This window comes from Canis aureus, chromosome 10 (genome assembly GCF_053574225.1).
Source record: "Canis aureus isolate CA01 chromosome 10, VMU_Caureus_v.1.0, whole genome shotgun sequence".
NCBI classification, from domain to species: domain Eukaryota; kingdom Metazoa; phylum Chordata; class Mammalia; order Carnivora; family Canidae; genus Canis; species Canis aureus.
Window position 1 is genome coordinate 56540688 of NC_135620.1, and position 491199 is coordinate 57031886.

The 491199-nt window shown below is 43.3% G+C and overlaps 7 protein-coding genes, 5 long non-coding RNA genes and 1 other non-coding gene across 37 annotated transcripts; 8 read left to right on the top strand and 5 right to left on the bottom strand.

Annotated features, from left to right (window-relative positions):
* Nucleotides 1-524: 524 nt before the first annotated feature.
* On the top strand, nt 525-64738 carry CCDC180 (coiled-coil domain containing 180). 3 transcript variants are annotated; one of them, XM_077912614.1, is made up of 39 exons: nt 527-613; nt 1029-1096; nt 1347-1444; nt 2692-2882; nt 5956-6044; nt 7032-7144; nt 7975-8103; nt 8203-8313; nt 8434-8529; nt 10878-11041; nt 12097-12216; nt 16125-16204; nt 17984-18072; nt 19653-19775; nt 20888-21061; nt 21902-22017; nt 23344-23470; nt 25150-25189; nt 25318-25847; nt 27040-27269; nt 30988-31163; nt 32774-32954; nt 33902-34048; nt 34714-34858; nt 35030-35146; nt 39856-39954; nt 42108-42227; nt 43879-44051; nt 44334-44389; nt 44506-44584; nt 46441-46521; nt 53722-53788; nt 54610-54751; nt 58034-58194; nt 58737-58874; nt 59382-59493; nt 62074-62179; nt 62959-63094; nt 64256-64738. In XM_077912614.1, exons 3-39 carry the CDS (start codon nt 1376-1378, stop codon nt 64385-64387), a joined length of 4959 nt encoding a protein of 1652 aa, XP_077768740.1. In that variant the 5' UTR covers nt 527-613; nt 1029-1096; nt 1347-1375; the 3' UTR covers nt 64388-64738. The 3 variants fall into 3 exon arrangements, with proteins under 3 accessions (XP_077768742.1, XP_077768741.1, XP_077768740.1); XM_077912615.1 differs by lacking the exon at nt 46441-46521 and having other exon boundaries at nt 526-613; XM_077912616.1 differs by lacking the exons at nt 62074-62179; nt 62959-63094; nt 64256-64738 and having other exon boundaries at nt 525-613; nt 59132-59488.
* Nucleotides 64739-80175: 15437 nt separating this feature from the next.
* Nucleotides 80176-152907, top strand: TDRD7 (tudor domain containing 7). 6 transcript variants are annotated; one of them, XM_077912617.1, is made up of 20 exons: nt 80176-80330; nt 82288-82456; nt 83022-83143; nt 88452-88588; nt 94686-94898; nt 97376-97517; nt 98515-98728; nt 107912-107985; nt 110484-110701; nt 120439-121025; nt 124535-124721; nt 129178-129289; nt 130956-131158; nt 132298-132432; nt 134460-134546; nt 140793-140927; nt 143459-143569; nt 145414-145916; nt 149899-150059; nt 152442-152907. In XM_077912617.1, the coding sequence occupies exons 4-20, from the start codon at nt 88571-88573 to the stop codon at nt 152660-152662; spliced, it is 3321 nt and encodes a 1106-aa protein (XP_077768743.1). In that variant the 5' UTR covers nt 80176-80330; nt 82288-82456; nt 83022-83143; nt 88452-88570; the 3' UTR covers nt 152663-152907. The 6 variants fall into 6 exon arrangements, with proteins under 6 accessions (XP_077768743.1, XP_077768746.1, XP_077768747.1 ...); XM_077912620.1 differs by having other exon boundaries at nt 83039-83143; XM_077912619.1 differs by lacking the exon at nt 80176-80330 and adding an exon at nt 82055-82071.
* Nucleotides 152908-154117: 1210 nt separating this feature from the next.
* Nucleotides 154118-154221, top strand: LOC144322889 (U6 spliceosomal RNA). The gene has a single exon (XR_013388487.1). It is a non-coding gene; the product is annotated as a U6 spliceosomal RNA (small nuclear RNA).
* A 3036-nt stretch (nt 154222-157257) lies between these two features.
* On the top strand, nt 157258-238214 carry TMOD1 (tropomodulin 1). The gene is made up of 10 exons (XM_077912630.1): nt 157258-157344; nt 177489-177654; nt 195852-196008; nt 202735-202854; nt 211510-211599; nt 212735-212865; nt 214538-214645; nt 219813-219956; nt 230247-230391; nt 236621-238214. Exons 2-10 carry the CDS (start codon nt 177535-177537, stop codon nt 236683-236685), a joined length of 1080 nt encoding a protein of 359 aa, XP_077768756.1. The 5' UTR covers nt 157258-157344; nt 177489-177534; the 3' UTR covers nt 236686-238214.
* LOC144322498 (uncharacterized) lies at nt 198234-232204 on the bottom strand. 6 transcript variants are annotated; one of them, XR_013388135.1, is made up of 8 exons: nt 231041-232204; nt 225783-226002; nt 209369-209637; nt 208218-208318; nt 207414-207517; nt 203854-203998; nt 203050-203173; nt 198234-198989 (listed from the first exon to the last, which is right to left on the bottom strand). It is a non-coding gene; the product is annotated as an uncharacterized LOC144322498 (long non-coding RNA). The 6 variants fall into 6 exon arrangements; XR_013388132.1 differs by having other exon boundaries at nt 203854-205129; nt 207414-207690; XR_013388130.1 differs by having other exon boundaries at nt 203854-205450; nt 207414-207690.
* Nucleotides 237068-262116, bottom strand: TSTD2 (thiosulfate sulfurtransferase like domain containing 2). Of its 3 annotated transcripts, none has more exons than XM_077912626.1 (10): nt 261671-262116; nt 259256-259468; nt 255254-255567; nt 252907-253027; nt 247378-247503; nt 246430-246535; nt 242573-242691; nt 241913-242071; nt 241325-241463; nt 237068-239486 (listed from the first exon to the last, which is right to left on the bottom strand). In XM_077912626.1, the coding sequence occupies exons 2-10, from the start codon at nt 259418-259420 to the stop codon at nt 239155-239157; spliced, it is 1581 nt and encodes a 526-aa protein (XP_077768752.1). In that variant the 5' UTR covers nt 259421-259468; nt 261671-262116; the 3' UTR covers nt 237068-239154. The 3 variants fall into 3 exon arrangements, with proteins under 3 accessions (XP_077768752.1, XP_077768753.1, XP_077768755.1); XM_077912627.1 differs by lacking the exon at nt 261671-262116 and adding an exon at nt 261239-261470; XM_077912629.1 differs by lacking the exon at nt 261671-262116 and adding an exon at nt 258510-258624 and having other exon boundaries at nt 259256-259374.
* NCBP1 (nuclear cap binding protein subunit 1) lies at nt 261659-299069 on the top strand. Of its 2 annotated transcripts, XM_077912624.1 has the most exons (23): nt 261659-262345; nt 270110-270198; nt 270758-270858; nt 272087-272243; nt 274356-274463; nt 274827-274948; nt 276760-276829; nt 277496-277711; nt 278918-279015; nt 279740-279803; nt 281151-281261; nt 282183-282247; nt 283654-283716; nt 283959-284033; nt 286163-286266; nt 288269-288391; nt 289879-289981; nt 290805-290898; nt 291596-291699; nt 293792-293906; nt 296813-296941; nt 297540-297653; nt 298541-299069. In XM_077912624.1, the coding sequence occupies exons 1-23, from the start codon at nt 262312-262314 to the stop codon at nt 298652-298654; spliced, it is 2373 nt and encodes a 790-aa protein (XP_077768750.1). In that variant the 5' UTR covers nt 261659-262311; the 3' UTR covers nt 298655-299069. The 2 variants fall into 2 exon arrangements, with proteins under 2 accessions (XP_077768750.1, XP_077768751.1); XM_077912625.1 differs by lacking the exons at nt 261659-262345; nt 270110-270198 and having other exon boundaries at nt 270758-270887.
* Nucleotides 298736-320543, bottom strand: XPA (XPA, DNA damage recognition and repair factor). 2 transcript variants are annotated; one of them, XM_077912631.1, is made up of 6 exons: nt 320357-320543; nt 317908-318018; nt 313448-313553; nt 312760-312925; nt 310982-311099; nt 298736-302162 (listed from the first exon to the last, which is right to left on the bottom strand). In XM_077912631.1, exons 1-6 carry the CDS (start codon nt 320526-320528, stop codon nt 302014-302016), a joined length of 822 nt encoding a protein of 273 aa, XP_077768757.1. In that variant the 5' UTR covers nt 320529-320543; the 3' UTR covers nt 298736-302013. The 2 variants fall into 2 exon arrangements, with proteins under 2 accessions (XP_077768757.1, XP_077768758.1); XM_077912632.1 differs by lacking the exon at nt 298736-302162 and adding an exon at nt 308188-308436.
* Nucleotides 320544-330212: 9669 nt separating this feature from the next.
* On the bottom strand, nt 330213-388732 carry LOC144322504 (uncharacterized). 7 transcript variants are annotated; one of them, XR_013388144.1, is made up of 9 exons: nt 388573-388732; nt 386767-386924; nt 379501-379648; nt 377416-377611; nt 366731-366888; nt 362357-362450; nt 356189-356267; nt 355982-356074; nt 351480-351608 (listed from the first exon to the last, which is right to left on the bottom strand). It is a non-coding gene; the product is annotated as an uncharacterized LOC144322504 (long non-coding RNA). The 7 variants fall into 7 exon arrangements; XR_013388147.1 differs by lacking the exons at nt 351480-351608; nt 355982-356074; nt 356189-356267 and adding exons at nt 330213-331236; nt 340655-340778; XR_013388141.1 differs by lacking the exons at nt 351480-351608; nt 355982-356074; nt 356189-356267 and adding exons at nt 333920-338424; nt 340655-340778.
* On the top strand, nt 348817-354049 carry LOC144322505 (uncharacterized). The gene is made up of 3 exons (XR_013388148.1): nt 348817-348945; nt 349496-349648; nt 353228-354049. It is a non-coding gene; the product is annotated as an uncharacterized LOC144322505 (long non-coding RNA).
* Nucleotides 388733-388799: 67 nt separating the features above from the next.
* On the top strand, nt 388800-393285 carry LOC144321756 (uncharacterized). The gene is made up of 3 exons (XR_013387283.1): nt 388800-388991; nt 389766-390192; nt 392609-393285. It is a non-coding gene; the product is annotated as an uncharacterized LOC144321756 (long non-coding RNA).
* Nucleotides 393286-450303: 57018 nt separating this feature from the next.
* Nucleotides 450304-466269, bottom strand: LOC144322499 (uncharacterized). 3 transcript variants are annotated; one of them, XR_013388136.1, is made up of 5 exons: nt 466053-466269; nt 463304-463498; nt 459418-459533; nt 453125-453358; nt 450304-450588 (listed from the first exon to the last, which is right to left on the bottom strand). It is a non-coding gene; the product is annotated as an uncharacterized LOC144322499 (long non-coding RNA). The 3 variants fall into 3 exon arrangements; XR_013388138.1 differs by lacking the exon at nt 463304-463498; XR_013388139.1 differs by lacking the exons at nt 459418-459533; nt 463304-463498.
* A 580-nt stretch (nt 466270-466849) lies between these two features.
* Nucleotides 466850-471460, top strand: FOXE1 (forkhead box E1). The gene has a single exon (XM_077912637.1). The coding sequence runs from the start codon at nt 466850-466852 to the stop codon at nt 467981-467983; it is 1134 nt and encodes a 377-aa protein (XP_077768763.1). The 3' UTR covers nt 467984-471460.
* The last annotated feature ends 19739 nt before the right edge of the window (nt 471461-491199 follow it).

Sequence of the window (491199 nt, forward strand, 5' to 3'; positions counted from 1 at the left end):
ATGCATTCAGCTTCTTACAGCCAAGCACTGTGCTCATAGTTGACAGCACAGGTTGGTTTTAACCTAGCAAAGCAGATGGGATGGATTTTCTTGACAACCATGGCTGGGAGTTACAGCTCCTGTTCTCTTTCAGTTTCAGAACATTAAGCGTGCTGCTCTGGAGGCTCCTGAGGTGCTGCTCTGGAGGCTCCTGAGGTGCCCCCTGGCACCCAGGAAGAACTGGCAAGGAGGAATGGGTTTCTTTCTTTTCCTTTTTAATTGGAGTTCAATTTGCAAGATTTTATTCATTCATGAGACACAGCAGAGGCGTAGGCAGAGGGAGGAGCAGGCTTCATGCAGGGACCCCGATGTGGGACTCGATCCCAGGACCCCGGGATCACACCCTGGGCCAAAGGCAGATGCTCTACCTCTGAGCCACCCAGGCGTCCCTCGGGTTTCTAACAGTTTCAGGGCTCGGCTCCCTGGGCCGCGGGCAATCCCCGCCCACCTCGGAAAGGAAGTGAGGGCGGGGCCGGCGGGGCTCCCCCCTCTGCGTTGCCTTGGAGACCAAGTGCGTCCAGCTGCAGTTGAGGCTGGATCGGGCCTGGCTGACCGGAGTGGTGCCTTCTTGCAGGTGGGATGCCGGGCGCCGGGGCTCAGGGCCTCCCCCTCCGCCGGGCTCAGAGGGCCAGGCCGGGGACCGCCCCCACCCCCACCCCCACCCCCACCCCCGGGCTCCTCCGTAGGCTGGCGGGGCTGGTGGCGCAGAGGGGCCTGCTGGGTCTTCTCAGCATACAGTAGGTGCCTAATTAGCATGGCCAGAGTCAGGCTGCGCCCTCCCTCCGGTGCCCCCTCTCTGTGTCCACTCTTGGCGGGGAGTGGCGGAGGGGGCCCGGCAAGGGTCCTTGTAACCGCGTTGAGCTCCAGGTTGGGAGTTCAAGGCCAGGTTGAAATACAAGCGGACACCTTGGGCATGCTGACTTTTCCCAGGAAAGCTTGGGACAGTGAAGCACAAAACAATAATTTGTCATTAATCTCTGCCCCCAAAGTCCCTCTGGGATTTGCACCCTGCGGGGCTGGAAGAGCCTGCCTTCTCTGAATTCTGCTCTTGCCTGAGGTTTGTTTCCTTTTGGCTTCTTTGCCCCTCCCCTCTTTTTGTTTAAAATGAAAACCCCGATGCCTGAGCGGAACCCCATGCTTTCACTCAGACAGTGGGGTGGGTCATGCCCCAGCCGGGTTGCCTAGATGGGTCTGGTCCTAGGCAGAGAGGGCTTGTCCTGGGGTTGGGGTGTCAGTTTTTCAACCTCTGTGGGTCAGAATAGAGATCAAACCCCAGACAGGATTCCTGGACAATGAATTCCCAACAGGAGTGTCCAGGCCAGCAGCCAAGGTCAAGATGTCCTCAGTGGGGAAGGTGACCCAGGTTCCCAGCGGGAAACTCTACCAGCAGATCTTCGAGGCTGAGGTAGGTCTGACCCTCTTCTCTCTGCTCCCCAAACTTTCCTCCCGCTGAAGGCTTTTGTCACCCGGGAATCCAATGAAATAAGGCTTTGAAATTGCTTTCATTTTAAAAATAATTCTTATTGGTTCTTAAAACATAGGAATACAAAATTAGAATCTCTATTCTTGAAAAGCAAAGAATTTACATTAAAATTGTAATTAAATTAGATTAAATTTAAGCTTAAATTATTCAGAAATAGCCAGAATTAACCATTGGATATCTTGGGACCTTTTTCTATGCACAAAAGCATTCCTAGTTTTTTTTTTTTTTTTCTATTTAAAAATGGGTTTGATTCAATGCCAGTGTTTTGAAACCTGCTTTTCCCCTATTAACAGTATCACACAGACCTTCCCCATGCCAAGAGGCAGTCATGTATTTCAGGATGCTGAGAGGTTGCCTTATTGTTAATCTAGGACTTACCATAACGTATTCAAGTAATACCCTCTTGACAACCATATAGGTTGCTGGGATTGCCTTGTTGTCTATAAAAAGCCTATAAAAAACTCACAGACAAGATATCTTAAAAGAAACACACAAACTTGAACCCTTCCTTTGAAGTTCTGTAACTGCTTATTTAAAAGGGAGTTTTCATTCCTACTTTAAGCCCTAAATAATGCTTTCTGTAGAAGACTTGGAAATTGTACAAGCATAAGGAGAGCACAGAAACAAATTACTCACATGATCCTGCTGCCTGGAAGCAACACACCATTCTTCACATTTAGCACACTTTCTCTGGGTCATTTTTCTAAGAGTTTAAAGTTTTGAAATCATACTGTATAATTTTGGTTATAATTTTTAATTTATGCTTTTAATTGATATGTTTTATGGTATATCAAAAGCATTTCCCCATGTCATAAAAAAAGCCTTTGTTCTTAATAAATACCTAACATTCCATTGAAAGGACATGGCAAGTTTACTCAACCAGTCCCCTAAAATTGTACAGCCCCATTTTTCTAATTCCTTGTGATTATGAAAGATGCTGGCATAAGCGTCTTGGCCCTCATTAAAATTTCTTAAGAGATATCTTTCTAGATGGCTGAATATTTGGGGGTGGGGTGCCTGCATGGCAAATACCCTGGGGTTAAAGGCCTCCCTGCAAAGTGTCTTCCTTCTGGTAAGTTCCCCCGTGACCTTATGAGACAGGCCAGGGTGCTGGGGAGTGGATGTTTTGGGATGTTTGGAGAATCCACTGGGATCTTTTGTGGATACAGGCACAGCTGGTCCGCTCTCTGGCGTCCACCAGGAAGCATGCTGTGGAGCGGTCCATGACCCCAAAAAATGGCAAGAAGCCCTTGATGAAGAGGATGGATATCCCTGAAGGGGAGATGTTGTCTGCTCGGCAGCAGAAGTGGGCACACAGCCTACCCAATGACTGGATCACAGAAAACCCTGTTCTCTACAGGTAGGTCCTGTGGTCAACACTGCACCTCCACACACTGGAGGTGTGTCAGAGTCTTCAAAGACTCAGAAAGATCTCATGCAAGATGAGGGCCAGGTAGGAATGAAGTCCCTGGTACTTCTTCAGAAAGAGAGAAGTAACAGCACCTCCTTTGCAGAACTCTAGGCTTCTCCCTCCATTCCTCTTCCTTCCTCCTCAGTAATTACTGATTGAGTGCCAGGGCTGGGTGCTGGGTATGGGATCCCACTCTCCTGGAACTTGAGGCCTTGATAGTAAATAAATAAACAAGTCCCCCCAATGGCGGGAAGGCTCTGACCCAGAGGATGAATGGGGGCCCAGAAGTCAGGAAAGCCCCTGAGACCAGAGGATGAGGGAAGGGTAGCATGGGGCAAGGCTCTGAGGCAGGAAGAGCTCAGTCCAATCCAGAAGGCTGAAGAAGTCAGTGGGCCTGAGGAGAAGGGTGGGAGATGAGGCTAGGAGAGGGTTGCTGACCACAGTCAGGATTTTGGACTACTGAGTGAGCACTGATTTACCTTTTTGAGGCCTTCTGGCTGCCGTGTGCAGAATGTGGGGAGCTGCAAGAAGAGGCAGGGAGGCCAGAGAGGAGGCTGCTGCTGTCACTATAAGCCTGGTGGGGCTGCAAGACAGAGACTAGGGTACTTCACATATATTTTGGAGGCAGAACCCACCAGACTAGGTGGTGGATTGGATGGGAGGAGTGGGCTCCTGAGAGTCCAAGGTCTGTGGCTTGAGCACTTGTGTGGACAACCGAGGCGCCATTCCTTGAGATGGGCGGCTATGGTATTGGGGCTGGAGACTGGGAGTTCCTTCTGAACCTCCACTTTTAGAAGTTGAACTTGAGATTCCTGAGCATGCCAGTTGAGCTCCCTGAGCTCAGACTCCTCAAACAGGGAAAAAGGAAAGAAGAGGAAAAAGAGAATCTGCATCTACCTCACCAGGGCACTGGGGCTGAGCTTCCCTTGGCTCTCCAAACTCTGCACAAGCCATAGACCCTTCCCTGGTCTGGGGCTCTGAAGGGGAAGTCAGTCTTTCTCTCCCTGCCTTTGTTTTCTCTCTCACCTACTTTAGGGCAGAGATTGAGCCAATGCTGGGTAAAGGTCTCTGCCCTGACCTACCTTTGACTTTTCCCAGGGAAATCTCCCCTGAGGTTTCTCTTCTCTTCTCTTCTCTTCTCTTCTCTTCTCTTCTCTTCTCTTCTCTTCTCTTCTCTTCTCTCTCTTCTCTTCTTTCTCTTCTCTTCTCTTCTCTTCTCTTCTCTTCTCTTCTCTTCTCTTCTCTCTTCTCTTCTCTTCTCTCTCTTCTCTCTCTTCTCTTCTCTTTTATTTTCTCTCTCTTCTCTTTTTCTTTTCTTAAGATTTTATTTACTTATTCATGAGAGACACAGAGAGAGAGGCAGAGGGAGAAGCAGGCTCTCTATGGGGAGCCAGATGCAGGGCTTGATCCCAGGACTCCAGGATCACGACCTGAGCCAAAGGCAGGTGCTCAACCACTGAGCCACCCATGTGTCCCTCTCCTGAGGTTTATGATCCTCAGCACCCTTAGCTACCTCCAGATGGACAAACCCACTGGTCACCGAAGCCCAGACTAGAAGTCAGTGTTCTCTAGGCCCTGTATCTGATGCCCAGTGCATGGATCCAGAGGCACAGAGGTGGGTGCCAGCCGACATACCCCTACTTCCCAGGAGGACTGTCCTGCAGCCTGGCTGTAACTCTGACTCCCACAAGGGTCTAAGCCCCCTCTCAGCTGACTTGAGAGTTACCTGTGCCTCCCACCAATCCCTGCTTCCCCAGGGTTTAGCCTAGGACCGCCCGTTATCCCATAACCAGATAGAGCATCAGTCAGGAGCATTTTGCCCCACAGGACAGTGTTTTAAGAAAGGCACTTCTCATGGAAGGTGCTGGCACTGTGCTGTGCTTGTTTTCTGGAACAGACAAAGACAGCTCTGCCCTGGACACAGATCCAGAGGACAACTCCCTGTGGCCTGTGGCAGGAAGAAAGATGTGTTTGAAACCTGCCAGGCTATGCTGCCCTCAAATGACTAGGGTCACTGACTCAGCATTGGCATCTCTCTGGAGGGCCTTGTCCCCTTCTTGAAAATTCAGCCAGCCAAAGCCAACCAGTTTGTTCCTTCACCCAGGGCAGGGCCTCTGGGTGAGTGGAAGAGGAGCCCAAGGTAGGGATAGAACAGCACCAGTGTCAAGTTCTTGGGTCAAGTGGCCGAGAAGCCAGAGCCATCAGCATTCCTGTAGTCAGAGTACCTGGGGCTCCCATGGGCACCTAACTGACAAGGTAGAAAAACCCACCTCTGGAGGGTCAGCCCAGGCCCTGTGATCTTCCTCGCTAATAAGGCTGCAGTGAGGACTGCGTGAGAAATGAGTAGAAAGCACTGCACATGTGGGGGCCCTGAGGCATGACAGGTGTCATTGAGACCTGTTGTGTTTCTATACTGCTTGTCCTGTAGACAGTGTTATTCCAAAGCTAAGGTCATGCTCACCCACTCTGGTCCTCCCTGCTGAGATGCTTGACCACCCAGGGTCTTAGCTTTCTCCTCCCATGCTGAAACCCCATGGACCATGGACCTTGGCCTCTCACATATGGGTCTAGGAGTCTCAGCTCTGCTTTGTACCGTGACTTCTCTAAGCCCCCTCCCCCATCCTGCACAATGGGGTTACCCCAAATGCCTCATAGGATGGGTTACTGAAGGAGCAAATGCTAAATGCTTAGCACTGGCCTGGCTTTCCCAGGCTGGCCACGCCCCTTCTGGTCCTCAGTTTCCCCATGGAGAAAGGGCTCTTGCTTACTACCCACACTTGGTTTGTGGCCAGAGCAGAAGCAGACTTTGATTACCTGTCTAGGGACCGTGGAGCCTGCTGGCAGTAGATGCCCGGGCAGTGTCTGTTGGGAGATGGGTACAGCCTCAGGGCTGTCTGGGACAGGGTAGGCCTCGGTTATCGCCAATACCCAGGATCCCTCTGAAGATTCCCTTCTGTGCCAGAGGTGCCCTGGTGTGGGGGAGGCAGCTGGGGGTTTACTGTCTTCTCTGCTTGTACTTCAGGGAAAAGGAAATGATCAAGAAGAAAAAATCTCAAGAAAGTGAGAGTACTGCTGCTGCCCGAGAAGTCCGGGGCCTCATGGACACCATCGGTGAGCCTCTGTTCAACCTTGAGAGCAGGCCTGGCTTTCTCCCCTCCGCCTCCTTGCCCGAGCCTCTTCTCCTGGGCCTTCTCCTCAATGCAGGGAGCTGGGGAGGGAGCAAGCGGCTCTGCACACTCAGCATTTACTGATGAAAATCAGTAATGGATGTTGCTTGCTTTACTGCAATGTCACAAGAGGATCTCAGTCTACATTGTCTTCATACTATGGAGGAAGGCTCTTTTTCTTCCTGATTAAAAAAATAATACATGCTCACTATAAGTAATTTCTACACGCAACGTGGGGTTTGAACTTATAACAGGCACCCCCTAGTACATGCTTATTGTGGAAAAACAAAAGAAGGAAATAAGCAGAAAGTAAAGATTCTCCCTTCACATAGCACTGCTTCTCCTCCCAAGAGTGTCACCCGCTGTGAAACCACATGGGGCATATGGTGTTGAGGTTCCCACATAGATTCAGGGGACAGCAGAGCACAGGGCAGGAACGCACACCCTAGAGCACACATCCAAATCCCTGCTCAGCCACTGACTGTGTTTGTTCTTTATCCCCCATGTCTGAGTGTCCTAACTTGTAAAATGAGGCTGATAAAATAGAACTTGCCTCTCGGCCTCTTCAGGAGTGCTAGTTGAGTTAGAACAATGCCTGGTACTTGGTAAGTGCTATCTAAGTGTTGGTTATTCTTATCTGTATATGTATTTGCTTCCATAAAACTTTTTTTTTTTAACATAAATGGTCCCATCCTATACGTACCATTTGGAAATTTTTTCTGGCATTTAACTGTTGAAGCGAGACTTCGTTTCTTATAACGCTTAGGGATCACCTTTTCTCCTTTTTCCTTAAGCCTCTGACACTGTGGCCTTGTTTTGGGGTCATTCTCCTGAACCAAGGCATTTTCTGCCTTGCTGACTTTTCCTGGGCACTCTCTTCTTGCCTTGAAACTCTGAGGGCAGCCTCCTCACCTCTGTTGTTCTCCCCCAGTTCCTGAGAGGATCTGCGCCACCTCCCTGGGGACCACCGGTGTAGACTCTAAGAGGCAAGGCTACGAGAATGCTCTGGGGAGCTTTAAGGAGGAGATTGCTCAGATTGGGATGGTGAGAGTCCTCCCTCTCTCCCCTTCTGTTCCCGGGCCATTCCCAAGGTGGGCTTGTCACTGCACCCACCCTCCTAACCCCTCTCCTCCAGCTCAGAGGTCCTGAGTGGCTCACAGTGGTGTAGACAGAATCAGAGTAGCCATGTTTGAGTGGCTCATCATTAGTGCTTGTTATGAGCACAGCTCTCTGAGTCAGGTACTTTTTACTCCTACTTTACAGGTAAGACCCAGAAGGTCTCGCATGACTTGGCACATAAGGGGCCAGGTGGGAACTGGGCTCCAGGGCTGATGCCAGAGCCCAGCCCTTGAGCTCCCTGCTCAATCCTGCTGGGGGGTACTCGTCTTCCCACTCCCAGCCAGTCGTGATTTCACTCATCCGTCCCAGGTGTATATGAGCTCTACTTTTGCCCATGACTCTGTGGCTTTGGTTGTGCAACATAACTGAGCCCCAGTTTCCTCATTGGAAGTAAACTTGGAATTCTATCACTGGCCACTTCTTTAATGAATATTTAAGTCCCAACCACGGGTCTGGCCTGATGTCAGCACCTACTTCATGGGTTTTGATGAGGACCAAGTGGGTCTGAGGACAAGGGCTCAGCCAGGAGCAGAGCACCCAGCACTGAATAAATGGTGCCTGACCTTGTGCTCAGGCTGTGAACTAATTAGTACACCATACCTCCTCAGGCCTAGGTAATGATTTTCAGTTTGAGACAGGACCACACCTGACACTTCCCCATCACAGGGTAGAGGGTGGTGGGGAAGGGACACTCCCCCCTCAACCCATCCTGGTGGTGTCAATACCATGGCCATTGCCCTACTGGCCTGTTTTAGGAAATGGAACCCTTCATCTTGGAGCCAGGAATACTTCTTTTAAAAAAGCTGGCCAAGTCTAATGAAGACATAGACCAACTCTTCAAAAAGGTGGAAAGCAACACCAACCTCGAAGACTACACCATCCAAGTAGGGGTTCCCTTGTGGCCAGGCCCGTCCCACCCAGGTCCTGCTCTTTCCTTCCCTGCCATGTGTCCTCCTAGCCTGACCCTGTGCTTCTTGGCATAGACCCTGTTGGAGCTGTGGGAGCAGGTGGCAGAGAAGTTCCAGTTCCAGAAGCAGGGGATCAAGAAGCTGGATGAGGCCCTCCATGAGGCCGAGTTCTCTCGGGCAGATAAAGTGAGTTGGCCTGCAGGTGGGCTTGTGGTGGTTTTCACCTGTGGGATGTGTGAGGCCTCGTCTGTATCCTTGTAGGTCTCCAGGAAAAGAGAGTCGCTAACAATGGCACCTTGTTTCTAGCTCAAAAGCGTGTTGAAGAAATACATGGAAATCATAGAGAAAACATCCTACCTCGTGCAGCCCGACGTGTACGGGCTGATAAATAAGGAAGCGATGGTGAGTGGTTTGCATGTACTACGGGATCAGCCCACAGGTGGAGCAGGACCTGAGGATGCCCCAGAGCCCTATGTCTCAGGAATGATGGTTTTCTCATGGGTCACATTTCCAAGTAACTCAAGCTGGTCACTTGGGTTCAGAACCGGAATTAAGTACCCTCAATAGAAATCTTTCTAAAGTACATGGCATCCATCCCTGCTGTCTTAATCCCAGTTACCTAGCCCAGTGTCACTGGTTTGAGCACTGATGATTTTACAAGCACTACTGGGCCCCGTCTCAGCTTACCTGGGTGCAGTGCAGTAGGTGCTGGATGATGGAGCTGTCCTGCCCTCAGGGTGGTTTTGTGCCCTCTTCGGCGACCCCAGCCTGCTCTGTTTATTTTTCTAGTGGTTCTCATCTGCCTTCCTGTGGGCTGTCAGTGTCTACTGCTAAACCATGTTTACCTCCTGGCTCTGTCCCTGCTGCTTCCCTGTTAACACCCCACCCTTGCCCAGCTGCGTTCTTTGGGTGTAGAAAACAAGAAATTTGAGGTTGTCCAAAATGTTTCCAAAGGCAGAGTTAAGCCTGACTCCCCCGCCATGTGAAAGGACACCTATGTACGTATGTACGTGTTTTCCTCAAGTGTAATTAGCACACAGTGTGATGTCAGTCCCAGGCGTTCAGTACCGTGATCCCGCGATCCCGTACATCACTCATCACTCAGTGCTCATCGTGACTAACGCGCTGTTAATCCCCTTGGGCTGTTTCACCCACCCCCTGCCCACCTCCCCTCTGGTGACCACCGGTTCTCTATATTAAGAATCTGGGAGGTTTTAGGCCTCTTTTTTTCTTTATTCATTTGTTTTGTTTCTTAAATTCGACATGAGTCAAATCATATGATATTTGCCTTTCTCTGTCTGACTTACTTAGCATTTCACCCTCTATGCCCATCCATGTTGTTGCTTCCTCTGGCTACTCAGGAGCACATTTTGCTTGCATGGGCTTCCAGGTCCCCTGCAGTAAGCAGGGCTTGCCAGATCATGGGCCTCCTGGCAGTCACAGGGTGAAAGGAGCACAGTGCTCAGAATCCCAGAGGGGCTCTGGGTCAGGTCTGCACCTCGGAGTCCTGGGCAAAGCACAGACAGGATGCTGACACAGACCCCCTGCTCCACTACCCAGATACACAAGCTCCTGAAATAAGTCCGTTCTTGTACCTTGAACTCCCTGTCCATAAAATGGGAGGAATGATCCTTAAAGACCAATACCTGTTGGGGGAAGGGAGTGGTAAAAGAGAGCTTAGCAGTGGCCGTGGTCATGTGAGACAAGCAAGAGTGCCTAACTTTCATCCAATGGATCTATTAGGGGAGTCAGATTTAGCAGCATCCCAGGGATGTTTCATTGCTTGACTTCCACATGCTTATTTTACTCATTATAACAACTAGCACTGGCTACTTAGTCTACGTGCATCTATCTCATTTAATTTCACAAAATCCCTGTGATGCCAATAGCAATAGCCTCACACGATGGCAGCAGAATTGGAGGCTTAGGAAAAACCTGCCAGTGCCCCCCAGCTAGGAAGTATAGCTGACAACAAACCTCAGATTCCAGTGAAAATTGTTACTGGGATTTCTACCTGTTGAGCTTGGCAGGTTCTCACCCTTGCTCCAAGGTGGGCTCCTTGAGGGCTTGGGGCAGTTATGGGGACATTTGGCTGTTGCACTCCTGGGGGCCATGGGAGAGACTGCTCTCAGAAAGGGGGAAGGCTACTCAGTGGCAGAACAGTGCCACAAAAATGAAGAATTGTCCCCACTGCCTTGCCAAGGATGCCCAGGGGAGGATCACTGGGAGGATTGTGGAAGAACGTTCTAGCTCTGGCCTCATTTGGCAATTGGGTCTTCATTCTCCTCACAACCAAATGTGACTGGTCCCTGATGGCATGAGCATTCTGCTTTTGGAACAAATTCGTAAAAAAAACCCCAAAAAACCCAACCCAAACATTTAAACACTAAGAGCCCATGAGAGTGCTTATCTCCAGTGAACTAAAACCAGCTTCTTTAACAATCTGATATGGTCTTGGGACTGGATTGAAGGTACATAGGTAAGTCAGGATTCATAGGTAAGCCTTCAGGAAAGACCCCTGTCACTGACCAGAGCTGCTCAGCCCCTGGCAACTTCATCGAGTGTCCAGTGACCCCTCAGTGTCCCTCAGATGCCGCCACAGCCCTACTCAGCCCCATTAGGCTCCACGCCCTCAGCCTGCACCTCACCTGGCCCCCTGCCGCAGCCCCCCACCATCCCTCTCCAACCCAGCCCAGTTCTCACTTTGGAAAGCCTCTGCCTCGTGTAGAGCCTGCCTGCCTGTACCACAGGTTATAAACCAAGCCCTACTGGCCAACCGGAGGGCCATCGCCCAGCTGTTCATCAACCTGATGGAGGCCACACTGCAGCAGGAGCTCAAGAGCCACCGTCGCTGGCAGAGCCTGGTGGACGCCTGGAAGGCTCTCAAGAAGCAGGTGCTGGTGCAGAGTTTCAGGTCTGTGACTGCCCGCACTGCCCGCAGCTCTTCCCTGGCCCACCTGGAAGGCTGGCACAGCAAGCAGGTGGCCCTGCCCTCCTATTTTCCATACTCCAAAATGCTGCTGTTCTTTTGCGGGGGTAAAACCATGTGCTCTTTTTTTTTTTTTTAAGGTACAGTAGATAACAATGTAAAGAAGAAATTAAAAATCACTACTAATCTCTCACCACAGGGAGAAGCACAGCTGATATTTTGGTATATTTTCTCCCAACCTTCTTTAGAGCCACACTGCATATGTCGCTCTATATCTTATTTTCTTCATAAACATTATCACATAAGCATTTTCTGAGCACAGTACCAATTGTTTGAAAACATCTGCCTGTTATCTGTCCAATTTCCATCCTACTGTTACATGTAACCCTGTAGTCCTGAGCTGAGAATGGTGCTCCCTTGGGCATTAGTACTTCCTGGCCTCTGGTAGTTTCACCTCTGGGAGGGAGGGAGAAGGCCTATCTCCATGCTTCCTCCACCAGGTGGCATTTTTGTTAATCCGGCCAACAAGCAAGGCTTTCTTTTGCTCGTTGGGCCATGGTATCCATGGAGGATGGATGCCAAAGAATGTCTGTCCATCTGCACTGTGGGTCTGGGCAGGGGAGGCCCATCTGCACACCCGAATTTCCAGATGGAGAACCTCAGAGTCTGACACTGAGGATGAAAGAAAAGGCCTGGATGAAAGAAAAGGTACATCTTCATGGATGTACCGAGGCCTGGCTTCACCTGTATTTTCCCTGTGACCTTGATCAAGTACTTGAACGTTTTAGAGCCTTTCATTCCTTATGCAAGGCAGACATGATGATGGGCCAGTGTGAGAGTTTCTGTGGTTCTTTTCTCCCACTTCCCTCACTCCCTCCTTTCATCATTGTCCCAGAGGCCCCCAACGGAGAGGAAGCAGCAGGAGTGGTATAAGGGTGCTTAGGTTCGGAATGTCCTCACCATGGGTCTCATCCCCACTCTCCCACCTCTCCTGCCCCTCCTCTCCTTTCCATGGTGCCAACGCGTGTCTGGATGCCCAGTGAGTTCATGGCCAGTGAGAGGATCCAGGCTCCTCCGGCTGTGAAGAAGGAGATGGAGAGCATGCTGAAGAACCAGAAAGTCCTGCAGGAAAAGCGGCTGGAGCATCTCTGCACCATCTGGTACACTGGGAAGAGGCTGTAGCGAGGGATGCTATGGAGGAGGCAGGCACGGTCCTCAGCATTGACCATTCTCCTGAGGCATCCTCCAGGCCAGGCCATCTCCTTGTTCCCTAGTCCTGTGCTGGCTGCCTGGGCCCACTTTCTGGGGCATTTCAGCCCTAATGGCAACAAAGAACACGACACATTTGCTGGGGAAGTCTAGTGTGACTGAGCCAAAAAATGTGGGAGGAGGCAGTGGCAAAGGGGGCGGGGAGAGTGGGGGTTGAGGGGGAGAGGTTAAGGGGTTGAACTTTTTCCTAAGGGTTGGTAGGGAGCAGAGTGGCTCCATCAGCCTTGCAGTTTGGAGGGTAAGTTGGAGGGTCTGAGTCTGGGGCCTGGAAGTCAGCGAGGAGGCTGCTGCCATTAGACAGGAACCCTGGATGCGCCCCTCAGACCTGGGCTCACCTAGCTCTGATTCCTTAATAAGCTGTTTGGTGAGGGGCACAGTGAATGTCCTAGACCCAGGAAGCCTTGGGAATCCTGTAGCATCCACTCTCAACAGCAGGATGGAACCTGCACAGACCTGCCAGTAGAGACGCTTCATGTGCTGGGAGATGCTCCTCCCCTTCCTGGGAAACGTGGTCCTGCCCACCTATAACCCTGGTAACCCTGGGTTACCCTCTGGTTCCCCCCACCATAGCGCCTAAGTTCTCCTAGGATATCAGTGACAATTAGAACCCCACACAGTCTCCTCCAGGGCAGGCACATTTCTATGCAGGTGTAAAACTCACAAGGTGGATAAAAGCCTCAGCATAAGGTAAAGTGTTTTTCTTGTTTTCTGTAACTCCACTTTTTCTGGCTGAGTCCCTGTTTATTTATTTGTTTTTTTTAAATTTTATTTATTTACCCATGAGAGACACAGAGAGAGGCAGAGACATAGGCAGGGGGAAAAACAGGCTCCATGAAGGAAGCCCGATATGGGACTCGATCCTGGGACCCTGGGATCACAACCTGAGCCGAAGGCAGATGCTCAACCGCTGAGCCACCCCAGTGTCCCAGAGTCCCTGTTTATTAAACTGGGCCAAACTCAGTCTTTCTTGGGGTTGTATCCATTGAGGTGAAGCCGCAAATCCCCACCCATCACAGACCTGGGGAAGGGGTCTGTTCCTCTGTATTTGATCCACCCACATGCCCTGGGGCAACCATCACAGCGTCTAGACAGCTGGATGCAGGAATCTTGAGGAGGCTACTCTGCACCCTTGTGTCTCCACACCCAGGCAGCTGTTGCCCCCAGATACCTGGGTCTTAGAGCTGGCCCCCATGGCCTTCCACCAGGAAGGAGGACCCAGGCTCCCACTGCCAGGCAACTTCTGTCCTCTGAGTCTGCCCCTGCTCCCAGCCCCCTTCCTTTGGGTGAGGAGAGAGTCCTGGTCCTCAGTTCTTAGCTGCTCCCCCAGCCTCCCTCCCAGGACTCCTGGCCTACTTCCACCAAGGCTTCCCCTCCCCAGTGCTCTAGACTCTCCTGAAAAATTGGATTTTGAGAACCAAATCCAGAAAGATATCTAGGCTGCTGTCTTTTCTACCCTGCCACATCCCTCACACAGGCTGTGAACAGAGGGCTGGCTGGCTACCTGCCTGAGAGAAGGGAGGACAGGGCCAAAGACATGTAGGAAAATGCATTTCCTGGTGTTCCTGGCCACTGCTGGGAAACACCATGTAATGGCAGTGTCTGCATGCAGAACATGGAGCTGGTGGGTGACTTGATCTGACCTGAGGAAGTTGAGGGCAACTCTATGAAGTCAGAGGCAAGAGTATGCATGTACAGGACCCAGCAGCTCCTTCTCAGTGGAACTATAGAAAGGAGTAAAGCCAGGACACAATCTGTGTCTGGAAGTGTGTACTGCAAACACAAGCTCAAATGTAGAACTTAAAAGTAAAGTTGCAAAGCCTTGAGCATAGAATTCCAGTCAACATCAAGAGCGAAGGTTTGGGTTTGTGGTTTGTTTGTACAAGGAGGTCTTGACAGCACCCTCAAAGCACACTGTTTAGACAGCCACCGATGTCTTCTTACCCTGTCAAGGAGCTAGGGAGCCTTTTAATCAAGCCCAAGGAGCTGTCCCAGGAACTGCCTCCTATGGGATTCCATACCCCTTCCTGACCCATAGTTCCAGGCCTTACTCCTGAAACCCCATAGTCCCAGATTTGCTTCTCTGCTCATGCAGGTGCTCTGCAGCCTGTGGGCAGTGGTGTCACAGGACTGGAGTGTCTTGATAAGACTCCCATGGCTCCCAAGAGAGAGTTTTCCAAAGTCCTGGGAGAGTTCCCGTGGATTTCCTTGGACCCAATGATCATGTGCATATCATTTAAAAATAATTTTTTACATTCAACTTTTATTTTGGAATAATGTTAGATTTACAGAAAACTTACAAAGATAGAACACAGGATTCCTGTATGCCCCTTAACTAGTTTCCCCTAATATTGTTCTCTTACATACAAAACAGAAATGAACTCGCATGCATTCCCATCACCTAGACACCAGGCATTTTCAGATTTTACCAGTTTTTCTACCACCGTCCTTTTTCTGTTCCAAGACTCATTCCAAGACACAATACTGCACTTACTGTAGTGTTTAGATGTGAGGATATGCTGTGCACACTATTTCAGTTGTCTTTTGCTCTTTACGGGTCCACCATAAGTAGGGTGCCCAAGACCACCCTGGGTTACACGTCTTGTCCTGGTATAATCATTAATAGAATCCCTCCCTTCATTGTCAAAAATGTCCCAGTTTGGACAGTAAGTTATGTGGTCCTCCTAGTTATATGCATCTTTCCATACTATTAAACACTACTCAAAATTTAGTGACTTAAAACAACAAGCATTTCTTGTTTTTCACTGTTCTGTGGGCTGTTTCCCACAGGTGTTTCCTCCAGTCTGGGCTGATCGGTTGGGACTGGGTGGTCTAGAATGTCCTCACTCCCGAGTCTGGAGCCTGGGCTCGGACAGCTGGAGTTTCTCTGGTGGTGGTGGCAAAACTCCCTGCAACAAGAGAGGGCAAGAGGGGTACCCAAGCCTTTCCAACTCACTGTCATGCTTGCTAATGTCTCATTGGCTTAAGCAAATCACGTGGCCCAACTCAGCCCCGCCCCAGAAATAGACTGAGGCAGCAGCTAATGATTTTGGCAGGTTTTTCAATCTGCCACACTATTCTTAATGACTTCAGAGAATTCACTGGACTGTATTTAGACAGAACACTCTTGTTGGATGTGAAGTTTGTGATTTCTTGAGTGCTTATAAACAACTGTTAGGCGTCTGTCTTAATGCATAAACTTTGTATGCATTGTTATCTCAGATTCGGTTCCTAGAAGAAGAAGGCAAGTAGGTTTCCTTTTGTCAAGTGATGTGAACCATTTGCTTTTTCCCATTGGGAAAATTCCATTCTTTTTCTTTCTTTCTCTTTCTTTCTTTCTCTCTCTCTCTCTCTCTTTCTTTCTTTCTTCTTTCTTTCTCTTTCTTTCTTCTTTCTTTTTGAGAGAGAGAGTGTACCCATGTGAGGTAGGGGAGGGGAAGGGAAGAGGGAGAGGGGGAGAAAGAGAATATTAGACAGTCTCCATGCCCAGGGAGGAGCCCCTACACCAACTCCATCTCATGACCCTGAAATTATGACCTGAGGAGAAATCAAGAGTCTGGGATTTAACAGACTGAGCCACCCAGGTGTCCCTGGTTTTATTTTCTAAGTAACAGACTTGTTAAGATTGATAGACCTTTTATGGGTTATATTTTTGGCACCAGGAAATCCCTAGCAAGTCAATTGTTTGTTCGATGTTTACATAGTTACTACTCTGGGGCTACATGCCTGAAAGATGCTGTCAACTCCAGTAAGTGAACGTTTTATTCAAGCATGGCTTACTTGTCATATCTTCCTTCCCCAGTGACCTTCTGCCCCCCAATTACAGCAGAACTCAGCTGACTGAATGGCATTCTGCTCTCAGCATCTTAAATAAGAACCTCGGTGAGTGAGGTTTGTGGGGTACCACGTGGGTCTCTTCAGAATCCTGGTCAAGTAGTAGCCAATCATTTATGTTAGAGTCCATCGTTAACTCAGGAGTGGGGGCAGGCCCCCCTGGAGGAGGGAGGGAATGTAGATGGAAGAGTGAATTCTGAGAGTTCATATAGGATCTCCAAAACCTTGCTGGTAGAGCCCTCTCCCTCCCATAGCTTCCTGGTCACTGCCCAGCTGGCATGGCTGCCAGCCACACACTCTGACCCTGAACCTTGACCACAGCAAGGAGCCAGAAGGATGGCTTTGATGACCTCCTGTGAGGACAGCTTGTGGGCCAGATCCTGGGTATATGAGATGCCAAGCATGTAGTCTTGTAGTCAGAGAGATGTGGGTTTGACCCCCAGCTCTGTACCATCCCAGCTGTGTGACTTTGGGAAAGTTATGGCCACTCTTGGCCTCAAACTGCTCCTCTATAAAATGGGGATCTCCAGAGGAATAATAAAGGTACCTACCTTGTGGGGTTGTTGTGAGGATTGCATCCTGCGGTCTAGTTGAGTGCTCAATAATAAATAGTAATGTTTAAAAATGCTCTATATCAAGGGTCCTCAAACTCCCACCCGTGGGCCTCTGCTTGTTTGCAAGTTTCATTGGAACATAGCTGTGCTCATTTGTTCACATATAGTCTCTGGTTGCTTCTGCTCTACAGCCTCAGAAATGAGTAGTTGCAACAGAGACTTCATGGCTGGCAAAGCTGGCAATATCTACTATCTCACCCTTAATAGAAAATGTTTGCCAAGCCTTGTTCTGGAAGATTTAGGATATTTCCATGTCTTTTGAGGCTTACAGAAACCTGGTGAGGTCAGTAGTGTCATTGTCCCCCTGTGATGGAGAAGGACTCAGAGGCATAGAGAGGTGAGGTATCCTGCCCATGGTCACACAGCTAATGAAGTCACACCTGCCTGTGACCTGGATACTTTGGTTAAAAGTATCATTGCTCCCAGGGCTCTTAGGTTTAGAATTACAATGGTATTATAATTATAATACCAAGGGTAAGAGCCTCAGGACCCCACAGGGACTTCACGGGACGGGACGGGTAGGGATGTGCTGGCCTAGGAAGTCACCCTGCAGATGGAGACACCAGCTTTAGAGCTTCTCCTGGTCAGTTCTACCGCACATCTGCCCTTCCTGGTGTCCTACATTAGCCTGCTTCCATCTGCCCTGTCATCCTCCTCACCCTTCTCAAAAAATGACCACCACAGATTTTTTGTGCTGTCTTTCAGTTTCTAGAACTGCCAGAAACGTTAAACTTCAGCTGCTTATCTTAGACACCAAGAGTCACACTGAGTTTATTAGAAAGTGGGAATCAGTAGACAGGAGAGGTGAAAATTGATCGGCCAGCTTCTGAGTGTTCTGCTAGCCCGTCCACTTCTTATGGAATTAGCCACAGATGTGATCTGTGAACCCTCATTAATTTACACCCTTGATATTGTATTATGATTTGGTACAACCATCTGAAAAGAATCTTATTGGCCTTGAAGCAGAGTCAAGAATCAGGGTTAGAATAGATTCAGAACAGATAAAGACAACTCCTTCAAGGCCCTTCTCTTGGGGGTGTCGGGGACTTTGTGGGGAAGGTGATTCCAGCCCCTGATCTGAACTGGAACCACTGATCTCACCTCAGTTACCTCTGCTAAAGGGAGAAGCTGCCTCCCTTGTGAAGGGGGAAACTCTGATCTCCCCTCTTCCTCCTGGAAGAGCAGCTAACATGTTTTCTTTCTGCCCACGGAGATAATTACCACATGGACTGCATGATGCGGATCCGCCTGCAGTACGAGAAGACCTGGCAGGAGTGCCTGGAGCATGTGCAGAAGTGCAAGGTGGGCGCCCTTCCCAGCCCCGCCCCTGCCTCTCTCCAGCCTGGATCCCCTGCTTTCCTCCCTCATAGGCCCCAGGCCTTCACTGGCCTCAGGCATCCCTGTGCCTAGACTCCTCCTCCTCAGCTCTGCCCACCCATCGTCACTCAAGGGGTAGCCCAGCATGACCTCCTCCAGGAAGACCTCTCTGATGAAGGTATACACTCTCTGAGCACATCAGACTTCAACCTTGACCATCTGCACCACTTAGAGCACCTGACATTATTGCTTCCAGGGAGGTTGCATCCCAGGGGTTATTTCCAGGGCTTCACTTTTGCAAGTAGTGGTGCCATTGCTGTCACATCCAAGACTTCTGTCCACCCCGTCTGCTTTTGTCACAGGGTGAGACAGAGTTTACTGGCAAACCACTTCAATGACAAAGCCTGGTTTTCTGGGGGTCCACAGAGATATTTTGTCAACATGACCCCTCCCTGCCTCCTGGCTCCAGCAAGTTCCTGCTACTCCACCCCTCCTGAGTCTATAGACCTGTGGTTCTGCCACCAAGACTCCCAGGTGAGCAGAATTCACAGGGAGCAGAGCCTTTATGGTCCATGCAGCCTCCCCAGGGGCTGCACCACCCACTTGCACACGCTCACATTGAATCCTGCGAGGTCCTACAGGGCAGGTATCACCAGCTCCATCTGGAGATGAGAAGACCAAGTCTCCAGAAGCCCAGGGGCTGCCCATTTGCACTGTGGCCTTAGGGGCAGCCACATGCCTCTCAGTCTGCTTTTTCAGGGTGTCAAGCCTCAGAAGCAAAGCCTGGACGGAGAGGAGGGAGGGAAACCTTTGCCCTAGGAGAGCGTTCCCAGCACCGTGCCCCTGGCAGTTTCTTCCCCTTCCCCCCACTGCCTCCTGGGACCTCGCTGGGGAGCTCAGCGGCCTTTGGTCCCAGGTGCCAATCCTTGTGCCCATTCTCACTTCCCCTTGTAAGACTCGGCAGGGGATAAGTTGCAGCCAGCATATACCCCAAGAGTGTATTAACCCCGACAGAGGTATCCCTTGGTATCCCTATTCAGCAGCATTGGAAGTATATGACTACAGACCATTTTTATTTGGGGGAGGTTGGTTTACATTAGATTTTGTGCATAAACCAAGGCTTTATTACTATGAAGAGCCAGCTTTCCAGTTGGCATAATAGGGATTCAGTCATAGGAAATAGGAGCCCTCTTTGACTCACAGCAAGCAATGCTGAGGCTGCAGGATGGCTGATTATACCTTTAGGGTCTGTTGGTTCTGAGTTCAGATCCCAGCCCCACTACTTGCCAGATGGGTGGCCTCCAGCAAGTGTCTTCACCTCTCTGAGCCTTGGTTTCCTCATCTGTGGAATGAGACTGATAAGGACACCTTCAGGGGATTCAGTGAGACCATGGGTAGTACGCAGCACCTGGACAAGCTGGGTGGACCAAAAACATAGATCATCTCTTACCACTAGGAGGGTTTCCCCTGAGGCTGGGTGACAAGCAGAGCTCAGGGGACAGAGACAGGCCCCGAGGTGAAGCCCTCACCAGACCTAAGCCAGGCTCTGTCTTATTTGCCTCCAGAAGCAGCTGCTGGACTGGAAAGCCTTCACTGAGGAGGAGGCAGAGAGCCTGGTGAGCCCACACTTCTTCCAGGTGGTGGGAACGCTGCAGAGCAAGGTGGAGGAGGAGCTGGAGCTCTTAGATGTATGTAGCTGGGGGCCCACAGCTGGGGAGCAGGGTGGGCGGGGAGGGGTGTCACCCGAGTGCCAGGCTATGAGAAGACCAGAGTCCGGGGGCTCCGACTTCCTTGTCACTAGCGAGTCCATTTTCCTTTGTCCTGGCCGGGCTCTGGAGTGGTTCCTCTGCGCCGGGTGCTCCAGGCTCACCCCCGGCTCCCCAGCTGCCCGCTGGCACCCATGCTGCATGTGGCTCGGGTAGTGGGTACTCCTTGGAATCATTGCTGAATCTGGGTGCTGAAGGGCCACAAGGGGTAATGCTGCCCCAGGACGCTTAGCACCTGGAGCTGGCTGGGAAGCACTGTCTGCTGAGGGCCAGATAGTAAATATTTCAGTTCTCTGTGGGCCATCAGGTCTCAGTAACAGATTCTCACTCTGCTGTTGTCACACAAAAGCTGCTGTGGGCAATGCAAGAATAAATGAGTGTGTCTGGGCTTCAATAAAATTTCATTTGTGAACATTGAAATTTGAATTTCATATAATTTCCACATCATTAAATATCTTTGTTTGATTTTTTTTCTCCCAACAGTTAGAAAATGTAAAATCTGTGCTTAGCTCTCAGGGCCAAACAAATAAAAAAGGCAGAGGGCCAACTTTAGTTCCTAGGCCAAGTTTGCTGAGCCCTCACCCCAATGGAAGCATACAATAAACCTATAAAATGGGGAGAGGTGAGGATTTAACAGCAGAGTGTGGTGTTTGGCTCAGCTATGAAGAATCAGGGGATTCTGAAGAAGGAAAACTGCCCAGGCTGAGATGGCTGTGGCCTTCCTGGTACCAAGGCTAGTGACTGGGCTTGATCCTTCTTCTAGGCCCCAAACTTTCCCTTCTTCCCATGAGTGACCTCAATGAATATGGGACAGGTCTAGAGATGGGGATTCGGGGTCAGCAGAGGAGGGAGGGCTAGGAGCCAATGTGTGACCCAGGAAGATGGCCTTGAGGGATGGTGCCCAGGTAGTGATGACCAGTCCTTGGAGATGTGGGGCCTCCACTGGCTGGCAAGGGAGCCCTGGGTGGGGGGGCTTCTCCTCATCCTGGGCCAGTTGGCTTTCAAGGCCCCTTCTCTGGGTCCTGCCACTGCAGAAATCCTTCGAGGGTCTGGCAAAGCAGACAGAATGGCAGAGCTCAGATCTCTTCAACTACTTCCAAGAGGCTGTGCAGCTGTGGGAGGCACATCAGAACATGCTGTCGGTGCAGGACCTGGAGCTCGAGAAGAGGATGGAGCTGCAGCGGCAGAAACACAGCCTAGAGGAACAGGTGTGGCTCCTAGGGCCCAGGGGAGCCTCTGCAGGGCATGAGGCAAGGGCCACACCCAGACTGTCAGCTGCCCAATGGCTCTGCTTGGTGGCAGGTAACCTCAGCCAGCATTCAGATGAAAAAAGAAAAAAAGTTCCCACCATATTTACTTCACAGTATAGCTAAAAATTAACCCCAGACTTATCTTACACTCAAATGTGAAACCTTAGCTATAAAACACAAATAGAGAAATTGAGGCTCACCTTCCCCATAGGCCTGGATGGGAGTAGAAGAAATCTGTCAGTCAGATGTGAGCTAGTGATGGGTCCTTGGACCCAAATGTGTCTGTTAGAGAGTGTGCATGAGAGACAGACAGACTGGGTGGGGGGAAGTGCGGAGCATCTACCTCTGGCAGTCACCCTGTGCCCACAGGAGATGCGCTGGGCCCCCACCCTACCTGCCTTCACACAGTCTAGGGAGTGGAGAGCCACACCCAGCATCTGATCTCAAATACAATTGATGTCAAGGAGAGCAAGGGGCAGGTGCCATGGGAAGGTGTAGCATGGGCCTGCCCAGGTGGGACATGTGTAAGGGACATGTCCCTGAGGAGTCCCATCTGAGCTGGGTCTCCAGGGATGTAAAGTAGACAGAGCAGAACATTATCAACAGAGAAGAGCCTGGAGCATTGAGGGTAAGCATAGTGACATATTTGGCGCCCCTTTGTGGAGGAGAAAGTCCTGAGGTACCCGCACCTCAGCTCGGGTGTCAGGGTCTCTGCATGTCACTCACATGCACTCTGTGAGTTTTGAGTTTTGGTAATTCATGTCTGCTTCTTCCTCCTATTTTGGATGCTGCTGCCAGGCCCAGGAGGCCCGCCTTGATAAGCTCTTGGACCAACTGAGGCAGCAAAGCCATGAGGAAACATTGAAGATTCACCTGGAAAAAGCCAAAGATTTTTTGAAGAATATGAAATTCAGGTAGGCAGACCAGATCCTGAAAGAAGGGAATGGCCTGACATACATATTCAAGAGCTGAGGCCGTCTGCTTAGGAGCCCAGGGTGTGCTCAGCAAGCTCATGATGAAAATGTTGCATCTAACTTTGGAGATATCCTCGTGGTCCTTTGCAGCTCTGCTCTCAGCCAACACAGAAGCTTCCAGGGAGAATTCTGATCGGAAAAATTTATGGAGGGAGATTTCAAGGCCATGTAGTTTAAAGGTCAAGAGCATGGGCCCTCTCACTCCCTTTTCAAATTTTAAAACATTTGTGCTCTTTGTTAAAGAAAAAAAAGTTAACTGACACAAACATGTAGAACTTTCCCCCTCATTCCTGCCCACCTCTTCCTTTTCTTGGGTATGTACATTTATGTGGATATAAATAGATATACAGTATTTTAATTAATTATTTATTTATTTATTTTAAGATTTTATTTATCCATTCTTGAGAGAGGGGGAGAGAGAGAGAGAGAGGCAGAGACACAGGCAGAGAGAGAAGCAGGCTCCATGCAGGGAGCCTGACGTGGGACTCAATCCCAGGTCTCCAGGATTACGCCCTGGGCTGAAGGCGGCGCCAAACCACTGAGCCACCTGGCCTGCCTGATACACAGTGTTTTTAAAATAAAAATTGGATCATGCCATGCAAGTAGATCTGTAACTGCAGGTAGATGTCCATTTTCTAATGACCATGTAGAATTAATCAGTACAGGTGCTTCATAATGGTCTAATCATCCCCCAATAGATTAGCTTTTTAAGATTGGTTCCAGTTTCTCAATATTAAAAACACTTCTCTGTGAACTGTCGTGTATCTTTGTGCCTTTATACAATGAATTCTATAGAGACCATTCATAGAAATGAAGCCACACTGCCAAATGGTTGCAGCACTTAGTTTCAGAAGTGTATCTTGAGACAAATAAGTCACCTCCCTACCCCCAGCCTTGTCTCCTTACCTGGGAAACAAAGTCTGATCCCTGGGGCACAGGAGGGTTTGAATGGATGATGTAGGTAAAGTTCAAAGACTGTGTTGGGACAGTGGACAGGAAACGGGAACCCATGTTACAATAGAGAACTCTCCTGTGCACATTTTATGAATGTTCTACAAAAGAGTATGTATTCCTTGTGTGATCAGAAAAATAGCAAAACCAAGGATTACCAGAGTGAAAGGAAGCATGTGCAGTGGCTCTGTGCAGAATAACCTAGGTGGGCTTCCAGCCCATCTTGGTGTGTCCTGGGGTGCGACTCTTGGTTGGGGTCTCCCACACTCGGTAGAGCCGCCCCTTAGGCAGTGGTCTTGTCTCCCTCCCTCCCAGGTATGAGTGTTTCCACAAGCTCCTGATAAAGGAAGTGATGGAGTACCCAGTGACCATACTGAAAGAACTGAACTCTTACAGCTCCACCCTTAGCCAACACTTCTATGTCCGTGAGATCTTTGAACAGGTATGGACAGAGGTGCAAATACCCAGCCACTCACCGAGAAGCAAAGGGGAAAGGATATCTTCTAGTTTTGATCTGCCTTAACTTTTCACACCTTCATTAACCCCTACCGAGTTTGAATCTGTCAGGCATTAAGGAGTAAGAAGCAGAAGGTATCTCTAAAAGAGACCATTTCTTTCTTAGATTAAAAGAGGATGAAAGGCTCAGAACTCAGGTTTGTCTGGAATTATGATGGAAAGACTATTTTCTAAAACTCTGAGTTCCATTCATCCTCCTCACCACTAACTACCCCATTACCCTCCTACCACCACTCTGCCGTGCCCTCTCTCTGGCTCAAAAGTCCCTCACCAACTCTGCAGCCCCTGCCAAGTCCAACTTCCAGTCCTAGATGAGCACAGAGGCCCCCACGTCTGGTTCTCTCCACCTGGACCCTTCCTGCTTCAGCCAACTCTCCACTCTTCCTGCATATGCCCCCTCGCCCTGCTCCCCCGGCCTCCCTCACCCTGCTCCTCTGCTGGCATCCACACATCCCAGACCCAGCCAGCCTTCCACTACCAGTGGCAAGTGTCCCGGCCACTCACTTCCCTCACCCCCTGACCCCTCTCTTGTCTCTGGATGTGCTTGTATGGTGGTTGCTGACAAATACCAGAGTTCAGAACATCCAGAGTAGGTGTTTCCTGAAGGGCAGGTATATGGTCACTAATTCTGATTCAGCTTCAGTTGCCCTTCGCACAGCATCTTGCACGTGGTTCAGACACAGTGACTATTCCCTGGGTAAATGCATGCATAGCTGGAATGTCCTGATCTGACACTCCTAGAGTTTGTCCCTTTCCCACACAGCCAGCCAGAGTCCTACATGGCCAGACCCAACAATACTTGTGGTTATTACTGAACCTAGCTGAGACTTTCTCATATATACAGGGTTGCCAGCTCCTCAGAGAACCCCCTCCAGAGAGGAGGAACCTTTATTTCAATTGTTAATAAATGCTTTCTCTGGTATGTAGGTTGAGGTCGAGCTCAAGCTATAGGAGAGTGAAATCACCAGTTGCACCTTGAGATCGGTCTGGTTGCCTGGGTTCAAATTCAGGTGCTATTATGATCTCCTTGTCATAGTGAGGAGACTGAGTCCTATAGAGCTTAAGGAGCTTGGCCAAGGTCATGGAGCTGGGATTCAAATCCAGACCTAGAGCCCACACTGTTATCCATGACACAGTATATTCATGAATTCATCTAGAGTCTGTGAAACCGGGAATTTGTAGGGTTAATGAAGGGGCTCTCAGGTCACATAAATCATGTTCATTCTGTATGTTCACATCCAGCACCAAGAGCAGCAGATTCCTGCCCCTTTTTCTACATCCACCAATTTATACTTTCTTGCTCTTTGTCTCACATCACTACAAAATGAGAGTTTATTTACTAATGCCTATTGTGTGATAAAAAGTCTTGCTAGCCTGCCTGGGATTAAGGAAAACTGATTCCCTGGTTTGGGAACACTCTGATGACCACAATGAAATAAGGAGTAAGAAGCAGGTTGAGATGAGAAACAATAAAAAGTCAAGGCTTGCATCAGATGTTAAAGGGGATGTGTCGGCCATTTTACTTAAATGAAAAACGATGTCTGAAGTAGCACTCTGGAAAAAGGCAGTGCTGCTCACTCAGTGTCCTGTGTTTTTTCCTTGTAGACCTTGGAGGGGAAAGTCATTTTCAAATGCAGGGAACCAGGTAACACCATTATAATTCAATTCTGATCCTCTCTGACTTCACTCTTGTACATTTATGGGCTGGGTGGGCCCAATCCAGGCCACCTTAGTAACCTGTTTTTCCTTGTGCTTTGGGATTGGTCATCACAGAAGCACACGAAAAGCACTCCCAGGACAGTATGAGAAAACTGAGGTGCAAACAGAGGGCTAAAGTGGAAATGAGTAAAAGTGAAGAAAGTGAAAGAGAGACAAGTTCCTCCAGGTCAGCAGAAGCGATGGAAGAAGATCAAGAAATGGAGTCTTCCTTAACTGAAGAGATGGTAGTAAGCCAGCAGGAACAATCTGTACTGAGTGACAAGATGGATGAGTTCAGTGAGGAATCTGTCCAGGAATCAGAAAAAATGCAAGTTGAACGAGACAGCTCCTTAAAACCATCCCCAAACCGGGAAAATGTGATGGTTCAAGAAGAAGAGATAGAGGAGGAGGAGAAAAAGGAGGAGGACAAGGAGGAAGAGAAAGAAAAGTTGAAGGAGAGTGAGAAGAAGAAAAAGAAGGAGAAGGAGGAGGAGAAGGAAGCGGAGAAGAAAGAGGAGGAAGAGGAAGAGGAGAAGCATGAAGAGGAAGAGAAGCAAAGGGAGGAGGAGGAGGAAGAAGAACATGAGAGTTTATCCATGGATGAGGTAGGCCAGCAATGTATTCATTCTTGGTATGGGGAAAGCGTGCTAGGCTCTGCATATCCCAAGCTGGGGTCCCCGACAGTGCAGTCTTCACGGGGATTTATAAATGTATGCACGTCTTTTATTTTGTCCACAAGAATCCAATTCTTATCTCACAACAAAGCTTTTTAAAATTTACTTTCTTCTCCTAACATCTTATCCTGCAATCTACTCTGAAGTCACCCCTTAACTGTATTGCTTTCCTTGTCCTTCCCTAGTCATCTCTTTCCGAGCTCCTCTTTCCTATATAGACCAACTTAACCTCTCTATTCTTTCTCTCTTCCCATTCTCCTGTGTAGCACAAAAGATCCATATCCAAGTTGGCAGACAGAGGTCTCCTTGGAGTGCAGGGAAGTTACTTTCATTATTAAATCTTGTCCTCCAAACACATTCCAACTCACAGAACAGTAACTTGGATTCCCATAATCATGAAGTTGCAAGACTCTCTTCCTATCTTGCTGTAAAAGAAGTAGCATAGGAGACTTGTTTTTGAGCAGGGATCCCTATTTCAAATGCCCATAGGCATGTAATAGAAAAAAGGTCTGGAGACCAAGTATAAAATAAGACTATTGTCTTAGTCTGTTGGAGCTGCTATAACAGAATATCACAGATTGGGCAGTTTATGAACAACAAATTTCTCACAGTTCCGAAGGCTGGGAAGTCTAAGATCAAGGTGCCAGCAGTTTTGGTGAGTGGTGAGGGCCCACTTCCTGGTTTATATACAGCCATCTTCTCACTGTGTCTTCATATGGTGGAAAGAACCAACTCTTTTATAAGGGCATTAATCCCATTCATGAGAACTCTGTCTTCCTGACCTAATCACCTCCTAAAAATCCACCTCCAAATACCAACACATTGAATTTCAGAGAACACCCAACATTCAGTCTAAGGCAACTGTGCAGTCATTACTCAGCTCCAACCAATAATACCATGTGGGAATGGAGACTCAGAATTGACAAATTTTCTGATTTCTAAGAGAAATCAGAAATCCAAATTATTTGTAGAATTTCCCAATTTTGAAAGCATTATATTGGGCAAAAAATAATTACAGGCAAAATTCAGCCCACAGGTTTACAACCTTGATATTCAAGATCCTATGGTTGGATCCCCAGGTCTGTTTGATGACATAAAGTCTAAAATCTTCTCTTCTGCATAGGCTGAAGCCCGGGAAGAGAGTCTGGGGGAGATCTCCCATGAGGACATGGAGTCCTTCACTACCTCCAGCGGACACACTTATTTTGTCTTCCTAACCCTGGAACAAGAAGAAGAGAGTTGCAAGTGGTCCCATTCCAATCTTTCTACCATTCTCATCAATGACATGTCCAATGCCAACTTCCTAGAACAAGTGATAATTCCACCCAGACTAGTTTTACAAATTAAGAAACAGTGAGTAAAAACCCCCTTTATTCTCATTCTCCTAAGTTTTGTTAACCAGGTGAGGTATTACAACAAAAGATTGGCCTAGTTTTAGCTGGAAAAAGAAAATTTGTAGGTAACTGAGGGTTGAGATGAGAAACAATAAAAAGTAAATTTCCAGGAATTATTTGTAGACACAGATATCTTCTGTGAGAGTGACCCCCTTCATCTGTCCCAGGATGCCTTGCTGGCCTGGGCCTTGTATGTAGGAAATAGTGTTTTCCTGCAAGATATTAGAACATGTGTAATCTTTCCATTTCTTTCTTCTTTCTTTCTTTCTTTCTTTCTTTCTTTCTTTCTTTCTTTCTTTCTTTCTTTCTTTCTTTCTTTCTTTTTCTTTCCCTCCCTCTTGAGTATATATGAGTATATATCAATATGGTATTTAGCTCTGATTATATGACACTATAATTGCAGAAAATTAGAAAATTGAAAAAAGTATAATGAAAAATATAAAAATGACCCATAATTCTGCCACTGAGAATTTACCTCCCCTAACCCCCAATTTTCTGGGCCTCTGTGTTAGAATTTGGACCCAATGTGGAAATTTGCAATTGGCTTCAGATAGCATTTCCATTGCACTCTGACTCTACAATGTCATAGCTAGGACTCACCAGCTAGAGATCACCTGATTAGTCTACCTCCTCTGTATAGACATGGGCAGGGAGTAGAAGGAGTTAAGTCAGGCTTTTGGAACTCTTCTCTTTCACCTCAGCATCATCTCACCTTGAAAATGTCTCTTGACTTGAAACTCATCCTTTCTCCTTCATCTGTCACAGGCCATTGCCTGTCTTCTCCTTAAAGAATAAAAGCAAGGGCCACCACAAGAGCTAATATTTATTGAGAGGATTTGATACTCTCAATAACTATGAAAGGGGTACTATAATTAGCCTATGTTATGGACAAAGAAACTGAAGCTCAGGGAGTTAGCTATTTTGATAAGATCTCTGAGATAGGAAGTGGTTGGATCTAGGATGTAAATCTAGACCATGTGATTCCAGAGTCTTTTATTTTTTTATTTTTATTTTTTATTTTTTATTTTTTTTGATTCCAGAGTCTTGAGCCAAACATTTATGCCATCTGGCCTTGGGATTAACCAGAAAAACAGTTCTGTGTTAAACTGATTTGATTTGCATGTTGAAGGATACAATACTGAAAAGTATGGAAATCATGAATGTATAGCTCAATGAATTACCCAAAGGGAACACACCTGGTAACCAGTACTTCCCTCAAAATAGAACATTACCAACTCTCCCTCATGTATTCATTTCAAGTCATTTCCCTCTCCTCCTCAAAGATAGCCAATATTCTAACTTCTGAATTAGTTTTGCTTGTTTTTGAACTTTATTTAGATGGAAGCATAGAAAACATACTCTTTTATGTTGGAATCCTTTCATTATGTTTGCAAGATTCGTATGTATTTTTGAATGTGGTCTTATCTCATTTTTATTTCTGTGTAGTATTCCATTATAAAAATACATAATCCATTTTCTTTATCCATTCTACTGCTGATGCATAGTTGAGTTGTTTTTCTTTGGGGAATGGAACAGTGCTGCTCTGAGCATTCTTGCGCAAGTCTTTTGGTGAACATATGTCTCCATTTCTGTTAGATACATAACTGAGAGTGGAATTGTTGGGACATAGGATTCTATGTGTGTCCCTCTTGAGAAGATACAACCAAAAATAGTACCAAAGAGTTTTCAGGTTAATACATGGCAAATGGTTATCCCTCTCTGTGCTTGCCTTTTTTTTCTCTCCTAAAGGAATCTTTTGATGAAGAGAAATTCTTATTTGCAATAAGATCCTATTCATCAATTTTTTTCATTAAGGTTAATGTACTTCCTGTCTTATCTGAGAAATCTGTGCTTGCCCCAAGGCCCTGAAAATATCCTCCTATTTACTACAAATGTTATCATTTTATTTTATTTTTATTTATTTATTTATTAATTTTTTTTAATTTATTTTTTATTGGTGTTCAATTTACTAACATACAGAATAACACCCAGTGCCCGTCACCCATTCACTCCCACCCCCCGCCCTCCTCCCCTTCTACCACCCCTAGTTCGTTTCCCAGAGTTAGCAGTCTTTACGTTCTGTCTCCCTTTCTGATATTTCCCACACATTTCTTCTCCCTTCCCTTATATTCCCTTTCACTATTATTTATATTCCCCAAATGAATGAGAACATATAATGTTTGTCCTTCTCCGACTGACTTACTTCACTCAGCATAATACCCTCCAGTTCCATCCACGTTGAAGCAAATGGTGGTATTTGTCATTTCTAATAGCTGAGTAATATTCCATTGTATACATAAACCACATCTTCTTTATCCATTCATCTTTCGTTGGACACCGAGGCTCCACATGGAGATGTATAATCTACCTGTAATTGATTTTGTTTATGTGCGAGATAGGAGTCAGATTCATGTCTTTCCATGTGTATAACCACTTGACTCCAGAAGGCTGGAGTCTCCCCACTGCTCTGCCAGACTTCCTTTCTATCTCTCTGTGTCTCTGACACATCACCCTCACCTCACCCTGCCTGGTTCCTGTAGTTGTATACTAAGTCAATATCTGGTAGTGTAAGTTCTCCAGCTTTGGTCTTCTTCTCCTTGGCCATTTGCATTTCTACATAAACTTGAGATCAGCTTATCAGTTTCTAGAGGAAGACATCTGCTATGCTTTTTATTTTTATTTCTTTTTTTTTTTAAAGATCTACTTGTTTATTTTAGAGAGGAGAGTGTGTGCACGCAAGGGTGGGGGGTAGGGACAGAGGAAGAGAATTTTCAAGCAGACTCCCCGCCGAGCATGGGGCCTGACATGAGGCTTGATCTCACAACCCTGAGATCATAACCTGAGCTGAAACCAAGAGTCAGATGCTTAACCGACTGAGCCCCTCCCAGGCACCCTGATTGAATTGAATGTATAGATAAATTTTATTGCATTGAATCTATAGATAAATTTGGGGACAACCAACACCTTAACAATACATGGGCATCTTAATAATAACATAAATTTTGAAAAGGAAGAAGTGGTAAGTTGGGAAAAATATTTGCAACTCACATCATAGTCAAATAATCTCATGTTCCCAATATATAAGGAGTGCCCATATAAAGAGATTGGTAAGAAAAACAGCATCTACACAACAGAGAAAAAATGGGCAAAGGATATTCATGAATAGTATGTAGAAAAAGAAATTAAATAGTCTTAAACAGATGCCAGTATGTTCAGTTTCAATCATAACATGATGAAATTGTCAAATTCAAAAGTATGGCAATTCACTCCAAGGCTGTGGAGAAAGGGAAATTATTATTCATTGTTGATGGCAGTTCTGGGTGCCTTGCCATGAAAGTAGTTAAGCCATATCTTTAAGAACCACAGATGTATTTTAGCCTTTGATTCAGCAATTCCAGTTCAGGGAATATATCCTGTAGAAACGCATCTACACTTGACTTACGCACAAGGTTATTCACTGTAGCCTTTTTTGAAGAACAAATGGTTGGAAACCATCTAATGTCCTTTGGCTGAGTCTGGTTAAATTAATGGTGGTCCATCCAGACAAAGGAATATAATACAGTGGGGGGAAAAAAAGGAAGAAGTGATAGGGGGAAGCACTTTATGTATCGATATGGAAAGCTCTCTCCCTGGTCACTGCCACTGGCAGAGCTGACTGTCACTGGTATCTTCCTCAGGCTTCGAACTGGCTTTTTTGAGCACCTAGAGAAGTGGTTTGACCAATGTGTCCTCAAAACCCGGGTCACCGTGGCCACCAAGATTGATGAACTTGATTCAGAATTGGAGCTGCGTCTGCACCTACATGAGCTAAGAGCTGAGCGCATTGAAAAAGACATCCATAATGTCAGGGCAGGTACGGACCCTGCTTGGGAAGACCACCCTGTCCCAGACAGCTGGTGTCAGTTCTGCATTCAGTAGGTGCCCCTCTGTGAGGGTTTCACCTCCAGACTGGCAGAGAAGACAGTTCTTAGAACCCGCATTTGAGATTTAAAAAAAAAATTGTTTTAAACAAGGATTTAGATGCCAAAATGAAGAGTATTGTCCTATTTTAGCAGCGTGAATAGATAATCTGTTCACACACCTATCAGATCAGATATACACCTGCATTCAGATGCTCTAGGGGCAAACCTGAGCTCACGAATCAGAGCCACCAGGCTCAGCCTCTCTAGCTGTGTGACTCTGGACAAGTTACCTGACCTCTCTGATCCCTCCTTCCCTTGCAGAAGAGGATACTTCTGGGGGTAATTAACTGTCCCTGAAAGGGTACAGTGAGGAATCCTAAGCAACTGGTACCCATTAATTTAAGCTTATAATTTTATAACTTAAAAAGAGGTGCCATCTTGCTCTTAGGCACAGGGCTCCATTAGTGGGTAACATATTTTTAGTTGGATCCTCAATGACTGTTTTGGGTTTTCACTTGTGTCACACTTCAAGTTTCTTCATGACCCTTTGAGCTTCCAGAGTGACCTCACATGGTCCCAACCAAACTCCTCCTGTCTGGAGCAGTGACAGTTGAGTTATGGAATCAGCCAGCCCAGCCCGGAGTCCCCCTGCTTGGGGCCTTGGGAACCCTGCTTGACTTTGTTTTGTTTTTAAAGATTTTATTTATTTATTCATGAGAGACAGAGAGAGACAGAGAGAGAGAGAGAGAGAGAGAGAGAGAGAGAGGCACAGACACAGGCAGAAGGAGAAGCAGGCTCCCTGCAGGGAGCCCAGTGGGACTCGATCCTGGGTCTCCAGGATCACGCCCTGGGCTGAAAGCAGCACTAAACCGCTGAGCCAACCGGGCTGCCCTGCCTTTGGAACCTCATTGTGTTCATCTGGAAAATGTGTTCATTAAATATAAGTATAAATTGAGACACTTCGTGAAGACTGTCTTCCTGCCCCTTCCGTGGCTCCCTGCCCCGGTGCAGGATGCAGAGATCAAGGTCAGAGAAACAAGGTCCCAGAGTCCCTGCACTCCTTTTTGGCAGAGCGGGATGACAGCACTTTCCCTTCCTGGCAGCAGGAAGATGGGGTGGGCTGACCTGAGGCTGTCTGCAGCTCGAAAGGCCTACGATGGAGCCCTTGAAACTAAATCCTGGTTCTGTTTAGCCCACCCTAGAAGTCCTATGGAATTCAAGCTTCCCTGAAAGAGTAGCCACTGGTAGAAAGGAACAAACTCCGACTGCCCAGCCTTGTGCTGTTTGTTTTCTCCAGACTCTCTCACCAGGCTCCCCACCCTTCCCAACACCCTCCACCCATCCACCTGCTCCTGGGTGTCTTTGCAAGCAGCAACCTCCCACTTACAGCCTGGACAGCCTCCTTTCCAGTTAGAGACACTGGGGCAGTCTCAGATGGCCTTTCTCAGATCTGCACCCATTCCCAAGCCACACCGAGGGTGATGGTCACCATCCAGGAGAGGAACGTCCTGAGGTGACTTGAGATCCTGGAGGGCCTCAGCTCCCCCTCATCCTTTTTCAGCTGAGCTCTTGCTCCATCAAGAGCGGCTGGACAGCCACTGTGCTGGGGTGACCGAGACGCTAAGGAAGGAAAGGCTGATGTTCTTCCAATTCCAAGAGGAGCAGAACATAAAGAGCAAAAACTTCCGCCGCAAGATTTACGACATGGAGCACATCTTCTTGAACGCCACGAAGAGCCAGAGGTGAGGGCCCTGGAAGTCTTGCGGGCCTAGAATCCCAGACACGAGATGCCAGCCTTTAGCTGCTCTCAAAGGAGTGGTCCCTCCCTGGTGGATAAGGGTCAGTTGTCTAGGCCCTATAGCAACCTCCTCTTTTCAGCTCACCTCTTCACACAAGTAAGAGTCCAACTGTGTGAACGTCGGGCTGGGGGCTGGGGGTTGGGGGCTGGGTGAGCAGGCAGGGACAGAAAAGGGTGCATGTGGTCAGGGTGCAGGGATGTTACTAACCAGCCCCGAAATGTCCATGCTGGGAGAAACCACTTCCTTCAAGGGAAATCAGGAAGAGCTTCCTGCAGGAGGGCCCCCTGGCCTGGGATGGAGGAAGGTAAAGAGGAGACAGAGTTTTCCCCTCGGGAAGGAGCACTGACCCAGCTTGGGGTAGGGATGTGCTCACAGCAGAGCAAGGGCTTCCAAGGAGACCATTCGGGGAATTGAGATGGAGGCTCTGGTGAACTCAGGGAGACCTCAGTCAGGTAACATGAGGGGCCCTCACAGGAGCAGTCAGACACAATAGGCAGCTGGTTAGGGTGGACTTAAAGGTGAAGAGGAAACCTGCAGGGTGCTCCTCTGGGAGAGCACCAGCCACAGGAGCCACATTGCTGTGAGCTAGAGAGAGTGAGCACTGCAGGAAGGGCAAAGATCCAGTAGGAACTGGGGATTCCTTTAGTAATTTGGCGGCAAGGGCCAGAGAGAGGAGACAGATGTCCTCTGATACAGCACACTGAGAGTCCTGTGCTGTGTCCTGCACACACTGGCATTTTGAACTTCCTTTTAGCCTCTTTTTCTACTGAGAGGAACATGGCTGTGGTTGTGGTGGCCCCACAGCTGGGCACAGCAGTGGAGCTCGAGTGGCCCCCAGGGTGCCCTTCCATCCCTGGGTCACCACCACCCTGGCCTCCTGTGTCCTCTAGGCTGGTTACTCTGAGCAGCACACTGCATCAGGAGCTGCTTAGCTATGTGGATGTCATCCAAGTGTCCCTGCGCAGCTTCCGCCAGTACTTGGAGGAGAGCCTGGGCAAGCTTTGCTTAACCAACATTGAGTTCATCAAGCACTGCAGGTGGGAGCCAGCATCGGGGGCCTCTGTGGGCACTGGGCTTTCTCTGTTGAGAAGTGGTCATTTCCCCCTTTAATTTTTTTATTATGACAAAATATAGGACATAAAATTATCCATTCATCTGTTTTTCATGTGTGCAGTTAGTTCAGTGGCACTAAGTTCATTCACACTGTTGTGCAACCATCAACACCATCCATCTCCAACATTTTTCATCTTCATAAACTCAAACTCTGAATGCATTAAACACTAACTCCCATTCTCTTCTGCCAGCCCTTGGCAGCAGAATTCCTTTTTTTTTTTTTTTTGTCTCTATGAATTTGACTACTGTAGGTGCCTCATATAAATGAAATCATACAGTATTTGTCCTTTTGTGTGTCTGGCTTATTTCACTTAATGTCATCAACACTCATCATGTGGCATGTGTCAGAATTTCATTCCTTCTTAAAGCTGAATACTACTCCATTGTGTGTATATACCACATGTTGTTTCTCTGTTCATCCCTTAAAGGATATTTGGGTTATTTCATTGCTTCTATCTTTGAACCACCTCTATTCATTTTTCTATGATCTTATACTTTTAATCTAAAACTTTATCAACCACAGTGTTTGGGATGGGTGGGAAGTTTCAGGTCTGATCAATGGCTTTTATTTCTCTTGAACTATTTTCAGATTGTTTTCTGAGGGAGGCAACTTTTCTTCTGAAGAAATTGACTCACTGTGTCATCGACTGGAGAAGGAAGCTTCCCGAATAGAGTTTGTTGAAAGTTTAATCATGATCAACATGGAGAAGATGGAAAGTGAATACCTGGACCAGGTGGGAGAGCCCTGCCCTTGACCTCCAGCCAGGTCCTAGACACCCTTGCTCATTGCCTGACAGGCCTGCCAAGCCCCCATTCCAAAAAATTGAGCCTGTCTCCCTCTGCTTCCAAAGTCTGTAAGTTCCAAATTAAACCCCCCTCCTTTACTTTTTTATATTTCTTCACAGGCCAATGATATCATCAACAAGTTTGAAAGCAAATTCCATAACCTATCTGTGGATCTTGTTTTCATAGAGAAAATCCAGCGGTTGCTGACAAATCTGCAAGTGAACATCAAGTGTGAGGTAGGACAGATTCATTCTTCACCTGCATACCAGGCACTGTCCCAAGTGCTGGGAATACAACTGTGGGCTCTGCCCCGTGGGATTTGAACTCCAGCCAGGAGACAGATGTTAAATCATTATAGCCTCTAGGATTCATTGAGTTATTATGTACCATACATCCTGCTAACTGACTTGTTTTGATCAGCTATGTTAGTCCTCACAAGAACTATATGAAGCAAGTAGTGTTTCCCCCCCTATTTTAGAGACAAAGAAACTGAGGCAGACAGTAATTAAGTGACTTAGAACAAGAACACAGAACTCTCGAATGTGAAGTCAAAATGTGAACTGAGGTCAATGATCTTAAATAAATGACCTAACTGTACACCTTAAGGAATTTGAAAAAAAAATTAAACCCGGAGTTAGCAAAATGAAGTAAATCACAAAGATCAGATCAGAAATAAATGAAATAAAGACCAGAAAAGCAATAGAAAGGATCAATGAAGCTAGAGATGGTTTTTCAATGATAAACAAAATCAACAAACCTTTAGCTAGACACAGAAAAAAGAGAAAGGACTTGAATAAAACCAGAAATGAAAGAGAAGACAGTGCAAATGATAATGCAGAACTACAAGAATTTGAAGCCTACTATGACTAATTATATATCAATAAATTGGATAAGAAATGGAAAAAGTTCTAGAAACAGAATCATGAACAAATATGACAGAATCATGAACAAATATGACAAATCATGAACAGACCAATAATAAGTAAGGAGATTGAATCAGTAATCAAAAACTTCCCAACAAAGAAAACTTAGGACCCAATGGTTTCATGGGTGAATTCTACCAAACACTTAAAGAAAACACCAATTCTTCTCAAACTCTTCCAAAAAATAGAACAGGAGGCAATACTCCCAAATTCACTTTACAAAGCCAGAATTACCCTGATAGCAAAGAGAGATAAGAACATTACAAGGAAACTACAGACCAATGTCCCTGATGGATAGAGATGCAAAAATCCTTAAGAAAAATTAGCACACCAAATTCAACAGCACATGAAAAGGATCATACATCATGATCCAGTGTCATTTATCTCTAGGATGCAAGGATAGTTCTAAATATACAATCAATCAATGTGACACCATATTAATAGAATGAAAGATAAAAATCATTTAATCATCACAATAGATGCAAAAAAAACTACTTGACAATGTACATCTTTTCTTGATAAATATGTTAAACAAATTAGGTAAAGGAGGAACACACTAAATATAATAAAGGCCATATGTGACAAGCTAATATCATACTCAACAATGAATAGTTCAAAGTGTTTCCTCTAAGATCAGGAACAAGACAAGGGTACTCTGTCTCACCACACCTATTCAACATAGTACTGGAACATAGTACCCAAATGATCAGGCAAGAAAAAGAAATAAAAGGCATCCAAAAAGAAAAGGAAGAAGTAAGAATGTCTTTGTTTGCAGAACAAATGATCTTATATATAGAAAACCCAGCAAAAAACTGTTAGAGCTGATCAACAAATTCAGTAAAGTTGTAGGATACAAAATCAACATCAAGAGATCAGTCGTATTTGTATATACTAATAGTAAAAATATCTTAAAAAGAAATAAAAAAACAATCTCATTCACGATACCACCAAAAACAATAAAACACTTGGGAATAAATGTAACAAAGGAAATGAAAGATCTATACACTGAAAACTACAAGAATTTGATGAAAGAAATTGAAGAAGACACAAACAAATGGAAAGATATCCCATGTTCATAGATCAGAAGAATTAACATTATTAAAATATCCATACTACCCAAACCTATCTATAGATTCAGTGCATTCTCTGTCAAAATCCCAGTGGATAAGGGAAAGGAAAGAAAATGAATGGGAAATATCAGAGAGGGAGACAAAGCATGAGAGACTCCTAACTCTGGAAAACGAACAAGGGGTAGTGGAAGGGGAAGTGGTCGGGGGAATGGAGTGACTGGGTGACGGGCACTGGGGGGAGCACTTGATGGGATGAGCACTGGGTGTTATACTATATGTTGGCAAATCAAACTCCAATAAAAAAAATACCAAAAAAAAAAAAGTATAAGCCAAGTAAAAACGAAATCCCAGTGGAATTTTCACAGGAATAGGAAAATCCATCCTAAAACTTGTATGTAACAGTGATAGAGTATGAATAGCTAAAGCATTCCTGAGAAAGTAGAGCAAAGCGTCACAATTCCTTATTTCAGTGTACTATACTCTTCAATAAATGGTGTTGGGAAACTGCATAAACACTACAGAAGAATGAAATTGAACCCCTTATACCATGCACAAAAATTAACCCAAAATGGATTAAAGTCCTAAGCGTAAGACTCTAAATCATAAAACTCTGGGAAAAAATATGGGGGAAAAACTCCTTGACATTAGTCTTGGCAATGATTTTGTGGATGTGACACCAAAGGCACAAGCAACAGAAGCAAAAATTAGCAGGTAGGACTGCATCACATTGAATAGCTTCTGCATAGCAAAAGAAACAATAAAATGAAAAGGTAACCTATGGAATAGGAGAAAATATTTGCAAATAATGTATCCTATAAGTGGTTAATATCCAAAATATATAAAGAACTCATATAACTCTGGTTCACCTGGGTGGCTCAGTGTTTGAGCATCTGCCTTGGGCTCAGGGTGTGATCCTGGAGTCCTGGGATCAAGTTCCACATCTGGCTCCCCACAGGGACCCTGCTTCTCCCTCTGCCTGTGTCTCTGCCTCTCTCTGTCTCTCATGAATAAATAAATAAATAATCTTAAAAAAAAGAACTCATATAACTCAAGAGCAAAAGAAGCAAACAATGTGGTTTGAAAATGGGCAGAGAAACTGATTAGACATTTTTCGAAAAAGGGCATATGAGTAGCTAATAGGTATATGAAAAAGTGTTCAACATCACTCATCATCAGGGAAAGACCAATGACAATGAGGTATCACCTCATAATTATTACAATGGCTGCCACCAAAATGACAAGAGATAATAACTGATTACAAAGGTGTGGAGAAAAAAGAAACCTTGTGCACTTTTGGTGGGAGTGCAGAGTGGTGCAGCCACTGTGGACAACAGTATGGAGTTTCCTCAACAAACTAAAAGTAGAATCACCGTATGCTCTAGCAATCCCATTTTTAGGTATATATTCAAAGGAAATGAAAATATGGTCTTGAATAATGCTTCACTGCAGCATTATTCACAATAGCCAAGGTGTGGAAACAGATGCGGAAAAAGGCAGAGTGTCAACAGACAAACAGATAAAGAAGATATATATTTGACCACAAAAAGGAAGGAAATCCTACCATTTGTGGTAACATGTATGGACCTTGAGGGCATTATTCATAGTGAAATAAGTCAGAGAAAGAAAGACAAAAACTGTATGATCTCACTTATATGTGGAATCTAAAAAAGCCAAACTCATAGAAACAGAGAGTAGAATGGTGGTTACTAGGGACTGAGTGGTATGGGAAATGTGGAGATAAGGGGCAGTGGGTAAAAACTTCCAGTTATAAGACAAATAGGAGCTAGGGATCTAAGATGCAGCATTGTATTATAGTTAATAATACTGGGATCCCTGGGTGGCTCAGCGGTTTAGCGCCTGCCTTTGGCCCAGGGCGTGATCCTGGAGACCCGGGATCGAATCCCACGTTGGGCTCCCGGTGCATGGAGCCTGCTTCTCCCTCTGCCTGTGTCTCTGCCTCTCTCTCTCTCTGTGTGTGACTATCATAAATAAATAAAAAAAATTTAAAAAAATCTTTATAGTTAATAATATTATATGGTATACGTGAAAGTTGGTATGAGAGTAGATCTTGCATGTTTTCATCACAAAAAAGAAATAGTAATTACTTGATGTGGTTGGAGTGCTAATTAATGCTAGAGTGATAATTATTTTGCAATATCTAAGTGTATCAAATCAACACATCATGTATGCCTTAAGCTTACATAATGTTATGTCAATTGTCTCTCAATAAAGCCAGGAATGACTGACTTATTTTTAAGCTTTTTTTGGATATATATGGAAAGATTTTATATATATTATATAATATATAAAGTGTATAATACACATAAATAGTACACATTATATATAATACATGTACATGTATATGTATATATACACAAAGAACAAAACTGACCTCTTGCTATTTATACAGTTTCTTAGGCTATAGAATCTTTAAAGATTCTTTCAAAACCCCTGCTGTGATAACTTCCCTCTCCTGAGTGTGTTGCCGTTTTCACTCATCCATTCTTTTTTTGGAAGAACATTTGGTGGATTTCATTTATGATCATACCAATGGCATCGTAAACACCCTTGCATAGGAAACTCTGATTATATGTCCATAGGGTATCTCCCAGAGCTGGAATTACTGGGGCAGCTCATGAATGTTTTAAGGCTCTTCGTGTTTTCCAGGTGGCTCAGACAACCGTCACCAGTGGGACAATGCCCTCAACTGCTACTGTGGGTTGTTGATTTTATTTTTAAACCTTATTTGTTTGAGAGTAAAAAAGAAAACAAAACCAAGCCCTTTTACATTTGCATTGATCTAGTTTCTGATAACATGGTGCATTTCCCACCCCACCTCCCCCATTTCATTTTTCCAATACTGAATTCATCTCAGTATGTTTTGCTGAACATTTTCCTGATCAGAATAAGTATTCTAGAAAAAAAAAATCATGAAGCCTCTGGTTTTTCTAGGTTGCAAAGTCTAATTTACAAACAGATGGATTAAATTCTTCTCTGGAACAGCTCCAAAGGAAAATAGAAATGTGTCGAAGCTCAAAGGGAGATAAAAAAGTAAGTATTCAGTATTTGCTGAGCTATGAATAGTAAAGATGCATTACCCAAGAATTTTTTTTTAAGATTTTATTTATTTATTCCTGAGTGACAGTGAGAGAGAGAGAGAGAGGGAGGCAGAGACACAGGCAGAGGGAGAAGCAGGCTCCATGCAGGGAGCCCGATGTGAGACTCGATCCCAGGACTCCAGGACCACGCCCCAGGCCAAAGGCAGATGCTAAACCACTGAGCCACCCAGGGATCCCCTGCATTACCCAAGAATTATAAACTGGAAGTAAACTTATATCTGTCATCAAGATTTCTCCAGCTCCAGAGGGCCTCTGAGCCATCCTATTTAACCCGTGTTCCATTCAATGGAATCAAGGAAGAAAAGAAAACACAGCCCTCCTCCAGCCCCCAGCCCCTCCCTGGCAGGCAGAGTCCAGTGAGTGTGGGGCTGCAGTCTGACCTCACTCTGCCTCTGAGGGCACGAGGCATCCCTCCTGTAATTGGAACTCAGCCATAGAGGAAACACAGAAGCAGAATTATGCCTTCTGCACAACCACTTTTTGTTTGATTTTTCATTTGCTGGTGTTTTTGACCATTGCACATAAACTGGTTACTTCTGTTTTCTCTACATATGAACTGTGAAAAGGCCAAATGAGAGCAAAATGGATCAGCACAGCAGGTCTCTGGATGTTTACGTTGTTTACTTGCTTTTTTCCACCTTGCGCACACATCTCTGTCCCCCGGTCCACATTCATCCTGGCCTCCCTGGGCAATGTTTTCTCAACAGCTCAACCAGGCGCTTGAGAACCAGATGTCTCAGCTGGAGCTGTCTTAGTGGGATGGTCTTTCCTCACCAAGCTCTGTCTTTTCCATTTCAGTTGAGTTGAGGTTTTATTTTTTTGTTAACACTGAGAGGACATTTGGTTTCTATCTTTATTGCTTTTTCTTGCATAGTAACACATGCTTCGTGAAGAAAGTTTGAACATCCACAAAACATAGAGTGAGTACATGTCCCTCATGTTATTACTTTTTTGCAGTCTGCAGCGACCTCTGTATTTTTGTGCAGTTATTCATGCACATCTCCCGGGCAGCATGAAGAAACCAGATTAATCTGAAGTAACCCCTTCAACAGACCCTCTAGGGACCACTCTGCCTCTCCAGAGCAGAAACATTCGCTCTTCCACATTTCCTCACTTCTCCATCCCCCTCATTGTCCTCTCTGGTGGTGTCAGGGTGTTGGACAGGGTGCCTGTGGCTTGCACAGCCACCTGGCCAGGTCAGGGAAGCATGAGCTTGGGTGGGCAGGCAATTGTGTGTTGATGGAAGCAACTGGTTGAATATTTCTGAAAAGCATTGATTGGGAGATGAAAATGATGTATCAGATGCCAGGGACAGGTGTGGTCATGATTATGTGCTCCATGGCCTGTGAAGAGGGCCTCCTGGCTGCTGTGTGCAGAAAGGCAGGAAGGAACAGAGGAGAGAGGCAGGGAGACTGAGGCAGAGAGAATGGTGGCCTGGCTAAGGTACCAGGAGAGACACCTTTTGGTTCCAGAGTTGAGTAGCAAATAAATGGTTAGGACTCAGAGTGCACTGGAAATGAAGGAAGAGAAGAGGCCAAGGAACGCCCTGGCCTGGGTCATCTATGTAGGTCAGTTAAAGATTCAGGGGACCATGAATGAGGACTTCTGAGTGATGTGTGAGATGCACAGTGAAGGTGAACATCCTTACAGGTGCTTCCCGGCATACCTCGGGGCACGGTCTATGGGATTGCTGCTACAGGGGGATGTGTATGTGACCTTGTTAGGTCACCTTCCAGAAAGGCTGTGGTCATTTCACTTCTACACAGCCTGGCCATCTTGGGCCAAACATTTCCTTCTAAGAGTTTCAGAGCTAGAAGTGACCCCAGAGAGTATTCTGGGCCCCCACCCTATGGATGAGGAAACTGAGTTGAGCAATCTAAATGATTTGGCCAGAATGAACCCATAAAACCAGGACTAGAACTCTTGATGCCCCATCAGTAAAAGATTCCCTGCCCCAGTGCAGCTGCCCAAGAGAGCCAGCCAGCATTCCCCGCTCTCCCAGATCCAAAGAACCAAGAGGCCGACAGTTCAGATGGAGACAATTGGCCCTCCTGCAACCTGCTTTCTGTGGCTTTCTTCCCCTAGATGGTGACCACAGAAGACATCCTTGGCTTCGTCCAGACTTGGAAGGAAAGACTTGGCCGGAGGATTCAGTACCTCAATTGCAGGCTAGACACAGTGTCCGTGACTCAAGTGGTCTTTACTGTAAGGCACAGACAGTAAAGAAAGGGGTTGGGCAGTGGGGAAGGGTGGGTGAGCTGTCTGGTCCAGGCTCCTAGGACACCAGCAGGGCTCAGCAGAGCCTAAGGGAAGAGGCGGCTCCCAGGCTTCTGCTGGACACCAGGCCAGAGATGCCTTGGGAAGACTATAGGTTCTCTCTTCAGATCAGGGTTCAAATCCCAGATAGTTCACTTCCCCGCCTTGGTCTCCTCAGGGACCCCTCACCTCTTGACACCATCTCCTCATGTCCACCAGGACCTTCAGCTTACCCCACCCACTGGTTCTCAGGCAACCTTACCTTTCAGCCTCTTCCTTCCTACCCACATCTAGGAGCAACCACTGGCTTCTCCCCACCCGACCCCCACCGCCCCTTCTTGCCCACTTGGTGCCCTTTTTCTCTCACTTCCCCTCATGATCCATTCCCTGAGCTGAAACCAGACCTGACACTGAAGAAAGTTGGTCTGACTGTGTCACTCTTCTGTCCTCAGGGTAAAATCCAGACCCTTGGACTGGGCCTTCAGAGCAGGCTCCTCAGTCTGCCCTCCATGGCTTCTTCATTTCTCGCCCTCACTCCCACCCCAAAGACATTATTTTCCCCTGGGCTTTCTCTCAGACCAGACAGTTAGACCAGACCAGACAGTGAGATCTCCATTTTAAGGGCTGTCTCTCTAGACTGTGTGGCCTAAACGGGCAGAGCTTGTGTCAACCTCACCTCACATTCAGCCTCTCACTCCAGGCTTTGAATGCCAGAGGCACTCGATTAAATTCCAGGGGGGAGTGTGGGCATAAGTGGATACCCACATATACCAATGTGGGCATAAGTGGACACCCCTCCAGTTCTGCTCTGGCTACCCTCTCACTGCCATGTTTTGAACCAGCCCTCCCTTCTACGGAGAAGCTCTTCACACCATATCACCAATACTAAGCCTCCATCATGCCACTAGCAGTGCACCCTTCAAGACAGAACTCAGGAGTCCATCTGGGGTCCTTCCCTGTTACAGTCCATTACTGAGCCTGGGCTCAAATAAAATAAGGAATAGCCTAACTAAGCACTCATTGTGGGCCACCACCCCTACCCTTTCTCAAAGGTCCAACTTGTAGGGGGTGTTGACCACTTACTTGTGCACACTTTCATTCACTCATCCCTTTCAAGAACAGTGCCTAGGCATATCTACAGGCTGGCCTTGTAGGTCTATGGCCCTCAGTTTCATGGAAGACTCTGGAACTTCTTCACAGCACTGGTCCCAATTTTGACCAAACATTTATTTGTAGAGTTCATATTAAATGCTTGCTCTCTGACCAGACTTTAAGCCCTGTAAAGACAAGGGTCACATGTTACCTCCCTACACTGTGTCCCAGGACCCAGGCAGAGCCTTGCAGAAAGCAGGTACTTGGGAAACATTTCGAAAGCCAACATGCGCGCATAGATGAATGCATGCATGAATGAATGAATGACCGTCTAAAGTTATGACCATTGCCATTTTTTTAGAAGAAAAATAGAAGCTCAAAGAATCAGGCTGCTGGCTTCCAGCTGCAGGACTTGGGTGAGGTAGTACTGGGACATGAACCCAACCTGCCTGTATCCATAGCACCTAGGAGGGGCTCATACACTCAGACCCTTCTCTTGGGCCTGCAGGACAATATCATGACTGACCTGGAGGTGGAGAGTGACATCCTGGTATCTTCAGAAGCCCTTGAAGAGGAGGCCAAGTTAGACTTGGTCACCCCTGAGTCCTTCGCCCAGCCGAGCCACATGGGGAAGCCCATGATTGAAGACCCAGCTGTGGAAGTGGTCAAGAAGATCCTGCAGTGAGTGGCCATGGGGTGTACAACAGGGCCCTGCCACCAAACCTCATGGCCCAGAGTCTCCAGGGACCATCTGTGGGCTCCCACATATGAGGTTCCCACCCCTGACAGCCTGTGACTTCATATAAGGGCCTCTCCTCTTGAGCCTCAGTTTCTCCCTCGGAAATGGGGGTCATAATAAGACAGGTACACATGATATTGTGGGCTGAGATGTTACCCAGTGCCTGACTTGAGCTGTCCTCATGGTCACTGGGGAAAAGCTCATGTCCTTTCCTTTGGTTTCAGGTTTCCTGACACAAAATGCTCAAACCAGCAGTGTGACAAAGACCGGTCCCAGACAGGTAGAGGCTAATAGGCCTGTGGGTGTCAGGGCACCGGTGGTGGGGAAGCCAGTATTGCCACCTGGTCCATCCTCACCAGGTCCTCTCTTCTTTTCCTGGGTCCTCATCAATCAAAGGCTTGAAGCGACACCAGAATCGAGGAGAACATGCAGTGAGAAAAGCCCTGTCCAGTGCCAGTGCCACTTCAGCAGGAAGGTAGGGATGCTGGGCTGCCCAGGATCTCCCCTTCCAGGTGCATTCCCCAACCCCCTAGGCATAGGCCAGAGGCCACCCTGTTGCTTCACCAGACTCTCCTCAGAATGCAATGCCTGTGCTCACAGCTCTGAGACCCTAAGGGACCCAGTGAGCGGTTGGCTCTGAAGTTCTGTGTTCATTCCTGCTGAGTGCCACAGCTCACATAGGCTCCCACCTTGAGAACCCATCTGGGTGTTCAGTGGTTTTCCATGAGTACAGTGGGCAGATCCCAGCCCTCTGCCCATACCCATCATCCTGGTAAAAAAAAAAAAAAAAAAAGAGGGACATTGGAGATGGCTTGTTGGAGGAATCCGAGACTTCTGCATCCTGGCCATGTACTCTGCCCACTATGCCCCCATCGGGGTCGTCAGACTCATGGTCCAGTGCAGGTGGGGCCCCACTGTCCCCCAATGCTGATGTTATAGAAGGCGAGTAACAGAGCCAGTGGCTGAACTGACTTCTGGGTTCTCTGTGGGAACCATTGATGTGGTTTAATTCCTGGTTTTGAGGAAGTAGCAGTGAGGAATCAATCTCCTGCTTTGCATACCTCCGAGAGGTCCTCTTGAGGACGAATGCCATCTGCAATGTGGAAATAAACCTAAGACCAACCGGATGAGAAAAGGAAAGGCTATTTATTCGGAACTTGGTACAGCAAGGGGGTCAACCATCATCATTTAGGTTTTAGTAGAGACTCAAAAGCAGGCAAGGGAGACTGTATGGTGGAGAAAGGAAGGGCTTTAGGTGTGCTTTTATTGGAGGCTGTTGATGTAGGGAAGCTAGAAGCAGGCAAGCTAGCAGCAGGCATTCAGTGTGCATTTACAGTGCATTTACAGTGCATTTACAGTGTGCATTTACAGCTGCAAATCTGGCTCTCTCTGGTTGGTCCTAGGTTAGAAGCAGGGAAAAAATTTAGGGAAGCTGTCAGTTAGTAATCAAGTCTCAACCATTTGCAGCTGATTGTCACAGGAGTTATTGCTTAGCACTTTGGATTGCCACAAGAGAGAACAACATGGCTTCCGGCAAGCCTGACCTGCATCAGGCTGACTTCCTGAAGTGTTCACTGTAGACAAGGAGCTGGTTTCCCGGGCAGGTTGCTGCAGGTTCTGGGTCAGAGTTCTGTACTTAGGTACAGTCCAGCTATTATCCGTTCATATATCCAGTCTCTCAGTGGTTACAAAATGAAGTCCATGTTGCTGGGGCTGTCTGGTGTTATATGGGACATACTGACACCAAAAATTACTCACTGCTTCCATGAAGTTCAAGGTTAACTGGATAGATTGTATTTTTTTTAAAGATTTTATTTATTTATTCATGAGAGACACACACAGAGAGAGGCAGAGACACAGACAGAGGGAAAAGCAGGCTTCCTGCAGGGAACCCAATATGGGACTTGGTCCTGGGACTCCAGGATCACGCCCTGGGCCAAAGGCAGGTGCTTAACCGCTGAGCCACTTGGGAGTCCCTGGACATATTGTATTTTTATTTAAAAAGCACTTCCACCTGTTTTTCTTTGGGTTCTCACCACAGGGAAGCAAGGACACATATCTCTGGGCCTTCGTTACCCCCCTCAGGGGCCTTAGGTCGGTTTTAGTCATAAGAACTTCACCCCCCCACACACCTACACCACCCCTTCACCCCCCGCTAAGGTTGTCTCCACAGCTGTGGGGGAGTAGAGAAGTATTTTGAAGGAGTCAGCCTCAGACCCGGGAGTCACAGTGTCACACAAGCAGACCCAGAGCCCAGCCACGTAGGTGGGGCTCCCGCAGACGGGCCTCCCTCGCCAGCCTCCAGAGCGCTGACTCCCCTGTGTCTCACAGCTTCACGCGGTACTCCAAGCCGCCCAACCGCATGGACAGAAAGTACCAGGTGCTGGGGGAGAAGCCGCCACCTCCCGCTGAGTAAGTGCCAACTCCATTTTAACCCATTGTCTCAGTCAGGGGGTGGCTCACCTTGACACAACTGAGGGAAACCAAGAAAGGGGGGGATGGGCAAAGCACAAGAGGTAGGTGAGGGGACAGGAAGGGGTCAAGGTCAGTGTGTCTCATCCCAAGAGACATTTTCACCAAAATTTTACATCCTCCAAGCTAAGGTTTTTGGGGTAGCAGAGTAACATACCCCTTTCAAGTTTGAGGTTTGTTTGTGGGATTTAAAAAAATTTTTTTTCTAATGTCTCACCTTCCCCATTCCTCTTTTCCTTTATTTTAATTTCACTGATTTTTTTTTAAAGATTTGATTTATTTATTCATGAGAGACACAGAGAGAGAGAGGCAGAGACACAGGCAGAGGGATAAGCAGGCTCCACGCAGGGAGCCTGACTTGGGACTCAATCCCCAGTCTGCAGGATCAGGCCCTGGGCTGAAGGCGGCGCTAAACCGCTGAGCCACCCAGGCTGCCCAATTTCACTGATTAAAACAAACACTACTGTTCCACGTAATATGGCTACCCTTCAAGCAAACAAGCAGGATTTCAACTTTAGAAAATTAGGAGCACTCAGAGAAAATTAGGAGCACTCAAGATCTACAGTGGACATGGACACACACGTACCCCTTGAACAGGGAACTCACCATCTTAACACCCCTACTTATTAGTCTTTTTGCCCCACTGGTCTTATCTTTGGGGTTTTATGAACTTTGCAAAAAAAAAAGGGTGGCTTTCACTTCATGTGGCCCAGAAGTTGGGTCCTAGGTCATCAGCTAGATGCTCCCTTATCCCCCCACCCCAAAAAAGACATTCTTTATCATTAAAAACCTTGACTCTCTCTCTCAATTGTGTATGGTTCTGTCATCTTATCACTTGTGTATATTCACATAACCATCAGCACTATCCAGAAACAGAACTGTATCATCACCACAACTGTTCTGTCCCTCTCACTACCCCTTTATAGCCATACCCACCCTCTCCCTCACCATCCCTAACCCTGAGCAACCACTAATCTGTGTTCCATCCTTATCATTTTGTCACTTCAAGAGCGTCATATGAACGGTCTTACATACTGTGTGACCTTCTCAGAGTGGCTTTTTGCACTCAACATAAAGGCCCTTTGAGATCCACCCAAGTGGTCACATGTATCAATAGTTTATCCCTTTATATTGCAAAATAGTTAGCCATCATATGGATACACCACAGTATTTTAGTGGTAAAAAAAAATCACAGGCTAACCAGAAAATGTAATAAATAAATTGAGCACTTATGAAATCTCTCTCTATCTTTTTAAAGATTTTATTTATTTATTCATGAGAGACTCAGAGAGAGAGACAGAGACATAGGCAGAGGGAGAAGCAGGCCTATGGGGAGCCTGATGTGGGACTCGATCCCAGGACCCCAGGATCATGACCTGAGCCGAAGGCAGATGCTCAACCATCAAGCCATCCAGGCATCCCACATTTATGAAATCTCTGAAAGGGAAGAGACTTTCCTGGCCCTAGCACAGTGGTGAATTGGTCAGAAAATGGAATCAGACTGATGATGTTTTTACCCCCATACTGCGACTCTGGTTAAGTCCCAAGCCTTCATCTTCTTTATGTACTGCGGATAGAAGAGAATCCTCCCCTTGAAGCTGTGGAGAGGAGCCAGTGTGTCACCCATAGGCCTCCTTTGAGTAAACAGGATCATCACCCCAAGAAGCGCTAGATGAAACCACAAGGAAAAAGATGGAAAATTTTGTCAAATAAATTTTTAAACTCTTTTGAGGTAAAATGCAATTAAAAATTAGATAGCAACCAGCCAAGACACAGTAGTGGGAAATAGGCCAACAAAGGAAAAATTGGCTCTTCTCCCTGCTCCTTTGACCCAGCAAATTGCTATGGAAATTTCCAGCACTCAGTAGGGAAAGGGGAGAATTGAAAGAGATCACATGCAAGGAGAAAATAAAATTAGGAATAAACATGTGGAGAAGACACTAATTCTCACTAGAATGCCAACAAATGTAAAGGGAACAAATCCATTTTATATTTTGCCTGAGATTAAGCAATATGTAAATAGACTTTCGAAGAAGTTCTCAGTTTATTAAGGGAGGGTATGGATGGTCCCTCCCAGGCACACCTGTGCTAGGTGTTAAGGGAAAAATTGTTCTGATACTTGTTAAAATAGTAAGGCTTTGTGCAGGACCGTTGCAATAGATGTCAAGACTATTCCAATAGGGGAGAGATAGGGCTCAACTCAGAAAACAGTAAGGGCAAGAGAAGATTTCTAACCAATGTGCAGAGCAAGGGGTCAGTGGATGGGAGTCTTGCTAAGCCTGCTTGGTAGGATTCTTGGTACAGGCAGGCCATGGTGATCAGATATCAAAGGTGATCAGATATCAGGGTGGGGGGTTGTGCATAAACTGGCTTACTTGCTGGGACACCTCGGTGGCTCAGTGGTTGAACATCTGCCTTTGGCTCAGGTTGTGATCCCGGAGTCCTGGGATCAAGTCCCACATCAGGCTCCCCGCGGGGAGTCTGCTTCTCTCTCTGCCTATGTCTCTGCCTCCCTCTCTGTGTCTCTCATGAATAAATAAATGAAATCTTTAAAAAATAAACTAAACTAACTTACTTGCTAACATAGGACCCAGCAGGGGTGCCCAAGGATGAGGCCTAGTCGAGAAGGAGGCTCAGGAAAGCCTGTCTAAAGTTTGGTCAAGTAGGGAGTCATGGTCAGTCCCTCCTCTTATTCAAGGAAAGAAGATTCATTCTTCTTGTCTTTGGACAGTATCAGTTCATTTCTCATTCAGTCACCTTTCATTTGTTAAAGACCAGGTGAACCATGTGTTGAGACTTGGTAGTAGGGTAGCCAGCCAAGATTTCTAGATGTTGGGCCTGAGGCATCCTGAGTGGCCCACACAGGAGCAGCTTCAGGCATTACAATTGTCCATCATCCAGCATCAGCTCGTTGGACTTTGTTATATTTTGGAGGGAAAGCCAGCTATACAATGCAAAAAGTCTCAATAAAGATCCAGGCATCAAGTTCTCAGCGGCATCAAGTCAGGAGGGTGGGAGAGAATTTGGAAATATTAATGTGAGGAGTTGTAGCCACGAATTGAAGAAAACTAGAAGAATTGAGAGGTTGGTGAGAACTGAGAAAATGTGCCAGACGGCAAGATCCCAGTCCAGTTTACAGGCAAGTAACAAAATCTCAAAGACAGTGAACAATACGAGAATTTTCTACCTCACAAGACTGTGCTATAGTTTTCCACTGAGGCATAAAACTTCTATCTCTCCTTTTTCTGATGCTTGCCTACAAAAGAAACCTGATCCCTTCAGATTTGATCTGATTATTAATGTAGATGTAGGAGAAGGGTAATTGACCACATAGATTTTTTTTTAAGTTTGTGTTGCTGGAACTCTTCATTAAAGAATTTCAGATGAGACTTCAAAAAAAAAAATTAAGCTCACACAAATCAAAACCACAATGAGATACCACCTCACACCAGTGAGAATGGTGAAAATTAACAAGACAGGAAACCACAAATGTTGGAGAGGATGCAGAGAAAGGGGAACCCTCTTGCACTGTTGGTGGGAATGTGAACTGGTGCAGCCACTCTGGAAAACTGTGTGGAGGTTCCTCAAAGAGTGAAAAATAGAGCTGACCTACGACCCAGCAATTGCACTGCTGGGGATTTACCCCAAAGATACAGAGGCAGTGAAACGCCTGGACACCTGCACCCCAATGTTTATAGCAGCAATGGCCACAATAGCCAAACTGTGGAAGGAGCCTCGGTGTCCATCGAAAGATGAATGGATAAAGAAGATGTGGTCTATGTATACAATGGAATAATACTCAGCCATTAGACACGACGAATACCTACTATTTGCTTCAATGTGGATGGAACTGGAGGGTATTATGCTGAGTGAAGGAAGTCAGTCAGAGAAGGACAAACATTATATGGTCTCATTCATTTGGGGAATATAAAAAATAATGAAAGGGAATAAAGAGGAAAGGAGAGAAAATGAGTGGGAAATATCAGAGAGAGTGACAGGACATGAGAGACTCCTAAATCCAGGAAACGAACAAAGGGTGGTGGAATGGGAGGTGGGCAGAGGTTGGGGATGACTGGGTGACAGGCACTGAGGGAGGCACTTGATTGGATGAACACTGGGTGATATGCTGTATGTTGGCAAATCAAACTCCAATAAAAAAAAATACAAAAATGGGCAGCCCTGGTGGCCCAGTGGTTTAGCACCACCTTCAGCCTAGGCAGGGCTTGATCCTGGGGACTCGATCCCGAGTTGGGCTCCCTGCATGGAGCCTGCTTCTCCCTCTGCCTGTGTCTCTGCCTCTGTGTATGTGTGTGTGTCTCATGAATAAATAAATAAAATCTTTAAAAAACATATACAAAAAATAAAAAAATAAAAATAATATATACAAAAAAAGTAAAAACAAAATAAAATAAATAAAATTTAAGTTCAATTTAATTAACATATAGTGTATTATTAGTTTCAGGGGTAGAGTTGAGTGATTCATCAGTTGCATATAACACGCAGTGCTCATCACATCATGTACCCTCCTAATGCTCATTACCTAGTTACCCCTTCCTCTTATCCACGTCCCCTTATGCAACTCAGTTTGTTTCTTATTAGTTGAGTGTCTTATGTGTTTGTCTCCCTCCCTGTTTTTGTTTTATTTTTCCTTCTCTTCCTCTATGTTCATCCATTTTGTTTCTTAAATGCTACATATGAGTGAAATCATATGAATTTTATATTCCTCTGACATTTTGCTTAGCATAATACCCTCTAGTTCCATCCACAGCATCTCAAATAGCAAGATTTCATTCTTTTTGATAGCTGAGTAATATTCCATTGCATGCGTGTGTGTGTGTGTGTGTGTGTGTGTGTGTGTGTGTGTGTATGTATCACATCTTCTTTACCCATTCATAAGATTAGACTTTTAAAAGCCTCTTGAGGCTAGGAAACAAGGCCAGATTTCACCAGTAATCCCTCTAGATTTAGGTGAAACCTCTCTTTTTGAGGCCCCCACAATATCCTAAGGTTCCTGGGCTTGCCAGGAAGGGGCCTTCCTTTCTCACCTATAAGGCTAGGAACCCTGTAAACCAGATACAGGCTGGTTTTCCCAAGAGGGCTTTGTGAGCGTTGGATCCATAAAGTTGACCTTAGCTCCTTAAAATTGTCTGGTCATATCTGATTCTATGTGTCCTTCTCCATATGACATTCCAGTCAAAGCCTTGGTTATATATCAGCATTACCAGTTATGTCCCATTATAAGAAGGATGATTCTTACTGAACTCATGTGAATAGATTTATTGCCATGAAAAGAGGTATACTCGACAAGTTTTCAAATCCTGGGGTGCATACAAGTAGCTAAAACACTCAACCTGTTTCCAATTAGCCCTTTTTCCTTTTCAATCTCAGGTATTTGTTTTTAGGGTCCTCTAAGAACCCCAGGGGGGACGGGAATCCCAAAGTTCAAGGGATTGTGGGAGCTGAGAGCAGGGAGTGGGAAAGGAGCGGTCTTGCAAGGTGGACAGAGGTGGCACTTGCAGGGGCATAATGAACCAGGTACCAGGAAACTGAAGGGGAGATGGAGGTGGTAAGAGGAGGAGTTCAAGGAGCAGAGGTGAGGTGAAGGCAGAGGGCTTAGATGGGCCAGTCTGGGGAGATGTGAAGTTTCCCAGAGAAGCCAGTGAGATTCCACATTATCCTTAGTAAAATCATGCCAGTGGCATGAATCACACAATGAAATACTGTTTGGGAAAGGATGGTGAAAACATATGAAGGATCCTGCCTAACACTTGGCCAAGAACAGTTTTTGTCATGGCCAACAGCAAATGATCTTTCCAGAAAGCAGTTTGGGAAGATAGTAAAGGTTATGCCTTTATGTGCAACTCCTTAGGTGTCTCTCCCAAGGAAACCATCCTATCAAGAAGAGAAAACTTGCACAAAAAGATACACCGTGGAATACTCTTTATCCCAGTTAAAAATGGGAAACCCTAAGAGTTCAAAAATAGGAGATTGTAAACCATGCTGCTTCCATACTTGATGGTGTTACACAGGCATTTAAAAAGATATCTTAATGTGGGGGAACACTTAACAAGTGAACAGAATGTGAAATACACATGAACCTAATTCCAAATTGATTTTAAAAGCAGCAGAAGTAAATATGATAAAATGTTGGCCTTTTTATCCTTTGCTTTTCAGTATATTACTAATTTTCTTTAATTATAATGAGTGAATTCTCAAATGAAACATCAAGTGACCTATACACATTTATTTTAGAAATTGGCCAACGATGTACGTGAACAACAGTTGCTGAATCACTTAACAGAAACTGAAAAATCAAGTGTCCTACAGCTACATGCCGTTCTAAGACACCTCTCCCTTGTTTCACTCCAACTATAGAGAAGGTTGACCTAACTGGACAAGAATATCCAATGGGTCTGTGCAAATTTGTTTAACAAAACCGCAGTGTGTGCACAGTCAGCCTCAAGGCCAGAAATGGCAGAAGGAGGATGTTTGGTCCTACAGGAAGTCTTGCTCATTTAATTAATAATTATAAGAAATTGTTCTTTCAACCAATACTGACACACTGACAAGTGCAGACATTGTAGTGGGATGGGGGCGGGGGTTGCTTGGTGAGCAAAAATAGACACAACAGTCTGTGTCCAGGTGGACTTTACCATTTTTCTAGGAGAGAGAGAGGTTAATCAGCCAGTCACACAAATCAATCCCAAATCCCCCTGTGGGGAGTATTATAGGACTAAGGACCACTCTGAGAGCATGGGAATAGGATGGTCAGGAATTGCCACCAAACTGGGGTCTGAGGAAGAGCAGTAGCAATATGACCAATAGGAAAGTTAACAGTGTTCTCTGGGGAGGCATTGGTGTATGCAAAGGTCCTAGGGCAGGAGCACATATCTAGCTATAAGAAGTGATGAGGCCAAAAGAGAATAGACTCTTGGAAGAGGCCAAACCCAGCTTGTCACATACAAGAGGCATTAAACAATGCAAATAGGAATATCAGGTGAGAGAACCTGGGCATTACATGAACTGTCTAATTCTAGGTAGGCTGCTGAGCACTCAGAATGTTCTATCCATTTGGTTTAGTCCACACCATTTGGTAAGATTAGACAAGGCTTCTCAGGGATCTGTCTTTGTGTGTTGCAGGGATTTTAAAGGGATCATCCTGACCCTTCTCTGGGAGAGCAATGAGCATCTGCTAAACGTTGTGGAGGTGAGGGCTGCTACCCACAGGCCTCTGTCTGTCTCTTGGCCGGCTGCTGGCCGCACATCCCCAGCTGCCTCTGCCTCTTGTGTTCTGCTGATAATGGCCTTGTGGGTGAAACTGAGGAAAGGGGATTTCAGCTCCCATGACCACAGCTACCCAGCTTCTGTCACCTAATGTGTTTTCCTAGAAATTAAACCTCATTCATTCATTTACCATGTATTGAGCCACCAGACATTTCCTGGATACTGTGTGTCAGATATTGGGTGGGCCAAGAGGAACAAGCCCAGTTTCTGTCCCTGGGAGGCCAGCACCCTGCAGATGGGCAACAGACATGGTGGTACCACAGGGAGATGGGTGGGGCTGCTGGAGCAGGCACCCGGGGGGGGGGGGCCTTCAGTGGGAGCTACCCAAGGCCCAGTTCCAGCACACCCCACATAGGGGTGTCTGTGCATGTTCCTGTCAGCCTCCCACTGGGCTGCAAATTCTGTAGGACAGGGGCTCTGGATCTTCCATATTTGTGGCTTGGTCTAGTACCCAGCGTGGTACTTCATAGAAAGCTTCATGGAAACCTCTCAACCTGGTCATTGAAATAAGATTCCATTTGGGTCTTGAAGGACAAATAGAGTTTTGCCATTTGGTCCCTTATGCCTTGCATACTGGGATAATGACAGCAGAGTAAAGGGCGGCTGGGTAGGAAGTGTCACAGGTGGAGGTGACATGAGGAGAAAGGGCTAGGTGGTATGGAGAACAGGGTGGAGGTTGGGGGAGCATGGGCCAGAGCCTCCTGGTGAAGGTCCTCGCCCATACATCGTCAACCTCTCTTGCAGGAGTTTTACCGCAGAGAGAAGCGCTCAGTCACCAGGCCTGACTGCATGTATGAAAACTTTGACCAGTGCGCAGAGAACATTTGCAAGAAGATCCTGGAGTACCATGCCCAGACAGAGGAGTACCATAACTCCTGCCTCATAGGTGAGTGCGGGAGGCAGGTGGGCAGGCAGGTCAAGGGTGTGACCTGTGCCACCCACTGAGCAGGGCCTGGGCCTCACAGCCTGGAGGACGCCTCCCTGACCTGGAGGTCACCGGCGGGGGGGACGCCCAGGAACTCCCCTGTGAAAAACTAGCATCTTAGAATGAGGTAAAAACATTGATCAGATTTAACTGGAAGAAACAACGTTGAAAAAAAATCACTGTTCTTGAGAAATCTGGTGGTTCGTATCACTAAGAATGTTTTGTTCCTTGCACAGATGATTTTGACAGTTCTATTGAGATACATACCATTACAATTTGCCCACGTAAAGTGTACAATTCAATGGATTTTAGTATATTCACAGAGTTGGGCAACCATCACTGCTGTCAGTTTTGAAACCCTGTCCCATGGGATGCCTGGGTGGCTCAGCGGTTTAGCGCCTGCCTTCAGCCCAGGGTGTGATCTTGGAGTCCTGGGATCGAGTCCCATATGGGGCTCCCCGCAGGGAGCCTGCTTCTTCCTCTGCCTGTGTCTCTGCCTCTCTCTGTGTGTCTCTCATGAATAAATAAATAAAATCTTAAAAACAACAACAACAACAACAACAAACCCTGTCCCTTCATCACTGCCTCAGCCCTAAGCACCACTCAGCTACTCCCTCTTTAGATTTTCCTATATTGTGAGCTTGCAAATGAATGGAACATATACCATGTGGTCTTCTTTCATTTTGCATAATGTTTTCAATGTTCGTCCATTTCATTGCAGGTGTCAGAATGTCATTCCTTTTTTATGGCTGATTCTTTTTCTGTTGTGTGCATGTACTGCAATTTTTTTATCCATTCATTGGTAGACATCTGGCTGCTTTGCCCTTTGGCTACTGTGAATAACGTTGCCACAAACATTCACACACACGTTTTGTGTGGACATACGTCTCGGCTGTATGACTAGGAGTGGGATTACTGGGGCATGTGGTAACTCTGTATTTGACCGTTTGAAGAAAACTTTCCACAGGTATTTGTTAAGAGCCTACTGTATGCCTAGCATGTGCTGGGCTCTAATGACCCTGATAAACACAGCCTCTTGGAGAAAAGGGACATGAATACAGGCAGATAGACTACATTGTGCCATTCACATTTATTCTAACAACATTAAAGAAGCTGTGAAAACATACCCTGTGCCTACCTTTGCTCATTTCTCCATGTTCCTCCGCATCTTTGTCTATAGCCGTGTATGTTGTATACAGTTGTAAGTCCTAATTGTTCCTGCCTCTAAGGCCTGCTGTCTTGGTTGAGGGGCAGCACGGGTAGAAGAGGGAGAGGAAAAAAAAAAAAAAAAGAAAAAAAAAAAAAAAAAAAAAGAAGAGGGAGAGGATTAGGGGACAGCCAGACCTAGGGTCAAGACCCAGCACTGCTGTCTCCCTGCCTTATGACCTCGACCCAGTCACCTCACCTCAGTTTCCTTGCCTGTACACTGGAGATTAAGACAGCACTCACATGCAGGGCTTTTCTGAGGATTAAGCTGGCTGCAGAGACCTGTCACATCCAGGGAAGATCATCCATGGTGGCTGTCACTGTAGAGCGACTGGAATTCAAAGTACTGCAGCATTTTGTTTCTCTAGCTCAGAATTTCCCCACGTGAACTCTGGGATCCCATCCTCTATGACCTTCCTCAAAAGAAAGCTTCTGTAGGAAGTCAGTGGGAGTCCAGTATCCTGACCAACTCTCCCAATGAAAACATTTAAAAGTATTGGATATAACATTTTTGTGATAAAGTCTTTTAAATGTATTGATGAACTACCCATAAAGCAAGAAATATAACAAGGCCCTCAGATTGAGTGAAAATAGAAACTCCAGGAGAGAAATTGTACAGTAACACATTGCCTGAAGGCCTTTGCTGACTCCCAGGTGAATTTGAGCTTTGTTTCTATGGCCTCCAGGGCCTTGGGAACAGGAGACAAAGCCCCAGACCACCCAAGATGGAAAGTCTGGAAGGACAAAAGCCACAGAAAACTGCCCCACACCCCTCACAGGGCAACTGCTGCAGAGTAGGGTGAATGAGACAGAAACCAAGTCTCCCTTTCCACTCCCACACCACTGCCACCACCAGTGACCAGAAGGAATTGTTTAATTGTTTTTTTTTTCAAGATTTTATTTGTTTATTCATAAGAGACACACAGAGAAAGGCAGAGACACAGGCAGAGGGAGAAGCAGGATCCCTGAGGGGATCCTGATGTGGGACTCCATCCCAGGACCCTGGGATCATGCCCTGAGCCAAAGGCAGATGCTCAACCACTGAGCCACCCAAGTGCCCCAAAAGAAATGGTCTTATTAAAAACTCAGCTACCAGGTAAAGCAGAAGGAAAACTCCAACAAGAATCCATAACTGTAAAGCAGCCTCTGTGCCTGAGTTCGACTTTGTTTTTGTGGATCATCCAAAAGACTTCTAGCTGATAATTTAGCTTAAAATGATTTTTTAGTTAGTTGTCCCCAGATGCTTATCGGGTAGAGACACTACAAACCCTCTCTAGAAAAAAAAAAAAAAACTCGCCTTCAATTCAGACCTCTAAGGATTCTCACAAATCAAATGCCCAGAATAAGAGCTCCCAGTAAAACACACGCATGCACGCACACACACACACACACACACACACACACGTAAAGGGCCCCTTGAGCATGAGGCAGAAGAATGAGATCAGTAGAGACTTCGGATTGAATATATCAGACACAGAATATAAAATCATGTCTTTATTCGAATTAATTAGAAAAGGATACTGGAAGCACAAGTAAGAAGGGACTAAGTAGATAGGAAAGAAAACCACATAGAACTTCTATATTGGAAGAATAAATAGTTGAGATTTTTAAATTATGAATGGCTTTACTATCAAAGAAAATATCCAAAATTCAACAGAGAAAAAGAAAGAGATGACAATCTGGGTGAGACGTAAAGGGATATTGATGAAAAGGTAGGTCTAACATAGAGCTGCCTAGGGGTCTGGAGGGACAGAAGGGGCCTAGAGTTGAGGCAGTCTTTGAAGGACAACTCCTCAAGACTTGCTGCACTTTTCTTCAACTGTAGAGTGTTGAAGAAAAGTCCTTTGAATTTGCTTAATCCAGTGTTTTCTGTGCTGCTCTGACCACATGACCCCTTCTGATGAGATAGCTATTGCCATGTTGTAAATCAAGTCTTTCTCTTTGGGTCACTGCTTTGGGATTTTATGGGAGTGATTCCTTCAGAACCTTGGTTTTGCTCTGTCCCTTCCCCTGGTCCCCCACCTCCAATTACTATAGAATTGCGGGCCCAGATGAGGAGATTTGAGGAGCTGCTGCCCCAAGTGTGCTGGCTGGTAATGGAGAACTTCAAGGAACACCACTGGAAAAGATTCTGCGACTCTGCCAATGAGATCCGAAGACAGTTCTGGGATTTTCAGGAGAAGCTGGAAAAAAGGAAGGTGGGAGCCCCAGGACCAATCATTCCTCTCTGGGACCAAGAGCCCTGGGAGCTCAGAAATGGAGGTGGGGCATAGGCAGAACTGGCTTGGCTGGGGTTGTTGAATGGGGGGCTGATGGGCACAGAACATTGGAGAAATGCCTTCTTCATAGAAGGTGTTCAATAAACTTCTTTTTAGATTTACTGGGTGGGTCTGCTGTTTCTTTGGGAGTGTGATCATTGACATGAACAACAATGGTCTTACTGGTCCTTGGTGGCATGGGACATGGATGCCATTGATTTTATTGGACTAAGGACCTGGTTGTACTAAAGCAACTGCTCAGTTCTCCCAGTCCCTAGCCCTCAGTGTCAGCTCCAGCCATGGCCCTATCTTACCTTCTCTGCCTCTTCTCTGCTCATCCATGGCCCTTCATACACCCAGGTCAGGGCACACATCATTCTGGCCATGGCCATGATTATTAGCAGAGGACATGGGCCAATGACATTTTGGTCCTGACCTAAAGACCAAGTCAAAGTCCCCACTAATTTATGGATTGTTTGAAGGATGAAAATGCCCACAAGCTCCATCAAAATCTCGGACATCCTGCACATTTCCAAGAAATGGAGTCTCTGTGTCAAGTGGAAGAGAAAAGGCAGGACGATTTAGACACTGTGATTATGACAACCAGGGAGAAGCTTGAGGTCAGTGGTGCCATCAACTCCCAGGTCTGGGTGCTGAGGGCTGTACTACCCCCAGGGAGATTCCCCTGGCTGACAGACAGTCCAGCAACAGCGCTGAGCATGGCCCCTAGCTGGCACCCTGGTGGAAGCGGGGGCATGAAAGCCCACAGGTCTTAGAGGGTTGGCTGCTTACTATTGGCTGGCTTAGTGAGAATCTTTGATTTCTTAATTAATTAACTACAAAATTACTAATGGGAATCTTTTTTTTTTTTTTTGAGATCCATGTCTATTTATTACTCTTCAGTGAATTGTTTGTGTGTGGCCATTGTTGAATCATTTCCTATCTTCAAGCCCAGTCAGCTCTTGGGAGAGGCCTCTTGGCTGAGGACCAGATGCCACGTACCTTGGACATAGCTGACACACGGCTTTGGTCTTGTCTCACCTGCTGGCTCCCCAAGTCCTCCCTCAGCCTGCCGTGAGAGGCAAGCTCCTCTCCCTGCAACACCAGAATCCCCATGTTTCACTCAGGAATTCACCAGGAAATATGGCCGATTTTTCATAGCCAGCTTAGCCACCTTTGCCGAGAAGTTCTTGCTGCAGTTGGATGAAGTGGTCACCATCGATGATGTCCGGGTTGCAAGTAAGTGGTACCACCGGCCTTGTGCCTGGGGCCCAGGGGGTTGGTGAATGGAGGGTGATGGGCTGGGGGCATTTGCTTTTCCCCAATTCCACCAGAATGAAAACAGATTCTCCACTGAGAGGACTGATGAATTTTTGTTTCATTAAAAGTAAGTTTTTGTTTTTTTTAAATTAAAAAAGCAAACACCTCTCCCTCCAAAAAAAAAAAAAAAGAAGAAGAAGAAGAAAACACTCAACGGGTCAAAGATTATATGTAAAAAAATAAAACCCTAATAGTAAATATTTTCATAATCTTGGGGTAGGGATAGCTTTCCTAAGTACGATATGAGAGCCAGAAGTCATTAAGGAAATGGCAGGCACTCCTCTGTGGCCAAAATAAAAACAAAGAAAAATGTTGAAAAATTGAAAAACACACCACAAGCTGAACAGATATTCTTAATAAGCCATAGGTCAGAAAAAGACCTAACATCCCTGTGGCATAGGTTAAATTTGTAAAAAGAGCCAAAGGCCAAACATGTGCAGTTCAGAAGAGAAGCAATTCGTACAGCCAGTAAGTATAAAGGATGCTTGACCTTGACGGTGAGGATGAATCATGAGAACAAAGACATCTATTAAGATATCATTTTCACCCACAGCCTGGCAAGGTTTTCAAATTTAGTGACAACCAGCCCTGGTGATGATGTCAGAAAGCCCAAGCACCACAGAGACCCTTGGAGAAGCACATGTCAGTATCGCTGTGTCAGAGAAGCCTCTGTCAGTACCTGTCACAACTGGGAGCGTGTATACCTTTGACCTAGCAGTTATAACCCCAGGAATTTATGCGACAGAAATACTTACATAATTTTTCAAGCATACCTTTTCAAGTATATTCACCACAGCACTGTTTGAGATTGCAGAGAATTGGAAATGACACTAACATCCATGTATAGAGGATTGGGTCAGTAAATTATGGTAAAAAAAATTTACTGTATGAGTATGAGTACGTATGATGCAGCTGTCAAAGTGGGTGCAGTGGGTCTCCACATGCCAATGTGGAAAGTTGGGGGGGATACTGTTATGGGAAAAACAAGTTGATAATTGGTATTTACCTATGATAGCATTTTTTAAAAAAATTGCATATGTGATATAAACATGTGCACTCACATATATATAAATGAATCTGTGTGAGACACAGACAGAGACAGAGAGACATAGAGAGTGAGAGAGACAGAGCCTGAGGGATGGGTACAGGACTGCTGACAGTGATCAGCTCTGGTGGGTGGAACCGTGAGAGACTCCTAAAATTGTTTGTTTCCCCCCCTGTTAGGTGATGTTTAAATTTTTCATCATGTCTGCATTACTTTTACAACTATATAAAGATTTGAATCATATATTAAATGTTATCCATTTATCACTTAGTAATTAAAATATTTTTATTTTTAAAAGTTTTTTATTACAAGGACAATAAGAATTTTTTTATAGTAAAACTAAAAATATCAGTTTCAAAGGAGGTGAAGAGCACAGTCCTTCTACCCACGACTAAGTGCCCTTAACATTTGTTGTCCATCCTTCCAGTCCTTTCCTTTGGGGCACAGGCCAGAGTGTGTCTGCCTGTGTGTGTGTGTTGGGGGGTGTTACTGGGTGTGTGCTCTCTTATAACTTAATTCACCCTCAGGTGACGTTGGCCAAGCCAGTCAGTCACCTCCTTGAGCGATTTCTCTTGCTGTGTGTTGTAATTTATTAGTTATTCCCCTGCTGTCAAACGTTGGGCCATTTCCTGTTTTTCACTCCATCCTTGTGCTGAAGGGAACATCTGTATCCTTAGATCTCTATTCTGGGGCAATAGGTTCCTAGAAGTGGACTTTTTTGGGTCAAAATGCATACGCATTTTGAGGTATCGAGCATTTTCTGGAGGTCTTTTGTTGAGGAAGCAGCACCTGCCAAGGCACTAGTGATGAGGCCCAAGAGGGAAGGCACTCTTGATACCTTGGAAGGAACCATAGAGCTGGGGGCCCCCCTGGAGCAGCTCCAGAGAAGCCTCTCTTGCTGTAAGTCAGGCTTCCCAGCCGAGCAGCATGGCCCTGCCCTCCACGGCAGGCAGATCAGGGCTGCTGCTGTCTGCTGGCTTGCACACCACTGGCGCAGCCCCCTTGGGAAAACACAACAAAGGACAGTCAGCGAGCCAGACATCAGAAGGACAACGAATATATGTTTGCACCAGGGGTAGTTCTTAGTTCAGAACCCATTTGAGATAGTATAAACCAAAGAATCTTATCTGGAGACTCATGGAAGCTGCACAAAGGTCAGAGCATCGTGCTCTGCGCTTTGGAGCGCAGAAGAGCACTGAAACCGTACCCCCCCATCCATCAGCCAGACCCTCTGCCTGCTGCCACTGACCACCCCCCTGCCTCCACCCCAGGCCCACAGATTAGGTGCTTTCAGCTTCTCTGTGGGGCCAGGCTCTGCATCCCACTGGAGACTCCAAGTGGGGAAGAGAGGAACAAACAAGCCCTCGTCCCTCCAGACGTAAGGTCAGGGGGAAATCCCCTTGATCTCAGCCTGTGCGTGAGGCCATGGTCATAACCTGTCTTTTGCCTGCTAGAGATGGAGTCCCCCAAACAGAAGACATCAATCCTCATACGGAGGAAACTCGCTAGGCTTTCCCTGAAGGAAGAAAGTGAGAAGCCCCTGATTGAACGGGGGAGCAGGTAAGAGCCAAGAGTATTGAGGAATACCACCCACGGCTGTGTTTGCTGGAGCACATTGCAGTGGACTGGTTAGGGGCACCTGGAAGCCTTAGAAAGGCACTATGTTCTAAGCCTCAGTTTCCTTACCTGTGAAATGGGCACGTCAGCCTACCTTCCATTGTATTATTATAAGGAGAAAGTTTAAGGAGATGTCTTTAGAGTGCCCCTGGCACATAGTAAGAGCTCAGCAGCTATTAGTTCCCTTTATAAGAACCCACAAAGGGGCCTGCAAAGAAAGGGAGGCCCCTCCCAATGTGGGGCACACTCTCGAGTCGCTCATAGCACTGTGAGTCACCGTGTGTGAGCTGCCACAGTGCTGCACAGTTTGTTGCCTGTGCCCCAAGAATGTGGCTCTAGAAGTCAGGCAGTGATTTGCCCAGCACAGTAGGAAAAATAGGCCAGGAAAAATGGGACTGCCACCCGGCTGGCCCCCTCCTGAGGAGACAGGCCTGGAAAAGGGAGACAGCCAGAGCTGTGGCAGGCCTCCCCTCCCCCTCCACGCAGAACCCAGACCCTCTACATGCACTGGACTTAAACAGTGTGAAAGTACGAGAAAGAACTTAAAGAAGCTTAATGTTAAGTGCTCAATAGGGTTTTCCTTTTAATGAAGATGTTTCAAACATGATCTTTAAAAAAAAAAAAAAAAGATATGCTAAACATTCCCACCAGGATTGGAGGGTACACTGTGAACCATGAGGATGACAAGCTCATCAGGCTTTTACATACATGTTTATTTGTAGGAAGTGGCCAGGAATCAAACCCACCGATGTCACCATCCAATATAAGATTCTCCTCCGGAAAACATCATCCATCACCACCACCAAAACAACCCTGGGCCACCTGGCAGCTGTGGAAGCCCGAGATGCCGTCTACCTGGTGAGCTGACAGACAGAGCAGGGGCGTGCATGTCCCAGGGAGCACAGGGTGGCTCAGCATGGCTGCCTTGGGAAGAAAGGAGTGTCCTATCACAGGGTGCCCTGATGTCTGGCCCATGGAGCAGATGACCCTTGGCAGGGTGCCCCAGGGCACAGTGCCAATGCTCAAGACAGTTAATGTTCTCAGACCCAAGGATGGGGTCTGTGGGTAATGTCCAGTCTCAGTGAGAGTGTGGGTCTGATGGCTTGGGCCCCAGTGCTGAGGGAACCCTGCCAAGGAACACCATACCCAGATTGGGGGGTAAAGGAGGACCTTCTGGAGGAGCAGTTGATCAGAGTGAGGGGGCACAGTAGGAAGAGGCACAGTGGCCATGGGAGCAGTGGGTGGGAGTGGGTGGAAGAGGCGGCAGTTACTAAGCACCTGCTGTAGCTTCTTTCCTCAACATGAGGTATCTTGTTGACTCGTGTATCACAAGTATCCCACGAGGGAGGTAGATGTGTCCTCATTATTGGTGAGGACACTGAGGCTTACAGTAGTGTGTCCCCCTCATGCCACTCTGAAGTAGCAAAGGCAGGATTTGAATCCAGTGCCTATTAGACGCCCAGGGGGCCTGCCTGAAGAGGAGGCTCTGCCCAGATGCCACCTGTGGGACCTTTGGTTCTGGTGCCCAGAGAGGAACATTGTCCTGCCTGCAGACAAGATAGGCTGGTCCCTGTACTCGGAGAGCCCAGGCCCTGCCCTGGCCACCACACCAAGCCCAGGGGAGAGTGGACAACTCTGGTGAGTTCAGTGAGGGTTCAAGATGTAGAGGGATCAGCCTTACAAGGGGAGCTGAGACCCTTGAGCTCCAAGGAGGCCGCAGTGCAGGATGGCAGTTAGGAACGAGTGCAATCCAAAGTCAGGGAAGTGGATCCTAGTTCCCGCTTAGACTCTTTCTAGCTGGGTGGCCCCAGGCAAGGTTTTGAGCCTCAGTTTCCCCATCTCTAAAATGAAGAAAACAACTGGACCTGCCTGATTGGTGGTTGGCAGATGATTTGAGGAACTCTTGCCAGTGCCTGGAGTAGATTAAAAGCTACTTGCCAGCGGCTTACAGCATTCCTTTAGGGCACAGAGTCCAGAATTCCCTTCTCATCTGGCCTCCTCCTGCTCCTTTGCTCCCAGAAATATTTAGCACTATTTGAAGAGGAGCTGAAGAAGATCCAGGATGACAACATGTCGCAGGTGAAGGTGGCTCAGTGCTGGAAGGACAGCTGGAAGCGTTCCGTGCATACCATCCAGAGCCTGTACTTGTGACACCCTCAACCCTCCCCATGTAAAGGCTTATTTTTTATAGATTCCTTCTGTTCATCCATTCATCTAACCATCCATCCATCCATCCATCCATCCATCCATCCATCCCTGCTCTATACCCAGCACTGTGCTTCATCAGTGACCAGGACATGGTGTGGTCCCTGCCCATGTGGAGATCATTTCCAATGAGGAGGACAGAGGCGAAAGGGGAGTTCCACATGATTAGCAGGGATGGTGGGTCACAGGAGTGGGCCACTTAAAATAGAGACCAGTACGTCAGAGGACATAATTCCAATAGGCATGCTTGGCACTTCCATCTTGGAAAACAAAATAATTAAAATGTATGGGCACGAATATATTTTGTGTTTAATAGTATAAAATAATTACAGCCATGCAACCAACAAAGAATTAATCCAGTCTTGATTGGGTATCTGTCTGGCAATTTGCCTGACCAAATTATAATATTTTGAGGAAAATCTTCTAGGCGTGGGCCCCTTAAATCTTGTGAGACTCATATCTTTCTCTCTGGAAGTCTCCATTGTGCTATCTTCCTTGTTGATTCTATCTTCCTGGATTAGGTGGCCTAACCATGCCAAGTTTCATTGGTCAGGAGCTTTCCGTGGCACTTGGATGGGCTGTGTACATTCCTTTCTTGCCTTCAACTCCTGTTTCTTTTACCTGGTTTGTGTTTTGACTTTGTATTAGTTTGGATTTTCCCATGCTTTACCTCTGTTAATGACTTGATGAGGTAGGCTTTTGCCCCCATTTTGCAGGTGTAGAGACTCAAGTCCAGAAGGCTGAGTCAACCTGCTCAAAGGCACACAGCCAGTATAGAACCCCAGCATAATTTTTGTTTCCCCCAAAGTGGACAAGGACTTGAGGACAACTCATTTGTTTTGGAAATTATCCCAAGAAGCATGAGTGAGACCATGGTGAAGGGGAACCTGGAAGGAGCCCTGGCCTTGCTTCTGGCCCCTGACACTCCCCACCCCCACCAGGCATGTCCCGTCCTCATCATTGTCCCTCGCTCTGCATCACCTGTCCTCTGACCTGTCACTGACCTGGCTCTCCTGACGCCACTGTCCATACTAGGAGCTGTGGGTTCATTGTAGTTCCAGAGGTGGACTGCAAGACCCCAGTTCTGTCTTCTCAAAGCTACCCTTGGGACCTTAGGGATTCACCCATTGAGCAGGTATCTGGAAAACGGATGCCACTGCCCCATGACAGAGCTGCCTCCAACCTATTTCTACTCTCCTGCTCATAAGTTCTCCTGTGTCTGTTCTTTCTTGACCATGCCTCCATGTCCCCCACCTGAGAAGTCAGTATGAGTGAGGGTGCCTGTGCATGTATGAGGGAGTGGAGAGGAACATGATCCTATATGGAGAGAGTATAGACAGGGGTCCCCCTAGGATTGGTGGGGCTCTCACCATCAAGTAAATCCCTTAGGGAGGTATTGAGCCCTGGGCTAAAACTCTTCCTTTTCCTTTAGACTCTGGTTACCTCTTGGGCCCCAGACCAGTCCCTGACTCACTCTGGGCCTCAGTTTCCCAATTGTGCAAGAAGAGACTGGATATAGAACCACATAAGCAAATGTTCAGTGAGGTCAGGCTCCATCAAAACAGGCTGGGATGTCAGGGTGGAATGGCGTGGGTGCAGAAAGGAACATAGTGCATGGCAGCCAGGCACACACAAACGGGCTCTAGGGAAGAGCCAAGAAGATGCATACACGTGAGTTGACATGTACACATGTGCATTGCACTAGGGGCTCCACACATGAGGTTGGTCTCCTTCAGCCAGCTCTGTGCACCCCACAGCTGCTGAGGCCTGGGTCACATGTTCACCACCGGACCCAGGGAGGGGTGTCAGTCTCATGTAACTAGGACAGAGGGTGCGGAAGGGCAGCTCCCCAAAGAAATACTGATGAACTGTTCCCAGAAGAAGAGGACATGATTATCAGCCAGGCAAAAGCACCCAGTCTCAGAACTATGCAAGCTGCCTCCATATCTGTCTCTGCCACTATGCACAAGGGGCTGTCCTCAGAGAAGGGACCCATTTTGTCCAAGATAACACAGCGATTCCATGGCAAAGCTCATAGTTTGGTTAGGCTTAGATTTGCCTATATGTAGTAAAAAAACAAAAAGAACAAAAAACCCACAAAAAACCCCAAAACAATGTGGCATTAACAAGAGAGAGATTTATCTCCTTCTCATATAAAAGAACAATCTGTTGTGGGACAATGCCAGGGACCCCCACCCCAGGCAATTGGACAATAGCACCAGTTTATTTGTGACTTACAATAACCAGAGAAAAGCACTTATGTCCAGGAAGATGGTCTGTCCCCTGTAACCCGCCCTTTTCTGTATTCGTAAAACTTTTTCACATCGCCTGCAGAGCAGGACATTTGCTCATAAAACAAAACCAAAACCAAACCAAAGCCCCCAAGCCTCCAAAAAACTCTAGAAGCAGGCAGTCCTTACTGATCCTGGACTGCTCGTCAGGAAGACCCCAGGTCCATCGGTCTTTCTCCAGCATCTGAGCATGTGGTTTCCACCATCAAGTCTGCCCCGGTCCAGGGGGGCTGCTGGAACTCCAGCCTGGACCAGCCACCAGGTCTGCACTTGAGACAGCAGGCAGGAGGGAAGGAGGAGGGCAAAAGAGGCCCTCCCAGCTGTGTCTGTGCCACCTGGCCGGCCTCCCTGAAGTCCCACACCACACCCTGATCACATGTCATTGGCCTGCACTTTGTCTTGAGCTGCCCCAGAGATTAGGAACTTTAGTCTTTCCGTTTGTTGAATTGCCACCCAAATTAAAACTGTTGGTTTTCAAGCAAAGGGGGAATGAAAATTGTGGAACTCCATGATAAAGAGGAGAAGAGAAGGTGCATGGGGCATTCTTTTCAGGTGCATGGGGCATCCACAGCATCTCATTCACAGAGCAGAGTCTCAGTTCTAAACTGTAGTGCGTGAGTGGGACCTCTACTTTGGGCTTCCAGCAGAATGATGGGAACCACAGTGCTGGCTTTTCTCTGCTTGTCCCTTATCAGAAGATCTGAGAAAAACCTTTTCTCTTTCATAAATGGGGTGGGTAGAGGTGGGGTTGCAAAGTCTTTTAAGCAAGCAACATGTTCCTAAAAAGCTGAGCCAAAATTATATCTCTGTAAATCAAAGAATAGAATCTGTTGACCCCATGGTGTATGACCCTCTCAGTGCCTATATTCATATACTAGTTAAAATAATAACACACAAAATAAAACTAACAGTTTTATTAAACAGTTTATGGTGAAGTTTATGATTTATTGTTGACTAAAAATTAGTAGAAGAAAAATATATTTGAAAAACATTTTGATACGCATAATTTGACCTCAGAAAAATGACTTGGTAAAAATAATAATCCCTAAAATTTACAATAGCAGAATCCATAGTCAGTAAATTAGAATCTGGGCCAAAAACCAATTAACATAAAAAAATAATGGATCCTGATATAAGTAGTTGCAGTGAATTAATAATTAAAGTAGATAAGCTACAATTGACTTTCTGTACTATCTGTTTTTTCTTAAAATGTCTCACTTTTTAACACTTAAAAGTTAGACTTTATATTTTAGAGCGGTTTTAGATTTACAGACAAATTGAGCAAGCAGCACCAAATTCCCATATATCCCACCCCACCTACCCCGACAGTTTACTCTATTTTTAACATCTTGTAATAGTGTGGTTCATTTGCTAAAATTTATGGACCAATACCGGTCCACATTATTAACAACTGAAATGCGTAGTTTACATTAGGTTTCACTTTTTCTGTCATATAATTTATGAATTTTGGCAAATGCATAGTGCCCTGTATCCACCATTATATCATGCAGAATAGTTGTACAATGCTCGGATCCCATGTTTCACCTATTCTCTCTCTTTCTCCCTCAAACGCTGATAACTACTGATCTTTTTATCCTCTCTATAGTTTTGTCCTTTCCAGAATGTCAAAGAGTTAGAAATACATTGTATGTAGCCTTCTCAGACTGGCCTCTTTCATCTAGCAATACGTATTTAAAGTTTCTCTATGTCTTTTTGTGGCTAGATAGCTCATTTTTTTTATATTGCTGAATAATACCCATAATCTGGAAGTATCATGGTTTGTTTTTCCATTCACCTATTAAAGGACCTCTCAGCTGCTTCCAGTTGGGGGCAGTTATTAGTTCCTGTTAAATATCTGTATGCAGGTTTTTATGTAGACATGTTTTCAGCTCTTGTTGGGTAAATATCTAGTAGCATGATTGCTGGATCATATGGTAGGACTATGTTTAGCTTTTTAAGAAATTGGCAAATTGACTTCTGGAGTGGTTGTACTATTTTGCATTCCTGCCAGGAATGTTGTTCCACACCATTGTCAGCATTTGATATATCAGGAGTTTTTTGCATTAATCCTTCTAATGGGTGTTTGGTGGTGTTTCATTGTGGCTTTAATTTGCAGTTCCCTAATGATATATGATGTTGAACATCTTTCCATGTGCTTAATGCCATCTGCTTATCTTCTTTGATATCTGTTCAGATCTATTGCCCATACTTTTTTATTGCCCATTTTTTTTTAGATGGTTTGTTTGAGGTATTTTTTCTTAAGTTAATGAGTTTGTTTTGTTTCTGAGATTTTGTTTACAAGTTGAGATATTGTTGAGTTTTAGGAGTTCCTTGTGTATTTTGGACATGCTTATTTGCCATCATTACAGCATCTTTGCTCAGATGTCTCTTCAGCTCTTCTGTCCATTTTTAAATTTGATAATTGTTTGTTTTCTTCCCGTTGAATTTGAAAAGTTCTTTGTGTATTTTGCATCTCAGTCCTTTATCAGATAATGTGTTTTGTAAATAGTTTCTCCCGGTCTGTGGCTTGTCTTTTCACTCTCTTAATAGTGTCTTTTGCAGAATAGAAGTTTTAATTTCAATGAAGTTCAACTAACAATTTTTCTTTCACGGATCAAACTTTTGGTATTTTTATCTAAAAAGTTACAAACCAAAGGTTACCTAGATCTTCTCCTATGTTATCTTCTCCTGTGTTATCTTCTAGGGGTTTTATAGTTTTACAATCTACCTCAGAAAATTCTGAGTTAATTTTTTTGAAATTTCTGTATCAAGATTTATTTTTTAAAAAGATCTTATTTATTTGAAAGAGAGACAGAGATAGTGACAGAGAGCACCAAGTGGGGAGGAGAAGGAGAAGCAGGCTCCCGCTGAGCAGGGAGCCCAACATGATGCTCCCAGTACCACAGCCTGAGGCAAAGGCAGACACTTAACCAACTGAGCCACCCATGTTCCCCAAGGTTCATTTTTTTTTTTTTTTGCATATGGGTGTCCAGTTTTTCCAAAACCATTTGTTGAAAAGACTATCATTTCTCCATTGAATTGCCTTTGGTCCTCTGTTAAAGATCAGTTGACTATATTTGGGTAGGTCTATTTCTGGATTCTTTATTTTGTTCCACTGATCTATTTGTCTATTCTTTCATACATACCACACTGTTTTTTTAAAAGATTTATTTATTTAATATAGACAGACTGTGTGGGGGAGGGGCAGGAGGAGGGGAAAAAGGAGAAAGGAAGAAAGGAAGCAGACTCCCCACTGAGTGGGGAGCCAGATGTGGGTACTTGATCTCAAGACCCTGAGATCCTGACCTGAGCTGAAACCGAGTCAGAGGCTTAACCAACTGAACAATCCAGGTGCCCCTTTATCACACTATTTTGATTATTGTAGTTTTATTTTATAATAAGTCTTGAAGTCTGGTAATGCCAAGGTCTCCAATTTTGTTCTCTTTCAATACTGTTAGCTGTTCTGTTTTGTTTGGTTTTGTTTTAGCTTTTTTATATAAACTATAGAATCAGTTTGTCAATGTCCTTAAAATGACTTGTTGGGATTTTTTATTGGGATTACATTGTCTCTATAGATCAAGTTGGGAAAAACTGATCTAAACAATATATTGGGTTTTCCTATCCATGAACATGGAAATTTCTCTACTTATCATTCTTTGGTCCCTTTCATCAGTTATAGTTTTCCTTATAAAGATCTTATACATATCTGTTAGCACAGCCTGCATTGTTGTGAAGCAGTCATCAAGAAGATGCGAAATGTGTTTGTGTTTATTTAGATAATCCGTCTAAATGAAAATGCAAATATTTTACATTCTTATTGAGAATTCTCAGACTCCCAAGAATAAATGCAAGGACATCAGTTTACACAACATTGGCCTGACTCCACTTCTATCTTGTCAGCACCACAGCCCTAAATAGGTTGCTGATGATGTAAACATTGCACACAGTTTAAAATCAACCACAATGAGATACCACCTCACACCAGTGAGAATGGGGAAAATTAGCAAGGCAGGAAACTACAAATGTTGGAGAGGATGCAGAGAAAGGGGAACCCTCTTACACTGTTGGTGGGAATGTGAAAATGGTGCAGCCACTCTGGAAAACTGTGTGGAGGTTTCTCAAAGAGTTAAAAATAGACCTGCCCTACGACCCAGCAATTGCACTGTTGGGGATTTACCCCAAAGATGCAGATGCAATGAAACGCCAGGACACCTGCACCCCGATGTTTATAGCAGCAATGTCCACAATAGCCAAACTGTGGAAGGAGCCTTGGTGTCCATCAAAAGATGAATGGATAAAGAAGATGTGATTTATGTATACAATGGAATATTACTCAGCCATTAGAAATGACAAATACCCACCATTTGCTTCAACGTGGATGGAACTGGAGGGTATTATGCTGAGTGAAGTAAGTCAATCGGAGAAGGACAAACATTATATGGTCTCATTCATTTGGGGAATATAAATAATAGTGAAAGGGAATAGAAGGGAAGAGAGAAGAAATGGGTAGGAAATATCAGAAAGGGAGACAGAACATGAAGACTCCTAACTCTGGGAAACGAACTAGGGGTGGTGGAAGGGGAGGAGGGCGGGGGGTGGGGGTGAATGGGTGACGGGCACTGAGGGGGGCATTTGACGGGATGAGCACTGGGTGTTATTCTGTATGTTGGTAAATTGAACACCAATAAAAAATAAATTTATTATTTAAAAAAATTAGATGCCTTAACCACCTCAAGATGTGTATTAATAAAAATAGAGCATTTATATTGAAAAAAAATCAGCTTTCCAGCAAAAGGGTTTAAGCAACATGTCATAATCCCTAGCCACAAGTCCTGGAGTTTCAAATAAAGACCACTTGGCTTTCCCAGACACATTACAAGATCAGGATTGAGATTTGGAATCACCTAGAGCAATGCTTTTCTCAACTTTATCAGTATAGGCTTCAAATACCCCCAAGGAAAGATTCTGACCAAACAGTTACTAGTTCTGCTATTGAGAACATCTGGCCATAATACCTTCTAAATGTTCTTGTTTATTCGCAAGGAGATGACCAATTAGAATTTAGAACTTTGTTCTGGGTACCACTTTCAAGAAATTTGATTAATTAAAGCTTGTTTAGAGGAGGTAAGTATGACATTTAACCAAGGGAAGACATTCAAAGGTGTGACAGCATTCTCCAAATATCAAACAAGCCCCCCTCTGTAGGGAGGATTCCATTCTTTCTCTTTAGCCAATAGGTAACACTAAAGCTCATGGGTGGACACTCTAGAGAGAGAGTTTTTAGATCAAAATGGCATTTTGACATTCAGAGCTACCTGTACAATAAAGACAGGGCTTACACACAAGGGGAAGTTCCCCACTGATACAGAGGTGGCCCATGTAGAGGAATACTGTTTTAAAATAGCCCAGTCTAGTTGCCAGGCCTGTTGATGTCAACAAGCAACTGGAGAAGTATCAGGTCATGCTCTTCCAGCCTGTTCTCCACCTTACCACCCAGGATCCAGCAGGCTCGGAGGTGAACAGACTACCTTCCCAGGAATAAAAGGGTATAGAGAAGGAAATTGGAAGAATTCATTGGAAACATTTGGAGATGTGAAAAAATTCTATGGATTTAAAATGACAAAGTAAAGATCAAGTCTCTTTCTGAACAATTGTCAGCTCATAAATTGGTACCTGAATTTGGTGCAAGCTATTTGTTAACCTCTATTATATGGGTCTATGGGTTTCCTTAGAGATCTTTTTTTTTTTTTTTAATTTTTATTTATTTATGATAGTCACAGAGACAGAGAGAGAGAGAGAGAGAGAGAGGCAGAGACACAGGCAGAGGGAGAAGCAGGCTCCATGCACCGGGAGCCCGATGTGGGATTCGATCTGGGGTCTCCAGGATCGCACCCTGGGCCAAAGGCAGGCGCCAAACCGCTGCGCCACCCAGGGATCCCTTCCTTAGAGATCTTGATAAGGTGGGAAAAGTTTACTTTGTTCTTATACTTTTTTATGCATTTTCCTTTGCTTGCTTCTTCAGCCCCTTATTGCATTCATCAGGTGCACATAGAGGCAGCATAGCATTGTAGAAAGAAGATGGACTTAAACCCTTCCCTATTTATTCATCCACTGAATAAATATTTCTTGTAAGCCTATATGTACCAAGCAGTAGAACACTGCAATCATCATGATTAGGGAATTATATCTATATCTATATTTATATCTATATCTGTATATAATCAACCTTCAAACCCCTTTTTGGGAACATGTACTGCACAAAGGGAGGGAAATGCTATGTCAGAGCTGACAAACTGTGTTGCTCTCAGATTAAAAACCACTTACCTAGAAAAAACATCTCCTCTAGTGGTTTATTCTGGCCAACAGCTTGCTAGTTCCTTTCTTAGCCAACAGCTAGCCTCCAGGTGTTATAATTTTCTTATTGCAAATATAAAACACCCTATTTTAAGGAAGTTGCTGCTAAGACCAGGGGCTCCAGTTTTAAATGGAAGAGACTAAATGCAAGAGGATGAAGAGAGAATTGGAAGGAAGACCATCTCTTCTACTTCTGGGCTAAGTGAACTCCAGAAAGAAGCCTCAAAACAGTGGTTTTAATCTCCTCAGCTGGTTGTGAGTGCTGGGAGAATCAGGTAATTTGGGAGTGGGGTGATACAGAATTCTAATAAAGCTAAACACATGCATTCATCTCTAAGTCTGTTATAGTAAATAAGAATGTCTTGTTCAGCTTCTCTTTGGGTAGGACTGGCTGTTGGGGGATTTCTAGGAGCAGGACTCAACCCCAACCTGACCCAGCACTATCTTTTATAATGAATATTTTGTAATCCCTCCTTTTACTCTCCTGAAATGAAATCTATAGATAAAATAACCTGGAAAATTCATTGTATAGTAACACTATGAAAAAGTTATTAGTGTTTATACATAAAGCAGAGGTTTTTCATTTACATGAATGACTGGTAAGATATTCCGGTGTTGATTGGGACAAAGAGAACTTCTTCGATATGGGGTAGCAGTTCTGTATGCAGCAGGACAACGAGCATCCAGCCTGGAACACTAAATCCCAGGAGGTGCCCCCCATCATTGTAACAACCTAAAATAACCTTATGAATATCCAAAGTGCCGCTAAGGAGGCAGGAGAGAGATTTGCTCCCATAGAGAACCACTGAAGAATGGGAATTGACCAAACAGCCCATAGTGAAGGCTCTTTTGGACTTACTGGGTTAACATTGCCACTTAAGTAAGTCTGAGGCTAGAATGAGACCAAAGTGCTCTAAACCTAACAAAAGACTTTGATTTATTCAAGGTCAAACATTTAGGTGAGGCAATGATGCTCCCAGAATAGTATACTTTGAATCTGAACCCACAGTTTTAAAAAAGATTTTATTTTTAATGTAATCTCTACCCTCAGCATGGGGCTCTAACTCATGACCCTAAGATCAAGAGTCACATGCTCTACTGACTGAGCCAATTGCGTGCCCCTGAACCCACATTTTTAAACCCGCCCCTGCCTGCATCTTTGATTTCAAGGTCAGCTAACCAATACTAAACCCCTCCTATATACTTACATGGTTCCTTCTCATTGCCTCCTGCCTTTCTCACCCCTAGCATCTACTGCAGCAGAATCAGTAATACCATAGTTGCTTGCCTTGCATGGAGTGTTACACTACCTCTATGCCCTACCCCACATCAGGCCCTTAATCTGCAGCCAACGCCAACACCTGCATCCTCGGAGTCCTCCTTCTCCCTGGGCCATGACCAAGGGTGAGCTGTGTGAATGAGCCACAGCTCCAGAGGGGCAGAGGCCATCTCTTAGACAGCCAAGACCCTCCCCTGTGGGTCCTATGACCTTGCTCTACACAATATGGCTTTAAGCTCTTGTTATCCCCTGTTTTCCAGTGTTCTGTGGCTGTGTGGCCTCTACAGCTTTAGGGATCAGTCCCTTCTGGGGATTAGCCCCTTTCAGCTGACTCACCTTGGAGGCCTTTGTGGGCAGATTAGGGAGTTTTGCTTGATCAGCACATCCTGAGCTTTACCAGGGCCTGGATTTCAGCAGGGCCCCAGCAATCTCTCCCTTCAGTGTTTTGTTTTGTTTTGTTTTGTTTTGTTTCTCCTTACTCAGTTAAAACAAATACAATTGTCTAGAAATTCCTCTGCGCTTGTTTGTGAGGCAATAGCTGACCGGCTGGAGAGAGTACGATCATGATGTTAATGATTCACCAAACATAGATCTGTCCAAAGATTCCTTTTGTTATGAATCTCTTTTTCCTGACCTTATGTCAGCAAAAAGTACCCATGAAGCTGGGCTTAATCCACATATACAACTTTTAACATGTTGTTTGGCTTCAAGAAGGACTTAAAATTATTATTGCTAAGATTATCTGTAATTAAATAACTCAGAGGAAAAAAAGACGAATACAATCTAAAGTCTCTTCGAGTTGTACACAAGGGAGATGAGACCTAGAACCACATTGTACATCCTCCCCTACTAAGGGACATTTCTGAGGGACAAATAGTCTGCTCTAGTTGCTCAACCAAGGGAGCAGTCACTTTCAGCCGGGGCTTCAAGGAAGATTTTCCAGGAGAGGAATTAACAAAGACACTGAACAACCCTACACCCAGACCCTACGGCTCTTTTGGTGGTGTGCAAAGTGATAGACACAAGAGTCCTGTTTTGGGTTTCTCTTTGGAGACAACATAGAGAAGAAGCAGGTGAATTGAGGTGGGAAGTGAGATAAGGATAACTGGAGGTCTCTAAAATAGCCCCTCTACTTACCCCAGAGCTAAAGTCAGAGACTCTGAGAAGGAGGGTTAGGAGGGTCTGTTTCTCAGACTGTATCCCACACACTGAATACTCCATCAGGTGAGATAAAAATAAAATGAGCTATGGACATGTTCTTGGGGAATGGTTGATGTCACCCCTTCTTTCTACATGGTGACTTGTGGGACTGAGAGAAAGGAAGGAGGGAAGGACAGAGATGCACCTCAACTGATGGCTTTGGTCTTGTTTGTCTTGTACAGGTGCTTCGGTGTTTGTGTCCAATGTGGCTCTCTTCAAACAAACAGGCTCCCCAGGTGTAGACAAAAATGCATGAAGGGCTTTAGGTAGACATTTCACACTTGAAATATTCCCACCTTTTCCAGCCTAGGAAAAGGCAGCAACAAATCTACCTTCCTTCCTTTGCACTCCGTTTCCATGACAACTATTCTCTCATGAAGTATTTGGATGGGCACAGATTACCTGCCAGGCTGCTGCCCACTGACCAGCTGCTCCTGACCTCCCTCCTATCTTATCCACCTCACCTACACCCAACAGCCACCTGAGCAGGTCACAACCTCTCAATGGCCCTTGGGGATGTGAAGTGTGCCTGCCTTTCCTGAAAGAGAGCCACAGATGCTACTGGCCCCCACTCCTGTCATCCAAAGATGAGCTTGGGCTCTTGCAGAGAGAGAATACCTCTGCCTCAGTCTCATTCATTCTGAAAACTCCGCTCTTTGGCCTCAGGGTATAAGCCTTCATGTAAGGCAGTTTTTAACATAGGTTCCTAGTGGAACTTCAGGTAACCCAAAACCTTTTTTGAGATCATATGCCAAATTTTGTATCCATGTGTTGCTTTCACATATTCTGACCTTCCCCCACCCCGACCCGCCCACAAAAGGTAAGAGCCATTGCGTCTGAATAACAGTTAGTTTTGTGTCATCTCTGATTCCCCTGAAACCCAGTTATATCTAGAGCATGGGAGTTAATTCTTGAACTCCCTGGGCCTTAGACCATTTCCAAAGAAAGTAAACTTCCCAACCTTTCCTTACTATGTCAGCTATCCATGGACTTCTGAAAACCTTATGTCTTAGCCAAAAACCTACCTGTAGAATGAACACTTTACCAAAGAACATATATGAAGGGCTAAGGATCACATGAAAAGATGCTCAATATCATTAGTCATGGGGAAATGCAAACTAAAAATCTCAATGTGATATCTGTTTACACCCACCGAAATGGCTAAACTTAAAATGACTGACAGTTCCAAAGACTGGAGAAGATTTGAAGCAACTGGAACTCTCATACACTGGTGGCAGCTGGGAGGAGGGGAGAACAAAATGATGAAGCCACTTTAGAAAACAATTTGATAAGTTTCTTATAGAGTTAATCATATACTTACTCTACAACCAATAATTCTACTCCTAAGTCTTTATGCAAGAAAAATGTGACCAAAGACCTGCATGTGATTGTTTACAGCAGTTTTGTTCATAATAGTCCCAAACTGGAAATAACACAAATGTGTATCAAATGTGAATGGATAAACAAATTTGACATATTCATACTGATGATGGTATGCTAGTATGCAAAGAAAAGGAACAGACTACTGACATATGTGACAACATGGGTGACTCTCCAAAATCTGGCTAACTGAAAGAAGCCAGACACAAAAGACTACATACTGTATGATTCCATTTTTATGACATTCGAGAGAAGGTGAAGCTATAATAACAGAAATCAGATCAATGCCTGCCTGGGGCTGGAGATAGGGGGAAGAAATTAACTATAAATAAGCACAGGGGAACTTTTTAAAGAATATTCATTTATTCGAGAGAGAGAGAGAGAGAGAGACAGAAAGAGAGAGAGAGCAGGAGGAGGGACAGAGGAAGAGGGAGGGAGAGAGAGAGAAAGAGAGAGAAGCAGACTCCCTGCTGAACACACCCCACCGCTGGGCTCCATCCCACAACCCTGAGATCATGACCTGAGCTGAAATCAAGAGTCAGATCCTTAACCCACTGAGCCATCCAGACACCCCAAGAGGCACTGGGGATCTTTTTGGAATGATGAACTAGTTCTACATCTTGATTGTGGGGGTGGACACATGATTGAATACATTTGTCAAAATTCATCAAACTGTACATTTAAAATATTTATTATTATTATTATAGGTAAACTATGCATCAAAAGAAAGCTGATTTTTTTTTAAAACTAGCCACAGAGCTTCATTTTTCTTTATATATAGGACAGTCCAAACACAGACTCCCTTTACAAGGATAAAGAATCTCAGAGTTGAGGTCAACTTACATTGCTTTTATGACTTACTTTGTATATTGGACTCTGGAGTTTTTCCTAATTTTCTACTCCAACTGGCACTCCTTCAATTGGGAGCTGCTTTTTACATCTTCCCCATCTTAAATGTGGAGCCAGAGGAGGTTACGAACATTGCAGAGTCCAAATTGGGTCTGGTTCTATTTTAGGTCTATTATATCCACTGCAGTGTTTGGAGCAGATTGGAAGGGAGAGAGATCCTAAACAGACTGAAATACAGCAGTAGGGAGGCACCAGGAAGAGACATTTGGGAAGATCTAGTTAGAGACTACATGTGGGAGTATAAAAGAGAACAGCATTCAAAGGAGATTTTGAACAGTTCCCCACTGCCTTCGGAGAGAAGCCCAAACTCCCGTTCATGGGTTCTCAGCCCTTCCATGATCTACTTCTAGTCTACCTTCTTATTGCCTGCTATCTCTTTCCACTGAATCAAAAGCCCCTCAAGAAGTGCCTGGCTGGCTCTGTTGGTAGAGCACGTGACTCTTGATCTTTGGGCTCATAAGTTTAAGCCCCATGTTGGATGCGGAGTTTACTTATAAAAAAAAAAAAACCACTAAAAATAATAATAAATAAAAGGCTCCTCAAGCATAGGCTTGTGCCTTAACATATTGGTACTCCACGAAACTTATGTAACAGTGGGTGTTCAAAGGGTACTAGTTGATTGTTCATTCACCTACTGGTGGGCATGTGTATTGTTTCTGTTTGGGGCTATTATCAACAGGGCTGCTATGAATATTCTTGCCCAAGTCTTTGTGTGGACATAGGCTTTCATTTCTCTTAGGTAAGCTCTGGGAATAGAACTGCTGGATCTTATGGTAGGTTTATTACCTCCCTACAATGGGATACGACTCAGCAATGAAGAGATAGGAACTATTGGTACACTCAACAACATGAATGAATCTCAGCATATTTATATTGAGTGAAGAAAGCTGGACACTCCTCCCCCCCGCCCAAAGACAGCATATCCCGTATGATTCCATTTATATAAAACGCTAGAAAAAGCAAACTAGGGGCACCTGGGTGGTTCAGTTGTTTGGGTATCCAACTCCTGGTTTCAGCTCAGGTCATGATCTCAGGGTAGTGGGGTGAAGCCGGGCCTCGAACTCTGCGCTCAGCTCGCGCAGTTGCACTGAGGGTTTTTCTCTCTCCCTCTCCCTCTGCCCATCCCCCACCCCCACGCTCTCTTTCTCTCTCTAAAAAAATAAGTAGATAAATAAAATATTTGGGGGTTAAAAAAAAAGCAAACGAATCTATGGTGACAGAAGGCAGACAGGCTGTGGAGGGGGCAAGGGACAGAGAGACACGAGAGGTGAGCATTATAAAAGTGACCCGAGGAAACTTTGGGGGGTGGGGTGGGGGTGGGGATGATGGATGTGTTCATTATTTTGATATGGCCTCACAGCTGTATACATATGTGAAAACCTCAAATTGTACATTCTAAATGCGCAGTTTGTGGTTTGCCAATTACACTCACTATAGCTGCCGGGGGGGGTGGGGGGACAGTAGACAGACCCCAGTCAATGCGTATTTGAACACATGTAGAGAAATGTTCCATGCTGGTTTCAGGAATGCAAACCAATATGCGCAATACGTGTTGGTGGAATCGATGTGCAGAAGAAAATAAGTGAATATTAGATGTTCAACGATCTTACAATGAATGAAGGAAAGCATTGGACAAAATGTATGTCACCCTCAGGTGCCAAGAGCAACCCGAGACTCTGGGAATACGCCGGAATGACAAGGATCCCTGCGCTCGTGGAGCTTGAATTCGAGCACAGCAGACAATGAAAAGGAAAAGTAAAATGCGTATAGTGGGCCCACCCGCCAGGGGCTAAGGGAGAAGGTATCCAGGGAGGACACTGACGTTCGTTCTTGAAGGAGGCGCTCTCCTTGAAAAGGTGACGCTTGCAAACTACCCTAAGGGCGATGCGAGGTCCACGCAGGTGGCTGTCCCGGAGCGTGAGAAGTTACAGCCCCACCATTGACGGAAAGAATGAGCGAGAGCTGAGCGCGCGAGCCGCCTGGCACGAGAGCCCGGGGGCTGGAGGCGCGCAGGAGCGCGGCGGCCGAGGTCCCGCGGGGGCCCCGGGCCGCCCCCGGCCGCCCGCCCGCCCGCCGGTACCCGCGTTGGCCACGAGGAGGCGCGCCGGAGCCCGCCGCGCAGTCGTCTTCCGCCGGCGGCCCGTGCGTGGGCACGCGCAGAAACCGCTAGGCGGCGTCGGTTTCCCTTCCCACGCGCGGACGCCGGGGTGGGCCGACGCGGCTGGGGAGCCCGCGCGTGCGCAGAGCCGAGGCCGAGGCCGGGCTGCCCTCGGGGCGGGGCGGAGCGGAGCGGGGCGGGGCGGAGCGGGGCGGGGCGGGGCGGGGGCTTGAGGTGATTCCCGAGCCGCGGCGGCGGCGGCTCCGGCCGTGCGGGGAAACCGAAAGTGGGCGGCGGCCGCGGTGGGGGCCCTGGCGGAGACGGCGGAGGGAGCCGGGCCCGGAGGCGCGGGGACGGGCCGTGGGCGCCCGGGACGAGGTGAGCGCGGGGTTGGCCGCTGCGGGCGCGACAGGTGCCGGGCGAGGCTGCGGGAGGGCGCGGCGCACCTGGGTCCCTAGCGGGACGGTGGCCCGGGCGGGACTCGGCCGGGCCCGGCGCCTCTTCGCTGCAGCGGCGGGGGATGCCCCGGGGAGTTGCAGTTCCAGAGCGTCGCGTTTGAAATCTGTGATGGGTCCCCTCCCCGAGAGCCTGACGGACCCGCCCGCCCGCCGCTGCCGGGACCCTCGCTCGGTGCAGCCGCAGCCGCAGGCGGGGAGCTGCAGCAGTGGGTGGGGGTGCGGGCGAGGGCGGAGGCGCTGACCGGGAAGTGGTTCCGCAGCCGCCGCCGGGAGCAGCGCCCCGCGAGCTCCCAGCCCCTCGCAGGCTCGGCCTGTCCGCGCACCGGCCGGTGCAGGCCGCTCAGGTACTGCAGGGCACGCATCCTGTCCGTTGCTCCCCGGCCGCGAGCCCCAGGCGGGGACACAGCCAGGAAGCAAACCTGACTCTGGGGACGAGCTGCCTCTTAACTTTGACCGAGATCCCGCAGGGTCAGGTGCTCAGCCTCGAGTTAATGACAGGGGGGCTCGAGCCCCGCGCAACTTTTCTGGCTCCGTTCCGCCTGCGGAGCATAACACGTTTGCCAGCTGGAACCAAAGGGGACCACCGGTCCCAGATAGTTTGACAGAGCAATAGCCTGCCTTAGAAAAAGCCCTGGCCCAAAAAGGAGCGCTTTAACCTGCTATAACCGCCCTACAGCACCAAACAAAACTGCCTGTCTGGGTCAACCCCCCACCCCCACCCCCATCGTGCAGGTGGAAATATGGCAGTAAACCGTTCCGCCCGGCCACGCGTGTGCAACAACTTAAGGACAGAAGTGAACAACTTAGACCCAAATTTCTAACTCCTCCTCGGCTGCCTCGACGTGTAGGTGCTGCATACTTGCAAAAACAGTGTGGGCCTTGCAGACCCGAGTTGGAAATCTGGGCTTAACTAATTGTGGATGGTGAATAAATTACTTTCTTTGAGCCTGGTTTTCTGTGTCTCCAATGGAAATGTTGAACATAATTCCACACAGCTTTTGTGAGGTCACCCGATGCAAATCCTTTGGTTTACAATAGTGGTCGAGAAATGTTGACTCTTTTCCTTCCACCAAACTTTCCACGTCTTACATAATTGGATTTCAGTTGCTTGGAGTTCTCTGATATAACAATTAATCGGCATGTGGTGGGGAATTTTCTATTCCCACTTAATTGACATTTCAGAATGTCAGTTAGGTGCAAAGTACTGTGCTGGGTGCAGGGAATTGCCCGGAGGCTAGCTGGATTAGAATCCACATGTCCAGTGCCCCAGCCCAGGGCTCTTTGGTGGCACACAGATTTCTTCTCTGCTAGTTAAACGCTGTGAGAACTGCGAGGCAGCAGTTGGCAGTGCCTTCGGATTTCAGTCCCTGTAGACTGGAGATGGAACATAATCCCTGCTAATGCCCTTTTAAGTGTATTGGTTGAACGTGACTGAATGAACTAGTGTGTTTTATACCAAGCGATTTAAACTTCTTGAGGGACTTCTCTTTAAATTTTCTGTGAAATATAATCTAGTTGGAGACAATATGAATGTAAAGGAAAATGCTTTATAATCCAACTCTAAGTGCCTGTTCTTGTTTGATCAAGTGCTATTTTCAAGAACTGAGATTCAACAGAGTGATTTGCATCTGGGCACTTTTCAGGATCAGCCAATGAATACAGTAAGGACCCAAGTTCTTTGGTACTTGAGTGAAATATAATTTCATATTTATGTGAATCGGTTTTTCTTTCTCTATGCAAAACTTATCTTCTCTGCCCTCTACTCCTGTCTCTGTGCTTTTGAAAGCTTCATTTTTATTATTTCCCCAACGGGCCAATTTTTTTTTTTAATTTTGTCATTCAAAATGTTTAAAAGTAATTGATTTTGTCATTTTTAGCTGAGATGTGTATATATGCCAATTACAGCTGTCGGTCAGCACAGGATACCTAGTGACTCCAAAGCAAACTCAATATTATAGCTGTGCAGCTTTGTCAGAAGGAAGCAAACTTATGGTTTCCATTAGTTCTTTGGATCCCACTTCAGAACTTGAAGGACTCCAAGGAAAGGTGAGAATTGAGGATCTTGTCCATCTTCCATATGAAAAAAAGAGCCCTGAAATGCCTCTCACTCAGGGTCACAGCTAATTAGTAGCAGAACTAGGATTAAGACCCCAAATCCTAACTAAGCCACTTTATTATCTCAAGAGGTTTTTTTCCTCTAAGATGTAGATTTATGGAAAGCCCTTACTTATTGTTCATAATATGTAGTTAGTAATGCATATATAGTTTAGAACTTGAAATTACAATGATTAATAATAATAATAATAATAATAATAATAATAATAATAAATGCCCCCTAAATATACCCTATGGAAATATATCCACTACCTGAGAGCATTATTTAGTATCTTTCCTTTTAAAGAGTTGGTAAAGGAGTAATTGAGGTGGTAACAAGTAGACTGTACTGCAATGGAAAAGAAAAAAGAACATGTTAAACTGTTGCAATTATGAGAAATCTCCCTGAAGTTTGGGTCTTAGACCAAAACTTTCCCTCTCTTAGGCTTAGTTTATTGGTTTGTAAAATGAGGCGTTTGGGATAAACTCGATGACATCTAAAATCTTTTATACACAGACATTCTGAACTTTTAGGGCCTGGCTTATTGCTAAAATAGTGTCTTCGAGTAAAAGGGCGGCCAGTTACCACAAGTATTTACCTGAAGGAGCTACTAAGAATTGTGGAGCTGAGTAAAGAAGGTAAGAGAGATTACTTGGTGATTTCAATTTACCCTAATAATTCTTCCAATTTATTCTGAGGTTTACTGCCACTCTGCCATTCAAATTTAGAACATGGTGGAAGATGAGACAAACAGTATAGTTGGAAATAGTTGAGAAAAGAGAAACTTAGAGAAGAGAAAGCATGGGTGAGAGCCAGACCAGCTGGGCTGAAGGCTAGTGAGGCATTTTAGGCTCCGGGAAGCACGTGGACTTGCAAACGACTGAGTCAGGGAGGCTCAGTCTGTGGTAAAGACTGTATCTAGAGGACACCGAAGCCACATTCTTCAGAACAAGACTTTCTCAGGATGATTATCAGGTGTATTGAAGAGAAAAGCTGTGAATTTCCAAAATACAGTTTTGAGTGTGAGAATTATTATTTTAGGATATTTACATATCACTTTCTTAAAGGCTGTCATTACTTTCCCCTATTCCTAGCCCCACTTGTATATTATTAGCACTTTGTGGAGTACTATGATTTATTGTGTAGGAAAAAGAAAAAGGACAGAGTGAAAGGATAAAAGGAGATGTCAGTTGCCACCACTAAATATTTGCAATAGTCAGAGATTCTTTTGGATTTGAGTACCATACCCTTAAATCAGAACATGGCAGATCCCTGTTTCATGCCACTTTACGGGTTGATCAGTAAGTCAGTGTTCCCTAAGTCTAATTTACTTGCAGAAGCCATTTCTAGACATTTGGAGCAGCTATCTTAAAGGAAGCCCTAAAGTAGGGAACCAGAAGACCTGGGCTCTTTTTGTGGTTCTGGCCATAAAAATATGTGAGACCTGGAATAATCATCCTGGGCCTGCTTCCTCATTATTAAACTGAAGGGTTTGGAGGAGATGGTATGAAGAGGCCCACCAGTATTCCATGCTTCTCTCAGCTCCCTACTCTGACGCTGGGCTCACCATCCTATGCTGCTTTCCTAAGCTGGGCAGTGTGTGGGAACATTGTGAGGATTGTGGTCTAGCAGGAAATCTCTGCTCCCTAAGCCTTTGCCAAAGCAGTAAGTGACTTTTTGTCTACTAATTGAGTAATCTTGGAGGAGATCCAGTGGCTTTACTTACCAAGCTTTCCAGTTCACAAGTATGTTAAAGAGGCAAATAAGTAAATCTGTGAAAATTCTGATATTTCAAATTTAATGCTGTCCTAAAGATTTCTCCTATATACCAATGCTTTTATCATTGTGCCATATGCCATTTAAGGCATATATTCTTAGGTAGTTTCTCATCCACATCATGCTTCCAGGAAATGCAAGTAACTACTGAATGTCAAGTACCCTAGTAAGCTCATATAACTCTACTGTTGATGTTTGTCATTCAGAAGAGAGGCAAGGAAAGGAGGAGGAAAAAGAGTGAGAGGAAGGAAGGGAAAGTCAAGTGCAATTTGTTGTGACCTATGGTGACCATTTTCTTCCTCTCTAAGGTCTTTGCTAGCTGACCCTGTATTATCTAAGGATGGTTTTGGTTTTGACTTGGTTTTCCAAGTCAAAAGTACTCTGATTAAATAATTCTGCATTCCCACCTCAACATTACTCTGCTAATGTTTAGGATTCTGGGGAAGCAGACCCTGTATTATCTAAGGAAACCATTAAGAATTTTAACCTGAGGGATCCCTGGGTGGCGCAGCGGTTTAGCGCCTGCCTTTGGCCCAGGGCGCGATCCTGGAGACCCGGGATCGAATCCCACGTCGGGCTCCCGGTGCATGGAGCCTGCTTCTCCCTCTGCCTGTGTCTCTGCCTCTCTCTCTCTCTGTGTGACTATCATAAAAAAAAAAAAAAAAAAAAGAATTTTAACCTGAAACGCTGTGGTCTAAAACAAAGATAGCCAGCCTTATTTCTCTCAAACAGCCGAACTTGTGGTCACCACGACTTGCATAACTTTCTCAAAATAAAAATAATTTGAGTTTTCTTAAACTCAGAATTCTATTTCTCAACACTTTCAGAGAGAAGAAATAAAGGGTAAAGAGAGTCAAAAGGGCAACGTAAAAAATTTGAGGAGCCACTTTAGAGAAACTTCAAACTTAATTTTGGTGGAGAGGATGCTTGAATGTTTGCCATTGAGACAGAGTTGAAATTCCCATAAATTTCCTTTTGTGCTTCTAATGGATGACATCCAAAATAATAAACTTAATTTCATAGTTAGAGGAAAGTATTGTATGCTTTTTACAAAAGTTATTGAGGGTAATTGCCATTCAGAAAAATCTCAAAAAATGCCATGACAATCAAGGAATTAAACATTTAGAACATTTTAAGCCAATATAGCTTAGAAAATAGTGATTTCTTTAAAGCTTTAGTCATAACTTTCTTTTTGTTCATTGCCTAAAGTAGTAATGCTAACGTAGGGATCCCAAATCCAACTGGAAGAAATTGACGAGCATGAGAAGATGAACCTATATCTGAGCAAGATGTATAGTCACATTTTTCCCTTCCAGGCCTTACTGTGCATAACTGCCTCTTCACTAGCTTTGATATCTTCAGTCTCAGAGTGTAAGGGACTACCTTTCCCTCCAAAAAGGTGTTTGCAAATAAAGAATTACATCATTCCATGAAAATAGCATACGTTTAAAAAAAAAAAAAAAGCCAGGTGTGGGGTAAAGAAAGGAGGGAAGGGATATTTAATTTGGATTGCAGCCATGTGGTCAAGTCTTGCTCCCCAGTCCTCTCAAGTATAAGGGTGTTTTTTGTTTGTTTGTTTGTTTTAATGTTTTAAAAACCTTTGTGAAACTTTGCATACTAGTAGTTATGCCTCTAGTGTCCATTGGGTGATATAAACATATATCTACTAAAAGCTGTTGTGAATTCAGTATTAATTTGTTTGTAAATCCCAACAGTATATGCCCACTGTTGGAAAAACAGGAATACAAGTATGTGTGAGATACTTACCAATATTAGGCAGCGTCTACAGCTCATCGGGATGTGTTAACTTCTTACAGTAACACTGTGTCCCTAACGTGGGCCTATTTGTTGAGAACACTGGCTCAGAGTGGAGGGCCTTGAAATAATCTACCTGATGGTTCTCAACCACAGCTTGGTGACATAACTGGCTGTCTAAGTTAGTTAAAAATAATCATTAAAATTTTTAAGTTGTTTTTTAATAAAGTAAAGATGATTCCTTTCATAGCTCACATGCATTATGTTATATTTTAGTAAGTAGAAAAGGAGTATTAGGTAGATGGAGTATTTCTCATTTATTCATTGAATATTTATTGAGCTCTTGTGGGCTAGGCACTAGGGATTCAGTAATACACAAAGCCTCACAAATTCTGGCTTTCATGGAGCTCATAATCAAGTTGGGAAAACAGATGGTACAATTAAATAAGGAATACTGGGTGGTGATAAATGCAAAAGAGTAAGGTAGGGTAGGGAAGTAAGTAAGTAAGGTAGTAACTAAGTAACTAAGTAATTAAGTAACTAAGTAACTAAGTAAATAAGGTAGGGAAGGGGTGTAGGGAATACTGGACAGCCAGCATAACAGTTCTGATTTTGGATAGGGTGGCCAGGGAAGGCCTTGCTGAGGAGGTGACCTTTGAGCAAACACCTGAAGGAGCTGAGGCAGTGAGCTGTGTGGCCTCTATATGGAGAATAGATTTTTGGAGGTGAACTGGAAGCTGAGACCAGCTAGGAGGCAATTGCCCCAATCCAGGCAAGAGATGTTGGTGTGGACTAGAGTGCTCACCACAGAGGTAGTCAGAATTGGGGGAATTGTGAATGTCAGCCTGTCTTCATGTATCATGAGGTGATGATGGTAAGGAGTTGAGAACCATGAATACAGAATTGCTTCATTTTACAGAGGAGATCAGGGCCCCAGGGGAAAGGATTTGTCCTAGGAAAATAAGTGCTCTTTGCATAGTGATATAGAAGTTGGAGACACCAGTAAGAGGAGGCATGGGCACAGCCTTCTGCAATCCTGTCTCTCCCCACAGTCAAATCAAAATCAGTATATCAACTACTACTTATCAGCACACCCCCAAATTGTTTGTTTGGGTGACCCTTATTGGCAGCTCTTTCAGAGTATAATGTAGGAAGATAGAGGGGACATTTCAGAGAAAGTGGTCTGAAGTAGTTCTCCCAAGGGTGGAAGAAGTAGAAGGCTTTCATATAGGGCAGCCTGCAGAACCAGTCTCTGATTAGCTTCTAAGATTCTAAGATGGGATTAGACTTGTCTTTTCAAACCAGCGTCATATTGGGGTTCTATTAGTTTTTAGCCATAGGATGTGCATTGGTGAGTAGAATGCATTTAGGAGAAATTTTTTGTTTTGTTTTGTTTTTTTGTTTTTTTTTTTTTTTTTACTCCCACAAATTAGTGATTGCTGCCCACCCACTAATGTAGCTGGGGAAAAGTAGACCACAGTAAGGAGGTTGTAATGGAACAGATACTCTTTCCAGAAGGAAGGGAAGGAAGAGGAAGTAGAAACTCCTTCTCAAAGTGAGGGACAAGTCTTTCCTACTGAAACTCTCAGCAGGAGTTCATAGTGGTTCTGACTGGGGAGGAACTAGATGTACTTAAACAGTCTAGTCTAAACAGATCCAGGTACACTGCTCACACCCAGATGGGTGTGTTCCTATATGTGTGCTGACCACTTGGCATTATATCTACACATCATGTGTGCATAACTCCTAGTCAGGGCCCATCTACTGATATACAGAGATGCAAAGTCCAGCTTTACTCAGAAAAGCTCTAGATGAACAGGTAGGAGGGACAGAGTTTTGAAGGAAAGAAGGTAGGAAAGGTGGAAGTAAAAAAAGTTGGGGAGGCTTGGCTCTGGGAAGTTAGTAGGTTATCCTTTAGTTTTTCCTCTTGCAAATTAGAACTTGGCCAGCCTCCATTTCTCCTACCTGGAGAAAAAAAATAGTGCAGCGTAGGTTCAGTGATCTTTGACCACTGAGTCAGGAACCATTACAAATCAAAGTGTGTTTCTTATGATCAGGAGTTAACTACTTAAGAGCCAGAATTTACACTTTAGATTTAACTTCTAGCAACCTTGAAATATATATCCCAAAACCGTCCTCTCTTAGCTGCTCCCCAACACACTCAAAGTGTAGTTGGACACCAGGGGGACGGAGGTTCTGAGACTCTACAGCTGTCATTTTTTGCTGCCATGAATTTTCTGTTTACTCTTTAAAGTGCCTTTCTATCTCACTGACTTGGAATTTATACCATCCCTGTGAATAGCTTCCACACATCTTATCATATCTTGGTTATTTAACTTCCCTGAGCTTTGGTTTTCTTATCTATAGAATGAGAATACTTTCCTCTCAGAATTATTGTGTATATTAAATTTTTAGAAAATCTGAATCTCAGAATTTGGATTCTCACAAGAGAAAGAGAAACATACGTCTACCTGAAGATTTATACTTTTCAAAACAGCCTTATTTGTAATACCCCCAAACAGGAAGCAGCCAAAATGCCTAGCAACATTCAGGTGGGTAAATGAATTGGTGGCATGTCCGCACAATGACATACTACTTATCATAGTATAAGATCAATGGGGAGGGATCCCTGGGTGGCGCAGCGGTTTGGCGCCTGCCTTTGGCCCAGGGCGCGATCCTGGAGACCCGGGATCGAATCCCACATCAGGCTCCCCGTGCATGGAGCCTGCTTCTCCCTCTGCCTGTGTCTCTGCCTCTCTCTCTCTCTCTCTCTCTCTGACTATCATAAATAAATAAATAAATAAAAATTAAAAAAAAAAAAGATCAATGGGGACACATGGATGAAACTCAAGAACACTAGGCAAAAAGTGGTCTATGTCAGAAAGCAGATCAGTGGTTGCCAGGAGCCAGGACAGCATGTATAAGAGGATGAGAGTTGACTGTAAAGTGGCACAACTTGAAAGAACTCCTTATTCTCAGACCTAATGATGTATGCTTTACATATAATAAAAGTCACCTTTTTTTGTTTACAGTTCTATGAATTTTGACAAACATATAATTTGCCAATCAAGATAGACCGTATTTCCATCACTCCCAGAATTACCCTGTGCCTTCTTTGTAGTCAGTCTCTTCCCCTATACTCCCGTCCCTTGTCAACCACTGACCTAACTTCTATGCCTATAGTTTTGCCTTTTCTAGAATCATACAGCATAGAGTCTTTTGTATCTGGCTTCTTCCACTTAGCATAGTGTGAGAGTCGTTCATACAGTTTTATGAATCAATAGTTTGTTCCTTTTAATTGCTGAGTAGTACTTCACTGCAGGGATGTGCCACATTTGTTTAGACATTTGAAATTCTTTCTAATTTGGGGATACTTATGGATAAAGCCATAAACATTTAAGTATAAGTTTTTGTATGGACATATGTCATTTATCTTGGGTAATTACCTATATGTAAGTTTTTTGGATTGTATGATAAGTCTATGTTTTTTTACTTCATAGGAAACTGCCAAGCTATTTTTCAAAGTACTGTTTTGCAAGTCCACCAGACACGTACAAGAATTTCAGTTGCTCTATATTCTCATCAGCGCTTCATATTGTTGTTGTTTTTTTTTTAAGTTTAAGCTATTCTAATAGATGTGTCGTGATGCCCCATTGTGAATTTCGTTCTCATTTCCTTAATGAATAATATGATTTTTGGCCATCTATGTCTCTACTTTAGTATGTGTTCAGACCTTTTGCACATTTTAAATTGGGATCTTTGTTTTCTTACTGAGTTTTGAGTGTTTATATATACTGGCTACCAGTCCTTTTCCAGAGGTGTTATATATATTCTTTCAGTCTGTGGCTTGTCTTTTCATTTTCTCAACAGAAATTTAAAGTTAAAAGAGCCGAAATTTAAAACTTTGATGAGATCCAATTTGTCAGTTTTTTCTTCTGTGGTTCTAAAAGAATCTTTGCCCAACTCAAGATCACAAAGATTTACTCCCCCTTTTTTTTTTTTTTAGAAGTTTTACAGTATTAGCTTTTTCAAGTAAGACCTAAGTGGTCTGTTTTGAGTTAATTTTTCAATATGGTATGGGGTTCATTTTTTGCAAATGGATGAATAGTGTTCCAGCACTCTTCATTGAATTTTTGGGTAACTTTGTCCAAAATCAGTTGACTATATATATGTTGGTCTATTTCTGGATTATGTATTCTATTGCATTGATGTATCTGTCTTTTTGACAATACCTACATTACTTGGTTAATATATTATTATAATAAGTCTTGAAAACAGTCTTTTTGCACTTGTTAGGGCCTCCAATGTGGTGTGTGAATAGGAATGAAGAGAGGGAACATTCTTGCCCTGTTACCATCTTAGGGAGAAAGCATTCATTTTTTTTCTTGTTTCATATTATGTTAGCTATGGGTTTTTCAAAGATATTCTTTATCTGGTGGAGGAGGTCCCCTTCTATTCTTATTTTCTGAGAGTTTTTTCATCACAAATGATTTTGAACTTTGTCAAATGTCTTTTCTTCACCTATTGATATCATGTGGTTTTTCCCCCTTTAGTCGTTGATCTAGTCAGTTACATTGGTTGATTTATGAATGTTAAATCAGTCTTCCATTTCTAGAGTAAACCATATTTGATCGTGATGTGTTACCCTTCTTACATATTGTAAGACTTGATTTGTTAATATTTTGTTAGGAATTTTTGCAGTTATGTTAATGAGGGATATTGGTTTTTGCTTTTCTTAGCACAAAATGTCTTTGGTTTTGGTATCAGCATAATGCTAACCTCATAAAATGAATTTAGGATTCCCTTCCCCTATGTTTTTTGTAAGTTTGTGTAGAAGTATTTTTTCTTGAAGATTTTGGTAGAATTGGGGATCCCTGGGTGGCGCAGTGGTTTAGCGCCTGCCTTTGGCCCAGGGCGCGATCCTGGAGACCCAGGATCGAATCCCACGTCGGGCTCCAGGTGCATGGAGCCTGCTTCTCCCTCTGCCTATGTCTCTGCCTCTCTCTCTCTCTCTGTGTGACTATCATAAATAAATAAATAAATAAATAAATAAATAAATAAATAAATAAATAAATAAAAGATTTTGGTAGAATTGGCAATAAAACCCATCTGGGTTTGAGTTTTCCTGTGTGAAGGTTTTTAACTACAAATTCAACTTTTCTAATACATATAGAGATATTATCTATTTCATCTTGAATAAACTTTGGAATTTGTGTCTTTCAGTAAATTTACTCCATTTCATCTAATTGACCAAATTTAGTGGCATAAGTTATTCATATTTCCTTTTTAATGTCTATGGGATCTGTATTGATGGCCTGTTCTTCAATCCCATTATTACTAATTCATGTCTTCTCTCTTTTTTTTTTTCTTGATTAATCTACCTGGAAGTTTATCAATTTTATTGATGTTTTTAAAAAACTAGTTTTGGCTTCATGATTTTTTCTTTAACTTTCTATTCTATTTCATTGCTAATGTGTTTCATCAGTTCAATATTGACTTTACTCTCATTTTTATTACTTCCTTCCTTTTACGTACTTTTGGTATAATTTACTCTTTTCTCAAAGTAGTAGATTAGATCACTGAATTGGGACCTTTCTTCTTTTCTAACATAAGTGTATAATGCTGCAAAATTCCCTCTAGATATTGTTTTAACTGCATCTAGCAAATTTTTGCACATTGTTTTCAGTTATTAAAAAATTCTGATGTTTTTGTCTTAAAAGATGCTTCCTTTCTGATCTTGATTTTTAGAAGCATATCATTAAATTTGTAAATACATAGAGATTGTCCACATATCTTTCTGTTACTGACACCTAATTTAATTTTCTTTTCTGGTCACAGGATACTCTTTGTATAATTTCAGTTATTTTAAACTGATCAAGGATTGTCGTAGGTCCCAGAATATATTCTCTAAATATGTGTGTATATATATTGTATATTCAGAAAAGAATGTATATTCTGCTATTATTGGGGTAGAGTGTTTTATAAATATCAATTAGGTCAGTTTGCTTGATGTTAATCAGCTCTTGTATAACCTTACTAATGTTTTGTTTACTGATTCTGCCAATTACTGAGAAGTTTTGAATTTTCCAATTATGAATATATTTATTCTTTCAGCTCTATTGGCTTCTGCTTCATGTATTTTGAAGCACTGGTATTTGGTGTAGTCACATTTAGGATTATTATATCTTCCTGATGAATTAACTCCTTAATTATGTAATGTCTATCCTTATCTCAGATGGTATTCCTTGTTCTTGTATTAATTAATCATGTATGTATGACAAATCTTTGTCTATCTTTTTACTTTGAACCTATGTTGTATATGTATTTAAAATAGATTTCTCATATATATAGTGTATAAGTTAAGTTTTTATATCCACTCCACCAATCCTAAATTTTTTAGATATTTTCAGCAGTTTACATTTAATGTAATTGTTGCCGTGGTTGGCTTTAAATCTACCATTTTGCCAGATCTTTTCTATTTCTGCTATCTGTTCCTCTCCCCTTTTTTTGCCTAAGTTTTTTTTTTTTACTTTTAATTGCTCCCCCCCCTTTTTTAAATTCTAGTGTTGTTAACATCCAGCGTTATATAATTTCAGGCATACATCTCATTACTTTTTGATTGAATTTTTATTGTTTTATCTTTACTACTGGCTAATTATGCTTCTTTAAAAAAATTTTAGTGGTTGCTATAAGGTTTACAGTATATGTATTTTTCGCATTCTCCATCCAAATAATATTATACTACACATTGTGTATATACACATAGTATTAATTAAATGTGGGTGCTGGTGGTGACAGTTTGATCAGAGTTAATGTTTAGTAGAGGAAAATATATATAATAAATTTTTAAAGTTATCTGCCACGTAAACCTCGCTATCATTTGAGTACCACATTTATAATTAAGAGCACTCACAAATAAGCTGATCTCTCCTTTTCAGACTGACAAATGAGGGAAATGCTAGCATTGTATGCTATTCCTCCTTTTGTTTTCTAAACTGGAGAAAGAATAAGACTGTCTAGAATTCTGTACTGTCCAATATAGCATCCACTAGCTACATTTAATTCCAATTAAATTAAAAATTCAGTTCCTCAGTCGTGCTGGCTACATTTCAAGTGCTCAATCACCACATGTATTGGACAGCACAGATATAAAACATTTCCATTAGCACAGAAAGTTCTGTCGGGTAGCACTGTTGAAGGAAGAATTAATAAACTGTCCATGGCTTGCTTGCCTTCCTAAGCCTACTTTTCCTGGCTTCTTAAATATCATTCTCTCATTGTATTATTACCATTCTATTTACTGTTAGTCCAAAGAAAGTATGAGTGGTTAATCTTGCAAAATGGCAGTTACTGGCCAATGAAAATCCTCAGCCAGGATCCCCACAGATTTCCTAGGTACCAAAATTCATTTTTTTCTCTTGCTTGCCCTGTCTTCTGTGTATGACACATTTTAATATGCCATTCTCTTTGGTTCTTGTCTCTTTCTGCTTATATGATACAAGCTCTGCCTTTTCTACTTCTTTCTGGTCACTTTTTTCTCAGCCTTTTCTTGGTTCTTTTTACTCTGCCCATGCTTTAACAATGGCCTTCCACAGAGGTCCATCCTTAGCCTTATTTTTGACTCCCTGGATACCAAATACCACATATATGTTGAAGACCAACAACTCTAACTCCACTTTAGACCTCTAACCTGAATTCCTAACGAGTATATCTGTGTGGCTGACCTACAAGCATTCCAGCCTCCGTACATCTCAAATGAATTCATTCTCTTCCTCTCTTGCAAACTTGTTCTGCTTCATCTCCATGTGGATCATTACTACCCACCATGGTTCTAAGCTAGAAACTTGGAAACTTCCCTCATTATCCAAACCAATCAATTTCAGTTGATTCTACATCTTAATTACCTCTCAAATTGATTTTTTGTTTATTAATAAAACCCTGTTTTCAAGTCCTCCATTTCCAAGTATCCTCACAACTCATTAGTTTTTCTCCTTTGCATTTATCTTCCCCACTACCAAATAGTTATCTTTCAAAAATGCAGAGCTGATCACTTTATTCCCCTATTTCAAATCCCTCTAAGGCTCCACATTACGTATGGCAAAAATGCACGTTAACATAATGTAGGAGTCTCATCTGAGTCTGCCTCTTTCCACGTCTCCTATCCCCACCTTTCAGTCCTCAGCTTATAATCATAGAGTCTTTGTTCAGTCATGTCCAGCCTCTTAACTGCCTGGAATCCCTCAGAATTAACCATGTTACTTCTCTTTGACCTCTGTTCCTTTTGAACCTTCTCTTCCCTTTCTTTACTTGAGGCTGATACTGCTCCCCATCCTCACCCCACATACCCTTTTCCTTTTTGCCTGAATGATTCCTTCATGTCCTTCAGGATTTCGTTCAGGCCTTCTCTTATCTGGGAAAAAGTCCCTGGTGTTTTCCCTCTCTAGACTAGTCTTTTAGCCTGTCTGACTTCCCTATATTCTCATAGTATTCTGTGCCTTTCTCCACCATATCAGTTATTTCTCTATATGGTAATAGCACAGAAAGTATTCAGTAACAGTTGATGGGATATTCTAACACGTGTACACTCTGAAAATCTATTTGAATCTGCAGACTAATGAATCATAGTAACCTTCTATTGTGTTCTTATAGGTGAAGATGCTGGAAGCAGATCTGGTTTCAAAAATGCTACGAGCTGTTCTACAGTCTCATAAGAACGGAATAGCATTACCCCGACTCCAAGGAGAGTACAGATCCTTGACTGGAGACTGGATCCCCTTTAAGCAGTTAGGTTACCCTACACTAGAAGCCTATCTGAGAAGTGTGCCAGCAGTTGTGAGGATAGAGACTAGTAGATCTGGAGAGGTAAGAAGGTAATTGTGCATGTCATGAGAGTCAAACAAATTCTTAATTGCCTACCTGGCACTTCTAATCTCCTAACTAGGGTAGGAGTCAAAGTGAAAAGTACTAGCTAAGTGGTTTGAGATTGGTAGTGTTAGAACAGCATCTAAAGCAAAGCCTAGATTCTGATGTCTTTTATTTTATCCCTCAAATTCTTTTCACTGTAAAAATAAGACTCTAATCACATTAAATAAAACATTTTAAAGTTAAAGTTTACCCAGTCTTCAACATTCAAGCAAAATAAGTGTACTGGAGACCTCACTGCCAGGTGTCACACCCCATGCGTTATAAACCTTCTACAACTTTTTGCCTAGGTCTTAATGATCTCCTGGGTAGCAAAGCTAATAGATACTTTTAAATTCCGATTGTTTGACCTCATTCCTATCTGTTCCTATTATCTGGACCCTAATTCAATCTCTAAAGGATCATTCAGCACTTTGATTATTACAGGGATATCCCTACCATTCTCCTTGTCTTTAATCCTTTCTTTCTCTAGGCTGACCTGGCCTTCACACCAATATGATCATAGTATTTAAATTTTTTAGTTTCTCTGGAAGAATATTTCATATATAACATAGCAATTTGGTGTGGCAATGAAATGTTTTGTTGCACGTAACCTGTGACCCAGCAATTTCACCTCTTGCTATCTGCCAATGTACAATGTGAAAGATACAGACAAATCATTGTCCAAAAGACAAAAAGCACCACCTCTCCAAACAGCACATCTTCTGGGTACATTTTTGCATGTGTAAATATATATAATGGATCTGGGGTATTTCTCCCCGAAACTTATGATAGTTGCTCTGTTTGGTGGCATAGGAAGACAGTGGGCGGAGGAGGGAAAAGGGGACCAGGGTTGGGAGAGTGAACAAAGGGAAAGTTCACCTAATCTGTAATCATTTTTATAAAGACCATGTATAAATTAATTATTATAGTAATAATAAAACTTGTTTCAACATCCCTGATTCTCCCAGGCAGCTTTAAGTGGCCCCTCTGTCTACTTGACACTTTGTAATAGATCAAGATAGCACTCACAGAGTGTTTTGTTTAGTCTCTTTGTGTCTTTTCCTTTGTAAGTTTCTTGAGGTTGAATGATTGTTGTTTCACCCCTAATGGTGCTTCATAAATAAATATGTGCTTGAATGTGTGAATGATCAAATGTCTGCATGAGTTAATTAATAAATTAATAATGCGTCATATGATTACTACGCCATAATTTACTCAACCTTGTCCTCCCGTTATGGACATTTTTAATATTTCCAGGTTTTGATTATTAAAATAACCTCTATTGCACATATTTGGGTATGTACATTTTTTTCTTTTCAATCATATTCTTGTGATATACTTTCAGGAATGGAAATACTGGGCCAAAGAATAGGTGTATTCCTTGGCTTATATGAAGCCTATCGTTTTCCTGTTCTTGATTTCAACTTAGAATCAGAGACCTTAACACTAGATGCGGTTTTAGAGACCTACATACTTGAAAAAAAAAATCTCCTGTATATCACACCAGTTTTTTCAAAAGATAAAAAGCTGAGCTGCTGTTATGAGCAGGTGCCACAGGGTCCAGGGCTTCTGCTTGCCCTGCTTTACCCTCACTCCTCTGCCACTGTGAGGTTCTGGAGCTGTCATTGAACAGTTTGAAAACCCCAGATCTAAGCCCACTCCCGTTTTACAGCTGAGAATACTAAGATGTAGGCGGTAAACTGATTTGTCCCAAGTGACCCAATTAATCCACTTCAGTGGCAAGATTAGGATCGGATGGTCTTTGAAAGGTAATGAAATAGCAATTAAGAGTATCTACTTTGCATTCAGAGAGATGGCCTAGCTGTGTGACTGAGGAAGTTAGCTTAACTTTCCTGGGCCTCTGTCACCTATGTATAAAATGGGAATAAAATATGTCTCAAGGAGGGCAGCCCTGGTGGCTTAGTGGTTTAGCGCTGCCTTCAGCCCAGGGCATGATCCTAGAGACCCGGTATTGAGTCCCATGTCAGACTCCCTGCATGGAGCCTGCTTGTCCCTTTGCCTGTGTTTCTGCCTCTCTCTCTCTCTCTCTCTCTCTCTCTGTGTCTCTAATAAATAAAATCTTTAAAAAATATGTCTCAAGGATTATATGAGATAATGTGTGACACAGGTTTCTTTGGGTTCATTTTTTAATCTCATAGTACCTAACACATTGTAGATGTCTAATGAATACCTGTTTAAGGTATAAATAAAATTTTCAATTTGAGGATAGATTGTTCAGTGTGCTAGACTATTCTTGATTTCTTTTGTAGAATATGTAATTTTGCTCTAACAGTATCAAGGAGAGAGACGTAAATATTCACATATAGTTTGATTTGGGATGTGTAAACTCACTAAGATCCACTTTTAAAAATCAGCCTCTAGGCGCCAGTGAATCTGAGAAATGTTTCTCTTCTCACCTTGCCTCTCATGAATAGATTACCTGCTATGCCATGGCCTGCACAGAAACTGCAAGAATTGCTCAGCTTGTGGCTCGTCAGAGGAGTTCTAAAAGGAAAACTGGGCGGCAAGTTAATTGTCAGATGAGAGTAAAGAAAACCATGCCATTTTTTCTAGAAGGTAAGTTCTTTTCATATGCTAAAAATTTTAAACATGTCTATGAATACACTGTCATATGGAATTTTGGAAATATTGCTTTATTCATGACAAACACCTATATTTATTAACATTCATATGTCAAGGGGGAATCCTAAAGCTAGTATTTCCATTTGAAATTAAGTGAAGATGATGAATGTGACTTGCTAAGTTATTATACAGCATGAAATAACTCAGAGTAAATTATACTAAGCTTATTATGGCAAAGTATTGCTTTATTCTTTTAAGTTATTTGAGGAAAAGCTTAATTCAGAATGTTGGATGAACCAATAACCTAGGATTTAATGTCTTATTTAGCAAATCATGTCTTTATACTAAAGTCATGTCTTTATACTTTTATACTAAATCCTCTATTTTCAGAAAAAAAGTATAAATTATATAATACACAAAGATGTAGGTAGCTCAGCCAGTGTTTACTGAACCATATCTCAGAGAGCTTATAATCAGTCTAAAACTAAATTCTCAAGAATTTATTATTTATAATTTATCCAATATTTTATTGGAGTAAATGCATAAATGTCACAGTTAGCATTTTTAACAGGGGAGCAATCATGGTGAGAGCAATCATGGCAATAGAAGGCTCCATGGCAAAGGGGGGCTTGAACCCAGACCTCAAATGATGGGAAGAATTTGATGTAGAAGAGATGGGAAGACTGAGATATGGTTGAGTATGCTGCATCTGTAGCAACATGAGGTGGTTGCCACTGAAGAGTTGATTGGTGAGTAGAGGGACAGTAACTGGCTTGTTTAGCAGACAAAGCCATGTTTTGAAGAATCTCATCTGCTAAATACCAATCTATTCTTCCCCTACTGACAAACCCTGTAGTGGCAACTTCCTTGTGTTCTTACAAACTGTTCTGAGAATAGAGACCCACAGAAAACATCTGGACAGGGGAGTGATGTAGTGAAACTAGGCTTTTGGGAAGCTAATTGATTTTATTATATATGCCTAAATTCATAGGAAAACCTAAAGCAACCCTCAGACAACCAGGATTTTCTTCAGATTTTTCTGTCAGCAAAAAACCTAATCCAACACTGTTAAGAGACAAAGGAAACTCTCTTGGAGTTAAGTCTGATGCTGAAATGCCACCTTACACATTACACACAACTCTCAGAAGTGAAGTATTCAAAGACGTTCCAGTGCAGAGGCATGTGACCATGTCTACCAACAACAGGTATTTGGGCTTTATCTGGCTAAAGGGAGAAGTTTGGTGAATGTAGGAAAATAAATGTTAGAAATGTATGTTCAGGGTAAGACGGAAATACTTTGTGTTTTATCTAATGTAAGTTCATGTGTAGTAGGGAAGTACGTCATTACTAGTAGAAACCTCTTTTCCTGCTACCTGAATGTCATTGTCTGAATATCTTCATTTTATATTTTCTCTGCATTTTTGGTAATCTCTCTATAAAATTCATGTTAAAAGCTCTCATATGAAAAAAAAAAGCTCTCACAAGTTATTCTAAGATGTTTTTTCAGCATAACTATTTATTCTAAAACTATTTATTCTAAAAACATTTCTTATAATTAATTTTGTAAATTTTGGGTAAAATCTTATTGATTTGCATATTTCACTGTGCTCTAACAATCATATCCATAATTATACAGTAGCATCATACGTCTATGAATCAGAATATTGGACAGAATAAGAACAAGCTTAAAGTCCTAGTTTGGGTGCTGCCATTTACTATTCAGGTGAAAAAACGAAATTATTTCATCTTTTAGGCTGTGATTTCCTCATTTATTTAATGAAAATGTTAAACTAGGCGACCTCAAAGTTCCCTTATGGCTCTAAATCTTATGGTTTTATAAGGTAATTCAGGTCAGCAAACTATGACCCATGGGCCAAACTTGGCCTTTTGCCTGTTTTTTTCATAAAGCTTTATTTAAACAAAGCCACATCTCTTTGTTTATATATTGTCTGTGGTTGCTTTTGCACGACCACAGAGTTGAGTAGTTGTACAGAAATAGTATGCTGCAAAATCTAAAATGTGTACTAGTGGACCCTTTATAGAAAAAATTTACCAACCCCTGATATAGATGACCGGTATCACATTGTTTCATTCTTATTGTGTTTTTGTAAAACAAATTGGGTTGTATCATATCCGTTTAAATCAGTGTTCAAAAATCCCAGCACTGCCTTCATACTAGAATATTTAGAAATAATTATTTTTTAAAAAGTTAGATAAAAGTTTCATAATGGTATATATTTAATGTTATTTATGGCTAGTTACTATAATTTCTATAAAGTGTAGGAAATACATGGTTAAAACTTGGACTTTGACCTAAAACACTAGTTGGGTCCAGTATGTGACTGAGGTACCATTGTCTCCTCTAGTTGTTTGCCTGAATTTCAAGATCCATTTTGATTTTAGTCTATAAAATGACAGCAAAACTTAGACTTTATGGATTGTGGGCCCAGGGGAGCATTCTCTATCCCATGATCTGGTGTCTCCTGTTTCTTAGTGGCAATGGGCAACCTAGGGTAAGTGCCTTCCATTCTTCCAGGTAGCACCAGCAGTGATTGCATGGAGGCTGTGCCAGCATCAAGCAGACCAAAGACCAGGTCCAGGATGGTTCTTTCTGACCTACAGCCTATGTGTTCTCACCCTTCCGCCTAGCAGCATTAGGCCCAGGGAAGTGCATTCTGCTCCTATGGGAAGCACCTATAGAGTTCAAGAAGAAGCCCCAACAGCAACAAATAATATGCCAGACCAGAATAGCATCATGAGGGTACTAAAAAATGAGATAATTGGAACTAAGGACTACAGAAGTGGGCCAGGAGCTATGTGCTAAACCTAAGCAGGGTAATTACCTGCTAAAATAAGACTTTCAAATAGAATTCAGAGTCTCCTAACATATGTCCAAATGTCCAGGATACAAAAAAAAAAAATCACTTGTTATACTAAGAACCACAGTAATGACACCTTGAATGAGAAAAGACAGTTGACAGATGCCAACACCAAGATGAATCAGACGTTGAAATTGTGTGACAAGAATTTTAAAGCAGCTCTCCTAGAAATGCTTCACTGAACAATTGCAAATAATTTGAAAAAAAGGAAAAAACATAAAATTCACCAAAGAAATAGAACATATAAAAAAGAACCACATGGAAACTATAGTTATAAAAAAATGGAATGCCAGAATGCAAAATTCCCTGGGTAAACTCAATAACAGAGTAAATATGACAGAGGAGAGAATCCATGAACTTGAAGATAGAGTAATAGAAATGACCCAGTATGAACAACAGAGTAAATAGACTTCCTACAGAAACAAAATAAAACAAATTTAAAAAACACCTAGCAAAGCCTGAGGGGCCTATGGAAATAAAGCACCCAGCAGAGCCTTAGGGACCTGTGGGAAAAATGAGAAAAGGTCTAACATTTGTATCATCAGTCTCAGGAGAGACTCAGGAGAAGAGAAAGAGTGGGGCTAAAAGAGTGAGTATTTGAAGTATGCTATTTCAGCATAACTTACAATTTATTCTAAAAACTTTTCTTATAATTAATTCACCTGGCTAGTATTTGGCTGAAAACTTCTCAAATTTGTCTAAGGACATAAACCTACAGATTCAAGAGTTCAGAAAGTCACATGAAGACACATCATAATTAACCTTCTGAAAATTAAAGGCAAAAAAAAATCTTGAAAACAGCCAGAGAGAAATGACACATCATCTATAGGGGAATATCATTTTTTAAAAGATTTATTTATTTATTTATTTTAGAGACAGCATGTGTGCATGAGTGGTAGGGGAAGGACAGAGGGAGAGGAAAAGAGAATCCTCAAGCAGACTCCCTGCTGAGTGGGGAGCCTGACTCAGGGCTCGATTCCACAATCCATGAGATCATGACCTGAGCTGAAACCAAGAGCTGGACAGTCAACCAACTGAGCCACCCAGGTGCCCCACTGTGTGATTCTATTTATATAACATTTTTGAAATGACAAAATTGTAGAGATGGAGAACAGATAGGTAGTTGCCAATAGTTAGGGGTTGGAGAAGTGGGAAGGGTGTGGCTACAAAGATGTAGCAAGAAGGGGCCTTATAGTGATAGGACAATTGTGGTGATTATGATTATATTCTGGTGATGATAATCAGTAGGTTATTGATTACAGTGGTGGTTATAAGGATCTATATGTGTGGTAAAATTGCACAGAACCATGTGCACAAACACATGCACATGTACATACCTCTAAAACTGGGGGGGTTGAATAAGCTCTGGATTGTACCAATGTCAACTGCTCATTTTTGTTATTATACCATGCAAGATGTTACCATTAGGGGGAACTAAGTGAAGGGTATATGGGACCTCTGTGTATATTTTTTGCAACTCCCCATGAACTTAAATGTATTCCAAAATCAGTTGACCTCTGAATAACATGGAGTTAGAGGTGTTAACCCCTCAGTCAGAAATTCATGTATAACTTTTGACTCCCCCACCCCAATTTAACCAATAGCCCACTATTGACTAGAAGCTTTACTGATAACATAAATAGTAGATTGACACATATTTTATATATGTATTATATATTGTAGTCTTACAATAAAGTAAGCTAAAAGAGAGAAAATGTCATTTAGAAAATCATAAGGAGGGGATCGCTGGGTGGCTCAGCGGTTTGGCGCCTGCCTTTGGCCCAGGGCGTGATCCTGGAGTCCTGGGATTGAGTCCTACGTCGGGCTCCTGGCATGGAGCCTGCTTCTCCCTCTGCCTGTGTCTCTGCCTCTCTCCCTCTCTATGTCTATCATGAATAAATTAAAAAAAAAGGAAAATCATAAGGAAAAACACATTTACAGTACTGTACTGTACTTAACAACATCTGTGTATTAGTGAACCTGCATAGCTCAAACAAATGTTGCTCAAGAATCAAGTGTAAAAAATTTTAAAAGGAAAGCAAAAGCTTTACTTATATGGTTTTAGTCTTGAGAATTAACACAATGTATCCTTTTATCTTTTGTCTTTCACTATAAAAATTTTGAATTCCATATAGTACAATATCTAGTATGATAAAGAACTATATATCTAGCTGTCCTCAGCTGGCTTTCTTTACATGGATTATGTAACAGACTATTTTAATTATAAACTATTAAAGATGTGTAGAACATCTTCACCAGATCTTTTTTTTAAGAGCATGATACAAATGGAAAGATTCCTTTTAAGAGAAATCTAACTACCACCCAGTGGCAGATGTTATGGGCAACCTTTCTAATTATAATTTTTTTAATTACTCTTACCAAAAATAGTAAAATAGCAAAAGATGTTTTATCTACCTGTGAAATATGTGAGCAGTAATTAACTTAAAATTTGGGGGGTCACCAAATCTTTTGAGAAGCTGATAAAAGGTGTAAATGATCTTCCCAGAAAAATACATGTGTACACATATACATACATCTTTGAATATTAATTCAGGAGATTTGTGGGCCCCAGAAGCCCTTTCTTAGGATCTCTAGTTAAGAACTCATGTGGGCCAGTTAACAGGTAGAATGTTCTAGAAAAATAACATAACTGATATTTTCTGATATTGTAGATATCAAGCTAAGTTTACCATGTGTCTCCAGTGAAATAGAAAGAGGGGGTCAGGAGTGAGGATATATGATTGATTTGTGATTTCTCTGGCTTATGTGAGGGAAATAAATGTTTATGTCTGAAATAATGTAATTCATGACCATTGTATTTTTATTAAGGTGGTAAGATTACTAAATGTGATATTTAAGATATTTATCCACAAAACGTAGATAAATATGGTATTGAAAGTTGAGGTTTCCATTAGAGAAAGAGAGAAGAAATTGCTGAGTGTATATTATAGTGAGTAAGATCATGGACTTTGGATAGGAATAAATGGCTGTCTGGTGTTAGCCAACAGGTAGCATGATCAAAAAGGCATCTTTCAAGTATTAAGCTAAATGAATATAAATTTATTATTGGTTTCTAAGTCTTAGTATGTTAAAACTTGTGTTTATTTTGTTGTATGTTTAGTACATACTAAATATTTGTAGGAAGCATTTTCTAAAATACATTTATTGCTTTGTTCTGATTGCAAAAGTGCTATGTGTATGTTACAGAAAATTTGCAAAGTATAAGGAAGTAAAAGAAATTTTAAAAATTGCTTCCAATCCAAACATAAATATAAACATTTAAAAATATCTATCTTTTTGGAGTGCCTGGGTGGCTCAATTGGTAAGCATCTGACTCTTGTCATGTCATGATCTCAGGGTCCAGGGATAGAGCCCTGCATGGGGCTCTGCACTCAGTGGGGAGTCTGCTTGAGGATTCTCTTTCCCCCTCTCCTACTCCCCCCACTCTCTCTCTCTAAAGTAAATAATAAATCTTAAAAAATATGTCTCATGTCATGATCTCAGGGTCCAGGGATAGAGCCCTGCATAGGGCTCTGTACTCAGTGGGGAGTCTGCTTGAGGATTCTCTCTCCCCCTCTCCTACTCCCCCCCCCCACTCTCTCTCTAAAGTAAATAATAAATCTTTAAAAATATATCTATTTTGTTTACATGTATATGTTTTTAAAATACAAATGGGATCATGCTATGTATTACTGTTTTATAACCTGTTTTAAAAGGTAGTATATTGTTAACCCACATGATTAAGAGTACTTCTACATTATCATTTTTTAGTTTGTTTGATTATTTATCTTAAGTAATCTCTCCACCCAATGTGAGGCTTGAACTCATGACCCTGAGATCAAGAGTCACATGCTTTTCTGACTGAGCCAGCCAGGTGCCCCTACATTATCACTTTTCATGGGAATCCATCATCCAACCACCTATTGTTGAATATAAACAATTTCCATTACTATAAGCAGTTCTACCATGAACATATTTGTAGAACAGTCCTTGCATATATTCACAACTAGTTCCTTAGAATAAATTGGTAGGACTAGGGTAAGACGGTATATATACTAAGGCTATAACTAATTTGTGCTCTGCACAGATTATACCAATTATATTTTAGAAGCATATGGGTATGGTTATTTATTTGTACTCCTGCCAACACTAGGCATCACTTTTTTAGTTGATACTCTAAAAGGTGAAAGAATGTACCTGTGTTTAAATGTCTATTTCTTTGATATTGATTCTTAAGGAAGTTAGAATTTTGTTACATGGTTACTCAGCCATTTGTAGATCTTTTATGAGTTACATGTCTTTGTCCTTTGCATGACTTTTCTGTTTGTTTTCTTTCCTCATTTGTAAAAATAATTTATAAATTAAGGATGTTGACCCTTTACAATACGTTGGCAGTGTCTTCTAAGTTTATTTAATTTTGTTATTTTCATTATACAAAAACTTTAAAATGTTATATAGTTACATCTATTAATCTGTCCCCTTGTGTCTGCTGTCTTTAGGTATTATGCTTAGAAAAGCATTTCTACCCCAATATTATGTAATAAATCTTCTGTTTTCTTTATAATGTTATGGTTTCATTAAATCTCTTATCTAGAATTTCTGTAGTTGTATAGTGTGAGAGTTAGCAATATTATTAGCCAGATGTCCTACTACCAGTCATTACATAATCTTTTCTTTCCACACTGGTTTGAGATGCTGTCTTTACCAATAAGAAATTGTTATATGACTTGGGTTTTGGGCTTTCCATTCAGAATCCTTAATTACCTGTCTATTCTTTTGCTGTGCCAAACTATTCAGGTCCTTATAGGTTTATAATGTGTTAATAACCTTTACTCTCTACTTCCTCCTCTCTCTACTCCTGATTTGGTTTCTTACTTCTATCATGTGCTTTCCTTATACCTATTGCCAGTATCATAGCACTTTATAGGTTTTGTTTTTATAAATAGATTTTTGTCAGTGCATTATTATTTATTTTCTTGTAAGAGATCATACAAATCTATCAATTTATAATGTATATTTATTATCTCCTAGTTTCTGTGGATCAGGTATCTGATACTACTTAGCTAGGTCCTCTGCTTCAATCTCTTCGGAGGCTGCAGTGAAGGAAGGTACTGGCCATGGCTAGAGTGAACTGAGCAAGAATCTGCCTCTGGGCTAATGCACATAGCTGTTGGCATAATCATTTCCGTTTAGTTTTTTCTCGGTGCCAGAGTTCCTGGCTGTTGGCCAAAGACCATCTTCAATTTCTTTCCATATAGGCCTTCCCAGTATGTCCATTTGCTTCATTGAAGCCCGCAAGGGAGAGATTATGCTAGCAGGGGGGAAATTAGAGTCTTTTGTAACCTAATCATTTGTAATCCCCTCAACCTTGAAATATTCTGTTGGTTAGAAACAAGTGACTCAAGGGAGCAGATTACACAAGGCTGTGGATACCAAGAGGCAAGAATCACTGAGGGTCATGTCATAGCTGCTTACCACAGTTAGTTTTCTCAACCACACATATAGTCCATGAGATAGGGGTGTGTTTCTCTTGCTTAATCATAGATCATTACTGTCTGCTCATGACCAGCACACAGCAGGTTCTTAAATAAGTGTTTGTGGGATAAGAATATATCTCTAATAAATAGTGTATGTTTAGATTTGATGGGGGATTTTTTTTTGGACCAGTCTAAGGTTGGTTGGTTGTTTTTGAGAGATAGTCCAAGCCATTTTGGAGGGGAGGAGGCAGGGCAGAGGAAGAGAGAGAATCTACAGCAGGCTCCATGCCCAGCACAGAGCCAGATGCAGGGCTCAATCTCATGACCCTGAGATCATGAACTGAGCCAAAATCAAGAGTCAAATGCCCAACCAAGGCATCCAAGTATTTGTCTTTTAAGAAACAAAATAATAGGGGTCCCTGGGTGGCTCAGTTGGTTAAGTGTCTGCCTTGGGATCAGGTCATCATCATCTCCAGGTCCTGGAATTGAGCCCTGTGTCAGGCTCCCTGCTCAGTGGGGAGCTTGCTTCTCCTTCTCCTTCTGCCTCTCCCCCAGCTTGTACTCTCTCTCGCTACCTCTGTCTCTCTCAAATACATAAAATCTTTTTTTTTTTAAGAAACACATCAAAACAAATAAAATAATAAAATAAAAATAAAAAGAAACACATCTTTTATACTTACTGTTATAAAATTGATTGGACCTTTTTCATCTTACGTTTGTTTTTCATGTGGCCCTGCAGTTTCCCTTGAAAACTTTCTTCTGCTCTGTCAACTGTTTTCTTTCCCATCCATCATACCTACCCATGCTTGAACCATAGCTGTCCTTGCCATAATCTCTCTGTGCTCTCGCTTTGTTCATAACCCTCGGTCTGCTGCTAGAGCCCTCAAAGCAGGGGAGCGTTCCAATTCACATTTTTATGGCTCTGGCACAAGGGAAAAGAGTGCTGTCTCCCTAACAGTTCTCCATAAGTAGGAGTTGGATGTGTTTTGGCACCTTCTATTATTACCCAGATGCATCAACACATAAATACGATGCTCTTAGAGTTGCATAACATCGTATATTAAATAAGTTGTATTGGTAGCCTATCATTTAATAATTTATTGTAGAATTAAAATATTTTGAGATATGCTTCATTTCAAAGAATTTATCTAATTTTTAGAGTCTTCCATACTATCCAAAAATTGGAAAATATGTATACTGTGTCATTGTCACCCACTCTAGTCCCATACCCACTGCTAGGCAAGGTGCAGGGATTGATTTATTCAATCATATTACTCAGTTTTACAATATTCACTATCCCTTCCCTGTACCAAGTACTGCACTAGGTACTGGGGACAGGTCATTAAGACACTCCGAGTTTAGTGAGAGACACCGACATGAACACAAATGGGGTGTGTGTGTGTTTGGTCTTTGTCCTCCTATTTGGAAAAATCTTCCTACATGTATCCAATATAATTTATACAAAAATTATTTGGGTAAGGGTATGAGGTATGAGGAATCTGTGTTTCTTCTTTTCTAACTTGTTATTTGAGCAATCCCCTCTGTGGTTTGGAATGCCACTTTTCTTATATGCTAAGATACAATGTACATTGAGTGTTTCTAAGCTCTGTATCATTTTACTTATCTGTTCAAAGATCATAAATGTTGTAACTTTATAACTCCTTTCAATATCTGGTGATGGAAGTCCTTCATTTTTTAGTTATATTTCAAAATATACTTTATGTTCAATTGCTTATTCTTTGCATGATTTTTTTCCCTCTTTATACGGCTAGTTCCTTAAAGGTAATTAATTGGAGATCTAACTTCCAAGTTCTTTTTAAATTTGTAGTTTGAGTTTTTTAACACATTTTTTTCTTGGTGAATATGAAATATGAAAGCTGATACCAAGTACCATTTTCATTTTTGCTCATTTTATTCTGACTCGTTTTGCTGTTCAGTACTGCAGAGACTTTAAATAAAAAGTGGTGTCTAAAATTTGGCATAAACTCTGCTATTAGAATTTTAACTTACTTTTTTTTTTTTAATACCTTAGGTTTAGCCCAAAGGCTTCCCTTCCACCACCTTTTCAGATGCATCTCTCAAGAACCTGTGCTAAGGAAATGAATGGTATGTTTTCTAAACATTATCTTCATGATACCTTTTGGCTTCTGGAGCTTCAGAGCCCCAAGAAAAATATCTGGTGGTGGTTTTTCACATTTGCTCTCACCTTATCCTACTTAAAATATATCTCTTTTCCACTCTTTCCTCATTTCTTTAAATTATAACATGATGTAATCTAAAGAGAAAATAATACCTTCAGGGATATCGTTATTCTGAGATAAGGCCTTCCTCACATCAGACCAATTCTGTTTCACTGCCATGTATCACCTGCAGAGGTACTTGTGTCCCTTGTAACCCTCTCATTCATTAGAGAGTAAAATTTAAAGTACATAAACTTGGGGCTTCACCTCATAAAATGGTTTCAGGTACTCCACCATTTAAAAGTCTGGGACCCTACACTGTGTGCAATGATCACTAAGCAACTAAGTACAAATATAAATGATTCCTTGGGTTATAAAATCCAATAGGGATGTTAAGTAAACAGTAAGAAATACTAAATAAATGCTTTGAATAAAGTCAAAGAATCTGAAGATTAAAAATGCACACACTAGTTACCTTGTCTTCTCCAACCAGAGTATAAATTCCCTGCTCATAGACCCACCTGAGGGATAGTGTTTCAAAACCAGTACTTATATTACATGAAATTTAAGTGTAATTTTAAATGGTTTGCTGATTTAAGTGTGATTCTTACTAAGTCAAATAATTTTTTTCCATAATAACACATCTCTGGTATTTCTTATGGAAATTAATTGAATAATATGATTTTTTTGTTAATAATTACACATGCATTTTCTGAAACATGGCTACTCAGTAAAGATGTATACCCTTTCGAGGTTGTAAATCCTTTTAAATTAGAATAAGCCTTTTTCTATAGAACCATGAGGACTTGTTTCAGGAGGATTGCAGTTCACCTGGCAGCTGATACATACACACTATACACAGCCTCTCCTACCTGTTACAAAACAGATTACTTTCTTGATTTGTTTAACAGAAGGTACACAAACTTAGGGAACTCCCAGTGGCCTCACAGAACAGATGCATTTGCAAAGACTCCAACTGTGTATCAGTTCTGACATTCTCTCTTTAAGGGAGGTCTTACAGTTCTCAGAAGCTCACCTTTTCCTTATTCCTGATACTTTTGTATCATTATCTGGGAAGAACCTAAATAAATTAGTAATGCCTTTATATGGACATTGTGGACTCATTTGTTTGCTGAGCCAAACCAAGTCTCATGCCCTGTGGCAGATAAAGCAAAGTCAGCATCTAGCCATCCTCAAAGAATAGTTCATCCTTTGGCTTCCTGGTATCCTAAGAGGCCAGCATTCTCAAACTAGTCTGGGTATTCCTCTATCTGCCAATTTAAAACAGAATAAAATTTGCTGAATCCCAGTAGAAATACTGTCTAATTAAAATATGAACATATTTTGCTTGTACATGGTAATCTTTAGTACTCTCTAATCTGTGTCCCAGTGAAATTTAGAAGACATTTAGAATGAATTCCATTGTTCTTAAAATGCCAGAACTGTCAGCTATAGTGGACATTCAAATTTCTTTATTGTCTTAGGATGTTAGCTCAGGGATTCTAAATTAAATAAAAAATAAGTGTGAGTAAAGAGAGTTAGCCAAAACTTTATAAAAATTCACTTATAAAAGATAAATGATTTGGAATGAGGAAATAAAAACAATTTATTAATAGTTCTCTGTGGGCACCAGAACTTTTATTTACCTTATAAACTGAGGCTAGGATGATTATTGTAGGTGGATCAATTTTCAACATCTGTGTATTGCTAACTTATTTTTCTCACTAATAAATCAGAAAATTATATTTTAAAACCTAGATAGTTTTTTATCTTCTCTAAAATGTTCTTTGATCTTACTATTAAGGCATTATCCCAGTGCTCTGAGTAATACAGCTTTAAGCATTGCATATAAACCACTATTGTCCAAAATTCAACCTTTCTTAGTTGCACTTAGAAAATGATTAAATAATAAATTTCATTATTCTTTATGAAGCAAGATCACCCTGATGTTTAAGTTAGGAAGCACCCTTGCAACATAAAGGGAGCAGGATCCCTCTATGGGTGACTGTTGAGCCTATTTTTTATTTTTTATTTTTTTTTTAATTTTTTTTAATTTATTTTTTATTGGTGTTCAATTTACTAACATACAGAATAACACCCAGTGCCCGTCACCCATTCACTCCCACCCCCCGCCCTCCTCCCCTTCTACCACCCCTAGTTCGTTTCTCAGAGTTAGCAGTCTTTACGTTCTGTCTCCCTTTCTGATATTCCCCACACATGACTGTTGAGCCTACTGGTTATTTCAGGGTTAAAATTTAGAATGAAGTTGTCATAGTCCTGCTTGGCCTAATCCTGCTTACTTCTAAGTCCCTTGACCCCTATAAGCCTCAACTGTAACAAAGCCTAATGACACAAATACTAGGTAATGGGGATAATCTAAAATGTTAAGCCTTTGGTTAATTCTATCATTTTTTTAATTTAAAGATAATTTAAATCAGACTGTTGAAAAACCAAATGTCACGCCTCCTGCCTCTTACACTTATAAAATGGATGAGGTTCAAAACCGCATAAAGGAAATACTAAACAAGCATAACAATGGCATTTGGATATCTAAGCTTCCACATTTTTACAAAGAGTTATATAAAGAAGAACTTAATCAAGGAATTTTACAACAGTTTGAACACTGGCCTCATATTTGCACGGTACGTTTCTTCTTATTCCTCCTTTCTGATGCCTTCTCCCTGCCCCACTTTCAGATTTTGAGTTATTAATCATATCACCCTTTATCCAGGGAGCATAAAGCACTTAATATAATATTGCTTCATTAATATTTATCTCTAGGATTAACATCTATTTAGAGAAGTATGTCAAGATTGAGGGGCTGTGTGTGTTGTGATTGCTGTTTTTATGTATTTTGTTTTAAATTTGTTTAAGTGCATTTAATAGGTGATAATATGAATACCGTTTTGTATTGAACTGCTTCCAATAGATACTGATATCTTGCCATTTTAATAAGCTGAACTTACTGGTAATAAAACTTTATTGGCCTCAAATTTTACATGCTTGTTATTTTGACTATTTATAGAGTACCTTATTTTAATTTTTAAGTTAATATAGAGTTTGATTTAAAATTTTTACAAACTTCTTTGAAGGAAAAAAATTGACAAGTCAACAGACATCAATTTCTATACCTGTTTCTACTTGAGTCTATTATTGTAATAAAATGATGGGTCAGAATAGTTTATTAGAAATCTTAGTTCAGCCAAGAACAGAGACAATTAGATTCTTAAACTAAAGTCACTGTTAGATGTTTCTTCATGTTTTCATTTAAATAGAAAATATTCAACAATGAAACTATTTTAAACAGCAGAATTAGCAGCTACTTGGTGCTTCTAAGCTTGCAGAATTAAATATGTATATGATTTTTGTTTGATATTGTTTTGTTCCCCAACATTGTTGGGTAAAGCACAGGCCACTGTCTTTTTCTAAGCACCTGGCCTGAAGACAGCATTTTTTTTTTCAGCATATATTTTTGTAACCACTTTTTCCTCCAGGTCACTGACAGCCATTCGAGTCCCAGTCACTTTGCAGGCAAGAATCCTTCACTCATCTATCCAGACTATTTGTTCACACACCATTTACTGTGTACCTGCATGTACCAATCACTGAAGTAGATGCCAAGAACGCCTTACGGCCACGTCATGTGTCAGACTATACAGTGGAAAGTTGGAAAACAAAGCCAAAGAGCAAACTCTGGATATAGGCCGTTGCCCTACCTATAAAGTCAGGATGTTTACGGACTAGAAGACTGTTAACCCTGATTTATGTGGAATATAGGGATTGCTCTTACAATGGGAATTCTTTTTGGTTACCGTTCATTTCATTCCATTTTTAATCCTTTCTAGGGAGAGTTTTCTCATTGGCTGGAGGTTTAGCAGCACTGATGAGCCTCTCAGGGTTCCTTCATCTTGAGAGGACTTCTGATATTTCACCAGGCTGCTCAATTTAGAGATGTAGGGCCTAGAGCCCCTTCTCTGAATGCATATGAATCTTTTATTTTTTAAATCTATAGACAGTCATAAACTTATAGCATATCTTCAATGAACTTTGAACCTTTTTTGGGGGTCAAGATACACATAAAACTCACTCTAAAGCTTAGATTTAAAAAATTGTCTTTGTAGTAAATTTTTAAAAATTAACTCCACAGATCTTCTTTTTTTTTTTTTAATTTTTATTTATTTATGATAGTCACACAGGGAGAGAGAGAGAGGCAGAGACATAGGCAGAGGGAGAAGCAGGCTCCATGTACCAGGAGCCTGATGTGGGATTCGATCCCGGGTCTCCAGGATCGCGCCCTGGGCCAAAGGCAGGCGCCAAACCGCTGCGCCACCCAGGGATCCCCACAGATCTTCTTTTTTTTTTAATATTTTATTTATTTATTCATAGAGACACAGAGAGAGAGAGATGCAGAGACACAGGCAGAGGGAGAAGCAGGCTCCATGCAGGGAGCCCGATGTGGGACTCGATCCCAGGTCCCCGGGATCATGCCCTGGACTAAAGATGGCGCTAAACCCGCTGAGCCACCAGGGCTGCCCCACAGATCTTCTTAATTATTGTTTCTGGTTACTTTGTTTTATACTCCATGGTAATTACTAATGTTTGTGTAGCTTGATTTATGGCTTTTGGGGGGAAATTTTCATCTTTGCTAACTATATGTCTGCAAAACCCCAAAATTTCTCTTGCTAGGATTGTGGATGAGAGAGTATCTCTTTGATGTTAAAACTTTACCTAAAATGAAGGGTTTCTTACTAAATATCAGGTACTGAAATAACTGACTTTATTTTTTGGTTGCTCAGATTCATCTTTGTTGCATGATCATGTTCAGGCAGTGAGGTAGAATATGAAAGAGATGAATATACCATCTTTATCTATATGCTGTCTCTCAACTTTGAGTAGGACTGTTTAGATGCAATCATTATAAATTACTAGGGATAAGAATGTGCTTAATGTTAAAGCATTGTGTCTAAGATCCCCCAAACTGCCAGCCTTATTGATGTCTATTAATATTATCAAAAGTGTTTTCTTATAATCTCTGAATATTTTTAGCAGTTTTAAGCAATTATGCCATGGTTATTTTTAGACAGTTTTAAACAGGTATACCATAGTTGTTTTCCCTTTCTTCTGACTTCTTGCTTTTCATCTTGCTGAAAATCAGAAACACTGATAGCATACCCAGGGCTGGTGTCAAATACAGCACAGAAAATTCTGGGTAAGGAATCCAACATCCTTGTGATGGGCATTGTCAAATGCAGCACAGAAAATTCTGGGTAAGGAAGATTTTGTAGTGTGTATCTCCTAGATATTGCTTATTGTGAAACTGAAGAGGAAACCCAAGTGCAGAATATCTCCTTATTTTTTTAAAGAGTGCTTTCTCCTCCAATCATATAAAACATTCTAGATAAAAAAGATTTTAAAATAAAGTTATGAAAGGAAAACACCCCATTTATACCTATATACAATGGCTATACCATATGTATTTGACAGACTTACCATATATACTTGATAGCCACTTGCAGGTATTTCCACTTGAATATCAGAATGGGCAGCATGAGCTTCTGGGGCCAAAGAGCAGCTCTGAAATTTTACTTTCATGGAGGTTCTAATCAGCTGTGTGCAATAAGCCATTTCACAAGGATGTTGGATTACCTTTTGATGCAGGTGGAAGGAAGCTTTGACTCTGTTGTTCTTAACCTTTGTTCTTAACCTCCAACAACAAAATGTGGACTGAGTTTTTTGAAAGCTGAAGAGAATATAGTCGTGTTCACAGTGATTAACCCATTGCACAGTGTTCCTAGGCAACTTGTAAGGGAAGTGGAAATCATGCAGAAGCTGTCCTGGAAAGGCAAAGAGCCCAAGATGATAGGCCTCTAGACCAAGGATACTGGAGTCTGAGAATTCCCACTCAGTCCTAGGAGGAGGATGGTAACACCCCTTGGCTGTTCTAGAATGCTGATATTATTAATAATGTTTTCCTTAACTGTTGTGTTTGGTTGGGATTTATGAGCCAGACAGTGCCTTGGGTGCTAGGGATAGCAGTAAATCAGACAGACGTAGTCCTTGCCCTTATGACACTTACTGGCCAAAGGAGAAAATAAACATTGAACATATAATGATAAGCCTGAGACTGTATAGAAGAAGTTCCAGGTGTTAAGGAAATGTATAAATAGGAGGGCCCAACTTAGTATGATGAGTCAAGAAAAACTTCCCAAGGAGGTGGCTGCTACATGAAAACCAGACAGGTGAGCTGAAGTAAGTAGGCAAGGGAGGCAGCTTGTGTCAGAGCCTAAGACAGAAAAACAGGCTTTCTCAGGAAACTGAGAGAATTTCAAAAGGAGAGAGTGGCTCAAGAAGAAAGTCAAGAGGCAAGCAGAAGCTACAGGTCACCTCATGAAAGAGTCATCATTTGGTGGGAACTTAGTGGGTAGCCCCCACCGTGAGGTAACTCAGGATCCAGAGCCTCTGGCAGACTTTGATTTCTAGTAAAATTCTAGATCTTGCAACAGTGACTGTTGAACACCAGAGATTTTGTTGACCTTCCCCACTCTCTGCAATATGGGTAGAGAGCGAAGCCTCTCCATTCCCACATGAGTCAGAATATATGTCTTTATTTAATGCCTTATATAAAGCTGCAGAGAGAGCTGGGTGGTGGAGGGTGGGGGGCTCATCTTAGAGCCAGACAGGAGCACATGCACTCAGCTGAGAATTTCTGCCCCACCTCAGATACTTAGAGAATGAGCACTGGGCCATTTTCTGGATAGCTGGGGCAACGTTCTGAGTTGTCCTGGAGGCACACCAGTCTTTAATTCTGAATATAACATTTTACGAATGAGATCATAAAATTCTAGAACAAAAAAATGTGAGTGATGAAAAAACTGCCCCATTGTACTAATTATACATGCTTTTACACAAAGGTTTTACTATTAATCTGTATTTTTGTTAAATGTCATTTCCCTACCCTTTAGAAATCACTGTGCTTTCAGTTGTTGAGTACTCTAATATCGCAGTCTCTAAAAAATTGTTAAAGTTCTGAATTGCATCAGTACAGCAATTTCTATAATATCATAGAAGGAGACAGCAGTTCTGCCATTTATAAATATATGTTTTTATATTTTTGGATGTTCAGGAATTTTTCCTTAATTGTAGTAATTAATTACTACAGCTCATGCAAAAGGAACTGCCCTTTTTTTAATGCCTGGATATTTCTGGGCTGAAAATGAACAATTTGGCTCTCTAAGGAAGTGATCATAAATCACACAGCAGTGATGCATTCTCAGACTTCATAGAATGGATATAATCTATACAGCAATGCCTGCAGAAGCAGCAGTGAAAAGATAAACTGAGGGCTTGAAAGTATAGCCATAATATCTCATTAAAATCCAACTTTGTTTCTCATCTTTCACCAATAAAAAAATATGTGAACACATTGAAACAGTTTTTAAATTTAATTTCAGTGAACATCTGAATTGCAGAAAAGAACAGCATTGTGGTGAGATCGGAATAGAGATGTTGATGTGTACAATGTTGCTGTGCTGGAACTTGAGCCAGAGCAATTGCCCATAGGGCCCTAGAGTGCGGCTTTGGAGTTCTAGGTTTACCTTGTCATTTCTTAGCTGTATTACTTTCAGCATACAAACCAGCTTCTCAGGGCCCTACTCTGCTCTAAAATGTGACTCTATCCATTGCATAGAGTTGTTGGAGTGAAGTGGGACAAACTATAAAAAGTGGTTGCAGTACAATGTCAGACACATAGCAGGCATTTAGGGGAAAAAGCCACTATTTTTTGAGGAGCAGCCCAGCTTAAATTAAAGCAGGTTATAACCCACTGGTAAACGAGAGACATGCCCAGCAAGCTCTACAAAGGAACTTATCTCAGTGAAGATAGAGGAAAAGCTAAAGAAAAAACAAAAGTTTATATTGAAAAAAGATAAAGAGCAGTAGATGACTGAAGTCAAAGGAATCAAAACTCCAAGATGAGGTGAGTTTCTTTTTTTCTTTTTTTTAAGATGAGGTGAGTTTCTATTATCTTCAAGCCCAACCCGCCAAAAGTATTGAGAGTACCCACCTATCCTAGAAGGCGCAGTGAAAGCCACAGCTACCAGCCAAGATCATTCCCAAAACCTCTGCACACATTTAAGCAGGAGAAGATGCCATCGTGTTCCTGAAGGAAACTGAGCAAGAGCCTGATGTCAGGCCACACTGAAGTAAAATGACTTGAAGTCTATCCTAATATAAATAGGTGCAGTCAGCCTCATTAAAAAGTTCTTACTAGGATAAAGGAGTGAGAGGTGAGAGTATGAGCCTTAAAATGTAGACCATCTGTAAAACTACTCATCCAAAATGGTGGAGATAGTTTTTCTGGGCAGATGGTTTGTAAACACCCAGGGGTTACCCTCTACAAGGCACTTTTTTACCTTTACCTTTGATTAAATCTCTGGAATATGCCACAAACACTTGTACTTTCTTAAACAGAAGCAACTAAAGTTGTAACTTTCTGAATATCTTGGCTCAGCATCATTAGTATTGGTAAACTGCTGCAGAGAGGGTGGCAGATGTAGGTGGTGTAGAACATTGAAATGGGTGGGTTAGCTCATCTCTGTATTTTCCTGCATGCAGAGTATGCCTCGTCCACTGCCCTTATGGGCTCCAGCTCCCAACCTATCACTTTATCTTCACTGTGGCCCAGTGGTGCCATTGGGCAGCATTCTCTCATCTCTTTCTCAACTGTCTAACTTTTCCAGCACTTCTCAGCTTTAGCACAAAAAGACAGAGCTCTTAAGAGGGTTATCAACCAATCTTTCTTTCTCTAAACTGACTAATCAGAAGCTATAAACTAGCTTCTGGTCAGTAACTCTTAGATGCTTTCACTGTTGCAAGGTACTCAGGGGTCTTTATTCACTGCTGAAGTTGAGATTTTAAATTGGTTTCTTTCTGAGTTCATAACCTGGCTAATGCTTGGAAGAGCTGGGAAGCAGGCCTCTGGGTAAATGTAATTTTACTGTACTGTCTCAGGTTTGTATTGGCTGGTGACCATATAAAATGAAATTTAGAACTTAAAGCTTCAACACAAAGAACCAGTACCCAGTGGAAACAAAACTGTGGCTGGATGAGACATATACAACTGTTTTGGAAATTTTTTTGATTTAATTGGACAATACCAATTCTGTTACAGAAAATTCTAATTCCATGAGAGACAGTAAGTTTACCTCAGTTGCTCATGCTGCAGAGTTAGCAGATGAGCTTTCCATAGACTCAAAGGATTTGGGCTTCAAGAATTTAAGTTTACAAGTAAAATTAGAAAGGAGGAAGTAAAAACCTCTTATAATTAAGAAGAAAGGTTCTAAAAAAAAAAAAAGAAGAAAGGTTCTAGGTGCATAGGATAAATACTTTTATTTGTGTGAACAAATGGGGTTCCCAGAGAAATTGGTGTTTGAAATCCTTGGGCCTCACATATACCAAACCCAATATGTCTACTTTAAACTTGCAAAATCCCAGAGGGATGTGAGAGAAGTATCTCATTGCAATTCCAAATGAGCCAGAAATCAAATTAAGTATAATGAACTCATGGGGTATAAAAAGTCTAAGGCATGTTAGATACCAGAATCTTCTGATGAATGCCAAAGAAGGTAGTTTAAACTCCATAGTGTAGGGAGTTAATCTTTTACGTTACCTACCTGTCTCACCTGTTGAGGGTGAGGGTGAGGTGGAGTAAGTAAAGGTGTGGAGTTCCAGGTCATGCCACTTCCCAGACTGGTAGTTTTTTGAGTGGATATCCTCTTTTGAGTTGCAAGAAGCCATGTGGACAGTTGGGGTATGGGGCTTGTGAGAGTTATTTTAGATAAGTAAGAAATTCCACTGAAATAGGTTTCTACCATCCATTTCAGAGAAGGTGTTGCAGAAAGTTGAAGAGAGGTCTGTAGGCAAAAAATGAAGGTGGGTCCAGAAAGCTCAGCTGGCTTTCCATGTGGAGGACTGTCATGTCTTAATCAAAGATTACATTAATTGAGATTCTATATGACAAGTGAATAATTCACATAGAATTCTTATTTCTTCCTTTGCTCCCAAACTGTGTTTCTCAAACCTTCCCTGGATACTGCATTCTTATATCTTATTAAGTGTCTTAAAAGCACAGTGAGAATTGGCATTTTAAGATTCCAGATTTAATTGGCATTTTAAGATTCCAGATTTGAAAATGTGAATCTCAAGACCATTGAGAGCAGAATGAGAAATGGTCCAGACATTTATATCCCTGAGGCTTAAAATTAGGGACATAGATTGTGGCTATTATATAATCCACCATCCAGAAGGTCACAAGGTGTCAGCAGGAGTTCATCAATGATGGCTGGGAATGCCAGAAGATGCTAAACATGGACTCAGTTGCCTCTACTTTCATTGATCCTTGAGGTTTTTTAGTCATGGACTTTTCCCCCAGTAATCAAAACTTTTTTTTCAAAAATTTTTTCCTTTTTATTTTCTTTTATATATATATTTTAAAAGATTTTGTTTATTTATACATTAGAGACATAGAGAGGTGGAGAGATAGGCAGAGAGAGAAGCAGGCTCCCCACATCAGGAGCCTGATGCGGGACTCCATCCCGGTATCTGGGGATCGCGCCCTGAGCCAAAGGCAGATGCTCAACCACTGAACCACCGAGGCATCTCCTCAAAACTTAAACACACAGAAGAATGTGAGGAAGAAAACCTAATGTTTTATACTTGTGTTAATATTCATCTTCACGTATCACCTAGAATATATAATCGGACTAAAAGCAATCTATTTAATATTAAATTGATGTCTTTTGACTTTTTAAAGTTGTTCTTGGGTAACAAGACAATATCTTCTTTATATACACATATTTAGGTTCTTTCTTCCTAAGCATTATATAGCAAATGAGTAGATGTCAGTGTTCTTTACTAACAAGCTGAGCTACCAGGAAGAAAGCTAGGAAATATTTAGACAAAACTAAAGAATACATTAATATTCTATTCTTCTTAGGAGAGGGAGGACTTCTTACAACCTTGTATTATTACCTTAGTGGTCTGGAATACTCTTCTAAGGGCTTAAATTGCAACTAAGGAATAGCTGAATAAGATCTGACAATAGGGGAACATTTTAGAGGGCTGTGAATGCTAACTTTAGTCTAGTTAAAGGTTGAGACTTATTTTTTTAAGATTTTATTTATGTATTTGGCAGAGAGTGAGACAGCACAAGCAGGAGGAGCAACAGAGAGCCCTCCCTGTAAGGCTCAATCCTGGGACTCAGATCAAGACCTGAGCCAAATGCAGACGCCTAACCAACTAAGTCACCCAGGTGCCCCAGAAACTTTTTAAATAAAGGGCCAGGTAGTAAATATTTTCAGCTTTGTCATTGTTGCCCACAGTCTGGCACAACTTCTTGACTCTGCTATTGAAGTATAAAAGCCATACACAACACCTAAACAAATGGGCATGGCTGTGTTCCAATAAAGTTTTATGTACACTGAATTTCATACAATTTTCACATCATGAAATAATTTTGATTTTTTTTCAACCATTTAAAAATATAAAAATCACATTGGCTCATGGGCAAGACAAAAGCAAGTTGTGAGCTGCATTGGGCTGCAACTTGTAGTTTGCTGACCTCTGGTCTAGTAATAGAAAGGCTTAAAACTTGGGGGTGGGGGGGTGGGGGAAATGGTGCCATATAGCAGTTCCTCTTCTCCTATACAAACAGATGCTGTTGAGCCATGCCTCTCAGAAATATTACACAGATAAAATTAGGGATTGAATGACATAAGTGCCAGGCATTTTTATCTCTTGTTCGTTGAAGGGACAACTTTTAACTAACTTTCTATTTTGGTGATTGTAAAAGCTGCACCTTATCTCCAGAGGGTCTTTTTCTAAATAATGGAAAGCTAAGGGTTTTCTCAGGATACTGCCAGAAGAAGAAAAACAACTAGCTCTTCGGTTTTGTCTAAATATTTTCTAGATTTCTTCCCAGTGGTTTATTCCTGACAGTTCTGGTACCTATTCACAGCTTCATCCCACCTTGTATTCAGTCGATATTATAAGCTGTTGCTTTGGATTTGACAGAGAACTAAGTAAGATGTGTGGTTTACAGGGCAGAAATTCTCATGATTTTGTAGGGTTGTTGGAGGCCAGACTCCAACATAAGGAAAATTCATGCTATTTTATTTTCCTCTTTATTTCTGAAATGTGGCTCATGAGTTATTTGTAGATGAAGGAAATGCATTAAATCTTAGTAGTTGAGAAGAGTAAAATGTACACTTTGTGTTCTCTTAATTTGAAAACAGTGTTGTCCTCATTTGAAATGCATTAATGTGTTTTCAGGTTGTCTATAGCCATTGAGATATCTGTCATTTGCTTTATTTAAAAATTTCAGGTGGAAAAACCTGGTAGCGGTGGTCAAGATTTGCTGCTTTATCCAGCTAAGAGAAAGCAGCTTTTGAGAAGTGAACTGGATGGTGAAAAAGTGCCTCCATCTCCACTACCTGCTCCAAAACAAATACCACCATTAAAAGGGTGTCCAGCAGTTATGCCAGGAGACTTTAAAGAGAAAGTCGCAGAGCTGCTGACAAAATACTCAAGTGGTCTTTGGGCCAGTGCACTCCCCAAAGCATTTGAGGACATGTACAAAATGAAATTCCCTGAGGATGCCTTAAAAAATCTTGCCTCACTTTCTGATGTATGCACCATAGACTACATTTCTGGAAATCCCCAGAAGGCCATTCTCTATGCTAAACTTCCATTGCCCACTGACAAAATCCTGAAGGATGCAGGGCAAGCACATGGCGATTATGATATCAAGTCTATGATTGAGCAAGAGTATTTGCAGATAGAAGAAAACATTGCCAAAAGTGTTGATACCTTTCTGGAGAATACAGCAGTTCCTCCGTTAATCATCCCAACTGAGGCATCCCCATCTGTATTGGTGGTTGAACTAAGCAACACAAACGAAGTGGTTATCAGGTGGGTTTTATTTTCTAATTCTTTAGGACCCTGGTGTATTGTCACTTGGCTATTTTTCCCACAGATGCTGGGAGTTGAGGAAGAATAGTATATTCTTAGTTCTGTAGAGTTACAATGAAATATAATAACAATTCTTGTTTTCATATCTTGCACATTTCTCTCAACTGCTAGAACCTTTCTGTGTTTGTATCTCTTAGATTAGTTCTTATTCTTCTACGTTATGATTATTTATGTACATTGGTCTCTCCCAGTAGACGGTGAGCATCTTGAAATCAGACTTTAAAAAAATCAATCTCTTCATACATACTTAATATTTGTTATATTTGTTAAATATACATCCATTCTTATGAGAAAAGATACTTAGCAGTTTTAAAAATTGGAATGATAGTGTGCTCTGAATGTGAAACAAAATTTATGTTGAAAACATGATAACTATATATGTCAAAAGCAATACCTAATCCATAGAAAAATTAAGTCACCCACTAAGTAGGTAATACTATTTAACCTGGGACTATGTAGCATTTCATAAATGTCAGAACATCTAAGCACTGCCTACCTAGTATGATACATCAGATTAACTCTTGGAGCCAAAGGTACTCTCTGGTTTCTTGGGCTTTTTGATAACAGTCATTGCCAAAGTGGCTGGTGATAACTGAAATTACAAAAAAAAAAAAAAAAAAAAAAAAGGTCCAGACACTTGATGTGGACTTTTGGAGAAAATATAGAATACATGAAAGATATTGAAAGACTATAATTTATAGTTTCTGACTCTGGATAAAGAATGGGAAGCAGTGTAATAGCTGGATCTCAGAAGCACCCAGAGTGGTTGTGGACAGAAAAGGAAAAGGCTAAATCAGAATAGTATCCAGGCTGCTTCAACCAAAATGTCCCTATGGTTTGGACTGTTATTCCTCCAGAGAATCATTGCTAAACTGGGAATGCCCTAAAGAAAGACCACAAAAAATTATCAAGTTCCTTCAGTGGAAGAATAGATAAAAAATATTAAGTTCTTCTACTTAAACAAACTGAGTGGATAATGAAGTGGAATCAAGTGTCTTGGTATGTTCAAAGTAAAATGTACAGAGGCTTTACAGAGGTCTTGTTTGGTACAGCAGTTGGAAATGAATAAACCTCTTATTCTAAGATGTGGTACAGCCTGAAGCTGTAAATGGGTTGTTGAGAGTTAGAGATCCGACTGGGGTTCACTAATAAATTGAGGTAGAGGAAGGTTGTTGAGGAACATGTTGCTAACTTTATCATTATAAAAAAATTTAAACCTGCCTCCTTGGCAGGATCCTTTGGTGTCTGATACTGTTAGTTGTTGGTTCCATTGTCCGACCAAGCACCCAGCACTGGGCTAGACAGAGCATGTGATTTCTGGTGTTCTTACCAAGGGATCGCAGGATTCTGGATCCAGTCCAGGACTGTAGTAAAAGGGTTCTCATCTACTTTAGGATGATGGATCCAGGTCCTCAGATTATTTAGACCCCCTTTTCCAGTGTGAATTTGAATCCTGGAATCCATATTCTACCGTTTAGCACAGTGGCTGGCAACCAGGAAGTACAAGGGGTACTGTGTCCTGTTGGGTTGATCCTAGGTCATTGGCAACTCCCCCCCCCCAAACCCCAGTTCCAAAGACTTAGATTCCAGCTGGGCTGAGTCCTAGTGTAGATTTACATCTTTACTCAGGCAGACAGTAGTAGGCTCTAGAAACTGGGCCTGTGACACTCTGAGGTGTCATGGCGGAACCCTGAGACCAAATATGGGAATCCCTGGTCTCTGGTTTCAAAGATTAACTCTGTAAAGCCTTGTATTTATGGCATACCTGAGTTGGCCTACCTGTCATTCTTTGCCCACATGCTCAGGTAATTTGGAGACAATGCAGGACCTCATTCTTGTCACTTCCCACCATCAAACCAACTGTAACATCATCCTCACCCCAAGCCGTGTAGCCACTCATCTCCACTGGTTGCCGTAGAGAGCAGATTTTATCCTGCTTCTCTCCCCTGGCCCCATCCCTAGCAGGTGCCCATGCCCAGCAGACTGCCAGGTCACAGGTTGCTGCCCGGGCTTCAGCCTTTTGGGCTCCTAGAGCTGTAGCAGCACTAAACGGAGCCCCTGGGAGACTCTGGGTCCCAGGAAATGGGCACATGGGTGGAGCCGCAGACCTCCCAGGGACGTTGGGAGCTGAGCGTGCAGCTGCACTGCAGGCAACACCTTCACATTCGTAAAATTCAGTCAACTGAACCCACACAGTGTGACAAGGCTTCTTAGCTTCTAGAGTAGGTAACATCCACATAGTATTTGGTTTTAAAATAGCCATTGCCTCAAAAGAGGCGTTCTTTCCGTTTTGTGCAGGACTTTGTAAAGCTTTTTTTTCCTCGAACAAATAGGTTGAATAGGGTATCTTCTGTCTTGCTGATAGTTACTAAGAATGCATGACCACATTCCCAAGGGAATAGTTTCTTAAAGCTACATAGGACCACTCAGGCCCTGAGTAAAAGCTAGAACAACACCAAGGGCAATGTGCTTGTGGCACGTCCCCCATCTCCACAGTCTGTGATTCTGGTGCTGTTACAGCACCGTTCCAGCCAAAGACGCTTCATCCTATGGCCGAGATAGCTCCTGCTGCAGGCCCCAAACTTAGTTTGCTGGAGTTTACATCCTGGAAGGCAGCCTTTAGTAGAATTGTCCCCCAGCACTGACAGGCAAAAAAACAGCCTATTTGTCGGAGGAAGGGAAATAGTGTGTTGTGATAACACATGCTAGGACAAGGTGACTGCAGTTTCAACAGCAGAAAATTGTAGAAGGGGTAGGCTGTATCATGAGAGAGACTTCTCAGAAAGTGTACAGTTTAAAAGAGATTTAGTCAGAAGATATCTCTTTAAGGATATCAAAACTCAACATTTTGTGGTAATTTGTTCAAATTTGTTCAGTAAGCTGGGGGGATGGGTTGTCACATGGTCATGTTTAATGTGTTTAAGGCTTTGTTTTTCTCTATTAAAATTTCAGTTGTTCTCAGAGCTTGAGTCTTGTTCAACCCCAGCCTTAGGTCAAACAGTCAACTAGATTCTCTTCTCAATAATCTACAAAGATTGCCCGCAGCCTTAGTCAAAATCCTAAATCCACTCTTGTTAATCTGGCCTGCTTTGGCATCTCCATATCCCACCATATCTCGTCTCTTCCCTTCCCTTGAATCTTAGCCTTGTCCTCCCTGTACATTCCCCAACTGTGACATCCTCTAGCTGTCTGGACTGTTGTCAAGCATTTGCTCTGGTGTGTTCGATCTGGTCTTATTTTGCACGAGCTCCACAATATTACATTTTCCTTTTCAAGACAGAAAAGAAATGTTTACTAAATATATGTTCTCTAACCTGTTGGTATAAGCTATGCCTGAGACTGGAACCAAAGATGGCAGTGGAAGAAACACAGAGTAACGTTAATGTATTCCCATGGTTTTCTTCCTTCTGAGTTGCTTCATTTATGCTTTCTTCCTTTACATAATTCAGGTATGTGGGCAAAGACTATTCTGCTGCTCAGGAATTAATGGAAGATGAGATGAAAGAGTATTATAGTAAGAACCCTAAAGTCACGCCAGTCCAGACTGTGCATGTGGGGCAATTACTGGCTGTAAATGCTGAGGAGGATGCTTGGTTACGGGCACAGATCATCTCAACAGAAGAGAACAGAATAAAGGCAAGTACTATTTACTTTGTCAAAGCATTATGAAGACAAACACATTATTTTTCAAATGTAAGTGTTCCTTCTAATATTGGGTCCTTCCTAACTACATTTAGGGGTTTTTTTCTTCTAGGAGTTGACAAGATAATATCTGTAAAAGACTTTATCCCTGTCAGTTGTTAAGTCAGTGATAGTCATATTATCTCAGAGGTTTTTTTTTAAAGTCTTCTTTATGACAGTATTCATAATCTGTGATATAATCAGGAAAAGGCCTTTATTTCCATTCCTAGGAGATGTGTAATAAATACTGATCAGAAGATCTGTGGACTTCCTATCAGGTCAGAACTCAGGTGTGAGGAAAGCTTATAGATCAGAGGACATGACAGTCTTCCTCTCCCCTTTTCTGCAGCCAGTCAAGGGGAACTCTGAAACAGGACTCAGGTCGTGCCCCAAGAGCTATCTGAGTGTTGCCCTCTCAGTCCTCTTGGAAAGATCAGAGGGATCTTTTGCCAGTCTCTTCCATCAGCAGGCTCCAAGATTTCCAGACTTAGCCATGTTCCTAGTGGTCAGCCTCTGCCCCATGTCTTCTTTTCTCCCTCAGTGCAGACTGAGAATGAGTACTCGCTCATTCTCAAGGCACAGTTTTGTCTAGGTTTTGCAAGCAGGGAAATATACTTTTATTTCCGCAACCTCTGTTCCATAATTTGAAACGTATTTTTTGTGGTGGTGTCAGTCCCTGGCAAATAACCCCTTTTGTGCCCCAGAATGTGAATACTGCTCGCTGAACCTGGGCTTTAGTCCATCAGAGACTCTCCCCCAAAACCCCTGACCCCAAGAACAGTGTCAGGAGGGTCAGAAAGCAGTGCTTGCTGTTTCTTACCCAGATGGTTTCACAGAAGAGGCCCTTATCCTCTCCAGAGGCAAGCTCACCCAAACCACGTAGCCACCCTTGGCCATTTACAGAGAAATTTGGGAAATTCCGTAAGTAAATCTACAAAGCTATAGCTTTTAAGCAATTTGACCTGACTTTAAAAATCTGAAAGTTGGGGCAGCCCAGGTGGCTCAGCGGTTTAGTGCCGCCTTCAGTCCAGGGTGTGATCCTGGAGACCTGGGATCGAGTCCCACCCACATCAGGCTCCATGCATGTGGCCTGCTTCTCCCTCTGCCTGTGTCTGTGCCTCTCTCTCTGTGTCTCTCATGAATAAATAAATAAAATCTTTTTAAAAAAATCTGAAAATTGGAATAGTTTGGCAGTTTCTTATAAAGTTAAACTTACCATATAACCCTAAGTATTTACACAAGAGAAGTGAAAACATAGGTCCACAAAAGGGCTTATACATGTTTGTAGCAGCTTTATTATTTATAATCCCCAAGCAGAAACAACCCAAACGTTTACCAGTAGGTGAATGTATAAGCAAATTGTAGTTTATTCATATAATGGAATACTATTCAACAATGAAAAGGAATGAACTACTGAAAACAGTCATGTGGATAAAACTCATAGACTGTGCAAGTGAGAGAAGCCAGATACAAAAGACTTATCCTGTATGAGTCCAGATAAATGATGCCTAAGAACAGGTGAAATTCATCTGTAGTGATAGAAATCAGATCAGTGGTTGCCTGGGACAGATGGAGGTGGCTTAATTGGAAAGAGGAAAGGGGAACTTTTTGGAGTGGTGGATGTGGTCTGTATCTTGATTAGAGTGGTCATTATGTGGGTCTATACATTTGTCAAAATCCATCAAACTGTATGCTTTAAATGGACATTTTTCATTCAATATAAATTATATGTGGATAAAGTTTGAAAAAAATCTGGAAAAGTTAAGGACCAAGCAGAGACCTGGACCAGGAGGGACCACAGCATGATTAGCAGTTTGGGCCCTAGTCCTGTTTCTGCCTGTGAATGTCCTTTGCCCTTGGTCAATCCCTCCATTCCCTAATCTGTGTCTCAAATACTCTTACCTGTGTAAGAAAACACTCTGATCAAGAGACCCTGTCTTCACTGGAACCTCCTCTGGGAAAGAAAACCTTTCACACAATCTGAAGAATGTCTAAAGAAGAGGTAAAAATCAAGAGGGCAGTGTCATGAAAGCCAGAAGAAGGAAGTGTCTGATGGGGGGCGCACCAGCCGTGGCGTGGCTGCTGAGTGTTGGGAGTGAAGGAGTATCTCAGTATGTTGTATAGTCCTAAGCTCCTAGCAGTCGTTGGAGCAATTCTGGCCTGAGCTTGTTCCCCACAGCCCCATGAAGCAGACAGACATACAGTTCCCCCTTTATCTGGAGAAACCCCATCTACTTAGCAAGTCTTTTTCCTCTTGAGCTATGCTGTGCCTGAGAGCAAGTACAATTCCCTCCTTGCTTTCCACTTGTCAGATCCTTGGTGAGTATGGGAGACAGGAGTATGAAGTCATGCCCTGAAGTGAGTGCCCTCTGGTGTTGACCCAGACTTGCATCCCAGTGATTCCAGCTGCTTCTCTCACGTGGCGCTGTGAGATCTATGGCCACTTGATGGTGCCAGAGAACCAGGAATTGCCTGGGGCTGGATGCCAGGACTCAGCCTATTTATGCTGATCCCAGGGCATTAGAGAGAGAAACTCCACTCAGTCCTCACAGGGCAAAGGCCCAGGGCAGAGTGTGTTGGTAGTCAAACTCTCAACCCACGAGCGAGTGTTTTGTAAACTTCAGCTGCCATACAAAGATAAGATATTTGAGGGGGATCCCTGGGTGGCTCAGCGGTTTAGTGCCTGCCTTTGGCCCAGGCATGATCCTGGAGTCCGGGGATCGAGTCCCAAGTTGGGCTCCCTGCATGGAGCCTGCTTCTCCCTCTGCCTGTGTCTCTGCCTCTCTCTCTCTCTCTCTCTCTCTCTCTGTGTGTGTGTGTGTGTATCTCATGAATAAATAAATAAAATCTTTTTTTTTAAAAAGATAAGATATTTGATTCAGAAAGAAAGCAGGAAAAAGAAAACAAGCTCCAGATGTCACAGAAACCCTTTAAAGATTTTGGAGCACTTATTTTTTAGTCTCTTAATACTACGAATACATTCTGAATTTCCTAGGAATGTTGATTTCACATGTTGGTCCTATTGTTAGACCTTGTTCTCTCCATTCTAGGTCTGGGAATTGCAGAGTCCAGGTTGTAGGTGGCGATAGCTCTTAAAGGAAAGGAGCACTTCTGACTCCTGAGGCCTCTGGGGAGGAGGAATGGGTGCTCATCTGGGACTAGAGAAATGGGCCCACAAGCTTAAATGGCTAGCCGTCTGCTCTGGGAGCCGAGTCAGAGATCTCAACCTATGGGGAGAATTGAGTCAACATAGGACTCTGGGAAATGATTGTCTCCAACAAGCGACATACAGGCCCCCCACACCCAGTTATCTGGTGGTCCGGAAGAGTGTTCAGGGTCTCTGCAACTCTTCTTTTTTCCCTTTGATTCTCTGCTGAGAATTTCTGTTTTGTATGTTTAGTATCATAATCTACATACTAAGAAGTGGCCTGTGGACTTAATTTTTCTGCAGGAGGTAAAAGCACTTGGATCTATGCTACTTGGTATTTATCAGCCATGCCTTTTGCTTTGGTTTTTGTTGTTGTTTTGTTTTAATAATATCATCTGTTTGAGTTAGAGAAGCATACTAGATTTTTAACACTTTCCCTAAGATTTGTAGTTATCATCATAGAGTTATCATTCTAAACCACAGCTCAGTGTTTCTAGATTTTATTTTTCTCAAAAAAGAAGCTTTGTTTATATAGTCCTTTCCAATATAATGTGTTTATTAATACTCTATAAATAACATCCAAGCTCTTAATGATCTGTGCTAATAGTGAAGAAGAGTTATGCAAGTTTCTGCAAACACAGACCTCTGTTCAGCAGATTTGGGGGCTTTTGCTGAGCTGGACTAAGGCCTAACCCAGCTTTGCACCAGTGAAGAAAAACAAACCATAAGTACTTATTTTTACAGTGTAGAACTCCCTGTTATCTAACCATGACATCATTGTTGTCGCTGACAGCAGCCTGGTCCCTCCAAGCATAATTGCTGGGAGTCGGCCATTATAAGTGCTGTTCTGGGGATTTTGAATCTGATAAATACCCCTCTATAGGTGATGCCCTCTCTAGAAACAAATCAGATCCTTAGGGGTGTGCATCCTTAGTGGAAGTATATGAATCAAGAAAGAATAAGGTGAGGTGGGCATCACCTTATGTTATGATGAGAGGGCGGGGGCAGTCAGGGTTGGCAGAACCAGTGGTGCTGCTGAGTTCAGCAGTCTCCCCTTGTTCTTTCCATTGGTGAAGAGGAGTGGGGCCTGGGGTCAGGAGGCCCAAGTCAGGGCCACCACCCTGGGCGTTTTCCAGGCAGTCTGGCATCCCTTGACATGCTGATTATGGAATAAATGGAGCCAGTTAGAGGCATCAAATGTTTTTTAAGAAGCAACAATAAAGAATTTTATTTGAACCTAAATGATGTTTCTGTTATCATCAGGTATGCTATGTTGACTATGGTTTCAGTGAGAATATTGAAAAGAGCAAAGCATACAAATTGAACCCAAAGTTCTGTTCACTCTCATTCCAAGCTACGAAGTGTAAGCTAGCAGGTAAGAGGAACTTTTTTTAAAGCTCTCTCTATTTTCATACATTATTACCGCTGTACTTTTGGGTGGTTAAATCCTAAAATGTACTACGTATCTGAAGGTCTTATAATGTGTTATTTCTTGAAAGATATAAATAAAATCATGTTTAATGTCCTCTTTCTAAGATATGATCTTTATAAACATGCTACAATGTTTTTATTTTATTTTATATATAATATAGTTTATCATAAAAAGGTCTATTGGCCAACTTAAAGGTTTTGTTGTTGTTCTAACTGCCCTAGCAACAACTGCTGGAGGCCCTGAATTATGGGGTTTGATTAGTTTGAATCCAGTTGTTGGACCTTTTGTGAAGTGACTTTCTGCTTCTTCCCATGGAAGTGGGCTCTGGGTGCTGCTCATTACCAAGTAACACTCCTTCGTGCACCCAAGCATGAGTTAGTGCATCCCTGGCACAGTCGATGTATCACTGTTCTTTTCTTTCCTCCTCACGTGTGCAACAGTGACATGGTAGGGATAACCTCCAATTGTGGAGGATGCAGTGGCTGTGTTCATATGTGAAGAAAGACATGGAAATGGAAGTGTGTGAGCACTGTGCCAGGAGAGCCTGAGCTAAATTCAGAAAATGATCACCATTCTTTCCTGAAAATTAGCCCAAGGAAAAATACCTCCTTCTTAGCAAGAATGAGTCTTTATATCAAAGGAGCTGGGTATGGCTCTGTGAGATAAATCTCAAGTAATTTTAGAAGCCTGTTAGAAACCTGTGAGAGTTAGTTTGGAAAAGAACATGTCAAGAGCACAGGACAAGAGTTAGGATGCTGAAATGAGAGGTTTGGGAAAAGCTGTAATGTTACGTGTCTGGAGAACAGAAAGAGAACAAGAGAAATGTATCTCAGAGGGAGTCTGTGAATTTGTGCTTATGGATTTCAAGGGGAAGAATACAGAAATGAACCTTATAGTACCATTACAGAAATGATGAGCTTGTTTTAATTAGTTTAATAGAATAACTTAGAGTTGTCATGTATATGCTACATAGAATTATAATTTTCAAAGAATTTAAAGTAATTAGCCTACAATAAAACTCACCTGATACCCATATTATGTTAAACACAATTTAATCTTTCTTTGATAAATCACAAAGTTCTTTGGCATATTCAGAATCATCCTAGTGTACTTAAAAAGAAATACAGAAAAAATTATTTTGTAAATTTCCAATAAATGCATGTTCATTTTATATGAAATAATTGTATATTTAATTAGAAAAATGAAAAGGTGAAGGGTAAATTTTTAGGAAAAGCATTACAAATACATGACTGGTAGACACAACTGATAACTTCTTATATGTATTAGCCTTTTTGTTTTAAATATATGTTTGTATATAAAGTGAAGACCATTTTCCTTAGGTAGAAATTCTGATAGAACATCAGCTTTTTTCTGTTTTAAGATTGCCTGCCTTTATGTAATCATTTAAAAGGGCATTCACACTATAATATATATTAGAAGACCTAAGGATAGGTTATGTAAAACAAAGGTTCCCTAGAAAATTTTGTAAGAATTTTATAGTAGATTCACAATTATAATAAGTGGCCAAAACATTTTAAGATAAACAATCCATTTATCTTAAAATGATTCTGCTAATTAAGTAGAAATTAAAATATTCAATATTTTTCAGGGTTGGAAGTTTTAAGTGATGATCCTGATTTAGTAAAGGTGGTTGAATCTTTAACTTGTGGAAAGATCTTTGCAGTGGAAATACTTGAAAAAGCGGATATCCCGCTTGTTGTTCTGTATGACACCTCAGGAGATGACGACGTCAATATTAACGCCACCTGCTTAAAGGCGATCTGTGACAAGTCTCTGGAGGCTCACCTTCAGGTAGCACAGTGACCACTATAGTCATCTGTTAAACATATTGTAGGGAAGAAAGTTATTAGAAAAGAACATTTTAAATTTTGGGCTAGCAACAAATAGGGACAGATTGTGTATTGAGGGGAAAAAGGCAAAGGGTGCTGTTGGAGGGGGAAAGAAGGCCAAAACATAAACAGTCATTATTAGGAATTGGGTTTTCATTTTATTTTCCAGTTTCTACACTAAAATTGTATTTTATATGAAATTATTTTCAAAAAAAGGGTTGCGGAAGGGGAGGTGGGCAGAGGGATGGGGTAACTGGGTGACAGGCACTGAGGAGGGCACTTGATGGGATGAGCACTGGGTACTATACCATATGTTGGCAAATTGAATTTAAATTTCAAAAATGTAAAAAAATTATTTTGCAAAGACAATATGGGCGGATACTACTATAAAAGGGAAAGTTAGATCCATGAAGATGTTTATTAAGTTGCTAGCTTTTACAGTTTTAAAATGTGAAAAACATAAATTACTGCAAAGAAGGAAATTCTTAAATAACTTATAGAACAGCCAACTCTAAAGAATAGGATGTTAAAATGGTCCTTGTGAAGGCTTTGTTGCAACATTGGAAAAACATTTTTTTACTAGGTAGAACAAAAGTGAACTATAAAGATAATATTATAGTTTGACTAAAAACAAAGGCCAAAATTAAACTTTTACATTTATAGTTTTTAAAAATTACTAACCTTCATGTGGCCAATAAACACATTTTAGAAAGTGGGCTGATAATGGGATTGATTTTGTGAGTTTTAAATTTTAATTTCTGATCATATTGCAAAAATACATTTTTATGTAATTATAACTTCTATAAATTAATGGGGAGAAAAAAACCCAAATTATATTCTTAGCCTTTCTAGGCAATGAAACATGGTAATAGGTTAATGTATGCAAAATGTCTACCTTGTGCCTCACCACATGATATTAGATACTCCTTTCAGAAAGAGGTATCCAAATGAGTTTTTCACATTACTCTATCATCTTATCTATTCTCCAGCTTACTTAAAAGATTTTAAAATGCAAAGACAAATGAGATTTGTCACCCCTTAAGCAGATAAGAGCTACGCTCTATTCTCAAGCATCCTTGGTGTGTCCTTTGTTTGTTCCAGATTGATGCTATGTACACAAATGTCAGAGTGACTAATATTTGCTCTGATGGCACACTCTACTGCCAGGTGCCTTGTAAAGGTCTGAACAAGCTCAACGATCTTCTGCATAAGATAGAGGACTACTTCCATTGTAAGGTATGGCAGAGAATCCTCCTCCTCTAGCATTAATCCTAAAATTGCAAACAAGAATGTTCTAAATATTAAATATAAGAATGTACTAAATAGTATACGTGTGTGTAACTTTTGAATAGTAGAAGGTAGAAGCTGTACAGTAGTGGGTAAGAGCCCCAGACTGCAGAACTTAAAAGACAAAACAAAACAAAACAAAAAACAAACAAACAAACAAAACAAAAACCACTGGTTTCTGCATTATCAAATGAGGATATAATAGGGTGTATATCCATCCATAAGATTGTTGTGAGGACCAGTGGCAAGACTGTTTAGCACAGTGTCTGGCACAGAGTAAGTGCTCAGTAACTGACAGATTTGTTATTTACAAGGTACAGTTGGTGATACTGTAGTGCAGCTGCTTGTAACTTTGTTTGCTAGAGCCAGATGGGTCCTCTGTCTCAGATAAAACCATGGAATTCAGGGGAAGATAATTTCTAGGCATCACTCCCCAAGCTTTTTTTGGTCCCTGAGAACCTACCATCTCAGTAAATGTGGTTCTGTGTTTAAATGTATTAATAAGCTCCTTACCCTTTGATTCTAGTAGTATTTTCTGAATCACAATCTGTAGAGGTTTTGTTTTAAGGTTCTAAGGTGATGTTCTTACCTCCATTAGGGGATTATATTTGTAATCTGGAATATGCTATGGTTTTGAGTGATTAAACCCTAATATGACTTCAGTCTTGACCCCCCTCACCCACAGAAGTGAACCCTTCCCTCTAACCTCTGAATGTGCCTCCTGGCATCATTTGCAGCATGGTAGTTTACCTATTTGGGTGTTTGTTTGCCTTACTAGAGTGCAGGCTTCTTGAGGGTAGAAGGTTTGTTTGCTTTACCAGGTACTGTTAAGTACCTAATTCATTTAGCTACTACAGTATGTAATCTAGTGTCATACATAGAATAGGTATTCCAAAATATTTACTGAATTGGGTTAAACTTGTATTCAGACTACAGCCTAGAACTGAGGCATTAGATCTATATAGCTTTACCTCTTTCTGTAATACAGATGTCTTAGTTGTATCTCAGGGTTATTACTTAAGTTTGGTTTGCTAATCTATCTTGGAGAAATCTGAGACCTCCAGAGAAGCTGACTCCAGTGACTCATTTACATATATGTTCTTATTACCTCTGGTGGTGAAAAGCTCTCTTGATAGTCCCTTGTGTACTGGTAACCTGAATGGAGACATTGCCTTTGGGGAGAGTAGAAACATTCATCCTGAACAAGCAAGACCATGGCAGGTCCCTAGCTTCAAACTACAGCAAAGAGAAGGATGAAGAGGTTTACAGCCGTGATTTGTTGACATTTCACTGGCACCGATCTCTGTATTTGTGTTGATAACATTTATTTGGGAATTAAAATCTCATCTTTGAATTTAAATGTTAAAAGTTAAAAAGAAGGGGTGCCTGGTGGCTCAGTCAGTTAAGTGTCTGCTTTGGGCTCAGGTCAGGTCCCAGGGTCCTAGGATCAAGTACTGGGGGCTCTACTCACTAGGGAGCCTGCTTCTCTCTCTCTGTCTGCCTGCCACTCTGCCTACTTGTGTGCTCACTCTTTTTCTCTCTCTCCCTGTCAAATAAATAAAATCTTAAAAAAAAAAAGTTGAAAGGAAGAGGCCTTCTGGACAGCTAGCCCAACCTCACTGTCATCCAGGCTCTTCTCCTTTGGCAGAGTCATCCTCCCTCTTCATGTTTAACTGATGGCATCAGTGCTGGATGAATCATACTGACCTGCACACTAACGTTTGTAGACATTTTAACAGGGCTGATTTATGAGCCATGTGTGAGGAGGGAGAGTAGACAATGCCATCAACAAATGTCTGAGAAACAAGACAGAAGTTCCATCGCCCTCATGCACACACAACTGCACACTCCTCATGGGGAGCCTGGCTAAGTATGGGTGCACCAGTCAGCCCGAGCCACAGCAATGTTTTTCTAACAGTGTAGAAATCCGCTGCTTGCTAAGAGTAATAAAAGTGTTTTGCATTTCTGTTTTGTAGCACATGACCTCCGAGTACTTCGTTTCATTACCCTTCTGTGGAAAAGTCTGCCTCTTCCATTGCAAAGGAAAATGGTTACGAGTAGAGGTAAAATCAGTCACTTGACTTCTTTTTTTAAGCTTATTATGAAATGTTTCAGACCTACAAACAAGTTTTGTAAAAAATGAAATAAGCACCCACGTACTCATCACCATGTGAGAAATAAAACATGCCCAGTGTGGTTGAGGCTCCATGTTTGCATCTCCTTCTTCTACTCCCACCCTGGAGGAGCTGCCAGCTGAATGTGGTGTTTGTCATTCCTATTCATTTCTTTATACTTTCACTATATTTGTATTTATACATACTAATTTTTGCTACCTATAGATTTTAATATAGAGATAGTGGAAATACAGAAATGAAAATGTGCATAGAATATTTATAGTAAAACTTAATAAAATATAACTGAGGAGATAAATGTTTATAAAATACATGTAAATAGTGCAATGTATTGATTCTTCTGAAACATGCTTCTTCATTCATTATGTGTAAGGTTCATCCATGTGGGTGTGTATAACCCTCGTTCATTTGTTTTCACTGCTGTTTGATATAACAGTGTATGAAGATGTCAACATGATCACTCCACTCTCCTAACAATGGATATGAAGATTGTTTTTAAGGTTTTGTTATGGACAGCACTGCCAGGAGCCTTCCCGTGCATGTCTGCCAGGGTACCCAAGAAGGAACAGAGCTTCTGGGTCGAGAGAACATGTGTCTTCAGTTTCACTAGATATTGCCTAATTGCTCTCTAGAGTCACACTTTTGCTGGGTTGGGGGAGCCCTTTGAGAGTTCTGGCTTCCTGGGGAAGGGAGTCTCAGATCCTCCTTCCCTCCTGCCCAGGCTGGGGTTGGCTTCGGTGTTCACATACTATTTCTGGTCCATCATAATCGTCTTATTTTCTTGCAAGCACAATTATGAACTTGAAAAGAGATCTGTTATATTTTGTATATTTCTGTGTTTTTCAAAGGTGGGTTTTGGATTTTTGTGGTGGCTGTTTCTTTTTTTTTCTTTCTTCCCTTCTATTTCTGATATCTACTATGTACAATTGCTAAAATTGCAAACTTGGGTTTGATTTTTTTCCCCTTTTTGTCTTTCTTATAGAGGTTCTTAATTTAGGTGCAAGGACCTCTACTTTAAGGGGGTGGAGGTCCTGAACCCTATGAATTGTATACAAATTAGGTGTGTGTGTGTGTTAAGTATTTTGGGGAGGATAGTATCGCTAATTTTTATACGATTCTCAAACCCACCCTAATAAGGTGAATACCATTGCTTTATTCATTTTTTTGATACTGTGTAGTAGCATCTTGATAATTATACTAATTTTACCTTTATTTGAATAAAACTTTGTCATATCTACTTTAATGAAAGCAGCCGTTTTAGAGTAATTTTTGTCATTAATGTGAATGTTAGAAGGCTGAAATCTGGGGTTACATGACCAAGAGATGCATATTTAGCTATAAACTTCAAAAACATAACTTGTTAAAAAAAGAACATGACATTATTTGAATTTTAAAGCTCTGTGCTGTTTAGTGTATTACATACAAATACACAAATATTCAATTTTTTAACTTTTCATTTTGAAATAATTTCAGGCTTTTACAAAGCTGCAAAAATAGTCCAAAGAGTTCCCGTATGTCCTTTACCCACTGTCTCCAGTCGTTAGCATCTTGCATAACCATTATCAGAACCAGGAAATCAACACTGATGCAATATTATTAACTAATCTATAGACTCTACTGACCTTACCCACATTGCACTGCAAATGTCCTTTTTCTGCTCTAGGATCCCAAGTTGTAGTTAACTGTCATGCCATCTTAGTTTCCACCACCCTGGCAGGTGCTCTGACTTTCTTTGTTGTTCATGGCTTTTTGAAGAGTAGCAGCATTTTTAAAAATTAGTTTCAGAGATGGAATTTAGTGATTCATCAGTTACATAGAATACCCAGTGTTCATCACATCAAGTACCCTCCTTAATGCCTATCACCCAATTATCCCTTCCCCTCCAGCAACCTTCAGTTTATTTCCTAGAGTTCAGTGTCTCTTATGGTTTGCCTCCCTCTCAGTTCTCACTTTATTTTTCCTTCCCTTCCCCTATGTTTATCTGTTTTGTTTCTTAAATTCCACATGAGTGGAATCATAAGGTATTTGTCTTTCTCTGAATGACTTATTTCCCTTAGCATAATACCCTCTAGTTTCATCCACATTGTTGCAAATGGCAAGATTTCATTCTTTTTGATGGCTGGATAATATTCCATTGTATATATATACCATTTCTTCATTATCCATTCATCTGTCAATGGACACCTGATCTCTTTCTGTATTTTGGCCATTGTGGACATTGCCGCTATAAATATTGGGGTGCGGGTGCCCCTTCGAATCACTATGTTTGTATCCTTTGGATAAATACCAAGTAGCACAATTGCTGGGTTATAGGGTAGCTCTATTTTTAGAGTAGCAGCATTTTATAGAGCATCTGACAGCTTGAGTTTCTTCCTGTGTAGCATCAGGTTCTGATTTTTTTGGCAAAATACCTTTTTGGTGTATGTCAAATGCTTTAGATAAATATCTAATATTATTTTTGTTTTTCTATCAAATTGTGCATTGTCCGCCTGGGAGGTAGTAGAAGTGTTCATTCTCTTAGTAATGCATAGAAAGTTAGGGAAGGAAGAATGATTAATGAAAAGCAGATCCTGTGTTTAAATGATGTATTTCTTCTTGACATTGTAGCTTGTCTAAGCTTTATTTAATGCCTACACCTTCTGAACTTACTTGAGCCAACTCTGTTCAGTGGCCATTACTTCTTCCTGTTTTCTGCAGACACATCCTAAGTGGTCTGTATTCACTTTCTGTGCCACCTTCAAACAGCTCTGAGCCACTGCTGTCTAACTTCTACCTGCACTCCCACAACCTGTCCTTGCAACCACACCTTTGCTGCATAATTCAGCTGTTGTCTTCCAGGTCTTCTCTTACCAGGCCTCTCGGCTGCACTAACAGTATTAAAACTTGAAATCCCCTTCTCACTAAGCTATCATGGTATCAAATCCTCCTAATTTTCTTCAGGATATTCTAATGATTGCTTCTCCTATTTTTCACCCAAACCTGCCCCCCACCTGCACTCTGCAGTGTCTGTGTCAGTGCCCCAAGTCCTGTCCCGGTTCACAGTTCTTCTCAGCCTTCTAAGTAATGCCATCTCATTGGTTCAGTTACCGACTTGGTCCTCATGACTCTCCAGTTTGTTTTCTAGCCCTTGGTGAGCTTCAGATTTAGGCAGAAGTCAGCCTAATTGCCCATTTGCAAACTCTTCAAGCTCTGCATGTCTGAAGCCAAAATTATCTTTCCCCATCTTTGTCTTCCTATGTCTGTATTCTAGTGGTACCACCATTCATGCAACCATTCAGCCTGGTGCTCGAGAGTTACTTGGATTCCTGCATCCTCCTCAGCCTCCAGGGCAACTAATCACCAAAGCCTGCCATTTTCACCTCTTTATCATTTCTTGCCTAGATCACTGTTAATACCATGGTTCCTCTGTCCTTACTCTTGGCTTCCTCCATTGGAGCCATGGATGCCACTAGAGTGAGTGACCCAAAATATAAATAATAGCAAATCGTAATACATCCAACTTTCAGTGAGGCTTACTATTTCCCAGACACAAAGGTTTTCTAAACATAATTGATTTCAGTTAATTCTTCACAAAATCCTGTGATCCCATTCTGACTTGAGGAGGAAAGTCATTCATCTAGAAAGTATGAGCTGAGATTAAAACCCTATCTACTTGATTCCAAAGCCCTTACCCAGTCTGACCACCAACAATACGTGGCCTCTTATAAAGCTGACCATCTTATTCTTCTCCTTAAGACTTGGTTTAAAATAAAAAAAAAGACTTGGTTTTGGCTTCTTCTCATCTACAGGGTAAAGTCTGGTTCTTGAGGACATCTGGCTTGCCAGGATTTTACCTTTACCTTTCTCTCAGCCTCATCTCCTGCCTTGCCCTGCCTCTCCCTTTACATTCCAACATAACCAAAATGCTTGTAGCCCCCATGCATAAGAAATATGTATGTCTTGCTCATCTTTTCCCCCTGTGTTTGAAATGTTCAGATTAGCCCCTAATTGGTAACTACTCTTACCAACCTCATTTACTACCATTCATCATGTAAAGTCCAGCTGAAATAGTGATATTTATGAAATTTTAATTTGTGGAAAAGGAAATACAAATATGCAAAAAGTATGATTATTTCTTAAAAGAGCAAAGATTTACACAACTTAAATTATCCAGCCAAAGGGTTAGATAAGTCACAATGTACCTGACAGACTTATGTAATATTAAAGTGATATAAAAGATAATGTGACATGAAGTATTTTTGAGACATTTAATGAAAAGTAGCCAATTATGAAATAGTATATGCAAATACATTCTAATTTTTATAAATCTAATTCTTTGTAAATGTGTGGATAAAAGACTAGAAGGATAATTATAATCTATTATAGGTTATAAGTGATTTTCATATCTTTTAATTAAGTTTTCTGTGATAAAGGTATTTTACTAATATAAGAAGAAAAAAGTACATTTTAAAGAAAAGTACCAATTCCAGGCATTCCCTCTTCCTGAATGAAAACTTGCCCTAACATCTACTTCCTGTCTGGGTCAGGTACCCAGACAGGAAGTCTCTATGTTCTTATAGTACCTCATGCATAAATTTATTATTGCCTTATTACATTATATTCTGATTATATATTTGTGTCATCATCACTCATGAGACTCGGAGCTCTTTGAGATGGGGAAGTATATGTCTCTGCACAGTTATGCTTGGATATAATAACCATTCAATATATACCAACCATACCAGTATATCTGTTCAGTATATATGTTTGAATAAAAAATTACATTAGAAGGTACTGTAGTAATACTGTTTGTATTTATCAAAGTCTTAAAAGATCAAAAAGCTATGCTATTATATTTTTTCCCACCTGGATGGCTATATTTTTTTATTTAAATTCAATTAATTTATTGTAATTCAATTAACATGTAATGTATTATTGGTTTCAGAGGTAGAGGTCAGTGACTCATCAGTCTTATATAACACCCAGTGTTCATTACGTCATGTGCCCTCCTTAATGTCCATCACTCAGTTACTCCATCCCTTCATCCCCCTCCCCTCCAGGAACCCTCAGTTTGTTTCCTATGATTAAGAGTCTCTTATGGTTTGTCTCCCTCTCTGATTGTCTTGTTTTATTTTTTTTCTCTCTTCCCCTATGATCCTGTTTTGTTTATTAAATTCCACTTATGAGTGAGATCATATGATAATTGTCTTTCTCTGATGACTCATTTCACTTAAGTTATGCTATTGTATTAATAAAGCATTTACCAGAGCATTAGAAAAAGGCTTTAGTTTTGTTATATCTGATATACGTTTGGCATATTCCATGCCAAGAGTGGTCCAGTTCTTCTTGACAGTCATTATGCTGAAAGCACCACCATTCTCAAGGTGGCAATGAGAGCAACTATAGGCATGAAGTCCCTGCCCACATAACCATCCTGATGGGGCTATATTTGGCCAATGCTAACTGTATTCACTGAGGCAAATATCACAAAGGCATATTAAGGGAAGTTTGGGCATTTAAAGGTATACCCAGAATCTTATGCTGTAATGTTACCCTTTGACCACAGATAGGTAATTATTGCTTTGACTCAGTGTGTAATTTTCCAATTTTTGAATTATTAATTTGGATTTATTTTTCCTCTCTATGACTCTGAGTTTCAATTTCATGGAACAAATGATAAAAACTGTCAGTGGGCTTTTTGACAAAGCTATAAAATGCCAAAATATGTTATGATTTAAAAATATATAATATTTACGTGTTTAAGAAAACTTCTGTCTGAATTCTATTCTTTATTTCCTCATTGCTAAGACACAATAGTGTTTTCTTCCTCATATTTTAATATTTTGGAGAACAGATTACATCTTTAATCAATATATAATGATGTATCAGATTGTTTTATAATCAATAGTGTCCTAGAATTGAAAACACAGCAAATATTATATTTGTGGATTTTATTATTATTAGTTTAGTGATTACTACTGATTAAATGACTTAACAACTCAATGTTGAAATTAAATCTATTCTAAAAGAATATTTATTTGGTAAATAGGTACATTTTAAAATAAGAAAACTTAATTATCACTGATGGTCTTTGTTGCTTTTTATATGCATTTTAGAGCTATACAAAATATAATTGCACAGAAGTGCTTTGGCCTTTTGGATATGCTCATGAATTAGCCAACATTTGTCTCACTGCAGATCACGAATGTTCACAGCAGCCGGGCTCTTGATGTTCAGTTCCTGGACTCTGGCACCGTGACATCTGTGAAAGTGTCTGAACTCAGGGAAATTCCCCCTCGGTTTCTACAAGAAATAATTGTGATACCACCTCAGGTATTATATGTTACAAGCCTGGGAGATTTGCTGGAAGAGATTTGGATGTATTTATAATCATATTGTGAGATGCCCTCTCAGTTTTGATCTTGACAATGAGCAAAGTCCGAGTTTGTAACAAAATTGGAAATGGTCCAAATGTGGTTTGTTCACTGGTTTTCAGATGTAAAGTTTGGCTAACTTAAGAAGATCAGTCAAACTTACAGAAATTGTTTGATAAATGTTTGTTTTCGAGTATGTCGCATCATTAGGCTATGTTGTCCAGTTAGGGATTCCATTTTAATAATTAGACGCCAGTGCTCACTTCTACACGGTTTCAAGATCTTATAAGTAATACTTACTTCCTGTCCTGTGTTCTTAGATTAATTAAATGGCCATTATCTTAAGAAATCTGTTTATATTCAACCATTTTCTTTCTATTTATTTATCATTCATTCATTCATTCATTCATGATAGACATAGAGAGAGAGAGAGGCAGAGACACAGGCAGAGGGAGAAGCAGGCTCCATGCAGGGAGCTGGACGTGGGACTTGATCCCAAGTCTCTAGGATCAGGCCCTGGGCTGAAGGCGGCGCTAAACCGCTGAGCCACCCGGGCTGCCCATATATTCAACCATTTTCTTACATGAATTTTTCTCCATAGATTTGAGTAAAAAGATTAATTTCTGCCTAACCTGTCTCTATTAATAAAAATTCAGATAATATTTTGCATTATTTTGAATTAAAATTATTTAGAACTATTTCCTACCTTTAGGAGAAATAGAAGATTTTATACAGACACTAGTAGTTTTTTAAAATAAAATTAATCAATATTCTGTCATTTCAGTAAGCCACTTATATTTGCCAGAAGATACCTTATGCCATCAAAATTCAGTGAATAAAAAGTGCTTAGCCATAATTAGCATGGTTTTTGTAACTTTTCTCACTCCTGTCACCACTGCCTTTTCTGAAATGACTGTTACAGAAAACTTGTTGAACTTGTGTTCAAGCCAGTTTTCAAAATCACTTTTATTCTTATTGTTGCTCAGCCATAATACTGAAAATTGTTAAATGCCACTTTCACTTGATAACACCTCTGGCCTCTGTTCCCCGTGTTAGAACATTCACCCAGGGCCAGCCTGACCTGGAAAAGGTTCCTCACTAGAAGGGAAAGAATATCCATCCCTCTGCCTCTGACAGTCGGAGTGCCACACAATAGGACTTTCTTTGTGCTATACCATTCAAAGCCATTCCAAATTTTTTTCTATTAATCCTATCTAGATTTGTTATTTTATAGAAATGAAGTTGGGAGAACCTTAAGAGCCAACTGGGCTAAGCTGCTGGCTGACATCTCCGTGAGAGAGGTCTAAGTCAGAATAGGACACTGATGGTCTGTCTGCCAAAGCTGACCCATAAATACTGGGTTTGGGCTCTTGGCTGTTACAATGTTTTAAATTGTGAATTGGTCATCAAGATTTTTCATCAGAAAATTTCATACAAAAATCCTGACAAAACTAGAAACTCCGACTATATTGAACACTCTCCTTTATGGGACAGGGCTCTGTGGGAGCTTGGGAAGTGGCATTCCGCTTTGCAGGGCCCCTGCTCTCCAGTGTGCTGCCCCCATCTGGCCCATCTGGCAAGGAGGGATCCTTGCCCCCTGGCCTCTGCAGGCCCCCTGGCCTCTGAAGAGTGTGCTCTCTCTGCTCTAAGGGACCTCCTCCCCACCAAGAAAGAGGGCACATCCAGGGGGCACAGGGAGAGTCTTGGAGCCCTTGAAGAAGAATGAAGAAAGAAGGAATCCGGGAATCCTGGAAGTAGGTTTCTTCCCCTTCACAAGATTGCCTCAGACAATTCAAGGCTTCCATGAGACAGGAGAGCATCCTTAAGGTCACCTTTTATTCCCTGCTGCACCCATTCTCCAGAAGTTTGTGCAGTGATGGTGGGTGGTAAAAGGCATTAGGGAAAATGAAGCATTTAGGTATCTATGAATTTCACTTTTTCTTGCCCTCCTTAACTCTATTCACAACCTCCTTCCAAAGGTGACCACAAATGCCTGGCACCCACAGGTACTCAGGAACTGCTGAATGAAGTATATTGGCCTCTGAAAAGATTTTTGCACCCAGAGTCATTTCATCCAAATGACACTTCATTTTTTTAGTTGCACTTAGAGGGAAGACCTAAATATAAATCCCAAACCTGTCTTTACAACTCTGTGATCCGATGCAAGTTAGTCTCTCTAATTCCATTTCACCATCTGCAAAGTGGGGCTACAACATTGGCCCATCATGCAGAAGTATCATAGGATAAGTATGTGTGTGAATGAAGTGCCTGGTGTAAGCTAGGAGTAGAGACAACAGAGGTAAAATAAACAGAGCCAGGAACATAGCAGATGCTCCAACCTAAGAGCTCCTCAGTCTTCATTAGTAGCTATTGCTGTTACTTGCTTTCTATCTTAGCAACATCTGACTTATAGGAAAATAACATTGACATTACTTATCAGTACCTATTTTAAGATGGTGTGTTTGTTTTTCCATCATGTTTTCTTTCCAGGCTATAAAGTGCTGTTTAGCAGATCTTCCACAGTCTATTGGCATGTGGACACCAGATGCTGTGCTTTGGTTGAGAGATTCTGTTCTGAATTGCTCTGACTGTAGCATTAAGGTTAGTTACCTTGATACATTTGGAAAGGGAACTGTCAGCCAAAAGGGCTCATTTGTTTTTCTGTAAAAGAATTTTATCTTACCGTGAAACTGATACTTTCAGATCTGACACACTTTTATAGTTAAGAGATTAGTCACATGTGTGATAAACTATTTCATGGTTTGATTTTTATTTAAGAATGTATCCTGTATCTCCAATATTATTTTTAAACCCTTTATGTAATTTTCACACTATTAATAAGGTAGCAGAGTTCTCTGTTCCTGTTTTGCTCCATGATAAAGAATCAAGTTCCCAGCTGAGGGAACTTGATAAATGTTTCTAAAGACCATTTAAATAGGTCTTCTATTTCTTTTTTTTTTTTTTCCTAAAGTAAGATGGCTTATAAGCAAATCATTTTCTGCCCCTGAAGGTTTACTTAAACTGCTTTATTTCATGAGCTCCAATTTCTTTTTCATTTTTGCACCTTTGTATCAAAAACATTGCTCTTATTTCCAAGAATAGAAATGTAAGATAGTTCTCTGTTTTAATGAAAACAGTGTTATTTTTATATAAACATTTAACAGTGAAATGCCCTTGAGAAACATGTTCATGAAAATCTCCAAATTATTCTAGCTCACGTGGATTTTTTTGTGTTTATACAGTTACACACTTACTTACCATTTTATATTCTTTAATTGCCACACGATAAGGAATATTGTGTTTCTTAACTATGGTTTAAGCTCTTAAAGCCAGAGTATAGGGTACTCAATAAAAATATTTTGTAATGATTGATTTTTGAAATGGCACTTCTGTATCATAAATATCAAAATAAATTAGCAGTCATTCATTCATAGCACTTTGAAGTGCTAATTAATTTAAATAGATTCATCCTGCTAGGAAAATTATTTTTAAGTAAATTACTACAGATGAATTACCTCGTCTCCCTGTCTCAGACCTCTGTTCCTGCCTTTCGTTGTCTGCCCTATTTGGTAAGAGATTGATGTGGCTGGAAGCATCTCATTTTTGTCATTCCGAGGGTAAATCAGAGGAGCTGGTAAGAATTACCAGGCACCCAACCCTTTGGGACACACAGCTCTACAATCCCAGTTGTCAGTCCGCGTTGTTCCTGTAAGACACTCACCCCTCTGGCAGAGAGAAGTAGCCAGCTGCTAGGAAAAGTAGCCAGCTGCTAGGTCTCTTGGGTAAAGGGGCAAAGCTGTAATTTTGGCCTATTGAGTGTAGCTTTTTTCCTCTTTTTCTCCTTAGGTTCCCTCCCTCATGTAACTGGGGAGGGGCAATAAAGGGTGAGGGCAGGTATTAAGACCAAACAAGGCATTTGGACCAGAGGTCTCCAAGGGTATGGTGAATGTCAAAGCTTTATCCTTTGCTTCCCAGTCTGAGGATACACCAACCTAGGTGGAATGCGCATGGAACCTCTTGCCATTCTTATGATGATTTGTTATTGTTGAAGCTGGGAGATGAGCACATGAGGGTTTGTCATACTGTTCTCTTTACTTTGAGCATTTTTAAATTTCATTAACCAAAAAAGTGTTTAATCATGATACATAGACTCCATCTCAGTGAAATGACCTCTAGTGGGTTACAAGGTCCTCAGTTTTTAGATGTTAATAAAGTTTTCATTTCCATAAGCCAGCTGCTGGCATCTAGATTGTTTGGACTTAAAAACCTGTTCACTACTACAGCTGTGATAGATAATTTATCTTACCTTAAATAAAATGAATTTTAGCAAGTTGGGGTTTCTTGCAAAATACTATGTTTTAAATATCTGAAGTTGATATTATAACTGCCTCTTGGAATTCAGTGTGAACTTGGATTTGTTGAAATATCTCATGTGTTTTCCAAAGGTTACGAAAGTGGACGAAACTAGAGGGATCGCACATATTTATTTATTTACCCCTAAGAACTTCCCCGATCCTCACCGTAGTATCAATCGCCAGATTACAAATGCAGACTTGTGGAAGCATCAGAAGGATGTGTTTTTGAGTGCCATATCCAGTGGAACTAGCTCTCCTAACAGCAAAAGTGGTAGCACCCCGGTTCCCGGCAGCACTGGAGACAATTTCAGAAAGAGCCTCACAGATGCCATCAAGAAGTCCGTGGTGGACCACACCAGCTCTCTCTCTGTGGAGGAACTGCCACCTCCTGTCCACTTGTCGAAGCCAGGGGAACACATGGATGTGTACGTGCCTGTGGCCTGTCACCCGGGCTACTTTGTCATCCAGCCATGGCAAGAGATACATAAGCTGGAAGTTCTGATGGAAGAGATGATTCTGTATTACAGTGTGTCTGAGGAGCGCCATGTAGCAGTGGAAAAAGACCAAGTGTATGCTGCAAAAGTGGAAAATAAGTAGGTCCTTGGACAAAGCATTTTATTCTACTAAGAAAAATATGTAGAGTGATACCAAGAGTCCTTAATCCCTGCAGGGAGACTTTGAACTACACAAATGGAAATTTTGAATGTGAAATGAGACTAATGATCATGCCATTTTTTGATATTTGAAATGATGTCATTTATCTAAAAATCTAGTGACCATATATTAAATTCCTGTTAAAATGTTAATTATATCTAAAATGAAGGTTTAAATGTTTTTTCTACATTCCTATTAGACAAAATATTGTTTATTTAGAAATAATGTTTTTTATTGAATGACTTATTTTTTTGTTTTGTTTGAATGACTTTTAAATTTTAAAAACAAAGTACTTATTGTAGAAAATTTAGAAAATACAAAAAAGTATACAAAAATCAGCCAATGAGGCATAACCTTTGTTAAACTACTTATGTATTTCTTCTAGTTCTTTTCTATACATATTCATACAATTGGTATATTATTATTATATATAATTCCACACCTATTTATTTTGCTTAATCCTGTGAACATTTTTCCATGCGATAAAATTTCTTTGTAAACATTTTTAATGGCTGAATAATAGTCCATCATAAAGAGGAATCATAATTTACTTACCATTCTCTTACATAGGGTTTTTTTCTCCCAGATTTTTCATTGTTCTAAATAACAATGAACATAAATCTTCGTTCACATTTCAGATTATTTATTTATGATATAGACTCCTAGAAGAGATATGACTTGTTTAAAGATGACAAAATTCTTGATATATGTTGTCAGCTGCTCCCAGAGAGCTTGCGCCACCTTTTACAAGGTGCAACAGTACCTACCTAGTTCACTTCTCCGGCCTTCAGACAGTGAGAACCACAATTTCTCATTTGTGAAGTCCCGTTTTCTCACACTTCATATTTGAATCCACATCCTCCTTTCCTAAAGCCCTCCAATGTGTTCTGGCTCCAACCCAGTGAAGCCCAAGCACTGCACTCTATGCACTATAAGGTCACATAAGCCCTAGAGAGGAACATTTTGCCCCCATCCCATCTCCTTTGCCAGCATTTTTTAGGGTAACTGACCAAGCATACTTGATGATGTCACACACAAAGAACTGTTCCCCCATAACACACACACACACACACACACACACACGCCCACACCCACACAAACCAGAACTCAGTTTGAAACTTCAAACTGCTTATTTTATTTTTTATAAAATGCTTTTGTTCATTCCTAAGACATCAAGCATAGGCATTTGTAAAAATTTCATTATTTTCATGAGAGAGAAAAAAGCCTAATTTTTCACTCTTAAGAGAGAAAAAGTATCCTAGCTCTCATTTTCAGAACCATTCAGAATATAGGTCACAAGCTTTTCATCTTCCCCAAAAAAAACATTTTCACCATGTCATGTTTAAACTGTAAGTATACATGGCTTTAATTCCACACAGGAACATCACTTGTGTAAATTTGCCTACATCAGAACTCTTCACAGAATAATTTAATCACAGTTAAAATGAAACTAATGTTAACTGTTATCTGAAGGACAGATTAATGGTGATTAGCAGTGAGGAGGTCCTACTTGGGGGCCAGGGTCATGTGGGGCAGGAGAACTGCTAATAAACAGAGACTTACAGTATGGCGCTTCAGACTCAGCCCCCTCCCCGCATGGGTCCAACAGTCCTACTCCCGGACTTTAACCAGCTAATTTGTCTCTAGATCATCAAAGATGTCTTATAGATGAGAACAGATTATCTGATATTTTCTTAAACTTCATGAACAAATCAGTGTAAAGTGTTTATTTTTTTTTTTATTTTTTTATTTTTTAGTGTAAAGTGTTTAGAGTTTCTATCTTGCCTATACGCCAGAACTACTTACTAAGCCCTGTCCCCAACTGTGGTAAACTAAGGCTTAGGGATTTCAGATACACCGTTGATTGCTTGGTTTCCAAATCCATCGTGGCTAAGAATAGCCTAGAAAACCTCTTAAAATTCTCCTTCCTCTCCCCAGACATCCTGAATCAGAATCGGGGAGGGGGTTGGAGGACAGGAGGGGTGGGGCAGATAGAACCCCAGAATCAGTGTTTTTAACAGCCTCTCCAGATGATTCACAGGAGGCCTTGTACTGAAATTGGTAATCTAGTCCAAACAGAGGCCTTTAATTAAGCTATCAGCATTGAAAATTAAAAGCTGCAGAGAAGCACAACACATAAGTCTTCTGCTAGCTCTCCTTGCTGCTCTGTACTGCTTATTTATATGCTAAAAGCGCAGACCACCAGCATGTGCCCTGTACAATTTAAAGATGATACTACAGGTAGAAACCAAATATTTTTATCTCCTTTCACACTTACACAAATGTAGCAACCTACACCACTTCCACATATGAAAATTTCTCTTTAATTTGGTCTGATGTGCTTTTTTTTACACAGCTTATCTTCATTTTAGTAATAATTATAATAATAATGATGCTGGCTACCATTTGCCAAGCACCTATGATGTGCCCAGTCACATGCTAGGCTATAAACATGGTTTCTTCAAGTGAATTAAATTAAATATTGCACATGAGATAACTGAAGCTCAGGAAGGTTAAATAGGATCCCAAGGTAACACAGCTGGAAGATGGCCCTGGGGGAAATCCAGCCCAATTCTGTTGGTCTCCAAAGTTCATATGCTTATTATGATACCTTTCTATGTCCCTGTTGTCTCTGTGACTAATGGGTTATTGCTTGCTGCACTGTACACTTATCTGAAGGTTTCTGGAATTTTCTCCCAAAGCCCCCAATCACTAGTGCCCAAAATTGGCCTCTTTGTAGCTTTCTTACTAGAGTTCACCCTATAGCAGCTCTGGGGGTTTTCTGGACCCATTTTCCACCAGCTTGTGCTAGAGAATCCATCCAGTCTGGGCAGCCCCAACCCAATAGCAGGCCCTTCCCTGCTATTGCCTAGGCTTGAGGCTTATAGCTAATGAACCTGTTTCAGAGGGTGGCTGGGTTGGCCATCCAGGGCAGGGCAGGAGTGGAGGCTGCCTCCATAGACGCTTATCTTTTTAGATGTTATAAACAATCTTCCTTTCCTTGGTGTAATAAAACTCTTCAATCATGTAATCAAGACTACAGGACTTTAAGATGGTCCTTCATATTTTAACTTTGAAGTCTAAGCTTTTCTAATTGTAATGATGATAAATATAGGCCCAGAGGAGAAAAGTACATTAATGTGAATTTCTTTCTGATGCCTTGACCTCCAGATCTGAAACCACTTTCTTCTTCCCCCATACTCTCCAATCCTTTCCAGGTTCTTTATTCTAGGCAGTGGGTTGGACTTTGTGTTTTGTTTTGTTTTTCAGTGTCCTCCCTTGGCATGACTAAAATGGTCACATTCGCATTCAAAACGTTTTGTAATCTCTTCCCACATTCTCTCCCCAGTCTTATTTCCTCTTCCATTCTTTCACACATTCAGCCTTCTAGCTCTACTGTGGTGTTTGCTCCACTGCCAATTGCCACGGCCTATGGAATCTTCTGTGCTTTTTCTTCCCATGCATGTCTTCAGCCTGGCCTGGTTCTGACTGCCTCCCTCTGCCCATCTTCCACACATATCTCTTGTCCTAGACCTGTGGCCACCTCTGTCTCCCTATCAGAGTGAAGGGATCTCCTTGCCTTGTCCCTATTGGCCTTCATCTGTTTGATTCTGCTTTAGTGGCGATTGCTGCTTATTGTGTTTGGGCTCCTGCACTAGCTCCACAAGGCCTATAAACAGGGATTGAATGAACAGATGCCATCAAGTGAGCAGGTGGCAAAGCAGAGAATAAGTAACCTTTGTAGTAAGTAACCTTTGGAGTAAGAAGGAACAGTCTCTTTTAAAGCCTTGATGACAGTACAGACTCATATTTCAATAAAAGTCATTTACATTAATTTTTCTTTACTTCATACATTGTTCCCACAAAGCACATGTTGACTTTGTGTCTTTTTCTTTCTTTTTTAATCCAACGCACATCTAGGTGGCACAGGGTGCTTTTAAAAGGAATTCTGACCAACGGGTTGGTGTCTGTGTATGAGCTGGACTACGGCAAGCATGAACTGGTCAACATAAGAAAGGTGCAGCCTCTGGCGGCTGTGTTCCGGAAGCTGCCCTTTCAAGCAGTCACAGCTCAACTTGCAGGTAATTTCTTCAGGATTCGAACTCATGCCATCACACAGTGTCTAGTGTCATTTTGTCCTGGGTACTTAGGGGAACACACACAGTCACTCTCCCTTTCCCCCTTCCCAACTTGTGTGCATTCACACGCACGTTGTCTCTCTCCCAAATATATAAATCTTTAAAAAAGTTAAAAAAAAATCTGAGGATGTAAGTTGGTAGGTGTCTGGGGTACTTATTAAAAATATTGTCCAGTTAGATTTTTGTGGCAGCAGTACAAGTGCCAGCGGCTCCTCTGTGTGCATTCCATTGATAGGTAACATGCATAGTTAGGTGTAGCTTCATCCAGAGGTTCACCAGCATTAGTAGAGAGTGTGGAGCTCAAAAGTATGAGAGATGAAGACCTTCAGCCATCTGGGGCTCTCTGTGTCCCACTGTAATGTGATATGGGGGGTTGTGACCACATGGTGCCACCCTGATTTCCTTACCCTGGGTCATTCCATACATTTAGCACCATAGCAGAAGTGATTTGATCTCAGAAATGAAAGATAATTATGTATATAGATTTTTTCTTTTGACTGGCTTTTATTGGTGATGTCTATCTACATCTATACACAGTGTTATTTTGAAGTATTTTTCAGGATTGTTTTTGTGTGTGTGTGTCTCCTGCTAGATTTCAGAGGAAACTCCCATGGTAGTTAGATATGAACCAAAAAATGGCATTTTGCAGATGAGCGTGGTTACCACTGGTCTGCTTTTTTTTTTTTTTTTTTTTTTTTAAGATTTAACATTTATTAATGAGAGACACACACACAGAGGGAGAAACACAGGTGAAGGGAGAAGCAAGCTCCATGCAGGAAGCCCTATGTAGGACTTAATCCTAGGACCCTGGGATCACAACCTGAGCCAAAGGCAGATACTCAACTTCTGAGCCACCCAGGCGTCCCCACTGGTCTGCTTTGAACTTAGACCTCTGAAGAGTTTCTTCAGATTTAATGATCATGTTTTTGTTTTTTGGGTTTTTTTTTGTTTTGTTTTGTTTTGTTTTGACTTTTGAATGTTCAGGTTTTGCTAACAACACGTTGTTAAGCATGATAATTAAACTGTCCAGAGGGGGAGTGCCTGTGAGGAACGAGTGCATGGCACCATCATCCCTGTCACCAGCACCATGGCTAACAGTCACTGGTACTTATTATGTGCAAAGGTCTCTACCAGCCACTCCATCTTGTTGACTTCTCCCCAACACGAGGAGGGTTAGGTACTGTTACTATTGCTATTAACCAGGTCGTGAAACAACAGCTTGGAGGATACTCTAGGCTTCTCTTATTCTCAAAGAACATAACCTACTCACTGTATAGAGAGCGGGTCTGTTAAATTATGTGTGAAATTCCTAGACCTTCATCACTATGGGACATCATTTATAGTTTCTGTAATCTAGTATATGTGGACTTAATTCATGTTAATTTACTAAGATTTTTTGAAAAACACCTATTCTTATCTCAATTTTGTTTTATTTTTTGTATATTTTTTATTGGAGTTCGATTTGCCAACATATAGTGTAACACCCAGTGCTCATCCCGTCAAGTGCCCCCCTCAGTACCTGTCACCCAGTCAATTTTGTTTTAAAACCTAATTTAGAATTCTAACTTAGAATTCTCTAACTTGAGCCCTCAAGCTTAAGATTTAGAAATGCATGAGTTTTACAATGAATCTGGTCCAACGAGTTTATTTTATGATAAGTAAACTGAGGCCTGAGAGGCCATTTGATTTGCCCAAGATCATACCAGTTGATAGAGGAAGAGCCGAGAATGGTCACTGGATCTCCAGACTTTCAATCCAGGGCTCTTGCCATGGTATTGTATATAGTTTTGAAAAATTAAAAAATTTTTTGAAAAATTAGTCTACTCTAGGTGTATGAATTCTCTTCCTCCTCCTCCTCCTCTTTCACTAAGTTATCTGGTTCATCAAGAAAAAAGTCTGTCAATAAGAAACGTATCAATGATATTGATATTTTGAGTACAGTTGACAACAGTGTTACCGATTTTATTGATCTTTTCTTCGCCTTGGTTATCCCCATTATCAGTTTAAGTGTACATATACTTTATATAGGGAAGTGGGCAGTAGTTATAACTTCATTTTATAACACAGCCATCAATTTTAATGAAACTTGTGTCTGTAGGTAAAGGTTTACAGAAGTAACCCCATTCAGAATAGGAAAACTGTTTTAAAATTGTTGAGCAACTATCTTTTTATTTTGTTTTGTTTTGTTTTGTTTTAATTAGACAAGTTCTAACCTGGTATGTTTCAGCTACTTTGGAATTGACTGAACAATTTTCCATTATTACGGATCAAAGAAAGGCTCATCTGACCCCTCACTGATCCTTGTACTCCCTGTCTTTCTCCTAGGGGTGAAGTGCAACCAGTGGTCTGAGGAGGCTTCGATGGTATTTCGAAATCATGTGGAGAAGAAACCTCTGGTGGCGTTGGTGCAGACAGTTATAGAAAATGCTAACCCTTGGGACCGGAAAGTCGTAGTCTATTTAGTGGACACATCGTTGCCAGACACAGATATCTGGATTCATGATTTTATGTCAGAGTATCTGGTAGAGCTTTCAAAAGTTAATTAATCACTGCTTCTGAGATGTTGACAACTAATTCAGATTTTTTAGCAATAACAAAATGTAGTAGGCTTTAAAAAAAGAAACCTTATCTCTGCTACAGGGCTCTGACTGCTGTGGGGATTGAAAAGAATACGCTTCTGTTTGATGAAAGATATTTAACAAGTTTTGTTTTAACAGAGTTGACTTTTCAAAGAAAATTTCACTTGAATTATTACTATAATATTAGAATAAAAATGTTTATCAAATAAAAACTGGCTGCCTTATAATTTCTAGGCTTTATAATGTTAAGGTGAAGGATTCCCCTTTCTATTCAAGTCTTCTCTGTGGTGCTGGGTTCCTTACAGTTCAGATTGTGAGAACTTCATGACTTAACTCTGGTGTAGTGGTGTGTCCCAAAGCAAGGGGTCACCAAACCGTGTGAGGACTCCCTTGAGTCTTTAGCACATTAGCATTGCTAGTGGTGCTGTAGAAAAGCAGCCCAGGTGAACCTCAAAGCATGCCTCTCACCCCAAATCTTGAGTGGCAACTCATTGCCCAGAGAGTCCACACCTTCCACAGTAAACCTTATTATCCACTGCTCCCTAACCAGCCACACTGGACCTTTATCTAGCTCCTGAACCCCATGCATGTGCACCTAAGACTATTCTACAGCACCAAACCATGCTTATTCTGTTTCTTCAGCCTGCTGCTCATTCTCCCACCCCTCATTCTTGTTTGCCAGTATCCTCCCTGACTTCCCAGGCTGACCATGAAGCCTTCCCTGGTATCCCTCCTACTCTATTACGTTTTGGGTATTTCTCTCTTGGTACTCAGACCTTCACTGAGCCTTATAGTATATAACTAGTTGTCTGTGCACCCATCACCCCAACTAGATTGTGAGCTCCTTGAAGGAGGGATGGGTCTTAGTCATCTCTCTGATGGTGCACTGGTAAATGTTTGACAGTTGGTTCTGGTGAATGTGGGCAGGGAGTAAGCCTTGATTCACAGTATCTGATGATTCCCAGTATCTGATGATTCCCATGTTGTAAATACTCCCACCATTGTTGAGTTCCCACTAACAATGTGACATCACAATGTAGAGCTGGGAAAAGACATACCCAAGCAGCTCTTATGAGCCTGTACAATGGACTCTGGAACACACCACTTTCTGCGTCTTCCACAACCGACAGGATAATTTTTTTAACACATCAGGCACCCATTATGTGCTTGCTAATTGATAGGCAGGGTGGACTGACGGGATAGGTTGGAGGCCTTCCTTAGCAGTGGTCGAAAAAATGAGCAGGGCCCTGGACTGAGAGGGGATCAATGGGAATGAAGAAAAAAAATTAAAGACCTTTTGACATTTTCAATTAGAATTACTAGTACTGACATTTTAGAAGAAGGAAGTGTCGAAAAGTGAAGCAAAGTCTTAATGTCTGAGAGGCTAGGTTGATGACCCTCACTCCATTTGGGAAACTGAAAATTTAGACTTTAAAAATACTGAGTTTATTGGAACGATACAGAGAAGATTAGCATGGCCCCTGCGCAAGGATGACACGCAAATTCGTGAAGCGTTCCATATTTTTGAAAAAAAAAAAAAATAAAATAAAAATAAAAATAAAAATACTGAGTTTAAGCAAATAGATCTCTACGAGAATATGCATAAACTATTAGAAATGTGGAGTCTTCTCAGGGGAGAGACCAGGTGGGATATAAAAATTCTTAGTCACTTGCTTATTTTTATTTGAGAAAATCTAGGAAAAGTGAGAGCAGAAAGAAAGACCAGATGTTTGAAGTTTTTCATGTAATACATGTTGAAGTTATCTTTCTAGCTTCTTAAAATTTATACTTAATATTTATATCATCAAAATGATTCAAAATTCAGGAATGCTTATGGCATTGCATTATTTATGACAAATAATCATTTAGGATAAAATCAAAATAACTTGACATATAAATATTTAAGTAAAATAAAGTAGTGTGAATGTATTTTATAATAGTTTCTTTCCCTAACAAAAAAACAACAAAAATGCTCAAGTTGCCTACAGCTAAAGAAGAGGTGGTTTCTATTTCACTGACTTTAGAAAATGCTTCTATTGCTTTTTAAAATAAAGCAAGTGTGTTGTTGATGTAAGTGAAAAATTAATCTGGTACTAAGACAATTTGACAGACAATGAAACTTCCCTCATACCATATTCAAAATTGATTCCAGGGATCCCTGGGTGGTGCAGCGGTTTGGCGCCTGCCTTTGGCTCAGGGCGCGATCCTGGAGACCCGGGATCGAATCCCACGTCAGGCTCCCGGTGCATGGAGCCTGCTTCTCTCTCTGCCTGTGTCTCTGCCTGCCTCTCTCTCTCTCTCTCTCTCTCTCTCTGAGTGTGACTATCGTAAATAAATAAATTTAAAAAAAAATTGATTCCAGGTGGATTTAGAGCCTAAACATGAGAGTCTATCGAGGGAAGATAACATAAGAAAGTACCTTGATAATCCAGGAGTAGGAAAGACGTCCTAAACATCTTTAGACGTTAGAACAAAGTGCTAACAATAAAGGCAAATGTGGATATACTAAACTATGTTAAAATGAAGAATACCTGTTTGCCCAAAGGCATTATTATGATGGTGTGAAGGTAAAGCACACAGTGGAGGAATATTTGTAGGTAGAACATATTCAGTGAACAAAAGACTATCCAGAAACAAAATGGCAGCCAATTTGAACAAACACTTCACAAAAAAGAAAATCCAACTGGCTGATAAACATGAAAAGGTGCTCAACCCATTAGGACAAGGGAAATAAAAATTCAAATTTCGGTAAGCAATCACAACTCCTCCCAGAACTGGTCAAGGCTTCAACTTTTGTTGATTTCAATTATTGAAGAATATGTGTACTTGTGCTGGAGGATATTAGTAAAGAAGTTTCACAGCAGCGCTATTGGCTGTAGCTAAAACCTAGAAACAAATGTCCATTAATAGTAAAGTGCATTAAAAAAAAAACTGTGGTATATTCATGCAGTGGAAAACTCCACAGCCATGAAAGTAAACTACAGCCACATGAAACCATACGGATTAATCTCAGACTGCAGAGTTGCAAATGGAGACAAATCATGGAAGAAAGGAGTCAAGGAAGTGATTACTGCAGGAGACAAGGAAGCCATAGAGGGAGCTGTGACCCAGAATCACAGGGGGTTGGTTTCAGGGCTGCTGGCAATGTTGTTTCTTGACGGAATGGTGGTTGCAACAGGTGTTCATGTGATAAAAATTCTTGAACCTGCACACTTAGGATGTGTATGTACTTCTCTTAAATGTTTGATTCCACAATAAAATGGTTTTAAAACAATCTGAAATAAAAACAATCTGAAATAAATCATTGCTTTATTTAAAAATGTGTGGTACATATCCCCTTGAAAAGAGCATTCTTTTACAGCTGTGCGGGTTTTTAATGTAGGGATACATTTTCATGGAAAACAAGATTTACAAAAACTAAAAAGGAATGTTTCTCATTAGTAATCCATACACCAGGACTTTTTTTAATTTAAAAAAAATGTATTTGTTTGAGAGAGAGCATGAGCACAAGCCAGGGAAGGACAGAGGGAGAGGGAGGCTCCTCGCTGAGCAAGGCTCAATCCCAGGACCCCAGCATCACGACCTGAGCCCAACGCAGAGGCTTAATCGGCTGAGCCAGCCAGGCGCCCCTATACATCACGATTAAAAGAGAGTTGCATTATTAGGGTCTACCCTGTGAGAAAGTTTCCCATAATAATTAGAAACCATGCCTTCAGAACATGAGGGACTCCGAACTCTGGGAAACGAACAAGGGGATGGTAGAAAGGGTGGGGGTAACTGGGTGACGGGCACCGAGCGGGGCACTTGATGGGATGAGCACTGGGTGTTATTCTATATGTTAGCAAATTGAACACCAATAAAAAATAAATTAAAAAAAAGAAGCCATGCCTTCTGCCCACGCGAATTCCCTTTTATGAGCCATCTTAAAAATTTAAAGTTTCTGTTTGGGTTTAAGTGGTTTGTTCTGGAAAGCGTGTTAATCAGCCTTTTAAGAAAGTGGGACTTTCGGGTTGTATTTGAGGTCGGCTCTCGGACACTTGATGCTCGCCAGGGAGAGAGAGGGTGCATCGGGCTCTGCTGGAAGGACGTGCTCACGGCCGTTATTCAAGCTTCGGCTCACGCCCGACCTCGCTGGACCCGAGGTCAGCGCGCAGGTGCTGCGGTCCGCGGCTACAGGTGCCGCAGCCTTGGGGCCGTGCTCCGCCCGCAGACGCCCGGGGTCGAGGCGCCGCCCACCTCTCCCCGGAGGACGCTACCGCCCCTTGAACTCCGCTGGCGCCCGCGGGGACACCGAGGCTCGGCCTCGGCCCCCACAGCCCTCCGTCCGCGGAGCGAGCCTCGGGGCGGCCCGCAGAGGTCGCCGCTCCCCGGCCGCGGACGGCACGCGGCGCCCCGGCGCCCCCGAGCGGAGGGAGCGCGGCGGAGGGCGAGGGCGAGGGCGGCGGGCGAGGGCGAGGGCGGCGGGCGGGGCGGGGCGCGGTGACAGCGCGGAGCCGGGCCCGCCCCTGGCTCCCACCCCCGGAGCCCACAGCGCCCGCCGCCCGCCGCCCGCCGCCCGCCGCCCGCCGCCCCGGGAGCTCGTCCAGCCCCGCGCTCCGCTCGCCCGCCGCCGCCCGCGCCCGCGCCCGCGCCCGCGGCTCCACGGCCCGGTAAGCCCCCCGCCCGGCCCGGGGACCCCTGGCGCTCGCGGGGCTCCCTGCCCCCGCGCCGGGGCCCCAGCCATATCTGGGCAAAATATTCAGCTGTCGCCGCCGCCGCCAAGAGGGACTGAGCGTGGCTCCCTCTATAAATAGCCGCCGCCTCGGGTTGCCTCCGGGGCTGCGGAGCCCGGGGTCGGGGCCGGGCGGGCCGCGCGCCGCTGTGCCCCGGGGCACCCCCGTCCCTGGCCCTCCGCGCCGCGTCTGCAATCGGCGGAAGGACCCGCGCGCTCTGGCGGGGGGGGGGGGCTGTGCCGGGCGGGGGGGTCCTGGGCGGAGCGGCCGCCCCTGCGGACCCGCGCCCCCCCGCCCCCCGCGGACCCCGCGGACCCCCCGGCGGGGCTCTGAGCCGGCGGGCGCCGCGCTGCCGACAGGTGCCCGCCCGAGCCCCCGCCCGAGGCGCCCGCGGACGGGGACCCGGGGTCCGGGCCGCGCCAGCGGGTGGCAGGAAAAGTTTCCCGAACTGCGGGGCTGGCGCGGCGGGGAGCCCCGGGACTCGCGCGTGCCGCCGACTCCCACAGCCGCTCCGCCGTCGCCCGCTCACCCGGCGGCCCCGCGTCCCCCGCTCGTCCGGCGGGTCGGGCCCGCGCCGCGGAGCTGGGCGTGAGGCGGGGGCGGCGGAGGCGGAGGGAGGGCGCGCACCTGCCCGCCGGCTTCCCGCGCGCACCTGCTCGCCGCCCTGGCCTGGGGCGCCGGGGGCACGGCCGCGCGCATGCCGGGCGTCGGGCAAGCGGACACTGGCAGTCCCCGTGGCCCGGGCCCGTGCTGGGCCCTACCAGGGTCCCCCCCAGTAGTCGGGGCCGCACACCTCCAGGAAGAGCGTCCCGCGGTAATTATGGGCACCTCTGCTGGGAGGCGGCCGTCACCCTCACAAAGCAGCCTGGGACTCAGATAGCTTTAGACCCAAGGAACCGGGCAGGACCAGAGGCTCCAGTCCAGCAGCTCCCTGGCCTCAGTTTCCCCATCTATACAGTGCCTATGATGGAGCCTTGGAGCCACCCAAGCACCCCGCAACCCCCCACCAGCACAGCCCATTCCTGCCGTACCCACCCTGCACCTGGGCTCCACCTTCACCCTCTCAGATTCTTGGAGGTGACCTAGCCCCAGCTTTTCCTTTTCCGAATCACAGAACCAGACCCTAACTCAGGTTTTGGGCCTCAGAGGGAGCACCCCCAAATCCTCATCTTTCTCCTAGTGATGATGACAGCTGTTTTGTTCTTTGTCCAGGGCGGAGCAGAACCCCCTGCTCAAGGCCACATGCTGCTGGGCTGGCCAGGAGGCCTGCAGGCCCCACTAGCTTTTCTCATTTCTTTCCTGATCCTTCCTGCTTGTTCACGCGGGTCTCGAGGATCTGTGAGCCTCCCCACCAATGCCCCCTCTTCTTTGATCCGCGGCTGTCCAAGACTTTCCCTCGCTCAGCCAACAGCGCCCTAGTTCTGAAATTTCATTTTTGTTTCTACTTTACTTTCTATGTTATGTTTTCTCTAGACCCACCTCAAAGCCTCGCTGATAAAGAAGGAAGGGGAAATGAAGACAGTCCCATCAATTTGAGCCATACAACAAACAGCCAGGGTGAAAGCAAGGAATGTTGTCATTTTGGTTTATTTATTCCCTTTAATGAACCAATCTTGTGAACCCACATTTTAGACCATTTTGGCCCCTGGGTTGCTCCCAGCTGAAGTAGTAAGCCAGTGCCCTCTAAAAATAGCCTCCGCCCCACCTTATCAGGGCCTCACACCTTCTCCCTCAACCCGGGTAGGGCTGCTTCCTGCTGCTCAACAAAAATGTAAAAACAGGGAGTAGGTAGGTATTTAGTGGCAGCTCTGAGTAACAAGAGGTGGACTGACCTGGAGGTTAGGATGCCTGACTCCAACCCCAACTCTACTGCCCACTTAGAGTGACCTTGAGCTATGAGGGGGTGTTGGGCAAGCTGGTCCCCAGTAGACCTAGCATGAGAAAAGTGAAGTGCCGCCCTGTGAAGAGGAGGGAAAGAGTAGGAGAAGGTGGCTTCCCAGGAGCCAGGGGAGGGGAGAGCTCAGTGGCAGTTGCTGCGGAGAGACAGAGGGGCTGAGGACTGGGCAGGGGCCACCAGGATTGGCAGGTGGTCGTGTGTGACTTTGGCCCAGGCTATTGCAAAGGGCTCAAACGTGGGATCTGCTACTGCTTTACTGGGGGCGGTGACCCAGCCTGTGTCTGAGCCTTAGTTTTCTCCTCTGTGCAATGGGGATATGGGTTGCTGTAGGGATTAAGTGAGACGATGCTGGGAAAGCCCTCAGCCCAGTGTTTGGTACCTGCAATGCCATTTCTAGCCTTAGGGAGAGAAAGAGGCAGAGGCTAATGGGAGCTGAAGACATGGGGACAGAGGCTGCCACTCCTGAAAGCTGGGCTAAGAAAGGAGCAGGGAGGGGGGTAGCAGGAACTGGAAGAGGTGGAGAAGGACCCAGAAGAGGCTGAAAAGAGAATACAAGGGGTGTGTTTATGGGGGGGACCGGGGCCTGCCTTAAACACCTGCTCAGCGTCACGGGCTCTAGAATCACATTCCTCTAGCATCAGGATAAGCAAAGAAATAAAACAAAGCCCGTCCCGGCTCAGCCCCCTGTGTTCCGTTGGCAGGCTTCAGTATCTGCGAAGGAGGGTGGTGATGGGCCAGGAAGGGTAGTTTGACTCTGCCCAGGAGCCTTGTGACCTTGGCTTGCTTACTTCTGAAATGACATCATCTATCGATGACTCCGGCTGAGTCCAGGAGTCATAATGGCCTTTTCCAGTCAGTGTTTTGATTTTTCAGTCTTACTAATGGACCAGCCCGGCAGCCAACATTTCTAAAGAGGCCAATTCACTTTTCACTTAAAGCCAGAACACCAAATAGATCAATTATTTGGCTGCTCGGAGACGTTATCAGTTTAAAGCCACAGTCCTGTTTCTATGGGAGAACATGAATCACAGGGCATAATTCCGAGGCCCATTTCCTCTCTTTCGTTTTATATGATCCTCCTTTGGTTAATTGTGAAAGGACCCGACTCTCTTTGCTCCTAATGGTAACGAGAGAATGAGCTCATTGGAGTCAACCTAGGACATGTCTGAGAGGTTTTCTTTGATATTAGGAGGTGCTGGGTCCTCGCCTGATCTGAAAAACTAAACAGATGCAAGCATGTCTTCGGTTTCTCTTTTCTTGCATCCTTTTGTTTTTCTCTCAGACAAAAACACATCTGTGAAAGGCTGAAGTTACTGTGCATGGGGAGGAGAGGGGGAGGCAGGCCGCGCCCAAGCACCTGCGCGTCCCTGCCTCAGGACATCTTCTCAGGGTCCGTAGCCAGAGTGAGAGACTGCTCACCCTGGGCCTTCTGGGTGGTGACCCCAGGGCCCTTCCTGGAGATGATTCTGTCGGGTGATGAGTTGTGGCCACTGGGGTGTTCACCCTCCATGTCCCTGGGAACTGAGGGAAGCAGCAAATGCCTCTTGGCCTCACTCAGTCTCCTTCTTGGACTCACCTCTTCTCCTCTCTTAAATGTCAGTGACACTCTCAACCCTATTCTCTTTCCACTCCGCATCCGCATCTGCCTACAATCCCATTCACCCCCAGGGCTCCAGCCACCAGCTATAAACTCCCAACTCCCAAATTCGTATGTCCCGCCTGAGCTGCTCTCTGCTCCAGGCATCTATGACTCCTGCCAATCAGACACAGCCAATGGGGCCTCCCAAAGGCACTTCACACCCAACAGGCCTGACTCAGGCTCACCACCCACTCTTCCTCCAGTGTCCCCCATCTTGGTTAACATTAGTAACATCATCCACCCAGGCACCAAGCCAGAGACCTCCCTTTCCTTCACCACCTCATTTATTTGGTCAAGAGTCCTATCAATTCTACCTTCCAGAATATTCCTTCCGTTCATTTCTATCTCCACAGTCATGACCCCAATCAAGTACTTGCTGTCTCCTCCTTGAGCTACTGCCAGGGGCTTGTAAAATCTCTCTGCACCAAATCTTTTCTTCTTCTATGCCTCTGTTAAAAGATCTTTATGAAATGTAGCTCTGACCCTTTTATCCTTCTCCCTTCAGAGGCTCCCCATTTCCTACCAGATCCTTAGCATTGAACCCAGGACCATCAAAGAAAGACGCAGCCCCAAGCAACTTCTCCAAAACCATCTCTTGGCACTCTCGCAGATGCTCCTTACCTTCTGGCCATGGTACAAACCTATATGCCTTGATGGCTTCCTGTCTTTGGCCCTGCTCTTCCTTCTGCCTGGAATGCTGTTCTCTCCCCTCCTAACAAGGTGAATCCTTTAAAGCAAAGCCCCTCATTGCCTTACCTGTGCTCTCTCGGCCTCCAAATGGACCTCAGAGCACCAGCCGCAGTGTGTTCCTAACGGGATCATCTGTTACATCCTTATCTCTGACTGGACTGACAGCTCCGTGAGGACACTTTATGGCTTATTTATTTCTGTTTCCCCAGTGTTCCAGGTCAGAGCTCAGAGTTTGGCACAGTGCAAGTACTTTATGTGGTGATAAATGACCATTGGATGAGTGAATGAGTGAGGAAAAGGGTATGCAGACGAAAGCCCAGTGACAGCCATGACAATCACAAAACATCAGCCAGTATCTACAGCATGTTTTCCCACCGGACCATTGATTCCATGAGGGGAGAAACCACGCCTTCTCTGCTCCCCCTGACTCTGTAACCCCGTCAGCCCCATCCCAGTAAATAGAATGAATCCATGATCTCATTTGAAACTCGGGAATCCTGTAAGGGGAGAAGGGGACGGGCAGGTATTATTAACCCTCTTTTGTTGATGGAGGATAGTGAACCCGAATAGGAATCATTCCAGATCATCCAACTAGAGCACGTAGTCCAGAAAAACAAAAGTGCTCTCCAGGGTTTGGGCAGCTTGAGGAGTGAGAGCCCTTGTGTTCTATACTAGGGCTTTTCTGGCATTTGAATCATTTGGGATCTTATTAAAATGCAGACTCTAGCCCAGTAGGCCTGGGAGCTGTTCTGAGATTCTGAATTTCTAATATGCTCCTGGTGCCTAATAAGCTCTAATCATTTTATTAAGCAATAGGCTTAATTTCCTAAGAAGCTCTAATAAACACCTCATAATGTGAGGCTCATCCTGCATACACAGACTACCACACTCTGAGCACCAAGGTGAGTGCTAGTTATCTCAAAGTCTCCCCTTGGCCATTGCATTAAGACGTCGTTTTTATTAAAATCTATAAATGAATTCATTTAAGCCCTGACTCAAAATCCAGGGCTCTTTCTGGTAGGGTTGTTGTTTTTTGTTTTTGTTTTGTTTGTCGTTAATGGAGCACATGCAGGGCACCCAGAAAGAGCCTGATGGGGCAGGTCGTGGGGGAGGCATGTGGGGGAGGCGGCGGGGGGAACAGAACAGGCAGGTGGCAGGGAACCTGGTGATGGGACACATGATTGTGGGGAGGGGCCTGTGGCCATAACACGCGGGTGAGGGCAAGACCCCAGAAACGGCCTGCTGTTGGAAGGGTCAGGCTGAGCAGCAGTGGGTGATTTCCATCTTCTGTACCCTTCCTTCCTTCTCCTTTGCATTCTGGAGCAATTTAGGCCCAGATGGGTCTTTTAAGCCCAACTCCCCAGTTCCTGGCCAACCTAAAACCTCTCTTCAGACTATTGTGTCCCATCGCCTTTTCAGGGCACACTGCTTCCAAGCATGGCATCTATGAGCATGGGATGAGTGCTCCCAGTGGCTGCGGGGGGCCCAGGTGCCCCCTTCAGAAACCACTCAGAAGACAAGGGTGAGGGGGGTGCCAAAGAGGGACTTCCTCCTGGCAAATCCAGAGAGATTTAAAAAGTCAGATCAGAAGACAACATTGTATGCATTTGTTTATGTCTTTTATACTGCATTCTATTTACACTATTAAGATCACTTAAAATCACTCATTTACACTATTGAGATCACTTAAAATAAACCTGAACAGGCAACAGAAATGGTAAGAACAGAAATTTTAAAAAGACAGGGCAGCAAGCTTGAAAACCAGAATTATGAAACCCTGAGAATCTGGTGGGAGCTAAGGGCCATGCTCTTAACTTTTTCTGGAGAAAAATGAATGTACCTCTGCATGACAGTTTGCATGTCACTTCAGCGGGCGGGTGGGTCCCCCTGGAGGCCACTCAAAGCCCAGGGTAAGAACACCCACCACAGAATGAAGAGAGGAAATCAGGCCAGCGTGTTGGCTGAGATGGCAACTGTTTTTGGACACCCAAGTCAGCTCTGGGATGAATCATGACAGCCAAGGGGCAAGGGCACAAGATGCACTGGGGGATGGTTGGTGTCTGATGAAAAGATCACCAGTTTTCAGGAGAGCAAGGTGTTTTCTGAGCCCTGATTTTTAGAGTGTACATCACGATGGTGAACATGAGGTGGAAGCAGTGTAGCATAGGGCTTAAGAACATGGACTCTGAGACCACCTCTCTGGGTTCAAATCAAATGTCTGCCTGTGACTAACTGTAAATTCAGGTCATTTTAAACTCTCCATGCCTCAGTTTCTCCTTCTATAAAATGGTGTTGTTGTGGGGATCTGTTTCACCATCTATAAATTGGGACTAAATTAGTTATCACATGGCACTATGTAAGACTGCACCTGGGTGGGATGTGGTTGGCGTCACACAGCGGAAGCGATGATGAGAAGGCAGCCCGGCGTTGTGGTGATGCGTAGTCAGATGGGACCCTGTCTGGATTCAAACTTCAGCTCTAGTACTTACTAGCTTTGTGATCTTGGTCACTGTATTAAGTTACATAGCGTCCCCCCAAAATCATGTCCACCTGGAACCTCAGAATGTGACCTTATTTGGAAATAGGGTCCCTGCAGGTGTAATTAGTTAGGATGAGGTCTCCCTGGATTGGGGCGGGCTCCAAATCTGATGACTGGTGTCTTTATAAGAAGAGGAGTGGCCACACACAGGGTAGAAGGGCCTGTGATGACAGAGTCCGCGATGCAGGTGCAAGCCAAGAAATGCCATGGAGTACTGGCATCGCCAGGAGCTAGGACAGAGGCACGGGACAACAGACCTTCCCTCCGAGCCTCCAAAAGGAACCAACCCTGCTGACATTTTGATTCCCTTTTTGAACACTCTGAGTTGCAACAGAGTAACTTTAAGCCATCCAGTTTGTGGTGATTGGCTACCGCAGCCCTAGGAAGCTAATACAGGCGGATTACTGTGGTTCAGGTTCTGCATCTGTAAAACGGGAATTAAAAAGTACCTACTTCGGGGCACCTGGGCGGCTCAGCGGTGGAGCGTCTACCTTCGGCTTGGGTCATGATCCTGGGGTCCTGGGATCAAGTCCCACATCAGCTCCCTGTAGGAAGCCTGCTCTTCCTTCTGTGTCTCTGCCTCTTTCTCGATGTCTCTCATGAATAAATAAATCTTTTTTAAAAATGTACCTACTTCATAGAGTTATTTAGATTGTATGAAATAATCTGCATAGTGTATCACCATGCCCATTAGACAGTATGTACAGAATAGCGCTTGCTATTATAAGGTACAGTGACATACTGGGCATAACGCCCCAAAGATGAGGTTAATAGCATTCTACTCTATGTCTGCATTAGAATTTACATACGAAAAAAAAAAAGAATTTACATACGCAGTGTCCTATGGATGAGCTTTGATGTGGCTCCCATTTTTTGCTAATATAATCAGATGATTTGTACATATATCTTTGTACAATTCGGTGACTAAGTGAATAAGATGAATTCCTGGAAGTAGAATTGCTGAGTCAAAGGGCGTGTGCAATTGGGTAGATATGGCTTAATTTGCCTGAACGAAGGTAAACCCATGTGAGCTTCTCTTCTATGTGACAGCACCGGTCTCCCCCGCAACATGTGAACACTGGGAATTCTCAGGCTTTTGCATCTTTGTCAGCGTGTTGGATGAGAGACAATGGCTCATTTCTTAATTTACCTTTCCATAGTTATGAGCAAGCATCATTATCTACTCATAGGCTTTTTGGCCTTTTTTTTTTTTTTTTTTTTTAGGTGAATTGCCTGTTCCTTTCCTCTTTCTATATTTTCACTGGATTGGTTTTGTTGTTGTTGTTGTTGTTGTTGTTTTGGTTTGCCTTGGGTTTTTGGTAGGACTCTTGTCTATTAAATGAATTAGCCCTTTGTTCAATGGGCAGCAGATATTTTTCCCCCATTTGCCATTTGCCTTTGTCATTGTTCATGATAATTTTCATATTGGTTTTTCAGAAAATACAAAGGTGAGCTTCATAAGCCAAATGTTATGCTAATGCCTGCTGAGAGGCAAGGTGACAAGTTGTGTTTGTAAAATGGAGAATGAGAAGAGGAATGAAGTCCACAGGTTTTTCTACAAACCAACTTTTATTCTTTTGATTTATGGCTGTCAAAGCCAGTAATAATGCTAGGCTTTCACTCATTTACTTAGCAAACCTGCCCTCAGCACTTGAGGGGTGCCAGCTTTGTGTGGGATCATGGAGAAGAGAGAGGTGCTTGCTCCCAAGTGGCTTTCAGTCTTGTGGACAGAGGGGTACAGTAAGACGATGCTTCTGATGGTAGAACTCTGATGGCCTCTTCCATTTGTATTAAGATACTTGGCTTGCTAGAAGCCTTTTCAGCTGGGTGAAAGATGGAGTAGAAGAGTCTGGGCCTGGTGACAACTCCTATTGGCTTGAACTAGGGGAGTTGCAGGGAGGAGTGGAGAAGGAGCCACAGAGCAGACGATGGCCTGGTTCGCAGGCCAGCTAGGGTTGGCAGATGGTTTCCAAGCCCTTTCCTGGAACCCTGTTGCTTATAGTGATTCGTGCAGTGACTCAGACACTGTGATGACCTCAGGAGATGAGAAATGAAAATACACACTGGTGCATGCACACACACACACACACACACACACACACACACACACACGGCCTTCCTAATTTAAACCATTGGACAATTTTGACGGACATGTAGACCTTTGAGATTCCTGTGTCGTGGGATGGGGCTCATAGCAACTGCAGAAGGAGACAGAGTCAAACACTGTGTTTAGTTTCCCTGCTTTTTCAGCAGGTGTTTTCCCACATGACTAAGAGAATGAGATCAGCTGGGGAAAATAAAAGCAAACAGGCCAAAAAAACAAGTCTTTTAAAGATAGCTGGTCTCTGAGTCCCCATCCTCCCCACTCAGTGGCCCCAAACATCTTTCCTAATAGAACCAAGTCTTAAATCTCATCTTTCAACTCCCCAACAACCACCACCATCAGTGGAGACGTCAACTGTCTCTGGAAGGCCTCATCTGGGACTCTGTCATCCCCGCTCACATGCCTTTGGTAACCCCTCCCCACTACCTCCTGAATCAGCCCAGTGCTCATCTCGGGCCATTTTTTTTTTTTCTTAATGTTAGAAAGTTTCTTGCACAGATTGTAAATCCATGTCCTGGTAATCTATGTCTTCTGCCCGCTGGGGAGCCACAGAACACGTCTGTTCCTCCTTCCCAGGGTCACGCGTTACGGGTTAAAGAGTGTGACCATGTCTCCCCTGGTCCTTCAACTGTTCTTCATATGGTCCTGCCATCCTTCTCTGGACTCAGCACCACTCGTGAGAAAAGGTCCAATTCACAGAAGAGGTCGCCCACATGGTCAATAGTCATATGAAATATACTCAGCATCATCAGTGAGCAGGGAAATGCACAATGAGATACCACCACCCACTCGCCATCATGGCTAAGGCTAAAATGAAAAGCACTGACCATAGCAAGAGTGGACAGGGTGCAGAGCAACTGGAACACTCATCATCACTGGTGGAAATGTAAAATTGTGCCATTACTTTGGGAAAGCGTTTGATAGCATCTACTGAAACTCAATGTGTACTTACTCTGAGCCAGCAATTTGACTCCAGGTATGTACCCAAGAGAAATAAGCCATTGTTTCTACCGCAAGATATTCATAACCCTATTTATAATTACCAAATACTAGAAATAACTCAAGTGTTTGTTACTAGCAGGGTAACTAAATAAATTATGGTCTAATTCATTTAATGGAATACTACACATCAGTGAAGAAGAATGAGCTGTTGCTAACATGCAACACGGATGAATCTCACAGATGTAATGCTGCATGAAAGAAGCCAGACATGAGAATGTTTGCATTTATATGATGTTCAAAAAACAGTTAAAGCCAATCTGGGTTTTAAGGTCAGAATAGTAGCTATATTTGAGGGAGATGGGCTGGGAGGAAGTATAAGAGCATTCTGGTGGCCTGGAAATGTCTCATGTCTTCATCTGAGTGGTGTTTACATAGGTACGGACATGGAAAATTCAGGAAGCTGTACTCTCAAGACTTGCACACTTGACTATATATAAAACCAATGCCTTATTAAGAAAGAAAAAAGTCACCCCTACTAATGAAAGAGTGGTGGCCCAGAGCTAAGCTCCAGAGGAAGCTGAGCAAGACCAACACTGTCTTGCTTCAGCCACTGTACTTTGATTAAAGCAGCTGAGATCCCACCATGACTTTGGGGGCCCATGCCTCATGCCATCAACTGACATTAGGTCAATAGTCACTTGAGAACCCCTAAATCTTTCTCATGGCTGCTTAGCTATGTCCACCCATCTCATGCTCATAGGGTTGGCTTATTTGGTCTCAAGTGTTGTGGGACTGAGAAAAGGGGAAGGAAACCAGCAGTCTAAACTATATTATCCTTTATTTCATTCCCTTCGTATGGCATCCCTTGAGGGGTGAATGTTGCACCCTCACTTTAAAAACAACTCCATAGGGCAGCCTGGGTGGCTCAGTGGTTTGGCGCTGCCTTCAGCCCAGGGCCTGATCCTGGAGACCCGGAATTAAGTCCCACGTTTGGCTACCTGCATGGAGTCTGCTTCTCCCTCTGCCTCTCTCTCTCTCTCTCTCTCTCTCTTTCTCATGAATACATAAATAAAATCTTAAAAAAAAAAAAAAAAACAACTCCATAAATGTCAGAGGTACTGTGTGACATGACCAAGGCTGCCCAGCCAGACAGAACCCAGCAGGGGCCAGATCTGTGTGATCCCTAGTCCAAGCTCTGCCTTTCTACAGGCTGACCGGAGACGAGGCCTCATCTATAAAGTAGGGCTCATGGCCTAGCTGTACACCCTGGTGGGGGTACACGGGAAAGACACCATGTGTGTGACGCTACCCCAAGGATCTCTATATGAGTGTTATTCTTCCAACTTAATTATAAGCTTCCTGAGGGCCAGGAAATGTCTTAATTTCTGTCTGTGCCACAAAGTCCCACCATGCCCTGCACATAGTAGGTTGTCAGTAAATAACCAATGAATTGGGTTGGAGAAACTGAGATCCAGAGAGATCTAGCAACATGCCCAACTTGCATAGCAAGTCCTCAACCAACAGGACTTGTAACCAGATCCTCTGACTCCCATCCCAGTGCTCCTTCTGCCATTGCACAGTGGGCCCTGCTTCCCGTAGACCGCAGGGACTGGAGATGCTAATGGGTTGGAAGATACTAAGGAGAAGGGACAAGGACCATCTGAGGGGAGACAGGGCTGAGTCTGGCCCTGGGGCCTTCAGGGTCTGTGTCCTGGGGAGAGAGCTGGGGACAGGTTGTAGGTGACACAGTTGCATAGAACCGTACTCTCAGCAGAACGCTGGGTTTGGGTGAATGCTCTGCAGTTACTCTCTTGAAATTCTTAATGTTTTCTTTGGATTTGTATTTTTAAGTGAAGTCCCGTGGCCAACGGAGCATGCACCAGGGCTTAGAGCGTCTGCCCGTATGATGTCCCACCTTCTGCTGCCGCTCTGCTTCCTGGGGGCGGGTTCTCAGACCCCAGCTGCCTCACCTGCTGGTGCCCCTATTTCCTGCCAGCCTCCCCGCATCTACCACTGGGGATCTCTGGTACATTCTGCAGGGCAAGCATCTCATCCAACCCTGTCCAGCACTGAGATCCTGATACCGTCTGATGGCCCATTTCTGTGTGTTGGGGCAGTGGCCCCCTTGTGTGAAGGGGAGATGCCTGGCTCGACCATCTGGCCCCCATCAGGGCAGGGGGAGGAAAGTGGCAGTGAGTGGATTTGGCGTGCATGCTTTGTGTCGTAGCACATGGCACCTGTGTGATTGAGACAATAAACGATAAGAAAACACTATGACACATCAAGCGCAAGACCATGAGGGAAAAGGCGAAACTTTATATCTTGGTGCCTTGAATGGCTCTTTTTTCCTGATTTTGAACAGAGGAACTTACGGTCTTATTTTACAGTGGACCCAGACTCCGCCAATTTGGCAGCCAGTCCCGCCGGGGAGATCTTTCCCAGGGCTGGGAAGGGGCTAGGCGTCAGCTGAGGGCTCCCTGGGGAAGCAGGATGGCAGGGCATGTGGGCCTAAGTGGCTGGGAAGCTCGGCCCGGTCACCTGCTCTCTGGCTGGATCTCATCACAGGTGACAGCAGGCCCTCAGGCACACTCACTTGGTGCGCTGCAGGGACCAGGCAGGTGGTCGAGACTTATAGGCTGCTAAGGTCTCTGCATACTGCGTGGTTGCTGGTAAGGATTCTTGTGTCCCATTCAATGACCCTGTTCTAAAACCTAAGCATTGAGGAAATTAAGCTCCCCAAGACGTCCAGTCCCTGCTTGTCTACCCCTTCCGCACCCTACTTGGCAGCCCCCAGCCCTGACCAACCCAGGGTTGGTGGACTGTCTCCCCTTGGGGGTCACTGACCTGCACGGGAATTCGGTCATCCGCCCCACTCCCTGGGCCTGCAGCCCTGACTAAGCTGTGGGGAGGGAGCCCTCACTTTGTGCTAGGCCCGGGGCTGCACACTGAGATGCGGAGCTGGTCAGCTGGCAGAGAGGACGGGGTGCTGAGGGCCATGGGAGCACAGTCTTCTCTAGGTGGCAGCACTGCTTCCCCACTCCCTGGAGGTTGTAAGGGAGAGGCCAGCCTCTCCAGCAAGGAGGTTGGGGGGCGCCTGGGTGGCTCAGCGGTTGAGCACCTGCCTCCCGCTCAGGTTGTGATCCCAGGTCCCAGGATCGAATCCTGCATCAGGTTCCCCAAGGGGAGGCCTATGTCTCTGCCTCTCTCTGTGTCTCCCATGAATAAGTAAATAAAATCTTAAAAAGAGAGAGAGCAAAAGAGAGAGATCAGGATGTTTCACTCTCTGGAGGGGCTGTGCCTCCGGGACTTAGCAGGACTTCAGAAGGCCTGGAGGTGGGAAGAGGGCACTGCAGGCTGAGAGGACAGGTGGGAGGACTGAAATGTCAGGGCTGGCCGGGGCCAGGGGGCTGGCACAGCCAGAAGGTCTGGGCTGGATCAGAAGCTGGGGAGGCCCAGAAGCCACCGGCTCTCCGTTGGCTTCAAACCCCAGGCCGATGAGTTTGCTCTGTGTCACAATGACACCTTTGAAGGGGGCTTTCAGTTCAGGAGCAGCATCAGAACTGATTTTCATGAAGATCGTTTCAAGGCTGAGTGGAGGCTTGGAACTGGAAGGCAGGGAGGCAGGGGAACTGAGGCAGGGAGGCAGGGGGGCTGTTGTGGTAACGTAGATTTTAAAACGCCAAGCCCCGTGGAAAGGGAGAAGAGGAACAGATAAAAAGGACGTGAGAGAGAGGCCTCTAGTCACAAAAGGACAGTAGGGTAGGATTCCATTTAGATGAGGTACCTAGAGTAATCTCATTCATAGGGACAGACATAGATGGCGGCTGCCAGGGGCTGGGGAGGACGGGAGGGCAGGACGGGGAGTGAGTGCCTGATGGGGACAATGTCGGTCCGACGAGATGAACAAGTTCTGGAGATGCGGCCCTGATGGCTGCACAGTGTGGCTGTGCTGAATGACACCGAACTGTTTACTTAAAAAGGTTAAAATGGTCAATTTTATGTTATGTGCAATTTGTCACTATGTCAAAAAAGCCCCTGATGTTCAAAAAATAAGAGAAAGAGGGAGAGGACTGGGACTGAGGGGCGTGGGGACTGAGCAGAGTGACGGGGGTGGCAAGGGAGAGCGCAGGCCGGCTCCAGGTGTGGGGCCTGGTGTGTGGGGCTGCTCAGGTGCGTCAGCCAGGTTGGGGGGGTGGGGGGAGGCGGGGCCCAGGGCAGGCCTGGGGGCCTCAGGAGCTGGGGCTGGAGAGACTGGCTGAGAGGCATCAGCTTCTCACTGGTCACTGTACCACACGGGAGAAGGCCCGGCCGAAGCGTGAGGTGTGAGGAGGGAGCAGAGCCCAGGGGCCGAGTGGGCCAAGGAGAACAACTGACCCAGTCGTCCAGGAGACTGGGGGGGATGGGGGGGTGGGGGGGCAAAAGGAAGGAGAAATGCGGAGTCTGCGCTCTCTCACTCTTGCTCCTGCGGGCTGCCAGCAGCAGGGCTCATTCACGGCGCCTGAGTGCGGTGAGGGGAGTGTGTGGGAGAGAGGATGAGCCTCCCAAGGGCTGCGGGAGGGTGGGGTGCTCATGGGAGTCCAGCAAGAGCCACAGCAATCCAGGGCCGAGGGCGCTTCTGGGGACATGGCTTCTCCATGTGTCTCTCAGTCCCGTGAATTCACCCTCCTTTGAGGACTCTTACGCCCCTAAATGTCTCTTCCGTCGTGGCCTCAGCCTCCACCTGCTCATGATGATCTCCTCTCCTCACCGCCAGCTTCTCCTGCCACCTGCCTCACTTTCTCCTTGGGTCCCAGTTCAGCACTGCTACAGATTGGATTATATCCCCTCCAAAACTTGTACCTGTGAATACGACCTTATTTGGAAATAGGGTCTTTGCAGATGATCAAGTTGAGGTGAGGTCCTGAGGACAGGCCCTACTCTGGTATCACCGGTGTCCTTATATTAAGGGGACTTGTGGACACAGACGCGTACAGGACAGTAGACTACCAGCTCAAGGCTAGGGATGCGTGAGCTTCGCAGAGCCAGGGGAGAGGCACGAACAGGTAGGTTCTCCAGAGCCTTCAGAAGGAGCCAACCCTGCCAACACTCGGATTTGAATTTCTAGCCTTCAGGACCAAGAGACAAAAACTTCTGTTGTTGAAGTCAGTCTGTGGGACTTTGTTAAGATAATCCCAGGAATTAATACAAATGCCAAGAAATAAGAACTCATTCACCCAATTCCAAGCCATCTCATGGCTCATTGACTAGCCTATCAATCGGTTGCCCTTGAGCCAGGCACCCACTTTGTCCAGTCAGCCAAGAGGATGACGTAAAGCGTGGCTGCCCCCCGGGGAGCCTCATGAAGGAGGGCAGGAGGGAGACAGTTCTCTCAGGAGGAACAGAGGGCATCTCAGGCTCACTCGTGTCCCTAAAGCCAGGAGAAGAGAGAGGTGCAGGCTTCAGTGACGAGGGATCATGGCCTAAAATCTCTTTTGGCCAAAATGTCTTCCCAAAGAGGACAAAGACGCAAGATGATGGGGTACAAAGAATCAACTTTGTAAATCAGCCTTTCTTCACCCATCATCAAGATGTTCACTGTGGCTGAAATAAGAAGATGGTACAACTGGAAAATATTCATATTAACTTGTGACTCAGCCCCTCCTGACCTCAGGGAAACACAGTCCATAAATCAAGATGCTGCTCTGGGCACCTCCTTCCAGAGTTTTCCCATGGGGATGGCTGCTCAAAGAGCCATTAGCTGTAGTGACTGGACCCACTTCCCGTGAAAGATTTAAAAGTGCATTTGGTACTCGGAGATCTTCCCCACCTCAGAGCTTTCATTTCTGAAGCTTCCTGATGGATGGCCTCAGCCCTTGACCCACTAATTTTTACTATCCAACCTGCCTGGTTGTATTTCCTGGCAAGCTTGTAAATTCTATTTTTTTCATGTTGAGCCGAGGTCTAAGGCTTCTGCTGTTGAGAGGCAGGGGTGGCCAGATGTGCTGCTAGTGTAATATATACGCTAGATTTGGAAGATTCAAGTTTTTCAATGTATTTTAAATTTACTGAGCTGCCCTTTCACTTTTCTCATAACTCTTACTCAGGACTCAATTTATAAAGCAGGTAAGAGAGGTGCTTCGGGGGGTCATGCTGAGCTTCATCACCCCCTTCCTACCCCTCCCTCCTCTCTTGGGTTCCCAGCCCCCCCAGGCCTGCTTGTGGCAGCTAAACCTTCACAACACTCAGTGGGGGAAAAGGTACTATTACCCCCTCACTGTTTAGGGGGATTGGCAACTTTTTACTTCTATAGCCAAATCCTCCTTTCTTCAAGGGAAATCTGGTATAGAGCCACAAAAAAACAAATCAGGCAAAAGCAAGGGGAGCCCCCTCACTCAGCCTTTCTGCAGGGGCCCTGGAGGAGCCTGAGATCTCCCTGCATGCAGTTTAAAGACCACCCATCTGATCCAAAGATGTCTCCAAGAGGTACAGGTTATAAGCAGAACTTCCCAGTCCACTTCTGCTCATTTTACAGATGAGCAAACGGAGGCCCAGGGAATGGGAGGAATTTAGCAAGGACCACCTGGGTAGTTCCCACCACAGCTAGCTCTCCAACGAGTCTTCCGAATTTCAGCCCTGTGTCTGTCAGTGGCACCTCTTTTATTAGGAAATGGAAGCCTTTTAATTTTTTAAAAAAGATTTTATTTATTTATTCATGGGAAACACACACACACACACATACACACACACAGAGGCAGAGACATAGGCAGAGGGAGAAGCAGGCTCCCCATGGGAAGCCTGATGCAAGATTCAGTCCCAGAACCCTGGGATCATGACCTGAGCCAGAGGCAGACACTCAACCACTGAGCCACCCAGGTGTCCCTGGAAGCCTTTTATTAACAGTTATAAAACACCATCTCTTCCTAAGCATATTTTCAAGTTGAGCTTACCATGGGCTCGATGCGCATGGCTTTCACCTCCCTCCCACCCTGTCCTTCCCCTCCTCCAGCTCCCCATGTTGCTGACCCTGGAGGGCAGTCTCACTTTAGAGATGCCAATTCTGGGAGCCAAGTAGGTGAGCATGGCTTGAAGCTGACAGCTTCGTAGCTGACCTTACGTGCTCTCCGCTCCTCTCAGCTTATTTAATGTAAGGTCTTATAGCTCCATAATATTCACAGGACACTTGACATTAGAAAGCACACCTTTAAGTCCTCTGAAATAGGACTTGTGAATTCAGTGGTACCTTGGATTGTGCAAGAATAACATTAACTTCCCCGTGCACACTAACAGAGAGACTCCTTTGGGAAAGTTCATGATTGTACCCCTCTGGGTGGTGTCCCTGGAGGTGGCCTGCCACCCAGCCCATCTCTCCTTCAATGAGCCCCCTAGTCCCCACCTACTTCTCTCTTGCTCCTTCACAGCTACTTTTCCTACTCTCTGTTCTCTTGTCTTGGCTCATCCCTTCTGCAGGCTCTGTCCATCACTTTTTCTAAGGATTTTGGTGCAAATCACCTAGGAAATGAGTCAGCTGGCAAAGATAACAAGCATGGGAAGCTCCCAGAGTCCCAAACCTTAAAACCAGCGGGTCCTGTCCCCAAGTCCCTTCTTGTGTGAGTCTGAGTGGCTCCCTCATATGACCCAGAAATGAGGCTAAGGATGTTACCCAAACTTGATTTCATGGGATTCCAATTCCAGGAACATTTTCTCAGAGACATGGTTTCATGGTCAAAGACCAGGAAAATTCTGCTTGTAGCCTGTTTCTCCTGGAGGCACCCAATGTGTGGAAGCCTATCAAAAGTTTTAAGAAGCCCTGCGGTCTCAAGTCCTGTGGAAATTTGTATAACCTCAAAACTGAGTGCCCAAAGCGTGTTTAGCAGCTAGTTCAGAGGTGTCCCTGTGAGTTAGTTCTGGAAGCCTCTGAACCTTTCACTAGGGTCCCTCTTGGCTATAGATGCTCTGGCTCCACTCAAGAAAAGCCAAATTAGGTTATTCTCTGAGAGCAGTCACTGAGGTTTGTTTTTTCTTTTTCTTTTTTTTCTTTTTTTCATCTATACCAGAGCATTGTCAGCTGCTGTGCTTTCTTTGGAAGTAAATAGAAATGAATCAAGGGGGACCCATTTATGGTCTGAACATTGCATTCTTGGGGTCTGGGCAAAGGAAGACGTCAGGCCAAGCCAAGCCATTCTTAGAGAAAAGGATGGCACTGAGGTTTTCTGTGTTTGGAAAGCAAGTCTTTTCTTACCAGGCCAGCTGTCATATTTCTCTTACAGATTGGCCTACACATGCACAAACTTACATTAATAACACATATCTCTACTTTCTGAAATGGAGGCTTTTTCTGTCAGCTGAGTGAACTTTGTTTTTCTGATTATGTTTAAATGCACTGTTTTTAGTTAACAACTATTCCAGCTTTTTGATTATTTGGTTGTCTTTTCCTAGCTTTCATTTCTCCCTATGCTGGAAAATACTATCAGTCATGTCCCAGATGAGCCATGCTGTGTGTGTGTGTGTGTGTGTGTGTGTGTGTGTGCTTGTGTTTGTGTCAGGGTCTAAAAACACAAACTGCTGTGATGAAGAGATACTGATTATATTCATTTGCTGGGGCTGCCATAAGAAAAATACTATAAACAGAGTGGCCTAAACAAACAGAAGCTTGTTGTCTCAAAGCTCTGGAGGCTAAAAGTCCAAGATCATGGTGTCAGCAGGGTAGGTTCCTTCCAAGGGCCATGAGGATCTGTTGCAGGCCTCTCCCACAGCTTCTGGTGGTTTGCTGGCAGTCTTTGGCGTTCTTTGGTTTGTTGGAAGCACCACTCTGATCTCTGTCCTCATCTTCACACGTGTTACTGTGTGTGTGTGTGTATCTGTCCAAATTTCCACTTTTTATAAGGACCCCAGTCCTGTTGGATTGGGAGCTCACCCTTTTCTAGCATGCCCTCATGTAAACTGAGCTAATATCTGCCATGACTCTGTTTCCCAGGAACATCACGCTCTTACTTGCAGGGTGGTACTGGCTTCGGAAGTCCCCAGGTGGTTGGAACTTCCACATATGAATTGGAGGGGCCACAATTTGACCCCTAACACCAATTCTGTACACAGTAGTGTATTCCATTCCGCAGCATCTAAGGAAGTCCTGAGCTGCTGCCTCACTTTTTAGCCTGCCAGCTTCAGAAAGGAGGGCTGAGGTGGGAAGAGGCTCAAACAGAGATGCCAGCAGCTTCTGCAGCAAGCTGACATTTTCCAAGAGGAGAAGAGCCCAGAGTCTCCTCAAGGCTGTCTGATGGGATAAGCAAAGGCAGGTAGGACTGGAATTAGGTTCATTTCAGAAACAAAAAAACAAAAAATATCATGTTGCGTGTGTGGCCACAGTCTGGGCCCTGGGGAGAGGGGGAAGCAGCAAACTGACACCCGGCCCGTGGGGAGGCCACAGGCGATGCATGTGAACTGAGCAGAGAGGTGCGGACCCAGCACCGGGGCCATGATGAGCTTTGCTGAGTGAGGGGACCCTGACGCTTCACAGAGGAGGTGATGTGCGAGCTGGGCTTGTCTTATCATCAGATAGTTTTAGCCAAGAGGAGGACAGAGGGCTTAGGGCAGATCGGATTGCATACAGTGGTTCGGGCACGCCTTGGTGGGTAGCACACCCTACCAGGAGGTAATGCGATTCGCGTGAGTCACTCAAGCTCTCTAAGTTCCATGTCCTCAACCGTAAAATGGGAATAATGACAAATACCTACCTCAGAGGTTAAATTAGAAAATCCTCATGAAGTGCTTAGCACAGGGTTTGGATATGGTAGGAAAAGTTAGCCATTATTGCTGGCTGCTTTTTTGTGAGGATTGATCAAGATGTTGTAGGTGAAGGACCTGCAGGGAGCAGGTGTTCAGTTAATACTCTTCCTCTTATAAACTCAGCTTTGGCAGAGCTTCCAGCATCTTGTTTCCCATCAGGGCACGGAGTGAAGGGTGGAGGGTTGTACAGAAAAGTATTTGAACTACCTGAAGAATAAAATAGTTTTCAAGTGTTTATAATCCATTTGTAGTCCCCTGTTTTATTTGGAATTAATGGTCGTGCCAATACAATCAATTACAATTTATCCAATCACATGCCATCAGGATTTTTTACTTTGCATGGTTTTATTGGAGAATTATTCCAACTTAGTACAGTATTCTACTATAGTAGTTATAATCCTGACAATTCATAGAATATGCTTGGCCACCATGTGAATGACAAGCATTGATTTGTTCTGAAACAGAAAATCTGAGAAGGGTCTTTCTAAGATTTTTCTCTTTTTGGTAGGTCATAGATCACAGAAACTCAGAAGACAATCACAGATTCTCTGACAATGTCGTACAGACGAGAACTAGAGAAATACCGTGACCTGGATGAAGACGAAATCCTTGGAGCCCTCACGGAGGAAGAGCTCAGGACCCTGGAAAATGAGCTGGATGAGCTGGACCCTGACGTGAGTAGGCACTAAAGGGTAATATGTCATCATAGGTGCAGGGACAATAACCAGTACTACCTGGGGGAGAGACAGGTGCAGACTTCCTGTAGCTACCACTTCCCATTTCCTTCTATGGCAATGACACTGGAATAACACTGCCCTTGAAAGTGTGTGTGTGTGTGTGTGTGTGTGTGTGTGTGTGTGTATGTGTTGTGTTTGTCAGGGTTTTCTAAACCAGCAGAATCAATAGGATGTGTATATTCACATAGGGAAGAGATTTGTTTTAAGGAATTAGCTCACATGACTATGGAGGCTGACAAGTCCCCATATCTGTAGTCAGCAAGGTGGAAATCCAGGAGGACTGGCGGTGTGGTTCTAGCCTAGGTCCAAAGGCCTGGAGAACCAGTGGAGGGGGTGGTGTAGTTTCAGTCTGAAGGCCAGAAAGCTCAAGACCCAGAAAGAGCCAATGTTTGAGTTTGAGTCTGTAGGCAGGAGAAAAAAACAATTACTCAGCTCGTTGGAGGGTCAGCAGAGTGCAGTTTTTTTGTTCTATTCAGAACTTCAGCTGATTGGATGGGGCCCACCCACATTAGGGAAGGCAATCTGCTTTACTCAGTTTACTGATTCAGATGTTAATCTCATCTAGAAACATCCTCACAAGCGTACCCAGAAAGATGTTTAATCAAATGTCTGGGTACCCCATTGCCCTGTCAAGTTGACACATAAACTCAACCATCACAAGTCTACTCCTTGTCAACTTTGCACCCATACTTTTCTCCTTATAAAGACAGTAACAAGGTCATTATTCTGCCTAACATGACAAAACTATTCTGTGTACAACCTCCCAGAAGAGGAGGTAAAGTCCTTGAGTGATCCCATCATGATGGGCCATAATTCAAATACTATGGTATAAAATTCACAATACTTCAATATTACAATGTAAAATCAATACCTCTTAAGTTACATGATAAGAGAGTAAGAGAGAGAAAAAAACAAAGATACTTGCTTCACACACACCCGTTCAAAACAAAATAAGGAGGAAACACTCATGACAATTATAGTCCTTGTTTCCCTAACTGGTCACATGGTTGCAGCTGGTATTTATAACTCTCTTCTTCACTCCCTGTTCTGTATTCACTTTGCCGTTAGCAAGCACCTTGTTGGTCACGATTCTTTGCCTGGTTGGATGACTCAACCCTTCATTCCTGAAGGGTCTGGGCCAGTAGTAGCCCTGCTTGGATTGAGTTATGATAATTTTCCATTGATTCTAATCACAGGACGTGGTATTCCTAGGAAGCCCCTACGCAATCCCTGGATTGTAGGCAGATGGTCCTGGACCTCCACTGGGGGACAGGAGTTCAACATCAGTCACCCCGCCCAGTACAGAAACTCCTCTGCCTATCGATTCGTGGTGTAAGGGGCCCAGAGTGGCCGGGCAGCAGTCTCAACTTCCAGTCTGATGGAATTAGTGTTGCATCTCCTAGCAGAGGCTTTCTTCCCTCTGGGACTAAGACCTCTAGGCCAGAAGAGCATATGGTCACAGGAACAGGAAATAAAAATTGTGCCAATAGGTCACTAGAGGTAACAGTGAGGAGTACTTCTCCCATTTCTACCCTTGATTCCTGGCCCCATGAGTCCTGGCTTGGGGAGAAACAGCATCATACACTAGACACAGATTCAGAGCAAAGACAGCCTTCTGGAGAGTCTTGCACCAGCCCTACAAAGGATTGCTCTCTAGCTGGTCCTGTAAATAAGACTGCAAAAGTCAATTGCAGCTAGCTCTTCTATCCTTCTATCCTTCTATCCTTCTATCCAGCTAGCTGCTCCGGGGTAATGGGAACCACGTGTCATGGAAGAAATTAACTGAGAAAGTACTGGAAGGGTCCCTTTCACTTGTGGGATGTGTCTTTATCATTGCATTTCATAGTTGGCACATTTAAGAAGTATATTTAATGTTCAGAATTCGCCTCTGCAATCAGGATCACAGTATTAAGTGGCAGGAGGTCAAGTCTGTGGCTTGGCCAGCCACTGTGGAACAGTGAGCGGGGCTGAGAAAGGGATTCCCAGGTGGCCTGTTAGACGGGAGCCTTCATCCTCCATCTATACCCAGGTCCCTGGGTCAATGCTCAGCCCAGACAAAGTACAAAATGAACTTTCCACTTTATATATTTTTAATTAAAAATGGAACATTTCACACATTTTTTTTTAAAGCTGTCATTGCTCAACTGTGGTTTACAGTGATCCACAAAGAAAAGAACACCATTATACCATTTCAATGACCCTTGAGTAATCACAGCTAGTGTAGAAGGAGTGTGGGTCAGCAGGAGAAATGCAGAACTATAGGTTAGCTGTCCCAGGGCCAACCCTGGTCCTGTCTCTTACTCTCCATGTGACCTTGGGCCAGTTGCTCTTTCCCTATGCCTCAGTGTCCCCATCCATGAAATGATGGTGTTGGTTGGTCCCTTCAGGGCTCAGCTGCCATGAGCTTATAACCTGGCCTTATCTCCAGATTCAAATAAATATCTTCTTTCTAGAGAAACCAGATTCCTAGTGTAGGGATCCTGGGGTCCTAGGCCTCATAGAATGACAAATCCTTCTTGCTATTCATGTTTTTCCCTGCCCAGACATGAGGATATGGATCCTCTGACAAGGCTGTTTAAGTGGCTTGGAAGGCGATGTTGGTATGAAAGCCTTGGATCTCCTCCCTCCCCTGCACCACTGGTCCTGGGAAGCCAGGGCTTCAGGAAAAACAAGTGCTCTAGGCAAGGAATAACCAAGCTTCCGGCTTTTTTGGTATGACATTATTCTGCTCTAATTTGATCCTAGACCACTGTCACATAGAATGACACAAACGAACAGCTTTAAAAAGTGAGAACAAAAGGGGGATGTAGCTACTTTTGTCAGCTCAGTAAACAGGGCTTAGTTACCTGCGGGGTGCCAGGCCCTATGCAGGCCACCACCAGGAGAGCCTGGCAGGGACTCAGCCTTCAGGCCACTGGAGTGCAGGCATGATAAACAGTGTCCACAACAGGCGCAGACAGGGTGCTCAGGGAGAGGATTGACTCTTACCAGTGGGAAGTTTCACAGAGCAGGTGATTTGGGAACTGGGCCCTGGGATTTTTCTGAGTCAGGAATCAAAAAAGAATTCCAGGCCAAGTGGAGGCCAGGAGCAAAGGCTTGCATACAAAAAGTGACTGGGGACAGTAATTAGAATCTCAGTGCAGTTTCTGTGGGGGGTTAGATGACCTCGGAAGGAGGTTTAGGCTGGACAGTGGTGGAGGGGGGAAGCATGAGTTGCAGGGCCAACCTGAGAGTTTAGAGTTTTCTCTATAGGCCTGAGGAATCTTTGAGGGGTGGTGACTCGGTGGGCTTGCTGGTTTCAGGAGCTCTGACGACAGATGGACCAGGCGAGGTACCAGCGAGGCAGGTGAGAGGTGGAAGGCCTGGCTGGTCGTGGGATAGTTCCTTTCTTTTCTGTAAGATTTTATTTATTCATTCATGAAAAACAGACAGAGGAGAGAGAGAGGCAGAGACACAGGCAGAGGGAGAAGCAGGCTCCATGCAGGGAGCCCGATGTGGGACTCGATCCCAGGTCTCCAGCATCACACCCTGGGCTGAAGACAGCGCTAAACTGCTGAGCCACGCGGGCTGCCCAGGATAGTTCCTTTCTGAAGATAAGGAAGGGCCCTGCTACCTCCCCACAACCTTTCCACCATATTGCAGAATCGCTCTGTTCCCAGGGCAGAGAAGTGCAGGCCCCAAGAGCCCCTGCAAAGCCTGCTGGAGCCCCAGCCAGAGCTCTGTTTCAGCTCTGACCTGGCAAAGGGCTCCTCCAACGCCCCCACCCCAATTACCAAGGTCTCTGGCCTCAGCAGCAAATTCCCAGGGCCTCTGTTCCTCTTGAATAGCCAGCACCCCAGCCCTCCTCCCAGAAGATCAACAGGAAGGTGGGTACCTGCTAGAGGGATGGAGAACCTGGGGCCAGAGAGCTAACTTGCCCAGGTCACGGGACCAGGGTGTGGAGACTCAGATTCCAAACAGGCTCTGAGTGCTCTCTCAGCTTCCACTCCTGCGGGAGGAGAATAAATGTGCTTTTGGATTCGGAGGAGGGTTGAGCAATCAGAGACCTGTGATTCTCATACCACTGTGGTTTCAAAAAGGACATTTTCAAAGACCCCTTTCTAAGTTCGAGGACAAGGAAAGAGAAGCCAGCGAGAGGATAGGAGATAACAGAGGCTAGCGGGTTTTTTGTTTTTTTTTGTCCCAGCCACACAATTGGTCCCTTCATGGCCATGTCTTCTGTTACCTGATTTGCAAGTCAGTGTGTGAGTTTTGAAAAAATCTTGGGGCCTCCCTACTTTCCGAGAACACAAACATTCCAGCTCAGTTTCACCTGCCCTTGGCCCGTGTTCTGAGGTCAGCATAGGGAGAGGCCAAAGGTATGCAGCCCGGGAGAGGTCTCGGTGGCAGCCATCTGGGAGGAGCACAGGGACCAGGAGAGTCCGTGCTCTCAACTTTTTTTTATATATATAATAAATTTATTTTTTTATTGGTGTTCAATTTGCCAACATACAGAATAACACCCAGTGCTCATCCCGTCAAGTGCCCCCCTCAGTGCCAGTCACCCATTCACCCCCCCCGCCCCCCCCCCCCGCACTCCTCCCCTTCCACCACCCCTAGTTCGTTTCCCAGAGTTAGCAGTCTTTACGTTCTGTCTCCCTTTCTGATATTTCCCACACATTTCTTCTCCCTTCCCTTATATTCCCTTTCACTATTATTTATATTCCTCAGCCATTAGAATGACAAATACCCACCATTTGCTTCAATGTGGATGGAACTGGAGGGTATTATGCTGAGTGAAGTAAGTCAATAGGAGAAGGACAAACATTACACGTGCTCTCAACTTTTAGAGCAGAACTGACCAAGAGGGGAAGGAGGTTGCTCCAGGTCACACGTCCAAACAGAACTAGACCAGGCCCCAGGTCCACTGCCCCGTCTGTTACGCTTGATATGGCTTCTGCTTGCATTTCTTTTTTTTTTTTTTTTAAGATTTTATTTATTTATTCATGAGAGACACAGAGAGAGAGGCAGAGACACAGGCAGAGGGATAAGCAGGCTCCCTGCGGGGAACCCAATGTGGGACTCGATCCCAGGACCCCAGGATCATGTCCTGAGCCAAGGCAGACACTCAGCCACCGAGCCACACAAGTGCCCTGCTTTCGTTTCTGTTTAACAAGTGCTTATATGGCACTTCCTATGCACAGGATTGTTCTAAGCACTTTGAAAATCTCAGTTCATTCAACCATCATCATACTCCTGTGATGCAGGTACCATTACCATCCCCATTTTACAGATGAGAAAACTGAGAGGTGAAGTAAATTATCCAAGGTCCCAGACCGAGGCAGTGGATGAGCCATGACACAGTTCTGAAAGCCACCTTAAAGCTTCATGGGTGTCTCAGAAAGATAGTTTGAGCCACAGATGTGCTCTAGTTTTATAACTGGGGTGAGTGCTGGATGCAAAACCGACCTCTTTTCTTCCTGGAAGCAACTTGAAATGCAGAAGTCTGTGTTCGGTCCTGGCCTGCTCCCAACTCAGGCATGTATTTTCCCTTCGTGGAATTCAGTTTCTCTATCAATAAAAGGGGTGCATTCCGCCTAGATGCCTTCTGACAGCCCGCCCCCCCTCCAGCTCTAAGCAGCTATGATTTGATGAGCAATTCCTGACAGCCTTATTACCTGAATTCAGCTGACGCTTCAAGGGGTTAGGTTTTCAGTGATGCAATGTTAAGCCCCAGTGTCACGTGACAGAATAGAGTACTCAGAGTTGGAAGGCAGCTTTGTTTGCAGCAGAGGATTCCAAGCTTATGCACATTTAAAAAAGGAAGAAAAAAAAGTCCCCGAAACTTTCTATCTCTCACTCTGCGGCCTGGAAAAACTCGAGCTTATCATGAGATTGTTGCACTTGGACTCCCGCGGGAGAGGAATGCTCCATGTGCTAAAAGTATCCACTGTTGACTGATCCCCCAAGAGGATCTGCCCTTTCTCGTCTCTCTGGAGTTAAGTGGATGCTGCTCTGAAGCCAAGCCAACTCCTTGATTCAGATTGCCTTTGCACCAGGCAGCGGGGAAAATGGGCGATATACAGAAACACTGAAGAATGACGGGTCACACCGTGACCTGTGCGGGGAACAGTGTACAAGTTCTTTTGGGATCAATAGGTAGCTAACGTTTACCAGTTGAGCCATGGGGAAAGCTTTGCATGGTTGATCTCATTTAATCTTCTGAGAGGCTCGGTCATGGGTCCCATTTTAAAGATGGGGAAGCTGAGGCTCAGAGAGATGAAGTAACCCGCCCAGTATGTAACACAGATGGTGCTGGGATTCCAGCCTCCAGTCCTGCCCCATGAGCCCATGCTGTTAACCACCACATCTGTGAGCACGTGTGGGATGGGGCGTGCCAAGGCCCAGAGTGGGGAATGACCAGCAGGTTGTTCTGGTCCAATACAATTTCCTTGGAAGCTGTTATGTTAGTTTCACCATCCATACTCATCTTTGAAAACAGAAAGAAAAATACCATCAAGATCAAGAATTCATGGGACGCCTGGGTGGCTCAGTGGTTGTGCGTCTGCCTTTAGCTCAGGTCGTGATCCCAGGGTCCTGGGATCAAGTCCCACATTGAGTCTGCCAAAGGGCCTGCGTCTCTCTCTGCCTGTCTCTGCCTCTCTCTCTCTCTGTGTGTCTCTCATGAATAAATAAATAAAATCTTAAAAAAAAAAAAAGATCGAGAATTTACCTGTAAATATAGCTTGATATTGAAGCTTTGGGGAAAGGGAAGAATTTTCCTTAAGTGTCTCAGTAAAAGGATTAAAATATTAGCAGGAGGGAAGATGGTAGAGATAATCCCTACCTTATAAAGAAATCGGGTCCTGTAAATTGGTTTTAAAGTCACCCATTGGGAGTCTATGACATGTTACAGCCACAGAAACAACAGTGGAAAACAACAGTCCCTCTGCAGGGCCTGAAATAACAATAATAATAGCTCTATTCTCTGTGGAGGGCTTCTTACAGGCCAGGCACTGTGCTAAGTGTTGTATGGGCATCATGTCTACGAGGATCCTATGAGATTCGTTCTTGAAGAGTGGGGTCCGTCCATACCGTCCTGAAAAAAAAAAAAGAAATGGAGGACCAGAATCACACAGCTGGTAGGTGAGAGGCTAAGCTCAGACAGACCTGTTTCTCCTAGTCCTTGATGCGTCAAGAGTTCTGAGAACAAGGGACCATGAACTGCAGGACGAAATGATGGAGGAGAAGACCTAGACCTGTAGACTCGCAGTGCTGGAAGAACACTTAGAAACCATCGAGCCCTCCCTCCCCCGTCTCCTGCATATATGTACATGAGGCAGGTAAACAAACTCTCATTTATGGGGTCCTTCTTGGACACATGTCATTCACTCAGTGCTTTGTGCATTTCACATACCAATTTTATGACGTAAGTAGTAGTATTGACACTGTGATGATGAAACAATAAAAACAACAGCAAAAACTCTTGAAGCACAGAGAGGGCAAAGCTCTATTCAAGGTCACACAGCAAATCAGCCGCAGACCCAGGAAGAGAACCAGCCACTTCCTGTCATACAACTTTGCTTCCCATCAGACTCCACAAAATCATAAAATCCTCCCTACTCCCCAAATGGCATCCTGTAAACCAAAAGACCCCCTTGGCCATGCAGGAATCATCCACGTTTGGTCCACAGGCCTGTGGTTCTCCCTTGTAACACAAACCAGCAGAATCGCGAGCCCAGGACAGAAGTAAACAGTTGAAATGGAAAGAAATAAATCTCTGCTCTAAAAATAGGCACACATCCTTAGAAACACTGCCGGCCACGCACAGAGCCAAGGATGGGCCTGGCAGGGTGAGGGTGAGCGAGGCCAGGTGTCGGTGTGTCCCCACCCTAACCTCTGTCTTCTGGCTCCATGACCACCTCCCTCTACCCTTCTTCAGCCTCCCTGGGAAGGCTTCCTTTCTCCTCTGCCCCTCTCCTCCCTGCCTCTTTGCTGGGGGACCTCTTGGTCCTGGAGCCCTTTGGCCTTCAGTTCAAAGCCTCTCATTTTTCAAAGCCCAACCTCCCTGCTCCTCCCCTGCAACCCACAGCACTGCACCTGCCCTGCACTGAGGACTCTGAGCAATTTCCTTCCTGATTTTGACATTTTTCATAGAAAATATTTGAAACACAGGAGAGTACAGACGACACTTATGTTTCCATCACCTAGATTTAACAGAAGTAAAAATTTTACCTTATTCTGTTCAGATCACCCTTAAAAATAAAAAATAAAAAAAAAACACTGAAGATAAAGGTTTTTTTTTTTTTAAAGGTGTTTTTTTAAAAAGATTTTATTTTAGAGACAGAGAGAGAAAGCATTGGGCGGGGGGGGGGCGGAGCGATGGGCAGAGGGAGAAGAGAATCTAAAGCAGACTCCCTGCTGAGCAAGGGAGCCCGATGTGGGGCTCCATCCCAGGACCCTGAGATCATGACCTGAGCCAAAACCAAGAGTCAGATGCCCAACCGACTGTTCCACCCAGGCACCTCTGTAGCTCAAGTTTAAATGCTGCCTTCCCACCTCCCAGTCTCTTCCCCATCTCCCAGACACTCTACCGAACACTTTCTCCTTGAGAGGCAGCAAACCCAAGCACCCACATCAGGTAGGTAATGTAAGTGAAGGAAAGAAGATGTGCCAGTTTCATGAGGCACACGGCCATCCTGATTCATCTTTCACTTTTCAACTCTTAGAAGAGATGTGGACATAAGAAAGTTTTCACTCGAAGCTCAACCTTCCAGGAAGGAAAGTAACAACACCATCAATGATGAATAGTAACTGATTCTAGACCTGTGTGTCAGCAACAGTAGGCAGTGGTGGGCACTGAGGCAAACAGGAGAGTTTGTATTTGACTAAACGGTACTTGCTGTTCAGCCTCACCAATTATCACCAGTGTGGAAAGGAAGGTCCAATATTGCCAGATCATTTAATTTTTCAAGAGATACTGGAAATCTGAATTACTTTTAGAGGAGGGGAGAGAAAGAGGGACAAGGAGAGAGAGAATCTGGAACAGGCTCCATCCAGAGCCAGCACAGAGTCTGATGGAGGGCTCCATCTCACAACCTGAAGTCATGACCTGAGCTCAAATCAAGTCAGACGCTTAGCAGACTAAGCCACCCAGGTGCCCTTGGAAATCTGAAGTTTTGTGTGTAAGTTCCCCATTTTAAAGTGTTGATACTACATTTAAATGCGACAGACCAAACCAATCCAAGTTTTGGCATTTGATTGGACTATAGGCCTCCTGGTTTACAACTCTAGCTCTGTTTCAAACGACAGGCTTTTATTTTTATTTACACACACACACACACACACACACACACACAAATATATATATAAATACAGTTAGATATATGAAAAGCGCCTAACCAATGTGTGGCACATAGTAACAGCTTAAGTGCACTGTTTGTGGCTTCATAGCCCTGGGATGAGAACTTAGATTCTCAGTTAGGATGCAATTTGGCTGTAAGTATAAGAGACTGGAATAACAGGACTTGAGCAGCGGTTTCTTTATCCCTCAAGTATAAGTCCAGAAGTGGGCAGGTTAGGGCTGGTATGGAGCTCAGATCCCCAAACTTCCCAGAATCCCAGATCCCATCCAGCTCATCTCTGGCCAGGCCTGGGGTGTTGTCCTCATCCTCATGGGCCAGAGTGGTGGCCGTCATAGCCTCACAGAAGGCATCAGAATAGAGCAAAAGAGGAGAAAAAGGAAAGGAGAAAAGCCATTACATAAGCACCTTTTAAGGAAGGTTACTAGAAATTGCCACTGGCCACTTGTTATTGACCAGGGCTTAGTTGCGTGGCTCACCTACCTGCGAGGGAGCCTGGGAAAAGTCGTCTTTAATCTGAGTGGCCTTGTGCTCAGCCCTAAGAGTAGAGTGCTTTTAGTACCAAAGAAGGGGAGACATGATATTGGGGCTGTTTGGAGGCTGTCACTGTGAGTTTGCCAGTTTGACGGCCTGGTGTCCTACTCTGCCAAAAGCTCCAAGACCAAGTGAGAAGAGTTGGCAGGAAATTAGCCAAATCCAGGCCCTTAAAGAAAACATCACAGAAGGCCAGCTTGGCATTTCCCCCAAGTCCCATCAGTGAAGGCTGGCCCCATCCTGGACGCTCCCACCCTGGCACCTTTCATGTGTCCCCTCCCTCAGACCTGCCAGGGGCAGCAGTTGGGTGGCCCGACAGCTAGCTGGGGGCAGCAGGTGTGATGTTGACCTGAAGAGTGTCCAAGTAAAACCAACCGACCTACCCCAGCTGGAGCAGCAGCGTTGTGTGGATCCGGACTATTCGGAATGCATTTTCTTGGTGCCTAGTGCTTGGTGCCGGGGAGGCAGAGGAGATGAAGATACATCCCAGCTGGCCCTGGAGGGGCACTCGGTCTCCTCAGGGAGAGATACAGCATAGACGTGCTCCAAGACAGAATTGGATGAGCATTATATAAGCACTGGCAGGATGCCCAGGGGAGTTTGGACAGAGAATTACCAGATCAATGTGGGGAACACTGCAAAGGCCAAACAGGGTGCCCAAGGGAAGGGCTTTAAAAGACAAATGCAGGGGAGGAGGCGGGAGGGAATGCCAGGCAGAGGGCACAGCCGGAGCATAGGCATGGCAGTGTGAGAGCAGGGTGCGGCCGTGGAATGTGGAGCAGCCTGGAGAGGCTGGGACCTGGAATCCTGGGAGACGGGAAGAAGATCAGGAGGCTGGAGTCAAATCACAAAAAATTCTCTATACCTGGCTGATGAATTTGGTTGTGATTCTGTAGGTTAGTGGAGGGACCGGGCATTTGTGAGTTTACAGGGGGAGACACAGTTGGATGCTGATGTTGGGGAGGGCCGGCTGGCTGATGGGAGGGAGGGGAAGGGAGTAGAGAGGGAGAGATGCGAAGCAGGGAGGCCGGCCTGGAGGCTGCGCTGACGCTCCCAGCTGGAGGCATGACAGCTGGAACAAGGATAGTGGGCACACGACCGAGGCATTTCAGATGCCTCCCTGCAGCTTAGCCTCACCCAGACTCCTTTCCCTAGCAGGCCATGCCCCCTCATTCTGCCACCTTGTCTGTGATGTGCTTTTTGTCTCCTCTGTTCACCTGCCCTGGTTTTTTCCTGCCTGGTTCACTGGGACCCATTGAGCTCAGGAACCGCCTCCTCCAAGAAGCTCGGTACAATCGCTCACACCTGGACCTGTGTCTCCCCTGTAGTGTGAGCCCCAGTGGAGCAGGATCGTGCATCTGTTTTCTCAGGATGCCCAGGGCCCGGCGCAGCAGGGAATGCTGAACGTTTTTCTTCTATGTGAGGCAGAAAAGGAGAATTAGAACATGGGGAAAGGAAGGCTTGGCCCAGATTGTGCCATGAACACTGGAACGAGATTAAGTGTGCTGTTGTGACCTACAATTACTGGACATGCTCCACAAAAACGCCTTTGGATGTCAGCACTAACACCCTAAAAAAGTTGATTAGGGGAAATAGCAACTATTGGGTTTCACTGGTCCTATAGCAAGGTCAGGGCAGCCGAGCCCAAGGCTTGGATCTTTTTGGAGAGAATTTTTTTTTTTTTGCTAAATACCTTGTAAAAGGTAATTAGGTGACTCACTGGCCTATAGAATGTTTGGCCTCGCTGAAGTGGTGGAAAGGAGGGAGGCGGGGGGTCGTCTAGGACATGCTTAGTCGTTTAAAATGGGAGGGGGAGAGAAGTCAGTGGGCATTTTGGGCAGTTCAGCCTCCTGGGTTTCACTCCTACCCCAGGAGAGTAACTTCATGCCTCTGGGCCTCAGTTTCTCTATCTGTAAACCGAGACTAGTTTGATAAGGTGAGTGCTGGCTTTCTAACACTTGGAGAGGAAACCAGGTTCTCATATGGCACCACATCTGGTTTCCAGGATCTGTTCCTAGAGGAAGGCTGTCAGGTGGGATGGAACATTTTCTGTGGCTTGGAAGTCAAGAGTCCTGGGCTCTCAGTCCAGCATATGACCTCAAGCTAGGCCCTTCCCCTCCCTGACCCTCGGCTGACTGCTCCCAGTATGTGGTAAAGAGGTTGTACTAGGGAAGCCTAGGTGGCTCAGTGGTTGAGCGTTTGCCTTTGGCTCAGGTCATGATCCCGAGGTCCTGGGATCAAGTCCCACATCGGGCTCCCTGCAGGGAGCCTGCTTCCCCCTCTGCCTGTGTCTCTGCCTCTCTCTCTCTCTCTCTCTCTCTCTCTCTCATGAATAAATAAATAAAATCTTAGAGAGATTATACACATGGAGTTGTGTGTGGTTCAGTCACAGAATAGGAATCTAGGACTCCTGGAGCTCAGAGCATGGGGGGGGGGCACCTTTAATATGCTCTTGTCCTTAGACATACGTGATTTCTTTGAGAAAAGTGATACAAATGCTAGTTTATTTTGTTGCTGTGAAGAATCAGATTAGGGTATATTTTGTATATTGATTAGCCACCAGCCTAAAAATGGTCATACTGATACTTGGGCATGCTAATCATATACAGTGTCATCTGTATTATAAACTCAAGCTCTCTGGCTTTTTCTGTGCCTCAGTTTCCTCAACTGGAAATGAAAGAATTGGTCCAGAGGCTCTCTTCAGCTTTGCAGCTCTGAGCTGCCAGAAATCCATGAGCTTTTTAATACATAGTATACGTGTGTTTGTGTGTGTGTGCTGCTTGCGTGTTCTGTGCCTGTGTTGCCTGCATGTTGTGTATGTGTGCACGTCTGAACTAGCCCACAGTGGTCCTAGCTGGGGTGGCTTCTGAGGTAGCCCTGACCATAGCAATGATAATTGTGCAGATAGTTGATATTTGGCCTCATTGGCACCTGTTGCCAGGGTGTTAGAGCTCCTAACAGCACAGTTAAGGATCTGTCAAAGCTTCCATTGTCCTCTGGATAACTGGCCTCCAGACTGCAGGTGTGAAAGTCAGATTAAGATGTTAACCTGTCAAGCTGCACATCTGAGTTTTAATTTTATAGCATTTGAAAGGAAGTCACCATTTAAAAACCCGTGAGTAGGGAACCACAGGAAGAGGTTGCCTAATTTTTCCCCTATGATTATTTCTGAAAACATATTAAAAATTTCATGTGTTTTTATAATTTTTAAAACCACTGAATTAAAAACTTATGTATATACCTCCCGTACTCTAGCCCAGAGCCTGATATGAGCAAGACCCTCGAGTCAATATTTGTCGAATAAATGAATATCTTGACTTTCTCTACATTGGATTCTAGTCTGATAGAAACTTTAGATCAGATGTGGCAAAATGGCAACCCACAGACTCAGTCTGACCTGCAGATGTGTTTCATGTGACCTGAACATTGTTTTTAAAGTATTTGGATTTTGTGTCAATATTTAAAAATCAAGAGCTTTCACATAAAGATGAACAGATCTAAGACCACCACCCATATTCTTACATGGTGATACTTCCAGAGCTCAGTGGTATGGAGACACTGAAAGCTCCACTGTGCCACAGTCCTCACCACTCCCAAGCATCTAACAGATATAATTTTGGCCTAAGATCACAGAGCTGCCCTCGTCACATGAGCACATTTCCAAGTATAAGGACATGATGACATGCTTTAAGTCCTATGTACCAAAGTTGTCTCGCAAAGCAAATCTCCCCCCTCACCAACCTGTCTTTGGAGTGAAGATGCACCAATAAAATGGTTGTGGGAACTTTTTTCCTCACCGATTGGATAGCCTGGGTCTGAGACTCAGTTTTAGGTACTAAGAGTCATGAGAGATCCAAGGCTATATTTTCTCACCCATTTAACTTTTCCATGACTAATTTACACAGTGAGACTCATCATGTCATCAAACAGGACACCATTTTAAATTTAGCCCCCTCTGGCCTGGCCAGTCCTAACATTGCTACTGGCCACTGGCACACAAAGAGCCTTCTGTCCTTGGAGGTCCCTGACCGATTAGCTACTGCATTAGGCATTTTTATAATTTTCCCCTGGATAGCATATGCCCTTTATTTCCCCCTTAAAGTAGCCTCCACACCCAGCATGGAGCTCAGTGTGGGCCTTGAACTCACGACCCTCAGATCAAGACCTGACCTGAGATCCAGAATCAGATGCTTCACCGAATGAGCCACCTAGGTGCCCCAACATATGCCATTTTTAAATAACAGCTTTGAGATATAATTCACAAACCGTAAAATTCACCCATTTAAAGTGTGCAGTGGTGGTGTTTTTTTAGTATATGCACAGAGTTGTACAACCATCACCACAGTCACGTTTAGAACATTTTCATCGTCTAAGAGAGAAAGCCCTATTTCTCTCCAGCCTCCTCAGCTCTAGGCAACCACTCGTCTACTCTCTGTCTCTATAGGTTCAACACTTGGTATAAATGGATTCCGATACTGTAGTCCTTCGTGACTAGCTTCTTCCACTTAGCATGATGTTTTTAAGGTTTCACCTATGTTGTAGGCATTTGTCAGGACTACGTTTATTCTTATCACCAAGTAGTGCTCTGTGGTACGTATGTACCACATTCTGTTTATCCACTCATTATTTGACTGACATTTGAGTTTCAACTTTTTGGCTATTCTGAATAATGCTACAGTGCTGCTATTCTCACCAACATTTGTGCTTTTCTGTCCTCTTTATTATAATCTGCCTGGTGGGTATGAAGTAGTGTCTCATTCTGGGTCTGATTTGCATTTCCTTGATGGCTAACAGCAGTGAGTATCTTTTCATATGTGTATTGGCCATTTTTGTCTTTCTTGGAGAAACATCTCTTCAGATCATTTGCCCATTTTTAAACTGGGTTAGTCGTCTTATATTTTCAGTCCTGAGAGCTCTTTACGTATTCTGGATTCTAGACCCTTATCAGATAGATGATCTGCAAAAATTTTCTTTCAAATTGTGGGTTGTCTTTTTACGTTCTTGCTAGTCTCCTTTGAAGCATAAAACATTTTTTATGTTGATGAGGTCAATTTATCTGGTTTTTTTCTTTTGTTGCTTATTGTTTTAGTATCATATCCAAGAAACCATTGCCTAAGCTAGGGTCACAGAGATTTATGCCTGTTTTCTTCTAAAAGTTTTATAGTCTTAGTGCTTACATTCAGATCTTTGATCCATTTGGAGTTAATTTTTGTATATCATGTGAGGTCACATGCCGTTTTCGAAAACAAGTTATAATGATAAATAACCATGAGTTTAAGAAATACGCAACTGCCTTTGGTTTTAATTAAATATCGTTATGTTTTATTAAATATATCATTTAATGGGAAAAACCTTTAACTTCTAAAGAGGCTGGTTTCTCAATATTTACTTTAAAAATCTAATAATCTAAGAATTGTTAGAAAGGGCCTTTGATGTTTTTGTTTCTTAAAAAATCAACTGCTTTCAATAAAGATTTAAATAAATTAAACCATATTTTAACATGCTATGTAAGTAATATTTTTAAAGTACATTAAAAACATCTTTATTCCCCTGTTGTAATGATATGGGCTTCAATTTAACAGTAGTTCTCAATGAGGGACCATTTTGCCCCCCAGGGGATATCTGGCAACATTTGGAGACATTTTTGGTTGTCGCATCGTGAAGGCGACGTGCTAGTAGCATCCATTAGGTAGAGGACACAAATGCCAGTAAACAGTTGACAAAGCATAGGACAGGCCCCATGATGAGGATTCATCCAGCCCCAAATGTGAATTGTGCCAAGGTTAAGAAACCCTACTTTAACTAAATCAGTGGCCTCTATCAGATATATTCTGAAAGAGATATGAGTTTGCAAATTCTCTCCTCCTCAGTTGTAGCCTTGTGGGTTTTTCCCATCACCTATCCTTTAGGGACCAACATGTGCCCCAGCACCTCACTGCCATCAAAACCCTTTAGAGTGACAAAAATCTATCAGGTCTTTCTTTGTGGGAATCATTGGGAAAACACTTGCTTTCAATGTTTACTTCATTTTATATTTGTACATCTTCATTTTTTGAATTTGGAGACATATTTGGATAATACATCTCCATTTCAGCATACACAGTTGGGAAACCAATCTCCTGCTAAAATGTATTTTATCTGATTATAAGTGGTAATTTGTGAGTGCTCAGCAGTGGGCTAAGCACTCTTCCTGCATTATCTAATTTAACGTTCTCTCTTTTTAAAAAAAAAAAATTTTTATTGGAGTTCAATTTGCCAACATTTAGCATAATACCCAGTGCTCATCCCGCCAAGTGCCCCCCTCAGTGCCCATCACCCAGTCACCCCAACCCCCTGCCCACCTCCCCTTCCACTACCCCTTGTCTAATTTAACCTTTTCAATGAGCTCGAGACAGTAGCCATCATTATTCACAACTTATAGCTGTAGAAACTGAGGCCCAGTGATATTAGGCAACCTACCCAACATTATCTAGCTGGAGTCAGCACTACATCAGGCCAGGGCATAAGCCTGATGGGGGTCAACTGTGAGGTGCAGGCATGTCACAGAGAATTTGGTTTCCTCAGAGTAGATAATCACAGATGGAGGTTTTTTCTCTCTTACTTGAGTCGCCATGATTGCCCCACCATGGGAGAGATGGGGTGGACACACAGCCAGCCACAGCAGATCCATCTCACCCAGGACATGCCCACAGAAATGTACCTCACCTGTGGGCCTCATCCACCTGTGTGTCATGGTGGGCAGTAGCCAAGGACTACTGCATAAGAGAAACTGGCATCACTTACATTCCTGATGCTCACCCCAAAATCAGTCATGGCTTTCTTTTCTACTTCCTGGCCATTCTCTTGTGACATGCTCCAACTCCCATACTTTGCTGACTCATGGCCCGTATCCACTTGCACCCAACACTCCGACCTGAGCAGTGCCTCAGTGGTAAACAGTGGGAAAACATCTTGTGAAAGATCATACTGCCTTTAAGCAGCAGCATTGTCCTCCCAAGCTTTAGCCCTCAGTATGCCAGGCCCACAGCTCTCTACATATACCTGATATCATCCCCTCTCAGAGGGGGCTTTCCAAAGGATCTGGACTATGTGGGGATGGCTGCAATTATGCATTTTGATAGTACAGAGATAGGAGGTGGGATGGCTCTCTAGGTTAGCTGGTTTGGGGGTGCAGCAAGAAGTGGGGTGAGATTCTGCTCACCTCTACCTTGTAGTCAACCTCCACTAGGTCCCCGAGTGAAAGGGGGTGGGGAGAGAGCAATAATTGGAAGTGAAGACTGCCCTCCTCCCCGGCATCTGAAGAAGAACCCTGGTTTTTGTTCTAGATCTGTCCCCGCAACTCCTTGGGCAAATCTTTCCTTGCTCTGGGCCTCAGTTTCCTCTTGAAGGGAAGGTGTGTGCAATAGACACTCTCTAAGCATCCTTGCAACCATAAACTTCTTTGAATCTCTAAGGCACTGGGGGCTGAGGTAAGGGAAGACTACGTGACTCAAATCTACCCTAATTCTAGTCTGCTTTAATAGCAAGCCCTCACCTAGAAGCCTAACCGTGTTTGAAGAAGGAACACGATTGGCTGATGCTATCTTTCTTGAGACACCCATCTCCAAGGGCAACGTTCAAAATATTTAGCAGCCAGAGTGGCACGAGCATGGCCTGTCAGGAGGGTGGAAAGCAGCTGGGAGGGCCGTCCAGGGCTGCAGCCCAAAACCATGCCTCACCCACCCCATAGCTCTGCTGAGCCTTTCCCTGCTTGGTTATCGGGGCTGTCGCTTCTTCCCTGATTCCGCATGCAGGGCACTAACTCAAGGCCCTTGGGCGTCTTCTCACCCCAGCCACTGTATGCACAATAGCTGTAATTATCTGCATCCAAATGCCATCTTAATTATACTCACACTCACAGATGCCCTTGGAATGCCCCTGTATGCTAAGCCCTGTGTCGGCTGCTTCTTCACCCCCTTGCCTTCAGAAATATTGACGGTTTAGAGACTCTAGATAATTAAGAGACCTGAGTCCTAGCCTCACTATGCCTCTCATCTGCTGGGTGATCTTGGGCAAGTCTCTGCCCCTCCCAGGTGTCAGATTCCTCACATGTAAATGAATGGCCTGGATTGATTTGATGGGCTCTGAGGTCCCATTGGTCAAAGATGAATTTTGGGAGAAATGCAAGTCTTCAGCAGCTGACCACTCTCTTTCTCTTTCTCTCGTTCTCTCTCTCTCTCTCTCCCTCTGTGTCACCCGGCCCCACAACCTCCACTGTAGAATGCACTGCTGCCTGCAGGCCTGAGGCAGAAGGATCAGACCACCAAGGCGCCCACGGGCCCCTTTAAAAGGGAGGAGCTCTTGGATCACTTGGAAAAGCAAGCAAAGGAGTTTAAAGACCGAGAAGATCTGGTCCCCTACACAGGGGAAAAGCGAGGTACTGAATAATGTTACTCTTATAAATACATCACTCCCCATGCATCCTTGAGTGCCACCTGTATGCCAGGCCCTGTGCTGTGCCATATGGGACTGGGCCTCCTTACCCTCATGCCCGCCCAGCCCAAATTCACAAACCCAACACCAAAAGCATCAATGCATGATGTAGATTTAGTGAAGTTTGGGGTAAACCAAGGAAAGAGTGATACCTACCCAGATCGGTAAAACATTCCCCTAAATCCCCTTTAACCAGGGTGTCCTGATTATTTGTCATGCAAACCGAGATGCTTTTGAAAATCAAAGAGGACATGATTAATCATGACATCGGGACATAAGGCCTGCACACGGCCCGTCCTGTACAAAGTGGGAGCAAGATCACCTGTCTCTACCCTAACTGTCCCTGCTCTCCCCACCCCACCCCCCACCCAGCCCAGTGTTCCTTTCTCTGGCAGCTGCATCCCCTCCTCCATCTGTCCTTCTGCGACTCTCTCTCCCAGCCCAACACAAGTCATCTAGAACAGAGAGGCACGCCCTGCCCCTCGGGCCCTTCCAGGACTTCCCCTTGCACTCCCAACCATTCTGCTGTGGTCTTGTGTTGTGCTCCCCCTCACTCACCCCGCTGCTGCCCCACAGGCCTCCTTCCATTCCTCACACATTCCAAGCTCTTTTCTGCCTCAGGACCTTTGCCCGGACCCTCTGCCTGGACCGCTGCTCCTGCTCTCTGGCTCATGCTGTCTTCATGGCTGCCTCTTCCTGCCCTATAAGAGGCTTCATGGTTAGAAACACCGCCTGGAGCTAGATGTACCCTGGCTGCTATCCTGGCACTACCACTTACTAGCTGTGTGAGCTTGAGCAGAGGTTTGAATCTGCTATGCCTCTGTTTCCCCCTCTGTGAAATGGGGATGAGGAAGATAATATTACCAGCCTCGTGAGGTTGTTATGAGGATTGAGTTAAGATACATATAAAGCGCTTAGCTGGGCACCTGGCCCATAGTGAATGCTATGTAAGTACCAGCTATTATTATCCTCTTGGTCTCAACTGTACTGTCTCCTCTTTCAGGGGAGTCTTTCCTGTCCACTCTGTTTAGGACATACAGTCCCTTCAGCTCCCCCCTGGGTTCTTCTCCATCTCAGGAGCCTGTGTATCCTTCAGAGCAATTTCCACTTTATCATTTTCTCTTTATTTACCATTCCTCTCTCCTACCGGCCGTGAGGGCAGGGCCTCAGGCTGGTTTTGCTCACACGGTACACCCGGCACCCAGCACAGGGCCTGGTGTACAGTAGGGCTCAGTAGAGAGGTGTTGAATGAATGAGTTAAAATTAAATAAACCTACAGTGAATCTTGTGGGCTGCTTCCTTACAATAGAAGCTCCACGAGTACAAGGACCCCATCTGTCTGGTTCATCATTACATCTGCACCTAATAAACGCTGGACGTAGTAGGCATCCGATAAGCATTTGTGGAAAGAAAGCATTCATTCTAATCAGTTAATTCATTGTGTAATGGTTTATTTCCAGGCTCTTCTGTTCTCCCCACTCCCAAGATTATAAACGCGATGAGCCTAGGGTCCACGTCTGTGGCTTTTATCTCTATATCTCTGTCATATGATAACTAATCGAATGAAAAAGCAAGCAGAGGTAGCCTCATAGTGGGGGAGCTTGAGCCATACAAACCCTAGACTTGGAGCTCAGTCCAGATTTTACAGAAAACCTGGAAGGTCAGGGAAGCCCAAGGGGCATTTAGATTACAGAAATCTGGAGGATTGTGTGGTCTGAGGCATCCTGGAGGAGTGGCAGGGGGAGGAGGCCTTGACCGTGAGGGCTGGGTGTGCCCAGCTGAGAGTGGGCACGAGAGGTCTTTAAACAAGGCACTTGTGCCATGAGGAGTGATTTCTGTGCAGCAGATAAACATCATGGAATCTCTGGATTTCATGCAGCCTTAGAACTCCCTTTGTCCCACCTGTACATTTGAAAAAGGGGGACACCAAAGCTGTGAGAGAGTCAGCAGCACAGCTGGGTGGACTGAGGATGACCAGGGTCCCATGTGCCCACCACCCTACGAGGGAAGGAGCCGGAGATTGAGGGTGGGGGGTGGGGAAGGGAATCTGGGAGGTACACAGACCAATCCTGCTGCCCCTCTGTGGCATGCTGGGCTGGCATGAAGCCAGGAACAGCTCTCCAGACTCCCAGAGCCTGACGGCCTTCATGAAAAACCACGCTGACCCAAGGAGGGTAGCTAGAATTTATTCTGTTTCCCTATAATGACACGCCTAAGAGATTTATCATCACCAGCAGCAGCAGCAGCAGCAGCACCATAAAGCATTTACATGATGATTGTTGGAGTCTTTACAGTTTGAATAAGTGGGGGTCTCAGCAGAGAGTGTGGGGGAAGGACTCCGTCTGGCTCTAACAGGCAGACTCAGGGCCATGGTGTCTGGGCCTCGCTGAACATTTACTTCCCTAACGCCGGGCCTCGAACTAGCCAAGGATGAGGGGAAACAGCACCCCAGCCTCCACAATGCTGAAGAGAATACAGGAGGAGCCATAAACTGGTGTGAAGTCCTGAGGAATCTGGACTTTCATTCACTCTCACTCAAGTGGGGGAGAATCAGAATAAAGCTTCTATGCAGGATGTTTTTAGTGCAGAATTATATTGAATTCTCCCTGTGGAATTAGATTTGACTGCACATGCTGAGGATAAAGTCAAATAAGAGAGATTTAAGCAAGACAAAGGTTTAACTTTCTTTCATTTAGCTGCAGGGCTAGGCATTCTGGGCTGGTAAGGGATCTTCCCTGGCATTAGCCATCAAGACCCTTTCCAGTTTTTCATTCTGCCCCCCGGGCAGTATGTCCTTGTCCTCATGGTCCATTTGGCTGCTGAAGCTCCAACCATCCCATCCACATTCCAACTAGTAAGATGAAGGAAGGGAAGAAGTCCAAAGCCCCTTTTGTATCTTCGAGCCACTGCCTTTGCTGGAGGCACCTGCCACAGAGGTGTAAGAAACCACAGGTCTGACACATATATTGAAAGTCCAGCCTACACATTGCATTAGTCATTTTTACAGCACATTTTCTTTTTAACCATTTTGTTTTCTTTGTATGTTTTGCTCTTTTCCAGATACAGCTCTGTTGGAGGTTGTGATACATTTTCCCTCAGATGACTTTGTTATATGTTCTGCTCATATATGTAGCTGATTTTTGCTATAAACAACTTAAACAATAAAATAAAGTAATTCAGGGTAATTCTCTCCACTGAGTGATAGGCACTGATCCCATTTTAGTGAATACTCTTCTGGACTTTTCTCTCTGCACTCCCCACCCTCCCCACCACTCCCATTACAATTGTGGTCCAAGTCTCCATCATCTGCATCCCTGACTGTTGTAGGAATCTATCTCCTCACCAGTTCCAGGCTCCCATCCTCACCCCACTTTGGGTGATTCTCAATCAATAGCCAAAGTGAGCAAGTTTCTTTTTTTAAATTGAGGTAAAATCCACATAATATAAACTTAAGCATTGTAAAGCAAACAGTTCAGTGGCATTTAGCGCAGCCACAATGCTCTGCAACCCGCACCTCTATATAGATCCAAAACATTTTCATTACTCCAGAATAAAACCCTATGCCTAATAAGCAGTCCCCTTTCAGTCCCTGCACTCCAGCCCCTGGCAACCACCAATCTGTTTCTATGGATATGTTTATTCTGGATATTTCTCATGAATTAAATCATATACTATGTGACTTTATGTGTCTGGCTTCTTCCACTTAGCATATTGCTTTTGAGACTCACTAAATTCCTTTTTATGACTGAACAATATTACACAATTTGTTTACCCATTCATCCACTGGTGAACATTTTGGTGGTTTCCACTTTTTGGCTACTGTGATTAGTGTTATTATGAACATTCCTGTATAGGTATTTGTTTGAGTACCTGTTTTTAATTCTTTGGGGCTTATACATAGGAGTGGAATTACTGGATCACATGGTAATTCCACATTTGTACCATTTTACACAGCCACCAGCAATATACAAAGGTTCCAGTCTCTCCACATCCTTGCCAACATTTGCTCTTATACATTTTGGTTTTTATTGGAGCCATCCTCATGGGTGTGAAGTGACATCTCATCCTGGTTTTGATCTGCATTTCTCTAACAACCAATGCTGTTGAGCATCTTTGCGGGTGCTTATTGGCCATATGTGTACTCTTTGCAGAAATAGCCTTAAGTTCTTTGTCCATTTTTAAATTGGGTTGTTTTTGTTGTTGAGTTGTAAAACTTTTTTATATATTCTGCATTCTGGACCCTATCAGACATGTGACTTCAGTATGTTTGTCTTTTCACTTCCTTGATAATGTCTTTTGAGGGACAAAGATGTTAAATTTGGATAAATTTAATTGCTCTATTTTCTTCTTTTGTTGTCATATCTAAGAGTATGTTGCCAAATCTAAAGTCATGAATATTTACACATAGATTTCCTCTAAGAGTTTTATAGTTTTAACTATCATATTTCAGTCACTGATCCATTTTTAGTTCATTATTTTGTATATGATGTGAGATAGGAGTGCAGCTTCATCCTTTACATGTAGATGTCCGGTTCTAGTGCCACTTCTTCTTCTCTTTTAAATATTATTTATTTATTTGAGAAAGAAAGAAAGAGAGAGAGAGAGAGCAAGTGAACAGGAGAGGCAGAGGGAGAGGGAGAGAATCTCAAGCAGACTCCCTGCTAAGCACAGAACCTGACTCAGGGCTCAATCTCACGACCCTGAGATCATGACCTGACCTGAAACCAAGAGTTGGATGCTTAACCAACTGTGCCACCCAGGTGTTCCCCAGCACCACTTCTGGAAGAAACAATTCTTCCCTGACTGAACGGTCTTGGCACCCTTGTTAAAACTCAATTTTCCACGGATGTATGGATTTATTTCTGGACTCTCAATCCTAGCCCATTGTCTATGTCTATCCTTGTCAGTGCCACAGTATCTAGATTTGTAGTAAGTTTTGATATCAGGGAGTCTGAGCCCTCCGAGTTTGTTCCCTTCAAGATTGTTTTGCTTTTTGGGGACCTTTTATGATTCCTTATTAATTTGAGGAATTAATTGGCTTTTCTAGTTTTGAAAAAAGAAGAAAAGAAAGAGGGCCTTTGTAATTTTGATAAGGGTTGCCTTGAATCTGGAGATTGCCTCAGGCAGTGTCACCATTTTTTCTTTTTTTTTTTTTAGTGTCGCTATTTTAACGTTGTCTCCCAATCCATGAACGTTGGATAGTTTTCTATCAAGTTTTCTTTCATTTTGTTCAGCAATGTTTTCTACTATTCCACACATGAGTCCTTCAGCTCTTTGGTTAAATTTATCCCTAAGCATTTTATTCTTCTGGATGCCATTGTAGGTGAAATTATTTTTCTAGTTTTCCTTTCAGACTGCTTATTACTGCTATGCAGAAATACCACCCGTTTGTGTACATGGATCTTATACCTTGTAACTTACTCCTAACAGTGTTTATCAGTCCTAACAGTGTTTTGTTGAATCTTTAGGGTGTTCTGCATATTATATCATGTCATCTACAAACTGAGATAATGTTATTTCTTCCTTTCCAGTCTGGATACCATCTTTTTTTTGCTTGTCCATTTGCTCTGACTGGAACTTTCAGTGCAGCGTTGAACAGCGACAGGGAAGTCAGGCATTCCTTGTCTTGCAACTGATCTTTGAGGCATATTTCCTCCCTCTGTCAGGTCCCAGCTCATAGGCCATCATCTCAGTGGGGCCTTCTGTGATCACCCTACCCAAAAAAGCAGTGCCTGCCTCATCCAGACCCCAGCCTAGAACTTCCTAGTCTTTTGTTCTGCTTTATTTTCCTCGGCCATGCTTAATACCATGTGACATCTTTGCATGCTTATTTACTGTCTATCTCTTTCACTAAATTATAAATTGTTCTGTGCTGTTCCCCTCATTCCTAGAAAGGTGTCTGGTACTTAGGAAGCTCTCAGTAAATACCTGGTGCCTAAATGAAAGGATACATGCAGGCATGTATGCAATTTTCATCCATGGAATTAAATTGTTCCATTTTACAGACTTGCTTTTTCACACATTATGTCTTGGGCATATCCTTCTTCATAAGCAGATATCTCCATCATCCTTTATGATAACTGTGGGATCTCTATCATATCGATGTCCCATAATTTCTTCAACAACTGCCTGTTGGTGGTCAGTGCAATGATCATCCTTGTGTGCTTCTTTGCTCCCTTGTCCAGTCATGAGTCTGACACTTTAAAAATATCATGTCTCATGAGACAATGATACATTTTTGCTCCCTATTCTTTTAATAATCTGAATATGTTTTGTTTATTTTGTTTAGAAATGTTTCTAAATTTTTCTCTCCTATCCAAACCCTTGGTGAGGGTATCCCAGAGCCTGACATTCAATTACATTTTTCTTTTGTAGCTCTTGGCTACTTACAGGTCATTTTCATTAATGACCAGTGTTTTCTATAGTGAGCGGTCTAGTTTGACCAAGTTTTAAAGTCCTTCTTTTCAAATGTGAGAGGTGCTCTGTTGGAGATCTCTGATTCTTGTTCTTTGGGGGAGTTTTGGCACTGGGTCCCCAGAGGGAGAAACCTGAAGTGACTGAGCTCAGCACCGAGAGACCCATAGGGATCTGGGACAGTCCACCTGGGGCCGTCACCAGAGACTGCCCCAGTGTAGCTGCATGCCCTGTAACGGGCACTTGTGTCTTGCAGGAAAAGTTTGGGTCCCCAAGCAGAAGCCAATGGATCCCGTGCTGGAAAGTGTGACTCTGGAGCCAGAGCTGGAGGAGGCGTTGGCAAATGCCTCAGATGCAGAACTCTGTGACATCGCAGGTAAGAGGCTTTCCGGAAGCTTCTGCATGTCTTTTAGAAGGGTTTGACCTGCCTCTTCAGGGAGTCTTGGATGGTTTATTTCAACATGAACACACTCTCTGTTTCTAAAAAGGACTAGAGGAGATCTCAAACATTAAGACAGAAACCCATTCACAAAAACCAAAATGAGGAAAATAGAAATAAAACCACCCAAACCTGTCACTCCACAGAGCCATCTGTTGTTGCCATGAGAGCCAATACCAGAGAGATGTGGAAATATCCCAGGGAGGGCCAGCATAGGTCCTCTACCAGCCACTGGATCAAATCTTGCCCAAGCCACCTGGGAAGAGAGAGCAAAGGGGAAGGGACAGAGGGTGTGGGCAGTTCAGATTTGGGAGGCTCACGAAGTGCTGGAGGAAAGTCATCTGACTTTACAACCTTGTAAGACTCAGAGAACTGGGCTTTGAGGACCTCGCCCCCTCATCTCATATTTGTATAACACTATCCATCTCAAAATGTGTTCCCATACAATTTTCACAAATAACCCTTAAGCTCCAGAAGGTGGCCTGATATTCAGAGCTCTTCATCACCCTTGTCTCCCTGCTACAGTCTAGTCCCTGCCCTGTGTGCCCTGAGTTCTGGCCCTGTCGGGGATTGGGCTCGGGCTGCAGCAAACACCCCACATGCCCACTGTAGTACTGCTCCTTGGCCTGGAGGGTAGGGTGTGGTCTTTTCATTCTGCAAACATGGGAGCTGCTAACCCCTCAGCCCAGATAGTGACAGGATGTGGATGGAGTGAGAAGAGACTCAAGGCAAGTGGGAAGGGGAGAGAAAACCTAGAATCAGCTGTGACTGTCCAGCCATGATACTGAGGTTAGGGGAAGAGTCAGGAAGGTTCCATATTGCTGACTCCAGGAACTAAGTGGATGGTGGTACCATTAATGAATGTGGATATGTTAGTCTGCTCGGGCTGTCATACAAAATACCACAGGTTGGATGGTTTAAACAACAGAAACTTACTTTCTCATAGTTCTGAAGGCTAGAAGTCCAAGATGTTGGCAGGTTGGTTTTTTCTGAGCCATCTCTCCTGGGCTTGCAGATGACCACAGCTCACTGTGTCCCTCAGTGGTTATGTCCCCTGGTGTGCCTTTGTGTCTCTTGATATCTTTTTATAAAGATGCCAGGCAGATTGGATTAGGGCCCAACTTAGCAGCCTTCCTATAACCTACTCACCTCTCTAAAGACCTTATCTCTAAAGGCATTTACAAATTCTGAAGTGCTGGCGTAAGGACTTCAACATGTGAATTTTGAAGACACAATTCAGCCCATAACAGTGGGAGACGTTGCGGTTTTAGAGGAAGTACTGAGTTCTTTGTGGGATCTTTGGAGTTTGGGGTGCCTGTGGGCCACCCAGGAGGGGCCAGTTGGACTTGACAGTCTTCAGTAATGCAGAAAGGTCTACACCAGAGGCCTTGTGGTGTCGTTAGCATTGTCAAGCTCCAGGCAGAAAGCATGACCTTCAAGTGGGTGCCTGGGGCTCCGGAGGCAAGCGCCGTGGCCCGTGTAGAAGCCTTTGAGAGATGAAGAGTAGAAATGGGGCAAAGCTAGTCACCGTGGGGGCCAGTAAGCCACACATGGCCTAGAGTCCAAAAACCAAGTCAAGACAGGCAGAGCCTGATGCAAGAGCTAGGAAGACAGAATGGGGGGTCAGGGCTGGCCGGGGACCCACGGCTGTGTGAGGCCAGAGGCCAGGGAGGCCGCAGCGCTGGAGGCCGCAGCTGCCCGCAGCTGTCTTCTGCTTCCTCACAGCTTCTGGCTTCTCCTGGGCGTAGTGCGGGGGTCCTGGCGGCATTTGTGCTGGGGAGTGAGAAGGGGTGGCTTTCCCGTGGAGCGGGACATGAGGGGAGGGACGGCGGGAAGCCTCGTAGCACGAGGGGCGGGCCTGGTGCCCAAGCCAGGTTGCGGCGGCCCAAGGAGCGCAGGGTGGGGAGAGCCAATGCCTAGATTCCGAGTCCAAACAGCCGTTCCTCAGGAGCCAGAACATTTGGAAAAGGGCTCAGGGCAGTGGTCTGCAGGGCGTCGGGGCTGAGAGGGAAAGGTTTGCATGTTCCCTGTGAAGTCCAGAAGCAGTGAGTACTTCACCCAGATGGACACAAAAAGCTGGACTCGGGGATCTTCCCTGGTTTGCTTTGTGGTTCAAGATAGGTTTTATTAAAAGCACAGAGTCCTCACTTGGCTCCTAGATTTCCAGCAAACCATCTCCCCGATTGGGGGGTCCCGCCGACTTCCAGTTAACCTGTGCAGCAGGGAGGCGGGTGGGTGACACCGCTGTCCAGCATCTCTGCACTGACTCACCCTGGAGCTCTTTTTAATCCCAGCCTTGTCCTCTGATCACCCTCCGTGATGTCACTGCCCTCATTAGGCGGCTCAGAGGGATTATCGAATGACTCCGCTGTCAGAACCGCCAGTCCCTGCGCCAAAATAGAACTGCAATATCGTGCTCAGTTTCTGTGTTGATTTCTTGAAACTATTTCTCTTTATTTTTGTTGGCGTGGCTAATCATTATTATCTGCTCATGATACCGTACCCTTCCGTTGTCCGGAGAGGAGAGGGGGAGCTGTGAGCCAACACCAAATGTCAACTGGCTAACCCTGGGCACCTGCCACTGTGAATCAGCCCTTTGAAAGGTGGCAGGGTCTCTGGGGAAGGAGGGACTGAAGATTTGTTGACTACCCCCTTATTTCCCAGGCGCTATGGGAATTGCTTCTAGGACCTTGCTGCGTTTGTTGAGCACAACAATACTAAGAAGGAAGTTTTACTGTTGTCTGTATGTGATGGGTGGAGGAAGGAGGCATGGTGACACTAAATGTCTTGCCCATGGGGCTTGAACCCAGGCAGCTTCATCCTAGGGCTCCTCTGAAGGGCAGTGGGGACAGAGGGCAGGCAAGAGGGGGTCCACAGCCAGGTCCCATGGGACTGGCTGGGGGGAGGCCACAATAGGAAAGTCTCTGTGTGTCCAGGAAGGCATTGACCCCTTAGGGTCAGTGGGACTAAGGGGAGCATTGGGGGAGGCCAGATGAAAGCAAGGGTTTAGGCAGAGAGGTGGTGGTGTTTGGAGATGGGGGGATGTAGGAGGCAGGCTCCAGGTAAGGCCAAAGGCTAAGGTGGAGCTGGGGACTGGGTCTGAGGTACAGCTGTTCCTAGCACTGGACCAGAGGCCAAGATGTCAGGAGGATGTCAGCCAATCTGGCCTGAGGCATCAGAAGACAGCTGGGGCGGGGGATGCTACAAGGAGAGCTGCTTTGCCAGGGTCTCTTCAGAGACATCACAGGAGGTAGAGGGGGACCTAGTGTGAGTGACTGGTGTGGCAAGCTGGGGGTTAGGTCTTTTCTCAAGGATGGTGTTGCTGGAGCCATGAGTGTGGATAACTCAGCAGAGAAAGAAAAGTAAGAAGAGGAGGGCATAGGGTCTGTGGGGCATATCTAGTCTTTGAGACTTGGCTCCCAGGCAGAGCTTTGCATTAACTTAATTTCTGTTCACTCAGTCACATACTCAATGGCCATTTATCCAGGGTCTTCCCACTGTGTGCTGGGCTCTGGACAAGCCCTGCTGAAAGAAGTGTAGGAAAACAGCTGGCTCTTGCCCTTGCAGAGCTGACGTTAAACAAATACTTAGGCCACTAAGAAGTGACAAATGAGAGTGAGTGTCGGATAGAAAAAGGACAGGGTGCAGAAAGGAGGCTTGGTTAGGTGGTGAGGTTGGGGAGGGGGTGAGGGTAGAGGTTGAAGCTGAGCCATAAGGAGGAAGATCACCTGGGGGGAGATGGGGGAGACATGTCCCAGGCTGGGATACAGCCGGAGACGTGAGCGGCTTGCTATTTGGCATGATAGGAACATGTTGAGGGACACCCAGCAGATGTGCCACACTGACTTAGGTGTGGCACGGGGAAGGCAAAGCTGTGTGAACTCTCATTTGTTTTCTTGTCTGTGCATCATGCATGCATTCATTCACACACTGAGTCAATGTGCATGTCGAGCTACTGTACGCGGGGATGCATCAGATCTTGGCCCTGCCCTTGGCGGACCCAGGGTGTGGTGAGGAGGACAGACCAGAAACATAGATTTCCACATGAGAGGTGTTACCACAGGGTAATGAGCAGAATGCACAGGCCCCTGGCAGTGTGCTAAGTTCTTGGCTTGTGGCCTTGGATTGTAGCTCAGAGGCCACTGGGAGTCAGCTGCAAGTGCTTGGCATTACCAGTGCCTCCCCTCCCTAGTCAGGGATGTAATCCTGGCTCACCTTTAGGGGCCCTTCAGCTGAGGCAGGACCCAAAAAGGAATTGGGGGGAAAGAGGCTCTCCCTTCAGAAGGGCCAGTCCCCAGGCCACCCCACAGACAGTTGGCACCCCTAGTTCTGTGACTATCAGAGACAGCCTCAGCCCCCCCACTCCCAGCTTGTGGGGAACTCGCATGTCCTTAGGCACTGGCTTTCCTCCCATTCTGCAAGGGTCAGGAGGTGACTTATCTGGGAGCGGTTTGACTGCACCCACGTCCCCTGCACCCAAAGCTCGCTTCTCCCACCTGTTTCTGTGAAGCAGGAAACACCTTCCTGCTGTCTGCCCGGAGCCAGCGAAGCAGTTGGCAGCTGGAGAGGCCCAGGATGTGTGCTGCGATCGCTCTGCATCCTAAGTGGAATTACAAATTGAGTGAAGCCTGCCAAGGCAGGAGAGGAAAGAGAACTCGATGTTCTTTTTCAGAGTTCAAAAATAGTCCTTTTTGAGTTTTGAGGAAGATCTGGTCTTCAAAAAAAAAAAAAAAAAATCATGTTCCCCAGTGCTAAATTCAGCCTTGCCAATATCTACAAAGAATGAAGCAGGAGGCAATGTTGATGTGCTGTTTTCCTCCATCATTCACTTCTAGTGACAGGAGTGTGCAAAACCAGGCAAGAGGAGAGTGATGATTTGGTGCCTAGGGCAGATGGAAGGAGCAGAGCCACCAAGCGTTCTGCTCAGCAATGGAGGCTTTGCTTGGTGCCTCCCCCCCTTCTCTTCTCCCCACTACCCCCCTTCCCTCTCTTCCTTGGATCCTTCCCTCTGTTCCCCTCTCCTCCCTCCTTCCTTCACTCCCTCTGTCCCTCCCTCCCTGTTCCTTCCTTCCTTCCCTCCCTCCCCCTTCCTTCCTTTTTTCCTCCCTTCCTTCCTTGAATCCTAACTTCCTCTGAACTGCAAAATCTTCTCTTTTATCTTCTGAGGACTGCTATTGACATATATACTGCCTTCCAGAATCCACATTGTCTGTCTTTAGAATTCTGATATGGAGGGAACATTTTAGAGCTTTGGAACTACGGATGACCTCATTTGTGGAGGAGTGGGTAGGACTACTTACTCAGGAAGCCAGGAGGGTCCTCACTGACAGGCTTTGACAAACCATTTCCCTCTGGAGCCTGCTGGAAAAGCGGGTGTCAACAGCACCTGCTCTGGTGCTTGCTGTAAAAATCAGACCGGATAAAAAGATGAGATGCTGTGTGACTATTAAGTCCTATGTGAGGGGAAGAGATTAGCTTTCACACATACTCCCCTTTCTAGGTGAGAAGACTGAGGTCCAAAAAGTAGAAGGGCCCTGGACAAGGTTGCCCTGCAGATTGGTGCCAAGGGGCAGCCTGGAGCCCTGGTCTCTTTCCTCTGGCCTCTGGCACTTCCTTGTAAGCTTCCTGCCCCCCTTTGTGGACCATTACAGGAAGCTGACATCAAGCACAAAATGCATTTGCCATCTCCTACCTCTCTATCCTTGTCAGCAAGACCAGCCAGCCATAGGAGATTACATTTTTTCCTACGATTCTTAGCAACCTTTCCAAACTCTTCTTCCAAATTGGGGTCCCAGCAGCAGCCCAGAACCACCATGAGCACCCGCCCCTGCACCCGTGCAGAAGCCAAAAAAGCCAGCTGCAGAAGGGGGCTTCAAGTGAGCCAGCCCCCACCCCCCTGCTGACTCAGACCTTGGCCCCCACTGCCCACAAAGAAGCAGCCTAAATTAAAGCCCAGAGAGCTCTAAAAAATGTAGTTGCCTCTCTCTCTATCAGTTCTCCTCAGTGATGAGCAGGAGAGTCTAATTTTAGCAGAGAAGACTCCTAGAATGTGAGAAACAGAAGGGCTTTGAGATCGTCTCATTCTGTGGTTCTCAGCCCCCACTGAGCATCAAAAGCATGCAAGGAGATTAAAAATATATCTGCAGAATTCAGATCAGCTGGCCCAGGAGGAGCACCAAGAGTGTCTTGAAGCTCCTGGGGGATTTGTATGTGCAGCTGGGCGAGAGAACCAATGGTCTTGTCTTACCTGCCTCATTGCACAGAGGAGGCTGAAGCCCAGAGAGGGGTGGGTGTGGTCACCCGGAATCAGGAGTGCAGTCAGGACTGGAACTTGGGTCTCCTGACTCATCACCGAGGGCTCTCATGTTGTCCCCCTCACTAGAAACCATGTCTAATGAAATGGCCAGGGGAATTACAAAAGAAAAAAAGAAGTCCATCAGCAAATATTTACCAAATACTGTATTCTGGAGGAGGAAGAAGAGAGATAATATTCCTCCCCGACCTCTGGAAACCAAAGTCCAGGAGAGGAAGCACACATGCACCCAGCTATCTCTAACACTATGTAGACTCTGTGCTGTGATGATAAGGATGCCAGGTGCCTTCGGAGAACTAGAGAGGGCGGCGAGGGATCCAGGGGCCTCTCTGAGGGAAGTGTTATTCCAAGTCTTAAAGGATGGGAAGGTAGAGTTGTTGGGTCAAATACAGGATGCTCAGCTGGATCTGAATTTCAGATAAACAATGAGTAAGTTTTTAATATGAGTAGATCCCCAAATACTGAATGGAACACACTTATACTAAAATACTGTTTGTTGCTTTATTGAAATTCCAACTTAGCTGGGTGTCCTGTGTTTTTATTTGCAACCCTACTGGGGGCATTTCAGCAGCACACTTGGCAAATGGGAGAGAATCACCAGTTGAGGGGACAGTGTTGGCAGAAGAAGCAGGAGAGTCTAAGGAGTGTGATCATTTGTGTCACAGGAGCAGAAGGGATGTGGGTGTGGGACAAGGCCATGGAGGCAGTCGCCTCAGGGAAGGCTGGTGAAGCCGGGCTCTGGGGTCACGAGCTAGCCTCCTCCTCCGCAGGTGGCTGCAAAGCCTCACGGTCCCCATGTCCTTCTTTCCCTCTGTAGTCCATTCTCCACACACAGCCAGAGTAACACTCCCAGAATTTGAGTCAGGCCATCTCTGTTCCTGCTAAGGCCTCCAGTGGCTTCCAGGCCACACCTAGGGAAAGATGTACAAACTCCTTATGTCAACCTAGGAGATACTGCAAGATCTGAATTTGCCCGTTTGAATTAAATCTACTCCAAAGGTGGTTGTGAGGATTCAGGGGGATGGTGTCAGACAGTTTTCAAGCTTCGCTGCACACCCAAACTACCTAGGGAGCTTTGAAAAAGTCAGATGGCTGGCCCTACACCTAGAGACTGTGGTTTAATTGGTCTGGGGTAGGCCTGGGCATGAGAAGTTTGAAAAGATTTCCCCAGTGATTCCAGCGTGCAGCCAAACGGAGCATCACTGATGTACAGCATATTCTCTGGCCTGGAGCAAGCGCTCAGTGAGTCGGGGTGTGTTACGGTTCACCACATGTCCAGCTCAGCTCTGTCCATCTTGTTTCCTCTTCCCCCCTAGGCTTCCACCCCTGGGCTTGAGGGCTTTCCCACCCACCCTTCCATCTGCCTATCCAGAATGTTCTACTGGGATCCCTTCCCTTGACTTGGCCAACACTACTCATCTGTCCCATCCCAAGTTCTGTTCTCTTCTCCCAGAACACAATGAACTTTTCCTGTATAACCCAATATTCTGTGCTTGTGTTTTCAATTGTGTGGGTACCTGCCTAGTATCTCTCCCCCAACAGACTCTGTTGTTCCCTGCTGCCTCCGACCCACAGCCCCACTCCCCCCGATTCTCCTACTCCCTCCACCACCACTCCACCCAGAGCCAGGCATATAATGTGGGCACTCAATAAATGTTGAACAAACGAATGGATAAAAGCCTGACTGAGCACGGGAGTGATGTGGTCAAATCTGCATTTCCAGAAAGATCTTTCTGGCTGCTCTGTGCTGAATGCTGGTGGGGGGACGGTAGGAAGAGACCAGGGCCAGCACAGCAATAATTACACAGCTGTGATAATAGAGCCACGAAATGGTAGGGCCTCAACCAGGACAGAGGTGATGAAGTGGGAGCTGGAATGGATGAGAGCATTTAGGAGGAAGGGGACCTAGGGGGTGCCATGTGACTGAGATTTCCATTCTGAGGGGACAGGCAGGATGACAAGATGGAAAGTGATCCAAAGGAAGGGGCTCTTGCTGGGAAGGATGAGTTTTCTTTTGGCCAAGTTGGGCTGGATGTCACCAGTGGGGACACTGGGGGACACCTAGGAGTCTGAGGCTGGGATTAGAGAAGTCTCAGCTGGGCTGGAGATTTGACAGTCACATAAATAGAGTCAAGAGTAAAAATCAAATAAAATTTAGAATTGTGTGAGTGTTTCTTGCCATTTCCATGAGCAAAAATTCCTGGGGTGTCGAATGTCCGTGCTCAGGAGGCTCTTCTTCGGAGTGAGACGAATCACAGGCCCTTCCCCTGTCCCCGCAGCTATCCTGGGCATGCACACGCTCATGAGCAACCAGCAGTACTACCAGGCCTTGGGCAGCAGCTCCATTGTGAACAAGGAGGGACTCAACAGTGAGTACACGGCCCTGATCCCCAGTGGTGGCCCCCCACCCCTGCCCCCAGCGAGGATGCTTTGGAAGTGAAGGCATCCCTGTGCTTCCCGTGCTGCTTCTACTCACTCATGCTCTCTGGATCATTTAAAAGAAAATTTTTTAAAGATTTTATTTATTTATTCATGAGAGACACAGAGACAGAGGCAGAAACATAGACAGAAGGAGAAGCAGGCTCCCCGCAGGGAGCCCGATGCGGGACTTGCTCCCAGGACCCCAGGATCCCGACCTGAGCCAAAGGCAGATGCTCAGCCGCTGAGCCACCCAGGTGCCCCGCAGAAGTTTTAAATTTTTATGTAGCCAAATCTATCTTTTCCTTTCCCTTTGCCGGGATTTATGTCTTATTTATGCAGGACTTCTCCATCCTAAGGCGATAAAAAATATATCCTCCTGTATTTTCTTCTAAAAATTTAGAGGTTTGCTTCTTGTATGCAACTTCTCCCTCCACCTGGAGCCCGTGTTTGTATGTGCTGTGAGATGAGAGTGAACGGTCATTTTTTCACTGGCTATCCCACTGTGACAATACTGTTCTTTGCAAAGTGCATCTTTTCGCCCGCTGGCTCGGCACTCCATCATGATCAGGAATTTCGACACATCCACACGGGTCTGTCTCCTGGTGCCTCTTTTGTTCCATGAGTCCCCTTGTCCTTTCCCGTGCCAGTGTTGCATTGTTTTAAATTGTTCCACTGCATTATTCCAAGCTGGCAGGTTGGCCTTAGTTCCAGAAGGGTGCCAGAAGAATAATGACCCGACTCTCTCTGGAAAGTTTATAAGTTTCTTTCACGTTCAGGCTTCATTTTATCCTCACACGAGCCCACTGAGGTAGAATGACTGTCCACACTTTACAAATGAGGATACAGAGGTTCAGAAGGTGTAAGTCATTCACCCAGTGCTTGCAGGATGGCAAAGGAAGAGCCCAGGTGGGGTGCAGTCAGCGCTTCTCCTGGGGCACAGCTCCTCCTGGACGCCCCCCTCCCTGGGGAATGCAGCCTCTCTTGTCCCTGAACCCTGCCGCCCCTTCCTTCTAGAGCATTCTTGTGTGGAGGGAAAGGTCCCCATGTTTCTGTGAGCCATCTCTCTTTTGCACATCACTGTAGGTGTGATCAAACCTACACAATACAAGCCTGTGCCCGATGAAGAGCCTAACTCCACAGACGTAGAGGAAACCCTGGAGCGGATAAAGAACAATGACCCAAAACTTGAGGAGGTTAACCTCAACAATATCCGGGTAAAGTCCTTTTTATTTCACTTCACGTGGGGTGGGTGGAGGAGCCATGTCTGTGTCACCCGGATGCCTGGCGCCCAGGCTTGGCCGTATGGCGAGAACAGGGTCCTATTTGGGTTCTGGGTGCTTCTGGGTCAGGAAAGGAGCAAAACCTCCAAAAGGCCTGGGCAGTGTAAACAAACACATCCTATAGCCTTGGTTTCTTTTGGAGGAATGACATCAAGCCCAGGTGTTCACCATGGGCCAGCACAGCTTCAATTCTGGAAACCTGCCTTGTTATTTAAAACACTGTGAGCTTCTCTGAGCTAGAATCATAAGTCAGACACACCTGACTGCAGGGGATCTCAAGGCTGGAAAAAGCCTGTGCCCAGCAGGCATGTGGGGTAACCCAGCCCTGGGAGGGCCCTACCCCTTGAACCATCAGTGCTCTATCATACCTATAGTCAGACTCATTCTGCAGCCCTGGCAGGGAGCTGTGACCCATATGTGTCGGATGTGTCCTGTGTGACCACCAAGGGCAGGGGAGGGTCAGATGAACAAGCAGTCCTACCCTGGACAGGCTGCAGGAGGAATTCAGAAGCAGGACCAGCTGCCTGCCCACCTGCTCAGCTCAGAGGCCAGCAGGATTAGTTCTGGGAGGGTGCGGGGTAAGACAAGAAGGGGGCCCCCCACTCCCCAGCTCCTCTTTCCTTTCTTCTCCACTTTCTTTTAAGTGGCTGCCAGCCCCATGGCACAATCTGATTGGAAACCCGCGCCTGCAGTGTTCTCCTCCACCTGGCCTCCCCAGGCTCTGCTCCCACAGGGAGCTAACATGATGCTCTGAAATGAGAGATCCGTGAAAACACAGCCAGGTTTTCTCTCGGGTGCCTCCATTGTCTGCCGTGTGCCCAGTGGGAGGCCCTGGCACAGTTCAGAACTGTGCACCCTGGCAGTGAACACTGGCTCGGAGCGGTCCAGGGCCGTGGAACCTGGCCGTGGCTGTGCGCCTTCACTGTGGGGCCACAGGCTCGTCCCTCTCCAGGCCTCTGCACATAAGAAAGTTGGACTAGTTCACTGGTTTTCACCTGGGAAGGTTAAGAAATCTATGCCAACACCCTCTCCCCTGAGATTCTGATTTCATTGGTCTGGTTCAGACCCACGCCTCAGCATTTGATAAAAGTTCCCTGGGAGTCTCTGATGTGCAGCACATCTGAGCCCCGCTGGGACAGATGTCTCCCAGAGATCATCCCGTGCAGTGCCCAGGCCCCCACCTTGGTTTTCCAGAAACAGGCCCAGAGAGAGGCAGAGACTTCCCTCAGAGTCACAGAGTGAGTCAGAAACGTTGTCCAGGCAGAGGCTGAGACCCTGCCCACTCCCACACCCCAGTCATGAGCTCTTGGCACAACATTCCTCTGCATCCTCTGCCTTGATTTTTCTTTTTCTGGTCTCTACCTGCACAGATAGTTGTGGGTCCTACCTGAAATTTTCAGGGAGGATTGTCTCAATCTGTTTACCAGAAAGTTCTCTCCAGGTATCAACCATATAGGGCAAAGCCAGGACGCTTTGCCCATTCAGCTATTTGGTCAGAGACCTGCTAGGAACTAGGCCGCATGTGTGAGAGTATTATTGCCCCATCTGTCTGCCCAGCCTGACCCTGGTCGGGGCTGCTTGTCACCGCCTGTCTTTCTCTCTGCAGAACATCCCCATACCCACTCTCAAGGCATATGCAGAAGCCCTGAAAGAGAACTCATATGTGAAGAAGTTCAGCATTGTGGGAACACGGAGCAATGATCCTGTGGCGTATGTATGTACCTTTCAGTTCTGCCGCATTGAGAGTGGGGGGCATAGAAACAGAAGGATTGGGCAGCCCTGATGGCCCAGCGGTTTGGCGCCGCCTTCAGCCCGGGGTATGATCCTGGAGACCTGGGATCGAGTCCCACGTCGGGCTCCCTGCATAGAGCCTGCTTCTCCCTCTGCCTGTGTCTCTGCCCCCCCCCCAGCTCTCTCTCTCTCTCGGTGTCTGTCATGAATAAATAAATAAAATCTTAAAAAAAAAAAACAGGATTGATGCTGTGGCCTCAGGACTGGCCGATCCCCACTGAGGAAGAGCCCTGTGTGATGTGAAAAGCAGTGGGCCAGGAGCCAGAAGAGGATGTGAACACAATGGCCATTATCCAGGCAGCATCTGTACATTAGCCTAGTCGATATCCACAATCAGCCCTGATCTCAGAGGTGCAGGTCTCCCCACTTCGCAGATGCAGGGAGTTCAGACGCTTTGCTTTATCCAAAGTTGCACAGCAAGTGAGAGATGGAGCTAAGATTTTTTAAAGATTTATTTATTCATGAGAGACACACAGAGAGAGGCAGAGACATAGGCAGAGGGAGAAGTGGGCTCCCTGCGGGGAATCCGATGCGGGACTCGATCCCAGGACCCCAGGATCACAGCCTGAGCTAAAGGCAGATGCTCAGCCACTGAGCCACCCAGGTGCCCTTGGAGCTAAGATTTAACTGCAAGTCCTGTTGACTTTAAGCAGATCTGTCTCCACTTGACATATCACATTTGGACAAGACCTGCCCCTCCTTGGGCTTCAGTTTCTCTGTATCTAAAATCATCATCTTAATCAGCGGGTCCTGATGATCAATTTTACTTATTTTTCACCCAAGTCTTAAAGATATAGCTGATCAAATTGTACTTCTTATAAAGTAGCTACCCATTCTTTTTTCTAAATATTCAAACATATTTATTGAGAGTCTGTGTCCAACACTGAATTAGGCTCTGAGAATACAGCAGTGACTGACCATCATAGCTCCCACTTTCATGATCATAATGGTCTACCTGGCCATGCAGACGTCTAAAGGCTGACAGTATAGTGTGATTATTACAACACTAATAGTGGGTTAAAAGTGTGAGAATTAGCTTACCAAAGATGGTAATTCATCATTTAGTAGCAATCATTTTTTTAAGATATACAAAATAACTTGCAGAAATTTTGACTGGGGTTGCATTAAACTTGTAGATGAAGTGGGAAAGAACTGGTATCTTGACATATTGAGTCTTCTTGTCCATGACTATGGAATATCAATTTATTTAGTTCTTTGATTTTTATACACGAGAGTTTTGTAGTTCTCCTCATATAACTTCTAACGTGTCTTGTTAGCTTTATACCTGAGTATTTCACTTTTGAAGGTACTAATATAAATGGTATTATGTTTTTAATTTACTATTCTTCTTGTTCTTTGCTGGAATATAGGAAAGTGATTAATTTTTGCATATCAACCTTGTATCCTGCAACCTTGCTATAATCATTTGTTGGTTTCAAGAGGGTTTTTTTTTTTTTTGTCAATTCTTTCAGATTTTCTACAGAGACAATAATATCAGCTGCAAACAAAGAGAGTTTTATTTCTTCCTTCCCAATAGATATACATTTTATTTTCTTTTCCTGCCTTATTGCATTAGCTAGAACTTCTATTCTGGTGTTGAAAAGGAGTGGTGAGTGGGTTCATCTTTGCCTTGTACCTAATCTTAGTAATAACATTTCAAGCTTCTTACCATTAAGCATGATGTTAACTGTAGGTTTTTTGAAGATATTCTTTACCGAGTTGAAGAAGTTCCATTTATTTCTAATTTACTGTGAGTTTTTATTATGAACGGGTGTTGGATTTTGTCAAATGCTTTTTCTATATCTATTGATATGACCATGTGACTTTTCTTTTTTAGCCTGTTGACATGATGGGTTCCTTAATTGATTTTCAAATGTTGAACCAGCTTTACATACCTGGGATAAATCCTACTTTTCATGATATATAACCTTTTTATACATTGTTGGATTCAATTTTCTATGTTTTTGAGAATTTTTGCATCCATGTTCATGAGAGATAGTGGTCTGTAGTTTTCCTGTAATGTCTTTGTTTGGTTTTGTTATTAGGATAATGCTGACCCCATAGAATGAGTTAGGAAGTAGTCTCTCTGCTTCCATTCTCTGAAAGAGATTGTGGAGAATTGGTATCATTTCTTCTTTTATATTTGGTACAATTCACCATGTGGGCCTGGTGCTTTCTATTTTGGAAGGTTATTAATTATTGATTCTATTTCTTTAATAAATAAAGGTCTATTCAAATTGTTTATTTCTTCTTATGTGAGCTTTGGCAAATGATGTCTTTCAAAGAATTGACCCATTTCATTCAGGTTATCATATTTTGTGGGCATTAAGAGTTTTTCATAGGACCCCTTTATTATCCTTTCAATTTCCATGGGATCTGTAGTAATGGGCCTCTTTCATTTCTGATATTAGTAATTTATGTTCTCTCTCTCTCTCTTCTTAGACTGGCTTGAGGCTTATCAATCTTATTGATCTTTTCAAAGAATCAGCTTTTCACTTCATTGATTCTCTCTATTGATTTTCCGTTTTCAGCCTCATTGATTTCTGTTCTAATTCTTATTTATGTTCTTCTGCTTACTTTGGATTTAATTTGCTCTTCTTTTTCTAGTTTTCTAAAATGGAAACTTAGATTATTGAATTTAGATTTTTCTTCTTTTTTGATATATGCATTAAATATGAGGTATTTCCCTCTAAGCACTACTTTTACTACATCCAACAAATCTAAAGAAGTTTTCATTTTTATTTAGTTCAAAAACTTTATCTTAAAGTTTCTTTTTTGTCCTATGTGTTACTTCGAAATATATTGTTTATTCACCACATATTTGGGGATTTTCAAAGTTATCTTTCTGTTACCGATTTCTAGTTCAATTCCACTCAGTTCTGAGAGCAGATGTATGATTTCTGTTCTTTTAAATGTTAAAATGTGTATCATGGCCCAGAATGTGATATATCTGGTGAATGTTACATGTGAACATAAAAAGAATGTGTATTCTGCTGCTGTAGGATAAAGTAGCCTATAAATGTCACTTCTATCCAGTTGATTGATGGTGTTGTTGAGTTCAATTATGTCCTTACTGATTTTCAGCCTTCTGGATCTTTCCATTTCTGATAGAGGACTATTGAAACCTCCAACTCTAGCAGCGATTCATCTTTCTCCTTGCAGTTCTATCAGCTTTTGCCTCTTATAGCTTGACACTCTGGTGTTAGGCACATATACATTAAGAATTGTTACGTCTTTTTGGAGAATTGACCCCTTTATCATTCTGTAATGCCCTTCTTTATCCCTGAAAACTCTCTTGACTTTGAAGTCTATTTAGTCACAATCAATTCTTTTTAAAAGCAAATTAATTTTTAGTTGAAGTATAATTAATGTTATAATAGTTTCAGGTGTTCAGTATGATGATTCAATATTTCTATACTTTTCTCAGTGCTCATCAAGATAAGTGTGCTCTTAATCCTCCTTATCCACTTCATCCATCGCACCCACCTGCCTCCCCTCTGGCAACCACCTGTTTGTTCTCTGTAGTAGGAGTCTTTTTTTTTTTTTTTTTGGTCTCTTTCTTTGATTGTTCATTTATTTCTTCAATTCCACATATGAATGAAAAGCTCTGTAAATGCCCCTGCTCCCTACCCCAGCTCTTCTCCCTGCACCCTCATTCCTCTCATAATCCAGAAAAGAGTTGACACCTGGCATGACAGGGCCTCCAGGACCTGCTCAGCCACAGTAGGTCCACTTGCATTGGCCTGGTGCACTTGCCCAGCAGTTATTAAATATTTTTATTATCAGACCCAGACAGGCCTTTTCTGGAGAGCGAGAGAGATGCTGTGGAAAGAACACAGCCTAGGGCCCTTTTCTCAGGAGTGTCCAATCTCCTCAGGGTCACAGAGAAAGCTGACATGCCCTCCTGGGGGCACATGGAAGCAGGAGAAGGAGGAAAGGATGATTTCAACAAGGAAGACTTTCTGGGAGCTGAACTTGTGTAGGGTTTCAGCCAGCAGGGATGATAGGAAGGGTGTTCCTGGCTCAGAGAGTCATTTCAGACAACCAGGGCCCACTGATGGTACATCCTGGTTTATCAGCTGCTGGTGTCCCCTTTCCTCCATGACACATCGTTTCCACCAACTGCTAATTACCTCATTTCCTTCAGAGGCTCTGATTGTCATCTACACCCCCTGGCTGAATTCCTCCAAAACGTGCTGGGGGCCACCTGAGCTCCTCTCCTCCCATTTGCCCTGGTCACTTGCCCAGTGGGGTGGTTTCCCAGGCGTCCTTCTTTGCTCTCTGCTGCTCAGAGGAGAACAATGACTCCATGGAGTTCCAACAGGGAAAGAGAAGCGACAAGTGGAGGGCACATAGGGAGGTAGGGACTCCACTCATCCCTCAGTGAACACTGACTGATGTCCTACTGTGTGCTGAGCATGTGGGCACCGTGGGATGAATAAGGTGCCTTTTTCATCCTACTGAGAGTATATAGTCTGATGGCAGAGACAACACCAGTATGAAAACAACTCTGAACAGAGGAATACAAGTTCCATGAGGGAGGCTATGGATAAATTCTATGAAGCACAAGAGGGCAAGCCATAACTCGCTGGGGCCATCCATATAAAGGCTCCTGGAGAGGAATTGAGAATGGCCTTGAAGGACAGGCAGGGTTTGGACAAGTGAAGTAGAAAGGAAAGGGCACCCCAGGTGGCAGGGACAGGATGAGCAAAGGCAAAGCAGTGGGAGAGCACCAGGCATGCACAGGGAAGCTAAGATCAGCCCCACTGTAAGGGAGCAGTGAGCCTTGAGGCTGAGCAAGGGAGGAGAAGCAGGTAGTAGAGGCTGCTGCAGACTAAGGAGTGTGGAATTCTCAAGTGAGGGGTTCAGGAGCCATGGCGTGTCAAAGGGGAGCAGAGACGTGGGAGTCGTGCTTCGTGAAGGAGGTTGTAGAGATCATCTCGCCTGGTCCCTGGCTTGAGAAGCACGAGTGTGCAAGGGACTCTCACTCCCAGTAAGGCCCTATCAGTATTTTAGGTTCTACTCCAGAGAGACTCCAGCCTTGCTCAGGATGACTCATGGGTACCTTTGCTTTGCTCCTGCGTTTCAAGGCCCTTGCGGAGATGCTCAAGGTAAACAAGGTGTTGAAGACACTGAACGTGGAATCCAACTTCATTTCCGGGGCTGGGATCCTGCGCCTGGTGGAGGCTCTCCCCTACAACACTTCTCTAGTGGAACTGAAAATCGATAACCAGGTAAGATGGACAAAGGTCTCTTTGTGTCCCTCACTACATGATGCTCACGGTGCTGCACTTGCCCTTGTACTGACAGATGGGTAGATGCTGCTGGATGGCGCAGATCCAAAGCCCAGCTTACAGGCACCCCAAAGGTCGCTGGTTCACACCTTCCACCATGCTCATCTTCCTTCTGCACCATGCCCATCAAGTGCCCTGCCAGCTTCTGCTTGCATACTCCTAGTGATGGGAGCTCACTGCTTAGCAAGATCACCCCTACAGTCCTTAGTGAGAACATCCCTCCCACGTCCAGGAGAAATCAGCTTCCTGCAAGCATGTTTATTGGCCTTAATTCTGTTCTCTGCTGCACGTGGGACACATCTGGGGCACAGTTCTTATAAACCACTGGAGTCTTCCCCACCAGGCTGAATATCCCTGTTTTCTTCAAACACCCCCACTCCCACCCTACTCAGTGGGCTTTTGAGTCTCCTTACCATCGAGTTTATTCTCTGGGCCAATACTAGTTTGGCCTTTACGTTTATGGGATTGCAATTTCTCTGTAACTTCCATGGTTCAGTCATTTAGTATCAGGGCAACTCTTTCACTTCTGACTTTCTAAGATGATGCCGGTTACGATGTCTTACATGTTGCATGTGTTAAAGGTCCAATTGTGGGCTGGGCTCGGTGTGATGTATCTTACACACATCATCTCTGACCTTCCCCAAAACCCTGCAGGATGTGGGTCTTATCTGACCCAGTCTACAGAGGAGAAGGAGCCCCGACAGGCTAAGACAAGCAACTTTCCCAGTGTCAACCACTTAGCACTTTGGGAAGCAGGATTCAAATCCAGGTCTCTGTGACTCCAAAACCCACACTTTCCATGACGCCACATTGCTTTTGATGTTAAAATACTTTATTCTTTATGTCCTCTGGATAGGGAACTTTTATTTTCCTACCTGGAAATGTTTGTTGAATGGTCATATAAATAAGTGCATGGGGAAAAAAAGATGAGAAACAAATTTAACGAAATTGTAAATGGCAGTTGTTCTGGAACTAGACTGATCGTAGGCATCTCTCCTCAACTCCACTTCAGTGATGGCACAGTGGTACCTTGAAGTCATTCCTGGTGGGAACATTTACACTATGGAAATTGACAAACACTACAAATTCATTTTTTTTTTTTTCTGAGAGCCTCCATATTGCTACTTTCTTCCAACGACCTACCTTAGGGCCTCTAACCTTCTCCCCAGAGGGAATTAAGTGATCCTCCCCATGTTCTCCTAGCACTTCAGCTTTCCATGAACTTCTCAGATGCTGGTGCTGGTGCTGTATTTGGGCCATCTCTTTATTTCAGTGCCCAGCTCAGAACTTGGCCTCTCAGTGGTGCATGGTAAGCGGGGCTACCCTGGGTGGTTGTGAATGTTGTTCACTGCACAAGGGGCAAGACGGCAAAATCCAACCCACACTCTACTATCCAAGAGATAGTAGACAGCTTGTTTACCCAGAGAAGATACTTTTTTCTAATTCATATAAAGGGGCCCCACAAGTCTGCAGCAGCCTTGTCATGTGAATTTGCTGCACTGGACTCCTGCATCTCTCTCATGCCAGTGGCCTGCTGCTGCATCACCCATCTCCAGCCCCTCCCCACTATCACTCTTTCTGTGGCTGCTGATCCTGCTTTATTGCAGGCAGGAGGGGCAGGTCAGCTGGAAAGAAGGCATGCAGCAGGCTTAGCAGCAGCCCTGGGCCAAGGCCTGGGATTGGCTATTCATGTGACTCCAAGCCTGGCTGGGCAGGGAGTCAGGGTCTACCCAGCGTCAGCTGAAACCTGACTCCTGGGGCAGAATGTTGGCCAAAAGTGACCCAGAGCACCGGCCTCAGGTCATTGTGATGACAGCTGGCAGAGACCGAGCTGCTTACCTTCCCTCTCACTGCTGTCCGAGCTTGCTGCGCCCAGAGACACTGCCAGGTCTGACCGGCACCCTCACTCTCACTGAACACCCTGGCGTGAGAATTCACTTCCCTGAGCCTCAGTTCCCTCACTTTCAAAATGGGGATAGTAAGAACCTCTACTTCTAAGGAGATGAGAGATGTAAACTATGAGGTTGTGAACTTTTATAATTACTCTGAAGGTGACCTAGAGAGTTCACAGTATCCTAAGAGTTAATTTACTGAGGAGGTACCATGTATCCATTATCTCCTTTAATGCTCTCAAAGACTCTTTGTGAGTGGGTATTACAACCCACCTCTGTGTTGCTAATGAGGACACTCAGGCCTGGGCAGGCTCTGTAACCTGCCCATGGTCACACAGTGAGTAAGTGACAGAGGCAAGATTGGAACCCAGGTTGATGTGACTCCACAGTCCATGAACTGTGCCTCTCTGGGCTCTTGACTCCTACTGAAGGTTTGAGTGGGCTTTACTTGGCTTCTTTGCTGGTCCCTTTCACTTGGTGTGAAGCTGGAGCACAAGTCACCTCCCCCCACCATCCTGGGAGCCTCTTTTTTTTTTTGGTTTATCTCATCCTTTGATGAGTGCTGACTGAACCCCAGCACTATGATAGGCTTTGTGAGAAAGAGGCTCTGGCTCTGCCCTCCAGCAGTCCCACGCTAGAAGGGAAGGCAGCCAGGTACAGGAATGATCACTGATCCATCCAGGTGCTTCAGCAAGCCACAGATGGTGGGCCTTTGGGGAAGCAATCTCAGTCAGCAGCAGGCATCATGAAGGGCTTCTTGGAGGTGGTGGAGTTTGAAAACTCCTAGGATGGAGAGTATCTCAGAGAGTGAAGTGGAGGCTGTGGCATCTCAAGTGCAATGAACCATATGAACAAGAAAGAAGGAGAGGGGAAAGCTATGAAGCCCATCCCCTGGAAGAAGCGAGAAAGGGAACTGGGAATCTGAAGGCTCTGAATGGGTAGGTGGAGTGAAAGTGGGCTGTGGGCTGTTCTGGGAAGATGATTCCCAGCTGGATAGGAGAGGATTGAAGGCAGGGTCCAGGGCCTAGGAGACCAGCAGGGGACTGTGACCACCCAGATGGGGGGGACCCATGGGGCAGCGCTCCCACAGGCCTAGAGTCTAGGGAAAGCTACCAGGGCCTCTCACAGTGCATCTCTCCTCTGGTGCCCCAGCTCTGGACTCAGGGGTGGGCCAAAGAGGAGGTGATGAGTGGCATTTGATTTATTCCTCATTCCTGGTTAGTCACCAAGGTCCTCAGAGGCTGCTGCTTTCCCCTCAGCCCTTGGGACTGTAACCTGCATTAGGGAGCCTCTGTCCTCCTTCTTCCTTATACGGCCAACAAAGGAGAAAGGGACTTGAGGAGTTCTACGGGGTGACAGGAGCCTGGCTGGCCAGCTGAAGACCCAAGTCCGAGAACCAGGATCCTGGGGCTGTTTGTTTACCCAGTCATCTCTCTTTATCTCCAGGCCATGGCCTGCTCTGCCTCAAGTGGCCCTGAGCCAGCAGGGAGGTGGGGGGGGGAGGGGGGAAAGAGGCCAGGACCCAGAGCCGAGGGCTTCAAGAAAATGTCTAGTCCTGCCCTCCTTTTGCAGGTGGGAAAACTGAGGATCAAAGAAGGGATGGGACCTGCTGAGGTCACGGATCAAGTTAGGGCCAGCGCTGGGCCAGAACTGAGGTGTCCCGCCTTCCAGACAGGCTGCATTTGTGGGTGGACAGGAGAGGCCCTCAGCCTCCAGGGGCGGGCACTGCATTCGCAGAGCCTGCCAGCCCTCTCCATCCCCAATTGGCCAAATCCAAGTGGTGATCTCTGGCCCTCTGGATTGGCCCTCCTCACTCCCACCAAAGCCACCCCCAGCAGGGCCCCTTCCAGAACCTCAGAGCACAGGGTACCCCCTGCCCTTCAGTGCAGACAGGCCTGAAAACAGGACCCCCACCCAGATGAAGTCACATGCCGTGTCTAGGGCATATCAGCCGGATTTCTCACATTTCACTCCAATATTTGACAGTGAGGATATGCTTTGTATTTTGAAAAGAAGCTAAAGGAAGCGGATTGCATTTCCTTGTTTACCCAGATTGGATTATTTTTCTAGTGCAAGTAAGTTTAGAGAGAAAACAAAAGCCACGCTGGAATAGGATCCTGAAGGTTTTCACACAGGATGACCCCCTTAATTTTAGATTCATGGCAGCTGGTTAAAATTTTTTTTAAATGAGGCTGAGTATAGCTTTTGGTTTTGCAAAAAAAAAAAAGGGAAACCAAAACAAGCAAAACTTCACCACCAAACATGTTCCCTGCTTTTTGTTCCTTATATATTCAATAGCTTCTAAGCAGCGGTTCTTGGCTTGTGCATAATTTTTGTGTCTGTCTCTGTCTGCATTGAAGTAATTCTGCCCAGAAACATCCAGGATCCAAGAGAGGACAGGCCTGCCTCACTGTCCGTTCCTTGAAATGCCAAGTACAGTCTTTCAGTGACCTCACTTCTCAGGGAAAAATGAGATAGAGTCCGTGGAAATTAGAGAACAACAATATGATGTCAAGAAAATCCTTTTCTTACTCAGCATGAATCAGAATAAAGATTGGTGGGGTGCCTGGGTGGCTCAGTGGTTGAATGTTGCCTTCACTCCGGTTGTGTTCTCAGGGTCCTGGGATCGAGTCCCGCATTGGGCTCCCCACAGGGAGCCTGCTTCTCTTTCTGCCTATGTCTCTGCTTCTCTCTGTGTCTCTCATGAATAAATAAACAAAACCTTAAAAAAAAAAAAAAAAGACTAAAGATTGGTAACAACAACCATCTTGGATCCATGTCCAATCCCCAGTGAAAGCCGCACTCTGTTCTGAAAAGCCAAAAGCTTTCCAGACAGGAGACAGGCTGACCCAGGGATAACCTGTCTCCAAATCTCTGACACTTGAAGTCATACGAGGATTGAGTCCAAGCTAAGCCTCCGCTCTGTTGTAATCTTGCTGTGTAATGGTGGGGAGGGGCCACTTAATGTACCCATGCCTCAGTCTCCTCACCTCTAAAATGGGAAGGATTCACATACTGGTGCAACGGGGTTGTTAGAGGCTTTAATATGTTGATCCTTAAGGAGTACCTGGCATGTGTCTTCTCTCAATAAGGGGGAGGCGATATTGCTGTTGGTTTATTGTTGTTGTTGTTGCTTGAGGTTTTTTTTTTTTTTTTTTTTTTTTAGAGAGGGGGTGGAGAGGGGTAGAGGGAGATGCGGGGAGAGAATCCTAAGCAGGTTGCACACCCGGTGCAGAGCCTGACGTAGGGCTCAATCTCACAACCCTGAGATCATGACCTGAGCCAAAATCAAGAGTCAGATGCTTAATCAACTGAGCCACCCAGATGCCCTGATATTCCTACTGTTAATTAGGCCAGTCGGTGGGGGGGGAGGGGGGCACTGACCTCTGTGAGATTCTAGCTGGTGCAGGAAACAATTTTTATCTCCTTCCTCTCATCCCTGTTCCCTTTCCTACTTATGTTTATTTCTTATTAAAGTGTAACTTCCATAGAGTAACAAACACATCGTAAGTGGACAGATTAATGGATTTATATTATATATTTATATATGGACTTATGTGGTATATTATTATATAATAATGTAGTATATTACATATATATGCACACGTACACACCTGGGTAAACACCAAGATTAAGATATAGGACATTTCCAGTGTCCCATATCCCTCCTCCCAATTAATACCTTCCAAAAGCAATCATGTCTTGATTTCTATCACCATAGATGAGTTTTGTCTGCTCTTACGTATGTGCTGTTTTGTGTCTGGCTTTTTTTGTTCAGCATCGTCTGTTAGTATATCAGTTATCTATAGCTGTGTAACAAATTACCTCCCATAACTTAGCAGCTTAAAATAACAACAAACATGAATAAGCTCACAGTTTCTGAGAGTCAGGAATCCAGGAGCAGTTTGGCCACATGGTTCCAGCCCAAGATTTCTGACAAGACTGCAGTCAAGTACAGCCTGAAGGCCTGACCAGGGCTGGAGAAATCACTTCCAAGGTGGCTTCCTCCATGGCGGCTGGCAGGAAGCCTCAGCTCCTTGCTGTGTAGACCTCTTCAGCAGGCTGCTTGAGTGTCCTCACTATATGGCAGCGAACTTCTCCCAGAGTGAGCAGTCCAGGGCAGAGAAAGAAACAAGCCACAAATGCCTTTTATTAGCCAACCCTGGAAGTTACACAGTCACAGTCTGTTAGAAGTGAGTCAGTAAGCACAACCACCTTCGGAAGGGAGGAGTATCAAAGAATTGGGAGACATACTGTGTAAATAACCAAAATGAGAATCAGCTGTCTTATTTTCCTTTGCTGTATTTTGGCCAGAAAGACCTTTCTAACCAGCAGAGGTACACAAGGATAGAGCGGGTGCCTCAAAGGTGACGTGCTCCCATCCTCAGGGGTGTGGAAGCAGAACAGAACTTAGCAGCTGTGATATGAAGGGAATTTCAAGATCAGCCAGGGTTTGCAACTCTGAACTTGGACTAGATCATTCCCATGGCTCCTATTGTTGTTTTTGTTTTTGTTTTTAAGTGTTCCCAGTTGCCCAACATCTTCTGGACCACAAAGAAAAGGCCATGATTGGCCCCATCAGATGCACAAAGTGAGCTTTCTCATGACCATGGTGCCTCTGGCTGGAATGGGGATCTCAGAGCCACCCACTCAATTCCACCTTGGGCATTGGCTGGTTGTTCATAAGCCAGTGAATCTGGTCGTCTTCTCATCAGGTTGATGATACTTGGCCACAGGAAAGGTGTGAGGAGACAAGAGCCATCATCACTGTTGAGGGGCTTATTAGCATTTGTACCCTCTTGGCGATTTTAACTTAAAATACGCTTGTCTTTCAACCCAGCCATTCCACAGCCCCATGTCCAGCCTTAAGGGTCCCAGCTCCCTCCCCTGCAAAGCCACTGCCACCACTGCTTGTAACAAGGAAAACAGAGCAAGCTAAATATCCATCTGCACCAGGGCATCCCATGAAGCAGTTCAAAGGAATGAGGTGGTTCTCTATGTACTGGGTTAGAAAGATCTCCAGAAATGTTAAATGAAAAAGACAAGTTGTAGAATAGTGAGTATAATATCAATCCATTTAAAGAAAAAATCAAAAATAAAAAATCTGTACATTTTTATTATATACTTCATAGAAAAAAATCCAGGGGAACACACCCCATGAAACTGGTGCCTCCTCTGTAGAAAGTGGGTAGGATTGGGATTAGGGGTGTGAAGGGAAATTCTGATTTTACTCAATCTGCTGGAGTATTATTTGAATTTGTAATAATAAGATTCTATTTATTCACGAGTGAGTGATTCAATTCTCAAGCACATCTGAAGGGAGAGGGATAAGAGTTCCTCCCCAACGCCTTCTCCCTGGCTTGGCTGCCACAGTCGACTGTGGCCAGTCCTGGCATGACCTGCCCTTGGGGGTCAGCGGGCTCCCAATTGCCCCACACCCACTGTCCAGGCGGTCTCCTGATTTTTATATGCCATCCAAGCAAGCCATTCAGGGAGTCACAGAATGTAGGCCCCCAGAGGCCTTAAAGCTTACAGAGCCCAAGCCTTCTCCATTCATAATGACATCCAGGAGACTCTCAAAAGATACTTGCTACCATCTGATCAAACACCTCCAGGACAGGTAGTCCACCACCTTGCCAGGCAGTCCCTTTCAAACTCCATCTTCCTATAGCCCCTCTTCTCAGCCCTACCTCTGCCTTCTGAGCTCTCTCAGAGGCACCCAAGTTAGGCGGGAACTAGGAAAACTCTGGAGCCAACCTCCTGTGTTCAAATACTGGTTCTGTAACTAACTAGCTCTGTGATTTGGGGGGAATGTGTTAATGCCCCTGCTCTTCGTGTACCTTGCCTATAAGCTTCCCAGAAAGCAACCCCAAGGAGAGGCCAGGCTTCCTTCTAAGTGGGATGGGTGGGGAACCTTCTAGGTCCTTCTTGGGCCCTTATATGGCCTCTATACTCTCTCCCAGGCCAAGTGGGCCAGAGCCCAGGGCTGTGCTGAGTCCCCTGAGGACAGGCCCGAGTTCTTCCCGGTTCTTTCAGTAGCCATGACAGATGGGCAATGGAACTTCACCAGTGTCACTCTACCTGCCCAGCCTGGTGTTCCCAGCCCCATTTGAACCCAGGCAGGCTCTGGTGAACTCATAATACCTGGGAGGAGTTCTCCATCAGGAGTCTCAGCTAAGGTCCATGCTCATCTCTTTGGACATAGGGCTAATGTATCCTCTCAGCCCTTCCGTGTTGTTGTGTATCAATGGTGTTCCTATTTTCTCCATTCAATTCAATTCCTCGACCTTGACCTGGAGGTAGTGGGTCCTATATGCTATCTGAGGGCTAGTCTAGGGGGATCACTATTGAATAGAATCTTCTGTGCTGATGGAAATATTCTACATCTGCACTGACCTACCTACACACTTGAAATGTGGCCAGTGCGACTAAGGAACTGAATTTTTAAACTGTATTTAATTTTAATTATTTAAAAATTTGATTAAAAAATGGGCGCAGGATCTAAATAGGTGTTTTTCCAAAGAAGACATACAGGTGGCCAACAGGTACATAAAAGGTTGTTCAACACCACTGATCATCAGGGAAATGCAAATCAAAACTGCAATATTACCTTACACCTGTCAAAATGGCTAAAATAAAAAGGACAAGAAATAACAAGTGTTGGTGAGGATGTGGAGAAAAGGAGACCCTTGTGTGGTGCTGGTGGGAACGTAAATCAGTGCAGCCGCTATGGAAAACAGTATGGAGGTTCCTCAAAAAATTAAAAATAAAACTACCATATGATCTAGCAATCCCACTTCTGAGTATTTATCTAAAGAAAACAAAAACACTATTTCAAAAAGATATCTGCACCCACATGTTCATTGCAACATTATTTACAATAGCCAAGACATGGAAACAAGTTTACACCAATGGATGAATGGATAAGGAAGATGTCTTATATATACACACTATTGAATACTACTCAGTCATAAAAAAGAAAGAAATCTGGCCATGCTCAATGACATGAATAGACCTCGAAGTCGAATAAGTCAGAGAAAGACAGTACTTGTAATCTCACTTACACATGGAACCTAAATAAAAACAAAACAACCAAACTCATAGATACAGAGAACAGATTAGTGGTTGCCAGAGGTGAGAGGTGAGGGGTGGACAAGATGGGTGAAGACCTGGCTGGGACCCCCCAGGACAATACTGGTGAAAGTGAACATTCTTGTCTTGTTCCTGCCCTTAGGGTGAAAGTCTTTAGGCCTTGATATGATGTTAGCTTGCTCTCCATGTCTTTTCAAATCCCTTTAAGTTTATGTTTATTTTTATCTTATTATATAAGGTAACAGGAAACTCAATAAGATACAAAGAAGAAAACAAAAACTCTTCTAAATCCCACCACCACTAGGACATTTCAGGCCTTTTCTAGGCATTAGGCATATATGTGCATATAGAAGATACAGGTCACTTTACTTAAATTTGACCGGTTTGGCTACTGAGCTTTTTTCCTCCCTCTGGTTTCATGGTCATCCTTCTGGGCCTGTGACCAAAGATTTGCATCATCATCTAACAACTGGCATGTTCACTTGTAAAGCTCAACTATCATTTATTTGAGCAACCCTCTCTCGATGAACCTCTAAGTTGCTTCTCTTTCTCCCTAGTATTATAAACAAAACTGATGAATATCCTCATTATATCCTTCCCAACACTATGTATTGTAAGGTTTTCCTTTTCTTTTGTTTTCTTTCAGTCTTTGTCACTAAAGGTCTTGGGGGTAGGGAACTAACATGATCAGAGGGAGGTTTTAAAAAATAAACTCTGGGCATTCCCAACTTACTATGTGATCTTAGGCAAATCCATTTCCCTCTCTGGGCCTCTACTTCGTTTGTAAATCAAAGGGATTCCTCTAAGTGACTGGTTACCAAACCTGGCTGTATATTGACATCACCTGGGAGTTTTACAAACCATAGTCACCTGAGTCTTATTTCCAGAGATTCTGATTTAATTAATATAGGGTAGAGCCTAGGGAGTAAGATTTCTAATCTCCTTGAGACTTGTTCATTTGAAGATCCCTCCTGCTCAGAGTTTTCTAGGAAGGCTACTGTGAGGCGGGGGAAAGATCTGTTCTTGGTGTCCAGCAGGCCTGGGTTTGACTCCCAGCTCATTCACTCTGGGCTGTTTGACCTTTCCCCTTCTCCAAACTTTCAATTCCCTGTTCTTGGGGCAGAGGAGGGGGAGTGGGGCATAGTTAAAATCCCCGCCCACCACTCAGAATTTCTGCGCACAGAGAGGATGTAACTCCTGCACAAATAGGATGAGTGGTGACTACTGTTCTTTTTCTTGATCAAAGAGCCAGCCTCTGGGCAACAAAGTGGAAATGGAGATTGTGAACATGTTGGAAAAGAATGCAACGCTTCTCAAATTCGGCTACCACTTCACCCAGCAGGGGCCCCGGCTGCGGGCGTCCAACGCGATGATGAACAACAATGACCTTGGTGAGTGATCCTGCGCCACCTGCCCCACCCGCCTGTCCCCTTCCCACCTGTCCTGGACGGGCCGGAGGGAGTGTGGTATGGAGGGAATATTCCACTGATCCCTTCTCTGAGGGAGTCCTCTCCTTGAGCCAGACTCCTGACTCTCACATTGGTCAGGATTCCTTGTTCTGTGCGCCTGGCCTGCTGCCTCCCCAGGACGGTGCGAGCCGCATCTGCAGGAGCCGATGCTGAGCGCGCTCCAACCCACAGGCTCAGCACAGCTCAAGGCTGGAGCCCCATTGCGCCCAGCTCGCCCTCTTTCTGAGCGAAATCACATGTGGCAGCCAGGGCACAGGCAGTCTTTTCTCTGAGCTCAGAGTCCTCTCCCAACCATTGGGTCTGAGTCTAGTCCCAGCCCCCAAAGCCACTGACCAGCCCAACTGCCCAAAGCCCATGGCCAGCAGCCTTCAACAGGGCCTTCAAGGTAAAAGTTGAAAATGTCGACTTCATAGAAAGTTAAACAGGTTACATGAATTTCATCTCAGTTAAAGGCATAGCTTATATTTTGTCTAGGAAGGAAATGAAAAAAAAGTCATCTTTTTTTTTGAGTATCAGCCGAATAGGTATGCAAGTCAGATGAATGAAAAGGATTGATCAATGACTTACTTACAGGTGCCTATTGTTTTCAAGCTCTGTGCATATTTATGATGTGTATTCCTGCTGGCTGCTAAAAGAATTTGATACAGTGTCCACAAAGGACTATGTCCTCTAAGGCTGTAGGGAAATAGGAGGAAAAAAACAATAAAATGAGTAGGTCTAATATGTTGACATAATTGATCATTATATTTAGCTGTGAGTTTTCTAGAACCAAAGCAAGATGAATCAAGTTACAATACTCTTACTACAGAAGAGAAGGAAACATAATAAGCTTAGAAAGAACGAGAAAAAGGGAAAGAGAAGGAAAGAGAGAGAAAATGAGAAAGGGGAAAGAAAGCTTCTTTCTGGGACTGAATTATGAAATAATTATGTTTTCTAAAGGACAGTGTCTTCGGTGAGCTTTTCATCAAATTCAAGCCCCTTCTACACGTGGGATTTTCGTTTTTTGTTTCTAACACTCGGTAAAATCCAAAGAGCTTAATACTAAAGCACATTTCAAAGTTCAGGTATGTCACTTTCTAGTGATGAGTGTGAGACTAGGTTATTACCTGGAAGGCCCAGAAGAATGGAAGGGAGTGTGTAGGTGTATAGGCACAAAGCAGGTACTTGCAGAACCTATTCACAGATAACCGCAGAGCTACGCACATGCACGCACTTCAAATTGAGTTAATTGCACAAGCATTTGTCAAAGTCCTGTAGGACACTGTTGAAGATACAGGTTCCAGCTCTTGAGGATATCATAGTCCAGAAGTTATTCATTCATTGCTCACTCTAGGTGCCACTTTTTTCTAGAGCTGCAGGTCTAGAGAAGTCCATGAAATAAAGAAACAAAAATGCACCTACTATCCTGGTTTATCTGAAGTGCCCTTATTTGGAATAAGCACAAACACAAATAATTACAAATCATTACTGTGGTATAACCGAGGTGATGGCTACACTGATCTGTTGAGGAAGGCTGGCCACCCGGCTTCAGAGCCAGCACTTCAAAGCTCTGAGTTCTATTCTGCTGTGCCATAGCCTCACATTTTCCCCTCCCAGTTTAGATTAAGCTTCTTCTGTGCCCCTGACTGCCTATCCCAGTGCTAATCCAGTGGCAAAATGGCTGGAGGCCTTTTCTAGGGTCAGCAGTTCCAGATGATCAGGGGTACCGGAATTAGCTGCAGGCTGGATAGCCTGGCCCTTGAGGACTCTCCCAGTCCTGAGAGTCTGCGACTCCAAAACCATGGCCCAGAGCCTATCTCCAGCAGCTTCTGAGGTTATAGCTGGGTCCTAGGGTGCCAGAGCTGGAAGGGCCTTCAGACTCACCCCCACCCAGTTGCCTTTTGGGGAAACTGAAGCCTGGGAGGTACTGGCCTTCTAGGAAGGGGCTCAGCCAAGTCCCACCCATTGTTAGTTGCTGCAGACACTTTCGGAGCAACTTTTGTGTGCCTAGGACTGTGCCTGGGGACGTAAAGGGCAGCAAAGAGGCTAGTTCCTTGACTCCAAAACCTTTACAACCTTTAAGGAGAGAAAAGACTCAAGGGCATGCCGACAAATTCAAGAATGCACCTCCCTCTCTGTGTCTCTCATGAATAAATAAATAAAATCTTAAAAAAAAAAAATGCCTGCAAACTGTGCCTAAACAATGTGAAAAGTGACTCGAGAAGAAAGAGTGTGGTTAAGTAAAGCATCCCTGTTGTGGGTGGGCCTTTAGCCAGCTTTGCAGGGAAGAAAAATTGTGGGGAGGTCAGGAGGTGTTCTTGGGGTGGGATGGGGGGCTGCTAGCACAGGCAAGGAGGGGCAACATTGAGTGCTGGTTGGTGAAGTAGGATTTCTAGCTTTAAAGGCCAACTTGTGCCTATCTGCTAATATTTGTAAAAGAAACGCTTCTGGTTCTGATCATGCACCAACTTCCTCCAGCAAAAGAGAGGTCCTTTCTCTCCAACACAGTATTTTCATCCCGCTCTTGGTGCTCCGATGAAGCAGACAGGCTTCCATGCTTTCCAGCTGAATATTTTCTCCCGAGGCCTGTACCTGACCACTGTGGTGGTTCGCAGTGTTTGCTGCAGGGGCCCCAGCGGCAGTGAGCCCAGAGTGGACGGGCCCAACCTCTCCAGCTTCCTTCTCACTCCTGCCTGCACTGTGCTGGCTTCTGGTACATAGCCGGCCATGGGACAGGGTATGGGGGGGGCGGGGTGCCTGCCTGCAGGGTGCGTGGGCTCTTCCTTGGGGGATGTTCCATCCCCAAGGCCAGAGGTCAGCCAGCACCTCTGCAGACATTCTGACTGGTGTGCCTTCGGTCCTGTGCACTGAGCTGCTAGCAGAGTGTTGTGTGGGAACGAGCAGGGTACCCGGGACGCCGTGGGGTCAGGCAGGAGCCGTGAGTCCCCGTCTGTTTTCTCACAGCGATACCTCAGATGACTCCTACCTCTACACTATTTATAGCTGAGAGGCTAAGCATGGCTCTCAGGTCCTGTAAATCTGCCCCTGAAGCTCTCTGCACTTAATGAAATCTGAATTGCCAACTCCAAGTTAAGACCATTGGAAGTGTGGAAGTGGGGAGGGGAAGAAGGCTAACATGTTTAAAAGCAGAAGACTTTTCTAACAAGCATCCCAGACACGGTGCACCCCAAATCAATTTCATCATTTTCCCCCAAAACCACCTCAGGAAAGGGTATTGCTTTCCTCACGGCCATCCACGCCTCTGTATATGCTGCCCCACACCCCAGCCAGTCAGTGACCTCCTGGCCATCCTCATTGCCCTGCCTCATGTCAAGTCCTCAGCACATTCGCCTTGTGTCCTGCAACTTCTGTGCGCTGGCCAGCGTCTCTCACGAAATGCCCATCGCAAAGTTTGTTCAGTCATTTTGCTTAGAACCCTTGCTGGGCTCCCACTGCTCTCAGGTGAGAGTCCTCGACATGGCTCACACGTCCCTTAATAACCATTGCTGACAGTAACAGCGTTTCCTGTGTGCCAGGCGCTACTCTGAACACTTCCTATCTTGTTCACATGAGGCTCCCAACAACCAGGTGAGTTAGATCCTATTATTATCTCCATTCTGCAGTAAGGAAGTGGAGGTCCGGAGAAGGAGCTAAGGTTACCTGCAGTCAAGGGGTGGGAATGGGGTTTGAGCTGCAGTCTGAGGTCGGAGCCTGTGCCCCCAGCCTCCCCTTGTAGTGAGGCCGTGCTGGACTTCTCTGTTGACACCCCTGACAAGCCACACTCTCACCCCGTATTAGCACCAACCAGTCCAGGGAGCCTGAGTGCCTCCCAGTGACCCAGGCCAAAGTATCCCTGTAGAAGGCCACCACTCTTGACCCTCTCCCCTCCTCAGTCTATCCCTTTATCCTTCAGGATTCCGTGCACATGTTCCCTGCCATCCTTCTGACCATGTCATTCATTATGCCTTGTACTTGAGAGACAGCTACCAGGGTAACCTGTGCCATTTTATCAAACTTCCCCTTGGTATAGCTTGGTGCCATTAAACCAGATCTCTATTGTGGCCCTTGTGCTTGGCATAGAATAGCACTCAGTAAGTGCTATTGAACATATAAATGGATTTAAAATGCCTCCCAAACACATAATGGAGGTGTTCAAGCTTGGCAGGAAGCAGCAGAAGGGGCTTGAGCAGCGATTGGTCTAGAGGACTCTAGATTCTTTCTCTGGCTCTGACAGTGTACAAGTCTGGCAGTCTGCAACGAGAAGGACTTTGCTTTAATGGAAATAAAAAGCAGAGTGAATTGAAGGAAGATGTTAGGAGACTTGGCTTCTGCTTCCAGTTCTGTCACTTATTCACTGGGACTTGGGCCAAGTTACTCCCCTCTTGGCCTTAATTTCCTTCATCATTAAAATGGAGAAAAATAATCCCTAAGTAGGTGGATGCCTTGCCCATCTCCCCATCCCGTCCCAGTGAGAGCCAGTGCTAGGGGAACTGCTCAGCTCGTGCCCAGGGCACACAATGAGGGCACGTGGGAGAGAAAATTGGGGTCCCCGCCTGTACCCCGAGCCACAGACTGAGGACTCAGGTTCCTGTTTTGATTCTGCCACTAGCTCTTAGGGACTCTAGCTCCCTTTTGTTCTCCAGGGGAAAGAAGCTGATAGCCTTGTGAGAATCCGATGTGTAAGCCCTATGTAGATGGACCCAGACTGTACAGAGGTGCCGGACTGAGGCTCCAGATGGGTCACACACCTTGGTTCTCATACCAGCTTTATGGGTTTGAGCAAGAAACGTAGCCTGCCATGCTCTGCTCCTCTGTAACATGGGAGAGGAAACAATGCTGACATTCCAGAATTGGCAGTGGGCCTCCAGTGAAGTATTGTCAAAGAGGTGTAATGAGGACTGCTCTGCTGGGCATACTTGCATACCTAACACAGTGATACTTAAAAGTCTGGCTCGCGTAAACCCTCTGGTCACTTTGGGCAAAACTTTTCTCTTTGGGTTTTGGTTTTTGTTCCCTGACATTTTCTCCCAAGCTGCTGGACATCCTGATAGTCTCCAGGGCCTGGACTGGACAGTGTCTTCTCTCCAGGACTCGGTCCACCGGTTTGCATTCATTATTCTTCTGGCAAGGAGTGAAGGGGGATGGGTAGGAGCACAGGGACAGGCTGGATTCTAGGCCCCAGACTGGGTGACCTGTGTGCCCCTGCTCCCAGCCACAACCTGAGTACCACTCCTTCCTGGGTGGTTCTGCTCTATATGCTGTCATGCACAAGCTCATATGCATTGATCTGGTGGCCGCAGGTCTACCAGCCCAGCTCGAGAACCGAAGACCTCTAAGTATAGACAGACTTTTCCTCTTCTGCAATAGCTACCTGTCTCTGCCACGCCAGCAGCCTCCTTGACTGCCACCTGCCGGTTCTACCGACTTTTTTTTACTTTCTCTTGTGGTTGATCTGGCTTGCTGCTTGGTCTTCATCTGCAGACACTGTAATTCATTTCAAAACACTCTCCCTTATTTACAACAAAGGGCCCCCTCTTCCCTCTCCATCATCCTACAAGTAATGACTCCAGCCTGCAACCTCCTGGCCAATGCTTTCGTCTTTATGGCATTTAACTACTTTGTTGTGTGAACAGTATTTGAGCTTCTGTTGTCTTGCCCATGGGAGAATGTCAAGGTTAACACTAAGGGGGACATCGATGCTGCAGGGTAATCTTCAGGGTGGAAACTTCTTTTTTTTTTTTTTTCAAGGCAGGAGGCAGGCCAAGAGCTCTGAGAAAGAGCTGTGGGAAATGATTCCAGCAGGTTAAGATTTTTTATTCTCATTAAGATCAACTGAACTTTAGCTCTTGTCTGAGCAGGAGGAAAGATCAACTGCAGGACCTCTTGTGTACAAAGCAAAACTGACAGAGGTGGATAAAGTGAGTTTTATGCCTGTGTGGTCAGTGGCTCAGAAGTAACATATGAATAAGTCAAAGCTACCGCAGACCCTCATCAGGGAACGCCGACCGGAGGGAGGGCCCTGACACAGCTCACACGTAACTGTCCTTTAGAAACAACAGACTTCAGACCTTGCTAACCAAAAAGCGAGAAGCTTCCCAGGGCTTTCTCAGAGCCACAGAGGTGGTTCCCGGCACACAGGGTCAACTGATCTCTCATCTCCATTCCTTTCCAGTGAGGAAGAGGAGGCTCGCAGACTTAACTGGGCCCATCATTCCCAAGGTCCGAAGTGGCGTCTAGTGTGTGGAGGGGACGACCATGCCTTTGAACTGCACATGTTCTACTGATAATCTGTGCTCTGCAGTGGAAACCAGAAGGCAAAATGCCGGCACAAAACCCTTTCGTGGTTCAGTTCTTTATGCACTAAGGTTTTAGGTTAACTAGTGGTTGTAGTTGAAAATTTTATAAATTATGGTTAATGTGAAGTTTTTCTTTAGTCACAGAAATTCAGTCTGGTTATTATTTAAAAACTAAGAGGACCCTAAACCGACAGATCTTACTGAAGATGTTCTAGCAGCAGGACTTAACCCTGGGAGCCCAGTTTTGGTGGCCGTGCTGCGTGGTGTTTCAGGTATATTTAGAACGTGTAACATAGGAACAAACAGCCCACTCTTCCGCATGGTTGAGAAGCATTATAAAATACTTTATTTTGAATTTGATCTTAGGTATTTAGCAAACAGATTATCATTCTTTATTAACCCTCCTTTGAATTTGAAGAACCTCAAGATTAAAGTTGCCAAATTGATTATTGGGTCAGAAATACAATTTTGCCCCTCAGGAAAGAGAGATTGAAGCCACAGAGCTCTGCCAGGAACCAAGGAACGTGAGATTCCTTTTGCTGGATACAAAGAAATGAAAAAGCCAATGGTGAAATTTCAAGTCTCAAAAACCATCCTTTCTTGACCAATCCCAGGCAACAAACGTTTGTTTCCCTGAGTGTTCTTACGAACATCTGGGATTTATTTACAGTTTAATATTGGAATCAGAAAGAATGTTTTCCTTATTGAATGCCAACCGCAACGATGTGAAAACCTATGGCCAAATACTTGAAAACACCTTTCCACACTGCACAGTGGTCCAATGGCTTATGTGAGGTAAAACACTAGAGAAATTTCTAGTCCATCATGGCTAAACTTACAGACTTCAACCATGTATCACGTCACTTATTAGACAAGTCACCAGTGATCTCATGCCTGTAAATTAAGCCTCTGAAGGCCAACGGTGAAGAAAATCCAGATATTAAAGAATTCAGAAACCCTGGCCAAACCATCCCAAGATGGTGATTCTGAAAATGTAATAATGGTGTTTTTGCCAGATCCTTTTTTAACATCATGTGCATCTCTTGGGATCCAGCAAAAATGTTAAGCCACAATGCCCTTGTGCCTTTTAATATACCACAGTGCCAGTTAAACTAGCATTTCTGTTGCTTGGGAGTTATTTTCAAGAGTGATTCAGCAAATCTTATGATAAAGGACAGGCCAAAGAGTGGACAAGCACAGACGAAGCTGCAGAGCACTGAGCAGAGGCTTGACGAAAAAGGAAAAGTCTCGCACGCTGAACTGTAATGATGTGGACAGTACAGGGTAACCAGAGGTGGCCAGGGCCTCACCACTATGGAAGAGTGTCTACTGAGGCTGCAGATGGGCCCAGGAGTGGCACCATGCTGTTGGGATGGCCATCCCCACTAGGCTTCTCCTTGAAACACAACTGCAGCTATATTCTGCATCACTGGAAATGGCAATATAGTATTAAATCTGTTGGTCTATGGATGGTTGTGTTTGTGTTTCTTGTGACTAGTGGGAAATGGACACATGCCTCACATGTTGGTCAGAGGCTGGGAAACTACCACGGCAATGCTAAATGACCTCATTCAAAATGTGTCTTATGTTCGGGGCATTCATCTAAAAAAAATGCCAAAACATCAGTGTCCCCAAGCTAATCTGAATCCTTCAAAGAGAATACTTAAAAGCTAAGAGTGTGGGTACTGGGGGAAGCAGAGACTCTTAAGGAGAGTTCACTCACAGAAACCAATTCAATAAAAAATGAAGGGGGCCACATCTTTAAGACCACCTGTTCCATCAGGTGTGTTGTAGGTTTAGACCAAAGGATGGCAATTTTTTTTCTATAAAGGAGCCAGATCACAAATATTTTCAGCTTTGCAGGCCATGAGGTCTCTGTTGTAACTAAATTCTGCCATAGATCATATGTAAATGAATGAGTGTGGCTATTCAAATAAAACTTTATTTACAAAAGCAAGAGGTGAGTCAAATGCCATAGCCTGCAGATCCTTAGTCTCTCAAGCTGCCAGAGAGATGAGGGTAGGAGTGGATAGTAGGTGACCTGAGTGGCCTGCTTCTAAGGAGTCACCCTCCAGGGCTACACTTTTGCCACCAGGATGAACAGGTCTGCCGACAAGACAAATGACTACCACCAGTCTGCTACATGGCACATAGAGGGCACAACCTGGTCACTAGGCTCAAGGCTCTCTTCCCCAGCAGCTCTGCCATCCTACTCAGCTCACCTTTTTCTGTGCTCTGGCATCTTCTGAGTCAAATGTCTCAGGTAAGTGGTCAGCACTCGACTCCCTCTTCCCAGCCCCTCTGGAGTTTAGATGGCCAGTATGGTACCCAGTTTATGATGTTGGCATTGCCAGCGCTCAAGTTTCTATTGCTGCAGCTTTGATATTCTCCAGTGTGTGGTCCCTGTGAACTAGCTTTCTGAAGGCCTAGGGAACTGCTGCTGCTCACATAGGCATGGCCCATCCTCACCAACATCAGGCTGGGGCTCAGGGCTCGTTGGGAGCCGCACCTGCTGCGTCAGTTCGCTGGGTATGCGTGGCCGTCGGGCTGTGCACTCACATTCCTCTTTAAAGCTGCTCTGGGAGGGACTTGAAGCCAGCCTTCTCCCTTTGTCTTGACATGTGACACAACAGGCTGTGAATCCTTGTCGTTGGCAAGCAGGGCAGGTCAAGATGAGCTGGCGGCACTGGGGAGTTGAGCAGAGTTTATACTGGTCCCATGGGGCTCCACAGTATGAACATTCTGGGGAAGAAAGAAAAGCTCTAGTTCTAAACATATACATACATGTGGACACATGTAGACAGGCATTTCTCCAGGTCCTAAATATAACTCTTAGCACATCAGCTAATATACCCTGTTGGGCCTGGAAAGGTTTCTAAATAGAGTCTCCTGTCCTCTAGCAAAAAAAATGCTCCCTCACCTCCATTGTTTTGGCAGGGGCGGGTGGTGGGTGGGAGGTGGTTCCCAGTGTTATCTGGGAACTGTCTTCCTGATTCCAATATTCAATGACTCATTTTTTTCTTTTTCCTATTTAGAAAAGATAGTATTGTTTCTTTATTCCAAAGCTGGCCAATTACCCCTTGGTTCAATGGTCTTCCTTTAGATCATTCCCTTTGTCACGGAATACAACATATGTGAATACACACGATCTCACATCTATATTCAACTTCTGTATTCCACGCCCCTCTTCCCCCAAGCCTCAGGCTCTCCCGCTGTTGCTAGTGGACACTTGACCACTCAATTCCTAAAAAATTCCCATTATCTATTTTTTCAGCCCATTTTCCCATGCCAACTTCCTGTTAGCAGTGACCACATCATTCTTTAAGTCTCCTTAATTAGTTTTATCTAAGCTACCTTTGGGCCTACTCTCTTGCCTTCACACTCACATGTAAGTACCCATCAAATCCTGCCAACTTTTCTTCTGTAACATTTCTCAAATCCACTATTTATACTTATTTATAATTCTTCTCTCCATCTAGCTCCAAAACAGATTTCAAGTAGCTTTCAATAAGAGACACAAATACAACGCCAATTAAAATTAATAAAAATATCAAGAAGAAAGGGGAAAAGGCGATCATACTCCAATCTTTTTCATTATTGGAGTGGTAATTCAATCTCAGGCTCTGATCACAGGAGTTCTAGGAAATTACAACAGCCACTAGGGCTGTCTGCCTATGACCTTTCCTGGTCAAAACTATGGCATCCAGGGGCAAGAGCCAGTTTTCTTAAGAATTATTTCCATTCTCCTTTTACTGACCCCACACCAGTGAGGACTTAACACTACCGTCAAACCACAGGCTTCTTGAACTCACATCCTCCTGTGGCCACCCCCGCCCTTGGACCTCAGAATGCCCTAGCCACCACTCAAAAGTACCTAACCTACCACATGTGTCTACAGACCACCTAAACTGGAGGTTCTAAAAATACATAGGATTACAAAGGGAACCAATTAGACAGAAATACAAAATATCAAAACATTTTTAAAAATCTGTGATATAGCTAAGATATTTATTAACACATTAAATAAGACAGGGGACCTAATAACTACTTCCACTTTGAGAGAATAATGAATATAAATGCTATTTGGAGATGTCTTCATAATATATGAAAATATTGTGGTTTTAAATAGTCACTGGTGCATTTAATATTACTGATCTGTTGGTTACATTAACAATCAAAGGAAGTGTTACAGTTAGTGTGGGGTTGCGAAAATAAAGATAAAATTATTTTCCTATCCAAATTCACAGAACCCCTGGATTCTATATATCAACTACTGGTTAAGACCCTTGTTTCAACCTATTAGTTCAACTCCCAGCATGTAGGCAGAACAAGTGACATCATACCCACTGGAAAAGACCTGCCAAACTAGTAAATGGGGAAGCCAGGACCCAGTATAGGTCTCCCAATTCCTGATCCAGGCTTCTGTTGTATCTCTAACTCTGTTGGGAAATGGTCATATTTCATTAATTCTTTTCCCTGTTTTCCTCTTCACATAACCAGTACTGGGCTGCCTTCCTGAATGGTTCATACAGAGAGCGTGCCTGCCTTGTGGGTTTAAGTTCCAGCCCATGCTGACCTACCTGACACTATATCACTGTTGTAGGATAAGGCATAACGCTCATCAAAAACAAACAACTTCCCTTTGTAGAAACCATTGGGAAATTCCTCCAGGTACTTGTGGATGCCACCCTTGAGTTGGAACACTTCCTTGCACACTCCCTATGTGAGGAAAAATAAGAGGAAATTTGAGGAGGCAAAGACTGGTAAGCTCCACAGACGAATGGCAGGTGATGACAGCAGTCAGGACCTTCACTAGGTCCTGGGAAGCCCAGCTATTTTTGCTGCCTCCTAAATATAGCAAGACACCTGTTGGAACATGTTATGTGAATGTGTTCTTCTCAGGATCAAGCATAAGGATTAGGAGAAGGGAGATATTAACTAAGCTTTCCCTTTTGTACTTGATGAGACTCTAAGACTGTTAAGTGCTTTCCCACATCTTGAGATTTAAGAACTTCAGATTTTGTACTTACAAACTCTACGTTGAAACCATACAAAGGAAAACTAAATCCCTGGCAGGTAGGGGGTGGGAGAGGGAATGAAGGGGGGGCTGGAACACTCAACACATGCTGTTGGTGGAGCATTCTTGGCCCCCAAGGGGGTTAACTTACCTTGGCTTTGAGGTAGGCTGAACCCCGCTCACAACGGATGCCCCCAGTGCAATACATCAGCACCTTCTTCTCTCTGAAAAGTTCTAGATTTTTGTCAATGTAGCTAGGGAAATAACTGAACTTCCTGATGTCTGGAGCTAGGCAGCCCTGGAATCGTCCCTGCGATATAAGAGACACAGAAGGAAAATGATCAGAAAAACATACCTCATAAGAACAAAGGTTCTTTCTGCATCAACCCCACTCAGGGCCCTGTGGCAAGGAAACACTTACTAGTTGCTGTTCTCATCCTACACTCTGACCTTTCACCGTCAATTCTGGAACTCAGAAACAAGACTGGTGGGCTGTGGGTCATCTTCCCAGAGTCCTCAGAGGAACTGGAGAGGCTGCCCATAGCCTACTTTATAGCATCTTTGACACATGTCATAGGTAGGCACATGGGAGCCAACAAATACATTATGTGCCAAGATGTCTTTAATTCCTATTTTCTTAGACGTTCTCACCAGATCCTGAGTTCAAAGGCTTGGGTTTTGAAGCTGCTAGCAGTGCGGGGAGAGCTATGTGACTTGGCCACAGGTAGGCATACACAGTATCGCTTGGCAAACACACCATGATGTGGGAAGGGGGAGACCTGCCATTCCACTGAACTCAACTCTTACTTACTATTTTGCTTTCATAGAAGTTTCTGCAGTCCAGTAGGATAGTATCACTTTGTTCTTCATTTGCCTGAGACAAAAATTTTTCTACTTCTTTATGAAATTCACCTGGGGATAAATGGATTCCTAAAACCAAACCAAAAATTTACTTACACAAGACAAAAACAAAATCCAATCCCAGCTAGCCCAGCCTGATGACTTATGTGTTGCTCGGTTTCCTTCCACCCAAACCTTTATTCATAACTGCAATTATGTCTGAAAATAACACTCTCTGATGGCCATGATGAAATTATTCAGTGATTCCAGATAACCTCACTTCCTTCCTCCACAGATAAGTGCTATGGAGATCTGGAGGCTTAGAAATGATTCGTCAAAGAATTTTCCATTCCCATACTTGGTCTAACCCAATGATAAAAGCCAGTTGGGATCTAAGTTGCCATGTGGGTTTGCTGGTCCATTATATAGCCAACATTCTATTTTCATTGTACGTGGAGGAGCTTGGGCATGACTATGTGTTTGACTATAGGGTTTTGACTCTAACAAAGGCAAGCCTAGGTTCAAAGCTAAGAACCTTGACAGGCAGCTGAGAGTAAAAATTTGTAGAATAAAGTTGGACTGTTCTTTAAAAAGACAAAAAGGTTAAGAAGAATGTTGTCTAAGTCTGTGTCCATGAGTGAAAGAAAAAGAGTGGGAGGGGCTGATGGCAGAAGTGACACATGAGAGAGCAGGGCAGGAGAGAGAAAAGGAAGGAAAAGCTAAAGCAGGCAGGAGAGAAAGGAAAAGAAGAAAATTAGTAAAATCCAAGGAGACTAAAAGGAGAGAATCTCAGTCTGGTGGGGTCCCCCTGGCCTTCTCAACTCTACAGAATAGAAATATTACTGTATCTTTGGGGGTCCAGACACCCCAGTCGATTGTGAGGAACTTCCAGTGAATTTGACAATGGGGAGTAACCACCCCTCACAGACAGGGGCTCTGGTAGAGCTTGATGGCACCAAAGGAGGCTCATTCTGCTCAGGGGTAAACAGCAACAACCACTTGAAACTAAGTATCCAGGTAAGGCTACCGTCCCCAGAGCATGGGCAAGGAATCTGCATTGTAAGGTGAATGTTACGAGGCCAGAACTGATTTATTATCACCTAATTACTTGGTCACCAAAACAAGCTGCAAAGGGAGGTTCAAAACTGTGATGAGAAACACAGAAATCTGCTAAGACTTCCACTTATAGGACACTACAGGGAACTAAACCCATTCCTCGCTGCTGTTCTACTAGCCCTTCGAAGGCCTGACTGGACAGGGACTCACAAGGACGTGTTGAAAAGAGGTGCCTTCAAACAACGAGGCTCAAATGAAAACAGCACAGCATTTCCCAGAGCCCAGTTTCCCCGAATTTCACAAGCAATGTTTGGTAGCACCGACCAAGAGCTCTTTAATTATCCTAAGGTAGGGGCACTGTGTAGACACAGCCCTTTTGGGGCCATCTCTCCACGTGCATGAGTCTCTTTTCCTGGATGACTGTATCCTACTCTGGCTTAACCTTTAGGATTCATTTAAATACCTACATATTAGAAAGTGAAGAGAGACAACCGGACTTTTGTGTTTCCTGATGAAAGAGGACAATGCTACCTATCAGGCAGTCTTGGGGGGAAAGAAAGAGAAAAGGGTATCAAATTTGAATCTAACCAAGTCTCTGGATCTGAGGACTCTAGTCACATGGGGATATCAGGCTCTTGAAATGTGGCCAAAGATGTGACATAGATACAGGATTTCAAGTATTTAGTAAGCAAAAAAAAGTAATATCCCATTAGTAATTTTTTTACAATGATTACACATAGAAATATTTTGGCTACATTGCATTAAAGCACATTATTAAAATGAATTTCACTTGTTTCCTTTACTTTTAAAATGTGGCTGTTAGGGGCACCTGGTTAAGAAGTCGGCCTTCAGCTCAGGTCATGATCCCAGAGTCCTGGGATTGAGCCCCAGCACTGGGCTCTCTGCTCAGCAGGGAGTGTGCTTCTCACTTTGCCCCTCACCCTATTCATGCTTGCTTGCTCACTTGCTTCTCTCTCAAATAAATAAATAAATAATCTTTTAAAAAAATAAATAAAATGTGGCTACTAAAAACTATAAAATTACATATGTGCCTCACATTTTATTTCTATTGCCAGCAATGCTCTAACTACCAATCTATAGGAAATAGAGGACAGAAGAGATGCAATCAGCTCTAGCCAGATTGTGGGAAACTCTATAGATTAATGACCTAGTTTCTTCAAAAAATAAACTGCAAGGGGAAAAAAAGGAGGAAGGCAAATGTGTAAGTTAAAAGAGACTTAGAGACACAGGGATCCATCACAATGAGTGGATCTTACTTAAATCCTAATAGAAACAAATTTTTTTAAATTATGAGATCCTGGGACACCTGGGTAGCTCCGTGGTTGAGCGTCTGCCTTCGGCTCAGGGCATGATCCCAGAGTCCGAGGATTGAGTCCCACATTGGGCTCCCTGCATGGAGCCTGCTTCTCCCTCTGTGTCTCTGTCTCTCTGTGTGTCTCTCATGAATAAATAAATAAATAAATCTTTTAAAAAAATTATGAGATCCCCATGGGTATGAGTTCTTCAAATACATGCAATTCTGGGAAACAGCATGCTCCTCCTTTGCTAGTCTTACCAATTTTATATACTGTCTAGTGTTTGATAATATTTGATAATATTAAGGAATTACTATTAAAATTGTTTAGAGGTAATAATAGCTTTACAGTTATTTATTATTATTATTATTTTAAAAATTTTTATTTATTTATGATAGAGAGAGAGAGAGAGGCAGAGACATAGGCAGAAGGAGAAGCAGGCTCCATGCACCGGGAGCCCGACGTAGGATTCGATCCTGGGTCTCCAGGATCGCGCTCTGGGCCAAAGGCAGGCGCTAAACTACTGCGCCACCCAGGGAGCCCTTATTTATTATTTTAAATGTTTACCTTTTAGAGATTTTTACGAAAATATTTATGAAATGACATGACATTGGGATTCCCTTCAAAATAATCCAGGATGAGGGAAGGGGACAGGGTATAGAAGAAAGTTGGTAATGAATTAGTAATTGCTGAAGTTGTATGACAGGTACATGTGAATTCACTTTACTATTTTCTCTTTTTTTAATGTTTGAAAATTTTCATAGAAAAAACAAAAAAATCCACCAAACAAATGTTTCAACCATCTACAGTAACCATGGTGAAGAAGGGGAGGAGAACATTCTAGAGCACTTGCAAACAAACTGCTTTGGATTTGAAAGCCACTTGCTTCCTGTAGCAAAAAACCTGTGTGTTATTCAGTTGATGAACTATTTATAAGTAACAATTACACTCTTCCTAGATTGCTATTTTTGAACCAAGAAAACAACTTCTTGCCAAATCATCAGGAAAAATAAGAGCATTCTAAGGGGTGAGTCTTCAATTATCAAGAGCACCACAGAGAAAACCAGTTTAAGCACTGAATGACCCACAGGCTGGCCATCCTACAGCTATTTTTTTAAAGTATAATTAACATACCATATTCTATTAGCTTCACATGTACAATATAATGATTCAACAGTTTTGTACATTACTCAGTGCTTATCGTGATAAGTGTACTCTTAATCCTCTTTATTTCCCCCATTCCCCCACCCACTTTCCTCCGGCAACCACCAATTTGTTCTCTGTACTTAAGAACCTGGTTTTTTGTCTCTTTTCTCTTTGTTTCTTAAATTCCATATCCCAAAGCTATTTTAAAGAGTGGATTACTGATCAGAGTGTCTGACTCCCACATTTGTTTCTATATCAAATTTTGTCCCTCTGCAGAAAAGCAAAATTTTTCTTCTAAATGCAAGCATACCAGGCTTCTTGTAGGAGATCTTATTGGGACTGATCCCCATGGGCACAATTTCTTCAAACACACCAACACGCAATTCTGGAAAACAGCAAGCCCCTCCTTTGCTGGTCTAGCCAATGAGAAGCAAAACAGAACACAGTCTTACTCTTCCATCTCCAGATATAAGACAAGTGCCAGATACAAGAATTTTATCTGTCCTGTAATAATACTATGAGCTGAAATCTTAAGAAGCCTCAAAATAAGAATTAATGTTTTAATAGGGAAAGGGAGTTAGGGCCTAAAATGTTTCAGATAATTCAACACTAATAAATATCTATTACATACCTACCACATACAGAAATGTTAAATTGAAAAGGTGTTTCTATGGCTAGGAGCATTTAACTACAAACTGAAACACCACTGAATAATTTCAACATGTAAAATTACATCCTAGCTTTTGCTCTGGAGCAATGACCTTTCTTTCCCTCCCACCACCAGCACTAACACCAGGTAAGGTATTCCCCACCTTTATCACTTACTGTGGCAAAGCACAAGGACACTCAAACAAAGGAGCTCAGCTGTGAAAGCAACAGCTTTACCCCCATGTGGTGTGAAGTACTAGTCTTGCAATTCCAAGTTTACTAATAACGTAGCGATGCCCTAAATTAGCCAGGTGGTCCTTAAGTGAGCAAAATATCTAAGTTTTAGAGTTAGATTGTGCAAACTGTAATGTCCTTATTCTACAGGAAGGGAGACTAAAATCCATGAGGGCATTAAGTTGCCCAAGACCACAGGGTGACTTAGTAAAGAACTAGAATGCACATGCTCCTATGCCTGCACAGCCTCAAAGCCCAACGGGAAAAGGGTGTTTATCTGGCACTACTTCTTTCTCCACACTGCTCTCCTCTACAGTGGGAAGAGGCACTGAGGCACAAATGGCTCTAAACCCATTTTATTCTTAATTTCTCTTACCTTAAAATCATCCTTACACATATAATCCTTAAACAATGGGCAGGAAAGCATGACTTCCACATAGAGTCTGGTGGCCAGTTTGCTTCCACCAACTGTCCCATTGATTCCTTCTGTAGCAATTCGAACCTGGGACACAAGATGGTGAGAAAGGGAATGCAGCCTGTTCTTTGCTTAATTTAAATCTTCCCGGGACAGAACAGGTTTGTGCGTGTCCATGAGTTTAGCAGGAAAAGCAGACACACAGTACAAGTGTTACCACGTGAAGATACTTGTAGCTTTCTAAAATGGCACTGCCCACAGTTCAGAGAAGGTACTCAATAGATGTGCACCGAACAAGAGAATGGATTGAATGAAACTTCTAGAAAGCCCCATTTGCTGTCCAATGACCAAAGAAATAAATTTCAACCGTAACCTAAATCCAGATCAGTGAATCTAGGATCAAGACTCAGCTTTGCCACTTACTTGCTGTGTGGCCCTGAGCAAATTAACTTACTTCTCTGAATCTCAATTTTTTCATCTTGATAAAACAGAGATAAAAGAGAACCAACAATGAAGAGAACTGCTGAGGAGATATTACCCAAGTCAGAGCACAGCTGAGAGCTAGGAATGCATGTAAGTACGCCTCTGCACAATGTCTGGAGGGAAGCACACCACTGCAAACCCACCCACTGGAATGCAAGTTCCATAAGGGGTGCATGTCTCTTTTGTTCACTGCTGCGTAACTAGTGCTTAGAACAGTGCCTGCCATGTAGATACTCGATTCATATTTGTTGAACAAATAAATGTGTATCCATTTTGGAAGCTTTTTGGCTTCTCAAAGGCTGTATTCTCTTTGAAATGCATCACTGGTTAGGGGACATTTGAACTTGGGTTAAGGGCCTTGCCTTAAGAGGCAATGCCCAAGGAGGCCTGCAAAGTAGTTGTCTTGGTACCACAAAACCCTGTGGACGAATTTAAAGATGGATCTCTTTAGAATGAGCTGAGCTCTCTAGAGAAAAATGCTAGAGAGAAAGGACGACACTCCACCATCATGGTACTCTATGGAGACAGAGGTTCTATATTGTTACTACCATTTATATGGTAATGATACCTACTAATGCACTAGAATTTGGAAAATGTTAAAGGTTGCCCTTTGTCAGGACCCAGAGAAGATACTTTGTTGCCTCACTTGATTCTTTAGGGCATGGATATAAATGGGATTCATTTCATAAGCCAATGCCAAATCACTAGTAGTAGCTAGCCAGAGTTCCATGATGAGGATTCTGGATCACATTCAGGCTCCTTGAGAAAGTACTGCAGTTTGATAAAGCCTATTCTGGGCACAGGAGAGGAAAGTAGGAAGAGTAAGCCATCTCTGCTGTACAGACAACTATCCCACCAAACAACTTCTATTTTTTCAAGAATCTATATAGAAAAATAGAGCTGAACCAGAGTAAGTGTCAGGAAATCTACTGTAAAACTGTTTTTGACTGTGGCAGATAAAGTACATACTTCTATGTAACTGTCTTTAGGGTAGGCTAGTAGATTCTTTCCTATGTTATTTTAATCTCAAACCCCAAATAAAAGACAAGCACACCTAATCCCTGTATAACTGGGGCAGAGTTATCTCGAAACTCATGCACTACTAGACTTTCAATCCCTAAGAGTCTTCAAGAGAGACCTTCAAGGTGACTCCTTAATGAGGAAGGCCTTATACCTCAGGGATGGACGGCAATAGTTAGCATTTATTGAACACCTGCTATGATACAGGAGCTTTATATTATAATCCTGAAAGGTAGGTATCATGATCTCCCATCTGACAGAAAAGGAAACAGGAGCTCAGAGAAATCAAGCAACTTGCCCAGGGGCACAGAGTTGGTAGGTGGTACATCTGCGATTCAAAGCCAGATATTCATTCCAAATCACATTAATTTTTCCCTTCCAAAGTCTCCAATGTGTCCCCTCAAATTTCTTGCGGCAATACGGAATGTATAGCAATAGGCATCAGAACTTCTTCCTAGAATCTTGAAGTTCTCTTCTTTCTCTACCTAAATGCCAATATTCTCCCACCAGCAGAAAATTTCCTCAGTCAACTGGGCAGGTAGGTATCCTTCAAGTCTAAGGATTTACACTAAGACCCAGGCATGTGCTGCCACCTTGTGGGTAGGGACCCTCATTGCTAGTTCACCTCAGACTGAGCCAAGAATAAAAACCTGACCCCAAACATGGGAAGAGATTGATTTCATATTTTGTACATTCAGCTTCACTGTGAGAACATCCATCTTTCAGGGTGTTCTCTAAATAGAGGTGATAATAAATGTAATTCATTCTGGGGGTGTCTGGGAGGCTCAGTTGGTTACATGTCCAACTCTTGATCTCAGCTCAGGTCTTGACCTCATAAACATGAGTCTGAGCCCCATGTTGGGCTCCATGCTGCTTGTGGAGTGTACTTTAAAAAAAAAGGTATTCATTCCACAAACGTTTACTAGCCTTTCTTTGTTTCCTTTTTTTTTTTTTTTACTATATGCCAGGAATTGTGTTAGGAATTAGAGATCCAACAGTGAAAGAAAAGAGTTCTTGCCCTCTTAGAGCTTACGGACTATGGGAGGTCACAGATATTAAGATAAAAGTTAGAGTGACAAGGGCTATGAAAAATAACCGCAAGATGCTATGCGAGATTGTACCGGGGGAAATAAACTTGGATTTAAGGTCAAGAAAGGTCTCTTTGTAGATGTATCACTGGAACTAAGAACTGAAGGTTGAGTAGAAATTTTACAGAAGAAACTGTGTGGGTGTGGGAGATTTCCTTGAAGAAAGTTTGCCTGGAAAAAGACCCAAAGACACAAAAAAAAACTTTGTGGGCTCCAAAAAACTGAAAGAGCATGGCGCTGGATGAGTGAAGAATGACATCAGATAGGCAGAAAAGGTAGGAAGGGCCAAATTATGCAGGAACCTAAGGCTATGTTAAGGATTGGGGTTTTACTCTAAATGCATTAGAGAGACAGAGAGATTCTGAGGAACACACAGGGTGTTTAATTTACCTTTTAAGATGATTCTGGCTGCAGAGTGGAGGATGGATTAAATGGCAGGCAAGGACAGAAGAACAAGAGTGGTTTAAAAGCTACTGAAGTGGAGGACAGAGGTCATGGAGGAGGAGGCAGGAGTGAATGGAGGCAAGGGGTACTGTAGAGGTAGAAAGGGCAGGACATGATAATGAACTAACTGAGCTAAAGGAAGCTTTTGGCACCATCTGTTAGGAAACATGAGTGTGGAAAACATTACTGATCAAACGACTGCCTCAGGGACTTAAAATACCTGTGGGAAAGATCAGGCTTAAGATAGTACAGTGTCATACCCCGAGGAGACCTCAGAGTGAATCTAATTCACTTCCTTTTGATAAAAGTTTATTAAAAGTACATCATCTCTCTCTCTCTGTTTCTATATATATATATATTTGTATACAAGTATATGTGTGTGTGTGTATATATATATATATATATGTATAGTGCAATCATTAAGAATGTTTTAGAAAAGGGGCGCCTGGGTGGCTCAGTTAGGTATCAGACTTTTGATTTCTGCTCAGGTCATAATCTCAGGGTTGAGATCGAGCCTCTCTCTCTCCTTCTCCCTCTGCCCCTTCCCCACCCACCCCCTCTTATTTATTTATTTTTTTGGAGAGTGAGTGCACATGTGCACGAGTAAGCTTGTGCACAAGTGGGGGAGGAACAGAGGGAGAGAATCTTAAGCAGGTCCCACACTCAGCACAGAGCTGCTCTTTAGGCTCAATCTCATAACCCTGAGATAATGACTTGAGCCAAAATCAAGAGTCAGACGTTTAACCAACTAAGCCACCCAGGTGTCCCCCACTCAAAAAAAAATTTTTTTTAGAAAAATAACAAAAACCATCCACAATCTTACCATGTAGACATAATCATAATTAACATTTTTTTAAAAGATTTTATTTATTTATTCATGAGAGACAGAGAGAGAGAGAAAGAGGCAGAGACACAGGCAGAAGGAGAAGCAGGCTCCATGCAGAGAGCCTGACGTGGGACTTGATCCTGGGTCTCCAGGATCACGCCCTGGGCTGAAGGCGGCGCTAAACCACTGAGCCACCCGAACTGCCCATAATTAACATTTTGGTATCTTCTACCTTCCATCTTCTTACACAAACACTTGTGGTTTTGTTATAAACGTATATTTAGTCCTTTATTCAACACTCCCCAAATATTTATCATCTGCTATGTGCCAAGCCCTGATCTAGCACTAAGAATACATCAATTAATTAAGACAAAGTTCCTGTCCTTAGCAAGCTTTTATTAGAGAGACAGACTGCAACAAATTAAACAAAGATTATACTTTCAGATGTTAATGAAGTCTTTTAAATTCTCCAAGCAGAAAGGGACAAAAAGTGGGAAGTTTTAGAGAGAGGACTGCTTTTGGATCAGATTATATGTATGCAGGCAGAGATCCGAAGTGAGGTACGTGCCAAACAAAGATCTAGGGGCGAAGCATTCTAGAGAGAAGGGAACAGCAAATGTCAACACCACAAAATGGTAAAGGAAAGGAAAAAAAAACAAAAAAAAAACAAAATGGTAAAGGACCCTGGCATGATCTAGGAAAAGTAAGAAGCAACTTGGAATCCTACTGTATGTTTGGTTCTGTGAAATTTCTCCCAGCTAACATATCAAGAGCATTTCCTAATGCCAGAGGTCAGCAAATTATGTTTCTGCATACAGTTTTATGGGGACACAGCCATACCCATTCTTATACCTAGTGTTTATGTTTGTTTTCATATTATAGTGGCAGGGTTGAGTAGGTTTTGTTTAGGAAACAAATATAATTTATTGGATGGACTTAAAAATCAAAAAAATCAGGGGCACCTGGGTGGCTCAGTCGGTTAAGTGTCCAAATCTTGGTTTCAGCTCAAGTCATGACCCCAGGGTTGTGAGACTGAGCCCCACATAGGGCTCCGTGGTCAGTGTAGAGTCTGCTTGACATTCTCTCTCTCCCCCCTTCCTTTACCCCTCCCCCTTCTCACTCTCTAAATAAATAAAATCTTTAAAAAAATCAACAAAATCCATTTTAGGTACTTCTTGAGTACAGTCTATAGGAATTTTCTACCAAGGAAAAGCCTATCTAAGCAGGCAAGATCATAAAGATTTAAACTTTAGTTTTTAAACAACATACAATGGCTAGACAACTGATAAGAAATATTGCAGAATTAACCCAATTGTACCTTGTTATAGTTTCTTCACAATTACACATACAACTTTAGGGTTTGATAAAAGCAGGAGTGAGTAGTTTTTTGTGCAAAGCCAAAAATACTATTTGGCTCTGTAAGAAAAAGTCTGCTGATTCTCAGTCCATTAAATACTGTTGTAAAACGCCATGTTAAATTACTGTTCAGTAATCGACTTAAAAGCCTAGCAGGATTTCACGGATTTCTAAGAGCCTGACACTGAATCCTTTTTGTCTTGAGCACAACCTCTGTAATCCAAACTGGAAACAAGAGGAGTCCCCTGAAGGGTGAGGTGTGGGAGGCATTACCTTGCCTGTGAGGTACAGGTGCTGACACAGAGCCGTCTGCCAGGCACAGACCCAGTGCGGATCCTCTAGGTCACGGTAGCAGTAATAAAGTAGCACCTCTCCTTCATCACTGCCCTGGCCACTAGAAGAAAGCCACAGGGAAAAAAAACATTGGAGTCACTGGCATAAAGCAGCCACAAGTCACCAAGTAGACTCATGCAGTGTCAGAGGGGAGGCCAAGACAGAGGCTAACTTTGCTCCTACTATTGCTCTGAAATAAGGAGCAACTCCCATCAGCATTTGCTCTGAAGAAGACATTATCTGCACCCAATCTACTTTACAAAAAAGTGAGTGTACTCTGATTTCCTCATTTCATCATCATAGCCATGAGACAGGAAATAAGAACCCATTTTACAGAACAGCTGGAAATTTGAGTCCTTTCTGGCTTATCCTCTCAGGCAAGGCAGTATCTGTTTTTGAATCTCTCATCATACAAGAAGGTTTCACTTCCATTTTTTCATGTAATCCTCTTAACCATAGGAAGGATTATTATTATCCCCACTTTATAGCTGAGTAAACCAAGGGCAATTCCTCCTAGATGAGACAGCTACAGGGTGACAGTCAAGACATCGACAACAGTCTTCTGACACTAGACTCCATACTCTCTGCTGCACTGTGCGGTCTAACTAGTCGTGGGACCTGGGACCTAGTCTCTTATCATCTCTGACATTGACTTCCTCATCTGTAAAACCAGAGAAGTGAAATGGACTGACTGCACTTTCCAAAGTATGCTCTGGAGCTATTCTATGAAATTACATGTAGGAGAAACCTTGCAGATAGTATCTCCCTCTTTGAGAATCTCAATGAAAGCCCCTTATCTATCCAAGGCTCTGAAAAGTCCTGTGATAAAGAACATTTTAAGCTTGTGCTTCCCAACCTTATTTGTCTTTAGCATCTCTCTTTAATGCCTGTTAACATCCTTCAGAACTGGTATTGCATAGAACATATTTTAGAGAATGCTATGGAATAAAGGATAATGAAGGTCCCAGCCAGCTCTGGAATCTGGAACTCTCACCAATACCTTCATCATATTGCAGGGCCTACTCTCCTCTGAAACCTTGCCTATTTTAGAACCTATTTTCCTTTCTCTAAACTACTGGAACAAATTATTATCTGTACTACACAATTCAACTGATAATTATATAGCCTGTCTCATATCATCTGCTAATTGTTTCATGTATCATTTATTTCTCTCACTAGAAAGCAAATTCCTTGAGGCATGGAACCATAGAGAAGCAAAAAGGCCATGTTTGTACAGTACTTTATAGTTCAGCGGTGCTCTCAACCATCATCATTTTATATAATTTATAGAGAAACACTGTGCAGAAGCAGGGCAGGCATCCTTATTCCTATTTTAGAGGTGAGAAAATAACGGTACCAAGAATTTTAGTGACTACCTCAACTCTCACTCCAAGTTCAATTCTCTTTCTCCTTCTCTTGATAAACATGGAGAATAGATAACAATTCATATAATTTGGTGACTTTTTCAAAGGCAGGGGAAACTGAATACTAATGACAAGAGTATATTAAATTTGGACATTTTCTCACCAAATAGTTCAGAAATTGCTTAAAATCAGAAATTTGTCCTCTAGAATTCTGTAATATAACTTGTTGAGTTTTTCAAAGGCAAGATCTAAACTTCTAATCCTATGCCCCAGTTCTAAAAGTTAATATCCCTTCTAAAACATATTCAACTCAGAAAATATTTGATAATAAAAACTGTTTTTAAAACTCTAATATTTGGGCAGCCCCGGTGGTGCAGTGGTTTAGCGCCGCCTGCTGCCCAAGACATGATCCTGGAGACCCTGGATCGAGTCCCACATCAGGCTCCCTGCATGGAGCCTGCTTCTCTCTCTGCCTATGTCTCTGCCTCTGTGTGTGTGTGTGTCTCTATGAATAAAAAAAGTCTTTAAAATAAATAAATAAAAATAAAAAACAAAATAAAAGGTAGCTTCTGTATAAATTAATTAATTAATTAATTAAAACTCTAATATTATTCAGGGTAGAGAGATCATTAACATTTCTGAGCCTTCCAATTTCTCTTTGAAAACAATACAATGTTCTGTTCATTACCTCTCCCTAGAGAAGATTAGATGTAGCCTTCCACAAAACCTAGTGAATGCTGCCAGCTACATGGGTGTATGCTATTGCTTCTGTAATACAGAGTAAGTGGTTTTGGCTTAGCTTAGCAGGCCACAGAGAAATTTTGTGCCTTAAGGATCTTGCCATTTTCATGGATAGGAGTGGTATCACATTGTGGCTGGAACAACTTTTAAAGTTAAACTGAAGTACAGAATGAAATTCTTACCTTATCAACTCATCAGGGCTAAAGCAGCTTAAATCAGGGAGCCAAGCAGACACTTCATGATTATAGATAAAGTACTCTTTTAGAGGGTTCCTATTGACCTCAGACTTAAGGCTCTTTGAGGTGTTCAATGTCACAGCCAGCTGCTTTAACACAGAAGCAGTCTGGTGGCAAATCTCATCAGCATGTTGTGTTGCTGCATGTCTGTGGATGCTGATCTGGTCTCTGAAGAGGTGTTGACAGCATTTCCACCACTTATCTTTACATTCAAAAGAAGGTGCTGGAATTTCTTTGGTTTTGACGAAAAGGGCAAATGCCTGCAATTACATTTCAAATATGCCACTGTTAATCTTAAGTTTAAAGCTGGTAGAAGTCTCAGTGAATCCCTTATCTTTCCACAGGGTTTTCTAGTTTTATGTCCTATTTTTTTATAGAAGAACTTCCTGAGAGTAACAGTTTTCTTTGTAAACTTATACCTCAATCTAAAACTTGTTAGAGACTGTTCTTAAGGAAAGGGCTTCAATTTCAGAAATTAGTAAAACATTACAAACAACACTATGTCACTTCTAAAAACGAAATGGTCAAGGAAATTATGGAATATACTTACTATGGAATATTGAGCAGTTAGTTTTAAATTATGAGGGAAAATACTTATGATATAACGTTAAATGAAAAACAATGGATAAAATTTACTTCTACAACATAATCTCAACTATATTAAAAAGTGCACTGAAAAAGAACAGAAAGAAATATATCAAGATGTGTTGACTTGTTTTTTGGAAAATAATTTGTTTTTATTCTTACTGTTTAAAAAAATTAAGCAGAAAACTGTGTATGTACCATAATTCTGTTAACCAATTCCTAATGGCCATTTTTTTGTTTCCAATATTTGCAGTTATAAGCAATGTTCAATGAGCATTCCATGCATACATCTTTCTACATCTCTTTAACCATCTACCTTAAATAAACGTCTAGAATAAAACTTTTGGGATGAAGAAACAGGAAACTTAAAATTGTGATAGTGACTTCCAGAAAAATCATACCAGTTTATATATGCTCACCAACAAGGTGACATTCTATCCACAGCATCAAGTTTTATCAGCATTTTTTTTATTATCAGTATTTCTAGTGTTGACCTGAATTACAAGGCAAAAGAGATATACTTTCATCTGCATGTATTTGATTAGGAGGGTATTTTTTCATATCAATTCCTTGTTCTTGTATAACTTACCTATTCATATCTATTTCCTATTTTTCTATTGTGGCATTTGTTTTCTTCCTGATTTGTAAGTGGTTTCAGTGACCTTTTCTTAATCATAGTTATCACAAATTTGTTTCCCAGTTTGTCATGTTTTTCAACTCTGTGGTATTTTGATGTACAAAAGGAGGCTGAATGGGATTATGTTTATCAGTGTCTCAATAATTGTTCCCTTCTGGTCTAATGGGAAGAGGTATTTATATATACCTGTGTATGTATGTATTTTTTTTAACTTTTTTAACGTATATGGAAACTACTGTAAAGCATCCAAAAATGGGCACTCTAAACATTGATAACAGATATGAACCACCACAGTGGACCATCCTCTAGCTGTACACAACTGTATTTGGAGTGTCTCAGACAGAAATAGAGGAAATTACACTGGAGGGCATTTTTTATACTCTATTGCAGTTATTCTTTCCAAATAGTCAAAGAGAGAGTGTGTGTGCATGTATGTCAACATAAGTGCTTCTTCGTTTAAACTTTGATTTTCAAATCTTATCTGGTCTTTTAAGATTTTGTGAACAAGGCACTGAGGACCTAGCAGCAGTTAGGACCTCTGTGGAGTCTGTTCAAGGAAAGAGAGGCCAGGATGCAGCTCAGAGGTGAGTGAGGCCTACAAGGGGAAGGCAGGTCCTGGTAAAGGAGGCAACTTGGTAGGGTGAGTACATTGATTATTCCATACAAGAGAACAAGCAAAAAAGAAAATATACTGGGACCGATTGGAACTAGATTTCTCACCAACCTCATCAAATAGGGAAGTTATAAATATTGGAAAGGGAGAGTTAGAAAAAAACTCTTGTGATGCTGGAATGGAACTGAAAGTATTGGCATGTGCTCATGGTGTGATTAATACTGAGACAGTAGAAAATACAGAAGTATATATACAATACATCTAGACATTTGTGTATTCATCTATATATTTTCCTAGCTCCATACACCAGAGGTCCTGGGAGAGGCAATATTTGGTAGCAATGAGCTCGCAGAGCCTGTGGGTTTTGGTTTTTGACAGTCCTTCACTAGAAGGAACCAGAGCTCCCTGAAGAAATGTCTGACTCCAGGGATGGGTCAGGAAAAATGCAAGATGACCTTGGAACACCTTGTCGAATTAGAAAGTAAGGAAATGCTCAAAGAATGATGGGAACAAGTCAAAAGGATGTAGAGACTAGCTTGAAAGGATTCCGAGCAAAATGTGAGATGATTTGAACATCATAATAAACAATAACATAATGGACTGTAACTCAACAAATAAAATGTAACCTGAGTGCACACGGATACAAATAAATTGGGAGAAGAGAAAGCTCTTCTTTACAGCAGAATGCCAAACACTAAATCTAGAAGGAACGAAGCAATTAGAAAATCACCCTTTAGCAGTCATCACAGTAACAATCAACTAAGCAGAGAAACATCAATGAATCTAAAGCTAGAAGATGAAAGCTGGATGAGGAAAAAGATAATTACATAGGCCCAAAGCATTTCCCCCCAAATGCTGAGTAATTTAAAAGGGAAAAAAGAAAAATTTATAGCAGAAAAATCTGACAGACACTCCCTTAATCAAGTAAACAAAGTTCACATCACCAGTAATGGGACAAATCGCCACTGTGAACCGCCTGATAGATTGTAGCCAGATGAACACAGCATCTCTTGTGGGATAGTCTTGTTAATAAAAGCACCAATCTGAATCGAATCATAAGGAAATATAAGTTAAAATCAAACAAAGGGATATTCTACAAAATAACTCATGTAATCTTCAAGTATGTCATGGTCATGATTTCACAGGAGGAAAAAAAGAAAGTGCTCCAGACTGAAGAAGGTATGAAACACAACTCAATGTAACATGTGATCCTAGAATGGATCTATAAAAGCCATTTGTGACACTTGATAAAACAGGAATGGAGCCTGTGTACAAAGGGGATATGAGGGTCCACTATACAATTCTGGCAGCTTTTCTCTAAGTCTGAAATTATTGCAAGATAGTATTTGAAAAAAACCTTTCTGTACCCTTTGCGTTTCATTTTCATGGACATCTGCATGAGATGAGAGCAGAGGCATGGTGGATAAGAAGTTATAAGCAGAAACATCTATTATTCTTTGACATGAAGCCAACAACAGCTACCTGCAGAAGGACAACAGACAGAAAGTAAGAAAACTAAGTCTCAATTGCATGTCCTCAGGTCATTTTCCTTGCTCTGAGCTTCAATAGGAAGAGGTTTGAGTCAATGTTCTCTGCAAGAAAGGATAAATGGCATAGAAGAGCAGCACACCAACATCACCTCCCATTATAATCTAATCCCAACTGTCCTCAGCAAGCTTGCACAACCATTTTGGACCATTGTGTCCTTCCTCCTAACCAACAGAACCCAGCCAGCTAGATCAGATCAGGAGTCTTAGATGGCAACTGCCCTACTGCCTATCTGTTCTCCCTATGTTAAAGTCTCCTGGGCTCCTGTATTTCTATCCATAGGTGGTAAAAGGAATCCAGCCCATCTGTCTAGGATCTGTCCTCAAATACTCAACCATAAGTGTTCCATAGCCACACCTTGCTCATGATTCTTCTTTGCCTGGCACTGACTTAAGATCACTGGATAATGATTCTGACTAGTACTTTGAGCATGGCAGCAGCCTCCTGTCTCATTAGCCCTGTACTCCCTGGAGGAAAACCTTGACGAGTGGTGACCTAGTAATAGATGTATCTGAATTAACTATACATAACGATCCTGAAATTTAACAGCAATAAGCAATTTTACCTTTTTTTTGGCAAACGAGTATTTCTTCTTCATACAGACATCTAACTCTGCTTTGAGACTACTACTGGGATTGATAAGCCTTGTGTCTTTTAAATCAAGGTCTGAAAATCTTAAAACACAGGCATCCAGGTCATCTCCTTGGTCTGGTGAAGTGAAAGAAGGCATCTGGTTTAGTTGTAGTAGTGGGGCAAGTTCCTTTCAGTTAACTGTCTCCTAGAAAGCAAAGGAAAGACAACAATGTCAGTCTTTGATTACTACTTGAAGTAAACTTGAAGCGAATCAGTATCAGGCAAATAAGCATGAGCCCAGCAGCCCAAGCCATCCATCCATTCACTCATTCATTCAATAAATAATTGTTTAGCACCTACTCTATGTGAAGCACTGTGCTAGACAATGGGAATAGAGCAGTGAAAGAAACAGAAAAAGTCTCTGCTTTCTTGGACGTTTATATTGCAGTGGGGAGAGACAGGAAATCAACAAATGATTTTTTTTTTTTTTTACAAATGAATATCTTGATTAAATTCAAAAAGTCAGATAGGAAAAAGGGCCATGAAGATAAAAACCAGGGTAGAAAGAGTGATGCAGGGCACTTAAAAACAGAGAGTAGGTAAAGTCTTTCCGAGGCAGTAGCATTTGAGCAGGAATTTAAATTAGGGGTAAGCCCTGCAAACATTTAAGGTAAATGATACCAGAAAAGCACCAGGTACAAGCCAAGCCACCCAAGCCGTGTGCTAGTAACTTTAGTTATAAACACTTTGTTCTTTTTTGTCCTTTAACTTTAGAGCTAAAATGCAAATTCCATTCCATAGACGAAATAACAACCAAGAAAGCCCCATTTTAATAAACAAGAAATATAAAATATAAAAATCATTATTGTGGGGCAGCCCGGGTGGCTCAGCAGTTTAGCACCGCCTTTGGCCCAGTGTGTGATCCTGGAGACTCGGGATTAGTCCCGCATCAGGCTCCCTGCATGGAGTCTGCTTCTCTCTCTGCCTCTCTCTCTCTGTGTGTCTCTCATGAATAAATAAAATCTTAAAAAAAAAAAATCATTAGTGTGGCCAAATCTTCTCAAAATGGACAAACTTCCAATCCCACTCAAGCCACCACAATTTCTCAACTGAATTATTGCAACAGTCTAATTGTCCTCCACCCCACAGAGGTTACCAAAGTCCCAAAGGCTTCTCAACATACTCTGATGACGTCTAAAGTTCACCACCTCTCTCATCTACTACTGTCCCTTTGGTCACTCCTCTGATTGCACTATGTTTATTCCTAAATGGGTCACCAACACTGAGAAAGCAAGGGTTTTCCTTTGTTCACCTCTGCATCCTTAGCACTGCATGCATATATAGGAGGTGCTAAATGTCAATAAATACAACATTTGTTGAATGAAATAAACACAGTAACTGGGTAGCCAGGGAAGGTTTCATTAAGGACCTGATGTTTGAGTTGAGACCAAAACGACAAGGAGCCATCCACGCAGATTTAGGAGCAGAGACAAAGGAAATAGTATAAATTCCTAAACGTGGACAGAAGCTTGCCTTACTAGAGGAACAGGAAGAAAGTCAGAACGGATGCAGTACAGTGATGAAAGAGCACAGAGGTAGCCCCAGGTGGCTCAGCGGTTTAGCGCCTGCCTTCCTGGAGTCCCGGGATGGGGTCCTGTGTCGGGTTCCCTGCATGAAACCTGCTTCTCCCTCTGCCTGTGTCTCTGCCTCTCTCTCTCTCTCTCTCTCTCTCTCTCTGTGTCTCATGAATAAATGAATAAAATTTAAAAGAGAAAGAAAGAAAAAAAAGAGCGAGCACAATTCTTTAGGTCAGGGTATAGAATTTGCAATGCAAAGTAACTGGAGTGTTGTACACCGAGGCCTAACGTGGTCTGATTGTGGATTACTCTTTCAAGTAGAGCTGGCAAGATTTACAGATAGACTTGTTCGGTAGGAAGTGAAGAAAAAGGAGGACCCAAGAATGACTCCTACCTACCTACACTTCTGGATGAAGCAATCAGATGGACGGTGAAATGGGTATGGCTGACAGAGCAATCGGTTAGGACAAGAGAATGAAACAAGGGTTCCAGTTAGACGCGTGAAATTTCAGCGACCACGGACAAGGCAGAGAAGCAGGCGCGGTGCTCATCAGAGACGTTCAGGGCAAGTCACGTTCGCACACATGTAAAGAGGGGCCCAGTACTGAATACATTACTAGAGCAATCACCTGTTCCTCCCCCAGTAACAACTGAGGAGGAGGAGGGGCAGGACAACCACGCGAGGAACCCGGTCTCCCAGCCCCGGGGGCCGCAAGCGCAGCGCCGCCCCCCGCCCGGCCCCACCCCGCGCGCCGGGCCAGGCCAATCGCTCCGCCCAGCTCTCCCGACGAGGCAAAAGGCCCGGAAGTGGGAGTAAGATGAGCACGCACCCGCCAGTCCCGGTCCTTCCTTGGATCTTTCTTCATCGAACCGTCTCCGCCTAGCAGTCGTCACGGCTCCGCGTCCCAAGAACCTCCACCAGCCCCCGCCTGGAGTTCACGGAGAAAGGAGCACGGGAGACGTCACCTCGCCCCGGAAGTCTTCGAGGGCGTACGCGAAAGGGCCGCCGGGAAATCCTGAGCCCCAGGGCGGGTCCGAAGTTGAGGCGGGGACTCCGGCGTGCGTTGGTGGCCCGGCAGCCGCCGGGTTTGGCTCCTGACCCGCCGCCTCCGGCCGGCTGAAGGGGCGGTGCTTTCCGCGTGTCCCCGGAAGGACTTAGAGCGAAAGGCGGGAGAGGGAAGCTGCGGAGAGGCGGAGGAAGCCCGAGGGGGCGGTTGCGTGCGAACCGGACGCCCTCGGCCTGCTGAGCTTCCAGACGCCGGCTCTCCGGTCCCCGAGCCCGCCGAGCCGTCCCGCGCACCCCGCGGCCGCCTCTCCCGCCTGCGCTTCCGGGACCCGTCGCCAGCGAGTGCGCCTGCGCGCCGGCCCCTGCGCGCGCCTCGTCTGTGTCCTCGCACCGGCCGGCGGCCCGACAGTTCCTGCCGCGCTTCCCGCCCGGCCTCTCTCAGCTCGGCGGCGCCCGGCGTGCGGCATGTCGCGGCGGCGGCACAGCGACGAGAACGACGGTGAGTGCCCAAGGCCCGACCGCCGAGGCCGCGCCCAGGTGGGGGCCGGGATCGCGGGGACTCGAGGAAAGGATGGGGAGCCCTCCCCCCGCCACACACGCACACACACACCCCGGCAGCGTTCGGGGGGCCCGGGAGAGTGGAGCGAGGGTGAGGCCCGGCGACTTGTTAAAAGGCCCCGCTCCCCTCCGCCCCAGCTCCTTTAGTCGTCGGCCTGCTGGACCTCTGGTCTCTAAGGAGTCTTCAGGATTTGGTCCTCGGTACCGCCGAGCAGGGCAATACACCAGGGTCTGTGCGGCCGCCTCTTAGGCACAGTGACAGGTACCCGCTAGTCCCAGGGTCTCGTTTTGACCCTCAAACTGCACCTGGAAAGGGCCCCCAGAGAGGAAGGAACAAAGCGGTGAGTGGGGAGATCGGAGGAATCGCAGTCTGAGCTCGGCTGTATCCGTCATCCGTGGATTTGCCTTCTTTCATGCTCCAAGGAAAGAAAGCCGTCTGTTCCCCACACTCAGGTCACTAACAAACAGATGCACGTCGTTACAGTAGATTTTGAATTAGCTGCAAGTGTTATTTCCCTCGTTGAAAGGGAAGGGTGCTGGAAAAACTTAACTGGAGAGGCCTTAGGGATTTGGATGGTTGCACTCCAGGGTGATGATCGCGGTGTTGCCATCATAAAAAAAAAAAAAAAAAAAAAAAAAAAAACAAGGATAATTTGGCAGGTTAAAAACAGGAAAATATGCTCGCATTACGGGAATCAGTCAAGAGCACACATCCACCAAAAAGGGAAGAAATTGAGTAGTTCTGTTACTATGTTCCAGGTTATAGAATAGTCTATATTCTTTAAAAGGGATGTGGTATAATGGTTAAGAGGCCAGACTTTGGAGTCAGAGGATTTAAGTTCAAAGCTAGACTCCACCATTACTTCATAATCTTGCCCAGGTTCTAGCACCCCTGGAAACTTTAGTCTGTAATGTAGAAGTGTAAGGATACCGACCTCTGTTCAGTTTTGTGAGGGTCATAAATGAGTTAATACATGTAACAAGTATCTCATGGTTATATTTACTTACTTAGCATCTGTTAATGCTTGAGAGGTGACAAACGCTGGCACATGTCAACAATATAAGAAAAAATATGGAAGAAAAATTTCATTTAATATATGATTTTCTTCACTAACATTTGCCTGTCCTTGAATTTTGGGGCATTTAGGAGTAGGAGCAGAATCACATGTGTTTTAACATTGAAGCATCAGATTTCTGCTAGGGAATGGCTTGAGAGGATATTCTAGTTCATCCTTATCTGATGCCTGAGGATCCGGAGTTTTAGTGTAATACACATGGAGACATAGCAGTGCCAGGACTCGGATGAAAGGAAATCCAGGGGTCTCTTCACTACCCAAGTATTACTATGCTGGATGCCTAGATTTTTTTTTTTTTTTAAACGTGTGAGGTTTTGTGTATGATGTACGTGCAGACCACAGAAAACGGTTTTCATAGGCTTTGAATTTTATTAACCAAAAACTAATATGCCTGATGCAATTTGGTTGGGGTTTAGGGAACTTGAGTCTTTTAAAGTTCTTCTCGTTTTCTTTGCTTTTCTCATATTTTCTTTTCTCCACTCTTCTCCCTTTTAGGGTACCCTTAAAGGGAGAGAAAATGTTTCCAGAGGGCAACCTGGAGAATTGGATGTGAATATGTAGAAAACAGCTTTTGCTTTTGCTATTGTGATGGTGGCATAACTTTCCTGACAGTTTTTTTAAAGATTTATTTATTTATGATAGAGAGAGAGAGAGGCAGAGACACAGGAGGAGGGAGAAGCAGGCTCCATGCCAGGAGCCCGACGCAGGACCCGATCCCGGGACTCCAGGATCGCGCCCTGGGCCAAAGGCAGGCGCCAAACCGCTGAGCCACCCAGGGATCCCCTCTTGACAGTTTCTTTTAATACTAGCTGGACAGTAAATCATGATCCATTTGGATCTTGATGCAGGAACCTAAAAATAAGACAAAAAGAAGTAAAATGAGTTCATTAAAGTTAACTCTGGTGAATAATTTAGTAGTAGGACAGTTTGTATATAGTTCCTCTTGGATACTATACCAAATCTGGAACTTTGATAAATTGCCACAATTTGGATCAGCTGCCATAACAGCTGAATCTTTTAATTAAGCATCTACTAATTTTTTTAAGATCTGAAATATCAGACACTTAAATGTTATAGAAGGCTGTTTTAAAATGAATTCTGATAGTCATAATTAAGTAGATACACCTGAGTATTTCTGGATTATCGTCAGCTCTTATCAGTCATTGACTGTCATGACTTTCCATATGCTTGACAAGATATAATTATTTATTTAACAAATATTTAACGGTGCCAGGCACTATCCTAACTACGGGCAGTACAGTAGTGGACAGTATAAAGATCAAGCCTCCCTTTTACAGTCAGAACACAATCAAATATAGTGTATCAAATGGTAGTAAGGGCTATGGAGAAAAATAAAACTGGGGAAAGGGGGTAGAGACTGTAGGCGAGGTGGATTTACTGTTTTATGTCAGTTGATCAGGAAAGGCCTCACTGAGAATGGTGTCTGGTGGGAGATTTGCAGGAAGGGAGCAAACCAGGTGGCTCTATGGGGAAAAGCAATAGTCTAAGAAAAGGGAACCACAAATGCCAAGGACTGAAGGCTGGAGCATTCCTGTGGTGTTCACAGAAAGTAAGGAGGCCAGTATCCCTGTAGCAGAGTCAGAGGGGTGGGGCTGGGGGGAGTTGTAGGAGCTAAGATCACAGAGGTAGCAAAGGATCAGCTCATAGAGGGCAGTTTTAAAATTGTGTCTCTTTGTTGAGACTAGAGTGTCCAGGATTAGACTACCAACGAAATTCAGCTGGTGGAGTGAAGTTCAATTTATAGAGAAGGAAAGGGAAATCCTGAAAGGGAATTTAGCATGTATGGATACTGATCCAGTGCTAAAACTAACTCATTTCTTAGAATCCCTTTAAAAATGTCTCTGAAGGGGGACGCCTGGGTGGCTCAGCGGTTGAGTCCCACATTGGGCTCTTTGTGGGAAGCCTGCTTCTCCTTCTCCCTCTGCCTGTGTTTCTGCCTCTCTCTGTGTGTATTTCATGAATAAATAAATAAAATCTATTTTAAAAATGTTTTAAAAAGAATGTCTCTGAAGAAAGGGAAAAAATATCTGCAAAGCTTTAATGCATATAATATCTGTTCAGTATGTTATTTTGTTATTTTAAGAAAGTAATTTGTATTATCGAATACCTTTGCTAAAAACCCATTTTTAACCCCCTTTTTAAGCTACTTAGAATTAGCGCCTTATCTTTTAGACTGTGACTACTTTTTTAACTTACAGAAAAAATAATTAGAAGTGAAGGGATTTGTTACTCGAAGGAAGAGTATAGTTTGTTTCAGGTGTGATGGTCACTTCTGCTTTAAATCTACTTTTCCCTTTTGTATGGTTGGTTTTGCTACTTTCTCTTTTACAGGGTTGGTCTTTGTTTTCCAGTTAGTGCGGTTTTTATAATAATTCAGGGTATAAGATGTACAGTATATCCATATAAAGTTAGGATCACCTTACAGGGAAAAAGTTATTTGTATGTGAGGATCCTTTCAAAGAGTTTTTGGATTTTTTTTTAAAGATTTTGTTTATTTATTCATGATAGAGAGAGAAAGAGGCAGAGACACAGGCAGAGGAAGAAGCAGGCTCCATGCAGGGAGCCCGGTGCGGGACTTGATCCCGGGACTCCAGGATTGCGCCCTGGACCAAAGGCAGGCGCCAAACCGCTGAGCCACCCAGGGATCCCCTGGATTTTTTTTTTTTTAAAGATTTTTTTTATTTATCAGAAAGAGAAGATATAAGTGCATGTGAGAGCAGGGAGGGGAAGAGACGGAATCTTGGCCGACTCCATACTGAGTTGCAGAGCCTGATGCCAGGATCTAGCTCACAACCCTGAGGTCATGACCTGAGCAGAAACTAAGAGTTGGATGCTCAACCCACTGAGCCACCAGGTGCCTCATAAATGGGTTTTAATAAAGATTGGTTTCTCTCTCCTATATAAGCCAAGGGTGTCAGAGTGAAGTGGCAATATGTAACTGAATCTATGTTGTAAAATGTCTACATAGTTACATTTAATATAAAATCTATTCTTTGGGAGCTATCCTAGATATATTTTCTTGAGGGTATATGAAAACATTTAGCTAATTCCCAAAATTTTATTCTAATGAAGCTGCTTTACTCTGCATACCCAGGTTCTGTTTTGAGTTCAATATCCTGTTACTGTTGTGAGTTCAGATGCGTCTAGTTTTACCAGCCCTCCTTTATATCCTCTCAAATATCAGGTGAGAGTGGGGCCTATCTTAGTACTTTCTGCTTCCTCCCCTTCTCCAAACAAAACTTGTGCTTTCATACAGTCAGAATGGGAAGAGAGAAAATAGGAGTTGCAGTTTAGGGAGGACTGTGTAGTTGTATTTTCTAGTTTTTCTTTAGAAATCCTACCTTCTCTCTCACAGCATTATTTTCTCTTTTTCTAGGTTATAAGAGGGTCTGGGAGGGTTGCTTTAAAGACTGGGGTATGATTCCAAATAGATTGGGGAACAAGCCAGCCAGCTGGAGAGTTAATTTAGGGAAGATGTGAAGGGTGGGATGTGAGATAAAGGGTTGGCGGAGTAGATGAGCCAGAAAGGAGAGAATGGTGGTTAAAGTTTCAAAAACAAAAAACTGCTCTCATTCAGCTAGTTTTTCGCCATCTGCATTTTCTCAGCCTTACCATAATCTGTTTCTGAAGAATACTATTAGTATATTCTACTTTCTAGAACCAAGGTGCTCACCATCGGCACTATTGATATGTCCGGCTGGATTATTCTTTGTTGTTAGGAGTTGTCCAATGTAATATGTTTAGCAGAATCCATGGCCTCTACCCACTGGATGTCAGTAGCACTTCCCCATTTGTGACAATTAAAACTGTCTCCAGAGACAGTATGTATGTCATGTGGCCCCTACCGGGGGCAAAATCTCACCAATTAAAAACCACTGCTCTAGGAGAGGCTATTTTAACAGCCTGGCTGACAGCTTATAAACATTGCATTGAATATGTGGATTTTTTTCAGGGAATACATCCTGCAAATAGAAGACCTTTGTGTAAAAGTTGGTTGTTTGGGTGGTGGAACCTTTAAAGATCCTGTGATGTAGGTTTGTTGCATATTTGAGAATCAAGGTCACTGATTCCACTGTGTCACACATGTCCACTTTACATGGGCAGATATCTCCAGGAATACATCTCAACTGTCATAGTGCATGCATGTTATATTTTTTATGGGATTATCCTCTCAAAACTATATTCATTTGTTACTTAAGCCAGATCATAATGATAACTAAAGGGTCAGGGTGTCAAAGCACACAGTGCTTTACTCTGTGGACTTTTATAGTACTTCCGTCTGGTCCTATCTAGTTATTAATAGATTGGTTTTATTCAGCTTAAGTTTAAGGTACTTGAAGACCGTTTCAGTCATTGAAGAAACTTGGGGTTTTTGTTTTGTTTTTTTTTTTTAAGATTTTATTTATTCGTGAGAGAGACAGAGAGAGGCAGAGACATAGGCAGAGGGAAGAGAAGCAGGGTCCATGCAGGAGCTTGATGCGGGACTCGATCCCGGAGCTCTGGGGTCACATCCTGAGCCTAAGGCAGATACTCAACCGCTAAGCCGCCCAGGCATCCCTTGAAGAGACTTTTGACACCCAAGCTTAGAATACCAGAGTGCTATGTTTTATGAGAATCACCATATTTTAAGCCAGATGTTATAGAGGCAAGTAGGTGATTGTGAATTCTTTAAAAATGACTCTGTTCCTTTGGCTATAGAAGTCTGGAGACCATTTAAGTTATGTTTAACTTACTCCTGGGTAATCCTGTACCCAACTGCAGATTTCATTATTAATGCAGATCGCTAGCACTGCTACAGAGTTTTACTTCCTTGTCCACATGTTGTCCTAATAATCTAATTGGTGGAAGCCAAAGTTGAATTGTATTGGGACACTAGCCAACATTATGTTTATCAACAGCATCATGTTCCATACTTAACACTATTAATTTAAAATTGTTAAGCTGTAGATTATTCCACAAAAGGATGTAAGGTGTGTATATTAAGGTTTTAAACAAAATGGTAAAAGATGATTAATAGTAAGAATCTTTTTTTTTTTAATAGTAAGAATCTTAACAGTAATAGACTATCCAGTGCCTAAGTTTGATTTGTAGTTTGTTCAGCCGGAATTCTTCAGCAACCAAAAGGACAGTTAGGTGATTGATAATGATTTGGGTGTGGTAGATGTTTTTTTTTTTCTTTTTTTTTAAGATTCTTTGAATGAGGAGTACCTGAGTGGCTCAGTCGGTTGAGCATCTGCCTTCGGCTCAGGTCATGATCCCAAGTTTTGGGATCGAGCCTCCCGTTGGGCTCCCTAATTATCAGGGAGACTGCTTCTCCATATGCCCCTGCTTATGCTCACTTTTGCTCACTCCTTCTCAAATAAATAAATAAAATCTTTAAAAAAAGATTATTTGAATGATAATGGTTTTTGAATAGAATAGACTAGTAAAGTAAATCATAAAACGTACTTTTCTACCACTGATTATTTGATAAAGTGTTCAGGTTGTTTCTTTGAGTATATATCTGCTGATTGTGATTCCCATTGCTTGAGGTAAACTATACTCTAATTCTGCATGGTCTATAGAACCAGAGCTATTAATTATAGAGTTGAAAGTTCAGACACTTGAGAAACTAGTGAGGAATGCTCATGTTTTATGCTCCCTTTCTCATCTTCTGAAGTTTTCCTCCCTTTTTTGCCTAGTCTTTCCAAAGCATTCAACTTGGTTTTATACCCATATTTCATTGGTTTACATAATAATTTTCATTATTAGAATAATAAGTATTACTGGCACTTTAGGACCAAGTAACTGAATATCTTTAGGACCAAGTAACTGAATATCATCAGTGAACAATTCAGTTTAAAGAATGGGAATAGCAGTACAGGAGTGTTCCAGAAAGTATTCTAACTACTAGTGGTTAGGATGTTGTAAGCAGTGTTCCTCCCTATCCCCAGAAGTGGACCGGGCTGCTGCATTGCCTTTGTAGGGCACTATTCACATCAAATTGAACATAACTAATGCCTCTTGGAGTTAACTGTAGTGTCCCTGGTTATGGAGACCTTTGGTGAATGGAGCCCCATCAGGGAGGTGGTGGGTCAGTTAAGAGCTTCTCCTGTGTGGGGCACCTGGGTGGCTCAATGGTTGAGTGTCTCTCTTGGGCTCAGGTTGTGATCCCGGGGTCCTGGGATCAAGTCCCACATCAGGGGCATTAGCTGGCAGGGAGCCAGCTTCTCTCTCTGCCTATGTCTGGGCCTCTCTCTCCATCTCTCATGAATAAATAAATAAAATCTTTAAAAAGTGTATAGGGATCCCTGGGTGGCGCAGGGGTTTGGCGCCTGCCTTTGGCCCAGGGCGCGATCCTGGAGACCCGGGATCGAATCCCACATCGGGCTTCCGGTGCATGGAGCCTGCTTCTCCCTCTGCCTGTGTCTCTGCCTCTCTCTCTTTCTCTCTCTGTGACTATCATAAATAAATAAACATTTAAAAAAAAAAGTGTATAAAAAGTAGCATTTCTGATAGGAAAGAGATAGTATTTAAAAAGTTAAATAAAAAAAAAAAAAAAAAAGTTAAATAAAATTTGTGGTATTAGATTCATCATGTAATGTTAATTTTTTACATTGTTGAAATAGGAGGACAGCCTCACAAAAGGAGAAAGACCTCGGATGCCAATGAAACTGAAGATCATTTGGAATCCTTAATATGCAAAGTAGGAGAAAAGGTATGTGCCAGATAGACACAGACTGATGGGCTTAGGATTGTAGTTGACTGTGCTTGATTCACTTCTGCAGCAAAACTTGGTGATATATGAAACTTGTATTGCCATGCATCTGTATCCCAAAGTAAATGCATATTAAACCCTTGGGATGCAGGTAATTGTGAGTTAAACGTTCTTAATAATTTTCATAGAATTTGAATATGAGTCTTAGACCTTAAGAAATAATCCTCTCAATTTATAAATAAGGAACAAACAAGTCTTAGATACCTGTGGTAATTTGCTTAGGGTCGTGTATTAAGTGAATCAATTACAGAAACACAGGAGAACAGATGATGTCCTTCCATTTCTAATTCTTACTCTGCTTCCTCGGACTGCTTGCTTTTAAAATTTCATTTATTCTCTTTTTATGGATTTCTATAGAGCAATAATTACTGATTTATACTAAACCTGTCATAGTGCCTTATGCATATAAGGCTTTAACGTTTTTTTATGATCACTTAGAAAATTTTCACTCACTAATTGCTGAGTACTTAACAGATATTTAATATGCTGTCCTCTACAGAGTGCCTGCTCTCTGGAGAGCAACCTAGAAGGCTTGGCAGGTGTTTTAGAAGCTGATCTTCCTAACTACAAGAGCAAGATCTTAAGGCTTCTTTGTACAGTGTATGTATGCAAAAGATTTGTGAATCCAGGTGATAATGTATTATCTACTTTTAAATGCTTTGGGAATGTTCAAAAGATATGTTTACTTTCCATGTTTTATTAGCTTTCCTTCTAATGGGAAATGTATACAGACAAAATGACCTTTGGTGAACTCTTTTGCATAGAGATAAATAGGACTAAAATTGAGCATTTTCCTTATGTTTCGTTTCTTGGAACCTTAAAATCATTTGAGTTGACTATTTTTTAAGTGTGAAAGTAGACACTTCCACATTTCAGAGATTTTCTTTGAAGCACGAGCATTTAAATATATACAATATATAGAGTTTAATGTGTATTTTTAATCAGTAGTACCAGCCAAACTTGGGAACTGGTTACTTGCGTAATAGTTCTTCTCAGAAGACTGAAGAAGCTTTTGAAGATATTGATAGGCATAATCTTTCTTTGAGTTAGGTTAACTAGACCAAATATTATTTAATCTGTGAGTAAATTAAAGTGGGAAAAGTCTCAAATTAAATCATGAAACAGTATCTCCCAGTGGTGGAATTAACAATCCAGGCTTTCTCATCTCTCAGATGGACATTGATCACTCTAATGTATGCTTTGCAAAGAAATAGTTAAACAACTTTTGGATAAAAGTTGTGTAAAGATATCTTACTATGTCCAAGTACCATGTTGACATTCAGCAATTTAACTGATAGGAACTTAGCTGGAAGTGGTTTTAGTTCTGAATTTTTTCTAAGCAACTAAAATAGTGTTTCTCAAAGTGGAATTCTGATCCTGTGACATTTGGTTAGCTAAGTTTAGAAATGGTGAATGTTCCATCTCCCTCTTAATGATTCTGCATTGAAGAAACTTGTTTCACCCAGCATTTCCCAGATGTTTTACCATGGAAACAGTTTCTGTAGAACTGCTCTTTAAAGTCCACTAAACACATTAGAAGAAAAACTGGTTTAGCATTAATTATACTTACTTTAGTTTGATAAATTTATAATTAGAGTTGTTTTACTTTTAATTCTTGGATTAATTAGAATTAAAATAAAAAATTACAGGGGTCATGTCCAATTCTTCTCAACATTTATGCCTTTTCTGAAATAGTTTTAAAAATATAGCTCAAAGGAATCCTGTTCCAAAGTTAGTAAAATGACAAAAGACTTATATAATATAGAATCAAGCAACTTAACATAATACTGTTGTTTTGGGGTTTTCTTGTACTGGGTTCTCAAATCAGTGCACGCCTGTTACCTGAGAAGTTGACAATTTATACAACATTAGTTGGACTGCTGAATGCCAGGAATTACAATTTTGGTGGAGAGTTTGTAGAAGCTATGATTCGTCAGCTTAAAGAATCACTGAAAGCAAACAACTATAATGAAGCTGTATATTTGGTAAGTTACTTTTTTAGTATATTATGATGATTGGGTTGGAGGGGGAGAAGTGAGCTACAACCAAGGAATTTTTTCTTTCTCACCACAGTAGCTGCTCTTCTGAAACCATTCTCACTAAAGGTACCACAGAGCTCATTATCAAATCCAGTGGCTTCTTTTCGCTCTAAATACTAGTTGACCTTCTAGTAGCATGTGATGCTTTACACTACTTTCTTGTCTGTGGATTTCTGCAGCACCACTGTTTGAGGACCTCCTGCTGCCACCTCCCTTCTATTTCTCTGTCTCTTTTTACTGGGTAATCTTCCTTTACCCCTTATATTTTGTGTTTCCCAGGATTCTGTCCTCACTTCACTTTAAACACTCTCTCCTAAAGCATTCTCGTTCTCTCTCATTTCGTTACAAACCATCTTTATTTGAGTGACCCTTCCTAACAAGTTGGTAATCTGTATGTCCTACTTCAGCCTTTCTCCTGAGCTCCAGACCTGTATTACAGATACTACCTGGATAGCCCTAAGATATCTTGCCTGGAAGTCCCTTAGTTACAAAAATCCCTAAATGTATCATTCTGTCTTCCCAAACCACACACAGGGTCTGCTGTCTACTGCATTACCCATCTAGGGACTTGAGCATTAATGTTTGTCTTCCCTTTGCCCCCTTATCCTGTAAGTAGTTCCCACATCCTGTCATTTCTGCCTCGTAAATTTCCCTCTGGCCTGTCCCTTTTCTTTTGTCTCCAGGACCACTAGCATAGTTCATGCCTTCCTTCTCGTGCCTTTTATTTTAAGTAAGCTCTGTGCCCAACGTGGGGTTTGAACTCATGACTCCAAGATTCAGAGTCTCATGCCCTACTGAGCCAGCCAGAACACTCCCTTCCTCCTCATGTTTTAAGACAGGCTCTTAACTGATCATTTGCATCCAGACTCTCTGTCTTTCATTCTGACTCCTACTGTGGCACCAGACCGGTCTTTCTGTAACTCACTGCTCATGTTGGTTATAGATCACAAACCCGAGTTCCTTTCCATTCTCTACAGTGGAAGGTTTTCAAAATCTTGCGCACAAGATGATTCACTGGGTGAGGGGAAGTAAATACTTATCTTAAATGGAAATGTAATTAATAAGCCTTACTAATATGTAATACATAGATTGACAGTGGGCCAGTGTATAGTATATATGTTTATGTATGATATTTATGTTTATTTATATTACCTAGAATTGCATGTATGTGATCAAGGTCTTTTACTGAGTATATTACCAAAAAAGTTAAACACCAGTCAGGCTTAAGATTAAGTCCACACTCAGTGCTGACCTTTTATGGCTGCCCCAATCTTTCTCTCTCCTTGCTTCCCATATACCCTCCAGCTGTTTCACAATTATTTGCAGATCCCTGAATACATCTTTTTGAATCCTGCCTAGAATACTCTTGTTACTCTCCACTTGAGGCATACTTCACTCATCCTTTATGACCTAGCCCAGGTATTTCCTCCTTTATGATGCTTTCCCCTACTCCCTTTATCACTGTTCCTAGAATACTTTTTTAATTTACCTTAAAGGAGTCATTCTTTTGGGTTGAGATTATGCTTGTCCCACTAGACTGTGAGAAACTTTAAAAGTGCTTAGTGGCACACAAGGGACATCCAACAAATATCTGTTCAGAAACTTCCATTTCTCTAGTCCAGTGAAAATTTTTTCACAGAGGACTGAAAAGATTATAGGTTGATGTAGCTATGGAATAGGAACCTGTAAATGCAGATTCCCATCCTTCATTCGGTTTCTGTCACAAGTACTCAGTTGTGCTGTTGTAGAACAAAAGCAGCCATAGAAAATATATAAATGAATGAGCTTGCTGTGTTCCAATACAAGTTTATTTGTGGACACTAAAATTTAATTTCATATAATTTGTATAAATCATAAAATATTCTTTTGGATTGCTTCAAGCATTTGAGTATCTGAAAGCCACTCTTAGTTCACAGGCTGTGCAAAAGAAAAACGGGCAGCAGGTTAGATTCAGTCTTGAGGCATAGTTTTTCAGACCTGTAGTTTCAATCATTACAAGACTGTCTATTGTGTGATTATATTACATTTAGATTTAATAGAAATCGTTTTCTGTAACAGGTCCGTTTTTTATCTGATCTTGTGAATTGTCATGTCATTGCTGCCCCATCCATGGTTGCTATGTTTGAAAATTTTGTAAGTGTAACTCAGGAAGAAGATGTACCTCAGGTAAGAAAACACGGTATGCTGAATCTTGTCCATACAGTACTAGGAATTTTTCCCTGGTAACCCTTTCGTAATCAAAACCAAAAGATAACAGTAGATTTTCACACTATAAATTCTTAATATCTACAAGCTAAGTCACCTGCCACAGTGGTGGGTTCTCTGATATCTGTATGTTAATTCACTGATCTGTCTGATAAAATTAAAACTAATATGAGGTAGAAATGCTCTGACTGAGCCAGGGGTGTCTTACCTAAGCTGTATTAAAAGCCTCCCTAGGAATGGAGGAATTCATTCAGATATAAGTACAATATGAATGAAAATTAACCAGCACATATTTTAAATTTGCCTTTTTAAAAAATTCTTCAGGTGCGGCGAGATTGGTATGTGTATGCCTTTCTGTCATCTTTGCCCTGGGTTGGAAAGGAGTTATACGAAAAGAAAGATGCAGAGATGGACCGCATCTTTGCCAACACTGAAAGCTATCTTAAGTAAGGGCACGGCTCATTATTCTTACTGATACGATAACTGTGCTATATTTTATCTGTTAGTAATACCATGTCAGTTTCATTTCTCACAAATAAACTGCAGAGTTCCTAATGGCTTTCTCTAAGTAACCTCATTCCCCTACTCTTATAACTTTCTGAGACCTCAGGGTAATTCAATGTTTGCTTACTTTACTGGTGCAAAGGAGTTGGTAACAGCTCCTTTTGAGCTGCTTTGGCAAAGTCATAAAATATCTTCTGTTCTCACACAGTGGTTCTCAAATCCTAATGTGCATAAGACTTCCCTGTAGGACTTAAATGTGCTCCAATCCCAACCTTCAGACCTACTGAATCACAATATTTGAGACGGAAGTTTAGCACATACAATGTATTTATTTCATGTAAGTCCTAAACCAAGTCCTTAAAATAGTGGCTCTTCTAACCCACACTTCTTTTTTTTTTTTTTTTTTTTTTTTTTTTTTTTTTTTTTTTTTTATTGGTGTTCAATTTACTAAAATGCAGAATAACACCCAGTGCCCGTCACCCATTCACTCCCACCCCCCGCCTTCCTCCCCTTCTACCACCCCTAGTTCGTTTCCCAGAGTTAGCAGTCTTTACGTTCTGTCTCCCTTTCTGATATTTCCCACACATTTCTTCTCCCTTCCCTTATTTTCCCTTTCACTATTATTTATATTCCCCAAATGAATGAGAACATATAATGTTTGTCCTTCTCCGACTGACTTACTTCACTCAGCATAATACCCTCCAGTTCCATCCACGTTGAAGCAAATGGTGTAACCCACATTTCTTGAATAATATGATGCATTTCAATGAAAACATCTCATATCCTCCTATTGCCCATTTCTTTGAAGTGGGTATAAAAACTTGTTTGTCTTATTAGGTATAAGACTAATAGTAGGGCTTGTTCGTAAGTTTAGACTCACTTACCCAGCAGTGTGGTAATTTTGTGTCCCCTTAAGTTTTTTCAAAATAACTTTGTTACAAGCTTCATAATCTATTAATAGGTAACCTGTTTGGATATTGTTAATTAGTTACAAATAGAACTAAAAGAAATCTAAAGATAAAAACCTGCTTTGTCATTAAGCTACTTTTAAGTGATAAATCTTTTTAATGTTTTTGAAAATCATACTGGTTCTTTTTAAAATGTAGATGTTTGCAAAAGAATAAAAATAAAAGAATATGAATATCCTAGCATTTGAATATATGTCCTTCCCTTTTTTTCTACAAATGATAGTCCAGTATACATACTGTTCTTCATTTGTTTTTTTTTCCACTTAATATAACTTGGATTTATTGCATAAAAACATATAGGTATACCTCTTTCTTTTTGACAGCTGTACAGTATTTCTACTCTTTTAACATACCATAATTTCTTTAACGAGTCCCTTTTGGTAGACATTTAGGTTATTTCCAGTCTTTTGGTATTATAAACAACGTTTCAGTGAATATCCTTATGTATATGTATTTGTGTACTGTGCACATACATTTGTGGAGGGTGAGAGTTTTTAGAAATGTCATTGCTGGGTTGAAGTGTCTTAACAATTTTAGTTTTGTTAGACTTAGTCAAATCGCCTTCCAAAGAAATTCTACTCTTCCAAATCTCTAAAGAGATTAGATCAGTTAGCCCCTGTGCCAGCAGTGTTTGGAATTGCATATTTGTCCACATTTTGGCAATATGATAATTTGATGTAAAATGTTACTTTGCTGCTTTAATTTGCATTTTATTAATTATGAAGCAATTGAACATCTTTCCATGTTGTTAAAAACCTAAGTGTAGATTTTCATTTTTATATTAGAAGACGCCAAAAAACACATGTGCCCATGTTACAAGTATGGACTGCTGAGAAACCACACCCGCAAGAAGAGGTAAATTGATTCTCAGTCTCTTGTGATACAAGCACAGTCAGCTCTTGAGTAGATTCTTATCTCTGTGGTATATGCACATCATTCCATTTATATACCTTAACTACTTTTCCGCATTTCATATCAAAGTTCCAGCTCCTCATAGCTCTAGGTGTGTAGTGGATTTTTCTTTTTTTTAAGATTTTACTTACGTATTTATTATTTGAGAGAGAGAGAGAACATGTCCATGAGCAGGCTGGAGGCATGCAGAGGGAATCTCCAGCAGACTCTGCTCAGCTTGGGGCTTGATCTTGTGACCCCAAGATCATGACCTGAGCCAAAATCAAGAATCAGGTGCTTAACGACTGAGCTACCCAGGCGCCCTAGCATATAGTGGATTTTTAATGTTAGAATGTAATCAAAGCATTCTTTATTCTGCAAGATTCCAGATATAGTTATTTTTTATTTAAATGCCCAGTTTGAAAATGTAAGCAGTAACAGACTCAGACAGGTAGACTTTATAAAGTAATTAAAAAGAAAGACTTGGCACTATTCCTTTGTACCATATTTAATTGCAAACTAGCTTTTGTGTCATATATTTTATATGGTAATGTTTTTGGTTTGTCTAATCAAAATATTCTAAGTGACCTCCAAATATATATTAATTATTAAAAATTAATCTGTCTTTAGTATTTAGATTGCCTGTGGGCCCAGATTCAGAAATTGAAAAAGGATCGCTGGCAGGAGCGGCACATCCTAAGACCTTATCTTGCCTTTGACAGCATCCTGTGTGAAGCATTGCAACACAATCTGCCTCCTTTTACACCACCTCCGCACACGGAAGATTCAGTGTACCCGATGCCAAGGGTCATCTTCAGAATGTTTGATTACACAGATGATCCCGAAGTATGTGACCAACCAAAAGTTCTATCAGAGGGCTTGTGTTGCATTGTGCTTGTGGCTTAATCTTGTTGGAACTAGCCTGTGATAAATTTTAATTTTGAGTGGTTTATTATCTAAGAGGATCAATAGCAGTGAAGTTAACAGTTTAATTTAGTGAATGGTATCACGTCATTAGGCAAGAAATTGTATAGTATGTGTAAGTAGATTGAGAGTACAGTATGCAGTGTAAGAGTGTTTAGCTTTTAATCCTGATTTAGTCAGGTCCTAGTTATTGGGGAGTTATTTTCCTCTCCACATTAGTTTGCTAATAGAATAATAATATGTTCAAATAAAGTTTTAATGAGGACTGAATTACTAATATGTAAAATGCATAGAATAGTATGTAACACATGAGTGCTCAATAATTTTAGCTATTATTAATAAGGTTGATTTTAAGAAAAATACCCAGTGCTGTTTTGTTTTTTAAGGTTTTATCTATTTATTAGAAAGCACAAGCCAGGGGGTAGAGGCAGAGGGAGAGAGAAGCAGACTCCCCCACTAGGCAGGGAGCCTGATATGGGGCTTGATCCCAGGACCCTGAGATCATTATGTGAGCCAGAGATACACGCTTAACCCACTAAGCCACCCAGGCACCCCAAGTATCTTCAATGCATATATGACTTTCTGTGTCCATACAGTGTTTGAAATAAAATTTTTCCTCTCTGCATATTTATTATGGAAGTAAATCTACTCTCGTGGTTAAAAAAAAAGAAAATTAAACTGTTGGGATTCCTCGGTGGCTCAGCAGTTGTGCGTCTGCCTTCGGCTCAGTGTGATTCCGGGGGTCTGGGATTGAGTCCCATATCGGGCTCCCTGCGGGGAACCTGCTCCTCCCTCTCTGTGTCTCTCATGAATAAATAAATAAAATCTTAAAATCAAGCTGTATAGAGTTAATATATAAACTCTTTGATTTAATTGAGATGGATGATGATAGTACGGTGTCGGGGGCACTAGAAGAAATGCTGCAACTGCCATTCTAATTGTATCATATATACAAGTGAATATGATACTGTAATTTGCTGAAATACGAAGTTTTTACACTTCTGAACTTTTATCCTCAGCACCCAGTATAGTGTCTGGAACATAATAAGCTCTCAGATATTTGTTGGATAAATAAAAGACAGTATCTTTTTCTAAGCTTGTAGTATCTACATTTGCTTTTCTTTCCAGGGTCCTGTAATGCCAGGGAGTCATTCAGTTGAAAGATTTGTAATAGAAGAGAATCTTCACTGCATCATTAAGTCTCACTGGAAGGAAAGGAAAACTTGGTAAGATTCTTTTCATGGTAACTTTTAGAGTGGAGAAAAAGTAGCACTTTGATTTTAGTTAAGAGCAAAATGTGAAGAGTGTAAGAAGATCTTCCTCTCTTCCTGATGCCCTGTCTTATTACTAAATGACCAATCTCTAAAAACACTCCTTTGCTTTCTCGAGGCCCTCGCACACTCAGATAGTATCTCTGTAGGTGCCTCATAACACTATAGTGCTTTATAATTGCACATGATGTTGGCTTTTTTGTGTGAATATTTGCCATATGCAGCGGCCAAATTGAATGACAAACTGTTTTTGGTATGAATGTTAGAGGAATAAAAGAATATTAATAGTTTTCTAGCATTTAGATAGCGAGCTTTGGAAAAGTTTATTTTTAGTATTTCCTTAAGCCTTAGAAAGCTTTGGGTTTAGATTTTTAAAGTAGAAAGAAATATAGTATTTGGGGAGTGTTCTACTCTATAAACACTTAAAGTTAATAGATCTGAATATGCTTTCTTAATATTATTACTTAAACTCCTTTTGCTCTTTCAAGGAGTTTTGTGGAGAGTTTCCTGTGGTAATCAAAAGTAATTTCTGCTATAGTTAAGTGAAGTACCTGAAGTCTAGAGCATTTCAGAAAAGATTTCTTTGCCTTGTATCCAAACACAGTGCTTTTGGAGCTGCTAATGTGATTTTTTTATTTATCTTTGTATACTTATTAAACTTCAGTTAAATTTTCAATAGTGCTGCACAGTTGGTGAGCTATCCAGGGAAGAACAAGATCCCCTTGAACTACCACATAGTTGAGGTATGTGTTCCACATGGAGCATGTTTCTAAGTTTCAGAATCTTTCTATGGATTTGAAAGTGTAATAACTCTTGGCTTTTTTTTTCCCCTTGCAACTTGTCAGGTACTGAAAATTAACACAGGAGCAAGAAAATTGCTGTCAATTTTGTGCTCTCTTAGCCATGTTAGTAAAAACAAAAGTGGAGGTTGAGGCCAGTAGCCAAATGGAATTTTGCAGTGCCTCTAAATTATTTATATAGCATGTCTTCATTCATGGATAGTATAAGTTACCTCCAGTCTTGTGAGTACACTGTCCACTTATCAGATAGATAATTGGCTTGAATACTTTAAAATACCATATTACATAGGCAGATAACTGTGTTTATCTGGCCTCTTATTACCAGCATACCCCTGACTAGTATATTATTATTCCCTGTATCACACGGTAGGGAGAGATAGGAGTCTTTATTTATTCCTAGAAATTAGAAGAGCCCATTGTTTTTGAAAGTAGGAAGAATCAATAATACTTTCGACCCCATATCAAGTCATGCGGAGGGGTGAACACCTTGTAGAGGTTTAAGTCTCAAAATAGCATTCACTTATTATTACAGATTCACTTATTGTTCATACATGTATTTGTGTGCTTCCCCAAAAGTACTGCATTTGTCCTATCTTATAAAACTTTAAGAGTGTATTTAGGCTATGAACTTGACTCATTGACACGTCAGTTGAAATGCAAAATATAGGTCATAATTTCGAATCTGGAAAGTGTAAAATTTTATCAGAAGGGAATACAGAGGGATGGGAGATGGGAATGAGAAGAAAGAATGCAGACCAGGTTTTAGAATTCTAGGTAGGTGGTTCATGAATTATATAGGGAGGGCAGAAACAAGTTTCTGAACAACAGCGGTGGCAAAGTAATCTTTTTCTACCAAAGAGATTGCCAGGCACTGGTTTTTAAGTAGCAGCCTGGAATGACTTGACTATCTTCTGTTCCTGTCTTCAGAATCTAATGAGGGTTTTTACTGCTTCTAGGAGTGAAACTGATGGATCAGTGAGTACCTGCCTGAATCAACTCTGATACTTCCAGAGTAGGAATTTAATTGCACTGTTCTCTGGGAGTATCAAATAAGCATTAATTTCTGCATATTCTTATTTGATTGAGTTATAGAACGATGAAATTTTCATTACAGTATTCAATTGCAAATCTCCATGTCTTAAAGAGTATAGTTTCTAAAGATTATAAAGTAATTATTTTTTCATTATGAATGCCATGGAGTTAAAGAGTTTACGTTTAAAATGTTGATCTTTCTGATGGAAGTACAAAGATACTTGTTGAACAGCGTTCTGACTCATGGTTCTTTTATAGGTGATTTTTGCAGAGCTGTTTCAGCTTCCAGCACCCCCGCACATTGATGTGATGTACACAACACTGCTTATCGAGCTGTGCAAACTCCAGCCTGGCTCTCTACCCCAAGTTGTATCCTTTCCTTTGTTTTTAAACTTACTCTCTTTGACCTGGCTTTAAAAGATTATTAAATGTTTCTTACTGTGGGGGCCATTTCTTCAAAAGTTAAACATAAGTATACCACACAGTCCAGCCACTCCACTCCTAGGTATTTACCTAACAGAAATGAAAACACATATCCCTACAAAGACTTGGACATTAAGTTCATAGAATCTTTATTTGTGGGACACCTGGGTGGCTCAGTCAGTTAAGCGTCTGCCTTTGGCTCAGGTCATGATCCCGGAGTCCAGCGATCAAGCCCCCCGTAAGGCTCCCTGCTCTGCTTCTCTCTCTCCCTCTTCCACTCCCCCCTGTTCCTACTCTCTGTCTCTCTCTCACTCTCTCTCAAGATCTTTTAAAAAAGAAAAAAACTTTATTTGTAATACCCCAGAATGAGGCAATCCAAATATCCATCAGTACATGAATGAATATACAAATTTGCCATATCTATACAATGGAAAACTACTCAGCAATAAAAAGGAACAAATTTTTGGTGCAGGCAACAACTTGAATGAATTGCAAATTAAGTAGGATGAGTAAAAGTTGTCAAACAATTTATACTACATGATTCCATTTACACAAAATTATAGAAAATGCAAAGTAATCCAGTGACACCAGACCAATATTTGCTTGTTGGGGGAGGAGGAAAGAGGATTACAGAAGAGCATGGGGAAAGTTTGGAGGCGATATAAATATTCACTGTTTAGTTCAGGGTTGTATACAAGTCAGATTTATTGTATATGACTGATAACTGCAGCTGTTTTTAAAAAAATCAATTACATGAAAAGATGCTCAGCATTGTTAGTCATTATGACTTCTAAGAAATGTTATGTTCTGTCACAACTTATTTTGAGGGAGGATTCAGAGTAGTTTTCCTTATCCTCAAATTCACAGCTTGCACAGGCAACTGAAATGTTATATATGCGTTTGGACACGATGAACACTACATGTGTAGACAGGTATAGTAATTGTCTTATTTCTGTACTGATTGCAAGAAGCATCTATTCCCTATACTGTATAAAAGAATTTAATCAGCAAAATATTTGCCTTTTTAGAGAATTTCTAAGTTGATTTTTCTTTCTTGTCTCCCCAAAATAACCCTTTGTATAATAATAAAATTTATAATGTAACATCATGCTTTCTACTAACTTCCAATAGGAAATGATGGCCATACTGAGGTTTTCTTTAATTTCATTCATTATTAAATTTTTTTTTTTTGTGCTTTGGTATAATTATACTTTTTCCTTTGTAATTCGGTATGTAAGATTTTAAAATAAACTTTGTACTCACCCCTGTGCACAAGCAGAACCTAATATTGTGTATTTATTATGTATAAATATATATGTATTTTTGTTTGTTTATAGATAGTATCTTTTTCTTAAATAATTAGCTTCTACATAACTACAGCTTGAAGACTCAGTTTATACAAAAGACCATTTTGGATTTTTAGAGGTGTGGTAATTGCATGTCCACTGTCTTTTGACGGAGACCCGTCTACCACTTTTATCAGCTGGTATCTTTCTTACCTCTGTTAGTGTCCACAGTCAGATCGACCCAGGTACTGAACACTTCTCCAGTTTCCATGATCTTTCGTGTCCATTGTTCAGATTGCATATCTGAAAATTATCATTAAGCACTGTATCAGACCTGAGTCAGTGATTGAAATTATAGATCTATGAGGGACATGCTCTAAGATAGCATCTTCTGATTTTTCTCCCAATCTCATAAAACTGGGAGTTGCACAACCCAATTATGTTATTGAAATTCAGCAAATATATATTGGGCTCTCGCAGATTTTACAACATTACACAGTATGCTCAGGTGATTTCTATCTAGTTAGATCAGATGTATTTTTAGGGGAAAAGATGTATATTTTGTGGTGAAAAGGGCATAGTGTGGTGATGAGACACTACACTTTGCCTCTGCCATTTATACAATTATCTGCAGTTCCTTTAATCTTTTTTTTTTTTTTTTTGCCTGTTTTATTGTCCACGAAATGGGGAAAATAGTACATTACTTGAAAGTTATTGTGAGAATTCGGCTACAGACACACACGTGTGTGTGTGTATATAGTGCGTGGCACAAAAAAGGCACTCTATCATTTCTGTTATTCACTTAAAAAGAATAATACTATTAGAAGGAGCGAGTAGGAGACCATTATTTTTAGGAGAAGATGAATTACAGGATTTGCAGCAAGAGGGTAAATGGCAGCAGAAGATACAGCTTTGGTAAGGGGATGGCCTTTTTATTTAGCTCTATAAAGTAGGGTTTTTTTGTCTGAAGCTTTATATAAGTTCCTGTTACAGATTGCAACCATTCATCCTTTTCTATCTCCCCCTCCCCTGCCACCCACTTCTATCTACAGGTTTATTAATTGGTTTTCCCATCATCTAAGTAACTTCCAGTTCCGTTGGAGCTGGGAAGATTGGTAAGTGGTAATACGTTTTAGCTTTCCTTTCCCTGCAGTCTATCATAATAAAGAAAAATCAATATTTAAAACTATAACATAAAAGCAATCTTTTGCATAGTCTGAAATATTTAATTTTTAGTATTTAGAGAGATATAAATGTAATAATTTAGGTACAAGAAAATTCGTTGTAGCTAAGTACACATTAGGTATAAGTGCAGATTATGTGTAAGAACTTAAAAGAACTACCATTTTCTTATTAGGTCAGATTGTCTTACTCAAGATCCTGAAAGTCCCAAACCAAAGTTTGTTAGAGAAGTTCTAGAAAAATGTATGAGGTAAGTTCTTTGTGTTTTCTCCTTAGCTTAGTTCTCCCAGTTTCTATGAGGGCAGTTTTTCTCTTTGCATGTGCGATGTATGTCCAAAATATCATTTTTTAAATCCCAAGTACCTGCCTCTCTTCCCTTTCAGTTTTTAGTCAAGATTTAGGCTTAAAAAAATTAAGCAGTGCCGTCGTATGGATTCTTTGTGAATTAGGCCAGTAAGTTTTTTTGTCAAATGTACTTTGAAATAATTTCACATTTCAGGAACATTGCCAAAATGGTGCAAGGAATTTTGTATTCTATTTATTTAGATTCCCTAGTTGTTAACACTTCACCACATTTGTTCAGAAGTTCACTTCTTTTTCTCTTTTGTATATATATAAACACCCATCACAATGATCTTTTTCTGAACCTTTTGAAAACAAGCTGTGGATGTGAAGGCCCATTGTCCCCTAACCGTCATTGTATCTTTCCCCAAAACAAAGATGTGCTTCTAAATGGCCAGCATGCAGCCCTCCAGATTAGGAAACAGGCTGTGGTGCAGGAATACAGCCACCCAGCCCGCAGACGAAACCTTACCAACCGTCACAATAATGTCTTTTCCTTTTCTGGGCTGGAGTCCCATCCGGAGCGCACAGGAAGCATTTCGTTGTCATTTTCTTTACGTTCCTCACTTGACCATTTACTCTTTCCTGTCTTTCATGTTTTAAAGAATCTAGGCTTTCATTTCTTTAGTCACCCTCACGTGTCCTGACCAAATTCAGGACTTATATCATTGGTACTCTTCTCACTGCATCACATTGGGAGGCGCGTGAGTCTCACCCTTGGGAATGTTAACCTTAGTCACCTGGTCATGTCAGTGTCTGCCAGCCTTCTCCACCTTAAAGTCACCATTTTCCCCTTTGTAATTGATTAATGTTTTGTGGGAGATATCCTGAGATTATATTCATGTCCTATTCTTCATCAAATGTCTATTGACAACTGCTACTTTGATCTGCCACCACTATGATGATTGCCAAGTAATGATTCTTTTTTTTCCTTTTACCCTATACTTAATAGTTTCCTATAAGAGCTACCCTCCTTTGCCCATTCATTTATTCCTGTGTTTATACATGAGTAGGAACTAATTGATTCTATTTTCTTCAGTGAGTTATAATCTGTTGCTGTCATTATTAATTTTGATGCCTAAATTGTCCCTGTTTTGTTTGTTGGGGAGCCCCTTGTGGCTCCTATGTCCTCCCCACCCCCTTTCTTAATATCCCCATCCATTCATTAAGCATTCCCTTATTTTTGGCATAAGCTGTTCTTGGCTCATCTTTTGTTTCCTTTCCCTTTCCCTGCAGTCATCTATTCACAGAGCCCAAATTTTCGTTTGTTTTTTTTTTTTTTTTTAATAGTAAGCCATTTTGTTTTTTAAGATTTTATTAATTTGAGAGAGAGAAAACACGAGCAGAGGGAGAGGCAGACTCCCTGCTGAACAGGGAGCCCAATTGGGGACTCAGTCACAGGACCCTGTGATCATGACCTGAGCCAAATTTAAGAGGCTGACACTTAACTGACTGAGCACCCAGGTGCCCCTCACAGAGCCAAGTTCCTAATAGTGGAGTATGGTATTTAGGAACCAAGATCTGGACACTTGATATGCTCACTGCTATCGAGGTAGACAAAGATAGTACATGCATTTATGTGCACACACATATCCATCTAGGTGTGCATATCCCTCTAATTCTACCTCATTTTTTCTGGCCTTCCCCTTTGCCATGATTTCTAAATACCTTTTCATGCAATAGGAAACTTGGCTCCCATTAGCCTTGATATTTGTTTATTTGCTACAGTATAATGAGTCTCCCTATAATAGAGACTATCTCCTCTACCCCTACCCTACCCCAGTACCACTCCACATCCTTGGTCACCAGGCTTGTGGACCCACTGGCCCACACCTCATTGTGAACCAGTAAGTTTCGAAGAAGGCCTGAGTTTTGGTATGCTGTCATATAAAAGCTAAAAGAACTTGTTTTCCCCTTTGACTTCTTGGCTGTCAACTGAGTCCAGAGTGTTGGAAATGGGACTTTCCCGGTAAGTTGGAGGTTACCAAATAATGGAACTGATGAACCTATTTTCTGAGGCTCTTATTTGTATTGTAGGTTGTCTTACCATCAGCGTATATTAGATATTGTTCCTCCTACCTTCTCAGCTCTATGTCCTGCAAACCCAACCTGCATTTACAAGTATGGAGATGAAAGTAGCAGTAAGTAATTCAATAAGATATATCCCATTGTCTTTAGAAGTACTGATGCCAGCATTCTCTGAAGTCAGTTATTTAAGGTGGAGAAAGTAAACTTTTTCTTTTCTTGGGTTTATAGCTTGTCTGTTTGAAAGATGATCTGTACTAGTTGCTATTATTTTTTTTGCCCTGTCATCATTTTGAAGATTCATGATTTACTTAGTTATTACTGGCTTGTAAATTTTTATTCTTAATATTGTTTATAATGTTATATCCATGACATTATTTTAAATATGCTAAGTATGGCAAGTTGAATTTAGAGCCAGAACTTTTTAAATGAGAGTATATTTGTCATGGCAGTGGAGATTATCTGAATTGTCATGTTTTAATCAGTTCAGTTGTGGGAACATAGGTGCACAAAGACTAATTTGACCAGCAATATGCCTCTAGAAGTAAATTCTTAAATAATGGTTTTCTTACCTTTTGGTTACCTCATGTCTGAGATTATGCTGTGAATCAGAGGGCCTATAATTTGAAGTGCCATTTTATATTTTATGCTTATGAAAGTAAGGTGCACATTGGTTATTACTGGTAGAGAGTTAGGTGTTGAGGTTTTCCACATTAGTCTTTGCAGATGGCACAGCATATGGCTCCTCCATGACCCTTCCACTTCATGTCACTCCCTTCCCTTGCCTCCTACTGCGCCCCTGGTTCTCTGCCTACACCTCACACTACACCTATTTTCCTTGAAGGAAACTCCGTTTGTCCCAATGCTAATAACTACATTTCCTGTGTCACTATGTCACTTAATCCTTAAAACACTCTCAGAATTAGCATTGACCACTTTTACAGTATTAAAATTAGACCACTTTTACAGTAGGAATATATTCCAAGAGGTAAAGCCAGAGTAATTGCTTCCGAGCCAGTAGAGCCCCAGCTCACATCCGGGCTTACTGACCGAGCGCCTCGCTCCTATCATGGCGCTTTCCTGAAAGAGCAGAGCCTGATGTGGCAGCAGTCTTAATAAGCGCTGAGTTTTCAGCTCTGCCTCACGCTGGCTCAAAGAAGTAAAAGGTACAGCCTTTAATAGCAAGAGCTCAAACTTTTTTATTGAACATTGAGCTTTCCTTTTTCCCACAGAAGCAGCTAGCCTAACAGTGAAGGCCCTCCTGACAGTTGGTCCTACTCTGTTATTGGTCACTTCCTCCCAAATGGACCCCTGCTCCAGCCAGGCTTACTCTTTGATTTAATCCGTGCTCATGGTTCTTGGTTTTGCGTTTATTTGTGCCATTAACCTCAATCTGGAAAGCCCTTTTTATCTCCAGTTCCTATGTTCGGTCTAGGGTCTGGCTCAAGCTCCTCTCCTATAAATACTAAACCTTTAGCAAGCCAGTTTTGTGTTGTTCTGGTTACTTTTTATGTGACTGTCTTGGTTCCCCCACTACAATGTAGACCCCTTTAGTAACGGGGGATTCTTTTTTTTATTTTCTTTCCCACTTTCAAGGAGAAGCACATGTGACCTATTGTCATTGACTTCATTCGTTGGAAATACTTAGTAATCCCTATATCAGGATTGCCTTTTTATTTGTTATCCATTTTTCTACCTTACATTAAAAGATTTGCAGTTGCTCTGGTGATGCCATACAGTATATATTAGTGCAGATTTTATACAAAAAGGACTCAACAGATTATAACCAATAGTAAATGTGGAGTCGAAGCCTATGAGCATCTGGCTTATACAGATTCAAGTGTATGGCCTCAGCAAATGACAATGAAAAAACCTGTCTCTCAAATTTGCAGCCTTTACCTGTTCAAACTTCAGTGTCATGGTCTCAGGGTAAAAGAGGGAGAAGGGGGCACTGACCAAAATGAAAGAAATACATGGAGTCTCAGCTTTTCATCTTACTAAGCCTAGGGATATGAGGACTGGACTGTCAAAGGACCATTGTTTAAATTTCTTAGTTATTTAACTGTTTACAAGAATAATCTTTAAATTTGATCTATCCTTTTCCCCATTTGTGCTTAGATTCTCTTCCTGGACATTCAGTTGCCCTCTGTTTAGCTGTTGCCTTTAAAAGTAAAGCAACAAATGATGAAATCTTCAGCATTCTGAAAGATGTACCAAATCCTAACCAGGATGATGATGATGGTAAGAGAATTATAAATACTTCTTCATGGAACTATGTATAGGCCAGGTTAAAGCATAAATATAAAGCATAATGGGAGTTCCTCTTTAAGTCTCAGTGGATGTTCCTAACCAATGGCCTGTTCAGTTTCACTGGTTCCTAAGGACCCAGCTCTTTGCTCCCTTATATAAAAAGAGATCCTCACCTCCCTGCAACAGAGCTTACATTCAACATTCAGTATAGAAACTAAACACAAGGGGCACCTGGGTGGCTCAGTGGTTAAGTGTCTGCCTTTGGCTCAGGTCATGATTCCAGGGTCCTGGGATCGGGTCCCGCATCGGGGTCCCCACAGGGAGCCTACCTCTCCCTACCTGTGTCTCTGCCTCTCTCTCTCTCTGTGTCTCTTATGAATAAATAAAATCTTTAAAAAACAAAAAAAAAGAAACTAAACACAAAGTAAAATATACTGTTCTCATTCAGAGATTTTTAGACATTTTCTGTTTTCACTTTAGAGAAGTTCCTGAATGGGAGGACTTAGTGAATTATAAAGTTGGGTTTTTCACAACAATTTTAGCTATAATAATAATGTTTAACACATACTGAATATGTACTAGGTAATTTCAACCAAAATCCCTAGGCTTGTTTCTGGATAAGCATGGGGAAAATAAGCAAAATGATTTGTAAGTTTACCTGAATCAATAAGTGAACAAGACAAAAAAAGAGAGGGACTTGTCTTATCACATATTAGAAGATAAAAACTACAGTAATTAAAACAATGTGATAATGGCATCAGAAAAGACAAATCAGTAAAACAGATGAAAATTCTACAACTGGGTAACATTTCGGGGAAAAGTTTTTTTTGTTAGATCTGTACATAAGGGGATATGCATAATAAATGACTTACTCAAAATAAAACATGATTGGCCTTTGGGTTATTTTGTTTGGATTTTTCTAAGAAATTTATATTATGATAGAAAATATATTTAGAGGGATGCCTGGTTGGCTGAGCAATTGAGAGGCTGCCTTCGGCTCAGGGCATGATCTCAGAGTTCTGAGATCTCCCTCTGCATATATCTTTGCCTTCTCTCTATGTCTCTCATGAATAAATAAAATCTTAAAAAAAAAAAAAGAAATTTAGAAAATATATGTCAAAATGATGGTCATAAACTTAAGACGTTATCAGACAACTTAAGACTTAGACTTCAGAGGGTTTACTGAATTTTTATATTAATATATTATCTTGCCACCAGAGAGGTATGAACAAGGAAGCTTATGTGGTATTTGTAAAAGAAATGGATCATTTAGATGGATTAGGGAAATAATCCCAAAAACTAAGAATTAAGATTATGCTTAGTTTTATATTTTGAGTATTTGAAATCAGCAGTGGTTTTTGTTTATTAGTATTCAAAGACATGACATGAATGTCTGACTTAATGCTTGCATGTGAGCATACCATCCATCTAGCATTCCAGGTGATGGACCAGCTGTCTTACTGTGGAATATTTTTCAGATGAAGGGTTCAGCTTTAACCCACTGAAAATAGAGGTCTTTGTACAGACTCTGCTACACTTGGCAGCCAAATCATTCAGCCACTCCTTTAGTGCCCTTGCAAAGTAAGTGCAACAAGAACATATACTCTGTTTTGAGCGTTTGGAACATTGCTTGGTGTATACCAGTGGTATAATAATTTTTGTCTAAAATTGTTGACCATAAAGATCTTAACAGTATTATGATATAACTTAATATAGTGGTTTGGGCTTGTGGTAGCTAACTCCCTTTTTGGTTCCTGTCAATATGTATGTACAGTTTGCATATACACATGGAAGGTACAGTTTTTTCATGTGGAGCTTTAGAGAGAACTAGTGAGACAACTGAGTCTATAGGATAATCATATATACAGTCAAGGAGCTCCCATCCTGTCTAAACGTCTTCTTGAAGGAAGGTACGCAGAAATGAGAGCCAACTAGATTTTTGGGAGCCACCCAAAGGTTGGCATCTAAAGACAGCTTTCTAACTCCTCAAACAATCCAAAAAAAGAAAGAATGTATAGGTACTCCTCCAGCTGAGCAGAGACATGGGGCTCCTCATCCCATCTCAACTTCTAGGTCTCTATTATTTGCAGGGTTCTCACAGAAGTGCAGTCAGGATACTTCACCAATGTTTGGAGACGGTTTAGCCCTCACTATTCTTAGATACACAGTAAACTGTAGTCCTGGGCTAACAGTGGCATATTGTAAATCTCTTAAGATGTTGTGACAAATTTCATACAAACCATGAATTCCTAATCATACTTTTTATATCCTTAATATTTAACATTTGGTTATTTTTGCATTTATGTATTACTCTGTAAAGTGAGTAGCATCAAAAAGGCTTTGAAAACTTAAAATCCTTAATGAATAAGTTTATCTATGGTATTTTTTACCCCACTGTCAATAGGTTTCATGAAGTCTTCAAAACCCTAGCTGAGAGTGATGAAGGAAAGTTACATGTTCTAAGAGTTATGTTTGAGGTCTGGAGGAACCATCCACAGGTAAAAAATTTTAATTAGACATCTTGAGTGTGATTGTATAGGTATAAAAATAAGGCAATTAATACTGTTGTTTTTAAACTTGAAATTTGAATCTGTAAAATGGTTTTAAACTTGTGTTTTTAGTGCTGTAGAAGTCATATTTTATTCATTCATTTAAAGAGCAAGTGTTATGATTTAGTTTTGTACTATAATATCTCAACATATTTTAAATATGTAGTAAGAATGGTTGTTGCTTGTAAGAGTCTACCACCTGGGTAGGATATTGTTACCAAGTCTATCAAATTTCTACAGACAAGCTCCAGATTTTTCAGACCTCAGTATATTTTGTTTTCATACTATGTTATAAAGGAGCATTAAAATAGTTTGCACATATTAACACTTTTTTATGATAAAACATTTTTATATTTTTTAATTTAGGATAAATTTAGAAATTATATATTTTTGTATTCTCTAATATTTTCAAAAAATATTTGGTGTTCTTTTGCTCCATCTTTACTGGTGTTAGAGATTTCTTATAGTAAGTACCAGACCCAAGCAGAGTGCAGAATAAATCTTAAGGACCTAATGGTCAAATAGATCCATTCCATAACCACTGAAAATGGATTTCACATATGACCTATCTTGGTTTTGTAGCAGTGGGATGGTTGTGGATTCCACGTAAGTGTGATTTACCCTAATAGTTGTTTTCTCATTGTAGATGATTGCTGTACTGGTAGATAAGATGATCCGTACACAGATTGTTGACTGCGCTGCGGTGGCTAATTGGATCTTCTCTTCAGAACTGTCACGAGACTTTACTAGGTAAATGTGGATTATTTTACAAAGTTTGTATTCTCTAAGAATCAGTTTATATTTGGTCTGATACATGAGCTCCAAACTCTGATTCAGACATCATTAATATACTTAATGGTCTAACCTGGTAGGATTGGATTTAGCAAAGATTCCTGGACAGTGCAAATACACAGCCAGGCAGTTTGCAGTGTCTCTTAAGGACACATGTAAATTGAATCAGGACTCAGCCAGACAAGTAGAGATGCTGATAAAGGATCCAGACTTGGGGAGAAGATCAGGCTGTGTGTCAGGGTCTGAGCTAGACAGTGGGATGCAGGGAAGAGTTCCAGCTCAATTGGGGGCCTAGAATACATACCAGGAACTAGGAGAAATCAAAGTCATGGTAGGTTAAGTACACATCATGAAGGGATTGAGGAAAAGTCTGGTGGGCACCTGAGTGCCTTTTGGGAAGGGAAGTATCTCACCGCAGTCACAAAAATCCTAGATTTAATGCAGAAGATTAATTCTAGACCCACTTGCTCTACAAGGAGAGACTTTTCATTAAGCTTTGGTTCTTACTCATGAAGTTGATTCCATAGGCTTTCTAACTGATCAGGATGAAATAAAGTAATATTACTTATAAAGATACAACAATCCATCACAACCTTTATCCTTTTCATTGTATCTGGTTTGGCAAAGGACGCTGGTCTTAAATGAACTGAATCCTTAGGGTGGAAGGGTATGATCTAAAGTTATATCAGGGGATCCCTGGGTGGCGCAGCAGTTTGGCGCCTGCCAGGGCGCGATCCTGGAGACCCGGGATTGAATCCCACGTCGGGCTCCCGGTGCATGGAGCCTGCTTCTCCCTCTGCCTGTGTCTCTGCCTCTCTCTCTCTCTCTCTCTCTCTCTGTGTGTGTGTGTGATTGTCATAAATAAGTAAAATAAATAAATAAATAAAAAATAAAGTTATATCAGCCAGATTGGCGTTCATAAATGAGGACAACAGACATTCTCAGATTTGCAGACTCTCCGAAAATTGACCACCCAGGTTATTTGGCCATTATCCTGAGTGATTTATTTTTGCAACTCATTTCATTCTCACCTCACACTATAAACAGTGTTACATTATCATCTATATTTTACAAAACAAGAAAATATTGTAGACTGTTTAAGTAGCTTGTCCAAAGTCACACAAGTAAGTGTAGTCAGAACTCAAACACAGGCATTCTTGAAGGGATAAAGGGCTCAAAAGCTCCACCTGTTCTTGAACCCTAAGCTCAAGTATTCCTAACTGCAAAGCCTTCCCTGCCCATCCCTTCCAGCTGAAGTACTCTGCTCTTATGCCCTGTCTAGACTCTAGACTTTGAGTTTTATGACTAAGCTGTTTTATAATCGTCCACTGAAATGGTCATCATCCAGCCAAAATGTATAGAGGGAAGTCCTCTTCTGCACTGTATCTTGGGGTTAAGAAGAACTAGTTTCTAGACAGATTTAGTTAAGAAGCTGTTTCAAAAAATAACTAAACCATTTATGCAACAAAAATTTTAAAGCATCTGTTTAATAAGCAATTTGCTGATAAAGTAGGTGACACATATTATATCTCATTCTCAAAGGCCCAGCAGTTGATAGATACTGTGAACTAGTAAGTTTCTTAAATGTTCCAGAGAATTGGCTGAATGTATGCTAGTAAGTAGCATAAAGCATGTGAAATGAGCCTCAGATTAGGTTTTCCATTTTGAAGACAACTCCAATACATGATGTTTAAATTTAGAAGAGAGAAAATAATATTTTTGTTCCTAATGTAACATATTTTTTTCTGGTTTGCCATTTCGCTTCATTGAGTATGTACACATACCTTCTATGCATCTCTAGTAAGCGATGGAAATAAAAATGACAAGGACCCAGTACTACCTTCAGGAAGCTTACCTGAGTCTAATGGTTAGAAATAGAGTTTGCACAGTTAATAATACAAAAAATTTTAAGTGTTACGGAGAAATATGACTAATTCTGGCTACTGAAGAGTGGAAGACCTTCAGAATGAGTAGGTCATACAAGTTGAGAGGTCTTATTTTCTGTAAGTGTACTTGAACACGCAGTAACTAAATGTTATGTTACTTTAAGATTGTTTGTTTGGGAAATTTTGCACTCCACAATTCGTAAGATGAACAAACACGTTCTCAAAATCCAGAAAGAGCTGGAAGAAGCTAAAGAAAAACTTGCAAGGCAACACAAACGGGTAAGTCTTCTGCTGGTTTGCAAATGGTCAAAGAAAAAATGCCAGAAACTCTTAAAAAATTCAAAGTTAATTACCTTGATAGGAACTTTTTTTGTTTTGTTTTTTGTTGGGTTTTTTTGAGGCCAAATTATGCAGACTATTGTAGAAGTAGAGGGAGAGGAAGGACCTGGGGGTGTGTTGCTCCCTGCTGTTCTCCTGTGTGATAAACCTGGAAGGAAGCCACAAACCTTGCTTTTCCATACTTCTCTTTGAATCCACTTCATGTTTGCCCTTCCCAAAAGGGAAGGCAGAGAAGGAAAGAGGACACTTGTATTTCTCTAAGAGTTTCTGGTGCAAGAGGAGACAGGGAGACTGTGCACCACTTCCCCAGCACTGTGGAAACCTTCCCTGGTTTATGGAATACTTCTCATATTAAGAAGTATGGTTAGCCATTTTGGGGGGAAGCAATGAACTATGTTCCATGATTTTGCATAATAGTACTACTAGTGTTTATGATAGTATTTTCCAGTGATGTGCATATTTACCAGAGTAGGTGGAGACAAATGTAATGACTTACCTGAACCTACAGCAGGTTCAAGTGCTAGTCTCCACATACATTCATATATGTGTATGTATGGTATATAAACATACATTCACAAACTTAAAACACTGCAAGGTAAATGATATCATCCCCATTTAGTAGATATCCAAATTGAGGCTCAGAGAACTTAAATAACTTGTTCAAGCTTACATGGTTAATAAGTGACAGAGGTTGGGATCTGATCCAAGCCTGTCAAATTCCAGGGACTTCCCTTCATGCCACACCATTCTCTAGATATGTGGTGTCCCAACACAGTACCTGCTAGCCACATCTAACTAGAAGTTAAAAATCAAATACAATTTAAAATTCAGTTTTTTAGTCATATGAACCCCATTTCAAATGCTCAACAGTCATGTATGGCTAGTGGCTACTGTGATGGGCAGCACAGATTTATGTAACGTTTCCCTCATCACAGGAAGGTCTACAGGCAACAGTACTATAGAACCTAGCCTTAGTGTGGTATAGGAAAAAGACCACCATCTACCCAATTGCCTACAAGATAAAGCAGGTGCTACGTTAGAGATAAAAGAATTTTGTAAAAACGGGGAGGTTCTGATAATCTTGTCTAAAGGGTAGAAGGCAACCATCCCAGAAGGAGTATTGCCAACAGTGTTATCTAGGAGGAAGTGGGCTTTCCAGGTCTGGTGACGCTTACTTTCTTACTCAGAGGACCAAAGGACTTTAGTATGTAACATACCTGGAGTCAGGTTCTAGCTCAGCTGCTTACTAGCTTTATGACACTGAGAAGGTCATCCAACCACTAAATTAAAAAGACAACACCTAAGTGAATGCTCTAAGTTCTTCAGGGTGAGCTGGAAGAGAATTGTTAAAGCTTAATAGAGTTGTATTGAGCCCATCATTGCCAGCGGAATCTTGAACGGTCTGCTTTGAGTTATATGTAGTCGGAGCTATTTCTAAATTATTGCAAGGATGAGCAGGTTCTCAAGCTGTATGCCATTCTGCCCAGCTTTTCTATATGGCCCGTTAGATGAAAAACTGGCACACTGCCTCTCTCTTGTTACTGTTGAGGCCATATGGCTATGTATTAGTGACTCAGTTGTTTTGCTGGCCATCTACTTTGTTGAATGAGCAGTAGCAGAGTTATAGGAATATACTGCCTGTCCTCATTATTTGCGGGTGCTGATTTTGCAAACTCACTAAACTTTGTGACCTCAAAAATCTATATTCGCAGTGCTTTCCCCGTCATTCAGACATAGGCAGAGCAGTGAAAATTTTGAGTTGCCCAGTGAGCTTGTTCCCAGATAAGGTTGAACAAGGCAATACTCTGCCTTCTTGTTTCAGTTCTCATACTATTTTAAAAAAAAAAAAAAAAAATCCTTTTCAAGGTGTATTTAGTGCCACATTTGAGCTTTTGTCGGTGACTTCACTGTTGAAAATGGCCCTGAAGCATAAGGCTGAAATGCTGTCCAGTAGTGCAGGAAGGCTGTGAGGTCTCTGACAGTAAAAATACGTGGATTACATGAGCTTCATGAGCTTCCTTTGGTGATGAGTAACTGTGCTGTTGGCCATGAGTTCAGTGTTCACAAATTTAACAATAGGATAGATACATTCAGAAAAAGGAAATTCACCAATTGTACCTAGGCTGTTCCATCAAGTTCTAAAAAAACATCTGTAATGCTGTGGTAAAAGCAGCTCAGTTTGTGGATTCATAAGACAATGACTGACTTTTTTTTTTTTTTTTGACAATGACTGATTTAAAAAAAAGTGGACAGCCAAAGAAGTTGACAGTCACATTACTCGGGGTCAGGAAAATGTTAAATCTTTCTCAAGCAGTTTAAGTATAAAGAAACATTGTATATAATTGTAAAACATATATTAAATAAGCTATCTTCAAACAGAAACACACATAAGGTTACGGATGGATCAGTTGACAAAAATAAGCCAAAAGGCTCCCAAGAACCTAACCCTGGATTTCCCTAAGCAGTGGCTCAGGGTTCCCAGCAAATGCATAAATAGAACTATGGTGAATAACAAGAATCTGCTACACACTTTGCATGGAGCTCAAAGCTGTTTTCATTTTGAATGGAAGAAAATGTGACACACACTTCCTCCCTGAATGGGCTACCTTGTAAAAGTTGTAACTCATCATCCAGGACAGGTGCCACTAAGGATGGCCTAGCTACGTGCCTGCAGGCCTTTTGGGTGTATGCGTGTGCCATCGGGGTGGTGGAGTACTTTCACCAGAGAATACAGGCTTCAAGTGGCATTTGACCAGACACAAGAACATCCTTCCCTTTGACTTAGTGAGATTTAATATGCTGGAATTCTAAATGGTATTTTCCTTTTGTTCCTGTGCATCTTGCAGCGAAGTGATGATGATGACAGAAGCAGTGACAGGAAAGATGGGGCTCTAGAGGAGCAAATAGAAAGACTGCAGGAAAAAGTAGAATCTGCTCAGAGTGAACAGAAGAACCTCTTCCTTGTCATATTCCAGGTATCTTGGCTTGGGACACTGATAGGTTAAAAAACAATGTAGTTCTTTAGGCTTGAAAAATGTTATTTTTTTTAATCATAATACTTGAGCATTTATAAAAGTTTAAAATACAAAAATTTACAAAGGAAGTAAAAGTTCACTACTTGCAGGTAACCACATGGACCCCCTGCGTCTGTGGTATATACTTAGCATTCTTACGTGAGCATTTCTCCAAGCTTTCACAGAATGTTTGAGGATACTTTAAATACCTCTTATATTTAATTATTCCCAATTGTTGATCATTTTCCTTTCTGATGAACATTTTATACATACATTTCTAATTATGGCCTTAGAAGTAGTTGCAGAGAAAAATGACAGGCATAGTAATCTAGATATTAAAGGTGTTCGTGTATTATATAAAAGGATGTACGGACATTAGCCCTAGTCTGCCTTTCTAGACTGACAGGACTTATTGACTTAGGAAAGTTGGCAATGCACATCATGAAGACTGAGTGGAATAAGCAGTGCCTTTGAGGTTTCTTGATCAAAAATGTGATTGCTTTTTAAAGCATAAGAATTTTCCCTGTAACACTGCTTTACCTTTGTACCCCGTTTCCAGCGATTTATCATGATCTTGACTGAGCACTTAGTACGATGTGAGACTGACGGGACCAGTGTATTAACTCCATGGTATAAGAACTGTATAGAGAGGCTCCAGCAGATCTTCTTACAGGTTTGTGGGAAATTATGATTAGATAATAAACATCACTATTCTCAGCCACAAGGACTTTTAAAATAAAGTTTTAAAACTTAAAAAATGGTCGGATTTGTCAGGAGGTTTTGTAGTACTTGTAAGGAAGGCCCTTTTAATGTCCGTTTGCTCCTATTGCTCATCAGAATATTTAGGCTTAAATGGGTCCTCTATCATTCAGACTCTTAATTGCTGTTCTCTGGGTCTAGCCTGTAGAGATCTTAGTATATGCAAGTCGTACAGTCATGCATAGAAGAGATTTTCATTTTCTAACATTTTTCCTGCCACGTAGGCTCAACGGGTCAGGAATTGTCAGTGAGATAGATGAACTATTTTTAAGAGACAAAATGAAGTTTGGATTTCTTAGTTTATAGAATACTTACTAGAGAATTAGCCAGTGATGTTATCTTTTTGTAAAACAAAAATCTTAGATGCTCTAACCAGTAAAAGCAAAAAAAGGAAAATTATTGCAAAGTATCTTTTCTCATGTTTCAGCAACCATGTTTTTAATCCTCTTTCCTGGGTTTTTAATCTTGGAGCAGTCCCTGCCTGGGCTACCTTTAAAAAGTCCTACTATCTTTTGTTCTAACTAGCAGAGACCCAACTGAACCTAGTCTGTAATAGAAGCTGCTACTGCTTTGAAGCATGAATTACATTTATGTTGAAATCCAGTTCTGACCAGTTGTTTTTTCTAAGTTACTGACATCCTTCCCATTTTTATATCCCTCTTCCTATCTAGCATAACGACTTTTTTCCCCTATCCCTTCCCATCATTCCAACAACATGGGCAGGCTTCTGAGCAAAATGTTCTGCAAGATTGCTTACATGGTCTTTTTCCTAACCTAAAATCCCCTTTTTTGTGTCCACAGCATCACCAAATAATCCAGCAGTACATGGTGACCCTGGAAAACCTGCTCTTCACTGCTGAGTTAGACCCTCATATCCTGGCTGTGTTCCAGCAGTTCTGTGCCCTACAGGCCTAAGGGTCATTTTATTCCCCTGTCAAGATTTTTTTAAAATATCTCAAAATAATTTGTCTTATTTTTTGATGGTTTGAATGCTTGCTTTCTTGTAGCATCCTTTGACTTACTAAAGGGGGGTGGGGGGGAACAGTGAAGAATATAGCAGTGATCACCTTTGATTACCCCTACAGAGCAGAAATTCCCGACTGACAATGTGACGATGACCATAGGATGTATTATATATGTGACACATACAACTTTTCTGGTATTTTCTCCTTAAGGCACAAAAGATAAGTGATTTGAGGTATGTGAACACTAGAGGTCCAGCTTACAAAGTAGTATATAGAACTGGTGGGTTTACTATCAAGTAGCATAGCTTTTCACAGCTCATGGATAACCTAACATGGCTGAAATAAAACTCAAAATGTTTTTTAAACTTTGGTATTTCATGATTTATCATCTCAATCTACTTTAAAGTTGGTGGTTTCTTATTGAAGGTGTACTTCCCTCACTTGGAATTCTCCCACTCTTCAAAGTATCTTATTAATAAATGTTACTCAGAGTAGCACTACCCAAAATCTTTACAGTTATTTTCTAAATTAAACCACACAATTTCCAGGGTGCAGGCAGGTGTGGGAACTGTTACCTTGGAGCCATCTGGGCATCTCTAGTCTTGGAGACAGATTTGTCCAAGGTCCACTAGTGAAGTACATGCTACAGTGGAAATAGAAGTAGCTAGATTGGCTAAAACTTTAAATTATATGTAGGTTTGGATTTTCTTTCTACAGAACTTGCTTTAAGTTCTGTAGAATTACTAATTCTTGAGCCTGTTTCCTATGTGGCATTAAAGTTTAACTGAGATAATAAGAGTGCACATAAAATAATATGCAAGTATAAGGGATTATCTGACATTGCCAGTTGCTGACATTTTAAGGCCTCACTAAACCTTAGGAAAAATTCAACAACCCCACAACTGGTAAGTAGTTTTCCTGTGCGTTTGTACAACATAGGTATTGTTAGCTTATTACATCATAAATTTAGGATGCATTAGCATTTTTTGTATTGTTATCCAATCTCTTTGGTTTATATCACAGTGGCTATAAAATATAGTCCACTCAAGAAATAAGAATTCCTAGGTTTTTTAAATACCATATCATTTAAAACAAAAAATTATTATTCACAGAATTAAGGGTGCATATGGCAAGGTACTAGCAAAAAAAGGGACTAAAGCCCAAGTTCTTGTCTAAATATTCTTTTGGTTTCCTTCATCCCACAGTTATCAGTTAGACATGGCTCTTGTCCTCAAGATCCCGAAAGGATAACTAGTTAAGGTTTGGGTAATCTTGTAGTCCTGTCCCAGTGTCCTGCAGAATTTGGCTAGTTAAACCTGCTTGATCTGAATTCTAGAGGGATTTTTCTCTTGGGTCCTCTCATGTATAGTATTGCTTCCAACAAGAATTCACTGATGTGACCCTACTCTCTACAGTTGGCAGCTAAGTTTATGAAAAAAAACTGGAAGTTGAATTTTGAAAAAGGTGTAGGAGCAAAAACATTCAGCAGCTGCTTTCCCCACTAAAGACCTCATACAGACAAAAGAATAGCTGGTCACTACTGTACCTTGCAAACAAATCAATATTCTGTTAAATACTCTATCAATGCCATTTAATATTTTTCCCATTTTAACATGTCTTTTGTCAAAGTGAACATATGCTTTGTTTTTCCTTGATTGTAAATCTCCCTTCCAGGAACAATTCAGGCAGTAGTTCATATGAAAGTAAGTTTACTTGCTCTTCCTGGAAACTAGTAGTTTGTTTTGTTGTAAAATTTACTAATCTGTAAATATACCTGAAAATGAGAAATGAGGAACATGCCAACCTGGGTTGAGCACATTGGGCTGTTGGTGTTCTCTGGATAGGAGATTATCTTAAATTGATGAAAGAGTGAATAGAAGCATATCTGAAACTAGACAAATCTAGAATTATACTGTCCTGATGAGAATATGTGCTCATTAACAAGCTGCTATTGTGTGCCACGTGCCACAGACTCACCATATTTAATCCTTAGAAACCATCCCCCTGAGTGACTATGCCCAGCCAGCAGATAGAAAGGCCCACAGCTAAAAAGTGGAATGTGAACCACCTAGGTCCTATGGCTCAACGGCTCTTTATCTCCCACACAGTTAATATTGTTGTCAGCTACCTAGACCCTCCTTACTCTGTTGTCATCAAGCTGGAAGCTTTCTTGTGGTCCCAGGATGGTCTTGCTGCCCATTCTGAATCAATTTTTACAGAATCAATAATTTAAAAAAAAAAAAAAACTGGCTAATATAGTAAATATTTCTATACTGAATTCTCAGAACAATTAGTAATTACAGTCTCAAGCCTATTTGAGTTGGACTTGTTTGGACTTGCCTGCCTTCAAGCATAATCTCCAGAATTGATCTGGAAAGGAAAATGAACCTATTTCTTCTGCTTGTAGCAACAGGACTAAAAAAAGCGGTAAAGAACAACTTGAAAATACCCAGTTTAACTTGAACAAGTTTTGTAATAATAAAAATAATGCACAGACCTTGTAATCAAGCACAAATCCTCTTACTAGTTCTAACTACCTTGTAATCCTTTTGACAAAACGGTCAAAACTGACTAAGCCTGTTCCAGATGTTTGGGGCAATGTCTGTCGGGTGTAGGTTATCACTTCCTTTAGAAATGCTTAGTAAACACAGAGGTTATCTTCCCTCCCAGGATTAAAGGAGGATACCTGTAAGCCACTTAGCATCACACCTGCCCGGCCCACAGTAAGTGCTCTGTAAATGTTAAGTTAGGATAAACTTAGTACCTTTTTTGATCAATAGGAGACAATATGGCTGTTGTTCCATTTTAATCCAGATTTGAAAAGGGCCATATAGACACAGACATTAGGGCCTGTGGTAGTAAACCATAAGGATACAGAAAACATGATCAGACTGCACAACTCAATCGCTGCTGTTGGTCAAGACATGGCCAACAACGGCTCCCCACCCCCTCATGTGGAGACAGAGTCTAGAAGACTCGTTAGCCTCTGGGGCCCAGTATCTACCACCATTCGCGTTGTTTCCTAGGAGAAGAATATGTTTCAGCTGCTTCTGCCCTTCATAAAAGTTCTTCCTCCTAATTCCAGTCTAGGGTTGGGTTTGGCTTCTTAGTTCTCAATTTTAGTTCTAACTTTTGAACCTACTCAACCCCTCAGCTCCCATCCCTATGGTAGACCCAGTATTTTGCCCACAACCAGACCTGCTGGACTGTAACTGAAAATTGCTCTTAAGCCATAACATACAAATTTCTTCCTGAAGCATTATTTACACGAGTGGTCCATTCATCTGTGAACACTTGACAACTAGTCGGTCACATCTTCTCATATGTCAACTCATGGCCACACACAGTACATGTCTTCCGATACATGTCATCCTCTAGGTTTTCTTCTGGTCCATATTCATGCTGATGAGCAACTGTTTCCCTTTTCCACAGGCTGCTTCTTACTGCTCGCCGTAATTCTAAGAAAATAAACAAAAGCCAGTTTTTCAGTGATGCTATTCAGCTGAAACCCAAAATCTATGAAGTGTGTGTGTCTTCTATGAGGGACACCTGAGTGGCTCAGTGGTTGAGCCTCTACCTTCAGCTCAGGGTGTGATCCCGAGATCGGGATCGATTCCCACTTCAGGCTCCCCACATAATAATATAATAAATTATATAAGTCCCACTTATGCTTCTCCCTCTGCCTATCTGTGTCTCATGAATAAAATCTTTTTTTAAAAAATAAACCTAATAGGGTTTACATTAATTTTATAACAAAAATTGATTCTATAACATTGGCCAACTTGGCCTGTGAAGTTACTCGTTGGAGCTACGTGAAATGGGAGCTACAGAAATGGGTAAGTGGGTTAGAGGGACAGTAAAACAAATTCAGAAGATTAGTAAAAGAGGATTTAGAAAAATGGCATTTGTTCAAGCAGCTAAGAAAAATGCCATAGCAGGAAAGGAGCATTTCACAGTTGCGTGTGAGGGGCTGCTTCTATAAGCAAGATAACTAGAAAGCCAAGAACTCTGCTACTGTGCTGGTGTTTCATCTTAGAAAAACCATGTACCTGACTTGAAGTCCATTCAGTTCCTTATGAGAGCAGTATTTTAGGAGAGGGATTGCCAATTATTGCAAAGTACAACCTAAATATAAGAATCAAAAACAAGATCTGGAAAAGAACCATAGCTTTTATTTTACTTATTTCGCAGGTAGGGAAATGGAACAAAAATAGCATGTGACCTCAGGTCATTTATATTCCACAGTTTAGAACTTTCTCCACTGTGTCATGTTAAAATGTCAAAAAACACAGTTGAGGGGTGCCTGGGTGGCTCGGCTGCCTAAGGGTCTGCCTTTGGCTCATTAAGCTCAGCAGGGAGCCTGTTTCTCCCTCTCTTCTGCCACTCCCCCCTGCTTGTGCTCTCCCATGCCCCTCTGTCAAGTGAGTAAATCTTTTTAAAAACCAAATAAAAAATAAAATGTTGGATGCTTTGAAAAGCAACTGAGCCAATCACATTTTAAAAGTTCACACTATATTGCCTGAAGAAACCAAATGCTTAGTGTTAACTGGAAATTAACAAGCTAATAACTCCTCAGTTTCCAGTTTAATGAATAAAAAGCAACACTAATTGTTGACATTTTTCTTATTCTGATCTATCAAGTGCTGACAGCACTACCTAAGGAAGAGTGTTACATCTCAAAAATCACTGTACACCAAGTGATCACATATTTAATCCTCCTCATGATTAGTATCAAAATACTTGAATCTTTGTATTTCAGACTTTATTGTATCATAAGGATAAACAGAGGTAGCACTACCTGTTAGGCACTGTTCTAAGCACTTTATAAGCACATTTAATCCTCAAAGCCTTTGAGAGAAGTACAACTATCACTCAGTTTTAACATGAGAAAACCAAGGCCCAAAGAAGTGACAAACGTGCCTAAGGTCAAACCCAAAGGCCTGTCTAGCTCAGGTTCCTGTGACCAACCACTAAAGCTGGGCTGCTTTTTCCCCACTCACCTCCATGAGAAGCACTTCATGAGACCACTGTTTTCAAGCTTCAACATACATACCTCTAGACAGTTTCCAAACTAGAGGGAACATTGTGTTTTCCTAATAATCATCTTTATTCCCACATCTGTCACATTCTGAAGAAGTTAATTTTTTCTAGACATACCTGGAATGCCTTTTTACTTTTGATTTATTTATTTATTCATGAGAAACAGAGAAAGAGAGAGGCAGAGACACAGGCAGAGGGAGAAGGCGGCTCCATGCAAGGAGCCTGATGTGGGACTCGATTCCAGGTCTCCAGGATCACACCCTGGGCTGCAGGCGGCGCTAAACCACTGCACCACCGGGGCTGCCCTTTTCACCTTATTTTCTAAAGAAAAAATGAAATGTGCTGACCAGCACAGATGCCTCGTGGTTTCAGACGATGACAGGGAGAGGTCTCCTGTTTGAGTTCCAATACTTCCCTGATACAAGGTATCCTAGCCACGTTTCCTTTACTGAGAAAATGCTCTCAAAATCTTACTGCATCCCAGTCCCTGCTAAGCTAACCTCCACCTAACTTGAGTGTTATGTGAACTCAGGAAGAGGGAGAAGAAAACTATTTGCTTAACACTAGAATACAGACAACAAAATCTAGTTTGCTATCCATAATTGGTCATAATTGAACATGAGGTTTTTACTGACTTTATGGCTTTTTCTTCCCATCAAGAATAATGGTAAGAAATAAAACCATTATCTTTAGTATTTACTAGACACTCCTGGAAAAACTTATGCTAGGAAATGAGGAAGTACTAAAATACTGGTATGTTTACCATTTTCTTGCCTTCTTTCCCTTGAACACTAGTCCTAAAGCCATTAAGTATAGCAGGTAAAGCAGGCATCTGCGGTAGGGATGAGGGAGCCCAAGAAAAGTAAGGAGGCTCTCCCTACTGTGGAGGCCACTAGCAACAGTGATGGGAATTACATACTGGGGTGTCAATCAAATGACTACATTAAGGATAATACGAATCAGGTTTCTTCTCAATGTCAGAGAAGGGAGTTACAAGCAAGGAAAGAAAAAGAATGAGCCCTAAAATTCTGAATTTAGAACTGGGTATATGAGTGTGAACTCAAGGTGTTAATTTACAACACATGGGGCAGATATAAAAAAAAAAAAAAAACAGATACGCACATGTTTTGCGCTATAAAGTAGAAGTCCTCAACAATGAAGACATGGCAAAAAGGACAGAGGAGCTAGCTTACAGAAGATTCCTTTTGGCCCAAATCTTCAAGACATCAAAACAGGACAGAAATGAACCAAAAGCCATGGAGAAGAGCAGGAATTCATGCATCCATACCAATAATAAATACATGGCAGAGAGGATGCTGTAGAGTGCAGACTTCTAACTGGCTAAATGTGGAGAGAGCACTGAAGTTCAAAAACCATTTTTGCAAAGAGCATACTAAAGACTGGTTCAAACAAGAACCATCCATGAATAGATGCTAAATCTCAGGGGAGATGTTGAGGAAAAGCAAGATATTTGGCCCATAACCTTTTTTTTTTTTTTTTTTTTTTTTTTTGCTTATATAATAAAAAATAAGTAACGTTATTATGGAAGGCTGATGGACGTATGTGTCCAGATAGGATACCCTAAGAAATAAGTCACTGATGTACAACCTCCCTCCTGAAATGCATAATGTGACTCTAACCATTGTGAAGCATCAGAAAAGCCCCAAATGAAAAACATTTCTAAACAGGCAAGACGGGGAAAGGAAGAAACTTCTTCAAAAATGTCAATGTTAAAAGAGACAGGGGTTGTGGAAATATTCCAGAATAAAGAAATTTAGAAAGAGTGTACCTGGAGCCAAGCAATGCCTGATCCTAGACTGGATCCTGAGCTATAATGAAAAACTGCACAGGATGTTACTCGGCGAAGTAACAGAACTAGACTCTGGATGACAGGAGATAAAGATCTCACTACAACACTCTGGTCCTGCGAGGGACGCTGTTGCCAGGAAGCACGCACTGCAGCACTAGGAGTGGGGGAGGGATTGACGCGCAACCACCTCTTCAACAGCTCCGGCAAGTGTCACATGCAGAGTACAATGACACAACAGGCATCGTGCTAACAATAGATCAGTCTGGGGAAAAGATACAGCGGTGTCCTTTATATTATACTTATCTCTGCAATCTTATGGAACTTTCTGAACTTATCTCCAAATAAAAACTTAGAAAGTCAGGAGTTAGCTGGAAGGGGCCAAATGGGAGACCGTTTAAGTTTCAGAATGATGAACAGGATTGGACTATAATACCAATTTGAGAAGAAGAATCCATGAATCCAACTGATACTTGAAAAGCTCTTCCTAAAGGGAGTCAAATAATTATAGAAAGAATAACAGAAATAGAAAATCACCATTTCTATCCAGCCTAGTAACAACAGACTCGGGCAAGAATCATGCCCGTGTGCTAAAACCTATGAGCGAGACTTAAGAAAGAAGATGCTCGCTCACACAGTACCTAAGAGGACCCCACAGATTTCCTACTAATTACAAAGAGAGGGCACCTGGACAATGGGCAAACCTAGCAGACACCACCTCAACCGAGCCATCAGATGACACAGTAGGACTCTTAGCTGAGAGCATGTGCCACATGACACAGCCACATCACCTGGGAAGGACTCCTACCAAAAATGCCCAGAATCTACTTGTGAGGAAATAAACTGCTAATAAACCTAAATAAGGACGTTCTGCAAAACAGGTGGTGGTCTCCAAAAAAATAGTCCTAAAAGAAAACCGCTGAAGTCCTGAAAGAGTACAGACAGTATCACCTTTGAATGGCCCTTGGATCCAACAACTAAAAAGCCGTGAGGGACAGCAGAACGACTGGATGTCTAGGACACATCGGACAACGGCATTATGTTAATATTACATTTTTTTTTATTTTTTAAGATTTTATTTATTTATTCATAGACACAGAGAGAGAGAGGCAGAGACACAGGCAGAGGGAGAAGCAGGCTCCATGCAGGGAGCCCGATGTGGGACTCAATCCCAGGTCTCCAGGATCACACCCCAGGCTGCAGGCGGCGCCAAACCGCTGTGCCACCAGGGCTGCCCTAATATTACATTTAATCACAATGTTCTCAAGCAACTTTTAAATGGTCAACCGAGTGTGTGTGTTGTAAAAAGATGTGGCAAAATGTCACCATTTGGTGACATCAAGTTTTTAAATAAAGATGAGCGTTTTAAATTACTTCATTTAAGCCACTTAAAACTTTGGAAAGTAGAGGTCACGCCCTACTGCTGAGTGAGAAGAGGGAGGCAGAAAGGTCAGAGCCTAGACGTGGGAAAGACTCACTAGCCCTGAGAGCTCAGGAGCCCTGGGGTGGGATGGGGTGGGGTGGGGAGGGAAAGCCCCCCTTCCCGAGCCAAGCAGCACTGAAGTCTAGTGGAGCTAGAGAACAAAACAGCTTCTATTACAACCTCCTAGTCCTGCTGGTCTAGAATTTCACAGCACAGAAAGCTGTGGACTACCTCTGGGGAAATTTATAAAAATGTTCCTGCTAACCAGTCCTTGCTATGGATATCTTCAGATAGATATTTTTACCTGAAGTTGTTTTCCCCTAAATCCTTGTTTCAATGAAAAATTTATGCCACTCTAAAACTTGTATTTTATTTGCCTTAGTATCTTAATTTTGTAAAAGCATCAGCTTGTATTCAAAGAACCCCAAAGCTGTTTATGAGGTAAACTGATAGGACAAGGAGCTGAGAGAGACCAAACGTTTCTAAATATTCAATGGAAGGGCAGGAAGTTGTGACCTAGGGTGCCTCTTGTTAACTAGAGGAAAAAAAAAAAATAGAGGGGAAAAAAAAAAATCAGGGAGATTTCAAAAAACATGATGCTTTGATCTTATCTTGTCCTCCATAAACTGAAGCAGAGAAGCATGGAACTGTGTCCTTCAAACTCTACTGAGAGAAGCCTGAAAACAGTCATAAATATAACCACAGGCCCCACATATAAACTGTCCACACATTTAGAGCCCCAAAGAGGGCTTTTCCTACCCTCCTCTTTTGGGGGGAAAAGTGAATAGTAACAAATAGAAATAATTTTTCATCTTTAGAAGGCTTACCTCTGCCAGTACTAAATAAAAGAAAACGGAGTGTAACTTTAAAGAAAAGTCTTATCTTCACCTTATCTGTGGCGAGGCATGCAAGCCCAAACGTTCTGTGTATTTGTACCAAATGAAAGTTCTCTTCCAATAGCAGAGCCAGCACACACTGCATTTTTTTGAAATTCAGTTAAACTGAGCAGGAGTGATGCCATCATTTCTACTTCTGCCTTCTTAGATCTAAGAGATCTATAACAATATGAATTTGCTGACAATTCTTGTCTTTAACCTTTGTCTATATTTATACTTTATTTTTTTATATATAAATACTTTAATACTACTTATACTTAAATTTCTTCTGTAGTAAAACCAATTCTTTCTCAAGCAGATCACATTCTAAAAGCAGGTAAATGTAATCTCTTACCTTTCCATAGGAAGTAAGCTTTGTGTCAGCTTCTTTGTGGATCAAAATCAGAAGAACAAGAGGAACCAGGTTCCAATTTCTTTTCAACTAAAAAACTTTTAGACTTGCTTTTATTCCTCTCTGTTCTGAGCAAACTGCACGGTAAGCTCCTTGTTTCTAATCTCTACAGTGTCTACTCCACTCTCAGCCCTTTTTGGCCTAGTCAGGAGAACTGGAACATGTTCACCAACCTCTAAAGTAAACCAACAAGAAGAAGCCATAATTAAAGAGGGTACCGTGTTGACCTCTGCACATGAAACACCAAAGACAGGGGAGTATTGTTTTTACAACAGAGAGCTCTCAGGTTCTCATATGCAAAGGAAAAAGAAAAACACCACTCAGAAAAACTTCCTCAAAAAGACATGCTTCATTCCAACAAGAAAGGAACTCAATTAAAGAAACCAGTGTCAAGGGTCCAGAAAAAAATTCAGGGCAAATTTGAACTCTTTAAGGAAGAGGGAAATCCATAGTTTTATCTGGTGATTAATAGCAGCAATGTAATACCATGGGGAAAACAGCCAGTTATATTTGAGTTAACATTTCCTTAAGCTAATACCTATAAAAATTACATAAATCTTAAAAGAACTGTTCTATTTATACTAATTTGATCTATAGGATTATCTTAAGTTTTATAGAAAAAGTATAAAACAGATGCTATAATCTTTTACTATTAGTCGAATTATAAGAACTTGGCCACATTTACATGATATCTTGACCAAATTACAGAAATAGTATCTAAATACAAATTACATATAGTCCCCCCATTTTAAAGTATTTCATCATTTTGTAGGTCTAAGTCTCCAATTCTTTATCCATTTACTACTGTTTGCACCAAAATACCATCAGAAAAGTGACTTTTAGAGGCAGCAGAGAGGGAAGAGTGGAGGCAATGCAGGTAGTTGGAGTTACCAAAAACCCCAGCCTGGTCTGTAATTAGTCTGTCACTCTGCCCTCCCCTCTCAAGCCCAGTAAGAAGCTTCTGTTACTTTATCCTTCGAGGCTCTCCTTGATGCTGGAAGAAGGGAGGGCTGAGCTAAAACATGAGGTGGAACATAATGTAATAAAAGATGAAAGGAAAGGACCAAACTGAAAAGAAATCTTTCCAAAGCCTCTCAGTTGGTCCTTGCACGTGTTCTCAGTGACGGTACGGCAGTGGCTCATCTAGGGAAGATTCTTCAATGAAAGGCTTTTACATGGCAGTTTGCTACAAGAAATCTAACAAAGCCACAGAAGTGTGCTTACCCCCCAACTCAGGAGCTGAGGTCTTAGATAACTCTAACTTCTATAAAGATGTGTTGTGTGTAAGGATGTTTATCATGAGGTTTTGATAAACTTTATAAATGTCCAACAGTGCTTCCATTTTTATATGAAATATTTTTAAAGAGTCATGCATAGGAAAGAACTAGACAAACTGACACTAAGACATCACTACTGATGGTCTCTGGGCAGGAGACTACTACAAGTTTGGACTTTCCCAACTTTTCTGCACTGTACATGAATTAATCTTATAATGAGAAGACGAAAAAAATACCCTCACAAGAAGAAACAAGGCAGGCTGACACTCAATTTTTGTTTTAATACATCTGAGCTATCTTCCAAAATCTCTTCTAAATCCTAAACACCTAAGCAAAATTATTTATTCTGGCTAAAACACTCATTTTAAATGGATATGCATAAGCCTGTACATACATAAGATACATGCTATCCATATACACCCTACACCACACTGGGACTCTACAATTACCATATGAAGAACACTAGTGTCTACCATGTAAGACTCTTTCCAGGGATTCTGTGATCTAGCACAGAGGGCTCTTACTGCTCCACCACTATCACGGTACTGATCACACTCCAACAGGATTTTAGGTTTACTGGCCTTTGTCTTCTGACTAAGCCTGACTCCAGCACTTATGTTAGCACAGTGTCTAGAACACAGTGGACACTAATTACCGGACGCACTGATGGACAGATGAATGACTACTTGCACATATGCATACACAAATGGATGGACATAAAAAGAGATAGATGGAGAAAGGAATGGATAGACAAATGTATGGACAGAGGAATGAATGTACCAATGGAGATGTTCAGTTATGAAAACTTGCTTTCAGTCCCACCTCGCTAATATCTATGTAACAAGTCACTCTACCCTTCTAGATCTTTTATTCACATATAGAAGAAAAATGATTAGACTCGCTGATGTGAGAAGACTCCCTCTAGCCACTAAATTAGAGGACTAACAGGCACAATTTTTGCATTTTAAGCAATTAAGTTTGCTGGTGGATGTCCTTTTCATAACCTTGTTAGTCATATGATGCCATGAACTGATACCAAATCCTTGACCAAGGATATCTGTCTGATCATTGTTCCTATATAAACACATAATTCACTTTGAGAGGAGGACTTACACACTTTTTAGAACTACAGTACTCTGAGGTTTGCACTGAGAGCCTTAAATACCAACCTACTGAGAGCAAGCTTTGTCTTTTCTTTCTTCAGTCTATTGAAAAACATTCCAATCTACTGGTGATAGATCTTTAAACAAGAACAACTTGTTTAGCTAAAGTCTGTCTGCAAGTCAATAAAATACAATCCTTCATGAGATCAATGTAACCACTTTTACTTTTTTAAAGATTTTTAAGTAATCTCTACACCCAATGTGGGACTCAAACTCCCAACCCCAAGATCAAGAGTCTCACACTCTGCCAACCAGGCCAGCCAGGTGCCCCTCCACTTACCTTTTACTTTCTTATCAAATTTCTTCTGTTTCATTTTCTCTCGGTTTTCCTGTCGAGCTTCCTTTGCTTCTTCTAATGCTTCCTGACTACCCCACACTTCAAGAGATCTCTTCACAATCTACAACACAGAATCCAGATTTAATAAGCCGTGATTCAGTCGTTAAGTATTATAAAGTCATAATGATTAAATCCATGGACACCAAAACGTGATCTCACTCAAGGGCAATTTTATAAGTATTTGAAATTTTTAAGAGATTTTTTTAAAGAGTGCTAAGAAACAGCTTTAGTAACACCTCTATCTAGGCCTACAGGACCTTCAGTAAACATTTGCTCAGACTCTAAGTACAAGAGTCTTCCTCTAACTGCTTCTCTGCTACATTGTTTCCACATGAATCCACAGAAGTACCAGCAGTCAGTGGGTCTGATGAGTTTTGTCACACTCACCTAAAAATCTGCAGACCAATTAGCCACAGCCCATCTCCACATGAGATCATTTCCAAAAACCTCTCACTGCGGAGAACCAGTCCAGACTGCTCCACTCCTCCCCGGTCTCTTACTAATTTCTGGTCTTTCGGGTATCATCTTTTTAAAAAAAAAAAATAACTCTGGTACCTGAATGACCTAAAGTATTTATTCTAGTTTTAAAACTTTGCATTACAATCTCTTGACTCTTTATACTTATTTACATTTAGATTAACACAGGTACAAAGAATTATGCTCAGGACCTCTCAACAAGAGAGCCAAACTCAAATTTCTTCCTAATATAATCAAGTGATATACTGGCATTTCCTAAATTCTAAAACATCACATTTCCAAACTTTAACACCCTAAGGATGCCACCATAGCAGCAAACTGCTTACTGGTGCTGTAACAGCTGAATCAAAAGTATGTCAGAATTGGACTCTGAATGCAAAGAAGTATAGGACTACCTTAATAAATCTGGTGTACCTGCCTTTCCTATTTATGTATGCACAAGCAGGATATATAGAAAAAAAAAAAAAACCTCTAATAACTCTAATGGCACTATTTCAGTAAGTATAAAAGCTCCAAGTGACAAATAAGCATTGGGTTGGCATTTTTTCATTTTGACTGATACATAAAATAATGGTGAATCTTTTTTTTTTTTAATGGTGAATCTTCTAATTGACAGGGTCTAAGGTTTAATAAAATTCAATAAATGATTGGTTTTACAATGTAGTTTCTTAATTTTATTTGAAGCTACTGGGATTTTCTAGTATTTTCCAATTAACCTGCTCTAAAGCAATGTCTATCAATATATTTTTATATAATGGCACAGAAATATAACGTCTGTAGTGCAGGAGACTGTGACTCAAGGGACTCACACTAAGTGGGTAACCAACTCTGCATATCACCACAACACAAAAAGGTGAGAAGAGCCAATCTGAGACACAGAAGAGTTACATGGACACTTGACACGGTTCCAGAGGAGTATTTCCCAAGTGAAGTTAGATTGAGGCATTTGTGAAGTTCCTGAAACTTTCTAGGATTTTCATTGGAGGGTGTGGGTGGGTAGGGAAATGGGGTCCAACTTAGTTCCCAAGTTGTACTAGTAACATTACCTAATAGTAATTTATTTGCTCCAAAGTACCACACCAAAATGTGAAACCAGATGTTATTAAATGTCATTACACAGGACTATGACTCATTTGTAAAACAACACAGGAAGCAAAACTAAGCTAATTATAACTAGTTTACCATTAAAACTTCACCTGACCAAGGGCTTAAAATGACTGATTATAATATAACAGATCAGAGACCTGTAATTTTAGGTAGAGTTTCATATCACCCCATTGTGAATGATGAGGATTCTTCTTAACAATAAATTTCAGCGGTGGTTCTCTTTTCTCTAAATCACAGTCTTTCAGAAGATATTCTTGTTTGGCTTCTGTTTTAGTTATGAGCTTGTGTTTATCATCAGCATCTCTGAAAACAAATCAAGTCCAGTACTATGTTAGTTATTTTAAATAAACTAGGTTTTCAAACAGTCTAACAACCTAGGGGCATGCATGACAAAACATGATTTTAAAATAGTTTTCCTTCAACTCATGGTCAAGTTAGCAGCATAAAAAACGTAACAGAAAGACCCTAGTCCAGTAACCAGCATGTCAATACACAGGGGATCCTGAGCAGCCGGAGGAAGAGGACGGTTAGGAACCTGCTACCAAGAGATGGTAGACCCACCAGGCCCACAGCAAGAAGGAAGACGGATCTATAGCTGAACCAGGGCCATCCTTCCTATTTATGTGGCATATCATCACTGTGATAAGCACAAGCTTCCTATGTTTCTTTGGCAAAATGGATACCATGGAAATTTTAGTAAACACCCAAAACAAAAATCGTAATTGCTAAGAATTAAATCCAAATGGATCTAATTATTGTTTTGCCCTAAACCTTAAATGCAAACATTAAACTTTAGCAATTGAGAACGTTGTCTGAAATAAGTACCTGCAGTTATCACAAGTTGCCAGATCAAAGTGACTCATAAGGTAAGAATCCATAAATTCTTTACCACATTCTTCACATATGGCATAATCAAATTCCATAACAGGTCCTAAAGAAATAAAGGTTAATTCTTTAAGTTTCCTTTTCTGTGATTTAGAACATATTTTCTCCTATCTTCAGTTTATCAGCATATACTTTATAACTGACACAAATATATTTACATAAAGGACAAAATCATGTATTTTGTATTGCTGCTGTAACAAATCATCATAAATCTTCTGGCTAAAATAACAGAAATTTATTAGCTTAGAGAGCTGTAGTTTGTAAGTCTGACATGAGTCTTAGTGGGCTGCATTCCCTTCTGGAAGTTTTAGGGGACAATCTATTACCATTTTCAGCTTCTAGAGGCTGCTTGCCTTCCTTGACTCATGACTCCCTTCCTCCATCTTCCAAGCCAGCAGTAAGAGCTTCTCACATCACTCTGGCTTCTTACATAATCACACCTCCCTGGGACTCTCTCCTGCCTTTTACTTTTAAGTACCTCTAAGTACACTGGGCCCACCTGGATAGTAGAGAACAATCTCTCACACATCTCAAGGTCTTTAACCTTAATCATATCTGCAAAATCCCTTTTGCTAAGTTGAGGTAATATACCACGGGTTCCATGGCAATTAGAATATGGACATCTTTGGAGACCATTATTTGCCTACCACCATACTGTTGAGAGTACAAAGGAGGTGAGTCCCAGAGTAGAAGGGAGGGGAGGCGGCTGCCTACAGACAGAGAAGATGGGCACTAATATAGAACATGGAAAGAGCAAGTCAACACTAGGAGAGACAAAACAGAATTCACTTACAAATGGGAAATTTTCTCCCCTCCATTTCACCCTACCATCACCATAAACAGCAATACACTGATCTCAACAATGAGACTGTAAACTTGAGGGTGGACATTATATTTAGCTATATATCCTCAACTCCCAGCATACAAAAAGTAAAGCTCAATTTTTTTTTTGAGGACTTCAAATACCTAGCTAAGGATCTTTATTCTATTAGTCTGAAAGTTTTATTAGTAAATCTTTAGGATGATTGTTACTGCCAAGCCCCAGCTCTGAGAACTGCCACAACTCCCAGTGGCAAGGAGAGTCATCAATTGTTCACAACTAGTTCAACACATTCCTATCACTGTCTTCCCTTACCTACTTCCAACACAACAAGGTCAGTTAAGAGTCTACCACCACTCCCTTCATTCTACTCATCTCCAAACTCTAACAAAAATATCTCTCTTCCTTATAAAATATTAGCAAGGTGTAGCTACAGACCACAGGAAAATTAAAAATACAGTCAAAATTAGAGCTTCAAAAACTCCATTACTAGAACGTGTTAGAGTGGAGAAAAACCATGGTCTGAAATACCAATTAGGAGACTACTGCATAGTATTTTTTTCTTCCATTACAATTTGCAATTTTTTTGCCTTTTTTTTTAGTTCAATTCATTAACATATAATGTATTATTAGTTTCAGAGGTACATTAACATATAATGTATTATTAGTTTCAGAGGTAGATATGATTCATCAGTCTTTTATAACACCTGGTGCTCATCATATCACATGCCCTCCTTGATGCCTGTCGCCCAACTACCCTATCCTCTCACCCCCACCCTTCCATACTGCATAACATTATTAATCAAGTCATAAAATATGCATTTTCCTAATTTTAGAAGTCTTTATAATGAAAAAATTTAAATGTATAGAATAATGATTTTTCTACTCCCATCACTCCCTTTAAATTTACCATGTGGAAATTGGCAGGCTACTGCTAGAACCTTCCCTCCTCACCATTCATTCATTCACCTACTTATTTGTTATTGATACAGACTCACAGATCCTATTTTTTCCAATGGCATATCACTCAGTAGTGTCCTTAATTACTTTGGTGCTCAAACTGTCTCAGATTTGGCCAGCCAGGAGCCCCTTCAAGCTGCATAACATACTTGTATGTATGTATACACTGTATAACTGACAGTGTATTAGTTTCAGATGTCTAACATAATGATTCGATATTTATATATATTGTGAAATTATCCCAATAAGTAGTTAACATCTGTCACCATTCATAATTCACAAAATCTTTCTTATGAGAACTTTTAAGATCTACTCTCCTAGCAGCTTTCAAATACACAGCATGATAATATTACTAGTCAACATCCTCATGATTTATTTTACAACTAGAAGTCCATATCAATCACCTTCACCCCCGCTTGCCCTTATCACCTTCCTAGTGATTCTGATGAACCTCTGTTCTAGATTATAAAAGCATTTGATAGGCTTTGCTTTATAGGCAAATGACCCATATAATTTAATGGTCTGAATAATTTTTATTTCTCTCAGCTATGTGGAAGCTCTTTAAAAATGAACAAAAGTTGATGGGGGGGGGGTGCCTGCGTGGCTCAGCTAGTTAAGCATCTGACCCTTGATTTCTGCTCACGTCATGATCTCATGGGTCTTAGCCCGCGGCGGACTTCATGATCAGGGTAAGGAGAGTCTGCTCCTCCCCCACTCTCCAAAATAAATCTTTAAAAAAAAAAATGATAGAAAATATCAATCTGGCCCCTTGTTTTTTTCTACCCACATAGGTCAGCCACATAAAGTTGTACAAGCCCCCTTGTGCAAAGGCATCTGGCCAGGGGGGCAAACAGTGGCTAAAATGCAATCTATGACCACTATGTAAGCCATGAAGCCTGGCTCAGGCTTAGTCAGCCCAAAGAATGAGGGCCTTTTCTAACCTATCTTCCAAAGGGGACACTGTTGAAGGAAATAATCAAGAGGACATGATGGCCAGCTGACCTATGAGGCGGATCTGGGCAATCCAAGACTCCTCACCGTCTACCTTGTTCTTGGAATGCTCATTCTGTCCACCAGCCCCACAATAGGAGCTGTTCCAAGGACAAACCTTGAGAGAGTAAGGTGTCATTGAGGCCATCTGACCCGAATATGCAACTGAACCCAGTTAAGCCTCTGTATTAGGCATCATTAAGATTTGGCAGGTGGGTTCAGAGTCTACTCATCTTGCAGCCACCAAAGACAAGCCTCATAAGTGCCCTTGCTAATTAAAGCTGCCACCTACCAATCTGGAGTGGCCAACTCCTTCAGCCTCTTGCCTGCTGTGTATCAGGCCAGTTTGCAAACCAACACACACCTTTCTAACTTCCACAAATTCACTATCTGCAAGCAGTAGCCACAGCATCAATGTGTGAATTAACAGCCAATGCCACATGTATACCTTAGTTAACCAGGAAGGCATTACAATAGGTTATCAATAAATATTTGTTATGTGATCTGTTCAATGAAAGTATAGGCTTTATAGCCCACAGCTGAGTGCAAAATCTGCAGACAAAAGTTACAATGAGACTTCATATCCATAAAATCATAGGGACTTTAAAGGTCTTTAATTCAATGCCTTCCCTTCCCATCCAAGGCTTCTGTAATATATCCTGATCAGGTCTTTCAATCTCTGAACTCCTTCAATGCTTTGCTACTTAGAGGCAATTCACTTGGTTAGGATATTTTTCCATTTCACAGAGTCACCACGAGACTCACATGATATATGTGCCAACATTCTATTCTATATATGTGCCACAGTGCTAAATATATGCACAGTATTCCTTCATTATACTGGGCTGAGATCTCCCTCACTGTATTGTAATTGTCACCCACTGCTCCAGGTTCTGCCCTCCAAAGCAAATCATAAGTATAATCTCTCTTCCACAGAGAAACATTTCTTACACGTGCAGGCAGTTAAAAGTGTTCTCTAAGTGAAACCTACCCAGTTTTGGCAACTCCTCCTCACATGTCAATTTGAAGACATCCATTTTGACCAACCTATTCTGGACACTATACACTTGTCAATATCCCTCTTAAATATGGCATCCAAATTGAACAAATATTTTAATCCTTCCGGTCTCAGCTTCTGAAAACGTGCAATAGAACAGGACTCTCATCTACCTCGATGAACATATAACATTTCTGTTGCCACAGCTAAAACTAAAATAGGTTTTTTAAGCTTCCCCAAGGATAAATATATATATATACATATATATATATATATATATATATATATATATCCCTCCAAACTAATAAAAGAATGTCCTAAATTTTATCTCTTGGGTTCTGGCTTTTCATTTCACCCTATCAAGACAACTGAGTATACTATTAGTTAATAGATTGGCTGTCCCTGCCTATTATAAAACAACAGCATCAACCCTAAGTACACAGACTACAAGTTAATCACTGCCAAATCTCTTTAATTTTTAATCTACTAGCAAAACTGCCAAAGTGCATTCCTCTTACAAAGCTGACCTGCTCACTGACAAGTATAGCATTATTTAACATCAACTTACAAAGAGTTATGCATGTTACTCAAAATGACCAATCTAGATACCTAGTTTCTGAAAATACACTCTACCTGGTTGATGGATAACTTTTCCAATTTTATGTTCTTCTTCTTCTTCTTCTTCCAGAATGAAGCCTCCTCCTGTGTCAATGATTTTCGGGGCTGCTTTTACATTAGCCATACCTATGAAAAGTAAGTAAAAGTGGTCAATGGCTTAACTAGGTAAGCCCATATGTTCCTTTGTGCATAAACAGGTTAATATATATCAAGCAAGACAAGGATGTCCACTATTAACACCTCTACCCAATATTATACTGAAGGACCCAACTAGTGCACAATGGTAAGAAAATAAAATGGGCATATAGGCTGGAAAGGAATAAAAACAGTCTTTATCCACAGATAATGTGATTATGTATGTAGAATATCTACAAGAATCTACAATCAGAACTGAGAAATAACATCTAGGAAGAGGTGTAACACCTCTACAATGCAACCACCACTTAGAATAAAATCAAAGACCTAAATATAAATAGAGAAATATATCACATACAGATTGGAAGCTTCAGTATCATATTTGGTGCTGAGATTTGTCTTCAGTATTTTTATTTCAGCCTACTGTAAGATTTTCATTTTATGTCTGCGCTAGCACATAGGCTAAAGCACATAGGAAAAGACTGAGAAGTTGCTTAGAATGTGGTGCTAAGGGCCAGGGGAAACATCCAGGCAGAGCAGCAGAGAGAAATGGGGCTTTGTCTTGGCATGACTGAGCATTGTTCAGTATCTTGCTCAAGTTATGGGCTCGACTACTCCAGCTGGTCCAAACCGAACTCCTTGAAGCTCAGCAGGGTGTATACCATGTTACAGCATAGTTCAGTTCAGTTCTCAGATAAGTGCCCTAACAGAATATTCAGCCTGCCTTGCTTTGCATGATCAGAAGTTTAATACTATGTTCTTTTTTGCATCCATTCCACAGCCATTTAGTACAGATCTACAAAGCTTGGTGAAATCATGAGTATGAATTAACGCAAATGAACAACTTTCGTCCTGACTCTAGAACATCTCAAGTTGAGAAAGGAATTTTTTTAAAAAGTTTTACTTGGGGATCCCTGGGTGGCTCAGCGGTTTAGTGCCTGCCTTTGGCCCAGGGTGCGATCCTGGAGACCCAGGATCGAGTCCCACGTTGGGCTCCTGGCATGGAGCCTGCTTCTCCCTCTGCCTGTGTCTCTGTCTCTGTCTCTCTCTCTATTAAAAAAAGAAAAAAAAAAAAGAAAAAGTTTTACTTATTTATTCATGAGACACACAGAGAGAGAGGGTGGGGGGCAGAGACACAGACAGAGGGAGAAGCAGGCTCCATGCAGGGAGCCCGATGTGGGACTCGATCCCAGGACTCCAGGACCACGTCCTGGGCTGAAGGCAAGTGCTAAACCACTGAGCCACCCAGGGACCCTGGAGAAAGGAATTAAAAAAAACAAACTAGAAAACAGGATGAAACCAGAACTCTCCAAAGTAGCTAGAATTGGCAGATCCAGTGTCAGTATGAATATCAAGACATGCTATCAGCTCCTGTCATTTTTCTTTTCTTCTGGCTGATGAAAAGGGGTAGTAGATGACACAGCTCTAAAGTACGCTCAACACAGTATAGCATGTAGCTTTAGGAACAGGTGTACTTCATGTCATAGAGGCAGTCTTGAAAAACTGCATGTCCACCAAACTATTTTAGGTGCCCAAAGGAAGACGACAGTGCAAAGTTATAGGACATAAAGGTACCTACATGAAAGACATGCAGTCAAGGGCTGCCCTAAGAAAAGGGGGCGGGGGGGATAAATTTCAGACAGATGTAACAGACGCCTGGCACAGAAGCAGTTGGTGGCAGGAAAAGGCCAAGAAGCCAGTATGGGACGGGATGCGCTCCATTCTAGTCCTGATTAGCTTGTGAACCCGCCGCGATGAAACCGGACAGGCAGATCCCTTTCCTTCTCTGGTCCTCAGTAAATCACCGCTCCCCAACCCTGCCCTGATTATCTCCAAGTTAACAAGTCAGCTAACTCGAGAGATGGGAGTCACAGCAGGTGCTACCCTAGAGAGCCTCACGAAGCCAGTCGCTCGCGTCCGTTTGCCCGCGGTGCCCGGCACGTAGCAGGTGCAGGATCCCAATACGCGCGCAGTCGCCTTTTTGGTGACGGGGATGAACCCGGGGGCGGTGCGGGGTGATCCCCGAAATGGGCCACGAGCCTGAACGCTCTATATGCGAGGCCCACCCCTGGCCCTTGGACGCGCAGCGGGGCCGGAAAGGGAAAGCTAAGGCGCCGACCGACAGCCCGACTGCCCGACACCGGCTGGGACGCCCCGACCGGTGAGGGCGGCCGCATCCCCCAACCTCAGCGGGGAGCGGGGCCACCTGGGTGCAGGGAGGAGGCCCGGGCTCCAGCGCTTAACCGCTGGCGCTCTGGGCTCCGCGTCGGCCCTGGGAGCGGCCTCCCCCGCGCCGGAGGGAAGGGGCAGGCGCCGCCAGGGCCCAGACCTCCGGGAGCCGCAGCCGCCGTCGCCGGGTAGGGCCGGGCCGCCAGCCGGGCCTGGCGCAGCATCAGCGCCCGCTGCCTCTTCCGCTCGATGCTCGCCCGCACCGAGGCAGGCAGCTCCGCCGGCGGTTCCGAGGCCGCCGGCTCCGGCGAGGGTCCCCCGGCGGCCGCCATCTCCAGACGCCCCGGAGAGCCGAGGCTCCGGCCCCGCGCACGCGCACTGGCGCCGAAGCCCGCCCAGCGCCCGGTCAGGACGCCGGCACCGCCTCCCGGGCGACTCCGCTCGGCGGCCGCTGAGAAGGAGAGCGCCTGCGCGACCTGAGGCGGCTGGGGCGGGGCGGGAGGAGGGGGCGGGGCGGGAGGAGGGGGCGGGGCGGGAGGAGGGGGCGGGGCGGGAGGAGGGGGCGGGGCGGGAGGAGGGGGCGGGGCGGGAGGAGGGGGCGGGGCCTGCGCAGCGTCAAGGCAGGGAACTAGAAGGGGCGGGGCTGAGGGCGGTGTCCAGGACCCGGTCCTCCTCAAAATCCTGGTCTTGCCTGGTGGTCCAGAATATACGCTTTGGAGTCAAATCTGGGTTAAGTTCTAGCTCTGACATTTACCATTGGTTGCTTGAACAACTTACGTAACCTCAGGTAAATTTCTTCAGGAGCTAAACGAGGATGATGACAGACCGCTTCCTGGGTTGTTGGATAGATTAGCGGCCAAGGTGTCCAGCCCAACGCCTGGCATATAGAAAGCTTCCAAAAATAATAGCAGCTAGTAGTACTAGCAGTGCCAGTCAAAAAAGCCCCATAGATGATTCTTCTGACTTTATTATGAAAACATGGCCTAGGGGGCAGAGCCTTAGATTCGAAATGGGAAACCCTGGGTTCTAACTCTCACCCGCTATATGACATCAGGGGTACCAAAGCTGATATGCACGAACTTGGCTGTCTTTTCCATGAAATATTCCTTCAGTGCGGATGAAATGCCACCAGGTAGACAGTGGGTTTGGATTTGAGTCAAATCCTGACTTCCCAAAAGTGTGGTAAATGGAGCATTTTGCAAGAAATATTGCATGCTTTCCCAAAAACGTATGCTTTTTTATTACAAACGAAATTTCAAATGAAACCAGAAGGCCCATTATCTTCTAATTATTACATATATCATTAAAGACTAGTTTTCAGAACACCGAGGTTTCACACTAGTTTTCAATGATTAAAATTTTAGCAGAACCACCTAGTGGTTCTAATTTATTTATTATTAATTTATTTATTTAATCTAATTTGTTGATTATATTATTCATATATATTAAATATAACTTAGTATATTTAATATATATAAATATAATCTATATTTAATATATATTTTTTAAATCTGGAGAACATTATATAAAGCAGATAAATGCTCAGATCTTCTGGTTGAATGGAGATAGAGATCTCTCAAGCAATCCCTGTTTCCTTACCCCACAGATTCCTTTCTCTTCCTATTTGTTGACCTTGTCCAGGTGACAAAATCTCAAATTCCATATAACACCAAAATCCCAAACAATAAAAGCAAAAATTTGATAATTTGGACTTCATCAAAATTTAAAACTTTTGTACATCAAAGAACCATCAAGAGGCGCCTGGATGGCTCAGTCGGTTAAGCATCTGCCTTCGGCTCAGGTCATGATCCCAAAGTCCAGGGAGCCTGCTTCTCCCCCTCCCTCTGCCTTCCACTCTGCCTCCTTGTGTACTTGCTCTCTCTCTAATAAATAAAATCTTAAAAACAAAAAAAGAACACCACCAAGAAAGTGAAAAAGATAACTCACAGAAGGGTAGAAAATATTTGCAAATCGTATATCTGAAAAGGGTCGAGTATCCAGAATACATAAAGAAATTTTATAAGTGAATAACAAAAAGGCAAGTAACCCAATTTTTAAATAAGCAAAGGACTTAATTAAATAGATATTTTTCTAAAGACTATATACAAATGGCCAACAAGCACATGAAAAGATATTCATCACTACTCATTAGGGAAATACAAATCAAAAGTACAGTGAGATACCACTTTACCACCACTAAGATAACTAGACTTAAAGGAAAAAAATAACAAAATAGTAAGTGTTGGCAAGAATTTGGAGAAATTGGAGCTCTCAAATGTGACCGGTAGGAATGTAAAATGCTGTTATGGGAAACAGTTTGGCTATTCAAAAAGTTAAACACACAATTACCACATGAGTCAGCAATTCCACTCATTCTGCTTTATATAATGTTCTACAGCATATATATACATATATATTAAAATACTAATATATAGTATTATATATTATATATGTATAATATATATATACTCAATAGAGTGGAACCACTAGATTCTGCTGCTCAACTTTTAAACATTGAATAAGAATGTGAGACCTCAGTGTTCCAGGTTGTTCTAAAACCCTACCCCAGCAAATCCACATACCACAAAGAATTGAAAACAGGTGTTCAAACAAAAACTTGCACATGAGTGTTTGTAGCAGGCCCTATTCACAGTAACCAAAAGGTTAAAACTACCCAAATACCCATCAAATGATGAATGGATGAATGAAATGAGATATATGTCCCCACAAAGGAATATTACTCGGCCATAAAAGGAGCAGAGTACCGACACGTGCTGCAACATGAATGGACCTTGAAAACAATGCATTCCTTTTGTAAGAAACATTCAGAATCAGCAAACTCATTAACAGAAACAGAAAAGCAGAGTACTGGTTGCCAGGGGCTGAAGACTGACTGCTTATTAAGTATTAAGGTGTCGTTGTGGGGTCTTGAAGTGTCCTGGAACTAGACAATGGTGACAGTGAATTGTGAATGCACTACATGTTCCTAATAGTAAACTTTATAAAAAAATTTTAAAACAACTCAAATTCTGACTGGGCCCAGCCAGGTGATGGAAATTAATGAACACTACTAGGTGTGGGACTTGGGCACACCGGAGCATCAAATCCTCTCTGAAAGGGGGCAGCAACCACCCAAGTCCTCTGGGTGTTGCCAAGACAGAATTTGGGCCCATAGTTTCCAGACTGTCCAATGCTTCAGGAAAGTAACAACGTGGGTGCCTGGATGGCTCAGTCGGTAAAGCGTCTGCCTTCCGCTCGGGTTGGGATTCCAGGGTCCTGGGATCGAGTCCTGCATTGGGCTCCCTGCTCCATAGGGAGCCTGCTTCTCCCTCTGCCTCTACCTCTTGGTCTCTCATAACACATAAATAAAATCTTAGAAAAAAAAGTCAGTGCATCTCAAACTTTTATGCATATGAGTTACTCAGTGATTTTGTTAAAATGCAGATTCTGATTCAGTAGGTCTATGCTGGGTCCTGGGAATTTGCATTTCCAGCAAGCTCCTTGGTGGGGCTACAGCTCCACCAACCACACTCTGAATAGTGAGGGTCCAGCTCAGAGGTTCTCAAACTTCAGTGCACATTGGAAACTCCTGGGGAGTTTAATGCTGCTGCTTAGGCCCCACCCCTCAGCAATTCTGATGTCATTGGTCAGGGCACTGTCACTCTAATGGGCAGCAAACTTCGAAAGCCAACACCCTAGATGACCCTCTAAGCTCTAAGACCTTCTGAAGCTATGCAGTATTTCTGGACAACAAGGGAACAGTTCTCCCTTCAATGTAACTTTCTGAGAATAAATTAGCTCCTAGAACCTTCTCTCCAACAAAGCATTCTGAACTTGAAGGATGTGGACCATAGTTCAGTGGCCATACAGGTACTTTGTAACTCTTGACAACAGATTGGATTTCCTTTGACCAGTAACTCCCTCCTTGGCCTCCTTACCTTTTGTTAGCAAGTTTCATGTAAGTTGGGTCTGAATTGTTAGCTGATCCTCAACCAAGCTAAGATGAGACTCCTCCTTTCAAGGAAGGAAGAGTGCGTGCCCCGATCTGTACATCCCACACGGTCACAGAGGCTGTGGGGCTTGCCCAGAGCACAGCAGCATGACTCATCTTGGTGGGGGCACAAAAGGAAAACAGGCAAGAAGAGACCGACGGATGTGCTCTTGCCTCTCCCCAGTCACAGTCTCTGGAAAAACCTGTGACTCCCCTGTCTTGCTGCTTTGTACCTCTCCTCTCCCAGACCAACCGTGATCCCGCTGAAAGAGGGGTAATTAACAAAGAACAGAAAGAATTGAAAGCCCTAACCGGAGCCTGAAAAAGAGCAGGCAGGCAAGAATGGAAGCCAGGAAGGGGAAGGAGAAACTTGGCAGGGTTTCCCGACAGGGCCTCCTCGCTAAGAGCATTACTGGAGTTATTCATGCCTGAGATGACAGGATGTGAACATGTTTGTCTTTATTATCGAGTAAATAGTGTGTGGCTTTCTTTTTCATTTTTTCCCCTGACTCCCCAGGGCCTTACCCCTTAATGTGGTCACTTTGAACATCGTTGGCATAAATTCACAATAGAAGAACATCTGTGACGAGGAGCACACCGAGGCAGGGAACTGTCTGGGACAGGGATGCAGCAACACAGAAATTAGCCCAATCGTGTCGGCTGAAGCTGTATTGATTCAGTGATCCAGTAGATGCGGTCTCTTTTGGTTACGATTGACCTTCTTCCTGGAGAAACTTCGATTTCAATCTCCCTCAACCAAAAGATAAGGGGATTGAGGCAAAACCATCATATTGAAACCTTGATCAATAAAATGTGTGTGCAGAGAGATTTAGAAAACATCTGAGAGACTCACAAGAATTTTCTTTCCAGAAGCAATAAGGAGTGGGAAGTTTCAAATGATTCCTCTTAGTACAGGGCCTGGGGAAAATGACTATCAGCGCTGGAAGCCCAAATCTTCTGTTAATCATGGACCAGCAAGGGCAGGTCATCCCTATTCTGCATTCCCCAGATCCTCATAATATGGTCTGAGAGATCTTGCTTCTTCCTGCCTCTTCCAGGAAGCCTGCCCTGACCCCCTTTCCTGTCTATGAGCCTCATATGTGCTGGCGTTGTGGCACTTACCACATGAGAGGTAATTCCTACCTCCCATCCTTCCTAGATTATCAGGTCCTTGAGAGTTGGGACTGTGATTCATCCCAGTATCTCCAGGACCTACCATGGTGTCAGGTACAGAACAGCTGTTCAGTACATATTTGTGGAATTAAATACATAGAATAAAGAATGGGGCACTTGGGGGGCTCAGTCAGTTAGACATTCAACCCTTGATCTCAGCTCGGGTCCTTTTTTTTTTTTATAAATTTATTTTTTATTGGTGTTCAATTTGCCAACATAGAGAATAACACCCAGTGCTCATCCTGTCAAGAGCCCCCCTCACTGCCTGTCACCCAGTCACCCCCACCCCCCGCCTACCTCCCCTTCCACCACCCCTAGTTCGTTTCTCAGAGTTAGGAATCTTTCATGTTCTGTCTCCCTTTCTGATATTTCCCACTCATTTTTTCTCCTTTCCCCTTTATTCCCCTTCACTATTTTTTATATTCCCCAAATGAATGAGACCATATAATGTTTGTCCTTCTCTGATTGGTTTATTTCACTCAGCATAATACCCTCCAGTTCCATCCACGTCGAAGCAAATGATGGGTATTTGTCGTTTCTAATGGCTGAGGAATATTCCATTGTATACATAGACCACATCTTCTTTATCCATTCATCTTTCGATGGACGCTGAGGCTCCTTCCACAGTTTGGCTATTGTGGACATTGCTGCTATAAACATCGGGGTGCAGGTGTCCCGGCGTTTCATTTCAGCTCGGGTCTTGATCTCAGGGTCATGAGTTCTAGCCCTATGTTGGACTCCACACTGGGTATGGAGCCTACTTAAAAAAAAAAAAAAAATGAATGAATGAATAATGCTCAATAAGCCCAGTTGGTTGCCTCACCAGCGCTGAAACTCAAGGTCTGAAGCTGAATCCTACAACCGCCTCAGCTCTGCTTACATAGGTAACAGAATACTCTCCTCCATCCCAGTGTTGTCCAGCTTTGGCCATTATTCATTGTAATAATAATAATAATAATAGCAGCAATAACAACAGTAAAATTTATGTGGCGCTTACTGTATACTAGGTGTTTAAGCCTTTTAAAATTATCAATTCTCTAATTTTCATAGCTCTCCGATGAGTATACTCACTAATCTCAATTCACAGATAAGACAACTAAGACTCAGAGATGTTAAGTAACTTATTCAAGGTCATAAGCTAATATGTGACGGAGCTGGGCTCAAGCAGGCACAGACCAGCCCCGGCATGAATGCTCCACCACTAAACTGTACGGCTCTAGATTAGAACAAGTCTTCCTCTTACTTCCTCCACTATGGATTGTTCTGCCTGAGTTAATGCAGAGCTGAAACCGGGTCCTTGCAAGACCCCATGTGGCTAACCAGCTGGCTTGAAACGTACAGAACTGTCCCTGCCTGAAACCTGGTCTGAGAGTTGTTGTTGAGTGTCTTGCGTAGGGCCAGGGGAGGCTGAATGTGGTCCAGGGTTCACCTCGTACGTGGATGAACTCCAATCCACATAATGGGGTTATAGGCTTGTGGTTTCCTGTTTTCTTATTACCCCCAATTGGGGTTTTCCTTTCAATTACCTTTATAACAAGCGTGATTGCAGCTTCAAACCACAAACCACTTCTATTTTATTTAGCAAGGACTCCTTCTAACAGTTATAATTCTGTTAAATAGATGAACTATTTATCACCAGGTGTACTTGTTTTTACAGTGTTTATAGTATTTGGAAACTGGCTGTTTCCACCCATCCCTTTTCTGGTCCCACGGCTACTGGTCTAGCTTATCTCCTATCATCTCTTGCCTCAATAGCCTCTAACTGGTCTACCAGCTTCCGGGCTGACTCTTTCTGATGCATCTCCCACTGGGCCTTATAGCTTCATCTCCCTAAAGTAGAGCTTTGACCATGCCACTCCTCTGCTCAACGATTATTTGTGTCTAGGTGAGCCCAGCTCTGCCACTTATTAGCTTATGACCCTGAACAAGTTACTCAACGTCTCTGGGTGTCAGTTATCTCGGTTACAACTGGGATTAGTGAGTATCTTCATTGAGTAGTCGTGATTTTTTACAAAATCAAGATTTGTTCTTGGAAGAACAGAGCAATGGGTCAAACATAAAATCAAGTGTGGGGGCAGCCCAGGTGGCTCAGCGGTTTAGCACCGCCTTCAGTGCAGGGCCTGATCCTGGAGACCGGGAATCGAGTCCTACATCGGGCTCCCTGCATGTAGCCTGCTTCTCCCTCTGCCTGTGTCTCTGTCTCTCTCTGTCTCTCTGTCTCTCTATTTATAAATAAATAAAATATTTTAAATAAATAAATAAATAAATAAATAAATAAATAAATAAATAAATAAAATCAAGTGTGTGAAGTGTAACCTCCTCATTTCAGTTCAAACATTCTATCAGGGTGTTTGAGGATGTGGTCTCCTCTGTGTATGTGGGAGGTGGCCTGAGCTGACCTCCAGGGCCATGTCCAACCTCCTGTGTCTGTGATTTTCAGTTTAGGTAGAACTCTCTCTTGAGAAGCATTCCTGAGAAAACAGTCTGAAGGTCTTGGTATCCCACAAACCCTGTGGTGTAAGCCAACATGTGACATGACTGGTCAGAAGGGATAATGTGAGTGCAAGAGAGAAGAACAAAAGTAGAGCATCTGACTTGCAGGCGATGTCTGTCCTGCTGTTTTCAGCTGCTCAGAGCACATCTGGAGCTTGTACCCACTTCTGAACAACACCCACAGAATCAGAGAGCCCTCCATGTGGCCAGGCTGGGAAAACTAAGAAATCCTATCACAGGAAGAAAAGTACTGGGACGGAAGCCATTTCAGAAGATTTTTGATCAAGGTGCCACATCTCCAAAGGGCTTCCCAGGGCAGAGGGCATAGGTGTGGTCTGCTGGGCCCTTGTGCTCTCACTTAACTGGCGAGTCATAGTGGTCTCACTGGGCAGGATTTCTTCCTACTCAGACCACCATACCCAGGACTACCCTCATGGCCTGCTTCAGTGGCCCTGCATCTCTCAGGAGTTGAAGACAGAAGTGGCAACAGTGAGAGTCTGACCCAAGGTCCCCACAAAAGAAGGTACCAAAGACCCTATAGTGTGGCTGATTCAGGCTGTCGTGGGGTCCAGGCTGGTAATGAGAACAAATGAAGCACGTTGAGCCCCTGCCTTTTAAATATAAAAACGTCCTCACTTCGGGGCACCTGGGTGGTTCAGGGGTTGAGCGCCTGCCTTTGGCTCAGGGTGTGACCCCGGGGTCATGGGATCGAGTCCCACATCGAGGCCCTGCAGGGAGCCTGCTTCTCCCTCTACCTATGTCTCTGCCTCTCTCTGTGTCTCTCATGAATAAATAAATAAAATCTTTTTTAAAAAATGTCCTCACTTCCACAGATAAATATGTTGTGCCCTATGTTTCCTAAAATAAATGACTTGGTCTCTTATTTTTCCTTTCCCTATGAAAACCTGATAAGGAAAAAAAGTTTGTTTTTGTTTTTACAAGAAGGAAAATGACAGCACTTGTGCAATGAGAAATGGCCTCGCCAACCATCCTCATCACTGAGAGGACAGCCCATGGTGGCGCAGCAGACCCAGTGAGGCCACGCCTTCCACTTTATTAAAGAAAAGCTAAAAATCTGGGATTTTATGTGAAATCTTCTCATTCCTAAGTGTTGATGCCTATGTTCCGAAAACATCATGCAAGCTTAAAATCTCTCTGCAACATCTCTGCTTGGGGCTTCTTAACTCTGCCTGTATCCCTGGGGTGGGCTCACAGCCCCAGAGGCAGCCGTCTCTCCCTGTGAACCGCATTGACTGCTGGAAATACACTCTGCCAAAGTCCATGGAAATCAATTGTTTTATAGCACGGTGGCCCAACCACTGCTGACCTGCAGGGCCGCTAAGCCTCTGGTTTCTAGGCCACTTCATTCATTCATGCATGCATCCACGCATATACTCATTCACACACACACACACACACACACACACACACACTGGACTCAGTTGTACAGCATCTGTTGAATTCAATGGATTGTGATGTGAGTTCCCCATGAGTAGAAAACGTATTTGATCTGAGTCCTCTGGAGTCTCCTTCCCACATAGGGCCTGCGCGGGGACACCTCAGTCTCCCCATTCCTCTCCTGGATGAAGGCTGTCCAGGAAGGAAGTTCCCTCCCAGACCCCGTGGGCAACATTCCTCTTAGGCAGCAGCCTGGCGCCCAGAGCAGGTGCATGGCATTTGCCAGACCTGTGGCCCTGGGCAAGTCACTGACGTCCCAGCCTAGGCTTCTCCGTGTGCTAAACAGGGGCGTTAGCCCCTGCTTCGTGGGACACTTTGAGGTATTTATAAATTCTGTGTTAAGGGAAAGTGCTGCACAGCGTCAGGATGGTGATGAGTGGTGTTGACACGAAGAGGAAGGAAGTTGGAGTTCCACAGGAATGGGTTTGAATCTAGGCTCAGCCAGGTTGAGCGGCTTATGTAATCTCTGTGAGCCTCAACTTCCTCATCTATAAAGTGGGATAAAACGGACTTCTCTACACACCCCCTCTTTAGCTTGCAAATCAGGAATAATGGTGCTGCCATTTGCTTCGACGTGGATGGACCTGGAGAGTATTATGCTGAGTGAAATAAGTCAATCGGAAAAGGACAAACATTATATGGTCTCATTCATTTGGGGAATATAAAAATTAGCGAAAGGGAATAAAGGGAAAGGAGAGACAATGAGTGAAAATATCAGTGAGGGTGACAAAACATGAGAGACACCTAACTCTGGGAAACGAACAAGGGGTAGTGGAAGGGGAGGTGGGCGGGGGGATGGGGTGACTGGGTGATGGGCACTGAGGGGGGCACTTGGCGAGATGAGCGCTGGGTGTTATGCTATATGTTGGCAAATTGAACTCTAAATTAAAAATTTAAAAATTAAAAAAAAGGACTATGATGCTTGCGGAAGGCGCCCGGGAAGAGGTAGCCGCTGTTGCGTCTAGTGACCAGTAGAGGGCACCAGACTACTCCATAAACCGACCCGGCGTCGAGCGCAAGGAAGCCTGTACGCAAAGGCTGCGGGGGAGCCTCAAGTACGCGGTTCTGCGCACCCGGTCTCTTTTTTTAATTGGAAAATTAGACATTACATTTCACCCTGTACTATTTGAGGGGTCACTTATTAACAAAAGCAGCTTAGAGTCGTGGAAAGAGCACCCCACCGAGGAAAGCTCTAGGCACACGGCTACGTGTCCTCGCCCCGACCTTGTGCTCCTGTGCTGGGTCACCTGTGTCCGGACCCACTTTTGAAGCCGGGGTGGGGGTGGCGGGGGGGGGGGTGCAGATCGGACCAGGTGATCTCTGAGGTCCCTGCTGGGTGCCTATGACTACGATTCTGGGACAAATACCCCTGGTGAAACATGCAGGTGGGGGGCGGGCAGGGGGGCCCTGGACTGAAGGACCCCTGGGTGCCCTCGCGGGGCGCTGGCTTTGGTGAGCTGCGCGCCGTCGAGGGAAGGCCCGCGGGGCTAGTCCTGGCCTCACAGGAGCGCCGGCTGGCGGGCGGCGAGGTGTTTCTGCGGCGCGCACACCGCGCTTAGCATCTTTTGTGCAGGCCGCTGCGGAAGCCTCGGAGACCACCCAGCCAGGCAAAGAAAGGCATTCTTGTCTGCAGTTGACAGCTCTCAGGCTGACGGCTTTCCATTTGCCCCGGAGGCTGTCACTTGCAGAACAATGGCAAGGAGCAGGGTGGCTCTCACCTGAGACCGCGGCGGCCGCGGGGGGCGGGGGTGCAGAGCGGGCCTGGTGGGGGAGGGGCTGCTGTCTCTCCTCCCAGGATCTGAGGGCTCCAAGGTCACCCCGGCCTGCAGCGCACCCGTTGGAGACGCTGCGGACGGCTGTGTTCCCGCCGATGGCGCCTCTCTCGTGCCACAGATCAGAAAGCAGCAAGCACTGAAGAGGTTACGCTTTGTTAAAAACATAATAACAATGATAATTAATTAATTAATGACAATAATAACGAATTACTGATATACACAAAACAGAAATCAATCCCAAAAGCATTAAGTGGGACGAAAGAAGACGAATCCCTACAGTATAATCCCCTTCCTAGGAACTTCTAGGGCAGACAAAACTGTCTACGGTGACAGAAATCAGATCCATGGCTACTTCCTTAGGACAGGTAAAGGTTGACTACAAGGAAACATGAAGGGACTTTCTGGGGGTGGAGATGGTCTAGTGTTAAGTGGTAAGGACATAGGTGCACATGCTTTTGTAAAATGCATTGAACTGTACGCCTAAAATCAGTGCACTGCCCCATAAAGAAATTATACTTCACTAACATTGATTAAAACTGAGTTGCAAGAAATAGTTATGATTTTTCTCATTCTCAAAAGAAACAGCTGTTCACACTAGAAGACTGGGAAAATACAGATAATGGGTTTTTTTTTTTAAAGGAAAGAAAACTCATCCATAATCCCATTACCCAGAGGTAACCATGGTTATCATGTTGATACTGATAGCGCCAGACCCTTATTTTCACAAAATGAGATGAAACAGTTTGTAATCTGCTTTCTTGCTTTCGCATTGACTTAGTAATACAGGCACATAGTTAAAACCTTTTGTAACAAAAGGTAGAAAAGAACATAGTGTAAAAAATAAATCTCTCTCCCAGTCTCCCTCTCCAGAAGCAATTACTCCCATCATTTACTTGTATATTCTCCTAAAAATATGTTATGTATTTACAAGCATATATGATCCTTAAGAGAAAGAAAAGGAAGCATATTAAATATACACAGTTTGCACCTCTATCAACCTGTATTTTCAATATAATAATATGAACATCCTTCCATGTTCATTAAAATTTTCCTGTCATTTTGAAGCAGACATTTGATTTAAGTAAAACAAAATACCCAGAAATATGCAAAATTATAAATGTAAGTCTCAAAGTGTTTTTACAAATGGGATCTGTTTTTATATGCTGCACCAATATAAAATAATAGATAATTACACAGCACCTCCCAAAACCATTTGGATCCTCTCCTAGGTACTGTCTCCTCTCCCCTAAAAGAAACCACTACCTTGTCTTCTTTTTTTTTTTTTTTTTAAGATTTTATTTATTCATGAGAGACCCAGAGAGAGAGAGAGGCAGAGACATAGGCAGAGGGAGAAGCAGGCTCCATGCAGGAAGTCTGCTGCAGGACTCAATCCTGGGACCCTAGGATCATGCTCTGAGCCAAAGGCAGATGCTCATCCACCGAGCCAGCCAGGTGTCCCACTACCTTGTCTTCTAATTTCTGAGTTTTTGCCTGGTTTTTGAAATTTATATTATGGAATTATATGGGTTTATTTTTATGTCTATATTCCTTCACTCAACGGTAGAGAAATGAGATTCATTCATGTTGTATTTGGCAATAGTTTATTCACACTTACTACCATAGAGTATTCCTTTGAATAAATGTATCACAATTTATTTATTCAATCTATTGTTGATAGACACATGGGTTGTTTCCAGGTTTTGGCTATTACAGCTGCTATAAATTCTTTAGATGTCATTGGTGAACATACATATTTCTGTTGCATACATGCTTAGGTGTGCATAAATGCTCTGTCATAGGGTATGCAAATGCTCAGCATCAGCAGAAAATACCAAAGAGTCTCCAAAATGGTTACCCCAATTTACAATCTTGCCTGCAGTGTATGAGAGTTCCAATTGCTCTATAATATCAGTTATAATGGTTACATAGTATTTCTTTATATGGATATGCCATACTTTATTTTACCTGTTTCATTAATTCAGGCACTTTTAACCCGTTTTGTACATACACTGCTGCTCTGGTAAAGCTTGAGGACCTCTTCACAGAATATGACATAGTGAAATGTGTGCTTCATTATTAACACACTGATAACCTCTAGCAGCAGGTCTAATAACCACAGGGACTTCAAAATAAGCATAAACATAAAAATGCTTATTGGCCTTTGGTGCTGCTTCTCCTATGAAATGGGTATCTTGGCCTTTGCCAATTTTTTAAAATGGCTTATTTATTTTCAAAAATTTTTAAAGATTTATTTATTTATTTGTTTATGATAGACACAGAGAGAGAGATAGGCAGAGACACAGGAGGAGGGAGAAGCAGGCTCCATGCCAGGAGCCCGACGTGGGACTTGATCCCGGGACTCCAGGATCACTCCCTGGGTCAAAGGCAGGCGCCAAACCACTGAGCCACCCAGGGATCCCCTATTTTCAAATTTTTATGTAAAAATTCCTTGTGTATTACACCTATTAACCAATTAACCATCTAGTGAAATATTACAATTTTTGTCATTAGCTTTGCTATTTTATGTTTTTTTGTAGTCTGTTTATATTTTTTAAACAATTGCTTTATGGAGAAATAATTCACATGCCATAAAATTCACCCTTCTAAAGTATACAATTTAATGATTTTTAGTACATTCACAGTTAACGAAACCATCATCATCATCTAATTCCAGAATATTTTCAGCACCCAGAAAGAACCTTGAACTCATTGGTAGTCATTGCCCAGAATTATCCCACAGACCTGTACCTGTGACCTCTAATCCTGGTACCTCTAATCCATTTCTGTTTCTTTTTTTTTTTAATTTATTTATGATAGTCACACAGAGAGAGAGAGAGAGAGAGGCAGAGACACAGGCAGAGGGAGAAGCAGGCTCCATGCACCGGGAGCCTGACGTGGGATTCGATCCAGGGTCTCCTGGATTGCGCCCTGGGCCAAAGGCAGGCGCCAAACCGCTGCGCCACCCAGGGATCCCCATTTCTGTTTCTATTCTGGATAGAATAATAGGAGTTGCCTATTCTGGACATTTCATATAAATACATGAACACAAAATACACATACAACATGTGATCTTTTGTGACTGGTTTTTTCCCTCAGGATTAATCTATGTTGTAGCATGTGTCATTACTTCATGGCTGAATAATATTCAGTTGTTTGTGTACACCAGATTTTGTTTATGCATTTATCTCCTGACCGACATGTGGGTTGTTCCTGCTTTGGGGCCATTATGAAGAATTCTGCTATGAACATTCATGTACAAGTTTTTGTGTAGATGTGTATTTTCATTTCTCTTGGGTCTACACCTAGGAGTAGAATTTCTGGGCCATGTGGTAATTCTATATTTAACATCTGAGGAACTGCCAGACTGTTTTCCAAAGTGGCTGTATATTTTTAAAATCCCACCAGCAACACATGAGGTGTTTATGGTTTTCTCATGCATGAAAATTTTAAATTATCCATAGTAAAATAAAGCAATGTTTTCCTTCATGGTCCCTGTCTTTGAGTCATTCCTGGAAAGGTGTTCACCACTCCAAAATGATGGAAATAGTCTATATAAAATATGTGTATTTTTTTCCCTTCAGTACTTTGTTGTTGTTGCTGTTTTGTACTGAAAAGATTTAAACAACCACTTGGAATCTACTTGATTGATCCTTGCAATTCCAGATCTTCCTACTCTTTCTGCCATTTTGGTAGACTTCATCCAGTTCCATCTGCCTTACAATTAGTGGCAAACTTTCCCAGATTCTGGCCTCAGTTGTCGGTCTTTAGAGATGTTACTGGAATCTTCTTGTTTTTTCATAAGTTTTTAGACTGTTGCAGATACTTCCAGCCTTTACATTTTTACATATTATTTTTAAAGAAAGTGCTCATTTGAGGTCATTTTTTCAGTGGTGTAAAAATTTTGTCAGAATTGGAATACAGAGGCTTTGGGTGGTCTAGACACAATTTACCTCATGTGTCTTGTCTTTTCCCATTTTTGTTGTCTAAATTCAGAGCGCATGGAAGCCTTGTATTTGGTGAGCAGACTGACCAGGTAAGTGGGAAAGGACTAGGGAAGGCTGGGAGGAGTCTAGGAGTCTCGGGGGAGCATTCATTTGGGCGTCCAGCCTTTCCCATTTTTTTTTCACTCTCCTCACCACCTCAGAAACAGCAAGTGAACTGTTTTTATTTATAGTGGTCTAACCAAGCCTCGCACTTCCAGCTTTTTGTAGCATTTGTATTCCGTTTTATCCTTATCACAGTCCTGGAAGGTTAGACAGGACCCAGGGCTCATTGGCTCCATTTGACAGATGAACAAACAGAGCCTCCAGAGGGTAAATGCCAAGCCATTAGACTAGGATGTGGTAAAGCTGCATCTTAACCATCCAGGACTTCTGACTCCAAGCCTCGAAAACCCCTGTTCAGCAAGGAAAGAGGGTCAAAGGTCTAGGGTGTGTACACATACAGCCCTCAAAAGGAATGTGGGGTTTTGTGGTTTGGGTTTTTCTTCCCCTTTCTAAGCACGCTTCGCATGCCAGCCAAGGGTGTGCAGCTGTGTGTGGCGGGGGTGGAAGGGGGTGAGTTGCAGGGTTGCATGTCATTCCTAAGCCACTTTATAAAGGAGGTCAAAGCACGGAACCTGGGATGAAGCTCACAAGTCCCTTCTGGTCTTCTGCTGTCTCATCAGAACCAAGCTTCCGCAAAGGAATGACTCCAAACGAGACTCTGCATGACAGTGGGAACTGGGCCTCCGTGACACATGACATGGCTCTGTAAGTGGTTTATTGTGATCTGCATGTGTACTTCAAATTCATAAAACACCCCTCTTGTGGCAATAGAGGTTGGCAAACTCAGCTTCCTGGGCTCAAGATTAACTGAGAAGATGAAGTCCTTGTGTGCCTATGACACTGCACATCCCAATGTGAAGTGTCCTATTTGGGAGATTAAAAAAAAAATTCTGGGCAAATGACACTTATTGCCCACTGTTCTTGAGAGTCACAATTAAAATTAGTATACTTGAGGCTCCAAGAAGTTGTGCAAGGATGAGGCCTGTGGAATACTTTAACGTAAGTATATGCAGCATCTCCAGCCCCAGGACCCTTTACAAAGGTAACATCCAAGAGCTCTTGCCAACAACAGTTCCACAGAACTTGACTTTGCATAGTGTTGCAATACATTTCTATTGCATGCATGTACTAGTAACAATCACAGTATTTTAAAACATTAATACATTCCTCCAATAATTCCAATTTACAATCTTCAACAAGGCTGACAATGTTTTGGAAGCTACATCAATACAGGTTCAATTCTTTTTTAAAAAATTTATTTATTTATTTATTCATGACAGACACACAGAGAGAGAGGCAGAGACATAGGCAGAGAGAGAAGCAGGCTCCATGGAGGGAGCCCCATATGGGACTCGATCCTGGGACTCCAGGATCATGCCCTGGGCAGAAGGCAGGCACTCTCAACCGCTGAGCCACCCAGGGATCCCAATACAGGTTCAATTCTATTACAACAGAGTAAATAGAAAAAAAAAAAAGGCTATTGTAAAAAAGAAAGAAGGAAAGGAAAGGGGAAAAATGAGGCTACCCAAATTTTTGTGCTGCGTTTTTTTTTTTGTTGTTGTTGTTGTTGTTTTAGAGAGAGCACACCCAGGAGGGAGAGGGGGAGAGAATCTCAAGCAGTCTCCATACCCAGCTCAGAGGCCTGACATCATGACCTGAGCCAAAATCAAGAGTCCGCCGCCTAACAGGCTGAGCCGCCCAGGTGCTCCCACTGTGCTCTTAAATGTATCAAATATTCCTTGTTATTGAGTGTACTCAGAAACTGAATAGTTTTTGATCATTTTTTTATGTAAAAAATTTATTGTAATATACTTTTTACTATATTGCATTTACTGAGTGACTCAGACTCAGTATCTCTATGAATATTAATAAAACATCTTCCAAAATTTTCAGTATTATAGCATGCCATCATTAACTTTTATTGAATTTATATATGTAATTTTCATGAAAATATAAAAATGAACTTTCCCTTTGGGGCATATTAAAATATTTCTGAACAAAATCCTTTTTTATAATAAGAGTAATTGAAGAACCTTTTAAGTTTTAAAAAAATATATTTACAAAAGCTGAAAAAAGCCCATTATCTATTCTCTCAAATACAGCCACTATTAACATTTTCATCAAGTCTGTTCTTCTTTGCATAATCAGTTTTTAGCATCATTGAAATCCCACTCTGTTGTCTCTATTGATTTAACATTATAGCAAGAATATCAGCATTTGTTTTTATACTTGATGAATGTATAAACAAAGAGAACATTTTAAGATGAGACTCTGCCTTCCAAGAGATGTTGGTGGTTTCAATTTTGGGGGGATCCAGAAGAAGTAATTAAGATGTTCCTCACAGAATGCAGAGGAATGCAGGGCTGTCTTAGATGATGACTCGGAGCACAGTGAAGTAGCATCTTGACCTTGGCAGTGTCCCCTCTCACTAGCTAAGTCCACTTGGGTCCCCCTCCAAGCTCTTCCCACTCCAAGTGCTGAGACCCTCCAGGCCTTCCCTAGGTCAGATGTAAGTCAAATGGCCAAGGTCAGGAAGGACCGGTGAACTCTCCCCTATTCTAACAGTGAAAATTGAGATGAACAGCCTTCCTTCAACCATCAAGGTTTGCTTTTCCTTTTCTTCCAACCCGGTGATACATAAACAATTGCACATGACCTTATGGTATGAGCTCATGGTAAAATACATAATCTAAGGTAGTTGAGGCTTGGAGCCTAAGTGATGTGGCCAAGCCCCTTCTGGCTGGTAAGTGATAACTCCAGAACCCCATCTCTCTGGCCCTTCCACCTTTCTGCACAGACCTGCACCCTTGATTCCAAGCAGGCATAAAACACCATGTAAAATGTGAGATAAAAAAAAGCACAGCTGTCCTCGGCTGTGCGGAATTAGGAGATATTTCAATCCAATAGAATTAATGGGCTTTATTGCAAAATCCTCCTAATTCCTCCGTCAGCTCATCTGAGCCCAGGTTCTGGGTCCTCTGTTGCTGGGTTTTCATCTCAGGCTGACAGATGCTGCACATTGAGAATAAAAAATGCGCAGGGTGGGAGGTGGCTTTGGCTTTCATAATGGCCACAGGTGTTCTGGTGTGCCTTTCTGCTTCACCCTTTTTACACGCTGCCAGATGACAAAGACATGATGATGAAGACTGCTTTACTTTCTGGGGTTTCACACAACTAGAAGGATTTGCTGCGCGGGGCAGCTTTCATTTGTCTCCTGTGTTTTCTCTGAGAAAATTGCACTCTCAAAAACAGCTCCAAAACTCTGGATCTGCAGGGCAGGTCAGGCTTCACTCTGAGTAAGGGAGGGTTAGAAAAACAATAGAGTGAAGTCAAAAGAACATTCTAACCAGGCCATGTGAGAGACTAGGGTTGGGATGTGCTGGTGACAGCCAGGAAATAGTAAGAAAGGAACCAAACTGCTCACATTTGTCTCTTTGAAACAGGTGAACAACACCATAAAAGGCACACCCTTTGCCATTTGACATCATTACAAAGAAATATATTTTCCCAAGACCAGGCCAATAGGGCCCCAAATGGACACTTTCCATCTGTTGTTCTAATCACTCAAGTTGTCTTGCAAGTGTAGGCTGAAGGTATGTGATTTCCCAACTGAGACTGGGGCTCAGTTTCCTTGTCCATAAAACTAAGGATTTTGAACACACAACCACCGATGGACCTTCTAGTACAGTTTCTGTTGTTTTTGTATAAACTCAGCAAACAACACTGAACACATTTCCTCCTGACAGGTCTTGTTCTCCACCCCCTGCAGTGCCTGAGACCCACATTTCCTGCCTGCAAGAAGTGACAGTTCACTAGGGGCCATGAGGCCATGTAAAGCCAAGCCAGGTGTGTCTACGGTGCAAGAGATGCAGCAAGAGATTCTCCCCAGGTGAACACAAAGACATTGTAGAGGAAGTGGCATTTGATTAGGCCTTGAAGGATGAGAGGGGTTTTAACACGTGGACACGAGGAGAAAAGGAATTCTAGGCAGGGGATGAGCATGGGTAAGAAGTAGGAAAGAGCAAGGCAAGTCCATAGTATCCTGAGATAAATATGCCCGGGGTTTAGGGCCCAAGCAGGGGAATCATTAAGAGGCCTTGAACTTCAGGGCAAGTGGTATGTAGTTTATCTGGTGGGTACCGGGGAGCCATTGAGGCCTAAAGGAAGAGACATAATGCCATTATATGTATTAGAATTGTACTTTAGGAATGTTAATCTGACAAAATGGGCATATTGGTTTTCCTAAAGTTTCCCAGGTGACAAATGGAGGAGCTGAGATTAGAACCCACCCAGGCTGACTTCCAAGCTTGTGCACATAACTCTCCAAGAAGGCCACAGAAGCTAGACAAGCTTCAGATCTACAGCTGCCGTGTTTAGATACCAGTGTCTTATCCAGAGAGACACACTGAGTGGGAAACATCAGACAGGAAGGGGTGGAGATTCACCTACTAATTCCTAGTGCTAATGGATTGAATGGTGGCCCCCAAAAGATATGCCCACATCCTAATCCCCGCTACCTGTGAGCATCACCTCATACAGTAAAGGACTGGATATGACTTTACACTGCAAAAGATGTGAATAAGTTAAGGATTTTGAGAAGAACTTATCATGGGTTACTGGGTAGCCGTACACACGATCATACATAACCTAATAAAAAAGACACTCAGAGAAAAAGAGAAGAAAGAAGCAATGTGACCATAGAGACTGGAGTGATGTGCCACAAGTAAAGGAATACCTGAGGCTGCCAGAAGCAAGAAGAAGCAAGGAACGGTTTCTCCCAAGAACCTTGGAGCCCTGAAACACCTTGATTTCAGACTTCTGGCCTCCAAAACTGTGAGGAAAGACATTTCTGCTGTTTGAAGCCTAAGGCTGTGGAATCTGTGATAGCAGCCACAGGAAACCAATATACTAGGTAACCTTTTGTTAAATTTAAATTCATTTTGAATTGATAAGACATGCATATGTTACCAAATTTTAAAAGGGCAAAGGATTTATGGTGAGAAGGAAATCTCCCTTCTTTCCATGCCCACAAGCCACCAGTTTTCCTCCACAGAGGCATCCACTATTATTGGCTTTAAATGACCATTTAATCGTGTGTGTGTGTGTGTGTGTGTGTGTGTGTGTGTGTGACTATAGAATCTCGCAATTATCCCCAAGTAATGTGAAAGGTAATCTGTGTTATGAGGTTATGAAAACAGACCATATTCTTGCAGACAGACAGACCTGGTTCAAATTCCTTCCCAGTTCCAACAGGTACCTGGAGACTTTCTGGGCAAGCTCCCCAACCTCGGAGGGCCTTGGTTTTCTCCTCTGTAAAATGGGGATGATGATGTTTCCCACCTCTGGGACTGCTTGAGGATCTGATGAGTTGACATGGGTGAAGCTCCCAGCAGAGACTGGTGTATGGCTTCCTAGGGAGTCCCTATCTTGTAGACTACCGTCACTGCTACTCACGTGGCCTAGTAGGAGTGTTCCTCAGCTCAGCCTTGGAATCAGCCCCGGTGCATCTCTTGCTGACATACCTAAGAGAGATGGCTGCATTCTTGTCATTCCAGAGTTATTTCTGACTGTCTGCCATGGTATCTTCCTTCAGTGTTGATGGAAAACCAAGGTTACAAAACATCGATCAGCCAAATTTTTAAACCCCTGAAAAGAAAGTAGTGAGCATTAAGGGAAGGCCAATGTGCCTGGGCTACCAAGACAGGATTCTGGGTCTCTGCCCATGCTGTTCCTTCACCCACAAATGCCTTTTGTCCTAAGTACAAAAATTCCAATAGCAACTATGCACCAGGCTCATTAATGTAATAGAAAGAACACAGGAGTTAGAGAATTCAAAGCCATTTATGTACACTGCAACTTTGGCAGGAACTCTTCCACTCGGTGAGCCTCAGTTTTTTTATCTGTAAAATGGGGATAATTTTTTTTTTCATATCTATCTCAGAGTCATCATGTGGGTTATAAAAGAAGAATCAGGTGACAACTTAGGCATTACCTACTCCATTCCTAATTTTACAGATAAGGTATTTGGGACCCACAAAAGGCAAGTCACCTGCCCAAGATTATCTAACAAGTCAGTAGCTGAGCTGGGGCTGGAACTTGGCCTTATTTTTTTTTTTTTAGAGATTTATTTATTTTTTTAAGATTTTTTATTTATTCATAGAGACACACACACAGAGAGAGAAGAGAGAGAGGCAGAGAGAGACACAGGCAGAGGGAGAAGCAGGCACCATGCAGAGAGTGTGGGACTCGATCCAGGGTCTCCAGGATCACACCCTAGGCTGCAGGCGGCGCTAAACTACCGTGCCACCACAGCTACCCTGGAACTTGGCCTTAAGGAGAGACCTCTTTTCTCCTGAGCAGGCTAAGGAGATATGAATATGATAAACCATAATATACTATGTAAATAAATGTCACCTGAAGCCACTCGTCTTAATGATGTCTAGACTTCAGTCTACCTGTTTGTTTTTCTCAAGTTCTGTCCCAAATGGATGCAAGCCCCAGTCCTCTGCTTTTTGGCTGTAGGAGAAAAGGTATGGGGTATTTGAACTACCCCTGCAACTGTGGGTCTCTGCTCCTAATCCCCTCCTGACCAATGGCTTGTGACAGCAGTGATTTCACCCACCCCTCTGTCCCTCTTCATGAGGAATGCAGAGAATGAGCCTCATGCATAAGGCCACTTGACCTTCTGCAGGGTGACACGGAGGTGATGGGGATAGGGTGTGGGGAGTGTTTTAGTGACAAATGATTCTTACCCGGATTGGGTAAACATTCCCTAGGCCCACATGTAACTCAAATATTTGCCTCCCTGACTTAGGCTTCATTCTCTCCAAATTGGGACTAGAAACCAGCTTGGAGACTTCTAATAAATGTTTGCCATGATCCAAGATGAGGTGTCTTCTTTCCTTTTACCTACCATTCCAGATAAAACAACAGGGCAACAAGTTTGACATTGTGATGGGGAAGAGTGGCATCTGAATGAGCAGGGACCGCAAAAAGGAGATTTGGCCCCGTTGCTGCAGGACAACTGAACACACCCAACACTCTAGATACCTCCTCTCGCATCTGAAGACACTGCAGCAAACAAGCAGGCACACACACAGCAGAATTGAAAGGCATCTGTCAATTTTCACTGAGAACAAATTAGATGGTCTAATGATGGCTACAGAGAGGTCCCCTGGGAACTGCCCACTCATCGTGAAGTGTGGTTTATATCTTCATACATCTTCACGTCACTAACTAGCAGCCTTTCATCTCACCTTGAAGAGCTCCGTTCAGACTGATGATTCTTAGTCAAGCAAAGCTTTGTGGCTGCAAAATCCTCCTCCAGCCCTCAAACTCCCTTCATGTTGACTGGCTGGCATTTTATTGGAAGCAAGAGCCCTTTCTTCTTTCCTAGGTAGTTCTCCATTTATTACTAATTTATTTATTATCACTGCCGATTCATAGATCCCTATTTTCAATGGTTTATTTTCTTAATTATTTTGATTCTCAAATTATCCCAGATTTGGCTGAGGGGAGCCTCTGTAAGCTGATTCCCATGTCTTTGGGACAGGTCCCCATCACTTTTTTGAGCACTGCCTGTCTCTCCTGCACAACAAGATGGATCAAGTTCATCTTGTAAAAGAAAAGCATGGGGATTAGGAAAAAAAAAGAAAAAGAAAGTGTCACTTACAGATCAATAAAGGTGATTGTACATTGGCAACTACAGGTGTTCCATTAGGAATAATTATTCTAAGTGTTTAACCTGCAAGGAAATAACTATGCACAGAAAAAAGGACTAGAAGAAAATGCTAGAAAACTAGAAAAAACTCTGTGAGGATGATGAGAATTGTTTTCAATTCATATTGCTCTTTTTTTCTTTTCTGTATATCCCAGATTTTATATGATGAGAATGTATAATTTCTATAATGAAAAAAATTATATAAAAGGTTCCTTCCTTCTAAGAATAATGGAGTGGGCTAACTCTGAGAACATCAATAAAGGGTGAATAAAGATGTTAACAAATAGAAATACATGGAAAACACTTCACTGTCATCAATCACACTATCAAAACAAATCTCTGTGCCACCTGGACCTGGTCCTGCCATGTGTGCCACCAGGGTAACTTTAGGCAAATCATGTTGTCAAGTTGGGCCTCAATTTCTTCATCTGAAAAAGGAGATCATTAAGTTCGTCCTCTATCAGCCATGTAATGAGGTTCAAACAAAACCATGTTTATGAAAAATCCTTTAAAAGAGGACAAATGTAAATCATTTTTAAGAGCTTTTAAAAAATTTTTGTTTTATGCTTTATTGAAACGTTAAATTTTTAGCAGTTTCCTTTTACGTGATTGTCAGCTAAGCTGTCTGGGAGTCTCTCTGAGCCTGCACGGGAGAGTCTCATGGCCAAAGCAGCAGCAACCCCATGGCTTATATCAGGTTCCCCAGAAGCTACTTGGGGAGGATTCCTGTGCAAGTGATTTATTTATTAGGGAGTGCTCCCAGTCAAATAAGTAAGGAAGTGGGATGTAGGATCAGAAAGCAAAGGAGGCCCAGCAAAGTACCTCATCAGAAAAATTACTCCATGATAACTTTGGCTTAGCCCACAAGTGAATTCTGGGGAATGTTACACCCCTCAGAGTCATCCTGGACAGGGGCAAGGGAACTGGAGCATTTATACCCTTGTATACTCAGTTACTAAAAAAGGGGATGGGGGTGGGCAATCTCCCAGGCACTGCCTGTGTGCAGGCAAAGCTGATTCCACAGCCCTGAGGTCTGCCCTGTGACAAAGAAACGCAAATGTGGCCAAAGATAGACTCCAAAATGGTAAGGGGATCTGAGTGGATGTAGGTAGAGCACTGACATCAGCCCAAGGAAGGCTGGGTATTCAAAACAAAGAAAACAAAATGAGAACCAGTGTTACACATTGGAAAGACCTTTGGGAGGCACCACAGTTAGGTATATGGAGACTGGGTCCAGAGAGGTTGAGTGGCTTGCCCTGAGTCACACGGATGGCAGCCAAAATTCCAGCCCTCGTCTGCCTGAGTGAAGTCCATCTGGTCTGCCAAAGCCCGAGCATCCTCTTCTGTACCACATTACTCACTACACTGGGACTAATGCCTTTTCTATGGAAGGTCACCCATAGGGAATCCTTCATGTGCCACAGAATCTTACAGACCACCCTGCCTTCAGAAAACTCAGAGCCCCTGTGGGTATCTTCAGGATGGTATTAGTGGCCCCTTACCCATAGTCACTCCTCTCTTCTTGAATTTGTTCAACACAAGGCACCAGAATGGTTGAACCATGACTTTATGAACCCCAAAGAGAGACGCATGTGTCTCAGATACAGGGTGGCCCGTCTCCTGGCTACAAAGATGTTATTAATGATTTGGGGAGAGTCAGTTAGATAAACAGGTACCATCTCAAACAAAAGACCTTGTGAGCTCACCCATTTGTTTCTCCTTTGTTGTACTTAAAGGCAATTACCCCACATCCTGCATTCTGAACATGAGCAAACATGTGAAGGAGCCAGACACACAGAAGCTCCAGTCACGCAGACCTCGCATCTAGCTAGGAAGCAATGGTCCAGAGCCCCAGTTCCATGGCCAACCCTGCCACACACTAGCTGAGGGATATTGGGTAAGATGTACAATCTTGTCAGGTCTGAGCATCCTTGTTTTCATAAAGTAGAAAAGCCATACGTACCCCATAATGGTACTGTGAGGATCTACAACATCTCTTGAGGGCTTCATAACTTGTCAAGCTCAACGCACACATAAAAGTATTTTATCCACATTTGTTTTACCAGCTCAATTTTTATAAAGCCAAATGCAATCACTTCCCTTTCTCAGTATCACTGATCCAACATTCTCAGACACCCTGACACCAGCCAAGAGTTAGGATACAAACTTATAAGGCCCCTGGGTGGACGTACCAGATGACATAAACCCATATACTTTCCTCATAATGAAGCAACCAGGCTCTAATGCCCAATGTATTTTCTTCTAGGCAGTTCTAACAAGCTTCATTATTGTGTCTGGTTTCTCAGAGTAGAAGCAAACAAAGCCTCAAGAAGTTGGCCCACTGACCCTAGCAAAAAAGCAGTATTTAACAGCCTGACAGGAGAAATGTCCGAAAGAGTATAAATGACAGCTGTATTCACTCAAAATCACAGTCTGGGGTCAAAAGCCTACACATTCCAGAAGGCCTCGGTGTTGGTAATGACTCAACACCACTAAGAATCAAGTTGCATTGTGATCTGTGCTCTCTATTTAATAGTGCAGAGACAGCTAGTAGAAGAGTTGACAGAAAAATGTCCAATAGCACTAGGGATTAAAACAGAAGGACATTAAAGAACAATAAAATCTATGATGTTTAAGTTAGTATGGATTTTCTGAACTGAAAACACTCGATGCTGGTAAGGGTAAGGTAAAACTTATTCCAGAAAACCAAGAACTATATAATGTCTCAAAATAAAGGAAAGATAAAGTGTATTCTAATCAAATAACATAACATTTAACATCCACAAAAAGTGGAAAATTTCCACAAAAAGTGGAAAACTATACAGGAACATGGGAAATTGCTTACGATGTCAATGAGACAAGACACTAAGTTGCATGTATAAACCACTTCCAAGATCTCACAGCCTTATTTCCCTAAGTAAATGAGAGTGCAAGGAATATCACTGTGCTTTTATTCTTTCCATCCTCTCTTTCCTTTGTATTTTACAGGCAGGGAAACTGAGGCCAAGTGACTGGCTCTGCTGTGGAGAACCTGTCCCTACAGTTTCCACATAGCCTGCAGGAGTATCTGAAATGGCAGAGTAGAAAAGCTGATGACCGTGCACTGGGAGGGCCATGTCACAGAAGCCATGAGGGGCTGGTTCAACCATGGCTTTGGCACATGCTTTCTAAACAACAAAGTCTGCTCAGTGACAGGCCCTGAGGAACAGAGGCAGGTCAGATGTGGTGTCTGCCCTCACAGAGCACAGCGGAGGGAGAGCTGGCCTCTGCCTGAAGCGATCAGGGAAAGCATCAAAGAGGAAGTGGTATTTGGACCTTGAAGCAGGACAGGGACATGCAGCTGGAGCCAGTGTGTGCTAGTTCGTAAAGGGATGACTGTTAAATTGCCAGGAATCTTGCATGTTGGTGCTTAGACACAGCCATTAATAAAAATAAATGCCATAAACTTATAATCTGATAAATAATATTTGAAGCAAAGGTAATAGGCAAAATTCATCACATCCTAATTACTTGGCTTGATCTTACTATTACCTATGCCTTTGAGGCTGTTTACTGTACCTGTGTGGTGATAATACTACAGAATCATGTGCATCTCTTCTCAACTCCACATTCAATGGCACCATGTCAGCAGCTTGAAACTGGCGGTGATGGGAGTACTTGCATCACAGAAATGGGCAAATGCTACAAATCAGAACTTGGCTTAATGTTTTGTCAACGGTCAAGCATTTAGACCCTGGACTTCTGAAAAGTGGTGGAGAAAATATTAATAACGCAGACTAAACTTAGTCTGCCATGTTCACAGGTTTTCTTTATATTATGAATAGCATCGAAATATGAGGAAACTCTTCCAGTACTTGAAAACTATTACCTGCTTAGCAGACAAGGTATCTTTGTTACTGATGAATACGTGAAGTTCCATTGTATGTCTTCATTATTTCATTTTGTCTTACTTATAGCGTAAATGAAAATACCAGTCAACATTGATCAAGAGCTTCACTCCACACATGAGCGACCTCTCTGCTGCATCTTATAGTAACCAAACATTTGTTCCTAGTTTGGTTTTGCAATGCTATTGTTGGCAACAGAATTAGAAAAACTGACAGTGGAGTTTATAAGGAATAGCACTAACGGGAAAGGTGTGTGGAATTTAGAGTATTGCATATTATCCATAAGTCACATGCTACTATGGTTTCCTCACTACTTAACTTTCTAATATAGTTTTAAATTTCTGTGTCTATAGTCAGATTCCTTCTGCAACTCCTACCCTTATTTTTGTTCTTGATGTTGTTTGCATTTTTTAAAAGATTTTATTTATTGATTCATAAGAAACAGAAAGAGGCAGAGACACAGGCAGAGGGAGAAGCAGGCTCTCTGCAGGACTCCATCTCAGGGCCCCAGGATCACAACCTGAGCCGAAGGCAGATGCTCAACCATTGAGCCACCCAGGTGTCCTGATGTTGTTTGTATCTTATGATTTCCCTTAATTAGTCCAGAAGTTAGTTTATATTACCAGTTTTTCAAAGAATTGGCTTCTGTGTTGACCATCTGTACTCGTGTATTGTTTGCTTTGGTTGTTTCTTTTTCACTCATTTCTAATTTCATCCTTCTACTTCCTCTGGATTTATTTCATTCTTTTTATAGCTTCTTGGATCAAAAGTTCAGTGATCTCACTCCTTCTTTTAAAAATTTTTCTCTTTCAATAGCAAGGCTAGCTCAAGCTACAAACTTCCCTCCAAGCACTGCTTTGGCAATATTGAAGAGATCCGACATTTACCAGTGTGCTTTTGTTTCCAAGTGTATGGATTTACAGGGTGGAGGTGTCTTTCAGCAACTGGTAGCATTTTGGAGAATGCTGAGATTTCCACTACTTACTATTATTTTTCTCAACATTTTTTAAAAATTGAAATATGATACACAGTAAAGTGACTACAGATTATGTGTATAGCTTGATGAATTTTTACAAATACAAATATGGAGGGGCACCTGCGTGGCACAGTCAGTTAAGCATCCAATTTTTGATTTCAGCTCAGGTCCTGATCTCAGGGTCCTGATATTGAGCCCCAAGTAAGGCTCCCTGCTCAGCAGGGTGTCTGCTTCTTCCTCTCCCTCTGCTCCTCCCCACTCACCACATGCACATGCTCTCTCTCTCTCTGTCTCTGTCTCTCTAAAATAAAGAAATAAATCTTTAAAAGAAAAAAAAATACATATACCCATGTCTCTGCCTATGGATCAACATAGAGAACATTACCAGAGCACAGAAGATGTCCTGCCTCTCCCCATCAATACCCCTCAGAGGTATCATCCATGATTCATTTTCCATGCATAAGTTTTTGCAGTTCTTATAAATGAATCATACAATATGTATTCTTTTGTGTCTAGCTTCCTTCTCTCTACACAGTTGTCCATGGTACAAAGACATTGCAATTTATTTATCCATCCTACTGTGCAAGACACTTAGGTTGTTACCTATGTATAATTATCTTAAACAATGTTGCTATGAACATTCTTATAAATATCTTTTAGTAGAAACACGCATTTCTTATAGGTATACACATGAAAGTACTAATAAACTTCCAATTTTTAGATTCTGAGTATATTTTTCCCTATATTATTTAAAATCTTAGTTGGATCAAGGTAGGATATAAAAATATTTTATCATGTGTGACTATGTCAAACGGATCAGGGGCTGTAACTCACAGTAGTATTCTCTATAAGCTCTCCTGGGCCCTAGTGTTCAAACTTAGAAAAATCCTAGAACCCAGATCTCTCAGGCAGTGGCTCCTGAACTTCTGTCCCAGAATCATCTGGAGCACTTGTGAAAAATGCACAACCCTGCCTCTGCCCCAAATCTATTGCCTTGATTTCTCCAACAGCAGGACCCAGGAATCTTCATTTTAACAAGTATCCCCATGATTCCACTGCTCATGAAGGTGTCACACATTCCTGGCTTCCATGTTTCCATGGGGACCAGTGAAGTGAATTATCACCAACCCAGGCAGCCTGTATCCCTCTGTGTCCCATTCTGAGAACCCCAGTTATAACTCGGTTCTCTCCCTGGCCACTTCCTCCTCGTCTTCACTGCTAAAAGCCCAAGTAATGAATGTAGAATGGCTTATCAGAATTACCAATAAATTTGGGTGGATCTGACCCCTTTCCTCACTGCACCCATGGGAAAACCGAGATCAGGGAGATGAAGAGGAGTCCATAAGGAGACAGGGTCCCACCCTCCCTTTGTCTACAATAAGGAAAAAGTCTTGCAGAGGGAAACCCCTTAGCCCCAAGTTTCCTGAGAGTATCAGTGTTCTAGAAGATGCCTGTGTTATCAGAGTGAGCATGGCCTTGGGAACCAGATAGACCTGAGGTCAAATCCTAGCTCCTCACCTTGAATAAAATAAATGGAGGTTTCTGAACCTCAGGTCCCAATCTTGAAAATGGGTTTCAAGCTGATGTTAGGATGAGAGCTAACACTTATATGAAGTATTTGGCACGTGGAATGTGCTGAATAAATGGATATAATTATTATTAAGAGAATCTCAGTCACTCAGGAAGTCCTGTCACTTTGTCTGGAATAGTACACAGGCTGTGGCAGAAGCAATGGAGAAAGGAATCTTGACTTTCCCAATGCCTTACCTACTTTCTTTAGGTTCTTCCTCTGTGACCTGCATGCTGGAACTCCAAATTCACCTAAGAGCCCTTCCATTGGACACACGTTTCCTGAGCAGCAACTGGAGATGGGATCCTGAGGAGCCCTGGGGTTTCAGTTCCTGCCCCAAGGAATATCTGCCCTGACAGACAGGTAGGCGTGTATATGGACAGCCACGTACAGAGGGCAAAGTAAGAGTCTGGGTGAGGAAGTGGAGTTTGGGGGGCCCAGGGGCCAAGGCAGGCGCGGGCAGAGAAAACACACCAGATGAATGCAAGCCTGGCCGTTTACAAATGGCTAAGTGGAGGGTCAGGGAGTTGGGCAAACACTCCCAGTGGCCCTAAAACCTGGCTCCTCTGACTCTCCATCTATGTTAGAATTTATCTTTTAGGAAAAGCTGGATTGATAATAGGGTCAACCAAGAGCCCAGCAAATATGTAAAAGCTTAGTAGGAACTTGCAGCCATAAAGCAAATCAAAGATGTTAAGCAAACTGAGATTCATAGTCTTTTGTTTGCCTGTCTGAGCTAACATCACACAAAGAAGGACACCCCCCCCCAGCAAAGTACAGGTGGGTTTGTGTTAGTAAGTGGTATTTACAAAGTATTTTGATCTCAAAATCACATCTCCATGGATGTTCAGATGTAGGAGCAAGAACTCACCTTGGACAGCACTTTTGCTCTTTTCATGGCCAAGCCTTGGAATTGGTGCATTGGTCCCGAGAGTCAGGAGGAGTCAGGAGGCCGTGTGACTTGCTTTGTGATCTGGGCGATTCCCTCTCCCTCTCTGGGGCCCAGTATCCCAGTCTGTGAAATGCAAGCATTAGGCTAATTGCCTTGCAGGGCTCCCTCAGACCTAGGGTTCTCAGATCCTGTCGTCTTATTTTGGATACCTGTAACAGCTCTGGGAGGTAGACATCATCATGCCATTTGACAGATGGAGGGTCAAAGCTTAGAGAAGGGAAGAGTCAGAGGACACCAAAGAGTCCAAGGCTGAGCCAGCCCAGAACCCAGAGCCCTGCAGCTTTCCCAAGTATACCTCCTAGAAAGCCATATGTGCACATCTGCATGTACATGCATGCATGTGGAGCAGGGTGCATGTTTTCACATGTGCCCCAGAGCCACCCTGCCGTGGTTCCTGGATGCTGCGTGTATAGACTCGTAGGCTGGGCCAGGCCTATTCCAGGCAGTTCCGCCCTGTGGGAGGCAGGAGAAGAGGGGAAAGGGGGGGAGGAGGGTGGGAGCTACACCTACATTTTTGTGCTGCCCTCTGATTTCAGCGGCTGCAACACAGGCTCCTGGCTGCTGTGTACTTAGCTAAGTCTGAGTGACTCCATACACGGGCAGTGGGCCGGAACCCTCCCCTCCAAGCATCGAAACTGACTAGCTCCTCTCGCGGCGGGGATCCAGGCCTGCAGGGGCACTCCCGGCCCTCCTTGCATATGCACCCCGAAACACACACACACACACACACACACACACACACAGAGGCAAGCGTATGGGCACACACTCACAAACACATGTGCACACGTACACACTTAGCAAGTGTTTCCCCCAGGTTCCTCATCAGTAAAATGGGAGACAAACTCTTTGCCTGACCAGAGGAGCCTTTGAGTTCACAGACATTGAAGCTGGTTGTACAAACTGTAAAGAGCTAGAAAGACCCTGCTGGGATAATGCTCACCCAATCCGCGCGAATGGCAAAGAACAGGGTTTTTCTTCCCTTTTAAAAATTAATAAGCTGGGATCCCTAAGTGGCTCAGTGGTTTAGTGCCTGCCTTGCGCCCGAGGCATGATCCTGGAGTCCTGGGGTCGAGTCCCACGTCGAGTCCCACGTCGGGGTCCTTGCATGGGGCCTGCTTCTCCCTCTGCCTGTGTCTCTGGCTCTCTCACTCTCTCTCTGTGTCTCTCATGAATAAATAAATAAAATCTTTAAAAAATAAATAAATAAAAATAAAAATTAATAAGCCATGTGGGCTGCCTTTTAAATGTGATTAGATAAGTTTACTCTAGTTTTAGTTTAATACAAAATTAGTAATTTCAGCCTCAGAATCATGTTGTCTTATGTGCTCTTCATCCTCTTCATTAAATCGGGAATGGATTGCAAAGAACACCCTGATGGATAATTCAAAAGAAAGATGATATTGATTTTGCACTTCTAACTTCCAGGACTCTGCAATAATAATTTTGTTGTTTTAGCCAAAAAAAGTGGGGAGGAGGAGATGCTATAGTGAGGTAGTTAATAGAATGGACTCTGGAACCAGACTGCCGGGGCTCAAATCCCGGTTCTGCTGCTTGCTGGTGTGTCATGCCTTGGTCGTGTGATTTCACAGTTTTATGCCTCAGGCTCCCCATCTGCCAGGTGAGGTGACTATAGGACCTACTCCATTGGGTGATTATGAGTGTCTGCATGTACAGAACTGCTCAATTAAGAGGGGTTGTTATTATTTTTTTTCTTAGAAGCGGAGTAGGTGGTGATGATCATATTCAAGGTTGCCTGGTGATTCACTGACAGTGCCAAGGTCAGCCCTGAGCTCTCCCATGCCCCCACCAGTCTACACTGGCTTTGGGGGAACCCTCTGTCATTGCAGGGTAGGGCAATTACTCTACCCCACCTCCCTGCCCACAGCCTTATCTCCAGATCCCTTGGAATGTTTTAATGAGGGAAACTCAAGATCTGGCTGGGTAAAAGCAGAAAGGTAAGGTTCTCTGCAGCACTCTCTACCAGTGCTAGCTCCAATATCAGTGTCATCTGTGACTGGATACAGGGGTCTGGTGACAGAGGGCTTGAAACCCTGAGAGCTATAGGGACCCAGAAATCTGTCAGAAAGGGAATAAGTTAAACCAAGAATTGGGCTCCAAATTCTGCTCTGCCTGAAAAGCTGGGTGACCTAGGGAAATCATTTCACCTCTCAGAGCTTTTGGAGATAACACTGGTTGAAGTTTTTAAGGCTAGGATTTGACAAGACCAGAAATATCTCACATTCCAAAGGATGTAAAAAAATTTTTTTTGCTCAGTCAGTGAAGGTATGAGAAGAGGTCAAGTGTAGAGACTGACTCTAACCTGCTAAGCAGCTAAGAGCCATCATAAGCCCACATGGTTGAAAAATTCCTATGGGGCAACTTTTATTGCAATGCAAATGCAACCCAGAAGCCAAGACACAAAAGGCCAAGTCATGGAAGTTGTGTCTGTCTTGAAGGCAGTCACCCAGAGGGTGGGAATCAGAGGGGTTTCAGGGGACACACTGTGAATAAGCACTCTGGCCAAAGAAGCAAGCACATGGCTTCCCGTGTTAGCCAGCACTGGTTTCAAATCCTTACTTGGCCACTTGTTGACAGCTGAGTGATCTTAGGTAAGTCCCTCAACCTCCTGCCTCACAGCTTCCTCAGCTATAAAATGGTCATAATAATCATGGCCCATGTGGCCATCCATGTACAGGATTATGTTGGGTGATGCAGTGAAATGTTCCTAGCGCACAGTAAGCTCAATGAATGGAAGGTATTGTTCTCATTTGGATTCTCTTTGTTTTGGGGTGATAGAAATAAAACTCAAGTAAAGAAGTTTTATTTCTTAATAAAGCTTAAGAAGGCGTTTTATTGGTTTAAGTAACCAAGAAGGGCAGGGGTGGAGCTGGCCTTAGGGAGGGAGGTCTGGGACCAGGAGCTTAAACCCAAAGACACTCTCTTCTCAGCTTTTCATCTCTAACTGTTGGCTTCATTCCTTCCTTCCACAGGCAGGCTTCCCTGTGGATGAGGACATGGCTCCCAACAACTCCAGGCTCACATCTCCATCACCCATCGGGAAAGGATTCATTCTCATCAGCTAAAAAAAAAATCCCAAGAAAGGACCCTAAATTGCCTGGCTTGGGTCACATGATCACCTCAATCACAGTAGCCAGGAGGATGGAGTCCTCTGATTGGCTTATCAGTCATGTATCTAGGGCGCCAGGAAAGTGCTCTTAGAAGAAAGAGGATGGGGATGCTCTGCCAGTTTCTTTCCCGGGAGTCTTGTGGGTGTAGAAGGGGAACAGTTCTCTGTGCTAGATTCTGGGAATGGCATGAAGCCACTTCTTACAGGTGTTACATCCTCTTAGTGTGCCTTTGGTGCCAGGTTTATCCTAAAACATACTCTTTGTAGAAACAGCTCGACTTAATACAGCTTAATGCTGCCCAAATCCACCATCTTCAGCCGCTGTTTGCAGAGCTTACACAGCGCTCATAGCAAGCAAAGCCCCGGCTCGGTGACAGTCTCACTGGAGGGCTCATCGTGGATCTTTTCCTGCCCCTGCCTACTGTCTCCAGGCACAACTGAACCCTGGCCTCCTACATGCCTCCTGGATACAAGGCTGCAGATCTCATGGAGATTGGGGGTGCTGTGGTTAAAGCAAAATATAACAGGATTGGAAGGGACCTCAGGGTCCACCTGGCCCATTTCATAGGTGAGGAGACAAGCCAATGGAAGGCAAGGGGCCTACCTACCCAAGGACACAGAGTTCCTTTGGGAACAGTGTCTTCTTTACCAACTACCATCAACCTGTGGGTGTGGTAGGTCCTCAATAAATATTAAGTGAATAAATGAATGAACTGAGATTTTCACCCAGACCTCTTGTTTCCCAGGCCCATATAACTCTGCTCCCTCTTGAACCTGAATATCGTAATTTCAGAATCTAAAGTCCTTTCCTATCCTAATGGGGATAGGTGTTGATGGCCAGGATGGGCAGGAGGGCTGTACAGGTGCCGAGAGGACCAAAATGCTGACAATCCTAGCTGAAGTGAATGAGAAGTGGTATGTGGTATTGGGGCACGCAGGCAGGGAGAATGGATTGGAGATGGATGAGTATATACTCATCATCTTTTTGTAATTTAGGATTTGGTCCTGTGTGTGATAGGCAAGGCAGGGATTCCATTCCCATCTGCCGAATGAGAAACCTGAAGCTCCGAGAGGGCAATGACTTACCCGGCCTTCCTACCCCACCACAGCCCCCTGCAGTTTGCAGAGGAGCTTCGACCCCTCCTCAAGTGTAGGCGTCTCAGCTTTTGGCTCACAACCCTCTGTGGCAGACACTTGGGGCCCTCAGCACCTGCCACTCTGCCTGGAGCTCTCCCTGTTGGTCCTTCCCAGGGCAGGTGAGACATGCTGGGAATTGACAGCCCCTTCCCTGGAAACAATCCTTAACCAGTGACTGATACCCTGACATCCAAGTTGGAGATATATACTCCAGCTGCCTTGCCTTGGTGTTAAGGTGGCTTAACACCGAGGCTGAAAACATGTACCACACTGGTTCCCCAGCATGGTCCAGATCCAGTTGCCCAACAGGGGTCACTTGCATGATAACATGCCATTCATTGTGTTCTCTCCTTGCCCTGCTTTACTTCCATGCTCTCTGGCAGCATTTCCTGGGATCCTCTCCCAAATAAACTACTTCTACTTGAATCTTTGCCTTAGAATTTGCCAAACTAAGCCAATCACCTTCTTTTAAAAAGAAAGTGGACCGGGCAGCCCGGGTGGCTCAGCAGTTTAGCGCTGCCTTCGGCCCAGGGTGTGACCCTGGAGACCCTGGATCGAGTCCCTGCATGGAGCCTGCTTCTCCCTCTGCCTGTATCTCTGTCTATCTGTCTCTCTCTCTCATGAATAAATAAATAAAATCTTAAAAAAAAAAAAAGAGCGAGAGAGAGGACCTTCTGGCTAAATAATGACAAATGCAGCCCATAAAAAGTAAATCCAAGTCAGGTCTAGAATGCCACATTGCCTCCTTCCTACCCGCCTGCCCCTCTCCTGGCTCCCACCCTCACCAGTCCTACAAGTTTCTCCACCACCCACTAAGGAGGTCATTGCCTGTGAGGGTGTCACAAGTCATGCTACTGAGAACCAGCACCATGCAAGGCTGACTCCATCCCTGAGCTCTGGGTGACAGTTTCCCATGGCCCTGATAAGAGGCCAGGAGGGAGTTGGCACTTGCCCTGCTTTCTCATGCAGGCACTGGTCTGTCCCTGTGCCACCGATGAGCCCAGCCTCGTGTCACTTTGTTCCCGGACTGACCCCACAGGATGATCTGTGTCTGGGTCTGAGGGCCAGAATCATGGGATTACAGAATGCTGAGCAGGAGAGACCCAGAGGGACCAAGTGCCTTGTCCAATCCTCCCATTGTAAGGAGGAGGAGATGAGACCTGGGGAGAAGACGAGGTCTTGTCCAAGGTCACAGTGCATCAAGAATTGGGGTCTTGTTGGTCTTGTCTAGGGTGGCACAATGAGGAACAAAACCAGGCTTTTTTTCTTTTATTCCTAGGGATGTTTTTTGCTTATTATAAAAAATTATGAAAACGGGAGAGGGGAATATTGGCCGAAGATCAAATGCACAGATTTTCAAGATCAGTGCAGATGGGAATGGAATCCCTGCCCTGCCTATCACACAGGACCACACAGGACCACACAGACCTTGACCTGAAATCCTATTTTGCTGTCAGCTGAGTGACTTTAAGCAACTTACTCAGTACCACGTGCCTCCGTTTCCATGATTGCAAAGTTGAGGTTCTATGAGCCATCCAACAGGGCTGACAGAGATCAGCGAGGAGGAAGGCACCTGGTAATAAGAAACTCGATAAACATCGGTTGCCTCTGAATCTAAAATGAGATGCTGCCCATTAGGCCTCCATGTGGGATAAACTCCAGGGAGGTTAAACAGAAATATCCTCACCATGTTCATAATCACTTCTGAAGAGTTGACAGCAGGGACTAGTGCAGGATTTGTAGGCTGGTTGCTGCAGAGTACTATTCTATGTGAGAAAAGATGCCTTGTGAACAAAGAACTGCACCACCAAGTAAGTTTGGAAAGAGTTCCAAGCTTACATACTGCAGGACTTCTCAGAGACTCTGCTTCTTGACATGCTTTCGCATGTACAGCATTTCCTGGTATATCTGACCATGCAATTCTCCTCGTCAGGAGCACTAAATACCGCCCCGCCCCCCGCCCCCAGAAGTTGGGGGTGCTCCAGGACAGTTTGGAAAACATTACTAGACTACCGGAAAGGTCATTTGACTGAAATCAGGAGCCTTTGGTTCTTATTTTACATCTGCCATTTACTCATTATGTGACTTCAGACATACCCCTTATCCATATGGGCCTCAGTTACCCTATCTGTAAAATGGGGAGGGGGAATGGAATTCTTAGGGGTGCTTCAGTTCTGATGTGCTGGGATCTCAAAGCTCTTCCCCTCAACCATTAGCTCCCTGCTTTTAACCCTAGTATACCCAATTCTGGCCAAGGACAGTGCTGGGAGAAGGGCAGGGGGTCCCAAGAGGGTGCCAGCAAGCAGGATCATTGCTGGTCCCCTGTCTTGCCCCAGAAAGGTAGGCAAAATTCTTGGGGCAGGGCCCTGCCAGTCTCCTGCCTGGAGACGTGAGAGCTGCTACCCTCCACTCCCTCCTCCCCTGCCCCCCTGCCGGGACAGTCAGCCGCTGGGGGATTAAGAGTAGGCCCAGCGCCCATTCAAGCCATTCAGCAAGACAGGAAGCCAAGCGGGCTCCTGCCCGCCCGCCTCTGCTGGGCAGGTCTGCAGGATTATGCACATTGTGTTGCGGACGTGCACAAAGGGAGGCCCAGCCCACAGGGAAAGGCTGTGTCCAGGCCGGAATCCACCACCCGGTAGCTAAGGCAGGCTGCTGGGCTGCAGAGCTCATCTGCCCGTCTGCCAAGCCAGAGGCTGCACCTGTGGTGCCTGGAATTGCCCTTTACCTGCACAGTGGGTAGCTTGGGGCTTCCAGGGGCATGATGGGTGCCATCCCTTACAGTGTCCGCCAAGACAAGGTCCTCGCATCCACACACAGGGCTTTAGCCTGAGTGCAGGAGTCTTTTCTTGGGACAAAGCAAACATCTGTACAAAAGGCAGGTAGGTTGCCGACGGCAGGCAGGCGGGTGAGGACAAGTTCATCTCCCTGAGCCAGAGGCTCCTGAAGGCCTCTGAGGAACTCGCGTGTTCGTTTTCTCTATTTTCTTACGGCCACCATCTAATTGTTTGTTTGTTTTTAAGATTTTACTTATTTATTCATGAGAGACACAGGATAGGCAGAGACACAGGCAGAGAGAGAAGCAGGCTCCATGCAGGGAACCCGTCATGGGACTTGATCCTGGGTCTCCAGGATCACACCCTGGGCTGAAGGTGGCGCTAAACTGCTGAGCCACCTGGGCTGCCCCACCATCTAATTGTTAACCTGAACAGGCTACATTCAGCTTTGAAGGCAATTGAAGATAGAGATGTTCAGCTCCCAAGGGCTGAAGCCAGATCAGACCGGTCTGTCCCACCTGGCCACTTGAAGAGATAGGCACTCTCTGGGATCCTGTGGAAAAGATGTGTACTCTCAGTGATGCAGAGTGTCCTAAACTTCACTCATGCCTAATTTCAGCCACACCTGTGTAGACCTGTACCATTACTGGCAATGCTTTCCTTTTTATCAACTTACTTTTTAAATTGAAACAACTTCTTTTGCTAAGGCAATAATATCTGTGAAATTAGGGGTCTTATGTGCTAGTTCTTTTTTTAAGATATTTATTCATTTATTCATGAGAGACACAGAGAGAGAGGCAGAGGGAGAAGCAGGCTCCCCGCAGGGAACCTGATGCAGAACTCGATCCCAGCACCCTGAGATCATGACCCGAGCCAAAGTCAGACGCTCAACCACTGAGCCACCCAGGTGTCCCTGTGCTAGTTTTTAATGCAATAAAAGTCATTCCTCAATCATAGAAAAAACGGTTTGGCCCTAGACTACCTACAGTCAGCTTGGGCATTGTCCATGGTAAGTGGTAAGTGAGGTAGAATGGATTGGATTAGTTAGTCATCAAGCTCTCTTCAGCTCTTGGGAGCTGGGTTTGTGAAACCAAGAATCCCCAGTGCCACTGATTCCAAAATTCTCCATAGCCTCCTAAGCCAGACTCAACAGTCATCCCAGACTCCTCCTCCTTCCTCACTCCTCTGATTCAGTCACTAGGTAGCCCTGTCTCCTGAACACCTCGCCTGTCTGCCCTGTCCTCAACCATCTCTGGTGGCCATTCCCTCAGTTCAGGCTTTTATCTGCTTTCCCCAAATCCCTGCAGTAGCCACTTCACTGGTCTGCCTGTTACTTCCTGACCACCTCCAAAACACTCTCCACCCTGTACCTGGGTACTTTTTGCCATGCATATTGAAAGCATCTAGAATATAGTAAATACTAATTAGTAAAAAAAAAAATTTTTTTTACATTATCTTAAAAAAAACTTTTAGGATGCAAATCTATTTATGTCCTTTATTGCTTAAATGGTTTCCCCACAGACTTCAGGACTCCAGGACATTCTTTAACCTGATATAGAAGGCTCTTTCTGGCCTAGCCACCACCTCCCCTACTTCTTTAGCTATATTCTTCATTATTTCCCACCTCTATCCTTGTTCTCCCATGAGACCAGGGCATGAGGTGTCCACATGTGCCACTACGTTTCATACCTCTCTGTGCCTTTGTGGATTCTGTCTCTTTTCTCAGGAATGTCTCCCTTCCAGACCACCACCTCTTCTTCAGTTGGCTAGCCAATTTAGGAGCTTACTAAATGGCATCATCCTCTCTGTATCTGTCAGCTTGTGCTGCATAACAAACCACTCCAAAACATAGTAGCTTAAAATAAAACAAAACAAAAATATCACTGATTATTTCCTACAAATCTGTATATTGGGTGGATGGTTCTTCTGGTCTAGGCTGGCCTCACTCACATGTGCAGAGCCTCAGCTGGGATATCTGGGACAGTTGGGATGGCTAGAATCTCTCTTAACATGATCTTATCCTCCAGGAGGCTAACCCGGACTTGTTTACATGGTGGACTCAGGTTCCCAGCGACGAGAGAAAAGGCGAGCCCCATTGTGCAAGTGCTTATGAAGTCTCTGCTTGCACCACATTTGCAAACATCCACTGGCCAAAGCAAGTCACACAATGAAGCCCGGCTTCAATAGTAGACAAGGAACGTAACCCCCAGATGGACACAGAAAGCAAAGGGCTGGGATCTTAGAGAGGCAACAGAGGACACAGACTTCTCTAGGAATCAATTAACAGAGGCTTGCCCTGGAACTTTGAGTAATGTCTTACAACATGCCCAGAGATGTTCTTCAAATGTTAATAAACTGCCTGGGACAAGAAAGTATTACCCTCCTGCAGGTGGCATAGAACAGGAGTTCAGAGGAAGATAAGTGGACATGGGACAAGACAGGCCCAGAACAGACCTGAATGGAGGCCCTTCCTTAGTTGAGTTGTTCTTGATCTTTGGAGATTGGGACACGCTGTCAAATACTAAGGTTTCTAGAGGCATGCCTGAAGGGATTATACCATACTGCCAGGTTTGCAGGGCTTGCTTGCTTGCCCCTCAACACTATGACACGATTTACTAGAACTGATGGCTGCTCAGGCTTATTCCCTTACATACTCACAAAGCAGAGGTCTGTGTGTCATTCTCTGTCAGAATGACCCCTTGCTACTTGTGCTTATTCACTCACAGTGAGGGCAGTGCATAATCCCTCCAGTCCAGTCTTCCAACCACATCAGGGCTTACTGCAGCTGAAACTGAGTTTTCATTTTTTCAGTACTCCAGTATACCCTGCTTAAGAAGTGTTGCTTTAGTCACATAGCTAAGCCTCCAACAAGAAACTAGATGTTTGTCACAGCCATCAATTTATAGTATCTTGTATATACACTTAGGCATAAATATATTTAAAATATGTAATTCTTGTTTAATAATACACCTATTCTTTTTTAGTGGTTCATTTTATCTTAAAATTTTTTAAAGAATTTATTTATTTGGCACAGGGAGAGAGAGCACAAACGGGGGAAAGGGAGAAGCAGACTCCCTGCTGAGCAGGGAGCCAGAGGCAGGATCATGATCTGAGCCAAAGGCAAATGCTTAACCGACTGAGCCACCTAGCTGCCCCTATCTTAAAAATTTTTTAATTGAGGTATTTTTTGTGAAGTATTACAAATGTCCTAGATCTTGATCTTGGTATAAACGGGTATGTTCCTTTGAAGTCTGACTTCTTTTGCTCAACCTAACGTCTTTGAGATGTATTCATGTTGTTGCATATATTAGCAGTTTGTTCTTTTTTATTGCTGGGAAGCATTCCATTGTGTGAATATATTGTAATTTATTTATGTATAGTAGGTTGTTTCTAGTTTAGGGGTATTAAGAATAATGCTGCCATGAATATATAGTGAACTACATTTCTCTGTGGTATATATTCAAGAGCAGAATGGCTGGATCATAGGGTAGGTGTATATTTAGCTCTAGTGTGCAATTCTGAAGAATGACTAAAGTTTTTCCTTCATAAAATCCCCCCAGATACTGTTATATACAGACTCTCAGACTGGTTGGATTCTGAACGTTAGCCTATATTCTAGTGCTCTAGATGGGCCCCACCAGATCAGCAGCCCCCTTTACAGAATAAATAAAGATTTTTTCGACCTTGTCTTTGCAATACAATACATTGGCACTGTCTCATACTTCATTCCAAATGTTGCTTTACATTTCACCAGACTAAATGCCCCATAAGGGCAGGTACTCCTCCATCCTTGTAATTCCCCTTGTTTGGCAACCAATAGATAATTGATGTTTAAAGATAAATAATCATTAGTTAACTGTTACTGTGTGAGAAATTATGTTAAAGCTCAGTGGCTTAAAACAACATTTGTTATCTCACAGCTTCTGTGGGTCAGAGATCTAAGAGCAGCTTAGCTGAGTGGTCTGGCTCAGAGTCTGTCATGAGATTACAATCAAGGTATTGGCCAGAGCTGCAGGTATCCAAAGGCTTGACTGGGATTGGAGGATCATCTTCCTAATTCACTCACTACTGGCTGTTGTCTGGAGACCTGCAAGCTGGTTTCCCCAGAGTAAGTGATTTGAGAGAGAACAAATAGTAAGCTGTAGCGTCTTTTATGACCTAGTCTCTGAAATCACACATGGTCATTTCCACTTTATTTTGTTCATTAGAAATGAGGCACTAGGTCCTGTCAGTACCCAAGAGAGGAGAATCAAGCTCCACCCCTTGAAGGAAGGAATAAGAAAGAATTTGTAGTCATATGCTAAAACCACCATCTCTAATAATAGTTAACATTTGTTGAGTACTTACTATGTGCCAGGTACTATACTATGTATTTTCACAGAGTATTTTGTTACAACCCTACAAAGGAGATACTACTTTCAATTTTTCAGACAGGAAACTCAGGTGCTGAAATATGAAGGAATTCGCCCAACATCCCACAGTAAATAACTGAGCTAGAATGGGAGCCCATAGGTCAGATTCCCAGAAATATTGCTCCTAACCATTAAATAATACAATGAACAAGAGACAGTGGAAGAGTCTATGTATTTAGGGTTCTCAGATGCAGTGGTAGGTTGAATGGCAGACCCAAAGATATGTCTGTGTCCTAATTTCTGGAACCTGTGAATACTACCTTATTTGGCAAAAGATATGATTAAGTTAGGATCTTGAGAGGAGGTGCTTACCCTGGATTATCCATGGAGGCCCTACATGCAATCACATGCACATAAAAGAGAGCCAGAGGGAGTTTTACACAAACAGAGGAGCAGAAAACAGAGAGGAAAAGGTTATGTGAAGACAGAGGCCAAGATTGGAGTGATGCAGACACAAGCCAAGGAATGCTGGCAGCCACCAGAAGTTGGAAGAGGCGAGGAACACATTTGTACATCATCCAGAGGAACTGCAGCCAAGCCAACACCTTGATTTGGGACATCTGGCCTCCAGAACTATCAGAGAATAAATGTCTATAGTTTTGAGCTACCAAGTTTGTGGTACTTGATTACAGCAGCCTGAGGAAACTACAGATATAAAGTATGTCCTACCTCTCTGTTCAGTGTCACTCTTGATGGCTGGAATGAAGTGCTCAGGCTTGTCAGCATGGTTCTTGTCTTTGGATCAACGTGGAATCAACTCAGCCTGAAAGCAGTAAAAAAAACAAACAAACAAACAAACAAAAAAAACTAAAATCAAGTTAAAAGGAGACAAAGAAAATTGTATAATAACCACCTACATTGTTATTACTAAACTTGAGTTTTACTCTGAGCTTCCTGGTAGCTGTGGCTAAAAGAGAATCTAGATGGATTTTATAATTTTCATTTTCTGATAAAAAGGACCCCATCTGTTCTTCAAAAAAATACACATCTTTCCCTCATATTACATATTAAGAACAACTGAGCAAATGTGTCTTCACACACTGAACAAAGCAAGAGATAAAATACCAAGAGTGACTTCAAGAAGATCAAGGAACTATCCTCATGTGGAAGTTCCTGTGTAATCCCTGGATAAAAACTGCAGCCTAACAGAGAAACACAGTTCAGCATCACCCAGGCTGGCACCCAGAAATGACAGCTCATGTGTATGCAGGGCGCCAAAGTTCACAAAGTACTTTTACATCCATTATTTTACATACACTCAAATGGCTCTTGAGAGCCAGGCAGGGCAGAGAGTGTAATCTGCACTTACAGATGTAGAAACCAAGGCCTAGAGAAGTGAAGAGATTAGATTCCCCAAGGTCACACAGCTGATGAGTGAACAGGTTGGGTTTCAGTGAGGCTCCAAGAACAAGTCTCTAGGTTTTACTCAGTGCAGATGCCTCCTATTGCTCTACAAGGACCTCATGCCCATCTGTCTTAAATCTCCAAGCACACTGAGCCTTTGTGGGAACAGTCTTTCTCTCACACTTCTTGGGAAGCCCCCAGTACCCACCCAGGGCTGGTTGGTGAAAGACCATACCTCCCCCCCATCCTGCTGGTCTTTCAGATTCCCAGGTTCTAAACCTACTAAGAAGAGTCTCTTAAAGGAGAGTTGTTGAGGCGGGGCTAATAGCAGAGCTCAGACCTAGCAGGAGGAAGAGAGATCCAAGAGTGAGGGTGATGCCAGCCCAGCAGGGGTGGGGCCCCGGGCGCTGTCCGCCCTGCAGTGCTGACCAGCATCAGGTTACTGGGAAAAATGGGACCCCAGGGGAGGACAGGTTTGGCTTCCCATCTCCCACCCTTCGTGTCCAGAGGCTGACAGTATTGGAGTCATTTCATCAGCTGAGGGACCGGGAGGAAAAAGAGAAGGACTGGCCATTACTGCTCCGCTTCCGTGCTTTCTCCCCACTCCATTCCCTTTGGTGCCTCTTTCTCCCCATTATCCTTTCCTTCTTTCACACGATTCCCATCTCCTTGCCATTCCTCTGGAGTCACTTTATTTCTATCCTCCTATATACTTATCTACTGTTTCTTTCATCCTTCTTTCCTCTTCACCTACTAGCTGTGCCACTGCTTGTAAGTTTCTTAACCTCTCTGAGTGAAAGTCCTGACCTCATATGGGTGGTTGTAAAGCTCTGTGGCCAGAATAGAGAAAATGCTCAATCCAAATGCATTACCCTCAGTCATCTCCCTTCCTCCCAGAGGGGGTGAGGACACCACCTTAGCTCCCTTTGCCTCCCATAACTGAGCTCAGCATGCTGATTGCTCAACAACCACTGAAGAAAGGCTGGGGGCATGATCATCTTCCACCACCTATGGAGACAGATCCTGGTCCAGGGAGCCTGGCTGCACCCAGCAGGGCAGGGGGGTGACAGATGATGTTTGATGAAGATCTCTAGAGGGGAAGGGAATCATGGTTTATTACATGCCTACTGTGTGCCAGGCATGTGGGTAAACACTTTGCATCCATTATCACATGTGGTCTCTGTGAGAACCCTATAAGCAGGTAATATTACTAGTACACTTGTTGATAGATGAGTAGAGAGATCAGAGAGGTGATGTGACTTTCCCTGGGTCAGCTATTAAGTGGTGAAGACAGGTCAGTTTGACTCTAAATGCCACGCTCTTTAACTTTCTACTATGGGAAAATTCAAATATAGAAAAATAGATAGAATAACATAATGAACCCCCATGTACCTATCACCTAGCTTTAGCAACCAACTTTGGCCAATCTTGTTTGATTCCTACCCACACCCACAGCACCCTTTCCTTATTTTGAGGCATCTTCAGACGTTATATAGTTTTGTCCATAAATATTTCAGTATGTGCCTTTAAGATATAAGGTTAATTTTTAAAGCATAGCCAAAATACCCTTATTATGCCATAAAACTATGGAATAATTTAAGATGATCAAATGGTAGGACAGCTTTCTCATTTCCATTCATTGTCCTTTTCTGCTCTTTTTGCCTCTTTTAATAAAGATAATGATACCTCATCCACTGCAAAGCCCTCCCAACACAATTTCTTATTTAATGCTTGTATCTGCCCTCGGAGGACTTTCTTCACTCTGGAAATGAGCAAACTGAAGCTCAAAAAGGTGAATGGACTTGCCCATGGTTACACGGTAGATTAGGGCCAGAGTCTGGCCCTGTGCCTTCCAGCCCTTGCTTCTTTCCACCCCAGAGGTCATCAAGATGGGAGATTTCATCTATCAGGTTTGGAGGCTCAGGGGTACTCCTGGAGCAGATTGAGAGACACTCCCACCAATGGCAGCAGGCTGGATAGCATGTGTTCCCAGTTGAGGAAGGACAGCCAAGTTCCTTTCTCTGGGTAACAACAGGACTAATTCCATGGCTCAGGCTTATTTGCGTGCAATAGCTCCCCAAAGCCCGGGCAGCGGCTAGGGCTTACCATCTAGCCTCCTGAGCGGCATGCCTTAAGCCCCCTGCACTATGGGAGATTGGATGCTGAAGCCTAAAGGGCAGGCACAATAGCCAGATCACTCAGCCAACCTTACCCTAATTCTACTTTTTGCCTAAGTGCAGGTGGAGGGCAAAGGTCTCTCTGTTTTTCTTCTGGGAGCCTCCTTGCCTAGCCAGCCCTGCACATGCAAAGAATGCCAAGGATTCCATTCTAAATCCCCTGGCTTTTATGGCTAATTCTTCCATTAGACTGCAGGCTACAGAGCAAACCCCTCAGCCTGGCATTCAAGGCCTGTAGTCTGCCCAACATCACTGATATAACCTGGATAGAGACCCATGGGACAATGGGACAATTTCAGGTGGCACAAACAAAGCTTTATACTAGCTAATTCCCCAAATTCTCCAGTTACAGCTGTGCTTCTTTAGCTTTAGACTATATTCACCGTTTATTTTTTTATTTTTTAAAAGATTTTATTTATTTATTCACGATAGACATAGAGAGAGAGAGAGGCAGAGAGAGAGAGAGGCAGAGACACAAGCAGAGGGAGAAGCAGGCTCCATGCCAGGAGCCTGACGTGGGACTCGATCCCGGGACTCCAGGACCGCGCCCTGGGCCAAAGGCAGGCGCCAACCCGCTGAGCCACTCAGGGATCCCCTATATTCACTGTTTAAATGGAAGCATTGCTCCTGCCAGTAGTGTCCATTAAGTCTTTTTCCATAGCTCAAATGTAGTGCCCTAATAATACCACTTGCTACTTATTTGCCCATGTAGACCATGGCATTTCATTCCTCCATATCTTTTTTCATACCTTTGTTCCTCTCCCTGGAGCCTTAACTTCTTTCTTCATCCATTAACTATCACAGATACCTGGACTCAGCTGAGCCATCACCCCCTCTGGAGAACCTTCCTGAATGCCTCCCTCCTCTCATAGCCTTCCCAGCCTCCACAATGGATGAAGGGCCCTTTCATGGGTTTGACTTGACTATACCACTTATCTTGCCCGTACTGTAGCCAGCACATTGTGAGCTTTTCCAGAGCAGAGATCAATATTGTTCTTCTCTGTCTTCTTCCAGCCTGAACACAGGGCCTGGTATGTAATGGGATCTCAACCAAAGGTGCTTGTTGAAATATTTTATTTCATTGAACCCTTACTATAGCTCTATAGGTTAGGCTGCTCAGGAATGGTGATTCTTCCCATTTCACAGAAGTGTAAGTTGAGACATGGAGAGGCAAAATGCTGTGTCCTGGGAACCCAGGGCTGAGAGGAGGCCAATGCTCTTATCTGTGTCTCTTGCCTCCTGGTTCAGCCGCTCATGCTGTTGCCCTCCAAGAAGTGCCCTGGAGGCCCAGGGCAGAGAAAGTGAGACAATGCAGAGCAGGATGCAGTACCTCTGTGCACTGTGGAGCAAGCACCCATGCCCAAACACCTCCAGCACAATCCCCTGTCACCACAGGGTAAAGCCTCAATTCTTTATCCTGGCCTTGGGGCCTCCCACAACATTCCCCAAGCCCACCTCTCCAGCGCCATCCTTTACGATTACCTCTCAGATGCCCCTGCTGCCACCACACCAGCCTACTCACCCTTCTCTGGGCTCATCTGAGTTTTCAGGCCCCTGTACTCAGTGTCCAAGCTCTATGTCCATCATGCCCCAAGACACTGTGATCAGCACAAGTGGATAAAGAGGTGGGCAGGTGTTCACAGGAATCTTTCAATGTCAGGGTGACGAATCAGCATAGTGCTCAAAACAAGCAGAACAATCAGTATTTTCCCAAACTGTGCTCATGGAATAACAGCACCCTAAGAGATGCTTATAACTATTCCTCCACAAAAGAGCCACATGGACAATATTATAATGATCTCGCATGTACTGAGTGTTTGTATTTCAGGCACAGCACTTTGCATGAAATGCTGCATTTCAGCCCCATAACAGTGCTAAAGCTGCAGGTCAAAGAGGCTAGTGAACTTCTCCATGGTCACACAGCTAGAAAGTAGCAGAACTAGGATTCAAAACCTAGCTGGTGCTCTCAGCCACTTTGTGAGCCTACTTTTATCTGTCTACCGCATTTTTCTTTGAGGAAATTCAAGGTATAATTAACATGTTAAACATCCTGAGGATTCTTATTTAAATTTAACTAAATATTGAAGTCCAGAACAACCCCCTTTTCACCACCACCTTTTGTTCTACTGAATGCTATTAATATCTCACAGAATGTAAAGTTTCCCTAAACAGTTTGTAAAATGCTGGGCTAGAAAATATCCCCTCCTATTGTCCTAACAACCTGACGGCATGGGATGGAGCTGCTGAGGGAACCCTGGAGACCTCTGAGCAGAGCCTCTTTACTGTACACATGGGGTTCTGAGGCCCAGATCGTGGCAAGTGCTCTTTGAACAGCCAAGGAGGCAGGGAGCAGATTTCTGACTCTTTCCTCAGGGCCAAGAAAGGCCTTTACTTAAGACTGGCTAGTGGGGGTGGTAGTCTGGAAACCTCTCAGAAGGTGGAATTCACACACCTTCCTGTAGAGGCCGCACAGGTTTCAAAGGATAGTGCTAGCAGCAGCACCATATTGTTGGGGGGAAAAAAAACTCCCTAAGATCTGGAGACCACAAAGCAGGAGGCTTCCACAGATCACATCAAATTTAGAACGGGGAACCCTCTTGCACTGTTGGTAGGAATGTGCAATGGTGCAGCCACTCTGGAAAACTGTGTGGAGGTTCCTCAAAGAGTTAAAAAATAGAACTACCCTACGACCCAGCAATTGCACTGCTGGGGATTTACCCCAAAGATACAGATGCAGTGAAACACTGGGACACCTGCACCTCAATGTTTATAGCAGGCATGTCCACAATAGCCAAACTGTGGAAGGAGCCTCGATGCCCATCAAAAGATGAATGGATAAAGAAGCTGTGGTCTATGTATATGATGGAATATTACTTAGCCATTAGGAATGACGAATACCCACCATTTACTTCAACGTGGATGGAACTGGAGGGTATTATGCTGAGTGAAGTAAGTCAATCGGAGAAGGACAAACATTATATGGTCTCATTCATTTGGGGAATATAAAAAATAGTGAAAGGGATTAAAGGGGAAAGGAGAGAAAATGAGTGGGAAATATCAGTGAGGGTGACAGATCATGAGAGACTCCTAACTCTGGGAAACGAACAAGGGGTGGTAGAAAGGGAGGTGGGCGCGGGGATGGGGTGACTGTGTGACGGGCACTGAGGGGGGCACTTGACAGGATGAGCACTGGGTGATATGCTATATGTTGGCAAATTGAACTCCAATAATAAATAAATAAATAAATAGATAAATAAATAAATAAATAAATAAATAAATAAATAAATAAATAAATAAATAAATAAATAAAAATTAGATTGTTGGGGCACCTGGGTAGCTCAGTGGGTGAAGCATCTGCCTTCGGCTTAAGTCATGACTCCAGGGTCCTGGGATTGAGTCCCACATCAGGCTCCCTGCTCAGCTTCTTCCTCTCCCACTCTCCCTGCTTGTGCTCTCCCTCAAATAAATAAAATCTTGAAGAAGAAAAAAAAATTAACTCCTCCAACACAAAGGGACAAAGGCCCAGAGGGAACTGGACTTGTCCAAAGCCACACAGCAAGTTCAAAGCAGAGTGGAAATAGAAGTCAACCCTCCTGCCTACTGCTCCAAGGCTCTTTCTGTCCTTTCTTGTAACTGCCGTTGTACTTAGCTATCCCCTCGATCTGGCCAGAGACTCCTCAAGAGCAAAGGTAGTGTCCAAATCATGCTTGATTTCCTGGCTACTGACATTTAGGGCTAAAGAAATGTGACTAAATGAATAAATAAAGAAAACATTTTTTTTTTTTTTACCAAAAACTGGCTGCTTCTGAAAATGACTAATTCTTCAAAGGATAAATATTTGCTATCAAAGAATAAGAGCAACACTTATGTTTAACATACATATGTGTGTGTGTACACACAGTCAAACCCCAAACACTGCTCTAAGCATTTTATCTATATTAATTTATTTAAATCTTACAGTGACCATAAGGATAGGTATCATCATCATCTCCATATTGCAGATGAGAAGAAAAGTGTCACAAATACATAGGTAGCTTGTGTAGTCACACAACTAATAAATAATACAATCAGCATTTGAACCCAGGCACTATAACCCCAAAAGCTATGTTCTTAACCACTATACTATACTACCTCTCAAAAGTGCTGTCTTTACCAAACAGGTCCTACATGGCAGGCACTTTGTGAAAGCATCATTTACATTATCTGTAATGCTCACAGCAAAACCCTGAGATAAATATTATTTTTCATTTTATGGCTGGAAAAATGAAAGCCCAGAGGTATAAAAGGATTTAGTTGTCTAAAGCCACACAGCTAGGAAGTGACAGACTTGGGATTTGAAGCCATCAATTTTAGTGATATGCCTGTAGTCATCGCTCATGGTTTATAGCTAAACTGTCATAAGCAATTCAGTCAAAACTTAAGTAAAAGCCAGTGCACTGTGTCATCTTCCATAATATCGTGTGAAATATTTTCCTTCCAATATATCTTCCTTTTGTTGATTGGTTTTGTTCCAAAGTTTGTTATTTATTAATTCATTTGTTCATGCAAATACTTATTGGATCTCACATACACACACGTGTACGTACACGTGCTAACCCCTACCTCGTATGAGTGATATGGCAATAAAGATGACAGACACTGTCCCTTCTAACCCTACCTGCATAAAGCTTACATTCCAGTAAGACAAGTCATCATTGAACAATTCATTTCACAATTAATTAGCAACTTAAAACGGTTGTGATTCCTACAAAGAAGAGGTAGAGATGGTTATACTGTGATTGGCTTCTGCTCAGAGTAGAAAGTTGTGGTTAATCTGCTGCATGTTTTGAAAGCTATTATTAAAATTAAATTCCATAGCTCCATATGGCAGTTATATATATATATATAGAACAGGCAAAGATAAGTTCTTGCTTATCTGAGGGAAATAAAAGGGAATCAGTGATAAACACATATTCCTGGAAAACAAGACTACTTTTTTTTTTTTTTTTTTGAAAAACAAGACTACTTAAGAGTAAATTAGAGAGAAGATAGTCAAGAGATATTCCCAAAGAATATCTTCTGAGTGGCTCCTATATGATGGAACTCTCTGGGTGGGGGGTGGGAGGTGGGAGGTGTTCCCCACCAGTGCCATTAAGGAGGAGTTATTATGCCAATTTAAAGAGGAAAAAACAAAGATACTGAGAGGTTAGCCAATGCTATGGAGATAAGTCACACAGCTACCAAGAAGGAACAGGATTCAAGCCCAGATTGATGTGACAGTAACAGAATCTTTCACTGAATTCTACCATATTTCTTTATCTTAAAAGCTGATCAGCTAGGAGTTGAAACTTTGGCCTCTGACATCATAAGTATGCAAAGTCTTCTTGTCAATACCATCTCTCCGCCATGGGGCCCTGAAGAAGAAACATTATTTTCTGGGACCCAAGAGGATGAAAATGAGAAGATCCCGCATGATGCAAACCACAGTTGTGGGGGAAATTGTTAATTACCGGAATGATTGCATTCCTTTCCTCTGAGGTATAGGCTTCTCAAACAAAAAGCTTTAATATTTTGTTTATGCAAATGGAGAAAGCATTCTCCATCTCTCAGATAAGATGGGCTGAGTGGGGTCTTTTCTCTGCCTTTCTACAACATAACCAAATATTTTCCTTCTTGAAGGCAATCCCACCTCTTCGTGTACCCAAAACCTTGCCCAAAGTTCCTGGCCCCAATTTCAGGAGCAAAACCATTTCCTACGAATCCAGTTTTCTCACAGCTTGAAAGGGACAATGAGGCTTCGCTTTGTTTGTTTATTTGTTGAAGAAAAAAGGACTCATCCTCTAGCATGGGGACAATATTCATTTGTTTGCCCACACGGGCCTGCCCCCATAAATGCCTTTTCTCATCAGCAATGAACACTTCAGAGCATTTTCCAACACTGACGAAATTCAACTCTGGAATAGGTAAGTGTAGACTGTGCCTTGGCCAGTGTGCCTTCCTAGAAGCCTACTGCTCCCATCAGCCCCAACTGCCCGTCTGTGGGGGTCTAGGGAACCTGAGTGTCCAGTGAGCTGTTGCTCCCACAGCAGACATTCTGCCTCCTTGAGAGTGAACAGCGAAGAGGGCACTCGGGCAGGCATGTACGAACAGACCTCCTTCCTAAGGAGCTTGCCTTTCAGGTTTCCTAAGAGCTGATGTGCCTGTGGATTCTATAATGAGAAAGGATTTGTTTGTTGAAGGATCTTTTCAGCTTTATTGCTTAACTCAAAGGTGAGAAGGGGGTGGGGGCAAGATGAGAATTATTCTCCTTTGCTTTTCTTTGCCTTCCCAAATAGTCCAAATCTAAGCTTTGTCTGCAGATGCCCTGAAATAGCAGCCAAGATAGTTTTAAGGATGTGCAGATAGAAGCTCTAGTCCTGAGCTGGCCCCCTAACCTATGAGACCAGGGGCAAACCTTACCCTTTCTCTGGGCTAGAGTTCTCCCACATATACAATGAGAAGGTGGGTACTATTATCTGTGTCTCGGTTCTATTATCTGTATCTCAGTACAATGGGCATCACAGTAAATATCTGACTTCATCTTCCTGGCTGTCAGAAGGATCAATATGTTGGGATTCCTGGGTGGCGCAGTGGTTTGGCGCCTGCCTTTGGCCCAGGGCGCGATCCTGGAGACCCGGGATCGAATCCCACGTCGGGCTCCCGGTGCATGGAGCCTGCTTCTCCCTCTGCCTGTGTCTCTGCCTCTCTCTCTCTCTCTCTCTCTATGTGACTATCATAAATAAATAAAATTAAAAAAAAAAAAAGAAGGATCAATATGGAATAATGTCAAGTAAATCAGATCTGAGACCTGAAGTGGCTTAATTTTGACAGTTAATATGTTAAAACTATACAGTAGGGGTGAGTTCTCATTGGTTTTGAGATTTCCTTTGTACAACATCTTTGTACAACAAATATATTTTATTTATATTATATTTATTTTATTCTTTTTTATAACTCTTTTTTATTTTGGAAAACTTTTTACAGAAGAGCTTCAAAAGAAAGAACAGAGGGTTCCCATGTGCCTTTCATCCAACTTCTCCTGATATTAACATCTTATGTAACTATTGTACAATTATCAAAGCTAAGAAATTAACTGTACATTAAACTATAAATTCACTGAAATTTTGCCAATTTTTCCACTTAGGTCCTTCTTTTTGGTTCCAAAATCCAATTGGAATTGGTCACACATTATATTTAGGCACCATGCCTCCTTACACACCTCCAATATGTGACAGTTTCTCAGTCTCTTTTTTTTTTTTTTCATTATCTTGACATTTTTGGAGAGCACTGCTCAGATATTTTGTAGAATATCCTCAACTTGGGTTTGTCTGATGTTTTCTCATGACATGACAGAGCTAATGCATTTTCAGAAGATTGTCTATACAGGTGAAGTTCCCTCCTCCTTGCATCATAACAGAGGTATGACATAAACAATGTCATTACTCGTGAGGTTAATTTGATCAGTTGGTAAGGTAGTGCCTGCCATGATTCTGCACTATACATTACTACTTTCCTCTTTCCATACTCTGCTCAGAAAAGAAGGTGACTAAGTTCAGCTTACACTACACTCAAAGTTCAACGGCTCAGGAATTCAGTCTCTCCTCCTAAGGGAGAAATATCAAAGATTTTGTGGACCTATGTCAAAACTACATTTGGGGAGAGGTCCCCTTGAGGCTGTACAAATATTCTGTTTCTCCTTAAGGTTGTGCCCACCAATTTTATCATCATCAGTGGATCTTGCAATTATTACTGTGGGGTTCTAAAGGTGATTTTCTATTTCCCTCATTCCTTCTATATTTATTATTTGGAGCTATTTTAAAAGGAAGGATTAAAAGGATTTGGTTGGTTTGCTTGCTTGCTTGTTGGCTTACTTGCTTTCTGCCTATATGGACTCATGGATATTTATTTTTGTATCTCTTTTAGTTATAATCCATATTATGTGTATTTACTTTAGCCAATGGAGGCTCTTTTGGGTTGACTCATGTCCTTTTGATATGTCTGGTCTTTTTTTTATTTTTTTTTATTTTTTTTTATTATTTATTCATGATAGTCATAGAGAGAGGAGAGAGAGGCAGAGACACAGGCAGAGGGAGAAGCGGGCTCCATGCCAGGAGCCCGACGTGGGACTCGATCCCAGGACTCCGGAATCGCGCCCTGGGCCAAAGGCAGGCGCTAAACCGCTGAGCCACCCAGGGATCCCCCCCCCTTTTTTTTTTAAATACTTCCTTACTTTCTGGCACTACCTTAGGCTTTAGGATCATCTTGTATTTTCCCTGACTCAGTACTAGAACTGGCCATTTCTCCAGGGAACTTGGCTCCTTTTATTGGAAAATGGCATCTGGTAACCAAGATCTAGACTCTGAGTGTGCTCATGGCTACTGGGGTGTCACTGCTCCCTCAGCAGACAGAGCAAGGAAATTACTAACTCATAAGTACATGCAAAGCTATATTTGTTCTTCTATCCATCTTGTATATATATTAAAATAGACATAAATCCATACTGATACCTCCAACTCTAGTCTATTCCCAACAGGGTTCAATCTAGTCTTCCGTATGTTCACGTGTGGCTTCCTCTCCAAAGTGAGAAACCTGGCTCCCATCATCTATGACTTTTAATTATTTGTTAAACTCTCATATACATGTAGTTCCAGAAAGCTAACTTCTCCTTCCATGAGAAACACATTTACCACATGCAGTAGTGTTTATGAACAGTTCTTTTTGTCTCTAGGCAAAGGTAATTCTTAATATTTAAAAGAAGGTCTGGATTCAAATGCCAGCTCTGCCACTCACTGGCTATGTCAATGTAAGGCACTCACTTAACCTCTCTTTCATCTGTTTACTCATCCATAAAACCAGAATTATGACCTCTATCCTACCTGCTTTGTACCCCTGATGGGAAGAAAAGAATTAGAAAAGAATATATAAAGGGGCTGAAAAATCGTCTAATCTTCCTCAACTGTCTGATGTTATCATAACATCATCATGGTCCCTGAGCTCCAGACTTGGGCCCTGTAGATGGCAGCTCCTGTCTTCTGAGTCTTGTCCTGCTCTAAGGCACATACAAGGGTCACAAGCATCCACTCCTTTCTGCATCCAATTCAGTGAGTCTGATCCAGGCCAAGCTGGGAGGGAGCCTAGTCTCTGGCTAAATAAACATGGACGCTAAGAGCATCTGGGCTCTTGGAGGCTCTCATTACCTGCTGGGGCATTTCAGCTCAGCTAGCCTAGACAGAGCCTCTTCTTCCACAAGCAGACCTCTGGAGGCGGGATGGGGTGTTCTCCCTTTGTTGGGAAGATCCCCAGCATCCTGAGATGCTTCATTCTCACTTTGTTTTGTAGACAGGCAGGGCCACTCCCCTCTCCTGGTCTTTAGTTTTCCTATCTGTAAAGATGAGTGTGTTGGATTAGGTGAGAAGTCACAAACTAGTAGCCAGATGCAGTGGACGTGTTGTATTTGGCCCACAGGGCACTTTCAGTATTTTTTTAAACAGCCCTCACTTTTTTGTTGTTGTTGTTTATATTTATTCATGAGAGACACAGAGAGACAGGCAGAGACACAGGCAGAGGGAGAAGCAGGCTCCATGCAGGAGCCTGATGTGGGACTCGATCCTGAGACTCCAGGATCATGCCCTAGGCCGAAGGCAGGTGCTAAATGATTGAGCCACCCAGGGATTCCCCAACAGCCCTCACTTTTAAAGCAGTTTTAGGTTTACAGAAAATTGAGTGGAATTGAGTCCCCTATGCCTTTTCTCCCTACCTCCACATCGATAGCTTTTTCTATTATTAACATGGTGTGTTAATAAGGTACTTTTGTTGCAACTAATGAACCAACATATTCCTATTATTATGGATTAAAGCCCATAATTTATATTAGGGCTCAGTCTTTGTGTTGGTCAATTCCATGGGTTGTGACAGATGCATAATGTCACTCGCATATTCACCATTATAGTAGCATAGGAATAATTTCATTGCCCTAAAAAAAATCTCCTGTGTTTCATCTATTCATACTCTCTTCTTCTCCCAAACCCCTGGCAACCGCTGGTCTTTTCATTGTCTATAAAATTTTCTAGAATATTATATGCTTGGAATCCTACAGTATATAACCTTCTCAGACTGGCTTCTTTCGCTCAGCAATATGAACTTATTTCCCCCATGTCTTGTCATGACTTGATAGTGTATGTCTTTTTACTGATGGGTAATATTCCATTGTATGGATGGACCACAGTTCCTTTATCCACTTATTAGTATGATTTTAAGCTAGAATTATTAGCCAATAGTTAAGAATGAAAGGCATTATATTGAAATCCATATTTTCAGCTTCTCTTAAAAATAAGAAGCTTTGGCAACACTGAGTCTACCTCCCAGATGGCAACGAGGAGCTGGAATTGAACAGTAGAGGGCCTCTCACGATGGGGCAGAGTGACATGATCACTATAGTCCCCTCTTGTCCTCATGTGACCTGCCAGGTCCTGTTAAGCATTTAGACCAAGATTTGCATCTTATTAACAAAGAGGCTTCAGGCAAATGTGCTGTTTTTCACATGCACCATTCCTATCCCTTGATCCTGTCCCAGCCCTTTTCTATCCTGCTCTCTGTCCTGAGACGCTGACCCTGTAGACCACATTTCCCAGGTTCCCATGCTGCTGGCTTCCAGGTGGGTTTGGCCATAGGAGGCATCGCCCTGAGATAGAGGATGAGAGGAGAGAGTGACCACAGTGTAGTCCCATTGTGCGCCCATGTTTGGGCACCTACTGTTGGGTAATAGCTGCAGCTCTTCGAGACTATGGCTCCTGTGGGGCAATCCTCCCCCGCAGCTCCAGCCCTCCCTGGACACTGGTGACTCCATACCCTCTCTTTGACCCTTGACACTGTGGCTAGCTCTGGGTTTCTCAAACATCTCTGGTGTATCTCCTTAATGCTGTTACTCCCCTATAAGTAGTCTTTTCATTGAGTCTGTTTGAACTAGCCTGTTTGACTCTGTTTGCTGCTGAGACGACACAGTAAGTTGCTTATTTTCTCTGTTCCTTGGCTTCCTCACCTGAAAATGGGAATCATGTTAATACCTATTTAATGAGGATGATGCAATTAAATGAGAAAATGTACATGTGATGCCTAGTGCAGAGCCTGGCATAAATAACTGCTCAATGACTGCTCAGTAGTAGTAGTATTATCATCATTATCTTTAGAATTTATGAACCTACAGCTTCATGACCTCTCTAGGCCCTTATAGCATGGATGGAATATGAATGAGTAACTTGCTACCCAAAAAATAAATCTTCTACTAAATCACCAGAGATTATTGTCAACTTTTGACCCCAAAGTAGAGTTGAAGTTTGGACAGTGTAAGTTGTAATTATCTCTTGCCTCACGTGACAGTAGCCACGGAATTCTCATTCCACTTACAGATAACAGCCAACATTTATGGAGCCTTTTCTCTGTACCAGCTAATCCAAGTCTTTATATGTAAAATTACATAACCACCTGTACACCGGTCCCTCCACAGATGAGACAATGAGGTTCCAAGAGACAAAGTAACTTGTCCAAGGTCGTATGGTCAGTAGGCTATCAAACTGGGACTGAACTCCAGTCTTATGCACTTCCCATTACATGCCCTACTGTATGGGCAGGGACTTATGGGCAAGGACTCTACCATAATGACACCCAGCATTTTCCTCACCACAAATATCTTTTCATTTCTAAACAGAAGCTTCATTCAGCAGTACAAATTCCCTGATCACATTAGCAAGGATCTTGAGACATAAAGTGATATTATTGAGGGTGGGGTCAAAGCCTACCCTTGACAACCCCCTTTCCTTGGCAGGTTCCTTCCCTTCACTTCCTGATGCTGACCAGGCTCCTGGAGCCTGCACCCAGGCTGATCTCTCTCTTTTTTTTTTTTAATAAAATAATGTTTATTGGTGTTCAATTTACCAACATACAGAATAACACCCAGTGCTCATCCCGTCAAGTGTCCCCCTCAGTGCCCGTCACCCATTCACCCCCACCTCCCGCCCTCCTCCACTTCCATCACCCCTAGTTCATTTCCCAGAGTTAGGAGTCTTTATGTTCTGTCTCCCTTTCTGATATTTCCCACACATTTCTTCTCCCTTCCCTTATATTCCCTTTCACTATTTATATTCCCCAAATGAATGAGAACATACACTGTTTGTCCTTCTCTGATTGACTTACTTCACTCAGCATAATACCCTCCAGTTCCATCCACGTTGAAGCAAATGGTGGGTATTTGTCGTTTCTAATGGCTGAGGAATATTCCATTGTATACATAAACCACATCTTCTTTATCCATTCATCTTCCGATGGACACCGAGGCTCCTTCCACAGTTTGGCTATTGTGGACATTGCAGGCTGATCTCTGACGTGTCTCCTTGTGAGACAGGAAAGACCCAGTCAGCTTGAGGAGTCCAGTGAGGAGGAAGCAAAAGAGTGAGGCTCAGACAAAAAGTCAAATCCCTCTGTTCAAACACAAGCACAAGTATTCGTGGAGTAAAAGAAAACAGGGATGAACAAGTCAGTCAATCCATCAAAACATCAGAGCTAGGGAACCTGCAGGGTCTGGATCCATATCCAGCTTCCCATACTTTAGTCTTCTTCCCTGTGGACTATGCTACTGCCCACCTGTCTTTTGGAAATTGTCTTGAAGACTGAAGGACATCACACATACATAGTACCAAGCATCCAGTGGGCCCTTGGTAATGGCTGACTTTGCCCCTCTGCCTTGTTTGACATCGCCTCCTCGTGTTCTCTGACTTTCTTTAGCCCTCTGGAAACTTTTCTGGGTGATTACAGCAATGATATCTTAGGATTATTATATTTGGGATTTTTAGAAAGCAAAAGGCTCAGAAACCTCAAGTTCTAAACCCTTAGATATATATTGATGTGTCTTAGCATTCAGCGAATTGCTGTGAATGGGCTTGAGAAATATTAATTGATTTAATGATTTTAAGTGTAGATACTTAAAGCTGGGATCACTGTCACCTCCCTCATACTTAGTAGGCACTTCGACATTTATGACAATCTCCAGAGCCCCCAACCACCTAGGAGGTAGGCTGGAAAGTATATGCTATCCTCATTTTATGGATGGGAAAACCAAGTCTCCATAAGGTTAGGCAACTTGCCAAAGGTCACAGAAGTCTCCTGATTCAGAATTCAGTGGTCTTTATATTCTCATGAGCTGCCTGCTTATCTGTGGTTGGGAAGGAAGGGGTATCTTTGAATTTTCTTCCCAGTAATGTATGTCTCAACCTCAGAAGCTAAGTTCCAGCAAGGGGAAGCACCTTTCCCAGGATACACACAGTGGGAACCAAAGTTGAGACAAAATCCAGGTTCTCCAACACTTTCCTTTGGGTTTTTTTCACTGTTCTACGTGCCTTAGATTCAAAAGGAAATAGACATAAGGCAGGAAGTACTCACAATTAACAAAATGAGACAAACACTCTAGGTTCTCACTTCAGAGTCCCCAATAAATCAAATTCCACCAGAGAGTGACCAGGAGAAGAGTCTCTGGACCAGAACTCCATGTGCCTGAAGGATCCAAGACTGAAATGTCTCTTAGGAGGCTGTCCTAGCTGCCCCAGAACTCAGAGATGGCATCCAAGCCCCAGAGCCCCTGGGTGAAGCCAAGCATGGGGATCCTAGGGTGCTTGGCTGCATACAACACTCTCTCCAGCACTTCTCCTGACCTAGACATCACAGGTGAGTGGATACCCAAGCAGGTACTGAGAAAGAGGGGTGGTCAGGGCTCCAGGGGACACTTGACTTGTCTCTCAGCGGAGCCAGGGACATGCTCCAGTGATGTCCACGGCCACTTCCTCCAAGGGCACACTGCCTCTCTGGAGCCTGCTTTGGCCCTGCCCAAACGACCAGTGGGAGATAGTCCAGGGGTCCTGCTCTGACTTGAGCAGCCAGAGAGAGCTGGGTGAATAGAGAGAGTCATGGAAAACTCATATGCTTACTTACTCAACAAATAGTCGCCAACTACGTGCTCTCTGTCAGATTGCACTGTGAATTAAGGATTTCATAGTAAATTAGACACAATGTTTGCCCTTGACAATATGGAAGATGTGTATCCAAGTAACCAAAATACAAAGCATAGAGTGTTGGGGCTCCAGAGTCTTGCTGCCTGGCCCAATCTCAGCCCAGTCCTAGGATGCTAGGGTGACCCTGAGCAAGTGGCTTACCCTCTCCACTTTCAGTATCCCTCCTCCACAAACTATTCTAAAAATGAAATAAGACAGTTGACTTGGGAGTACTTACCACAGAAGCTGAACAGTGAGAGATTATTACAAGAATTTCATAATTTCACCACCAGTGTAGATGCCATATAGTCAGTACCTTCTAAGTACCAAGTATTTGCTCAGCATCACATGTTGTTGCTCCAACAGCTATGATGCAGCTGTATTATCTGTTTTAGAGATGAGAAATGAAGGCTCAGAGAGGAGTTGTCACTTACCCATGGTCACACAGACTGTATATGACAGAGCTGGGATGGGGACCCAGGTCATTTGGATCCCAGACCCTATGTTCTTTCTGGACTGCCTCATCTGGCTTCCCTCTCCCCCTATGGTCTTTAGGGAACCCTTTCTGTGTGCCATGCTCCAAAGGTACAGAGGGAAACCAAACAGACCTGGAGCCATCCCTCACAGCCTCACAGTCTACCGGGGAGTAAAGCAACTAAGAATAATTACAAGCATAACAACTGTCGCCAAAGGGGAGGTCAGAGCCCCAAGAGGGTGTGAAGCTTGTCTGGGAATCAAGGCCTACTAGGGAAGGTAACCTTTGAGATAAAATCTGAAGGCTGACTGAGAGTTAGTCAAACAAGGAATCAGAGGGAGAGGACAGCATGAACTTTGGAGCCATAGGTGTTCAAGAAACAGAACAGAATGCACTATTCAAAGAACAAAAAGAGACTGAGAACAAGGCTGTAGGAGGAAGCAGTACAGGGATGGGCGGGAGAGCAAGGCAGGAGCCTTATAACACATGCCAAGGAATTTGGACTTGATCCTGAGGGCCCTTGAGAGTTGACTTCGTAGGCCTTCAAACCCCTCATTTGATGTCCTGTGGCTTCCTCCTCTGCCCTCTACCTGGCTGACTCAGTAGCTGAGGAGTGAGGAGCGACAGAGCCAGCAGAACTGTGACTGACCACATAAGCTGAGGCCAGCGCAGAGCTGCCTAAAGGACAGGGAGGGGCCAGGGCAGGGCAGTACCAGGGACAGCTCACAGTGGCTCTCAGGACTCCTGCAGAGAGCCTTCACTCTCATTCATTCATTCATTCATTCAGTTTGTTGAGCGCCCTACTAGGAGGGCACTGTTCTGGACACTGGAGGATATGCAGAAAACTAAACAGGTGAAATCCTTCTTTTTTTAAATATATTTTATTCATTTATTCATGAGAATACATAGAGAGGAGAGAGAGAGAGGCAGAGACACAGGCAGAGGGAGAAGCAGGCTTCATGCAGGGAGCCTGACCTGGGACTCGATCCAGGGTCTCCAGGATCACACCCTGGGCTGCAGACGGCACTAAACCGCTGAGCCACTGGGGCTGCCCAGATGAAATCCTTCTTGAGATCACTTTCTTTGTGGTAGAGGGAGACAGAAAATAAACACTGCAAATAAGACAACTGTTAGAATGTGATTTGTGTATGGAAAGACCAAAAGCAAGGAAACAGATCAGAAGTGCAAGCAAGAAGGGGAGTGGTTATAACTTTAAATAGGATGATCAGAGAAAGTAGTATCTGGGCAAATACATGAATGAGGGGAAGGAAGAGTCAAGGGCACCCATACGGAAGAATGTTTCAGGCAGAAGGAAGAACAAGTGCAAAGTCCCTGGGGCAGGAGAATGCCACGCATGTCAGAGGTTCTGTGAGAAGCCTGGGGTAGGTGAGTAGGAGTGAATGATTTCAGGAGAATGGCAAGGAGGGAGTCAGAGCAGAGAGGGCCATTGTAAGGATATAGCTTTTACTTTGTGTGAAGAGCCACCAGGGAATTCTGGGCATAGAAGTGATTGTTTTTTGTTTCTGTTTTTTAGAAGAGAGAGAGGTGGGGAGAGGGGCAGAGAGAGAGGGAGAGAGAGAATCTTTTTTTTTTTTTTTTTGGAGAGAGAGAATCTTAAGCAGACTTCATGCCCAGCACAGAGCTCAACACCAGGCTCAATCTTGATACCCCAAGATCATGACCTGAGCTGAAATCAAGAGTTGGATGCTCAACCAGTTGAGCCACCCAAGTCCCAGAAGTGACGTTATTGACTTGTATTTTACAGGACACCTCTGACTGCTTGGGTGGATATTAGATTGTGGGGGTAAGAATGGAGGCAGAGAGAACTGTTAGGAGGCTAGAGCTACTTCAGGTAAGATTAAAGTAGAAAAGTTGTGTTCAGTATAGAAAGGGTTAACAATATCAGCAAAGGAGCAACCAAGGGTATCACTGGGACCAAGGTGAGGCCAGAATAGAGAGGAAGAGAAATAGTCCCACCCCTGGCTCCCAGACGAGAGGGTCAGCTCCTATGTGAGTCTGTGAAACTGGGAAACTCAAAGAGGAAGGCAGGCACAAAGGAGTCCATGCCCTTAGAGGGAAACTCTCACTTCATCTTGCTTTCCCAAATCTGGTTTCTCTAGGCCCTTCTTCCCTAGATCCTGACTGTTGCATGAACCCCTTGCATTGAGTCTTGCTTCCTCCAACATATCCATGCTGCCCCCAAAGTTCTCTTCCAAATTGCATCGTGGGCACTGCCATTACATCATACAAACACCTTCAGTAGCTCCCGTTGTCTAGGGTAAAAGTAAGACCTCCAATCTGGCACTACCCTAACTGCCCAGCCTCACTCTCACCATTTCCCATCATATATTCAATATTCCAGCCATATTTAACTCCCTGCCTTTTCCTAGACAGGCCTCAAGCCTTCTCTGCCTTTGCTTACCATGTTTACTCCATTTGATACATCTTCACTATGGAGAGCTCTAGGAAGCCTTCCCAAACTGGATGAGATTACTCCCTCCTAAGAATTTATACAGCCCATGGGCCAGTTACCTCATTTCTACTAAAAGCCCAGAGAAGGGGGGTGGTGAAGAAAAGCTGAGTGAGTCTACAGCCGGCACCTCTACCATGCACACTGGAGCAGAAGGGCCAGTGTGTGAGTCCTGAGGCTTTTACCCATAAAAGAGCAGGGCCAAGTATTCCAGGCTAGTCTGAGGCATACTTGGCCATAATCCTTCAAGGCAGAGTGTGGAGAGAGCCCCTACAGATTATGAACCAAGAATTCCCTTGAGCAAACCACTATCCCAGCAAGGCAGAGAGAGAAGCTCCTGTCAGTAAATACCTGCTATATGCCTGCTATATGCCAGGCACTTTACCTACATTGTGTCCATTCCTCTTAGCAATGCTTTAAGGTGAGAGTTATTATCTCTGCTTTTCAGACAAAGATAATGAAATTCAGGGAGATGCTGCTGCTTGTCTGAAGTCACCTGTTTAGTGGTAGTGGAGCTGAAATTTGAACATAGGTTTCTCTGATGACTTCAGTCATGACTCTGGCAGTGCTTTGTGGGACAGGTGATATTTGTCCTGGGCTTTAAAATCCAGGTAGACTTGGTCAAATAATCTTTGACAAAGCAGGAAAGAATATCCAATAGAAAAATGACAGTCTCTTCAACAAATGGTGTTGGGAAAATTGGACAGTCACATGCACAAAAATAAAACTGAACCATTTTCTTACACCATACAGATGGAAGACTTACATGTAAGACAAGAATCCATCAAAATCCTAGAGGAAAACACAGGCAGCAATCTCTTTGACCTCAGCCACAACAATTCTTGCTAGACCCATCTCCAAAGGCAAAGGAAACAAAAGCAAAAATGAACTATTGGGACTTCATCAAGATAAAAAGCTTTTGCACAGCAAAGGAAACAATTAACAAAACTAAAAGGCAACCGACAAAATGGGAGAAGATATTTGCAATGACATAGCAGGTAAAAGTTTAGTTAGTATCCAAAATCTATCAAGAATTCATCAAGCTCAACGCTCAAAAAACAAAAAATCTAGTCAAGAAATGGGAAGAAGATATGAACAGACATTTCTCTAAAGAAAACATACAAATGGTCAACAGACACATGAAAAAATGCCCAACATTACTCATTATCAGGGAAATACAAATCAAAACCACAATGAGATACCACCTCACACTGGTCAGAATGGCCAAAATTAACAACTCAGGAAACAAGAGATATTGGTGAGGATGCAAAGAAAGGGGAACTCTCCCATTGTTGGTGGGAATGCAAACTGGTGCAGCCACTCTGGAAACAGTACAGAGGTTCCTCAAAAAGTTAAAAATAGAGCTATGCTACAACCCAGCAGTTGCACTACTAGGTATTTATTCAAAGGATACAACATAGTGATTTGAAGGGGCACATGCACCCCAATGTTTATAGCAGTGATGAACACAATAGCCAAAATATGGAAAGAACCCAGATGTCCATTGACAGATGAATGGATAAATTAGATGTGATTTCATTCAAAAAGAATGAAATCTTGTCATTTGCAAGGACATACATGGAACTAGAGGCTATTATGCTAAGTGAAATAAGTCAGTCAGAGAAAGACAAATACCACATGACTTCATTCATTATGTGGAATTTAAGAAACAAAACAGATGAACATAGAAGGGAAGGAAAAATAAGATGAAAATGGGGAGGCAAACCATAGGAGATGCTGAACTCTAGGAAACAAACTAAGGGTTGCTGGAGGGGAGGTGGGGGAGATCGGGTAACTGGGTGATGGGCATTGAGCACTGGGTGTTATATGCAAGTGATGAATCACGAATTTCTATCCCTGAAACTAACAGCATACTATATGTTAATTAAATCAAATTTAAATAAATAATTTTTAAAAAAATAAAAGAATAAAAGCAAGGTAGACTTTAGACATGTAGAGGGAAGATTGCAATGAAGGAAACATAGGGTATTTTAGGTGACAGGAACAGAATGGGAAGGGGGATATTTTGGGTCTATGGACTTAAAAATAGAGACAACTTTGTTGTTTTTAAAAAATAGAGTACGTGCTGGGGAGTAGCTGGAGCTAAGTCTGAAAAGGACAATTAGGACCAATTCATGAAAAAAAGTATTAAATGCCAGGCTAAGGAGCAGCCCCCTCCTCTTGTACCCAGAGACCTTCTAAGTTGATGGCCCCAGTGAGGAGAGTTAGAATAGAACCCAACAACACAGAAGAAAATGGCTTCTTGTATCATATTTAACCATGGAACTGTAGCAGCCTTTTGGAGGAAAAAATAAATAACACTTGGCAGCCTTTGCTTGATAGTGTCTAAAAAAGAGAGTTTTGGAGACAGATAGGCTGGTGGATCAAAATGTAATGCTCACCACTTAAATAGCTTTATTCTTCAACAGCTACACTAAGTCCCTAAGCCTCCCAGCACAAGGGAAGAGGTAACAGTCATCACTGTTCCTTGTAGAGGACAGATAACCCAGTCTGTGGGCACCTGGGCCCCCAGCTCAGACTCTGAGGATAATAGGGGACCCCATTTCTGGAGAGTGGCTCTGGAAGGACTCAAAAGGGCAGAGGGGCGGCTGGGTGGGGAGATGTGTCCTCTTAGATCTTGGGCCCACCCTCAATCTACTCTAATTCTGATACTGGAGCCTGAAAAGAAAATATATGGAGACCTACTGGAGACTAAGGAATGGATCTCAAAGGATCTCAATTTGCCCACCACTCTCAGCTCCTTTTTGACCTCCTAATTGCTTTTCACCGGTCATGTGCCATATGATACAGCTGCTACTACAGGGCTTCATGGTGTGAGAGCTGTTGAAAAGGCCACTTGTCTGTTCCCAGCCCATCCTCAACACCCCACAACCCACCCACAAGGTTTTATATGCCTAATGGCCTCTTCTGAAGGCCAGAGAGAACAAGGGAATTGCAGCCATGAAACTGGATTCCAAATAGAGCTCTTCTAAGAGTCCAAAACAAAGAAATAGCAACCCTGCACAGAGGGGTCTCCTCATGTTTCTTACCTTGAAGACCGCTTCCCATTCCTTTCTCTGAGACAGGAACCCCTCTGTCAGTCCTTCATCAGAGGAGCCTCCACTTTTCCAGTTAGGAAAAGCTCAACCCTTATCACAGGAATGGGACTAACCCAAAGTCAGGATGGTCCATAGTATACAGTAACTCTCCAGTAGTATTCCTCCCAAAGTCTGAGTCTAAGATAACCACACAGGGCCCCAGCAGGCAGAACAACACAGGGGGCAGGATGGGAAGGAAGGGCTTGGGCACTCCAAGGACAGTGCTCATCAATGTGTCTCCATCAGTATGGGATAAGGCTATTCATTCTTCCCACACATGAATGAGTGTATGCACATGTTCTCCCTCCCTCCCTCTCTCTCTCTCTCTCTCTCTCTCTCTCTCTCTCACACACACACACACACACAATATTCCAAAGCTAAATAATAATTCTTGAAGTCAGTATGGGATCTAAACTACTCTAAGAAAAATATTTTCCTAAATCCATATAATCTGCATAGATTCCTCTGCCGATGTGAAAATCCATCTTTAATATTATGCAAACAGTATCATGTCCCCTTTATTCTCAAGCCAGTTGGAGTTTTCTATCACTTGAAACTACAAGAGCCCTGATCAATGTCTCTGACCTCATTGTATTGGTTAAAAAGCTTTCTGTTGCAAATAACAGAAATGTATTATTTCACAAAACAAAGTCTATTGGTGGGATAACCTCCAGGGTGCATTGACTCAGGGGTTTAATGGTATCTTCAAGGTTCTTTTAAGATCCCCACTCTACCTAGAAAAGAAATGACCAGAGTGATTTCAGATACCACATCCATATGAAATATCCACATGACATCAACCTGAGGAAGTAGAAGGACCAGCTTTTACAACAGCTCTTTCTCAGGGATAAGGCAAGGAAACTTTCTCCTGAAGTTTCCAGCAGGTATCTCCTGTGCTACATTGGCCAAACTTGGATCTCATTCCTTTCCTCAACCAATGGATTAGGACAGAGACAACAACAAGAAAAATGGAATTTTCTTCAGATCGATCACACACATCTCTAAAGCTGGGGGTGAGAGTGGCCCCGGTGGCTCAGCGGTTTGGTACCGCCTTCAGCCCAGGGAGTGATCCTGGAGACCCAGGATCGAGTCCCATGTCGGGCTACCTGCAGGGAGCCTGCTTCTCCCTCTCCCTCTGCCTCTGTCTGTGCCTCTCTCTGTGTGTCTCTTATGAATAAATAAATAAAAATATTTAAAAAAATAAAGCTGGGGGTGGGTCAGAGGGCCCCAGAAGCAGATGGCTGTGGCTGTGTATGAGGGGGCTATCTCAATCTTGTTAGGGTTCTGGTAGGAGAGAGCAAAAGGTGAGAGGGCACTGGGCAGGCTACCAACCATGTGCATTGCACAACATCCAATGGCTATGCTGACCAAAGCTTTTCTTAAACTTGGGCCACACCAAATCCTTAGGCAGGATATTTTCTCCCTGCAAGGGGGTGGTAGTCAGTGAAAATATGTACATACCTTGTCCAGAACCAATTTTTAGCCAGGTCTTCCAGTAATTGCTCTTGTAGTCACTTTGGGGAAGGTTCTCTCAGCTGATGTGGGGATTGGACTGGAGTGAGGTGGGGCTGGAGGCAGGAATGCCAATTGGGAAGTCAGTACAGCTGTGAACCCAGGACCTATGAAACAAAAAGACAGCCCAGCCCAGTAATGCCAAAGCCTGAGTCATTAGCAAGTTTTCAGAGGAAGGCTGAGACAAGAAGGTGTTCTCATAGAAGGACTCTCAAGGGTATACCAAAGGAGGACATACGGGCCCTGAGTCCTTCCATGAAGGTAAGGCAGGGAGACAAGTAAGGGGCAGAGGGAGGAGACCTGCAAAGCCATCCCCTTCCCTTGTCCTGAATGGGACTGAGAGCCAGCCCCCATGTCAGGGCTGCCCCTGGTGGCCTCTCCCTGTCAGCTTGGCGGGCATTCCTTGAGTGACTGGAACAGAGAACCTGGGATTGGATTCCTGCTACTGGCCCTCCTCCATTTTGGGGCTAACCTTCACTCTCCAAATACTCTATGCTTTTTCTTGCCCTCAAGACTTTGCCTATGCTGCCCCCTCACCAGAAAGGCATTTTCCTGCCTAGACAGTCCCAGTTCATCCTTCACATGCAGCCCCTGGAGCCCCAGCTGAGTGAGTGGTGGCTCCTTCCTTTTATTCCCACACAGCTGTAGAGTCATATGCCTCGCCATGGATTATAATTCCTATCCAAATGCAAATCTATCCATCTCCCAGAATGAGCTGAGAGCACTCCAAGGACAGGGACCATGTCTTGTTCATTATGGTGACCTCTGTAGTACCCAGCCAGTGTGGGGCCAGAGCAGCTGCTTAGGAAGCAAGGGAAGGGATGGTGGGAAGGAGCGAGGTTCCTGTTACTTTCTCTAGAGCTGAGCTGTTCAATATGGTAGCCCTAGCTACCATAAATGTAAATGTAAACATTTAAAATTTAGTTCTTTAGTTATACTAGCCACTTTTCAAGGGTCCAGTAGTCCTTGTAACTAGTGGCTATTGTTTAAACAGTGCAAATAGAGCATTTTCATCCCTGCAGAAAGTTCTAATATACAGCACTGTTTTAGAAACTCAAACTATTGCTGCACCTCTAAGAGGGGGAAACCATCTACTATAAATTCCTTTCTTCTCCAATCCAGCACCCAGCACAATGCCAGATATATCCTCCTTTCTCCTCTCTCTCCTTTCTCTCTACTCCCCTCCCGACCTTTGACAGGGCCAGAATAATACTTCCCAGTGGCATCTGAGCTCACAAAGCTTTTTTATAGTTTGTGTGTCTCTGACCCTTCACTAAATCCTGGGAGGTAAGCAGGAGAGATTATAATTCTCATTTTACAGGAAAGGGAACCAAAGCTCAGACAGGGAAAGACTCTTGATCAGTGTCACCCAGCTGGCAAATACTGGAGCCTAGACTGGACCTGAGGTTAGACTCCAGCTCCCGGTTTTTTCTCCAATTGCCATGTCACCTCTCACTGAGGGACCATCTAATCCAACCTGCTATCTAATGCATTAATCCTTTCAACAACATTCCTGTCAAGTGTTTATCCAGCTTCTGCTTCAGTGCTCCCTAGGATTTGAACCTCACTGTCATTCCCCGAAGCAGCACAATCCACCTGTATAGAGAGCCCTGCCAGAAAACTCTTTTGTTCATGCTGAGCCAGAATCAACCTTTTTGTAACTTCCCTGTCCTGAGACCTTAGAAATCAGGATATAGCCACTAACATGCCCTCTACCACACCAGCACGGTTAGCCTGCAGCTTCTGCTCATATACCTCCAGTTCGGGGAGCTCAACACCACTCAAGAAAGCTTTTCCCTTTTATGGGCATTTAAACACGAGCCTCCCTCTAGCAGTTCCTCCCTACTGGCTTTCCTTCTGGGGCCTCCACAGACTATATGTACTCTCTCTGCCCCAGGGCAAGCCCCAGGGACAATGACCCATTCTTTTTAGTGTGCTGTTGTCCTGGCTACAGCCTCAACAGGTCATCAGAGACAGAACATTCTATCCTATTAGCATAGGACCTCTTCTGGCTTCTCTTTCGTATTAACCATATGAACTTCCTTATTCCATGAATCTTACAAGAAGTCAAGGTCATGTCAATAATAGTAACTGCTGCCACTGATGATGTGTTCTCCATATGCCAGGCATCTTGATAAGTGCTATGCTCACATTTTACCTTTGATACCCTCCCTGTAAGTTGCTCATTAGTATTATTTCCATTTCACAGGCAAACAGACTGCTTATATACATATACATGTCTGTCTGTCACTCAGGTGAGAGGACAATCGCAATAGCCAGGAGGATAGAGGTGACCAGGGACAATTCAGATTTGGGCCTGGGTCAGTCCCAGGCCCCAGAGAGGATGAAGAAGTTCAGAGGGATATAGAATCTGGCTATGTGCCTTAGTGGCAAGACTTGGGTTTAAATCACAGCCACTTACCAGCTGTGTGACCTTGAGCAAGTCATTTCCTCTCTCTGAACTTCCATTTCTTCATATATAAATTGGAGTTAGTAGTATGGGATACAGAGCCCAGGGGTTGCAATGAAGAAACAATGAATGCTTAGCACCATGCATGGCTCTTCATGAGTTCTTAGCAATGGGAGCTAGTATCAATATCATCAATATTATAGAGAGACCATACCCAGTGCTGAGGCAGGGGTCTTATCTTCCCACACTGAGCCTGGTTAAGACCCAATAGCTTCCTGCGCCCCTACATGGCTTCCAGCAAATATCCAACTTCCAAAATGTGGTTTTTATTTTTTTTAATTAAGTAAATTCTATGTCCAACACGGGGCTTGAACTCACAACCTTAAGGTCAAGAGTCACATGCTCTATCTCTTGACTGAGCTGGCCAGGTGTCCTCTGAGATGAGTTTAGGAATGCTAATGAAGGTGGGGCAGGAGGGACAATGAGGGGCATGGGCTGCTCCTGTGGTGAGCCAGGCATTACTCACATTTCATTCCAGAAAAAGAAGAGAGAAATGGACAAGAATTTAAAGGTGCAGGGACATGAAAGATGGCGAGGAAAGAGAAGAAACTTAAAAAGAAATCATGTCACTTCTAAAGCAAACATGGCTTTGGCAAGTCATTTCCCTCTCTAAGCCTCTGTACATGTGCAGTTCTGTCAAATGGGGTAATAACATCTCTTTTGCTGACATGGGGTGCTGCACATGGGAGCCACCAGCCAGGGTTAGTCTGCAGGGGCACTTAGTGAGTATTTACTCCTAAAGAATAGCCAACAGCTCTGCTGGTGAGTTTTGGCCATCGTGGCAGTCAAAAACAACATAATAGCATAACACCTACTGTTTCCTGAATACCTACTCTGGGCTAATCCTCACAGCAACCTTTGAGGGAGGTGTCATTACCCATATTTGCAGAGGAAGAAAGTGATAGGTAAGTAGTAAGCAAGGGTGATATGCCCAGGGTCACTCAGTTAGTGAGCCTAGATGCCAGGGCTGGCACCCAGGTCTGATGAAGCCAAATTTTGTTTCCTGACACCAAGCTGTGGAACCCCTGTGAACCAGGCCTGAGTGCAGGAGTCTTTGGATGCATCTTCCATCCCGGCTCAGGGCCCACCACCATAGACAAGGACCACGACTGCTACGTGGAGTGGAGAGTGTGAGACAGACGTTCGGGTCCCCTCTCTGCTGCAAAATGACCATAGTCCTAGACTACTCCTTTTCCTCCTTGGCCTCAGTTTCTCCACCTACACAGTAGGGTCCTGGAAGTCAGGACTCTCGGGGTTTTCCAACTAACTCCCTGAAATTGTGCAGACAGTAGCAGGAACTCAGAGGAGGAAAAGTGTCCTTAATGGGAGCAGCACAGGGCTGTGTTCCTCCATCTCTTAATAACCACTAATTAGTTAATCCCCATAGCAGCAGGGTGAGTTATTGGGTACTATTATTATCCCCAATTCACAAGCAGGAGGTTGAATGAGAGAGAGATTGGCCCCAGGCTCAGGGCAGGGATAGGATCATCGAAAGCCTGGGAGGTGCTACAAATTGCTTCAGAATTGGGGGAGGGGACAGTAGAGGGACAAGGGAGGCCTCCAGGGGGAGAAACCACTTAGGAATGTATTTCCGATCCTCATGGGGTTGAAGTCCCTTCAGGGCATCTGAGCCAGCTTTCTGCTTGCACGGACTGGCAAACAAGAACCCAGAGAGGGGGACAGACTGGCCCAAGGTCACACAGCCAGAATAGCAGCCCAGGAGAACACACACTGCCATGGGTTCTCAGCAGAGACTGCTCTGAAGGGGAGGGGGTCGGAGGAGGGAAGCAAGGTGATGGCTCCTAAGAGCTGGGCTCCCTCTTTGGCCCTCCCCGAATTCCTAGAGAAAGCAGCCAGCAGTAAACCCCTGGGGATTATGTGTGTACTAATGGCCTGTGACAAAGGCAGCAGGATAAGCTCCCTGCTCTGCAGACTAAACAAGGTACAAGAAGCCAAGTCAAACAAAAGTGGAGGTATTGTGTTGGCCTGACTGGTGGGCTAGAAACAGCCCAGCCTCTTGGGAGGCCAAGCCCTGTGCCACCACCCAGAATCTCCTCTGGTGGCCTTTTCCCCCTTTGCCATTGAGGGCTGGACAGAAATATGTCCACAACACGTGACCATCCCTGTTTGTAGCACAAATGCACTTTCATCACATTACCCCCAAGATGAAAAAACTGAGGGTCAGAGAGGGAAAGGAAGATACGTGTCCCAAGTTACACAGCAAGTGTAACAAGTCAGCAAGTCAGGCAGGTGGCTGGGACCCAAGGCCTCCTGACTCCTCCTCAGAGTCTCAGATTCTTCCATAAAGTATGTTGAGTGACATATGAACAGTGACAGAGGTAAATGCAATACTTCAATTCCTATGTAAAGTATGGTCCTATCTAACTGCTCACGAGTCCATGAGCACAGGCCTGGGATCCTGATCCTGCCCCCTTCTAGCCCCATGTCTTTGGCAAATTCACCAATCTGAGCTTCATTTTGCTTATCTCAAAAACAGGAAAAATAGTGGCACCCCCCTCACAGAGTTATCAGGATGATTAAATGAGTAATGGATGCAGTTTGCCAAGCTTGGCATACCTTGAGCCCTCTGTTACTGCTATTAGCACCTCTGGCACCAATCTGCTGGATGGTGAGGGGCAGGGCCCTCCACCTCCCAAGCCTCTCATTCTGCTCTCTCAAATAGCAGGTCACAAAGATTTCTTCTAAATCCAAGGCTCTGTGGTCTCTACCACTAGCTTTTTTCAAACCACATGAAACCATGGACTCCAGAGTCAGGGAAAAGGCTTGGGAGCCCCTGTTGCTTCCCTGTTTCCCTGTCTAGGCCAGGCTGCTTGCCCCTGTCCTGGGTGCCACACACCTGCTCCCAGGTGTTCTGGGTATGAGTCCTCACAGCAGACAGTCTGTCCATTCTCAAAGTAACTCCTGAGTCACTCTCAGTGCTGCTCCAAAGGTTTGGGAAATTAAGGCTGAGAAAGAGGGTCAGGAATACTTGGGGGCTGCACAGGGAAGTGTCACATCCCTCTTCCCTTAGATGTAAGCAGCACTCCTCTAAGATGTAAGGAGACAAATCTTCCCCCACCTTATTTCTGATAAAAAAAACTGGAGCCAGGCATCTCCCACCTCTGAGGGACTAGGAGTCAGTCTCAGTCAACCCCCGGGGCAGTCATGTGTCAAAAGGGGCCCTCTCCACAGTCCTAATTGTGCAGGGACTGTTCTGGTTGTTTCTGAATGTAGCTTTCTTTCTACATTGTAGAGCTCACTTCTGCAAAATGAGAATGATTTGATGTCAGGCCTGGGGCCATTTCTCATCCTTCCCTTTAGGTTTCCAACAGGAGCAAGAAGAGATCTGCCTCACGGGGATTAAGGCAATACTGTTCTCTACCAGCTAAGGAGGTGGCTACAGGATGTGTGAGGAGATTACATACCTGCCCCTGCTTACCTGTCTGTGTGTCAAGTTTAAGCCCCTGGAGGGTTTGTGTAACACTGTTTAGGAATCTTGAAAAATAGAGACCCTATTTGTGGGATTATAGGGTGTGGAGACATTCTCGACTTTCACACTGAAGCTTCGGATGGCTGCCAACCCCACTCTGTCCTGCCAGTTGCTGAGTCCTGATTTGCACAGAAATTATTTCTTCCAATGTATTAAAAATGAGTCACATCCCAAGAGTCATATCTCATACCCCTTATCTTTAGAGCACATTCTGCCATTGACCAGTCTGGACTCAAAATAATGTTTCCAAGTGTAGTTGGGAAAATGATGGACTGCATTAAAGACTCTGCTCTTCTGGGTGCTTAATGTGTAACCTTAAGCAGATCATTACCCCTCTCTGAGCCTCATTTTCTTAATCTGTTACCAAAACACAACAACCTACAGCCACAGCAGTTGTTCAGGATTAGGTAAAAGTACTTTCTGAAATATATATTGTGGCACCAATTCAAGGGTTTATCACTGTCAAATCTTATGGAATTATTTGACTCTTTGTATACAACTACATATAAACATATATATACTGTATAACTTTGATAAAAATAAAAACTTTTAAAAAATGATGTATTAACAAGTGTTTTACAGTTTAGTTGAAGCATTTGAGAATACGGGCACCTGGGTGACTCAGTGGTTGAATGCCTGTCTTTGGCTCCAGTCGTGATCCCGGTGTCCTGGGATCAAGGCCCACATTGGGCTTCCCACAGGGAGCCTATTCTTCCTTCTGTCTATGTCTCTGCCTCTCTCCCTGTGTCTCTCATGAATAAATTAATAAAAATCTTTTAAAAAATTGAGAATAATTAGAGAAAAGTACATAGAAACCTAATCAAAGCAATTATTAAGTCCAGGAAAAACAAAAAGAAGAAAAACACAGTATTTTACTTGAATTAGCATTAAACAATATTTATGTAGTCATACTAATAAAAACACTGAATACTAACTGAACCAAACATTGTAAGAGTATAGTGAAAGAATGAAGGGAAAGAAAGTTGGAAGAAGTGAGGTAAGAGGGCTAAATCCTCTTCTACAAAAATAAGGAATCAATAGATAATATCTAAGATTTATAAATAAAAAAATGACAGTATAAGCATATCAGTCAGAAATGAGGTATAAAAAGGCCAAAGAAACAGCTAAAGGAATGGAAAGCAGTCATCTGGAAGGAGCAGCCCTGTGAAATGAGAAAGGATAAAGAAGAGAGTTATTTTTCATTATAAATAAGACTTGTAGTATTATTTGACTTCAAGTTATACGCACATATGCTTGAATTAAAATGAAACTTAACTTAAAAAAGTAAAACTAGAAGCCAGTGACAGCTATGAGAAGGCTAATTTAGGTTCCAGATAAAAAAGAATTTTCTGGGACACCTGTCAGCAGTTGAGCGTCTTGCCTTTGGCCCAGGGCGTGATCCTGGAGTCCTGGGATTGAGTCCCATATAGGGCTCCCTGCATGGAGCCTCATTCTCCCTCTGCCTACGTCTCTGTCTCTGTCTCTCTCTCTGTGTCTCTAATGAATAAATAAAATCTTAAAAAAAAAAGAATTTTCTAATATCTAGATCTATCCAAAAGTGGAATTGGCTGCCTCATGGTTACTGAGCTCCCAGTCATCCGAAGTATTAAGCAAAAAGTATATGTTTATCTGTGGGAAATAAGGTGATGGTTCCAGCTTTGGTTGGGAAATTTGACTGAATAACCTTAGGAAACCCTCCCCCCGCCTTTTTTTTTAAGATTTTATTTATTTATTCATGAGAGACACGGAGACAGAGAGAGAGGCAGAGACACAGGCAGAGGGAGAAGCTGGCTCCATGCAGGGAGCCCGACTCAGGACTCGATCCCGGGTCTCAAGGATCACACCCCAGGCTGCAGGCGGTGCTAAAGCCCCGCAGCACCACCGGGGCTGCCCAGGAACCCCTTTCAATTCTAAGATCCTTTCTAATTCTGTGCCTCTGTAGAAACTGTGATGTTACTGGCATTTATCTCCTAAGTAATTCAGTTAACTGAATTAAAAAGCTTTTGCTTAGTACTATTTTGTTTCTGGTGCTGCGCTGGGTCTTGGGTTGGGGATACAAATGCCAAAATAAATATGACGTAGAATCTGCCTATAAGAATCACTGGAAATAGGGGATCCCTGGGTGGCGCAGCGGTTTGGCACCTGCCTTTGGCCCAGGGCGTGATCCTGGAGACCCGGGATCGAATCCCACGTCGGGCTCCCGGTGCATGGAGCCTGCTTCTCTCTCTCTCTCTCTCTCTCTCTCTGTGACTATCATAAATAAATAAAAATTAAAAAAAAAAAGAATCACTGGAAATAAATGCTAGAAATCTCCTCAGTGTTTGTCTGATCCAACCCCTCATTAGAAAAGGAAACTGAGGCCCAGAGAGAGGTAGATACATGCACAATGTCACACAGCATTAGTGGTAGAGTCTCACAAGCTCACATCTAGACCTCTTGATTCCTGTGCTAGTCCTCTTTCCCTCACCATGCCTCTTGAAGAGTAGTATCTCAAAAACAGTTCTAAGAAAAATGAAGCTGATTCTTCATGGTATTCTATTGATCTCACATAGACATCATTTTGCAACGAATCATATTTTAATTGTAACAAGGTTTGGCTTCCTGGATATCTCCTTCAGAAGGGTATGTGGTAAGCTTTCTGGAGACACCCAAAGTTCACTGAACCCAGATCTCCAAGTCATTCACCAGAAAAATCTAAGACAACAGAAATAAAACTGGCATTGCTTTGTCTCACCATCTCGTGAAATGCGTGAGAATTCTTAAGAGTTACCGCCTGTGTCATGGGTAAAATCCCAAATCATTTTGTAGAGTTTGTTATTATTCCAACAGCTCTGAGAGCCAATATCTGCATGTTCCAACATCTTTGTAGTATCACTTCCTGGATCTTTTCTGCTCATGTGGTAGTCCTATCTTTGCCACCTTGAAAAAAGTCCCACACTTCACTGAATATCAGTTTTCCCTATCTAATTTGTTTTTGTTGTTGTTTGTTTGTTTAAATAAAACTACACCAGTGGTTCTCAGCCAGGAGCAATTTTGCCCCATCCCCCAGGGGACATCTGACAATGTCTGGTTGTCACAGACATTGTTTTTTGCTTGTCACAATTGGGGTGGGGTGCTACTGGCATCTAGTGGGGTAAAGGCCAAGGCTGCTGGTAACCATCATACAGTGCACAGAGCAGCCCCTCCCAACACAGAATGATCTGTTCCAAAATGTCAGTACTGCTGCTGTTGAGAAATCCTGGGCTAGACTCTTTGGCTGCAAGGAACAGGAACTGAAATCCAACTTACTTAAACAAAAAAAGAAAAAAAATGGGTGGTTATTGTTAAGATTTATCATTGGTTTAAAAACAAAGAGCTAAAAAAACCTGGGATGAATACACCTCGGTGACTAGAATATGTAATTCAAATTCCATCTAGACTGCCTCTCCTTTCTTTCTGTTTTCCTTTTGTTCTCATTCTTTCCATGTGATACAGGACCAGCCACCCAGTTCTGAGCTCATATCTTCACAACTTCATAACCACAGAGGAAAAGGTCCTTTTCTTTCTACAAATTTTGGGGAACAATTATGATTGGTAAAACTTGGGTCACATGATCATCCCTTGACCCAATGACTAATGCCAGAAAGAGTGATGTACATAAAATGATTGGCCTAGTACATGCCCACCGCTATGGCCAGAGGGAAGTTACTTTCCTGAAGTGGAAGAAGGGGTTCTAGATAGACAAAAACAATAACCACTACCGCATAGAATAATAGAAAAGGTGATGGACTAAGAGTCAAATATCTTGACACTATTCTTGGCTCTGCACTAATTTTGCTGTGTGATCTTAGACAAGTCTCTTTCCCTCTCTGGGCCTGTTTTTCACCTATGCAATGAAAAGATGGACCAGAAGTCAAAGGAATTCTCCATCTCTAACATTTGATAACTTTTTGTTGGTTGTTAAGTATTATTCATTACCCCAACAATAATGACATTTGAAAATACTTGCTAAACCCACCAAGCTTTTAGATTGCTGGCTCCAGGATATAACGGAGTCTAGTAATATCTAAAAATTTTTCAAAATAATTTTAGTTATCTGATCTTTCCCAACTTTTTAATGATAATGAAAACAGCATCTACTAAAATGCTTTAACATCTACTTATATTTTCAAAATGGTCCATGCACTTCACAATTCTTACATAATATGTAACTCATACGGACCCACAAAACCACTTGTACATTGTTTTTCATTAAAAAAAATAGTGGTTACCTTTAAAAAGGTTAAACATATGAATAAAATCTGCTTTCAGTATATAAGTTGTATGTTAAGACTTATTATGAAATGTATATCATCAAAAGAAAATTAGATGGTGTTGGGAAATCCCCCAACAATATGGAAAATAAGGGAAAGGTTTCATTATCACCAACTCATTCATCCAAGAAATATTCCGAGTGCCTGCTATGTGTCAGACACCATGCACTGACTGTCCCTGGATAACTTACATTCTAGTGGATGCAGCTACATTCTAGTGATTGAAAACAGATTTCTTGAATCCTAGCCCATCATCAAAATGAAGTCCATACCTCTCAGCCCTATAGCCTCCAGCTCCAAGAAAGCTTTCATTTACACTCTATACCCTGCCACACAGAACTCCCAATTCCTTCACACTTCTGTTACTGGGTTCCCTCTTGTGTACTCCACATATCACCTCCTCTGAGAAATCTCCTCAACACTTCTTTTCCTACCCCACAATTTCGTTCTGCCCTCCTCTGTGCCCTTAGAACCTCTTGCACATGTCTACCACATAGCATGGCTCACTTTATGTCAGAATTATTTATTTGTGTCACATTGGACTATAGCTTTCTCTAGGGAAAAGAAAGGTTCTTATTTATTTACCTGAAGATTTTCAGAGTTAGACAATCACCACACACCACATGGATGCACATGAGCATGTGCCCCCAACTTGCTCTTCCCCCTCTACCCTTCCTGGTAAGTGGTATCTCCATCCTCTCAGGCACTCAGGCCAGAAACCTGGGCCTATCCTCAGTGAATCCCTTGCCCTCACTTCCCATATCCAACCAAGGTTTGTCATGCCTACCTCCGTACACACCCTCACCTCTGGATCAATCAGTTACTTCCTTTGAACTAGATCAGTCTTGCCCCAACCCTCATAGCCTAGGAAACTCATTAATCTTGACTTCTTCTAAGAAGCCTGCTTAATTCTTTTTTCTTTTAAAATATTTTCTTTATTTATTCATGAGAGACACAGAGAGAGAGGCAGAGACATAAGCAGAGGGAGAAGCAGGCTCCCTGCAGGGAGCCTGACGTGGGACTCCATCCCAGGACCCCAGGATCATGCCCTGAGCCAAAGGCAGACGCTCAACCACTAAGCCACCCAGGTGTCCCACCTGCCTTAATTCCTATCCCCTGACCCTAAGCTGGGCTGAGTGTTCTCTGGGTAGTCTAGGTCTCCTGTCCTTTCCTAGTTTACATGGTGATTGCTCTTCTCTCCTATTGGAACTATAAACTCCAGGAGGGCAGGTTCTTTTTATATAACTGCATCCCCATCTCCCAGCCTATTGCCTGAGATGTGATAATTCATCATTAATGACTTTTTAAATAAATGCAAGAACAAACTCTTTTGGAGTCAGAAAGCCTGGATCCTACTCAGATCTGCCATAGTTAACTAGTTGGGTCACTATGTACTTAACTTCTCTGAGCCTCAATGTTCTCATCTGTTAAATGGTCATAATAAGTCCTCTCGGTCTACCGTCAGGGATGAACATAAAACTCAAATGAGATAATGAATGTGAAAGCCATTTATAACCTCTAAGTTGTTTTACACATGTAAAAGGTTATTTCTAAATGTTTTGGGGTGGTTTTTTTTTTCATTTTCTCTGGGTTATTTCAAATATAATTAGGTATTGCGCCTGCTTGTCAATTTCCTGTAGCTGCAGAATTCAAGAAGAAAAATGTTACTTCTGCTCATCTCTGAGAAGATTTAGAACCTAAATGTTTTGAATTTTTTTAAATGGTTAAAAGAACATCTTTAATACAATCTGTACTGGAAGCACTGTTTCCAGGCTAAATAACCTGTTTCCCTTCAGTAACCAGTACCAAATTGATATACATTAAACAAACTAACCCTCTGTAATACTGGTACAAGAGGAAAGAACTGACTACTTAGAAGAGTAAAGGGGAAAAAAAGAAATTCAAAGCAACCTTAAGTTCACTTTTACACCTACTAAATTAGCAAAAATATTTTTAAAGGATACCTCTCAAAGCTGTTGAGATTACAGAAAAGCCAATATATACGTACACTGCTGTTTGGACATAAACCGTTTGCTTCTTTGGAAAGCAAATTGATAAAATACATCTTAAGCCAAAAAAATAATTCTGTTCTTAGAAATCTAGCTTATTAAGAATTTAACAGAATAAACAGACTTAATGCACAAAAACATATAGTATTACTCACAAATAATAAAAAAAATACAAACATAAAAGTGAAGTGGTTTGGTAAAGCATGTTGCACCCACTGGATGAAATATTTTATAGCCATTAAAAGCAATCATTTCAGATGCATGGCCATAGCACCTTAGTCTTGCCCATGAAATCACTGTGACTACTGTTGGATGGCTTCTTTGTATCAGGAAAGGACCACACTTCCAGAACAGAACCTTGGCTCAAGTCTTCAAGCAAGTCAAAGCCAACTTCTTCAAGATGTTTCCAGTGAAGGTGTTCAGCTTAAGCCAGAGCCCACAAGACACGATGTGGCAGTGGTTAGCAGAAGGTGGCAATGGTCACTCTAACACTTCAGGAATTTGATAACTCACTGTGGACTCACTCACAATGGGGCTGTCCACATTCTGCTGGCCTTGAAGGAGACTGTGGACACATAGAACAAGGAAGGCTATGCTCCTGCAGCCAGCTGGCAGTCAAAATTAAAAGGATGGCCAGACCCCTGAAAAGGAATTAAGTGCATTCAAAGAGGCTAGGGGGAGCCTTTGCTTCTGTGTGCCATGCAACTGTAAGAGGGTCCCAATGAACTGTGCCTCCTAGTATTCATGTACTTATATAGTACCCTCTCTTTGAATCTGGACTGTTCCGGGATTCACTTGTAATTACAGAATATGGCAGAAATGATACTGCATGCCTTCTGAAGGTAGGTCAGAAAAAGCTTTCCAGCTTCTACCTGGGTCTCCTTGAACACTCTCTGAGAGCCCTGATAAGAAGAGCTTCAGATAAGAAGCCATGTGACTGCCATCCCAGAGAAGCCATGTGTAGGTACCCTGGGTGACAGTTCCAGCAAAGCTCAACCTTCTAGCCATTCCTTCTAAGGCATCACATATACAGCAAAGCTGTCTCAGATCCCCCCGACCAGCCCATCCACAAGCTGATTACCCCCAAGTAACCTCAGTTGATACCATATGGAACAAAAAAATTGACCAGGAAAAAAAAATTGATCAGCAAATCTTGGCCCAAATTCCAGACCCTCAAAATTATGGGACATAATAATATTGTTATTTTAAGCCACTAAGTTTGGGGGTAATTAATATGCAGCAATATATAACCAACATATTGGAGGATGCTTGAGAATAAACTCATAATTCCATAAACAAGTAAATAAAGGAAAAGAATTAAGCATCTACCCTGCCTTTCCTTTATGAACTGTACTTTGGAGTAACCAAATATTAATGAGATCAAACTCTTCATTATAGAAGAATTACAGCTAGTAAATGTGAAAGGATATTAGCATTCGAATATTATTATGCTAATTATTATTATTATGTTATAATAAAGAGAATATTTGAAATTCCTGATGAAATAATAGCATGAGGCAATGAGGCAATGATCATCAAGGACTGCTAAAATCATTAGGCAAAAGGCAAGTGAAGAACAATATAATGAACAGATTGGGCTGAAAGCACCTCAACCCACTAATTAGTATCTTCTTAATAAGCCAAGACAAGAGAAAACCAGCCATTATGAGCCTCCTAGTGCAGAGGCAACAAGAAGTACACAGCGCCAACTCTGAAACTTCCTTGCCCCCAAATGAAACCTGAACCTGAGAGAACTTCTGGATTTCATCCCAGAGACCAGAGGAACATGTTAAATGATCTCTAGGGATGTAATCAGCAAAATACAAGACATGGAAAAATCTATAAGGCAAACAACCAAGTTTCTTCAAAATATTTTTTTTAATTAAGCAGGAGAATCTATTGATTAAAAGAGACTTAGAAGATATACCAACAAGAGTCAATGTGTAGATAATTTCTAGATACATATATGTATTTGTGTACATATTTTTGAACACTGTATATTTGATATTAAGAAATCATTTTTTATGTGATAGAATATTGTACATAATTTTTTAAAGCATCTTAATCTGGGGCACCTGGGTGGCTCAGTTGGTTAGGGGTCCAGCTCTTGATCAGCTCAGGTCATGATCTTGAGGTTCTGGGATTGAGGCCTGCCTTGGACTCCATGCTCAGCTCAGAGTCTACTTGAGATTCTTTCCTTCTTACTCTCCACCCCCCCACCCCGTGCACCTCATGTGTGCACATGCACGTACTCTCTATCTTAAATAAATAAATAGGGATCCCTAGGTGGCGCAGCGGTTTGGCGCCTGCCTTTGGTCCAGGGCGCGATCCTGGAGACCCGGGATCGAATCCCACATCGGGCTCCCGGTGCATGGAGCCTGCTTCTCCCTCTGCCTGTGTCTCTGCGCCTCTCTCTCTCTCTGTGACTATCATAAATAAATTAAAAATTTAAAAAAATTAAAAAAAAAGAGCCTGGATTTTTATAAATAAATAAATAAAATCTTTTTTAGAAAATAAAAATTAAGGTTGCCTGGGTGGCTCAGCAGTTGAGCATCTGCCTTCAGCTCAGGGAGTGATCCTGGGATCTTGGGATCGGGTCCTGTATCGGGCTCCCTGCAAGGAGCCTGCTTCTCCCTCTGTCTATGTCTCTGCCTCTTTCTGTGTCTTTCATGAATAAATATATGAAATCTTCTAAAAAATAAATAAAAAATAAAGCATCTTTATCTTTTTAAATTTAAATTCAAGTTAGTTAACATATGGTGTATTATTAGTTTGAGGGACAGAATTTAGTGATTCATCAGTTGCATATTAATACACCCAGTGAGTGCTCTGTTGGGGATTTACCCCAAAGATACAGATGCAATGAAATGCCGGGACACCTGCACCCCGATGTTTCTAGCAGCAATGTCCACAATAGCCAAACTGTGGAAGGAGCCTCGGTGTCCATCGAAAGATGAATGGATAAAGAAGATGTGGTTTATGTATACAATGGAATATTACTCAGCCATTAGAAACGACAAATACCCACCATTTGCTTCAACATGGATGGAACTGGAGGGTATTATGCTGAGTGAAGTAAGTCAATCGGAGAAGGACAAACATTATATGTTCTCATTCATTTGGGGAATATAAATAATAGTGAAAGGGAATATAAGGGAAGGGAGAAGAAATGTGTGGGAAATATCAGAAAGGGAGACAGAACAAAAAGACTCCTAACTCTGGGAAATGAACTAGGGGTGGTGGAAGGGGAGGAGGGCGGGGGGTGGGGGTGAATGGGTGACGGGCACTGAGGGGGGCACTTGACGGGATGAGCACTGGGTGTTATTCTGTATGTTGGTAAATTGAACACCAATAAAAAATAAATTTATTTAAAAAAATAATAATATACCCAGTGCTTATTACATCAAGTGCCTTCCTTAATGCCCATCATCCAGTTACCCCATTTCCCCACTCTCCTCCCCTCCAATAACTCTCTGTTCCCTATCATCAAGAATCTCTTATGGTTTGCCTCTCTGTTATTTTATTTTTCCTTCCCTTCCCCTATGTTCATTTGTTTTGTTTCATAAATTCCACATATGAGTGAAATCATATGGTATTTGTCTTTCTCTGACTGACTTATTTTATTTAGCATAATATACTCTAATGAGTTTTATAAGACTAATGAATCACTAACCTCTACCCCTGAAATAAAAAATACATTGTTAATTAATTGAATTTAAATGAAATTAAAAAACAAAAACAAAAAAAAAAGCATAATACACTCCAGTTTCACCCATGTCATTGCAAATGGCAAGATTTCATTCTTTCTGATAGCCGAGTAATATTCGTGTGTGTGTACGTACATCTTCTTTATCCATTCATCTGCCGATGAATATTGGGACCCTTTCCATATTTTGGCTATTGTAGACATTGCTGTTATAAACACCGGAGTGCATGCGCCCCTTTGGAAAAATACCTAGTAGTGTAATTGCTGGGCCATAGGGTAGTTCTATTTTTATTTTTATTTTTATTTTTTTTAAAGATCTTTTTTATTCATTCATAGAGACACACAGAAAGAGAGAGAGAGAGAGAGAGGCAGAGACACAGGCAGAGGGAGAAGCAGGATCCATGCATAGAGCCCGACGCGGGACTCGATCCGGGGTCTCCAGGATCACGCCCTGGGCCGCAGGCGGCGCCAAACCGCTGCCACCTGGGCTGCCCGGTAGTTCTATTTTTAATTTTTTGAGGAACCTCCATATCGTTTTCCACAGTGGCTGCACCAGTTTGCACAGCAAAGGAAACAATTAACAAAACTAAAAGGCAACCTACAGAATGAGAGAAGATATTTGTAAATGACATAGCAGATAAAGGGCTAGTATCCAAAAGCTTTTTATCTTGATGAAGTCCCAATAGTTCATTTTCGCTTTTGTTTCCCTTGCCTTTGGAGACATGTGTAGCATGAAGTTGCTGTGGCCAAGGTCAAAGAGATTGCAGTTTTGGTATTAGAAAATGGTTGTTTCATTTTTGCACATGTGGCTATCCAACTTTCCCAACACCATTTGTTGAAAAGACTTTTTCCCATTGGATAATCTTTCCTGCTTTATTGAAGATTAGCCAACCATAGAGCTGAGGGTCCATTTCTGGGTTCTCTATTCTGCTCCACTGATCAATGTGTTTTTGTGCCAGTACCATACTGTCTTGATGATTACAGTTTTGTAATATAGCTTGAAGTCCAGAACTGTGATGACTCCAGCTTCGGTTTTCTTTTTCAACATTACTTTGGTTATTCAGGGTCTCTTTTGGTTCCATACAAATTTTAGAATTGTTTGTTCCAGCTCTGTGAAAAATGCTGGTATTACTTTTATAGGAATTGCACTAAATATGTAGATTGCTTTAGGTATTGTACACATTTTAACAATATTTGTTCTTCCTATCTATAACCATAGAATGTTCTTCCATTTCTTTGTGTCTTTCTCAGTTTCTTTCATAAGTGTTCTATAGTTCTCAGAGTACAGATATTTTACTTCTTTGATTAGGTTTATTCTTAGATATCTTATGATTTTTGGTGCAATTGTAAATGGGATCAATTTCTTGATTTCTCTTTCTGCTGCTTCATTGTTGGTGTATAGAAATGCAACAGACTTCTGTGCATTGATTTTATATCCTACAACTTTGCTGAATTCCTGTATTAGTTTTAGCAATTTTTTGGTAGAGTCTTTTGGGTTTTCTACAGAGTATTATGTCATCTGCAAAGAGTGAAAGTGACTTCTTCTTTGCTGACTTGGATGCCTTTTATTTCTTTTTGTTGTCTGATTGTTGAGGCTAGGACTTCCAAAATATTGAATAACAGTGGTGAGAATGGACATCCCTGTCATGTTCCTGACATTAAGGGAAAAAAGCATCTTTATTTTTAGAGATAAAAGATGCATATATTCCAGATGCATCTGGGATTTCCTTTAAAATAATCCAGTGGTGGGACACCTGGGTGGCTCAGCAGTTGAGTGTCTACCTTCGGCCCAGGGTGTGATCCTGGAGTCGCAGGATCAAGTCCCGCATCATGTTCCCTGCATGGAGCCTGCTTCTCTCTCTGCCTATGTCTCTGCCTCTCTCTGTGTCTCTCTCATGAATAAATAAAATCTTAAAATAATAATAATAATAATCCAGTGGTAAGGGGATAGGAGTAGATTTGTTATAAATGAAGCAAGATCAGCCATATATGTTGATATTATTAAACCTAGGTGGTGGAGATGTGGACGTTTAACACACTAATATCTCTACTCTTTGTACATAATTTAAATTTGCATTTAAAAAAAAACTTTAAGACAAACAGCTCTAGCTAAAACAATGGGGGGATGTGTTTCAAGTGACGCATCATTGAGTGATCTGAGTGCAAGAGAGACAGTCTTTTTACCTCTTCCCCTCTCGCCAAATCCCCCTGCACTTATAGGACTAGAAACCTAAAGAGGCATCTGAAGTCACATTTTAAGGGTGCATAATGGAGGGGAGTTTGGAGAGGGAACAAAATTATTAAGGAGGATTATACTGTCACCACTTGACACAATGGGGATGGCTGCTTTTAACTGCTTTAAACAAGTCTTACTTCATACCAGAGCTTCTACTCAAGAAGGCGTCGCCATGGGAAATGGATCCTGCCCAGATCAAATCTTTCTTCCTGGCTGGGTCTTTGAGTACATGCTCCTTCCATACTGGGCAAGAGAATGAAGGTGGTTCTTAAAATGCACTTGAAATTTTTTTTTCTCTTCATGGTGTCCTTGCAGCCAGGTGTCTTGGAAGGCCTAGGAATGAAGGCACCTCTGGATAAAGAGGCTGTCCTGCCTGAGAGGCTAGGGGACCAGGTTAAGTTTCTGCCTTTCCATGCATCTCTATTTCCTTCAGATGCAATGACAAGCAGTATACCATAGGGTCAGTCAGTAGGCTGTGAACACAGCGGATTCTGCAAGTCATCAGCTGGACAACTTTTCATCTTCTTGCACCCCTGAAAGCAAGATGGGTCACCAGCAGCTCTACTGGAGTCATCTGCAAAACTACAGCCAGAGTTTTCACTCTTGCTGTGTCTGCTCAAACTGGCACCAACTGATCCAGAAATATGGGCCTCAGTATGTGCTGTCAGTTTCCATCAGTACACAAGGATACAGGCTTCATTAAGTCAGACTATGTGATCACCCTGAGTAGATTATCCAAGACAACTACCTGATGAAAGAAACAATGCTAGCTCTTAGTAGATATTTTTTAATTAAAAAAAAAATAGGGGGGCGCCTAGGTGGCTCAGTCAGTTGAGTATCTGCCTCAGCTCAGGTCATGATCTCCAGGTCCTGAGATGAAGCCCTTTGTGTCTGGCTCCCTGCTCAGCCAGGAGTCTGTTTCTCTCTCTCTCTCTCTCCCTCTGCCCTTCCCCCTTGCTCATACATGTATGCTCTTTCTTTCAATCTCTCTCTCTCTTAAATAAATAAATTAATTAATTAATTAAAAAATAGGGACAATAACTTCCAGCTCACATTCTTGTTGAAAGTATAAAATTAGATAATGTATGTAAAATATTCAGCATGGGTTCTAGTATAGAGACAGCTTTTGATAAATGTTTATTATGATAATTTCTCCATAAAATGTGATTGGTCTAACAATCATCAAGGGTCCTCCTTATTCCAATGTCAGAGGAACCATTCATTTATACAACAGCACTTCTCACTAAGTCCTATACTAGGTGCTGGTGCTAAGGTAGAGACAAACTTGGCATGGGAGCTAGAGGCTAACCTAAGCATATAAGGCAAAAATTCCACATACTCAAAATTACTCTTAAAATTCCTCCACCAAAAAAAAAAAAAAAAAAAATTCCTCCACCATCAGCTGACTTCCCAACCATTTGCTCAGAGGTGCTGAATGAGGTGGTACTAAGGGAGGCTACATGGTCTGGGTCATAGAGTGATGGTAGCTGAGGGATCTTCAGGATGTAGCATTTGTCTCCTCTCAGGACATGGAAAGTAAGAGCCTTAAACTCTCCTCCACTCAGACCTTTGCCTTTGAACATTCAACCTCAGTGCTAAATGAGAAAATGGAAAGCAGCCTCAACAGTCATCTTCCATCAAGTTCAGGGTCCATGAGATGGTCATCTCCCAGTGACCAGGAGTATGCTGCTTTGGTAGGCTCCTCACACCTCTCTGTGGCAGCCAGGCCCCCACAACCTGTTCTCATCATTCCACACAAATGCACTGAGCACCTCCCATGAGCAAGGTGTTGTGCTGAGCACTGGCAGGATGGAGTAAGCCGAAGGTGGCTTCCCCCAGAACTGTATAGATATGGACTCACTACAGTAAGGTATGGCCAACAGGCCATAAGAAGGGCCAGAATTGGGCTGGGGAGAACTGGGAGATAGTCAGAGTCCCCAACCTTCCTGGGAGGTGATCTTGGACCTGATCCTTGGAGGGCAGGGGAAATCTGAGAGGCAAAACACCGGGGAAAGGGTACTATGGGAGGGAGACAGCATGAGACAACATCTGGAGGCAGGAAGGATAGGTTGTGTCCAAGTAATATCAGGAGGATCATATAACTGGTTGAAAGGGTAGGTGAGACTGGAGATGTCAACAGGCAAAAGGCCTTAAGGTCAGGCCGAGAAGACTGGGATTAATTGTGTAGGCAGCAGAGAGTCAAGGGACTGGGGCTGGCCTTGGGAAGAGGACCCCAGTTGGGTGTGAAGCTCTCCTCCCCAGACCTGTCCACACCCTCATGGGATGTTGCATAGCACCCTTCCAAATGTGAAAAGCTATAAAATCTTTCAGCCCCAAGGTCAATCCTTTCCATAATGGCTTTAGCAGAACTTTAGGGTCAAGAGACAACATTTTAGGTTTCTCTACACAACTGTCCTTCATTTGTGGAGAAGTATATCAAGATGGAGCAGGAGTGGTGAAGGTGATGAAACGAGGGGCTCCTGGCAAAGTAGCAGAGTAAATATCCTGGAAGCTCCCTACAACAAAACACCCAGAAATGCTGAGTAATATTTGTTTTAGTCATTTTAAAGATACAGGAAATGTCAAGGAAAGTAAGGGCATTTCCAAGATTAAAACAAAGGGAGAGCTGAAAACCAGGACAGGTAGAGAACTGAAGCAGTGTCACAGAGAGGCTGTCAGGGTGACAGTGGAACTGGGAGTTTGCCTTCCAAGCAAGAGGTAAGCTTGGTAAGGATTGTACTAGACCTAGAAGGACCTCCGTGTCCTTCTAGACCATGGGAGTCTCACTCTATGTGGGTTTCTGAGTTCCTGGCTGCCCCTCTGCTTACTGTGCTTGGAAAAGCCAGGAATATTTTGTCTAGAGAGACTAGTACCGTGGAGAGAGACTTTGACCTCTCTAACCTACCTCATTACTCCTCCCTTCTCCAAGCTTCAATTTTATTTTGTTACAACTGACCACCACAAGTGACTGCACAGAGTTGCTGGGAAAATTTATTCACTCATTTAACAAATCCATATTGAGCAAGGCATGTGACAAGTGCTGGGATATGGAATTGAACAGGATAAAATCCCTGCATTTAAGTAATTCATGCTCTAGTGAATGAACAGAGAAAACAGAAAACAATATGTGAAAGAGCAGTAAAGATATGTACCAGGTTGGGGATCCCTGGGTGGCTCAGCGGTTTAGCGTCTGCCTTTGGCTCAGGGCGTGATCCTGGAGTCCCGGGATCGAGTCCCACGTCGGGCTCCCTGCATGGAACCTGCTTCTCCCTCTGCCTGTGTCTCTGCCTCTCTCTCTCTCTCTCTCTGTGTGTGCCTCTCATGAATAAATAAAATTAAAAAAAAAAAAGATATGTACCACGTAGAGAGGAAGGAGCTCTCCCCAGCCTTGGCCAGCAGGCTTTGGAAGGGGGGTGTCACTCGCAAGAAGGTAGGGAGGGCATTCAAGGCCCAGAGTCTGAAGCAGCATGGCATGTATAGGGAACAACATACGGCACAATGTGGCTGGGAGATAAAGTGCAACTGGAGTGTGGTGGTAGACAAGGGCCAAAAAGGACACAGCTCACATGGCTGGAAGATGAGGCCATGCACAGGTGCCAGTGAAACTTAGGTGAATTTCAGAGAAACTCCTTCCTCTTTGCAGTAATTCACAACCCTTTTCCCACAGCCATGACACCTATGGCTGTCATCAGAGTAAGTGAAGCTACCTCTTTCAGTTTGCCTGGGTTCCCCAGAAAGCAGAGCATGAGTCAGGGTGCTTATGAGCTACTCTTTTATTAGAGAGCAGCAGTGCAGGTTAAGGCGAGTGAAGCAGAAAGAAGAGACCAATACAAGATAGCTGCTATTAAAAAAGCCTCATTTTCAACCTCAGGGAAATGCCCCCAGGCAATCTTCATTTCAGGTAGAGTAACCAATTATCCTGATTTTTGTAGGACTGACCTGCATACGACTTCCCAAGACATGAGACTTTCAGTGCTAAATCCAGGAAAGTCTCAGGCAAGCCAGGATGTGTTTGTCTACCCTAGTCTCAGGACTGCCTGCAGGTGGAAAGGGGGAAGAATTTATCCACCAGCTCCCTTTCCCAGAGATTGAAGTTTCTCCCACAGAGTGCTAATTTCCCCCCCGTGTTTCTGGGTTGCACATCTACGGGCATCACATGGGCTTTACAGGAGAGTCACCAGGGAAGTCCCAGGGTGGAGGAGAGAGTCATGCAACATGGGCTTGGGTAAAACACTATCGCAGTGAGCTCACAGGAAGTCAGCATCCACATAAACGTGGTAACCACAGCAGCACTGTGAATAAGAAGTGGTGAGGCTGAGAAGATCTTAAGTGGTGCATCCTTCACCTCTATTAGACAGTAGCCCAAGCAACCTTCTTTTTTTTTTTTTAAGATTTTATTTATTTATGAGAGAGAGAGAGAGAGAGAGAGAGAGGCGGAGACACAGGCAGAGGGAGAAGAGGGAGAAACAGGCTCCATGCAGAAACAGCCTGATGTGGGACTCGATCCCAGGACTCCAGGATCATGCTCTGGGCCAAAGGCAGGCACTAAACCGCTGAGCCACCCAGGGATTCCCCCCTCCCAAGCAACCTTCTACCTTCACTTGCAAGTTCTTAGGAGTATGCAACAATCAGCTCAGTGTCTTGATACCCTCCCCATGTCCATCATGAATACACCAGATAAGAACTCTTAGATTATAAAAATCCTAAATATCAACTAGGGAATAGAGAGAAAGGCATCTCAAGATTGTAAGGGATTACAGGTCATCACTAGGTGGACATCTTCAATAGACATGCAAAAACACGTAATTTACAGAAAGCTGCAATCAGATCTAATGCACAATACAATGGGAATGGAATATTAACTAGAGTTGCCCTGAATCCAGATCCTTCACTTCTTAATCATGGAGTTCAGAATTGCTCTCCTTTTTTTTTTAAGATTTTTTTAAATTTTATTTATTTATTTACTTATTTATTTGGCAGAGAAAGATAAAAGAGAGCACAGGCAGAGGGAGCGGCAGGCAGCGGGAGAAGCTGGCTCCCCCCTGAGCAGGAAGCCCAATGTGGAGCTCGATCCCAGGACCCTGGGATCATGATCTGAGCCAAAGGCAGATGCTTAACTGACTGAGCCACCCAGGTGCCCCCAGAATTGCTCTCCTAAATCAATTTGTAGCCATTGGATATTCTTGCCATGGTACCTCCATGTCTCCTCAGCATATAAGCAGCAGCTAAAACCACAGGAGTGGATGAGACTGTCCAAAGAAAGTCTATAGAATGACAATGGCTATAAGACAAATATGGATCCTGAAGAACAGTAATATTTTTTAAAAGGTCAAGAAAGAAGACCACAAAGGAGACAAGTAAGAGAAGAATCAGGAAAATTCAGTGTTGTGTGTACCAGAGTAGTAGTACCAAAAGGAAAGACTCCTCAGATGTCAAATACAGGGTGGCACAGCAGGGGGGAGTTAAATTAGATTTGGACTGAAAAGCTTCTAATGGGCTTGGCTAATAGGGGTTCCTGGTGTCCTTAGGGAAACCTAGGTGGGGGCAGGAGGCAGAGTGCAGTGAGCTCAGGAGTAAAGACAGTGAGGAAGTAGGAATAGTGAGTACTAACTACTCTTCAAGAAATTTGGATAATATTAATAAATCAGCTGAAAGGCAAGAAGGAGACAATTGTTGGAACAAGGTCTTAGAGCTGGAAGGGAAGAGTGAGGTCCAGAGTGTACATGGATAGACTGGTCTTAAAAAGAGTAAGGACATTCTGAGAATGAGATAAAGGGAGTGATGTTGAATTTGAGGGCAGAAAAGTGGGGGAAGACCAGGAAGGTCACACTTGATGTCTCAATTGTTCCATAAAGTAGGACATACAGAAAGGAATATGGGAAACTAAAAATGGGATATAAATAGTTGTTCGGAGAAATAGAAGGATAAGTAAAAGGACTGATAAGTGGTACTAAGAGCCTGGCTGAGATTGAAGATCATGAACATGTTGCTATACGGTAGTGATTTGTTCATTCATTTACTTGTTAATTCACCCATTTGAGGCCACACCAATGATCATTGGTTCTCATTAGAAACATTAATCAGGGGGTAGCCCTGGTGGCGCAGTGGTTTAGCGCTGCCTGCAGCCCAGGGTGTAATCCTGGAGACCTGGGATCGGGTCCCACATCAGGCTCCCTGCATGGAGCCTGCTTCTCCCTCTGCCTGTGTCTCTGCCTCTCTCTCGCTCTGTCATCATGAATAAATAAATAAAATCTTAAAAAAAAAAAAACATTAATCAGGGACTTTAGTTTGGTCATACGGATATATGTCAGAGTTTCATGAAGATCGGAGCTCCAAGTTGTCATCAAGGATCATGACTCCATTATGGCCACACCTACCAATTGATCTCATCCCCCATCACAGCTTCCAATGCCAGATAGATGTTGATGATCTCCAAATCTCTAACCCCAGTCCAAACCTTCCCCTGGGATTTAAGACCAGCATATACACAACAGATACCTCAATCTCAACATATCTGAATCCATACTCACCAACTTCATCCCTAAACCTGCTCCAGCAGAGGACTGCATCTCCCCAGACTGTGTACACAAGGGTATCAGGTTCCCTTTTCAATATCTAATTCCTTGCTTGGTTCTAAAAATGCCTTCTCCAAAGGCTCCCTCTTCAGGTCACAAATCATGACATTAAGGGGCTATGCATGGCTCTACCCACTTGAAACCCCAAAAAGAAATGCTTAAATATTACTTCTAGGCTTCCCTAGGACAGACTCACACCATGACTTTCTACAGGATACTCCAATTAACCAACACCACCCAGCACTGAAAGTTTCTTCATGACACAGCACAAGCACCAGCTCAGGGGTCCTGCCAAAGAATTGATGTCAGTACTTGAGACCAGGGAACAGAACAAACAGATCTAAATTCATACCATCACCTTATCTTAGCCAACTGTGTCCAACCTCCCAAAGCCAAGCTACAGATACAACTCTACTATAAAGCGGTTTAGACCACAACCTAGTTGGAATAACAAATGGATTTTATCCTCTCTGCCAGCTCTGATGGACTAATGATGGTGCCTGAAGTTGCAAAATATTGTGGAACCTTGACCAGAATCATCAGAAGAAAGTGTGCTGATCAATTGGTCAAGTCTGCCAGAGGGACAGGAATGAGATGGGGAGATAACACCAGTCTGGAAGAACTTCACATGTGAAAAAGCCTCATTAGACTACAAACCTCCCAGTAGACCTCAATTAAAGATTTGCAAGTCTTAATACTAGTTACAGAGCACGTGACTGTTGTATGGGAGCATGTTTATTCATTCATCCATTTGTTCCTTTATAATTATTTATTGAACGTTACTATGTACCAGATACTGGCCTCGTACTAGCAGTACAGCTGTAGATAAGACAAACAAGATCCCTGTTCTTTTTTTTTTTTAAGATTTTATTTATTTATTAGAGACACAGAGAGAGAGAGAGAGAGAGACAGAGACAGAGAGAGAGAGAGAGAGAGAGAGGCAGAGGGAGAAGCAGGCTCCATTCCATGCAGGGAGCCCAACGCGGGACTCGATCCCAGGTCTCCAGGATCACGCTGTGGGCTGAAGGCAGCGCTAAACCACTAAGCCACCGGGGCTGCCCGATCCCTGTTCTTACAGGGCTTTTGTTCTAGCAGGATGTTTAACAAATAAGAAAATATTAGTTAGAGGTAAGTGCTACACAGATAATTAAAGCAAGATGATGTGATTCAGATTATCTGTGTGACTCCTTTTGATTGACTATGTGTCAGGAAAAGCTGTGAAATGATCTGGAGAGATTTCAAGGCAGAGGGAACAGCTAATATACAAACCTTAAGGCAGGAAATATAATTTGTGTTCAAGGGATGGAAAGAAGGCCATTGTAACTGATGAGGAAGAGACTGGTTCAAAAAAAGATGCTGGAGAGATAAACAGAAGCTGGGTCACACAGAGCTTTGTAGGCCAGGATAAGGAGTTTAGACCCTATTCTTGGTGCTTTGAAAAACCATTTAAGGGTCTTAAGCAGAAGAGTTGGCATGATCTGATTTATAATTTTAAATAATAACTCTGGCTTCTGAGTGGACAATACAGAGTAGGGGAACAGGATAAAGATAGGGAGACTGATTAAGAGGCCACTGCAGTAATTCATGAGTTGATGTTGGCTGGGACCAAATGTCAGAGTGCTTCAAGTCTTGACCACAGATCCCCTTCTCTAAATCTTCTGCTGATCTCCTCTGGTCCAAAGCTTTGGATACACTCTATACAGCAGTGTCTCCCAAACTAGTATTTTCCACTCTGCCTATCTCTTGGACTTTGACTCATAAATATCCAAACTCATATTGAGTATCTACACTTGGATGACTAATAGGTGTCTCAGACTTAACTTGTACCAAATCAAACGTTTGGTTCTTCCCACCTTTAAACCTCTTATTCCCTCCTCCTTCCCTAGTCCTATACATATTACCCATTCACACATATTATCAGACCTAAAACCTTGGATATATCTTTGATTCCTTTATTTTCTCATCCCTCATACCCATGTCCTGCTGAATGTTTCCCTAGAACTAATCAAGCATTAAAAATTTTTCAGCATCATCACAAAGGAGGAGATCACAGAGGAGAAGATGAAACAAAGACACGGGCCTGAGAGGCCAACATGTTGGATGGCTCACCCATGTGGATGCTGAAGTCACCAGGAATGATGTCAGCAAAAAGAACAGAGAGGAAAACAGTATGTCAGTGCTAAAGATACTAATGAATGAGGATAAAGAGTGCATTAATGTATACTTCAGAGGAGCTGAGTTTTGAGGGAAGAAGGGGAAGACACAGGTTTGGAATCGACAATAGAAAGCAAGGAGGCCCTACCTAACCCAACCCACTTGCCCCATCTATCCTCCTCCAGGCCCCCAGGTACCCAAAATTAAAAATAAAATCATATCTGCATCATCTAGAGGTAGGGTTACCAGAGAAAACCCAGGACTCACAGTTAAATTTGAATTTCAGATAAACAACAAATACTTTTTTTAGTATAAATATATCCTAGATATTGCATAGGACATACTTAAATACTAAAAAATTATACTTTACCCCTAACTGTTGCCACATGATATCAGTGCCTATATTTGTCAGGATTCTCCAGAGATCCACAGGATAAGTTAGCAAGCTGGCAACCCAGGAAATCTAATGATGTATTTCCAATCCAAGTCCAAAGCCCTGAGAACCAGGAGGTTTGATGGTTCTGGTCTGAAGCCCAACACGCTTGAGACCCACAAAAAAAGCCAACATCCCAGTTCAAAAACAATCAGGCAGAAGGAAACCTCTCTTACTCAGGAAAGTATTGGCCTTTATATTCTATGCAGGCCTTCAACTGATTGCACGAGGCCTACCCACATGAGGGAGGGAAACCTGCTTTACTCAGTTTATATATTTAAATGCTAATCTTATCCAAAAACACCCTCATAGAAACATCAGAGAAATGTCTGACCAAATATCTGGCACCCTAGGCCTCGCTAAGTTAACACATACGATTAACCATCACCTAATCTCAAGGTGTTAACTGAAGATAAAACGATAGCACAGGCCTGTAAGAAGCAAACTTTCAGAAGTTCAAATGGAAAAAGACTGTGGAAGAACTGAGTCATGCCGTGCACAAGTAGTAAAGGCATGACAGATTCAAAAGAATCTTTCCCTTAACAGATCAGCCCCATAGTAATGTTGCAAATAGCCTGTGAGTGTCAGCAAGAAAAGAAATCCATCACACTGAATGCATTACCTTGAGGTCCTATTACCCTGAGATCGTGACCTGAGTCAAAATCAAGAGTCAGATGCTTTACCAACTGAGCCACTCAGGCACTCCTAAATTTTTTTTTAATAACAAACTGAAAAAAGTATATACTACGTGCTATACTGACTTGGAAAATGCTGCCCATGCATATTTCCTCTCAGATACACACAAGCATTTTAGCAAATAAAAGGCTCTGATAAATCCAACAGAAAAAGATGTCAAATATTTCCCTGAGTGTTTCCATGCTTATGTGAGCAAAGAATATCTCCACTGCAGCCTCTATTACTATCCTGAGGCATAGCTTTTTTTAAAAAAAAAATCAGTTTGAAAAACAGTCATCCATAACATTATTCAAAATAGGGATACTCTATTCAACATGTTTGTGCCAAGGACCCCCCCGCAGCAGTCCAGTGAAGCCTATGTGTATTTTAGAATAATGTATTTAAATGCATAAAATAAAACATAATTATAAAGGAAACCAACTATACTGAAATACAGTTTTCAAAATAACTTTTTAAAAAAATTAGAGTCCTAAAGGAGAAGGGGAGGAGGGAACAGGGAAAAAAAAAACACTAAAGGAATAATGGCCAAGGACCACATATTGTATGATTCTATTGATATAAAATATCTAAAATAGACAAATCTATAGAGAACAAGAGTAGACGGTAGGGGAGGGTACATTGGAAAACAACAGCTAAAAAGAGGAGGGTTTCTCTTTAGGATAATGAAATGCTCTACAATTGATTGTGGTGATGGATGTCCATCATCCATATATATATAACAATATAAATTTAACTATACACTTGACATGGGTTAATTATATAGTATGTGAACTATACCTCAATAAATCTGTTTTCTAAATCATGATCAAAAAATTTCCGATTATGTTGAAAACTATAAATGCACACAGATCCAAGAAACCAAATAAATCCCAAACAGAAGAAATATAAAAACTACACCAAGACACATCATAAACAAATTGCTCAAACCAAATGATAAAGAGAAAATCTTGAAAGCAACCTGAGACACTATTCACAGTGGAAAATAAGAAATGACAACAAATTTATTGTTGAATGCAATGAAAGGTAGAAGACAGTAGAGTAAAATCTTTTATCCACCAAAGAAATAACCATCAAGCTAGACTTCTACACATAGTGAAATTATCTTTCAAAGACAAAGGCAACACAATGAGATTCCACCTCACACCTGTTAGGATGGCTACTATCCAAACAATGGAAAATAGTAAGTGTTGACAAGGATCTGGAGAAATTGAAACCTTCCTGCCCTGCTGGTGGGGATGTAAAATGATGCAGTCACCACAGAAAACAATTGGTGGTCCCTCAAAAAAAATTAAACATAAAATTACCATATATGATCCAGTAATTCCACTCCTAGGTGTATATCCAAAATAACTGAATACAGGTGTTCAAACAAAAACCTCTACAAGATACCTACAGTCAAAAGTGATTTATTGTACATTTAAAAATTTGGTTAAGACAGTAGATCTCATGCAAAATACTCCTACAATATATTTTTTAAATATACACAAATGTTCATAGTAGCACTATTCACAATACCCCAAAAGGCAGAAACCACCCAAATGTCTATCACCTGATGAATGGATAAACAAAATTGATATAGTCATACAATGGAATATTATTTGTTTTTTTTTTTTTTAATTTGTATTTATTTATGATAGTCACACAGAGAGAGAGAGAGAGAGGCAGAGACACAGGCAGAGGGAGAAGCAGTCTCCATGCACCAGGAGCCCGACATGGGATTCGATCCCGGGTCTCCAGGATCGCGCCCTGGGCCAAAGGCAGGCGCTAAACCGCTGCGCCACCCAGGGATCCCACAATGGAATATTATTTGGACACAAAAAAAGAATGAAATACCGATACATGCTACAACATGATGAACCTCAAAAACATTATGCTAAGTTTAAAAAGCTAGTTATAAAGAACTACATGTTGTATAATTCCATTTATTCCACATTCCATTATGAAATATCCAGAATAGGCAAATCCATAAGAGAGAATACGGATCACTGACTGCCAGAGGCTGGAGAAGGGAGAATGGTGAGTGACTTCTTAAAAAGTATGGGGATGAAGGATCTGTGGATGGCTCAGCAGTTTAGTGCCTGCCTTTGGACCAGGGCGTGGCCCTGGAGTCCTGAGATCGAGTCCCGGGATCGAGTCCCGCATCGGGCTCCCTGCATGGAGCCTGCTTCTCCCTCTGCCTGTGTCTCTGCCTTATCTCTCTCTGTGTCTCTCATGAATAAATAAAGTCTTTTAAAAATTAGCCTTTAAAAAAAGTATGGGGCTTCCTTCTGGGGTGATGAAAATATTCTGTAACTGTTGTGGTGATGGCTCACAATATTGTGAATGTACTAAATGCCATTGAATTGCACACTCTACATTGTTAAAATGGCAAATTTTTGCTTGTGCATTTTCTTAAATATTTTATTTATTTATCCATGAGAGACACAGAGAGAGGGGCTGAGAGAGACATAGGCAGCGAGAGAAGCAGATTCCCTTTGGGGAGCCCGATGTGGGGCTCGATCCCAGGACCTTCGGATCCACCATGAGCCAAAGGCAGATGTTCAACCACTAAGTCACCCAGATGCCCCTATGCGTGTGCATTTTATCACAACTTTTTAAAACAATGACATATACTGCACACTTACTAAAATGATTAAAATAAAAAAAGACTAAAGGGACTAACCATATAAATTATTGGCAAAGATGTGGAAGATCTAGAACTCTCCACCATAGATCATTGGTAGGAACGTATGTTACTATTACTTTGGAAAAAAGTTTGGTGGTTTCTTTTTTTTTTTTTTAAAGATTTACTTATTTATTGAGAAAGAAGGACTATGTACACACGCACACAGTAGAGGGAGAAGAGAACGTCTTAACCAGACTCCATGCTGAATACGGAGCCCGACACGAGGCTGAATCTCACAACCTGAGAATGCAATCTGAACTAAAAACAACAGTCAGATGCTTAACCAAATGTGCCACCCAGGTGCTCCGGTTTGGTGGTTTCTTAGAAAGTTCAATGATTCAATCACATCTTTCCTAGGTTCCTCCAGACAATGAAAGCACACGTCCACACAAAGACTCATGCACAGATGTTTATAGTAATTTTCCTGTAATTCAAAAACCAGAAACAACTAAAGTCCATCAAGACAGGAATGGATTGGGGGATCCCTGGGTGGCTCAGTGGTTTAGCGTCTGCCTTTGGCTCAGGGTGTGATCCTGGAGACCTGGGAGCGAGTCCCACATGGGGCTCCCTGCATGGAGCCTGCTTCTCCCTCTGCCTGTGTCTCTGCTTCTCTCTTCCTCTCTGTGTCTGTCATGAATAAATAAATAAAGTCTTTAAAAAAAAAAAAAGACAGGAATGGATATATTGTGATATTTCCATACAATGGAATACTACTCAGCAATATAAATAATAAGTTATTGGCACATGCAGCAATCTGGAATAATCTCAAAAGAATTATACTGAGTGATGAAAAGCCAGACAGAAATGAGTACATACTGTATGATTCCATTTATATAAAATTTTAGGAAATGGAAATTAAGCTACTGTGACAAAAGTATGTCAGTGGTTGCCTGGTGACTAGGTGATAGGGTTAGGTTGGTGGGAAGGGACAGGGAAAGAAGACACAAGGGAAGTTTTATAGGTAAGGGATATATTCACTACCATAATTGCAGTAATTGTTTCTCAGGTATATACATAATGCCAAAACTTATCAAATTACACACTTTAAATAAGTAGAGTTTATTGCATTTAAATTATATGTTTGGTTTTTTGTTGTTGTTGTTGTTGTTTTAAGTAGGCTCCATTCTCTACATGGGGTTTGAGCTCACAACCCTGAGATTAAGAGCTGCATGTTCTACCCAGTGAGCCAGTCAGGAGTCCCTAAATTATATCTCAATGAAACTCCTAAAAACATTTTATAAAGTGAAAAAGAGACGTTTAGGGAAGAAAATATAAATCAAGTTTATATTACCTCCGAGATTATGCAGTTTTAATATTTTTGTCTTTAAAATATTTACATCTTGTTTCAAAAGATGAAAGTTATGTTTTATAAATTGACTAGGCATGCAATATATTATATTGATTCCTCTATGAAAATGTATTGGTCAGAATAAGCTAGATTAAGCCACAGTAACAAGCAGCCTAAATCTGAGCGAACTAATGCCACCAGGATTTATTTCTTACTCTACATATCTTTAACGGTTGATAGGGGAGTACATTCATGGTAACCTCTCTGAGACTCGGGCCAAAAAGCTCCAACATTCCAAAGTGCAGCCTCAATGCAGCCGGAGAAGAGAGAATAAAGAATAAATATTGAATAGAGCATTGAATGTTCTAACCTAGAGGGTACTGCTTTACTTCAAAGGGCCAAGGGAGCATATGCCTCCATGTACCCACAAGTAGAGGAGAAATGGAGGGGCGCTTGGGTGGCTCAGTTGGTTAAGCATCTGCCTTGGGCTCAGGTCATGATCCCAGGACTCCAGGCCAGAGCTCCACATCAGGCTCCCTGCTCCACGGAGTGCCCACTTCTCTCCCTCTCTGCTGCACTCAGTCCCTTGTGCGCTTGCGCTCTCTCCGTCAAATAATAAATAAAATCCTTTCTTAAAAAGTAGAAGAGAAATGGATACTGGTGAACATTAATAATCTACCACAATTTCCCATGACACTAAAAATTATTTCCATACCAACATATGACAAAGGAATTGAAGCAATGTACTCTGGTGAGCCAGAGAGTCTACCAGAAAAGGTGGGAGAACTGCCAACTCCATCCACACTTACAGGTCCTCTATTCTCTCAATAACTCAGGGACTGCTTAGTGGCAGCTCAATTAGACTTTAAAAGTCTCCTAACTACCTGGAAAATCAGCTCTTTTACACTTGCCTTGCATGCCATCAAACACCTCCAGCACTCCTTCAGTAGCTGCCCCCTATTGTGCCTCCATCAGGTGAGGTCTGCACTCAAGAGGTCTAACTAAGCAAGAGTGTATGGGAACGCAGAAGAGAGCAATGTTTTAAACTCTAACCTAGCCAACTTTTTTCTGCTTTTGTGATACAAATCTGGGTCCCTGCCTTGCCAATTCTACAGCTTACCAGCTCCATGGCCATAGGCAAATCCCTTCACCTTTCTGAGGCTCAGTTTCCTCACCTGTAAAACGGGAATAATAAAGCTTACCTCCCAAGACTGCTGTGAGAACAAGAATGAGATCATGTCTATGGAAATGCTTTGTAAACTGTAAAGTTTTGTGTCAGCCCAAGTTATCATCACCATCACCATCAGCATCATCGAGGCCGTCTTACACTGTCTAGAAGGGGAGCCCCAGGGTTGGGGAAGGCCCAGAGGAGAGAGGGGCTCCCAGCCTGACCCTAGCCTCTGCTGGAATCAGGGCCTCTCTCTAATTAACTCTTCCTGGCAAAAGTTCCTTGCTGGACATGTTTGCCTACCAGTGAAGAGCCAGGTGAGGTTTCCAGGGGCCGCCCACTGGCCCTGACACACGGGGGAGGAATGATGACTCACCAGCCCCGTAACAGCCTCGCTGACAGGCCTCTTGGCCCAACCCCTGGCACGGCCTGTAGAGGGCTGGCAGCCGTGCAACAGGGCCATCGGGCAACAGGGCCATCGGGTTTTCAAGAAGAGAAAGAAAGAGAGGAAGATGGAAGGAGGGAGGGGAAGGAATAAGGAGAGATAGAGGAAAAAGAGAGGCATAAAAAGGCAAAAGGAAGAAATGAAGGAAAAGAGAGCACAGTGTGGTTCCCAGGGGCTGGGGATGAGGAGGAGGAAACCAGCTGTCCTTTGACGGGATCCCGTTCCAATCTTGCAAGATGAAAAAGTTCTGGAGATTGGGGGCTGCACAACCGTGTGAATGTGCTTAAACCCCTGTGCGCTTCCGAGGGTAGATTTTTTGTGTTATGTGTTTTTTGACACCATTTAAAAGCAGGCCTTAGGGGAAAAAAATTTTTTTAGAGTGAAGAAATGATAAAGGGGAGAAAGGAGGGAGGAGAAAGCAGGGGGAGAGGGGAGAGGGGAAGGGACGGAGGAAGGGAGGGAGGGAGGAAGGGACACGAGACGACGCGGGGAGCAAAGGGAGGAAACGGCGGCGAGGAAGGAAGGGCGAAGGAGGAGGAAGAGAACGGCCCGCAGCCGACTACCTGGCTGCGAACCCGCGGCCCCGGCTTTCCCCAGACACGCTCGGTCCAGGGGCGGGCGGGGGGAGGGGGGGCTCCCGCGCCGGGCTGCGCGTGACGTCATCGCGCCGCTTCCCCGCCCGCCGCTTCCCCGCCCGCGTCCGGGGGCTGTGCAGCCGCGGGGCGCTGGTGCCGGGCCTCCGCGGCGGCTCCGGCTCTCCCTGGGTGGCTGAGAGTCCCCTGGCCTTTGGCTTTGCGCCCGGCCGGCCGCGGTGGCGGCAGGAAGGCGATAATTGCCCAGAGACGCAGCACTTACCTGGGCCGGTTGTGCAAGGCGCGCGGGAGGGAGGGCCCGGGGCAGCGGCTCTCACGCCTCAGCGGCCAGGCATGCGCGCGGGGGCGAGGGGCCCACGGGGGTCCCCGGGGCGCCTGCGGCTGTTCCCGCCGGAGCCGCCGCCTCCCTCCGGGACAGCGCAGCCGCGCGGTCGCGGGGTCGTCGTTGGAGAGGGTTGAGGACCTGGGTTCCCAGCGCGCCCCCAACACCTGCCCCCCAACACCTGCGGAGGGGTGTGATGTGCCACAGGTCGCTCGACTTCTGGGCCCCGAGCTCCTCTGTGCACTAGGAATAAAATTACTACCTCTCGGTGCTTGCAAAGGTTAGAGGGGATGGCGGCGAGGCCTAGCGCAGTGTCAGCACACGTTAGGTGCACACTGAGCCCTGGCCGTGAATCATTTCTCCTGTCATCCACCTCCGAAGCTCACACTACAATTCTTTTTTTTTTTTTTTTTTAAGATTTTATCTATTCACAAGAGACACACAGAGAGAGAGAGAGGCAGAGACACAGGCAGAGGGAGAAGCAGGCTCCATGCAGGGAGCCCGACGTGGGATTCGATCCTGGGTCTCCAGGGTCACGCCCTGGGCCGAAGGCAGGCGCTGAACAGCTGAGCCACCCAGGGATCCCTCACACTAAAATTCTATGTGCGCGGCTCTCCCTCCTGGCCCACCCACTGCCAGTCAAGACCTGGGTTCAAATTTTGTCTGCCATTGACTTACTGGACCTCGGGAAATTCCCTTTTGGGTCTCCAGTTTCCTCTTTCAAAATTGTATGACGAAGGTCCCCACCCCAGTAATCTGTGGGGAGATTTAAATGAGGTAACCCTTGAGAAAATGTGAGTTACAGATCTGTTATCAGAGGATGCCAACCACTGTCCTTGAAAAATTCCTTTCCCTTGGCTTCCATGACAACAGGTGCTCAAGGTTTTCTTCCTAGCCCTGGCTTTTTCCCAGTCTCGTTGCAGGCTCTTCCTCCCTTACACATCCCTTAGGAGTTGGTGTGCCTTGGGGTTCTCTTCAGGCATCCATCTGTTCCTTGGTAAGGAGTGAATTGACATCATCATCTCCAAGACTTCAGGTTGCAGCAGCCCCTGCAGCCCAGCTCACTGTTCTAGAGATCCACATATTTACAGGATACCGCCCTCGAATGGATTCACAGGAGCCTCTCATTTAGCAAGTTCCAAAGTGAACATACCATCTTCCTATCACAAAACCATAGGGCAATGCCCAGGTTCTCCGTCCTCCTGGAGAGGAAAATAAACCTGAGAGCCATTTTTTAAGGCTTATCTTTTCCCATCCTCCTACAATCCAAGTAATCACTAAGTCCTATCCTTTTACCTCTCTAATGTCCCTTTAGTTGTCTTTTTCCATTCCTGCTGTCATTATCCCAGTCTTGGCCACCACTATATTGCTCACTTGGGAGATTGCAACAGCCTCCTAACTTTAATCTTCAGTCTTGTATCCTACAATCCACTCTCTACACTGAAACCAGAGCAACCTTCCTAAAATCAAATCTATGTCACCCTACATTAAGTTTTGGCTTAATCTTTAGTTTCCTGTTACTTGCCTACCCTCCAAACGAGCCACATGGAACTTATTTCTGTCCTCAGAGTGTGATGCCTCTGGGCCTTCTCACACACTGTCTTTGTTTGGCTCACTCCTACTTATCTATCCAGATCTCTACCTAGACACTTCATTTGCATAGCTTTCCCTGATCCCACCAAACCTTGACTAAAATAACCACCCTTCCTATTTGCTCTTAAAGTGATAATACATAAACTCATCTCATGGTGAATTTGTTTCCATACAAACTTTCTGGAAAGCAAAAAGAAACGTGTATCAGAATCTTTTGATGTGTTCAAATCTGTCAACCCAGCAATTCCTCTTCTGAGAAATTTAAGAAAGCCTGAAAGATTGTACTCAAATATTTAAGGGCCCTGACATTCATCAGAGTGAAGAATGGAAACAACTGAAAGTTCCAACAAGAGATTGGTTCACTATCACACCCGTACAATGGAATACTTTGCATCCGTTAAAAATGTAGAATATGTAATATACACTCACAGTATAATGTTAGGTGGGGAAAGCAGGTTGCAAGATGTTATGTAAATATTGCATGGAACTAATTTTTTCATTTAAATTCACATAGAAAAAAAGCATCTGAAAGAATAGAGGCCAAAATGTTAATAGTAACCATCTCTAGGTGATGGGATTATGAGAGATTTTAATTTTGTTCATTTTGCTTATCTGTGTTTTCTCCCATAATCCTTTGTTCACTAACTATGTGACTTTTTAAAAAAATAAAATAAATGTTTGTTGAGTGATTGGGTATTCTTGTCCAGAGGTCTGAGCCAACCTGGCTGGGATAGGTAGGCCTCTTGGAGCTTCTTGCTAACTTGAGAGGGGAGGGGCCTAACCACCAGAACAAAAAGCTGCTCACAGATGCCTGATTCAAATACAGAGCAACTGGGGCACCTGGGTGGCTCAGTGGTTGAGCATCTGCCTTTAGCTCAGGGCCTGATCCCAGGGTCCAGGATCAAGTCCTACATCGGGTTTCCCACAGGGAGCCTGCTTATGTCTCTGCCTCTCTCTCTGTCTCTCATGAATAAATAAATAAAATCTTAAAAAAAAAATACATAGCAACTGCCCACAGGAAGGAAAAACAGTTGCTCCTTTGGTAGATATGGATACTAGAGGAATTTTCATTCATTGAAGAATTTGGCTTGGGAATTTCCAAGCTGGTGGTAGAGATTTTTAAATTCTACACCCTCTCATCTTGGAATTGGAGAACCAGTAATCCAAAGATGTTAGTGACTTGCCAAACCTGCCAAATCACACAAGAAGGTAATGGCAGAGCTGGAATTTGAATATATTTCCTCGCTTCCTGGTTCCTATTCGTTCCACTCTATGTTTCCCCCCTCATCCTCAGCAACTGATGCCAAGACTGCTCCACCACACACACACACACACACACACACACACACACACACACAGGCAAGCTGCTACATTTCCATCCAAAGTCCATACATCAAAAAAAACAAAAAAAAAACAAAGTCCATACATCCAGAAAGCAGATACCCTTGGATTCACTTTTTACCATGGGGATCTCTTACAGAAATCCTTGAGAAGTTGGTCCACCTAAATAGCCCACCAAGTTCTGTTCTAAAGAATATCCAACTCAGTAACAATTACACCCTGAACTCCACTGTTTTCTGTAGACCTTCCTCTGCACCAAGCACTTTTCCATAAGATATTCTCTTTTATTTTTTTGTATTTTTATTTTATTCTCCTAGTAGCTCTACTACGTAGGTATAATTGTCCTTTTGCCCTATGAGGAAACTGAGAATCAAGGAAGAGAATCAAAATAACTTTGTCAAGGTCACATCCATAAGTGCACAGTCAGGATTCAAACTCCCACTAGTAGTATATCCTGCCTGTACCAGTGTAGACCTGTTTCCCTGGTCCACATTGCCGTGCCAGAGTAAATGTCCCTTTTTCCAGTCTGAGAGGCATTTTTGAGACTTACAGGAAATCAGAGCTTAACAGATCTTGAAGATCCACATTTCCACATTTTACTCCATTCTCTTTTTTTAAAAGATTTTATTTATTCATGAGAGACACAGCGAGAGAGAGAGAGAGAGAGAGAGAGAGAGAGAGGCAGAGACACAGGCAGAGGGAGAAGCAGGTGCCATCCAGGGAGCCCAATGGGGGACTCGACCCCACGACTCCAGGATCACATGCTGAGCCAAAGGTAGACGCTTAACTGCTGAGCCACCCAGGTGTCCCCATTTTATTCCACTCTTCAAGTAAACCATGTTGCACAGAGTACTTTACACCATGAACTATGGGCAAAGGACCTCAACTTAAGCCCTGGCTCTGCCACTTACTAATTGTGTGACTTTAGGCAAGTTACTAAACCTCTCTGTGCTTCAGATTCCTCATCTGCAGAGTGTGGATAATAATACTATTTAATTCATAGAATTGTTAAAGTATTAAATGAGTTACAATGTGAAAGTACACAAAACAGTGCTTGGCATATGGAAAGTTCTCCATAAATAGCTTCTGTCTTCATCATTACTATACTATTATACTACTTCTAAGAGATTATGATATACCAGGTGTTAAGATAATGAATGGAAAAACAAAGATGACATAGACACTGTCCTCTCCTCAGGTAACTCCTGGAATGGAAGGAGAATGAAGAAACCATATATTATTATATTTTAATAATGTGGTAAATGACAGATTTGCGTGGACACTCCAGGAATGGATGTGACTTATCCAAGGCAGCAGCAAAGTTAGGTCTTGACCCAAGGTAACCTGAGCCTCCTTCCATCACACCTCATTGATTGGGAATTTGCCCATGCACGTAACAGGTATGACCCAAAGCCTTTCCACAAGACACCAAAAAGAGACTCCTAAGGCCATGTGACTTATGTGTAGATATAGGCAATAAAATCTGATGAATGAGTCAGTGAGTCAAAGACATTGGTGAGGGACGCCTGGGTGGCTCAGCGGTTGGGTGCCTGCCTTCGGCTCAGGTCGTGATCCTGGGATCCAGGATCCGGTCCCACATTGGGCTCCCTTTGGGGAGCCTGCTTCTCCCTCTGCCTGTGTCTCTGCCTCTCTCTCAGTCTGTGTCTCTCATGAATAAATAAATAAAATCTTTAAAAAAAAGACATTGGTGAGAAGACAGCCAACTTTTCCCTTTGCTCTCACCTCCTCCCTGTACAGGCATGAGGCAGTGGCATAGGATAAAGCAATGGTGAGTCCTGGGGGACAGCCTCTTCCTCCTCAAAAGGGTGGTACATTGGGACACCACCATTCACTAGCTCCTCTTTCACCACAGCTGTTTCTGATGCCCTCAAGGAAAATGTTTAACTCATTCAATTCAATACTTACACAATTACATGATATTTATATGTGCTGGACTCTGTAGAGAGAAAGGTGAATCAGCCCCAATTCCTGCCCTCAGGGAACTTAAATTCCAAAAGAAGAAATAAACTATGACAAATTGCTATCTTGCAAGATAGAAAGTATTTGGGGCGCAAAGAAAGGGACAGACCAAAGACAACCAGAATCCAGATAATAAGAGCTCACATGGTCTGAATAATGGCTCCAAATGAGGTCCACATGCTGATCCCTGGGACCTATGAATATTATTTTATATGGCAAAGGGTCTTTACAGGTGTGATGAAGTTATCTCCCCTTGAGATGGGGAGATTATCCTCTACTACCTGGGTGCACTCTAAATGTAATCACAAATATCCTTTTAAGAGGGAAGTAGCACAGGCATACCTGGGTGGCTCAGTAGTTGAGCGTCTGCCTTTGGCTTAGGTGGGGATCCTGGGGTCCTGGGATCAAGTCCCACATCGGGCTCCCAGTGGGAATCCTGCTTCTACCTCTGCCTCTGTCTCTGCCTCTCTTTCTGTGTCTCTCATGAATAAATAAATAAATAATATTTAAATAAAGAAGGAGGCAGCTGGAAACTTGACTACAGAGAAGTGAGAATAAAAGCAAGAGATTAGAATGGGGCCTTGAGCTAGGTACTGCAGGCTGCCTCCAGAAGCTAAAAGAGAAAAGGAAATGGGGGATCCCATTTAGCGGTTTAGCGCCTGCCTTCAGCCCAGGGTGTGATCTTGGGGTCCCGGGATCCAGTCCCACATCGGGCTCCCTGCATGGAGCCTGCTCCCTCTGCCTGTGTCTCTGCCTCTCTCTCTGTGTGTGTCTCTCATGAATAAATAAATAAAAATCTTAAAAAAAAAAAGAGAGAGAGAGAGAGAGAGAGAGAGAGAAAAGGAAATGGATTCTCCCCTAGAGGTCCCTGAAGGAAATAGCCCTGCCAACACCTTGAAATTAGTCAAGTGAAACTATTTCTGACTTCTGGTATCTGGAACTTAAGGCAATAAATCCCTATTGTTTAGCCACCAAGTCTATGGTGATTTGTTTCGGCAGCCATAGGAAACTGATAGATTGCTGATGAGATGTGAGGCACTTGATCTGGGTTTTGCACATGAACTCTACAGACTGCCTTGCTTCAAGCCCTGGCTCCACCATTTATCATCTGTGTAGCTTTGGTCAACTTACCTCTCTGGGCTCTAGTTTCCTCATTTATAGGAGAGAAATAATATTTAGTACCCCACCCATAGGAATGGTGTGAGGAATAATGTGTAGAAGATACTACTAACGCTCACTATTATTTGGTTCTTCTTTCCTTCCATAGGAGTCTGCACTTTCTGCCCCCTTGCGGAACTGTGGCACCATGTGACCACGTGTAGTAAGGCGGTACCAGTTTTGGCCAAGGAAATGTGAAGAGTGAAAAGCCCCTGTGGGACCTGGACTGTACGACCACTAATTTGCATGTACTAGTGGGCAAGTCACAAGCTTTCTCAGTCTTAGTGACATGACAAGCCTCTCCAGTATCCCTTCCAATACTTGCTGTCCAGGACTCTGAGCACTATGTGACAAAATGGACTGTAAATAAGAGAGAAGAGAAGAAATTTAAAAGGTATCAGAGGTGGCTCAGCTGGTTGGGCATTCAACTCAGGTCATGATCTCATGAGTTGTATGATCAGGTCCCACCTCGGGCCTTCGTTGGGCTCCACACTTGGCAGGGAGTCTGCTTGAAGATTCTCTCCCTCTGCTACTCCCCCAATTCTCTCTCTCTCTCAAATAAATAACTGTATCTTTAAAAAATAAATTAAAAAATAATAAAGGGGGTAATAGAAAAAAGTAATGAATGAGTCATAGGAACAATGTGAAACACATGGATATGTGTGACATGGATTCCCCAGAATATATGAACAGAACACCCAAAAGTCCCTGGGAGACCCATCTATATGCTGCCCACAGGAGACTCCCTTTAGACATAAAGACACCTGCAGATTGAAAGTGAGGAGATGAAAAAACATTTACATGCAGATGGAAGTGAAAAGAAACCTGGGGTAACAAGAGACAAGGGATACTACATAATGATGAAGAGAACGATCCAACAAGAGGATATAGTAATTATAAATATTTATGCACCAACATGGGAGCACCTAAATACATAAAGCATCTACTAACAGACATAAAGGAAGAAATTGGCAGTAATGCAATAATAGCACGGACTGTAAAATCCCACCTATATATCAATGGAAAGATCAGCCAGACAGAAAATCATGAACAAAACAGTGGCTTTGAATGATATATTGGACCAGATGGACCTAACAGATATATTCAGAACATTACATCCCCAAACAGCAGCATGCACATTCTTTTTAAGTGCACATGGAAGAGTCTCCAGGATAGATCACATATTAGGCCACTAAACAAGCCTCAACAAATTTAAAAAGATCGAAGTCATGCCATGCATCTTTTCTGACCACAATGGTATGAAACTAGAAATTGACCACAAGAAAAAATCTGGAAAGAACATAAATACATGGAGGAGGCTAAATAACATGCTACTAAACAATGAATGGGTCAACCAAGAACAGAAAAAAAATTTAAAAGGCATTGGGATGAACTTAATTATTACAATGACTAATTAATTCAGCAAATGATACTGGGTTTCCATCTTAAGTTTCTTTTTAGAATAAATTTATGTTTAAAAAAGTAAGTTGAAGGGCACTTGGGTGGCTCAGTCGGTTAAGCATCCCACTCTTGATCTCAGCTCAGATCTCCATTTCAGGATTGTGAGTTCAGGTCCCACACTGGGCTCCACCCTGGTGGTGAAGCCTACTTTAAAAAAGAAGAAAGAGAAAATTAAGTTGATTTAAAGACAAAATATTGATTAGACAATCTCATGGGTGGCTTGTAAATATGGGTGGCTCTTTAAATATAAAGAAGAATCAAAAAGTGAGATTCAGGCAACTTCCCTAGAACAGTGAAAAGAGTATGGGCTTTTGATCATACAGGCCAGTGGTTGAATCCAGTTCCTCCACATGCTGGCAGTGTGACCTCAGTCAAATTGCTCAAGCTTCAGAAATGGTTTCCTTATTTTTAATGGGGTCATTATCCCTTCTTCACAGAGTTTGAGTTGGTACGAAGATTATGACTTACTTTCACTATTGCTGACCTTGTATTTCTCCTTCTTATTGTTACCGGTGGGTCTTAACTCATTTGTAGATTGGGTGCCAATTTGAACTACATTCCCAGAAGGCCAGGCTCTAGAAAGATACAGCCCATCAGAGCCCACTTCCTGCCTTCCAGGAGCTCCTAGCCCTAGTGGAACAACTGACCTAGACTCAAAGACCCACAGTCCACAACCCAGATGCTGTAGAGAGAGACAGACAGATACAGTGGCAAGAGACATTGAGATGACTCCAAGGACAGCCATGGTGCCAGAGATGAATCTCAAGCCCTGTGTAACATTTCAACAGGCAGATATGGGTAGGGAATGTATACTAGCTTCCTTGCCTCCTTGAGCCTCAGTTTCCTCTTTTGTAAAATACAAATAATACCACCTACCTTTTGCCGTTTTACTGTGAGGATTAAGGAGGATAAAACACAGGAAGCACCTACCACAGTGCCAGGTTCCTATGAGGCACTGGGTAATGGAGGCAATTACTTTACTATTATGCTGGATAATAAAGCCCCAGTGGGTGGCCCCCTTCCATAATGGAATTATCTTCTCCTTCCCTGTGACTCACCTCTAGGGGCTGGTCCAGGGGAGGGGATGTCCCAGGCTCCTGGGCAGGTTCTAACTATCAAGCTTCTGAGAGTAAGGCCTTTGTTCACAAGAGATCAGTGTTCATGGCACCTCATCCCATGGTCCCCATTTTGCAAATATGGATGCTAGGTCCCCAAGAGAGGGACCATTTTTTCTCCAGTGTCACAGCTGGTCCTTAAGTCCAGATTTCTACCATCTAAGAAAAGACTATGAGTCTATGAGTCAACCCCAGGTCCTCAAGAGCCGGCTATGCAGGAGCCCAGAGACAACTGCTGAGAAGAAGCAGGAGTGTGGGGTGCTGGAGATGTGGGTTCAAATTCACCCAGTTGCTGGCTGAACCAGGATCACAGTGCTTTTCCTCTCTGGGCCTCAGTGTTCTAAGACTGGGTAGAGTGGACATATACTTCCACTTATGGCTGGCTATCAAAAAAACACCAGGAAAGTATAAACCAATCAGAGCAGACATTGTCAGTGTCCAGTGGACCCCCCCCCCCCCGCCCCGCCCGAGCTCGGCATGAACACCGCTTGTGGGTGAGGTATAGAACATCCAGTGTGTACAGTATGTGTTCCCATAGTGAAAATGGATCAACCACACAGCTCTACTCCCCTTCCCTCCACCTCCTCTCAAACGCCTAGCCATCTGCCTAATACATGCTGGCTCCACCTCAAGGTCAAATGTATGCCCTGCAAGTCCTTCTTCCTGAAGAAGGTCCACATTCCCAAAGAAAATCAGGAACCTCATGATTTTTTTAAAGCCTTACTGAAGTATAGTTTATATACTATAAAACTTTATTTATTTTAAGTGTATAATTCAATGATTTATAACATAAATTTACAAAGCTTGTGCAACCAACACCATAGTCCAGCTTTGGAACATTTCCATCATCCCACTAAGACCCCTCATGCCCATCACTTCTCATTCCTATCCAGTCCCAGGCAACCACTAATCTGCCTTCCATTTCTACAAATGTGCTTTTTCCTGGACATTTCATATATATGGAATCATATAATATGTAATATATGATGTCTGGCTTCTTTCATTTACCATAATGTTTTGGAGGTTCAGCCATATTGTAGCACATGTCAGTATTTCATTCCTTGTCTTATTTCATTTCAGTGCCTGGCACATAGTAGGCGCTCAGTAAGAGGCTGATGAATCTCACATGAAGACCAGAAGCATTCCAAAATGAGGGCAGTCCGTGTGGCTCAGCGGCTTAGTGCTGCCTTCAGCCCAGGGCTTGATCCTGGAGACCCTAGATCAAGTCCCACGTTGGGCTCCCTGCATGGAGCCTGCTTCTCCCTTTGCCTGTGTCTCTGCCTTTCTCTGTTTCTCTCATGAATAAATAAATGAAATCTTAAAAAAAAAAAATGAGGGCAGCTACCAGCCAAAGAAGTTCCAGTCAGCCTCCAAGGTGCCGTGGATGACGTGCCAATCCTCATGCCCACTGCCAATGATGCGAATATAGCAATTTGTTTTCAAACCTGTAATTGTACACCAGTTGAATTGTCATGCTCTCAACTTCAGAGGTGTGCTGCAGCATCCCATCCACTTATTTTGAATTTGCCCTTATTCCCCCCTCACCTTGGCTCTGAAAGCCATGGTGACTCATTGCTCTGCAATTAACTCTACTTCTTCAACCCTGAATTGCCTGAACTAGTTGGAGAAGAACAATATTCCAAATCCAATCTTGTCTCCAACTATTACTGTAGAACTGACTATCTCTCTCTTCAAGGCTGTAAATTTTTGCTTCATATATTTTGGGACTCTATTTTCAGGTGTATATATGTTTATAATTATTATATAATTTAATACTTTCTGATGGATTGAATTTTTTTATTGATATAATGTCCTCTGTCCCTTGTAATCTTTTTTTAAGATTTTATTTATTTATTTGAGAGAGAGAGAGAGAGTGAGCAAGGGAGAGAAGGAACAGGGGGAGGGGCAGAGGGAGAAGCAGAATCCCTGCTGAGCAGAGAGCCCAACCTGGGGCTTGATCCCAGGATGCCAGGACCCAAAGGCAGCCGCTTAACCAACTGAGCCACCCGGGTGCCCCTCTTGTAATCTTTTTGACTTAAAATCTATTTGTGTCCAAAAGCAGATGCAACAAAAACAAAAATAAACAAGTGAGACTGTATCAAACTACTAAATTTCTGCACAGCAAAGGAAACAGTCAACAAAATGAAAAGGCAACCTATGGAATGGAAGAAAACATTTGCAAAACATAGGTCTGATAAGGAGTTAATATCTAAAATATATAAGGAAGTCATACAACCCAACAGCAAAAAACAAATAATCTTATTTTTTAAAGGGGCAAATGACCTGAAGAAACATTTTTCCAAAGGAGACATACTAATGGGCAACAGACACATTGAAAAATGCTCAACATCACTAATCACCAGGGAAATGTAAATAAAACCACAATGGCATACTACCTCACACCTGTTAGGATAGCTATTTTCTTTCTTTTTTTTTTTTTTTAAATGATTTTATTTATTTATTCATGAGACACAGAGACAGAAAGAGAGAGAGAGAGAGAGAGAGGCAGAGACACAGGCAGAGGGAGAAGCAGACTCCATGCAGGGAGCCCGATATGGGACTCCATCCCCCGTCTCCAGGACCACACCCTGGGCCAAAGGTGCACCAAACAGCTGAGCCACCTGGGCTGCCCCAGGATGGCTATTTTCAAAAAGTTAAAAGATCACAAGAGTTGGTGAGGAGGTGGAGAAAGGGGAACTGTTGTGAATTGTTGGTGGGAATGTAAACTAGTACAGCCATTATGGAAAACAGTATGGTGTTCCCTCAAAAAATTAAAAACAGAACTACCATATGATCCAATAATTCCACTTCTGGGTATTTATCCAAAGGAAATAAAATTACTATCTTGAAGAGTGTTCACTACAGCACTATTTACAATAGCCAAGATATGGAAACAACCTAAATATCCACTGACAAATGAAAATGCCAAGAAAATGTGGTATATAAACCCAATGGAATATGATTCACCCTTAAAAAAAAAAAAAAAAGAAGGAAATCCTGACATTTGCAACAACATAGATAAACTTGAAGGACATTATGCTAAAGTGAAATAATCCAGACATAGAAAGACAAATATCACATGATTTCACTTACATGTGGTATCTAAAAAACAAAAACCAAAAAGTAGAACTCATGATAATGAAGAACAGAATGGTGGTTACCAGGGACTAAGGGGGGGTGGGGGTGGGGGAGGAAAGATACTGATCAAAGGGTACACACTTTCAGTTATAAGATGAAGTTCTGTAGACCTAATGTACAGTATGGTGACTATAGTTAATAATAACATAGGTTATACCATACTTGAAATTTGTAAGAGATTGGATCCCAAGTATTCTCTCACACACACAAAAGGATAACTATGGGAGGTGATAGATATATTCATTAATTTGATTATGGTTAAAAAGAAATCACATTGGGGTCCATGGGTGGCTCAGCGGTTGAGCATCTGCCTTTGGCTCAGGTCATGGTTCCAGGGTCCTGGGATCAAGTCCCGCATCGGGCTCCCTGCAGGGATCCTGCTTCTCCCTCTGCCTGTCTCTGCCTCTCTCTCTCTGTGTCTTTCATGAATAAATAAATAAAAATGAATAAATAAATAAAAATCTTTCTTTAAAAATCACATTGTATAACTTAAAAACATACAATTTTGTCAAAAAATTAAAATTTTTTAAAAATTTATTTTGTCTGATAATAATACAGCCACTCCAGTTCTCTTTTACTCACTATTTGTATACAATATCTTGGTTAATAGCATTAGATGCCTGCTTCCGCAGGACAACCCCTAAACCTTCTGTACCCAAAATGCTGCTCTAGGTCTCCCTGAATCTTGTTTCTGTGACCATTCAGAAGTTTTCTGTCTCCCTTTCCTAGGAATCCTTACAATAATCCATTAGCAAAGCAATCATCTAAACTCATTTCTTATCACTTGAAGTGGTTAAATTATCAGAGCCTAGTAGTGGGGGTAAGAACAACAAAAAAAAGTCTCTAAAATGGCACTAAGTCCAACTACTAAAGACATATGTGATATATAAGATGCTATGAAGGAACTTCAACTCAATTATTCATTCATTCCTTCATTTTACAGACCCTGAGTACCCATTCTATGCCAAGTCCTGAGCTGGACATAGCATTGAGTCATTAATAGCCCTTGCTATCTAAGATTTAGAAAATGATGCAGACAAGCAGGGCTATTTTAAGACATTCACAGGCTATACCTCAGTCTCCTTATCTCTGAAATGGGGATAATAGCACAACATCACAGGGCTACCATATGGGTTAAATTAATTAACCCCTAACTTTAGAATAGTGTATGGTACATATAAGCACTTAATAAATGTTACCTATCATCAATCATCATCATCACCAGCCTTAATCACTCTTTCTTTGGAACCTGCATCTCACGAATTAAAATTCAATTTTCTTTACTATAAAAACAGATTTTGTATAAACACTTTTATTATAAAGTAGGACATTTTAGCAATTTTTCTTTAGGACTTATGTTTCATTTTAGATATGCTCTTTTCTTTTTACATTGGAAGCCCCTATATCTTTGGAAAGCCCTTGGAAAAATCTTAAGTCCCATACCTCAGGGCTCCAGGGAATAAAGTGGCCCTGCCCAGAGTGACCACATAGGACTGTACAGGTTGTTTTAATTGCACAACTCTAGGGGAAACCAATCTCATACACTATAAGTGTACTGCACTCTAACCCCCAAAGATGTGTACTACACCAGCCCTAATCCCGCAGGTGAGGAAACCAAGGATTGCCACAGAATGCAATAAAGATCACTTCCAAATGGGAGAAAAGAGAAGGCTCGATGGATGACATCTGAGCCAAGTCATGAAGAATAGAGATTTCAGTCCATGAGACACTGTGAGAAGGACATTCCAAGCACAAGAAATAATAAGAGCAAAGGCAAGGGGTACATTTAGGGAAGAGTATGTCATTCTGTTTGGTCAGAGTAAAGGATGAGGGTGGAGTGGGGGAGGGAATGAGTTTGGAGAGAGATGAAGGACCCAGATCAAGTAGGGCTTTGAACACAGGCACACAATTGAAACTGTTATGTAGGCAATGGGAAGTGAGTGCAGGGTTCTGAGGAAGGAAGAACCATAATCAGGGCTGTGCCTTAGCAAAGGCCCTCTGACAGCTGGTAAGGGAGATAGGCTGGAGCAAGCAGAAGCTGGAAGCAGGAGACCAGTAAGAAGATGATTACAATGGTCCAGTGACTGATGGGAGAGGTGTAAAGGAGGGTCAGGATTAGAGCGGTGTTGGGAAGGTAGAGTGGACACTGCCTATTTAAGCTGGCCTACAGGGCGAGTGTAGTGGACCTAACTCAAACTCCCAACCCCACATGGCTCTTCTCCCTAAGACAGGTCAGGTCCACAGGCTGCTGCCCCACTCTCACCAGAGCTCTGATGGCCAGGATTGATTGATCTGCAGAGGTGTTTCAGGACAATAGCTAGCAATCTTGGCTTCGTTGGATCAAACCCATGATGTCATGCTGACACCTCTGTTTGCTGGCTGGAGACTTGGAGCCAGGGCCCAGAAGTAACAGTACCACAGGGTGGAGGCAAAAGTTAGGAAGAAAATATGGGACAAAGATTCTGGAACCAAAAAAAGAAAAAAAAAGATTCTGGAACCATGGACACTGAGGCTATATATATGATAGCATTTTGTTTCCCATATCTATTATTAGGACACTTCCAGAGTCCTGTGTCTCTGTCTAGCCCCATACTCTGAGATTGGCTGGAAGGTTGGAGTGTGCCATTTCACACCTATGAGAATGGCGACAACATGGCTAAACCAAAAAGACAGATAATAACAAGCATCAATTTCCTGTGGCTGCCATAACAAAAGACCACAAACTGAATGGCTTAAAATAACCAAATTTTATTATCTCACAGTTCAGGAAGCACAAAGTCCAAAACCAAGGTTTGCTAGCACCACCTTCCCTCCAGAAGTTTTAGGAGAATTTAAATCCATTCTTTACCTCTTCTGGTGGCTGTCAGCATGCCTTGGCTTATGGCTGCTCACTCCAATCTTTGCCCCATGTTCACATAGCCTTCTCTTCTTTGTCTCTCCTCTGTGTGTTTTTTAAAAGGATGTTTATCATTGGATTTAGGGCCCTCCCAGATAATCTAGGATGATGTCATCTTGAGATCCTTAATTACATCTGCAGACTCTTTTTCCAAATAAAGTCACATTCACAATTTACAAGGATTAAGAGATTATGACATGGACATATCTTTTGGGGTGGGGAGCCCCTTTCAATCCACTACACACATTACACAATTGGCAAGAATGTGGGAAAATTGGATTCACTGCTGGCAGGAATGTAAAATGGTGCAGCCACCTTGACAGTCTGGCATTTTCTCAAATGGTAACATGGTTACCACATGATCCAGCAATTCCACTCCTGGGTACATAACCAAGAGAAGTAAAAACATATGCACACACAAAAACCTGTATATGGATGTTCATGGCAGATTATTTGTATTAGCCAAAAAGTGGAAACAACCCAAATGTCCATTAACTAATGAATGGGTCAATAAGATGTGGCATTTTACACATACAATAGGATATTATTCAGCAATAAAAGGAATTAAATACTGATTCATGCTACAACATGGATAAACCTTGGAAACATTACATTATGCTAAGTTAAAGTAGCCACTCACAAAAGGTTGTTTATTGTATGATTCCATTTGTAATTCCACTTCTAATGAAATATCCAGAATAGGCCACTCTACGAGACAGAAGAAGATTAATGGTTGCCTAAGGAAGAGGCAGGGGGGATTCTGATACATGTTATAACAAGGATGAAACTGATGGTTTTACGTTAAGTGAAATAAGCCAGTCACAAAGAGACAAAAACTGTGTGATTTCACTTATATGGGATACCTTGATAAGTCAAATTCACAGAAACAAAAAGTATAATGCTATTTCCCAGGGGCCAGGAAGAGAGAGAAATGATGAGTAATTATTTAATGGATATGGAGTTTCAGTGTTACAAGAGAAGGGAGCCCTGGAGATCCGTTGCACAACAATGTGAATATGCTTAACACTACTGTACTGTACAGTTAAAAATGGTGAAGGTGGGGATCCCTGGGTGGCTCAGTGTTTGGCACCTGCCTTTGGCCCAGGGCATGATCCTGGGGACCCGAGATCGAGTCCCACGTCGGACTCCCTGCATGGAGCCTGCTTCTCCCTCTGCCTGTGTCTCTGCCTCTCTCTCTCTCAGTCTGTGTCTGTCATGAATAAATGGGTAAAATCTAAAAAAAAAAAAAAAAAAAAAAAAAATGGTGAAGGTGAGAGGCGCATGGCTGGCTCACTCAGTAGATCATGAGACTCTTGATCTTGGGTTGTAAGCATGACTCCCATATTGGGTGTAGAGATTACTTGAAAAAAAAATTGTTAAGGTGATAAATTTTATGGTGTGTGTGTGTGTGTGTGTGTGTGTGTGTGTGTGTGTTTTACCAAAATACATTAATTTTTTAAAAATGTATTCCTGGCACCCAGAGAGTGCTGCCATCATTTACTGTCCAGTTTTGTCATAGTTTGATGAGTGAAAGTGATCTGGAGATCAGCAGACATTCATCCTCGGTAGATGTTTTAGGTCCCCTGGAAGAAAGATGTCCTTATCTAGAAAGTCCTCCTCTATCAGGACTTGAACTCTGAAGAATTACAAACCATCAGTGAAACAACTTATCCTCACTCCTTGCATGCTCCATCCCAGAGGGCTCCCATATGAGGCCTCTATCTACAAATTCCTCCAAGATTCCATCTCCCTCTTCCTTCAGAGTCCAGGCCAAAGCCCTGCCTCAGAAACCTTCCTCCACTTCACAGCAAGCTGCTGACACAAGTTCTCCTGCTACTGAGAATAGCTGTCATCTCTCTGTGGCCTCTCTACTAGGATTAGAGTCCTAGTTTTACACCCCTAACAACGTGTGAGCTGAGAGCAGGAGAGCAGTTCTATAGCAGAGGTGCTGAGCATGGTGGATGCATGTCTGAATGGATGAGTTGAACTTTTCATGGAGCTTCTGGGTCTGCAAATACTTCTTCCACACTAACTGCTCCCCTTCACTTCAGGCATTTGCAATCCGTCCCTCTCTGAAAGCACTGGGTATTTCCTGCTTTATATAATGGACAGGTAAGTCCAAGGCTTCTTTCTACTAAGAGAGAAGATCCCTAAAGGAAGGGAGCCAGTCTGAGCCATCTTTGCATCCAGAGTATTTATTGTAGACCAATGCAAAAGGCCCACAGCGAGCTCTGAGCTAAATGCAAACAGGCAATGCATACAGGCTCATTAAGCGACCCACCTTGAAATAACCATAGACCCTAACTGACCAATTACAACCAGGCACAGTTCCTAAAAGTACCAATATGGGGGGAATATGACATTCACAGTCTTTCATTTGTTGTCCTACCTGCTTGCTGCTCCCATGCAGTATATTCAATAAACTTCTCTTTTGTTCTGCCTTGGTGAATTCTTTCACCAGCTGTGCCACTGGCCCCATCCAAATGGGACACTCCACATTTGGTGGACCCTGCATCTGATCAGAATGCCCCACATTTATCACAAGAGTTTACACAGAGTTGAGATAAAAATATGTTCGACTCAATTTGTTTTGCTATTTAAAAAAATATTTGATGTTCCAAAATATTAATCAGAGCATTATTTATATTAGAGAAAACCCAAAAATAACCTAAGTATCAAGCAATATGGAAATAACTAAGTTAATTTTAATGAAGCTTGACGAAACATTTTGCGGCTGTTCAAAATAATAAATATGAACAATGAGTAACAAGATAAAACATTTTTCTGAAATGAAGTTAAGCAGAGAAAGTAGGTCATTGCAATGTATATGCTCTGACTACAGACATAATTATCAACATGTATTGAATGCTAAGCACATTATAAACATTATCTCACCTAATTCTTTTTTTTAAGATTTTATTTATTTATTCATGAGAGACACACACAGAGGCAGAGACACAGGCAGAGGGAGAAGCAGGCTCCATGCAGGAAGCCCGATGTGAGACTCAATCCCGGGACTCCAGGATCACGCCCTGAGCCAAAGGCAGATGCTCAACCGCTGAGCCACCCAGGCATCCCATTTTTAAAAAAATTTTTTAATTTAAATTCAATTTGCCAACATATAGTATAACACCCAGTGTTCATCCCATCAAGTGCCCCTTCTTAGTGTCCATCCCCCAATTACCCCATCCCCCCACCCACCTCCCCTTTCGCAACCCTTTGTTCATTTCCCAGAGTTAGGAGTCTTTCATGGTTTATCTCCCTCTCTAATTTTTCCCACTCAGTTCCCCTCCTTTCCCTTATAATCACTTTCAGTATTTCTTATATTCCATGTATGAGTGAAACCATATGATGATTGTCCTTCTCCAATTGACTTACTTCACTCAGCATAATACCCTCCAGTTCCATCCACGTCGAAGCAAATGGTGGGTATTTGTCCTTTCTGATGGCTGAGTAATATTCCATTGTATATATATATCCCACATCTTCTTTATCCATTCATCTGTTGAAGGCTCCTTCCACAGCTTGGCTATAGTGGACATTGCTGCTATGAACATTGTATCCCACCTAATTCTTATAATTCTCTGAGTATTATGATCCCACTTTTATAGATAAAACAATGGAACTTTATAGAGGGTAAGTACCACACTCAAGGTCTCACAGTTGTTAAGATATACAAGCATGATCCAACCCAGGTGGTCTATGCCAACCCCAAATTTCAAGCTCTTAACCACTTTGTTATATTACTTTCCAATAAAATCAACTCTGTAAGCATAGTAGCATCCATGCAGATATGAAAGCTGAAAGTTCAAGCAATAGGCAAGGTGTATACTATTAATAATACTATTAATATTCAACATTATTTGAATAGTAACTTCAAAACGTTTTTAAGGATAAGAAACAGGATGCCAATGAAGACTTTCCTAAGGCCAGTAAAGGGAAAGGATAATTCTTTTCTACCCTCAAGTTCTTCCAGCTGTACTAAGAAATAAATTTATATGAGATTAAGAAAAGAACCAAAGTTTTATTATGTGTGCATGGAAGCTCAATAATAAGATTGAAACCTAAAGAAATGTCCAAGACAGGTAGTTTTTATACTTTTTAGACAAAGAGACAATAAACCTGTGAAGAATTGACAGGACAAAGAAAACTTAACTTTGGGAGCTTCAATTAGTAAGGAATTCTAAACAGAATTTGGGCTCGGGTAGTAAATTAGTCCAAAGTAACAAGCATTGTTTATATAACCTTCTTGGCTCTAAATTTCCCATCTCTGGTGACAAGGATGTCTCTTTACCTCCTAGTACAGGGAGGGTACTTCTCACAGGGGAGGTTTATTTCCTTCTTTCAAGGGGAAAGAGAAAGGTCTGAATGTCCTTCTTGCATAGACAGTCTCTTAAGTAACTTTTGTTTAAAATAACCAATATGCCATAGTAGCCCATCTTGGGGCAGCCTGCCCTTGGCCCTTAGAGCAGCAAGGTGGAAGAATGTCTGGAGACAGAGTATGCATCTGAAAAAGCATCACAGAAAGTGACAGGGAAGCTCCTCTTAGTGGGCAGGGAGGCATGATTTACCCAGGTCAATAAGCCAATACAGGACACCCAAAGCTTGGGAAAGAAAGACTAAGTGAGTGAATGAAGGAATGAATGCCCCTAGGAGCTGCTCAGGAGGCTGATGCTAACTGTTGGGAGAAGTGATGGTCTGGGTCTTGGGACAAAGTGCATGAGTCTCAGGAGTGTGTACATGTGTTTCTGTACATGTGTGTGCGTGCGCTCATGTGCATGTGTGTAGGTGGGGCCTGGAGGCAAGAGGAAGAGACAGCAGCCTTTGATGGGCTGGTAAGGGAAGTGTAAAGAGAAAGGGCTAAAGAATGGTTAGAGAAGAAAGGGCTGGCCAAGGACTTCTCCCTCCCTGGACTCATCCAAGCAGCTTGGACTTGGTCTTTCCCTCAGCTCTGACCTCCCTCAGCTAACGCAGTACAGGTAGGAGCTGGGAGTCACCAGGATGTCTGTGGAGAGTCCAGCCAACTCCCCTGACCGCTGCCCTCCAGCCCTCCCAGGCTGCACCTTATCCCCATCCACGCCATCATCAGCTCTCCCTTTACCTGAAAGTTCTGGGCTTCCTGTACACAAATCATGTCTACCAGCAGCCTCACCTCTTTTCAATCCACGCCCCCTGCATGATTTTTACCATGATCATCCCCTGAGGTCCAATGATAAAGATATGTATTTGTTCTTTATTTCAGATTCCAGGCACTAAGCTCCTAAAGGAGTGTCTTTTGTTATTTATAAGCTCCTTTCAACCTTATCTGAGTGTATGCTAATGAGGTCACTGAAGGTGAGGGGTGGTGGTGGTGATGGGGTGTGTGTGCCAATAGCTTGAAGACAGGGTTGGTCACCAGAAAGACCAAGTCATTGATTAGAAGGGTAAAACTTTCGGCCCTACCTTTTCATCTTTGACCTGGGAGTGGGTGGCAGGGAGTCAGGCTGGAGATTGAGTTCAATCACCAATAGCCAATGATTTAATCAATTATATGCAATGAATCCCTCATTTAAAAAAATAAATAAACTAAAAAATGGGTTCAGAGAACTTCTGAGTTGGTGAATATACCAAGGTCTGAGATGGTACACTCCACAATCCATGGTGACAGATCTCACCCTGGTACTCCTCATCTAGCTGTTCATTTATATCCTTTATAATAAACTATAGTAGTGTAGTAGTGAGTATAGCCTTCTCTGGAATGACAGAGAAGGACCTAGGAATCCCTGACTTTGTAGCCAAGTCTGTAGAAGTACAGGTAACCGGAGGGCCCACCACTTGGAATGGCCTCTGAAGTGAGGACAGTACTGTGGGACTGAGCCCTCAGTGTGTGGAGCCTGACACTGGCTCTGGGTGCTCAGTGTTAGAACTGAAAGAATAAAAAAAAAAAAAAAAAAGAACTGAAGGAATCTGAGGACACCTTAATGGTGTCAGAAAGTTGGAGAAGTGGTACTAGAGAAGACACCATATATTTGGTGTCAGGAGAGGACAAAAACCCCTCATGCCCATTTTGCAGATGAGAATTCTGAGACTCAGAGAGGGAACACAAATCATCCACAGTCATATCCCCAGCAAGGGCCAAGTGAGGGGTCTGCTGGACTGAGTTGAAGTCCTAAATTTGTCATTAACTCCTTCAATTTCCACACATGTAAGGTGGGATTAGGCATCCCCACTCTCTTCCCTCAAGAGAAGTCATGAGGCTTCAAGGAGCCATTGAGATGATTGATACAGAACCACTCTATAAACTGGGGAGACGAGAATTGCACCAGGAGTGCCTGGGTGGCTCAGTTGGTTAAGCGTCTGCCTTCAGCTCAGGTCATGATCTCAGGGTCCCGGGATGGAGCCCTGAGTCAGGCTCCCTGCTCAGTGGAGAGTCTGCTTCTTCCTCTCCCTCTGCCCCTCCTCACCTCATGCTCTCTCACTCAAATAAATAAACAAAATCTTAAAAAAAAAAAAAAAAAAAAGAATCGCAGCGTGAAAGGATCTGATGCAGGTTCAAATCCCAGCTTCCATGCTCATTTCCTGAGTGACCATGTATAAATTAATCTCTCTGGACTGGTTCCCCTACCTGCCAAATGAGGGAGATACTACTGACCAGTGAGGATTTTATTAGATATCGATGTCAGGCACTCCATACTCTCCCTGACACAGGAAGCTCTAGTACCTCTTAAGAATAGCTGAACGTTAAGTCCAGGAACTCATTAACCATAGCAAATATTTTTTTAATTGAACCAAAAGACAAGAAGACACAGAGTCAAAACCAGATTGATATCAGGGAATGTCATTTACATGGAAATAAGAGAATTCTGAATAAACAAAACTGGCCAAGCCAGGTGTGAAAAATAAGACCCTAAGGCTCTGGTATTTTTAGAAGCCATTTTGCCTGTCATTCTTATGTCATTTTCCTAGCTCTCTGTGAGGATGGGTTTTAAAATAATTTGACTGCTGATCTTCAAACAAATCTCCATTCAAGATGATCAGCAAATGTCTTCCATTCATTTTCATTCATTCAATCATCTGCCCATTTAGCAGACATTTACTCAGTGCTAGCTTTGGGCCAAGCACTGCCGTAAGTGCTGGAGATTTACTGGCCACCCAGACCCATTCCTGGCATCAAGGAGCTTCTGGTCTAGTTCAGAGAATAGATGAATCAGTCACCAGTTACAAGAAAGGAATAGCTTTCCCAAAGAGGTGCCTCATGAGGAGCCTCCCAGTGAAAGGTGAGAGGAGGGAGAAAGGTGAGGATAGGTCAGGACCAGATAAGAGACAAGTCAGAGAGATGTACGAGGAAAAGAGCAAGAAAGAATGGATGGTGGAGGAGGATCCCAGAGCGATGGGAAGACATCTGATCTTGAAGGAAGGTGCTAGACCTTTGTAGCAGATTAAACATCTGCTTAAGCTAGAAAAGGTGGGCAAGGACAGGGCGAACTGGGGAACATTCATCATAGCCACCCAGAGGGGTTTTGTTTTAAGTCACACCATTTCAAAGGGACTAGCTTCTGAACCCACCTCCACATTAACCTCCTGTTTGATCTTGGCAAGTCAGTGTACATCTCTCTCTCTAAGCCTCATTTCCCTCAACTCTGAGGCTAGGAGAGGAAAGGAGATGAATCCAAAATTACAAACCTTGGGTCTGGGCTCAACACGCTTTCTAGTTCACCAAATAGGTCTATTCCTATCTGATTCTGGAGGAAACAGTGCTTATCCTATTGAAAATCGTTGAGAAGACCTCAGATAAATTGCGTGAATGAAATAGTGTGAGCATGAGGACAGCTGTGGCTAAGGTTAGTGTCTGTGACAGGATGCCATAGAGCGAGACTAATGGTTTAAAAAAGGCAAAATAAGGGTGGTTGAATAAGATTAGTACCTGAGGCTGACCTAACAAAAATCAAAGACAGCCAGCAGAAAGACTCCTTTCACTCCAAAAAGGCTACATCCTTTATATGGGCAAGCAGGAAAAATAAAGCAGTCATCAACACCATGGTCTCAGAGAATTCAGCTATAAACTGGTTGCTATTCAGTTTCTGCCTAAGACTTACCTGAAATTTGGCAATATTTATTTTATAGACTTAAAATAGTTATGACCTAGAAAATAAAATAAAATAAAGTAAAATAAAATAAAATGAAATAAAATAAAGCAAAACAAAATATTTATGCCCTATGACTAGTAATTCCACTTTGGGGAATCTATTCTAGAAAAGATAGTAAAAAGATGCAAACAAAGACCCATGTGCAAATATATTCACCAACATATTGTTTATAAGAACAAAAATCAGAAATAATTTAAATATCTTAGAGGCTTAGAGAGAGATAGTGACTTGCCAAGATCAAACAGGAGGTTAATGTGGAGGTGGGTTCAGAAGCTAGTCCCTTTGAAATGGTGCAACTTAAAACAAAACCCCTCTGGGTGACTGTGATGAATGTTCCCCAGTTCGCCCTGTCCTTGCCCACCTTTTCTAGCTTAAGCAGATGTTTAATCTGCTACAAAGGTCTAGCACCTTCCTTCAAGATCAGATGTCTTCCCATCGCTCTGGGATCCTTCTCCACCATACATTTTAGGCTGTAATAAAAGGAGTAGATCCTGAGGCAAGGCTGTGATGTTTCCCAGGAGTAGATCCTGAGGCAAGGCTGTGATGTTTATATTAGAAGATTTCCCCAGGAGTAGATCCTGAGGCAAGGCTGTGATGTTTATATTAGAAGATTTCCCAGGGAACACCAGTAAAGGAGTAAGGAGGTGGATTAGGGAAAGAAAACAAGTCTATAAAGGGTAAGTTATTTCTTTTTTTTTTTTTTAAAGATTTTAATTATTTATTCATAAGAGACACAGAGAGAGAGAGAGAGAGGCAGAGACACAGGCAGAGGGAGAAGCAGGCTCCATGCAGGGAGCCTGACGTAGGACTTGATCCCGGGTCTTCAGGATCACACCCTGGGCCGAAGGCAGGTACTAAACTGCTGAGCCACCCAGGGATCCCCCAAGGGTAAGTTATTGAGCATGTTTCCATCATGGGTAACTGGAGAATTCTGCTCAACAGTGAAGACCATACCTCAGAGTTTTCCTATCTGGCAAGTAAGGAAGCTTGGGCACCTACCAACTTCCCATCTCTCATTGTTTGATGTGGCATCTGAGAATGTTAACTTCCTGGAACTTCCATTTTGCTACACATGCAGGCCAAGAGAGAAGTCATAGGTATTCATAGCAAGTAGCCTCCAATGTGCAGAGGTGAGGGCCAAGGTAAATATCAGGCAGGGCACAGACGATGTCCAATAATAGGAGAATGATGAATTATCATAGGCAAATAAAAATTGCTTTTTAATGTTGTAGAGAATTGAAAACACTTTCTCAGAATGCAATAGAAAAAAAAGACTAAATTAGTGAAAGGCAAAATGATAGAGGAAAACAAGCATAAGCCAATATGCACTTAACTGGTGTTTCTTAAAAGATTAAAATAAATTAGACAAGCTATAACAAAAACTATAAAAGAGAACTTTTCAGAGATGAAATATGACCTATTTGGGAATTGAAAGGCTTATCACTTCCTATAAAAAGTCAATTAATATATTTAAAAGTCATTTAAATATATCTAAGAAAACAGAACCCTAAGTAACAAAAAGAGAAAATATCCAGACAGAAAAAATTAAGACAAAGAACAAAATCAATTCAATCAGCTTCAAATTTCTATCTACAAAAGTAATGTGAAAGACAATAAAATAACATATACAGAGTTTTGAAAGTATAAAATGTGAATCAATAACTTTATGTAAGACCTAGTTGACTTTCACATAGGAAAGGAACAGAGAAACTTGGGAGAGTAGTTCTATTTGTTAAAAGAAGAGAGAGGGAGAGAATACAAAGCGCATGGAATTTCCAAAGATTAAATTTTAAATAAAATTAATGTCTTACAGTCAGAAATGTAACACACACGAAAAGGAAATGATAGATCAGAACTGTAAAAATTACAAACTAAAGCTATCAGAATTATCAGAAAAATTATGTATCAAGAAATAAAAGAGTCTTGGGGCACGTGGGTGGCTCAGTTGGTTAAGCATCTGCCTTCAGCTCAGCTCATGATCCAGGGTCTTGGGATCAAGCCCTACATCTGGTTCTCTGCTCAGCAGGAAGCCTGCTTCTCCCTCTCCCTGCCACTTAGCCTACTGCTGTGGTGGCTTTCTCTCTTGTTCTCTCTCTCTCTCTCTCTCTGTCAAATAAATAAATAAAATCTTTTTTAAAAAAGTCTAGAAAATATGAACATAAGGCTATAAAGATAACTAAGCATTTATGGAATACTTCACCCAACAATAGCACAATACTTATTCTTCTCAGGTTCATATGGAACAATTACCAAGAAAGACTGCATTCTGAGCCATAAAAATCTTTACAAATTTAAAAGAATAGAAATGATACAATGTATGCTCTTAGACAACAATAGAATTGAACTAAAAATCAATAACAAGAAGCTCCAGCTAGTGCAATAAGTAAAAAAAAAGGGGGATATACAGATTGGAAAGAAATAAATAAAACTATCTCAATTCACAGATGGCATAAATGCTTATGTAGAAAATCCCAAAGAAGACCAAAAAAATTCCTGGAAATGATAAGCAATTATAGTAAGCTTGCAGAATACAAGGTTAATATACAAAAGTCAACTGCTTTTCTGCTTTCCTGTATAACAACAATGGACAATTGGAATTTGAAATTAAAGTACAATACCATTTACATTAGCATAAAAAAGAGAAAGACACATAAATCTAACAAAATATATATAAGTTCTATATAAGGAAGATTTAAAAATTCTAATAAAATAAAGAAGAACTAAACAAAGAGGTAGTCTCTGTTCATGGTTAGGAAGACTCAGCATTTTTAAGATACCTATTTTTCCCAATTTAATCTATAGATTCAACACAATCACAATCGAAATCCCAGAAATTTATTTTGTGGATATCAACCAACTGATTCTAAAGTTTATGTAGAGAGACAAAAGCCTAGAATTGCCAGCATAGTATTAATGAGTTACAAAGTCAGAGGACTGTCACTATTCAACTTCAAGACTCACTATAAAACTGTAGTGATCAAGACAATGGTATTGGCAAAAACAAAACAAAACAAAACCCAAATATATCAATGGAATAGAATAAACAGATCAGAAATCAACCCACACAAATAGTTCGATGCTCTTTGACAAAGGAGCAAAGGCAACTCAATGGAGAAAGAATAGTCTTTTCAACAAATTATGCTGGAACAACTGGACATCCACACGTTAAAAAAAAAAATCTTGACACAGACTTTACATCCCTCACAAAAGGTAACAAAATGGATCATAGGCCAAAATGCAAAATAGAGGATAACACAGGAGAAAATCTAGATGCCCTTGAGTTTGGTAATGACTTTTTAAATATAACACCAAAGGCATGATCCATAAAAGGAAAAAAAACTGATAAACTGGACGGATGTCATTAAAATTCAAAACTTCTGTTCCGTGAAAGACACTGATAAGAGAATGAGAAGACAAGCTACAATCTAGGAGAAAATATTTGCAAAAGACATATCTGATAATAGACTGTTATCCAAAAGATACTAAGAACTTTAAAAACTCAAAAATAAAAAAATAACTCCATGTATTAAATGGCCAAAAGATTTCAACAGATACAACACACACACACACACACACACACACACACAAAAGATATATAGATGGCAAGTGATATACATCATTAGGGAATTGCAAATTAGAACATTGAGATACCATTCCATACCTATTATTAGAATGGTAGAAATCCAAAATACTGACAACACCAAATACTAGCAAAGATGTAGAGCAACAGGAACTCTTATTCACTGCCGGTGGGAATGTGAAATCATACAGTCACTTTGGAAGACAATTCGGTAGTTTCTTACAAAACTAAGCATCTCCTACCATATGACCCAGCAATCATGCTCCTTCATATTTACCTAAATGGATTCAAACTTATGTCCATATAAAAACCTGAACACAAATGTTTATAGCAACTTTATCCATAATTTCCCAAAGGAAGCAAGCAAGATGTCCTTTAGTAAGTGAATAGATAAACTGTGGCATTTCTATACAATGGAATATTATTCAGTGCTAAAGAGAAATGAGCCATTAAGCCATGAAAAGACATGGAGACTCCCACTATGAGGAGAAGGAACTCCATCTGAAAAGACTCCACACTGTATGATGGGGGTGGCTAGGGAATGGGTGTGTGGGGAATACCAGGAACTGTCTGTACTTTTCACTCAATTTTGTTTGAGCCTAAAACTGCTTCAAAAAATAAAATCTACTAATATTTTTAAAACTGACTTAAGAAGAAATATATAATCAAGTAGTTGTGTGATCAAATACATTGAATTAACTGTTGCAAATATTTCTACAAAGGAAAAAACCTCAGAATATTTGAATAGCAAATTCTATCAAATCTTAAGGAAAAATAATTATTTTTAAAAAATATTTATTTATTATAAAAAATGTTTATTTAAGCAGGGGGAGGTACGGGGGGGAGAGAGAGAGAGAGAGAGAGAGAGAGAGAGAATCTCAAACAGATTCCCCCACTGAGCATGGAACCCTATGCAGGGCTTGACCCCATGACCCTGAGATCGTAACTTGCCCCAAAATCAAGAGTCAGATGCTTAATCAACTGAGCCACCTAAGCACCCCAAGAAAAAAATTCTAATAGAAAATAAGTAACTATAGCTCAATTATGATTATACATCATTTCATATGAAAGTTTGAAAGTAACACTAAAAGAAAAGATCATTCAGACCAACTTTATAGATGAGCTAGATGAAACTCTCCAAACAAAACATTAGCAAACTAAATCCAACTATACATAAAAATAATAATACATTATTTTCCAGTTAAGGTTCACAAAATGCAATGTTGTTCAACATTTTTAGAAATCAGATTAATATTAGCAGATTAAAGAATATGGATATCTCAACAAATGGAGAAAAAGTACTTGAAAAATTAACATCCAAATTATGACAAAATTTCCTAAAAGCTGGATATAGAGGGAAACTTCCTAACAAATGAAAACCTATAGCAAAATATATTTAATTGTGAAATGTTAAAATAAATTTTTTAAATTTTATTTATTTATTCATGAGAGAGAGAAAGGCAGAGACATAGGCAGAGGGAGAAGCAAGCTCCAGTCAGGAAGCCCAATTCAGGACTCGATCCCGGGACCCTGGGATCATGCCCTGAGTCAAAGGCAGACACTTAACTGCTGAGCCACTCAGGCGTCCCTAGAACTTTTTTTTTCTTATTGCTTCCAATGTAGTAATGAATGGAAGAGATGATACTGGGCATCCTTGCTTTGATCTTTATCTTAAAAGAATTTGGGGGTATGATGCCAGAATCCCGAGATCTAGTCAAGACCCATACTGGGCTCCCTGCAGGGAGCCTGCTTCTCCCTCTGCCTATATGTCTGCCTTCTCTCTGTGTCTCTCATGAATAGACAAACAAAATTTTTTTTAAATTCTATATTTAGAAGAAACAGATTTATATATGAAACAAAAATGTTACTCACAGATTATATGATTATATAATTTTATGATTGTATAATTATATGATTATGTGATTATATTTAAAAATCAAAGAAGTTTAAAATAAATTTTTAGAGTTTTAAGAGAGTTTAACCAGTTGCTGGATACAAGTCAAAGGTAAAAAAAATTGTTGTAGACTTAACATTTCTTAATTCAAAAAACAAAATAAATAACATAACAACAAATAACTGGGTAACCTCTCACTTATACATGGAATCTTAAAAAGCCAAAAAAGCCAAATTCATAGAATTTGACAGAGAGTAGATTGGCGGTTGCCAGGGGTTAGAGGGTGGAGGAAAACTGGTCAAAGGATACAAACTTTAAGTCATCAGAGAAGTTCTGGGAATCTAACATACAGCATGGTAACCATAATTAACAATGCTGTATTATATTTGTGAAAGCTGCTAAGAGAGTAAATCTTAATGTTCTCAACAACACAACCAAAAATGGTAATTATGTGTGTCAAGAATGTGTTATCTAACTCAGTGATGGTAAACATTTTGCAATATATATAACATATTTGTATTATCAAATCATCACACTGCACACCTGAGACTTACACAATGTTATATATCAATTATATTTCAATAAGGCTGGGAAGAAAGAAAAAAAAGTTAACATTTCCAATTTTACCCCCCCCAAAAAAAACCCAAAACAAATATTAGAAATAATCTTTTTAAAAAAGAAATAGTTTTAATAAGACATGCAAGACTTTTATGGAGAAAAATAGAAAATGTTATTGATAGACATTAAGGAAAACCTAAATTAAAGTAATAAATAAAACATGTCCATGAATTGGAAGGCTAAATATCACATAAATTTTTAGTTCTAGTTGCCAATGTATAGGAAACACAGAAGACAGAGAAACAAGGTAAACTATACCATAAAAATAAAGTTCATAATGTGGGAAACTCTATAAGACCAATAATCCAGTTTCTTCGACAAATAAATTCCTAGGAAAAAAAATAAAAGATGGAGTGGGAATTTACATATTAAATGAGACTTAAAATCAAACAAAACAATTCTAAGCACAATAAAAAATTTTAATCTCAAACAAAATGTAAAAATAAAACCATTATATTTATGAGACATTTGGATATCTGAACCATCACAAGCCATCAAGTTTCCCTTGATGATATTAAGGGATTATTGTTAATTAATAATTAATTTTTGGTACAGCAATGGTATTGGGGTTTTGTTGCCTTTCAGAGATATACACTGAAATACTTGCAGAGCAATTTATACAATGTCTGGCGTTTGTTTCAAAATAATGGATTATAGAATAAGATAGAGATACGCATGGGACAGAAGTGAAGAGGACTGATAGTTTTTGGAGCCAGGCAATGTGTACCCAGGGGTACATCATATTTGTTTTTGCCTACGTTCAAAATTTCAGAATTTTAAATTAAGAATATATCAAATACATATAAAATTTCCCTAATTCACTTATAGATTTGATATAATCCTAATCAAAATCCCAATAGGATGCTTATTAAATAAATGTAACATATATACATTAGTAGAATACTAGGCAGCCTTTAAAATAATGTCTTAGAAACTATTTCAGTACATAGGAAGTTGCTTATACATATTGTTATAAGGCAGGTTATACTGCATTATGTATGGTAAATAGCCTTTCATGTTTTTTGTTTGTTTGTTTTGCCATTCATGTTAAAAAAAAAATAGACCAACCGAGGATCAAAAAAAAAAAAAAAAGAAAGAAAAGAAAAGAAAAAGAAAGAGAAGTATCATGAGAGAGATGAGAGAGGTTAATTTAGATGAGAATTTTTAACCTTCACTATGCATCAGAATCACCAGGAAGAACTTTTTTAAAATATGCAGATGCTTAGGTAGGTCCCACACCAAAAGTTTTCATTTCAACTGGCTTGAGACAAGACCCAAGCAACAGATTTTAAAACTCTACCAGGTGATTCCAATGTGCAGAGCTGAGAGCCAATGATCTGGGTTTACAAAGAGAGGCACAGATAGATGGATGGAGAATAGGAAGATAGATGATACAGATAGATGACATAGATGGATAAATTAGATAGATTGATGATAGTTCATAGCTTTTTGAAAGAGAGAGATAACAAGTAGGTTAGATAGACAACATATCTGAAAGTCTGAAGGAAGGGAAGAAGGAGGAGAGGAAAGTCAGGGAGAAGAAAGGAGGGAATTTGGAATGATGCTGTCAAATCAGAAATGAGCCATAACTCAGTCCCTAAGTGAACAAAGAAAAGAAGGAAATAAGAGTGAAAGTGGAAAAATAAAATAAAAAGTGAATGTGTCTAGCTAATGCAATGAAGTTTACAACTTGTCTCTTCTTTTTTTTATTATTTGTGTTTACAGACTGTACCCCCCTACTCACTTCACGAGGATACCTGTGCTGTCTCAAAAGTGAAAGAATGAGGAAGGACTGCTTAATAGGTAAACAGATTCCTTCTGGGGTGATGAAAACAGTTCTGTAGCTAAACAATGGCAATGGTTGCCCGGCACTGTGAATGTACCAGATGTCACTAAGGGTAGATTTTATGTTCTGTGTATTTTACCATAATAAAAATATACATTAAAGGGGACGCCCGGGTGGCTCAGGGGTTGAGCGCCTGCCTTTAGCCCAGGACATGCTCTGGAGACCTGGGATCAAGTCTCACATCGGCCTCCCTGCATGGAGCCTGCTTCTCTCTCTGCCTGTGTCTCTGACTCTCTCTCTCTCTCTGTCTCTCATGAATAAATAAATAAAATCTTTAAATATCTATATCTATATATATTAATCTATATATTAATCTATATATAGATATAGATATTAAAGAAAAACTGATTAAATATTTTACCAGGCAATAGGGATGAGTTCCTTATTGCCTCCAGTGCTAAATCTGTTCCAGGTCTCCTAGCAGTGAAGGCAAAAGAAGAAATCTGGCTGGTTATCGGGTTCCTATACCAGGGTCTCCCTCTCATTTTGCCCAATCCCTGCATCACACGATCAGCGAGCGCAAGAGTGAAGGTGAAGGTTGGGGATCCGTGGGTGGCTCAGCGGTTTAGCGCCTGCCTTCGGCCCAGGGCATGATCCTGGAGTCCCAGGATCTAGTCCCACATCAGGCTCCCTGCATGGAGCCTGCTTCTCCCTCTGCCTGTGTCTTTGCCTCTCTCTCTCTCTCTCTCTCTCTAATGAATAAATAAAATCTTTAAAAAAAAAAGAGAGAGAGAGAGAAAGAAAAGAGTGAAGGTGGGAGTCCTTTGGAAGGTTTGGCTCAGCTGGGAAAGGAAGATTTGCAGCGCTGGGAGAGGCAAGTCAGAGCTCAGCTCCTTCCCCACCAGGGCAGTCCGCATCTGCTTAGAGCCTGTCATCAAACTGCATCTGAAGAATAGCAGCTCCTGCTCCGCATGGCCTCTGCTGGTGGGTCTGAAGGGCTGTTTGTTCAGCCTGCGCAGGACAAAATCAGCCCTGACAGTGATGGCCCCGTCGGTATTATGTAAGGGGACCCGGCTTACCTGCCCGTAGACAGACAAAGCGGATGATTTGACAGGCAAAACAGAGGCAGCCTCTTCACTCGCAGGCAGCCAAGGGGCTATTCAAAGCCGAGACCTGGAAGATTTTCATGAGGTGCTGACATATGAAGCCGGAATGCAGCAGCAACAAGGCAAAACTGACACCCCGTGCAGTCAGGCATGGCAGCAGCTCTGGGCATCCAAATGGGGCCTAAGGAAGCTTTGAGGATTCCCCACCTGTGAGAGAGAGACAGAGAGAGCCCAAGAGAGCAACTGGGGGGAGAAAGAGGCCCAACTTTCAGGCCTGAGCCTTCAGCAAACCTCACCTTTGCCAACGGCTCTTAGTATAATTCAACTCAGGCACCTCCTCCAGGCCTTTCTTATGGAAGCACCGGACTCAGGTGCAGAGAGCCAGGGGTACCTTGGTCCTTCAGTTACTGACAAGCCGTCCACAGGAGGGGCTGGTTGGGCAGCAGAGAAACACATACCAGGTGCCCACTGCATGCTGGGCATTAGCTAGGAGCTCCACTCCCAGGCACTGATTTCACCTTCACAGGAGCCCTGTAAGTACCACCCTGTTATCTTTATTTTGCACAACAGGATACAGTTCTCAAAATAGTAACTTGCCCAAACTCACACAGCTGGGAAATGGCAGAGCTGGGATTTGAACCCAGGTCTCTTCAGCACCCAAACCATGCTCTTTCTACCTAAATGGAGCCAGTGCACAAGATCCACAAGGCCCTGAGTCACACTTTGTTTTCAAAGTGGCACTAGCACCTCCCAGTTCTGTGATGCCGGTCATATCCCTTCCCTTCTAGGAGCCTCAACACATCTGCATCTGCAATGTGAGCTGCCGAGGCCAGGGGGCGGGGGTGCGGGGGAGGGGGGGGCGGGTGATGAATAAGACAAGCAGTTGAGGATGCTTGGTTGTGGACTGGTGTTAGGTCAACATTGCTGAGCTTCTTCACCATGCTGCTGTTTGTTCTCAAAACTACCCCTGCCCCCGAAGAGGTTGCCAGAACAATGGGGAAAACGCTTTATCTAGTCCCCTCTCAGGAATCTGAAAGAGTATTCTCTGCCAGTGTCATGTGCAACTTGAGAGCAGAATTGCACCTGACTTGTCTACCCCCAAAACAGTCAGCACAGAGCCTGCATTCAGTAGGTATCCAGTAATGCTGTTTAATGAATGAATGAAAATGTGAATGAGTGGTTTGCCACAACACATCATATGTTGTGATGCAAAGAGCTGAGCATCAGACAAGGTTCTGGTTCCACCACTAATCACTATGTGGCTTTGGGCCACTCACTGGCCCTCTCTGGACCTCAGCGACCTCATTTATAAAATGAAGGGGATGAATTAGGTACTGTCTAGCAGCCCATGTCAATGTCAACTCTAGTTTTGCAGAATTAAAGGTGAAAAAAAGATCACACTTTCTGCAGCCCACCCTCCCCCCTCCATAAAAAGCTGAAGCTTTTTATGATCACATTTGAGGATAGTCAAGGAACCTTCAGCTCTGTAACCCCTGATTTGATCAGAAGCAGACCAGCAACATTCTCAACAGTCAGATCCTCCAGCCTATGGAACAGAGACTCGCTCATGTGTGCACAGTGCTTTACAGTTTGCAAAGCACTTCCCCTCCTTCCTGTCATTTAAACCTCAGCTCAGCCCTAGGAGGGAAACAGGACACATGTCACCATCCCATTAACTGACTACAAAACTGAGGTCCAGGAGGATTTCCTCCCTAGGAGGCATATGCATAAAAGCACCAGAGCTGAAATGTGAACCCAGAACCAACTCTTGATTCCAAATTCTACCTTCTTCCCTTCACACAGCTCACTTCTACACAGGTAGCAAAGAGGAGATGAACGCATTCAACCAAAACCAGTTTTGGAGAGTCACAAGTTTACCACCTGGGTGGAAAACTTCCCAGCATTTTAAAGTCAAATTTGGGGCAGATGGGTGCAGTTCACGGCTACCAGGTGGGCTCGTGGCCATGGAAAGTGGGCTGTGGAGGGATGCAAGAGTCCAAGCTGGTGCCCAGGCATCAGATGCCACTTCCATACAGCAGGTGGAAAACCTACATGCAGTCTCTGAATACTGAGATACCGAAATACTGAGATGCCCCATGGATAAGCAGCGACAGCCCAAACAACCATCCCCACCCCTACCCATGCTGCCTGCTGTGCATCCATTCTGATTGGCCCCCGCCCTAGTGCCAACATTCTGCTTGATCAATACCCCTGACTTATTGGTTTGGGTTTAAAAAAAAAACAGCTTTATTGACATATAATAGATATACAAGAATAGCAGATATTTAATCCACACTTTTTGGTGAGTTTGGTTATATGGATATACTGATGATACTATCACCCCAAAGTAACAGACATATCCATCTCCTCCAAAAGAATTATTGTACTCCTGTGTATGTGTGTGTGTGTGTGTGTGTAAGAACATTTAACATGAGATCTACCCTCTTAACAAATTTTTAAGTGCATAACACTACATTGTTAAGTGTAGATACTATGTCCCACAGCAGAGCTCTACAATTTACTTATCTTGTAACTTTATACTGATTGAAAAACATCATGGTTGTTAAGTATGTTTAGTATTACTCCATCTGGCTAGAGAGATGATAGGGAATCTCTTAGTGCTTCTCATTCATTTTGAGTGTGAGAGTCCTTTTCTTAACAAGTATAAATTCCACAGTTCTCAAAACATGCACACATACATGGAAGGTAGATATACTTTTATGTAAGCATTGAGGAATTCTATGTCCCAAAAAAATGACCAAAACTTCAGTAACATCTGTAGATAGATTTGCATTTTATTTGTGACACAGTCTTAATCCAAAACCTATGAATGACTTCATCAATAGAAAATGCCTGGTGCTTTTAGTGACTGGAGCAGACTTTGCAATGTTCTCTTCCATAGGGTTCTAAGGTTGCCAACCAGATCCTCCTCTTCAATTTGATAGCTGAAGAAACTAAGGCTGGAGAGAAGATTGGACATTCTCAAACCCACTCACTACTTGGAGCTAAAACTTGAAGTGGCATCACGTTCAAGATTTATGGTATCCACAGGTTATATCAGGGGCTGCTGACTGGGCAGAGGATATCTCAGGTTGGGCCACCTGGGGCTTCCATTATGGGACAAAAATCATTCATGGAGGTAGCCAGAGCAAAGACCTACAGCCCTCTTACTGAGTGAGGTCAAACTTACAGAGGCTACTCCAGGCTGTTAGACTTAGGGAAGATGGGAGGTTTTGCAGTACAGCTCAAACTTCAGGGAACACCTAGGCTACCACAACTAGAGACCTGAGTGATGAAAGGAGCCACACTTCTTACTGACCATTAGAACTTGCTCAGAGAAATCTTATTGACCCTGAAGGCAAAGGACACTGAGAGGCAGAGTTGGAAGTGTATTAACACACTATAAATATACTAGGGAACTGTGATGAAAGGCCACAGGCTCTGGCAAGAAACAGAGGGAACTCAAACACATCTCAGGTATATAGTCTTGGCCAAGTTTTGCTTAACTTCTGAGATCTCAATTTCTTTTTTTTTTTTAAGGTTTTATTGATTTATTTAAGAGAGAAAGAGTATGAGGAGGGGGGGAAGTGGAGGAGGTGCCCTATGAAGGGCTCAGGACCCTGAGATCACAACCTGAGCTGAAGGCAGATGCTTAACCGATTAAACCATCCAGGCATCTCCTCAGATCTCAATTTCTAAATATGTAAATGGGACTGTTCTGAGGAATGATTAAGTGAACTAATATATATAGCTCCTATTCAAAGCCTGATATAGGTACCTTAATTCAACAAATGTTCCATTTCCCAGAATAATCGGAACGAACTCCTCCAACCTGTAGGAGAACTACAGTCTGACAATCAGTTTAAGAACCACTACCTTGTTCTGAACAATAATTCTTTCCAATCAATTCGTTTTTCTTCTGTCCACTTTTCCAACCCTTTGTTCTTTTACCACTTTTCTCCGATTTTCCTATAACCAACCAGCATTGCTCCAAAGCAATCTGAAGCTCAGGTGGGTCAGTTCTGCTAGGCACACCCAAATTTCTGACCCATAGAAACTGTGAAATAATAAATGTTTGGTGTTTTAAGATGCTGATTTGGGGGGTAATTTGTTACACAGCAATAAATAATATATTATTATTATTGGTCATGAGGGAAACGCAAACTAAAGCTACAATGTGATACCAGTACCTACTCACTAATAAGGGTAAATTTTTTTAAAGATTTTATTTTTAAGTAATCTCTACATCCAATGCAGGGCTGAAAGTCACAACCCCAAGATCACGAGTCACATGCTCCACTGACTGAGCCAGCCAGGCACCCTTAAAAATGGTGAAATTTTAAAAGACTGAACATATTGAGTATTGGTAAGGAGGTAGAGCAACTAAAACTCTCATGCACTGCTAGTAGAAATGAATGAAATCCAGCCACTTTGTGAGAAAAGTTTGGCAATTTCTTAAAAATCTAAATATACACCTACCATCTGACCTAGACATTCCTCTCTTAGAAATTTACTCAAGAGAAATAAAAACATTTGTCCACACAAAAACTTCTACCCAACTATTCATAAGTTTTGTTTGTAATAGCCAAAAATGGAAACAATACAAATGTCCATCAACAAGTGAATAAACAAATTGTAGTATATCCATATAATAGAACACTATCTTATCAAAAAAAAAACTTATTTTTTAAAGATTTATTTATTTATTTATTTATTTATTTATTTATTTATATGAGAGAGAAAGTAAGAGAGAGAGTGTGTGTAAGAGTGGAGGGGAAAAAAAAAGAAAAAAAAAGAGTGGAGGAGGAGGGAGAGGGTGAAGCAGAGTCCTCACTGAGCAGGAAGCCCGATGTGGAGCTCAATCCCAGGACCCTAGGATCATGACCTGAGCAGAAAACAGATGCTTAACTGACTGAGCCATCCAGGCACCCCGCAAAGAAATTTTTAAAAAGAGAATTGACTGTTGACATCACAACCTGGTCAAGAATCAAAGTAATTATGCTGAGCAAAAGCAGCCGGACAAAAAGAATACAATGTGTTATACAATTTATATAAAATTCTATTAAATGCAAAATACAGTGCCATAAGTAGATCAGTGATGGCCTATGGATAGTGGCAGGATAGAGCAGATAAGCAGTCCAAGGAAACTCTTAGGAGTGATGGATATGTTAATTACCTTAATTGTGATAAGTTGCAAGGTATCTTGGAGATATCTTGGTAGCAATATATTAAAAGCCATAAAAATGTTCCTGTCCCCATAAATCTCACTCATAGGAATTTGTTTTAAGGATATTTCAAAAGAAATAAAAAGTTCTTTACACAAACAAATTCATAGTCATATCACCTATATCAAAGATATTGAGAACTACCTGATTGCCCAGTGAATGTGACAGGGTTAAATCAACACTAGACCATTTCACTCATAATGATAGATGAAAAATGGAAAGTAAGGGGCAACATGTAGTTATGTTTACAAAATAATACAAATGTGTTACAAAATAATACAAAATTGTACATACACCATGATTACACCTATGTAAACATACATACATGTGCAAGAACACAAAGGAGATAAAAACCCAGAACAGGGATCCCTGGGTGGCTCAGGGATCCCTGGGTGGCTCAGCGGTTTAGTGCCCGCCTTTGGCCCAGGGCGTGATCCTGGAGTCCTGGGATCGAGTCCCACGTCGGGCTCCCGGCATGGAGCCTGCTTCTCCCTCCTCCTGTGTCTCTGCCTCTCTCTCTCTCTCTATGTCTATCATAAATAAATAAATAAATAAATAAATAAATAAATAAATAAATAAATCTTTAAAAAAAACAAAAACCCCAGAACATAGGAAAACCTAGCAGGTGAATGAGCTATAACTGGCATGTGAGTGACTTTTTATTCCTGTTGTCTCCTGTAATGTTACAATGTTTTCATAACAGTTTTTAAAGTATCTCCTTTGTTGGTTTTGGCTCAGTCTCCCAACTTGGTGATTATTCTGAGTCTTGCATCTATCAGCTACCAGCATCAGCACCTCAGCGTGGTCAGCCGCAAGCTCAATCAGCTTGCCTCCTATGTCTTCTAAATCATGGGCAAAATGCTGAACAGAACTACAGTGTGATGTGAAGGACATGCTCTTTTCTTGGTGAAAATCTTCCATTGATGTTACGTCTGTTTAGGTTATTTCAATACCATAAATGACAGAAACCCAGTTCCCAAGGGAGGAGTACTAGGAGGTTGTCAGCAAAGGGAGCCTGGAAAAGGAGGTGGAGCTGCTTACCTGAATGTGGACCATCTTAATCATTGGGTAAAGCCAATGCCAATCATCCCTGTTCAGAAAGCTGCTTCAACAATCAGCGGCAATTTCACAAACAACAAACAGGAAATAGTAGGCATCTATGAGGAAGTTAGAACGTTGAAAAAGGAAGAAATAGAAGTCTGTGACAGGCTTCACTACTGTGTTATTCCACTGACGCAGAGCCAACTTCTAGCCGTCCATTTGGCCACACTAGCTGGGGCTAGTTTGGCCTGGCCAGAGCTCAGGGAAGACAGAAAGCCATACACATCACCCACAGAAGGTGAGACCCCCCCCAAAGGATGCCAGCATCAGTCTCTCCCCTCTTTCCTACTCTTGGAATATGTCCAAACACACATCAAAAGGGCAAACCCAGGTCCCCTAACCAGCCCCGAGGCCCCTGGAATCCTACCCTATGGGTGGAGCACATGGACAGCTTCAGGACTAAACAATATGCCTTTGAATATACCCAGCCCAGTGCTGAAGCCCTTCCCCAACCCTCCCGCCAAAAGGTTGGGCTAGATTTGTCTAGCCAGAAACCAAGGCTGCAGGCAAACCCAAGGTCCTAAGTTTCACCTTCCTTCATGTCCTGCTTATCACCCTCAAGACCTCTCATTCTATAGCCACACAGTCATTCCTTAGCGATCCAGTGCTCTGCCCCCAAAGCCCAGTTAGTGACAGGTCTGAGACTTGCTAGTGTCCCAATACATTCATGTATTTAAAGTACATAAAGGGTTTAAAACAGTATCTGCACATAGAAGAGTATTGCAATATTAGTAAACTTCACAACTCTTATAACATCAGTATCATCCCCATTCTATAGATCGAAAAGTTAAGGCTGAGAATGGGTAAGTGGCCCAAAGTCACACAGCTAGGAAGAGGCAGAAATAGGACTTGACCCTGGACTCGGTGATTTTTAAGTAACTGGCTCTCATAGCAGGGCTCCATCGTGCCTTATGCCAGGCCCTGTGCCGGTGACCTGGGTGCCCAGGTGGATGAAATCCCAGTTCCTGCCACTAAGGAGCTCTCAGAGAAGAACAGAGACAGTCATATAACCAAATCATTACACCACAAAACATATGACAAGTGCCCAAATCCAAACATGCTGGGGCAGGCTCAGAGAGGGAGTGTTTTACTTACTCAGGCAGATAAGGGAGGACTTCCCAGAAGAGGAGACATTTGAGCTGAGGTGGGGTTGGGGGGGCGGGGGGAGTTGGCTTCCCCAGGCTGAGGGCACCACTTGGTGGAAGTACTGTGAAGCTGGGAGCAGTGAAGACCAAGGGAAAGAGGAGGGGTGGGAAGGGACTGCATTGTGCAGGGAGGGCCAGGAAAGGGGCACTTGATCTCGCCTTGAATGAAGGGGAGCCATTGGGGATCTTTAAGCAGCCAAGTGGCCTGGTTTATGCAGACGGACAGCAGGAGTGCCCTGCTGAGGACTGTTTGGAGTCTTAGACTTGTTGGGATGGCTGGCAACAGGTAACCCTGTGTTCCCTCTCCTCAGGCTCAACAGAAGGGAGGGAGCAGAAGGCTCTGAGAGGCATGTGGCCAGAAAGGCTACGGATCAGGACTCCCACCAGGTGCAGCATATTCCTGGCTGCACATCTCTCCACCCCTTCTTGCCATGGCCCACACCATCCTCGGGGAGGGAAGACACGGGTGTGGGCAGCCTGGCCCTAGCTGAAGTGTGCAAGCCCCCTCACATCCCACCAGCCGACTCTCTTTGGGAGTGACTTAATGGATGTACCCAGAAAGAGAAGACAGACAGGTGGAGGCCTACTCACACACAGAGGCAGAAAGACAGCCGGTGACACAGAGAGACACACACTCTCAGGCCGCTAGATACACAGAGGCCTAAAAATGCCCTAAGGAAAGAGGCCAGAGGAGAGCTGGGCTGCTACCCATGCCCCCCATGGTGCAGTGTCTTCCACGGCCTGCCTCACACCCTGGGCCCTGGGCCCTGAGCCCTGAGCAACCAGCCAGCCAGGGGTGCTGGGTTCCTGAGGAGACTTGCCTGAGGCAGGAGGCCCGGCTCTAATCACCCCCAGCCCCACACTCAGCCCACACCCCGGACCTGGATGGAGTTTAGGGCAAGTCACCCGGATGGGCTCCAGGGCCGGACTGCAGGAGTCCTCAAGGATCTCCATCTCTTTCCTAGGCCTCGCCTGGCCTGGAGAGGGGGAGCAGGTCCCCGTCTGTTCCCGTGTGCCGCAGGTGGCTGAACTAGAATGCTGTCTAGTGCATTTCCCCTTTGAGGGGAAAGGGGAGTAATCATCAGCCCTTTTGAGATTGTCTTGCAAACCAGAAACTCCGTCTCTGACATAAACATCCGTAAGTTTCCGTGCCCATAGCAGGCTTCTCCGAGTCCCAAGGCAGCGCATGGAGCGCGGAAAGCGTAAGAACCCCGGGCCCCGACGACCCCCGGTGTGCCGGAATCTAAGCGCCGCGCGCCCACCCGCCACCCTGGGAAGACCCGGGGTCTCGCCCTTGTCGCCACCTCCGACGGGGATTCGGGGATTCGGCTCTCGCAGGAGAGGCCACCACCAAGCTCTGGCCAGCCCGGGCCCGCTGGCCGTGAGCCGACGGGACCGCACGCCGCGCTCCTCGGTCCCTGGCTGTTCCGGGAACGCTCGCCGAGCGCCCAGAACAGGTGCAGGAGCTGACCTGGGGCGGGGGCCGGGGCGGGGGCCAGGGCGGGGGCGCGGGGCGGCAAGTCCGCGGAGCCGCCCGGCCCTTCTCGCTGCGCCGCGGCCGCTGCGGAGCTCCGCGCCCCGGGGACTCGCGGGCAGGGCTGGGAGAAGATTCCGGGGCAGCGGCTGGGAGCGGAGGCGCTTCCCGGGGCGAGCGGGGAGGCTGGGGGCGGGCTAGCCCAGCCGGCGGCAGGACGCACGAGGCACCCCTCTGGGCCCAGTTCCCCCCATCCGTCTCCGAGTGGCAGTAATCCTGCGTTCGCGGGTTCAAGCGAACCGGTGGCTAAAGTGCTTCAAGCCGCGCGGCCGGCACCGAGCCCCGGGGGTCCCCCAGCCGCGCCACTCGCGGAAAAGAGGCCACACCCGAAGGGCCTCGGAGTCTAAAATCCCTGGGCTAAGCTGCAGAAAACAATTTACTTTAATTAACAGCTACTTCTTCCGGGAGTGCGTCTTATCTCCACCCAAGAGTGAGAATGACTTGACTTTCCCCCTGCAGCTCTCTCTCTCTCTCCCCCCCCCCCTCCACGTCCAAGTTTCGCCCTGAAAACAATTGAAAAGCGGAGAAAACAATCACGGATCAGAGATGTGTCCTACTCCATTCTCTCGACTCTCTGGAAGAGGGGCGACAGGTAGGGGAGCCCCCACTTCACAGATGGGGAAACAGGTTTAAAAGGGAAGCAGGGGGCTCAATGCCACTGGGCCAATAATGAGCTAGTTATAAATCAGAGCTCTCACTCCGCACCCCTGCAGCTATCCTGCAGCTATCCTCGGCCGGGCTCCCTGTGACATGGGACCCCTTTTGTGGCAGTGTCATGTCTGATGCTCTCTGAAGGCGCCGGACAGCCTGCTGACCCTGACTGATTGTCCCAGAGTAAACCAAACAGAGGTCATTGTGTTCCCGCTGTCCCAAGATTCTTGGATCTGATCTGCAAGCATCGTGGCCTGAAGTTTCCATTGTCACTTGATAAGGACAGTAACCTAGGCCAGGAAATATGACTGGGCTCTGAGAGCCCAGGGAAAGATAGAGAAACTGTGGGTGCTGGAGGTAAGGCGCCCTAGACCCCAGTTTCCCTTTCAGCATGCAGCCTCCTCTGCAAGACTTCAAGCATCCCTTTGACAATCTGGGCCTAGTTTCCTTCCAACTTATATTTCCAAGATGTCCTTTAGGGAGAGGAGCTAGTTACCTTTGCATCTGCATGAGGGGCATCTGCATCAAGGGATATGAAGGAATTTCCCGTAACTCCACGGATCCCCTCCTTTATATTTACGGACTCTCTAAGGGCGCTTGAAAACCGAGGGCACTTCAAAACTAAGGAAAGTAGTTGTAGGGAGAAGAGTTGCAAGGTCTTCTGCAGATGACCAGCATTCCTCCACTGCCCCTAAAAATTGAACATAAAATAGCCTTTGAGGTTTTTCCAAAGGTGTATGCCGAGCATAGGCTCAGGGCTGAAAGCAGGTGCAGAGGAGATGGAAATCACCCAGCACCCGCCCACATCAACACCAACGCACCCCTGCTAAACTAGGAAATAATCTCCAACGGGCTGGAACCCACTCTGTGGCTTTCAAATGGTTCTCAGAGGCATGTGCTACCCCTACAAATGTTAACAGACACTGCACAAGAGAAGAGGGAGGACTTGACCAGAGACAAGCAAAGAAATGCCCTTGCATGGAGGGGGATCTGTTTGCATAGTTTTGATCCAAACAAACGGTAAACCATCCCAATTCATTCATAAAATCATTTAATTCAAATTTTGCATCACGGATTTATAGAATCTTCAAAGTACGGAATTTTAAAATGTATTATTAGAATAAAACATCTACAGAATAGGATCTTTAGGATCCTTTGTTCATGAAAATCTTGACCTCAGGATACTAACACTTGCTCTGATGTACAGGAGTAGCTCTGTAGCAGCAAAGTCTTAGAAAAAGGAATCAGAAATCTAGAATAATGGGTTCACAGACACAAAATATTGAGGAACAAGAAATCCTGAGACGTGAGGCTTCTAACCATAGTCACTGGAGCTTTTAAAAGTAAAGAATCATAAAGTCATGGGACCTATCATTAAAGCATACAACCAGGAATATCATAAGAATCATCAAAATTAACGTCTTTGAGTTACAGAATAGTGGATTCAGTACTGACATTATTTTGTAATTTGGATCCAGCACTAACATTCTGGAATTAAGGAAGAAGAGAGGTGTGGATTTATGGGACCCAAATCTTCTAATCAGACATTCCTAGATAGAAATTCAAATTAAGTAATATATACCTCAGAGCTATGAAAATATCTAAAAACTAAAGAAGCTGCAGTTCCCAGTAGTGGCATCATATTTTCAGGAATAAAATCTTAGTCCCAGCATCTCAAAATATGAAGAATTCGCTTTTACATTTTGACCAGAAGCTTATAGGAATATAATCACACTCAAAGAATTTAGACTTCTGGTCATAGACTCTTAGAATTACAGATTATTTGATTTGTGGAAACATGTTAGGATAGTGATCCAAAATTAAAAATTTGAAAATCTGAATCTTAGAACTTTGGAAATAGAGAGAACCACAAAATCCAGTGCTGAAAGATTGCTATGATGTAATCTGGCTAAAACAACAACAAAAAAATTTTTTAACATTCTTTTTTCCTGTTGCAAAAATGTAACAGGGTGAAATCCGGATTTCCGCATTGTCTTTACTTTGGAAGGCGAAAACGGAGTTTTGCTGAACGAGTGAAAAAACCCCTCTCCAATCGTCGGCGCACCCATCCGCCGAGGGAAGTCTTCACGCAAACCGTGCAACTGCTTCCACACTCGGGTCGGCGGAGCGAGGATCTCTGCCTCTTTCCTCCGCAGGCAGCTGCCCCAGTGCTCGGCCGGGCTGAACCTGCAGCGAGCCCGCCGCCACGAAGGACGCAACTAAAACCCCCGAAGGCCCGGCCCCCGCGCCCTGGAGACTCGCTCCGCCTCGCCCTACACCCGCAGCCGGCGGGAAGCTGCCCCGCGGCTGGAACCCCTGGAGTCGGGACCAAGGTCCGGATTCCTAAGGACAGAAAGGGCCTCCGAGGTCCGCCCTCTTGCCCCCAATTCACAGAGGAGAAAACTGAGGCCGTGCCTCGAAGAAAAGGACCGGCCCAAGGTCTCCCCGCGCAAGACCACAAAGGGAACCCAGGCTAGCGGGGCGGCCGCCGCAGGGAGCCTCGGGTGAGGCCAGGGGGGACGCCCTGCGGGATGGCTGGAAACGAACTCAGCAAGAGGGTCCCCTCTGCCGGGCCACCTGGAGCACCCACACCTGGGCCGCAGCCTCTGCGGGAAGAGACTGCTCGGCTGCCCCCCTGGGGGCTCCGGGAGCCACTTGGAGCCCTCTGTGGCCTGGGCGAACTGTAGGAGGTGGCCACCACCCGAGGACAGAAGCCTAGCCTTCATGCTCTTTAAGCTGCACGCTGCCTTCCGCCACGTAGAGGGATCCTGGGTCACCCAAAGACAGGGGACGGGGGCGGGGGGTGGGGTAGTTTTCCCTAAATATTGGGTGCGGAGGCGCAAACCCTCCGCGCAGTCGAGGAACCTGGGACCCATAGAGAGAAGGTGGCTGCCTCCCGCCCGGAGCCGGCGAAGCGCAGTCCTAACAGAGGCGCAGGTGTGAGCCCCGTTGAGCGGCAGAGTCGCGGCGAGGCCAGGGCAAGCCACCTCCACGTCCCCTACCGGGCCCAGGCATCCTCCGCAAGATGAGGGGCTGCATGGGCAAGGCGCGAGGCGGCTGTGGCTGGGTGTGAAGATCATCCTTGAAATAGCAGCCAGCTGCACGGAGCTCTCCCCGTCCCCGCCGTCTACCCCACAAGAACCAGGCGCCCCCTCGCTCGCTCCTCCTGTCTCACCCTCCCCCGACCAAAAAAAAAAAAAAAAGAAGAAGAAGAAGAAGCAGCGAAGCGAGCCCGTCCTTTTCACCTGCGGGTCCCAGCCCTCGGCAGAGGCTGGTGAAGTCCGGAAGCGCTGCGTCTCCCGGGACAGTCCCTGTCCCGGCCTCAGTGTCCCCGTCGGCGCGCAGGGGAGGCCAGCCCGGCGAGCTCTCGAGCCCTCCCCGCCCTGACGTTGCGGGGCTCCCGCCTCGCCTGCACCGCGGCTCCCACCTGCAGAGGTGCGCCGGGCCCAGGGGGCGGGCGGTCGGGGGGCGGGGGGGGGGCCGGGCGCCGCCCCACGCTTCCTGGCGCCTTTAAGGAGGAGAAGCCGGCGGAGGGAGGAGCCGGTCCGGGTGTGTGCAGGGGAGCGCCTCGCCCGCGGTTTCGGCGGCCGCAGGCCAACGCGGAGGAGAGAACAGTGGCCGGCCTACCCGTGCCCCTCGCCGCCTCGCGCTCCGCAGCGCCGCAGCCTAGGCAGCCCCCGCGGGTGCGCCTCCGCCCCGAGGGCCCCGGCCTCGAGCCCCCGCGCCCGCACCTCCTCCGCGCGCGACCTCGACGGCCGGCCTGGTCGGCGGGAAGCACAGGCCGGCTGCAGGCGCCCCCGCACCGTCCGGCAGCAGCGCGCACCGGGCCCGGCCCCGCGCTCCGGGACGCGAGCGGAGCCGTCGGTGGGCGGGACACTCCGCGCCTCTCCGCAGGCCGAGGGCGCCGAGCCCGGGCGCAGCCCTGCCGGGGACGCCGCGCTGCGAGGAGCTCCCCGCCGAGGGCCCGGCGCGCAGACCCGCCCCCGCCCCTCGACAGCCGCGGGCGGCGGGGACGCCCCGGGGCGCGCGGGACGGCCGCGCCATGACGGCCGAGAGCCGGCCGCCGCCGCCGCAGACCGAGGCGCTGGCGGCCGTGAAGGAGGAGCGCGGCGAGCCCGCGAGCGGGGTCCCGGCGGAGGCCGCGGGGCGCGGCGCGGGCGGGCGTCGGCGCAAGCGCCCCCTGCAGCGCGGAAAGCCGCCCTACAGCTACATCGCGCTCATCGCCATGGCCATCGCGCACGCGCCGGAGCGCCGCCTCACGCTGGGCGGCATCTACAAGTTCATCACCGAGCGCTTCCCCTTCTACCGCGACAACCCCAAGAAGTGGCAGAACAGCATCCGCCACAACCTGACGCTCAACGACTGCTTCCTCAAGATCCCGCGCGAGGCCGGCCGCCCGGGCAAGGGCAACTACTGGGCGCTCGACCCCAACGCCGAGGACATGTTCGAGAGCGGCAGCTTCCTGCGCCGCCGCAAGCGCTTCAAGCGCTCGGACCTCTCCACCTACCCGGCCTACATGCACGACGCGGCCGCCGCCGCCGCCGCCGCGGCCGCCGCCGCCGCCGCCGCCATCTTCCCGGGCGCCGTGCCCGCCGCCCGCCCGCCGTACCCGGGCGCCGTCTACGCGGGCTATGCCCCGCCGCCGCTCGCCGCGCCGCCCGCGGTCTACTACCCCGCGGCGTCGCCGGGGCCGTGCCGCGTCTTCGGCCTGGTGCCCGAGCGGCCGCTCAGCCCTGAACTGGGCCCCGCGCCGTCGGCGCCCGCGGGCTCCTGCGCCTTCGCCCCGGCCGGCGCCCCCGCCGCCCCCGCCGGCTACCAGGCCGCGGGCTGCGCGGGGGCGCGACCCGCCAACCCCGCCGCCTACGCGGCCGCCTACGCGGGCCCGGACGGCGCGTACCCGCAGGGGGCCGGCGGAGCCCTGTTCGCGGCGGCGGGCCGGCTGGCGGGGCCCGCGTCGCCCTCCGCGGGCGGCGGCGGCGGCGGGGGCGGCGGCGGCGGCGGCGGCGTGGAGCCCGCGGTGGACTTCTACGGGCGCACGTCGCCCAGCCAGTTCGGCGCGCTGGGGCCCTGCTACAATCCCGGTGGGCAGCTCGCAGGGGGCGGCGGAGGCGCCTACCACGCCCGCCACGCGACGGCCTATCCTGGCGCGGTGGATCGGTACGTGTCAGCCATGTGAGCCCAGCGCACGGTCCACAGCTGACAGTCGCCTCGGCCGCCCCCACGAGCCGAGTATGCCCGAGACCTGAGAACTGGAGGAGGACTGAGAGCCCTGCGGACGGGACCGGTGCATCACAGGCAGCCGGTTCGCCTTGGAAATGGGTGGCGGTGGGGAGGGGCAGTGGTGGCCCGCGGCGCGGACGGGGACAGAGGGGCCTCAATAAGGCGAAGCTCCAAAGGACGTGCCTTTCTGACATTCTACTGGGGAGGGTCCCTGGCGGTACTGGCGCGGCCTAGTGCCTACACCGGAGTCTAGGACCCAGAGTGTGGGGAATCACGTCTTCACTCTTCACTCTAACCTGTGTTGCAAGAACGCAGGGCCTTTTTGACACGGTTCGGCCTCTTGTGCCTTTGATTAGGTTACCAACAGCATCTTCCTTAAGGTGAGGAGGATGAGTTTGCAACAACAACAACAAAAAAGTGACTTCCCTTCTTTAAAAAACAAAACAAAATGGAAGAAGTCTCTCTGCTTCGCTTGACCTGGGGCTGGTTTGCCCTGCCTCTGAGAACTGCAGACCCAGCTCTTAGTCTGGACCTCAGCCCCACATCGCTACCCAGTTTCCATCACCCACACCCCGTTTCCCCATGTGTTATACAAGAGGGCTGCAGGATTCAACCCCGGTCCTTAAGGGCCTCATCATCCTCCTTGCAGCCCTGCATATTTGGCAGCATCCGGTGGGCCACCCAGGGCCTAACCTTATTCCCAAGAACCGGAACAGAGCTCATGGCAAGCACCTAACCTAAAGTCGCTGGATTGGTTCCAGGCAGCAATTATGTTATAATTTCTCGAATCTTTTGAGCATGATGTGCTGATCATTTGGTAGCTGTTACTGCTAGGTCATAATTTGGTTTTCCAATGAGACAGGTAAAAATAAATTTATCCACTGTCCACTCTTTGATTTCATTAAGCAACCCTGGACCAAATTGGCAAACTAAAATACAAAGAGATGACAGGACTCGGGGGAGCTCTTTGAGGGCCGGTTTCAGTTTGTTGAGCTGGCTCTTCCCGTCTCTGGCACCCTCTACCATACGAAAAGGAAAGAGAAAAATTAATTGGGGTTGTCAGTGAAGTAAGCTTTAGAAAGAAACTGGATTTTTAACTTTGTTTTGTATCCGTTTATTTTAAGCATCAAGCTGACCAAAATCAGAGAAAATCCAACCTCTTTCTCACCTTTCTCTTGAGAAATCTTGTAAGTTTTTATCCTGTAGTGAAATTTTCCAGTGTTCAGAGGCTCGGTGTGCAGCTTTCAGATCAACCTGAGGGTTCAGATGAACTGTTTTAATAAAAATCTTTGATCAAGTGAGTTCTGGCAAGAGAAACTCAGCCCCTTTCTGTGTAGTTAACTTGACAGGGAAGGGTTGGGGGTTCTGTTAAAAAGAGATTGAAAACCATTGGTAATTTTTATTTTTAATTTTGGGAATTACGCTGTCTTGTTCACAAAGACGTGTGAATGTGTTTCTGTCCAGACGGGTATTTGTCTAAATCAGCACTGTCCAATAGAAACATAATGCAAACTACAAATGTAATTTAAAATTTTCTAGTAGCCATATTAATAAAATAATAGTTGAGATTAATATATTGTATTTAACCTGATATATCCAAACTATCATTTGAACATACAATCAATATATAAATTTTGGAGGTATTTTACTTTTTTATACTAACTCTTCCAAATCTGGAGTGCATTTACACCTACAGCCCACCTAAATTTGGACTAGCTGCATGTCAAGTGCTCAGTAGCACTATGTGGCTGATGGCTACTGTATTGGACTCTACTGGTCTAGATGTTAGTCTCACCTGACTTCACTGGTGGTAAATGACCATTGAGGCAGGAGGCAGCTGGAGCACTGACCTTGCCGCCAGTGGGTCCAGGTTCCAGATCCAGCCCTGAGACCTTGCAAAAGTCTAGGCGTTGGGCCTCTCTCCTCTCCATATGCACGCTTGCAGGTATGAAATCTGAAGGTTCTCCGTGTGCGGTTGGACAGTCTGGCTCTCCTAGCCCAGAAATCAAGATGCCTAGCCTAGTTAGTAGTAGCCGGAAAATTGAGAGCCCTCCACCCAGAGATTTTTGTCCTTGGAGCCAAGGTTTTGGGCTGGGGAAGGGTGGTCTCTACACCCAGTTAGTGTGGGAGTTGACCCCCTTTTCTGTTTTTTAATTGCCAAGTCCAGTGCTTTGGCCATTAACCTCAAGTCCCTTTTCCTCCAGGGTCCACATTTGTGAATGGACCTGAGAGTCCTCCTAAAAGGTAAAGGAGACAGGAGAGGTGAAAAGCTCTGTGAACTATCAAGTGCTGGGCACTGGAGGGAGAAAAGGTTTTAATTTGTAAAGGGCCGCCAGATCCCGAAGCCTGCTGGAGCGTCGTGGTATGTAGCTGGGGGAGCGAGAGCGATGGGGTGGGAAAGTGCACGCGTCTTCGCAACCTCGCCACCTCCTCTCCGTTGTCCCCTAGGACATCAGGTGAGATGATGCCTGAGGTGGGGGTCTGTCCCCGGGGGGGGGGGGGGGAAGAGGGGAGGCCGGGAGGAGGGAACTGGTTGTGTGACGCGCGAGCCAGGCCGGAGAGACTGGGAGACGCGAGAGGTTGGGCTCGAGGCGTTGTAGACACCGCGGCCCCGAAGCGCGAGCACCACCCACCTGCCTGGAATGGACGCTGCGCCGGCGAGGGAGCGCCGCTCCGGCTGCAACCACGGCCCCGGTCGCGGGCGGACCCTGCAGTCCGCGGGGCTCTGGATCTTGAGAACATTTCTCTGGAGCGTCTTGGAACATTACAACTACTAAGAATCCCCAAACCGTGGAACAGCCCCCGTCTGGGGGCTCAGGGACGGGAGATGAGTTTATCTTTATTTTTTTTCCTTCTTCTTCCTATTATGAAACTAGAAAAATCGTTTTCCCCTCTCTGGGCCCTGCACCCCCAGCGTCGTGTGCAGGCGCCCCGGGGCTGTGCGTAATTAGATGCGTTCTTCCCTAATTGCCCAAGGCTCGTTAGAATTCGCCCCAGAGCTGTAACATTTATTTTCTTTCAAATTAACTTTGCTTGCAATTAAGCTTAGGAAACCAGCAACAAAAGCAGACTTGGCCTGAGGTCGTTTACTACGAAAATGAATCAGGGAACCCTTTCCCCAATTTAAGGGGAAAGATTCTTGCGGCCAGCACTTGGGGAGAAGTGTCCGGGAGAGCAGAGAAGGAAGGGGAGCAGGAAGCTGCTAGCGGTGGATGGAACCGGCTTTGGCCTTCTTCCCCATCTCCGTGATTTGTGTATCGAGGAGCATGAGTAACCTTGTTGAAATAAATTCGGGACAGTTTGAGCTGAACTACACACTCCTAACATGAAGCTAATGTATATAGTTACAGTTTACCCAGCAGGGTTCATAAACAATCTCATTTACTAAGAACTTTGTGAGAATTTTCTTTTATTAAAAATTTTTATTACAAAATTGTTACATCTTCATTGTAAAAAACAACAACAATAACAAAAAGTTAGAAAGAAATTAAAGGAACCTATAGTCTGCCCAGAGAAAGCACGCAAACACTTCAATGAGTATCTTCTAGTTTTCCTTTTTGTTTTTGTCTTTACTATACAGGAAGCCTACATCTCAACTTTTTCACTTAAAGGCTATGAGATCTTGAACAAGTTCCTTCCTGCACTGAGTAGGCCTCTTTTTTTCACCATCAACAAAACCAGGTGGTGGGTCCCTTTTACTCTTACATTCTCGAACTTCTCTGTTTTGGGTCACTTGAATCACGGATGCAAGGGCCAGGATGCCCTCCCTGTCATCTTATTTAAGAGACTGAAGCCCTGAGGCCTTGCAACTCCAAGTATGTGCCACAGACCAGCTGCAGGGGCAAGCCCTGAGAGCTCACTAGAAATGCAGAATCTCAGGTCCTACCCCAGATCTCCTGTACCAGAACCTGCATTTCAGCAAGACACTCAGATGATTCACATGCCCTAGGCAAAGAGGCAGAAATTTAGAGAAATGGGGGAGGGGAAAATGAATGATATTGTCAAGATCAGAGATCCCAGAGAAACGTCCAGGAGCCTCCTGTTTCTGACCAAGAACCCAAACCAGTGATACAGTGCTGCTTCAGGCTCTGGCTGCACAGAGGAGAGGGGCTGGGCTGCAAGGGGAGAAGGCTGAGGAGGAGCACTCATCTCCTCCCTGGGGTGTACTTTCTGAGTCTTGGAATCCAGCCCTAGAACCCTAGAATGCATCTCACCTCGTGTCCCCAACTTTATGGGTGATAGTGACATGGCACCTTCTACGAGGGTGTACCTAAAAGCATCCTGAAAGCTGAGGTGCCAGTTAGAACCAGGGCAGGAACCCAGGCTCCTGACACCTAGCTGAGGTACTTTGAAGATTTGGGGTTCTGGTCTCTGTATCCTCTCGGCAGCAGTCATTGCCCAAGTATGTAATAAATTGGCCTCCGTTCCCTCAGCTCCAGCCCCAAATCTGGGGTAGTTAGGAGTTGAAGAGAAAAATAATGCTCTCTTGTTGGGACACAGTAGCCAGCAGGAAAGGGCCCCTATATAAGTCTGTCCTGGCCAAGGGATCCTCCAGTAGAGCTTTTAAGTACCCCCTTGGACAGCCCAAGATCCTGGACATTCTAATGAATCCTTTCCTGCCTCAAGTACACACCTTTCAGGAGAATTTGGTTTTCATGCTCATTTTGTTCCTTCGAAGAACTAACTCCTGGTAACTAAGGAAAAATCATCCCCAGTGAAAAGCAGTTCAGACAGAGGGCATGTCTCATGAAGAACAGGGCTGGAGCCCAGGATCACATACCAACTCACTGGGGGAACCAAGACTCTTATCTCAGTGCTCACATGAGTTCTCAATAATAGGAATACTGTGAGTGTGTGTCGAGCTTCTATAGAGCTAAAGCAAGAGCACACGATTTACCCAAGATCTCAGAGCTATAAGTGTCCAAGCTGGACTAGAACATACGCCTCTCCCAAGGGACATAGTATTTGATTATCATCTTAATAAAAACCAATGTGGAGATGGAAGTAACCAGATAGGAGTGTGGTAAAGGTGGCTGCTGGGAGCTGGGGTGGACTGCACCTTCACTGGGGCCTCCATTGGATGAGCGGGTAAACTGGACAGGGCTGGGTTAAATAAATAGCTTAGAACTACCTAGAGGGAAAGCAGTGTGGCTAGTGCTTCTCAGCCTAAACTGAGCAGTGAAGTAAGTTAAAAACTGAACTGAAGAAAAAATGGGGCGGACAGGTGGGGCAAGGGAGGATAGGAGTTCCTTATCAGGTTTGCTGTCTGGTCTGTCCCTGCACTCTCCCCAGTATCTTCTCTCCCCAGCTGAGGCCAGAGCTGACCTTTGCAGAGCCCCTGGAATGGCCTTGGCAACTCCACCTCAGAAGAGGGTGACTGCTCCCTACAGAACTCCCCGTGCCCCTCTGTCAGCCCCACAACCCCTCTTCTGCACTGAGGCTCAGATTTCCAGCTCAGCCCAGGGTTAACCAGGTGCAGAAGCACGTAGTCTGGGAGGCCCAGCGATCAACTGTCAGCCCCTCCCAGGGTGAGGAAGAAATTGGGAAGCCAGAATCAGGGTGGATCTCAGCCCTGGTGTAGAGCACTGGCTTATCTTGCTATCTGAGAACCTGGAGCGGCTTCTCCCAGGAGTGTGGGCAGAGCCAAGCCTCGTGGTTTTTCAGGCACAGAGAGGCACTCAGCAATCAGAGATAAAGTGTGAGAACCACAGCTTCATAGGGCCCAACTCTCCCTCTACCCTCCCCAGCAGCCAGCCAGGGCCTCTGCACAGGGCTTCCTGCCGCCTCCCCTCCATTTTGCTCCCCTCACCAGGTTCACTTCCTGAAGCCAAACTTCAGTCCTTTGGGAAAAAGCCTTTTGATGTCTACAGCAGAAAGCCCAAACTCCTCCCCTCTGGCACTCAGGACCCTCCATGATACCTATGCCAACCCCTTTCCCAGCCTCCCCTTCCCATAGCTACCTCTAGGCTCCAGCCAGTGCACCACTTTCTGTTCCCCAGACACCCCTATGTGTTCCTGTCACCATGAATTTGTTCTGACCATTACCTCTTAACCTCATGCTATCCTGGGACTTCTAAGGCCACTAACCCAGCAGGAGCCTCCACCATCTTTCTCCTGGATCACAGCCTCCTGACAGGGCTCCCTGCTCTCTCCACTGCTTCCCTCAGACACTCCCCTGCCTGCAGCCAGTGTGTGACCCAGATCAAACATCAACAGATCTTGTCACTCTCTCACAGAGGTCCAGACCCCAGGACCAGGGACTGAGAGTAGGAGCATGGCATGTTCTTGAGCAGTCCTGTGAAGGGTTTCTTACACTACAGGAAAATTAGGTTCAATATGAGCATTTTCAAAATTTTCCCCTCCCATGTAACACTTTTCTTTTACTCTAAATTTTCATCAAAGCCTTATACAAACTATTCAACCTGTGTGAAATGTGATCTGCCCACATTTTCTCTACTATGGTGCTCAAAAGAATAGTATCCTATCATGGGGATTGGACACAGGGATCTTGATGGCAGAGCTGAGAACAGTCAAGTGGAACATGTTGAGAACAAACCTACGGTGGAAACTGAATGGAAATAAAACAGTACACGCTCTTTCTGACATATTCAAAAAAGTATACCAGACACAGCTAGTTATCTCCCCAGCCATCTTACCCCTTCTTTGCTCATAAGACCCTGATTTTGTCCAGGTTTCAGTTGGTCACGTGTTTTAGGGAAAGTCTTACTGCTTGGAGTACCCCCTGGGTTCAATGTGGATTTGTCTACAGTAACCGAGGTGATAATTTCATCACTCTTGCCAGGAATTACTTAGAAATGGCCACAGGATACTTTCCAAGCCAATGAGATACCCAGAAAAGTGTGCTGAGAGCTTCTAAGAAACATTTCTTTGTTCTTAAAAAGAGACAGGGGAAGAGAAATAGTTATTTTCTTTTTCTGAATGCTGTTTCCAGTGTGACTTCTGGAAGTGGGGCAGCCGTGCTGGACCTGGAGGGGGCCAGCCTAAGAAAACAAACCAACCTGCTGAGGATGGCAGGGCAGAAAGATGGGAAGAACTCAGGTGCCTGACGACATTGCTGAGCCGCTGAAAGAACCCATGCTGGAATGAGTCATTATAGCTTTGGCACCTGTTGTTAGAGATAACAAATGTCCTCCAAACTTAAGCTGCTTTCCCTTAGTCTTTCTGTTACTTTTTTTTTTAAGATTATTTATTTATTTATTCATGAGAGAAACAGAGAAAGAGGCGGAGACACAGGCAGAGGGAGAAGTAGGCTCCATGCAGGGGGCCCGACGCAGGACTCGATCCCGGGACTCGATCCTGGGACTTGATCCTGGGACTTGATCCTGGGACTCCAGGATCACACCCTGGGTGGAAGGCAGGTGCCAAACCGCTGAGCCACCCAGGGATCCCCCAGGCTTTCTGTTACTTGCAGCCAACTGCATACTCACTGATAAAGAAGGTGATCCTTATGAGGCGGGGGAAAAATTGATTCTTTATTCCCTTTGAGATTTCCTTTGCTATTCCTATAAACTTGCAGCTGAAAGGTGATTTAGTTCTATTCACATTTTACCGTAGGAGAAACCAAGGACTTGAGGAAGGTAACTCGCTGTGGTTGCACAGCAAGCGAATATCTTCGACCCTCTCTGAGGTTTTCTTGTACCATCACTGTTCCCCAACTTCAAGTGGCTCGGCAGTGGCAGAGTTGAGCGTTTGTAACCCTAACATTATGGAGCGTGGCTGTGTTCAGGGTGTACCAAGCACTTCCACACATGTTATCCTTTGAACCCTCACAACTGCCCCGGGAAGCAGCAGGTTTCAGCTGCATTTTTTCAGAGGAAGCAAGTGAGGTCCAAGAAGAGAGAACAAGCTTGAGGTCATGTGATCCTTTGCATGGGAGGGACTCAACTCATACCTACAGCAAAATGAATCAGATGTCTGAGGACTTTTCCTCCCAGGATATGGGAATTGGGAGACTTGCCTGTTGGTTTTGATGGGAGCTCCAGGGAAGTCCTCTCTCTTTGGGCCTCTGAGTGGTGTAGATCCTTCACGCGCCCCTGACTTATCTCTACAGGGTGTGTGAAATTTAAAGACAATGTCTGTGAAGAGTGTGCCTCTGGTTGCTTCAGATTTACAAAGTAGGATGGTTAGTGCTAAAGCTGAAGGGGACTGGCTGTTGCTTAAAATGAGCCCTACCATGACAGACTGTGCCTCCTGCCCCCCAACCCCTACCCTCCCAGCTCCAGCCACCATTGGTCCCACCAAGGTGCAGGCTACAGGATCAGGCCTGGAGTTTACAGCACACCTGGGAGAGGCTGTGGGCAGCTGGGTAATTTCCAAATTAATTGTAGGAGAAACCTAACAAAACAATCTACAGGCTGAGCGTCCTGGGAGTGCTGCCGTGAGACTGACAGCCTGGAATCCAGCAAGCACAATGCTGCCCAACCACAGACAGTAGGGCCCTTCCTCCTTGGGGGGAGGAGGGCTGACTTCCTTCCAACAGGGGCCCGTCTGGGCCTGCAGCCCGCCCCATAGCACAGCAAAACCCCAGAACTGAAACAGTCTTTCCACCCAAGTCCCAAATTACAATTAACATAAACAGCTTTCCCAAAACATTACTGCAAGGTTGACTGGCCCCGTAAGTTATATGCCCTAGCAGAAACCTCGCTTTGTCTTAGCAGGGGGGTTTCAGATCTCATTTTGAAAATTTTCTCCCGAATTCATCCTCAGGAAACCTGGGCTGCCTCCACTGCCTCCTGTATGCTATACGTGCATGCATGAAATGAACCTGGAGTCTATGGTGTATTATTAGTAACAGTCCAGTCTTACCAAAGTTTGGTACTTTCTTGTTTTCTGATCGGCTGCCTACTTTTGTCAGAAAAGTACTGCATCCAGTTCTGGCTCCGGCACCTAGACAAGTCTCAGCCTCACCTTCTCTAACAATAAAATGGACACAACACTGCCTTCCCTCTCTAATACCAATCACAGTGGCTAATATTCAGTGAGCTATGTGGCAAGCATGGTTTGTTGCTTTCTAGTCTCCACAAACTCCCCTGGGAGATAATGATCATGAACTAGGAAGTGGGGGGATCAGAGTTTGAAGTCAGGCAGCAGAGCTACTAAGAGATAACACTGCATCATAAGGTTCCTGGTTCTGAGAGAGGCGCTATTCACCTGTCCACAGCCACCAACTTTGTGTGTGATCTTAAGCAAGTCCCTTGTCTTCAATAGTCTCATCCACACACTGGGCAGATATGTGTGGCTAGAGCAATCAGGTGACTCCCATTGTCTCTTTAGTATACATTTGGTGAATCTTGAGTCCTCCTCCCCTGAATATTAAATGAGGATGGAAGCACATACTGTGAAAGTTTTTGACAATTGTAGTGTGATAGTTTATTTCCAAGGCCTTCTGTGTCATTATTTCATAAAGTCCTCAAAACAACCCCAAAGTGAGTGAGATGGGGGAGGTTTTACTGCACTTGTTTTTATAGCATGAAGAACCAAAGCCCAAAGAGAAGTCACCGGCAAGTAGGGTGGATCCCACACTAGACTTGTGACATCAGGCTCTGACCTGTGCTCTTGTGGTTATACTATGATTTTTGCAAATGAATGGCTACCCCAGCACATTACTGGCCCAGGTATAATGCTGTGCTTGGCATTGTGTCTTGCCTGCAATGGTTGCTCACAGTATGCAGACCTGAGAAAGTAGCTTGGTAGCAAGAAGGATGAAAGTCAACCCCCACTTTGATACTCTGCCTGGGTCTTGGGGACTTAGGGCTAGAACCTACCCTTGGGCCCAATCTTATAGCTTGAATATCCAAGCCCTTGCCCTCTGTCCACAACCTATTACGTTCACCTTCCAGATGGAGTACTGATATTCTCTTAGGCATCCTCATACTCCATCTGCCCCTCCTACCTGCTCCATATAGTAGCATAGTGTGGTAACAGTTTCTGACAAGGATCCTAAATATCCCCACTCCTGGTATTCACAGCCTCTGTAGTTTCTATCCACCCTCATAAGCTTGCTTCTAATGATCAGGATATGACACAAGTGTAGGGGTCCCTTCCATGATTAGGTCACAAAAGGGTGCGACTTCTGTCTTGCTAGCACTCTCTCTCTTGTTTGGTCTAGTGAAGCAAACTGCCATGTTGTAAAATGCTGGATGGAGAAGCCCAAATGGTAAGGAACTGAGGAACTTATGAGGAAATGAGACTTTAGTCCAACAGTAAAGAACTAATCCCGCCAACAAACAAGTAAGTGAGCTAGGAAGTAGATCCTTCCCAGTCAAACCTTGAGAAAACTACAGGCTTGTGAATGATACTAAAGGAGAGGGGCAGAGAAGCCATGAGATGATAAATATAATTGGTTTTTCTTTTTAATTTTATTTATTTGAGAGAGAGAGAGAGAGCACAAGCAGGGGGAGGAGCAAAGGAAGAGAGACAAACAGACTCCCTGCTGAGCAGGGAGCTGGAAGTGGGGCTCAATCCCGGGACCCTGAGATCATGACGTTAGCTGAAGTCAGACACTTTTTTTTTTTTTTTAATTTTTATTTATTTATGATAGTTACCGAGAGGGAGAGAGAGAGAGCTAGAGGCAGAGACATAGGCAGAGGGAGAAGCAGGCTCCATGCACCGGGAGCCCGATGTGGGATTCGACCCCGGGTCTCCAGGATCGCGCCCTGGGCCAAAGGCAGGCGCTAAACCTCTGCGCCACCCAGGGATCCCTGAAGTCAGACACTTAATCAACTGAGCCACCCATGTGCCCTGATAAATGTTTTAAGCCACTAAGTTTTGGGGTAACTTATTATGCAGCACTAGATAACTGATACATGGGAAATGTTGTGGCCATGAACCAAGGAATACTAACAGGCTCTAGAAGTTAGAAGAGTCAAATAATGGATTCTCCCCCAGGAACCTCCAGAAGGAATCAGCCCTGCCAACACCTTGATTTTAGCCCAGTGAAACCAATTTTGGATTTCTGACCTTCAGAACTGTGATAGAATAAATATTTGGTCACCAAGTTTGTGGTAATTTAGTTCAGCAGCTATAGGAAGTTAATATAGCTCTCTATAAGAAATTCACTTCTTTTTTTAAATTTATTTTTTATTTAAATTCAATTAACATATGGTGTATTATTAGTTTCAGAGGAAGAGTTCAGTGATTCATCAGTCTTTTTTATTTTATTTATTTTTTTTATTTATGATAGTCACAGAGAGAGAAAGGGAGAGAGGCAGAGACATAGGCAGAGGGAGAGGCAGGCTCCATGCACCGGGAGCCCGACATGGGATTCGATCCCGGGTCTCCAGGATCGCGCCCTGGGCCAAAGGCAGGCGCCAAACCGCTGCGCCACCCAGGGATCCCTCATCAGTCTTATATAATACTCAGTGCTCATTACATCATGTGCCCTCCTTAATGTTCATCACCCAGTTACCCCATCTCCCCAACCCATCCTTCCAGCAACCCTGAGTTTGCTTCCTATGATTAGGAGTCTCTAGGGGTCTCTGGGTGGCTCAGTCAGTTAAACAGCTGCCTTTGGCTCAGGTCATGATCTCAGGGTCCTGGGATAGAGCCCCATGTCAGGCTCTCTGCTAAGCTTCTCCCTCTACCGTTCCCTCTGCTTGTGCTCTCTTGTGCTTTCTCTCTCACTCTCTCTCTCTCTCTCTCTTGCTTAAGATTTGCTTGGATCCCCACACCTCTCGCTTTCCTGCACTCCGGTGGGTGATGGTGGGGATGGTATAAAAAAGATGGAGGAAACCCTTAAAGAGCTTTCATTGACCTTTTTTTTTTTTTAAGATTTAGGTTTTTTTTAATTTTTTAAAAAAGATTTTATTTATTTATTCATGAGAGAGGCACAGACACAGGCAGAGGGAGAAACAGGCTCCATGCAGGGAGCCCAATGTGGGACTCGATCCCGGGACTCCAGGATCACGCCCTGGGCCAAAGGCAGGCGCTAAACCACTGAGCAACCCAGGGATCCCCTTTCTCTCTTTCTCTGTCAAGTAAATAAAATCTTTTTTTTTTTTTTTAAGTCTCCTATGTTTTGTCTCCTTCTCTGATTTCATCTTGTTTTATTTTTCCCTCTCTTCCCCTATGGTCCTCTGTTTTGAAGAAACTCACTTCTAATACAGCCATATAGGCAAGTTGAAAGTAAAGGATCAGAAAGGGAGATAGAACATGGAAGACTCCTAACTCTGGGAAACGAACTAGGGGTGGTGGAAGGGGAGGAGGGCGGGGGGTGGGGGTGACTGGGTGGCGGGCACTGAGGGGGACACTTGATGGGATGAGCACTGGGTGTTATTCTGTATGTTGGCAAATAGAACACCAATAAAAAATAAATTTATTATAAAAAAAAAAGAAAGTAAAGGATCAAAAATATATATCATGCAAAAATTAATTAAAAAACCAAACCAAAACAGAAGGGCTATATTAATGTCATATAAAGTAGATTTCAGAGCAAAGAAAATTACTAGGAACAGAGAAGAACATTACATAATAACAAAATGGGGGGCATTTGGGTGGCTCAGTTGGTAAAGCCTCTGACTTTTGCTTTCGGCTCAGGTCATGATCTTAGGGTGGTGAGATGGAGCCCTGCATTGGGCTCCACACTCAGCAGAGAGTCTGCTTGACATTCTCTCCCTCTGCCCCTCCCCCCAATACATTTTCTCTCTCTCAAATAAATAAATAAATCTAAAGAAAAAAGTAAGAAGGAAATCCTAAATGGGTATGCACCAAACAAGAGAGTTACACAGTATGTGAATCAAATTGATAGAACTGAAAGGAGAAAGAGACAAATTCACAATTATAATTAGATACTTCAACATCCCTCTCTCAATAATTGGTAGAACAACTAGACAAAAAATCAGAAGGATACAGAACAATTCAACAATATCAAAACAGGATCTAATTAACAATTGTAGAACTTTCTACCCAGCATCAGTAGAATGCACATGCTTTTCAAATGCCTATGGCACATATACCAAAATAGACCATACCTTGGACCATAAAAAAACCCTCACCAAATGTAAGAGAATTGAAATCATAGAGTAAGCTCTCCAAGTTCATTGAGAAAGAGATCACATAGATCTCTAAACACTTGGGAACTACACAGCATACTTCCAAAACTTCAATGGGTAAAAAGGGGGTATCTGGCTGGCTCAGTCAGTAGAGCATGCAACTCTTGATTTTGGGGTCATGAGTTCAAACCCCACATTGGGTGTACAGATTACCAAAAAACAAACCCCCCCCCCAAAAAAAAACCCTCAATGGGTAAAAGAGAAAGTCTCAGGAATTTTTTTTTGTGTGTGGACATGAAAGTGGGGGCACCTAGATGTGGTCCAGTCAATTAAGCATCTGCCTTTGGCTCAGGTCATGATCTCAGAGTCCTGGGATAGAGCCCGGAGTTGGGCTCCCTGCTCAGCCAGAAGTCTGCTTCTCTCTCCCCTTCTGTCCTCCCACCTGCTTGTTCTTTCTCTCTCAGATGAATAAATAAAATCATTAAAAAACCATGAAAGTGAACAAAAATGAAAATATAGGGGTGCCTGGGTGGCTCAGTCAGTTAATTGGTTAATCATCAACTTTGGCCCAGGTTATGATCTCAGGGTCCTGGGATTGAGCCCCATGTCTGGCTCTGTCCTTAGAGAGGAGTCCCATCCTTCTCCCTCTGCCCCTCTCCCTGCTAGGGCTCTCATGCTCTCTCTCAAATAAATAAAGCAAATCTTTAAAAAAAAGAGAGAAGAGAAAATGAAATACAACATATAAAAAGTTACAGGACACAGCAAAAGCAGTGCTAAGAGGGAACTGTATAGCACTAAATGCATATATAGGTAGAGAGGAGAAATCTCAAATCAATGACCTAAGGTCCCACCTCAAAAAGGTAGAAAGATAAGAACAAAATAAACCCCAGTGAGTAGAAAGAAGAAAATAATAATAAAGAGCAGAAATTGCTGAAATTGAGAACAAAAACAACAGAGAAAAATCAAGGAAACAAAGAGTTGGTTCTTTGAAAAGGTGAATAAGATTGACAAACCTCTAGCAAAATTGATGAAGGAAAAAAGAGAGAAGGAGACAAATCACCAACATCAGGAATGAAACAAAGGATATCACTACAGACCCCACAGACATCAAAAAGATAATAAGGGAATTCTATAAACAATACAAAACACAGAACTTTGACAACCTAGATAAAATGGACCAATTCCTCAAAAGACAAAAACTATAACAACTCCCCAAATATGAAGTAGATCGTTTGAAAAGCCTTATAAAGATAAAGGAAACTGAACTTGTAACTTTTTTTAAACTTCTAAAAAAGAGATTTCCAGGCCCAGATAATTTCACTGGAGAATTCCACAAAATTTTTAAAGAATTAATAACAATTATGTAATGTCTCCCAAGAAATAGAAGAGAAAGAAATATGTCCCGATTCATTTTATGAAGCTACTATTACCCTGATACCAAAATCAGATTAGGATTTACCAAATATATATGTATATTTATACATATATAAACTATATATGTATACATATATATAAGCTATAGACCACTATTCCTCATAAATATAGACAGAAAAGTCTTTAATAAAATATTAGCAAATAGATTCAGCAATATGAAGAGAATTCCAGATTATGAACAATCAAGAGTTTATTTCAGAGACGCAAAGCTAGTTCAACAGTCAAAAGTTAATCATTGTAGTCCACCATATTGACAGGCTAAAGAAGAAAAAAGTCACAAAAAGAAATAGAAAAAGAAGGAAGGAAGAAAGGAGGGAAAAGAAAGAAAGAAAGAAAGAAAGAAAGAAAGAAAGAAAGAAAGAAAGAAAGAAAGAAAGAAAGAAAGAGAGAACTCTCAGAACTAGTAAGTGAGTCCAGCAAGGTCACAGGATACAATATAAACATATCCCAAAAAACTTATTTCTATGTACTAATAATGAAAATGTGGACATTAAAAGTAAAAATACAATCACTTAAAAATCATATGTAAATCTAACAAAACATGTAAAGAACATGTATGCTAAAAATTCCAAAATTCTGATGAAAGAAATCAAAGAAAATCTAAATAAATGGAGAGACATACCATGTTCATGGTTGGAAAACTCAACAAATGAAGCTATCAATTCTCCCCAAATTGATTTACAGATTTAATGTAATTCTATCAAAATCCCAGCAAGAGCTTTTATTGATATAGACAAGATTCTTCTAAAATGTATGTAAATGTATATAAACTAGAATAGTTAAAATGATTTTGAAAAAAGAATATGTAAATCTTACTCAGTTAAAGTATATCTTACTCAGTTTGGGCTACTATCATAGACCAGATGGTTTACAAACAATAAGAATTTATTTCTGACAGTTTTGGAAGCTGGAAGTCTGAGGTCAGGGCACCAGCATGGTTGGGTTCTGGTGAGAGCCTTTTTCCAGATTGCAGATTGCCAACTTTTCATTGTATCCTCACATAGTCTAAAGAGTGTGTGAGAACTTTTTGGGTTTTTTTTTTTATAAGAGCACTAATCTCATTCATAAGGGCCTCACCCTCATGGCCTAATTACCTTCCAAAGCCCCCATCTCCTAATACCTTCAACATTGGGGGATAGGATTTTAACAAAAGAATTTTGAGAGGATATGAACATTTAGTCCACTGCAAACTTAGAGGAAGCATTTACCCAATTTCAAGACTTCTTATGTACTATAGTAATCAAGACTGTGTGGTATTAATAGAAGGAAAGACATGTGTCAATGAAAAAAAAGTAGAGAACCGCAAAATATACCCACGCAAACATTACCAAATTATTTTGTTTTCAAGATTTTATTTACTCATGAGAGACACAAAGAAAGAGGTAGAGACATAGGCAGAGGGAAAAGCAGGTTCCCTGTGGGGAGCCTGATATGGGACTCGATCCTAGGACCCTGGGATCACAACTGGAGCTGAAGGCAGATGCTCAACCACCGAGCCAACCAGGTGTCCCACCAAGTTATTTTTGACAAAGGTGCAAAAGTAATTCAATAGAGGAAAGACTGCCTTTTCAATAGTGTTGCAGCAGATGGACACCCACAGGCAAAAAACTGAAACAACAGCAACAACAAAAACACCTCAGTCTCTCATACTTTATACAAAAATTAACTTAAAATGGATTATAGGCTTAAATAGAAAATGTGAAACTCTAAAATTTTTAGAAAAAAGATGGGAGAAAATCTTTGGGAAGTAGGACTAGGCAGACAAAAAGTTCTTAAACTTGGCAGCAAAAGCATAATGAATAAGTGGAAAATTTTCTAAATAGGACTTTATTAAAATTAAAAACATTTGTGGAAGACTCTGTTAAGAGGAAGAAAAGACAAACTACAAACTGGAAGAAAATATTTCAAACCACATATGTGACAAAAGACTTAGATCTAGAATATATAGACAACTCTCAAAACTCAACAGTAAGGAAAAAAAATCCAACTAGAAAATGGGTAAAAGAAATATTGCACCAAAGATGATATACAGAAGGCAAATAAGCACATGAAAAGATGTTCAACATCATTAGCCATTAGGGAAATGCAAATTAAAACCACAATGACTAAAATAAAACAAAAAGTGACAACACCAAATCCTGGCCTGGAGTCGGAGAAACTGGATCAGTGTTACTACTGGGAATGTAAGAGTGGAGAGGTAAAATGATGATGCTACTCTGGAAAACAATTTGGCAGTTTTTTATAAAGCTAAACATGCAACAACCATACTCAGCAATTGCACTTTTGGGCATTTATCCCACAGAAATAAAGAGCTATGTTCACACAAAAGCCTGTACATGAATATTTATAGCAGTTTATGCATAATAGCAACAACAACAACAAAAACCTAGAAAAAAACCAGGTGTCTTTCAGTGGTTAAATAGTTAAACTCTGGTACACCCATACCATGGAATACTACCTAGCAATAAAAAGGAATGAAAAAAAATAAAAAGGAATGAATTATCAATATACACAATAACTTGGATGAACCTCTAGAGAATTATGTTGAGTGAAAGAAAAGCTAATCTTAATAGGCTATGGTGCTGTATAATTCCATTTATAATAATGTTTTTGAAATGAAAAAATTACAGTAATGGAGAACAGCTTAGTGATGCCAAGCTGTTCAAGGATTTCTCTGTATTATTTCCTACAAGTGCATATGAATCTATAATTATCTAAAGATATTAAATGTTAATATAAAAATATGTCGGATTAATAAATAAACCTGATAATATAAGACAAAATATATTTCATAGAAAAAAGAAAAAACCCTCACAAGAAATAAAGTGGACCACCTTGTAATAATAACATGTTCAAATCACCAGGAATATAATAATTCTAAACTTTTTTTTTTAAGATTTTATTTATTTATTCATAGAGACACAGAGAGAGAGGCAGAGACACAGGCAGAAGGAGAAGCAGGCTCCACGCAGAGAGCCCCACGTGGGACTCGATTCAGGGTCCCCAGGATCACGCCCCGGGCTGCAGGCGGCGCTAAACCGCTGCGCCACCGGGGCTGCCCAATAATTCTAAACTTGTATGCATCTAACAACTAACTTTAAAATATAGAGCAAAAGTTGGCAGAACTAAGATTTTAACAAATATACCATCACAGAGAATACATCTCTCTCAGTAATAAAAGATAAAACAAAAAATATTAGCAAGAATAAGGAATATTTTAACAACTCAGTTAATAAGCCCAAGGTCATTCGTGAACTATGGCACCCAACAAAAGAAGAAAACACATTCCTTGTTTGCACACTTGGAACATTTACAAATACAGAACAAATCATTTGAGGCTTGTTCTGACCATCAACTCTGACCACAATGTATTTAAATTAGGAATCAATAACAAAAGAAGAATTACAGAATACTACATGTTTGGAAAATTTAAAACAATTTTAAACAACTCAAAGAAGAAATCTTACAGAAATTGAAAAATATTTAAGATCAAACCATAACTAAAACATCACATATTGAAACCTGAGGGATGGAGTCAAAGTGGCATTTTGAGGGTAAATTAGAGCCTTCATGCTTATCCTAAAAAGAAACTATTCTGGGGGTCCCTGAGTGGCTCAGCAGTTTGGCATCTGCCTTTGGCCCAGGGCATGATCCTGGGGACCTGGGATGGAGTCCCACGTCGGGCTCCCTGCATGGAGCCTGCTTGTGTCTCTGCCTCTCTCTCTCTGTGTCTCTCACGAATAAATAAATAAAATCTTTTTAAAAAGCTATTCAATTAATAGCGAAGCATTCTAGCATAAGAAATTAAAAATTATAACAATAAATCCCAAAAAGTAGAAGATAGATAAGAGAAAGAATAAAATATAAAAACACAATAAAGAGACATCAACAGAAGTAAAATCCATATTTTTGAAAAGCTTAATGAACTAGATAAACTTCTGATGGAATTAACAAAAAAAGAAAGAAAAAAAAGAAAAAAGAAAGAAAAAAAATAAATAAATAAAAAGAGAAAGAGATTGAAAAACAGTAGAGAAGCCTCAAATAGGTACAGTTAAGGAAGAGAGGACATAAACACAGATGCAGCACATCTTGCACACTGTATGCCAGAAGATGTGTACAAGAATATCCATAGCAATACATTATGGTATTACATATCTGAAAAATCCCCACAAATGCCCATCACATCAGAGTGCATAAATAAATTGTGGTATATTTATACAATGCAATACTGCTTGGAAGTGAAAATGAATGAACTACACCTACTCACATCCAAATGGATGAATCTTAAAAACAAAATGTTGAGCAGGAAAAAGAAAAGGCACAGATGGATACATGCCTTGTGATTCACTCACAAAAATGCTAAATGGATAAAACTAAACAACACCTTTCTTATTTAGGGATTCACACATATTGGTGTGATATTAGAAATTTGCTGACTATTCAGCCACCAACCAATCAGAGGGGACACCCAGCCAATCAAAACAGACACCAGCTGCAAATAATGGGAAATGCTATATCTGATTAATGGGCTGAATGTCAGTCCTCCAAATAATCATACAACTACAAAGAAATACATGAGAGTGATTAGCACAAAATTTTTGTTAGTAGTTATCTTGGTCTGGGAAGAATTAGGAAGCAATAGGGGAGAGGAACCCCAAGCGGTCTATAATAATGTTCTGATCTTTTATGTTGGGCAGTTGGTTCAAGGATGGTCATTTGATGATGATGATGATGATGATGATGATGATAATGAAGAAGAAGAAGGAGCAGGAGGAAAAGGAGTCGAAGAATATTGTACCATTGCCTCTTTTATATGGATGATATATTTCACTAAATCCTTTTTATTTTTTTAAAGAACACTGAATTTAGGTTCAAAAAATCTTGGGTTCCACATTCCATAGAAATTTCTTACTAACTAAAGCTCAAAAGGTGTGACCTAACTGCCTATGGTAATAGCCTCGAAATTGGCCTCCTGAGTCCAAAGCTCACTCTTCTACACCTGATTCCACTGCAGAGCTTCCTTTAAATTCCATTCTCATGAACATGAATGGTTTGTCAAATGTAAAAGTTGTTAAACCCAGGGCTTCCCAGGGTGTGTAACTTCAGGGTCAGCATGCACATAATTGTCTACAGAATTGGTCTTGTGGGCAATACAACTGGTGTTCCTTGGGTTGGTGTAACCTGGTGCTACTAGCTCACTGGAGGAGAACCCCTGGAAAAAAGAAGTTTGCCACTGGGTTCAGGACAAAAAGATTGTCTATGGCAACAAAATCATTCCACAGGAGTTTAAAAAGTTATATCCAAACCAACCTCTAACGTGTAGTCCATTTCTTTATAATAACTATTGTCAGGGCCCACATTTTACCCTTTACAAAGCATCTTCACACCCACTATACCAGGCCCACCCAATCAATGCTTCCCCTGACATAATTCACAGCTGTAACTGGGGCTCACCTCTTTCAGCTTTGGCAAGCTGCTCAGTGATGTTCCCCAGGGTTGTTGTTTATGTCCCTTGGGATAGTACGATCTGTAGCCCACTCACATCCAACATCCCAAGGCCTTTACAAAATCTCCTCAGTAGAAATGAATCTTTTACCCCATAAAAGCATTACATTAGGTGTTTGTTCCTATACATTTGAAGCATCTAGCAGATTCATCTCTTTATCTCTCTCTTCTTAGGATTCCACTAACCAGTTTTTCAACCTTGGCACTATTGAGATTTAGATCCAGATAATATTTTGTTATAGGGGACTGTCTGTGCATTGTAGGACATTTGACAGTATCTCTGGCCCCTACCTACTAGATGCCGATACCTCCCCTCTTCTTTCCTACCCCCATCCCACTGTGACAGCCAAAAGTATCTCCAGAGATTACCAAATGTCCACAAAGGGTTAAAATTATCCCTTTGATATGAGAACCACTGAGAAGCACTGCCCTAGGTTATGAGCACCTTAAGGACAGAGCAGTGACTTATTCACTCCTTATTCCTACTGTCTAACATTGTCCTGGCTAATAGGGGCTAACCAGTATAGAAAAATAACCTATCATGTGCCAGATATAATCTGATATAGGTTCAGTGTTGACCCTCCAGTCATTCAAGGACAGCTTCTTCTTTGTATTTTGTTTTTTTGCTATATCTATATGCAACCAATACTAGTATTAACTTGATGTTTTCCTCCACATTGATTCATTTTTCCCAAAACAGCCACTCAACATGGTACCTACATATAGTAGGTATAGCACCTGATACAGAGAAGGTGCTTAGTAAATATTTGTGGACCATAAGTGAATTTCCCTTTCCAGTTCTCAGTATTAGTATCATGGAAAGAAACTGATTCCTTGATTACGTACCTAGTTCATTAGGGACCTCCCACTTCTATAACAAGTAAACCCCAGAATTTTGAAATTTTGACACAATGGGATTTTGTTTTCCACTTGTAAACACTCCATCCAGGGTGTTCCCAATCACCAGGTGGCTTTCCATGTGCTAATTGAGCACCCTCTTCTTCAGCTAGGCCCAGAAGTGACACACACCACTTACACTCACCTTCCACTAGTGAGAACCACTCCCAAGGCCCCAGGTCAGTGCAAAGGGGGCTGGAAAACAGACTCACTGGCTGGCCAGCTTTTTCCATACTGTGGAAATAAGTGTACCATCTCAGTGGACAGCTAGCTGGCCCTGATTCACCTCATGTAAGATATTGTCCACTTATATCTTAGATACTTATTTCTCCCCTAGAATGTCCCCTCCAAAGCATCCTATCATTCAGGCCAGCAAACTATGTCTCTGATGCAGCCAAAAAGGAACAGAGTAGAGAAATTCATATCTACAATAGGTTTGCAAGTCAACATGCCCATCCTATCCTTTCTACCTTTTACCATTAGACAAATGGTAAAATCAAGAAAGGAAAAAAAATCTACTCAGAATTACCCACCAAGTCAGGGGCAGTACAGGACTCTGAGCTGTCTGCACTAAGATGGCAGCAATGAAGCTCCACCACCCACCTTCTATGGAAGCAGCCTGGGAATTAGTGCAGATGCCTACTTCCCGCTCTGGAGTTCCTGACACCTCTTCTTGGATCTAGGCCCTTTCAAAAGGAGCATTTCAAATAGGAGACATCAACACTTACAGAGGGTGGGTCTTAATCCACAGAGGATCATTAGCTTCACCCAAGTGATGGGACATCCATCAGCACCTTCCATTCTTCTACCAATTATCTATCTGCTAATTATCTGGGATTAAGAATTGACACGGAGCGACATGGTCATTAACCACATATTTGCACGGCTTATTCATGTTAGTGGGGCTGCTGGGTCTCACCAAGTCTAATTGGACACGCCCACAATACTGCACAACGTATTTACATCTACTTGGCTGTCAGCAGCCAATAAAGGACTGCAGGATGTGTTTACTTCCAAAGGGACTTGGCTCTTGGCAAAAACTTTTTTGCAGGCATGCTGGATGTCTTGGCTTTCTGGCAGTACAAACTGTGGCTTAACTCAGAGCACACAATTCTTTGTCAAGCATTTGTTAGCTCAAGCACTGTAGCAGACACAGCACTGGCCCCAAGCGGCTTCACAAAGATGAATAAGATACTGTTTCTACCACTTTGAGGCTTTATCTCCAGTCAAGGAAACACATGCAAGAGGGAGCTAAGAGCTGTGAGAGAAGGAAAGCAGATTGCCATGTGAATGCAACACTAGGAAAGATCTGTGTGGTCTGAGAAATCAAGGAAGGCCTCACAGAGGATGTGGCATTTTCAGCCAAAAGCCAGATAAAGAAAGATATTCTAGGCAGAAGAAACTGCAAAAGCATGAGCACAGGAATATGTGAGGAGATCAAGGAGTGACCTAGTGTGGATGACACACATGACACAGGTGGGAAGGAGGTGGCCTGGTAGACTAAGGTTAGGACACAGGTGGGAAGGAGGTGCTTGGTAGACTGGGTCATACCACTGAGAACACTGAATGTTCTGCGAGGACTTGGAAATGTTTCCTCTGGGTACCAGAAACATGGAAGCAATTTTTTTTTTGGTGTATATGTGATTGGGGGTGTTCTAGTAAACTTTTTTTGAAATACGGCATATATATAGAAAATTGTAAACATTTTCACAAACTGACCACACCTATGTAAACATCACCCAGCTAAAGAAACAGCTCATTACTAAAACTCTCAAAATCCCTGTTGCCCCCCCTTTCAGGAACTACCCAAGAGAAACCACTATCCTGACTTTAACATCATAAACTAGTTTTCCCTATTTTCTTGCATTTGGCTTCTTTCACTCAATATAATGTTTTCAAGACTTGTCATGTTGCTATATATAAGTGTAGTTTTTTCTTTATCATTGCTAATATTCCATTATATGAATGAATTATAATTGCTAACAAGCATTGTTTAGTTTCCAGATAGGAGCTGTAAATCTCATTGCACATGTCCTTTGGTGCTTTTATGGATGTACATTTGTTGGGTACCTATTCAATAGTAGAACTATAGGGTCATAGGATATGCAAATATCTATATGAATAGATACTATTAGTTTTCCAAAGCTGTTCTGTCCATTTACACTCCCACCAAAAATGCATAGGAGTTCTGGTGGCTCTTTATCCTTGCCAACACTTGATATTGTCAGTTTTTATGTTTTATTCTTGTTTGGAGGGGAGTGACATGATCCCACCTACGCTGAAGGATAGTCACTCTGGCAGCAGCACGAGTGTGGTTAAAAAAGAG

What these genes read in the sequence shown, in the direction of transcription:
- CCDC180 (XM_077912614.1), top strand. Translation starts at nt 1,376, where the DNA reads ATGTCCTCAGTGGGGAAGGTGACCCAGGTTCCCAGCGGGAAACTCTAC. An exon ending in TTTCAAATGCAGGGAACCAG is followed by an intron (nt 25,190 to 25,317) that starts GTAACACCATTA and finishes TGGTCATCACAG; the next exon opens with AAGCACACGAAAAGCACTCC. An exon ending in GTGGTCAAGAAGATCCTGCA is followed by an intron (nt 44,052 to 44,333) that starts GTGAGTGGCCAT and finishes CTTTGGTTTCAG; the next exon opens with GTTTCCTGACACAAAATGCT.
- TDRD7 (XM_077912617.1), top strand. An exon ending in CTCTGGAGGCTCACCTTCAG is followed by an intron (nt 131,159 to 132,297) that starts GTAGCACAGTGA and finishes TGTTTGTTCCAG; the next exon opens with ATTGATGCTATGTACACAAA. An exon ending in AGTCACAGCTCAACTTGCAG is followed by an intron (nt 150,060 to 152,441) that starts GTAATTTCTTCA and finishes TCTTTCTCCTAG; the next exon opens with GGGTGAAGTGCAACCAGTGG.
- TMOD1 (XM_077912630.1), top strand. Translation starts at nt 177,535, where the DNA reads ATGTCGTACAGACGAGAACTAGAGAAATACCGTGACCTGGATGAAGAC. An exon ending in GAACAAGGAGGGACTCAACA is followed by an intron (nt 211,600 to 212,734) that starts GTGAGTACACGG and finishes ACATCACTGTAG; the next exon opens with GTGTGATCAAACCTACACAA. An exon ending in GCAATGATCCTGTGGCGTAT is followed by an intron (nt 214,646 to 219,812) that starts GTATGTACCTTT and finishes CTGCGTTTCAAG; the next exon opens with GCCCTTGCGGAGATGCTCAA.
- TSTD2 (XM_077912626.1), bottom strand. Translation starts at nt 259,420, where the DNA reads ATGCCTTCTTTCACTTCACCAGACCAAGGAGATGACCTGGATGCCTGT. An exon ending in AGCCCTGATGAGTTGATAAG is followed by an intron (nt 253,028 to 255,253) that starts GTAAGAATTTCA and finishes GCTTTCTTCTAG; the next exon opens with TGGCCAGGGCAGTGATGAAG. An exon ending in CAACAGTGATATAGTGTCAG is followed by an intron (nt 239,487 to 241,324) that starts GTAGGTCAGCAT and finishes TTTCTTCCCCAG; the next exon opens with AATGTTCATACTGTGGAGCC.
- NCBP1 (XM_077912624.1), top strand. Translation starts at nt 262,312, where the DNA reads ATGTCGCGGCGGCGGCACAGCGACGAGAACGACG. An exon ending in ATTACACAGATGATCCCGAA is followed by an intron (nt 277,712 to 278,917) that starts GTATGTGACCAA and finishes TTTTCTTTCCAG; the next exon opens with GGTCCTGTAATGCCAGGGAG. An exon ending in TGAACTACCACATAGTTGAG is followed by an intron (nt 279,804 to 281,150) that starts GTATGTGTTCCA and finishes GTTCTTTTATAG; the next exon opens with GTGATTTTTGCAGAGCTGTT.
- XPA (XM_077912631.1), bottom strand. Translation starts at nt 320,528, where the DNA reads ATGGCGGCCGCCGGGGGACCCTCGCCGGAGCCGGCGGCCTCGGAACCG. An exon ending in GGCGGCTGCGGCTCCCGGAG is followed by an intron (nt 318,019 to 320,356) that starts GTCTGGGCCCTG and finishes TACTTTTCATAG; the next exon opens with GTATGGCTAATGTAAAAGCA. An exon ending in AAAAGTTATCCATCAACCAG is followed by an intron (nt 313,554 to 317,907) that starts GTAGAGTGTATT and finishes TTATTTCTTTAG; the next exon opens with GACCTGTTATGGAATTTGAT.
- FOXE1 (XM_077912637.1), top strand. Translation starts at nt 466,850, where the DNA reads ATGACGGCCGAGAGCCGGCCGCCGCCGCCGCAGACCGAGGCGCTGGCG.